Source organism: Sus scrofa, chromosome 6, assembly GCF_000003025.6.
Source record: "Sus scrofa isolate TJ Tabasco breed Duroc chromosome 6, Sscrofa11.1, whole genome shotgun sequence".
Classification (NCBI taxonomy): Eukaryota; Metazoa; Chordata; class Mammalia; order Artiodactyla; family Suidae; genus Sus; species Sus scrofa.
In genome coordinates this window covers 137,582,301-138,159,016 of record NC_010448.4, presented here as the reverse complement: position 1 = coordinate 138,159,016, position 576,716 = coordinate 137,582,301, and the positions used below count along the sequence as shown (strand labels likewise).

The 576,716-nt window shown below is 38.0% G+C and overlaps 2 protein-coding genes and 3 long non-coding RNA genes across 16 annotated transcripts; 2 read left to right on the top strand and 3 right to left on the bottom strand.

Annotated features, from left to right (window-relative positions):
- LOC110261207 lies at window positions 44,953–59,276 on the bottom strand. Of its 3 annotated transcripts, XR_002345142.1 has the most exons (5): window positions 57,882–59,276; window positions 54,977–55,132; window positions 53,574–53,638; window positions 52,924–53,141; window positions 44,953–50,813 (listed from the first exon to the last, which is right to left on the bottom strand). It is a non-coding gene; the product is annotated as an uncharacterized LOC110261207 (long non-coding RNA). The 3 variants fall into 3 exon arrangements; XR_002345143.1 differs by lacking the exons at window positions 53,574–53,638; window positions 57,882–59,276 and adding an exon at window positions 56,976–57,058 and having other exon boundaries at window positions 44,954–50,813; XR_002345141.1 differs by lacking the exon at window positions 53,574–53,638 and having other exon boundaries at window positions 44,955–50,813.
- On the top strand, window positions 56,992–84,344 carry LHX8 (LIM homeobox 8). Of its 4 annotated transcripts, XM_021093268.1 has the most exons (10): window positions 57,149–57,278; window positions 57,458–57,530; window positions 59,283–59,369; window positions 59,758–59,919; window positions 63,749–63,870; window positions 65,930–66,150; window positions 66,648–66,751; window positions 72,278–72,373; window positions 79,338–79,521; window positions 83,556–84,344. In XM_021093268.1, exons 3-10 carry the CDS (start codon window positions 59,295–59,297, stop codon window positions 83,630–83,632), a joined length of 1,041 nt encoding a protein of 346 aa, XP_020948927.1. In that variant the 5' UTR covers window positions 57,149–57,278; window positions 57,458–57,530; window positions 59,283–59,294; the 3' UTR covers window positions 83,633–84,344.
- On the bottom strand, window positions 149,487–563,721 carry SLC44A5 (solute carrier family 44 member 5). 7 transcript variants are annotated; one of them, XM_013996232.2, is made up of 23 exons: window positions 563,318–563,475; window positions 358,955–358,990; window positions 326,724–326,772; window positions 264,788–264,861; window positions 230,067–230,151; window positions 208,162–208,246; window positions 200,983–201,111; window positions 200,122–200,182; window positions 194,760–194,883; window positions 193,241–193,324; window positions 189,750–189,862; window positions 181,716–181,847; window positions 177,782–177,881; window positions 175,319–175,411; window positions 174,560–174,647; window positions 173,576–173,838; window positions 172,642–172,736; window positions 165,251–165,354; window positions 164,141–164,214; window positions 163,144–163,214; window positions 162,905–162,993; window positions 161,506–161,590; window positions 149,487–153,370 (listed from the first exon to the last, which is right to left on the bottom strand). In XM_013996232.2, the coding sequence occupies exons 1-23, from the start codon at window positions 563,349–563,351 to the stop codon at window positions 153,258–153,260; spliced, it is 2,181 nt and encodes a 726-aa protein (XP_013851686.1). In that variant the 5' UTR covers window positions 563,352–563,475; the 3' UTR covers window positions 149,487–153,257. The 7 variants fall into 7 exon arrangements, with proteins under 7 accessions (XP_013851686.1, XP_020952123.1, XP_020952124.1 ...); XM_021096464.1 differs by having other exon boundaries at window positions 149,487–150,259; XM_021096465.1 differs by lacking the exon at window positions 563,318–563,475 and adding an exon at window positions 451,646–453,290.
- On the top strand, window positions 247,158–300,921 carry LOC110261206. The gene is made up of 3 exons (XR_002345139.1): window positions 247,158–250,245; window positions 293,865–294,024; window positions 299,985–300,921. It is a non-coding gene; the product is annotated as an uncharacterized LOC110261206 (long non-coding RNA).
- LOC102163422 lies at window positions 567,845–576,360 on the bottom strand. Its single transcript, XR_002345140.1, has 3 exons — window positions 575,514–576,360; window positions 574,812–574,934; window positions 567,845–568,214 (listed from the first exon to the last, which is right to left on the bottom strand). It is a non-coding gene; the product is annotated as an uncharacterized LOC102163422 (long non-coding RNA).

Below are 576,716 nucleotides of genomic sequence, written 5' to 3'. Positions count from 1 at the left end.
ACAAAATTTACTTGATACCAGGAATGTAGCAATTTCCATTTTATTAACTTCATGTTTTAGATAAGAAAATTGACCCATATAAGGTAAGTCACTAGTTGACCCAACGTCACAAATGACAGAGTTAAAGTCTGAACTCGCATATCATGACTTGATTTTGCCTGTCAGATTTATAAAGTAATTTTGTTGAAGCTTCTTTAGTATTTTCCTTGTTAAAGGTACTTGTATTTGGAGAATCATATCCATTGCAGTTAGTCATCTTTCCATGTCTCTACCCTGGCAGCTAGATATTGCTCCAAAATATATCTCAAATTTATATACTAATCCCCATCTCCATTGCTATCACCCTAGTTCAAGACAAAATCATCTCTCACATGCACTACTGCAACAGATTGCTAACTAGTCTATTTCTATTCTTCCGTACATTTTTTTTTTCCTTAACATAAATCAGATGATGTGACACTACTGTTAAATTCTTTAATGATTTCCCGTGGTACTGCGAGTAAAATTCAAACTCCTTGCCATGATCTCTGTGACCTGGATCCCTGGCCCATTTCTCCAATGTCGTTCCCTACATTGTACTGCTCTCCCACCAACAATTCATACTGCAGCAAATATATCAAATTAATTCTGTCTCAGAGCCTTTCACCAGCTGTTTCAGTTTCTAGCCAATTCAAGTTTTAGCTCAAATATTACCACCTCAGGGAAGCCTTCTTCTCTATCAGAGTCCCTTATTTAGTTTCTTTATATTACTTATTACTCTGAAATCTCATTCATTTATTTGTTGCTTATTTTCTGTCCTCTTCTTCTAGAACTCTGTCTTCTCTTATTCACCACTGTATCCCTTACTTATGAAAAATTCAATAAATATTTCTGAATGCATGAATATGTGAATGAATGAAGTTACCAAGGCACAATTGGTAACATTTCACAAATAATTATTGTATGTTGGTGGAGGAGGGACACAAAGGAAGATTTTTTCATCCTTAACAAGGACAGTGGCTTGTTGGAATCTTATGCATAAAATTTCCTCAAGCAATTCCCTGAAGCTCATCTATGATTCCCTACAAGGCCATGGAACCCAACTTTAAAAACTCTTTAGTACATGGTACTAATATATCATTTTGGCTAATATTAATTTGAATAATTTTACTTTTGTTTAGTTCTCCTCCCTCTCCTCTTCTATTACCTTGCAATCAAAGCTCAAATCATACTGGATTGTTTTCAGTTATAGACTCCGAGTAGGATTTCACTTGCCTTTAGACTTTTCTCTTCCCTCTACCTAGAATCCTCCCCAAACCTTCAACCCTTTCATCTAACTCTTTTTTTTTTTTTTAAGATCACTACTTAGATATTATTTCCTCTGGGAAATCCTCTCTGATACTTAGGTATGAGTTTAGAGCCATAAAAGGGCTTCCACAATTTATTTCATACTTCTATCAAAACACTTCCACAACGTACTGTGATTGTCAGTTTATATTATGCACACTCATGAGGTCAGGGAATATGCCTGTTTTATCACTATGGTATCAACAATGCCTGGTAAAATGCCCACACAGTAAGGACCCAATCACTACTAGGGAACTAAAATAAAATCATTTTTCTTGACTTCTTATTGCTTTCTTTCTTATAAATGGTCGTTATTTCATATCGAAAAATAGGTATGTTTCATCAATCATATTTTATAAGGCCCTTCAAATTAGAGATTCCAAATTTGGTCACAGATTTCATTTCTAACATTAAGGAAAAGCGTTTCAGAGACTAATATAGGTTGCATCAATATTTAAATTGTATCTTTCAAATGTTTTGAAATTGTAAAATAAAATGTAGTGAAACAAGGAATATGTATGGTTGCAGTAAAACAGAGGTTTCTCTACTACCACATTCATATAAATACTGAAGTTGCCTGTCTGTGAGATGCTTATTGCTGTCTAACAAAAACCTGAGGCTGTATAAATTATTCAGTCTATTACTAAACTAAGCAAACTTAAAGAATTTCCTGAGCAAGGTAAAATAAAGCAATAATAAAGCATGAATTTATAGTGGGGGAGACCAATGAACCTGATAAAGTAAGTGTGATCAGGAGGTAGAACTAGCCAAAAATTTAGGATAATAATAAATGTTGGTACTAATTTTCTCTACATGACTTTCTCCATGTTTTCATGGTAGCAAAAAACTTTTAAAAGGCAAAAGATTTTAATACCCTATTAAGAAAAGTTCCTGATAACACAACATTCTTCTAGTCTCACTCATCACCAGAGGGCCTTAAATATACTCCCCTTTTCTCATTTCACATACACATGGGACCCCAAGCAAGGAGTGGCTTTGTACTCAGAATTCCCAGTGCAATGATTCTAGTATTATGGACGAGAACCATCATTTTGGAAAAACACATGTGATTTCTAAAACAACTCATTATTTAGTTTATATAAGAATCAGAGATGAAATATGAATATGAGCAAAATAAGCCAAATAACAATTCAGAGATATGGCCTAGAAAAACAAAATAAAAGGATGTGTTTACATAAATTATAAGCACTCCAGGGCTGGGCTATTATTCTTTGTCTAGTACTGTCAACCATTTATACAGCATTTTGCACACTTGTGGCAATATAGAATGAATAATAATAATTATTACAGTATGTTTGTTCTGAATCCTACAGACCTCTCCTTATCAGATTCTTGCAGCCTACTTTTCAAGTCAGTTCATAATTGACCATATGTATTTTCCAATCCCTGCCTGTTAGGCTTCTTTTTCTCTTACAAACCCACTAGTGATTATTTTGGACAAATATCTGCTATATCATTACTAGCAAAGCATGGACTTCAAAGAGTACCACTTGGATAGTGTTGAAGTGCTTGGAATGTTGGCCAAGAGTTTTAACCTCAAAGGGATGTGATTTCAGTGATTTCTGGTTTCAGACGGCTCAGAAATGGAGAAAAGAAAATGGGGTAGGGGAGTAAGGAGAAAAAGAGAGTAATTAATTATGAAGCCATACCAGTAAAATACTAAGACATGAAAATTCCAAAGGATCCTTTTTTTTAAAAATTAATTTACTTGCTGAAGGAATCAACACATGAGTGTGAAGAGTCCCTACTGAAACAGCTTTCTATCTTCCTGACTCAAATCTGTTTTCCCTCTCTAATCAATCCTACACTTCCGCAAGAACAGGCTTCCAAAAATATAGCTCCATCAACAGTTTGTCTTTAATTTTAAAAGCTAATCACTGCCTGTACAATAACTCCTTAGCATGGCCTCCAAGGTCCCAAACTTATCTTTCTAGTCTGATCTCCTTCCACATCCCTCCACACATCCTATGTGCACACAATATTGATCTTCTCCAAATTCCCTCAAATATTCCTGGCTCTTCAACATCTCAGTGCCTTTGTATTTGTTACTCTTAACACTCTTCTTCACTTTGAGAACCTGGAAAACTTTGCATTCAAGATGAAGAACTGTTACCTCCTCCATGCTATCTTTCCTGATTGTCCTCTTATTAAGTAAGTTGTTTTCTCCTTATCAATTCTTAGTTCATACTGCAAGCCACTAACCACATGTGCATGCTATTTGCTTTATGTGGCAGTGTCCTTCACCAGACCAAGCTCATGGGCAGAGATGATCTTTGGTCCTGAGTCAAAATGATCTTTACCAGCCCTGGGTCAACCATAATATTTCACACATAGTAGGCACTCAGTATTTATTTAATAAAACACTGAAATAAAATACAAATATTATATATATAAAAAATGTGTGTGTGTGTGTATATATATATATGTAATGTACATGTGTGTGTGTGTGTGTGTGTGTAAGCAGGCAATACAATTAAACTTCCGGCAATGCAAATCACCCATGTTCTCAGCATTCGCCTTCAAACAAAATATCAAACAATAAGTGGCTGGTAAAAACAATTAGCCCATAAAGCAGGTGCTGACTCAATCCCTCAACACATTTTACACAGAGTTTCCATTCTGGTTTCCTTTAGTTTATAAAACCCAAAAAAGGACTCCCACCCCAACTCGAGAAGTAAGCATAAAAACCAAGAGCTAAATCCAGCAGCTTCTAAGTGCACTTAAGTCTTATTCAGAGTCAAGGGAAATTATGCATACATGAGAAGTAGAAGGTAGCGGGGGGGCAGGGACAGAGATAAGAAAGATGGCTCATTGCTTGTTGGAAAACAGGAAAAAGAACACATTTTCCTGAGAAAATTGTTACCTATTTGCTGTCACTTTTTCATCTTCATAGGAATTTATTGGATTAGGAAAGACCTTTGCTACTCCACATTATCCCAAGCTCCCAGTTGCCTTTACATTAGTTAATGCCTGAGCTTCCTGGTTAATTGTGGCAGGCGAGCAGCAGGCCGCACAGATGTCAGATGTCATACTCTATCAGATGAAGAGGTTCCTGCCTCAGGCTGTTTATATATGACCTACCAGGATTTCCTGCTGCATGATGAAATAATTAGGGGCTGCCATGCAGGGAATAACGTTGCAAGTAAGTTGTAACAGCATTACATTAAAAAACAAAAATGAAACATTTGGCCTTATCTGCAGCAGAATCTTCCTAAGGTTTACTGTGAACATTCTGTTCCTTATTTCTATAATATTCACATGGGTGCTAATTTAATGTTCACTAGAAAACACAATGAGTTTAGCAAGGCTTTTTTTAATGCTTGAGCTGCAATTTGAGTCAAGAATAAACAGGGTGGGGAGATGTCTTTTTTTGTGTTTAATTTTCTAAATAAAGTTTGTCTTTTGCCTCTTATAACAAACCAATTCTACAGACTCAACAAAGTCTACAGAGTCTTTGCAAAAAAATAGTAGTATCTTCTAAATCAATTTATTCTTGTCTTATTAAGTTCTTTTTTCATTGTCTTATTAAATTCTAATTTTTTACTTTCTAACCCAGAAAAAAAGTATACACCCTGTTTATAATATTTTTGAATGTTTTTATCCATAGGGACATAATCTCTTATCCACATACCGTTTCCATGGAATCATCCTATATACAAACGTGATTCAAGATTAAGAACAAAAATTCTAAGTGACTTTGATCATTAAAATTAAAAGGTTAGTAATGATCTCATGAATCTAACAACAGCTGGGTAAGTGGAACAATTCAGACCAAGTTATTTTAGCATGTTTTTCCACTATCATCTATGTATCCCTGTTTTATTTCTTAATACCTTTTCTAATAAGATCGTAAACTCCCAGAGGGCTGTTTGTTTCATGCATTTTTGTATCTCCTATTCATTCCTAGTACTTAGCACATACTTAGCACATCCCCGTACATCCCAATACTTAGCAGGAGTAGATACTCAATAAATTTTTGTTAAACTGAATTACACAGTATAGAGTGAGGAATAGAGAACAAGGGTTTAAGAAAGAGGTAATAATCAGGATGAATCCTCACTTCTCCATATTTTTTTCCTGTATAGGTACAACATAATCTTTCTATGTAGGTATAATATCTTTCCCCCTCAACATCTCCTCTACTGTAATTCTAAAAACGTTAATGATTCCCAGCCCCTTTATCTGACAAGCGAGCTTAATGCTCATTATTTAGAGGAGTATAATTCCTGTCATAAATTACTAAGAAAAATGAATATCCATCTCAGCTTCATTGCTTAAAAGATCATTTAGATATCATGAAAGTGGCCAGGTGGATTCCTGGAGAACCCAGAGAACAAAGTTTTAGAGAAGAGAGGAGATTTCACATTGCATTTCTAGGAAAGATTTAAGAAAAAGCAAGAGACTCTGTGAGACATATAAGAACAGTAAATATTTTTTGTCCCAAGTGTTAACTCTGATCCATGAATAATAGCTACCGTACAAAGAGGCAGCATCCAGGCTGTGTGAGAAAGTGCAGTAATTGATTAGTGGAGTTTTCCTTGGCCTGGGAACAAATGTCAGTATGAATACTAAGTATCTGCCATCCTAGTAGCTCTTCCTAATAATTGAGAAAGCTACAGTTATTTTAGAGGAGAACTAGGGAACAAAGAGACATTCAAACAAGAATCTTTGAAGAAAAGCAAAAGTTCATTCAGGCACCATTATACCCAAGTGTTGCCCTCCATGCTTTGTTTAATAAACATTTATTGAGCACTTACTTCTCAAGTAATATTTTCTAGCCTTAGGAAATTCATGGCCACCTATAGGAGGCAGACACATAAATAAAAATCTTTATATTGTGATTAATAATATAAAAGTCTACGAAGAATGTTAAAGGAGTTCCAACTGAAGTTACTAACACTGGCTGAGGTGAAGGTGAGGAGAGGGACGTCAGGAAATGTTTCCCAGAGAAAGGGAACATCTAAACAAAGCTTTAAGGATAAGCAAAAATTAGCCAGGCCAAAAAAGAAGGAAGAGGGAAGAAGAAGAAGGAAAAGAACATTTGGGGCAGCATATGCAATGACATTCAAGGCAATATCCTTTGTTCAGCTGCACTGCTTAGTTCAAGTGCATAGAGACGATGATTAGAAATAAAGCTGGAGGAGTTCCCGTCGTGGCGCATTGGTTAACGAATCCGACTAGGAACCATGAGGTTGCGGGTTCGGTCCCTGCCCTTGCTCAGTGGGTTAACGATCCGGCGTTGCCGTGAGCTGTGGTGTAGGTTGCAGACGTGGCTCGGATCCCGCGTTGCTGTGGCTCTGGCGTAGGCTGGTGGCTACAGCTCCGATTCAACCCCTAGCCTGGGAACCTCCATATGCCGTGGGAGCGTCCCAAGAAATAGCAACAACAACAACAACAACAACAAAAGACAAAAAAAAAAAAAAAAAGAAAGAAATAAAGCTGGAAAAACAAAACAAAAAAAAAAAACAAAAAAAAGAAAGAAAGAAAGCTGGAAAGATAAGGAACAGTCAGAACTCAAAGGACCTTGTACATTAATCCAAAGAGACTGGAGAATTTTAAGCAGAGCAGTGGCTTGCATCTCTTTCTCAGCCTGAATCCATTATTCCCTCTCTACTGTCTCTGTTCCCTCAATCTATAAACATATCAGTAACTCTCCTCCTTTAAGAAAAAAGTCTCTTTTGATCCAATATTTTTGTATCTTTTCCTATATTTTTCCTTCTTTTCCAAGCCAAAGAGCCAAGCTTTTTTATAGCTCTTTATTATCATATGGTTACCTATACTTTCAGGCTCCACTTCACACTTACTGTTAAACCTACCACAATATATATGTCTTCTCTCCCACTGCTCCATCCAACTTCATGAGAAAAATTTCCAATTAATGCTGCTGTTTGTTCTAACCAACATGAACCTTAAGTGGGCCCTTAGTGACATCTGACAAGACTTTTTAGCCTTCTTACTTGGCTTCCAGAACGTCATTCTCTTGCTTTTCCCCTTACCCCTCCAACCTCCCTGAGTCTCCACTGTGAGCTGTACTTCCTCTACACAGGCCTGAGATGCTGATCACCCAGAGCTCCAACCGCTCCCCTTTCTCAGTACAGACTGTTCATTACTGAATTGCTTTCCATTCTTTAAGATCCAACCAAAATATTACCTCCACTGTAAAGCCTGCTCCTAAAGTCTTTGTTTGTGAAGAAAGGAAAGGAAGGTCAGTGGTACCTTTTGTGTGGAATTTTCTTCTCTTAGAACTCTAAAGGGTAGTAAGCCCTCATGCTACAAATGGGGAAACTGAGGCTCAGAATGGCAAAGGAGTTGACCCAACATCACAGAACTCAAGAACCAATTTTCAAAATTCTAGTTTCCTGCTCTTTCATGGCCTGCCTGCTCCAAAACCCTCAAATGAACAGTGTGAACATTAAGAAAGAGTACATACTCAACAGTTCTGAATTTATGAATAACTGAATCATAGATGAAATGAAACAATCACTTCGTGCAAATTCAGGTGCCTTGTGTTTCTCAGGAGTGTGAAAACTGAGCAACACCATACCTGCTAAAAATGAAGTAAATTTCTAGAAGGAATGTTCCCCAAGCTTCAGAAGCCTTTGGGAAATGTGTTTAATCCAGCCAGGAGATCCTCATAAATGCAAATTAGCCACTTGAAATAAGAAGGCCCCTATTGTTCATCTTGATTGCCTCTGCAGGCCTATAGGCAAGGGGGAGAAATCCTTGAAGGAGAAGGGAGTCTAAGTAAACTGCACACATAGAGGAAAAATAAAAATGAAGCCAAACCCCAACAGGGCTTTCATTTACTATCTGCCAAACAAGCAGGGATTAGAGAGCAAAAACCATTATGATTCTGAATCCTTTATAACTTCACTATCTGTGTTCCTTTTTGTTGTCCTCTATTTCCTCATAGATGCAAAAAATCCAAAATCTTTAATTTGTCCTGTAGAAGCCCTTCCTCACCATCAATGAATACAGAGAGTGAGAACAATCAGAAATGTCCTATGTGATATAAAATACTTTAGATAAGAAAATATACTTAGATCAATATGAAAAATAATAGCTTTCACTTTTTTCCTTCATTTGGACATGTCCTTCATTTAAATTATTTTGGTTCTATCTTGCTTCTCCAAGTTCTATTCTTTTGCCTTGGAAGGAAAAGGAAATATGCTGATTCCTAACTCAGTTGCTTTTGCAAGAAAAGACTTAGTCACACACACACACAAAAAAGTATTAAAACTTCCAAAGTCTGAGTTTAGAACAAAATGAATCCTTTAGGAGAAAATAAACAAGGTGCCATTTTTGTTTTCTAAAATAATTCTCATCTAACCTGTTTACCAGCTGAGAAATAAAAGATCTTGGCATTTAAACTTGAAACTTTTTCATCTCTTTATCCCATCTCCTTTTCATCTTTATAAACAGAAGAAAGTCTATAATTACTATACTAACAAAGAATACAGCTGAACTATACACAGGTTAAACCATTCTAAATAAAGTAGAGAATAATAAATAATAGACTAGTCAAAGGAGCCAGCATAATAAACACATGAAGAGTAACACTACATCCTACAATGTAAAATCTCTCCCATTTCTAAATGTTTTAAACTTCCTAAGTGGAAAGAGACCTTAAAAAGCATAAGTTTCTATTTTCATAGAAACTAGAGAGATGATATAGTCCAGCCTCTATGCTAAATTTAAGACCCCTATTAATAATAATAATGATAGTAATAGTGATGGAGGTGGTGGTGGTGATGGTTGTGTAGTATCGACAATTACCCTTCATGGAATATTTACAGTATTTACAATGTGTCAGGCTCTATGGTAACTGTTATACACACAGTAACTCATTTAATCCTCGTAACAACCCTGCTGGATGATTCTTATTCTCACTTTACAGATGAATATATAGGTACATTTCTGATTTGTGGCAGGCTAATAAGCTTCTGCTGGAACACTTTTAGTGTGAGAAAGCTTATTACCTAATACGGAGCCCTTACTATTTTAAAACATTTGTGGTTGAAAACCTTTTCCTCATATAGAGTCCAAATTGCTTTCATGAAAACCCTTAGTTCTATCTTATGGAAAGAAACAAGTCCAATATTTCTTCTAATTAACATCTTGTTGGTTTTTTACAACTCCCATCATGATGGCATTTGGGCTAACTAACCTAGTCGAGTGTCACTGCAGCTAGACCTATCACCAAAGCTAAGCTAACTAACTTAAGTCCTCACATGAAAACTCAGTCTTGAGTCAGATTCTGAAACAAAACTAATTCTTAACCAGAGGAACAATAGAGAATGCTATAGCCTTTACCCTTTATCACAGCCAGTTAGACCTAACACTGGCATTTTCCCAGTTAATAACAATCTGTCTTAATTTTATTCTACTCTGAAGTGATTTCTAATAAGAAATGCAAGGCACTAGCAAACTACCGTGCAGATAATTTGAGGTACCATTCTAGTATCTTGTAAATAGTACCTTGCTGGCAGTGCTCACTGTATTTTAAAAGAATTAGAGTGCTTACTATTCTAAGCACCTATATTAATTCATTTAATTCTGGCAACAATCCTATGAGATGGGTGCTGTTATTACTATTTTTAAAATGAGGAAACTGAGGCACAGAAATTTGGCCAACTTGTCCAGAGCCCTGCAGTCTTGTAGGAGCTGAAATGCAAATTTGGGAAATCTGACTTTAGACCTTCGAATCACTACATTATACTGCCTTTCAGTAGATACTAAACTCTTCCCAGGCTGGGATCTAAGAATTGTTTCTGAAAGTTTAGCATATTTCAGCAATTTCTCAGAGAAAAGAGCTCTCTGGAGCAGCAAAGTGCTTTTCCTGGGCCTTACCACTTCCTCTTTTGTGAACTAATACATCTTTCTATTTATAAGGGTGCCCACTGGGTAGGCAGGGAGTAAGGAGACTGACTCAGCACTCAGAAATCAGAAATGCAGGCTGACCAATAAAAGGCTCCGCAGAACCAGGTTTTCGTGAGAAGTTGAGAGAGAAGGATACCACTGTTTCTTTTATGTCATATATATTACTGCGGCCATCACAGCCACATGCAGCTCTCCTCTGAAATGAAAACCCATTGCTCAATTCTATCTGCTATTTGGTTCAAGCTGTGTTTTCAGATCTGTGTGCTGTCAGTTATAGTCAGAAGATTAGGTCTGCTTTGCAAATGTATTGTTGTGTATCTGAAAATACAAAAAGCCAGTTTTGCTTGGAACAGAGCCTCGTTGAGTTCTACAGCCATATTCCAAGCCCACAACTAGAACTAGGATAGTTGTATAAACTAGAGATATTTTACCTTATGGCCTTTCTTACCTAAACCGAGAGGGTATATTATAAGAAGATAAACTCTGCTTTTCATATTCAATATAGTTATGGAAATCGAAGAAAAGAAAAACAACCCTTTACAGGGATTTTTCCATTCACTGCAAAAAAAAAAAAAAAAAGGGGGTAAGTGAAAAATAAGGCTACTTTTAACATTTCTCACCTTCTATTCAAGTGCAATTTTATATGATATCCGATTGTCCACACGATGTAATAACAATCTATCTGAATAGTTAGAACTCCAAGAAAGAACTTTATCTATTTTGACCAACTTAATTATAACTGAATGAGTAGTTCAGTCATCTTAGGAGAAAGTTTATAGTAAGCTATCCCACATACAGGCAATTTTAACATAAACCATTTTCTCAATTTAGCAAAGCAGTGGAGATACTTATTTTAGAATGGAATGAATCTTCCAGATCTTGGCTCTGTCTTTCTTGGCTCTCTCCTAAGTATTTGCAGCCTGTTGTTGGTTACTTTTTCCCCCTTCACATCCTTTCTTCCACTCCCACTCAACCCTAACCCTTAAAATACCAATATTTCTTATACATCAGACTTCACTTAGCAAGTTAGATTACTGATGCAGGCATTTTTTTCCTTTTTTGATTAAAAAATTACTTATTATTTTTCTGTCCCTAAATCCCTTTGCTGCAATAGGGAAATTTTATCCATTATCTTTGTAAAGCAAGATATCTCCCATTATCTTTTTAAAATACGCCTAACTATCATGTATGTACACATGTGTGCATGCACACACACACACATACACACCCTCCCCCATCAACACACACCCTAAATCCCACAATCTTCTCAAGTTTCCAGTGGATAACAATTTCTTTTCTCTAACAATACAAATCTTCACTTTGGGAAGAGATATGAACAATTTGTCCATATGTATCTTTGCTGCTGGTGAAAAGAGTATACGGAGAATTCAAAGAGCTTTCTTCATCCTTGTCACATGATAATTCTGAGTAGTCCCCAAAGAACAGGATTCTCTCCATACACATCTGTGTTGTAGCTCTGGCTGCATGTGTTCTTGCTATAATTTTTCATTCAACATATCATTCTCCCAAATAGTTTCTCACAGCCTATTAGCACTTACCCACAAATTTTAGCAGCCCCAAGCCCACAAGATATTCCTTAGCATCACAGTGGTTGTTTTTTACCCAACTATATATATATATATGTGGCTTATTCATCAGCATTTCACCTTCTGGAAAACAGAATAGAACAAATTCTCTGACCTGTGGGATAGAATTAGGTTCATGAAACCAGTCAAAATAAACTGACCAGCTTCTACAGAAGAAAGCATGCAAGAGTGGAAAGTATCAATGTTCACCTTCTCAGCTTCTCCATCCTCTGGTGTATGCAATCTTATTTGGAAAAGGAATCTGCTCTATTAAGTAATCTAGAAAGAGATTTTGCCCCTTTTCCAAAGTAGAGAGAAGTGTTAGGAGTAGTAACTGAGAAAACCATCTGCCCAGACTACATAACAATCACTTGCAACAAGCAGGGCTTCTGCCTTTAGCGGTGCAGATTGTGCACAAAAGTACCCAGCCAAGGGAGCAAGTGGGGCTAAACCACAGCTTTATTCAGCTGGACAAATCCTGGACCCTCAGGCTGTGGCTGCTGAAAGGAGGCACCTTTTACTAATTTGGCAAAGGTACTAATGGGCCAGCGATAACTTAGGAGACAACTGTATCTGCCCCATTTACTACCACATCCTCAGCATTTTGGGAGTAGTCCATGGCACATAACAGAAACTTAAATTTTGGAGAATGAAGGAAAAAGGGAAAAAAGAATCTCTATGTGGAGTGTCTGTAAGTGCAAAAAACTCAAGCAGAGAAGCTGAGATGAGTGCTCCTTTCTTTGACTGTAGAAAGTATACTCTCAACATTGAAATTCAAGGAGAAAAAAAGTAAGCATCATATGTTGTCATTGTTTTTATTAATATTTTTAAAAATCATGACAAATTGCGTTGAGGTAAATGAGACTACAACCTAATTTTTCTCATTCTGGCACCTCATCAGTCTAATCAAATGTTTTTTAAACAGGGTATATGTGGAGTTCCCATCGTGGCTCAGTGGTTAACGAATCCGACTAGGAACCATGAGGTTGCATGTTCAATCCCTGGCCTTACTCAGTGGGTTAAGGATCCGGCGTTGCCGTGAGCTGTGATGTGGGTTGCAGTGGGTTGCAGCCACGGCTCAGATCTTGCATTGCTGTGGCTCTGGCGTAGGCCAGTGACTACAGCTCCAATTAGATCCCTAGCCTGGGAACCTCCATATGCTGCGGGAGTGGCTCAAGAAAAGACAAAAAAAAAAAAAAACAAAAAACCAAAAACAAAGGGTATATATGACTCTTCACTATTAAAAAATGGAGAACAATTTAATGTAGTAAAATACCATGTAAACATACATATAAGACTACAATGCATTTCATCAAAGGTACAACTGTGTAAGTTCTGCAAATCTAAACTATATTAGGCTCCTTTGACTCTTACAATATGCTACAAATTTGGTGGCTTAAAACAAGAGAAACGTATGCTCTCATAGTTTTGGAGGCCAGAAGTCCAAAGTCAAGGTGTCAGAGGGCTGCACTGTCTCAGAAGATCAATGGGAGTACATCCTTTGTCTCTCTTAGCTGCTGTTGGCTATTGGCATTACTTGGCTTGTGGCTATTCTGTAATCTTATTGCCTTGTTCTCAGGGTTGTGTCTCTTCTCTTCTGTTTAATCTCCCTAGGCCTATCTCTTATAAAAATAGGTGATTGCATTTAGGGCCCATTGGATAATTCAGATAAGCTCTTCTTCTCAAGAGTCTTAATTTAATCACATCTTTTGCCATTTAAGGTACTATTCAAAGGTCTGGGGATGATGGAGTAAATATATCTTTGGGAGAACCATTTTGCCCACCATACCAACATATTTCATTCTACTGCTATTACATTATCTGAATAAATACCTGTATTCTCAGTTTTCATGATTCTTTAAATAGATTATAATTGTTTTAGGAACTCCCTTGAAATAGCTAGGATTCCTTACTTGAGACACCATAATTTTTCATTTAAAATCTGAGTCCTACTTTGATTTCAATCCTTACAGAACATATTTCACTCATATGTGGTAAGTCCTTATACATATTCCGAGCTAGATATGTTTTTTACAGGTATTACGATAATTATTATGCTTTGTTATATAGTTATTATTGGGTTAATGTTGCCAAAATACTAGGCAAATACACACTTTGACAAGTCATCCTTTGCTGCTTTGTCAAATTCAGCTCACATCTTGGAAAACTTTAATGAGCTGAACCAACTGGTACTTTTCACACTGCCAAAAAATTGTTCAAATTAGAATTTTAACAAATAATCACGATGGTGCTACCAACTCACAATATTAACAATTATAATGTAATGCTTTAAAACGTTTAAAGTTAAGCGAGAAATTGGGGATAAAATAAAAGGAAAGATGTCAGCTGTCCACATAGATGTAAAAAGGGCTAATACCATAATGCCTATATCTTTACGCCCTTTGAGGCTATTGTTCATTGTGGTTTTTAGTGCACCTAGAGTTGGATAGACTCCTGAATACTGATTTAAGCTAGCTAAACTCACCGGAGGCTGTTTCATGAAGCAACACATTTATTTACAATGAGAACTATGTTTTTTCCAGTGACTATGCACACAGCTCCGTCTATTATTATTATTCAGGGAAGCAGACCTTCCAAATCAAAACACCTGAAGACTGCCATATTAATCAGAAAGTAGCTTTGTAAGCAAGGAGGAAACTGAGTTTGGAAGAGTATTTTACCTAAACCATGGACAACCTCAGGCACACATTAACAGTTTCCACAGATGCCTAATCTCATTAAAATTCAATGATTCTTATTTGTCTTCCACTTAGAAAGTAGACTTATTTCCCCAGCTAATCTCGACAAACAGCTTCAATATAAAGTAAACCTCTTAACTTTGACACTGATGTCAGTTACCAAAAGCTTAATAAAATGAGGCTAAAAATATACTTATGACAAACAACTTAATAAACTTAAGAAAGTATAGGAATGACACAGTAACTCCTCATTTCTATTATATCAGGAGATGGAATTAAGATGGCAGAACAGAAGAATTGGAGCTCAACTTCTCTCCTAAAAACAACAAAATTCACAACTAAAGCCTGAGCATTCTTCACCCAAATGGACTGGAAACCTTAAAAAAGATACCCTACTCCAGAAGAAAAAGAGGAGGCCACATAAAGAGGTAAGAGGGGTGATTTCACGATATAAACAACCCCATACCTCCTGTGTGGGAAGCCCCACAGACTGGAAAGTAACTGGTTCACAGAGACTCACCTACAGGAGTGAGAGTTCTGAGCCCCACATCAAAGCCCCAAGTGTGGGGATTTGGCACGGGGCGAAAGAGTCCCTGGAGCATCTGGCATTGAAGGCCAGTGGGGCTTGTGCACAGGAGCTCCAGGGGACTGGGGGAAACAGAGACCCCATTCTTAAAAGGCGCACACGGACTTTCATGTGTACTGGATCCCAGGGCAAAGCAAAGTCTCCAAAGGAATCTGGGTCAGACCTGAATGCAGTTCTTGGAGGACTTCCTGGGAAAATAGGGGTGAATGTGGCTTGTTGTGGGGGAAGGACATTGGAAGCAAAGCTCTTGGGAATATTCATCAGTATGCCTTTGCTCTAGAGGTGGCCATCTTGAGAAAATCTGGCCACACCCATCAGCTCTGAGAAGCCCCAGGTCACACAACAATCCAGTGGAAACAGCCCCGCACATCAGTAAATAGGCTGCCTAAAGAACCCCAGGTACACAGCCACCTCTAATCTCACTCAGAGAAAAAGCCCCACCTACCAGAGGGATAGGAATCAGCTCCATCTACCAGTGGGCAGGCATCAGTCCCTCCTATCAGAAGCCTACAGCAAGCCCCCATAGCAACTTCAGCCACAAGGGGGGGCAGACACCAGCTGCTAAGTGATCAGGAGATTCCCAGCCTCCAGGAAAAAGACTTTACACTGTTGATGCTGAAGATGATGCAAGACATTGGAAATAAACTGGAGGCAAAGATGGATAACTTACAGGAAACACTGAGCAAAGAGATATGAGATATAAAACTTAAGCAAGAAGAGATGCAAAATCCAAAAACTGAAATAAAAAATTCACTAGAAGCAGCCAACAGCAGAATATAGGAGGCAGAAGAACAAATACGCGAGGTGGAGGACAAATTAGGGGAAATCACAGATGTGGAAGAGAAAAGAGACAAAAGATTGAAAAAAAATGAAGATAGTCTCAGAGAACTCTAGGACAACATTAAACACAACAACATCTGTAATACATGGGTGCCAGAATCAGAAGAGAGAGAGAAGGGGACAGAAAAAATATTTGAAGAGATAATAGCCAAAAACATCCATAACATGGGAAAGGAATCACTCACTCAAATCCAGGAAGTGCAATGAGTACCATATAAAATAAACCCAAGGAGGAACACTCCAAGACACATATTAATCAAACTGACCAAAATTAAAGACAAAGAGAAAATATGGAAAGCAGCTAGGGAAAAGAAACAAATAACATACAAGGGAACCCCGATAAGGTTGTAGGCAGAGTTTTCAGCAGAAACTCTGCAGGCCAGAAGGGAGAGGCATGATATACTTCACTTGATGAAAGGAATAACCCTCCAACCAAGATTACTCTACCCAGCAAGGCTCTCATTCAGATTTGAAGGAGAAATCAAAAGCATCACAGATAAGCAAAAGTTAAGAGAATTTAGCAACACTAAACCAGCGATACAACAAATACTAAAGGAACTTCTCCAGGAAGAAAAGAAAAGGTCACAATCAGAAACAAAAACACCACAAATGACAAGGCTCACCAGTAAAGGTATATATACAGTAAATATATGAAATCATCCATGCACAATTCTACCAACAAAATCAGGAATAATGAAAAGAGGAGGGTACTAATGCAGGACACTGGAGATGCATTTGCAACTAAGAGACCAACAACTTAAAACAATCTCATATAGATTTATATAGTCTATAAGATTTGGACTCATATCAAAACTTCAGAGTAACTGCCAAACAAATATCTACAATTGATACACAAACAAATAAGAAAATAATCAAGGCAAATACAACACTAAAGAAAGTCATCAAACTAAAAGAGGAGAGAACAAGAGAAGAAGGGAAGAAAAAAGAGCAACAAAAACAAATCCAAAGCAATTAATAAAATGGCAATAAGAACATACATATCAATAATTACCTTAAATGTTCATGGACTAAACGCCCCAACCAAAATACATAGACTGGCTGAATGGATACAAAAACAAGACCCATATATATGCTGTCTTCAAGAGACCCACTTCACTCCTAGGGACACATACAAATTGAAAGTGAGAGGATGGAAGAAAATATTCCATGCAAACGGGAACCAAAGAAAGCTGGAGTAGCAATACTCATATCAGACAAAATAGACTTTAAAATTAAGAATATTTTCAGGGACAAAGAAGGTCACTACCTAATGATCAAAGGATCAATCCAAGAAGAAGATATAACAATTTTAAATATCTACACACCCTACATAGCATCACCACAATATATAAGGCTACTGCTAAAAACCTTAAAAGGAGAAATTGACAATAACACAATCATAGCAGAGGATTTTAACACCCCACTTACAGCAATGGACAGATCAACCAGACAAAATCAATTAGGAAACACAGGCCCTGAATGAACACTAAACCAGATGGACTTAATAGATATTTATAGGACATTCCACCCAAAAGCAACAGAATACACATTCTTCTCAAGTGCACATGGAACATCCTCTAAGATTGATCACATCCTGTGTTCCAAGTCCAACCTCGGTAACTTTAAGAAAATTGAAATCATATCAAGCATCTTTTCGGACCACAACGCTATACGACTGGAAATCGACAGCAAGAACAAAACTGCAAAAAACACAAACACGTGGAGACTCAACAACATGCTACTAAACAACCAATGGATCACTGAAGAAATCAAAGAGGATATTAAAAAATACCTAGCAGCAAATGACAACGAAGATATGACACTCCAAAACCTATGGGATGCAGCAAAAGCCGTTCTAAGAGGAAAGCTTATAGCAAAGCTTATAGCCCACCTCAGGAAACAAGAAAAAGCTCAAATAAACAAGCTAACTGTACATCTAAAGCAGGTCAAGAGAGAACAGACAAGACCTAAAGTTAGTAGAAGGAAAGAAATCATAAAGATCAGAGCAGAAATCAACGAAATAGAAATGAAGAAAACCATAGAAAAGATCAATGAAACGAAAAGCTGCTTCTTTGAAAAGATCCACAAAATTGATAAACCCCTAGCCAGACTTATCAAGCAAAAAAGAGAGGGATTCAAATCAATCAAATTAGAAATGGAAAAGGAGAAGTAACAACGGACATCACAGAAATACAAAGGATCATAAGAGACTACTCTATGCAACTATATGCCAAAAAAACGGAAAACCTAGAAGAAATGGACAAATTCTTAGAAAAGTCCAATCTTCCAACACTAAACCAAGATGAAATAGAAAAGACGAATGGACCCATCACAAGAACTGAAATTGAAACTGTGATTAAAAAACTTCCAACAAACAAAAGTCCAGGACCAGATGGCTTCACAGGCGAATTCTATCAAACATTTAGAGAAGAGCTAACACCTATCTTTCTGAAACTATTTCAAAAAATTGCAGAGGAAGGGATACTCCCAAACTCATTCTATGAGGCCACCATCACCCTGGTACCAAAACCAGACAAAGACTCCACAAAAAAAGAAAACTACAGGCCAATTTCACTGATGAACATCAATGCAAAAATCCTCAACAAAATACTAGCAAACCACATCCAACAATACATTAAAAGGACTGTACATCATGATCAAGTGGGATTTATCCCAGGGCTGCAAGGGTTCTTCAGTATCCACAAATCCATCAGTGTGATACACCACATTAACAAACTGAAGAATAAAAACCATATGATCCTCTCAATAGATGAGAAAAAGCCTTTGACAAAATCCAACACCCATTTCTGATAAAAACCCTTCAGAAAGTGGGCATAACAGGAACCTACCTCAACATGATGAAGTCCATATATGACAAACCCACAGCGAACATCATTCCAATGGTGAAAAGCTGAAAGAATTCCCACTGAGATCAGGAACAAGACAAGGATGTCCACTCTTGCCACTACTCTTCAACATAGTTTTGGAAGTCCTAGCCACAGCAATCAGAGTAGTAAAAGAAATAAAAGGAATCCAAATTAGAAAGGAAGAAGTAAAACTATCACTATTTGCAGATGACATGATACTATACCTAGACAATCCTAAAGACTCTACCAGAAAACTGTTAGAGTTCATCCTGAATTTGGCAAAGTCGCAGGATACATAATCAATACACAGAAATCGGTGCTATTTCTATACACTAACAATGAAAAAGCAGAAAGAGAAATTAGGGAAGCAATCCCATTTACCATTGCATCCAAAAGAATAAAATACCTAGGAGTAAACCTACCTAAAGAGACAAAAGACCTGCACTCTGAAAACTATAAGTCACTGATGAAAGAAATCAAAGATGACACAAATAGATGGAAAGACATACCATGCTCTTGGATTCGAAGAGTTAATATTATCAAAATGACTATACTACCTAAGGCAATCTACAGATTCAATGCAATCCCTATCAAATTACCAAGGACATTTTTCACGGAACTCAAACAAAATATTTTAAAGTGTGTTTGGAAGCACAAAAGACCCAGAATAGCCAAAGACCTCCTGAAAAAGAAAAATGGAGCTGGAGGAATCAGGCTCCCTCACTTCAGACTATACTACACAGCAACAGTCATCAAAAGCATGTGGTACTGGCACAAAGACAGACATATAGATCAGTGGAACAGGATAGAAAGCCCAGAATTAAACCCACATACCTACTGCCAACTCATCTATGACAAAGGAGGCAAGACTATACAATGGAGAAAAGACAGCTTGATCAATAAGTGGTGCTGGGAAAACTGGACAGCCACAGGGAAAAGAATGAAATTAGAACACTCCCTCACACCATACACAAAAATAAACTCAAAAATGGATTAAAGACCTAGATATAAGACCAGACACTATAAAACTCTTAGAGGAACACATAGGCCAAACACTCTCTGACATAAACGACAGCAAAATCTTCTCGGATCCACCTCTTATTAGAGTATTGACAATAAAAACAAAAATAAACAAATGGGACCTACTCAAACTAAAAAGTTTCTGCACAGCAAAGGAAACCCTAAACAACACAACAAGACAACCCACAGAATGCGAGAAAGTCTTTGCTAGTGAATCAACTGACAAGGGATTAATCTCCAAAATCGATAAATACCTCCTACCCTAGTACCAAAAAAAACAAACAACCCCATCCAAAAATGGGCAGAAGATCTAAATAGACAGTTCTCCAAAGAAGACATACAAATGGCCAAAAAATACATGAGAAGATGGTCAACATCACTCATTATTCAAGAAATGCAAATCAAAACCACTTTGAGGTACCACCTTACACCAGCCAGAATGGCCATCATCCAAAAGTCTACAAACAAGAAGTGCTGGAGAGGGTGTAGAGGGTGTTGGTGGGATTGTAAATTGGTGCAACCACTGTGGAAAACAGTATGGAGATTCCTCAGAAAACTAAACATAGAACTACTATTGGATCCAGCAATCCCACTCCTGGGCATCTATCCAGAGAAAACCAGGACTTAAAAAGACACATGTACTCCAATGTTCACTGCAGCACCATTTGCAATAGGCAAGACATGGAAATAACCTAAATGTCCATGGACAGAGGAGTGGCTCAAGAAGATACGGTACATATACACAATGGAATATTATTCAGTCATTAAAAGGAATGAAATACCAGCATTGTTAGCAACATGGATGGACCTAGAAATTATCATACTAAGTGAAGTCAGTCAGACAATGAGACACCAACATCAAATGCTTTCACTGACATGTGGAATCTGAAAAAAGGATAGAATGAACCTCTTAGCAGAACAGATACTGACTCACATACTCAGAAAAACTTATGGTTTCCAATGGAGACAGTTTGGGGGGTGGGAGGATGCACTAGGGTTTTGAGATGGAAATCCTTTAAAATTGGATTGTGATGATCATTGTACAACTATAAATGTAATAAATTCATTTAGTAATAAAAAAATAAAAATTAATAAATAAACCAGACCTAAATCTAATTATTCCTGAATGGAAGCAAGAGGTGTTTTTTTGGTTTCATTTTTTTGTTACTTTTTAAATGTATTATAAAATTCCATGGTTTACTTTTATAATAAGAATAAAGAGGCTATCCTTGTCATGTCGTCTAATTTCAGTTCACAGAACAGCTCTTGCTCCACAATCCTCTCCCACTGGGTATTGTGTACTTTTCCTTTTCAGGGTTTTAAAAATGCCTATTTAGGGCATTAGGGTAGTACTAGTTCAATGGCAGGCAGACATTGCCCAATGTTATAGGTATTGTCCACTAATTTGTCCACAAAATATTTTGAAATGTTAGAATAAACATGCAAAAATAGCAAGTATTATCCACTGTTAGTGCAACCTTGAAAGTTTAAGGAACAAATCTAGAATCTAGAAAAAAGACACATGCTGAGTTAAGCCATATTCATTCATTCATTTATTCAAATGTTTTTTGCGTGCTAGGCAATTTGCTGGGTGGTAGGTATATAACACTGAATAAAAATGTATATTCCCTGCCTTTATGAGATTTATATTCTAAAAGTATTAAAATTCTAGCAGATCAATGTATATCTATATTTCCCACTCATATTTTGAGACTGTTTTTACAATAGCACAGTGAGGCAAAATGAAGTATTAAGGAAGTAGACAGTGACAATAAATACTGTCTGTGAATAACCTAGATCTTGGTACTTATGACATAGGACAGCAAGATAAAGGCAGATATTTAAAGACTGTCATTTAGAAGCAAAAGTAGATTAATTATTTGCTACGCTAAAGGAAGAAACAGATGGATTACAAAATGTCACATTTTGATTTGATAAAGAAAATTTTTTAAAAACTAGACTTGCCCAACAGAGATACTCAAGTGACAAGTATAAATCTATCAAAAACTACAGGAAGAATTATTATATTAGATTGAAGACTGTCTCATTGATTGCTAAAGTATTTTCTAGTTTTAATCTAGTAGGATTCCATAAATCGGTTTTGGTTTTGTGGATAAATCAACAATGGAATATTGTTACTTTAAAAAAAATAATAACTCTTTAATAATACCTGCATTTTCCAGACTGACTATCTATATTTATAAACCAATTTTACCCATCAGAAACTTTTTTCTTTTTAGGGCCGTGCCTCTGCATCTGCGGCATATGGAAGTTCCCAGGCTATGGGTCGAATTAGAGCTACAGCTGCTGGCCTATACTACAGCCACAGCAATGTGGGATCCAAACCTCAAATGCAACCTACGCCACAGCTCATGGCAATGCTGGATCCTTAACACACAGCCAGGCCAGCAACGAAACCCACATCTTCATTGAACCCATATCTTCGTTACAGCTGAGCCACAACAGGAACTCCATCATCAGAAACTATTTTAATTCTGCTTCACTTTATGTTGATTCATAGTATTTGCATTACCTCATGTTAAAGCTATTAAAAATAGTTTTAAGGAGTTCCCGTTGTGGCGCAGTGGTTAACGAATCCGACTAGGAACCATGAGGTTGCGGGTTCGGTCCCTGCCCTTGCTCAGTGGGTTAACGATCCGGCGTTGCCGTGAGCTGCGGTGTAGGTTGCAGACGCGGCTCGGATCCCGCGTTGCTGTGGCTCTGGTGTAGGTGGGTGGCTACAGCTCCGATTCGACCCCTAGCTTGGGAATCTCCATATGCTGGGGGAGCGGCCCAAGAAGTAGCAAAAAGACCAAAAAAAAAAAAAAAATAGTTTTAAATTGCTTTTAAGCTCAGCTTTCTGCATAAATTAATCCTCAAAAAAGAATTTTTTTAACTCAAAGGTGGAAAATTTTTAACAAACAATTTCACTAAAATACTGAAATCCAACTTAATTCCTTCACTTATAATCAATCGACTCTTCACCATTTATGATTTTTCATAATAAATAAATTTTTTTCTTTCCAAAAGAACATAGAAATCTTGTTTTTCCACAGCTACACACCCCTTATGTCTCAAGTCCTAAGGTTATTTTTAAATAAACACTTTTTATTCTATGGTAGTTTCAATTCAATATTCTGTCAGATTCCCTTATCGTCAACACATTCTAATGGATATTTCTACTGTTTTATACTTCAACAAATATGATTTATATCACAGAAGAGGGCTGACCTGGGAGACTAAGATGATATTACAGAACTACCAGCATGCAACTTCTGTGGCTAGATAATAAAAGGCACTGGGGCTTCCACCTCAGGTTCAGGGGGAAGCCAGCCCACCACCACATTCTGAGCACACTCAATCAGCCCTGTGGAGATTGGGAGAACTAAGGCCTCTCACTGACAACCAGGACTAACCTGTAAGCCTCTTGAGTAAGGCACCTGGGAAGAATACTTTAGCCCAGGTTAGAGGCTTCAGATGGCTGCAGGCTACCTGACATCTTGACAACAACCTCATGACAGAGCCAGAGCTAGAACCACCAAGCTAAGCCACATGAATTCCTGTCCAGGAGAAACTGAGAGATAAAAAATATTTATTGTTGTTTTAAGTAATTAAGTTTTGGGGTGATTTGTTTCATATCAGTAGATAACTAATACCCAGCATAGCCCAAATACTACATATACTTATGCCACAATTAATACAGAGAAGAACATTTTTTACTCACTTTTTAAATATTTTTAATGGTGTTTTTGTTTTGGTTGCTGATTTTACTTTTATATACCTTTTTTCCTTTTAAATCTAAATATTTTAAAGATTAACTGCATGAGAAAATATTCACAATACAATGTTAAGAGAAAAAAAAGGTAAAAAATCTACACAATATGAATTACTCCAAAATGTTAATTTATGTCATGTGGTGGGAATATGCACAATTTTCTTATATATAACATAAAAGTTAATCATTGTTACATAACAAACAATCCTCATATTTAATGCTTAAAACATCATGAGCATTTATTTGCTAAAAATTTTGCAATATGGACTGAATCCAGTTAGGCAGCTTATGTCTGCTCCATATGGTATTAACTTGGCTCACTCATGCATCTCAGTCAGTTTGTGGCCTGACCAGAGCTGAAGGTTCCAAAATGGTTTCACCCACATGTCAAGGTCCTAGGCTGGTATGGCTGGTGTCTGGCTGAATCTCTCTTTGTAGTCTTTCCACAATAGGGCCTCTCTTTCCATTAGATCATCCTCAAATAAACCAATTCAGGCTTATTCATGCGGTATCTCAGGACAAGAAAATGCTGTAAAGGCTTTTTAAAGCCTATATCTAGAACTTGCCCAACCCTACTTTCACCCATTCTATGAGACCAAACAAATCACAAAGCCAGCCCAGATTCAACATGAGAGAGAACTACACAGGCCTTGGAATCTACGTAAGCATGGGTCACTGGGAAACATTCCAAAACAAATTATCACACAAAATATCTGTATTTTCCAAAAATTCTAAAATAAAAATACATTGTTTTTATCTCAATAGAACAATAATTTTAAAAAGTTGATGGCCATAAAGTGGAATTCTTGGAAGAGGGTCACTGCTGAACCTGGTTTTGAAGGAAGTAAGTCTCTTATCACCACTGCCTTATCTGTGAACAGAGTTCTTTTAGTTGATGAACACCTGGGCTGAGGCATACTGGATTGATGTAAACATATTTAATTATTGTTCTTACACCAATATCATGTTTAATAGGTGTATGTTATTTTAAGCACCTCTAGGGACAGACATCTACATGCTTTTTTATCTGCAATGTTCATGGGTAGTTACAAACACAATGGTTATGGTAGAAAAGCTTTGGAATAATCCATATTGCTGTATTTCTCAAAAAATAAAAAACTCATGAAAAGGACAAGTCCTCAGGAGAAATAGGAATTTAAATCAATTAACTTTTACCTAAAAACTTACACATGCAAGATCCTAATTTAGGCACCATGGGGAACACAAAGAAGTAAAAGATAAACCCTTGCTGTAATAAACATTAAAAACAAAACCTAATAATCAGATATCTAATGAATTCTAAAAGACTGCCACATAACAGCTTTTAAAACATTTTTTGATATAAAAATCATAATCATAAAATTAAGCAATTTTTCTTCCTTAAATAATAGGACTAATGAACACATGACAGATGGTCTTGGCAACAAAAACCATGCTTACCCCATCAGTTGTAGTGGCTATAATAATGGTACCTACTCTTGGAACAACAGAGGGATTCTTGAGTTGTCCTTTTTTCTTCTTCCTTTTCTAGCAGAGAGCCATAAAACTTTTGCCTTTCCTATGGCCAAGAAGCAGCAATCCTGAGCTATAAATTTGGCTTCAGTAAGATAATGGATCAGAAAGCCAGTGTGCTAATTGTAAGCACATCAACCTCCGGCTTCAAGTCTATTCATTTACTCCAAACCATGCACCGACCTAGTTCAAGATGACTGAAGTCACTACAATATGATCAAGAAGCAGTCCTATAAGAACTTACATAAGAAAGAAAGCATAAGTTTATATTTTTAATTAAGAAATGTTTAGAATTTAAAACAATAATCATTAGAAATATTTTAATAATGGTATCCACCATTTATTGACTCCTATATGTATCACTTGTCACTCTAGGCACTTTAGCTACATTATTAGCAAGACTTCGAGAGGAAGATATTATTACAACCCATGCCTCCCTTTACATATGAGGAAATTGTTTACATTACTTGCCCAAAGTCATCTAGGTTGTAAGTGGTAGTGTTGGGATTCCAGGTTCTCCTGATGCCTAGTCAGTGCCCTTTCCACTTACATTATACAATGTCTTCTCTTTTCTTTAATATCTTCTTAATTTAAGTAATAATTCTCTCAAAAACTAACCCATTTCATACAAACTACTGTTTTAGACATATGAATCGATCTGACATTCTAAATTATTTTACTGGTTTCTTGGGCATATGTAAACTGTCATTATCTCCTGAGAAGTTCTCTACATTTCAGACAGATTACAAGATAAACAGGTTATCTAAGTGTCTTCTATTTTTTATGTCTTGGTCATCATCAGTGTTGTCTGTTTCATAATAACAGTTCCCATAAGACAAAAGATTCAACTGAAATTTATTGACCGAATGCATAAATTCTATCTCCAGCTTTTTAGTAAATAGTATCAACTTAGAGTACCCAATAAATATTAGCAATTATTACAATCATTCAATTTAAAAGTGCCAAAGGAATTAATGAGATTTAGTGAGCTCCTAAAGGGTTTTTTCAAGTCTAAAGTTTTGTGAACCTTAATTTCAAGTGTGTTACAAATATTTCTCAGTTGCATATTGCAGATTTATCTACATGTATCTTTCTATCTTTATTCAGTATCTTTTTATTAAAGTTGTAGGACTCAAATTTGACCTCCAAGTACACTTGTAATTCTCAGCCCATAATGTTTTCTTCTTAGATTTAAACTCTTTTCTTTAAACTTCTTTACATTATACATTTATGTATTTTATTACTGAGTTGCAGAATAGTAATTTCAAGAGATAAACCTGCTAGAAATTACATTTAAAACTACTAAAGAAGTGGTGAAGGTGTAACTAACTACAAGTGCAAATTATCAGGTCACAGAGTCAACTTGACTAAAATAGATTTCAGGTCATAAAAATCTATTCCTAGTCGTCCACTTAATTAAATTTAAAGACTAATACTCGATATGTCAAGGATGGGGGGGGGGGGAAACTAGCCTAAAGGGATAGAGCTCTCTTCTTTTTCTAACCCCCTTTATTTCTGAGAGTCTATTTCATCCTTAATTTTGTTTTGAGTTTATCTCAGTTTACTCCATTCAGTGTATTCCCAAGTCTTTTCTTGATAATAATTTTATTCCTGTCTGCCTTCTCTTGGCAACAGCTGACCTGGCTGCAAGTCCAAAACATGGTAAATGACAAATCACTACCAGATGAATCTGTAAGTTTTACACAGAGTATTTCCTCCAGGCTCAGAACATTGTGGGGCTCAATAAAATTACTGGAGTGATTCAGGACCACAGTGAGATCTTTTTGTATATGTACGTGTGCCCATATGTGTATGCGTGTGTGTGTGTGTGTGTGTGTGTGTGTGTGTGTGTGTGTGTGAGAGAATCCTTTGGTTCTACTAGATAACAAAGCACTAATGATGAGTCCCACTGATTTTTAAAATCAGAAAATAGAATGCAAGCTATAAAAGGCCAGAAAAATTATAATAGTGACTAGAAAGAAAATTATTACACAAATGATATCACAGCAAATTCTCAGCTCTTAAATTATTTCCCTATTATTTTGTTTTTAATTTTAAATTATAAAAATTATACACAATAATTTTTATTGAAACATTGGAAAGCAAACTTTTCAAAAAATCACAAAGTATTTGACTATATCATTTTTTTCAGTTTTGTTACTTTTACTTTTAAATATTTATGATCATACAGTATTTATATATAATATTCTAATCAACAAATATTAGAATTTTACTTTTTGAAACTTCATTACTGGGTTTATGGAAAGGTTTTTAAAAATGCATATAATAATTTTTCTTGGATCTAATCAATTAAAAAATAAAAATATAAAATTCAGTCTACACCTGAATCTACAATAAAAACAAACCTACTCATTTGAATCACAAAGAAAAAGATCTTAATAACTCTTTTAGATATTAATAATGTATAATTTTTCATCTCTTAGGAGTCTTAAGAATTTTTCTTTTTCCATCCCCAACCATAAATATCAGATTTTAAAGTTTTACTTTTATCTTAACACTCCATATAACCTGTTCTGAAAAACAGTTGGAAAACCATCTCCTAAAGATATGTGGTATAATTTGGTGGTAACATTTATGACACATTGAATGTTTATGTACGTAAGTGAAAATATGCAAAAAGTCTACCAAATCAGAACTGAACATCTGTAAAGTGCTTTGTAAAGGAATGTAAAAAAAAAAAAAGTGTACAAATCAATTCGTAGGTTTTTAAAACAATGCACAGTTGCTCTTTGCAGATTTGACTTATTCTCAGGCTTAAATGGTGCTTACACAGGTTTAGCCTTTGGCAAATCTCAAGAAACCAAATTTCTCCATAACTCCCTTCCCACCAAGAAATCCTCATTAAATTTTGGTCTAGTGGCAAGACATTGCAGTCAGAAGACCTAGTTTTGAGCCTTTGCCCTTTAACTGTGTAAATTTAAGAATGTTACTAAGCAGAAGCCTCATTTTCCACACCTTCAAAAATGGAAATTTGATAATGGTCATTTGATGATGGCCTATTTAAGAAGGATAATTTTAAAGTGAGATGACATATAGATAAAATGCTATTCTGAACTATAGAGCATCTTGTAAGACAACAAGTTATTTCTAGAACTGTTCTCTCTGGTCCAGCAGTATTTATACTGCAACCTCTCTTCCTCCTCACTCCCCTTTGCTAAGGACGCAGTCCAAAATACCATCTTCCTAAATCTTAGAACTCAATTCAATTTTTGATACTAAGAGAATCAGAGCACTACCTGAGAAATACAAGTGCATTTCTTAGGACTTTGTAAGAGCCCTGTTCCTACCATTTTGTCTAACTTATTCATAAGTTTTGCCATTGGAATTAAGGCCTTGACAGAGTAACAGTAAAGCCCTACTTACAAAAGGTTTTAGAAAACTGACCACTTCCACATCTTCCCTAAAACCGTAACCCAGACAAGGCAGTTGTGAATTTGAAGTAAATAAAACTTTTTCCTAAACAGGAAGAACAAATGTAAGGGAGTTACAGATATTAAAACAAACAAAATGGTTATGTAATATGAAACACTAAAGTTTATCCTTTTATCAGTAAAAGAAAAAAAAATCCAGAATTATTATGCAACCCCAACACTACCCCCATCTCCTCCACCCCTCCCAATAAGTGTAATTTGGCCGTAAGACTGACTCCTAGAAGTTATTTATTTATTTCTAGGTAAAAGGCTAAAGGATTCTCAGGGTTTATTAAGGTTACCATTCCTCTAGTGTTGTCCTCACAGTGAACAGGTCAGGGACTATACTAAAGAAAGAAATTTATCCACAATCCACATTATCCATTGGAAAGAACAGGGTATATTATAGGAAATGAGCATTTTTCCTAAAGTGACCAACTTTCACTCTTTTGAAACTTTGCCCAATATGCTAATATCAAGAGAATTTAACTATATTGCTTTATGGGGGTAGTGTAAGAAAAAAAATGCAAGTTTTTGAAATTAGTTAAGAAATTGGCTGGAACACTATTCTTTTCTGTCATTATTGATTATTACCAGTTTCAAACCAAAAATTTGCTATGAATGCTCTGTTTCTCAGAAAAAAACAAACACACAAAAAATTATTATTACATAACCAAGATAAACTCCCTTGGACTTTTCCAATTTGCAAAGTTCTCTTCCCAGCTTCTCCCTGTATTCCTCCCTGGCCTGAAGCCACTGCCCAAGTAAGGGCCACCCAAGGCTGATACTGAATGAATTCCAGGCAAATTCCACAGCAAGTCTGCCTGACTTTTCCTCTAGTACAGAGTACTAGAGTAAATTATTATAATAAATAAAGCAGAATCCTTCCACAGGCTACGATTTTCTTTTAAGGTTGATAACCCTCCAAAATGAAATTTCAGTGAGCTGAAGATGGAAGTAAAAGAAACTTCAAAGGGTCACGTCTAGACAACACCTTCCTGTCTCAGGGAATTGCCTGCAACCTCCACTTAGATGCAGACGAGAGAGAAGGAAAGCCTGTCAAACCTTATTGACCATAGGTAATGGTACAGGGTAATTTCTTCTGATAATGTCACCCAAAAAGGAAATCCTACAGACTAAACCGATTAAGACCTCAAAGGAAATATCATATGAACAAAATTGGTTTTTTGTTTTTTGCTTTTGGGGGTTGTGGATGGGATTTTTTTTTTACATTGATTCAGGCCTTTTTTTAAAGACAACGAAAATGGAACTAAATTTGAAGAAAAAATTGCTGTGATATGTCAAAACAGATATTTCCTTTACAAGTTCCCCCACTAGATATTTATGACCTCTTAAAATCTTGCTTCCTCACTATTAGAAACCATGTTACTTATTTAAAGAGAAATAAGGTTGATTTTAATAACTTGGGTAGTTTAAATCTTATTGTGTGCTTTTGGGATGAGAAAGGAAGACACGGCTTGTGATTAGCTGAACTTATTTTATGCGAATATATATATTTAATATGAGCACATTTATAACATATATTTATTCATCTATAAACAATGACTAAGGAAATAATGAGGCGGCACATTTAATTCTAGTACTTTCAAATTAAGACGGCTTATATGAGTAAATGCCACATGCTTATTATGACATTATTTATTTTTATTTGAAATTATTTTTTAATAAAGTAAAAACTTTGAAACTACTGTATTTACTCCTTTTGCTCAAATTTCTATTTTAAATTATCTTTTTAAAAAGAACATTTCAGTTTTTCATCATGACCACAGATGTATTTTGAAAATTATTTATATATTAATGTGCCTGACATTCTAAATACTTCTGATGATTCTACAGCCACAGGAATGTGAACAAGCTATGAAAGGCTGATCTTGGCAGCCATCCCTGCCATGTTATAAGGGTGGTAATAATTATTCTTTGTTAAGACAACTAAATTTTTCTATAACTAGCTACAGTCTATGACAGCAAGTCAGGTAGGTCTATCTTCCTAATTATTTATCAGGGATGGTTCAGCACTAGCCCATATTGTTTGAAAATAGGATTTTCTACACCTTTGACCACAGCAGGCACCATCATTAATATCTCTAGGTGTCACCACAAAACAATGAAACAGCCAACTTTGACATCTTCCCCCATGAGAATACACTTTTCTGCAAAATAAGACTCCTCTGTGATAGTCATGATGACTATTTAAAAAGTTATTCATGATACCATGGAATTCTGATTTAGTAAGAAGCAGGAAGTCACAAAGGCAGGCATGTTTGCTAGTCTTCTTGATTTGGTTTTCTGCTTTTATTTCAGTACACTTTTAAACAGTGTAACTCACATATCAAAATTCTAATAGACCATCAGTTATTTGTTACTAATGAAATCATATGGTTTCCCTAATTTAAGAGAAAAGAGTTATTTGTTAAAATTTTATTGGAGTAAAATTGACTTTGAAATTTGCATTAGTTTCAGATGTACAGCAAAGTAAATCAGTTATACATATGTCTATTCCTTTTCAGATTCTTTTCCCATATAGGTTATTATACAATATTGGGTAGATTTCCCTGTGACATACAGTAGGTCCTTGTTACCTGTGTGTATATAGTAGCATGTATATGTCAATCCCAACCCCCTAATTTATCCCCCCAACACACACACACATTTCCTCTTTGGTAACCATAGTTTTGGTTTTGAAATTTGTGATTCTATTTCTGTTTTGTAAATTTTTCCGTATCATTTTTATAAGATTTCACATATTAGTGATCTCATATGATATCTGTCTTTCTCTGACTTACTTCACTTAGTATGATAATTTCTAGGTCCATCTATGTTGCTGCAAATGGCATTATTTCATTCTTTTTTATGGCTGCCTGATATTCCATTGTATAGATATTCCATTGTATATATGTACCAGATCTTCTTTATTCAGTCCTCTGTTGACAAACATTTAGGTTCCTTCCATGTCTTGTCCATTGTTAACAGTGCTGCAATGAACACTGAGGTGCATGTATCTTTTTGAATTACGGTTTTCTCTGGATATATGCTGAGGAATGGGATTGCTGGCTCATATGGTAGTTCTATATTTAGTTTTTTAAGGACCTTTCCATAGTGGTTGCACCAGCTTACATTCCCACCAACAGTGTTGGAGGGTTCCCAAGAAAAGAGTTTTATCTAATAGCGTAAGTCTGATATGAAACTTAAAAGCTGTTATTACTATACAAGTTACTTTGTAAGATATTACTTGTTATAAGTAATATACAAGTTATCATTTAAATAATCATTTTAAGGCTAACAAATTTCACTCAAGAGAAATATTTAAAAACCTGCTTATTAAAAATTCCAATTCCTGGAGTGCCTGCTGTGGTTCAGTGGGTTAAGACTCCAACTGCAGCGGCTCAGGTGACTACAGAGGTGTGGGTTTGATCCCTGGCCCAGTGCAGTGGGTTAAAAGGATCCAGCACTGCCACAGCAGAGGCACAGGTCATTGGTGTGGCTCAGATTCAATGCCTGGACTGGGAAATTCCATATGCCACACACACAAGAAATAAATTTTTAATTCCAATGCCTATGTATTCCTGATCAAAAAAGTAAATGGGGGTGCATTTTGGAAAAAAATTGGAAAATGCAAAAACATTTAAAGAAGAAAATAAAAACCACCAACATTTTGACACATTTTATTCTATTCTTGTTTTCTCTCCATGTTATTTTGCATATAGTTGAGATCATACTTTATACATGACATCTTATTTTACTTCATTATACCCTAAAATTTTCTCATTTGAAAATCTCTTCAGAAAAATAACTTTAATAACTATAAATATTCCATTATAGAAATATGCTATATTTTAATGATTCATCTATTTTAAATATCTTGCTTTGTTTCAAATAGCATGCTCTTAAAAAACAACAAGTTGTACTTTTGTACAAATCTGAGTGAATATTTAGGATTATTTCCTCAGAATAGATTTCTAGATGTGAGATACCTGGGGCAAAGGATATGGAGTTTTTTTTTAACATTCTTCCTTCCTAATTTAAAAATAAGATTATTCTCAGTGGTTAGCAGTGGTTTAAAAAAAAAAGCATAACTTTCCTCTTTATGCAAATACATTTTTAATCTTATTTCCTTCCAGACTTTTTTCTTTCATTATTACATAAATCATTTTGTATATTTACTTTTTTATGCAGTTTTTCTCATCTAACATATCAGAAGTATTTTCCTAAGGCATTAAAATCATTTTTTTTTTCCTTTTTAAGGCCACACTTGTGGCATATGAAGGTTTCCAGGCTAGGGGTCCAATCAGAGCTACAGATGCTAGCCTACACCACAGTCACAGCAACGCGGGATCCAAGCCATGTCTGCGACCTACACCACAGCTCATGGCAATGCCAGATCCTTAACCCACTGAGTGAGGCCAGGGATTGAATCTACATCCTCATGGATGTTAATTAGATTAGTTTCCACTGAGCCATGACAGGAACTCCTACATTTATTATTATTGACTGCATTATGTTCCATCATTTGAATGAAATATAACTTACCTAAGCATGTCCCCAAGAATATACACTGTTTACAGTTTTTTTCTGTTTTATACAAAGGCTGTGTGCCAAACATCCTAGAATATGAACTTTAGTGAAAATTTTATGTTATTGCCTTTGTGCAGATTATAAAAAGTGAAATACTTCTTTATAAACATTTTATAAAGCCTTTTTGCTACATATTGTTAAAAGCTGAACCAATTTTTACTTCCAGCAAGAGTAGAGATGACCTTCACCCTTACTAGCATTACGTATTCTTTAGGATTTGTTAATCTGATTTGAGTAATGAATAATCTCATTATTACTTACATTTTATTCAGATACAATTGAGATTAAAATTTTTTTCATATGTTTCTTAACCATTGCATTTCCTTTTTTATAAAATGTCATGCTTTTGGCCCATTTATTCATGAGAGTTCATATTTTTCTTACTGAGTTGTATGAACTCTTTGTTGAACAGGGTTATCAATTCTTTGTTACATTTATTGGAAATTTATTTCATCTTGTTAGAAAGTTTATTAAGAATACACAAGACAAATTTTAACATATCATAGTTTATATATTTAAATGGTATATCAAAAATTCTGAAACACTTTAAATATTGCTAAAATAATACTGTGTATTTATGAGTACTCTCTCTTAAGAAAGGCTAACTTCAAGTTACAAGGTTATCAACTCTAAATTAGCAGAGTTTAATAAGTTTTTTCTAGTGCCCTACTAAAGGTAGATTAAGTGTGCTACCTATCTTTTGTCACGTTAAAGACTAGGGATGAATGTAAAATAATAATGGTAACTCACATGGGATTTTTCATTTATGAAAACCTGTGAATGTACAGAGACATTACTAGATCTGGACACTCAATGTAAGGATTTCTTTTATAGCCTATGGAGCATAAAAGTATTTCCAGAAGATAAAAAACAATGCATAGCATCAACTTCAGGTCCTCTACAGCATCCTTAATTATGAAAGAGTAAAATCAAGCAATGATTTTTTTCAATAAAGAAATATCTAAAAAATTTGGCAAAACCTCTCCTTTCATTACATTAATAGTAGGGAATAAATCTCAAAAAAATACTATTTAGTTCACTCAAGATTATTAAAGAAAGCTATTTTAATCCTAGATACGGCTATTAGGTCGATACAGGGATTTATCATGATTAAACAAAATTCTCAAATAACAGACTGTCTTTCTAGCTCCACAAAGTCTTTTTGAATATTTTTATTTAATTGTATTATATATTTTGATAATTATGTTGTAATTTATAAAAAGCTAATCAAATTATTATTCATGTCCTCTTATTTTGATCCTTTCGAGAGTTTTGCAAATTTTGAGTAAAAAATACATTTAAAAACCTACTTGGGAAAGGAGATTGGATCATTCATTTTATAAGTAAAATGTATTACTTTCAAATTATTGGCAACCAAGCTGGTCGATAAATAAGAATTTCTACCTAAGAAGCACCACTACCCATAAATGTTTAACTCTTGTAAAAGTTTAACCAAGCACACATATTAGAATGCATTAGATAAAACCTTGTCAAAACAATCCAGATTATTTTAAAAAATAAAGCCATTCCAAATTACTCAGATCTTTTTTTCTGATTGAAAAAAATATGATACAGATTAAAGCTAACTCAAATAGTCTCCATCAGTAATAAACTGGAGGTAGGGAAATGGTAAAGGGTCAGCACACACGTAATCTAACTTCAAGATATGGCTCTCTCTAATTTTTTTCATAAAAGACTGGAAAACTTCCATGTTGTTCCACACAAATATGCTCATATATTAAATTTCACTGTCTGAAAGCAGAGTCATTGTTCTCATTAACAATGAAATCAACAATGTGCATTTTAAGAATCTATACTATACTTTTTCCATGGGATCCAACAAAGTGAAAAAACAATCTTTTATCATTTTAAAATGTAACCCCATCTGTATATGATATATTGTGTGGATTTTTTAATTTATATATGTAATAATTTTATAATGACTATATATACATAATATTTATAGTTAGAAAAAAAATTTTTAATTAGCTCCAAAACATTTTTTGCTGATTTACCTTCATGGAAAAAAAAAGTTTGCTTAACATGGCATTACATGTTCATATTTACTGGGGGAAACTGTTAACAGTCCTAAAAGTAATGCCATGAAGTCACCGTATTATAATTAATTGAATCAAGTAGTTCACAAACAACAAATATTTTGGCTCAAAATTACACTTTTTAAAAAATTACTCTAACTAGGGATCCATGTATGGGTTTCTCTCCAAGCATTTCTGAATCATCTAAGTACCTCGCAATCATTCCTGTTCTTTTCTCCAAAGCAAGTCAAACATAAAACAAATCTACCCTGATTCACATACATACAAGATCGTCGTGTCTAATGATTTGGACATCATGAAATTGCTGGAACCATGTCTTTGACAAAACAGATGGAATGCAGCTAAGAAAATAAAAAGTAAAGTTTCCGACTCTGAATGCACTGTTACTTTTTCTAAACATAACTCATTATTTCAAATTATAAAATGTAAAACTATATCTAGCGCTGGAATACCTTATGAAATGCAAAAGAAAACAAAATAACCTATGCTCTTCATTGCATTGTCTTTGTAGTTTGATTGAACACATCAATTATTTCAGAATGCCTTTGTCAAGTTTTTTGCTTTAACATTGGCTTTGAACATTGTAGAACAGATTCATTTCTGATTTGTGGTCACACAGAGGAATTCATATAAAACTAATGCCTAAATTGTAACCTGAAATTTTAATACTGACATATTTATAGTGACCCATAATCTTAATTAATGAATATATATTATAATATTCTGTTAACCAGATCAGATACAAATATAATTAACAAAGGATTATAAAATTTGACTATATTTCTCCATATCCTAAATAATATGTACTATTATACAACTTAATTATGATTAAGTATAATAATTATGAAGAATGAAACTGTATATTCTAATAGTTTTTAAAATATAAACTAGTACTTTATTTTCTAATGTTATTTTAAGAAAAGCTTAAATTTAAAGGCATTATTTCTTTAATACAAAGACTACGAAGTAGCTTATCGAGAGGGAATAAATTCAATTTCTAGCCTATTTTTTTGCATATCATTTTAGTAATTACTGCAATAATCTATTCAGGAAATACATCACAATTTTTAAAAACTTGTTTCTTTAATATTATTTTTCACAGAAAATATTTTATTTACTAGCTAGATCAGTAACAGAAGTTAATCTTCAATGCCTTTGTACTGTATTTCCCTTCTTAATATGAAGAATCAGGATGTTACTAAAACAACAAAAAATACTGAAACCCCTAGCTATTTAACCTTGAATAAAGGCTCACTCTCCAAATTCTTTATCAAAAATAAAGAATAAAAATGTACTTGAAGCTAAGAGTTTATTAAAATCCACCTTATTTACACTCTAATTCTCATCAATTACTTTTATATATTCATATGTAATAAATTCAAGATATTACTGACCAATCCTCTAAAAACACAACATATGTTCTATAATGCAGTTGCTTTGAAATTTTTTTCCAAATGGAAAAAAAAAAATCAACTCTTCATTTGTGTAATTTAACTGAAATTTTGGTTTTTCTTGCTATTATTTTAGTCATTCATAAATCTGTACTTAACATTTCTCTTTAATAATTTGATAAGATGTTTTATCAACATTATCATTTTAAAATATTTTCTTGTTTTCCAAGGAGAAGAATAAGAAATAAATGCCCTAAAATGAGAGATATTTTACTTGTAATTTAAGTCCTGCTGAGACTCTTGGATTGTTTCTCTCAAAAAACAGAAACAAAAACAAACCAGTCACATTGAGCAACAGATACAATAGCCAGGCAGCCAAAACAGATAATACCTGAGTATTGAGTGTTTTTTATTTAATTTTCCTTTTTCTCCAGCTGCTAGTAATTCTTTCCAAAGACGAAATGCTCATTAAACTATAATATCCTAGGTAGATCTAACAGTAGCACTGGCTTAGGAGACGAAATATGGCACTTTACCCATCACATTTTTGTTGAACTTAAAAGATATGAACTAATTAGCTACTTGTGAATATTTTAAGTGTTTCAAATATAGTATTTACTTGCAAAATGCTCATTTTGTAATGAAGCACTTTCCTATACTTAAAGTTTTACTAGGAAGAAAAAGAAAAGATACTAGAATCCTAACCCAAAAGGATCATCAGTAAACATGATTAAAAGGGCATGTACTATATATTAACAGCTTACCTTAAAAACCAGCAATATTCTGGAAAGTCTTTAGGATTAAACTAACACATATGCTTTTGGTCAATTACCTACCGCCACAACTGCTGACTATCAGAGAGCCTAAGAGTCTACTAATTGGTAAGCATTATATGACCAAATTGTGAAAAGAACCTGAACCAAGATAGAAACAAAAGCAAAAAGTGTCATGTAAGTCCAGGAGAGTTCTCCACACTAAATCTGTGCTCTAGAACTCAGTCCCCATGAAAAAGTGTGTAGCAAAGACTTTTCAAAATCAGAGTCTAAGCGAAAGGCAAATTTCTGAAGACAGAGACATTTATTGAAAAGTTTTTAAAATGTACATCCCAACAATTAAAATAGTGAGAGAAGTCTAGATGAACGGAACACAGAAATTTCTGAACTGGCAGAGCTGAAGCCTGATTGGCTCATTCTGAATCTCTGGCTAACAAACATTAGTATTATATATTTACCTCCTGAATTTCATCATTTTCAATAGCTCTTACGTTGGAGTTTTTAATTTCCTCTTGCTTCTATTTAGGGCAGATGTACATTCTAAGAGATATTCACAAAAATAAGATCACTATGCTTTACTTTAAAACATAAATTTCTATAATTTTTCTTTCTTTACAACATTAAGATTTATTTTAATATATTCTTTGTTGGTTTGGGGTTCTTTTGGCTGCACCCACAGCATGCTGAAGTTCACTAGCCAGGGGCTGAACGTGAGCCACAGCAGTGACAATGCCAAATCCTTAACCACTAGGCCATCAGGGAAGTGCCTTATTTTAATATATTCTTCATTTCTTAGGAACCAGGAAAAAGTAATCTATGAGGAGTATTTTCACCACGTAAATCAACAAATTGGAAAATATAAGCAAAAACCCAAGTAAACAGTAACTCACTATAGAGAGAAAAAGCTATACCCTACAGCCAATTCTCGAAAGCAGGAGACCCTTCGAAGTTCAGCCAAAAAATAAAATCTAAATTCTTTATCAGATACTCTGAATTAATAACTGAGGTACATACTCAACAGCTTAAAAATATTTTGTAAAGTAAAAAATTGTGGTATTGGTGATTTGATGATTACTGAGACGTACAAAACACTTTCTGAAAATGGAAGCTTCAGCTGCATCATGATAAATAAGCCTGTTTGATTATTTTCTCTGATCTAAACTACCAAATTAGCTAGTAGCTAGAAATAATTGACAGATGTGGAAAACCTCTTCGCAAAAGTTTTGTAAATAGCATGCTTGTGTGGAAACTGAGATAGGTAGTAAATACTTAAGATTAGGCATTCTGGGATTTACAAGTGACTCTGAAGCCAGCAACTTCTAAACAGTGTTTATTTGCCTTTGAGGGTTTTTTTTTTTTTTTTTTTAATTCTCCCTGCCATGTAGACCATCAGCTTCTTCATATTGCGTATGCTTTTTTTTCAATTAAAACTACAGTCATCAGCTTCACAGAGTCATAACCTGTAGGAGAGAAGTAAAATCTCATTTTTTTCTTACTATATTTCCATATCCTTCAGATTCTGACCATGAATTTACTCTTTTATGCAACAAATATTTACTAAGCACTTACTACAAATGAGATAAATAAGAAATGTTTCAACAAACCTTTTTTCCTTAAAAAAAACCCACTAAGATTTATTTAAATTAAAAAGTTTTCAAGAATGTTTAAACTATTTATCATAATTTGGTTTTGTTAATTCTTTTGCTTTTTAATTATTTATTTACTTTAAGATTTTGGAGAATTTGCCTACATCTGCTTTCATTGTTGAATTAAATTCTACTTCCTTTAACAATCAGACTTAGTAGTAATTTTGAAGAAGAGAAAAAAGAAATACCTTCACATTTATTTTCAAGAATGTAAGAAAACTAGTTTGGAGAGAAAAGATACAAGAATTACATTATTCTACATTAGAAAACTGGTTCATAAATACTTTGTAGTATCATCTATTCCCATATACAGAAAAATATTTGTAGAATAAGTTATTTAATGTCTATGTCAGGCACCTGCCTGTAAGCATTAAGGGATCAGGAAAGACCCTATCTGTTCTATTCATCAGCCGGTCCCCAGTGCCTGTCACAGCACTTGGCACACAACAGTTGCTCAATAAATATTTGTTGCATTAATATCCACAGACCATCTTTTCCGTTCTTGTGCTGTCAGAAGAAAAGGTCTACTGCTTCTCTGCTCATCACTTAGATTATCTATACTTTTTTATGTTTTACAAAAACAGTTCTATCTACCTCCTCTTCCTCTTGAACGTCAGCTTTTTCCCTCCCCACATTAGGGTTTTAGACTTTGCCTTCCTAAAGGCCTGGCTGTAAAGGGAAGACTAAGAAGTAGCACAGTTGCTGGGGTAGTGGTCAGTGGAGTTAACCTCTGTAGGTTGGTAACCTCCTAGATCAAACACTATGTTTTATCTGCTGTTCCAACAGGATTTCCAAACTGTGTTTTCTCTTGGTAGGAAGTCTTTTTGGACCCCACTTAAAAACTCTTTAAAGTCCCAAGCAGTTTTAAAGCCCTAGGTTGCATAGTATCTACCAAAATCAAGACACCTGAGTTTAGATATGAATTCCAACAGAATCCACTATCAGCTTTCTTCAATTATGATCCCTAAATGCTAATGAGCCTTTATCACTCTGGCTTTTTTTGTTGTTTGCATTTAGAAGATCTCCCACAATTTATGCTCTAGATATTCATAAGGCTACCTAAGATGTGTTTATTGCTTTACATTTCAATAGACATCTCTGATACATTACATCATTTGATCATCACAATGACCGCTTAAGTTAGTCGAAGAACTTACTACTACATTTTCTAAATAAAAAAACAGGCAGAAAAAGGTCACAGGCTGTAAGTAGCATAGCTGATTTTTCAAATTCAGATTCTTTTTTTAAAGAAGACTTAATGAAGGAATCTCAAACTAGCAATTTTCATAAATGTCTTGACACTCAAGTTTTTTTAAAACAAAAACTAATCTGAATGCTTATAAGGAAAGTATGTCACATTCCCTATTGTATTTTATTGAGCCCCTTCACACATTCATATTACTACTTGGTCACTAAATTTATTTACATTGAGATATCATCAAAAAGTATAGCTATTCATGTATTCACTGATCCATTCATTTGTTCATCGAACACAGTACAGCCACTACTTAAGACACTAAGAATCTCAAGTTCCTTATGGAATCATAAGGAACTCAAAAAGTATAAGCTAGTAAGAAAATTAGATAAGCCCATCTGATAACAAGGCATGTACAAAGTACCAGCCAAGCAAAAAGATCAGGTATTTAAAGCAGACTGTGAAGATCAGATCATGAAAGGTAATCATTGTATGGCTAATACAAACCCCAATACCTCTCTGCCAATGCCGTCTTTAGTTTTCAAATAGCATTCCAGAGTGCAGCTTTCTAATTTTAAATTCTGAGTTTTTACTGACAGTCTGTCATACGGAATGAAAACTATAGACAGCTTCAGGGTAAGCTCAAATCATTACAGATTTGTGTTAAAAATTAGTAACTATGTTTTGGAAGAGAGCCTAAGGCTACAATTCTATCACAGATTTAGGAGTTTTTAAAATATACCTTTAGGAATTCCCGTAGTGGCGCATTGGAAATGAATCCGACTAGATTGTGGGTTTGATTCCTGGCCTCCCTCAGTGGGTTGTTACGGCGTTGCCATGAGCTGTGATGTAGGTCGCAGACCCAGCTCGGATCTGGCATTGCTGTGGCTCTGTTGTAGGCCGGTAGCAACAGCTCCAATTAGACCCCTAGCCTTGGAACCTCCATATGCTGCCACTGCAGCTCTAAAAAGACAAAAGACAATAAATAAATAAATAAATAAAAGACCATCCTTCGAAAAATAAATAAAATATACCTTTAATACATAATGAAAAGGTAGATGAGATATGCCTTATTTCTGATCAATAAGCTACATTCTATATTATAACTAAATTAAAGCCACTTCAGACATTTTATTTTATTTGGTATACTATGTATACCACTGTGTTCTAAATATACACGCTTTTATTATATCAAATTCAGGGAAGGTAAAAAGCCACATAACTAAAATTTACCTAAAAGGAACATATCCAGTTTTCTATGTATTACCTAACATTAAGCCTCTGGATCTAGAAAAGCTGAATTATATTTTTAAAACTACTTGATTTGTTAAAGTCAGTCTGGCTCAACCACAATATGAAAATTGTTTAGATTCCACGTCTTAGAGTTTTTACCAAACACTCTAATTCAATCAAAGACTGTCAGATGGTGGATTTGTATTCAAGTCTTTAAATTCTTCAACAATCATTACATGTAGGAAAAGAGTTAATTAATGTGCTAATTGTTCTTTGTTATACACCTTGAACCTTTCTCAGTATGTAATTTAGGATGCTCCTGGTTGAATCAAAAAAAATCTAATTCACGGAAGTTTAAACCATAGAGATAAAGTAGAGGTACAGGTTAAACAGAGGCTCCTTTTCTTACTCATTTTCTTAGCTTTACCCTCCTCTTGCCTCCATGTGTCAGTTCCATCATTGGGCATTTCTTCATGGCTACAAAATGGATACATTTGCCACAGCTTTCCTAGTTTATATCTACAGAAAATAAGGACACTCCAACATTCTGAGGTGCAAACAAAACTCGCAAGGATTACTTTGATCAGACAGTCTTGCCTTATTTATTTTTTCAACAAATATTTATTGAACACCTACTGTACATCAGGTATATTCTTGGCACTAGGAATACAGCCAGGAGCAAAAACATATTACCAATCTTTAATTCCTGTAACCATCCCTGAAATCGATCACAGTGCGGCTGCACACCTGAAGGCAATATAATATTTTAGATAAATTATAATTTAGTGTTTAAAAATCAAAGTGATCGATGTACCTCCATTAATTTGCCATTCCTGAACCTAGGGTTAGAGTCAAACTACATAGCTACTACACGATGGTGTAAGGAACAAAACAGATGTGGGTAAGGCAACTGCAATGTTTATTACCCTCATCTATTAATATTTTGGTAACAGATATTAATAACAATTATATCAATTCATATGCAATTCTATGTAAGTTCAAATATATATATATATATATATATATATATACACACAGAATTATTTTATATGGAAACAACCTATACCTTGAGAATGGAAGTAATCCCCTGCAGTTGTGAAATAGGCTACAGATCCCAGCCAAAAAGGTTAAGGAGATTTATATTCTACTCAGCTGCTATTGAGTTGTCCACCACCTAAAAAAAAAAATTAGCCAGGCCAATGTTTTTACTACCATAATTAATATCAGGAAATACATTGGATAACTTTTTTAAAAAAACATATTTTTGGAAAGTAAAATATCATCACACTTCAAACCAAGCCTACAGCGTCCTAGTTCCCTTTAGCCTCTTCCACTGCCACAATCTTCATCCTTGATTTCAGTCCACTGCCCTGCACATATCCACTAAGGAAACCTGAATTAAGGATGGACATTTTAGTCCAAATTCATTATATCTATCAGAAAACAAACCAATAAATACATGTGACACCCATGATGAGTGAGAATTCTAGAAATGAAAGACACAAAGAATATATTGAGCTTATTAACAAATGACCTATCAGATCACACTGCCAGTTTCTAGCTCTGCTTCATCTGGGGTTTATTAAACACCAAACTCTAAGGCTGAATCACCAAAACTATGAAGCCAGAGCTACTGCATTAGAAAAATCACATTCAGCTGTGCCTACAGTGGACTCTCAAAAGCCAAGCAACTTCCCAACTCGATGAATATGGTTGCTCAAAGAAAAGAGAAATCATCTCCAGCTTGAATGGAAATACTCAAGGAGAAGGCAGCATTTAAAGTAGGTTTTTAAGGTTGAGAGAAAAGAAGTGGAAGAATGAGGAAGACTGGGAACTTCTCGTTTTGTTAGACTTGGATTCATACTCTGGGCTGAAGTCAAAGTTAACTTCTCTTACAATAATTTTATCTAGTTTTGCAGAAGAAACTGCTGCTGGTTAGAAACCAGAGTCTAGCCTCAGCTTGATTTCAGTAAATAAGCTACAACATGGTGGTATTTTTAAATAGGGATATAACCTGAAGAAAAGCTTCCCTCAGGAGGGCTGTCAAAACTAAGATTTCAAAGCTGGTTTGAGAAAAGTTCTTAAAAATCTGTGAACAGTGATTTACCATTAAAGCTGGAAAGATTTTCAGTGATGACTTATTCTGATGACCCCTATCTCCCCACAAAGATGGTGAATCTGGGGCTTGAAAGTCATATGATTTCCCCAAAGTCATCACACAGCCAAAAATAGAAGGGGCTGAAATGAAATACAGGTCAGCAGACCCCAACTGTAAGAGCTTTCGCTTCAGCATTTTGCTTTTTTAAGAAGCATGGGGTTGAGGAAAATGGTGAAAATCAGAAATGAAATGTGTGACAGCAGCCAGTAGGAACCAACTGATCACATAAGTAGATCTATGATTATGGTGAGGCAAAATGAGATGCAATACCCTCTAAAAGGAAAACATAATACAGACTTACTCCAAAAACCATGATTAAACAGAAAACAATTAAAATGCAATGTTTCCTCAAGGGTAAAAGGCATTCAATTAATTCAATCAAATAATTGCTCCTTTCTCTCCTGATATTTTTCATCAATGTATATAAAAGAAAATTATACTTTAATCTCTGAAAGTATCAGAGTAATTAAATTTAATTTGGCTACAATTCTTTGAAGTGTGAAAGAAACTTTCCATCTACATTTTAAACTCTAAATTCCAACAAAACTTTCTATAAACAAAACATTCAACTTAAAAATCTGCTAAACACTTAATCCCCAATTTGTTTGTATGAAAAATAAACTCAGTCTTGTAGTTTTAGGATACTTAATTCCCAAAGTTAGCAAATATCTGTTGGGAAATAAAAGCAAATATTGACTTCAGCCATTCACTGCCTTAAATGACAGCCTTTGTAGAATCCTCCTCTCCCCTCCTAATGATTTATAAAATTTTCAGTGATAAAACATAAAATTGTCTTGTAAGAGAGAAGGGGAAGGCAAGAAGAAAAGAGCTGTTTCAAATTTTGGAATTAAACAAATCTAAATTTTTTTCTAGCTCCAATATGGCATCCCACTAATACTCTTTCAAGAGATTCTACAACAGACCAAGGAATAATTATGATGCAAGACTCAAAATAGTTGAGCAGGAGTTCTCGTGGTGGCGCAGTGGTTAACGAATCTGACTAGGAACCATGAGGTTGTGGGTTCAGTCCCTGCCCTTGCTCAGTGGGTTAACGATCCGGCATTGCCGTGAGCTGTGGTATAGGTTGCAGACGCGGCTCGGATCCCACGCTGCTGTGGCTCTGGGGTAGACCGGTGGCCACAGCTCCGATTGGACCCCTAGCCTGGGAGCCTCCATGTGTCGCGGGAGTGGCCCAAGAAATAGCAAAAAGACAAAAAAAAAAAAAAAAAATAGTTGAGCAGATGTTTCAGAAACAGCAACTTAATGCTGTCCCCTTCCCACAGGTGAAAAAGTACCCAAAGTGTTGGTTATCTCAGAAGCCATATAGCCTTCTGGGAGTGGTCTGCTTTTGTTCACTTTCATTCCATACAAATTCTATACAATTTTTTAAAATTCAAAAAATCTATTGAAAATATTATGACAAGATCATCTGACACTTTACCAATTTAAAGCCCAAGGAATGTGGACTTCCCCTGTGGCTCACAGCAAAGCCCAAGGAATAGTCCAAAATCATTATAAAACTGCAGGGATGAGCTAGTTATATTTTTGTCAGTCTCCTTAATGGATTGGGAATTTTCTGAGAGCAAGGACCACCCATGCTTACTCTCTGTGTACCCTCAGCACCTGGCACATTGTAGATGATGAAATGCACTCACAAAGATATATATAGTTTTCTTTCAATAATCATTGACATCAATTTGAGACCACCACTTTTATACGGATGTGGCTGAAAAATACTTTTTTAAGAAAATGTTTCTAGTTAATTATTCTTCTAATCCCAGGTTTTACACGAGGGTAACTATGGACTAAATAAGTGTAGGAAAAGGCATTAGACATCAAAGAGGCACACAGAATATTGGCACGGAACTCCAGATTGACAAAATCAGATTTGTTACTTTATCCAATAAATGGTCTAAACAGATTAATTGGAACTAGACATGTGAAGATTCATAAGGTTTGCTTTTTTTTGTAACATCAGTCATTAAAAAATTTATAGGTTACATTTGACACATCCATATTAATAGTTTAAGAAAACTGTAGATTTTGATAGATACTTTTTTAGAAGTATATATAGGCAGGAATATTCTGAAACTGGTTCCAGCTATATAACCGGATTTATCATTCAGTAACCAGGTACTGAATGCCAGCTCTCTTGCTTAAACAATGTCTATTACCCACACCACCATGGATACATTTTACTTAGAATTTAAATACACCAAAACAAAGATTTATGTTCCTAAAGAAACAAATATAAACTATAAACCCCTAAGAAGTTATCTAATGGACACATCTTTAATCATAGCGTCTGTCATAAAAGCAGTCTGCCAAGGTAACAACTGAAAGACTGTGACAATCTGTTTTTGGCAGAACTCAATCAAAGGAGATGTCTTTGTCAATTGAAGAATGCTAATTTCCAGGAATGAATATCAGAAATTTATTAACCCAAGTGTCAAGGTTTATATTTCTGTGTTTATAACTAAAGTATATGAAATTACCATTTTTAAGGTTTTACACTGGGGTATGCACATTGGATGTAAACAAAATAGGTCAAGGCATCAATAGGTGTGTTATGTTCTAGAAAAAATACTTGAAAACATTCAGCCAGTATTCACTTTTTCAAGCCAATTTCTGTCTTAGTTATACCACAATTACATACATATGCTTAGCCATCAAATATAGATATTTAATATTTTTTGAATTGTCACAAATAGCTCTACTTTTAAAAAGCACAGAAGCAGGCAACATTTCCTGTTACTTTTTGATAACATGGTGAAAAATCTTTATGAATGACCATGAGATTTTATATATATAAATATAATATGTATATTGTATGTGTAATTTTGGTTAGGCTCAATAATTAACTTTATCTGTATTATTACATTTAATATATATTTGATAGTTACATTATGTTATTCTACTTTATATTTTAAACCAGTTGCTATACTTTTACCAATAATATCAGAAATACAAATTGCCAAGTTTAATATATATAATGAAGAGATACATAAATGTTCGGAAACATACATTAACTTCCAGTAGCCACATCCAAATTCTTTTGTGTGCGAAGCAGTATTTTATTTTAATTTAATAGTTTTGTTTCTAAATATTTTTCTTTTCCAGCATCTTTACTATTTTAATATTGTTCCTTCTATGCAACATTTAGCTAAACTGTTGACCTGGGCAAATGTGTTTCTGATGTCTGTCAGCAAGTATAAAAGCATAATCTCATTAAAGTATATTTTATATATGCCCAGGACTGAGAGAACATTATAAAATGAAGAAGTATAATTTAAACAGATGGTGTAAAATCTTGCTAACACAATAGTGTGTGCTTAACACAGGAACAATATCAGAAACAGATGTGCTGCAAATGACCAAAGTACCAAACAGAAACAATAAACATGGGATATATATTAAAAACGATGCCCTTGCCAACTGAAAAAGAAAGACTGAATAAATGCATTTCCTTCTCAAATAAGAAATGCTACTGATATTTTTCCAGACCAAGGTTGGCAAATAAATATTTTCCCTTTGGCTTCCTCTTATGGTTAGTATTAAACTTCTATCAGGGTAGCCAAAATTAAGAATGCATTTTTTCATACATGCTTTTAAAAATATGATATTTTAGGAAATACGTTCTTGCATTAACCTAGAAATTTTAAAGGATCTAAGGGCCCCATCCTTCGCTTGAAACTGCAAATATTCTCATCTGCCCAGAAAAATCTCCCCCTCCCTCCCTCTCTCTCTCATACACACATACTTTTATTAGAGCTGTATACAAGTGCCTGATCAGTTACAAGTTATCTGTCCAAACATTGCACAAGAGTGTTAAAAGTACCAAGGGCCAAACATTATGGTTGGCACAGAAACCAAGACCAAGTAGACTGAACTCCAAAGGCCAGAACTCTGCCCCCTCCCAAGCTCAGGTCAGGTTGTATGCCCCTAGGGCCTAGATCTCCAGGGCTATGAGAGGCCTGCGTAGACACTATGCCTGGAAGGAGACCAGTCCAAGCCAAAGCCTGCATTCCCAACTCAGGCATTTTGAGTCAGATCAACTCAGACATACGTTGTTCTGACCTAGTCAGGCCTCGCTCCACGGCCTGGTTTGTCGTAGGTTTGGGTTTTAGGTTTTCCCTCTTCAGTAACAGCTGCCTGTGAGGTACTAGGATGTGCACTCTGGGGGAAGGGTTGAATAAGAATCACCTACCTATTTGCGGCAGATACAGCTGAGGGGCAGAAGGCCTTGAGCCTTGGGTGTCCTTCAGGCGCTGACTTTTTCGGTTAAGAAAAGTCTTAACATACATTGGAAGCCAGATGTGATTCCAGGAGACAAATGTTTCGCATTTGAAACCCAAGTTTCCGCCCTAGGGTCGCCCACGGAAAAGGGCACGAAGAGGGCAGAGGTCAAACCCACGAGGGCGACCATCCTGACTCAGAGGCTTGCCTGGGGTAGGCATTCGGGCGCTTGGACTCGCGGCTCCCCTCCTCCCGCTTTCTCCCCGAGCTTGGATCAGAGATGTGGGGGTTCACGCAGAATTCCCCCGCCTGTACTGGGTCCAGGGCAAGCAGCACGGACGCTCGCCCTCGTCGCCACGCGCGGCACTCACAGCCTCGGCGTCTCCCGGGGTGCACCGCGCGGCGGGCTCGCTCCCAGCCTGCCCCGGGGCCGCCCGGCCGGGACCAAAGCCAAGGGTCTGGGAACCGCGGCCCGAACGCTTCGTGGACGTGAGGGGCTCCAGAGTTGTTCATGGGAGGTCGCCTCCAAAAGCAGAGCCGAGCCAGCCTAGGCCGCTGCCGGCGGGGAAGGACCTCAGCTCCACAGGGGGGGGGCTTGCAGGCCAGCGCCTCGGTCTTGGGGGTTTCCAAGGAAATGCAAATATTTACGACCAGGCATGAGAAAGTGTTCCCCCAGCACGCGATCTGCCTCCACCCCCGCCAGCTTTCCATTTCTCTAGCCCTTCCTCTCTCTTCCCCTTCGGGCTTCAAACCTGCTTCTGAGCCCTACACAACAGACAGCGGCGGCGCAGATAGCTCCCTCAAGCCTTGCCTGCTGTCCTCTTCTTCCCCAACTCCTAAGAGAATTCAGGCCTCTCCAAATGGAAGAGAGAGACCACATGTCCAACCATGGAGGGGGACTTTGCTTCATACCCTTCGATGTTCAACCTATATTTTTTTATGTGGCACAATGGTTAAGACCTTGGAATCAGTGACCTTGAGAACTTGAGTCTCCTCTCTGAGCTTTGGGTTCCCCACCTGTGAACTGGACATAATAATATCTACTTCCTCTGCGATTGTGAGGAGTATATGTGACGATATATGTGAAATCCAGGTGATGCCAAACAATAAATGATATTCCTTATTATAAGAGTATCTACATACATGCACACATTCACCTCTCAAAATACTAAGCCTTTTTAGGAAAAAAAAGATATCTCAGCCTGGGTGGGGTGTGGGGGACAGTGTATAAATCATGAATTATGGCTTAGTTTACTAACTGCCTAATTTTTTTCCATCCTGAGCTTTAAAAGACAATTTACAGAGTGATCTAGATGTTTTATAATGTGAGAGGTTTTTCCCATTATATGCCTAAAATTAATTATTGAAGCAGGGCAAAAGTATTTTGAAAAAGGGAGGAACAAGAAACCTTGAAAAGGCATTGTATTTATTAAAAAGCTCTGCAAGAAACTGCTGCCTATTATTTTCAGTGACTTTCAAACCCAACAGCAATAATAAGTGCAAACTAAGCGCTGAGCCAGTTGAGGCATTATTTCTGAAAGGTAGTGCAACGTGTAGGCACCCTTTTAAAAAATGCTGCTCTGAGTCCCTCCAGAGGAAGCGGTGACTATTTGAAGGAAATGAGAGGAATTATTGTATTTTAAAAGGATTCTTTTTGCCATGTTTCTTTGCCTGCTGTAGCTGAGTTTGCAAACCTTGGTGTGTCTTTAAGAGACCTCAGTCTTTAAGATAAAGCCCTAGTGCTTTCCCTCAGAGTAAATTCAACACCATGAGGCTGGTACAATCATTTCAGGTGGAGAGACCTCTTCCAGCCCTTTTCCAGGACTTCCGGACTCTAGTCTCAGAATCCCAAGGTTCCTCTTCCTTTTCAGGAGCTATCCTTACTTGAGAAGGGTTGAGTCTGGGAGACCCACCCCAGGCAGCAGAATGCACAATTTGGCCTGACACAGAGCAGGGGATCTGTCTAGATTAAGACTATCCACTGCAAGCAAGTCTCCTCCACAATCTTCTGCAGTTTTGCAGATTGTAAACGGGGTACATCTCCTTCCCAAGCCAGGAAGGCCTGACAGCATCAGCATCTGGCTATAAGTGACCTCAACTCCTATCCTAACTGTCCACCCCAGACCTTCTTTTGCCCTGGGGCAAGCCAAAATATGTCAACTTACATCCCTTACGTGTGGCCCATTCACACAGCATTTCCGTGTGTGCAGTTGGAGTGAGTCCATGAAGGCTTACCCAGTCTTCTGGGGTCCAATATGTTCCAATTCTTAATCCTGTTAGCCCCCTCCTCTATAACTGAGGCTCAGACCGGATGGTCTCTGAGGCACCCAGAATAGCTTTCCAATTTAATTGCAAACACTGAGATTTGAAGGACAGTCCAGAGGGGCAGAAATGAACCATTATAAAGCCCTTGCCCTAAAAGAAAACTGGAGGCTGGCAATTCCCTCAATTTAAATTGTTACACTATCTGTACCCTTCCTTGCCTTGCTCTTCTAAGGGATTGAAAGATTTGGGTCCTGGGCAAGAAGGTGCCAATGTAAAGAAACTGGAAGCTAGAACTAAGAATACAGAGAAAAGTGTGAAACCTTCTGCACCTGCCAGCACATATTTTCATTCAAAAAAACCATCCTTTATTGCCCTGTGCCAGATACTGAACTAGTTTCCAGAGAGTCGAACAGTACATGGTTGCTGCCTCCAGGGTGCTTGCTGCCCAAGATCTATTGGGGTCGACTTTATACACCTGTTTGTTTCAGGGCAAACTATTTCTAAGGATGTCTCTGGAATGGTGATAGAAGTTGCGGCGAGATGACCTGTGCACAGCCAGAGATCGGTATCGAGGCTTCTGCGGACTCTACTCAGCCACTCGAGTTTTAGTCCAAAGGAAAATTCAGAAGTGAGAGCTGTCCTTTGCACCACAGGAGGGACCGGGAGAGCAGCGGTCACTTGTTCAATCCAGTCTTTGATTCACTGATGATTAGTTGTCAAATTCTGTAATTTTTGAAGAAAAGAGAAAGATTTTACCACTGATTTAAAAGCTTGACTCCTTTTTCCCTGTGTGGCTGGCTTATTTGACATTCCAAACGGTCCATTCAAAAACCTAAGCATTGCAAAGAGTAGAGGTTGGAAGGGGGCGCTCTTTCCTACCGGAAACTGGAGGCGGGTAGCTGCTAACAGACTGCAGCTTGGCAGGAAGCAGGAAAGGACAAGGGGCTGACTACTGGACCACCTGTGCTGGAGCTGCAACCCAGGTCAACTAGACTGGGTGAATTAATCCATTAGTTGAAAATGTCCCTTTCTGAACTCACAGCAAAGAGGACAACACAGAGGAATGGTTAAAACGCAGGCTTTTAAAAAGAAGGAAAGTCAGGCTTTGGCGTCTGGAATAACAAGACTCGGCCTGGTAAAATAGCCCTAGGCAGGTTACTGAGATAAGACTGCGTGTTTCAGAGACAGTTGGGGCGTTTGACAAGTAATAAGGAACATCTATGAGTACTGCCACTTTCACAATATTCAGAAGTTTGAACAAACTGACAGAAATCAGGATGCCAGGCATGTAAATGTGCCAGATTACCACCCCACCACCACCCCTGAAAATAAACCAGTGACAAAACAGGAGGAAAAGTTGCCTGCTTTCATCCTTGGGCCGGGGATGCCAAGGTGGAGGTGGCTTGAGGCTGTGCACTCTTTTCCAGAGCCCCTGCACCTCTGACTGTCTCCTTTGGCACTGGCCACCTGGAATCAATATCGGCCTTGCGTGTCACTTATGGATTGAGGCCTTTGGTGATGCCACTGCATCCAGATATCTCTGGGTGGCAACGAAAGACATGGGAGGAGCAGTAGATTCATTGAGAATTTACTGTGCATCTGTCGAGCACATTTCAACATCATTAGTGCTGTCACCCCCATTTTAAGGATGAGAAAACCAAGGTGTTAAGTTGTTAAATAAATTGCTCGAAAATCTGTTACAGGTTTGACTAACTTCAAAAATCGTTCTCTTGTTATAACCCATTACCTAGCTCTTAAACCCAGATCTTCTATGAAGTCTGGAATGCAGGCAGCGAAGGAGGAAGGGAGAGGGGAAGGAGAGGAAGAAAACACCTCCAGTTACAAGAACCACTCTCCTGTATCAGAAATCTATATAAAAATTCTTTAACTTCAAAAGTTATGGCTCAAGATTATTTTGCAGACTTTTTAGAAAGTATAAGTTTAAAAGATACATTGGATAAACAGCAATGGGACATGCAAGTATGGGGGGGGCAGGGGAACCTCAGCATTAAGGTTACTGGTGAGAGTGTGTGGGGTTGTATGGGTGTATTCACACTGGCTAACTACCCGAGCTGAAATTTCTCATCAAAACGGGATCGAAGCTGGCTCATACAGCTCCCTGCCACCACCACCCCTCCCACTCCACCTAAGAAACACCATCCCATCGGGCACCCACGTTTTTGCACTCAGATCAAGTTTGGCTCTCCTGCCTCCCTTGCTGGGTTTTAGTTAACTTTCAGTGAATCCCTGGGGAACGAGGTGGAGGTGGGGGTAGGGTGGAGGTGGGGAAGCCTGCTGGGTTTGGTTTCCAACCTCTTTCCAGATTAGAGAGCTCCAAGCTGGATTAGCTCAGTAGCCTAGGATGTGTAGGAAACCGCCGGGCAGGGGAGAAGGAAGTTAGTTGATGTTTCTCTCCAACTCATAGTTTGGTTTTTACAGAGTTGTGTGGGCAGAGGTCAGCAGAAACAGGTTAGAATCGGATTTCCACTGGCGCTGCCGTGTTGCTCATTCTGAACGATAAACTGCATATAAAATCGTCAACTCCAAACCACAAGCGTGCTTAACGCGAGATTGTCGGCTTGGAAATGTCACAACCAGTAAAGAGTGTAATGAACTTCCGCGCTTTGCGCAGTAACGCAGCCCGGAGCGTCCCAGCCTGTGCCCTGCCTAATTCCGAGCTACTACTGCTTCTGTCTCTTGCCCTCCGTCCTATCCGGCGGGAAACGCTTCCTCTCTCTCCTGCCACAGCTCAAGAGAGAGGGTTTTTTCTGGCTCAGAGGGGGAATGGGGGGGGGGTGACGATCGAACCTCTCGAAAAGGAATCTATACGTACAGCCCTCTCCCGCGCAGAATTCGGTCTTCGGTTGGTTGTTGGGTTTCTTGAACCGCGGGTGACAGCTGGTCCCAGCGGGCGCATCCCACAGCAGTTAGCGGAATAGACGCCGGGCAGGCGTGAGAGCGGAGGCTGGGTCTGCCAGTGGTGCGTTCCCGACGGTCCCGCGCTGGAGCACTCTAGCCTCGCCAGGAAGCCCCTGCAGCCTCGGCCTTGGCCTGCAGTAGGGGAGTGATCGGTGGGTCCCAGACAGAGGCCCTCGCCACCTTTGAGTGACCTCCGCTGGCATGAATAAACGCTTCCTTGCTTTTCCCTCAGAAACTGGGTAACAAGGTCTGAGAAGGAGTCTGGGACCAGTAAGTTCCAAGGTGAGCGAGTTCCCCACTCCGCGATCTCTGAGTGGTGACGCGGCTTCTGAGCTGCTCAAGTTTGTGGGGGGGAAAAAAACCTCTGGAAGCTATCTCCTTCTGTTCCTTCCAGATCAGTATTAATGATGGTTAGAGATGAGGTGGGTAAGAATCAAAAGATACCCTCTCCTAACCCTGAACCAAGTCTGACCTGCACAGTTGCAGAATGCTCTTGGCTAAGCGCTTTACCCGCTAATGAGGAAAGATCGCCGCAAGAATTACCCAGAAGCTGAGCCTTCTTACCCGCGCTAAGATCTTCCCCACCTCCAATTTCCAACAGTTCTCAGGCGAACCCCTGGCGCGGTTACCTGGGGAAAGTGAGAGCCGCGGGTCGGGGAAATTGCAGGGCCCCGAGAGCTGGCGCTGGCCCTGCGCCTGTGGGGCCGGGAGTCCTGGTTGCCTCTGGTTCGACCGCGCTTTCGTCCGGGCCCTAGCAGTGTATCTCTCTCCCAGGTCTACACAGGTCTGACCCGAGTGCGTCCTCAGCTAGTAACTGGGAGCCGGAGCCCGCGCGGATTCAAGAAGCGAGATTCCAGAGGTTGCCTGAGTACCGCGGCAACTCCAGGTTAAATTCCCTCAAACATGTAGTTACTCACCGCGAGGAGCTCAGAGGCAAAGGGTTCAATAGTCAAGTTGGTGGGGACTTTGCCTACTTAAAGTAATAATTTGCTAATTCGGATCTATTGCTTTTAAATATCGAGTTCCAGAGACCTCTGTCAATGCAGGCTTAATTTCATCCCACTGATGAAGGATGTTTATAAACGGCTCCTGTGGCGCAAGCCGAGTGTGAAAATATCAGTTTTATGCCTTTTGATAAGAATTACCGAGGTGGAAGGCTTATTAGGCGATTACAAATTTCGCAGCTGCTCGCAGCCCAATTAGGCAGCTCTTCGCGGTGAGTGGAAGCTGTGGGGGTCAGAGCGGGTTGGTGTTCCCACTCACTAGCCCTGGTCTTCCAATCAAGATGTGATTCTTTCTGATCCCTTCCCTGACCCCCTCAGGCTTTAGGGAGACACACCCTGCGCCTCACAACTCACTCAGGGCACCGAAAAGCCCGGGGCAACATGCACTCCCAAGTCTCTCTGGCTTGCTTTCCCCAAGCCTGGCAAAGAGCGCTGCTGTCCAGGGGTGTTGGTTGCCCCCTGGGTGGGCATGAGATCTCAGATTTTCATTTAAGGAGAGGTGACATTCCAGAAATTACAATTCAGTAGGTTGGAACCGCCCCAAAGCGATTCCTCTCCCACCTGCGCCCCACACAAGATGATGGTTTTTGGTCTGTTCTCGTTCGACCAGAGTTTGAACTAAAAACCTTCATTACACGACAAGGAGAGTCCTGGTTGCACAAGCACCCAACATAGGAAGAGGTACTCTGCAAAACATCAGGCGAACTTTCCTTTGCCAGAGTCGAGGAGGAGCGTGGGTAAGAGGTGTGAAGCGAGCTCCAAGAAATTGGGGCCACTGTTCAGGAATGACCCTCAGTATGCTCTCCCTTGGCAAGGGGTCAGAAGGTGGTAGGGCCCTGGACCTGAGAGACGCTCAGCCCTGACGTTCATAGCAAATACTTGCACATCCCCCTCCTCCTCCCGCCTCCACTTAGGACACCCAGCCAAAGGCTTACACCGCCTGGGACGCAGAAATAAACTCACCACCGGGAGGCCTACAGTGCAAGGCTGGGTGCACGCTATTACCCACAGGAAAGGTCCGCGTCCCTGCCGGGCGCCAGGAGTAAAGCGGGCGCCAGACCAGTCTTTCAGGTCTTCGCGTGTCTGACGACCACTCTTCTTCTCCAAGCCCAGAAGCCTCTAAAAATGAATCATTTCCTCCACTTATGCAGAGATAGGAGCTCTTAGATCAAAATTAGTATTTTGAAAACCTGATTGAGAGCAGCCTGATTAGGCGAGGGTGGGTGGAAAGACCGCATAAATGCCCGCGCCCCCGCCCTACTTCCCAAAACAGATCCAGCGCTTGCCGGCTTTCCAGTGACCCGCGCGATGAATTCTCCCGGATAGTAGCCAAAGAGTACCCCAGATTCATCTTGCAGGCCCTAACAAACAGAAACTGTAACTATATCTCCGAATTGGGTCTTTATTTTAAATTCCACTTTCATTCCTCTATACACGGCCTGATAGTCAACGTTCTGCACGACTCTCCATTCAGAAGAGCCATCTCGAGACCGATGGTATTTCATGAGAAATACATTATGTGGATTTTCCAAAAATACTAATTTTTGCACATGATTAAAAACACAAGTCTTTCTGTTCTCCAAGTACGGATTGGTTTTTCAAGAAGTCGGTTTACCCCAAGCCTTCAATTCTGTAAGAGGACACAGATTAATCATAGCGTCCCCCTTCCCCCACTCAGTAAATTTAAGCGAAAGCTCAGGGAGGGAACCTGCAGGAGGGTAGCTAATATTAATGTGTATGCAGCTGCGCATAAAGGAAAACAATGGCGTTAGGAAAATGCTCTAGGGACCTTCGTGTTTATGGGAGAAAAAATGAAGGCAAAATTAAATTTGCAGTCCTCGGTGGGTCCCAGGCTGTTACATGGGGCTTCCTTCATCACAGGAAAGTCTACCTATCTCTGCCCTTCCTTTAGCCTGCTGCTGACAAGTCCGGGGGGGTGGGGGGAGCGCTTCGATCTTCCTCTTCTAGACAATAAGGCAAGGAGGTGAAATTGTGTATCTCTCTCTCTCTCTCTATATATATATATACATATATATATATAGTTGTATATCTTATTGAAGCAACATATGATTTTGTTAAAGGCCTTTAAGAAACAGGGACTTCCAGATATTCTTTTACTGTTTCAGAAGTTTGTTTTGTTACTTAAAAGGGGAAATTGGAAATAAAAATTGTAAGTCTTATCAAAGTCCTCTTCATAACTACATAATGAAGTAAAATTTATACCATAAAGAAATTATTTAAGCAAACACACCCTCCAATCCTAATAAAAATTATGGCGCTCTGAGACCCCCCCCCAAAGAAAATCCCACAGCCATAGTTTGAGGTAAGAGCTAGCCACTTCTAGAGCTTAAATTTTGCCTAAATGAAAGAGCAATACTATTAGCAACATACTTTTATCTTTTTTGTAGCCTTGATTTCAAATCTAGTTGCAAATCATAAGCTTTTGTGTTGTTCAGATGTTCCTTCTTTATCTTAATGAGAAAACTTTTCGCAGAGGGAGTGCAAACTGTTAGATAAGTCAGCCCCCAGGCTGCCAGGGAGGCTTTGCGGTCCTGGGCTAGACAGGAGAGCTGTGCTTTTCAGGAGAATGACTAAAACATTCAAGTCACCCAGACCTCCGCTTCCCCTTCAGCTTGCTGCTGAAAGAGATGTAACCTGAATCTTTGTTTAGGTTTTGGTTGTGGAGTGAGAATTAAAAAGCCACGGCAAATGCCGAGATTTTTTTTTTTAAGTCAAACGCTAACAGGCCATTCCCAATATATTTTTTTCTTTAATACTAAATCTGGAGTAACTTGGCTTGTCCTGATAAAGATCTTAACTTGTAGGGAAGGCGGGTTTTTCTTAAGGAGGTGAGGCTATTCCTTCAGGAAAAGACTTTTCTCCCACACCCTCTTCCCTCCCTTCAAGTAAGGTTCCACCCTCTGGAAAACAGCCCCCCCCCCCTTTTCCTAGAGGGACAGACCTCAATGAAGTTGGGATAAGAATCTTAAGAACAGTCCATCAGAGAGTGGCTACGGTCACAGCGGCCTCTTTGGACGAAGACTTACTTGGAGTAGAGCATTCTTACTCTTCTCGGTGTCAGCTTTTATTAGTGCTTTGGGGCGCGGGAGGGGGCCAGATCGGCAGACACCGGCAGCCTCTGACCCTCCGGAGTTGGTATGTGATAAGCAGCCCTAGCAGTGCCATGTATTGGAAAAGCGATCAGATGTTTGTGTGTAAACTAGAAGAAAAGGACGTGCCGGAGCTGGCAGTTCCCCCTGAGAAGGTGAGCGACCTGATGCCTGGCCAGACCAGCTGAATTATAGTATCCTTGAAATGCGAGCTGTTTAGGCTCTTATTCGAGGTTCAGAAATTACCTATAACGGCCTCATCTTCAAACCTGGCTATTTTTTTTTTATTACGTAGTAGCGTTAGTCAGTAATCATTGCCTCCCCTCCTCACAAGCTCACTTAACCTGAGGCATGGAGACTGTAATTTGGGAGACGAAGCCTCGAGCCTAAGGCGCTCTCGGGTACATGTGAGTCGTGCTTTTGTTCTATTTGCGGTGGTTATCGTGGCGGTCGGGAGAGTGAGTCGGGAGGTCCAGGCGGCTGTGGGGTGGGACGGTGGGACAGAAGAGAGGCACGGCTCCTCGCGCCCGGCCGCGGGCAGAGGCATGCCGGCCCAAAGGAGCGACTCTCGCTGCAGGCGATCCGCGGGGCCGCGGCCCCACGTTGAAACAGAAGCAGATGTGGCTCCTGGAAGGCCGCTGGGCCCCCCAGGGCGGGCTAGGCGGGTTGTGTTACTTAAAAAACCGAAAGAAGCAAACCCCAGGGCTCTCGAGTCACACCGTTCTCAGAGTAGATGGGGGAAACCAACAAACTCTCACCTCACTCTGGAGGCAGGACCCGTGGGTGACTCGCGTTCGGTCTGAAAAACCAGCTGCTTCCTGTCTGAGTGCCTCTGTGGGACCCGCACTGGGCACGGCTGACTTGGTCTGTGTTCTGACCCTGGCGGTGAAGACACGGCGAACGAGGGGCTCTTCTGCCTAACCTCTTTGTGTCAGCGAGGACGCGACCCCCTTACGGCGGCTCTGGGGCCCGCTATGGAACCCTACCCGAGGGTCCGGGCAGACAGACCGGGGGATGCTGGGGTTCGGACACCGTCTCGCCTGGCGCTGCACGATGGAGGGAAAGAAGGAAGGAAAGAGACCGAAACGCAGAAGTGTGGGCCGCTCAGTCCCGGGAACCGCCCCCCGACCAAGCTAGAGTTTTCCGTAAACGAAGGCAGAAAAAGCCCAGAGCGGCTGCATTTTCGTTTAAGAACATAACTTCAGCAAAGGCTTGGAGACACTTGAGTAATGAGCGTTGTTGCTTTAAAACATTTTGACCGAGGTTGGGTGAGGTTTTTTAATGACACAAATTAAATTCAGCTGGATATTTTCCATTATTCGACCCGCTTTTTGCGCTGGTTAAAAATAATCCTTTAGTAGCTGAAATGTTGACTTACTGAGCAATAAGTGGCAATTTACACCTTAAAGAAACGAGTATAAATCACTCGCAGCTCTAATTGCTGTAAGTTTACGAAAGAGCTGCTGGCTCGGTTTAATCTGAAGCATTTTCATTCAAATTGTCATCGGAACAAACACCAGGCTTCTTAAATCCCGCTGTAATTAGCCTTCAAGTATCCTATTAAACCTCTTCACCTTTCGGGCTATCCAATTCAAAAAGCCCCCTTTTAAAAATATATGTGTCTTGCTCTTTTAATTGAGGCTATTAAAGAAATCAAGTTTCTACCCTTACTCCCTCCTCAAATCCTCTTTTCTTCTCTCCCACCCCACCCCCATGCACCCCCTTTAGCCCGGTGATCCCCGCTCCGCTGTGATTGACGTCTAGAGAGAAAACGCTTTGTGCGGGGATGATTGTTATTAACGTGTTACCCCGGGTAGGGGGGCGGGGAACCGACGTGCTCCGGTGAGCGCAGGGGACCGGAGCCCCGAGAGCGCGGACGTGCGCCGGGAGAACCCCTAGGTGCTCGGGGGTGGCAGCCTAGCCGAGCACTAGGGCTGCGCCGCCGCCGCCGCGCGCGGCCTGTTAGGAAGGCTGCGCCGCAGTCTGCTCGCTCGCGGAGCCCGGGCCCAGGCGCCTAGACGGCTGCACGCGCGGCCTGGCGCGCTGCGGGCCTTCATTAGCCGGCCCCGCGTGCTGAGAAGCTGAGGCTCTGGGCCGCACGTGCCTGCTCTGAACTCCTGGTCTCTGTTCCTCCCAACTTCCCCGCCCTCACCCCTCAGTGCCAGGGGCTCATGTCGGAGGAGTGCGGGCGGACGGCAGCCCTGGCGGCCGGGAGGAGTCGGAAAGGCGCCGGGGAAGAGGGACTGGTGAGTGCGTAGGGAACCGTGCGCTGGCGAGACTGGTCTTGGGGAGGCGGCCCAGGACGGAGGGCCGGTGTCCCCGCTCCCCTTCCCGGACCAACAGGCTCCTCAAGGAGCGGGTGGAGGAGGGGGCTGGGCGGGGCGGGGTGAGAAGCTGAGCAGTTGCAGCCGGCTGGGCAGGGCTGCAAGGCGCCCCAGGTCCTTGAGGTCAAGGCTGGGCAACCCCGGCAGGTTCGTGGTAGAAGCTTGGACCCGGGGGAGAGGGCGGGAGCGAGGCCTCAGGAACTTGGGGTAAGGGAGGAGAGGTGGGGAGGGAGCCCCCTTGGGTCCGTGGAATGACGAGAGGGGGAGGGGTCTAGAACCGCCTGAGACCGCGCCTCGTGGCTTCCTGCAGGTGAGCCCCGAGGGAGTCGGGGACGAGGACTCCTGCTCCTCCTCGGCCCCGCTGTCCCCGTCGTCCTCGCCCCGGTCCATGGCCTCGGGCTCCGTCTGCCCCGCTGGCAAGTGTGTGTGCAACAGCTGCGGCCTGGAGATCGTGGACAAGTACCTTCTCAAGGTAGGGCGGAGCCGCCGCGGGGTCCGAGGGGAGCGGGGTTCCCGGGAGCTCTGGGGAAAGAGAAAAGTTTGTTTCCCCATCTTTTCCACTCAAGTTTTCTTCTCGCTCGAGGTTGTAGGCTTCCTCGGCACAACAGCCCAGTCAAAGGCAACTCATGAGGTGGAAAAGAGTGGGAGAAGAAATTTTAGTTATCTCCTGTGTTGTTGCAAAAGAGCTTGTGTGTGACACATCCTGGTCTAGAAAGGTCGATACCCTGGGTGGATGTAGTGGAGTTAGCTACCTTCTCCGACTCCTAGAGGAGGAGAAGTGGGGAAAGCCTTACCCATTCCGGAAACCGGGTCCTGCCTGATTATTTTTACCGAGCCTCGGTTTATGGTCCCTCTAGCTCCAATAACAACCACGAGTTTGCGCCTGTTTATGAGGGATCCAGGTCTATGTACGTTGACTGATTTCCCCTTTGCAGTGTCTCCTTTGGTGAGAACCACTGCAAAGGGCTTAAAAGTTCTTTTCTGAGCATATATATATGTATTTCCATACTCTTATGTTTATTTACAGTAACCTGAGGCTTTTCCAAAGTGAAAGTTCATAGTAGCATTTAAATAAAAACCATTTTCAATACCTTCCTCCTCCTAATACTTCAAGGCCACCCAATGATTTTTTTTTAATGTCATCTCTAGTGCTTAGGGAAAAAATGGAAATTGACGTAAATTTAGACAAAAGAAAGAAAAAAGCCTGAGATGAAGTGCTTCAAGTGGTGGTTTGAGAGTTGACTGTCTGTCTTAATTTGTTTTACTTCTCTCAAGATATTGTGGGGGAGTTCTGGAGTACAAATTCTGGCAGGCCAGTTATCCATGTCATTGCATGAAGGATCATAGTCCCATGTGTCTTAATCCTAATACCATGGAATTTTGACTTCAATAAGTTTTTAAAACCACTATTTAAAATAATGATCTCTCCTACACTGAATTAGTACCAAACCAGTTCACGCACGTTCTATTCTCTCTCCTCCCCGCAATAGCCCCTAGTTTTTCAAAGGAATTCATTATGGAGAATATGCAAGTTAGTGAGTTTCTTTAAATTTCTACCTAAGCATACAAAGCTGCTTCATCTGGGAAGTTGGAATGATGCCCTGTAGATATAATCCAGATAAAGAACCAAAAGGAGTTTTGGTGAAAACATTTAAAAAGTGACTCAGTCACTTAATTGGTGGTTGACTAGTACAGCTGGCAAGTTAACATGGCTTTCTCTTTAAATCTGCAGTCTCAAGATTCCCATTTTAAAGTTTCTAGACCTGAGCTTTTTTGGATATTTCAAGACCATCTTTTGAATCAAAACTGTCTTCTCAATATAAACTCTCTCAATAATTAGCATAATCTTTAAGAATGTTTCTGAATGGATTTATAAGTTCTTTAACACTTCATACGGAGATGATAAAAAAGTTATGACATACGTACCCTCTGAAATCAATGAACTGGTTTCTAGTGTTCATCTTTTATGTGTTAAAATATGTTTATTTGTTTGTATTGTATAAAGTAACCTAAGTTATCTAAATGAGTTACATAAAGCTTTCTTTTGTAGTAGAACCAGAGTCTTCCCAATGAAGTCTTCTCTGTTCAGTCTTAGTCTGTCCCTTGTACACATGTACAAGAAAACTAGCTTATTATGTAGAAAGCTAGCCCTAACAGAAGTTTGACACTTTATGCTTATATAAAAACTCTGAGTTCTTAACTTTTTCCCCATTCTGAGTGCTTACTCTTCCAGATAAGTTTGAGTTCAATTCATATCAGTTATCTGGAAGTGGAAAAAAAAATGTTCTACCTAATAGAATATTCGAGGGTATAAATGTTTAATATAGAAAAACAGTCTATCATGAGGCAAATGAAATGGAGTTAGACAACAACAATAAAAACCCCAAAATAAAACATGAGAGGAGTTAGAGGCATCTGTTGCCCTACCTATTACTTTAGTGCTCTGAGTGATTTTTTCCTGGTTTGGTCTGGTCCTTTATGTATACATACACAGATTGGATCGATGCGAGCCATTACGAAAAGTTTAGAGTCTCCCAGATTTTCTCTGTTCACCTTACTTTCCTCTCTGGAAAAGAAATGGAAGATGAAAGAACTTTAGTTATTTTTAAGTAAACTTTGAGAAAAAGCATTATTTCTGGCATTAGGGAGCTATAGAATGGCTATGATGCTGCCCTGAAGCCTGAATCTATCCTTGCTTTAAAAAAAAAAAAAAAAAAAAAAAGAAAGAAAAGAAAGCAAGAAAAAGAAAAAAAGAGAGAGACTGGATAAGATCAAAATGCAGAAGGCCTTAAACAATGGAGTACTAAAGGAAGCCAGTACTTCTAAACTTTAACTTATTTGGGCCCATTTTAGGAAAAAATAGAAGATGCATCTTTATTTCTAGGACAGCATTCTCCACTGTTAATTTTTAAATTCCAATTTACTCAGATTTTTTCTTATTATTTCTTTGCTATTAACCCTTGTTTTCTTATGCGGTGAACATGAAGTTCTTTTCTAGTAAGCCTAGGACTTAAAATTTCACCAAAATGCTACCTTCATTAGTGCTTTGACAAGAGGCACATAACTGTAATTAGAAGCCTGTGAAATGTTATTCCTCAGCTTCAAAGTACTTTTTATGTTTCTTATCACTGAAAAATATATTGGACGGTGGTGCTAATATGACAGAACTATTGGAGAGACAGTCGTTATTATGAAACAGGGTAGCAAAAGCGGTATGTCACAATTGCCCTTTTTTCCAATTTTCCTAATTCCTAATTTAGGCATTAGATCCATTTGTAGAGTATAACTGGTGTTTTTGCATCATTGCCATTCTTTTACATGAAATTTAATTAAGCATAAACCCAGTTCCTGTGTCCATTTAACTAGAGCAAACTTTAGGAGCCTACGTCACAGCAAATTCAATTCAATACACATTTTTGTTCTTGAAGCTTAAAGATACAGTGCTTTTAGTATGATGGCAACAGTTTAGGATGAGGGTAATTATGATTTGTTCCCTAAATTGACAGTATTTCACCCCCCAATTTAGAATATGAAGTGCTGTGACTTACTATATAGCATTTTATGTGTTAGTTCTTAAAGTATAAATGGCAAATGCTTGATGTCTGGTGTACTCGGGTGCCTTTTTAGGGCCATTAAATTTTTATTTTTTCCTCCAGTAACCAAATCATTAAAATAGGGTTACCAATGTTTTATGTTTTGATGCTATTTAATGTTAGAAGGGAGCTAGGGCTTCTGCCATACCAGCATTTAAATCTACTTTAGCAATATCTGTTTTGTAAGTGAAATGGATTACCTGGCTTCTTTACAAGGGTAAGTATTTATCTTATAAAGCTTATTTTCCATTTTCTTTCTAACTTTAACTCATGCACAGTTTATAATTATTTGGCCAAAATGTAGATGCACAAGGTATATGGCTTGACTTCTCTAGCTACCATGTTTCATGGTGGGAAGAATTTGATCAAGGAAAAAATTTAAAAACAGTATGTATGACATTAAAGTGACCAAAATTTCCCTGTGTTTGTAGATGTTAAGTTAAAAAAACTGAATTTTTCAAAGGTATATTAAAAAATTAAACAAAAAATGTGTAATATGCTATTGCGATTTTCTGGTGGGGGTCTAAAAGAGAATATATCTAGATGCATATTTGTGTAAATGACACCTTTTAGATGGAAACATTCAGAGCATGTGTTAAAATATTAAGGGACCAGCTTTTAAAATTGCCTGATACACAAAATCAGTGAAGGGTACTCTTAAGAGTTGTGTTAGAGTGTCTTCTCATTCTGTTCCTTTTTCCTTCACAGGTGAATGACCTGTGCTGGCATGTTCGGTGTCTCTCGTGCAGTGTTTGTAGGACCTCCTTAGGAAGGCATACCAGCTGTTATATTAAAGACAAAGACATTTTCTGCAAACTTGACTATTTCAGGTACACTGACACTTTTTTCTTTGTAGGTAGATAACTCTGAGAAATTATTAAGCAAAGAGAATTTTGTAAATAGGCTTTCTTGTCCAGTTTTATTTACTAAAGCCCACTTTTTCTTATATAATGGATTTCAAAATGAGAATGCTTCATGATTTTGAGGAATAATTTATATTAAAACAAAATTAGCATGTTTATATGTTTTAAGAGCTCAGTATAGAAAAGTTAATTTTAAGTAATTGTCTCGGCTTTGGCAAATGGAAGTTTTAGGTATTTAAAAACAAAGGAACTTCTTGGCTGTGCTGTGCAGATGTATAAAGTATGACACATAGGATGACTTATTGTAACAAAGCCCTTTGTTTGAGGGAGGGAGAAGTAGTAAAAAAAAAATGAAGTAATTATGGGAGGGGGAAACGGCAAACCAGGTTTACCAATTTACTATAGAATGACCCCGGTAATGTACTGTAAAATGCCAGCAGTTTGGATCCTATGATAAACCATATTATTCAGAAGAATTGACCATTCCAGTATCAGAAATACACCAAGTCTAATTACATATTCTGCCTAAAAATCCCATTTCTTTTGCCTGTTCTTTGATCTTTGTTTTGTGAGATTATATTTGCCTAGGATATTAAAAGTGGTATTTTCTCTGCATGATCTCTTTATAATCATTTAAATGTAAAATTTCTCTGGGATAGAATTCAATTCTTAAAGGATCGCTATGTAGAAATTAAAATCATTCTTAAGCATGACTTTTAAAAATTATCATATTTTTCTTTATTTGCATTTCCAAGTGGAGGAGAATGTTCATTGTGAAATTAGAGCATTAATACTATATAACAAAGTCTGTAATTCTAATTATTTTGTATGTACTTAATTTCAAAAACTGATTTCAGAGACTTTAGTGATTGATTTGAATAAAAATGCTAGGTAATTTAAAGCACTTCATAAAACCCAGAGTCCTTTATTTATAAAGTTACAGAATTTTATAATTACCAAAAATACATACTTCTCATCAAGTTTACTAGTTTCTAAAAAAGAGTAGCATCTGCCTCCTCTTTCACTTAGGATATGCTAATCTTAAATTTTTAAGGGTAATGTAAAGCCCCATGAAAGATTTGATTTTAGAGACTTCATGAAAGTCTAGTTCTTCAGGATTTTTTTATCTTCATATTTTATTCTGAAATTTACTTTTATGGTTCAGTTTTTCAGATTAACTTAAACTGGTAATACCTCTGAAGATAGGTTAATGAATAGACACAGACACATACTTATTTAGCTTAATGTGGATGTGCCAGGCCATGACTACGATTGTGATAGGAGATATGGCAAAGAATGTCTGGTAACTAGGACTGAGAGAAGAAAGAAATCTGTACATCTGGCTTTTTTTTAAAAAAAAAAGATTAACTTGCACTTAATGTCCAGATATGTCTCTAAAAATTTTACATAATATTTCCCCTCCTCCTGTGAATGGTAATTTAGTTTACTAAATGGTAATTTAGTTTGTTCACTAAAGGAAACATTTTTGAGTTTTCCCCTCATACCAGGGTGAGCAATTTCTGTTCTATTCACCCTTTGGCAATATCAATTCAAAATGTTTTAATTTTAAAATATATTTAAAGCATTTTCTCTCTCAACTTGGTTTTTAGACATCATTATTTATATCTTCAGTGGTATGCTTTTGCACTTTTAGGTTTCATTCTGGAGCATGTGTGTGTGCATGTGTGTGTTTGTTATGTTGAGTCTCTAGGTAATTTATAAATGCACTGATATTTGTTACAAGAAGGATTTTGAAACTTACATTTCATTTACTTTAAAAGAAAAAAATCCATCCTCTAGAGTAGCAATGAGGCGTTTTCGTTTTATAAACAGGTTTGAATTATGATCCTTTCTGTCTTGATTGCTTGCCTATTGACTTTCAAAAAATAGATTCCTGTTTCATTTTCAAGAGATTTAAATACTTGCGTTAATTCAATGAGTAATATAATGTGTTAGTTTAATCTTAGGCTGATGGATATCTCAACAAACATTAAAATCTTCACCTTCCACCCTTCTATTTATGTAGAAGGTATGGAACTCGCTGCTCTCGTTGTGGGAGGCACATCCATTCTACCGACTGGGTCCGGAGGGCCAAGGGGAACGTCTATCACCTAGCGTGCTTTGCCTGCTTTTCTTGCAAAAGACAACTTTCCACGGGAGAGGAGTTTGCTTTGGTGGAGGAGAAAGTTCTTTGCAGAGTGCATTATGACTGCATGCTGGATAATTTAAAAAGAGAAGTGGAAAATGGTAAATATATACTTAAAATTTTTTTGAGTTTTGGGGATAAAAATGATATTTCCTAAGGTCGTCTTAATTCATTATTTTGTGCAGTGTAATTGTGGTGAAACTCATTAAGCCCTCTACTGTTAGTGAAGGTCTCCATCTGTTTGTTTATAAGAAAGCCACGGCATGTGTGTTAGCCTTATGTCATATTCTCAGGAAGCAGCTTTGAGTTTAGGTTCTGTTTTGCTTTTTGTAACCAGTTGTTTCTTTATATTTGCCTTTAAGGATGAGCCTTAGATGTGCACTTCCAACGTCTTGCACTTTTGACTAAATACACAAGTCTATAAATGCAGTATTGTTTCCACACTATATTTCCAGTGTGATTTAACACTTAAGGGATTTGGCAAACCAGAAGATGTATACAGCTTCACACCAAGCCAAGGAATGCAAGAAACCTATTATTGCATGACTGATGGCCCCATTTGAGTTACCAATATGTATGGTGTGTTTTTTAAATGCAGGTAATGGAATAAGTGTTGAAGGTGCCCTCCTTACAGAGCAAGATGTTAATCATCCAAAACCGGCAAAAAGAGCTCGGACCAGCTTTACCGCAGATCAGCTCCAGGTATACCTGACAATGAATTTATGATTTTTGGAGCCCCTTTCCCACCAAAACAAAGGGAAAAAAAAAAACTAACAAAACCAAACAAGGAATAATCTCTATGCTATTTTAAAACATTTTATGTTTTGAAATATCTTATTTCAAAAAGGTTACCATGTGCTTTTTGTGCAGAGTAACTTGTTGAATGTATGGAAACATTGCCCTGAAATGTTTACCAGTATTTCCAGACTCGTGATATGACATGAACTCATCATTCAAGGTTGTTTCCCTGGGATCTATTAGTATTAACTTGAGAGTGTAAACAAAATGTTGATCTGTCCCAAGCTCCTGATAGAAATTAGTTTAACCCAGGCATTTACATTACTACATATAATTGAGATAGAAGACAAAATATTTTGGGACTCTTAACAGAAAGAGACATTTAGTATGTGGGTTTGTGGGACACTAATGTATTCATCTTTTTGGCAAACCACATTGAGCCTTTTAATGGACAAGGCTGTGCATTTTCTGAGTAGGAAAGAATTGAATACTCCTTACCATAAACAGGAATCTAGTGATTAGCTTAATCACTAGACCCTTTCTTATTTTTAAAAGGGGTAGAGGGAGTAATTCTATAATTTGATGTTAAAGGTTGATTATGTCTGATGAAAAGGGAGGGATTATTTTCCACTTAATTGCCCTAAATATAATTGTCATAAATTCTCTTTATGCAAATCGTCAAGAAAATAATGAAATAATTACTCCTCGATTTATATTTGAGTCTACACATGCAATGTTTCTTTCTGGCATTTTTTCAGATAAAGGAATCAAATTCTCTAAAAGATTAATGTGACTGAGTTATTTGTTTTATGATAAAGTAACATTTATTGAGCAGCTCCAGTGTATGGCTGAGTGCCTTACACATAGTATCCATCTAAGCTCAGACTTTAAAGGAAATTATAGAATGTTAGCAAATGAGTGAAGGTAATTTTTGAAAAATCGCATACAGTATTCTAAGACTTGCCAGTATTAAAATGAATGAAATAAAAGTGTTTCAAGAGAGAATTTTTATTTTGAGAATGATTAAGGAAGACGCCTTGATGTGACACAAATATTCCAAGGGAACTTAATGGCATTGTAAAGCAATCTAGCATTAAAACCTAGATCCATTCTGAGAAAGTTTCAGAAGATTATTTTGGATTTCTTAATTTAGGCATAGATTATATGACCCATAAGTAAGAAAAGAAAGGCAATTGAAAGAAATAATCCGTTTGAACTTTGCTTTTCTGGATGCTTGATTTGGTTGTAATGAAGATCGCATAAAACCCAAAATTGGGAGACATGAGTACCAATAGGATACCTGGCAGCAAAAATGCCCAATAGCTAAAAGGTATCTGAGTTAAAATATAATCTCTAGGAGTTCCCGTCATGGCTCGGTGTTTTGCGAACCCGACTAGCATCCATGAGGACGTGGGTTCGATCCCTGGCCGGCTGCGCTCAGTGGGTTAAGGATCGGGCATTGCCGTGAGCTGTGGTGTAGGTCGTAGACATGGTTCAGATCCAGCATTGCTGTGGCCCTGGTGTAGGCCAATGGTACAGCTCTGATTGGACCACTAGCCTGGGAACCTCCATATGCCGTGGGTGTGGCCCTATAAAGACAAAAAGACCAAAAGTAAAAAATAAAACAAAATATAATCTCTGATATAAACATATTCCTTCTTTAAAGTGGGATATTTTCACAACTTAGAATAGATTTACAAGGAGATCCTGCTGAATAGCATTGAGAACTATGTCTAGATACTCATGCTGCAACAGAACAAAGGGTGGGGGAAAAAATGTAATTGTAATGTATACATGTAAGGATAACCTGACCCCCTTGCTGTACAGTGGGGAAAAAAAAAAAAAAGTGGGATATTTCCATGAAAGGCTGGCTATAATTTTAATAATCATAAGGCCAATAACTTCGATATAAAAATTCATTAGTAAAAGGATAATTGTGAAAATTCAAAACCACTTTAGGTAGAAATTCAGTCTCATATAAGAAGATAGTTATAGATATTTACTAAATAGAAAGGGAATAATATTTATGGAGGTTTTTGTGTGCCAGACATTTTCTCTATGTTACCTCTTTTATCTCTTACAACAGTTCCTTGGTATAGTAGCCTTATCTGGGAAGTTCAGGGACTTCCTTCAAGGCACACTACCAGGGAAATGGCAGAGAAGAGATTTGGACCCTGCTTCCCAACCCTCTAGTCTTTTCATTTTGCTTGGCCTCCCCAGAGACCATGAGTAGAACTGTGCCTTAGCAAAATTCCACTGAGCAGCAGTGGCAGCTAAAACAAGAGTGAGATTTTAGATCTTGTGGATAGTCTTTTAGTTTTAAATTGCAAGTGTGCATAGACTATTTAAGCTATGCATTATTATATGAAAAGATGATCTGAATCATAAGTTTTAAAAAATTTATATCAGAATCATAGGTTTTTAAAAACAAAAGCAAAAATTATTTACTCATTGTAACATTTTTTTAAAAATTAGGGTATAGTTGATTTGCAGGGTTGAATCAATTTTTGCTGTACAACGTAGTGACTCAGTCATACATGTATATACATTCTTCTAATTTTATCTTCCATTATGGTCTATTCCAAGAGACTGGATATGGTTCCCTGTGCTATACAGTAGGACCTCATTGCTTCAAAGCATATTTTCATTTATTTGATATTTATTAGCATCTATCTATGCAAGGAATGGCTGAAACAAATGAGACACAATCCTTGTCCTCAAGTGGGTCTTTGTGGCTTAGGAATCTGGGATAAATCGAATCATTATGCTTTCCATAAATTTCAATAAATCAGGCAATGAACCTCATTGTCAAATTGCCCTGCCTTTCAGAAAGCTGTATATATTCAAATAGTGCTTGAATCAGCAAAACAATAAAATATAGGTGATCAGTAAGTCAAGATAATTCAGAGAGTACCTGGTTTGGGCAGAGGAGAGTTAAAATGGGAGGAATGAACAAGATTAATTTCCCAAAATTCTTCTTTAGGAATTTATGGGAAGAAAAAATAGTTTAAGACTTACAAAAGAGAATACTATTTTGTGTTGGCAAAAATATTTCAAACGTTGTCTCATTTGTAGAAATTATGTTTAAGAAGTTCCTGCCAATGTTACGGTTATTAGAGTTGGAAGCTCTTGCTCAGTGATTACTAATGTTAAGCCAAGGGTAGCACCTCCTTTAATCTCCTTTCAGATCAAATTGGTCAGCTGCTGCTATACAGACTCCTGACACTTCTGGTAAACTTTCTGGCCATAAAATGGTGTGGTTATTGCCGCTTGTTCCATGACTATGTTAAAAGAGCTCAGAAAAGGAGTAGACTGAGTTTTGGCATCGTTAATGACTGGAGAATAATGAAACCAAGCTGAAATTAAGAGTTCTTTTGTGGGACTAAACAGTGATAAACAGATCTTCCTTTAGCATATTCCAATTTTATTATTTTATTTATTTTTTTTGTCTTTTTGCTATTTCTTGGGCCGCTTCCGCGGCATATGGAGGTTCCCAGGCTAGGGATCTGATCGGAGTGGTAGCCACCGGCCTACGCCAGAGCCACAGCAGCGCGGGATCCGAGCCGCGTTTGCAACCTACACCACAGCTCACGGCAACGCCGAATCATTAACCGACTGAGCAAGGGCAGGGACCGAACCTGCAACCTCACGGTTCCTAGTCGGATTTGTTAACCACTGCGCCACGACGGGAACTCCAAGCATATTCCAATTTTAAACCATCAGTACTGATATAAATGTTCCCTTATTCCTCAATGAGAAAATGTTTTAGTAAATGTAATTTGGTTCCATTATTAAACTTGTGAATTTGAAATACATTTGTGAAAAGCATGCTGTTTTTGTCTTAATGGCCTTACAAGCAAAGTTTTAATTATCTGTTCAGCTTTTCATCTTGAAAAATTAAAAAACAAAGATGTAATTACTTTATTCATTCTTTTTTCTCTTGCGGGATGTTACATATAACTCAACCACATACAAACACAACTCTCTTTGCACATGAAGATATTAAAGTAACACATTTGGAGTGGGAAAGGAAGAATCAACTGGGTGAGACTAAACTTTTAGGCTGATTCTGCCCATTTTTTTTTAAAGCAAAAATACTTGTGCTGTTTACAGCAAGTCTGTGGACAAGTAGAGTTGGACAGGAAGCCAAGGATACCTTTTTCTACAAGAGTCAATACCAGAGAGAACTTAACTGGAAAAACTATATGATTTGTAAATGTCATAAGATTTCCTGGAATAACGTTGGTCTTTTTCTCCACACTAGCTTCAGATTTTCCTCCCACTGTCAGGGTTCATTCTGTCACTAACTCCTAAGCACACACTATGTGACAGGTCGGGGGTCAACTCCCTGGTCTATGAAAAGTAAGACACTCTCTTTGCTCTCAAGATACTCACTTTCTGCTATGGAGAGCTCCACTCCTTAATGAATTATTTAGCTACCCAGTGACGAGTGCAGTGGTACAAAGTAGCATTCTGTGAGGAGCGTAGTGGAGAATGCAGTTGATTTTGCCTGTTGGAAATGGTGTTGAGGTCAGCAGTACTTAGGGTCTTTAGGTAGGTTATCCTCATCCCATGCCCACAGACATACACAATCATGTTGGATGCCAGACTCCTCTCATTCTTCATAATACTTCCTTTATATTTTGTAATACTTCCCTCTATTGACTGTTAAGTAATAAAATTCAGATATCCCACTTGAGTCCCATAATTCCCTTTTCTGAAAGAAGCCACAGTCCTTGACTTGTGCTTTTATTCTGGTACTCCTCCTCTTCCCTCCCCCATCCACGCCTCTCACTTCAGCTTGCATTGTTGCTAATTATTGGCATGTGTCTATCTTTCTCCCAGGAAGTTAAGATCAGGTTCCAATCCAAAGGTTCATATCAGAATCGCTTGGGAGCTTTTCAATCTGTAAATATTTAGATCTCAGGAAATTCTTATTTAATGGGCTGATGGGTGTGTCTTTGTAAGATCCCAGATGTTCCTTTGCATAGAACAAGTGCTCAAAGCAATTAATGATGGAGTCATTACAATTAAGTGCAATCCATCTGTTGCACTATTTGCAGACTGATAAATTTGTTGTAGGGGCCATGAACCTGTTTGGCTCAGTAGAGGGAGAAGATACAGTTTTTGTACTTTTGCTAGAAACTTTTAACAAATGGGAAAAATGGTAAATAGACTTAGAGTATTATGAATTTTATTTGTGGGTTGTAAGAATGGAAGAAAAGAAAAAGCAAAATTATTTTTAACAGCATAGGTGAGAGACAAGTTTCTATGTTGAAATGGATTTTTTAAAGGTTTCAACATAGCAACTTGTGCATAAATTTACTGTGCAGTCTTTGTATTTATACATACTTCCCTATATTGATTTTCAAGTAATAAAATACAAATATCCCATTTTCTTGTGCATGTATTATCTCTCCTGTCATCAAAATGCAGAAGATTGAGCTGCTTATTTTTAGCTATTTACTACCTACATTTTTTAAAAAACAGGTTATGCAAGCACAATTTGCTCAGGACAACAACCCAGATGCACAGACTCTCCAGAAACTGGCAGAAAGGACAGGCTTGAGCAGACGTGTGATACAGGTGATTACTTTAAAGGTTAATCAAGAGATGCTAAAAGTTCTATTCTAGGTCTTTATAAGCATGCTTTGTTTTTTTAATGAAATGTCAAAGTGTTAGCTTCCCATTTTAGGTCTCTTCACACTCAAAATCAATTTTTTTTTTAAATTTAAATTTTAATTTTTTTTTGTCTTTTGTCCTTTTAGGGCCGCACCTGCAGCACATGGAGGTTCCCAGGCTAGAGGTCTAATTCGGAGCTGTTGCTGCCGGCCTATGCTGGAGCCACAGCAATGTGAGATCCAAGCCACATCTGCAACCTACACCACAGCTTGTGGCAACGCTGGATGCTTAAACTGCTGAGCGAGGCCAGGGACCAAATCCATAACCTCATGGTTCCCAGTCGAATTCGTTTCCTCTGTTCCACAATGGGAACTCCCTAAATCAATTTTTTAAAAAACCTGATAATTAGCCTGCTTGATCTAGGTTGCCATTTGTTAACTGACTCTTTGCACGAGTTACTTTATGCATTGCTTAGAGCAACCTTAAGATTCTAAGGTTAAAAAGACAACTGTGGTCCAAGCTAGATCTGTTTCTGAGGCCATAATTTTCTTGTACTTTTCTGTAATTGTGTGAGGGAGTATGTTTGTGTGTGTACGGGATGCTGATGCCTTTGTTAAAGCTCCAGGTAAAGGGAGTGGTGTGAACAACACAAGGGAAGGATGAGTTAGAGAAGATTTGTAGGAAGATAAGGTTTATGTTTGCAGGGAGTTCCTTTTGTGGTTCAGCAGCAACTAGCCTAGCTAATATCCATGAGGACATGGGTTTGATCCCTGGCCTTGCTCAATGGGTTAAGGATCCACCATTGCCATGAGCTGCGGTATAGGTCACAGATGAGGCTCAGATCTGGTGTTGTTGTGGCTGTGGTGAAGGCCAGCAACTCTAGCTGTGATTCAACCCCTAGCCTGGGAACTTCCATATGTCACAGGTACAGCCCTAAAAGAGGCAAAAAAAAAATAAAAGATTCATGTTTGCAGATTGTGGAAGATGGAATTGGTGAAGCTGAACTTGTAAAGGCGGTGAATGTAGAGTTCTCTTCTGAGCAGGAGAAAGTCATGATATGTGACTTTAGGAAGAAAGGGCTGGTGACAGTATGTGTGTAAAGAATTAGAATTGGGAGAAGCTAGGTGGAGTTAGATAAATCAAGTGTGATGCCCAGCAAAGTGGTGATTTTTTTTTTTTTTTGAAAGAGATTTTAACTGAGGTAGTGGCCTAGAATTTATCTGGAAACATTTTATTGATTGAACACCGATGGCAGGTACTGGATGCTAGAGATACAAGAACACCACAGCTCATGGCAACCCCAGATCCATAACCCACTGAGGGAGGCCAGGGATTGAACCCTGTCCTCATGGATATTAGTCAGATTTGTTTCCAGTGCACCACAGCAGGAACTCCTAAACAGGTATTTTAAAGGATGAATAGGACTCAAGAGAGATCTAGTGCTATGAAATGGGGTAAGATCCTTTAGAAAGAGATCATGGACAGTAAAAAGTGAAGCATGAACTTTGTGGAGCAAGCTGTTTGATTGGACTGTTACAGCCAGAATCAAGGAATGAATCCGGAGGCCCAAAGAGTAAGGTGGATTCAAGATATTGGTGGTCAGCTGTCTCAAGATCGTATATTCCCCAGATCAGGGAAATGGAAAGTCATTTTAAATAATATTTAAGGTTAAAAAATGTGTAAGGAATTAATAATGCCTGTAACCATAATTACTGAGATGAAGTTCAGTGGGAGAAAATGGCTAAGTCCCACATTGTACATATGTTTTATTTTTTAAATTGGGTGGCTTTTAAACAGATGTTTATTCTTTAGTTAATTTCTATTAAGCCTGAAGTATTTCATAATTAAAAATTATGTTCCAGTCATGGATCAGCAGTAACAAACCCAGCTAGTATCCATGAGGATACAGGTTCAATCCCTGGTCCTGCTCGGTGAGTTAAGGATCTGGTATTGTTGTGAGCTGTGGTTTAGGTCACAGATGTGGCTCAGATCCCGTGTTGCTGTGGCTGGGGCATAGGCCAGTGGCCGTATCTTCTATTTGACCCCTAGCCTGGAAACTTCCATATGCCACAGGTGTGGCCCTATAAAGAAAAAAATAAAATAATAAAATACCTGTTTACATGCTCAGTTATGACCATCATTGCCTGATTATGAGATAGAAGGGAATTATAAACTAATAAACCTACTTTATAAAAAAATTTAATATTCCTGTCAATAGCAATTTAAGTGTCATTGCTGTTGTAGTGGTGTAGGCTGGCAGCTGTAGCTCTGATTCGACCCTTTTGAGAACTTCCATATGCTGTGAGTATGGCCCTAAAATGCAAAATATATATATATTTTATATATGTTATATATAAAAAAATATATATGTAAAATATATATAAATACACACACACACACACACACACATATATATATATATATATATATTTTTTTTTTTTTTGCCAAGAAGCCAGCAAGAAAGACCTGATGATACTGCAGCTTCTCTTAAAGATCTGGATTTCCAGGGGCTCTGGTTGAGTGCAGTGTAATGTGGCTGTCTGAGGAGGCAAATCCTACAACCTCAGTACTTTTCAAATGCCCTGAGTATTGTGTTGTTTAAGAACACCGAATTTTAGCAAGGAACTAAAAAAGAACCACTGTGAAAAGAGTGCTCCCTTTAGAGAGTGGTTAAAGTTGTGAAAGTCCAGACATTGTGAGTTGATATTAATGGCAATAGGGATATTTCTCTGGAGGAAAGATGTGGAAATGGTACGAGAAGGAATTGTATAAATAGAGAAGGTGTCTTTAAATGCGAAAGGCTGTCCTATAGGCATGAGGATCAGGTCTTTGCAAGGAAATGTAGGAAATAAAACAAATTTCACTCAAAATGAAGAATTTTTTCAGTACGTAAGGGTACAAAAATGGTATGGACAAACTTTGAGGTAGCAAGTTCCTTGTACCTGGAAGTAAATCTTTCTTTGTTGAGGTAATTCAGACTCAGTGGTCTGAGACATCCTTGTAATCTAAGACTGTATGCATTCAGGAGTTCCTGTTATGGCTCAGAGGGTTAAGAACCCAACATAGCATCTGTGAGGATGTGGCTTTGATTCCTGGCCCTGCTCAGTGGGTTAAGAATCCAGCATTGCCGCAGCAGATTGCAGCAATGGTAGCAGATGTGGCTCGGATCTGGTGTTGCTGTGGCTGTGGCATAGGTCTGTAGCTGCAGTTCTGATTCAGTCCCTAGCCTGGGAACTTCCATCTGCTACAGGTGTGCCCATTAATAAAAAAGAGTCCACGAGTTCAATGACAATGACTGCTGTAGCTAAGTCAGATCTATAGTTAACTATGTTTTAGATTATTTTAAAGTTGGAGACAAAGGAAAATGCAGAGCTTTTCTTATGATTTGAGGAAGTAAGGACCCTAGATGGATATCTGTCATGTAATTAACAGGTATTTGATCACCAGCATTATGAGCAAGTTAACTTGATCCCAAGCACTAGAACTTGGAGGATATACTGTAGGATGGTGGCTTTTAATATGTGAGGATTGAATTTAAATATTTTTGTTAAGGTGGCAAAGGAAGGAGTATTAGCATGCAAATGTATATACTTATATATATAATTTGTAAATATACATGTGTATACAATTCAAATATATAATCCTTCACAGTATTTTTGAAAATTTATTATGTTATCTCAAATAGTAGTCATAAATTCTTTGCCTAGGCTACTTCCTAGCATTGGACACAGTTTAGAAGATTTAAAAGAGATTTGATTACTAGGCCTTGATTCTAGTATGCAAATTAGGGTGCCCAAGATTACGTAGTGGCAGTGGTCTAATACACGGAGACAATCTCATTTTTACTAGCTAAAGTCTGCTTAGTGAAACACTGTTACAGAGCAGATCATCACTGAGTTGAAATCACAAAAAAAGATGGATGATTTTATTTTTAACACTCTGCATCCAGATGCAATCACTGTTCACATACCCTTTCAGAGAGGTGAATTGTGAGTATCTTGCAGAAGTAAGGTAAAACATTGCTATTTCTCCCAGTCAGTGTGTTGGGAACTCTCTCTCCATATTAAGATCTATTAAGCTGTACATATTAAGCATAGCACAATTTTTTAGTTTATTTCCATTTTTTTTTTTGCTATCATAAAAATGCTGTAATGAACACCATTGCATATATACCTGTTTGTTCTGTAATTTCCATAGAATAAATTTCTAGAAGTGATTTTGTTGAGTCAAAAGGTAAAACATTTTTTGGTTCTTTAACTGATACTTCAAAAATTGCCTTACAGAAAGTTTATAACCAGTTTATTCTGCTAGGACCTACATATGAAGTTTCCCTTTCCTCAACATGTGTAAATCCTAAAAACTGTCATTATTTTACATCCTTTCCAGTTTGGCAGTCAGAAAATATCATTGTTTTCATTTATGTTTCTTTTCTTATTAAACTGTAACATGATTATTAACATCTTTGGTTATTTTGTAATTTTAAAAAGTAGTATATTTTCAGCTCACTTTGAAGTTATTTCTTTTCTTTCCATCTTACTAATTTTTATTCTATTTATCATGTTAAACTTTCATAGTTTATCAACTTCCTTTTCATTTGTTTTTCCATACATAACTTTTACATTTTTATGTATTCAAATACCTCAATATCTTCTTCTCACAGCTTTGGCCTTTTTTATGCTTCTCTACCTAGAGAGTATATCAATATTGGCTCTCGTTTCTTTAAACATTTATGGTCCCAATTATTTACACTTAAACCCTTATATTTCTGGAATTGGCTTTTGGTTACACATTGTAAGTAGGGATTTTTCTATTTTTTTTTCTCCCAAATGATTAGCCAGCTTTCTCTGAATTGGTATTATGCCAATACTGATTTCCCAATAATTTAAAATTCCATATTTTTCATAAATTAAATTCTCATATTTGGCTCTTTGGGCTTTCTAGGAGATTCATGTTATGCATTAGTCTTCTGCAGACTGTCAGCATGGCCTGCTTTCAGCTTACGTATTTTACCATTTAGAAATTTTTAAAGTGTGTTTCTCAGAAGAAATTTGAACTCTTGTTAGAGGTTTGCAAAGCAGAAGGAGGAAATTTTAAGTTAGTGAGGAGTTGAAAGGACTATGTATTTGAATCCTGAAGCTAGGTAACCCTGATGTTAGAAGTTATTTTCTGATGTCTGGAATCTTTAACTATATTTTGCCATGCAGATTACATGACTCTTTGTGTTTTCAAACCTCTCTCTGCTTAACCTTTTGACAATCTTTCCAAAGAGCTATTTGAATTAGTATGGTGGTTGTTATTCTACTGTTTTATGTCATGCCTTCTTCATATTTATTTCCGAAGTCTGGGATTTTTAAAAAAATAACTGAATAGTTTCCATCCAATACATAATTTATTGGAGACAAAAGATACTTCGAAGAAACTCTGGGAATCATAGTGCCATGTGTTTTAGTTATTTGTAGTCTGATGGGGTACATATCTTCCAGGTACTACCAGGCAAAAAGGCAGGTGGCAGCAGTTCCCACTTATAGGTTGGAGGATGTGTATGTTGTCTTGGCTGGGTAGGTGACAGCTGTGGCACCTGTTGTTAAGGAGCCTATAGAGAGAACTGTGACTGAAGATTTTGGGTGTTGTCTCTGTAAAGGTACTTAAGAGTCTAACACTCCAGAAGATGATAGAGGGAAGGCTGTGACTTCTTACTCCATTTCTTTGGTATATGCCTAAGCTTGTTCCTGAAATACCTGGGTGCAGTCCTCAGCTACCTGCTCAGGGCTGCATACCCCATTACATTATTTGTTTCTCTTCCTTTGGTTTTAACCCCTTAAGTATATACTTTGCAGCCTTCTGTTTTTGAGTCCCAAGGAAAGGTCTTTGAAATCAGGCCAACTTTTCCATATAAATCATTTTTCAGTCTCCCGCTGTTCCACATTATTCAGCCCCTTGTGCCATCAAGTAATAACCCACCAGCCCTGGGTAGAGACTTAGAACCCCAGCCTTCTTCCCAGATGCCAAAATGTTCTTAATGTTTTTATCCTTTCACTTTTTTGTCTTTTTATGACGTAATTGTTTGGAGTGGTAGCAAATAAAGGCTGCACTATTTTCATAAAGTAACACTCTGCAGGCATGTTTTATTTAAGAACAGAGAGTTCAAATGCAGATAGGTTAGTTACTGGAAGCATTCTGGGCAATCTAGCCTTATTTATTTAACCTGGATGTAAAACTCCATTTACCCAGAGTTTGCTTCCTTTATTTCGGCAATAGAGTGGACAGCAAGGCAGTTTGCTCTTTACATTCTGTGAACTGTTTCACCAATGGATGTCTTTGCATTTTATTCTCCTTAAATACCGCTAGTCGTTTCTTATTATAAGCCTGATCTTAGAGAATAGCCTATGTATTTACTAAGAGAAATTGAACGCAGCAGGTTAGAATGTGACTTGGAATAACTGAATCAAGAGGTTTGTAGAAAGCTTAAGTTCTCAGTAGTGATTTTAGTCTTTTGAAAAAGGATTTAAAATAAGTCCAGCAGGTGTCTGAGAGTACATTTAGTTGTGTATTTTTTTAAAAAAATTCTGATTGAAAGGGCTTTTTCTGTTTTTCTTTCTGTCCCAAATGCCAGTGGTAAAACCAGGAAACTTTTCTGGGATTCTTGAGTCCTCTCCCCCGTTTTTATTTTGGAACATATTGGTTTAGTATAGAATCAGTTTTTTAAGTAAGCCAGCACAGAGATATTACTTGGGAAAAGAAAATGACCATTGATAACTATACAAAATGTTTCTCTTTTATCTACAGAACTTTTTTTTTTTTTTAAAAAAGCTTATTTAGATTCACACTGTGCTTATATGGTAGAATGAAGTTGCTTCCTTGTTGAACTGAGCTGGTAATGCACTCAGCTGATACGTGACATAGCTGCATTGCTTTTCTTCTTCCTCAGGTGTGGTTTCAGAACTGTAGAGCGCGCCACAAGAAACACGTCAGTCCTAATCACTCCTCCTCTGCCCCAGTCACAGCAGTCCCACCCTCCAGGCTGTCTCCACCCATGTTAGAAGAAATGGCTTATTCTGCCTACGTGCCCCAAGATGGGACAATGTTAACTGCGCTGCATAGTTACATGGATGGTAGGTATCCTAACATTTAACAGCTGCCTCCCAAGCAGTCAATCACTGTTAAGTTCTAATATTATATTATTGACAGGATTCACATTTTGAAATATTACCTCAGTAGTACCTGAATAAGTATTAGTAGTATTGTAGGGGGTGTACAGTAGGGAGCAGAACTAGCCAACATTCTTATTTCTGTGACGACCTTGAAGGGACAAGTTTAACACTCACCTTATGGCTAAAATACAAATATTAATAATCACTCATAGTAGTTGATTTTTACCTAGGAAAAACAATTTTTTTGTTTTCACCTGATAAATATTTAAAGAATTTATTTTCCTATGGTCAGAGAAAGTATTCACACTCAGATTTTTAGATTGGGGTTTACCCAGTTAAAGAAACTTTTTTATTAAATCAAAACATACATATAGAAAAGTGCACACATAGTAATGTGCACACATTAAGTATTCAGCTCGATGAATTATTGACGTGAACATATCCATGTAAATAATATCCAGATGAAGTAGTGGAACATAATTAGCATCCCAGAAGCCTCTCTTATGTCCCCTCTCAATCATTATCCTCTTCCTCCAAAGTAACATTGCTCTGAATTCTAAAATCATGTTTTAGTTTTGTCTTTTTTTTGAGCTTTATATAAATCAAACCATGTAGAATGTATTCTTTTGTCTCACTTCTTTCAGCTGTAATGTTTGTGAGACCGTCTGTATTGTTGCAAGAATCTGAATTGTTTTTATTGTTATGCAGAATTCCACTGTAGGAATATACCACAATCAACTTTAGAGTTGATAGACATTTGTTTTATCTCCAGTTTGGTCTTTTATGTATATGCTGCTATGAACCTTATTGTACATGCCCTTTGTTGCACATTAATTCACATTTCTATATGGTATATACCTGGGAGTAGAAAGTAGAATCCTGGCTACACATGTGTTCAACTTTAGTTAATTTTGCCAGAAAGTTTCCCATGGTGGTTCAACTAGTTTATACTTGGAGTGGCACATTCTTGCCAACACTTGGTATGGTGTGACTTCTTAATTTAGCCAGTTTGGTTGTGTAATGGTATTGCATTATTTTCGTTGTTCTTGTTTGATGTTTGTTTTTTGTTGTTGTTGCTCTCATGACTAATAAGATAGAGCATTTTCTCATTAGGCATTTGTGTATATATGTACATATTTTAAAAATTTTTTTGTGAAGAGCCTATTGTCTTTTGCTTTTTGGTCTGTTGTCTGTTTTGTTGGTTTTTTTCATTGGTTTATTTTACTTTTGGCTATATTCTGCATATAAATAAGTTTTTCTGGTGATTTTATATGTTGCAAATATCTCCTACTCAGTGACTTACCTATTTCTCCTCTCTTAAGATATGTTTTGTTGAATACAAGTTCCTAATTTTAATGTAGGAATTTTTTTCATTTCATTTTTTTTTCCTTCATGGAGAGTGCTTTTTTTGTGTGATCTGTTCAAGAAAATATTCCTACTCAAAGCTAATGAAGATATTCCTCTTTATGATCTCTTTTAGAAACTTTGTCTTAACCTTTGACGTTTAGATTTATATTCCATCTGGAATTGAATTTTGTATGTTGTATAAAAATAAGGAGCAAAGTTTCTGCTATATTTATGAAAGTACCAATTTCTTAGCTGCTTTGTTGTACCACATTTGTCATAAATCAAGTGTCTATATAATGTATGTGTCAATTTCTGTACCCTCTATTGTGCTTTATTGGTCTATTTATTTTTGTATCAATATCTAATTGTTTTAACAATGCTAGGCCTATAATTCTTGATATCCAGTAGTACAGATTGTCCTACTTAGTTGTTGTTCAAGCGTATATTGCCTATTCTTGACCCTTTGTGTTTCCATAAATTTTTCTACCAAAAAAAGAGAAAATATTGGAGATTTTGATATAATTGGATCAGTTTGTAGGAAACTGCCATCTTAATATTGTCTTCCATACCATGTTCTTAGTCTGTCTTTCTATTTATTTAGGTCATCTTCAAATGCTCTGTTATATTCTAGAGTTTTCTGTTTAGTAATCTTACACATATTTTGTTAGGTTTATTCTTAAATATTTGTTTTGATGAAGTTGCAGATTTTTTTTTTCCCCTCTATGTGGAAATCTAGGCTGATAGCTGTTTTCTTTCAGCACTTTGGCGATATGAATAACATTGTCTTCTTGCTTCCATTTTTTTCTGTTGTTTAAGCTCTAGATAGTTAATTAACTTGATATCATTTATTATTGAAATCAGCTATTGGTCTTGCTTCTTTAAAAGTGTATGTTTTCCCCCCCAGCTTTTCTCTTTGTTGTTTGGTTTTCAGTTTTATTATAATGTGCCTAGATATGCTGCTTCTCCTTTTTTTAATGCCCACACCCATGGCATATGGAAGTTTCTGGGCCAGGGATTGAATCCGAGCCACAGCTGCAACCTATGCCACAGCTGCAGTAATGCTGGATCCTTTAACCCACTACACCACAGCAGGAACACCTAGATATGCTTCTTGTATGTGTAGTTCGATGTATTTCATTATGGCAAAGGATCAGATTTTGTCTCTTCAAATATTGATTCTGCCAATATTGAAAGAGTCCATGTTTTCCAGCCTTTTGACATTCCATGGTCCAGTTTTGATATTTCTTCTGACCTGTCTTCTAGTACACTTATTCTCTATCTATTCTGTAAAACTCATCCATTGAGTTATTGTTTTCAGTTTTAGAATTTCTATTTCATTCTTTTATATAGTTTCCACTTCTCTGCCAGAATTATTTATTTTATTACCTTATTCCTTAACAAAATTGTTATATTAGTTATAGTTACACTAAAGTTCTTATCTGATAACTCTAGTATCTGTCTTTTGTGGATCTGTTCTATTGTTTTTTTTTTTTCTCTTTGTCTTCAGTCATCATGTCTTATTTTGCCTTGATATTTTTTTATTGCGCTTCAGATCTTGGGTATGAAGAGCTAGAAATAACTTAAGGCTCTGGATTATATCTTCCACCAGAGAGGATTTAGTTTTGCCTTTGACTGGAAGTTAGGTCAGGGGAAAATCAGCTTAATTCAGTCAGGCATCAGATTCCACAAGGGCTGGTATAATTCTGGGTCACTACTCCTTAAAATTAGCTTTTTGGGATCCCCCAAAAGCCTGTGTCTTGTTTTGTTTCTGTTGTTTTTAATTAGGACTTTTCTTCAGTGGTCCCTGCTCTTTCATATTGTTCCCTACCTCCCAGAAAAGTCTTACCCCTGAAAACTCTGCTAAACTTCTCAGCCTCTCAGCACTCCTTTTCTTTTAAAATTGTTACTAAACTTTGGAGAAATAGTAGCCTCATTTTATTTCCCTCCTTCTCTGGAACTTGATTTTGCAAGTTCTCACTAACTTGATATCTTTCAAACGCCTTGAAAGATTTTTAAATATTTCAAACAGATTTTAAAAAATTTTGTGCTCTCAGAGGAAGATTTGGTTTGAGGCAACATAGTCCTTGCTGAGAGTGGAAACTTCATTTTTAAGGTTTGGTTAAAGAAAAAAATCAGAGTCTATACCATTGTTGCTATTTACTTACACTAGGATTAAAATTGTGTGTGTTCACATGAATGACTGTAGTGTTGCCTGAGTCTAATGTGTTTTGATGTATGTTTAGGGAAGAGGCAGTTAAGCATTGATAAATGAGAATTTGGGGCAGGGGTCATCCTATTCAGGCACCCTTATATGAAAGCAGCAGCTCTGCAGATGAAGCTCACGTGTATTTCTAGCAGCCGGGTAAAGTGCAGTGAATGGGGTATGGATGGAGGACATAAAAATGGCAAAAGCTTGTGGCCCCAAATAAAGATTTTGGGGCAAACCATTCCCGGATTCATATTTAATACTATCCTCACTATGCTGAATAAGTTAATGTTCCTGCTGAGGTCAGTGGAGTGAGTGTAGCTTGGTGCCCTCAGCTGTAATAAGTACTGAGAGAACATTGCCTTGGATTGTTTTTGTTTGTTTTTAAATCAGTTTTATTTACCCTACAAAACTGATCCACAAATTTCTTTCTATTTTGTAGCTCATTCACCAACAACTCTTGGACTCCAGCCCTTGTTACCCCATTCAATGACACAACTGCCAATAAGTCATACCTAATTCCTTTTTTTCAGGGATAGAAATGATTAAGGATATAAACTTGTCACTTATTATGTATAAAATACCATTGAAAAGATATTAATGTTAATTTTTTATTTAACACCCAAAGCATTTCCAACATCATTTTGCTGCCCAGGTATGTATCTCTAGTTGGCCTGCAAGACACTTTTATTGATGCTTCATTTTTTGTAAAACTTATGTTTACAAGAGGAAAACAAATCAAAACTTTTTTTTTGTATTGTATGGAAATAGTTCACTCGAGTGTGTATCTGTTAATTTATTTGTCATCAAAAGAGCACTTTGCCTAAAAGAAAGGACTGACAAGTGTGCAAAATGTTTACAATCCTTTGTGAAACTGTAGTTTATCATTAGTTTGTACCTGTAAGTTATTGTTATAAATATTACCTGTATTTTTTGGTTATATACAACTTTATACTTTGAAGCTTGTATCTGTGAATTTGCAACTGAAATTTATTTTGCCAATGTTCTCTGAATGAACTGAATAAAGCTTCTGTTGTAGCATGCCATGCAAACACATTATTGTGTTTGTGGTTGATGAATTATAGCTGTAAATAACAATATAGTTTAATAGGCCCACCATTCTAAGTTTATTAAACATTTTCCATTCTTGTGAAAGTTTCAACCAATTTATCCTTTGTGTGTGTGTGTTTTCAGCAGTAAGTTGACTTTAGTCTCTTTCAAATATAATAACTAAAAGTTATTTTGTTTTGAGCTGTGTTGTGAGTACATTTTAATATGAAACTTATTCATAGATGATTGCACTTCAGAAAAGAATACATGAAAATATCTAGTTTGCCAAGTTGTCTCTTTTGAACTAGCTAATAAAATTAATGTGAAAGAAGGGGCAGAGCACTCTTCAGAATGACACGTTGGGGTGTCCCAAGTCAGAAATAAGTGTGGGTCATAAGAATATATTTCTGAGGGTTGAAAAAGGAGGACTAGAAATATTTGGAGTTTGTGATCAACGTTTCTAGAGCAGAGACTCTTTACTTTTTCTTCCTAGTGAACCCTCTTTAGGGATTGTGATTCTGAGAGCTGAAATCTAAACCTCAGGACTTTATCCTATGTAGCAGTGGACACTTGTCTCGGAATCACAAAAGTAAGTAGTGCCACCCTCATTAATTTTCGAATTTAAAGAATTTAATCACTACTCATTTCTTGTCTTTTACGTACCTATCAGGAAAAAAAAAAAAGGTAGTGAGAAAAAAATTCTTAAGAATCTTAAGTTTGAGTCTTTGTTTAACTGCGCAGATTCACATCTGGATGAGGACTGAAAGTAATAGTGGAGTATTTGTAATTCTATTCTAGTAATCATAAATGCAACCAGAAAGCTATCACATGGATGTCAGTAACTTACTATCTGCCTCAAGCCAGAAGCAGCAAACCTAAGTTTCACTATGGGAGAAAGGAAGAAAAAAGTTTTGTTTTACTTACTTTTTTTTTTTTTTTTAAACTTGCTGCTCCAGTTAGAATTCTTTTGGCTAAAAATGAAGAACATAGCCAATAGTCACTCGATCTGATGTTGTGAAATTGATGCTAACTAATCTCCTTGGGTTTTTGTCTACCTGTCCAAAGCACGAAGTGGTGAGGTCAGCTTTACCTTTACCAGATGTGGAGGAAAACTCTTGTAGTCTAGCCAACATCGACACTGTTAGCAACTTATAGTATTTCCCAGCTGCATATGGTTGGCTCCGTTTAGCTGGGGAGGTGCTTGATTGTGAGTATTTCTTCTCCTCTCTCGTCTCTCCTGTGCTCACCATCTTCTCCCTGTTTCAGAGAAATTTACAAACCACATAGCTACCCTTTTTAGTTCCAAAGGCAAGTGACCAAAGCTGAAGTAAAACGTCCATAACAGAAAGGTTCAAAGCAGTCATAAGACTTAATATATCCTGCATATAAAGTTGTTAATAATGAGATGAATAAGAAAGTACTAAAAATGTATATGTGATACCAACATGGGGCTATGTTTTCACTTCTGTCAGTGAAACTCAGAGGTTCTAATTTTATAACTTAGAATAGGGAAGAATTGAAGTATTTCCATATCAGTAATTCTCAGTGTAAGCATGCCAGCACAGTACTTATTTGCTTGAAACTGGGGGTGACCAAACAACTTCTGTGAGGATTGGTTGAAGACTTTTTATTGTTGGATTAGCAAAGACCTGGGTAGCAAGTAAGTTATCTCTTAGGCATTCAGAGATTCATGAACTGTAAGAGGGTTGAGACAACTTTTTTGCTCTGCAAATCAATTGAGTCACCAATTCAGACATTAAAACTGAAGTCTCACTAAGTCAATATCCTTAAAGGGATTCTTGTTAGTAAGACAAGGTAGCTTTAACATGTAGTAGAAATTATACATTATGCAAATGTCATTCTTAAAATTCCTCATGACTTACTTTAAATTATAAGTACATCTGTTTTGAGTATCTCCTAAAGTATATTGTTAGAATTATAGTTCATGGTTTTAAAAATTGTTACAAGCATTTGAAAACTTATAGCTGTACTATTTCTTGACTTGGTAAACTATATAATTACACTAGTAGCATTATAAGACTAAGTGGGATCTTGGGACTGTGTAATGGCATGGAGGACTTGACTTTACCTGTTAGTAAAAGAAATTATTCTATTATTTAGAGCAGGAAGTCATTTGAATTGAAATATTCAAAAATATATTAGCCCAGAAAAAATTCTTAGTGACCTCCACCCCAGGATATAAAGAAACTGAAATTAGCACTATTTGATTTTGCTCTTTTGAAATACAACCAAATTTTTTGAGAAGAAATGGATCTAAATTCAAAACAAGTACACTAGATAATGTCTGATAACTATTTGCTTAGATTCAATCACACAGTAAAAACCATTTTATAGCCTCTTTTTCCCCTTTAATATAATAACCATCTTTCCAAGTGAAATACTCATCTACCAATATCATTTTATTTGATAATTTGGATAAAATATTGCTTGGATAAAACATTTTATTAGATATGTAGATTGTTTCTAATTTTTCATTGGAATGAATATAATCTAACATCGTGAGTGAGCATTTTCAGTATGTCCTGAGAGCCTTAGATGTATTTTGTTTAATGTTCACAGCCGCCTCATGAAACAGCTTCTATTATTATTACCCTTATTTTATAGACATGGAAATTTAAAAAGGAGTATGTCCAGTATCTCAGCGAGAAGTAACAAAGCCAGGATTTTAATCTAGCAGCTCAGTGACTCCAGATACCATACTCTTAACTTCTACACTTTAAGCATTTACTATTCTAGGTAACACAGATGAGCATCTTCACAGCCAGATTTTTATCCTCATCCTTATTTCCCAAGTATGAATTCATAGAAGTGCAGTAGATACGCATGGAGAGTTTTAAGACTCTTGAAAATGCGTCCATTGTTCCCAGGGTGCTACACTAATTTACGTCTCCACCAGCATTGTTGGAGGTGTCTTCCAGAGGACTTGTCTATCTTGACCATGAGTGGAATTAATATCAATGGTTTTTCCGATATGATAGTCAAAAATATAATTTTTAAAGCCTTACTTATTACTTGATAAGAAATTGTAGTTTACGTTTCAGAGATCTAGTTTCTTGTAAAAGGGGTAATGAAGTTAAACAGAAGCACCACCTTTATGACCTTTTTTCCTTCAGTTGTTCTGCTTATATGGCCAAGTGAACATTCTTTAGGATTTGTTCAGCCAAGGTATCATTCACTGGATATCAAATATTTTACTTTAGCACCTGAAACTCTTTATAACAGCAGATTTATTAGCTTTGTTGATGACTTTATTGGTATCTTCATTGTCAAGGCCCTTCATGCTTTTCAAACACGTTTCTATATGTCATCATGTTCCCATTCAGCAGATAGGGGAATTAAAATTGAAGGAACTTTGGTTAACATGATTAGGCCTTTGGTTTTAGTATGCAAGAGTTCTCCAGTGCATTGGATTATTTTTATATAGAGCTCTCAGGAGAATAAATGTGTAAGTGGTTCCCAATCACTTGAGTTTCATAAGCAACCACAAAGAAGATAGACTTTCATAGGCTTAGAGGGTGTGAAGACCCTTGCAGAAAACGCCCTTCTCCCTTTGTAATTGTGTCAGCAGTACTTACTAAGGGTCTACCAAGAATCTCTACTTGGTGGGGGCTGAGAGCACAGTTTAGAGGTGGACTCTGTGTGTGTGTGTGTGTGTGTGTGTGTGTGTGTGTGTGTGTGTGTGTGTGTGTGTGTATGTGTGTAGGGGATATCACAGGACGAAAGGAGGGAGGGAGGATAAGTAAGAAATGGTTTGAAAAAGAATGGATATCTGTATAACTGATCCACTTTGCTGTATACCTGAAACTAACAACAACTATACTCCAATAACATTAAAAAAGAAAGAAAGAAATATGGGATAATGAGTCCTGGGAGGGACTTGCTTTCCTATTGCATTCACAGTGTAATGTGGTAAATACTCTGTTGATTGAATGAGGTTAGTGGGAAAATAACTAGAATAATACTCATGCTTGAACATCCTAGGATAACTTCAAATCCCCAAAGAACTCTTCTTAAATTCGCAAAATAATCTTCTTTCAGCAAATATCTTTTATATTCCTTTTGCATTTTATATTCCTTTTTATACCGCTTAGCATGTATAAAACACCTGATTTTAGTTCTAACACCAAAGAACTGTGTAACTAGGACACTTAGCCTCCCTAGATACCGGTTTCTTTGACAGTAAAAGGAAGATTTTTATGAGGCTATCGTGAGACGATAAATGGAGAAGATACGGTAAAAACATGATCAATTAATTTAGTAGGGTGGGGCTAGTGTCAGGAGATCAGGCAAACAAGGCTGAGCTGTTAGAGCACCAGAAGTCTGGCAAGCACTGCCCTACCCCAGGCAACCCCAGGAGGACAGTGCTCTATCCATTCCTTTAAATAAAATCAGAGGTGGAGCATCTGTACCGGTAATGAGTTCCATGTTCTCAAATGAAGTTTTCCTCTATCTCAACCTCAGCACAAATGGAAAATGTCTGTTCGCCGTCCACATAAACTTCCCTTCTTCATCTTAAAGAGTTTTTCAGGCAGGTAGAGATGTCACCTTCTGTGATTTGGGTATAGAAAATCTTTATGTAATTTATCTTCAAGAGGTGATATATTTGCAAAAATACTTTTTAAACCTAAAGGAATGATAATGCTGTATTTGAAAATGGAAATCATTGTTACAAATTCAATTTCAAAATATTTATTTCCTGGAATGAGGGTGAAATCTCTAGAGAACCAGCACTAGTTATTAGCTCATTTCTTTGAGATGCACTGAAATGAGTGTTCTACTTTGCCAACACGGTTCTGAACCAAAAAATTTCGTCTTTAGTTGAAACTCCTCCAAGTGAGACCATGTGCAATTCTTAGTTCATCATTTATCTTTCGGAACATAGCTTGGTGCCTTTTATGACAATGATTAAAATACATCTCAGGAGTCTCTCTGGGCAAAGCTGGCTTCCCTAATGCCTAAGCAGAGCTTGGCACTTGTTAGAGATTAGTAATGGAAGGGAGGTGAGAGAGGAATCAGGAAAATTCTGACAAAGACATAGATCCCACCTTCCGATGGGCTAGCATTCCTGTTCAGATGGAAGGGAAAAGACTGTGGTGTAAGTGGAGGCAGCCTGAGTCTGCCAGGAATTCATTAGTTCTCAGCTCACATAGAGCTGGGGACAAGGTGCCAGGCAGTAAAGAGGGCAGAGTTAACATGGTGCTGAGTTGGCTTAGCTTTGGTGAGTCAAAAGAGAAGTTGTCACCTCTGTGTGTCATTCGTCTACTAGAATTCTACCCAGAGAGCAGACTTCTGGCCTCAGTGAAGCATGAGTTTTTTCTGATCTGTCACAAGCATGTATGGAAACTGCATGGTGGTACCCAGGGCTACAGAAGCCACGTAATGGACAAAACCAAGACAAGGAGAAGCACTGCAAAGACCTTGAAGTCATATAGCTTGAAGTCCTGGTTTTGCCACACCCTTCTGGTGTGACTGTTGTAAATTATTGAGCTATTCTATGCCTTAGCTTTCTGATACACAAAACAAAATAATAATAGCACCATTTCCAAATGGTTATTTTGAAGATTCAATAAGACAGTACCTCTAAAGTATTTAGTAAGGTGTCTGCTGCATAGTAAAGCCTGAATATTATCTATTAAATATTATTTTGGGGTAAAATCTTATCACTAGAGGGGAAAAAAATGCCACCAGCCTTTACATTAGTCTTCCCTCTCCCTTCTCTATTTCTTTTTGTAGCTACTGTTCATTTTGCAAGACCCACCTCAGGCAGCATCTCCTCCAGGAAGCCTTCCCTGGTTGTTCCCCATCCCCCTATGGGTCATCTGCCATGTTTGTGTTCCTATTATTTCCTCAAAAAAAGTTATCCCCGTACTTCACATATTTTATTATAATTATTCTTTCTCAAGTAGAAGAGGACACTGAGGTCACTCACAGAGGAAACGCTTTATCAAGGCTCACTGCATGATGCTGGCTGAAGGGGTGGCCTTCCTCTGCTGCCACCTCAGCCTGACCTGCACCAGGGCGCATGGAAGGTTTCTGACTTGGATGGACCTGTTTCTTGTTCTCTTTAGCTAAACAGAACAGACAGTTGGGCCATTATCGAGTAATTCAGGCAAGAGAAGCAGCCAAAGCACATGTTTTTATCGGAGTTACCCAAATTGGCTGACTCCCCAGCCTGCAGTTACTGAGTAATTGCTCAATCTTCCACTTGGCTTTTGCTGTGTAAATGTGGCCGCAGAGTCTCTTCACTTAGGTAAAGTGGCTCCTCCCATCCTCTATCTAGTAGAGCTTAAAACGTAAAATTTACCTCTTGCCATGCCCATGCTAGCCATTCCAGTCATCAGCTGACCTTGCTCTAGCAGTCTTTACAGTGAGCTAAAATGTTTGGCTAGGGGGTTGGTAATTTTTTTTAGATCTGTGTTCTGGATAATCAACTCTTTTTTTTTTTTGATATGAGAGAAGAGACCATGGACATACAGGATACACACACTTACACATGCACAACTCCATTGTAAGTTTTACACGCTAGAAGCCATCTATATTTTGGCCATAGGTTTAGGAAATTCCTTTCTTAAGAATCTGTGGCATGTCTCACTGCAATTAGGGAAAGATTACAGGGTTTGGGGTCAGGCAGAGCCTTGTTCCAACCCCAGTCTAGTCCAGCCGTACTACCTATGTGACCTTAGGCATGTCACTTAACAGTTCATCACATGCTATTTTTTACCCTTGAAATGTCTCTAGAATCCACTGACTTCGTATTTATCTTTAAGCACTCACTCCTAGTTTATGCCACTATCTCTCATCGGGGCTGTTAAAACATATACGCAACTAGGTTTTCTGTGGTTTGGAGGGCACTTATCATCAGGTGGCCACCAGCACCCCCTTACTTTTTGACCTTGTTTCCTACCCTTACCCTGCTCGCTTGCTCACTTCCAGCCACACTGGCCTTCTGGGCCACAGGTAAGTGGACAGGATAAAATTGTGCTTAGGGATTGTGTTTGGAATAAGTCACATCAGGTCTGCCATTTTTTGACTGACTGTGATAAAGTTGCTTCATCTCATGCAACCTGTTTTCTATAAATGAGCATACCACTACCCTCTTTATAGGGTTACTGTGAAGATTATAAGAGATAGAAAATATAGGGCAGTTAGCACCATAAATCAAGAAGTGGTGGCAGCTACTGGAATTAGGCGTAAGACAAGTTGGAGAAAGAAGGGAGAGGACGCTCTCAAGTGGGGAAGCAGCATTAGAGCTTTCCCTAAAACATTAGTACAGAATAATCCTCGCCCTCACAACCAGGTCTTCAATTTCAGGCCCAATTTCTGCTGAAGTCCAGCTTTTCCTTTTGATGTTCTCAGTAGAAATATTTACGTTCCTAACTCTCACTTAGCCATCTAAATGCATGGCTGATCTCTCCTGCACAGCCACTCTCCCAGACCATGACTCTATTGCTCTGGTTTAAAGGAAGCCAATCCCTCAAAGAATTTATTCCTCTGAAGCCAGATTGATCTTGATTGCTTTTCATGGCCCTTCTCCAAGTTCTCCATATCACTACTCAGTTGTGGGTCTCATTGAATAAAGGCTCCACTAATGCGAGGGGGGAGCTCCCAGTGAAATTGGCTCACTTTTCGGGTTTATGGTGCTTCCCTGGTTTCACCGCTCGCAGAACTCTGGTAACCTGACAACTTTGCCAACCCCATTTTTGCTTTTTCTACAGATACTCCAAGGCCACACTTCTCCGTGGCCAAAGAAATGGCTAGTGGTTGCTGTTCAGACTCTCACCTTTGTGTTATCATGTATCCATGCTAATGCAATGTCTTATAGTTGCTAAATAGTTTTTCTCTGTTCAGCTATTAAGTTCAAGGCTTCATTGATCCTGGGTCAAGAATTTCTTCTGGAATACTGAGTCTAAGATAAGTAGATCTTAGACCAGGCATTTTCTACAGTAGTTGGAGTTTTATTAAGCAAGCTAAATGAGAAAATAATATGAAATTGTGTTTAATAGCCCAGGGAATTTGGTTATGCTACCCATTGGGCCCAAGTTATAGCCCAGAATTACTCAGCTAGCCAGCAAATCAAGGAAAAATACAAAGCTTCTGATGAACTATATCACTAGCTTTTAAAACGTCCCCAAATTTACCATATTATCTAGTCTTTCAGAGAACCTGTGGATTGCAGAATCTGCAGAGAGTGCTTTAAAGTTGTTGAAACAGGAGTTCCTGTTGTGGCTCAGTGGTTAACAAATCTGACTAGGTAGGAACCATGAGGCTGCGGGTTCGATACTTGGCCTTGCTCAGTGGGTTAAGGATTCGGTGTTCCCATGAGCTGTGGTGTAGATCACAGACACGGCATGGTTCTAGCATTGCTGTGGCTCTGGTGTAGGCTAGCAGCAACAGCTCTGATTAGACCCCTAGCCTGGGAACCTCCATATGCCGTATGCCATATGCCGGGAGTGGCTCTAGAAAAAGGCAAAAAGACAATAAATAAATAAATAAATAAATAAATAAATAAAATTGTTAAAACATAACTTTACCATACACATTTTTTAACAACTAATGACTAAAAAGAGTTGCACATTTTAACTAGTACTCTAATTCAGTAGTTCTCAAGTTTTAAGATACTAAACAGTCATCTGAAGAGTAGAGAGATATTAAAAATGGTGATTCCTAGGGATTCTGATTTGCCACATCTGGGATGGGGACCAGAAATCCCTCCTATAGGCGCCTTAAGGGATTCTTCACCGGATGGTCAGAGATCATACTTTTGAGAAATGCTGGGACAGTAGGAGAGAAGTAAAACAGCAGTATCCTGATGAATGATTTTGCCTCTGCAGGTGCCAATTCATACTGTGCTTACCCTCATTAAGCTACTGTATATTTATCGAGGGTCTGCTGGATAGGGTAGGGGGAGGCTTAAAGACATTATGTTCACTCCTCACAACAATAACACAACAGTTATTTTTATTCCCACTTTGTAGATGATAAAACTGAGGTTCAACAAGGCCAAAAAATCTTTCTGGTAGTCTGGAATTTGAACCCAGCTCTTAGATTCTTTTTCCACTGTACATGATATAGTAAAGGTTAAGGAAGTGAGATGGGTGTCCTAGGAGCAAACCAACCAAGGCACACTCAGAGCTAAAGGAGCCCTTGGGATTTACAAAATTGAAGTAGCTAATCAGGTCTATTTTCTTTGCGCCAGATATCCTTTTTGCTGATTTTTTTTTCTTTTTATCGCTGCACCCGTGGCATATGGAAGTTCCTAGGCCAGGGATTGAATCCAAGCCACAGCTGTGACCTGAATCGCTGATCCTTTAACCTACTATGCAGGGTTGGGGATCGAACCCGCAACTCTGCAGTGACCCAAGCCACTGCAGTAGGATTCTTAACCCACTGCATCATGACAGGAACTCCCTGTTTTTTTTTTTAATTCCATGAAATCTTTGACCGTGATGCTATTTGGCATTACCCAGTTGCCAAAATGTGAGTCAGTCTTCTGGATGAATGTACTTGGTACCCCACATCCACATATTGTCAAATGTTCAGACATTTTGGCTAGTCCCAGAGACACTGGCTTGAGCCTAGTTTTCTAATTTTCAGGTAGGAAATCTGAGTCACTAAGCAGCCAAGAGGTAGGGCCAATTTTTTTTTCCTTTAGTATATTTTTTCTGTCTGGTGTGCTAACCTACATGGATCTAACCACTTCTTCCAAAAATGGTAAGAAACCAGTACACGTGGTGTGGTCAGAGGTCATCCTCACATGAGAATCCCTTTCCCAAAGTGGTTGACAGCTGGAGATGAAAGGAATCAGTGTTAACAGGCATGTCTCTGTGCCCCAAGAAAAGATTGCTCAAGCTGAAGCCGTAACATTATGCTTTACTTTGCTGTTTTAAATTGTGCTGTGCTTTCGATATGATAAAGTTTTGTGTGATTAGGAAGACAGCAGTAGGAAAAGATTGCTGTCTTGTCTCAGAATTCAGTTGATGCCTTATAAGATTTCCCTCCCCTTCATTTTGTCTTTTCTCTAAAGAAAGAATGGTAATCAGGGTGACAAAGTCTGTCTTAGGCACTGAATGGCTAAGAGAGGAGCATGGAGAGTCTGAGGCTTTACTAGTGACCAAATAGAGCAGCTTCAGCTCCTACACTGAATGTTGAGCCATCATCTTGGCAGAATGATCAGTGTTTGTGTAGGGCAGGAGATCCTGCACTGGAAACTTCAGGGATGCTCTGATGGAATAATGCAAAGAGATTTGTACAGCAGCTGCTTGTCTCATCCCTGGACTTGCCAAAGCTTCCCCCATCTTTCATCTCTTGAGGCACAAGAATTCCTCTCTTGCAACAGTATTTTAACCCTGTTTTAACATCCTTTTCCATCAAATAGAGTTTTACAGTCTAATTTTGTTACCTTATACTGAAACTGTAACAAACTATACCGCATATCACAACTATCTGGATAGCTTCTTAGAGACATGTGGGACCATTACATTAGTCCTGAGATCCTCTGACAGTCACACTTGAATATATTTCATGAGTTATTTTACCCTTGTAAGTCTGGGCCTAAGAGCTATTGCTCAAACAGATTTCCAAAGAGAATAGGGATAATTTTATTGTAGCCACTGTTGAATTTGTCCATCCAATTTCTTTTAAAGCTTTCTTTGACAGACATAACTTTTACCCATGGTGAAATGAGGAGAAACTGGCTGGATAAAAAAGCTTATCTCTGCCAGTGTAAGTTTTTCCCAAATCTCCTGTGCTTCATTTCATTTTCCATGAATTCTGGGTATGAAAGTCCCATTATTTCCCTTACCCAGGGTCTGAGACTCAGCAGGAATTTTGGTAGGGACATATTTTCCTGAGCATCTGCCTGAATTCTCCTGCCTTGAATACTTTTTAATCTCTCTTCTTTTTGTCATGCTCACAGATTCAGTGCCTTGCAGAATGCTGGAACAGTCTTTGGAGATCATCTCATCCCATACTCTGAGTCCAAACTCCCCTCCCTTTCCGCTTTTCTTTAGAAACTGAAACAAAAATAATCAGTTTGAGGCCCCCTGCCTGAATCTCGGAACATCCCAATGTTCTGCTAAATGATATGCTTGCCAGTGGTGCTCCCAAGTCTTCATGACACTGCCTGCTTGTACCTCACAATAACTCAACTAGAAACCCTAACATCAAACTCTGAATCTCTGTTTCTTTTCAGTGCAGTCTCTTTCTTTTGAAGAAAAGGCTCTATCATTAAGACTTGATTGTAAGCATCCTCAGTCTATTCTGGGAACCTTTTGGGAACCTCCATTTCCACTGGGGAAGGCAAGACCTCAAGGGAAGAAAAAACAACACAATATTACTACCTGACATTTAATGAGCACTTATTATGTGCCAAGCACTATATGTGTTAACCATTCTTCAATCCTTCCTATATCCATAAGTTAGTTATTAGCATCCTGTTCTTGTATTTGAGGAGACTGAAGCTTAAGTCACAATGCTTGTAAGTGGAAGAGACAGGATTTAAATCCAGGCAATTTAACTCCAGAATATACATTCTTAATTGTTACACTATCCTGTCTCCACAATACTGAGGTGTAAATAAGAAACCGTCTTAAGTTACCAACTCAAGGAATTAAAAAAAGGATCTAATCTTTTAAATATTCTAATGAGACCCTGTCCTCATCATAAGTGTGCCCGTCTTCCTTCCTGTCGTGGTAGCTTCTAGAATCCCAGTTGTACTTCCTTAGTCTAAGGAGTTCTCTATTAGTATGGCTCTGGAGAGAGAATACTTTTTGTTCAGTTGAAAACTCCCATTCTTTTGGCTTCTGTGCCGCATCATCACTGAAACATTGATAGCCTAGTGATTTGGTTATAAACCCCAACTCCCTAGCCTGGTGATCCTAGAGCCTCTTAAAACACTGGTCCACTGAAGAAGGGTGGTGACATCAGGCCCGTGCTTCTGTCCCTGGTGTAGCTGGGGGTTCTTCTAGTGCAGAGGAGAGGAGGATGCCTCTTTTCTGATTCCCTCTCCCTGGGTGTACTCAGCTGTGGAACCTCCCTGCCCACATAAAAACAGGTTCTCAATCATTTTATATGCTAGATTTTATCGCTTCTTTATTTTACACACACTTGCATGTGCATACACATGCACACGTGTGCGCACACATACACCCTGCAGTCATTTTCCCCAAGACACCTTTGCAAGAGGCTGGAGCCTAGAACCAGCTCCTTCCCTAACTCTGCATTCTAGCCCTGAAATCTCAGCCTCAAATTCCACCCTATTTCCTGTTTTATGATAAATCACATTCCCTCTCGAGAAGTACCCCCAACAACTCCTTATTCAAGGTGGGACATGGTAAAGTGCTGCAGTGCATGGCAGCCGATGGACTGTGTCTTCACTCCTGGTTTTCATAAGAAGGAACTTTTTCTGTACACATCTGGCTGATTGCCTAGCCTTTATTACTCCCTGTAGAAATCAAGACACTAGATGAATGAAGTTGGGAGGAGTGATTGGAATGGCTACCCTCCTCATTCTGTTTTCACTCTGGAGCCAGCTGCCCTCAGGGAATGGATATTCTGCTCAGGTATCATTAGAGAACTTGGCTTATGGAGCAGTAGCAACAGGCTGCCTAGGAATAGGCCCTGGGATTAAACAGATTGGGTCATTCAGTCAGAGGCAACAGAGAGCTCTAACCATCCCCCATGTGGGGCTCCTCCTGTGTTTACTCCATGAGGCAGTAGTTTACTCCTCCTGTGTTTACTCCATGAGGCAGTAGTTGTCATTTATCAAAAGTGTCCCCAAGACCCATGTGTTATCTCATCCAACCCTCAAAACATCCCTGAAGAAAATACTCTTCCTGTTTCCACCTAAAAATGAGGGAATTAGAAGCTCTCTGGTGGCCTCATGGGTTAGGAGTCCAGCATTATTACTGCTCTGGCTGGGGTCACTGCTTAGCATGGGCTCAGTCCCTGACTTGAGAACTTCTGCATGCTGTGGGCATGGCCGAAAAAATGAGGGGATTGGAGATTAGACTGGTCAAGTGATTTACCAAGGTCACACAGCTGCCCTCATGCAAGTCTTTAGGGAAAAAACTTAGATGTGAGCACCTCATTGGGGAGGGGTTACAATTCCAGGGAATTATATAAATGAAAAAAAAAGAAGTGAAGCAAGGAAGGAGGGAAGCAGATTCAAAGTGGTGCTTTACTATCAGCTTTTCTCCAGAGCTCTCTGCTTGGTCACATGGGGTTCTTGGGACATCCACATGGAACCACTGTATCAGAACACCCCATCATGGAGAGGGAGAGCCTGCAGTTTATCTGCTGGCTCCTTCATATATACTATCTTTTCATCCACATCTGTCCCATGTGGCATTTATATTTCTGTGCTTCCATTTTGTCACCTGTCTGCTCTTGGCAACCATTCTGAGAAGACAGTCTCGTGGGTCCCATCAGTCGAGCCTTGGTGCTGCAGTCATTGTGACTTCTCCCACAAAGGGCTCAATGCAGGCAGAGACCACAGGTGGCGTCAGAGGGAATGACCTGGGCCTTATGTGGTTGAGTTGCCAAGAAGGTTGTGAGCACAAAAGATGATCCTGGTACAGTAGTAAGTGGTGGGGCAGAGTCAAACCAAGGACAGTGCTTTTCCAAATAGAGCCCGATCTTGGGTCCACTTATGCTATTGTTCATATTCAAGGAGTTACCAACCTCACTCAAGGAAATTCAGTTCAACATTGTGCCAGGTACTATGAGGAGTGCCAAGATGGGATCTTTATCAGTCATGGTTCTTCAGAGAAACAACAAGTGGGATACACACACACATACATATATTTGTGTGTGTGTGTGTGTGGGTGGGTGTATGAGAGAGATTGATTTTAAGAAATTGGCACACATGATTGTTGAGGGCTGGCAAGTCTGAAATCTATAGGGGAGATCAGCAGTTTGGAAATTCAAATAATAGTTGATGTTACAGACTTTGAGTCTGAAATCTGCTTGGCAAAGCAGGAAGGCCAGAAACTCAGGCAGGGGTTACTATGCTGGCATCTTGAAACCAAATTCCTTCTTTTTCAGTGAACTTCAGTTTTTGTTCTTAAGGCCTTCAATTGGTTGTATGAGGCTCACCGACATTATGGAGGGTTATCTGTTTTATTCAAAGTCTACTGAAGATAAAGATTAATTACAGGTGAAAATACTTTCACAGCAACATCTAAACCACACAATTGGGTACCATACCTTAGCCAAGTTGATCCATAAAATTAACCATCACAGGATCCATCCTTCATCTAGACACTGATATTGGGAATTACTCTCTGTAGGCACTTAATCATGTTGGAAGATAGTAGACTAGAGGTGATCCCAATTTCCAAGAAGAATCTATATATTACTTGTTCATTCTTTTTATCTTCACAAAGCTTCTTTCCGACGTCTCATGGTAGGTCTGCATTTAAGTTGTGGAGGACATTTCTGGGGCTATACAGTTATGAGGTTTTTTTCAAATTTCTGTTTAGGAACAGTTCCCCGGTTGGGCTCTTTATGCCGGGTACCTTTCAAATTATATGATGAAAGGTTCTGAGGAAACTCTCAGAAGCTTAAACTTCTCACTTAGGGAGGAGGAGAAGGAAATGGTTTAAGAGGACATCGGGGAGTTCCCATCATGGCTTAGTGGTAAAAAACCTTACTAGTATCCATGAGGATGCAGATTCGATCCCTGGCCTCAGTCAGTTAAGGATCTGGTGTTGCCATGAGCTATGGTGTAGGTCACAGATGTGGCTCAGATCTGGCGTTGGTATGGTTGTGGTGTAGGCCAGGAGCTATAGTTCCCATTTGACCCCTAGCCTGGGAACCACCATATGCCTTGGGTGCAACCCTAAAAAGACTTAAAAAAAGAAAAAAAAAAAAGAGGATACGGCATCCTCTTGGCACAGGTATCATCAGAGCAATGTTTTTCAAACTGGTGACATAGTAGAGGATGGTCCTGGGAACATTGCTATTCTCTTCCAAGGCGATTTTGAAAGGTCATGTAGCTGTGATTTCCTAAGTACCAACTATGATTGCAACATCACATTAGGCACTTGACATACAGGATTCAAAACAATGCTGCCACATAGATATTTAACAGATGAGAACATTGAGATACACAGAATTTCAGTTACCCAAGTTCCTCCAATAAGTAAATGGCTGAACTGAAAAGATGTGTTTTTCTTTGGAATTGGAACTTCTGATTAACTGTGATAGTGGTTCTGAGTGTCCCAGATCAGAGTGAATCTGTCTAGACTGGTGTCTTACTTAGAGTAGGCAAATGAGTGAATGAGTCATAAGTCAAGATGTTTTTATTGGGTAAGCAGGCTTTTGTTTGAAACCAATTAATTCTTTCACAAAAACTCAACATATACAAACGCAGTACTGGAGCTGCTCCATTTGATGCAAGAGTGGAGGAGCTGGAGTACCACTTAAGACATCCCTCTTGTCTCCATCTGTAGTCCCCAAGGCCCTGCAAATTGCAAAACGATCCCAAAGTAAAGTTTGCAAACTGCCAACTTACTCCAGTCCCCAAGTCAGCATGAGAAATAATATTTCTGTTTATGGGAAAACGTCCTCCCTCGGGCAATAAGGTGATAACATGGAGCTCTTCTTATTTCAGTTTCTGTTGACAATAAACGTCAATTCCAAAATGAATTATGAGACAGACTCCTATGGCTGAGAGGTTGTTAGAACACTTGTCTGCAACCTAGATGCTAAAAAAGAACCAAGCTGTTGGAGACTGGAAATGATCTTGTTGGGAAAAGGCTGGAGAGTCCTTTCCTTCTCAATTCGAGGGAAGGGACTTCAAGTGGGTCCACTTGGAGAGCTGGATGCTCACCTCCTCTCATTGGCAGGTGCACAGAACCGAGGGAGGATGAAGAGAGGAGGAACAGTTTGGTTAGCTGCTTTGCCAGAGCCTGCCCTTCTAAATTATATATGTGTAAAATCAAGCCTTGGGGTGGAGGCGGTTCTTGTGTCTTATGCAATGGCCACCCAAAAGGCATTAAAGCCTCAGCGGAAGAGAAGCTGGAGGAAGATTTCTAGGGTCATGAGAAGAAGAGCAACTGTTGGACTAGAATGCATTCATCCAAGTCAAGAGAACTGTGGACACAAGACCGTGTGGCAGAGCACTCTTCTTCCCTTCTTTGCTTCTGCCCAGAAAGGTCAGAAATTACAGTGAGCAAGCTAGGGGCAAAAAGCAACAAGAGGTAGGGGAACAGAGAAGGGCCACTCCATTTAACTTGCCCATCTTTTTTTTTTTTTTTTTTTTGCTTTTTAGGACCACACCCGCCACAGCATATGGACGTTCCCAGGCTAGGGGTAGAATTGGAGCTGCACCCACAGCCGGATCTGAGCCACATCTATGATTACACCACAACTCACAGCAACACCAGACCTTTAACACACTGAGCGAGGCAAGGGATTGAACCCATATCCTATGGATACTAGTTGGTCAGGTTACTGCTGAGCCACAACAGGAACTTCCAACCCTGCCATTTTTAACTACTGATTTGAGGCTGAGTTTTTGACTTTAAGTAGCTGTAGGACTTTCTTTTATCTAATAGAGAATAGAAAACCATGGGCTTGCCTAAGTTTTCATCCAGGATAGGAAAAGCCTACTCTCAAAGAGAAGGTTTACAGAGTCTGTGTGAGAAAAACTTTTGGTTTATGTTTCTACCCACACACTTTTTACCCACCTTTCTTATTTTACCTATTTTCAGATGAGTTATACACTTTGTGACTTTTTCCTATGGGTTCTAGCCTAGCCTTCAGGAACTCACAGACCAAGACCATATATGACACAACTCTTAAAGCATTTTATGGAGGTTTTTCCTTTCTCCCCTGAAATCTTTGTCTCCATCTTCATTTTTCATGGACCAGAACTTCACAGTACCCTCTACTCTGGGCCCTCTTCTCTGGAACTGATGTCATTTGATGTGCTTCTCATCTATATGAAGCCCAGGCCTAGGTCCAGCACTCCGTATGTGGAGGGCTTTATTCCTCTTGGGTGACTGTGAGGAGAGTTATTAATGTTCTTCCTTGGAAGATCAACCCAGGTAAAACAGTCCAGCCCCAAGTGTGTGAGGACTTCTGAGCTTCACTTTCTCTTCTTTCCAGCACCAAGCACAGGTCCCTAACTCCTGTTATGGAAACATCTGCTAAGATCTGGGCACCAGACGGTGGCCACAGGTTTCAACTTAGTACCAGTCAGTTTCATCAATCTGCCTTTCAACACACTGTGGCCATTGCCTGCTTTTGACTGTCATCTGAAGCTTTCCTTCCTCCTTCAAAGAGGATTTTTCTTCCCTCTCTACTTATTTTGCATTGACTTTGACATGTATCAGCACTAACCATTTTTGACAGCTTGGCCTGTTCTTTAGAAACCCTCCTACAACATTTCAATAGGACCTGCCCTCTAAAAATGGTGAGAGGTAGTATCTGCCATTGTAGACAGCACTGTTGCTGTTTCCCAAGATATCTTTATGGGAAACAGCTGGCTCCTGCTGCACCACCTGACAGGTAAATGTTATTATCAAAACATAAACAGATTTATTCTTTCTTGAGATGAAGGAAAACAAAATACCAGCAAGTTAAAAAAATCATGATGCTCTTTCTCTTATCTTCTTTTTTTTTAAAATTTATTATAATTGATTTATATATTTTTTCAATTTCTGCTGTATAGCAAAGTGACCCAGTCATACATATAAATACATTCTTTTTCTCACACATGTTCCATCCTCCATCATGTTCCATCACAAGTGGTTAGATATAGTTCCCTATGTGATACAGCAGGATCTCATTGTTTATCCACTCCAGAAGCAATAGTTGGCATCTACTAACCCCAAACTCCCAATCCCTACCACTCTCTTCCCCTCCCCCTGGGCAACCACAAGTCTGTTTTCCATGCCCATGAGTTTGTTTCTTTGCTGTAGATAGGATCATTTGTGCCGTATATTAGATTCCAGATATAAGTGATATCATGGTATTTGTCTTTCTAACTTCCCTTAGTATGAGAGTCTCTCGTTTCATCCATGTTGCTACAAATGGCATTATTTTGTTCTTTTTTATGGATGAGTAGTATTCCATTGTGTATATGTACCAAACCCTAATCCATTCAGCTGTCCATGGATGTTTAGATTGTTTTCATGTCTCGGCTATTGTGAAAAGTGCTGCAATGAACATAGGGGTGCGTGTATCTTTTTCAATGACAGTTTTATCTGGACGTGTGCCCAGGAGCAGGATTTCTGGATCATATGGTAGTTCTATATTTAGTTTTTTGAGGCACCTCCATACTGTTATCTATAGTGGTTGTACCAATTTACATTCCCACCAACAGTGTAGGAGGGTTCCCTTTCTCCACACCCTCTCCAGCATTCATTATTTGTTGACTTGTTAATGATGGACATTCTGACCAGGGTGAGGTGGTACTTCATTGTAGTTTTGATTTGTATTTCTCTGATAAATAGTGATGTGAGCATTTTTTCATGTGCCTGTTGGCCATCTGTATGACATCCTGCTACTTTGCTGAATTCATTAATCAGTTTGTCTATTCATGTATTTTTCTCATTTTTCAATTAGGTTGTTTCTTGCTGTTGAGTTGTATGAGTTGTTTGTTTATTTTGGAGATTAAGCCCTCATCACTTGCATCATTTGCAACATTTTCTCCCATTCTGTGGGCTGGGTTTTTTTTTATGGTTTCCTTTGCTGTACAAAAGCTTGTCAGTTTGATTAGGTCCCACTGGCCCACTGGTTTATTTTTGCTTTTATTTCTGTTGTCTTAAGAGACTGACCTAAGAAAACATGTGTAGAGTTGATGTCAGAGAAAGTTTTGCCTATGTTCTCTTTAGGAGTTTTATGGTATGATGGTATGTTATATTTAACTCTTTAAACCATTTTGAGTTTATTTTTGTGCATGGCATGAGGAGTGTTCTAGATTCGTTGATTTACATGCAGCTGTCCACTTTTCCTGGCACCTCTTGCTGAAGAGATTTTTTTCCTATTTTATATTCTTGCTTCCTTTGTCAAAGATTAATTAACCATAGGGGACTGGGTTTATTCCTGGGTTCTCTATTCTGCTCCATTGGTCTGTATGTCTGTTTTTGTACCAGTACCACACTGTCCTGATTACTATAGCTTTATAATATTGTCTGAAGTCTGGGAGAGTTATGCCTCCAGCTTGGGGTTTTTATTCCTTAGAATTGCCTTGACAATTCTGGGTCTTTTGTGGTTCCACATAAATTTCTGATTGTTTGTTGTAGTTCTGTGAAAAATGCCATGGGTAATTTGATAGGGATTGCATTGATTCTGCAGATTGCTTTGGGTAATATGGCCATTTTAACAATATTAATTCTTCCAATCCAGGAGCATAGAATATCTTTCCATTCCTTTGAATCCTCTTTAATTTCCTTGATTGATGTTTTACACTTCTCAGCATATAAGTCTTTCACCTCTTTGCTCGGGTTTATTCCTAGGTATTTAAGTTTTGGGATGGCAATTTTAAAAGATATTGTATTTTTATATTCTTTTTCTATTATTTCATTGCTAGTATATAGAAATGCAACTGATTTCTGAATGTTAATCTTGTATCCTGCTACTTGGCTGAATGTGTTGATCAGGTCAAGTAGTTTTTGTGTGGAGTCCTTAGAGTTTTCTATATAGTGTAGGATCATCTGCATAGAGTGACAGTTTTACCTTTCCTCTTCCAAATTGTATACCTTTTTCTTTTGTTTGTTTGTCTGATTTCTGTGACCAGGACTTATAATACTATGTTGAATAAAAGTGGTGAGATTGGGCATCCTTGTATTTCCCAGATTTTAGCAGGAAGTCTTTTTATCTGTTGAGTATTATATTGTCTGTGAGTTTGTCATAAATGGCTTTGATTATGTTAAGGTATGTACCCTCTATACCCACTTTGGTAAGAGTTTTTATCATGAAGGCATGTTGGATTTTGTCAGGTGCTTTTTCTGCATCTATTGAGATGATCATGTGGTTTTTGACTTTTCTTTTGTTAATGTGGTGTATGACGTTGACTGACTTGCATATGTTGAACCATACTTGTGAATTTGGGATGAATCCCTCTTGGTTGTGGTGTATGATCTTTTTTATGTGTTGTTGGGTTTGCTTGGCTTAAATTTTGTTGAGACTTTTTGCATCTATATTCATCAAAGATATTTGCCTATAGTTTCTTTTTCTGTAGTATCTTTGGTTTTGTATTAGGGTGATGATGGTAGCGTCATAGAATGTATTTGGGAGTGTTCCTTCTTCAACCTTTTAGAAAAGTTTAAGAAGGATGGATATAAGTTCTTCTTTGTATGATTGGTAGAATTTGCCTATGAAGCCATCTGGTCCAGGACTTTTGTTTGTATTGAGTATTTTTATGACATATTCAATTTCATTTTTAGTGATTGGTCTGTTCAGTTGATCTTTTTCTTCTTGATTCAGTTTTGGTGGGCTATATGTCTATGAAAGTTGTCCATTTCTTCTTAGTTGTCAATTTGTTGGCATATAACTGTTCATAGTATTCTGTTACGGTTTTTTGTATTTCTGCAATTTCCATTGAGATTTCTCCATTTTCATTTCTTATTTTGTTCATTTGAGTTCTTTCTCTCCTCTTGTTGGTGAGTCTGACCAGAGGTTTGTCAATTTTGTAAATCCTTCCAAAGAACCAGCTCTTGGTTTTATTGAATTTCTGTTATCTTTTGAATCTCTATTTTTTTTAATTTCCTCTCTGATCTTTATGATTTCCTTCCTTCTGCTGGTGTTAGGTTTTGTTTATTCTACTTTTCTAATTCTTTTAGGTAGTAGGTTAAGTTGTTGGTTTAAGATTTTTCTTCTTTTTGAGAAAGGCCTGTATTGCTATGAACTTCCCTCTAAGCACTGCTTTTGTGGCATCCCATAGATTTTGAGTGGTTGTGTTTTCATTACCATTTGTCTTGAGGTATTTTTGTGTGTGTGTGTCATTTTAGGGCTGCAGCTATGGCACATGGTGGTTCTCAGGCTAGGGGTTGAATTGGAGCTGCAGCCACCAGCATATGCCAGAGCCACAGCAACACAGGATCTGAGACGTGCCTGCAACCTACACTACAGCTCATGGCAATGCCAGATCCTTAAACCACTGAGCGAGGCCAGGGATTGAACCTGCATCCTCATGGATGCTGGTCGAGTTCATTAACCACTGAGCCATGATGGGAACTTCACTGAGGTATTTTTAAATTTCTCTTTTGTTTTCCTTCTTGACCCATTGGTTTTTTAGTAGCATGTTGTTTGTCTCCAGGTAGTCAGTTTTTTCCTCATTTCTTTTCCTGCAGTTGATTTCTAGTTTCATCCTATTGTGGTCAGAGAAGATGCTTGAAATAATTTTTTTTTTTTTTTTTTTGTCTTTTGTTGTTGTTGTTGTTGCTGCTATTTCTTGGGCCGCTCCCTCGGCATTATTGTTGTTGTTGTTGTTGTTGCTATTTCTTGGGCCGCTCCCGCAGCATATGGAGGTTCCCAGGCTAGGGGTCCAATCGGAGCTGTAGCCACCGGCCTACGCCAGAGCCACAGCAACGCGGGATCCGAGCCACGTCTGCAACCTACACCACAGCTCACGGCAACGCCGGATCGTTAACCCACTGAGCAAGGGCAGGGACCGAACCCGCAACCTCATGGTTCCTAGTCGGATTCGTTAACCACTGCGCCACGACGGGAACTCCTGAAATAATTTCTATACTCTTAAATTTGTCGAGGTTAGCTTTGTGCTCCAGTAGGTGGGCAATCTTTGGGAATGTTCCATGTGCACTTGAAAAGAATGCATATTCTGATTTTTTTGGATGTAATGTCCTGAAGAGCGTAATTCAGTCTAACTTTTCTATTGTGTCATTTAGGATCTCTGTTGCCTTGTTGATTTTCTGTCTAGAGGATCTGTCCATTAATGTGAGTGGGGTGTTAAAGTCTCCTACTATTATTGTATTCCCATTAATTTTGCCTTTAATGTCTGTTGATATTTGTTGTATGTATTTGGGTGCTCCTATATTAGGGGCATATATATTGACAAGTGTAATATCCTCTTGTTCAATAGATCCTTTTATCACTTGATAGTGTCCTTTGTCTGTCTTTATGGCCTTAGTTTTAAGGTTTATTTTGTCTGATTTGAGTATTGCAACTCCTGCTTTGCTGACTTCCATTTGCATGAAATATCTTTTCCCGTCTCCTCACTTTCAATGTATATGTGTCCTTTGCTGTAAGGTGAGTCTCTTATAGGCAGCATATTGTAGGCTCTTGGTTTTTTTTTTCTTTTTTTGTCTTTTGTCTTTTGAGGGCTGCACCTGTGGCATATGGAGATTCCCAGGCTAGAGGTCTAATTGGAACTGTTGCCACCAGCCTATGCCAGAGCCACAGCAATGCCAAATCCAAGCCTTGTCTCCGACCTACACCACAGCTTATGGCAATGCTGGATCCTTAACTCACTGAGCGAGTCCAGGGATTGAACCACAACCTCATGGTTCCTAGTCGGATTCATTTCCTCTGTGCCATGACAGGAACTCCTAGGCTCTTGTTTTTTTATCCAGTCTGTCAGTCTATGTCTTTTGATTGGAGCATTCAGTCTGTTGATATTTATTGATAAATATGTGTTTATTGCCATTGTTTTCCAGTTGATTCTATGTTCTTTTTTTTTTTTTTTTTGGTTAGATGATTTCCTTTTCTTTTATGCTTGTGTCCTTTTCTTTTTAGTTTTTGTGAATATTATATTTGGTTTTGATTTGTGGTTGCCCTGTTTTTCAAGTATGTTGTTAACCCCTCCCTCTATCTGGTTGCTTTAGCCTGATAGTCATATAGGCTCAAAGACATTCTATAAAATAAAAAGAGTACAGATTTTCTTACTTTCCTTCCCCACATTTTTATTTTGTTGTCCTTTTTAAAACATGTTTATGTTTATTGCTGTTCCTTGTGTTTATCATCACTTTTACAAAAGTTTTTTTTTTCCTTTTAGGTCAGTAAACTGACTTATTTAAGTGATTATGTTCCAACTGAAATTTCCTCCATCCTATTTCTTCTTGATTCTTTTTTATTTAGAAGAGCCCTTTCAGCATGTCTTTTAGAATGGGTTTAGTATTGCTGTACTCTTTTAGTTTTGTTTGTTGAAGAAGTCATTTCTATCTTAAATGATGTTCTTGCTGGGTAGAATATTCCAAGCTGCAAATTTTTCCCTTTTAGAACTTTGAATATATCTTTCCACTCTTTTCTGGCCTGTAATGTTTCTGTAGAGAAATCATCTAAGAGACTTATGGGAGTTCTCTTATATTAACTCTTTGTTTTCCCCTGCTGCCTTTAGAATCCTCTCTATCTAACTTTTGACATTTTTATTATAATATGTCTTGTTGTGAGTCTTTTTGGGTTCAACTTGTTTGAGACCCTCTGTGTTTCCTATATCTTGATATCTGTTTCCTTTAGATTTGGAACATTTTCAGCCATAATTTTTTAAAATATATTTTCAATACTCTTTTCTTCTCCTTCTGGAATCCCTTTATATATAGATTGGCCTGCTTTATATTATCCCATAGATCTCTTATATTGATTTCATGTTTTTTTCATTTTCATGGTTTTCTGTCTGCTGTCCTGATTGGGTGGTTTCTATTATTCTGTCTTCCAAGTCACTAATTCATTCCTCTGCATTATTCATTGTGCTCATCATCAGTGCCTTTAACTGAGCTTGTGTTTCTACAAATGAATTTCCTAATTTTTCTTGGCTTCTCCTTATAGTTTCTGTTTCCTTTCTAAAATAATTTGTGTTACTGTTCATATTTGCTCTTAATTCCTTCATATTTGCCCTTAATTCCTTCGGTATTTTCACTATCTAATTTTGGAACTTACTGTCTGTTAGACTGTAGAGGTCTGTTTCATTGTTTTTTCCTTTAAGGAAATTCTGTTCTTTTAACTGGGAATGGCTTCTGAGTTTGTTCATTTTGGTTATATTTTTCTATTCTGTGAGTTTAGGGAAAACAACTACTATAGTCTTGATTCCACCTCTCTTTCTCTTATATTCTTATATTTAACCAAACTGTTTTCCAAAGAGTTATTTTGCCATCAAAATTTGAATGATCTGGATGCAGGTAACCAGAGCAGCCAAGAAAACCACTAATTTATAAAGATATCATCATAATATAATGCAAGCCTTAAAGTGAAGAAAAAGCTACTAGTTCATTCTATTGATTTCAATACAAGTGGCACATGCAGCTGGTGTGCACAATGTAATTTATGGACCAGGTGTCAAAATTTTCATTGTCAAGGCCATCATACTCTAACCTTCCAGAGATCTTCAAATTTTACTTGAATTTGTGTAGTAAATGATATGAGGCTGATGTAGTAGTCTTATTTTTAAATTACATTCACGTAGTTTTAATTTAGTGCCAAATTCCAGTCTGTAACAAAAATACAAATTAAAGGCTCTCTGTTGGTTATGACTTGTTTTTCTTCTCTCCTGCAAGTCCTCTGAGAGGCCTACCTTCTCCACCAAGTGGCTTGTTTGTAAAGTCTTATTTATCCACTGTTGCTGACAGCATCAATGCTGAGAACTATGTGATATAATCTCAAGATGAAAATTTCTTAAAACTTTGAAGAATAAGTTATAATTTCCTCTAAATGTAATTGCAGTAGAGATTCCTATCTCTAATTAGAAAGTTTCTTCAATTATGGACACTGTGGATAATGTCAAGAGGCATCTCAAAATTGTCCTGCAAAAACTTAAAGAATAAACTAGGAAATTAAATGTCATTTGGACCTTCTCTCCCCTCTCATGTTTCTCCCAAATAAGTTGCAGTTAAACAAATAATAATGGATAGAAAATCTTGAACAAACTTATTATCCTCTCTCTACAAAGAAGCTCTTTTTCCCCATCCCATATTTAAGTTAATTGGGTCAGTGTAGCTAACAGATGACGTACTCAATAAATCCTCCTTTGTTGGAGTTGTGTAGCCTTTTTAAAATTTGAAACTTTGTATTTTAAAATTTATTAGTTTTTGTTTTGTTTTGTTTTGTTTTGTTTTGTTTTTGGCCTTCCCTGTGGCATATGGAAGTTCCCAGACCAGGAATCAAACCTGTGCCATAGCAGTGACCATGCCTGATTCTTAATCCACTAGGCCACCAGAGAACTCCCAGTTTTATTAGATTTTAGGGTTATTATCTAGGCCTTGAAATGTCCCTTTAAGAGCTCTGTATGCTGAGAGGAAAGATATTTGTTAATATTTAATGATACAGAGTTGCTTAGTGGCAGATCAGGAGTTAGAACCATCCTCTATGAATTCAAATTCATTAATCTCTTTATCAGATTCCACTAATATTATTTTATTTTTGGCCTTGAATACAGATAGATTGTTTCCTTTAGCCACATTCTCATGTGACTATTACTTTCTCCAAATCTGGAATTCATGATTTGATGTGATAGTAAAACTTGACTACATTTGTGTCCCTCCACTTATTTTGTCTTCACAACATTGCTTTCCATGTTTTGAGATGGAAATATCATTTCTCAACCAGGTATCATTTATTTATCCTGTCCTAAATAAATCACTGCTCAAATGAAGTATTAAAATCAAAATTCTTTAAACAAACCATGAAAACATTATTCATTCTAGTCCAAAGAAAAGAAATTTAAAGGTACACTTGGTAGAATCAATGGTATTAGACCACAAAATTGTTTATTTATTATCTATAAATTCAAGGACTGGAAGTTTCTCTTAGAGATAAAGTACTGCAATGTTTAAAATGTCTTAATGAATAACAATCCTCTTTAGAGAAATTCACCAAGTCTTGTGCTAATAAAACTTCTATTGTGTTATACAAAGGAGTAGCATGTTTACTTAATATTTTGTTCAGAGGTGGAGTTTTAAAAAAAGAGCTGATTATGGTGGCAGTTACATGACTGCACATTTGTTAAAATTCATAGAATCAGGAGAGTTCCCTTTGTGGCTCAGTGGCTAATGAACCCAACCAGTATCCATGAGGATGTGGGTTCAATCCCTGGCCTCACTCATTGGGTTAAGGATCTGACGTAGCTGTGAGCTGTGGTGTAGGTCAGACATGGTTCAGATCCTGAGTTTCTGTGGCTGTGGTGTAGGCTGGCAGCTGTAGCTTTGATTCGACCCCTCGCCTGAGAACCTCCATATGCTGCAGGTGCAGTCTAAAAAGACAAAAAAAAAATTTTTCATAGAGTCATGCATTTAAAAGGCTGATCTTATTGTATGTAAATTTTAAAAAATAAATTTAAAATTCTTTTTAAAAAAGAAAAGAGATTAGAGGGAAGAAGGGAAGAAAAGAGATTTTCAGTTTTATCATTTGGAGAAAATTACACTTTAAGCCCTTCCCCTGACACTATTCTGGACTCCTTTCCAGAAGGCAAACACTTGGTATACTTCAAGCTGAAAAATTAAAATCAATTACCCACACAGCCAGGCCAAGAATGAAGAGCAGAAAGGTTGGGATTTGACAAGAAGGAAAGAGATCCAAGACAGGAAATTGACTTGGTCAGACATGTGGAAAATCAAGGCAACCCACAAGGCTATTAATGAAGATCCCCATAAGACAGCCTCTGCCTATGCGCCCCGCCCTCTACCCGGCTCTCTCCAGCTGTGAAGATTTATTTTAGAGGAGCTATGCCAGCATCTTCAGAGGGAAACATGGTTAGAGCACGTTTTACCAAGTGATGCTGCAAAGGGGATGCAGGTGGCATGCCGGAACCATCTTCCTATGGATGGAGAAAGGGAGCCAGCCATAGCCAGTGCCCCTGGTTTTTATCTAAGGAAATTCAACTCCACTGAACAAATACCCCAGACCCTAAGCAGAACGAGAGAAAACTCATTAAGAAGTCTTCATCCTTTGAAAACAAAAGAAACAGTGTCTCTTCTTACCTCCTGTTATTGCAACACAATGAGAGACAAATACATTAAGATGGTCATTAGAAATGACCTAAAGATAATGAGACTGAGAGGCATTAAAAAGGATATGGAAGTAGATTAATACCATTGGTGAAAGGCCTGTATTAGATCACAGCTCACAAGGATTAACCAAAGAGGATATAGACTAATGCATGACCTTAGCCAAGCACTTTTATTAGCTCAACAGGCTATGAGGGTTAGGACTGATTTTCACAGAAAGAGCTATAGTTTTACATAAAAAGGAGTAAAAATACATATGGCCAGTCTTCTAAGACAAAAATAAAAACTCATTGCATGTTTGAATTCTAGCTCCACCATTTACTAGCAGTGTAACCTCTGATGGGTTATTTATTGTAGTATGCCTCAGTTTCCCCACATGTAAAATGGGGAGAATATTAGTGCCTATTTCATAGAGTTGTATTAAGTGAGTTAATAAGGCACTTGGAAGAGTGCCTGGCATGTAGTAAGTCTAGAAAAATGCTAGTTAATATGGTTATTGTCATAACATTCCAGATTAGAATTGGTATGCTAATAATACTAAGTGTATTCTGAAATAACCCTGAAATTCAGTCAAGGTCCATGGGTCAGGCACAGAGACTTACCTGTACAATTCCTGAAGTTTACTTGCTGAGCCATTTGCTAAGACGTCCATTGATTCTTTGGTGATTTCTAGCATAACTTCCTTGAGCCCAATTCCAGTATTCCTAGTTCTCAAGGCCCATATTATTAGTAAAACAATGAAGTGGAATAGCCCTGTGTTAGCAGTCAGGTAATCAGTATCTAGTTTTTTTTTTCTCTGAGTCATTTGTCAAAGTTACTTTCTCTTCCTGGGTTTAAGATTCTTACCATCACAGGAGAGGGTTAGATTAGATAATGTTTGTGTTTACACTGAGTTGTGACATCTTATTTGATTCTAGTGCTTTAGGTGATTTTTTTTTGCATTTTTCATTTGAGTGTTTTTGTTACCGAGACAAGGTGCAAGAGGACTTTCCATGTAATCTAATAAGCTTCTTCAGATGCCTCTGAGCATCACCCTTGGGTGCTCCTTGCTCTGACGTCTACAGATTTTCACCTTTCCTATCACCCCCCACACTCTGCATCCTTCCCCTCCTGACATTCCTGAGAATAACCCCACCATTCTCTTGGGCCAGCACAGAGCTTCAGATGCCTCAGTGCCCTGGTGTGCATTGCTTCTCCACATCTGTCTTCTCCATCTCCTCCCTCTTACCTTTGAGCAGCCACTATGTTCAGGCTCTTCTCTGCTCTCCTTTAAGAACCAGTGCTTCTTATATTTTAATGTGCATGAAGATCACCTGGAGATCCTGTTCAAAAGGAGATTCTGATTCTGTAGGTCTGGGACAGCTAGATATTCCACATTTCTAGCAAGTTCCCAGGTGATAGCAGAGCTGCTGGGCTCCTACTGCACTTTCCAGGGCAAGACTTTTTTAGACCCCTGGAATCCAGATGTTTTCCTTTTTAATTCAATTTGCAGGTTAGTGTTCCTAAGCTTTGATCCTGTTCTTCCCTGCTAAAATATTATGACTTACATAATTCAATAGTAAATAAAATCTCTTCACCATAAAACCTCAACCTGTGTTTCTGCCTTAACTCCTACAATCCCTAGCCTACATTTAATCGAATTTACCTAACTAGCCTACATTTAATCTAACCAGTTGCTTTGGGGATGTGTGGTTTTTTTGCTTTCTGCCTTCATGCCTTGCTCAGGCACTATACTTTGCCAACTTCCTCTTATTTCTGTTACTCAAAATCCTATAACTCCTTAAAGACCTGACATATATACCACTCAGTCCACAAAACACTTCTATTTCCCTGAAAGTCATCCTCTCCTTTAAATGTCCATGGTGCTTTCCTTTTTTATGTTGATTCATATTCTACTTTATAATTTATATTTATTTTATATTTATGCATCTGCCACCTTCCCCATCTGACCCAAGGCTCCTTGAGGAAATCCTTCAAAGCAGGAAAGAAGTGTTTAGAACAAATGGAGAGAAGCATTCCATCACTAATTATCCAAAGTCATACAGGCTGAAAATATGAAGCAAAATCAAAACAGGATTAAATGGCTTTGTACAGCATTGAACTGTTAGCCATTACTGAGTATGCCTAGGACTTTTGGGGGATACCTCCCACCTTTCATTAATTTATCCAACATTTACTGAGTGCTGCCTCTGTGTAAAACCACATGTTGAGGGCTGAGGCAGGATCCAAAGAATAAGGCCAGTCTCCTGAAGGTCCTTGCCATCTGGTGGGAGTGAGGTGGGGGCCGGGTGGCTGCACGGGCTTCTACCATGAGTCGCTTGGGTCCCTGCCTGAGGCAGAGTCCTGAACCAGAGGAGCCGTGAGTCTGGTCCGTGACATAATTATTATGTTCCGAACGCCTATGGCTGGAGATAGCATACTTATTAAATAAACACCATGAGGATTTGTCTAGAAATGTGCTTTCAATGTAATTCCATCTCTGCATTTGATAGCCTCCCTTTCCAACATTTATAGCCACCACCTGTGCTTTCATTACTCACTCCAGTGTCTCTGTCTAAGGCTGACACACTTAACTTTATAGTGCCTCAAAGGAAAATGGGGAGTTTCTCTCATGGACTTAAACCCCTGTATTCACTCGTGAGTGACTCTCTTCAAAATTAGGTCTCACAGACACAGCCTCTGCCTGTGTGAGGAGGAAGATCAGAGAGTGTTGTCATGACGTCCTTAAAACTAATTGATGAAGCTAAGTGAAGACTAGTTAATTCGTGACTTCTGCCTCTCCTGAGAAATTACATTGTTAAAAAGCCTAAATATGTGACACCCAGACATTCCTCTTTATAATCTGAGAGAGAATTTGAGCACTTGAAAGTATTTTAGAGCTAGGCCACCCCATTCTTCCCTGTCTTTCTCAGTGAGGAAACTGAGGCCCCCGATTGCACATTAGCTTAGTGCCAGAGCGAGGCCTTAAAGTTGTCTTCTGGGTCTAGGGCTAAGTGCTAGATAGTAGAAAGAAAATATGTGTATGCATCTCCTCTATGATATGTCAGGTATTATGTGTTTGGTGATTTAGATGACTTTATCACATTAAATTTTGACCTTACCTCCCCAATTCTAAGAAGCACCCCAATGTTACAGATGATATGTCCACAAGCATGTAGCAAGGGTATGGATTATGCTCCATGTCCCTAAGCCCCTTCTCAAGGGAGGGCTGCCTTTGAAGTCCTCCCTTCAAAGGCAGCCAACATCAAGTGGCACGGCCAGCTGGTAGTATGACAGGGAGAAAAGGACATATCCTTAGATGATAAAGATGTTCCTCCTCTACCTTTTGGTTGTGTGTCTTGTCTTTCTCTTTTGATCTCTGGATCTTGATATTCAGTCCCTAAGGAGTCCATGCCAAGAAACTTTCCCAGCTCTCCTGCCTCCTGGCTCATACCCTCTCTCTAAGATGGTATCCACTCCTGGGGCTTCCATTGTCCCCCTATCTACACTTGCAATTCGATGCAGTAGTTTAAGACCCAGCCTCAGTCACTCAGTAAAAATTGCCTCCTGTGCCTCTCCCAGCAGTGCACAAATCAATGTTCAAAACATGGGACTCATCTCAGTCCTTCTCTGTCTCCCTTTTAAAATTCCTATTTTCTTCCTGATATCTTTAATATCTTTTGTCTTCAATAACCTATACCTACCTTCGCTATCCTTCCAAAGACAATGTAAGCCCTGCCTCTCTGTGAAGATGTCTTTCATTTCATTCACTTATTATAGAAGCATTAAATGAACACCTACTATATGATAGAATGCTACAGACACCGTCTGTGCCCTCATGGTGCTTAGACTCTAGTGGGGGTATGAATAAGTAACCGAGCATTTGTGATGATCACAATGAAGAGAAAGCATTTGGCAGGAACAAGTTATTATACTTTTTAAATCTTCCAGATTGCCTCCCATCCAGATTGCCTCCCATCCAGAGTTTAGTAACTGTCAAGTTGACTTTTTTTTCAAATCTGAGGGAAGATCTAGCGGCAGATCTATTAGCATGCTTTTGCATCTATGAGTACCACCACCAGCTCTCTACAGTCTTGGTGGACTGGACACCTCATAGGGGCAGATAGTCTCAGAGGAGAAAAAATTCTTGGAGAAGTTCTGTACAGATATAAACATAGCTTGGATCAAGCAGCTGCTTCTTAAGGGGCTAACTGGGTGGTACTGGCAGGAATTCCAGTTCTCTGCAGCTTGAATGAAATACACACGGCACATGTTAATGTAAATTCAGCTAAAAGCTGGCTGGGAAATAAATAATAGCCAAATAGCTTACACTGCCATAGTTGTGAATCTTCCCTTTGAAGACTGCATCAGTAGTGGTCCAGTATCACTATGTTATAAACCTAATGAGGGTGTTTGGTAGTTTGGGGATATATAGCACATAGAACATAATGGGAAACATTTTTGATCAGCTCTTATTTCTGTTTGTAATATTATGGCAATTTTGGTATCTGGCTAAGGGTCTTATAAAGAGATAGAGATTGTTTTTGTATTTCTACAATAGTAGCAATAAATGAGCACTACTCATGTACTCTGCTGTGTGCTAGACACACATACCATAGCACCTTCATAACACCATACATTTGCATCTCTTGTACTAGTGCAGGCTCACACACTGTGGGCGCACACACTGCAGGCATATGCTCTGAGGCAATCAAGGCCCATCAAGAGTCCTCCCTACTTGTGGTTTATTTTCTGCTTTTAAGTTCCATTAAGTGCCATTAGAGAGTGACTGTTTCATAATGGCCCACACTTGATAAAAACAGTTCAAGAGCAATTTATATGCCCAAGACTAACATATGCAAAACAACAAGGGAAATAAATTAGGTCGGGAGCAAACCAGTGTAATTTTAAAAAGAAGTTCTGAATAGCAGCAAAAATAAAACAATTTTGTTTTTCAAAAAAAGGATACCTTAAAATTTAAAGAAATAATATTTTAAAGTAATAAATTAGGAAAACACAGGGACATTGTTAAATTTAGTATATTTTGTACCAAATTTTTTGTTCCTTTATCTTAATCTACTTTTTGTATAAGGTGGGAAACATTTTCTGCTCAGATATTTTTTTATCTCTATCACATAAATGCTAAAGTTTAGCAATATGAAAATACCTATGCTCCAAGCAAACCGTTTGAAAAAGAACATAACTACATTTCCCCAAATCTTTTACTGGTTTGTTTTCTCTTGACCCCTTTCTACCAAACACACAGTGACATTTCAGGTTTCGTGTTACAGATGGCAAAATTATTTGCCTATTCAACAGTTTACCTAATGAGATGAAATAAACACTAATTTTTTAAATGACATGGCATAAAATGATTTTCAGCTGCTCCTTTCTTCTCTCTTTTATGGTCAACAAAAGCTAATTAGGACCCACCAAAAGAAAAGGAATACTTGCTATCTTAAGCATGGTTTCTTCTGTACTGATTTCATTTAAGATTGGAGGAACCATCTTGTTCTGCCTCAGGAAAACAGGAACCCTCACAGAGGCTGAAACAGTCAGTCTTCAAGAAAGGCCCAAGCCTGCAGTTCATCCAAGACTTCCTTCTTTCAACAGACCTACATATACTCATAGAGCAGGGTCTGCAAAGAATAGGTATATAAAGTACAAATCCCTGACCAAAAGTTTGTCCAGTTGTGCAACATTCAATGTAAATGTTATTCAGTTTTCAGAATTAGAACAAATAAACTTTAAGGGACTGGAGGAATACCATCCAATTTGCCACTTCAAACATTTGGTTTAATGTCAGAATTTAACAGAAGAAAGTTATAGAAGTGTAAATCAGGAAAGCTGAAATCTCATTGGGATTCTCTGTGGCTACTCCAAAAGGGGTCTGTCAGGCATGCCCCAAGAATTCCAGCTTTTTAAATCTCATGTGGGATTTGTAATGAAGCTCCAGGGAAGCAGTGAGAGCCACCCATGTTCTGAAGACATTAGCTCTGGCCTGGCTGTGGAGGTGGGAGTGGGAGGAGGCCCCCACTGTATGATGGATGCCCTTTACTAGCTTGCCCTTTACAAGCTAGTAACAGGATGACTTGGAGTCAAAACTTACCTGGTCTGGTTCAAAAGCCCATTATAACACCACTATCCTCTACTGCAGGTGCTTTCCTGGAGCCCTAGCGTTGTTCAGAACCCCCACCATGAACTTGCCACCCCATAGCACAAACTAAGCTGTAGTTAAGGTCTTCATTATCATTATCATCCTTCCTTCTCTTCTCTGTTTCTTTCCAAAGACCTTATTAGAGCCTCAGTTTCTTATAAGCATGGTAAAATGAGATAAGAGACTGAGGTAGAGTGAAGGAAGTGAGAAAGTTCAAAAGTGAATACATTTTAATAGTTGAGAGGAAAAAGGAAGTACACCAATGTATCATGACAGCATTAGGGTATATGTATCTTTTTGAATTAGTGTTTGGTTTTTTTCCAGATATATATCCAGTAGTGGAAATACTAGATTATAAGGTAGTTGTATTTTTAGTTTCTTGAAGATCCTCCATAATGTTTTTCTTAGTGGTTGCACCAATTTACATTCCCACTAACAGTGTAGGATGGTTCCCCTTTGTGCACATCCTTACTAATATTTATTAATTGTAGACTTTTTGGTGAAAGATATTTTGACAAGTGTTATCTCATTGTTGTTTTGATTTGCATTTCTCCAATAATTGCAATAGGAACAACTTTTCATGTGCCCATTAGCGATCTGTACATCTGAAAGAATACTCAGGTCTTTGGCCCATTTTTAAATCAAGTTGTTTGGGGTTTTGATGTTGAGTTGCATGAGCTGTTTATATATTTTGGACTTTAACCCTTTGTTGGTCATATTATTTAAAAATATTTTCTCCCCAAATAGGTTGTCTTTTAATTCTATCAGTGGTTGCCTTTGCTATGCAAAGGCTTTTAAATTTAATTAGGTCCCATATGTTTATTTTTGCTTTTATTTTTTTTACCTTAGGAGACAGATTTAAAAAAGCTATTGTTCCAGTTTGTCAGAGTGTTCTGCCTATGTTCTTTTCTAGGAGTTTTATGATATTGTGTCTTACATTTAGGTCTTTAAGCCATTTTGAGTATATTTTTGTATACGATGTAAGGAAATGTAATCTCATTATTTTACACCTAGCTGTCTAGTTTCCCCATCAACACTTGTTTTAGAGACAGTCTTTTCTCCATTTTATATTCTTGCCTCCTTTGTTGAGGATTAATTGACCATAGGTGTGTGAGTTTATCACTGGGCTCTCTATTCTGTTCCCTTGACCTGTGTGTCTGTTTTGGGGTCAGTAATATGCTGGCTTTTAGTTTTTAAAAAGATTTTTAAAAAAATTTTAATTTAAAAGTTTTTTGTTTTTTCCCTTCAGGGCCCCATTTGTGGCATATGGAAGTTCCCAGACTAGGGGTTGAATCAGAGTTGCAGCTTCCAGCCTACACCACAGCCACAGCCATGCCAGGATCTGATCTGTGTCTGGGACCTACACCACAAATGACTGCAACACCAGATCCTTAGCCCACTAAGCAGGGCCAGGGATCGAACCTGCATCCTCATGGATACTAGTCAGGTTTGTTAGTGCTGAGCCACAACAGGAACTCTAGTACAATGATGTTTTGATTACATAGCTTTCTAGTATGTCTGAAGTCAGGGAGTGTGATGCTTCCAGCTTTGTACTTTTTTCTCAAGATTTCATTGGCAATTTGGGGTCTTTTATGGTTCCACATAAATTTAAGGAGTACTTGTTCTGGTTGTGTGAAAAATGCTATGGCTATTTTTATAGGGATTGCATTAAATCTGTAGATTGCTTTGGGTAGTGTGGCTATTTTAACAATATGCTGTGGCTAGAACTTCGAATGCTATGCTAAATAGAAGAGGTGACAGTGGGCATCCTTGTCTTGTGTCTGATTTTATAGGAATGACTTTCAACTTTTCACTATTGAATATGCTGTTAGCTGTGGGTTTTCAATAAATGAGATGTTTCTTTTTTACCAACTTTGATGAGAGTTCTTAATCATGAATGGATGTTGAATTTTGCCAAATACTTTTTCTGCATCAACTAAGATGATTATGTGACTTTTGAAAACTGAAGTATAGTTGATTTACAATGTAGGGTAACTTTCAGGTATACAGCATTATGATTCAGGTTTTTTGTAGATTTTATTCCATTATAGGTTATTATAAAATATTGGGTATAATTCCCTGAGCTCTGTAGTAAATTCTTGTTGCCTCTTTTAGTTTGTATCTGTTAATCCCATACTTTTACTTTGTCTTTTCCCACTTCCTCTTACCTTTGGTAACCATAAATTTATTTTCAGTGTCAATGAATCTATTTTTTTTTTTGCTATTTTAGGGCCACACCTGTGGCATATGGAGGTTCCCAGGCTAGGGATCAAATCAGAGCTGTAGCTACCGGCCTACACCACAGCCACAGCAATGCGGGATCTGAGCCATGTCTGCCACCTACACCATAGCTCATGGTAAGGCCGGAACCTTAACTCACTAAGCAAGGCCAGGGATCAAACCCGCATCCTCAAGGATCCTAGTCAGGTTGCTTAACCACTGCGCCACAAAGGGAACTCTGATTCTATTTCTTTTTTTGTATATAGATTCATTTGTATTTTTTAAGATTCTACATATGTGATATATAATATTTGTATGTCTCTGACTTTACTAAGTATAATATTCTCTAGGTTCATCCACATTGAAGCAAATGGCATTATTTTATTCTTTTTTATGGCTGAGTAATTTTTTATTTTTTGGTGTATAAATATACCATATTTTCTTAATTCAGTTGTCTGTTAATGGGCACTTGGGTTGTTTCCATGTCTTGGCTATTGTAAAAAGGGCTGCTATGAATATTGGGGTGCATTTATCTTTTCAAATTAGAGTTTTACTTTTTTAAGGATATATACTCAGGAGTGGAATTGCTGGATGACATAGTAGTTCTGTTTTTTTTTTTTTTTGGTCTTTTTTAGGGCAGCACCCACGGTATATGGAATTTCCCAAGCTAGTGTCGAATTGGAGCTGTAGCTGCCGTACTAGACCACAACTCCAGCAATGAGGGATCCAAGTGGAATCTGCAACCTACACCACAGCTCACAGCAATGCTGGATCCTTTAACCCATGAGCAAGGCCAGGGATTGAACCTGCATCCTCATGGATACTAGTCGGGTTCATTACTGCTGAGCCATGACAGGAACTCTAGGTAGTTCTATTTTCAGTTTTTTAAAAAACCTCCATACTGTTTTCCATAGTGGCTCTACCAATTTGCATTCCCACCAACAGTGTGCAAGGTTTCCCTTTTCTCTACATCCTCTTCAGCATTTATTATCTGTAGACTTTTGGAAAAGAGCCATTCTGTCTAAGGCGAGGTGATAACTTATTTTGGTTTTGATTTGCATTTCTCCAATAATTAGCAATATTAAGTATCTTTTCATATGTTATTGGCTATTTGTATGTCTTCCTTGGAAAAATGTCTATTTAGGTCTTCTGTTTTTTCTAAAAATATTTTTTCATATTGAGTTATATGAGGTGTTTCTATATTTGGACTACTAATCCCTTGCATGTTGCATTGTTTGCAAATATTTTATCCCATTCCCTAGGCTATCTTTTTGTTTTATTGATGATTTCCTTTGCTGTGCAAAAGCTTGTAAGTTTGGTTAAATCCCATTTGTTTATTTTTTATTTTATTTGTTTTGCTTTGGGCAACTGATCTAAGGAAATATTGCTATGATTTATGTCAAAGAATGTTTCACTTATCACTTCTCTTCTAGGAGTTTTATGGTGTCATGTCTCACATTTAGGTCTTTAAACCATTTTGAGTTTATTTTTTTTATATGATGTAAAAGAATTTCTAATTTTATTGTTTTAACTGTAGCTGTCCAGCTTTCTCAGCACCACTTTTTGAAGAGACTGCCTTTTTTCCATTATATATTCCTGACGCTTTTGTCGTAGATTAATTGACCATAGGTGCATGGGTTTATTTCTGTGCTGTCAATTCTGTTCTGTTCTACTAACCTAAGTATCTGTTTTTGTGCTGTTTTATTAATTATTATTATTATTACTATTTTTATTATTTTTTGCTTTTTAGGGCCGCACCCACAGCATATAGAGGTTCCCAGGCTAGGGGTTGAATTGGAGCTATAGCTGCCAGCCTACACCACAGCCACAGCAATGCAGGATCCAAGCCGCATCTGCAACCTACACCACAGCTCATGGCAACGCCAGATCTTTAACCCACTGAGCAAGGCCAGGGATTGAACCCACAACCTCATGGTTCCTAGTCATATTCGTTAACCACTGAGCCCCGATGGGAACTCCATACAATGCTGTTTTCATTACTATAGCCTTGTAATATAATTTGAAATCTGAAAGTGTTGTATCTTCAGCTTTGTTCTTTTTTTCTAAGGATTGCTTTGGCAATTTGAGGTCTTTTGTGGTTCCATATAAATTTTGATGGTTGGTTGTTCTAGATCTGTGAAAAATGTCATGAGTAATTTGGTAGGGAGAGCATTAACTCTGTAGATTGCTTTGAGTAGTATGGCCATTTTAACAGTATTAGTTTTTCCAATCCAAGAGCATGGAATATCTTTCCATTTCTTGAAAATACCTTTAATTTCATTTATTAATGTTTGGTAGTTTTCAGCACATAGGACTTTCACCTCATTGGTCAGGTTTATTCCTAAGTATTTTTTTCTTTTGGTTTGATTAATTTTTCTTTTTTGTCCACACCCGTGGCATGTGGAAATTCCCAGGCCAAGGCTAGAACCCATGCCACAGCAGCAACCCAAGCCACTACAGAGACAATGCCAGATCCTTAACCCACAGAGCCACAATAGAACTCCTGGTGTGATTTAAAGTGTTTTTTTTTTTTTTTTTGCATTCCCTTTCTGATATTTCATTGTTGGTGTAAAAAAATTTGATTTCTGTATGTTAATTCTGTATCCTATCACCTTACTGAATTCATTTATCAGTTCTAGTAGTTTTTGTATGGAGTCTTTAGGGTTTTATATACATAGTATCATGTTGTCTGTATATAATGGCAATTTTACTTCTTCCTTTCCAATTCCAAGAATATATTTTATTTCTTTTTCTTGTCTGATTGCTGTAGCTAGGACTTCTAATGCTATGTTGAATAAAAGTGGCAAGAGTGGGCATCCCTGTCTTTTTCCAGATTTTAGCAGAAAGGCTTTCATATTTTCACCGTTAAGGATTATATTGGCTGTGGGTTTGTCATAAATAGTTTTTATTATGTTGAGATATATTTCCTCTATACTCACTTTAGTAAGAGTAGACATTGAATTTAGTCAAATGCTTTTCCAGCATATCTTGTGATGACCATGTGGTTTTTGTCTTTTCTTTTGTTGATATGGTATATCATTGATTGACTTATATATGCTAAACCATCCTTGTGAACTTTGGATGAATCACACTTGGTTGTTGTATATGACCTTTTTTATGTGTTGTTGGATTTAATTTGCTGATACTTTGTTGAGAAATTTTGCATACATATTCATCAAAGATATTGGACTGTAATTTTCCTCTTTTTTTTGGTGGTATCTTTGTCTGATTTTGGTATTAGGGTGATGGTGGTTTCATAAAATGTGTGTGGGAGTGTTCCCTCCTGTTCAGTCTTTCGTGAGGGTATGTGAAGGATTGGTAAAAAGTCTTCTTTTTATGTTTGGTAAAATTTGCCTGTGAAATCATCTGGTCTTGGACTTTTGTTTTGGTTTGATGGTTTTTTAAAATTACAGATTCTATTCCATTTCTAGTGATCAGTGTTCACAAATTGTCTGTTTCTTTTTGACTCAGTCTTAGCAGGCTGTATGTTTCTAGAAATGTGTATTTAATCTAGGTCTTCCAATTTGTTCTTATATATCTGTTCACAGTATTCTTTTATGATTTTTGTATTTATAGTATCAGTTGTTATTTCTCCTCTTTCAATTCTTATTTTATCTGGGCCCACTTTTCTTCTTGGTGAGACTGGCTAAAAGTTTGTCACTTTTGTTTTATCTACTCAAAAAATAGTTGTTGGTCTTATTGATCTTTTCTATTGTTTCTTATCTTTTATTTATTTCCTCTCTGATCTTTACTCCTTCTTTCTTCTGATTTTGCATTTTGTTCTTTTCTAATTCTTTTAGGTAGTATGTTAGGTTGTTTTAGATTTTTCTTGTTTGTTAAAGAAGACATGTATTGGTCTGAACTTCCCTCTTAACAACTGCTTTTTCTATATTACATAGATTTTGTAAGTTTGTGTTTTCATTTCATTTGTCTCCAAGATATTTTCTGATTTCTTTGATTATATTGCTGACTCTTTTTTTTTTTTAGTAGCATGTTGTTTCATCTCCACATTTGTTCTTTTCGCATTTTTATTTCTACAATTTACTTCTAGTTTCACACTGTTGTGGTTGGATTAAAATGCTTTGATATAATTTACAAACTATTAAATTTGTTGAGACTTGTTTTATGGCCTAGCATGTGATCTAACCTTAAGAACATTCCATGTACACTTGAAAAGATTGTATATTTTGCTGTTTGCAATGGAGTGTCCTCTAAATATCTATTTAAAACTACAGTTGCCTTATTGATTTTCTGTCTGTGTAAGTTATCCATTGATATAAGCATGATGTTAAAGTCCTTTATTATTACTATATTGTTGTCAATTTTTCCTTTTATGTATGTTAATATTTGTTTTATATATTTAGATGCTCTTGTATTGGGTACATATATGTTAATAAGTATAATATTCTTTTCTTGTATTGATCTCTTCTTCATTATATAACAACTTTTTTGTGTTTTTAAATAGATTTTGTTTTAAAGTCTATTTTGCCTAATGTCATTATTGCTACCACTGCTTTCTTGTTATTTCTATGAAATACCTTTTTCTATTCCCTAAGTTTCAGTCTGTATTTGTCTTTGACTTTGAAATGAGTCTCTTGTAATCAATATATAGATGGTTCTTGGTTTTTAACCAATCAGCCAACCTTTGTCTTTTAATTGGAGCATTTAGTCCATTGACATTTAAAGTAATTGTTGATAGGTATGTACTTAATGCCATTTTATTACTTGCTTTCTGGTTGTTTTTGTAGTTCTCCTCTGTTCATTTTTTATTTAGTTTCTTCCCTGTGCCTGGATGGATTTCTTTAGTAATATGCTTGTGCTTCTTTCTATTTTTTGTGTACCTTTTATAGGTTTTTTGTTTGTTTGTTGCTTTGGCCATGCCTGTGGCATGTGGAAGTTTACAGGCCAGGGATCAAACCCATGTCATAGCAGTGACCTGAGCCATGGCAGTGACAACATTGGTTTCTTAACCACTGGGCTACCAGGGAACTCCCTACCATAGGTTTTTAATTTGTGGTTACCATGGAGTTCGTACATATTGACTTATAAATAAACTACTAGTCACTTACATTCAAACATATTCCAAAATATCTACATTTTTATACTCCCAGCCCAGACATAGGCTTTAGTTACAGTTTTTATTTTATTTTTATTATTAAAAGTTTTATTGAAGTATAGTTGATTTACAATATTGTGATAATTTCTGATGTACACAAAGTGATTCAGTTATACATGTAACATATCCATTCTTTTTTTCATGTTTTTTTCCCATATAAATTATCATAGAATTTTGGGTAAGAGTTCCCTGTGCTATACAGCAGGTCCCTGTTGCCCAGTAATTACATATACCACAGTGTGCATATGCCAATACCAACCCCCCACTCCATCCATGCCCCGCTCCACCTGTCCCTTTTGGTAACCATAAGTTTGTTTTCAAAGTCTGAGTCTTTGTTTATGTTCTGCATATAAGTTCATTTGTATCCTGTTTTTCAGATTCCACATATAAATGATACCATTATATTTGTCTTTAACTACCTTAACTTCACTTACTATGATAATCTCTAGGTCCATCCATGTTGCTACAAATGGCAGTATTTCATTATTTTTATGGCTGAGTAGTATTCCATTGTATATATGTACCACATCGTCATCCATTCCTCTGTTAGACATTTAGGTAGCTTCCATGTTTTAGCCATTGTAAAAAATACTGCAGTAAAGACTGAGGTGCATGTATATTTTCAAATTATGGCTTTCTCTGCATAGATGTAGAGGAGTAGAATTGATGGATCATATGATAGTTTGGTTTTATTTTTTTGAAGAACCTCCATACTGTTTACCATGTTGATTGTATCAATTTACATTCCCACCAATAGTGTAAGAGGGTTGCCTTTTCTCCACACCCTCTCCAGCATTTGCTTTTTTTAGACATTTTGTTGATGGCCCTTCTGGCTGGTATGAGGTGGTACCTCACTGTAGGTTTGATTTGCATTTCTCTAATGATCAGTGATGTTGAGCATCTTTTCATGTGCTTTTTGACCATTCGTATGTCTTTGGAAAAATGTCTATTTATATCTGCTCACTTTTTAATAGGGTATTTCATTTTTTTGATATTTAGCTATATGAGTCCTTTGTATAGTTGGGGATTAATCCCTGGTCAGTCACTTCATTTGCAAATATTTTCTCCCATTCTGTGGGTTGCCTTTTTGCTTTTTTTATGGTTTCCTTTGCTGTGCAAAAGCTTTTAGGTTTAATTAGGTACCACTGATTTATTTTTGTTTTTATTTTCATTAATGTAGGAGGTACATCTCAAAGATTTTGCTGTAGTTTATATCACAGAGTGTTCTGCCTGTATTTTCCTCTAAGAGTTTTATAGTATCTGCTTTTATTGTTGAGTCTTTAAGCCATGTTAAGTTTATTTTTGTATATGGTATTAGAGAGTATTATAATTTCATTCTTTCACATGTAGCTGTCCAGTTTTCCCAGCACAAATTATTGAAGAGACTTTCTTTTCTCTATTGTATATTCTTGCCTCACTTGTTGTGGATTAGTTAACCATAGGTGCATGGATTTATTTCTGGGCTTTCTATACTGTTTCACTGATCTGTATTTCTATTTTTTGGCAGTACCATACTGTTTTGATGACTGAACTTTGTAGGACAAAGTCAGGGAGACTGATTCCTTCAACTCCGCTTTCTTTCTCAGGAATGCTTTGACTGTTTGGGGTCTTCTGTGTTTCATACAAATTAACCTTTTTGTTGTTGTTGTTCTTGTGTGAAAAATGCCATTAGTAACTTGATAGGGAATGCATTGAGTCCAGAGATTCTCTTGGATAGTACAGTCATTTTATTTATTTTTTTATTTTTCTTGTTTTTGGTTTTTTGGTTTTTTTTAAAAAAATTTATTAATCAAATGAATTCATCACATCTGTAGTTGTATAATGATCATAACAATCTGATTTCACAGGATTTCCATCCCACAGCCTAAGCACAACCAACCACCCCCCAAACTGTCTCCTCCAGAGACCATAAGTTTTTCAATGTCTGTGAGTCAGCATCTGTTCTGCAAAGAAGTTCCGTCTGTCCTTTCTTCAGATTTCACATGCCAGTGAAAGCATTTGATGTTGGTGTCTCATTGTATGGCTGACTTCACTTAGCATGACAATTTCTAGGTCCATCCATGTTGCTAAAAATGCCAGTACTTCGTTCCTTTCAATGGCCGAGTAATATTCCATTGCGTATACGTACCCCCTCTTCTTGATCCACTCCTCTGTTGATGGACATTTAGGTGGTTTCCATGTCTTGGCTATTGAAAAGAGTGCCGCAAGGAACATTGGAGTACATGTGTCTTTGCGAGTTGTGGTTCTCTCTGGAGAGATGCCCAGGAGTGGGATTGCTGGATCCAATGGTAGTTCTAAGTTAAGTTTTCTGAGGAATCTCCATACCGTTTTCCACAGTGGTTGCACCAATTTACAATCCCACCAACAGTGTCATAGGGTTCCTTTTTCTCTACACCCTCTCCAGCACTTCTTGTTTGGAGACTTTTGGATGATGGCCATTCTGGCTGGTGTAAGGTGGTACCTCAAAGTGGTTCTGATTTGCATTTCTCTAATAATGAGTGATGTTGACCATGTTTTCATGTGTTACTCGGCCATCTGTATGTCTTCTCTGGAGAACTGTCTGTTTAGATCTTCTGCCCATTTTTGGATGGGGTTGTTTGTTTTTTTGGTATGGAGCATCAGAAGGTGTTTATCAATTTTGGAGATTAGTCCCTTGTCAGTTGAATCATTTGCAAACATTTTCTCGCATTCTGTGGCTTGTCTTTTCGTTTTGTTTAGGGTTTCCTTTGCTGTGCAGAAACTTTTCAGTTTGAGTAGGTCCCATTTGTTTATTTTTGTTTTTATTGTCAATACTCTAATAAGAGGTGGATCTGAGAATATGTTGCTGTCGTTTATGTCAGAGAGTGTTTGGCCTGTGCGTTCCTCTAAGAGTTTTATAATGTCTGGTCTTATATCTAGGTCTTTAATCCATTTTTGAGTTTCTTTTTGTGTATGGTGTGAAGGAGTGTTCTAATTTCATTCTTTTCCCTGTGGCTGTCCAGTTTTCCCAGCACCACTTATTGAACAAGCTGTCATTTCTTCATTGTATATTCTTTGTCATAGATGAGTTGGCAGTAGGTGTGTGGGTTTAATTCTGGGCTTTCTATCCTGTTCCACTGATCTATATGTCTGTCTTTGTGCCAGTACCATGCAGTTTTGATGATTGTTGCTTTGTAGTATAGTCTGAAGTGAGGGAGCCTGATTCCTCCAGCTCCATTTTTCTTTTTCAGGAGGTCTTTGGCTATTCTGGGTCTTTTGTGCTTCCAAACACACTTTAAAATATTTTGTTTGAGTTCCGTGAAAAATGTCCTTGGTAATTTGATAGGGATTGCATTGAATCCATAGATTGCCTTAGGTAGTATAGTCATTTTGATAATATTAACTCTTCGAATCCAAGAGCATGGTATGTCTTTCCATCTATTTGTGTCATCTTTGATTTCTTTCATCAGTGACTTATAGTTTTCAGAGTACAGGTCTTTTGTCTCTTTATGTAGGTTTACTCCTAGGTATTTTATTCTTTTGGATGTGAGGGTAAAGGGGATTGCTTCCCTAATTTCTCTTTCTGCTTTTTCATTGTTAGTGTATAGAAATAGCGTTGATTTCTGTGTATTGATTATGTATCCTGCGACTTTGCCAAATTCGCAGATGAACTCTAACAGTTTTCTGGTAGAGTCTTTAGGATTGTCTAGGTATAGTATCATGTCATCTGCAAACAGTGATAGTTTTACTTCTTCCTTTCTAATTTGGATTCCTTTTATTTCTTTTACTACTCTGATTGCTGTGGCTAGGACTTCCAAAACTATGTTGAAGAGTAGTGGCAAGAGTGGACATCCTTGTCTTGTTCCTGATCTCAGTGGGAATTCTTTCAGCTTTTCACCATTGAGAACGATGTTCGCTGTGGGTTGGTCATATATGGACTTCATCATGTTGAGGTAGGTTCCCGTTATGCCCACTTTCTGAAGGGTTTTTATCAGAAATATGTGTTGGATTTTGTCAAAGGCTTTTTCCACATCTATTGAGAGGATCATATGGTTTTTATTCTTCAGTTTGTTAATGTGGTGTATCACACTGATGGATTTGTGGATACTGAAGAACCCTTGCAGCCCTGGGATAAATCCCACTTGATCATGATGTACAATCCTCTTAATGTATTGTTGGATGTGGTTTGCTAGTATTTTGTTGAGGATTTTGCATTGATGTTCATCCAGTGAAATTGGCCTGTAGTTTTCTTTTTTTGTGGAGTCTTTTCTGGTTTTGGTACCAGGGTGATGGTGGCCTCATAGAATGAGTTTGGGAGTATCCCTTCCTCCACTATTTTTTGGAATAGTTTCAGAAGGAGAGGTGTTAGCTCTTCTCTAAATGTTTGATAGAATTCACCTATGAAGCCATCGGGTCCTGGACTTTTTGTTTGTTGGAAGTTTTGTAGTCACAGTTTCAATTTCAATTCCTGTGATGGGTCCATTCATCTTTTCTATTTCATCTTGGTTTAGTCTTGGAAGATTGGACTTTTCTAGGAATTTGTCCATTTCTTCTAGGTTTTCCGATTTTTTGGCATATAGTTGCATAGAGTAGTCTCTTATGATCCTTTGTATTTCTGTGATGTCCGTTGTTACTTCTCCTTTTTCATTTCTAATTTTATTGATTTGAATCCTCTCTCTTTTTTGCTTGATAAGTCTGGCTAAGGGTTTATCAATTTGTGGATCTTTTCAAAGAAGCAGCTTTTCATTTCATTGATCTTTTCTATGGTTTTCTTCATTTCTATTTTGTTGATTTCTGCTCTGATCTTTATGATTTCTTTCCTTCTACTAACTTTAGGTCTTGTCTGTTCTTCTCTCTTGACCTGCTTTAGATGTACAGTTAGCTTGTTTATTTGAGCTTTTTCTTGTTTCCTGAGGTGGGCTTGTTTTGCTATAAGCTTTCCTCTTAGAATGGCTTTTGCTGCATCCCATAGGTTTTGGAGTGTCATATCTTCATTGTCATTTGCTGCTAGGTATTTTTTAATTTCCTCTTTGATTTCTTCAGTGATCCATTGGTTGTTTAGTAGCATGTTGTTGAGTCTCCACGTGTTTGTGTTTTTTTGCAGTTTTGTTCTTGTTGTCGATTTCCAGTCGTATAGCGTTGTGGTCCGAAAAGATGCTTGATATGATTTCAGTTTTCTTAAAGTTACCGAGGTTGGACTTGGAACACAGGATGTGATCAATCTTAGAGGATGTTCCATGTGCACTTGAGAAGAATGTGTATTCTGTTGCTTTTGGGTGGAATGTCCTATAAATATCTATTAAGTCCATCTGGTTTAATGCGTCATTCAGGGCCTGTGTTTCCTAATTGATTTTGTCTGGTTGATCTGTCCATTGCTGTAAGTGGGGTGTTAAAATCCTCCGCTATGATTGTGTTATTGTCAATTTCTCCTTTTAAGGTTTTTAGCAGTAGCCTTATATATTGTGGTGACGCTATGTGGGGTGTGTAGATATTTTAAATTGTTATATCTTCTTCTTGGATTGATCCTTTGATCATTAGGTAGTGACCTTCTTTGTCCCTGAAAATATTCTTCATTTTAAAGTCTATTTTGTCTGATATGAGTATTGCTACTCCAGCTTTCTTTGGTTCCCGTTTGCATGGAATATTTTCTTCCATCCTCTCACTTTCAATTTGTATATGTCCCTAGGAGTGAAGTGGGTCTCTTGAAGACAGCATATATATGGGTCTTGTTTTGTATCCATTCAGCCAGTCTATGTCTTTTGGTTGGGGTGTTTAGTCCATGAACATTTAAGGTAATTATTGATATGTATGTTCTTATTGCCATTTTATTAATTACTTTGGATTTGTTTTTGTTGCTCTTTTTTTTTTTTTCTTCTTCTCTTGTTCTTTTCTGCCTATAGGAGTTCCTTTAGTATTTGTTGTAAGGCTGGTTTAGTGTTGCTGAATTCTCTCAGCTTTTGCTTATCTGTGAAGGTTTTGATTTCTCCTTCAAATCTGAACGAGAGCCTTGCTGGGTAGAGTAATCTTGGTTGGAGGTTTTTTCCTTTCATCATGTGAAGTATATCATGCCACTCCCTTCTGGCCTGCAGAGTTCCTGCTGAAAAATCTGCCAATAACCTTACTGGGGTTCCCTTATATGTTATTTGTTTCTATTCCCCAGCTGCTTTCAAGATTTTCTCTTTGTCTTTAATTTTGGTCAGTTTGATTAATATGTGTCTTGGTGTATTTCTCCTTGGGTTTATTTTTTTATGGTAGTCGTTGTGCTTTCTGGATTTGAGTGAGTGGTTCCTTTCCCGTGTTAGGGAAGTTTTTGGCTGTCATCTCTTGGAGTATTTTTTCTGTCTCCTTCTCTCTCTCTTCTCCTTCTGGCACCCCTACAATACGGATGTTGGTGCCTTTAGCATTGTCCCAGAGTTCCCTGAGACTCTCTTCATTTGCTTTCAGTCTTTTTTCTCTTTTCTGTTCCGCATCCGTAATTCCCACTAATCTGTCCTCCACCTCGCTTATTCGTTCTTCTGCCTCCTGTATTCTGCTGTTGGCTGCTTCTAGTGAATTTTTTATTTCAGTTATTGTGTTTTGCATCTCTTCTTGTTTAAGTTTTATACCTTGTATCTCTTTGGTCAGTGTTCCTGTAAGTTATCCATCTTTGCCTCCAGTTTATTTCCAATGTCTTGCATCATCTTCGGCATCCACAGTCTAATGTCTTTTTCCTGGAGGCTGAGGATCTCCTCATCGCTTAGCTGATTTTCTGGGGTTTTTTTTCTTTCTCCCTCCTCTGAGTTATAGTTCTCTGTCTCTTCATTGTTACAGGTTTTTGGTGTGGTGACCTTCTTACAGAGAATAGAGTTGTAGCCTCTCTTACTTCTGGTGTCTGCCCCCCTTGTGGCTGAAGTCGGTATGGGGGCTTGCTGTAGGCTTCCTGATGGGAGGAGCTGATGCCTGTCCACTGGTAGGTGGAGCTGATTCTAATCCCTCTGGTGGGTGGGGCTTAGCCTCTGGATGGGATTAGAGGCAGCTGTGTGCCTGAGGGGTCTTTAGGTAGCCTGTTAACTGAGGGGCAGGGCTGTGATCCCACCTGGATCGTTGTTTGCCCTGGGGCTTCTCAGCAGCTGACTGAACGGGTGGGGCTAGATTTTCCCAAAATGGCCACCTCCAGAGAAAGGCATGGCTGCTGAATATTCCCCAGAGCTTTGCTTTCAATGTCCTTCCCTCACAACAAGCCACCTTCACCCTTGTTTTCCCAGGAGGTCCCTCAGGAACTGCAGTCAGTTTTGACCCAGATACCTATGGATGCTTTGCTTTGCCCTGAGGCCCAGTGCACGTGAAAGTCTGTGTGGGCCTTTTAAGAATGGGGTCCCATAGAGCTCCTTCACACAAGCCCCGCTGGCCTTCAATGACAGATGCTCCAGGGCCTCTTTCTCCCAGTGCCAGATCCCTGCACGTGAGAGTTTGATGTGGGGCTCAGAACTCTCACTCCCGTAGGTGAGTCTCTGTGAACCAGTTACTTTCCAGTCTGTGGGGCTTCCCACCTGGGAGGCATGGGGTTGTTTATGTCGTGAAATCAGCCCTCCTACCTCTTGATGTGTCCTCCTCTTTGTCTTCTGGAGTAGGGTATCTTTTTGAAGGTTTCCGGTCCATTGGGTGAGGAATGCTCAGTCTTTAGTTGTGAATTTTGTTGTTTTTAGGAGGGAAGTTGAGCTCCAGTCCTTCTACTCAGCCATCTTAATCCCGTCCACCTGAATGTGTTTCTAAATGCAGTTTCTTGGCCATGACTGCCGTCAGGCAGAGGAAGACCACGGAAGAGTTGTGTGGCATGGCAGCACCACCAAATACGATGCGCAGGGATTCTGGGTCAGGTTCCTCGCTGGAGCTGCCCTAGTCTGAGCGATGGTGCCAAGTGGAGTCTTTGGAGCTGTCCCCGCCTCCAAACACAGAGGGAAGGGCCTGAGTTGCCCAAGCTGAGCACAGTCCCTTCTTCGTCTCCCTTCAGCACTGCCGTCTGGAGCTGCTCCCTGCCCTGGGGACTCGTCCGAGAGGGGCGTTCCCCTCATGGGCATGGGCCTGGATCCACCTCAGGCTGGGTCCTTGTAGGGGGTGCTGGAAAGAGACATGGGGAGGCCGCCGTCCCCGCTCCACCTCCCGTGCTCCTAGCTCCTTCGATTCGCCCCTTCAGGGCAGGGCCTGCCCACTCCCAGCCCTGGCAGGTGAGCATGGCTGTGCCCCCCAGCTTCGGGAGCCCAGGCTCCCGCTCAGCAACGGGGGCGGTGGCTGTCTGGCCAGGCTGGGCACCAAGCATGGTGGTGGAAGTGCTAAAGCCAGCCGAGGCACCCCATCCCCCCAAGCCTGTGCCACATGCCTGAGGCTCCAAGCTAAGGAGGTGCTGCAGAGGGCCTCGCCCCAGCTGGGATGTGGGGCCGGGGGAGGTGCCCCAGGAAGGTCACCAGTGTGGAGGTGGGGCACAGCACAGTGGGTGTGGGGGACCAAGGCGGGTGGCCCTTCTGCAGCCGGGAGCACTTGCAGGCCTCCACCTTGGCCACCTCAGAAATGTACCCGCTACCCCAAGCGCCAGGCACTCAGAGCTGGACATCCACGGAACAGAAAAGAATATTTTTAGAAGAATATAAATATATATATAATATATGTAATAAATATATTCATTCAGATATGTATGTCTGAATAATTTTACTATATAGCAGAAATTAACAGAACATTGTAAATCAACTATAATTTTAAAAAACCTACATGGTGGAGTAATTCCACTGAAAACTAACTGGAAACTCTATATAACCAAGGCTGTAAGAAAAATCTATGTGGAATCAGATAGGTAGAGAAGAGAAACAAACAGATCAGGATCTGTGCCCCTGAGAAGGAACTCAGAAGGGAGACTTTAGGGTAGAGATCCTCCTCAGGGAGTAAGTAGTTAAAGTCACTTATTAGGCACTCAAGTCCTGGGGTCTGACACTGGGAACACAAATTCCCTTTGCTGATTGGAGGCCAGTGAAACTAACAGGAGGGCTGTGGGAAGCCTAGACACCAATCATGAGGATCATGCACGCACTTGCTTACTTCTAAAGTAGGGCAGAGAGGTGGACCAAAACTGTATGGGACATTGGCCAGTTTACCCCAACAACTGGCATGAGCCCCAGCCTGAGCTGAGCACCCACTCTGGTCCTTCCTATTTCATGACACAGCTCCACTCTTGGACAAGGGCTGTCATGGCTGAGGTGTGATCTAAGCTGTGAGGCAAAGAGATGGCTCAGACCAGAAGCAGCATCTGAGTAGGATGAAAACAGCCATTAGAGGCAGAGTGTCTACAGGTAGAGCATCAGAAGCAGTCCAGGTCTCTGACATGAGGTTGCCACAGCCCAACATGAAATATACCAACATATGGATTATAGGTGTCCTAGAAATGAAAGACAGAAGTGAGATTGAAAATGTATTATGAAATTATGGCTGAAAACAACCTAAACCTGAAGAAGGAAACAAATAACCAGGTATAGGAAGCACAGAGGGTCAAAAATAAGATGAACTCAAATAGATACACACAAAGATATTATTAAAATGGCAAAAATTAAAGATAGAGAATTAGGAACACAACAAAAGACAAACAGTTATATGCAATGGAACCCCATAAGGTAATCAGCTGATTTTTTCTGCAGAAATTCTGGAGGCCAGAACAGAAATTCTAGAAGCCATAATATATTCAAAGTGCTGAAAAGGAAAAACTTGCAGCCTAGGATACTCTAGGCAAATTATCACTGAAAGAGGTAGATAAAGGACTTCTCCCACAAATAAGAAACCAAAAATGTTTATCAATACCAATAAAAGAAATGTTAAAGGGGCTTCTCTAAGTGGAAAAGACTATATCAAGAAGTAAAAAATATATAGGAAAGGAAAATATATAGGAAAGGCAAATATATAGGAAAAGTTGATGATCAACAATTTATTTAAGCTAGTAAGAAGACTAAAAGACAAAAAAAATGTAAAAAGCAGCTAGAGAGACAAGATGGAAGAGAAGAAGGACTCAAGCTCGCCTCCTCTCATGAAAACACCAAAAGTACAATTAACTGCTAAATAACCATCAACAAAATAGACTGGAAGCTAGTAAATACATATACATATATATGTGTATGTGTGTGTGTGTGTGTGTGTGTGTGTGTGTGTGTGTGTGTGTATTTATACCCTACACCCAAAGACAAGAAGCAGTCACATCAAGATGGTAGGAGGAGAGCTTTCATGATATAAGCAATCCCATACACACTGAGTGGGCGACCCACAGACTGAAAAATAATTATATTGCAGAGGCTCTTTCACAGGAGTGAGAGATCTGAACCCCATGTCAGGTTCCCAGCCTAGAGTCTGGCATTGGGAGAAAAACTCTAGATTATTTGGCATTGAAAGCCAGAGGGACTTGAACTCAGGAGGTCCCAAGGACTGGGAGAAACAGAGGCTCCACTCTTGCAGGGTCCACATAGGGTTTCATGTGTACTGGGTCCCAGGGTAATGCAAGGACTCCATAAGAATCTGGATAAGACCTACCTGTATGTCTTGAGGGTCTCCTTAGAAAGCAGGGGGTGGCTGTGGCTTGCTGTGGGAACAGGACATTGGAGGGAGAGGTCCCAGGGAAAAATCATCAACGTGAGCTTCCCTGGAGGCTGCTGTTTACGATAAATATGGCCCCACCAATCAAGGCTAAGAAGCCCCAGGCCAAAGAAAAACAGAAAAGAAACACAGCCTCACCCTTCAGCAAACAGGCTACATGAAGTCCTCCCAAGCACACAGTCACCTCTAATCACAGCCAGAGACAAAGCCCCACCCACCAGAAGGACAAGACTCAGCTCCAGGGGGTGGGCAGGAGTCCCTCCCATCAGGAAGCCTGCCACAAGCCCCTGTTTCAATTTCATCCACAAGGGGGCAGATACTAGAAGCAAGAGAAGCTACAACCCTGTAGCCTATAAAAAGGAGACCACACAGAAAGCTAGACAAAATGAAAAGGCAGAGAAATAAGAGTCAGAAGAAGGAATAAGACAAAATCCCAGAAGAATGGCTAAGTGAAGTGGAGATAAGCAATCTACATGAAAAGGACTATAGAGTAATGATAGTAAAGATGATCTAAGATCTAGGAAAAAAAACTGAAGGCAAAGATAGGTATATTACAGGAAACATTTAACAAAGAGAAGTATAAATATTAAATCAAGCAGAGAAAAACAACATGTTAACTGAAATAAAAAATTAACTAGAAGGAACCAATAGTAGAATAAAAGAGGCATAAAAATGAATACGCAAGGTGGAAGACAGACTGGCAGAAATCACTGATGTGGAACAGAAGAAAGAAAAAGGAATTAAAAAAAAATGAGGACAGCAAAGAGAACTCTGGGACAACTTTAAATGCATCAATATTTGCATTATGGAGATGCCAGAAGGAGAAAAGAGAATGGACCTGAGAAAAATCTTTGGAGAGATAATAGTTGAAAACTTCCCTAACATGGGAAAGGAATCACTCATTCAAATCCAGAAATGAATATCATTTAAAATAAACCCAAGGAGGAACACTCCAAGACACATATTAATCAAACTGACCAAAATTAAAGACAAAGAGAAAATATTGAAAGCGCCTAGAGAAAAGCAGCAAAAAACATAGAAAGGAACCCTAATAAAATTATCAGCTGATTTTTCAGCAGTAACTCTGCAGTCCAGAAGGGAATGGCATGTTATACCTAAAGTGATGAAAGGAAAAGACCTTCAGCCAAGAATAAGCAAGGAGGCTCTCATTCAGATTTGAAGGAGAAACTGAAAGATTTACAGAAAATAAAAAGATGAAAATTCAGCACCACCAAGCAAGCTTTTCAACAAATACTAAATGAACTTCTCTAGGTAGAAATGTAAAGGCCACAATTAGAAACAAGAAAACTACAAATGAGAAGGCTCACCAATAAAGGCGAACATATAGTAAATCTAAGAAATCATACACACGCAAACATGATCCCAAAACCAGCAATTGTGGGAAGAGAAGGATAAAAATGCTCCTGCATACTGGAAACACATTTTCAATTAAGAGAGACCAGGAACTTCAAACAATCTTGTATACACACCAGCTCCTATATCAAAACCTCATGGTAACTGCAAACCAAAAATCTACAATAGATACACACACAGATATGAAAAAGCAATCAAAACATAACATTAAAGATAGTCATCTAAACCACAAGAGAAGAGAAGAAGGGAAGAAAAAAGACCAACAAAAACAAAATCCAAAACAATTAACAAAATGGCAATAAGAAATACATATCAATAATAACCTTAAATGTAAATGGACTAAAAGGTCCAACCAAAAGACATAGACTGGATACATAAACATAAACATAGAATGGATACAAAAACAAGACCCTTATATATGCCATCTATAAGAGACCCATTTCAGGTCTAGAGACACATACAAACTGAAAGTGAGAGGATGGAAGAAGATATTCCATGCAAACAGAAATCAAAGGAAAGCTAAGGTAGAAATACTTCTATCAACAATATAGACTTTAAAATAAAGACAGTTACAAGAAACAAGGTCATTACATAGTGATCAAAGGATCAATCCTAGAAAAGGATATAATAATTGTAAATATATACGCACCCAATGTAGGATCACCTCCATATATAAGGCTAACAGTCATAAAAGGAGAAATCAACAATAACACAATAATACTGGAGGACTTTAACACCCCACTTATAGCAATTTATAGATCATCCAGATAGAAAATAAGCAATGAAACACAGGCCTTAAATGATGCAATATACCAGGTGGACTTAATAGATATTTATAGAATATTCCATCCAGAAGCAACAAAATACACAATTTCTTCTCAAGCATAAATGGAACATTCTTTAGGACAGAACACATTCTGGGCCACAAATCAATCCTCAGTAAATTTAAGGAATTACATCAAGCATCTTTTCCAACCACAATGCCGGAAGGCTAGAAATCAATGATAACGAAAAAAAAAAAAAAAAACCTCATAAACCACAAACACATGGAGACTAAACAATATGCTACTAAACAACCAATGGATCACTGAGGAAATTAAAAAAAAAACCCTTAGAGACAAATGACAAAGAAAACACAGTGATCCAAAATCTATAGGATACAGCAAAAGCAGATCTAAATGGAAATTTAGAGCAATACAAGCCTACCTCAGGAAATAATAAAAATCTCAAATAAACAATATAACCTTATACCTAAAGCAACTAGAAAAAGAACAAACAAAGCCCAAAGTGAGTAGAAGGAAAAAAATTATAAAAATCAAAACAGAAATAAGTGAAGTAGAAATGAAGAAAACAGTAGAAAAGAGCAAGGAAGCAAGAAAAGGTCAACATAATTGATAAACACTTAGCCAGGCTCATCAAGAAAAAAGGAAGAGGGCTTGAATCAATAAAATTAGAAATGAAAAAAGGAGAAGTTACAATGGATCATAAGAGACTGATACAAGCAAATACATGCCAATAAAATGGCCACCCTAGAAGAAATGGACAGATTCTTAGAAAGGAACAATCTCCCAAGACTGAACCGGAAGAAATAGCAAAGATGAACAGATCAATAACAAATACTAAAATTGAAACTGTGATTTAAAAACTTCCAACAAACAAAAGTCCAGGATTAGATGGCTTCACAAGTAAAGTCTATCAAACATTTAGAAAGGAGTTTACACTTATCATTCTGAAATTATTCCAAAATATTGCAGAGGAAAGAACCCTCCCAAACTTATTCTATGAGGCCACCATGACCATGATACAAAACCAGGCAAAGATACCACAAAAAAGAATTACAGACCAATATCACTGATAAACACATATGCTAAAATTGTCAATAAAATACTAACAAACCAAATCCAACAATATATTCAAAAGATCTTATACAATGATCAAGTGATATCCCAGGATTCAAGGATTTTTATATCTACAAATCAATCATTATAACATACTACATTAACAAATTAAAGACTAAAAGTCATTGGATCATCTTGATAGATGCAGAAAAAATTTTTGACAAAATCCAACACCCATTTACGATAACCCTCCAGAAAGTGAGCATAGAGGGAACCTACATTAAAATAATACAGGCCATATATGACAAGCCCATCATTCTGATACCTAGAAGAATTCTAGATAAGATGAGAAACAAGACAAGGATGTCCACTCTTGCTACCTTTATTCAGCATAGTTTTGGAAATCCTAGACAGCAATCAGAGAAGAAAAATAAAAGAAATACAAAATGGAAAGATAGAACTAAAACTAACACTGTCTACTGATGGCATGATACTCTACCTAGAATATCCTAAAGACACTACAAAAAAACTGTTAGAGCTCATTAATGAATTTGGTAATATTGCAGATTACAAATTAATACAGAGAAATAGATTGCATTTCCATATACCAACAATGAAAGAACAGGAAGAGAAGTTAGGGAAACAAGGCCAATTACCACACTATCAAAAAGAATAAAATACATAGAAAAAAACTAATGAAAAGGGACAAAACATCTGTCTTCTGAAAACTAAGATACTGGTGAAAAAAATCAAAGATGACACAAACAGATGGAAAGATAAACCATGCTCTTGGAGTGGAAGAATCAATACAGTTAAAATGACTATACTGGGAGATGGGATAAAGATGGCTGAGTAGAAGGACTGGAGCTCAACTTCCCTCCTAAAAACAACAAAATTCACAACTAAAGACTGAGCATTCCTCACCCAATGGACCGGAAACCTTCAAAAAGATACCCTACTCCAGAAGACAAAGAGGAGGACACATCAAGAGGTAGGAGGGCTGATTTCACAACATAAACAACCCCATGCCTCCCAGGTGGGAAGCCCCACAGACTGGAAAGTAACTGGTTCACAGAGACTCACCTACGGGAGTGAGAGTTCTGAGCCCCACATCAAACTCTCACGTGCAGGGATCTGGCACTGGGAGAAAGAGGCCCTGGAGCATCTGTCATTGAAGGCCAGCGGGGCTTGTGTGAAGGAGCTCTATGGGACCCCATTCTTAAAAGGCCCACACAGACTTTCACGTGCACTGGGCCTCAGGGCAAAGCAAAGCATCCATAGGTATCTGGGTCAAAACTGACTGCAGTTCCTGAGGGACCTCCTGGGAAAACAAGGGTGAAGGTGGCTTGTTGTGAGGGAAGGACATTGAAAGCAAAGCTCTGGGGAATATTCAGCAGCCATGCCTTTCTCTGGAGGTGGCCATTTTGGGAAAATCTAGCCCCACCCGTTCAGTCAGCTGCTGAGAAGCCCCAGGGCAAACAACGATCCAGGTGGGATCACAGCCCTGCCCCTCAGTTAACAGGCTACCTAAAGACCCCTCAGGCACACAGCTGCCTCTAATCCCATCCAGAGGCTAAGCCCCACCCACCAGAGGGATTAGAATCAGCTCCACCTACCAGTGGACAGGCATCAGCTCCTCCCATCAGGAAGCCTACAGCAAGCCCCCATACCGACTTCAGCCACAAGGGGGGCAGACACCAGAAGTAAGAGAGGCTACAACTCTATTCTCTGTAAGAAGGTCACCACACCAAAAACCTGTAACAATGAAGAGACAGAGAACTATAACTCAGAGGAGGGAGAAAGAAAAAAAACCCCAGAAAATCAGCTAAGCGATGAGGAGATCCTCAGCCTCCAGGAAAAAGACATTAGACTGTGGATGCCGAAGATGATGCAAGACATTGGAAATAAACTGGAGGCAAAGATGGATAACTTACAGGAACACTGACCAAAGAGATACAAGGTATAAAACTTAAACAAGAAGAGATGCAAAACACAATAACTGAAATAAAAAATTCACTAGAAGCAGCCAACAGCAGAATACAGGAGGCAGAAGAACGAATAAGCGAGGTGGAGGACAGATTAGTGGGAATTACGGATGCGGAACAGAAAAGAGAAAAAAGACTGAAAGCAAATGAAGAGAGTCTCAGGGAACTCTGGGACAATGCTAAAGGCACCAACATCCGTATTGTAGGGGTGCCAGAAGGAGAAGAGAGAGAGAAGGAGACAGAAAAAATACTCCAAGAGATGACAGCCAAAAACTTCCCTAACACGGGAAAGGAACCACTCACTCAAATCCAGAAAGCACAACGACTACCATAAAAAAATAAACCCAAGGAGAAATACACCAAGACACATATTAATCAAACTGACCAAAATTAAAGACAAAGAGAAAATCTTGAAAGCAGCTGGGGAATAGAAACAAATAACATATAAGGGAACCCCAGTAAGGTTATTGGCAGATTTTTCAGCAGGAACTCTGCAGGCCAGAAGGGAGTGGCATGATATACTTCACATGATGAAAGGAAAAAACCTCCAACCAAGATTACTCTACCCAGCAAGGCTCTCGTTCAGATTTGAAGGAGAAATCAAAACCTTCACAGATAAGCAAAAGCTGAGAGAATTCAGCAACACTAAACCAGCCTTACAACAAATACTAAAGGAACTCCTATAGGCAGAAAAGAACAAGAGAAGAAGAAAAAAAAAAAAGAGCAACAAAAACAAATCCAAAGTAATTAATAAAATGGCAATAAGAACATACATATCAATAATTACCTTAAATGTTCATGGACTAAACACCCCAACCAAAAGACATAGACTGGCTGAATGGATACAAAACAAGACCCATATATATGCTGTCTTCAAGAGACCCACTTCACTCCTAGGGACATATACAAATTGAAAGTGAGAGGATGGAAGAAAATATTCCATGCAAACGGGAACCAAAGAAAGCTGGAGTAGCAATACTCATATCAGACAAAATAGACTTTAAAATGAAGAATATTTTCAGGGACAAAGAAGGTCACTACCTAATGATCAAAGGATCAATCCAAGAAGAAGATATAACAATTTAAAATATCTACACACCCCACATAGCGTCACCACAATATATAAGGCTACTGCTAAAAACCTTAAAAGGAGAAATTGATAATAACACAATCATAGCGGAGGATTTTAACACCCCACTTACAGCAATGGACAGATCAACCAGACAAAATCAATTAGGAAACACAGGCCCTGAATGACGCATTAAACCAGATGGACTTAATAGATATTTATAGGACATTCCACCCAAAAGCAACAGAATACACATTCTTCTCAAGTGCACATGGAACATCCTCTAAGATTGATCACATCCTGTGTTCCAAGTCCAACCTCGGTAACTTTAAGAAAACTGAAATCATATCAAGCATCTTTTCGGACCACAACGCTATACGACTGGAAATCGACAACAAGAACAAAACTGCAAAAAAACACAAACACGTGGAGACTCAACAACATGCTACTAAACAACCAATGGATCACTGAAGAAATCAAAGAGGAAATTAAAAAATACCTAGCAGCAAATGACAATGAAGATATGACACTCCAAAACCTATGGGATGCAGCAAAAGCCATTCTAAGAGGAAAGCTTATAGCAAAACAAGCCCACCTCAGGAAACAAGAAAAAGCTCAAATAAACAAGCTAACTGTACATCTAAAGCAGGTCAAGAGAGAAGAACAGACAAGACCTAAAGTTAGTAGAAGGAAAGAAATCATAAAGATCAGAGCAGAAATCAACAAAATAGAAATGAAGAAAACCATAGAAAAGATCAATGAAATGAAAAGCTGCTTCTTTGAAAAGATCCACAAAATTGATAAACCCTTAGCCAGACTTATCAAGCAAAAAAGAGAGAGGATTCAAATCAATAAAATTAGAAATGAAAAAGGAGAAGTAACAACGGACATCACAGAAATACAAAGGATCATAAGAGACTACTCTATGCAACTATATGCCAAAAAATCGGAAAACCTAGAAGAAATGGACAAATTCCTAGAAAAGTCCAATCTTCCAAGACTAAACCAAGATGAAATAGAAAAGATGAATGGACCCATCACAGGAATTGAAATTGAAACTGTGACTACAAAACTTCCAACAAACAAAAAGTCCAGGACCCGATGGCTTCATAGGTGAATTCTATCAAACATTTAGAGAAGAGCTAACACCTCTCCTTCTGAAACTATTCCAAAAAATAGTGGAGGAAGGGATACTCCCAAACTCATTCTATGAGGCCACCATCACCCTGGTACCAAAACCAGAAAAGACTCCACAAAAAAAGAAAACTACAGGCCAATTTCACTGATGAACATCAATGCAAAAATCCTCAACAAAATACTAGCAAACCACATCCAACAATACATTAAGAGGATTGTACATCATGATCAAGTGGGATTTATCCCAGGGCTGCAAGGGTTCTTCAGTATCCACAAATCCATCAGTGTGATACACCACATTAACAAACTGAAGAATAAAAACCATATGATCCTCTCAATAGATGTGGAAAAAGCCTTTGACAAAATCCAACACATATTTCTGATAAAAACCCTTCAGAAAGTGGGCATAACGGGAACCTACCTCAACATGATGAAGTCCATATATGACCAACCCACAGCGAACATCGTTCTCAATGGTGAAAAGCTGAAAGAATTCCCACTGAGATCAGGAACAAGACAAGGATGTCCACTCTTGCCACTACTCTTCAACATAGTTTTGGAAGTCCTAGCCACAGCAATCAGAGTAGTAAAAGAAATAAAAGGAATCCAAATTAGAAAGGAAGAAGTAAAACTATCACTGTTTGCAGATGACATGATACTATACCTAGACAATCCTAAAGACTCTACCAGAAAACTGTTAGAGTTCATCTGCGAATTTGGCAAAGTCGCAGGATACATAATCAATACACAGAAATCAACGCTATTTCTATACACTAACAATGAAAAAGCAGAAAGAGAAATTAGGGAAGCAATCCCTTTACCCTCACATCCAAAAGAATAAAATACCTAGGAGTAAACCTACATAAAGAGACAAAAGACCTGTACTCTGAAAACTATAAGTCACTGATGAAAGAAATCAAAGATGACACAAATAGATGGAAAGACATACCATGCTCTTGGATTCGAAGAGTTAATATTATCAAAATGACTATACTACCTAAGGCAATCTATGGATTCAATGCAATCCCTATCAAATTACCAAGGACATTTTTCACGGAACTCAAACAAAATATTTTAAAGTGTGTTTGGAAGCACAAAAGACCCAGAATAGCCAAAGACCTCCTGAAAAAGAAAAATGGAGCTGGAGGAATCAGGCTCCCTCACTTCAGACTATACTACAAAGCAACAATCATCAAAACTGCATGGTACTGGCACAAAGACAGACATATAGATCAGTGGAACAGGATAGAAAGCCCAGAATTAAACCCACACACCTACTGCCAACTCATCTATGACAAAGAATATACAATGAAGAAATGACAGCTTGTTCAATAAGTGGTGCTGGGAAAACTGGACAGCCACAGGGAAAAGAATGAAATTAGAACACTCCTTCACACCATACACAAAAAGAAACTCAAAAATGGATTAAAGACCTAGATATAAGACCAGACATTATAAAACTCTTAGAGGAACGCACAGGCCAAACACTCTCTGACATAAACGACAGCAACATATTCTCAGATCCACCTCTTATTAGAGTATTGACAATAAAAACAAAAATAAACAAATGGGACCTACTCAAACTGAAAAGTTTCTGCACAGCAAAGGAAACCCTAAACAAAACGAAAAGACAAGCCACAGAATGCGAGAAAATGTTTGCAAATGATTCAACTGACAAGGGACTAATCTCCAAAATTGATAAACACCTTCTGATGCTCCATACCAAAAAAACAAACAACCCCATCCAAAAATGGGCAGAAGATCTAAACAGACAGTTCTCCAGAGAAGACATACAGATGGCCGAGTAACACATGAAAACATGGTCAACATCACTCATTATTAGAGAAATGCAAATCAGAACCACTTTGAGGTACCACCTTACACCAGCCAGAATGGCCATCATCCAAAAGTCTCCAAACAAGAAGTGCTGGAGAGGGTGTAGAGAAAAAGGAACCCTATGACACTGTTGGTGGGATTGTAAATTGGTGCAACCACTGTGGAAAACGGTATGGAGATTCCTCAGAAAACTTAACTTAGAACTACCATTGGATCCAGCAATCCCACTCCTGGGCATCTCTCCAGAGAGAACCACAACTCGCAAAGACACATGTACTCCAATGTTCCTTGCGGCACTCTTTTCAATAGCCAAGACATGGAAACCACCTAAATGTCCATCAACAGAGGAGTGGATCAAGAAGAGGGGGTACGTATACGCAATGGAATATTACTCGGCCATTGAAAGGAACGAAGTACTGGCATTTTTAGCAACATGGATGGACCTAGAAATTGTCATGCTAAGTGAAGTCAGCCATACAATGAGACACCAACATCAAATGCTTTCACTGGCATGTGAAATCTGAAGAAAGGACAGACGGAACTTCTTTGCAGAACAGATGCTGACTCACAGACATTGAAAAACTTATGGTCTCTGGAGGAGACAGTTTGGGGGGTGGTTGGTTGTGCTTAGGCTGTGGGATGGAAATCCTGTGAAATCAGATTGTTATGATCATTATACAACTACAGATGTGATGAATTCATTTGAGCAATAAAAAAAATAAAAAATATTCTTTTCCATTATGGTTTGTTCTCAGAGTATTGAATATAATTGACTGTGGTATACAGTAAGACCCTCTTGTTTATCTAGTCTATATATATGTTTGTATCTACTAACTGCAACCTTCCACCAACCCCCTCCCTCTTTACAACCCCAAACCTGTTCTCTATGTCTGTGAGTCTGTTTCTGTTTTGTATAGTTTCATTTGTTTCATATTTTAGATTCTATATAAAAGTAATATCACACGATATTTGTCTTTTTCTGACTTACTTCACTTAGTGTAATAATCTCTAGGTCCATCCATGTTACCACAAATGGCATTATTTCATTCATTTTTATTTTTTTAATGGCTGAGTAATATTCCATTATGTATCTTTATCCATTCTTCTGTTGATGGATATTTAGGTTGTTTCCATGTCTTTGTTATTGTGAACAGTGCTGCAGTGAACTAGGGGTGCATGTTATCTTTTTGAATTATAGTTTTGTCTGGATATATATATACCCAAGAGTGGGATTGCTGGATCATGTGGTAGTCTATATTTAGTTTTCTGAGGCGTCTACATACTATTTTCTGTAGTGACTTACATTCCCACCAACAGTGTAGGAAGGTTCCTATTTTTCCACACCCTCTCCAGCATTTACTTGTAGATTTTTTAATGATGGCCATTCTGACCAGTACAAGGTGGTGCCTCATTGTGGTTTCGATTTGCATTTCTCTAATAATTAATGATGTTGAACATTTTTCATGTGTTTATTGGTCAGTTTGTATTTTATAGATGTATTTTTGATGTGTTCATAGGGGAAAGTAAGTTCCATATCTCCTTCTCTGACATCTTGATCTCTTCACCAGGCAGATTTTTTTAATCCCTTGATCATAAATCATGTTTGGACATCATTCTGGTTTTTTTTGTGCTAAATACATTTATGTGATTAGTTTTATTGTAGCATAGTCTGCTTCAATGCCGTTTACCAGAAAACTGAAAATTATTTTTGCTTAATGGCTTCTAATTTGTTATTTTCTTTTTCCAATAGATTTATGAATTGTATTCAGAAGTGATAATTTATGAATTATACTTTCTGTAACATTACCCTCTTAGATCCTGTTAGAGATTTATTTTTAAATATCCTTGGCTCTTTTTTTTTCTCTATTTGGACACCTATACTTTTCTCAATATCTTCCTTTCATTTCCTTCTTTCTATGCGCTGAAGACAAATATGCAGCAGCGCATATTCATTTGGCTGGAAGAATGTGAAAATGTCAAGATTAATCTAATGATGAATCAAGTCCAGGCTCACTTTAATTTATATGCAAAATGGAATTATCTTTTCATTTGATAAGCCTCTCCCACCTTGGTTAACACACAATGCTCTTAGTACTGTGTGTAGTAAAGGGCCAGAATAGGAAGATGCCCATGTTTTTGTGTCAGTGGTAAAAGGGCATTTTACTTCATTCACAAGGTTGTTGTATCCATTTAATTAAATTATTTTGAATCATACAGTAGAAAAAAGGAATGGGGAAAAAAGAGCTAAAGTGTTAAAAAAAAAAAGCTAGTGACTCTAAATAGTAAAATTGAATTGATTGCTTTTAAATGTGTTATATAAGAGCCCCCATTCTTCCCAGCACAGAAACCATCAGAGAAGATACTGCCAGATTCTATACTATTTTAGCTGTTTCATTTTAAGCAATTGGAAAGTCGTAAATGGGGGGAGTTTGGCCTGACAAATTTTTAGAGGGTATGCGACTATGACATCATCCTGATGTCCAAGCCTTGCACAAGTTGGTACTCAGTTTTCATGATAAATGAATTTACATTTGTTTTATTGGGGGTTGGCTTTGTTTTCTGAATTATGATAGATTCACTAAGGACTGGAGGCAACTCAGCTAGGTCTAAAGGGGAGTCTTCAATAACCATCTTAGCACCAAGAGTAGAATCAAGGTATATGGAAAGTAACTTTGGAGAGTAATTTATTTCTGCTATATTGGTATTTCTTTTCATCAATGATTTATTGAATTGTATTCTTATAATCATATAGCTATGTTTTTAATATATAACCTTTCGGAAACATCTAAGGATAATATTTGCAAGAAACTGGAAAAAATGTCAGACACCATTTCATATACCATGGTCTGCAATAATGATTTGAGTTCAATTTTGTCCCCATATCATATGCCAACAAAGACTGATTTATAAAGCATGTTCCTCAATCCAGAACCAGATAATACTAAAGATAATTACTATGTCTGGTTAGAGTTTAAGAGCAATTTCCTGAGGCACTACTTGTAAAAGTGAAAGAACATACATTGGAGTGAGTGCTGGTCAGCTATACCATAAAAGAAAATTAAGAAATTGTTGCATACAGCCTGTTTTCCAACATTAAACAGTAACCACATTTTGCATGATAATCCCACAGTATCTCTAATAGTATCATTTCACTGCGTGGATTCACAAACTCTTTTTAAACTTTCTAGGGACACAGAAAAATCAAATCAATCATACTCATTTATTTACAGATATGATTGGTGCTTTATCCTCTAAAAGTGAGTTATTAATATATAAAGCAGAATTTGGATTTCTTCCCCAAACAATATTTTTATTTTAAATAAGAACTGTTAGCTATATTAACAAACATCTTATTAGATATAGGAAATTTTAAAACTACCCTGAAAAATGCAACATTTTTTATATTTTCATTTAAAGAAACATTAAATTTTCAAGAAAATTAATTTTGAAGGTTTAACATATAATTTTAAAATAGACCCATACATTTGCTAAGGACTAACTAAACCTAAGAAAATATTTAGCTTGAGATAGACCAGTGATAGGAATATTTAATCTCACCTTAGAAAACTAATACATTAATTTGTGTTCACATTTTTTATATTCTTTAAACTTTTTCTTGCCTTTAAAATGATGAGATTTTCTTCTTATGAAGGTTGGTCAAAGCAAATGAGGGACTGAGCAAACCTTTGACAAATTAAATACCAACTAATTTAGGCCACTGCTAGGGCTAAAAAAAAGAAATCCATTTCTTAGGCATTTAGCTTCGAGTTCCTTATTTTGTATAAAATACCAGCTTCAGTTATTTGGTTTGGCAATAATGCTCAGCTAGAGAAAAGTGAAAAAACTTTAAAGATACATCTAGATTGAAAAAAAAAAAAAGCCTAGATATTTGATTCAGTGAAGATCTTGCCATAGTAGGTGGGTTTTTAAAAACGAAAGCTTTTTGAAGTCACTGCTGCTATGCAGTGGGTTAAGAATCTGACTGCAGCAGTTCAGGTGGCAGTGGAGGTGTGGGTTTGATTCCCAGCCTGGCACAGAAGGTTAAAGGATCTTTCTTTGCCACAGCTGTGGCTTAGATTCAGTCCCTGGCCTGGGAACTTCCATATGCTGCGGGTACGGCCATACAAATAAAAAATAAAATAAAATAAAAAAGCTTTTCTCCCTTTCTAGCTTAAAGAAATAAAAAAGCAGACAGATTTTTTTTTTCTTATCTAAATCTTTATTGGAAGAAAAAAACAGATTTAAAACAATGAGTAACAACAAATTTCATTAAATATTAAACGTTTTAGTTATCAAAGATATTTATACAATATGTTCCTAATATTTCTGCACAGCAGAAACACACTGATTATAGAGCTCAGACTGTCATTTGCTCATATGAGTTCGTTTTTGGCAATGAAGAATATCCAAAGTCACAGTTAAATGTGATAATAGATAAATTGCTAGTAACTTATTGTTGATTCTCAAAGCTTTCAGAAATTATGATTACATGATTGACATTACCTTAGGGTGAATATTTTATTACCTTTGGGTGAATGTTTTATGGACTCTTTCTATAACAAACTGAATTCATTTTCTTTTGTTAGTAGTACTAACAAAATTATTTGAAATTGAATTAGAAATTATGTTCCTGTTTATATTAGCACAGTAAAAAGTAACATGTTATAAGTAAACTGATTATTTCATATCGAAAGTTAGAAAATGGAAATAACATACATAAAACACTCCTGATGATAATAACCATTTAGAGTGGAGTTTTTCAGAACATGACATCTGTGAGCACCCTTTTTAGGAGTAAAGTTTCCCTTTGTAATTCCTTAAAGATTCCCTTTCCAATCTGTGTAAAACACTGAGAAAGGCAGTCTTATACCTACTGTATTTTCAAAGATCGTAGAAAAGATTATTTTAAACTCACTTTTAGTAAAAAAACAAAACAAAACTAACAAGTGTCCTTTCAGGTATTTTTCCTGCGTGTAGTACACATTCATGAATGTCCACTAGGCGCAAGGGAAATTGTTTATGCTGCAAAATGTACTGTATACAGTGAGGATATCAAACATACTGAAATGATCAATGGTTTCCAACTGGTGAGCTAAGAGGAAAACAAATGCAAAAAGACTTGTTATAATCACTAAAACATTGCAGTTGTGTGTGTGTGTTTTTTTTTTTTTTTTAAAACCATGTTTGTAAACTTGCCCACAAAAGCTGGGTAATATTAAACAGCCAGTAAGGCACTTTGTCAGAGAGGAAGAAGTAGTAAAGGCTGGATAACTGACAATTTGTTTAATAGGAAACAGTCTATATACCTAGAGCAAAATCTGGAGTGGAGTGCTCTTTTTACAGATGTACTGTCAAACAGGAGTGGGAAAAACTTTAAAATCTTCTATTTCACTTCCTTCACCAACTTCCCCTGCAGAAGTTTTTTAGTCATAACCTTAAAAATATATTAGCAGCTATCAATTTAAGTAACATCTCATTTTTCAATCTAATAATTTTAAACAATATTAACATATACACTGGCATCTCCAAAACATCCAAGCCAATTTATTAAAAAATGAATTACAAAACAAAAGATTATAGTATAAAAAATGTTCCATGTTATTACCAATTCCCTTGAAACTTCTGATGGCTTCACATTGTTACAGTATAAGCTTTGGTATAAAACATGCAAATAAAAGCAACAAGGTCATGAATACAGTGTTCCATACACAAAGCACTTATGAAACGAGTATAGCACAGACACAGCAGATGAGAGAAAGGTAACATCGCTGCAGGATCACCAGAGTTTGCACTTCTACCGCTTCTTAGTTTGCACATTTGGCTCTTTCAAAATCTTCAGCAGAGATTGACTCATGTAATAGGGTCTTTCAGTAGAACCATCATTTCGTTCTAAATCTTCCACTAGGAGGAAGAATGGCACAGGGTAAATATCAATGCAAAACTGTAAGAGAAGTCACATCGCCACCTGCTGCATACTTCCTTTACAGCAGTTCAAAATGTTACTTGGAAAAACAGCATAGTTTGGCACCAACATTATTGTAAACATAACAGAGAACAATCAGCCCTTGTTATTATGTCAGGAAGATATTATCTCATTCTGTGTACCAGGTCTGATTCTGCCAATAGCACATGCCTCTCAGCTGCATGACTGAGGAAATAAATTTTAGCTTCTTTTGAAGAACAAATGTAATTATACAATAACCAGAAGATGTAGGAGGAATTTGTAAATTCACCTTCAAATTCCTAAAAAGTATTAGGTATTTGGTTTGCCTCTTAAATTACCATATTAGTTCAAAATTGCTTTTATTTTTCAATCAACAATTTAGTAGTTTTTAAAAAAGATTTGTAGAATTTTAGTGTATTTCAAATCCTTGAAGAACATATTTTGCAAAATATTGCTTTTTTTGTTATACTTTCTTTTGTAAGAAAGTTTCTAAATGATTTTTGTTAAAAACAATGCTCATTTTTACTTTGTGTAATTTCGATTATACAAAGTAATTAATGAAAAACATTTTCTGACTAGAACAAAGCACATAATATAGTTAAAACTTCCATACTTAGAGATTCAAGTTAATTAAAAAATTAAGAAATATTGACCCAAATAATATTCCTTTTCCTATGATTTTGCACCCAAGGATTATATTCTTAAAAATATAGCCAAGTTTAGAATGTATCTCCATATAGTTCAGTGAATTACTGTGGAGAATTTTCTGGTCTCATCAGCAGATTTAATGCTAAATATTTAGTATATAGGCCCCAACTAGTACCAAGAATCTAAAATACAGAAGTTATGACTGTTAGAATTCTCCAAACTAATCTCCTTTGTCTTTTAATTTCTTAACTCCTAGATTTGATAAGAATATAAGGAGAAAATAGGCAACTAGTTTCAAACATGTTGATTTATATTTTATTCAAGTGATTTGCCAACTTTTATATATATAGCAGAATCACTGGAAGACCTTATAATAATTCACAAGCTGCCCCACACCAAAATACTTATATTAGAATCTCTTGGGGTCAGGGTAAACGTATCTATATTATAGCAAGGTCTCAGAGTGATTCTGATACATACACCAAAAAAAATAAATTTTTTTTGTTGCATCATTGTGAATGTTTCAATGACTCCTAAAAGAGAATTTATTCCTTACAATTTTTCAGCACTAAAGATAGAAGTAACTATTTTACTGGATATTTCCGTACCCCTGTATTGTTGAATAATAATAATAACCACCTAGAAAGGTTATCACTCTTCTTTGAATTATTCTTCAGCATGAGAGTGAAGAAGGCCCTTTGCCAAGATATGAAGCCAAATAAGACTTCTGACAATAATCGCAAGGAAGTAAGCCAGGAACAAGATGGTGGCCATTATAAGGACTGATCATTTAAAAATCTTCCCTAGTCATTGTCTTCTTGCTTTTAAGCTGCTATGAAATGAGTCTAAATCTAGGTTCCCACACTTCAGGATCATTAAATAAATTAGTATTGATATTAATTTATAATACATTACAATATTTATCTTTTCTTGGATACATGGATCATATTCAGATCAAAATGTTTGATGTTCCTTTCTGTCAAGACATAAATAATCCTGTACACAAACTTAGCGTAAAAGCCAAAAGATTCTACTGATTCAGTGCTCCTTCTGGGGTACATTTCTACACTGTTGGCCATGTCAAATGCACTTGCATACAGCAGATGGATAGGCAAAGTACATCAGTGTCTGATTCATGCTTTGCTCCACCATGCAAAAGACTAACGCATGGCTGCCAGATCCTGGGTTGTTTCTCTGGCCAGCAGGGGTAGAGTATAAAAATAACGTTCCTCCTAAAACCTTCAGGAAGAGAGTTCCTAACCCATTGTATGCCCCTTGTGGATACCAGATGAGTACCTGTGAGGGCTAATATTTCCTTAGGGTAAAATCTGAAGTGTCTTATCTTTTCTTCACTGAAAGTTAAGTTAAAAATTAAACCTTTTATAGAGTAAAGCCACACCATCTCTATAATCTAGAAAAATAGGCATGCTCGTAAAACATATAATCACTCTTCTGAAGCAGATCGATACTGATTTTCTATATGGTGGGCATAGGAAAATAGCGATTTGTCTCTATTTGGGTTGCAGACAAGTGGCATGAATTATGTGGCCATCTCGATTCTGTTCAGAATATGTTTTCACAGTGGCCAGAGGTTCATATCCTTGGAAATGCCATTATAGAACTCAGATTCAGCTTCACTGTAAATATAATTTCACTAAAATGAAATGGGCTCTGAAGGTTCCTCAGTAATTTTTACCTAGGAATTTTCTCTGTGGAACCTGTATAACATTAACATCTATATGTTTGTTATCGCCATGAATCACTTACTGAAATATACTTCCTAGGGAAACATTAATACAAGTTTAATCACAGTTTAGAGAGTTGTCCACTAGCTTGAACAGTATAAATATAATCATAGCACCATATATACAAATTTAGTACCATATGCCAGTTAACTACAAAGCAATCTTTTTATGGCTAGTTGATTATACATTTATAGTATTTTTTAAAAATTGCCTGAATATCCTTTACAAATATACATTTATAAAAAGAAAGGCTATCAAAGTGCTGCAATGGGAAACAGCACGCTAAGCTATAAAAATTTTGGAAACACTTTTGGCTAGACTTTGAAAAAAAAAAGTAAAATTTACACCTTGCTCTTCAGCTGGGACGACAGTCTATAAAATATCCTAGTTCACAGAGGCTACTGTCATCAGTTGCCTGATAGGTCAGATGCTGCCAGGTTCTGGCTTTTTAGGAATAAGCACTGAAATTTCAACATTACATAAAAGCATCATTTTCAAATTTACAAATAACCTAAATTATAAAACTTCTACTTAAAAATATGTGGCACTGTTTGGAGCTTTTCTACTCTTTCTGCTTCTGGGGAACTAGTTGCTTCTTGTTCAGAATTCCGTGCAGGGTAGGGGCTATGAAGTAGGGTTTTTCTGTAGATCCATCATTTCTTTCCAGATCTTCACCTGTATATGCAGCAGCCAAAGCAGGCAAACGCAGCAAGCAGGAGCAGAACAATTATATGCATTTTTATAAATTGGAGAGTCGAACAGGGAGAAATCAGAGAAAGCAGTGTTAGAAAGTCAAATATAAGACAAATTAGTGCAGTTAAGTAGCTGTTGCTGGTTAGAGTAAGAAGCTTCAATTTCCGTCAGGAAGTACTGAAACTTCCTATTTCCCACCCACTCCCAAAGAGGTTTACTTTGGTAATTTAAAGCTTAATAAGATCTTTCATGCCCTTTGAAAAGTGTTATCTTTAAATTCTATGACTGATCATTTCAGAAGGGTAAACTGCCACATCCTCTGAGATGAAGCTGAATAAAAAGTTTGGTGTGATAAATGTAGAGGGTAATTGAAATTCAGAATTTAAAGTTGATCTTAATGATAATCCATACACTAATGTTATAGATGAAGAAACTGAGACCCCAGGGTGTAAAATTATCCACCTGAAGTTGAAAGCTCTGGGGGCAGTCAGGATGAGGTGAGGACCTAGTTTCTTGACACCCACTTTAGTTCTTCTACTTAACTAAAATGTGTCCTATCCTAAAACCTTGCAATTTGCCTCAGATTACTTTCAAATGCTAACCCCAGTGTTTTCTGACTTCTGTAATACATGAGTTTACAATCCTGCTTTGCTTAGGCTATGAATAAAATGAGTATTCACTGAGCACATGTCTGTTAGGTAGTTGGGGGAAAGAATGAGAATGATGCTGAGAAGCAAGGAAAAGTTTTCATGGAATTAAATTTCCTGCAGACACATACAATTCACAGCTGATAATATCTCAATAAATATATAAATCCAACTTTATGCTTTGTTTAGACTAGTATATTAAAAATTATGCTATTTGTACCCCTTATTTATTATGAAATAAAAGGTAAGAAGTATATAAAACCATGTAGGATAATCATAGATTTATGGAATAAATCTAAGTTATTTTTCATGATACTCTCTTGGGAATGGTTGGATTATTGGTTTATCGGGTTTTTATATTAGATTTCACAGTAACTTTCCTCACATTCAAAATGAAAAGCTAAGGAGATAACATGATAAATGCTGAATATTTTTGTTCTTTTTTCCTCTATGGTATATACCACATATCATTTATTGTATGTCTATATCATTATTAACTTTTGAGGAACTGGTAGGAACCATGGTATGGATCACATAATAGTGATAATTGTCATCTCCAACCATTATTTTTTCTGATCCTGGGACCAGAATTCTCATTGCCTTGTAATGTAAAAAGGATGCTATGTTTCTATAAATAAATGGTTTGCAAATGGTTTACATTTTTAAAAATACCAGTTTTCTGGCAGCCAATAGGTATAGGCATATATATATACCTATTATATATGTGTGTGCATTTATACATATATATGCACATACATATATGTGTGTAGTATGTGTGTATATATGTATATGTGTGTATATATACAAAAGGTATAGTTTCACACAATTAGAATTTGGCTTAGAGTATCATTTAAGAAGAATGTTTTCCAAAGTTAGATGTTTCCCATAGTAACAGCAGGAGAGGGAAGAAAAATTCAATTTAGTGTCTCTTGTTCTTTATTATCAAAGAAAAGAATATACAAAAGGAAGCTATTCACATTCAATACACATTCAACACACAATATGTTGAATGAGGCTGAAATTATACCTGATTTAAAGAAGTTGGCAATGATTAATATAGATGGGTATAAAATATTTCTAATTTTTAATTTTTTTTGCTTTTAAAACTATTTAAAAATTTTTATTATAGTTGATTTACAATGTTGTGTTTCTGCTGTACAGCAAAGTGACCCAGTAATCATAAATATATTCTTTTTCTCACATTATTCTCAATCATGTTCCATCACAAGTGATTAGATATAGTTCCCTGTGCAATAAAATAGGATCTCATTGTTTATCCACTCCAAATGCAATAGTTAGCATCTACTAACCACAGACTCCCAGGGCATCCCACTGCCTCTCCCTCCTTCTTGGCAACCACAAGTCTGCTCTCCACATCCATAAGTTTGTTACTTTTCTGTAGATAGGTTCATTTGTGCCATATATTAGATTCCAAATATAAGTGATGTCATATGGTGTTTGTCTTCCTTTTTCTGACTTCACTTAGCATGAGTCTCTCTAGTTCCATTCATGTTGCTGCAAATTGGTATTATTTTGTTCTTTTTTATGGCAGAGAAGTTTTCCATTGTGTGTATGCACAACATTTAATCCATTCGTCACTGGACATTTAGATTGCTTCCATGTCTTGGCTATTGTGACTAGTGCTCCAATGAACACACGGGTGCATGTATCTTTTTCAAGGAAAGTTTGTCTGGATAGATGCCCAGGAGTGGTACTGCCAGATCATATGGTAGTTCTATATTTAGTTTTCTGAGGAACTGCATAGTTTTCCATAGTGGTTGTACCAATTTACATTCCCACCAAAAGTATAGGAGGGTTTCCTTTTCTCCATAGCCTCTTCAGCATTTGTTTACGTGCATACTTACTAATAATGGCCATTTTGACTGGCGTAAGGTTGTACTTCACTGCAGTTTTGATTTGCATTTCTCTAATAATTAATTAGTGATGTAAGCATTTTTTTCATGTGCCTGTTGCCCATCTGTATGTCTTTGGAGAAATGTCTTTTTAAGTCTTCTGCCCATTTTTCAATTGGGTTGGTTGGTTGGTTGGTTTGCTATTGAGTTGTTTATATATTTTGGAGATTAAGCCCTTGTCAGTTGCATCATCTGCAACTATTTTCTCCCATTCCATAGGTTGTCTTTTTGTGTTTTTTAATGGTTTCCCTTGCTGTACAAAAGCTTGTAATTTTGATTAGGTCCACTGGTTTATTTTTGTTTTTATTTCTATTGCTTTGGGAAACTGGCCTAAGAAAATATTTGTATGTTTGATGTCAGAGAATGTTTTGACTATGTTCTCTTCTAGTTTTTTTTTTTTTAATAATGATTTTTATTTTTTCCATTATAGCTGATTTACAGTGTTCTGTCAATTTTCTACTGCACAGCATGGTGACCTAGTTACACATACATGTATACATTCTTTTTTCTCACATTATCATGCTCCATCATACTTGACCAGAAAGAGTTCCCAGTGCTATACAGCAGGATCCCATTGCTTATCCATTCCAAAGGCAATAGTTTACATCTATTAACCCCAAATTCCCAGTCCTGCTCCTTCCCCCTTCCTCTTGGCAACCACAAGTCTGCTCTCCACATCCATGAGTTTGTTACTTTTCTGTAGATAGGTTCATTTGTGCCATATATTATATTCCAGATATAAGTGACATCATATGGTATTTGTCTTTCTCTGACTTACTTCACTCAGTATGAGAGTCTCTAGTTCCATCCATGTTGCTGCAAATGGCATTATTTTGTTCTTTTTTATGGCTGAGTAGTATTCCATTCTGTATAGTACCAAGGATCTTTGTAATCCAATCATCTGTCAGTGGACATTTAGGTTGTTTCCATGTCTTGGCTCTTGTGAATAGTGCTGCAATGAACATGCAGGTGCATGTATCTTTTCCAAGGAAAGTTTTGTCTGGATATATGCCCATGAGTGGGATTGCTGGGTCATATAGTAGTTCTATGTATAGTTTTCTAAGGTACCTCCATATTGTTTTCCATAGTGGTTGTACCAATTTACATTCCCACCAACAGTGCAGGAGGGTTCCCTTTTCTCCACACCCCCTCCAGCATTTGTTATTTGTGGACTTATTAATGATGGCCATTCTGACTGGTGTGAGGTGGTATCTCATGGCAGTTTTGATTTGCATTTCTCTAATAATCAGGGATGTTGAGCATTTTTTCATGTGGTTGTTGGCCACCTGTACATCTTCCTTGGAGAAATGTCTATTCAGGTCCTTTGGCCATTTTTCAATTGGGTTATTGGCTTTTTTTGCTGTTAAGTTGTATAAGTTGTTTGTATATTTTAGAGATTAGGCCCTTGTCAGTTGCATCACTTGAAATTATTTTCTCCCATTCTGTAAATGGTCATTTTTTTTTAATGGTTCCCTTTGCTGTGCAAAATCTTGTCAGTTTGATTAAGTCCCATTGGTTTATTTTTGCTTTGATTTCTGTTCCTTTGGGAGACTGACCTGAGAAAACATTCGTAAGGCTGATGTCAGAGAATGTTTTGCCTATGTTCTCTTGTAGGAGTTTAATAGTGTCTTGTCTTACATTTAAGTCTTCAAGCCATTTTGTGTTTATTTTCATACATGGTGTGAGGGTGTGTTTTAGTTTCATTGCTTTGCATGCAGCTGTCCAGCTTTCCCAGCAATACTTGCTGAAAAGACTGTCCTTTTCCCATTTTATGTTCTTGCCTCTTTTGTCAGATTAATTGACCATAGGTGTCTGGGTTTATTTCTGGGTTCTCTCTTCTGTTCCACTGGCCTATATGTTTTGGTACCAGTACCACATTGTCTTGATGACTGTGGCTTTGTAATATTGCCTGAAGTCTGGGAGAGTTATGCTTCCTGCTTGGTTTTTGTTCCTCAGAATTGCTTTGGCGATTCTGGGTCTTTTGTGGTTACATATACATTTTTGGATTGTTCTAGTTCTGTGAAAAATGTCCTGGGTAATTTGATAGGGATTGCAGTGAATCTGTAGATTGCTTTGGGTAGTATGGCCATTTTTACAATATTAATTTTCCAACCCAGGAGCATGGAATATCTTTCCATTTCTTTACATCTTCTTTAATTTCCTTGATTAATGTTTTATAGTTCTTGGCATATAAGTCTTTTACCTCCTTGGCCAGGTGTATTCCCAGGTATTTGATTTTGTGAGGTGCAATTTTAAAAGGAATTGTATTTTTGTATTCCTTTTCTAATATTTCATTGTTAGTATACAGAAATGTGACTGATTTCTGAATGTTAATCTTATATCCTGCTACTTTGCTGAATTTGTTGATCAGTTCAAGTATTTTTAGAGTTTTCTCTATACAGTGACATGTCATCTGCATACAGTGACAGTTTTACCTCTTCTCTTCCTACCTGGATGCCTTTTATTTCTTTTGTTTGTCTGATTGCGGTGGCTAAGACTTCCAGTACTATGCTGAATAATAGTGGTGAGAGTGGGCCATTGGTTTTTTAGTATCATGTTGTTTGTCTCCATGTAGTCATTTTTTTCTCCTTTCTTTTCCTGTAGTTGATTTCTAGTTTCATTCCATTGTGGTCAGAGAAGATGCTTGAAATAATTTCTATACTCTTAAATTTGTTGAGGGTAGTTTTGTGCCCCAGTATGTGGCAATCCTTGGGAATGTTCCAGGTACACTTGAAAAGAATGTATATTCTGATTTTTTTGGATGTAATGTCCTGAAGAGGGTAATTCAGTCTAACTTTTCTATTGTGTCATTTAGGATCTCTGTTGCCTTATTGACTTTTTGTCTAGAGGATCTGTCCATTGATGTGAGTAGGGTATTAAAGTCTCCTACTATTATTGTGTTCCCATCAATTTCTCCTTTAATGTCTTTTGGTATTTATTTGTTGCATGCATTTGGGTGCTCCTATGTTAGGGGCAGATATACGGACAAGTATAGTGTCCTCTTCTTGAATGGTTCCTTTTATCATAAATAGTGTCTTTCTATGGCCTTCATTTTAAGATCTATTTTGTTTGAGTATTGTAACTCCTGCTTTCCTATCTTGTCCATTCACATGAAATATCTTTTTCCATCCCCTCACTTTCAATGTATATGTGTCCTTTGCCCTAAGGTGGGTCTCTTGTAGGCAGCATATTGTAGGCTCTTGTTTTTTTATCCAGTTTGCCACTCTGTGACTTTTGATTGGCACATTCAGTCCATTGACATTTAAGGTAATTATTGATAAATATGTATTTATATCCATTTAAAACCTTGTTTTCCAGTTGATTCTGTTTCTCCTTTGTTCTTTTCCTTTTTTGGTTGGATGTTTTTCTTTTAAGCTTGTGTCCTCTTCTTTTTAGTTTTTGTGAATGTTATGTTTGGTTTTGATTTGTGGTTGCTCTGTTTTTCAGGTATGTTAACCCCTTCCTATATCTGCTTGCTTTAGCCTGATGGCCATGTAGGTTCAAATACATACTGAAAAAAAGAGTCTAGATTTTATTATATATTTTATGATTTTTATGTCCTTTTTCAACATCTTTATATTTCTACTTTTGCTGTTCCTTCTGTTTATCATTGCTTTTACCATAGATTTTTTTGGGGGGTCTTTTTTTTTAGCCTCCCCCCCATATGAAAGTTCCCAGGCTAGGGGTCAAATCAGAGCTGTAGCTGCTGGCCTCCTCTCAGGAGTGCTAGTCCCATCCTGTTTCCTTTTCTCTCTCTCTCTCTTTTTTTTTCTACCCAATATTGGAGGGTTTCTTGCCCTTTTTGGAGGTTTAAGGTCTTCTGGCAGCATTCAGTAGATGTTCTGTGAGAATCGTTCTACATATAGATAGGGTTTTTTGCTTTGCTTGTGGGAAAAGGTGAGCAGCACGTCTTACTCCTCTGCCATTTTGATCCCACCTCTTTTTTTTTTTTTTTTTTTTTTGTTTCCTTTTTAGGGTCATACCTGTGGCATGTGGAAGTTACCAGGCTTGGGGTCAGATCAGAGCTGCAGCTGCAGGCCTATGCTACAGCAACAGAAACACAGGATCTGAGCCACGTCTGTGACCTACACCACAGGTCAGGGCAATGCCAGATCCTTAACCCACTGAGCAGGGCCAGGGATCAAGCCCACATCCTCATGGATACTAGTTGGGTTCATTACCTCTAAGCCACAATGGGAACACCTGTAAAACATTTCTTAGTGCTCAAATTTAAACTCCACTCTGAAAATTAAAGCCCATAAGATTTGGCAAAACTTCCAAAGACTGGAAACTCCTAGATTCTGTATATGTTTTTGAGAAAGCTTTTCAGTTACAAGAATGGGAAGATCCTAGTGGGATCGCCCAGTATCACTCTCATGATTAGCATCTGAGATGAGAGCTCTTTGAGAGCTCTGTCTGTTCTGTGTCTTATGCCACTTTATTCCCATCTCATAATGAGCTGAAGTTTGTTCATGTGGTATTTTGTAGATGGCTTCTCCTGGCAAACCACTGAGGCACTAAGAAAAGATTAAACATTCTAGTTCCATTTAGAACCAGAGGAAGAGGTAACTTATACACAAAGTTTTTTTCTGATTTCTTTTTCCATTTATTGAAAATTGATTTTAAATGTTCAGAAAGAAAAAAAAAAAAGCAAACCATCTTCTAGATGGTCTTTTCCCTTCAATATCTCCCCTTCTGACCCAAGCATGCAGTTGGTGCTATGAGTTACACTAAAAAGGCAACTATTTGTTTTGTATAAGTGGATCAGTCAGTAATTCCCTGTCATAGAATGTTTCCTCTGCTTCTTTTAACAGCAATGTGCCAGAGAAATAATCTCTCAGAGGGTATTAGCTGTAGGGCCAACAATTTCTGTTCTTTCACCTGCTGACCCTACTTTCTCTAGATTGAAGGTGAGGACAGATCAAGCTCCTGATGGACATTAAGTGCTCTAGGGCTTTTAAGATGCAGCAGTAATAGTCTGCACATATGAATTGTACATGCCACACAGAGGCACAGCGAAGAGGTCATTGATAAAAGCTCTAATGAGATATTTTAACTCTAAGCTTCAGAGTTGATCTAGCATTTCCTAGACATGCCTCTATCAGTCCTATCTGTTTGTCATTGTGTTACCTAGTGTGAACTGGCCCTATGTGTCTTTGAAACCATTGCCATTTCGGCTTTATCAGAACCTTTAAAGGCTCTTCTCAAAGAGTTCCTGAATCCCAGTTAGGTACTCAGTTATGAATAAAGCACAACAGAAGCCAATCATTATTATAAATTTGAAAAATTTAGAAATTAAAAAACAGTCTATACTAACACCATGCCATGATGCCTGACTCTCCTGTGCTTTGCGAACTCCATTTCTCAGATCAGTTGAGTTTTCAAAAGCATCTACTAAACAATGCCTCTTCTCCCCGCCCCCAAAAAAGAACCACTGTTTTACAGTTGCAGCCAGGTCATAGCAAATCTATAAGCTGGCTAAGGACATGGGTCTTAACCTTCTCATCTTTTGGTTATCCACCAAAGGAGGAAGAAAACACATATACTGAAAACTTACAGAAGCAGATAAAAATTGTTTCAATACACATTGCATAGATGCTGAAGAATCCATGTGCAATTAGGTAAGATCCAATAATGACTGTCTAAAAATGAGTAGAGAAGAGAATGAAAATGTCATTAAGTTGTCCAGAAGAACAATAATGCAGCTTTAAATGAAATCATGATGAGAAAGCCTTGAAGTACTCTGTATTCGAAAATATTTCAATATAGAAACCTAAAAACTTCAATGATTATGTTTTTGAGTGCTTCTGTATTAGGATTTAAATAAGGTATACTAGATGACCTGGCAATTTTCTTTTCACTATCTCTAATGTCTACCAAAAACACCCCAGATTTAGGATCCTGCACACTAAAGCAGTAAAGGGTAGGAGTTAAGAGCACACACCTCCTAGGTTGGATCACAGCTCATAAACTCACTCAATAAGTTACTTAACCTCTCTGTGCCTGCGACATGAAATTGTGTCCGCAGAAGGGGAGAATGTGAGTAATAATGGTATTTATGCCACGTGGATTGAGTGAGTTAATATAGCGTAATAGATACTGCAGGGTTCCATACAGATCCTCCCCAGCTGCCACATCTATTCCAGTTGCTAAGAATACAGGTTGCTGATGACTCAGCTGTTTCTCTCACTAGGAATTGCTCCCCTTTCAGGGAACTACCTCACCTAAGGTTACATCATCATTCTGAGGGCAACCCCTGGTCAACTGCCTGATGCAGCACAGGGAGGCCTTGTCCCTTTGTCAGAACTTCCTGTAATTATGCTATAACTGGGTCAATTTCCTCTTTTTCCTGGGCCTGTCTCCTCACTTCCTTTCACATGTTTCTCAGGAAAGCACCTCATAATAAACCTTCTGCATGCAGTCCTCAGCTTCAGGGGCTGCTTTCAAGGACCCGGTGTCTAAAGCAGAATGAGGTTTGGCACAAAGTAAGACCAATAATATTAGCTATCATCATTTCTCCTATTTCTTTTTGGTTTTTTTTATTTTGCCATCTCTGGTAAATCAGAGTCAGTGTTACCCAGATGCTATGGAATGAACCGTGTCCCCTCAAAATTCACATGTAGAAACCTAATCCCCAACATGGTAGCATTTGGAGGTGGGGCCTTCGGGAGGTATTGAGGTCATGAGGATAGAGCCCTTGTGAATGGGATTAGTGCCTTTATAAGAGGAGACAGGAGAGATGATATCTCTCTCCTCCATGTTAGGATAATAGCAAGAAGATGTCCCTTTGCAAATTAGGAAGAAAGCTCTTACCAGGAACTGAATCTATGGGCACCTTAATCTTGGATTTCTCAGGCTTCAAAAAAATAAGGAATAAATCCCTGTTGTTTTAGCCACCCCAGTCTATGGTATTTTTGTTGTAGCAGCCCAAAATTTGCTAAGACATCAGCTCTTACCAACAAAGGTACCCAGTAGTAATTTAAAGATGTTGGTCCTTCTATAATCATTGGGAGTCTTTCTGTGAATAGTAGAAAGGCCAGGACACCTACAGTGAAAAGGCAGAATGTATATATTGTGCATTTGCAACAGAATATGGCTTTTTGTAGTAGTTTTTCTAAGCACCTATTATATTTTTTATCATCATCATCGTCGTCATTACCATCATCATATTACTACCACTACTACTATTACTTACCTATACACCCAGCAACTAGAATCTTCCCCAGGACTAGTACAAAGTCTGTAACTCTATCCATAACTGCAACTCTGAGAATCAGAAAAAAGAAAATATAATTTTATGTTTAAATTACATTTGTTACTAGAAGTTTATGAGAATAAACAATTCATGTGTTCATTTTGATGTGTCTTTGCAAAACTTTTATTTGGCATTTGTTTTTTGGTGGGGTTTGTTTGTTTGGTTGGTTGGTTTTTAGGGCCACACCTGCAGCCTATGAAGGTTCCCAGGCTAGGAGTCTAATCGGAGCTGTAGCTGCCAGCCTACACCACAGCCACAGCTACGCCAGATCCCAGCGGCATCCACGATCTATACCAGAGCTCACAGCAATGATGGATCCTTAACCCACTGAACGAGGCCAGGGATTGAACCTACAACCTCATGGTTCCCAGTCGGATTCATTTCTGCTATGCCACGATGGGAAATGGCATACATAAGGTTTTCCTCTTAAGCCACTTGTTAAATGCGAGAAATGAAGGTAGAACCCAGGCATGAAGTTCTACTTCATTTTTACTGAAGTAAACAGAAGATGGCATTGTAGGGCTGTCAGATGCTATTGGTGGTATCCTGTCTCTTTAATTCCAGGACTATAGACACCTTGAATCCTGAGGACGGCTGTGTCGGTTCTCTAATTTTGTTCACTGAGACTCTGTCAATTCTGGGAGGGGGGGCATTGTCAGAAACATGATGATAATGTTCATGTGGGGAATTTCTTGAGCAGAGGGGATAATAAAAATGAATAAGTGCCCATGGGTATAGACACATGTGGATTTTAGGAGCAATAAGTATAAGATGTAAAAAGAAATTAATGTTGTGAAGGAGAAAATTTACACCTAGTAAATTAAAAGATAACATTCATGTCTAATAAGACCACCAACACTTTAAATAACAACATGTGAAGTATGGATACTCAGGGTTCACAAAATCATCTGTTGCAATGCTCAACCTGATTACTTACTTTAAAATATTTCTCATCAGCAGATTAAAAGCATCTTTTGCTGACCTGCAGAAGTTTTTGCCGTATATCGCAATCTGAGGAAGACAATTGATATCATTCAGAAGTCAGTTACATAACAAGACTAACAGATAATCCCGTGACATGAACATGAATTAATTCTCTGTCATCCTATACAGTTACTCTCATTCCTCTTTCCAATATTTGAGCTCGTGGGAAGCTTGGGAACTGTGTCCTCAACTCTGCACAACTCTCAATGTCTCATTCTATTTCAGTTGCATATTATGTACCCTTAAACTCCATGAGGAGTAGATAACTTCAAACAGAGGTAGGTTTCTTCTCAAATCCCAAGACACAGCTTCTATCTTTGAAGTGTTTTGGCTATGGTTTGTTGTCGAATGGGTTAAATGTTGTAATATTCACATTAAAAATTACTCTCAAGAAATCTAATGCTTTCCAATACACCTAATTTACTGATCAAAAGGCTCAACACAATATTCTTACTGGAGGTATATTAATGACTCTTTGAACCTCCATGACTATTTGCATCAACCCTGCAGACCCTATGTCACTGTGATAGTAAGCAAGTTGCTAAATTTAAGAATAATATTTTTGGAGCCCCCTTTTAAAAAAATCTCTTAGAAGCCTCCATATTCCCAGAGCAAATAAGTAGCAAATTCAGTGGGCATTGTCAATTCCCACATATTTCAATATAAGAATCATAAAAAGAAACAGACCCTTAAAATATATATAAATCTCAGAATTAGAATAATATTTTCTTTTCAGCGTGAAACATAGACCAAGTTACCTTTCCTCCCACTAAACTGCGTCAAGGACAAACAAAATCATTTTCAATCAAGCACATTTTTATTTTTCTAACGTAATATTTTGTCTCTCCAAAAGATATTGAAGATAATAATGAAGTACAGCTTAGTTACTGTCTCAACTAGGAAAGCATAGCCCTAAATTATGCATTGGATTCACAAATTCTTATTTCAACATAGTCATAAATTCAGCTATTTGATATACAAGTGCTTTAGAGATGGAAAATGTAGACATGGGATTTGGGTTTGTAGAGAAGAAATTTAGTAAATAAAAAAATAATCTACTTACCATAATATAGGCATTTCTGTTCAAAAACTTTACCGCTTTTTCCAAACACCAGAAACAGCATCTCAGGCAGCATTTTAGGAATTTAGAAATGTTGTTCTGGGCCTCTATGAGAAGGAGATATTTAAACCTATTAATGATTGGCAAACTCTATGAATCAAAAAAATAATAGTAAAATTTTAAATGGGTTTAAATTTTTTTAAATTGCAGTAAAATATACATAAGGTTTTCCTCTTAAGCCATTTTTAAACGTACAATTCAGTAGCATTAAGTACATTCACAATTTTGTGAAACTTACCATCATGATCAATTTCATCATCTCAGATAGAAACTCTGTACCCATTAAATAATAACTCCTCATTATCCCCTTCTCCCAGCCCTCGGTAACCTCTATCATATTTATGTCCATGTGAATTTGCCTCTTCTAGACACCTTATATAAATGGAATCAAACAATATTTGTCCTTTTGTGTCTTGCTTATTTCACTTAGCATTAAGTTGTCAAGATTGATCATTACATTTCTCTTTAAAGCTGAATAACATTCCATCATATGTATACATCACATTTTGTTTATTCTTTTATCTATTAATGGAAATTTGGGTTGTTTCTACCTTTTGGCTGTTGTGAATAATGCTGCTATGAACATTGGTGTGCAAGTATTTTTTGAGTCCCTGCTTTCCATTCTTTTGTGTATATATCTAGAAGTGGAATTGCTGGATCATATGGCAATCATATTTTTAACTTTTCTGAGGCATCACCTGTTTTCCACAGTGGCAATAGGATTTTATATTCCTGCCAGCAATACACAGGTGTTGCAATTTATCCTCATCTTATGAACACTTGTTACTTTTCAGTTTTTTGATAGTGGCCATTCTAATGGGTATGAAGTAGTACCTCATTATGGTTTTGATTTGCATTTCCGTATTGATGAATATTGAGCATCTTTTCTTTCATGTGTTTATTCACCATGTAGAGCAATGTATATGCAAATCCTTTGTAAGAGGGACACAGATGGTGACCTAGGAGCCTCCTGAACTTCTTTCCTCCCACAGCTGCACTGAATGTACAACTACATGAAGCAGTTTCCTCTAAGAAAAGCCAGAAACAAGCCAAGTGACTCCTACAAATCAGGCAACTAAGAAAATCCCACATGGAAATGATAGGAAAGGCTGAGACATCCTTGCTATAAACCCTACCCCTGGCACAACATGCAATCAAGACAGTACCCCCACTCTCAGCTTCTCCCTGAGGTGTGAAGGATTTGGACAGCATGTCAAGGATTCTAACTTTTAAGTCTCCCACCTAAGAGAAAGACCCTCAAAACACTTAGCTCTGAAAGCCAAAAGGCCTTGTGTCCACAAGGTTTGCAGGTCTATAAAAAACAAAGAAGCAGTTCTTAACAGGTGCCTATGTTAGCCAACATTATAACCCCCAAGGCATAATGCAGAGGGAGTAGGCAAAAATGCCCCATCTTCCTGCCTTTCCCTGGAAGGGAACTGGCTGCATGCTTTACAACCTTACAAGCTGCTGCCTAAAAGTCCAGCTTCTAATATGCACACTCTAGGGGCTAGCTGTGATCCTCCATGGAGCTGGGGTGAGCTGGTGGGCACTTCTGCTGCCTTTTCCCTCTAGCTCACTCCATTCATAAAATGAGGTCACCGATATCTCTTTGGAAGGAGCTCGTACACATACTTGGTGCCCCAGCTTTTGCAGCTACTTCTGGAGGCATGGTCCTCCCTTTGTCTGGCTTTGATAGGGCTTGCATTCATGAGTCTCACAGGACCTTAGGAAACAAAGAAGCAGCGTTTATATGGTAAAGGATGCCCTCCCCTCCCACCACCACCAGCACCACCACCAGCACCACCACCATCACCACCACTGCTATGGCTATACATCCTGCCTCAGAGCAGAGGAAACAGGGACCTATCTCCTAGTTTCTCCCTGAAAGGGGATTTACTACCTGCTTCCCTTGCTGCTGCCTGGGGGTTTAGTTTCCCTTTTTTGGGGGGTGGCGTGGGGTGAGCTGCACTGTGGCATATAGAAGTGTGGAAGTTCCAAGGCTGGGTGTAGAATTAGAGCTGCAGCTTCTGGCCTGCTCCACAGCCACAGCCACGTGGGATCCTAGCCTCATCTGTGACCTACACCACAGCAATGCTGGATCCTTAACCCACTGAGCAAGGCCAGGGCTTGAACCTGCATCCTCGTGGATATTAGGTTCTTAACCTACTGAGCCACAGTGGAAACTCCATGGGGGTTTAGTTTCTAATCAGCCTGCATCTAGGTTCTATGATACTCCCCTTTGGGACACTGACAGGTCTAGGCACACCTTCAACTATAAACAACCACTAAGCTAACTCTGGTAGCTAAGATAATGTAGGCTAGGCTGATTAATGAAGCTCATTTCCTATATGAGACTAATCTGTCAAGTTGCAAAAGATGGTTATTTTATCTAATGCACAGAAACAAATACAAAGAGTCAGGAAAAAATAAACAAGGGGATATGTTCCAAATAAAAAACAAGATAGGAGTTCCTGTCATGGCTCAGTGGTAATGAACCAAACTAGTATCCCTGGCCTCACTCAGTAGGTTAAAGCTCTGGCATTGCCATGAGCTGCAGTATAGGTTGCAGATGTGTCTCAGATACTGCATTGTTGTGGCTGTGGTGCAGGCCTGCAGCTGCTTCTCCTATTCAGTCCCAATCTGGAAACTTCCATATGCCATAGGTGCAGCCCTAAAAAGACAAAAAGAAGAAGAAAAAAAAGGCATATCTCCAGAAACTGATATTTATGAAACAAAGAGAAATAATTTACCCAATATATAATTCAAAATAATAATTCTAAGGATGCTAACTGTGGTCATGGGGAGACTTACAAAATTAAGAAATGAAAGAGGAGACATTACAACTGATACTACACAAATACAAATGATTATGAGAGACTACAATGAACAATTATACACCAACAAACTGAACAACCTAGAAGAAATGGATAAATTTCTAGAACCATACAATCTATCAAACTGAATCATGAAGAAATAGAAAATCTGAACAGATAGATTACTAGTAAGGATTTTTAATCAGTAACCAAAAAGTTCCCAACAACAACAAAAAAGTCCAGGATCAAATGGCTTCACTGGTGAATTTGGCCTAACATTTAAAAAATTAATACCAATCCTTTTTAAACTCTTTTTAAACAATAGAAGTGGAGAGAACATTTCCAAACTCATTTTATGAGGCCTCCATTAGTCTGATGCCAAAGCCAGAAAAGAATAGTACAAGAAAAGAAAGTTACAGGCCAATATCCCTAATGAACATAAATGCAAAAATCCTCAACAAAATATTAGCAAATTGAATTTAATAGTATATTAAAAGAAAAAAAAAACGGTAAATTAATAGAATCATGTACCAAGATCAAATAAGATTTATTCCAGAAATGCAAGGGTGGTTTAACATATGCAAATTAATAAATTTGATGCTCCACATTAACAAAAATGAAGGATGAAAATCACATGGTCATCTTAGTAGATGCAGAAAAATTACCTGACAAAGTCTAAACCTCCTTTAATAATTAAATCTCTCATTAGATTGGTTATAGAAGGCCTCAGCATAATAAAGACCATATTTGACAAGCCCACAGCTAACATCTTACTCAATGGTGAAAAGCTGAAAGCTTTTCCTCTGAGATTAGGAAAAAGACAAGGATGTCCACTCTTGCCATTTTTTTAAAATCTAGTGCTAGAAATCATAGCCATGGCAATTAGACAAATAAAACAAATAAAAGGTATTTGAATCAGAAAGGGAGAAGTAAAATTGTCTCTGTTTGCAGATCAAATGATATTATATATAGAAAACCCTACAGCATCCACCAAAACACTATTAGAGCTAATACATGAAATCAGTAAAGTTGCAGGAAATAAAGTAAATATACAAAAACCACTGGCCTTTCTATACACCAACAACTAACTATTGGAAAGAAATTAAGAGAAAACTTTCATTTACAATTGCATTAAAAAATACCTAGGAATAAATTTAAATGAGGAGGAGAAATACTTGTATACTGAAAACTATTGATAAAAGAAGTTGAAAAAAACAAACAAGTGGAAAACATTCCAAGTTCACGGATTGGAAGAATTAATATTGTTAAAACGTTCATAGTACCCAAAGTGATCTACAAATTTCATGAAATCCCTATCAAAATTTCAATGTCTTTTCAAAGAAATAGAAAAAATAATCCTAAAATTTGTATGAAATTACAAAAGGTCCAAATAACCAAAGCAATGAACAAAGAAGAACAAAGCTAAAGGCATTTACACGTCCTGATTTCAAACTTTATTACAAAGCTATAGTCATCAAAACAGTATGTTTTTGGCATAAAAATAAACACATAGATGAATGTAACAGAATAGAGAACCCAGAGATAACCTATGCATTTATGATAAATTAACTTTTGGCCAGGGAGTCAAGAATATACAACGGGGAAAGGACATGCTCTTTAATAAGCAGTGCTGGGAAAACAAATATCCACATGCAAAAGCATGAAATTGGACCCTTACCTTACACCATACACAATAATCAACTCAAAATGTATTAAAGACTTGAACATGAAACCTGAAACCATAAATCCTAGAAAAAAACATAGTGGTAAGCATCTTGACATTGGTCTTGGCAATGATTTTTTTGTATTTCACACCAAAAGCAAAGGCAATAAAAGCAAAAATAAATGAGTAGGACATCAAACTAAAAAGCTTCTGAACAACACAGTAAACCATTAGCAAAATGAAAAGGAAACCTACTGAATGGGATAAAAGTACTTGCAAACTATATATGATGAGGTGTTAAAAATATACAAGGAATTTATAGAAATCAGTAGCAAAAAACCACAAACAACGCAATAAAAATGGGCAAAGAACCTGAATAGACAATTTTTCAAAGAAGACATACGTGAAATAGGTGCATGAAAAGGTACTCAACATTACTTATTATTGGAGATAGAAAATCAAAACCTAAATGAGATACTACCTCATACCTGTGAGGATGTCAGTTATCAAAAAATAAGAGATAACAAATATTGGTAAGAATGTAGAGAAAAGGGAACCCTTGTACAATGTTGGTAGGAATGTAAATTGATGCATCCATGATGGCAAATGGTATGGAAGTTCCCTGAGAAATTAAAAATAGAACTATTATGTGATCCAGCAATTTTACTTCTGTATTTATAATTGAGGGAAATAAAATTACTATCTTAAAGAGATATTTATACTGTAATGTTCATTTCAGCATTATTTGCAGTATCCAATTTATGGAAACAACCTAAGAGTCATTAGAGGGATCAATGGATAAAGAACATAAGGTATGTATACATAGTAGAATATTATTCAGCCTTAAAAAATGAAATCCTGTTTTTGCAATGATATGGATGAACTTGAAGGGAATTATGCTAAGTTAAACAAGCCCCCCTCCCCCCAAAAAACCCCAAATATACATGGTATTTTTTATGTATGGGGAGAAAAGTTGAATGCATTTAAACAGAGAAGAATGGTGGTTGCCTCATGTTGGGATGCAAGAAATAGAGACTGGTAAAAGGGTACAAACTTTCAGTTACATGATGAGCAAGGAATTAGGATGTAATGTATAACATGGTGAGTATTGTTGATAACACTGTATTGTATAATTGAAATTTGCTGAGAGTAGAGCTTAAGTATTCTCACCAAAAAAGAAAAAAGGAAAAAAATAGGTAAATATGTGAGTTGAACAGATGTCTCACTTAAATGTGAGAATCTTTTCACAATGTATATGTGCATCAAATCATGTTGTACACTTTTAAAATATTACAAATTTACTTGTCAATTATACCTCATTAAAGCTGAAAAAATTTACTTAATTTAAAGAAATACTTTGCCCCTGTTGAATCGGGTTGTTTATTGTTGAGTTATAGGAGTTAGTTATATTTTCTAAATATTGGTTGTTTATCTGGTATATGACTCGCCAATATTTTCTCCTATTCTGTGGGTTGTCTTTTTACTCTCTATAGTGTCATTTGATGCACAGGCATTTTTTTTTTTTTTTTTGCCATTTCTTGGGCTGCTCCTGCGGCATATGGAGGTTCCCAGGCTAGGGGTCTAATCAGAGCTGTAGCTGCCAGCCTACGCCAGAGCTATAGCAATGCAAGATCTGAGCCGTGTCTGCGACCTACACCACAACGCATGGCAATGCTGGATTGTTAACCCACTGAGCAAGGGCAGGGATCGAACCCACAACCTCATGGTTCCTAGTCAGATTCGTTAACCACTGCACCACGACGGGAACTCAACAGGCATTTTTTAAAAATTTTTTGATGAAGTCTAATTTATCTGGGTTTTTTTTGTGTTACCTGTATTTTTTATCCTATCTAAGAAATCATCATTAAATCCAATTGTCAAGATTTCTTTGCTTTCTTCTAAGACTTTTATAGTTTTAGCTTTTATGTCTAAGTCTTTGATCCCTTTTGAATTAATTTATGTATGTGGTATAAGGTAAGGGTCCAACTTCATTCATTTGCATGTAGCTATCCTGTTTTCCTAGTAACTGTCCTTAGTTGAAAAAACTGTCCTTCCCCCAGTTGAATAGTTTTATATGTGAAGGTTTGTTTTGGGGCTCTCTATTCTATTCCAGGTCTATATGTCTGTCCTTGTACTAGTGCCACACTGTTTTTATTACTATAGCTCTGTATTAGTTTTGAAATCAGGAAATGATGTGAGTGTTCCTACCTGGTTGTTTTGTTTCAAGACGATTTTGGCAATTAATATATATTTTTTTTCTTTTTGGCCACACCTGCAGCATGTGGAAGGTCCTGGGCCAGAGATTGAACCTGTATCACAGCAGCAACCTAGCCGCTGCAGTGACAATGCCAGATCCTTAACCTGCTGTGCCACAAGAGAACTCCAATACAATTTTCTAAAGTACATTCTAAGCAGAGTTTATGTGTTTGTAAACTGTATGTGTCATCTATGAAGATTTATGCCAATGACATCCACGTTTATATATTAAACCTGACCTGTCGTGAGCTCTAGACTTAAAACTACCTGACACCTCCACCATACTTCTCAGGTCAAAAGCACAATTTTAAATCTCTTCTTTGAAATTTGCTTCTCCTGGTTTCCACATCTTAGTAGATAGCATCATAAACTTTTTTCTCTCTTTTCTTTACCAAAGCTTCTCTCCCCACCCCTCAACCATATTCAAGCCCTCAATAAGTTCTGTAGGCTTTTCCTTCCAAACATCTCTCTAGCCTGACCACATCCATCCTTATTACCATGTCCATGTTACAGTCATTATGTTCTCCCCAACCCCCTGACCCAAACTATTCTCTTTATAGAAGTCAGGAAGTCTGAAACAAGATGAATTCCAGAATCTTTACCTTTGAGACGTTTGTCCAAGTATTCTAGGATTAATCTAAACATTTGAATTCCTGCAAGAATTAAAGATCCAAATGCTAGGGATCCTGTGTGATATCTGGACAAAGAGAAAATGAAAATAAAGGTTAAAATACTATACTATTAAATAAAAGATGTTAATTTTTATTGGTAAAAGTATCTACAGAAGGATTGATAGGAAGGAGCTTCTTACACTCCATTCAGATTGATAAAGTCCACATAGGATTTTATTTTTTAATTTATTTTTAATGATTATTTTTTCCATTATAGTTGATTTAGAGTGTTCTGTCAATTTTCTACTATACAATAAAGTGACCCACTCACACAAATATATACATTCTTTTTCTCACATTATCCTCCATCATGCTCCATCACAAATTACTCTAGTTCCCAGTGCTGACCAGGATCTCATTGCTTATCCATTCCAAATGCAATAGTTTGCATCTATTAACCCCAGACTCCCAGTCCATCCCACTCCCTCCTCCTCCCACTTGGCAACCACAAATCTATTCTCCAAGTCCATGAGTTTCTTTTCCATAGAGGATTTTAAACCATGTACATCCATCTTGCACTTTATCTATAAAAATGAAATGATACTAATAGCCTGTCATCTTATGATGATTTTATAAGAGGATGTTTGAGCTGAGCAATGAAGAAACAGACAAATTAGTCCTAATCTTTAATTTAGTGCCTTCCTCTTAGGTCTTTTCACCAGTAACCTTTCAGAAGGATATTAGCCAAGGTAGGGATTATAAAACTGTGGCCATAAAACCAGACAAAGCCAACAGACATCCATGAATCCTGAATTATAGCTTTGACCTCAAGTCCCTTACCACATGAATTACAAGCACAAGATTGAATGAGAAACACACTAAACATAACTGGGAAGATAGGTGTAGGGTTCACTGTGAAACTTACCTTATGGCTCGTCCAAATGCAGTAAAAAGTGGATATGGAGGGATGTCGTCAGGTTTTTTCAAGGCCCAATAATAAGAAGCAAAGGCACCAGCAAGGGCACACTGACCCAGTGCAATGACAAAGTTTATAAGCCAGAGAAAGACAAATAGATTGAATATCTGGAAGGTAGTGATGTATTGATGGTACAGGCTCTTTCCACCATAAAAAGCAAAGTTACACTGGGCCCCAGGGCAAGCTTTGGCAATTTCAGTTGTATTAAAAGTCTGTATTCAGAAAAAAGTAACACAAATAACATTAAGTGGCATTCCAAGATAACACCTTCCTTGCCTGCTCTTGTAGCCCCCTAATTTCATGTTCTGCTTTTTTTCCTATTAGCTTCTGTTCTTATTTATATTTTCTATACCACACTTCATATAATTTTCTTTCTTTCTTTCTTTCTTTTTCTTTTTTTGCTTTTTAGGGCCACACCGTGGCATATGGAGGTTCCCAGGCTAGGGGTTGAATCGGAGGTGTAGCCGCCAACCTATGCCACAGCCACAACAATTGTCAGATCCGAGCTGCATCTGACCTACACCACAGCTCACGGCAATGCCAGATCCTTAACCCACAGAGCTACGTAAGGGATTGAACCCACAACCTCATGGTTACTAGTCAAATTCGTTTCCACTGAGTCACGATAGGAATTCTATATATAATTCTTTAGTGAACTCTGGAAAGTATCTCATTTTTTCATCACTCTGCATCCACTGTAATTTCATATTTATTATTGTTGGTTTTGACCATACCTGCTTCTTAGGTATGTGACAAGACAAACACACTTAGGAAATAACAGTGGTCTCTCTACAATATGCCCACAACCCTCCCCTTCTCTACAATGATCCCCATGAAATGCCCAGAGTCTCTATTTCAGGGTGATTCCCACAACAACGGCTAGACAAAATTTAACAGAGTTCTGTATTGAAGTCAATAAAGGGGTTTACTTACCTGTGGGTCACAGGTTTTATTTTCATGTATACACTGCCCCTTTGGGGTTATGACTTTGTATACGGGTACCCCCGATGTAGCCAAGTAACTGAGTGAATCCTATTAAGGATAAATTATTTGCTGGTAGATTGAAAGTAAATGGTCAAGAAAATAATGCAAACAACCAAAGTCCACTGAGAAATTATTTCAAAAACTTCTAATCTTTTAATAATTCATTTATTTTCAGACCCAGAGTAATATACCATGGGTCAGCTGTACTTAATGCCGCTTATAAACAGAGAAATATAGGAGTTCCCATTATGGCTCAGTGGAAACGAATCTGACTAGCATCCATGAAGGCACAAGTTCAATCCCTAGCTTCGCTCAGTGGGTTAAGGATCAGTGTTGCTGTGAGCTGTGGTGTAGGTCTCAGACATGGCTAGGATTTGGCATTGCTGTGGCTCTGGTATAGGCCAGCAGATAATTCAACCCCTGCCTTGGGAACCTCCATATGCCATGGGTGCAGCCCTAAAAAAAAAAAAAAAAAAAAAAAAAACAGTGAAATATAAAGGAGTTTTTTTTTTTTTTTTTTAGGTTTTGCCAAGGAGAAGTATCACATGTGAGACAAAATGAAACCAAATCTACCATATAACCTGACAAAATGAAACTAAATCTACCATATAACCTATTTGAGGGAAATTCAATTGGTACTCTGAAACTTTTGATCTTCCCAGGATGTGTGGATCTGAGGTTTAAAAGAGGTCAATTACAGAAGGATACACTGCTATCACAGCCCAATAGGAAATGCAGATTGAGAGGAAAATGAAAGTTAAAACTGGATAAATTAATGTAGTAGGGATATATCCAATGGCTCTGAAATAAAAAAATAGTTGAAATTCAGAATGATCCAGAATTATAATTTCTCCATCAAATTGTTATTGGTTAGAGGTAGAAATAAGCCTTAGACTGAGTTCATTCTAAGAAAAGTGATAATAACCACCAACTGTTGTCTTTTTTTTTTTTTTGCTGATGTATTCTTAGTTGGTTTTAAGTATTTATTTATTTATAGTAAGTTAGAGGCATTCTTTGAATGCTAATGTTTGATTACTAGCAAAAGTTCCCCAAAACCTTCTCCTCTTTGGTTATTTATGTCTGACTCATAAAAATTTGATTCATTATAATCATAGTATTTCTCCCTTTTGTTTAGACTTTTAAAATTGGAGAGAACCTTGAAGATCATCTGATCAAGTGTGAGAATCTAGCTCTAATTCAATAATCCTTTCTGAACTATCTTCAAAATATGTTCATTAGTCTCTGGGGACCTCGCTGAGTGAAAGGAACTTACTTTTTTTCTTTTTCTTTTTTTTTGTCTTTTTGCCATTTCTTGGGCCGCTCCTGCGGCATATGGGAGGTTCCCAGGCTAGGGGTCTAATCGGAGCTGTAGCTGCCAGCCTACGCCAGAGCCACAGCAACACGGGATCCTAGCCATGTCTGCGACCTACACCACAGCTCCTACACCACAGCTCATGGCAACGCCGGATCGTTAACCCACTGAGCAAGGGCAGGAATCGAACCCACAACCTCATGGTTCCTAGTCGGATTCGTTAACCACTGCGCCACGACGGGAACTCCGAAAGGAACTTGCTTTTATATGACACAGATTATTCTATTTTCTTAGCAACTAAAGCATTAGAAAGTTCTTCCTCATCTGCCTGTCTGTAACTCACATCTACTACCTTCAGAAGAAATGACCACTTTTTCCTTATAGCAACCCTTAAAGAAATTCCTTATTCTTTTGTTCACCAGGATGATCATTCTTTTGATATTTAAGATGTGATTTCTAAAATATTCACCATCCTAGTTTCTCTATTACTAACTACTTTTGAATAATCTTTTCAGCATATGACGCTGAATTAACCTTATGCTTTTTGATTCCAGCCACTGAGAACTACAGTAGAACTATTTCTACTCCTATTGCACTGATACATTTTAAATTTGGTTTTGTATTCATTACCTTCTCTACCTCACTATCTGGGCTGTTCTCTGTTTTCTCCAGATATTGCTCTTGAGTGAATTATTGGGCATCCCCATGTTTACCGTGTATTTTCATGCCCATTTATTCCAGATGTTATTTTCCCTTAGAAAAATTATTAACCTATCACAGTAATAGGTTTATTAACATTTAGAGACATACAAACACACACACATTTAGACATAGCAGTAGGATAAGTTACAGTGAATTACACAATATTATATTATTTAAGAAACAAACCCAGGAAGTCAGTAGTTTTCAGTGGCTAATGATAGGGCTTTGGTTATTATGAGAAGGAGAGAGAGTTTAATTTAACAAACTGCTTGTTAACTATTTCAAACTGGCTTTAGGTGGCACTACTATTATTATTATTATTATATATGATGATTTTGTTAAAATAATCCTTAAAGACTATTTTAAATAATTTGGTTCTCAGTCATTAACAACTTAGTTTCCATAATTCTAAATAGAGAACATGATCTGTTGGCTTTACAGCAATACTTTCCTTGTTTTTTTCCATGCATTATTCAAAAGTTTCAAGTATTATCCTCAAGTGACCTTTTGGAATAGAAACTGTAGGTGTTATTACCTTCCAGCATGAATTTTACGTAAAGCTATGTTTATTTTGTAGCATTTGAAAATAAAAATGGCTCTGGATATAAAGTGTTCCTGAATTAAGAGCTTTAGATACAAAACATATCATCTGGTGCTGCTAGACCAATTATTGCATCTACTGGCAAATGTTACTAATACAAAAACTGGCAATAGCACATAATTGACTTTATAGAATTATGGTGATTCAAAGTTACACAAATGATCTCAACCATTAATATTAACAAATGACTCCGTATGGGAATAATACAACATATAATAAAATTAACTTTTATATAGCACTTTATCACTTACTTTCACATAAGTTAATCCTCCTAACATATATTTGGTGTTAAAAAAGGGCAAGTGCATAGACTAGAAAGGTTTTAGCTTTATTTTACCCTATGATAATTGAGGTGTGGGGATATTGAGAGACTTGTTAGCGTGACCTTTTTAATACGAGGCAGAGTCTGAACTTGAACAACTCCTCTTGAATGGAAAACAAATTTAACAAGCCAACAAGCCTTCTTAAAGGGAAAGTAGGCTGGAACATCTACACAATAGGCAGTGACTGACATGACTGATAATATATCATGTGAGTTTCTCCATCAAGGCCTTACTTGCTCCCCTCCTTCAACAGGGCAATGGAGATACGGATTCGGTTCCTGAGGAAGATCAGCACGAGGATGACAAACACTTCGAGGATGCAGAGTATTATCACTTTAAACAGAAAAAACAATTAGTGTGCAATACAAATCAATACAAAAAAGCAAACATCCTCTGCGAAAGTTGGGACTGAGCATCACGATTATTTCTGCCAATTCTGACACTTCATAATTTAAGTGTGGTACCTTTCCAAAAATGTCAATTTTTAGAAATTTATATTCAAAACCTGCTAGAAATGCTAAGACATCTAGATGAAAACCTTTAGCTAGAGTTTAAACAACTCAGTTGGACAGGCTTCATTTTCTCTCTGGAAATATTTCACCATACATAGAAATGAGAAACTAGGCTTGGATGGAAGGAAGGGCTGCTGTGGGGAGCTCTATTTTAGATGTTTTCATTTGCACTTCTTTGAGTAAGAGAATCATTACAGAAGAAAGTTTTTGAACTGCCTCCCTGCTCACAATGCCTCTTAATTAATTGATCTTACCGATGGACAGGGCAGGCTCTTGGATACATTATTAGTGTGTGACTCCATCTATCATGGCTGCTATTGATGGAATCAGGGGGTAAACCCACCCAGGTTATGTAACAAAAGTCTCAGAATTAGAATTAAGGGAACCTATTTCAGGTTTGAACAAAGTTTGTAAACCTGTGGAGTTCCTGTTGTGGCCCAGCGGTGAATGAATCCAACTAGTTTCCATGAGGACATGGGTTTGATCCCTGGCCTTGCTCAGTGCATTAAACATCTGGCATTGCGGTGAGCTGTGGTGTAGGTCACAGACGCAGCTTGGATCTCACATTGCTGTGGCTCTGGCATAGGCTGGTGGCTACAGCTCTGATTGGACCCCTAGCCTGGGAATCTCCATATGCCATGGGTGCAGCCTTAAAAAAAAGGCAAAAAAACAAAAAAAAATTTAAAGTTTATAAACCTCTTGAACTAAGAGTTATAGACATTTAATAAAATCCTTTATTAAATGTCTATTCATTGATTATAAAATGCATCCTGACCTCAGAGATGTTAAAAAGTGAAAAGATGGGGATCCTAAATTAAGGAAATATAGTGCTGCTAATAACAGAATCTGAAATTATAAAACAAAGTTAATGGAAAGTTAAATCCCTACCCATGAAAGAATCCATTCTATAACATTTGTGTTGGATAGTTATTCTGCTCATGCCTGCGCACTTCCAGTGTTGGAGCACTCATTATTCCATCCTATGGTTATACCACTAAGATTCAGTTGTTATATCACACATCAGTTAGTAACCCCAAGTAAAAAATCAGTTAACCCAGAGGTGTGGGAGGATCCTAGTAATGTATCATCTGCCTACTACATCTTTTAGTTAAACTATATATTTATGTTTCTATGCACATTTGATTCTCTTAGAAGTAAATCAACTCCAAAATTGTGGAGCATAGCCATAATAAGCAAAAATTGTTATCTTCTTTTGATACACCTAAAAATACGAAATAGGTCGGAGTAATTTAATATTCTAAAATTGCATCGATAAAGAACATTGTATATTGACTTGAACCCTTACAAAATTACATGCTTTAAATGGTTATATTAGAGAAATTTGTCTTTTGAATTTATATATATTCCCCCTTTTTGTTCAAATAAAAGCAAACAACAGAAACATTTTTTTGAGGTCCTATAGGGAAAAGTTTTATAACTAATTTTACCAAGGAGACTGGGATAATTAATAGCAGAAATCAGAATAAAACCATCTTCTAATCCAATCCTTTTTTTTTTTTTTTTTTTTTTTTTTTGTCTTTTTTGTTGTTGTTGTTGCTATTTCTTGGGCCGCTCCCGCGGCATATGGAGGTTCCCAGGCTAGGGGTTGAATCGGAGCTGTAGCCACCAGCCTACGCCAGAGCCACAGCAACGCGGGATCCCAGCCGCGTCTGCAACCTACACCACAGCTCACGGCAACGCCGAATCGTTAACCCACTGAGCAAGGGCAGGGACCGAACCCGCAACCTCATGGTTCCTAGTCGGATTCGTTAACCACTGCGCCACGACGGAAACTCCTAATCCAATCCTGATTCATAAGAATTATAATTTTTGCATGTATAACTCTGCTTATTTTCAGTGTTTCTGTCAATGAGTAATTTGACATGTATGTCCTTGTCTCTGGCGCCTATAATTTTGTCAAACACAGAGCAAGTAATAAATTAATGTCTGATAAATGGCTTATGAAAGCTAATACTCATTTGGGGGAAGATAAGAATTGCTAGACTTGAAAATAAAAGGAAGCTCTGTATTTTCCTCAAAGTTCCTCTCTTAACTTTTCCAATGGCAGATTCTCATCATCTCAATGATTTTTGTGTTGAAGGTCCTCAAAAGACAGCAGTGGAATGACCACAGAACCTGTAACGAAGACCCATCTGAGAGTAAAACTAGAGGTTGCAATACATAATGGATGAGATTTGTCATCTTTAGAATAATAGATAACAGTAAATGGACGGCTGAGGAGATATGGAATCTCTCAAACTTGGGAAAAGTGATGAGGATCCCCGAATGCCTAATTTTTATGGTTGAAAAGAAATGGCTATACGTGAAATTCTTCTGCAACATATTTGGAAAAATAATGTGTTATGTGAAGAGCTAGAAATGGGAACCCAAAGAGCATGAATTCAGCATTTTGATCTAGCACTCTCCAAGGAAAAGAGAAAAACTGAAGCTGGAAGACAATGGAATTTGGTGGGGGCTTCTGTGCAGCAGAGCTAGGTCATCAATCTTGTCATGAGCCTGAAGAAAACATCTCTCAAGACTACCTAAGGGTCTCTACCAAAAAACCTTCATTAGTAATCCTATGCCCCAAATGCCTTGAGCCCAGGAAAACAGTGTCCTAGGTGGGATATGTCTGCATTCTGGCCACAGAGAGAGTATCTTAATAGCATAAACAAATAAAATGGTACTTTGGTGACATATTGTGAGCCTGTCCCCGAAAGCCTGATGACTTTTGGGTGAAGTGGCAAAATCAAGTTTATAAATTTGTGGGGTGAGATCCTTCCCAGAACCATGGTGCTCACCAAGCCCCCTTCTTAGGCTATCTCTGGGCTCCTTACCAGGCTTCCTCAAACATGTCTTGCCTGGCTCTCTAACTTCAAAAAGATATGAAGATGAACTTTTTTTAAGCATCATGTATTATTGATTTTTTAAAAAAGTTTTTATTAAAGAACATGAAGTGCAAGGAATAGTATAATGAAACTATTTTAGGAATATAAGATTAAATTCATCTCTGAAATCATCTAGCTTTAAAATTTTGTTAATGTTATCCTTAACTAACTCAATCATCTAAACATTTCAAGAATGTAAATTTCTGTTATTTATTAACCAATTTTATAAGTAGTTTAAAAGTCTTGTTATGAAAAAAAATTTTTTTTTAAAAAAACAAGTTCGAAAGATCAAACATCTTTTTTCCTTTTAAAATATCTTTCTTGAATACCAGATTAAATGGCTATAAATTCCCATATCCAACCCATTCTAAATTGAAGGTAAATATCTTGACATCATTGTAAAACAATATTTTCTTAGATTATATAATAAATTTCTTTCTTAAATTTATTTTTTGTTGTTATTTCCCCCAACACACTTTTTTTTCCCCCACTGTACAGCATGGGAACCCAGTTACACATACATGTATACATAAATTTTTTCTCCCATTGTCATGCTGTGTTGTAAGTATCTCAGTGAGAACTATGTCTATATAATAAATTTCCCTCAATGACTTGTCTATTTACTGTCCTAATAGTACTATAGACATACATATTACAATGACATTAGTAATAAATATATTTGTTATACCAACCCAAGTTTTCCTTTAGACAAAAAGATACTTTCTTGTTATTACAATTTTAACAAAAAATTTTTAAAGTTTACTTACTAAGTATGAACCACGTTTGTCTCAGTTGAAAGTACATGCTTATGTCAGTCTGAACCCCAATGTGATATATAGTTAAGTGAGAATTTGGCTTTTCCTGAAGACTGTTGTATTCCTGGTAACAGTTCCATATGCCTTGAAAAGGAAAGAAAAGTAGACTAATATAAAATGTTAATTTCTAAAATATAAGCTATACATTTATAACATAGCTACATGAAATTGATCAGCATGGTCATTTTTACAAAGGCGAGATTCGTATTTACACATTAAATATTTTATGTGCATCTAATAGTCTAAATGTGCTATTGTATTCAATATAAATATTTTCAGTATTGTCTGGATGACTGTGGAAACAACTGACTTTAAATGTCCTTTTGACTAGACCCAACCTTAATGTCCATTCATAGCAACTGGTTAAATAGACTATGGTCAATTTGTACAGCAGAATACTGCATTTCCACTTAAAGAAGAGGAAGTCTAGTGACAGTAAATGATCTCTAAGATGGTTTGTTAAGTGAAAAAAGCAAAGTACAAATATTATAAAAATAAACTATAATTATATAAGAACAACAACACGTTTTTTTCTGTATACGTACATAAAGCAACTCTGGAAGAATACACAGAAATAAAACATTTTTTGCTTCCTGGGAGGAAACTTGGTGACTAAGGAATACACTGAGAAGGAAAAATTTTAACTGTAAAAAAATTTTTTGTAGGGCTGCACCCGCTGCATATGGAAGTTCTCAGGCCAGGGACTGACTCTAAGCTGCAGCTGTGACCTTTGCCACACAGCTGTGGCAATGTTGGATCCTTAACCCACTGTGCCACAACAGGAATTCCCTATGTAAACGTTTTATGTTTTGACATTTTAACATATAGTCTATTTAAAAGGCAAAAGTTTTAAAAATTTAAGTTGAAAAAAGTTCTTTTAAAAAATTTTTGATGGCAAACTCATGTCTCGATGGAATTAGGTATGTAAAAACTATTCTTATCAAAGACTATGTCCAAGCAAGGCAAATGTGGACTTAACTGTATTTTCCCCAAGACTATATTTCACACTGTATATGACTTTTCAACATGGTCCAAATAAAGTGGGAATAAAAAGCAGAGTTAAGAGGTGTATTTATTTTTAAGACCAGTGGGTCTGGATTAGGTCCATTGGAAATATTCTAGCAATAATGAAGAAAATAGCTTTTAAAACCTCTAACTGTAAACTAACAGGTTCCCCCCCCCCATACAAGGTGAGAGGGTGAGGCCCAAGGAGAGACACAAGATTAGATTAGAAGGGACAGTTGTTTCTCAGAGAGGTAAGATAAATTCCTTTCTTTTAGGCACTGCTTTCGCTATGAATTTTTAAAAATTACCAAAAAAAAAAAAAAAAAATCCTCCCAAATCCAAGTAATTCCCTGGTGGCTCATTGGGTTAGGATCCGGCATTGTCACTGCTGGGCTGTAAATTCAATCCCTGGCCCCAGAACTTCTGCATGCCACAGGCATGACCAAAAAAAAAGAAAATAAAACAAATAAGCAAACAAAAAAAACAAAAATGCTTTATGGGATACTTGATACATTAAAAATTATATTTAATGCAGATGTCAGTTTTAAAGCATATAGTAAAATAAACACATATGAATGTATCATCTATGTTAAGATTTTATAATTTGGCATATGGAAGTTCCCAGGCCAGGGGTCAAATCAGAGCTGTAGCTGCTGGCCTACACCACAGCCACAGCAACACAAGATCTGAGCTGTGTCTTAGACCTATACCATAATTCATGGCAACACTGGATCCTTAACCCACTGAGAGAGGCCAGGGATCAAAACCACATCCTCATGGATACTAGTCAGGTTGGTAACCCACTGAGCCACAGCAGGAACTCCTTATTTTATAATCTTAATTTTGTTGTAATTACACAAAATAAAAATTTTCTTCTGATACTTATCCCACTGCCTCTCCCTGCCAAAGAACAATTATTCTGAATTTTATGCTTATTATTCTCTTATTTTAACAGAAAGATGTGTTGAAATCTTCCTTTAAGGGATATTTATATCTCGTACAGATTTATTATTTATTTATTTATCCTTGTAGTTCTCTAAACTGTGAGGCTTTTTTAGGTACATATCTGTTTAGAATTAACATTTCTTTTTAGTAAATTATATCATTTATATCCCTAATAATGCTTTTCATTCTAAAATCTATTTAGCCTTATATTATTATGGCTACTGCATTTTTCTCTGGTTAATGATTGCTAAGATATTTTTATCCATCCCTTCACTTTCAGACTTCTAATTTCCTTATGTTTTTTGTAACCTCTGTAAATAACTCAGCTCCAACTTGTATGTACATGTTTTTAATGGGACCTGACAACCTCTGTATTCTAATTGGTGAGCTTAACAGATTTATATTTAATGTATTTCTGTATTTTCGTTTCAGCCTTCTTACTTTTTGCTCTTCCTGCTCCACTTTGTTCCTGAGCTTCTTTTATTCCAATTATTTTCTTTTAAAAAATGATTATTTTTGTTTGCTTATATTCTGTTTTTCCTCTCCACTGGTTTGGAGGCATCTATGACATTTCTAGAATAAGTTACCCTTGAAAATTCTTTATGTATACTTAATAACCAAGTTTAAAGTCAACATCTTTACAAGGAAATATGAGGATCTTAGACTATGCAATAAATACCACCCCTCTGATTATTCCTCTGTATTTTTACTTATGTACAGTTAGACCTCAAAACATTGGATATTATTATTTTATAAAGTTTGTGATGCTTTACGTACACATTTACCAACTCATTTCTTGCTCATAACTTTTTCTTGCATCTCATTCCCTGTTGTGGAATCATTTTCCTTTCTGAAGTAGGCATTCCTTTAGTATATGTCTGTTTATAACCTCTTGTTTGTACTTATTTAAAAATATCTTTATATTATTCTGATTCTTTAAACATAATTTTGCTGGGTGTACAGTGACTACTATTTTTTTTTTTTTTTTAGCTCTTTGAAGGTATTTTTCTACTTTTGCTGCTATCAAAAAGTCTGCTTCAGCCTAATTGTTCCTTTGTTGTGTTCTATCTTTTCTCTGTGGTAGTTTAAAAAATATTTTTGTCTTCGGTGTTCTGAAGTTTCACAACAATTTCTTCCTTTTACATTATTAATTTCTTGCTCTCTAGTGCATCATTCCAAACAATGTACAAGTATGTTGTTCTTTCTCTCACTTTAAAGAATAAAAGAAATTCTACTCTTGACACTCTTCTTCCCCCAATCCATTGCCCAACTTCCTGTTTACTATTGCAATACAACTCTCCAAAATAGCCATCTACATTTTCTATCTTCAATTCCTCTCCTCCCATCCTCTTCTCAATCCACTCTAACCAGGCTTTTTTTCCTCTTTATTCTACCAAAACTGCCCTCATCAGATTACCAATGCTCTTGCCACATGTCTAAATTTAAGGCCCATTCTCATCTTTCTTGATCTATCAGCTCCATTTTCCATGGTTTATCACCCCCTCCTTTTTTCACTTGGCTTCTATAACATTACCTGCTTTTAGTTTTCAAAAAACTTGTTTCTCCTCAGTTGTCTCTGCTGGTCCTTTATCTTTTCTCTGACCTCTTAATGTTGGAGGACCTCTGAACTCCATCTTTGGTCCACATCTCTATTTATATTTATTTTCTTGTTGGTATCAGCTAGTCTCATGGCTCTAGTGTTCCTGACTCCTAAATAAACTACTTTAGGCTAACTATCTAACTCCAGATTGTATATTCATCTGCCTACTTGACTTTAATGCCTAATAAACATCTCAAATTCAACAAGTTCAAAATTAAACTTCTACTCAATCCCCTTTCTAAACCAAGCTTGCTCCTCTCGAACCTTCTCCATCTCAGTTGACATCAATTCTTTCATCCAGTTGCTTAGATTAAAGCAAGTCATTCTCACCTCCTCACTCTCTCTCATGAGCTACATTTAACCCATCAGGAAATTCAGCTGGTTCTACATTTAAAAACTATATGTGGGAGTTCCTGTTGTGGCTCAGTGGTTAACGAATCTGACTAGGAACCATGAGGCTGTGGGTTTGATCCCTGGCCTTGCTCAGTGGGTTAAGGATCTGGTGTTGCTGTGAGCTGTGGTGTGGGTCACAGACACGGCTCGGATTCCCACGTTGCTGTGGCTCTGGCGTAGGCTGGTGGCTACAGCTCCAATTAGACCCCTAGCCTGGGAATCTCCATATGCCATGGGAGCAGCTCAAGAAAAGGCAAAAAGACAAACAAACAAAAAACCTATATGTGCATCTTTATTGTCACCATCACATGGTCTGAGCGTCCTTCATTTGGCATGAGTTACTGCAATGGCCTCTTCTCTGATCTCATTCCTTCTTCTCTTGCCTAAGTATAGTCTCTTCTCAACACAGAGACTAAAGCCATCATCATTTCATTTCCTTTCTCTGCTCAAAACCCTGCCTTACCTCCTAATTTCACCTGAGATAAAAGGCAAGATCTCACAATAATCTGTAAGCCTCTGGCCCTCTGTAAATTCTACATACTCATCTCCTCTCAGAACTCCTATCCACAAAAGCATTCTAGCCATTTCTTCAACACGCTCTTAGGACTTTGCTCTAGCTGTCCTCACTGTCTGGAACTTTCCCTTTATCTCCAATGGCTAAATCCAATGCCTCCCTCAAGTGTTTTCTCAGTTTTCTTCTTCAAAAGACTTATTCTACCTATATTGGAATTTGCACTCCTTGCCCTACCATGATACTATTAATCCCCCTTTATACCTGTTCTATTTTACTCTTTTCCATGTGGAGCATCACCTTCTAATACCTAATTTGCTTAGGCCATAAGTGTCAGGAGAGTAAGGACATTTGTCTTTTTGTTTACTGTTCTTTCTCAAGAGCTAAAATAGTGCCTATGCACAGCAGCTACTCGATTGATATGTGCTGAATGAACAAATAAAAGAATATACAACTTGATAGGGATGTTACTTCCCTTACTCTCCTTTGTATAATTAGAGCTTTCTTTCCTATAGATTTACATCTTTAATTAGTTCTAGAAAATTCTCAGCCAATATCTTTCAAATATGCTGATACATGTTAGTTGCTTCTCAATATAATTCTGTCTCTCTTAACCACACAATCATATTTTGTTACATTCTGCTGTGACTCTTGTCACATTCTGCTGCATTTTGAGTAACTATTTCAGAGGTTCATCTTTCAGTTCATTAATTCTCTATTTTACCATTTAAAATTATCCACTTAATTTTTAATCTAACACTTTATCGCTTTATTGCTTTGTTTTGAAAAGTTGCATTTGGTTCATTTTCATTTATGCCTGGATATTTCTGGTGATTTCTAATATTTTAATTACATCTTTAATTCTTAAACATTGTATACATGATTATTTCATGTTTTGTGTCAATCTATTTCTGAATTTCTTAGAGACTGCAATCTGATATTCATTGTTTCTTTTATTTCTTGCAAAAGACTATTTCTTTGCATGTTTGGTAATCTTTGATTACAACTCATACTTTGTTCATCTTAATCCATGGAAACCTGCTGATCTGAATTGAAAGTGCTTTCATCTAGAGAGTATTTATATTTATTTCTGTTGGCAACCAAAGGGTACTATCAAACTGGGGTAACTTTATACATTTTCTGGGATCTCAGATCTACTCCAGAAGTTTCAGGTGTGATCCTTTACTCCCCTGTTGGATCCTCTAAGTCTCCTGCCTGTAATATTGGTACGGATGGTCCACCCATAATTTCACATGGGATTCCTGCTTGGTTCCCTGTATTTTATCTCACAGGTTTACATTTTTTTCCTTTGGGGGAGATTTCTTTTATTTCAAGTAGATTCATCAAAAAAAATAAACTATATAAAACAATACATACTATTTTAAGCTACTATTTCATTGCAAAAGGACCCTTCAGATTATTTAGTTCCTTTATATTGGTGGATGTGAAAGCTTTAGCAGTGTTTTCCAATTCATTTCCCATTTGCTTTCTCACTCCTGTTTTAGTGTTTGTTTGTTAGTTTGTAAAGGTATGTTCCCTGCGCTTCAAGCCCTCTTTCCTTAACAATGTTCCTGTATAACAACAAAATAATAGATACTGCTTACTGAACAATTAATATGTGCTAGGCAGCTAAATTATTTGTATATATGATTTATTTAACACTCACAGATTCCTATTGTACAGCTGAGGAAACTATTAATTAAGGTATATGTACTTACAAAGAATCACAATTTATATGTGATTAATCTAGAATAGTGCCTTTTTCAAACTCCAAATACATGTTTATAACCATGGCTTTATATGGTTTCTTCTCTGTAGCGCCTAACTTATCTTGGTCAACGAGAACTGTTCCACTGCTATTTGTGGACACTTGCTTGGACTTGGCTCAGTATAACATATCCACATTGTTCTTTGCCTTAGTAAATAGGCTGCTGTCGATAGGAAATAGTTGTTTCCTATGATATGTAGAAAGTCAGTTTTCCAAGTTTCCCCTCCCAAAAAATAGCTTCAGCTTACTTGCCACAGCATCAGCTGCTGAATTAGCACTACCTAGGGAGTCGATAAGGAGCTGAAATTGATTGTTCTAAATGTACTTTTTATATATTGACCACCTTTTCTCTTTTGCCATTGTCAACTTTGCACTATAGCCAATCTCAGATTTTTCTTGCTCCTAATTCAGCAAAATCAATAGCAGACTTTATAGCCCTTCCCTCCTATAATAACAATAAAGAGTGATTGAATCACAATCCAAACTCTAAAAGGGCAAAAGGAAGGGGAAATTTTGAGCTCCAAGGATGAAAATTAAAAAAGACTTTTAGACAAAAAGTTTTCTTGGGAGTTTCAGATTAGGGAACAGCAGTTCTTGTTTTCCTCCACCAGAATGACCCACCTCTTCAGGGGCAGTGGCACTGCAGGAGCAGATAAGGAATAATACCTGGAGAGAGGCTATTGATTGTTTGAAACTCGATGAGGATAGCGAGCAGGATAATAACCATAAACCCAAGACATACTGAGTGTTTATTGTATTCTGGGGACTCTTCTAGGAACTTTATATTCATTGTCTCATTTAATCTTCATAAACGAGGATTTATGGAGATAACCATTATTGTGCTGATATTATGGAAAGTGAGACTGAATCTTATATTCATTAAGAAACTTTTCCAAAGTCCCCCAGACCTGGGATTAGAATTCAAGATGACTACAGATTTGGAGGATTCTCCTGCTTTCTTGTACTGATATGTTGGGAAGCTCTTCTTCTTTGACAGAAACAGGAAAGTGTGATTTTTGGTGTCTGCAACCATAAAATTTCATTGTCAATCTATATGGTGTTGGGGAAATAATTATATTGAATAGAAACTTCTCGAACATTCATATACTGGCCCATATACTTTTCAAAGACTGAACAATGCTATACTGTTTGTTAGGAGAGACTTTACTTTTTCAGTGTTTGCATTTCACCTGTACTGCATTTGGTGGAACTGCCTTAGTAATTAATCTCAATTTGAAATAAATAACTCCCTAGCTAGTGAGTGCAATTCAGAACACTTGCCTCTAGAGAGTGACGCCTCATTACGAAGTACTGGCCACTTAATAAAATGTGTGACGGTACCTGGATTAAAAGTACTAAGTTGAAAGAGAAAACTAGATCACACTTGTGTAACTATGCAGACCTGGCCTTTGATCAGATGGAAAAGTTAAAGAAATAAAAGAATTGTCTGAAATATTTTTCATCAACCGAAAAGGGATTTTTTTTTTTTACCTCTCTAATACCCATGAGGCACAAGACCAAAGGCTGGTAGGGAAAAAGAGTGGTACATTTTGATATCATTTTTTTTCCAAGATAAAGAAGAATTATGTAATAGAGACAAGTTATGCAAAATTAGATATTTTTTCTCAATTTAATACCTTTTTGGAAGGAAGTAAAAAATAATTAAATTCACTGGAAGTAAAATGCTATCTGGTAATTCATAATGGCAACTGAAAAGAAAGATTATTTTGATACTTGGCAGTTTTTAAGAGGAGTGATACCTACCATAAGCTATAATCCCAATGACACCAAAGGTGAAGATCCAGAAGAGGAATCCAGCTGTGAACCTCAGGAGTACCACAAACATCCAGCTTAGGAACATGGCAATAGTCAGGCCACTGGAGGAAAAAACACACAACAAACACAAGGGTCCAGTGTGCTAAACATAACATAATGAAAACAGCACAACACTTTTTTCTATTCAAAATAATTCTTGGTTATTTAATCTGTCTATGGAAATGTTTATAACGTTAATAACTACAAATAATTCTTTCTGCCAAGACTTTCATATGAAAGAGCAGGACCATCAGGACTTTACATAGGTGTCCTTTTCATGCACCTTGGTAAACTGAAGTCTGGTATCAGTCACTGTTCCAAGAAAAGCACATTTCCTATCTATCACAGCCCTATTTTTTCCACTTCATATTTACCCACCAACTGATAAACTATAAAACCTATTCATGAGGAATTTATGCTGTTCTATCTATCTGGTGACTGATGAAAACCTCATGCACTACAATTGTCTAGCAGTAAAGGAAAAATCTTAGGGCAGAAAAACATGCAAAATAACTTCCACACACAGTCCCTAAATCCATGATTTTGTAGTCATTATCATCCTGACCTAATTATCAGTAACAGTTTGTGATGTCTAACATCACCAGACACTTATTTCAGGGGCCCAGGGATCTGTGGGCTATAATTTGGTGCCATGATAAGGCTGCCCTGTCACCTGGGCCATGTGACTTTACCCAGTAATCAGCAGCATAACTGTTTCCCCTCTGCTTTATTTCTTCCTGAAATTTGATTAAACTAACAGAGGTAGTTTTCCACCCATATATCCAGGTTAAAGTCATACTGGATTCTGGTAGGTACTTTCATCAAAGAGAACTCACTAAGAATGGAAATTTGTCAGATGCTTCTATTAAAAGTTGACACTGCTGCTGCTATCTGCAAGTTTCCAAACAGCAACAGACAGAGCCTGGCACATTTATTGCGTTCATTGTCCATTAAGTGTTATCTTTAAAAAGAAAATATTATTAACACTGTCACTGGATAGATGACAGCGCATATCAAAGTAACTTCTAAGCTCATAGTCTTGCAGAACCTGTGCTTTTCACTTCAGAAGCCATTCCCATTTAAAAATAACTACTTTAATGCCAAAATAGTCAATATGGTTGAAGAAATATTCTATTGCATAGTCTAAAGGGAATATTCAAAAAGATCAGAGGGGGGAAAATGAAATATAGCTATTTACTACTCTGTGTTTTAAATCCCTGCATAAAATAACTGAATAAACTAATGCTAGCATGTCAGTCTTTGGCTTTATATGTACGAAGTAGATGAGAGTAGAAGAGCTGAAAATAAAAGGAGGTGTTTATGTTCTAGTGGTTTGAGTGGTCCCTGGGTAGAGAGTATTTCATTGTGTGCGCTGGGAGTGAGGTAGGCAGGAGAGTCTATCATCATTTACACCTCTTCCAGGTAAGAGTGGGAAAGCCGAACCAAAGAACAGAAATATCTAGTGATATTTGGGTCTGACAATAGGGGTACCCAGTTTCCTGTCAAGTGTAGACTAGAGTCTCTGTGCTGGAGGTATATCCTGAAACACATACTGAAAATAATGACTTAAATTATTTAAGACAAAGCATCAATATGAGTAAAATCTCATAAAACTACATAGTTTTACAACTCTAAAAATTACTCACTAGTATTTTACATACAATGCAGTTTTGATTTTATTATGAAACTTATAGTTGAATATATTTGTCCCCCTTAGTGTTTTAAACTCTTCCTTGAACCCACATTTTCTATGCATCTTTTTGGTCCAAGAACCATACAAGGAGTTAGGAAAATAAAGATGTTAGACATAGCTACCATGATAGAGTTCATAGTTTATCAGATGGAAAGAGGCAGGTAAATAAAATACACGACAGTAGTTGCTATATAAAAGATAGGTATCGGAGGTCCCATTGTGGCTCAACGGAAACAAATCTGACTAGCATCCATGAGGATACAGGTTTGATCCCTGGCCTTGCTCATGGGTTAAAGATCCCATGTTGCTGTGAGCTGTGGCGTAGGTCGCAGATGCCACTTAGATCTGGCATTGCTATGGTGTTAGGCCAGCAGCTTCAGCTCCAATTCAACCCCTAGCCTGGGAACCTCCATATGCCACAGGTGCAGCCTTAAAAATACTAACTAACTAACTAAAAGATAGGTATGTGTTTATGCGTAGGTATGTACACATGGTGTGCATGCACACACAAAATGAATATGAGGAACACAGAGTGGCAAGTAGTTTATTATGTCAGGGGAGTCAAGAAAGACATCATACGGGACACAAAAGCAGATTTTAAATAATGAGATGGGGTTCACACAAAGTAGGATATGTTAGGGAAGAGAACAGAGCATGCAAAAACACGGGGGTTTGACAATCTAGGGATGGGCATGCTAGTTGATATGTTTAGAAGATAGATTTGGAGTTCCCATCATGGCTCAGCAGTGATGAACCTAACTAGTATTCACGAGGACAAGGGTTTGATCCCTGCCCCTGATCAGTGGGTTAAAGATCCGGCATTGCTGTGAGCTGTGGTGTAGGTCACAGACAAGGCTCAGATCCTGCATTGCTGTGGCTGTGGTGTAGGCTGGCAGGTACAGCTCTGATTGACCCCTTAGCCTGGGAATTTCCATATGCTGTGGGTGTGGCCCTATAAAGACACACACAAAAAAAGAATATAGGATTAATCAAGAAATATGGAGAGAGATGAATCTGGGAAACTAAGTTGAGCCAGGTTGCAAAGGGCCTTGAAAGTATCCAAAGATATTTTCACTTTATTCTTCGATCACTAAGGAACCATAGATGCTTTTAATGTACTTAAGGTATAAGAAGGTGACACAAGAGCCAGATAGAAGTGACAGCCTCAGATATATCAAACTCATGTACCTACTCCAGTAGTGTGACTACATTTTCCTTTACCTTTTAGGGATTCAAATCCTCTATCTAAAAAATTTAAATCTTTTTTTCCCTTCATAGATCTTTTCCAGCTTCTCATAAGTACAGTGACTTTGATGATGATGATAACAAACATGATGTGGAAAAGACACGTTAAAAATAAGAATGAGCCTTTGGAGGTCCAGGGAAGGACAAATGAGAACCAGAGAAATAATACCATATCCACTGTAATATGTGATGAAAAGCAAATATACTGCAAGTGAGGTCCCACATGACTTGAAATCTGTATTAATAAGAGTACTTAAGAGTACTTTCTCTAGTGATTTAATAAATAAAATTAAAATTTACATTCTTATAAGTTTCTGCTAACACTGGGCAGATTTCCAAATATCTTTGTTTCATTTCACTCTGTCTGAAAAAGAAAGTGGCAGGAACTAAGATCTGAGTCAACCTTTTATTCACTAACTTGAATGGGGAATTTGAAGAAAGAAATTGCACAAAGATAAAATCAGAATGGGGCTGAAGAAGAAACACCTATGTTTTCACTTACATGAGAATCCAATACCAAGTTGTTGCATAGTCTTCAAACACTTTCATTCCAATTGCCCTTGCATCAAGGGCTTTATTGATACCACTGAATTGAAAGAAGGGAAAAGAATCAATTATTTTATGACTATCACTAAACAGAAATGTTCTTGTTATGATCAAAGAGATCTGCAAGCTGCTGTTCTAAGCATATTTTTAGAAACTACTTATCAGTAGTGACTCTTTTCTTAGCCACAACAATACATGAGATGGTAAAAATGAAAAAGTAGCTTTAGCTACACACAGAGGGAACAAGGCTTTCAAGAATGGTAAATAGACCCTTGTCCAATAGAGGCAACATGCCTTCACTGTTGCAGAAACCTCACTATTAAGACATGAATTTAAATAAGATCAGCATTTAACTTACAAAATCCACAGAGCCAAGAATAAATACCATATTAATGCCCCTTCCTAATGCTCTGACAGCTCTGTAGCAGGAAGGCACAATGGGGGGCACATACAGAAAAGTGCCCAAATCATTAGCATCAAGTTTGATGAATCATCAAAGTGAATGCACTTCTGTGACTCCAACATCATCAATCCTTTCCCCTGTGTGCCCCTCCAACACCCCCTTTCCCCTCAAGTAACCATGCTCCTGACTTTTTGTAATAATTATTTCCCAGTTTTCTTTTTAGCTTTACCACTTATATTGGCATCCTGGGGTAATTTAATTTAGTTATCTAACTTTAAACTTTTTTATCAATGGAGTTGTACTATTACTTTATGATTTTTTTTCACATAGCTTCATAATTGTGAAATTCACCCATGTTGCTATTATATTCTAAATGCACAGAAACTGCACTATTCTACTTGGACTGCTAAAATCTTTTGAGAAAGAACAATACATTTTTAGAATATCTTTTTTTTTCATTTTCAATTTAACAACTGAGTTATGCAGTGATACTCTTGTGTTTATGTTTGTGCACAGGTGTGTGTCTGCCTGCCTGCAGGGAATTATATTTCCCATTAACATGGGACACCACAAGGCATACAGCCAAGGGAATCAGAAAATTTACTTCACTCTAGTTAGTACATATAAGTTCAACACAGTGCTGAAACAGCAGCTCCATGGTTGCTTTACCTTTCTTAAGGCCCCATTCCTTTTTAAACATCTGGCAGTTTTATTATTTCAGTCATTTGTTTAAAATGGTGCTTTAAAAAAAGCATGGGTTTTCTAATTATGCTCATTCAAAAGTAAATTATATTAGTCTTTCAGTATGTTTCCTGACATTTCATTTCAATACCTGTTGAAAATGAAAGGTTTAACCATTTTGCAAAGCATAATTGTTCTTTCAAATTCATTCTGGTTTCTCCTTTAGTTGGTTTTCTTAATGAACACATGCAAGTTCCCCAATCCACAGTGACATAGATATTTCATAAAAATACATAATTCTTCCTCTATAATCATTAACCTAATCGAAGCTTTAATTTGGGTACAATAATGGGATGCATCAAAAGTGAGAATGGGAATGTAAACAACATACTTTGCAGCTGCCCTGAGTTCTACAGCATTTCTTCTCCTTCCACTTCCGTCTTCAAACTCTGTCTTATTTCCTACTGTTAAAGTGCCATTTTTAGTAGAGAAGTCAGGGAAACATCTTCGGAGAACTGTAAAAATAAATTAAAAGTATGGTAATTACTTTTCTTCCTTAAGGGTGTCCTCCTTTTCTGAAGATTTGTGTTACTGATAATCAAGTTCTTGACAATGTATAAATTGCTCAATATAGACAATTGCTGATTACTTGATAATCAGATTTTCTGATGGTTCTAAGACTGACATGTAAAGCAAATATGATCACAATCTGAAGCTACATTTAAACTTGTTGATTATTTTTTATGTGGTATATTCATCAGGAAGCCACAAGTAGGACACATAGCAGGTTTTATAAGAATAATACTGAAAACCTATCTCTCATGGTCAACACATTTTAATAAAAAAGGCTATATTTACTTGAAGGGATGGATGAGTTAAAAATTCTGGGAGTTCCCGTTGTGCTTCAGTGGTTAACGAATCCAACTAGGAAGCATGAGGTTGCGGGTTCGATTCCTGACCTTGCTCAGTGGGTTAAGGATCTGGTGTTGCTGTAAGCTGCAGTGTAGGTTGCAGACTCCACTTGGATCTGGCGTTGCTGTGGCTCTGGCGTAGGCCAGTGGCTATAGCTCTGATTTGACCCCTAGCCTGGGAACCTCCATATGCTGTAGGAGCAGCCCAGAAAAGGCAAAAAGACCAAAAAAAAAAAAAGGAGTTCCTCTTGTGACTCAGTGGAAACGAATCTGACTAGCATCCATGAGGATGTGAATTTGATCCGTGGCCTTGCTCAGTGGATTAGGTATCTAGTGTTGCCATGAGCTATGGTGTAGGTCATAGACGTGGCTCAGATCTGGCATTTCTGTGACTGTGGCGTAGGCCAGCAGCTGCAGTTCCAATTTGACCTCTAATCTGGGAAATTCATATGCCATGAGTGCAGCCCTAAAAGGACAAAAAAAAAAAAAAAAAAAAAAAATTCTTAGATGCTCTTTGAGTGAAACCTTGAAAACCAGAGATTAGTGAATAATTCCTTGGGAAATAAGAACAAGCTCTACAAACTTTAAGCTTCTAAGACAACTGAATTTTCATTTGCAAAGTCTTAATAATTTCTCCCCTTCCAGCTTTTTCTTTTACAAGTTTTTTAAAAGGGGCTATAATTAGAAATTCTAAAGCTATCAAAAATTTTCCACACTTTGTAGACTAGCATAATTTCCAAGAAGAGTTAATTTACCATTCAGTTTTCTATGTGCTTAGTTTTAATTAAATAGAATCCTTGCTTCTATACAAATCTGTACTACTAAAAATGTTTCAAAACCCTAATTTGTAAATGAAGAGGAAAGAAAAATCAGAAATGGGTCATTTAAATCTTTCTCTTACAGGAAGTATCACAGACTTGCCTGAGTTCGTATGGAACTTAAACCTAAAAATATTAAAGAGTTGATATTGTGAAAGGAAATAAGTCTTCATAAAGCTTTTCCTGACTTTCCTGGCTTCAAATGATCTTGTCTACCCACCTCAATCTTCTGTAGAATTTATAATACGGATGATTGCTTCAGTATCCTCTTTCTCCTGCTCTGCCCTGGCAAACTGGACATGGTCATCTCTGCTAAATTCCTCTCTTCCCTCTCAATCTCAATTCTGCCCCCCCGCTTCCCCAATGGAAATTGTCCTCTCAGTGATCCCAATGACCTAATTGTCAAAATCTCCAAATATTTTTTAGTCTTCATCCTGCTGAAACCCATCACCTAGAACAATTCTTGTCCATAGTGGAACTCAGTAAATATTTTCTGGTGAATGAGTTAACTTCTCTGAGACTTTGACATGGGAGACAAGCCTGGCCTTTTGAGACTCTCTTCCCTTAGTTTACAGGCCCAGGGTCTCTCCTGCCCACCCCCCACCTGCTTTTCCATACACTTTCTCTTTCCACTCCATCAATTGACTGTTCCCACCTACAGGATCCCCTAAACTTGTTCTACATATTATTTCTGGGCAATAACTCATCTCATCTGTTAGCTATTAATTTCTAAGTATTAATTAAGCAATTTCTTACTATATATTTGGAAAGTAGAGAACATTTTATGAAAGAAGATACAAAACTATGCATAGTTTTACAACACAGAGTGAACTATATTAACATTCTGGTGCATCTCCTTCCAGTCTTTCTTCTGTAAGAAATTTCTCCCCCCCCCCTTTTTGAGATTTAAAAAATTTTTTATCATGGTTGATTTACAATGTCCCTTCAATTTAATTTCCACTGTCAGCAAAGCGACCCAGCTACTCATACATGCTCATTTTTTTTTTTTCATTTTCCATAAGGTTCTTACCCAAGAGACTAGATAGTATTCCCTGTGCTGTGCAGCAGGACCCCATCACCCATCCATTCTAAATGAAACAGTCTGCATCTACCAACTCCAAGCTCCCTATTAGCCTCTCTCTCTTCCCCCTCCCACCCCCGGCAAACAGAAGTCTGCCCTCCATGTCCATGGTCTGTTTCTGTTTTGAGAAAGTTCATTTGTGCCATAATTTAGACTAATGTATTATGGTTTTTGTCCTTCTCTTTATGACTTACTTCACTTAGTATGACAATCTCTAGCTCCATTCATGTTGCTGCAAATGGCATTATTTCGTTCTTTTTATGGCTGAAGAGTATTCCATTCTCTCTATATATACCACATCTTCTTAATCCATTCATCTGTCAATGGACATTTAGGTTGTTTCCATGTCTTGGCTATTGTGAATAGTGCTGCAGTGAACATAGGGGTCCATGTATCTTTTTCAGTGAAAGTTTGGTCTGGATATGTGCCCAGGTGTGGGATTGCTGGATCATATGGTAGTTCTATATTTAGTTTTCTGAGGTACCTCCATACTGTTTTCCATAATGGTTGTACCAATTTACATTCCTACCAACAGTGAAGGAGGGTTCTCTTTTTTTCACATCCTCTCCGGCATTTGTTGCCTATTGAACTGTTAATGATGGCCACTCTAACTGGTGTGAGGAGGTGTTTCACTTAGTTTTGATTTGCATTTCTCTAATAACTAGTGATAATGAGCATTTTTTCATGTGACTACTGGCAAGCTGTATGTGTTTGATAAAATGTCTATTTAGGTCTTCTGCCCATTTTTTTGATTGGGTTGTTTGTATATTTTGAAGATTAAACCTCTGTCTGTTGAATCATTTGCAAAGGTTTTTTTCCTACTCTGTGGGTTGCCTTTTTATTTTTTTAATGATTTCCTTTGCTGTGCAGAAGCTTTTGAGTTTGATTAGGTTCCATTGGCTTATTTTTGTCTCTATTGTCACTATTCTAGGAGGTAGATCAAACAAGATGTTGATGTGATTTATGTCAAAGAGCATTCCGCCTATGTTTTCCTTTAGGAATTTTATAGTATCTGGACTTACATTTAGGTCTTTAATCAATTTGAGTTTAGAGAGAGTTTTAACTATACAGTATATGAGATGTTGTCCTTTGTTTCTTTCTTTGAATATTACTTATTTCGTTTGATAAAATCTTTTTCTTGGCTGTGCCTGCAGCATGCAGAAGTCCCCAGGACAGGGGAACCCAAGCCACAGCAGTGACAACACCAAATCCTTAACTACTAGGCCACCAGGAAACTCCTATATAATTCTTAATGAGTGAATTTAATTAACTGCATACTAATGTTCCAAGTACTACATTTAATCCCCTACTGGGATGATACAAGTTGATTTCAATGTTTACCTCAATGTTTCCTTCACTAGACTGTGAAGAACTGTGTCTTATTCATTTTTTGGTATCCCAAATGAACATTTTATACTGTGCTATTTAAACTGTACCTGTAAAAGCAAGGACTATATCATACTTTTATACCTATTTTATTTTCAGTGACTGTGATTCATTTTTACTTTCTTTGCATAAAAATTTGTTGGCTCCAGACACTTGTTGCCCAGAGCTCCTGGTACAATGCAGTTGCTGGTCAGACCTACATCTTTGCTGCAGTTTCTAATATCCAGAGAAGAGTGATAGGAGCAAGTTGAGACAATATGTATGGTGGTAGCTACTTCAGTGTACCTGACTTTCTACTCAAACTGATGACTACCTTTCATTTAAAAAAAAATATGTACTCATTGTGGGAAAAATAGAGAAATAAAATAAAAGAAGAAAGAAGTGAGAAAATGGCTATAATTTTCTCACCTCCAAAACAATCTCTTAAAATTTTGATGTATTTCTTTCCAATATTTTTCTTTGAATAGTTTTTAAAAATTTAATTTATACATGCTTGTCAATATTAATAATGCATATAGTGTTTTTCATCTTATTTAACATTATAACATATATACAATACCTATTATATGTTATAATTCTAAAATATTTCATTTAACGAATACATCATTATTTAAGCATTCTATTGCTCTTGGCTATTAGAGTGTTTCCTTTTAATTTTCTTTTTGTCTGGCTTTTTTGAATTACATTGTCATGAACATCTTTATGTAAAGTTTTATCTTCACTGTTAGGATTATATTCTTAAGAAAGGAAATGAATGATTATTTCATTGTCTTCTAAACAGAGTGAAATAAAGATTGTAAATGTTAAAGAAATAAAATGTTGACTCATTCAGGAGACATATAAATATTCCAAATTTCAAATTATAAAGACAAGTATATGTCTCATCCTCACTCCCCAGACAATTTTTCAATAAACTTTTTGGTGGAATTCAGGGTTAGGTCTGTTAGAGTGTGTCTGTGTGTGTGCGTGTGTGTGTTTATGGAGCACCAAACAATCAATCTGACTGGGCTTTTAAAAATCAATTTCCAATCTTTTTGTGTGTGTGTTTATGCAGCCAGTCCTAAAACCTCATCAAGCTCCAAGGGAACATCCACAGCTGGAGTCAGAAGAATGGGCTTTAGGAGTTCCTGTCATGGCTCAGTGGTTAATGAATCTGACTAGGAACCATGAGGTTGCGGGTTCAATTCCTGGTCTAGCTCAGTGGGTTAAAGATCCGGCATTGCCGTGAACTGTAGTGTAGGTCGCAGACGCAGCTCAGATCCTGTGTTGCTGTGGCTCTGGAGTAGGCTGGCAGCAACAGCTCCGATTAGACCCCTAGCCTGGGAACCTCCATATGCCACGGGAAGCGGCCCTAGAAAAGGCAAAAAGACAAAAAAAAAAAAAAAAAAAGAAGAACAGGTTTTATAGCTTTGGTTTTCTTCCTAATTAATTCTGGGACCTTGAGCTAGTCATAGGATCATTCTTGGCCTCAGTTTTGGCAACTGTGAAATAAAGGAACTGAATCAAATAACTTCTTGGTAGAGTTGGTGTTTCTAAGATAAAATAATAACCACTTACAAGGTTTGCTTGGAAAAATCGCGGTTGGACAATCATTATCCAGTAAAACTTGTGTGAGAGTCTAAAATTAAAGGAAGAGTATGTTAACATTTCAAAGACTGTGTGATGACAACTCTTACTCTTAATATAAAAATTTGGTCCTTTAAAAACTCAACTCCCTAATAATCTCATTATTGCAAATTATTCCCCTAATGAGAGTAATTATGTTTATCACACACATACGCTTGTTTGACACTTTTAAATATCCAATCTATAATTGAACTGAATCAATAATAATAAAGCCAGACCTGCTGAAACCAAGGCACATCTTTGACGATGGCTGTCTTTGTCTTAGTTATATCCTCAGTCTCTAATATTTTAATTTTTTTCTGGAAAAATGGCATCTTCTTTAACTTAGAAGCCATTAATACTAAGTGACATAATGAGGCTTTAGATTCCTTTATATGTTAAAGCTAAGTAGCATTTTGGAATTTTTTTAAATGAGTAATTACCAAATCAGGTTGGGGAGTAAAATTCTCGTTACTAAATAGCCATGGAGATTTATTACCACCTTAACGGTGTCTGCAAATGACATTTAGCTCACAGATCTTGACAGCAAAAAGATCCATCCAAGTGGAAAGCTTGGAATCCAGAATAGTTGACACTAACTTACCAGACCTAACAGTCTTGTATTAATACCCCAAGTCTGCAAAACGATAGGCTATAAATCATGTGTATATTTGTACATACATGTGCATCCGTGTTTTAATGAAATGGTACTGTTAGTGATCATTGCCTAGAAGTTTTCCAATTACAATGCTCAGGTTACACTAGAGATTGAAACAAGGTAAATCCTCTAGTTTTAAGCTTAAACACATATACCTTCGCAGGTTTAACAAAAGCAGACTTGCAGAACTGGCTGTAGTAAGTCAAATAGCTGTTGTCTTTTCTGTACATATATTGTATTTCCATGTAGGTTAAAAATTTTTCTGGGCACTTGGAGACACAGATCTGTGAAATAAAGAAACATGGTGGTGGGGACTGAATTGAGTAAAAAAAACCAATAAATTATCTATAAGGTTAGACTTCTAAATTATCCACCAAAATAAAAGAACAAAGCACCACTTTCAATCTAAGAAACTTAAAACAATTTCCTAAACTTACTGTAAAAAATAAAATTTCATGTACTAGTTATCAGCCTCTACTTGTCCTTTGATGCTAATGTCATGTTGAAACAATAAGATGCTGTGCAATGGCAAACTTATTTTTACCTTCTGATTTGAGATAAGTATAGATCTACATGCAGCAATAATAGATTCCACATACCTTTCACGCAGTTTTGACCAATGGTAATAACTGGCATAACTACGGTACAATACCTCAACCAGGAAATTGATATTGTTACAATCCAGGAAACTTACTCAGTTTTCATCAGTTTTACACATGTTCATTTGTGTGTGTGTTTGTGTGTGTGCATGCAGTTCTATGCCATTTTATCACTTGTAGATTTTTGTGACATCTTCCACAGGACAGTGGTGAGCTTTAATGAAATATTTTTCATGATTTTCTGATTTAGTAGATAAGAGTATAATGCCAGATTAATTTAGCCTGTATAGTTTATACATTTTCAGGGTTAGAATCTTGCTTTCTTAGAGATGAATAAAATGGCAATTTAAAATGCTCTAGACAGGAGTTCCCGTTGTAGCTCAGCAGAAACTAATCTGACTGGCATCCATGAGGACAGGCAGGTTTGATCCCTGGCCTTGCTCAGTGGGTTAAGGATCTGGTGATTCTGCAAGCTGTGGTGTAGGTTGCAGACATGGCTCAGATCTGGAGTTGCTGTGGCTGTGCCGTAGGCTGGCAGCTGCAGCTCCAATTTGACCCCTAGCCTGGGAAACTCCATATGCCACAGGTGGGGCCCTAAAATGAGATAAAATAAAATGCTCTAAATGTTGATAAATTATGCCACTAATAACTATCAGTGCCAGTAAATTCTAAAGCATAATTGGGGTTTTTATTACCATAGGAAACTAACAAAAATCAGGGCTATTTGTGGCAATCAGTCGTTATTACTGTCTTTTAGCAACACCGGTCAAATGTGGGCAGAGAGGTCAATTATTTTATATTAATGAACTTTGGGTTCAGGTCATATTAACACCAAGCCAGATTGCTGTGCTAATCCACAGAGCCACCATGGAGTGACAACAATCCAATTAGTAACTCTCCAGAGAAAGCAGAATCAGGGAAGATGTACTCTATTGGTTTTGCTTTTGCTTGTAATAAAAAAAAAAAAAAAATGAATCAAGCCATAGAGTTGCAGTCAATCCCTGAACATTCTTTCTTCCACCTGCAGTCCCTCCTGATGAAAACCCTCTCAGCTCTGATGTGCACCATCTCCCAAATCATTACTTTGGTCATGATTCTCACTGACCAGCTCTTCTCCCTTGGCAGTTAGGTATAAACATGGCTGTTGAGCTAACATCTCCTACTCACCTTTTGGATGACGTTTCTGCTGCACATGAGGACATTTGGTGCCGACCCCACAGCTAGAGTAGTTGGTGGATAACTAAATGTATATCTCAAATCCCACAGTTAATATTGTTCTGTAGTAGCAGCAGTCCAATTTCTTTTAGAATTTTCAACAAGGTAAACTACCCATATTCATATTCATACACACACAGATGCGTTTTCTCTCTCAGTCTCTCCTATACACACATACAAACACACACACAGTCACATTCACACATGCAACTCTGAAGGAAATATTGAAAGTTTCACAGGTATCTTTCTAGGAAAACTGAAGTCTTGAGGGACATTCACAGCATCCAACATGCTCACATTTTTTTTGAAGGTTAAGGTCATTAACAATGCAAATGTCAAAAGTTCACTCTGACTGGAGCTAAGCTGCCAAAAAACCATTAACACATTAGAACTTCCTCACAGACATGTACACTTTAGCAATGTACTTACACATCTCTGAAAGATAACTGAAGTAGGCCCCCTGTTGGATACATTTAAATGGATTTATACAAGGAAATACTAAAAGTATCAATGCCTTCACAACCTTTAAATGATGGTAGGGACTACTGAGTTGAGGCCATGATAATTTCTGTATCTACAAATTCACATACATATAATGTATACTACACATGCAAAAGCCCTGTGAATGCAATATATGAGAAAGTAATTAAAATGGTAAAAATGATTTGTTAAAGAGAATTGCATCAAATTTCATTCCAGACACAAATGAGCTGTTAAAAAACAATAGAGCAACTGCTCTTTACTTTCTCTCTATCAGACCAATTTGTTCACTTAAAATAGGGTGCTGATGAGTAGCAATCAACATAAAATTAGCCAAAAATGAAGATCACTTTGAGGTTGGAGATCCAATTGATCATGATCTCTCCTTCAAAGACCTATGACACATGTCTGGACCATGCTGCAGTTAAGGGAAAACATAATGCATGAAAATATGGTTGTATCAGAGATACACTGTTGCCTGGCAGGCTAAAAGCAAGTCTGCATTTATTGACTCAGTTCTGATTCTTTGTATAACCACAAAAGGGCACTTTGAATATAGTTCTTCTTCATTATTTTGACATCTTCCATTCATATAGGGTTAAACTAATATAAATTAGGATTTGGTGAGTGGAGGAGAGAGTTACATTTAAGGTTAAAACACTACATTTACAATGAAGAAATGATGATCTATTAAATCATTTATGAACTATAGCCAAAAGCAAGGATTTTTTTTGTTTGTTTCCTTAGGGAAATGATGGATTTGCAGAATATAATGGAAAAACTCTTAGACTGGGAATAGGAAGATATTCATTCATTCAACATATACGTATTGATCACCTATTCTGAGCCTGTTGTAGGCACTGTGGACACCATAGTAAACAAAATAGATAAAAAATCCCTACTTTCAAGCAGTTTACCTTTTAGCAGGGGGAGACAGATAACACCAAATAAGTAAAATTGTTTGTTCTGAGATGGTAATGGGTGCTGCGGAGAAAAGACTAGGAAAAAGGCTAGAGGATGAAAGGTACCAGGGTAGGATTCTACTTTGAAGTAAGCAGTCAAGGGAGGTTTCTCTAAAAAGGTAACGTTTGAGGGAGACTTTAAAGAAGACTAGTGATCAAGCCATAGTTGTCTGGAGAAAGAGTACTCTTGGCAGGACGAACAGCAGTCTAGGGCTATGAAGCAGGCACTTTCCTGGATCCTTTGAAGACAACAGATGGTCAGCATGACCTGAGTGTGGTGCAGAGGGACAGCAGTAGCATATGTGGCCAGAGTCAGGCCCCAGTGATGGGTCTTACAGGCCATTGTCAGTACTTTGGCTTTTAATTCAAGTAACTTGGGAAGCTACTGGAGGGGAGAGGGCTTGAGCAAAGGAGGGACATAATGTGACTTGTATTTACCAGGGTCACACTGGCTGCTGGCTGAAAAAGAGACTCTAAGGGGCAAGAACAGAGGCAGAAAGACCGGGGGTCATCAAACTAATTTAGATGGTTCCTTGAAAAAAGAAGGAGAAGGATATCTGGAATGGAGACTGGAGGAATTATCTCATAGCTCAAAAATGAGCATGAGAGAAAAAGAGGGATCAAGGATGATTCACCATATTTAGAGACAGCCTTATCTGAAACAAGAAGGCTGTTGAGGTTGGGGATAAAGTCAGAGATTAAGAATTGAGTTTGGGGGAGTTCCTGTCGTGGCGCAGTGGTTAACGAATCCACTAGGAACCATGAGGTTGCCAGTTCAATCCCTGCCCTTGCTCAGCGGGTTAATGATCCGGCGTTGCCGTGAGCTGTGGTGTAGGTCGCAGACGCGGCTTGGATCCCGCGTTGCTGTGGCTCTGGTGTAGGCCAGTGGCTACAGCTCTGATGAGACCCCTAGCCTGGAAACCTCCATATGTAAGGAGCGGCCCAAGAAATGGCAAAAAGACGAAAAAAAAAAAAAAAAAAGAATTGTTTGGATATGTTAAATTTGAGAAGTCAACTAAGTATCCATGTAGAGACATGGCATATATATTGGATACAAACATCTGGAGTTCCAGGAGCAGACTTATCTGGGTATATAAATTAGGAAGGGCAGCCTGGAAAACCGTGTTAAAACCACAAGACTAGGTGAGATCATCAAAGGAGTAAACACAGATGCTGAAGAGGACTAAGCTTGGTGGAGGAGGGAACGCCAGTGTTTAGAAGTTGTTGGAGAAACCAGCAAAGACTGATAGGGAGTAGCCACAGAGTCAGAAGGAAACATAGAATGTCGTGCCCTGGAAGCCAAGCAAGGAGAGTGTTTAAGGAAGAGGGATTGATTAAACAATGCTGTGAGATCAAGTAACTGTAGTACTGAGACCTGACCATTGGTTTAAATATATAGAGATCAACAGTATCACTTAGAGAAAATGGAGTAGGAGCAAAAGCCTGAATGAAAATGAGAAGAGAAGATTTAGACACACTGAATATAGACTGTTCTTTTAAGGGTTTTGCAAAAAAAAAAAAAAAAAAAAAAAAAGAGGCACAGAGATATGAAGCAGTAAGAAGAAGGGCTGTGGGATCATGGAGAGCACTTTTTCAGATGGATGAAATAACAGCATCTTTGTCTACTGATGGGGATAATTTAGTAAAAAAAAAAAAAAGAGGTAATAAGAGAGAAAATATTTGGAGTTGTGTGTGGGAGTATACTAGACAGGATCAGATCTAATGCATGAGAGATTGGCTGGCCTTAGGCACTGAGGCAGTTCCTCCACCATAAGAGGAGGGCAGGCAGAATAAACATACAAACTCAGTTGATAGGTAGGCAAGTGGAGATCAGTGTGGGAGATTTTAAAAGTTGGGCTTCTGAATGCCGGTACTTTCTCAGTGAAATAGGAAGCTAAGGCAGAGGCTGACATGGAGATTGTGAAGGACTTAGAGGTGTGGGTGAGAAGAAAAGCTGTGAAATTGTTTTCTAGCAGAGTAGCCAGTGAATGGACAAGGGGGCTTTAGTGTGATTGTAGGCAGCATTAAGGGCCTCCTTGAGGTTTTTGGTCCTTAATTTATGGACTGTTATTTGTGTTTTCTGCAAAACGGACAGCTGCCTGAACCAGCAGGAGTAGGCAGAAAGCTGCACTTAGGTATGAATGAGGTTTTGCCAGGGAAGAACAGCTAAATGAGAAGGAGTGATTTTAAAGAGGAACCATGGAATCTAAGTCAGGTAAAGAAGGAGATGAAAATAAGAGGGACGAGGGACACTTTGAAGGGCTTAGGACCAGTGACCTGTAGGTCCCAGTGAGAAAAGAATCGTGTTAGAGGGATTGAGATGATTAGAGAGCAGAATGTTTGAAATTAGACTACAAAGGGTGGGGAGTTCCCATCAGGGCTCAGTAGTTAACAAACCTGACTAGTATCCATGAGGACACAGGTTTGATTCCTGGCCTCAATCAGTGGGTTAAGGATCTAGCATTGCCATGAGCTGTGGTGTAGGTCAAAGTCGTGGCTCGGATCTTGCATTGCTGTGGCTGTGGAAAAGTCCTGCAGCTATATCTCTGATTCTACCCCTAGCCTGGGAACCTCCCTATGCCGTGAATGCGGCCCAAGGAAAGATGAAAGACCAAAAAAAAAAAAAAAAAAAAAAAAATTACAAATGGTGGTAATTATTAGTACTGATAAATCCTGTATTAGAGGTGGTCACAGAACTAAGATGCCAATATCCCAAGCTGGCTTTAGTCTCAGTAGGAAATAAGATATCAAAAGTCTTTGAAAGAGATGAGGAAGAAAGCAAGCGGATTTTGGTTCGAAGTAAGACATTCGGCTCTGGCTTACTGGACCATGGAAACAAAAAGAAGCATATAAGTCAGAATCTTACTAAGTTTTTGATACACTTGTATTGCCTAAGAATTCATGACCTAACCTGAAAAGGTCTTTGACTGTTATAATAATCTTTGAAGTGCTAAACCTGAACAATGGAAGAGGATTTAAAGCTCGAGGCTCCCAAGAGTGCATATTTCACTGCTCAGCAGTGGTAAGGCCTGAGGCTGACAGACAGGAAACGACCTCCTCTTTGTTCAATCAAACAATCATAGGATGCAATGGATAAGGAAGTTCCTCTCAGAGAACACTACCTAGGTCGAATAAAAGACTGTTCTTGATTGCCATGCACCAAAGACTGCTGTGCATTTATAATTCCTATGGTTTCTATTCTAATTTTCCTAGCCCAGTTCTCTATTGCACATTTAGTGTCAGGACCTGATCCATCATCCATAGATCCTAGAGTATGGGTTAAAGATGGCACTTCATGGGACTCTGGGTTGTTTCCCTTGGGAAGAAGGGTGTTCTGGAAGACAGAAGGATAAGACTATGGAAGACCCAGCTAACGGCTCATTAAAGTTTGTGCCTCTTGTTCTGGTTGTTCATGGTACACAAGAGGCTGCTCAGCCCACAGCCTCATTGCTTTATTCTCTCCTTCTTGCATCTAGGTGTGAACATATAAAACTAATGAGTCTATGGCATAGGAGTAGAAATGTAATGTTTGACCTTAATGATCTAAGACTTTTAAGAGCATGAGTGCTGTGTTCACCCCCTCTGTCTCCTTCTGGCAACTGGTTGCCACAGCTGCTGAGGCTTTAAGGGATGAAAGAGTCATCAGATGAAAGGAGCCTGGAGAGGGTTACCCACTGACCACAAGTACCACCTTACATGACCAAAAATAAACTATTGTATAAAGTCACAGAAAAAATGGGGCTTAAATAGTTACAGTAGTTGGCTTTAATCTTCCTAATACTGATTTTAAGAAAAATATCTCCACTTCTCTGGGCTGAAGTTTATTCATTTATAAATAAACTTAGGTGGTTGGTCAAGATCATCACTAAGGTTCCTGTGTGATGCTAAATTGATTAACCCCTGCTTTTTTTTTTTTTTTGATTGTATGTGAATAAATATGGGCTCATACTTCTGTCTTCCCACTGTCCATAGATTCATCATTAAATACGCACATCCAGAATAAAACAATTTCTAAATTCTTTCATCCAAGCATGTTCAAAATTGCTAATAACACCAGTGAGGTATTTTTCTGTCTTACCTGTGTGGTAGGGCACTGTAGGTTTAACACCACAGAGGGACTGGTACAGCTGAGCAGGTTAAAGTAAAACAAAATGGTCTTGTTCCTAGGAAAACAACATAATATTTTTAATGACCAGAAATATTTCATGTCATTTCATACCCTATATACTTTCATACAAATATGACCTTTAAAAATCAACTTCATTTTCCCTAGACAGTAGTAATATATTCTCCAACTCCTCTTTAAGCTGCCTAACACTTAAAGCACATTTTTGTTATAATAAAAAGTTGAAATGTTCAAATTGTCCACCAACAGGGGATTGATTAAAAAAAGAATTCCATATCCATAAAGTAGAAGACGAGATTGCCACTTAAAATGACATTGAAAAAATTTTTAACAGCTAAATTTTAGGAAGCAGGTTACTAAAGAGTATTAAAATATGACTTCATTTTTTAGCATTTTGGTTATATTTTTAAATCCCCTTGACTTTTAACATTTATACTGAGATACCAAAAAAAAAAAAAATAATGTGATGTCTGTAATTTGCTTCCAAATAATCCAAGTGGCTAATAGGTCTAGATGAAAAAAGATTGGTTTTGACTTGTTAATTGTTGAAACCAGTTGATTGGTACCTAGGGGTTCATACAATTCTCTCCATATCTGCTAAATGTTTGAAAATTTCCAAAATAAAAGATTTAAGAAACAATTTTTAAAAATATGATTTATTTTTAATTTTGCAAAAATAGGTATAGCATATTATATGTAGAAACAAATTATATCTGAAGGGTGGGATATTTGGTTAAATAATTTTTGAACTTTTATTGATTTCCTAAAATATGTACTACTTTGGTAATCTGAAAAAAGATAAATAAATTGAGTGATATTTTCTCTGTTCAAAATTATGGTCAGGGGCATAATGATGGGACATGCTGATATTCAGTATCACTAGCATTGAGTGGATTATTATTCTGCCATATGGTAAGCCATGGTTCTCTTTAATTTTATGTATTTATTTTTCCTTTTTAGGGCCATGCCTGCCCATAGCACTAGGAAGCTCCAAGGCTAGGGGTTGAATCGGAGCTACAGCTGTCAGCCTACACTATAGCCATAACAACACAGGATCTGAGACACATCTTTGACCTATATCACAGCTCATAGCCATGTCAGATCCCTGACCCACTGAGTGAGGCCAGGGATTGGACCCACATTCTCATGGACTCTAGTTGGATTTGTTTCCACTGTGCCACAAAGGGAATTCCCATGGTTATCTTTTTTTTTTTTTTTGGCTGTACTCGCAGCATATGGACGTTCCAGGCTAGGGGTCGAGTTGGAGCTGAAACTGCTGGCCTACACCACAGCCACAGCAACACTGGATCTGCGCCATGTCTGTGACCTACACCACAGCTCACAGCAATGCTGTATCCTTAACCCACTGAGCAAGGCCAGGGATTGAACCGCACCCTCGTGGATGCCAGCTGGGTTCACTAACCACTGAGCCAGGATGGGAACTCCCCCATGGTTATCTTTTAAATCTCAATATCCTCACTAGTAAAATGAGAATAATACCAGCCCTACTTGCTTAATAAAGCTGTTGGGAAGACATAAGATAACATGTAGTAGATGCAAGACAAGAGGCTTTTTAACTTTAGGATTCATTAGTAAAACTTGCAGTGTTTGTTGAAAATTGTGATTCTGGATACTTTCTCAAACTTTACAAGCCCAAACCTCAGGATATAGGGCCTGGGAATTCACATTTTTTCTCCATGCTACTCAGTAGATTCAGATACAGGTGGCCTACAAACCATATCTTGAGAGAATACAGCTCTGAACATTCAAGAAGAATGTTCCCAGAAACTTAAGTCCCCAGTTAATTCACATGACTGCATACATAGCATGAAATGTATAATAGGCTGTTGAGTAATACTTTTCCTACTGACTCAGAATCACCAAGCAGGATCCAAATCTCTAAACAAGGAAAGCTCTCCACAGAAAATGTGGGCTTGATCTTTGCATTCCTCTACCCCCTTCCTGCCTCTTCCAACATTAGCCAAAAGTGGGGGAAGGGAGGTGGACTGGAGGTGGTGGAGTTGGCAAGATACAACCATCACAGTTAAGAGGATTTTCCGCCCCCCTCCTCCTTGAAAGTGTGGTTTACCTCCTCCCACTGAACTGAGGAATTGGAAGAGATGAGATTCAAATTTTTAAAATTTTTATTAGAGCATAGTTGATTTATAATGTGTCAATTTTTGCTGTACAGCAAAGTGACCAAGTCATAATCCATATGTACATTCTTTTTCTTATACCATCTTCCATCATGGTCTATCTCAAGAGATTGCATACATTTCTCTGTGCTATATACTAGGGAGCTCAGTTTTTCCAGGGACGCCTATGCTCAGTATGGGGTAGGGACATTGTGTTGGCCATTACATTTCACCATAGCATGAACTGGTGGGAAGCTGGCTGTCCAGCATGGGCTTTTATAATGGTGTAATATGAAGAGTTGTAGACTGGGGTACCAAATCCCACAAAAGCCCTTGCTATCTTCAGAAAGTTCATTCAACAGAAGAGGCATCTATTTTTGCCTGTTTTTTGGTGTTTTTTTTTTCCCCCCTGGATCCTGGAATTCTAAGTGTAGGGATATGGGAGGAGCACGCAGGTGCTATTTGCATTGTAGATATGTATATAAACCTTCAGTTAATCTTGCTTTTGGCCATGGTCACCACTCATAGAGTCCAGGGAGTGTTATGATTTCTAACAGGCATCTCATTTCCCACCTTTTTTGTAGTTTTTCTGTGCATTCATCACCCAACACTCTGTCATATGCTCTCCATCTTCTAGAAGTTGTTGAATTTTCTTGTGCAACTGTGAGCAGATACTATCTTGCACATCCTTGGCTGGTATAGTGAAGTTTATTTCTTGTTTGTACTTTTATTTCCATGAGTCTCACGAAAGGAGAGAGAGATGGGCTTAAGTGCATCATACATCTTGAATTAGTTTGCAGTTGCTTCTGTTTTTTTGTTTCATGGTGGAAATACAACTCAAGTTAAATAATGAGTTACTTTCTTAATCGCTTCCACAGAATTGTTCAGCTGCAACCATTACCATCTACTTTGTAGCTAGGAATGTAAGGTCCACTGATGTTTAATGATATCAGACAGACTGTGATAGAATGACTAGAGATTTGTGCTGAAAAACTAAGGCAGATTCTAAGCTATTGAAAGCTATTGAAAAAACTTAATTCTGAAACTGATCTCATTCATATCTGGTAAGTGCTTAGAATGGGCCAAGTACTAGGCTAAGTGTTGTCAAGTTAGATGAATATAAAGATGAATAAGGTACAAACCTTACCCTTGAGGATAGCATAATCTGGTGAATAACTTGAGTTTATGTAGCATTTTGCAGTTTATAAATCAATTTTACCTATGGGGGACTCTTGACACTTACTGATTTACCATTCACAGCTTTAACTACTCTTAAGGGACTCCAATGATCATGACATGCAATAATTTATTAATATTTATTATTTATGTACAAATTTGAATCACATGCAGCATTAGACTGTGTGGATGATATGGTTGGTTGAGTAGTGAAAGAGCCAAGCCCACTTTCGTGGAATCATTAAGTACCCTTGTGTATACTGTACATGAATTTATAGCTTGATTCCTGAGCCAGCCAGACTCAATAGGATGACAAACATGAAATCAGTTTATTTATGGGAGGAGGAGAGAGATTAGGAAAACAGATAATTTAATGAAGTAAATCTTCATTTTTCATAGCAGGCTATCAGTGGAGTCTATCTAAAATTAATAAAGCACAAAATGAAAGAATAAGCATATGATTTAAAGTTATACAAAAAACTGCCAGAGGAACTAAGACCAGTGTTATGGACTGAATGTTTGTATTCCCCCCAAAGGTCATATGTTAAAATCCTAACCCCGAATGCAGTGGTTTTAGGAGGTGGGGTCTTTAGAGGTGCTTAGGTCAGGAGGGTGCAGACCTCATGAATAAGTGCCCTTATAGGAGGTCCCATCGTAGCTCAGTGGTTAACAATCTGACTAGGAACCATTAGGTTGTGGGTTCGATCCCTGGCCTCGCTCAGTGGGTTAAGGATCCGGTTTTTCTGTGAGCTGTGGTGTAGGTCACAGACATGGCTCGGATCCCACATTGCTGTGGCTGTGGTGTATGCTGGCAATTACACTCCGATTAGACCCCTAGCCTGGGAACCTCCATATGCCGCAGGTTCAGCCCTAGAAAAGACAAAAAAAAAAAAAAAAAAAAAAAAAAAAAAGTTCTCTTATAAGAGAGACCCCAGAGCTTACCCATCCCTTTCTTTGCGGATGCAGAGTAAAGATGGCAACCAGGGAATTGGCCCTCACCAAGAATTTGACCATGCTGGCACCCTGATCTTAAACTTCCAGTCCCCAGAACTGTGAGAAATAAATTCTTGTTGTCCACAAGCTACCCAGTCTGTGGTATTCTGTTAAAGCAGCCTGAACCAACTAAGACAACCAGAAAGAGAAGAGATTATCTTTGTGGAATGAAATTGTAAGTATGGAGTCCTAAGGTGGGAGACCATTGCCTTTATTGTGTTTATCATAAACCCTTCATTATTGTCTGGTGTATTTTCGCAGGCATATTATTATTTTGATATATATTTTAAAAATTAAACCAAGCAGTAAATCTAGGATTGTAGTATGTTCAATCAAATAGATTTGTGAGACTTGCCATTTCACAAGAGTTTCATCAGTGAATTGAAGTTATTATTGCTTCATTTAGATGCCAAAATGATGTAAAACTTGAATGGAGGAGCTTTGAGCTCTTAATCTTTCCTGTTTCCCTATCTGAAGCTCATACTCAGAGGAGAGGTATTTCAGTTTCTCTAATTTGGCAATTGGGCTGCATCAGACAAAACCTTTATAAGCTGAAGTATATGTAGTAGCCAGAAGGTGGCATCAAAATCAATCGAGTTCTTGCTCTTCAGTAGAAACCCCAAAGAAAATGTTTATATTCAAGTATCATGAATAACTTCCCTGCAACTCAAAAGGCAGAGAAAGTTACACACATCAACAAAGAACTCCATTTTCCTTCGAGGTTTTTTTTTTTTAAATCTGTTTTGACATTTATAAAGCCCCCAGTGTTTCCCCTGTTATCCTTTTGGTTAAGCATAGATAAAAAAAGCACAGAATTACCAAATTTACCCCAAACACTATCACACACTCTCTAAGCATAGAATTTAAGCTCAATTATAAGGAATGTTCTTGAGAGTTGAAAATCAAAGGGTTGTTGTAAATACATCATGATACTAATAAACACAAATGCAAATTTACAGTCCAACAAGTATATCCCGGACTAAATTGTTTGGATTGTTTGGAGTGTCTAAATTGCTTACACATTCTAATATAGATGTATTTCATTTCACAATTAAAATACACACACATTTTTAAAAAAATTGAATGATGCTTTGTACCATTTTAAGTTCAAGATTTTAAGTAGACTAAACATGGAACATGGAAAACAAATTTCACTGCAGCATTATCAATATGCAGCCAAAAGAGCTCAGAACTTGGGGGTCAGAACATGCTACTTTTGCCATTTAATAGTCAGATGACTCTGAATGAGTACTTTAACCTTTCTAATTTTTCCCTAATTTCTAAATGAGAATTATAATCATGATACCCACTTAGCAGTGCTATCAGGAGGCTCTGATAAGAATTTAAACTGACCTCCACCTTGCAAGCCAATCACTGTCGTATCTGTGCTACCTCTTCATTCTGATTAATTTAATGATGAGTCTACTAAGCACCTACTACAATGAAGTGCTGAGGAAACAACAGTGAAAAAGACAAAGTCCCTGGCCTCAAAGAACTTTGACTCCAATAGAGGAAGATAAACAAGTTAAATTAATGATCAGGATAAATTCAAGTAATACTAAGCACCCAAGACAATAAGTCAGGGTCTTATGCCAGAAAGTAACTAGAGGAAGTGGGGGTGAGTGTAACATTTCAGGTAGGGTTGTGTGTATTAGTACTTTATTCTTCAGATAGCACACAGTGCCAAACACACTAGGTTGAAACCCATGGATTTTTTTGGTCTAGTTTCTAATTTCTTATAGTTTTATGGAGCCACAGTTGACATGTAACACTGTATTGGTTTAAGGTATACAGCATGATGGAGTTCCCACTGTGGTACAGTGGAAACAAATCTGATTAGGAACTAAGGTATACAGGATGATTTGATATATATTTGTATATATCAAGATATAATTACCACAATAAATTTAGTTAACATCCATCACTTCATATAGCTACACATCTTTTTCTTGTGATGAGAACTTTTAAGATCTATTCTCTTAGCAACTTTCATATATATAATAGCGTATGGTTAATTATAGTCACTGTGGTGTATATTACATTCCCAGATCCTATAGCTGGAAGTTTGTAACTTTAGACCCCTTCCCACACCCCAGACCCCATGCCTCCCCTCTTGGGCAACCCCCAATCTGTTCTGTTTCTATGATTTCTCTCTTTTTTTTAGATTCCACACAGCATAATGCCCTCTGGGTCCATCTATTTTGTCACAAATGGCAGGATTTTTTTCATTTTTATGGTTGGTTGATTGGTTGGTTGACTGATTTATAGAAAATCACTTTTTCTTTATTCATATATCCATCCAATGACAAAGAGGTTGTTTCCATGAATTGGCTATTGTAAATAATGCTGCGGTGAACATGGGGCTGCATATATCTATTTGAGATGATGATTTAATTTCCTTCAGAAAAATACTTAGAAATAGAATTGCTGGAACATATGATAATTCTATTTTAATTTTTTTGAAATTTAAATACTGTTTTCTATAGTGGCTATACCAATTTATATTCCCACCAACAGTATACAAAGATTCCATTTTTTTCCACAGCCTTGCCAACACTTGTTTTCTCTTGTCTTTTTGATGACAGCCACTCTAATCAGGTGATAACTCATTATGGTCTTTATTTTCATTTTTCTGATGAATAGCGATGTTGAGCATTTTTCATATATCTGTTAGCCATCTCTATGTCTTCCTTGGAAAAAATGTCTACTCAAATCCTCTGCCAGTGTTTTAATCACTTAATTGTTTAATTGTTTGCTTTATTGCTATTGAGTTACATGGGTTCTTTATAAATTTTGGATATTAAAATTTGCAAATAGTTTCCCCATTCCATAGGCTACCTTTTCACTTTGTTGACAGATTCCTTTGCTATTCAGAAACTTTTTAAGTTTGATGTAGTCCCACTTATTAATTTTGCTTTTCCTGGCTTTGCTTTTGGAGTCAAATCTAAAACATCAGTGCCAGGAATGATGTCAAGGAGCTTACTAGGAGTTTTATAGTTTCAGGTCTTACCTCATGTCTTTAATCCATCTTGAATAGATTTTTGTATAAGATAGTGAATGGTCAGTTTCATGACTTTGCATGTGGCTATCCAGTTTCCCAACACCCTTTATTGAAGAGAGTATCCTTCTGCATTGTGTATTCTTAGCCTTCTTCATCATAAATTAATTAACCATACTTTGTGGGTTTATTTTGGGGTCCCTAATCTGTTCCATCAATCAATGTGTCATACTCCTCCTCCTCTTCTAATTTTTGAAAGAGTTTAAGAAGGATTGTTATTCATTTTTCTTTAGATGTTTGGCAGAATTCAATAATGAAGCCATTTAGCCCTGGACTTTTCTTTCTTGGAGGTTTTTGATTACTAATTCAATATCATTAATAGTGATTGGTCTGTTCAGGATTTCTCTTTCTTCATGATTCAGTTTTGGTAGGCTACATGTTTCTAGCAATTTATCTTTTCCTTCTAAGTTGTCCAATTTGTTGATGTATAATTGTTCATAGTGGTCCCATACGATCTTTGCATTTATGTGCCATTAGCTGCATTGTCTCCCCTTTCATTTCTAATTATATTAGGTTGAGTCCTCTCTTTTTTCTTGGGAAGTGTAGCTAAAGGTCTATTTTGTTTATTAAAAAAAACAAGATTTTAGTTTTATTGAACTTTTCTATTGGCTTTAGCTTCTGTTTCATTTATTTCCACTCTGATCTTTGTCATTTCCTTTCTTCTTCTCACTTTGGGCTTATTTTGTTCGTCCTTTTCTAGTTCTTTGAGGTACAAAATTAGGGCTTTTTTTTTTTTGAGATCTCTCTTGCTTCTTAATGTAGGTGTTTATCACTATGAATTTCCCACTTAGAACTGTTTTGCAGTGTCCAGTATGTTTTGGCATGTTGTGTTTTCGATTTCATTTGTTTCAAGATACTCTTTGATTTCCTTTTTGATTTTTTTCTTTGACCCATTTATCATTTAGTAGCAAGTTGTTTAATCTCTATACATGTGTGAATTTTCCAGTTTTCTGAATTGATTTCTAGTTTCCTACCATTGTGGTAGGAAAAGATGATTGATATGATTTCAAACTTTCTATATTTATTAAAACTTATTTTGTGGCCAAACACATTTTATCTATCCTGGGGAATGTTCCATGTGTTTGAGAAGAATATGTATTTTTTTGCTTCATATGTATGAATCATATATATATAATGGGTTTTTTTTATTATAGCTGGTTTACAGTGTTCTGTCAATTTTCTACTGCACAGCATGGTGACCCAGTTACACATAAATGTATAGATTCTTTTTTCTCATATTATCATGCTCCATCATAAGTGACTAGACATAGTTCCTAGTGCTACACAGCAGGATCTCATTTCTTATCCATTTCAAAGGCAATAGTCTGCATCTATTAACCCCAAGTTCCCAATCCATCCTGCTCCCCACCTCCTCCTTAGCAACCACAAGTCTATTCTCCAGGCCCAAGATCGAACCTGTGTCTCCACAACAACCCAAGTTACTGCAATTGGATTCTTAACCCACTGTGATGCAGCAGAAACTCCCTTTCCTACTCATTTTGATGTGGGTATTTCCTTGTTCACCTGATATGTAGGAGTCATTCAGCTAGTTTCTGGATCTCTTTCAAAGGGAATTGCTTCGTGTATAACTCCAGATTCAGTATATCCATGTGAGGAGGTGAGTTCAGGAACCTCCTATGTTGCCATCTTGGACTGGGATTCTCTCTGAACTTCATGGATTTCTCGACTTTAGCCCTTAAGACTGAGAAATCCTTGAATAAAACTTTGTCTTGTTTCCTAGCATATTTCAGTGTTTTTCACAGTGACTGGCCTTTGGATACCTTATGAATTATGTAGTTTTGAATATGAAAGTGCTTTTTAAAAAGAAAGAACAAGCAAGTTTCACCCTAATTATTATTCCTTCATTTAATTTTTGGTATTATTATCATAGAATGAAGGTTGTATCCAATGTCCAGAGGTCAATGATAGAAGGAAGTAAACTCAGGATTTGATTCCAAAGTATATATTTTTCAACAAAATGTTTTGTCTTGTTTTCTTTCAAAGGGCTTTGAAAAGTAAATTAACCCATTGCCTCAGCTTACATACTTTAAGACTTTTATTTTGGAAAATTTGGAGGGAATATAAAAGTACCACAAATTTTTAGTAGAAACTTGTAATGCACATTAATGTATAAATATAAAAAACATTACTCGTAATTCTATTTTATGATAACTTCCATTAATTCTTTTCCAAAGTAAAAAGTTTAATATTTTCCCACCTACATGCTTATTGTGAACAATTAAAACAATTCAAGAAGGTAAAAACAAATAGCAAGAATGGTCCTTTAAAATTTAAAGTGGATTGTGTCATCCTCTTACTGAACACGTTTCCATGGCCTTCTTGCACTTATAAATAATCCAAATACTTTAAAGGGACTATTGGATGACAAATCTGACTCTTACCTGTTTCTCAGACATCTGCTCATTCCACTTCCCTCTTTGTTTTCTTGTTTTCTGCGTTTAAACATTCTGGGCTTCTTTACATTCCTAGAGGATCATAGGTTCATTCCTTCCTTAGGACTTTAGCACTTGCCTCTGGGTTTAAAGATCTTACTCAGGTTTTTGGAAGACTGGCTTCTACCTAGTCTTCATATTTCACTTTAAAAGTCATCTCCTCATGAAAGTCCTAACCTCCTTTCTGCAAACATGAGGCAGCTCACTGTATACTTATCATTCTATATGGGGCCACCAGTTTTGTTTTTTCCTTTATAGCATTTATCACAATTTGAAATGATCTTGTTTGTTTACAATCTTTATTGAAATTTCCCTCTACATGAATATAAGCTTCATGAGTGCATATAGCTTGACTATTTGTCTGCAGTATAATCTCAGCTTTATTTTATTTATTTATTTATTTATTTATTTATTTATTTATTTTCCCACTGTACAGCAAGGGGATCAAGTTATCCTTATATGTATACATTACAGTTACATTTTTTCCCCCACACTTTGTTCTGTTGCAATATGAGTATCTAGACAAAGTTCTCAATGCTACTCAGCAGGATCTCCTTGCAAATCTATTCTAAGTTGTGTCTGATAAGCCCAAGCTCCCGATCCCTCCCACTCCCTCCCTCTACCATCAGGCAGCCACAAGTCTTTTCTCCAAGTCCATGATTTTCTTTTCTGAGGAGATGTTCATTTGTGCTGGATATTAGATTCCAGATATGAGTGATATCATATGGCATTTTTCTTTCGCTTTCTGACTTACTTCACTCAGGATGAGAGTCTCTAGTTCCATCATGTCACTGCACATGGCATTATGTCATTCTTTTTTATGGTGAGTGGTATTCCATTGTGTATATATACCACATCTTCCGAATCCAATCATCTGTCGATGGACATTTGGGTTGTTTCCATGTCCTGGCTATTGTGAATAGTGCTGCAATGAACATGCGGGTGCATGTGTCTCTTTTAAGTAGAGTTTTGTCCGGATAGATGCCCAAGAGTGGGATTGCGGGGTCATCTGGAAGTTCTATGTATAGATTTCTAAGGTATCTCCAAACTGTTCTCCATAGTGCCTGTACCAGTTTACATTCCCACCAACAGTGCAGAGGGTTCCCTTTTCTCCACAGCCCCTCCAGCACTTGTTATTTGTGGACTTATGAATGATGGCCAGTCTGACTGGTGTGAGGTGATATCTCATGGTAGTTTTGATTTGCATTTCTCTTATAATCAGCCATGTTGAGCATTTTCTCATGTGTTTGTTGGCCATCTGTATATCTTCTTTGGAGAAATGTCTATTCAGGTCTTTTGCCCATTTTTCCATTGATTGATTAGCTTTTTTGCTGTTGGGTTGTATAAGTTGTTTATATATTCTAGAGATTAAGCCCTTGTCGTTGCATCATTTGAACTATTTTCTCCCATTCTGTAAGTTGTTTTTTTGTTTTCTTTTGGGTTTCCTTTGCTGTGCAAAAGCTTTTCAGTTTGATGAGGTCCCATGGGTTTATTTTTGCTCTAATTTCTATTGCTTTGGGAGACTGCCTGAGAAAATATTCATGATGTTGATGTCAGAGAGTGTTTTGCCTATGTTTTCTTCTAGGAGTTTGATGGTGTCCTGTCGTATATTTAAGTCTTTCAGCCATTTGGAGTTTATTTTTGTTAATGGTGTGAGGGTGTGTTCTAGTTTCATTGCTTTGCATGCAGCTGTCCAGGTTTCCCAGCAGTGCTGCTGAATAGACTTCTTTTTCCCATTTTATGTTCTTGCCTCCCTTGTCAAAGATGAATTGACCATAGGTGTCAGGGTTTATTTCCGGTTCTCTATTCTGTTCCATTGGTCTGTCTGTCTGTTTTGATACCAGTACCACACTGTTTTGATGACTGTGGCTTTGTAGTATTTCTTAAGTCTGGGAGAGTTATGCCTCCTGCTTGGTTTTTGTTTCTCAGGATTGCTTTGGCGATTCTGGGTCTTTTGTGGTTCCATATAAATGTTTGGATTATTTGTTCTAGTTCTGTGAAAAATGTCCTGGGTAATTTGATAGGGATTGCATTGAATCTGTAGATGCTTTGAGTAGTATATCCATTTTTACAATATTGATTTTTCCAATCCATGAACATGGAATATCTTTCCATTTCTTTATATCTTCTTTGATTTCTTTGATTATAGTTTTATAGTTCTCGGCGTATAGGTGCTTTACCTCCTTGTATTCAGGTGTATTCCGAGGTATTTGATTTTGTGAGGTGCAATTTTAAAAGGTATCGTATTTTTGTATTCCTTTTCTAATGTTTCATTGCTGCTATGCAGAAATGTGACTGACTTCTGAATGTTAATCTTATATCCTGCTACTTTGCTGAATTTATTAATCAGTTCAAGTAGTTTTTGGGTTGAGTCCTTAGGGTTTTCTAGGTATAGTATCATGTCATCTGCATACAGTGACAGTTTTATCTCTTCTCTTCCTATATGGATGCCTTTTATTTCTTTTGTTTGCCTAATTGCTGTGGCTAGGAATAATCTCAGCTTTAGAACACCATTTGAGATATAATAGTGGCTCAATAAATACATGAATAAAATGAAATACAATCCCACTACCCAGAAATAATTACTGTAAGGATGAGTATATCCTTGCAAAAATAAGTATTATTATATATGTGATATTCATACGTATCACAGGGCAGAATTATAGTATACATGATGTTTTAGTAACCTGATGTCCTGAGTTAACATCATGCTAAAAAAAAAAAGAAAATTATAGGCCATTATCTTTGATGAATATAGATGCAAAAATTCTCAACAAAATTTTAGCCAAACGAATCCAACAACATATAAAAAAGACCAAGACATACGCCACAACCAAGTGGGATTCATCCCAGGTTCACATGGATGGTTCAACATACGCAGATCAATCTATGTCACACACCACATTAGCAAAAGAAAAATAAAAAACCACATGATCATCTCAATAGATGCAGAAAAAGCATTTGACAAAGTCTGACATCCATTCATGATAAAACTCTTACCAAAGTGGGTATAGAGGGAACATACCTCAACTAAAAGCCATTCATGACAAAACCCACACAAATGTAATACTCAATGGATAAAAGCTGAAATCCTTCCCACTAAAATCTATGCCCATCCACTCCCACCACTTTTATTCAACATAGTATTGGAAGTCCTAGCCACAGCAATCAGAAAAACAAAAGAAATAAAAGGTAAACAAAATGGAAGAGAAGAGGTAAAATTGTCACTGTATGCAGATGACATGATACTACTTAAAGAAAACCCAAAGGACTCAATCCAAAAACTACTCAAACTGATCAACAAATTCAGCAAAGCAACAGGATACAAGTTTAACATTCAGAAATCAATTTCATTTCTGTATATTAACAATGAAATATTAGAAAAGGAGTAGAAAAATACAATACCTTTTAATTTGCACCCAAAAAAATCAAATACCTGGAAATAAACCTGATCAAGGAGGTGAAAGACTTACATGCTGAGAACTATAAAACATTAATCAAGGAAATGAAAACAGGAGTTCCCATCATGGTACAGTAGAAATGAATCCAACTAGGAACCATGAAGTTATGGGTTCAATCCCTGGCCTCACTCAGTGGGTTAAGGATCTGGCATTGCTGTGAGCTCTGCTATAGGTTGCAGATATGGCTTGTATCTGGCACTGCTGTGGCTGTGGCCTAGGCTGGCAGCTACAGCTCTGATTGGACCCCTAGCCTGGGAACCTCCATATGCTCTAAAAAGACAAAAGACAAAAGACCAAAAAAAAAAAAAAAAAACCAAAAACCAAACAGGGAAATTAAAGAGGATTCAAAGAAATGGAAAGATATTCCACGCTCCTTGGTTGAAAAAATTAATATTGTAAAAATGGCCATACTACCCAAAGCAATCTACAGATTCAATGCAATTACCCATGACATTTTTCACAGAACTAGAACAAATAATCCAAAAATGTATGTGGAACCACAAAAGACCCAGAATCACCACAGCAATCCTGAGAAACAAAAACCAAGCAGGAGGCATAACTCTTCCAGACTTCAAGCAATGTTACAAAGCCGCAGTCATCAAGACAATGTGGTACTGGTACCAAAACATACATACAGACCAATGCAACAGAATAGAAAACCCAGAAATAAACTCAGAAGGCTATGGTCAATTAATCTTTGACAAAGGAGACAAGAACATAAAATGGAAAAAGACAGTCTTTTCAGCAAAAATTGCTGGGAAAGCTGGACAGCTGCATGCAAATCAATGAAACTGGAACACACCCTCACATCATGCACAAAAATAAACTCAAAATGGCTTAAAGACTTAAACATAAGGCGAGACACCATCAAACTCCTGGAAGAGAAGGGCAAAACATTCTCTGACATCAACCTTACAAATGTTTTCTCAGGTCAGTCTCCTAAGGCAACAGAAATCAAAGCAAAAGTAAACCAATGGGACATAAAACTGACTTTTGCCAGCAAAGGAAACCATTAAATAAAAAAAAGAGCACTTATAGAATGGAGAAGATAATTTCAAATGATGCAACTGACAAGGACTTAATCTTGAAACTATACAAACAGCTTATACAACTCAAACAGCAAAAAAGCCAACAATGCAATGGAAAAATGGGCAAAAGACCTGAATAGACATTTCTCCAAGGAAGATATACAGATGGCCAACAAGCCATTGCTTAACGTCCCTGATTATTAGAGAAATTCAAATCAAAACTACTATGAGGTACAACCTCACACCAGTCAAAATGGCCATCATTAACAGTTCAACAAGCAACAAATCCTGGAGAGGATGTGGAGAAAAGGAACCCTCTTGTACTGTTGGTGAGAATATAAAATTGGTACAACCACTATGGAAAACAATTGAGGTACCTCAGAAAACTAAATATAGAACTACCATATGACCTAGCAATCCCACTCTTGGGCATATATCTGTAAAAACTTCCCTTGAAAAAGACACAGGCACCCGCATGTCCATTGTAGCACTATTCACAATAGCCAAGACATGGAAACAACCCAAATGTCCAATGACAGGTGAATAGATTAGGAAGATGTGGTATATATACACAATGGAATACTACTCAGCCACAAAAAAGAACAAAATAATGCTATTTGCAGCAACATGGATGGAACTATAGACTCTCATACTAAATAAAGTAAGCCAGAGAGAGAAAGACAAATACCATATGATATCACTTATATCTGGAATATAATATATGGTACAAATGAACCTTTCCACAGAAAAGAAACCCATGAACTTGGAGAACAGGAACTTGTGGTTGCTAAGGGGGAGGGGAAGGGAACAGATGGACTGGGAATTTGGGGTTAATAGATGCAAACTGTTGAAAAAAAATAAAGGCAATTCAACAACTCTAAAAGAAAAATCATGGGACTATTTCCATGTAAATAAATATATCTATACTCAATCATTTTCAGTGAATAAATTGTATTTTATTATATAACTGCATCATAACTCATTTAATCAATGTCCTATTGATAGACATTTAGGCCATTTCTATTTTATATTACTATTTCACAGCATCAAGAACAAAAGGAAAGTTTATGCAAATTTCCTTTAAATAACTTTTTAGGAGAAAAACTGCCTAAAAAAGAATATACAAATTTGAGGAGATGGGATTAAGTTGGCAGAATAGAAGGACTAGAGTTCAACTTCTCTCCTAAAAACAACAAAATTACAACTAAAGTCTGAGTGATCTACAACCAAATGGACTGGAAACCTTCAAAAATATATCCTACTCCAGAAGACAAAGAGGAGGACACATCAAGAGGTAGGAGGGGCAATTACACAATATAAGCAACCCCATACCTCCCAGGTGGGAAGCCCCACAGACTGGAAACTACTGGTTCACAGAGACTCACCTACAGGAGTGAGAGTTCTGAGCCCCACATCAAATTCCCACGTGTGGGGATCTGGCACTGGGCGAAAGAGCCCCCGGAGTATCTGGCATTGAAGGCCAGTGGGGCTTGTGCACAGGAGCTCCACAGGACTTGGGGAAACAGAGACCCCATTCTTAAAAGGCACACACAGAAATTCACGTGCACTGGTCCCAGGGTAAAGCTAAGTCTCCATAGGAATCTGGGTCAGACCTGACTGCAGATACTGGAGACCTCCTGGGAAAACAGCAGTGAATGTGGCTTGTTGTGAGGGAAGGACACTGGAAACAAAGCTCTTGGGAATATTCATCAGCTTGTCTTTCTCTGGAGGTGGCATCTTGGGAAAATCTGGCCCCACCTGTCAGTCAGCTGCTGAGAAGCCCCAGGGCAAACAACAATCCAGGTGGGATCACAGCCCCACCCATCAGTTAACAGGCTGCCTAAAGACCCTCAGGCACACAGCTGCCTCTAATCTCACCTAGAGACAAAGCCCCACCCACCAGAGGGATTAGAATCAGCTCCACCTACCAGTGGACAGGCATCAGTCCCATCCATTAGGAAGCCTACAACAAGCCCCTGTACCAACTTCAGCCACAAGGGGGGCAGACACCAGAAGTAAGAGAGGCTACAACTCTATTCTCTGTAAGAAGGTCACCACACCAAAAACCTATAACAATGAAGAGACAGAGAACTATAACTCAGATGAGGGAGAAAGAAAAAACCCAGAAAATCAGCTAAGCGATGAGGAGATCCTCAGCCTCCAGGAAAAAGACATTAGACTGTGGATGCCGAAGATGATGCAAGACATTGGAAATAAACTGGAGGCAAAGATGGATAACTTACAGGAACACTGACCAAAGAGATACAAGGTATAAAACTTAAACAAGAGATGCAAAACACAATAACTGAAATAAAAAATTCACTAGAAGCAGCCAACAGCAGAATACAGGAGGCAGAAGAACGAATAAGCAAGGTGGAGGACAGATTAGTGGGAATTACGGATGCGGAACAGAAAAGAGAAAAAAGACTGAAAGCAAATGAAGAGAGTCTCAGAGAACTCTGGGACGATGCTAAAGGCACCAACATCTGTATTGTGGGGGTGCCAGAAGGAGAAGAGAGAGAGAAGGAGACAGAAAAAATATTCCAAGAGATGATAGCCAAAAACTTCCCTAACATGGGAAAGGAACCACTCACTCAAATCCAGGAAGCACAATGAGTACCATATAAAATAAACCCAAGGAGGAATACCCGAGACACATATTAATCAAACTGACCAAAATTAAAGACAGAGAAAATCTTGAAAGCAGCTAGAGAAAAGAAACAAATAGCATACAAGGGAATCCTGATAAGGTTATTGGCAGATTTTTCAGCAGAAACTCTGCAGGCCAGAAGGGAGTGGCATGATATACTTAATGTGAGGAAAGGAAAAAACCTCCAAGCAAAATTACTTGACCCAGCAAGGCTCTCATTCAGATTTGAAGGAGAAATCAAAAGCTTCACAGATAAGCAAACAGTAAGAGAATTCAGCAACACTAAACCAACCTTACAACAAATACTAAGGGAACTTCTCTAGGCAGAAAAGAAAAAGCTACAACCAGAAACAAAAATACCACAAATGATAAGGCTCACCAGTAAAGATATATATATATATATATATAGTAAAGATAAGAAATCATCCACACACACTTATGCCACCAAAATCAGAAATCATGAGAAGAGGTGGGTACAAATGCAGGACACTGGAGATTTCAATTAAGAAACCAACAACTTAAAGCAATCTCATATATGTAAGACTCATATCAAAACTTCAGAATAACTGCAAACCAAAAATCTACAATTGATGCACAAATAGAAAAATCAACTCAAATATAACACTAAAGATAGTCATCAAACCAGAAGAGGATAAAACAAGGGAAGAAGGGAAGAAAAAAGAGCAGCAAAAACAAATCCAAAGCAATTAATAAAATGGCAATAAGAACATACATATCAATAATTACCTTAAATGTTCATGGACTAAACGCCCTAACCAAAAGACATAGACTGGCTGAATGGATACAAAAACAAGACCCACATATATGCTGTCTTCAAGAGACCCATTTTACTTCTAGGGACACATACAAATTGAAAGTGAGAGGATGCAAGAAAATATTCCATGCAAACGGGAACCAAAGAAAGCTGGAGTAGCAATACTCATATCAGACAAAATAGACTTTAAAATGAAGAATATTTTCAGGGACAAAGAAGGTCACTACCTAATGATCAAAGGATCAATCCAAGAAGAAGATATAACAATTTTAAATATCTACACACCCTACATAGCGTCACCACAATATATAAGGCAACCGCTAAAAACCTTAAAAGGAGAAATCGACAATAACACAATCATAGTGGAGGACTTGAACACCCCACTTACAGCAATGGACAGATCAACCAGACAGAAAATCAATAAGGAAACAGGCCCTGAATGATACACTAAACCAGATGGACTTAATAGATATTTATAGGACATTCCATCCAAAAGCAGCAGAATACACATTCTTCTCAAGTGCACATGGAACATTCTCTAAGATTTATCACATCCTGGGCTACAAATCCAACCTTGGAAACTAAGAAAATTGAAATCATATCAAGCATATTTTCGACCACAACACTATGTGACTGGAAATCATCAAGAAAAAAACTGCAAAAAACACAAACACGTGGTGACTAAACTACAGGCTACTAAACAACAAATAGATCACTGAAGAAATCAAAGAGGAAATTAAAAAATACCTAGAAGCAAACGACAATGAAGATATGACACTCCAAAACCTATGGGATGCAGCAAAATCTGTTCTAAGAGGAAAGCTTATAGCAAAACAAGCCCACCTCAGGAAACAAGAAAAAGCTCAAATAAACAAGCTAACTGTACGTCTAAAGCAGCTCAAGAGAGAAGAACAGACAAGACCTAAAGTTAGTAGAAGGAAAGAAATCATAAAGATCAGAGCAGAAATCAACGAAATAGAAATGAAAACCATAGAAAAGATCAATGAAACGAAAAGCTGGTTCTTTGAAAAGATCAACAAAATTGATAAACCCTTAGCCAGGCTTATCAAAAAAAAAAAAAAGAGAGAGGACTCAAATCAATAAAATTAGAAATGAAAAATGAGAAGTAACAACAGACATCACAGAAACACAAAGGATCATAATAGATTACTATATGCAAAAAGAATATATGAATTTGATAAATACTTGATAAAATGTGCTAAATATTATATTTCACTACCACAAGTAGAAAATAATGATGTTTTTTCCCTCACTTGTCAATTCTAGAAATTTTAACCTATTTAACTTGTTTGATAATTTAATAAGCTAAAGTAATATTTCTATTAATTTGCATTTCTTTTTTAACTGTAGTTCAACAGTACTTTCTATTATTATTGATCACCATATCATGTTATTTCCTGTTTATTACTTCTGTTATTTCAATTTCTATATTGAATTATCATCTTTTCCTTTTTTATGTTTGAAAAAGCCGTTCATAAAAGAAAGCTATTGACCCATTGTCAGGTATATATGTTGCAAAAATTTCTTTTCCCGGAATTGCCACTTGTATTTTAACTTTGTATGCAGTGGGCTAAAGTGGGTTTACTTTGTATGATAATATACTTAAAAATTTCTATTATGTTTTCTGGCTTTGGCATCACGTTTAGAAAAAGCTTCTTTACCCTATTATTCTATAAACATACTGCTGCATTTTCTTATGTTACTTTATTGGTTGTATAGTTTATATATTAAAGTCTTCCATGTGTCAGTATTTGTTTTGGTATAAGGAATGAGATAAATGTCCAATTTTATATTATGAATAGCATTTCAGTTAACTCAATACCACTTTTTTAATAATCTATTTTTGCTACTGACTTGAAATATCTGTAATCGTATATACTTCTTTTTGCCTGGTCCTATGATAATTCCACATTGTTTTAATGATTGAAATTTGATATTTTCATAAACATTTTCATACTATTAAAATCTCTCAAAATCAAAGAAACTTGTTAATTCAAATTAATATATTTATATAAGAATAAAACAGGAGGTTCCCGTCATGGTGCAGCAGTTAACAAACCCAACCAGCCTCCATGAGCATGCGGGTTCAATCCCTGGCCGTGCTCTTTGGGTTAAGGATCTGGCATTGCCGTGAGATGTGGTGTAAGTTGCAGATGTGCCTTGGATCCCACTTTGCTGTGGCCCTGATGTAGGCCGGCAGCTACAGCTCCCATTGGACCACTAGCCTGGGCACCTTCATATGCCATGGGTGAGGCCCTAAAAAGACAAAAAATAAAAAAATAAAACAATTGAGAGGTTCAAAAATATATATATTTGAATAGCATAGTGGTCCATAAACAAATACATAAATTTATCAAATGATAATTGTGGTATCAGAAATCAGAGAGTAAAAAGAGCATATTTTTCAGCAAACAATTCTGAGATTATCAGCTCAGCAATTAGAAAAAGGAAAGTTTGTTTCCTATTTCATTCCATACTCAAAAATAAATTCCAAGTGCATTAAAAATTTAAATATAAAAAAGGAAACCATAGACATAGTAAAGAAATATAGGTAAATATTATTTTCAGGAGGAGGAAGGCAATTATAATCACGATACAAAACTGAGAATCTATAAAGGAAAATTAACATGATCAACTTTTAAAAATATAAGCAGATTTTTAATGGCTTCTCTATATTTCATTAAATACATGGCCATAATTTACTACCATTCATATATTTTTATACATCTGTACAGTTTCCAATATATTGTTATTATAAATAATACTATAAAGAACATATCTGTGTTACACTAAGATTGTCTTTGAGTGGTCTTTATGTATTGAAATTTGCGGTATCTCATTTTTGTTGGCAATAATTGGGTCATTGGCTTAGGTCTGGGAAACAATGTTACAGAGGCTCTTTGAAAAATAACCTGTTTTAAAGAACTAGATATTTAGAGGTTTGTATGATCTTTTCACCACCTGGTGCTTTCTTTGTCCTGCATAGTGTGAAGGTTTTGTTGGCAATGTCTAGAATTTTTTGAGTTACTGAGGTTAAGAATTACCAACCCAGCTCAGAATTTAGTTTAGTTGTCTCTAACAGGTAATGAGGACCTTTGCAGGCATCAATTTACCTGCCATAAACTCAACCTGACATTAGAAGGATTTACACCACTCTCTGCCCAAATTTCTGATTTCTCTTGATAGTTTTTACTAACTCTACTCTATGTATTTTGCCGTATCTTTCCTAAATCTGTTTTTTAATCTGTTTATCTCTTAGAATAATAAGCTCTACAGTTATGGGTGGGCAACACAGGGACACAATGGAAATATTCTGAGCCTTGTTTTTTGCTGTTCTTGGTGGTAGAGAGGGCTGTTGTTGCTTTGGGTTTTTTTTAACCCTTTCAAAAGCCAATTTTATAGAAACTGAATTGGTTATATAGAACCAGGAGACTGAGTAAAAACTCAAGTATGACCAGAAAAGAAATGTGCCAGTGAGAGAGAAAAGTTTCTGAAAATGTGACATTTATGTTTTTGTTTTGTTACAGTGAAGAAATAGAAAACTTGCTTTCAGAAATGAAAACTTCAGTTATGATTAACATTAGACAGGAATTTGATGGAACATTCTCCCTAGTTTGCCTCAGCTACTTGGGTCATTGTCAGCCGCAGGCTAGTTGCCTTGAAAAGCCCACCCACCACTCATTGAGGACTTTACAGTGTGTCCCTCACTTTGAAAGGTGGAGTGACTTACCAGTAGGCACTGTGGCAAAAAACAATTCTAACTGTATCTTGTTTTTTAGTACCTATTCTGAACTCAGTCTTCCAATATCCCATTTCATAAGGCATTTGAAACTATGGCTTCTGATAAAATCACTGGTCCAGTTATCCATTGTAATAATATTTGCACTAAGCAGAGCCTTTGTGCATTCTAATATATGCTATATGACAATGATGTCTTAAGTTATATAGTATGAAACATCCCACTGTCTTTGGGAAAAAGATGAAGGAAGTCCTATTTATGAATTTCAACCTTCTTATGAAGTCTGCTAGAATTAATGCAAAAGTAATTCATAGGTTCCAGCTTAGACCATAAAATCAAACAAACAAAAAAAAAGTGGCCATACTCACTCATTGGGGGTGTCCTTCTGGCCACAAAAGTGGCCCTGGCTGTCTGTAGGATAGGCCACTCTCCTGGGGTCACCATTGACCCAGGCTGCAGGAATAAGAAAAGACAAAAAAATCAGCAACAGCTGGCTAAAAGCAGCCTGATTTGAGAAATTAGAATGCACCACTGCAACACACCAACCTCTCCCCTCGGTCACAAAAGATTATTGATTTTCTTCAAAGAGTAATTTCTTAATGAAAAGTAAAATAAAATATGGATGAATCAGTCAGAAAACACATTTCTTATTCGCTCAGGATTCATCTGGGTTGTAGCCAAAATATGAGGTAATGCACTTAGAAAATGACATTTATTAAAATATGAATTAGAGGGCACACTACAAATGCTTGGTTGGCAAGAAGTTACTTTTTTCTAGTCCTCCAAACTAAGTGACTTCATAGTAGAGCTAATAAAATTTATAGTAAATATAATGATGTAATTCTTTTGAGTTATACATAAGTGAAAACCATTTAAAAATTCCAAAGAATAAAACTATAATGCCCAATTCATATTGGCTAATACTTTATGATTTCATGTGACACTGTAAAGGCAAACAGCAGCCACTTCAGAAGTGACACATAATAAAAATTCACTATACATTTTGTCTGATAATCTCAAAGTTGCCTCTGAATATCAAGTATTTTCAAACTTCATGAAATTAAAGATTTGATTCTGTTTTCTCTAATGATGATGAACAGGCTCTATCCCATGCATGCTAATCACTTTTATTTTCCAAGAATTATAAACTTGACAGCTAGACCAGAAAACTACACACGTTACACGCATTAGCTATATTGGGCAATACCCCATAATTCTGAGTATTTCTAATGTCTCTAATTTGATTAATGCAGTTCCTAAACATCTGGGAAATGCTCCGGTCACCTAATGCTTGCCTCTGCATATGGAAAACATATCTCTTTGTCCTTTGCTTCCTTTTAACATTTGCCCAGCTATCTCCTTACCCACATTTAATGGATTTGACAGTTCATGTTACAATTCAATCACTCTTATGTGTGTGACCCATGTGACTAGGAAAGATAAAAAATAAATCAATTCTGAATGAGAATTTTAATATGGGAAAGAAATTTTTCTCAATAACTTTTTGCATCCATCCAAGCCTTTCCTTTCAGTATCTAAGTACCCGAAAAAGTCTCCTTTGTCTGATTCTTTCTCCAATGTCATAGAGGCTAAATCATTTTCATCTTCTAATACCATCTTATAAAATCTGACTCATTCGGGCAGTTCTCTGCTGCCATATCCTCCCATTTTTACTTCCCAGAATAAAGAAAGTGGACTATAAATAAGAATTTAAATGATGTCTAAGTGTTCAATGTACAATGTCTGCAGACACTATTTTATTAAATGCTATTTTTATATCTTAGTTTGTGAGATCCCTAAGCAATCTAATTTTACCTGACTCTATATTCTGTTAGTATGTTACTCTTAACTTTATTACCAAGTGTTTTAATCCTTTTCTATACAATTAATTCAAAACAGGCAGATAAAGAAGCATTTGGATTGCTAAATTTGCTACTTAATATTTTTACAGCCCTGAACAGGTCGCTTACATGTTTTAGTCTTGATTTTCTAATTTGTTAATAAAAATGGGTATAATAATGTCCAGCCCCAAAGAATGTTAAAAATATGAAAGAAAATAATGACAGCAGAATCGCTAATGTGGTGTTTAGCATATAGACTCAGTAATGTTAGTTCCCGACTTATTGCAAACTGAGACAAGACTTTGATGCATGTAGTTAATTTGGGAAGTGATTCCAAGAAGCTCAAATGGGAGTAAAGAGCGAATGGGAAAGAAGCAAAGCCAATAAAGTGCAGGTTAACAAGGGGATACTGTGGTGGCAGAGGTGCCCCCAGGCTGCTGGCGGCCTTCTGAAGAACCATGTAGAACATCTGCCTAGTTCCCATGTCAATGGGCGTGGTAAAACTATCTACCATAGCTGCAAGCAAATAAGCAGACCTGGAAGGACTGAGGGGATGGGAGATGGGGCAGCATTAGCACCTGTTTTCATGTTCTTTCCCGTTTTTCATCATCAATCATTCCATTAAAAATTTACTAAATGACTGCATATATCCTGTACTAGAAGTCAATGCTAAAATAGTTTATGTCAGTGTTCTCAAGAAACACACGAAAAGGAAAGAAGAGGGAGTTCTTGTTGTGGCTCAAAGAGTTAAGCACCTGATAATGTCTGTGAGAATGCAAGTTCAATCCCTGGCCTAGCTCAGTGGGTTAAAGATCCAGCATTGCTGCAAGCTGTGGTGTAGATCGCAGATGCGGCTTGGATCTGGCTTTGCTGTGACTGTGGCTCAGGCTGGCAGCTGTAGCTCCGATTTGACCCCTAGCATGGGAACATCCATATGCCATGGGTACAGCCCTAAAAAAAAAAAAAAAAAAAAAAAAGGGGGGGGGAAGAATAGTTTGTAGAAGCCTTGGAGAAGAAGTAGGACCTGAGAAAGACTGGAAAATTACTAGGATTTGAGAAGGAATTGTGACAGTGACCAGGAGTAAGGAAGGAATTATAGATTGAGGAAACAGCATAAGTAAGGGTGTCAATGTATGAATTGCTTACAATGTGTCAAGCACTGTGCTAAATGTATTATATTACTTTATCGTTGGAGTCTCACAATAACCCCTATGAAACAGATATTATTCTCACCTCAGATATTACTTGCAGCTCAGAGTTTTGTTTATGTCTCAAGATGATATAAACAGGGTTTGAATTTAGGTGGGTTGTTCTCTAGAGCCCATGCTTTAAACATTAGATTATAGTCTCTATAATGCTGCTGCTAAAGGATTGATCAGGAACGAGCTTGTTAATAGTGGGAAACAGCAAGGCTATCAGCTAAATGAGGATCAGCAGTGTGTTAAACATATGGTAGGAAAGGAGATAACAACACAGGTGATCTTGGAGCCTTTGCCACCTGTAAAGAAGAGCTTTGTACTTGTCAGGAAAAGGAGAGTGTCCAGTTGACAGGGATCTGATGCTTAGGGACAAAGGAGAGGAAGTAAAGATGGAAGTGTCAAGAGAAAAATTCTCCTTTTGATTTGGGAGTTTTGAATTATGGTAGGTTGCTGCATTCACTAAGCTGAAGCTACACCTCTCCACATAGCCTGTGGCACAGAAATTTTGCTGCAAATGACCTGTATTTGAGTTGGAACATCAAGTCTTTGAGCTAAAAGCTGCATAGACCAGTTCAACCAAGTCACCTCAGTCAAGGGCATCTAGTTTTATCTTCCCCACTAAGTCCACATCTCTGGAGGAATATGGCAAGAAAAAAAAAAAAAAAGAGGAGGAAAAGGAAATATGCAGTAGCAGTCATTTTGTCTGTTAGTAAAGTAAGAGGCTTCTTGCATTTTACTCCCATTCTTGGAATTTCTCTATTCATGGAACATCTGGAACTGTGCTATCCATCATGGTAGCCACTAGCAACATATGTTTACTATGCCTGTAAATGCAATTTATTTGAATTGAGACACACTATAACTGCAAAATACACATCAGGGTTTAAAGATGGTATGAAGAACAAAAAGTGTAAATATTTCATTAATACTTTTTATATTGATTATATTCAAAATGATAATATTTGGTTATGGCTAAATTATCATAACTAAATTACCTGTTTCTTTTTACCCCCTTAAATGTAGCTATTAGAAAATTTAACATTACACATGCGACATATTATGCTTCTCTTGAAGAAATCTATTCTAGAATATTTCCCCATAAATGTAAGAGCTTCGCATATATACCATCATAACAAATTTCACCTCTTTCCTTTTATTCCCTTAAATGTAACTATTAGGAAATTTAACATTACACATGTGACTTACATTATGCTTCTCCTGAAGAGATCTGTTCTAGAATATGTCCCCACGAATGTAAGGGCTTCTCATATAAGGTAATTATGTTAAGTGCCACAGCATCATGGGTTTGCATGTCAGTCCTTCTTAACCCCATCACACCCAACACATCCATTTTATAGCAAATATACAACAATGCTCCATTTGTATAACTCTTGAAATAATATTTACAGATACCATAACTCACCCACTGCACACAATTTCTTTAAAAAACATGTTCTAACTATAATATAAATTAAAAATAAGAAAATAATTTAAAATTAAATAGTATGCATATCAATATGCAAATATTCACATATGACTAAACTAGAAGACATAGTGAAATAGGTGCTTGCACCTATAGATAGAATCACTGAATGCAACAGTTATAACTGCAGGGGGATTCAGGTGTATTGTGTAGGAGACTCACATACTATAAGTGGTGTTGTCAATGATATGATTTTATTAAATGAACAAATTTTATTAAATTCCAACCAAAAAGCTATAATCTTCCCTCAAATTCCCTTGGTAGTTATTAAAACCATGCAAAAATAAAAATGTGTAATTTTATAACAGAAGTTCTACATTGAAACATTTAAAAGCACACTGTCACCTATATGAATGGGACATGGGAAAGTTAGGTAGAAAGTGGGGCAATTCTTGGTTGAACAGAACTGTCCCAGATATTGCTAGATATCTATCTTCCCTCGCTCCCACACATCATATCCACCCACCAAAAGACATTGTGACAATCAAAAAGTCAAATCAAATTTTGAAAAAGACCCCCATGCAGTGGTAATGCTTCAGGTGAGAGCCACTGATTTAGGTGTTTATTCACTCTTAAAAATCTCAAAAAATATATATATTTCATGTTTTTTCCCCCAGATTTGTTGAAGGGATAAACTATCATCAAATTCTTTCTTATAATTTAACTACGTGTACTTTAAAAAATTCACTATTTTTTTACTTTCCACATATAAGTGATATACAGTATTTATCTTCCTCTACTGACTTATTTCACTAAGCATAATGCCCTCCAAGCCCATCCAAGCTGTTGCAAATTGCAAAATTTCATTTTTTTTTAATGGCTTAGGGTGTTCTTGTGTGTATGTGTGTACACACACATCTTTTTTAGCCATTCATCTGTTGATGGAACTTAGGTTTCTTCCATGTGTTGGATATTGTAAATAATGCTGCTAGGAACATTGCAGTACATGTATCTCTTCAAATTAGTATTTTTGTTTCTTTTGGCTATATACCTAGGAGTCAAATTGCTGGGTCATATGGTAGTTCTATTTTTTGTTTTTTGAGAAACCACCATACTGTTTTCCACTCTCGTTGCACCAAATTACATTCCCTTCAACAGTGTACAGGGATTCCCTCTCTTTCAGATCATCATCAACATTTGTTATGTGTGTTCTTTTTGATGACAGTCATTCTGACAGGTATGAGGTGATATCTAATTGTAGTTTTAATTTACATTTCTCTCATGATTAATGATGTTGAGCATCTTTTCATATGCCTTTCAGTCATCTGTACGTATTCTTTATAAAAATGTCTATTTTAAAATTTATTGCTTGATGTAAAATATTCCTTAGAAGAGGAGACAAGATGGCAGAGCAGAAGGACATGAGCACAGCTCCTCTCATGAAAACACCAAAATCACACCTAACAGATGAACATCCATTGACAAAAAAGACTGAAACCTACCAAAAAAGATATACAAAGACAAATAAGAAGCCACAACAAGATGGTAGGAGGCACATTTGTGGTATAATCAAATCTCATACTCACTGAGTGGGTGACCCACGAATTGTTAAATAATTATATCAGAGAAAATCTCCCACAGGAGTAAGAGTTCTGAGCTCCACATCAGGTTTCCCAGCCTCAGGACTGACATCAGGAGAAGGAACCCCCAGAACATTTGGCTTTGAAGGCCAGCAAGGCTTGAATGAAGGAGTTCCATAAGGTGAGGAAACAGAGAATCCACTCTTGGAGTGCACACACAAGGTTACACTAGGACCAGGAAAAAAGCAGTGACTCTATGGAAGTATGGGCCCAACCTACATGAAAGTCTTGGAGGATCACCCAGGGAGGTGGAGGTCAGTTGTAGCTCACTGTGGGGGCAAGCACACTGGTGGTAGAGGCCTCAGGGAATGCTTATTGGCATTATCTCTCCCAAGGATGCCATTTTGACACTGAGACGTGGCCCCACCCAAGAGCTGGCAGACTCCAATGCTGGGATACCTCAGGTCAAAAAACAAACAATGTGGGAACACAGCCCCACTTATCAGCAGACAAGCTGCATAAAGTCAATCTGAGCACAAAGCTGCCTCTAAACACACCCCTAGACACAGCCCTGCTCATTTAGAGGGACAAGACCCATCTCTACCAGCAGTGGGCAGGCAGGCACAAGTCCTTCCATCCAGGAAACCTGCATAAATCCCCAGACCAACCTCATCCACAAGGGGGCAGATGCCTTAAGCAAGAGAACTACATCTGCAGCTGAGAATGAGACTGCAAACACAAAAATAAAAGATGAGAAAAGAAAATATGCTCCAGATGAATGAATAAGGTAAAACCCCAGAAGAATAACTAAGTGAAGTGGAGATAGCCAATCTACCTGAAAAATAATTCAGAGTAATAATAATAATAATAATAAAGATGATCCAAGATCTCAGAAAAAGAATGGAGGCACAGACTGAGAATGTACAAGAAATATTTAACAAAGAGGTAACATGAAGAGATAGATGTATTCCAATATTCATTGCAGCACTATATACAATAGTCAAGACATGGAAACAACCTAAACGTCAACAGAGGAGTGGATAAAGAAGATGTGGTACATATACACAATGGAATATTACTCAGCCATTAAAAGGAAAGAAATAATGGCATTTGCAGCAACATGGATGGACTTAGAAATTATCATGCTAAGTGAAATCAGTCAGACAGTGAGACACCAACATCAAATGCTATCACTTACATGTGGAATCTAAAAAAAGAACACAATTAACTTCTTTGCAGAACAGATGCTGACCCACAGACTTTGAAAAACTTGTGGTTTCCAAATGAGACAGGTTGTGGTTAGGGGGATACACTGAGGGTTTGGGATGGAAATGCTATAAAATTTGGTTGTGATGATTGTTGTATAACGATAAATGTAATGAAATTCATTGAGTAATTTTTAAAAAAGTGGAAGGAGATTTAAAAACAAACAGAAAAACAATACAATAACTGAAAATGAAAAATATACTAGAAGGAATAAATAACAGAATAAATGAGGTAGAAGAATGAATAAATGAGTTGGAAGACAGATTGGTGGAAATCACTGTTGCAGAACAGAATAAAGACAAAAGAATGAAAAGAAATGAGGACGGTCTCAGGAACCTTTGGGACAACATTAAATGCACCAACATTCACACTATACGAAACCAAGGAGGAGAAGAAAGAGAGAATGGTCCTAAGAAAATATTTAAAGAGATTATGGTTGAAAACTTGCCTATTATGGGAAAGGAAACACACAAGACCAGGAAGCATAGAGTCCCATACAAGATAAACCCAAAGAGGAACACACTGTGATATATATTAATCAAATCGACCAAAATTAAATACAAAGAGCAACAAGGGAAAAGCAACAAATAATATATAAGGAAATCCTCTTGAAGTTATCAGCTGATTTTTCAGCAGAAACTGCAGGCCAGAAGGCTGTGGCATGATATATTTAAAATGATGAGATGGAAAGAGCCACAACTAAGAATACTCTACCCAGCAAGGCTCTCTTTCAGATTTGATGGAGAAATAAAAAGCTTTATAGACAATCAAGAGCTAAGAGAATTCAGTACCATCAAACCAGCTGTGTAACAAATGCTAAAGGAAATTCTCTAGGTGGAAAAGAAAAGGCCACAACTAGAAACAAGAAAATTAAAAATGGGAAAGCTCACCAGTAAAGGCAAATATATAGGAAAGTTAGGAAATAATCCAAACACAAATAGGATATCAAAACCAGAAGTATTGATAAAGAGTGAGTACAAATGCAGGATATTGGGAATGCATTTGAAACAAATAGACCAGCAACTTAAAATGATATTGTCTATGTATAGACTCCAATATAAAAATCTTGTGATAACAACAAACCAAAAATCTACAATAGAAACACACACACACACACACATAAATCCAAACAGAACACTATAGTCAAGAAATCACGAGAGAAGAGAACAATAGAGGAAGGAAATAAAAAAGACAAAAACTAGTCCAAACCAATTGACAAAATGGTAATAAGAACACACATCAATAATTATCTTAAAGTGTAAATGGATTAAATGCTCCAACCAAAAGCTATAGAATGGCTGAATGGATACAAAAATAAGACCTATATACATACTGTCTACAAGAGATCCACTTCAGATATAGGGACACATACAGACAGGGGGATGAAGAAAGGTATTCCATGCAAATGAAAAATCAAAAGAAGGCTAGAGTAGCAAGTCTCATATCAGACAAAATAGATTTTAAAGTAAAGAAGGTCACAAGAGATAATGAAGGATACTACATAATGATCAAATGATCAACATGAGAGAAGATATAACAATTGTAAATATATATGCACCCTACATAGGCACACCTCAGTATATAAGGCAAATGATAGCAGCCATAAAAGGAGAAATTAACAGTAACACAAAAATACTGGGGGACTTTAACACTCCACTTACATCAATGGACAGATCATGCAGACAGAAAATCAATAGGAAATTAGGCCTTAAAGGACATATTAGACCAGATGGACTTAATTGATATTTATACAACACTCCACCCAAAAGCAGCAGAATACACATTCTTCTCAAGTGCACATGGAATATTCTCCATGAAATATCACATACTGGGCCATAAAGCAAACCTTGGGAAATTTAAGAAAATTGAAATCATACCAAGCATCTTTTTCTGACCACGATGCTCTGAGATTAGAAATCAACTACAAGGAAAAAAACTGTAAAATCACAAACACAGAGACATTAAACATTATGTTACTGAACAACCAATGATAACAGAAGAAATCAAAGAGGAAATAAAAAATTACCTAGAGACAAATGAAAATATGACAATCCGAAACCTATGGGACACAGCAAAAACAGTGCTAAGAAGGAAGTTTATAGCAATGCAATCTTACCTCAGGAAACAAGAAAAATCTCAAACAACCTAACCTTACACCTAAAGAAACTAGAGAAAGAACAATTAAAGCCCAAAGTTAGTAGAAGGAAAGAAATCATAAAGATCAGAGCAAAACCAAATGAAATAGAGACTAAGAAAACAGTAGAAACAATGAAACTAAAAGCTGGTTCTTTGAAAAGATAAACAAAATTGACAATACTTTAGCCAGACTCATCAGGAAAAAAAAAAAAAAAAAAAAAAAAAAACAAGGGCTCAAGTCAATAAAATTAGAAATGAAAAAGGAAAAGTTACAACTGACAACAAAGAAATGCAAAGGATCATAAGAGACTATACAAGGAAATATATTCCAAGAAAATGGAAACCTAGGAGAAATGTACAAATTCTTAGAAAGGTACCATTATCCAAGACTGAACTAGGAAGAAATAGAAAATAGGAACATATTGATCACAAGTGCTAAAATTGAAACTGTGATTTGAAAACTTCCAGCAAACAAATGTTCAGGACTGGATGGCCTCGTATGCAAATTCTATCAAACATTTGGAGTAAAGTTAACACCTATCCTTCTGAAACTCTTTCAAAAGATTGTAGAGGAAGGAACACTCCCAAACTCATTTTCTGAGGTCCCATCACCCTCATACCAAAACCAGACAAAGATACCACAAAAAAGAAAATTATAAGCCAATATCACTGATGAACATAGATGTGAAAATCCTTAACAAAATACAAGCAAACTGAATCCAACAATACATTATACGGATTATACACCATAATCAAGTGGGATTGATCCCAGGGATGCAAAGATTTTTCATTATTCACAAATCAACCAGTGTGATATACTACATTAACAAATTGAAGAATAAAAACAAGTTGATCATCTCAATAGATGCAGAAAAAGTTCAACACCCATATTTGATAAAAACTCTCCAAAAAGTGGGTATAGAGGGAACCTACCTCAACATAATAAAGGCCGTATATGACAAACCCACAGCTAACATCATTCTCAGTGGTGAAAACTGAAAGCTTATCTGTTAAGATCAGGAACAAGACAAGGACTTCCATCTCACCGCTTTTATTCAACATAGTTTTGGAAGTCCCAGCCATGGCAATCAGAGAACAAAAAGAAATAAAAGGAATCCAAATTGGAAAAGAAGTAATACTGTCACTCTTTGCAGGTAACAGGATACTATGCATAGAAAGTCCTAAAAATGTTACCAAAAAATTGTTAGAGCTCATTAATGAATTTGGTAAAAAAAAAAATTAATACACATAAATCTCTTGCATTCCTGTACACTACCAACAAAAGATTAGAAAGAGAAATTATGCAAACTATCCCATTTAGCATAACATCAAAAAGAATAAAACACAGGAATAAATCTAACTAGAGAGGCAAATGACCTGTACTCTGAAAACTCTAAGTTGCTAATGAAAGAAATCAAAGATGACACAAACAGAAAGATAAACCATGCTCTTGGATTGGAAGAATCAATATTGCCGAATGACTATACGTCCAAGACAATCTACAGATTCAATGCAATCCCTATCAAATTACCAATGGCATTTTTCACAGAATTAGAACAAAAACTTTAAAATTTGTATGGAAACACAAAAGACCTCAAATAGCTAAAAGAAATCCTGAGAAAGAAAAATGGAGCTGGAGGAATTGGGCTCCTTGATTTCAGACTATAATACAAAGGTACAAAACAGATTATTGTACTGACACAAAAACAGAAATACAAATTAGTGGAAAAGAACATAAAGTCCAGGATAAACCCATGCACTAATGGTCAATTAACCTACCAAAAAAGGCAAAAATATGGGATAGAGAAAAGACTGTCGCTTCAATAAAAGGTGCTGGGAAAACTGGACAGCTACATGTAAAAGAATGAAGTTAGAACATACTCTAATACCATAGACAAAAAATTAACTCAAAATGGATTAAAGACTTATAGTCTGGACTGGATACTATAAAACTCTTAGAGGAAAACATAGGGAGAACACCCTTTGACATAAATCAGAGCAATATCTTTTTGGATCCATCTCCTAGAGCAATGAAAATAAAAATAAAGAAATGGGACCTAATTAAACTTAAAAGTTTTGGACAGCAAAAGAAATCATAAACAAAACAAAAAAATAACCAACAGAATGAGAGAAAATACTTGCAAATGAACAGAAAGGATTCATCTCCAAAATATACAAGCAGCTCATGCAGCTCAATATCAAAAAGCAAACCCAATTTAAAAAAATGGCCAGAAGGTCTAAATAGACATTTTCCCAAAGATATACAAATGGCCAAAAAACACATGGAAAGATGCTCAACATCACTAATTATTAGAGAAACGAGAATTAAAACTACAAGACTTACCAACATGATGGTCATGTCATCCACTTTCACACCCTGAGTCTGTAGGCAATGGCTCATCCTGGCCATCACCAAAATATCTACAAACAAATGCTGGAGAGGGTGTGGAGAAAAGGGAATTGTTCTACACTGTTATGGGAATGTAAATTGGTACAACCACTATGGAGAACAGTATGGAGGTTCTTTAAAAACTAAAAATAAAGAGCTACTGTATGACCCAGCAATCCCACTCCTGGGCATATATCTAGAAAAAACTATAATTGGAAAAATACATGCACCCCAGTGTTCAGCAACCTAAATTTCCATCAAGAGAGGAATAGGTGTTCCCGTCGTGGTGCGTGGAAACAAATCTGACTGGGAACCATGAGGTTTCGGGTTCAATCCCTGGCCTCGTTCATTGAGTTAAGGATCCAGCGTTGTCGTGAGCTGTGGTGTTGGTCACAGATGCAGCTCGGATCTGGCATTGCTTTGGCTGTGCTGAAGGCTGGAAACTGTAGCTGTGATTTGACCTCCAGCCTAGGAACTTCCATATGCCACCGTGCAGCCAAAAAAAAAAAAAAAAAAAAAAAAAAAAAAACTTTGAAAAAAAAAAAAAGGAGAGGAATAGATAAAGATATGGTACATACAATGAAATATTAGCCATAAAAAAGAATGAAATAATGTTATCTGCAGCAACATGGATGGCTCTAGAGATTATCATACTAAAGGAACTAAGTCAGACAGAGGAAGACAAATATATCACTTACATGTGGATTCTAAAAAATTGATACAAATGAACTAATTTACACAATAGAAACAGACTCACAGACTTCAAAAACAAATTTATAGTTACCAAAGCAGAAAGGTAGTGGGGAGGGGTAAATTAGGAGTTTGGAATTGGTATATACACAAACCTATATATAAAATAGTTAATCAAGAAGGACCTACTGTATAGCAAAGGGAACTCTACCCAATATTCTATAATAATCTTTTGGGAAAGAATCAAAAAAAGAATGCATATGTGTATATAGATAACTGAATCACTTTGCTGTGTACCTGTAAATAATACATTATAAATCAACTGTAATCCAATATAAAATAAATATTAAATGTAAAAAATTAAATAACAGATGAAACCAATAAAAAAATGTGAAACAAAAAAATTTCTTTGGGCTAACCAATTAGACAGTATCTGATATTCACTTACTTTTTTTTTTGTAATTACCTTACTTCTTAAAAAAGTTAACATGAACATTAAAAACCTTAAAATATCAGTCTAGAATATAGTCAAATTCCCATTCATTTATTCACTCATTCATACTGAATTGTCAGTCATCATATTCCTGTTCATTTAAATTATTCATTCATTCATTGGGCCTTACTATGTGATAGCCATATAAAGACCCTCAAGATAGGAGTTCCCATTGTGGCTCACAGGAAACTAAACTGACTAGTGTCTATGTGGCTGTGGGTTCAATCCCTGACCTCACTCAGTGGGTTAAAGACCTGGCGTTGGTGCAGGCTGCAGCATAGGCCGCAGATGTGGCTCAGATCTGGCCTTGCTGTGGCTTAGGTGTAGGCTGGCAGCTGTAGCTCCAATTCGACCCCTAGCTTGGGTACTTTCATATACCACACCTGTGACCCCCCCACACCCAAAAAAAGGGGGGGCTTTCAAGATATAGACACATTCGTATTCAGCGTAATACTATTTTTTAATTAACACTTTCTCCCTAATGAAACCATATATCACCCTGATAGGCCAGTGCAGGAGGCCAATATTTCTGAAGAATGATAATGGATTTGCTTAAGCTTAACCAAGTCATGACATTAATTTTAGCTGCTGTTTGGGTTGTAGTCAACTCTACTGGAACAAATCAAAGCAGCCTCTGTCAGCTTGGACATAGCAATTGATCTAACAAAAGCCTTAGAAAACACCAGGAGCATTGCTTTCACCTGGCAGGGAGAGGACTGCATCCTCACTGTCTTCCCTCAGAGTTATGTGACCTCCTAGTTCTTTGTCACAATTCTGTCTGCACAGGTGTTTAATAATATCTTACTTCACAGGATACCACCCAGATTCCTTACATGGATGGCATTGTGCTGATAAGATCTGGAGAATGTTGGGTAGAGTATAACCTTGATGCCTTATAAAGACAAATGTGTGATAATGGATGGGAGATAAATCTCGTAAAAATACGGAGGTCTTACAGTAAAGACTTGAGGGTCTGGTAATGATAACGCCTCCAAAAAAAAAAAGTTGCTATATCTTGCATTCTCTGTTATTCAAAAACAGGCACGGAATTTTTTTGGGGGGGAGGGGGTACCACACTTGCGGCATGAGGTTCCCAGTCTAGGGGTTGAATTGGGGCTACAGCTGCCGAAGAGGCATGGCATTTAACGGCATTTAATAAAGCGCTTTTCAGATAATCCAGGTTATTGTATCAGCAGGTAGAATATGGCAGAATGAACTCAATGATGCTTAAAATATCTGTCAGAGGGCATGGTACTATACGCCAACTGTGGAAAATGCCCATTAGAGAATCACGGTTAGAGGTTCTTATGACTCTGGAAAAAAATCTATATCCTTTCAGCACATAACTCTTCTTCTTTTGAGAAGTAGCTCCTGAACCTTCAATGATCACCTAACGACATGAGAAGCACATCAGTGAACTGAAATGTTGCCTGATCCAGCAAGCCTAGAACTGGCTGTGCCCAGTAGCACTCCATTATTAAGTAGAAGTGATATATCCATATAATGATTGAGAAGGTCATGAAGGCAAGAGAAAGTTACATAGGAAGATTGCTCACAAATACCCTATGGAAGAGCCAGTTAAAGCACCACTTAGGAACAAATGCCTTTCAAGGTTGGGGTGCTATTTTCTAGAATACAGTAGGATTCTAGCAGAAATGATGTTATACTCACACAAGATAAATGCAGAGAGTTTAATAAAGAAATACTTTCAAAGGTATGGGCAGAGTTCAAGAAAACAAAGAAGAGTTGGTTCAGAACTTAGAGTCTAAGTACATGGGGAGTCATTTTTACCTCTAGGTCTGAAGAGGCAGAGGAGGAAGGGGTTCCTCACATCCAGAAGGAGAAACCAAATGGAAAGAGCTGACTGACTGGACTTGGGGCCTTAGTTAGAGAGGTGCCGCTAACCTGTGGCAACCTGCCAGCAAGAGAGTCAGAGGAATAAATTCCACAAAAATCATTCTCCTACCCTCTAATCTACTATGGATACCTCCCACAGACCAAACCAAATTGGAGGCAGAGAACAAGAGAACCTGCTGATGTCATCATAAATGCCAGCTTCTCAGGGGTCAGAGCAGGGTGAGGAGGAGGTAGAGAGGAGGTCCAGATGGGAAATGAAAAATACCTAGTCCTTACTCCAACCAGCCTACTCACAGGGGGATCTTTAGACATATGCAGCGAGACACCTAGGACTTCATTAAAAACAACCCCATTGTGGCTCAGCAGAAATGAATCTGACTAGCATGCATTAGGTTGCAGGTTCCATCCTTGGCCTCACTCAGTGGTTTAAGGATCCAGCATTGCCGTGAGCTGTGGTGTCAGTCATAGACAGGGCTTGGATCCTGCATTTCTGTGGCTGTGGTGTAGGCCTGCAGCTATAGCTCTGATTCGACCCCTACTCTGGGAACTTTCATGTGTGTGGGTGTGGCCCTGAAAAAAAAAAAAAAAAAAAACCACCAAAACTACCAGAGATATAATGTCATCGGATTCTTTTGTCAGAATTCATTGCCACAGAAGACAACAAAAGAAAAGAGCAGAAAGACACACATTCTAAAAATCATTGTGTAAAATGGAAAGGTTAAGAGTAGAAAGTAAAAAGATGAAACAGCATATTTTTAAAGCAGATTTGTAAATAACAGCAATAGTAATAATAACAATAATATATAAAGTTGAAAGAAAATGGAAAAATACTGCTGGATAACCAAGAAATAAAAGTAGGCTTTTCAAAACATTCCTGTTGTTTTTCTGCATTAGCAAGTCTGACTACGTTTATTACATGAATATACTTCTTTTCTAGTTAATCTAAGCAGATGTTAGTCTACCACTATTTACAACCTGTTTAAGGTTTTTGATTCACATTGAAGTGGTTGGAAATAATGAAGACAAATTTATTCATTTTTTCTCTATTCATTCTGCAAATGTTTGTTGAGTGCCTATCATGTGTCAGCACCATGCTAGACTCTGGATATATAAAGGTCCTTGCTTTCCCAGAGCCTTCAGACCACTGGGAGAAATAGATCTTAGTGAATTAATTACATAAGTATGAGATTTCACTTCTGACAAGCACTACAAAGGAGCAATGTATGGTACAAAGAAAAGGATTTACAGAGGCAAATAATCAAATGAGGGAGGCAAATAATCAAATGAGGTGATGTCTCTGAGGAGTAATGCAGGAACTGCAACCTGAAAAATGAATAGAAGTGCAAAGAGGCTTCCAGCATATGGACACCTGGACAAAGGCCTTTTGAGAAGGGGCATGATGGGGATGGAAAGGAAAGCAGTGTGTTGCACACATGGGCTAGAGCATGGTCCCAGAAATGGATAAAAGGTATTAGGTTATTTAATATTAATGAACTACAAGGAAATTATTTTAGCATAACATGATTGTCAGTGCCATGTGTGCAATGCATAGCAGAGGCTCTGTTCAAGTGAGCCCTTCTCTTCCTATTCAATTTTTCCTTGAAAAACTCAAGGTCACCACATATTCAGTATCACTCATCTTGTGTTTACTTAATTGTGGTTCTATAATTGGCAACAATTGTTGTATATGAAAGAAGAGCTCTCATTGTTCCTAAAAATTGATGCAATTTTTTATTAGCTGAAAATGCTACATGTAATCTTCATTATTAATATCTAGTAGTATATACACTTTTAGGAAATATCTGTGAAATCCTTTGAGGTCTTCCTGGCCAAAATAGCTCAAAGAATGGGACACCATCTGACATAATTCTACTTAAATGTACAACCACTTACAAAGAAAAAATGACATCTGTATTAATATGTGTGGATTGTCATAAAGAATACACTCTTCTCTTTAGAGGCTAATTTTGCAAAGCGCTGAATGTAAGCAATGACACTGTAGCAAAGTGAATGCATACTCAGTCTCATAGAGCAAGACTTAAGCTATTAGATTATTCACAATTTTTTCTTGCAAGAAAAAATACCTGCTTTCCACCTACTCCCCTAGTGCCATTCTCTGACACTCTCTGTTTTAAGCCCAAATTTATGTGGATGGAATTAGAGGAAGGAGTGCAAGGAAAGAGAAAGAAAGCACTAGGAGAGTATCATGGGGTTCTGGTGTGCCCTCTTCCAGGAACCTTCATTACTTAAAGCATCCTCATTCATTTTTTTATTAAATAAAAGGCAGTATAGCATGGTGATGAAGAGCACAGGCTCTAGAATTAAACTGCCTAGATTACATTGGTGAAGAAATTGTGTGACAAAGTTACACACACTGTAATTAATACAAATCTGGATGTCATCTTTTCCCTTAATTTTCTCATTATTTTAGAAATAAATCTAAAAGCCCACTTTAAGTGTATCTGATGCATATGTGTGTATGCGTGTGTGGTATGTGTGTGTGTGTGAGAGAGAGAGAGAAGAAAAGAGAAATTATAGGTGAAATGCTCCTATTTGGGTAATCCATAGCAGATAAGCAAAGATTGGTAAGAGATGGATGAAAACTTTATTTAGGCAAATTATCCTTTCACTCATATGAAGGAAATGCAAGTATTAATATCAGGAGCAAGTATTCATATTCAGTATTATCTCTTATTTTCAAACAATTGCAAAGCATGTTCCTGTGGTGCTCTAGGGTTGAGTCAGAAGTTGCAGCCATTAAAAAGCCCTCTGTCAAGGAGAAAATGTGATTAGACCAACTGCTTGCACTGACACTTAAAAATTAACTGCAAATCTGTTTGGGGCAGCTAAGGCATTCCCTAAACAGTTGCTGGTTGGGAATGTTGGCTTTCGAATCATTATTTTGTATCCCTTAAAGGTACGTTTTAACTGTTTTAATATGTGAGGAACAGGCCTGCCAAATTGTGCTTATGGCTTTTTAACACAAGCAATTTACAAATGCAATGAAGCAGATAATAGGACACATGATACTGAATTTGAAAATCTGTGTTGATGACACTGCTGCTGTAGAAACATTTTTGGAAGCAGCCCTCTATCCAGTTGCCTGGATAAGAAAAATGTTGTTTATCATTTCACAGGTGGCCTCTTTCACCCAATGGTGAGTTTAGGGTCATGTCCTTGAGCACAAATCAGTCTCTCTCAGACTAACAATATTACACTTGAAATCCCCTGGAATCTATGCATTTAGGAAAATACAACACACAGCAAAAATCTCACTCAACACTAAAAACAAAACTAGTCAAGTAACCGTCAAAACTAAGTGCTTTCATTTTAAAATGAAGACTTCTGACAAAGTTTAGTTAGGTAGTTTTATCTGTAAACACATGTATTTGTGAAGAATGCAAAAAGATATTTTATACTGGTCCAAACTATAGATGCAATAAATTTTTCATTACAAAGCTTTACAAGAATAATTTTTAAAACAATTGAACTGGAGTTCTTTAAATTTCTTACTTTTTATGGGAAAAAAATAATTTTACTTTGGTAAAAGAATGTTTCCAAGCAATGATCTGATAGGTAGGCTCATTTTAGCTCCAAAGTAAGACTAAAAACATAGTGTGACTTCCTTTCATATTCACTCTCCATCACTGTTATCTTTGTTCTTCAAAAGGTCACTTGAGTGAGCTCTTAGTTATGAAAATATGGTTTCTCCCATCCCCATATCCCTTGGGATGGGAAGACTAATTAGCTTTAAGAGAAGGAAGGGATGAGAATTCAAAGTTTTCGCTTTGAGATTTCAATTTAGGACAGAACAGACCGACCCTAAACTAGGTAGATAGGCAGAAAGGAATGAAAACAAATACCCAAAATGAGAACTTTCCATAAAGACAGAGACTGGGCTGAATTATGTAAACCTCTTCCTCTCTGTACTTGGTACTTTCAGTGTACTATTTCCAGTTGACCCACAATACCCTTCCTTTAATCCTTTGCACTATCTATAAATTACCTACACATCCTTGCCCTTTACTGGTCTGTTTTGGCTTGGTTCATTTTCTCTTAGAGAAGCAACCTCTAACCTCGCCAAATTCAAGGAGGAGAGAGGTGGACCCCACCTCCTGATGGAAGGAATAGCAAAGAATTTGTGGCCATGTATTGACTAGTATAGTCCAGCCTCTGGCCACAATTTTTTTATGTTTTCTTTACAATTAAATATGCTTTTAATCTCTCAGGATCCCCATATGCCTTGTGCAGTCAGATGTTGCATGGTGTTCAGTCATCTGAAAACCCTACAGGACTAATGGTAGAGATTATCTATTCCTGGGACCTCAGCCCAGCCTATCCGCTAGAATCCCTACAAGTGGTTTCACCATGTTGCTTGGGTTTCTCACAGGATTGTGACAGAGTTCTAGGCTTATTTGCTTAATTTACTACCTTGTTAAGTTCCTACCTTTCCAACTAATGGGAATAGTTATTCCTGAGGAAGATTACAAAATAAAACCAAAAACGAACTTTGGACCCTAACTCCCAAGTGCTCCCTGTGTAAACACAACAATGAAATAACTAACTCTCTCAACTATAAATCCATTTGAAAAGAAAAAGAAATAAAACAATTATTGAATGTTAAAATTGTGCTGCTATTGTATAGGTAATGTTAGCACAAGGATAGCAAGAACAATTTGCATAATAAATATTCCTATTCTTTTTTTCTAGTTAGTACAATAATTGAACAGCACCCATCAGTGAAGGAGGACAAAAGAGGGCTATTATCATAAACATTAGTTTGATCTTTCAAGGAGATTTGATTACCTTCTACCCAGATTCCATTTCCCCCACTTGAACGGCGGTTCTGCCTTTCATCAGTTGAATGTCAAGTGCCTTTGCTGCATCCAAGTGCTACCAAGCTGGCCAAATTCCACATAAAGGGCAAAGAACAGCTTTTTCGTGGTAGAATTTATAAGAAGCATGGCTCTTTCATGATAACACCTCTCATGAAAAGAACGCAGATGCAAGATAAGCTAAGAAGGTCATGATCTTAAAAAATGATGAAAGATGCAAAACTACTTAACACACCAGTAAAACTGACTTAGCTTCATCTTTCCCCAGGTAAGGATATATATTTTCATGTTAAAAAAAAAAATTCTTAAAACTCCTACTAACCTCTGCCAAATGTTTTCCTTCGTTCTTCGTTTAGTCCAACATTGAAGGAGTTAAATTTAATCTTGGAAACACGCTAGTAAGGCTATTCATAGTTCAGGGATGAGGAATGAATATATGCATATGTATATATTCAATTTTGTGAGTCACTCATTTTAATCAGTAACATAAGGATTAATTCAGAGAAAACACTAAATCAATCCAATATTGAAAACAGTTTTTCATTGAGGAACATTTATCTTTCAATTTTCTTGTATGAATTAAGGCATTTACATACTGAATCTGGAGATCTTGAACAAAAAGACAAATACCTCTTCTCACTCCAGAGGGAATGACAGTATGTCCTTCCACCCATTCCTTCTACTGTGCTGACAAGGGAGACAGTAGAGTGGCTTTCCCACCTCTAGATAAACACAGAAGGCATTCCTCGGTGGATTATAGCAGATTGGCTCTGAGATACAGAGGAGAGACTTACTCAATTACGCCATAAGGCCTCCTAAAGGAAAGATTTCAGGCACGGTAAGAGATCTTTATGAAGTTCCTGTGTGCATTTAAAGTTTAATAACCAAAATTATGGGTTGCTATAGAAACAATATAGTAAATCATATTTGAAAGCAACTTATTAAAATTCAGAACAACTACATTACACAATGGTATTAAATGAAATACTGCCTCATACTATTATACACAGAGCATTATTGGTATAGCTGGATATTATATATGTAGCATTATCAACATAGCTAGATATTATTTCATTTACTCCTCATACCAACCCTGGAAAGTAGGAAGTGTTTCCATTTTCTACAGATGAGAAAACTGAGATTAAGAAAGTATCCCGAGTCTACCAAACAATATGAGGAAACTCTAGATCTTCCTGACTCTAAATCTTTATTCTCTCATTTAACAAATTTCAAGTCTATGACAAAAAAGTAAAAATGAAACAAAAAAATATTAGAGACAAAGATGTGTCCCACAGTTGGAAGCTAAAATTCTATTAGTTGCACAATAAGAAAATTCATTGAATTGTAATATTCAAAGTATATATTTATGTATTGTGCTACATTAACATTTAAAAATTAAAATACACTAAAGAAATAACAAAGGAAACTTTTGAAGACCTTAGAGTACATTACTTCATTTTGTGGTTTATATTCCTTTATTCTTCTCTCCTTCCTTATCCTCTGCTTTACTCTTTTATTACTCAGATGATCTTTTGGAAATTACTTTCAATTGCTGTTCTCAAAGTACTTATTTTATTGGAAGATAATACTGAAGAACAGAGGAGAGTATTTTCCATTTTCCCTAGATAGGCACTGCTTTCTTTCTGCTGATAAAATCTATCCACATTAACTGTAGGCATTAATCATTGTTACTAGAAGCTATTATCTGGCTTTTACAGCCTCCACCCTAATAACAATACAATAAAATTTCCTAAGTCACCATCTAAGGGATAGGACTTAAATCTCTGGGGAAAAAATGTGATATGTTCACATGCAATGGTAAAGTCTTTTCACAGAAATTATTCACACCAGTCCCTTTAGCAATTTTTTAAAAACTGAAGCATAGTTGATTTACAATATTATATTAGTTCCAGGTGTACAGCATAGTGATTCAGAATTTTTATGGATCATTCCATTTAAAGTTACTATAATAGCTATAATTCCTATAATTCCCTGTACTGCACAAGATCTCCTTGTGCTTATTTTATAAAGTTTGTATCTCTTAATCCCATAGCCCTATCTTGCTCCTCCCTCCTCACCTCTTCCCACTAGTAACCACAAGTTTATTTTCTACATCTGTGAGTCTGTTTTGCTACGCATATTCATTGGTGGTGGTTGTTGGTTTTTTTTTTTTTTTTTAGATTTCCCATATAAATAATACCATACAATATTTTGTCTTTCTCTTTCTGACTTATTCCACTAAGCATCATATTCTCTAGGTCTATCCACATTGCTGCAAATGGAAGAATTTTCTTCTTTTTCATGGCTGGGTAATATTCCTGTGTGTGTGTGTGTGTGCACGCACACGTGCACATGTGTATGAAACCTCTTCTTTCTCCATTCATCTGTTGATGGACAATTAAGTTGTTTTAATATCTTGGCTATTGTAAATACTGCTGCTATGAACATTAGGTGCATATGTCTTTTCAAACTTCCATAAGCATACCCAGGAATGGAATTGCTAGATCATATGGTAGCTTTACTTTTAGTCTTTCAAGGAATGCCCATACTGTTTTCCATCACCAATTTACATACCCATCAACAGGGTACCTTGGCTTGCCTTTCTCCATATCCTCGCCAACATTTGCTACCTGTAAACTTTTAGACTTTTTAATGACAGCTATTCTGACAGGTGTAGGGTGATATCTCATTGTTGTTTTGATTTGCATTTCTCTACTAATTAGTGACATTGAACATCTTTTCATGTGTCCATTAGCCATCTGTATGTCTTTTCTGGAAAAATGTCTATTTAGGGTCTTTTGCCCATTTTTTTAATTGCATTGTTAGTTTTTTTTTTTTTTGGTATTGAGTTATATGAGCTGTTTATATGTTTTGGATATTAACTTCTTGTTAGTCATATCATTTGCAAACATTTTCTATCATTCTGTAGGATGTCTTTATTTTGTGGATGATTTCATTTGCTGTGAATAAACTTTTCAGGTTAATTAGGTACCATTTACTTATTTTTATTTTTGTTTATCTTGTGTTAGGAGACCAATTCAAGAAAATATTGCTCCGATTTATGCTCAGCTTATGTTCTCTTCTAGGAATTTTATGTTTCAGATCTTACATTTAGGTCTTTAATCCATTTTAATTTTATTTTTATACATGGTGTGAGGGAATGTTCTAATCTTATAGTTTTACATGTAGCTATCAGGTCTTTCCAGCATCACTTATTGAAGAGACTGCCTTTTATTCATTGCATATTCTTGAAGCCTTTGTCATAGATTAGTTGGCCATAGGTGAGTAGGTTTCTCTCTGGGCTCTCTATTCTGTTCCATTGATATATGAGTCTGTTTTTGTGTTAGTACCATACTGTTTTGATTACTGTAGCTTTGTAATATAGTCTGAGGCCTAGGCGGGTGATACCTCCAGCTTTGTTCCTTATGCTTAAAATTGCTTTGGGAAGTCAGGGTATTGTGTGGTTCCATATAAATTCTAATATTATTTGTTCCAGTTCTGTAAAACAAAAAACAAACCAAAAAAAAATAGGTATTTTGATAGGGATTGCTTTAAATCTATATATCACTTTGGGTTTTATGATCATTTTAACAACATTAATTCTTACAATCCATGAACATAGTATATCTTTTCATCCATTTATGTCATCCTCAATTTCTTTTATCAGTGACTTATAATTATCTGAGTACAGGTGTTTCACCTTCTTGGTTAGGTTCATTCATAGGTATTTTTTCTTTTTGATATGATTTTAAGTGGAATTGTTTTGTTGCTTTCTCTTTATGATAGTTCATTATTAGTGTGTAGATAAGCAACAGATTTCTATTTATTAATCTTGTATCCTGCAAATTTACTAAATTTGTTAGTTCCAAAAGTTTGTTGGCAGGGACTCTAGAGCTCTCTATATGGAAAAGCATGTCCTTAGCAAATAGTAACAGTTTTACTTCTTCCCTTCCAATTCAGATACCTTTTATTTCTCTTTCTTGTCTGGCTGCTGTGGCTAGGACTTCCACTACTACAAGAAGTGGCTAGAATGAACATCCTTGTCTTATTCTTGGATATAGAGGAAAGGATTTCGACTTTTCACCACAGTATTATGTTAGCTATGGATGTGTCATAAATGGCCTTTGTTGAGATTTTCTCCCTCTATACCCACTCTGATGAGAGTTTTTATCATGAATGGATGTTGAATTTTTTCAAATGCTATTTCTGTGTCTATTGAGATAATCATGTGATTTTTATCCTTCCTTTTGTTTATGCAGTGTATACATTGATTGACTTCTGAATATTGAACTTTGCTCCCCTGAATAAATCAAGATCTATAGAAGTGTATTGTCTTTTTACATATTGTTGGGTTTGACTGCTAATATTTTGTTGAAGATTTTTGCATCTACACTCATCAAAGATATTGGCCTATAATTTCATTTTTTAATACTGTTTTTGTTTGGTTTGGGTACTAGGGTAAAAGGAGCCTCTTAGAATGAATTTAAGAGTATTCCCTCCTCTTTAATCTTTTAGAATAGCTTGAGAAGGACAGGTATTAGTACTTCCTTATAATTTTGGTAGAATTTCCCAGTGAAGCCGTCTGGTACTGGAATTTTGATTGCTGAAGTTCTTTTTTTTTTTTTTTTTTTTTTTCTTTTTCTTTTTCTAGGGCTGCACCCGCAGCATGTGGAGGTTCCCAGGCTAGGGGTCCAATTGGAGCTGTAGCTGCAGGCCACAGCCACAGCCACAGCCACAGCAACGCCAGATCCGAGCTGCGTCTGCAACCTACACCACAGCTCACAGCAACGCTGGATCCTTAACCCACTGAGTGAGGCCAGGGATCGAACCTGCAACCTCATGGTTCCTAGTCAGATTCGTTAACCACTGAGCCACGATGGAACTCCTGAAGTTCTTTTAAATAACAAATTCAGTCTCACTACTAGTGATCATTTTGTTCAAACTGTTCATTCTTCTTGACTAAGTCTTAAGAGGTTGCATACTTCTAAAATTTTTTTTTATTTCTTCTAGGTTTGCAGTTTATTGGCATATAACTGTTTATAGAATTCTCTTATGATACTTTTGTATCTCTGTTTTTGGTTACATCTCCTCTGTCATTTCTTTTTTTATTTTTTAATTATTTTTTATTAATCAATGAATTTATTACATTTATACTTGCACAATGATCACAATCCAATTTTATATGATTTCCATCCCACATCCCCAGTGCATCCCTGCACCCTCCAAAACTGTCTGCTTTGCAAACCATAAGTTTTTTTCAAAGTCTGCGAGTCAGCATCTGTCTGCAAAGAAGTTCAGTCTGTCCTTTTCTTCAGATTCTACATGTCAGTGAAAGCATTTGATGTTGGTGTCTCATTGTATGGCTGAATTCACTTAGCATGACAATTTCTAGGATCATCCATGTTGCTAAAAATGCCGGTATTTTATTCTTTTAATGGCTGAGTAATATTCCATTGTGTATATGTACCACCTCTTCTTGATCCACTCCTCTGTCAATGGACATTTAGGTGGTTTCCATGTCTTGGCTATTGAAAAGACTGCTGCAATGAACATTGGAGTACATGTGTCTTTTTGAGTCGAGGTTTTCTCTGGAGAGATGCCTAGGAGTGGGATTGCTGGATCCAATGGTAGTTCTATGTTTAGTTTTCTGAGGAATCTCCATACTGCCTTCCACAGTGGTTGCACCAATTTACAATCCCACCAACACTAGGCTTCCTTTTTCTCCACCCCCTCTCCAGCACTTCTTGTTTGTAGACTTTTGGATGATGGCCATTCTGGCTGGTGTAAGGTGGTACCTCAAAGTGGTTTTGATTTGCAATTCTCGAATAATGAGTGATGTTGACCATCTTTTCATGAATTTTTGACCATATGTATGTCTTCTTTGGAGGACTGTCTGTTTAGATCTTCTGCCCATTTTTTGATGGGGTTGCTTGTTTTTTTTGGTACTAAGGTAGGAGGTATTTATCAATTTTGGAGATTAATCCCTTGTCAGTTGAATCATTTGCAAACATTTTCTCGCATTCTGTGGGTTGTCTTTTCGTTTTGTTTAGGGTTTCCTTTGCTGTGCAGAAACTTTTCAGTTTGAGTAGGTCCCATTTGTTTATTTTTGTTTTTATTGTCAATACTCTAATAAGAGGTGGATCCGAGATTTTGCTGTCATTTATGTCAGAGAGTGTTTGGCCTATGTGTTCCTCTAAGAGTTTGATAGTGTCTGGTCTTATATCTAGGTCTTTAATCCATTTTTGAATTTATGTTTGTGTATGGTGTGAAGGAGTGTTCTAATTTCATTCTTTTCCTTGTGGCTGTCCAGTTTTCCCAGCACCACTTATTGAACAAGCTGTCTTTTCTCCATTGTATATTCTTTGTCATAGATGAGTTGGCAGTAGGTGTGTGGGTTTAATTCTGGGCTTTCTATCCTGTTCCACTGATCTATATGTCTGTCTTTGTGCCAGTACCATGCAGTTTTGATGATTGTTGCTTTGTAGTACAGTCTGATGTGAGGGGCCTGATTCCTCCAGCTCCATTTTTCTTTTTCAGGAGGTCTTGGCTATTCTGGGTCTTTTGTGCTTCCAAACAAACTTTAAAATATTTTGTTTGAGTTCCGTGAAAAATGTCCTTGGTAATTTGATAGGGATTGCATTGAATCCGTAGATTGCCTTAGGTAGTATAGTCATTTTGATAATATTAACTCTTTGAATCCAAGAGCATGGTATGTCCTTCCATCTATTTGTGTCATCTCTGATTTCTTTCATCAGTGACTTATAGTTTTCAGAATACAGGTCTTTTGTCTCTTTAGGTAGGTTTACTCCTAGGTATTTTATTCTTTTGGATGCAATGGTAAATGGGATTGCTTCCCTGATTTCTTTTTCTGATCTTTCACTGTTAGTATGTAGAAATGCCATAAATTTCTGTGCATTCATTTTGTATCCTGTGACTTTGCCAAATTCATGGATGAGCTCTAACAGTTTTCTGGTAGAGTCTTTAGGATTGTCTAGGTATAGTATCATGTCATCTGCAAATAGTGATAGTTTTATTTCTTCCTTTCAAATTTGGGTTCCTCTTATCTCTTTTACTACTCTGATTGCTGTGGCTAGGACTTCCAAAACTATGTTGAAGAGTAGTGGCAAGAGTGGACATCCTTGTCTTGTTCCTGATCTCAGTGGGAATTCTTTCAGCTTTTCACCATTGCGATTGATGTTTGCTGTGGTTTGTCATATATGGGCTTCATGTTGAGGTAGGTTCCCGTTATGCCCACTTTCTGAAGGGTTTTTATCAGAAATAGGTGTCGGTTTTGTCAAAGGCTTTTTCTGAGTCTATTGAGAAGTTTTTACGCTTCAGTTTGTTAATGCGGTGTATCACACTGATGGATTTGTGGATATGAAGAACCCTTGCAGCCCTGGGATAAATCCCACTTGATCATGATGTACAATCCTTTTAATGTACTTTTGGATGTGGTTTGCTAGTATTTTGTTGAGGATTTTTGCATCGATGTTCATCAGTGAAATTGGCCTGTAGTTTTCTTTTTTTGTGGAGTCTTTGTCTGGTTTTGGTACCAGGGTGATGGTGGCCTCATAGAATGAGTTTGGGAGATCCCTTCCTCCACAATTTTTTGGAATAGTTTCAGAAGGAGAGGTGTTAGCTCTTCTCTAAATGTTGATAGAATTCACCTTGGCATGTTGCTTTTTTGTTAGTTTTTGTCCTTTTTCATTTTGTGTTATTCTTTTTTTTTCTTTTTTTTTTTTTTTTTTTTTTTTTTTTTTTTTTGGCATATAGTTGCATAGAGTAGTCTCTTATGATCCTTTGTATTTCTGTGATGTCTGTTGTTACTTCTCCTTTTTCATTGCTAATTTTATTGATTTGAGTCCTCTCTCTTTTTCTTATAAGCCTAGCTAAGTGTTTATCAATTTTGTTGATCTTTTCAAAGAACAAGCTTTTTGTTTCATTGATGTTTTCTATGGTTTTCTTCATTTCTATTTCATTGATTTCTGCTCTGATCTTTATGATTTCTTTCCTTCTACTAACTTTAGGTCTTGTCTGTTCTTCTCCCTTGAGCTGCTTTACATGTACAGTTAGCTTGTTTATTTAAGCTTTTTCTTGTTTCCTTAGGTGGGCTTGTATTGCTATAAACTTTCCTCTTGGAATGGCTTTTGCTGCATCCCATAGGTTTTCGAGCATTGTATCTTCATTGTCATTTGCTTCTAGGTATTTTTTAATTTCCTCTTTGATTTCTTCAGTGATCCATTGGTTGTTTAGTAGCATGTTGTTTAGTTACCACATGATGGGTTTCTTGCAGTTTTTTTCTTGTTGTTGATTTCCAGTCACATAGTGTTGTGGTTGGAGAAGATGCTTGATATGATTTCAATTTTCTTAAAGTTACTGAGGATGGATTTGTAGCCCAGGGTGTGATCAATGTTAGAGAATGTTCCATGTGCACTTGAGAAGAATGTGTATTCTGTTGCTTTTTTTTTTTTTTTTTTTTTTTTTTGCCTTTTCTAGGGCCTCTCCCACGACATATGGAGGTTCCCAGGCTAGGGGTGGAATCAGAGCTGGAGCCACCAGCTTATGCCAGAGCCACAGCAAAATGGGATCCGAGCTGCATCTGTGAACTACACTGCAGCTCACAGCAATGCAGGATCCTTAACCCACTGAGTAAGGCCAGGGATTGAACCTGCAACCCCATGGTTCCTAGTTGGATTCAGTAACCACTGTGCCATGATAGAACTCCTGTATTCTGTTGCTTTTGGATGGAAGTCCTATAAATGTCTACGAAGTCCATCTGATTTAATGCTTCATTCAGGGCCTGTGTTTCCTTATTGATTTTCTGTGTGGTTGATCTGTCCAGTGTTGTAAGTGGGGTGTTCAAGTCCCCCACTATGATTGTGTTATTGTCGATTTCTCCTTTTAAGGTTGTTAGCAGTTGCCTTATGTATTATGATGAACTTATGTTGGGTGTGTAGATATTTAAAATTGTTATATCTTCTTCTTGGATTGATCCTTTGATCATTAGGTACTAGCCTTCCTTGTCCCTTAAAATATTCTTCATTTTAAGTCTATATTGTCTGATACGAGTATTGCTACTCCAGCTTTCTTTTGTTTCCTGTTTGCAGGGAATATTTTCTTTCATCCTCTCATTTTCAATTTGTTTGTGCCCCTAGAAGTGAAGTGGGTCTCTTGAAACAGCATATATATGGATCTTGTTTTTGTATCCATTCAGCCAGTCTATGTCTTTTGGTTGGGTGTTTAGTCCATGAACATTTAAGGTATTTATTGATATGTATATTCTTATTGCCATTTTATTAATTGCTTTGATTTGTTTTTGTTGCTCTTTTTTCTTCCCTTCTTCTCTTGTTCTCTCCTCTGATGTTTAATGACTATCTTTAGTGTTGCATTTGTGTTGATTTTTCTTATTTGTGCGTCAATTGTAGATTTTTGGTTTGCAGTTATTCTGAAGTTTTGATATGAGTGTATGTATTTATGAGATTTTTTTTAAGTTGTTGGTCTCTTAATTGCAAGTGCGTCTACAGTGTCCTGCATTGTACACTCCTCTTCTCATGATTTCTGATTTTGGTGGCAGAATTGTGCATGGATGATTTTATATTTTTTACTGTATGTATACCTTTACTGGTGAGCCCTGTCATTTGTGGTATTTTTGTTTCTGGTTGTGGCCTTTTCTTTTCTGCCCTAGACGTTCCTTTAGTATATATTATAAAGCTGGTTTAGTGTTGCTAAATTCTCTTAACTTTTGCTTATCTGTGATGCTTTTGATTTCGCCTTCAAATCTGAATGAGAGCCTTGCTGGGTAGAGTAATCTTGGTTGGAGGTTTTTCCTTTCATCATGTGAAGTATATCATGCCACTCCCTTCTGGGCTGCAGAGTTTTTGCTGAAAAATCTGCCAATAATCTCATCAGGGTTCCCTGGTTGTTTCTTTTCCCTAGCTGCTTTCCATATTTTCTCTTTGTCTTTAATTTTGGTCAGTTTGATTAATATGTGTCTCAGGGTATTCCTCCTTGGGTTTATTTTATATGGTACTCGTTGCACCTCGTGGATTTGAGTGAGTGGTTCTTTCCATGTTAGGGTAGTTTTCAGCTATTATCTCTTTGAATATTTTTCCCTCCGCTTCTCTCTCTCTTCTTATGGTACCCCTATAATATGGATGTTGGTGCTTTTAGCGTTGTCCCAGAATTCTCTGAGACTCTCTTCATTTGTTTTCAATCTTTTGTCTCATTTCTATTCCACATCTGTAATTCCCACTAATCTGTCCTCCACCTCGCTTATTCGTTCTTCTGCCTCCTGTATTCTGCTGTTGGCTGCTTCTAGTGAATTTTTTATTTCAGTTATTGTATTTTGTATTTCTTGTTTAAGTTTTATGTCTTGTATCTCTTTGCTCAGTTTTTCCTGTAAATTACCCATCTTTGCCTCCAGTTTATTTCCAATGTCTTGCATCATCTTCAGCATCAACAGTCTCAAATCTTTTTCATGGAGGCTGAGAATCTCCTTATCACTTAGCTATTTTTCTGGGGTTTTTTCTTTCTCCCTCATCTGAGTTATAGTTCTCTGTCTTTTCATTGTTATAAGTTTTTGGTGTGGTGACCTTTTTACAGATAATAGAGTTGTAGCCCCCTTGTGGCTGAAGTCGGTATGGGGGCTTGCTGTAGGCTTCTGGATGGGAGGGGCTGTTGCCCGCCCACTGGTAGGTGGAGCTGATTCCAATCCCTTTGGTGGGTGGGGCTTTGTCTCTGGGTGAGATTAGAGTTGGCTGTGTGCTTGCGGGTCTTTAGGCAGCCTGTTTACTGATAGGCAGAGCTGTGATCTCACCTGGATTGTTGTTTGCCCTGGGCTTCTCAGTGGTGATGGGTGGGGCCACATTTTCCTCCAGAGAAAGACAAGCTGATGAATATTCCCAAGAGTTTTGCTTCCAATGTCCTTCCCTCACAACAAGCCACATTCACTGCTGTTTTCCCAGGAGGTCTCCAGTATCTGCAGTCAGGTTTGACCCAGATTCCTATGGAGACTTAGCTTTACCCTGGGACCAGTGCATGTGAAAGTCTGTGTGCACCTTTAAAGCATGGGGTCTCTGTTTCCCCCAGTCCCATGGATCCCCTGCACACAAGCCCCACTGGTCTTCAATGCCAGATGTTCCAGGGACTCTTTCTCCCAGTGCCAGATCCCCACACGTGGGAGTTTGATGTGGGGCTCAGAACTCTCACTCCTATAGGTGAGTCTCTGTGAACCAGTTAGTTTCCAGTCTGTGGGCTTCCCACCTGGGAGGTATGGGGTTGCTTATATTGTGTAATTGCCCCTCCTACCTCTTGATGTGTCTTCCTCTTTGTCTTCTGGAGTAGGGTATCTTTTTGAAGGTTTCCAGTCCATTTGGTTGTAGATCGCTCAGACTTTAGTTGTGAATTTTGTGTTTTTAGGTGAAAGGTTGAGCTCCAGTCCTACTATTCTGCCATCTTAATCCCATCGATGTACCCTCTTTTTTTTATTAAAGTATATTTGACTTCCAGTGTTGTGCCAATTTCTGCTGTACAGCAAAGTGATACATACATCATACATATATGTACATTTTTTTAACTATTATTTTCCATCATGGTCTATCCCAGGAGATTTTATATAGTTTTTGTGCTATACAGTAGTACCTTGTTGTTTATCCATTCTAATAATTTTCTCTGCCTCTATGAATTTAGGTGAAACAGCTATCTCCTGCTGCTTAAAGGGTTATTTTTATGTGGGAGTATTCCTATCCAGACTGCATGTGCCCATACCTTTGGTTGGAGGGCTGAATTTGACACTGATGCAAGCTACATCATTCCTCAGGGCATGCTGGCAGCTATCACTATGGTAGGAGGTGGGGCTGGAGATGGAGGAGCTAGAGCTGGAGCCCATTGTGAGGCAGGACTTCCTCTCTGATCACTGGCTGTCATTGCTCTATCAGGGATGGGATCTGATCCCAAGTTGCTGGAGCAGAAGCCCTAAGGGTCAGGCCTGAGTTGACTCTGCTCCCTGTAAGTGTGTGCCCTGGGTCCCTTTCCCCAGACTGAGGGAGTAAGGACATAAGTGGGGCCCATGTGAGCTCTCTGCTTATGTTGTCTGCAGACAGAGATTCAAGCTATCTCTGATGCACTGCCTGTGCAAGTGCACACAACTCTTTTCCTTGTTCTGCTCAGACAAAGCCTCGTGTGCAAGTCCCCATTGTCTCTCACAGCAGATCACTATCCTCAGCCTCCATCACCCCTACCATGTTGTTGAGCCACTCCATAGGGAGGTGAGGCCTACATGGACACTTGGACTATGATCAGAGGGTGAGTTGTGGTGGAGTGGCTACTGGCAGAGGTCTGGGCTGCTTCAGGTGCACTGCTGATAGTGGCTGCCACCATCGCAGCCAGGTGATGCCCAGAGACTAGGTCATCTACATTCCACAGTCAAGTCTTTTCCCTGATTGGCTTCCCCAGATTCAGCTGCTGCACTGTGATGCAGAATGAGCAGGACAAAGCCTTCACTCAGCATGGGTGTGCCCCATGGTGGTTGTGGGAAACCCAGCAGCCCCTAGAGTAGGCCTCTCTCCACTCTACCTCAGGGGCAAGCCAACACATGCATGCTCCTTACAAGTGGAGTCCAGGTTTCCCAGAGCCCTCCTGTTCATTCCAGCAGTCCTGCAACCAACCATCCAAGGAGACTTATTTCCCCCTGAGAAGGACCCCAGGACTGGGCCCCCAGCCTATGGCCACACTGCTTACCCCCCAGGGTGAGTGTCCACCTGTGTCATCTCCCTTGTCCTCTGAGGTCCCCCCTGCCAGGAGCATAGGTTCTGACCTGATTGCTTATTTCCCTTTCTACCCATTATGTGTATATTTTTCTTATAGCCTTGGAGTCTTTCTACCAGCTTCCAGTTAGTTTTCAGTGAGAACTGTTTCACATATAGATGTATTTCTGATGTGTTTGTGGGGGGAAATGAGCTCTTTGTCCTCTTATTCTCCATCTTGATGGATCCCCTTTGATAGCTTTTAAAAATCCAAATCAAATACCTGGAATACACCTGACCAAGGAGGTAAAAGACTTATATGCTGAGAACTATAAAACATTAATCAAGGAAATTAAAGAGGATGTAAAGAAATGGAAAGATATTCCATGTTCCTGGATTGGAAGAAGTAATACTGTTAAAATGGCCATACTGCCAAAGCAATCTACAGATTCACTGCAATCTCTATCAAAATACCCAGGACATTTTTCATAGAACTAGAACAAACAATCCAAACATTTATATGGAACCACAAAAGACCCAGAATCGCCAAAGCAATCCTGAGAAACAAAAACCAAGCAGGAGGCATCACTCTCCAGACTTCAAGCAATATTACAAAGCCACAGTCATCAAGACAGTGTGGCACTGGTACCAAAACAGACAGACCAATGAAGCAGAATAGAGAACCCAGAAATAAACCCTGACACCTATGGTCAATTAATCTTTGACAAAGGAGGCAAGAACATAAAATAGGAAAAGGATAGTCTTTTCAGCAAGAATTGCTGGGAAACCTATACAGCTGCATGAAAATCAATAAGACCAGAACACACCCTCACACCAGGCATGAAAATAAACTCAAAATGGCTTAAAGACTTAAATATAAGACGAGACACCACCAAACTCCTGAAGAGAACATAGGCAAAACATTCTCTGACAACCTCATGAATATTTTCTCAGCTCAGCCTCCCAAAACAACAGAAATAAGAGCAAAAATAAACCAATGGGACCTAATCAAACTGACAAGCTTTTGCACAGCAAAGGAAACCAAAAAGAAAACAAAAAGACAACTTACAGAATGGGAGAAAATAGTTTCAAGTGATGCAACGGACAAGAGCTTAATCTCTAGAATATAGAAGCACCTTATACAACTCAACAGCAAAAAAAAGCCATCAACCCAATGGAAAAATGGACAAAGGACCTGAATAAACATTTCTCCAAGGAAGATATGCAGATGGCCAACAAGCACATGAAAAAATGTTCCACATCCCTGATTATTCGAGACATGCAAATCAAAACTGCCATGAGATACCACCTCACACCAGTCAGAATGGCCATCATTAATAAGTCCCAAATAACAAGTGCCGGAGGGGCGTGGAGAAAAGGGAACCCTCCTGCACTGTTGGTGGGAATGTAAATTGGTACAACCACTATGGAAAACAATATGGAGGTACCTTAGAAAACTATACATAGAACTACTATATGACCCAGCAATCCCACTGTGGGCATATATCCAGACAAAACTTTCCTTGAAAAGGACACGTGCACCCTCATGTTTATTGCAGCACTATTCACAATAGCCAAGACATGGAAACAACCCAAGTGTATATTGATAGATGATTGGATTAGGAAGATGTGGTATATATACACAAAAAGAACGACATAATGCCATTTGTAGCAACATGAATGAAACTAGAGACTCTCATATTGAGTGAAATAAGTCAGAAAGAGAAAGAAAGACAAATACCATATGATATCACTCATATCTGGTATCTAATATACAGCACAAATTAACCTTTCCACAGAAAAGAAAACCATGGACTTGCAGAATAGACTTGTGGTTGCCCCGGGGGAGGGGGAGGGAGTGGGAGGGATTGGGAACTTGGGGTGAACGGATGCAAACTATTGCTCATGGAATGAATTTACAATGAGATCCTACTGTGTAGCACTGAAAACTATGTCTAGATACATACAACACAGCATGACAATGGGAGAAAAAATTATGTATGTATGTGTGTGTAACTGGGTCCCCATGCTGTACAGTGGGGAAAAAAAAAGTGTGTTGGGGGAAAAAACAATAAAAAATAAATTAAAAAAAATTAAAAATTAAAATAAAATAAAATAAAAAATCCAAAGAAAGACTATCCACATTTGCCCTAACAATGAACAACAGGATAGCTCTTTCTGGTAGGGCAAAGACAATAGGACTTCTTACATGTTGATGAATTATTTGGTGAAATTCTTAATAATTATTCTTTTTAATTTGTTTATTAAAAGAAAGGTCATATACTACTTAAATTTATCTAGGCCCTAGTTCTTATTAGTAAATAGCAACACAAACATTATTAGCTGCTTAAAAAAATTTCAAAAGTAAAAATAATTAAAAAGAAACCATATGGTTTTTTTTCTTCCTTCTGCATAATTGCATTTACCTAAGTAATTTAGGCTTGTCTCTAAATAAACTGCTTTGTGTTTATTTGTCATCATATCTGCTACTCACTGAGTCCTGGTGAGGTATATTCCCTCCATAAAATATAATAATCAATAAGAAGGCCTTTGGAAGGAAATGATTAATGTTAAAATGTGGCACTTAGTTATTTCATTAGCAAATGTTAAGTATCGTCTATACCTATATTTACTCACCCACAAGTCCTAAAAGAATGTAGCCAATAATGAACAGTATGAAGATCATGCAGCACAGCACATCTGTACAATTCCTAAAGACAAAAAGGAATAAATAATTTAAAGGGGTCCAAAATGATTTATTGTTTAATGCAAAAAATATAGGAAGGGGGGAAAAGACAATAGCAACAGTGATATGACATTTCATACCCAATAATTCTGAAAGATAGATCAGATGTATTTCTGCAAAGATTTTAGCAGCAAGGAAGTGGCTACAGTTCCTTGATTAAAGAAGTATCCCCACAGACATTAGTATTTATTCTCTCTTGATTCTGTATTTGTAAAATGCTTTTAGAGATTAGAGTACACTGATATTGAGACAATTTTTTATTTGCAATTGTTAATTTAAGCTATTTGATTTTATGATTTTCTTCTTCATGCCTCCTCAATGTGTAATATTTAAAAATAGCCTTTTCCACTCCTCCATTTCTCCTTTATCTTTCTATAAGCACATTTTAAAGGTACTATTATCAAATAAAGATTTAACTATATAAACTTTCTATAAGGAGTATAATTGCAACTATTTGAACAACAATGTCCATAATACATTAAAAAATGAAATTTCTCTTAACTATAAGTTCCCAGCTATTCTGTAAGCTAGGTATTATGAAATGAAGTTTAGAGAAAATTTGGCTTATAGAGACTTAGTTATTTTCTAAGGGATCATAAGTCAAACTAGTATCCAGCAGGGATATTCAGATTTTTCAGCTAAAGTATTTCCTATACCCAGTATTAAATTTTGTTCAGCTCATAAGTAGTCTAGAAGGTCAAAGCTATGCCTTCAAAGTAAGAAATAATACAATAATTCTTGAAACTTAATGAAGTATCTATTAGCAAAAGAAAAGATCAACCTATTTGACAGGATTAAAAGATACACATGGGAATTTTCATAGCAAAAACTTGTTCTAGGGGACATACAGATATGCTCTAATCTTTTAGCACAGGAAGACTGAAGTTACAGAGTATTTCTAGTGATGGTAGTCATAATAATGAATTATAATTGTACAGTAACAGACATGGTAATCCCTCACACATCGATAAAGCCCTGTGATACCTTTATTGCTTCACATGTGTAACTTTGTGAGTTTCCTTCCTTTAGGCTTTAGGGGTAGTAAGATAAGTTGACCTATGTAAAAGCCATTAGAGGGAGGTAGTTACAGAGGCAGACAAATATCTAGGTCTCCAATGTATAACTTTTTCATTCAGTTATTCTAATATGATTACAATTTTCTAGAAAGACTCAACTTAGCCAAATCTAAAACTCCAGATACATCTTTATTACTCTACCTTACGATAGGAAATGACTATCATAGAGAAAGCTAATGGTCAATTCAGAAACAAAGCTAATGGTCAATGGTCAATTCAGAAACAAAAAATTATTTGAAAACAATTTCAACCCTGGAATTTAATTCATTTGTACTTAAGAATTATGAGAATAATAAAAAGGCAAAACCTGCTTGGGGATGTGGAGAATGTCTGGCTCATGTGAATTTTGACACATCCTACTTAAAATCAGGGTCTCCTCCTGTCAGGGAAGTTGGTAAATAGCATGATAGCCAATAAGGAATGCCTTGATAAGGAACTAAAGGAGAGAAACTAGAACACTGGTATGATTTTATCAGAAAAACTGAAGTTGTCAAAGCCCTTGTATGTAATAACTCCTGAAGAGAGAAGAGAAGCAGCAGCCAGGCTGGCCAGGATCCTGTAATAGTGTATCTATAATATGTTTATATCCACGTATTTACATTGTTTGTAATACCTATGATAGTACATGTTTATAATGACAATATTATACAGTATTATAATATTTTCTACTCATATAGTAAGCGCAGGGAAAGGTAAACATACTAGAAAGATGAATAAAAAAAAAACTTACCAGTTTCAAAAAACAGGAACAATGAAAGAAGCAGAGCCCTAAAGAACATTTCTAAAAAGTAAAACCCACGGTCCTTGGCTACTGGCCCTGTTGAATGGCATCAATCATAGTTTTGTTTCCATACGGGGTTTTACACCACAATTTCTCTTTCTTATTGGTGCCAAAGACACACTACAGCACCAGAGGGCTACTGTGCACCCACGCAACCCTCCCCTACTCTCCTTAGCCCGGCAGTCTGTCACCACAGTGGGATAGCACTTCTCAGTAATTTACATCTTGAGACATTGGGGAATCTACTCTGGGACCAGGCAGAACACTGTATTCAGAGTTACTTTGCTTTTCTGGAACATTGCTTTTGAGAAATACCTCACAATACCCCATGGCCAGACTGGCTAATTTCATTTCATTTAAACATGGAAGAATGTTGAAAAGTGAAAATTATGGAGAAGTCAAGAGTTTCAAAAAGTAGGAAAGTTTTTCTAGGTGCAACTTTATTTCTGAATTTGTTCCTATAGCGATTTGATCCTCTTTGTTTAAAATAGGTTGTGTGTTGTGTGGGAGGTATGTATGTGTACTTTCAGATAATTATAATTATCTGTCATTTTTTCCAATAACTCATCTATTTCTCCTCATTTTCTCAGACATATTCCCTACAGGAAAACAATCACTGCTTAGGAAATTATTGGAAAATTGAATAAGAAGAAAATATAAAATATAGCTTGGGCACCATTTGGGGAGTCAGGAAACACTGTAGAAGCTGCTCAAATTTTTATAAGTTATAGCACCTTATCATTATTTCCTTCTTTGATTTCAAGGTATCTTTACAATCCTCAGTGTCCTGTAGAAAATGAGTTAGTTTTAAAAACCAGCTACTTAATTGGGGTAAGTTGTAAGGCTCTCAAGAGCGATGAGGTAACTGAGTGATGCAAGCTCATGGTTGAAAATCATTCTGAATCATGTTCTAGCTAGAGGCCTTTTCCTCAGCTGGGTTCATTTTGAAGTTTTATAGTAAGTACTAAGAACCACTATACTAGTTTAAAAATGGGCTGCATCCCACTGGGTCCTAGAAACAAGACAGAAAGAATAGTTTATAGAGACATATACTTCATTCCTCTCCTTTACCCTCTCTCCAAATCAAAGTCCAACTTTTTCCAAACAAGCTGCTCACATTTACATTTATCAGAAAGCTAGTCAAAATTGGATTCAGACTGAAATGTCCTGGAGTAATATCATTTTCAAAAGTTAAACTACAGAAGTATTATTGCTATCTTATGTCTATTTTTACAAATTACAGTAAGAATAGGATCCTGGAGTTCCCACTGCGGTGCAGCAGAAACAAATCCAACTAGTATCCATGAGGATACAGGTTCCATCCCTGGCCTTGCTCAGTGGGTCGGGGATCCAATGTTACCATGAGCTGTGGTGTAGGTTGCAGATTGTCTTGGATCCCACATTGCTGTGGCTGTGGTGTAGGCTGGCAGTTACAGCTCTGATTCGACGCATAGCCTGGGAACCTCCATATGCCGAAGGTGTGCCTCTAAAAAGCAAAAAAAAAAAAAAAAAAAAGAATAGGATGCCAACAATATACTCATCTTCAGATTTCCCTTTCCCTCCTATCTCTAACCGGCAAATACAGAATACATACAGTCATCTCAAATTAAAGTCTTTGACTTTGCCTTCTTCTGAGTTTATCTTTTATATTCAATTGACAGGTTCTCTTTTTTTTTTTTTTTTTTTTTTGTCTTTTGTCTTTTTTGTCTGTGGTTGTTGTTGTTGTTGCTATTTCTTGGGCCACTCCCGCAGCATATGGAGATTCCCAGGCTAGGGGTTGAATCGGAGCTGTAGCCACCGACCTACCCCAGAGCCACAGCAACGCGGGATCCGAGCTGCGTCTGCAACCTACACCACAGCTCATGGCAACACCGGATCCTTAACCCACTGAGCAAGGGCAGGGACCGAACCCGCAACCTCATGGTTCCTAGTCGGATTCGTTAACCACTGCGCCACGACGGGAACTCCGACAGGTTCTCTTGATTCCTTCTCTCTGATGTGTCTTTAAACCACCCCTTCTTTTCTATTCCCACTGCCTGGACTCAGTCCACATTCTCTTCTCTTCTCTTTAAACTACTGCAGTTTAATTAGTCTCCTTTAATTAGTCTCCTGCATACAGTCTCTGCCTGATCCAATCCATTCTGCATGTCACCAATACCGCTGATATTACGATAGGTGTTGTCACTTTACTATTTTGAAATTTGCAGTGATTCTCCAGCACTTATTTATTAGTTTCCAAATGTCTTAGCTTTATGTTTAAGAACATGCAAATTCAAACCAGCTCAAGACCCAGCCTACTTCCCTAGCTGTTTTTCTCTCTATTCACTTCAGTGTGCTTCAACCAACTTGGATTTTTTCATTCACTGAACACACCATGAACTCTCCCTGAGGGCTCTCGGCCTCATGGTCCCTTTAGGCTCAGCCTCCCAGGAAAACCACATGTCCCAATGGGGTCTCAGTGGGTTTGCCAGAAACCCCCATGGGTTATACCTTTATCCTGGAGTAACAATTATCATCCCTCCCTTTTACTATCAAAAATGGCCCACTGTGAATCTCTACCCCATCTACTAAAATCTCAGTCTTCATGTGGTAGGATCTCCTCCTTTTTTAGGGTGAATTATATTCCATTGTATGTACTGATGATGGCACAGTTTTAATCCACTGATTTGTCAGTGAACACTTCGGTTGTTTCTGAACCTTTGCTATTGTGAATAATGCTGCAGTGACCGTGGCAGTACAGATATCTCTGTGAGATCCTGATTTCAATTCTTTGGGACACAGCATGGATGAACTGAGATGACTTTATGCTAAGTGAAGTAAGCCAATCCCAGAAAGACAAATAACTACTATATTCCACTAATTTGAGATATCTAAAATAGTCAAACAGAAAGTAGAATGATGGTTGCCGGGGGCAGGAGAGAGGGGTAAATGGGGAGGTGCTGTCAATGGCTTTAAGTAACAATTATGCAAGATGAACACATTATAAAGATTTTGCAGTACAACATTGTGCCTCCATGTTTAACGCTATAGGATTGGACACTTAAATTTTATTAAGTGGGTAGATTTTATCACAATATAAAAAACAAATGCTGGAGGGGGGATGGAGAAAAGGGAACTCTCCTGCACTGTTGGTGGGAATGTAAGCTGATACAACCACTACGGAGAACAGTATAGAGGTACCTTAGAAATCTATAAATAGAACTACTATAGGACCCAGCAATCCCACTGTTGGGCATACATCCAAACAAAACTTTCCTTAAAAAATACACATGCACCCACATGTTCATTGTAGCTCTATTCACAATAGCCAAGACATGGAAACAACCCTAATGTCCACTGACAGACGATTGGATTAGGACGATGTGGTATATATACACAATGGAATACCACTCAGCCATAAAAAAGAATTAAATAACACCATTTGCAGCAACATGGATGGAACCAGAGACTCTCATACTGAGTGAAGTCAGTCAGAAAGAGAAAGACAAATACCATATGATATCACTTATAACTGGAATCTAATATAAGGCACAAGTGAACCTTTCCACAGAAAAGAAAATCATGGACTTAGAGAATAGACTTGTGGTTGTCAAGGGGAAGTGGGAGGGAGGGGGTGGATTGGGAACTTGGGGTTAATAGATGCAAACTATTGCCTTTGGAATGGATTAGCAATGAGATCCTGCTGTGTAGCACTAGGAACTATGCCTAGCCACTTACAAGGGAGCATGATAATGTGAGAAAACAGAATGTGTACGTGTATGTGTAACTGGGTCACCATGCTGTACAGTAGAAAAAAAGTTGTATTGGGAAATAACAATTAAAATATTAAAATAAAATAAAGTAAAATAAAAAACCACAAACAACATGGAGTACATGATAACCACTGCAAGGCCAATATCCAGGAATGTATTTGTTCATTGTCATAGGTTATTTGAATTTAAAATTTTGCTATGAATAAGCTTAATGGGTATTAAATAAGTGAAGGTAAATGTAAAAAAAAAATTTTCCCATCGTGGTCCAATGGAAATGAATCTGACTAGCATCCATGAGGACATAGGTTTGATCCCTGGCCTCACTCCATGGGTTAAGGTGTTGCTGTGAGGTGTGGTTTGGATCGCAGACTTGGCCTGGATCTGGCATTCCTGTGGCTGTTGCATAGGCCAGCGGCTACAGCTCTGATTCAACTCCTGGCCTGGTAAACTCCATATGCTGCAGGTATGGCCCTAAAAAGAAAAATTTTTTTAATTTTTTAACTTAAAAATTTAAAAAGCCACCTTTCAAGTAAGTTCAAATACCATCTCCTTTATGCAGTTTTCAACTAAAAGAGATCCTTCTCAGCATTGCAGACTTACAGAAACTTTGTACATCTTTAAGGCAACTATCTTCCACTGATAATAGTCTAGGCAGGTGACAAACTACAGCCCATGGGCCAACCCTGCTTTTGTATAGCTTGTGAGCTAAGAGGGTTTTCACTATTTAAAATAGTTTAAAAAAATCAAAAGAGTAATATTTTGTGGTGAAAGAATTGCACAAAATTCAAATTGCAGTGTCTCTAAATACAGAGTTTTGGGAATTAGCCATACTCATTTACATATATGTCATCTAGACTACTTTTGTACCACAATGGCTGAGGTGAAGAGTCACGATAGAAACCATCTGGCCTGCATGGCCTAAAATTTACTACTTGGACTTTTATAGAAAAGTTTGCTGACCTCTTATCTAGGCCATAACATCCTCTATGGCAGCATTTAGCACAGAGCCTTGCATGCTGCAGACATATGGCAATCTATATCCCATGGATGATTAGTAAGACCCACCTCTGACAGGCTAATACATCATAAGCAGGCACTGGTGAAAATAAAAGTGCTGTATTTTATGCCGTATTTCAAATTTCAGATCTTTGCAGCAGGGGTGGGGTGGGGTGGGAGACCTATGTGCTGAATGTATTGTCCAGGGATTTAATTTGTTGGTTAATCTTAAGCCTGCCACCTAGACATTGCCATCTCCAATAAAATAAATCTTCTTTAAAAAAAAAAAAAAAACCTGTTAGATTCAACGCAGAAATAGCAAGAGAGTTTTGTTTCTTGAGTCCATATTTCAGTTCTATACTAGTTCTTATTTTCCTATAATTGTCATTCTTCCTCCTTTTCAGAGCCAGCTTTCTACCTTCATTCAGAAACTGATTCATTTACGAGTTTTCCTTCTTTGTGGCAGCTGAAATTCCAGTAATATCAACCATCCTAAAAGGTCATTAATATCAAGCATTAGAGCGAGAATGGAAATCCTACAAGTCATTTTTCTTTGACAGATCATCCATTCGTGCCTAATGAGTCAGTTTAGGGACTGTCCACTGCCCAATATTCCAGCTCAATGATCATCTCTCATTTGAAAGTTCTTGGGGTCATCTGGGTACATCAGTCTATGACATGGTTGCATTTTAAACCCATAGTCCAGATGCATTGATCCTCTGTGGTTCTGCTGGCACCTGCATGATGCCAATAAGTCATTTGTTACCCCTTAGTTTCTTACTCCAGAAGTCTGTTCCAGTGAAGAGAATGGCTGCTTCACTTCTTAGAGGCTTTATTAAAGTACAGTACTCTGTGGGGCCATCCCCTGAGCTTCACTGAAATATACTTGGCAAACTGCAAGAATATGGCTTGAATTAATCATCTGAGTTGTTCCTTGTTAGCAGACTCAGAACATTTGGGGCTATTTGAGAGAAGAGTTCTGAGAAAGTTAAAAAATACTTCACCTCTGTTCCTCCACTCTTTACTGTTATTGGAGAATCTAGTGATTTTGTGAGAGGAGCATTCTCTAGCTGTGTATGAAGGAGTTATGCGTATCCTTTACCCTTGCTTCCAGCTTCTCTTCTCCTTCCCAGGCTCATCTTCTAAAAGTTCTTTATTGTTCTGTTTCCACCGAAATCCCACTCTTGGGCATATATCTGGACAAAACTTTCCTTAAAAAATACACATGCACCCACATGTTCATTGTAGCTCTATTCACAATAGCCAAGACATGGAAACAACCCTAATGTCCACTGACAGACGATTGGATTAGGACGATGTGGTATATATACACAATGGAATACCACTCAGCCATAAAAAAGAATTAAATAACACCATTTGCAGCAACATGGATGGAACCAGAGACTCTCATACTGAGTGAAGTCAGTCAGAAAGAGAAATACAAGAACCATATGATATCACTTATAACTGGAATCTAATATAAGGCACAAGTGAACCTTTCCACAGAAAAGAAAATCATGGACTTGCAAAATAGACTTGTGGTTGCCAAGGCGGAAGAGGAGGAAGTGGGGTGGTTGGGGAGCTTGGGGTTAATAGATGCAAACTGTTGCCTTTGGAATGGATTAGCAATGAGATCCTGCTGTGTAGCACTGGCAACTATGTCTAGTCACTTATGTTGGAGCATGATAATGTGTGAAAATAGAATGTGTACATGTTAAAAAAAAGAAAAGAAAAAATGCATCTCTAAATGCCTCATTAAACCATGTTACAAGTCACACCTTCATTTACCAATGAAGAACATAATAATCTCACCAGCTTTATAAGATACAGATCCCCAGTTCTTGTTTGAAGAACTGCATAAATGAAAACACTCGGCCTTTTAACTTTCAATAATCAACTCTTTATGATTTGATATGATTTCTCTCTTTTGTCATTTTCTTTATGTATATTTAGCAAATCTGAATAATAAAACACCTCAGTTATTTTCCTTAAATAGTATTTATTCAGTGTTGATCTTAGAACTTCGCCTCTGCTTAGAATGTTTATCTCTGTACTAATCTTTAGCAGGTTATCCTTAACTATCCTAGCACTGTTGAAACAAGAAACAAAAATTTAATTTTAGCAAAACTAAATTTACCAAGGCAATTACCTCAGTTATAAAACACTTTTATACTTATAATTGTTTAAGTATTCATTAGATAAAAGAGGAAATTTAAAATAACTTTAGGTAACACTACACAAGGAACCAGAAATAGAAGATACCTCTAGAAGGGGGATTATGTATCTAGGAAGAGATGAAGAAGACCTACTTTTCACTGTATATCCTTTTGTCACTTTTAAATTGTTTATCAGGAGTTCCCGTAGTGGCACAGCGGAAGTGAATCCGACTAGGAACCATGAGGTTGCGGGTTCGATCCCTGGCCTTGCTCAGTGGGTTAAGGATCTGGTGTTGCCATGAGCTGTGGTGTAGGTCACAGACACGGCTTGGATCCCCCATTGCTGTGGCTGTGGTGTAGGCCAGCAGCTACAGCTCCAATTAGAATCCTAGCCTGGCAACCTCAATATGCCACAGGTGTGGCCCTAAAAAGACAAAAAAGACAAATAAATAAATAAATTGTGTATCAAACACATGTATCACCCTAATCAAAAAAATTAATTTTTAAAACAGAAAATTATTTGAGTATTGATTTGGCATATCTTAGAAACAGAAATAACCTGAGATGTAACATCAACTATCGACCATTAAAATGGATGCAGTAGGAAGTGAAATAAACTTAATTTAATAGAAATTAAACTACAAACTATATGGATATAAAGATATTAGGGATGTACCACAAGTAAAATCTCTTAATTGGGACATAGATTTACCTACTCATCTTGGTTGAAGGACTGGTCATTGATGACTTAAATAAAAAATGTAGAAAACAAGGCATCTCCATCATAAACATTTTTTTACTTATTTATTTTGGCAATTATTTTCAGGTTTCAGAGGAAAACAATAAATGCAACAACATATTTTCTGTAAGTAATATCAAGCATTATAGTACTAGTATTCCATTGGTAAATCTTTACTGTGAAATGGGAGGTCTTTACTTACTTTAGAAAGAAAATTAACAGTTTGTGAGATGGTATAATAAGAGATGGTGCATTTTTGTGACTTGTCGAAAGTAAAGATGTATAGGAATCCAACACATTATTGAATGAATGAGTGAAAGTGTTACTTGAACAGACATTAACATATTATAGCCATACTTAAAAATGTATAAAATGTGTACCTCTGTTCTCAAATTATTCAGCAAAATAGGGAATTCCAACCATTTGTCTAGAGCCTGAAGTAGTATATGAATTGCTCAGTCTTTCCTGTAAACATTTGCTATGACATTTTATTGTACAAGCTATTTATACTACAACAAAGCATTACTAGTGATAGGGTCGCTATTACTAATTTTAAAGGGGACTTAAGATTTTTAGGGTTTTAAAGATAAAACTAAATGTTTCCTAATGTTTATTGATTTGCATTTACTGAATACAGTCTCTGTGCAATCCCATTTAAATCTGAACCCATGTGTATACCAGTTCAGATGTGTTTAGCTGCAAATACCAGAAAATGTATTCCAGAAAGAGTGGCTTAAATTCCAAAGAATTTATTTCATATAAAAAGTCCTGCAGAATTCCTGTCGTGGCTTAGTGGTTAACGAATCTGACTAGGAACCATGAAGTGGCGGGTTCGATCCCTGGCCTCGCTCAGTGGGTTAAGGATCTGGCGTTGCCGTGAGCTGTGGTGTAGGTTGCAGACGCAGCTCTCCTGCGTTGCTGTGGCTCTGGTGTAGGCCAGTGGCTATGGCTCCGATTTGACCCCTAGCCTGGGAACCTCCATATGCCTCAAGAGTGGCCCAAGAAATGGCAAAAAGACCCCCCCCCCAAAAAAAAAAGTCCTGCAGTTGCAGTCTTGAGCTAGTGTGGTGTGTTATTCAGTGATGGCATTAGAGACCTGACTCACTTCCTTTTTCTGCCCCCTATATCCTTAGCTTGTAGACGGTTATCTCCATGTTTATACTTTATGTCACAAATTGACTGCTGCACTCAAGACACCTGAATCTCTTCAATAAAGTTTTGTCTTTTTATTCTGAAAAGAAGGTCCCTGGAGTTCTCCAATGGCTCAGCAGGTTAAGGATCTGGCATTGTCACTGCTGTGGCTTTGGTTACTGCTATGGTGCAGGTTCAACCCCTGGTCTGGGAAATTCCACAAGTCATGACCGCCCCCCGCCCTCCCTTGCAAAAGAAGGTGCCTCTTGGCAAACTTCCCCTTGAACTCAATGGGTAGCATTATGTCTCAGGGCCATTCCTGTCCAGAAGGCGGTTAGATAAAGTGAGTGACTTTTCAACTTTTATAATAGAAGAAGCAAAAGAGAGGATAGTTTGGAATGGATGATCAGGGAGACAAATTACAGAATATACCACAGCTACTAGTGAGATTTATTTAAATAATCATAAAAAATAATAAGATTTTCCTATTCCAATAATTTTTAGTCAACCCAAATGGATTACACGAAAGAATGTATATTTTTCTCTGTGACTATTATTAAATATTAAACATATTTTGTAAGACTAACATAGGAAAACTGAATATTGTATATTCGCGTGGAATTCAAGACGTCAAACTGAGATTCATTTCCCAGCAAAGCATATTCTAGAGCTGTTATCAATAATAGCAAAATAGGAAGTTATCACACCTTATCTCTGAATAATTTTACATTTCATATTTAATCAATTAAATAATTCTTAGTATTCATGTCCAGTGGAATGGAGTTTGAAATTTAAATCCAGCCGTATAAATAAACAGATACCATTGCAGTTATCCTTAACTATTGAAATACAAATCTTCCTTAATGTATATCTTTTTAAAATCATTAGACATAAAAAGTATCATAATACTATACCAGTAAGTCTCTTTCACTTCAGCATGAAATACTCAAAACAGCTTCATAAATCTGGGATTCATTAGGCAATTATTCCTAATTTTGTACAGAAATTGTCCCTTTTTTTATAACAAAGTATTACAATGAAGCATACATAATGGGTCTCAGTTCCCACTACTATCCTCTTTCCTACAATTATGAGATGAAAGTTCATGAAGGACCCCTATTTTCACCCAGATGTATGTCCTGCCTACCAAAAACCTCCCTCACAATTTTTTCTTTTTTTCTTTTTATGGCTGCTCCTATGACATATGGAAGTTTCCAGGCTAGGGGTTCAATCAGAGCTGCAGCTGAGGCCTACAGCACAGCCATGGTAACGCTGGATCCGACCCACGTCTTAACCCACTGAGTGAGGCCTAAGATTGAACCCATATCCTCAAAGAGACAACACTGGGTCCTTGACCCAGTGAACCACAACAAACTCCCCTAGCAGTTTTTCAATGGCTATTTGTTACGAGTCTGCTATTTGCTACTAAGGTGAGATGTATGCATGCATGTTTGTGTGTGCATGTATGCGTGTGTGTGAGAGAGAGAGGGTGAGGGGAGGATAAACCAAGGCTGTTAGGGGGAGGAGATATAAGATATAAAGCAAAAAATATGTGTATATAAATATATGATCCTAGCCCTCAAATACTCTAGTTTCATGATTTAAAAAGAGAGATTAAATGCTCTAAAAGATTAACTTGCAAAAACGAATGCACTTTAAAATGTAGAGGTAAAAATAAGTACTCCAAGTAGGAAGGATCTAGATGGCTAGAGTAGGAAAATCTCAGTGTGAGAGTATGTGAGACACTTTAATCACAGGGGATGATTAAAGGTTTTAATTATGGAGAAGATTTTGACTGCACGGGAAGAGAGACTCATTCAAGGCAAAAGGAAGTACAAGAACAAAGGTGCAAAACTAAATATGGCTCATGGGGATGATATGGCAGCCAGGCTGGCTAGAATCCTTATTGGTAGAAATTATGAAACATACCTGATTAGTATTACTAAACCAAAAAAATTTAACTCATCCTTTTTTTTCATAATATTTATTTGATACCTATTCTGTACCAGACACTGTAGCACATGCTGTAAATACAATGGTGAGCCAGATGGACAAGGTGGCTTCTCTCAGGAAGCTCATAATTTAGTGTGGGAAGCTGGCAATAAATAAGTAAGGAGCAGCAAATAAAATAATGACAGATTTGCGACAGAAAATCAAATAAATGCAAATAAAATAGTGACAGAAGTTTTAGGAAGAAAACAAACACGATACTAAGAAAGAGTAGGGAAACACTTTTTAAAAAGGTGGTAGGTACCAAACTTTTTTGATCAAAACTCATATGGAACCATGAAAGACCTTAAATGGTCAAAGCAATCTTGAGGAAGAAGAACAAAGCTGTTGCAGCAACATGGATGCAACTAGATTCTCATATTAAGTGAAGTGAATCAGAAAGAGAGAGACAAATACCATATGATATTACTTATATGTGGAATCTAAAATGTGGCACAAATGAACCTATCTACAAAACAGAAACAGACTCACATACAAAGAGAACAGACTTGTGGTTGCCAAGGGGGAGGGGATGGGATGGATGGGAAGTTTGGGGTTAGTAGAATGGATAAGTAATGAGGTCCTACTGTATCCCATATGTAATTATATCCAATATCTGTGAAAGAACATGACGGAAGATAATCTGAGAAAAGAATGTATATATGTATGTGTATGACTAGGTCACAGCAGAAATTGACACAACACTGTAAATCAACTATACTTTAATAAAAAAATTTAAAAATCAACCAAAAATTTTAAGAAAGAAGAACAAAACTGGAGGAATTATACTTCCTGACTTCAAACTATACTATTACGAAGCAATAGTAATCAAAGCATTATGGTATTGGCAGAGTTCCCATTGTGGCTCAGTGGAAATGAATGTGGACAGCATCCATAAGGACTTGGGTTCCATCCCTGGTCCTGGTCAGTGAGTTAAGGATCAAGCATTGCCGTGAACTGTGGTGTAGGTCGCAGACGTGGCTCAGATCCTGTGTTGCTGTGGCTGTGGCATAGGCCAGCAGCTACAGTTCCAGTTCGACCCCTGGCTTGGGAACCCCCATTTACCACAGGTGAAGCCCTAAAAATAGGCATAAAAATAGGCATATACTAAGTGGAGCAGAATTGAAAGCCCAGAAATAACCCTCTGTATATATGACAACAAATATTTGATAAGAGAGCCAAGACCACCAGGTGAGGAAAAAAAAACAGCCTCTTCAATGAATGGCACTGGGGAAATGGGAAAACATTACACAAAAAAGTGAAATTCAACCCCTACCTTACACCACTCACAAAAAAAAAAAAAAAATCAGTTCAAAATGGATTAAAAACTTAAATGTAAGACCCAAAACTGTAAAATTCCTAGAAGAAAACATAAGGAAAACAGATCCTTGACACTGGTCTTAGCAACAATTTTTTAAGCTATAACACCAAAAGTACGAGCAACAAAGGCAAAAATAAATGGAACTACATTATACTAAAAAGCTTCCCCACAGCAAAGGAAACCATCAACAAGATGAAAAGGCAACCTACAGAATGGGAGAAAATACTCGCAAACCATGTAGCTGATATAAGGCTAATATCCAAAAAATATAAAGAACTTTAGAAGTTCCCTGGTGGTTCATCAGGTTAAGGGTATGGTGTTGTCACTGCTGTGGCTTGGGCCACTGGTATGGATTTGATTGCTGGCCCAGGAACTTCCACATGCCATGTGTGTGGCCAAAAACAAAAAAGAACTTGTATAATTCAAAAGCAAAATCAGATAATCTAATTAACAAATGAGCAGAGGATCTATGTGGACATTTTCCCAAAGAAGACACACAGATGGTCAACACATATGTGAAATCATGTTTAACATCACTGATCATTAGGGAAATGCAAACCAAAATTATGATGAGTCATCACTTCATACCCATTTGAATGTCTACCATCAAAAAAAAAAAACAAATGTTGCCAAGAATTTGGAGAATAGCGACCCCTTGTGCACTACTGGTGGGATGTAAATTGGTACAGCCACTATGGAAATGGGCGTGCCTCAAAATATTAAAAATAGCACTACCATATGATTCAGAAATCTTACTTCTGGGTATGTATCCAAAGGAAATGAGACAGAACCTTGAGGAGTTATCTGCACCCTCATGATCATTGCCGTATGTATGATTCATGGCAATAACCTGGAAATAACCTGTCTGTTTACAAATGAAGGGATAAAGAGATGGTATAATTATATACAAAGGAATGTTATTCAGCCATCGGAAAGGAGGAAAACCTGCCATTTGCTGCAACATGGATGGAGCTTGAGGACATCATGCCAAGCAAGTTAAGTCAGATAGAGTAAGACAAATACTGTATGCTGTCACTACATATGGAACCAAAAAAAAACCAAAAAACCAAAAAGGTGAACCCTTGGAAATCAAGTAGAATGATGGTTAATGAGGGCTAGGAGAAATGGGGAGATTTGGTCAAAGAGTATAAACTTGAAGTTAGAAAATTAAAAAGTTCTGCAGATATATAGCATAGTGATTATAGTCAACAATACTGCATTATATACTTCAAAGTTTCTAAAAGACTAGTCTTAAATGTTCTCATCACAAAAAAGAAATGGTAATTTATGCGACAGGATGGGGTGTGTTAGCTAACACTACAGTGGTAATCATTTTTAACATTTCAGTGCATCAAATCAATACATTAAACTTATACAATGTCATATATCAATCATATCCCAATAAAGCTAGATTAAAAAAATTAAGAGGTGTTAGGAGTTGTGTTGCCTTAGGCAAAAAAAAAAAAAAAAAAAAAAATACGCAGAGGTCCTGAGGGCAAGTGAGACCAGAGTTTCCTTGGGAGCTGAAAGATGGTCAATGTGAACAAAATGCAGCACTCCAAGAGGAGGTTAGTACAGCAGAACCTGAGGACTGGCCCAGTAGACCTCAGTTTGAACTTGTCTGTTAGGGGAATCCACAGTTACAATATTTTAGATGATAAAGGACTTGACTGTTCATGACTTTTTGACATATATTATCTCATTTGGATCCTTATGACAACTGTGTAATTTGTACACATTGTTGTACAAATTAGGTAACTACTAACTACAATTTCAGTTCATACTTCTTGAATAGAGGAGTAATATATCAAAAGCTGTATTTTACATTTCTTTGGCACCAGGATGGAGAACGAACTGGAATGACGTATATGGTGAGTGCAAAAAAGCGAAAACTGGGGATGAAATAAGACGGTGGCAAGAGAAGGGATGAAGCCAGTTCTGCTTCCTCAACATCACCAGCCTTCCATGCACATCTGTTTTCCCGGGTCGCCAGGATATTGTGAAGACAAATGCCACAGTATGGAAGAATTTACAGCCCTACAGAGATTCTTTACAGACTGGAATAGATGTGAATGAATTTCTCCCAAATAGTTAACAGAGGGAGAAAGAGATGCTCACACATCTATAAGCATCAAACCTTTCTCTCTCCCATGGTCTTCAAAGCACTCTGTTCCACTTTTTTATTGTGTCAACTTGATAAAAAGTATTTTTTTCTCTGAGCTTTTGGAGATCAAAGATCTTATTTTTCAGTTTTCTGTTGTGAATGTGGTTAGGTGACACCTGTATTTTCTGTAGTGGACATAAAGAGTTGCTTTATTGTTGGTTTTAATCCCCAAGAGCCATGTCAAAAGAGCACTGGCCTTGAATACCACTAGGTGTGGATATCCACTATTAATAACCCATGTGACAAGTTACTGAATCATGTTGTTTCTAGCTCTTGTCAACTGCATATAAGTGGGCAAAGACAGGGGAAAGGACAAGAAGGCAAAGAGAAAAGTGACAACTGAAGGCAAGACAAAACCAAGAGAAAAATAAGCTGGAAAGAGATTTAAAGAAGGAAAAAAAATGAGAGGAAGGAGTGGGGCACCTGATTAAAAATCAGAAGAATTGACGTAAAGGTTGCAAAGGAAAAAAGGTAAAAGAGAAGAATCAGAAAAACAAGATCAAGAAAAATGCAGAGAAAGTACCATTAGAGTGTAAGGGGAAAAAAAGTATATAGAAGCTATACATAAGAAATTTTACTGAAACCTGAGTTTGGAGAAAATCTAAAAGCAGATACACACTTCCAATTGTAAAAGTAATATTTCATATGTGTGAGAAAGGAGATAATGAGGTGGATATGGTTATGAAATTACCTGAAATTTAATTTCTCTATAGTTTAATATATTTATAGTTTAAGTAATTCTAAGACTAAAATAAAGGTTGTACAATAGAGCAAAGTTTAAGGACATCTATTCTCTGAATCTATTGTTCTTACAACATTCAAACATTTATTTATTTATTTATTTCTTGTCTTTTTGCTATTTCTCTGGGCCGCTCCCGTGGCATATGGAGATTCCCAGGCTAGGGGTCGAATCGGAGCTATAGCCACTGGCCCACACCAGAGCCACAGCAACGCAGGATCCGAGCCGTGTCTGCAACCTACATCACAGCTCATGGCAATGCCAGATCGTTAACCCACTGAGCAAGGGCAGGGACCGAACCCGCAACCTCATGGTTCCTAGTCGGATTCGTTAACCACTGCGCCACGACGGGAACTCCCAAACATTTATTGTTAATTCCTTTTAAATACAACTATTATTTGTCAACTACCTAAAAGCCACTCAACAGACCAAATGTGTCTCTTTCTGCCTCTCCTATTAATACACTTGGAGAATCTACTAAAACTTCATGCCTGTGCAGCTTGGTCTCAGAAGATCCACAGTTAGGAGACCCTCCAATCTAATGCTGATTAATGCAGGATAACAGGAACCATGTCAGTATCATCATTCATACTTTGCTGCTGTGTTTAGCAGCTGTATGTATATATGTATGTATGTATTTATTTATTTTGCTTTTTAGGGCCGCACCCATGGCATATGAAGATTCCCAGACTAGAGGTCTAATTGGAGCTATAGCTGCCAGCCTACACCACAGCTCACGGCAACACCAGATCCTTAAGCCACTGAGCGAGGCCAGGGATGGAACCTGCAACCTCATGTTTCCTAGTTGGATTTGATTCTCCTGCGCCACAACAGGAACTCCATCAGCAGCTGTTTATTTTTAAAGCTGAAAGATTTTCAGACTTTCACTCTTGCTACATCTTTTAGTTACTGGGTAAATGTGCCACAGTGTGTGGGGAAGCAGCTTGGCTTTAGATTTTAACTGACTCTGGGGTTGCTGTAGGGGCAATAACAGCAGCTGAGATACTGCCTAAAGACTTACAAAGGCCAGAATGAAATATCCTGTGCACAAAAAGGACTTGCATTTACTTTAACTAGTGCAAGTAATTGGGCAGATAACTAAGGAATCCTGAGGCTGTCTTAAGGTATTATCAAAGAACTCTGAACCATCCTTGACTCTTGATCATCACATCTGTTGAGCTCAGTGGTAGCTTTTCAGAATTTTGATCCATCCAATGTATCTTAAATTTATACAGCAAATTAATGATTGCTTCCTTTTAGTGTTCACTAGCAGCTTCTATAGAAGAATTAAGTCTTAATTTTAAGTAGTTGAACTGCAGCTTTTAGTCATTCTTCCCTGCCTCTTCATGCTGCAGAGGCAAAGACACTCAAAATATAGTTTCCTCTCAATCTAGGCTTTCTCCTTGAGGTAAAGATTGCCTTGAGAATTTCAGTTGGGGAATTTATGCTTCATCTAAAGTTAACACATGGCAAGTCTCTCAACATCCATTTACCTTAGTTTCCAACATCCCTTTAACTTATTTCTATCCACAACACAGCATTGAATGTAGAAGATGCATTATGCAACATCTGTAAAGCATATAGAACTCCCCAGAGAAAAGGATGAGTTTGGAGTGTGTATATGTGAATGTGTGTTTAGAAAGGCAAAAGGAGAAGCATGAGACAGGAACTTTGACATAGCTAGAACTATATATGATTACAGCCATTATGTATAATACTGCATGCAAAAGTTTAAATTTTTAAAAAATCCTTAGGACTGAAATATCTACATTTCTCTAACATCTAGGGTCTGAAGTTTTCCCAGCAATTTTTAATATTGGTTCTCCCTTTACTAAGCTGAACATTATGATACCTGATATATTCTCAGGGTATCTCCAAACATAAATTTCCCAGAAAACTATAGTAATTATTAATGACTCTATCCTCAAAAATCCTCTCTTACTTGGTCTCCCAGGAAAATTCTTTCAAATGCATACCTCTCCCAACTTTTCTGCACCTTCTCAGTCTTATAAATGGTCTGTTCTTTCTCTGCCTTCATTTTAACATTGGCATAATATCAGGGTCCTCTTCTGATCTTTCAAATCTATCTGCTAATCTAAGGGGATCTCATCTTTATCCTGGTGTCCAAACCTTCAGCCACAAACAGATTAAACTTTTTCCTGAATGCTAACCCCTTTTTTTAAAATTCAAATGTTCAGAATTGAATTTATTATCTATTGTTCCCAGAGGTCCAAACCTTTGCTCTTTTCCTTGTCTATTTCTGTCTACCATCCACTCTTTTGCTCAAACTGCAAATCCTGCCATTCTCAACTCCTCTCTCATCCTCCACATCTACTTGATTGACAAGTCCTAAAATTCTCCATCCTACAACATTCCGTTTCTTTCTCTCCAATCTTACTGTCACTGTCTAGGCTGAAGCCTCATTATCTCTTATCTGGACTGATACCACAACCCCCAAACAGAATCCTGCTCTCTCTGACCCATCATTCACACTTTATAAAATATAGAACTTGACATATAAATCCATTGGTCAAAACCTTTTACGATTCCCAATTGCTTACAAATAAAATCCAGACTCCTTAATCTGGCACTTATTAAGATGCTCAAAATTACCTCCTCTCATCTATATACTCTCACAAATAACCTTTGCTCTTTCAAATCTTAGTGGTTTTGTATTGGGTTGAACCATCTGGAATTGCTGCTATTTAACTGATTTTGACATTAAAAATGGCAATTTCATATGGCTCAAATAATAATGCTTTTTCCTCTGCCTTGAATGCTTCTTCACCCTCACTACCTGTCAAAACATCAAGACTCAGTTTAAATGTTGCCTCCTTTGGGAAGCAATCATTGGCCACACTAGGCTAACAAATGGGTCCCTGCTCTGTGTTCCCTTACCATTTTGTCATATCTCTGCCACAGCACTGTGTTTTAATTATTTGTACATACTTGTTTCTGTCACTGGAATGTGGGAAACTTGAGGGTAGAACTCAGGACTTAAATTATCCCTGTACTTCTAATTCAATGTTTAATTGGGAATCAATAAATATTTGCTGAATGAAAGAATGTTTATACAAAGGAGCTGATAAATTTGTTGGATTAAAATTGGAGGAGGATTAGTATTATGATTTAAAATATCATAGAATTCTTTTTTCCTCTTTTTATATCACTTTCTGCTTTTGCTTCTTACTGGCTATGTATTTGTTATTACCAGAAGGATTTAATATGGCTATGAGAAAAATGTTTATACACTACCAGAGCATATGGTCACAATGAGACCCGTTATGCATACGTAACCCGCACAAAAGCAGAAGTATAATATTCAAACAGTAAAACTCCAGGAGGCAGCAAGCAGGCAGAGGCAGCAGCCACAAGGTAGATGATTCCTAAGCCAACCCTAAGATTGTCCCTGGTAACATTCAAACCAAAATTGTTTTCTACCCACCAAAAGCCATGTGGATCAATGAAACCCCTCCCTGAAAATGCTTGGAGGACACTAATAGAAACTGCAAAATGTTCAGGGGCCATGTTATAGCAGACATTTTTGCAGAGCTTGTTTATGTTGGAAGAAGTTGTACCTCCAGCATTTTATAAATTTGTGAAATTAGTCGTTAAGAAAAGAAAATCCCAAGAGCAACAGAAATAGAAAAGATGAAGACTGTGTTTTAAAGACTGGACTTTTACTCTATATGACTAGGATATTATTTTTTTAAAAGTAAGATTTTAGGAGTTCCCATCATGGTTCATTGGAAATTGGAACACAGGTTCAATCCCTGGCCTCACTCATTGGGTTAAAGGATCCAGTGTTGCCGTGAGCTGTAGTGTAGGTCACAGATGCAGCTTGGATCTGGCATTGCTGTGGCTGTGGTGTAGGCTAACAGCTACAGCTCTGATTCAACCCCTAGCCCTGGGGATCTCCATATGCTGTGGGTGCAGCCCTAAAAAGGCAAAAATAAATAAATAAATAAAGTAAGATTTTAGACTGAGAGACTGACTGAATGCTCCAATTTTCCAATCGTCCCTAATGTCTACTTAGCTTGGACTAATCTAGGTAATAGATAGGATGTGCAAATCAAAAGCAGATTGGTGGGAGATCCAAGAAAGAGCAGGACCACAGCAGGGCTTAGATGTTGGAAGTACTCAAACCAGAACTAGGACAGACTCTGCCCCAAACATTTTCCCCGACCCATTAGCGAAAGCAATGGTGAATTAATGCCAGAATCTCGCTGTTCTCATGCCTACATATTACTGGTTGCTGAAATTGAGAAAATCAGTTGGAAAATTATACAGAGTAAATTCCTTAGTTGTGTTCAGTCACTTATTCGCAATTAACATTTCTGTGGTTGTCATAAAACCCCCTTCACACACAACTAAGAATCAATTCTTAAACAAGGGAGATGCATCCATCATTTAAAAACCCTGTCCCAGTAGACAAAGTGAATATCCCAGGTGTCTTAGCTCCAGATTCTAGAAGAAAATAACACAGATGATGACTTAAAACAGCAGACATTTTATTTCATTCTGGAGGTTGGGAAGTCTCAGATCACAGTTCCAGCAAGGTCAGGTTTTCTGAATCTTCACATGGCAGAGAGAGAGGAAAAGAAAGAGAACTATTCTCTCCTTATAAGGTTAATGATCCCATCATGAGGAATCTGCCCTAAAACCTCCTCTGAACCTGATTATCTCCAAAGGCCCTACATCTCCAAACACCCTTGTGAAGATAGGGTTTCAGCATGTGTGTTTGGAGGGACACAAAAGTTCAGCCCATAACAGGAGGTAAGTGTCATTTCACATAGCGCAGTCCAGAATAGAACATATCTCAGTTTGGGTGTGGCACCCCCTTTTATACATAAACCTCTTTCTAGAAACAGAGCTGAATGAGGTCGTTTAAATCTGGCACATAGACTACAAGTAAAATGCTTAAACATTCAACTTTTGTGAGTATGTATTTAACATGAAGCAAGATGATCCGGTTCATTTTCTCCAAAAGCAGAGATAAATAAGTCACTAAAATGGAGTTTGATGACAGGCACACATGGATTTCATATAGTGACCTGAGGCTTTATGTCCTTGAATCTCAAATAAATCCTGCAAGAGACAAAAGAATGCCTGATAGAAATGCCAGGTTATCTAGACTCTCTTCTGCCGTTCAATACAGAAGCATTACCCTTGGCTACCTCTTAAATATTCTACTCTAAGCTTCATCTTTGGTCCAGAGCTTTTGGCCAGCATCAGACTTTGTGGCTCCTTTGTTGCATGGTCTCCTTGGTATTCTTGGCAGCTGTCTTAGATGGAGAGGCGAGCACCAGAATAAAGGGAAGGACAAAAGCCTGCTTCCTATTCTTTAGCATTCTTCATCCCAAATATCCAGTCCACATCCCACCCCGCAACACGTATCTCCCCGTCCCTTATTTTCCAGGCCTTTCTGGATCTGAAAGTCTTCAGAAATGTGTGCTTAGTTGACAAAAGAACATTAAGACTGTCAAATTAGAAGGCCCCCACAAAAATCTAGCCAAACTGACATTCAGATGCTAGGTTGGTAAACATTGCATTATGTTGATTTTTATTTAGCTCCGTATAATTCTGTAGAGACTACTATGTGCTTTGGGATGCATTAATATTTGTACAAAAAAAAAAAAAGTAATCTTTTCTTCCCCTCTCTACGCCCAATCCCTGGGCAAAAACATGCTCTCTGAATACATAAGCAGCAGTCAGGAAATAGTATTTGTTCTAGATGCCAAATCAACTCAAAGGATAGAAAAATTTATAAACATAATCCCAGACTCACTCTTGGAATTTGCTATTAAGCTTTTTTAGTTTTGTTTTATTTGCAGCATAGACTTCATCAGCATCTTTCTATTTTCTCAGAGCTGATATACTAAAAGGTAAAGAAAATTCTTAGCTTTATTAAAATATTTTATTATCGATTTATTTAAATCTTTACCAATTCTTCTAAAAGTAGTGAGAGAAAAAGATCTTAGGCTCAAGATCCAAAATCCACATTTTATTCTCCTGAATTTTATTCTATAGACCCCAATAGAGGTAAGCCTACTAATACATTCTTGTCCCCTGCTAACATCCTTCTGGCAAGGAGAGACAAAGGGGTGTGGGTTTAACTCTAATAATGGGTTCAGTCTGGGGCTGTCTTGGATTATGCATGTCCTTGCTTTCTTACATTAGCATGGATCACAGGGAATGGAAGGTAAAATGGTTAATATCACAAGAAGTTTAGTGGAAGACTTCAAAATATAACAGGAAAAATAATGCATTCTAGAAAAGTAAAGAAGAAAGACAAAATAATGGAAACAGAAGATAAAATAAATTACATGTGGAAAACACTTTGAAGTTTTCTCATTTCATCTTCCTAATAAGTGGGTTAAATGCTTGGCTTTAGCGCCTGAGTTGAAAAACTCTTCTCCTCCCCTCCCCTATATCCTTTTAATCTGATCTTTTTCAAAGGTTTTAGACCCTCTAGCCTAGAGGATGAGATTAATTACTTATAAACAGAAAAAGAAATTACATTATTTGGAATTCAAATATTCTGGAAAGTCAAGAATGTATGGCAGCTAAGTCTCAAGTGGAATAGGGTTTATACAGACACTTGTATTTAAATTTAGGAAAAGCTACCCAACAGCAGCCTCAAAAAGAAGAAATTAATCTTTGAAAAAATAATATGGAATGCTAGCAAGTTATATCTGACTAGCAAAAACAAACAAACAAACAAACAAAAAAACAAAAAAATCCAGGAGTTCCCGTCATGGATTAGTGGTTAACAAATCCGAGATCCGAGTAGGAACCATGAGTTGCGGCTTTGATCCACATCTTCAATTCCTGGCTTCGCTCAGGGGGTTAAGGATCTGGCCTTGCCATGAGCTGTGGTGTAGGTCACAAACGCGGCTCGGATCCCCCGTTGCTGTGACTCTGGCGTAGGCTGGAGTAGGCTGGCGGCTACAGCTCTGATTAGACCCCTAGCCTGGGAACCTCCATATGCCTGTGGGTACAGCCCTAGAAAAGACAAAAAGACCAAAAAAAATAAAAAATTCCATAAGAGCAATCAAAGAAATCCATAGAAAGAAAATTGAACAATAAAAGACAAGGGAATTCTTCGTGAAAAACCTGGAAATGAAACATACTTTAAAAACATGATTTTATAATTCATTTGCCCTGTAGCAAATATCCAAATTATGTGATGTCTTTAGGGACGGAATACAATATGACATTAATTTCTATGAAGAAATACCCATGTTTTGTGCTCCACAAAGACTTAACATAACTAAAGAAAAATCCAAAGATACATACTTATTTTTTTCTTGTAAGTCGAGGGAGGTCAAATCCATTCTATGTGCCTAAGGATGTAAGTTCATCTTTAAGTTATAGCCCAAAGTCCTGAATATTAACAGTTGTCACCTTTCCCTGATGAAAGCAATATTGTGAATGACAAATAGATTATTCATTAGATACAATGGATCATTTAATTATATGTGTGAGTCCCTAACTGCTTAATATTAGAGAAGGATGTGACCTAAATAATGGTTTTGGTTAGGTGACCTTGTACTTAAGGGTCTCTTTCTGTCCAATTACCAGGCAAGCGTTTCAAATGGACTCAGAGATTTAATTCACAAGTCCCTTAAGAGCATTCTTGTAAAAGATTGGGACAGCCCAAATAAGTTAGTGATACATGACCTTGTTTCAGAAAATTAGGCTGGGATTCTAAGCGAGTGTGCTTATTCATCTTTGTTAGATTGCTGTAGTAAGGCAAAAAAAAAAAAAGAAATATGGATATATTTATCATAAATATGTGGTAAAATGACAATTACAATTTAGTATCACTACAATAAAATGCTTATGTATATTTTTATGATATCAAAGAAGGCATTTATTTCTCAGAACTCTGTATATAGTTATAGATACTGAACTGTAATGAAGAAAGTTCACTTGCTTTTATTTATTGGCATTTCCTTTCTAGTGAATACATGCTCCATTCCAAAAGTTTACTTTTTTTCATTTCATCATCTTAAGAACTAACAAATACTTTCTACAAATAACTAATACGACCATTGAATTATCTGAAGGGAAAAAGCCAGAGAGAAACAATATTATATAGAGGGTATTACAGCCCCAAATGTATGACAAATTCCTATATTCCCAATGAAAAGATTAAAAAAAGATGGCCAGGGTTCAATCAAAATATATTAAAGTAGATGAAATACTCAAAGATCTACTTATTTATTTGACTTATAAGTTTATTTACACATGTAGTTGTAGAATCATACATTATATAAAACAGTGACTTTTTCCTTTTAAATTTCATGAAAAAAATTTTAAGAATAATTGATTTACAATTTATTTTAGTTTCAGGTGCACAACATAGTGCTTGGATATACACTATAAAATGATCACAGCTATGAGTCTAGTTACCATGTATCACCAACAAAGTTATTACAATATTACTGACGACATTTGCTATGCTACACATTACATCCCCATGACTTATTTATTTTATAACTGTAAGTTTGTAGCTTTTAATCCCTCTTCACCTATTCCACCCATTCCTCCACCCCACTTACCTCTGGCATCCATCAATTTGTTCTCTGTAGTTATGATTCTGTTTCTATTTTGTTATGTCTATTTGTTTTTTGTATTCCACATATAAATGAAACCGTACAGTATTTGTCTTTTTCTATACAATTTATTTCATTAAGTATAACACTCTCTAGGTCATAAGTCATACATATTATTGCAAATGGCAAGATTTCATTCTATTTTTATGCTGAGTAATGTAACATTATTTATACATATAATACCACATCTTCTTTATCCAGTCATCTATCAGTGGGCATTTAGGTTGCTTTCAAATTTTGGCTATTGTAAATAACACTGCAGTGAACACTGAGATGTATATATCTTTTTGAATTAGTGCTTTCATTATTTTTTAGATAAACACACAGCACTGGAATTGCTGGATTGTATGGTAGTTTTAGTTTTAACTTCTTGAGGAAACTTTACAATTTTCCATAGTGGCTATATCAATTTACATTCCCACCAACAGTGCAAAAGGTATTCCCTTTTATCCACAACTTTGCTAACACTGATTTATTGTCTTTTTGATAATATCCAGTCTCGTGGGTGTGAGATAATATCAATATCTCATTGTGATTTTGATTTGCATTTCCCAAATTATTAGCCATGTTGAGCATCTATTCATGTGCCTTTTGACCGTCTCCATGTCTCCTTTGCAGAAATGTATTTCAGGTCTTTTCTCCATTTTTTCATTGGGTTGTTTGGGATTTTTTGCTGTTGAATTGTATGAATAGTTTATATATGTAGGAAATCAAACACTTATGGGATATACCATTGGAAATACCTTCTTCCATTCAGTAGGCTGGGTTTTGTTGTTGTTGTTGTTGTTATGATGATAGTTTCCTTTGCTGTGCAAATCTTTTTAGTTTGATGTGGTCCCATTTGTTTAGTTTTGCTTTTGTTGCCATTACCTGAGGAGAGAGCAGTAACTTATTGCTAAGGTTACTGTCAAAGAGCTTATTGCTTTTTTTTTCTTAGGTAAGAAACAGACTTATTGAAAGAGAGTGTGGGTCATTTCAGAAGGTGAGAGGGACTTGAAAATACACATTCCATAGACAGAATGTGGTCTGTTTCAAAAGGCAAAAGAGTGGCCAAGCGCTTACCAATTGTTTTCTTTTAAGAGTTTTATCGTTTCAGGTCATTTATTTTAGTACTTTATCCACTTTGAGTTCATTTTTGTATATGATGTGAGAAAAAAATGTATAGTTTGATTTCGCTTTCATATAGCTATCCAGTTTTTCCAACAAGATTTACTGAAGAGATGTCTTTTCTCTGTTGTATACTCTGGCATCTTTTGTCATAGATTAATTGACCATGTAAAGGTAGTTTTATTTCTGAGGGCTCTTTTCCATTCCATTGATCCATATGTCTGATTTTGTGCCAGCACATACTGTATCAAATACTACAGCTTTATAGTATAGTTCTCTGGTATAGAAACCAGAGAATATGATATCATGATACTTTGGTGATTCTTCCTCAAGATTACTTTGGCTATTTGGGGTCTTGTCTGCCATATGAATTTTAGAATTATTATGGAAAGGGACTGCTCTAAATCTGTACATGATCATTTTAATGTATTGTTGTAGTAAGTTTGATAATTTTTCTGAGGATTTCTACATGTATGTTTATCAGGGATATTGGCCTATAATATTCTCGTGTGTTTGTGTGTGTGTGTGTTACTGTCTGGTTTTGGTATCAGGGTAATGTTGGTCTTGTAAATGAGTTTAGAATTGTTCCCTTTTCTTCAATTTTCTGGAATAGTTTGAGAATAATAGATATTAACTCTTCAATTGTTTCACAAAATTCCCCTGTGAAGCCATTTAGTCCTGGGACTTTTTTATTACTGATTCAATATCATTGCCAGTGATTATTCTGTTCATATTTTCTTTTGCTTCCTAGAAATATTATCTTAGAAGTCTTGGAAGATTGTATGTTTCTAGGAATGTATCCATTTCTTCTGGGTTGTCCAATTTGATGGCATATAACTGTTTGTAATATTTCCTATTGACTTTCTGACTGGATGATTTATCCATTGATGTAAGTAAGTAGGGTATTTAACTCCTCTGCTATTATTATATTGCTGTCTATTTCTTTCCTTATGTCTGTTAATATTTGCTTTATATATTTAGGTATGCCTATGTGGGTGCATAAATATTTACAAATATTTATTCTCTTGTTGTATTCACCTCTTTATCATTATGTAATGCCTTCTTTGTCTTTAATTATAGTATTTTTTTAAAGCCTGTTTTGTCTGATATGAGTATTACTACCCCAGATTTCTTGTTTCTATTTGCATGGAGTATCTTTTTCCGTTCCTTCACTTTCACTCTATGTGTATCTTTGGAGCTGAGGTGAGTCTCTTTAGGCAGCCTAGGGATAGGTCTTGTTTTTTATCCATTCAGCCATCCTATGTCTTTTGACTGGAGAATTTAATCCATTCGCAGTTAAAGTAATTATTGATAGTTATATACTTATTGCCATTTTGCTCATTGTTTTCTGGTTTTTTTTTTTTTTTGTAGCCTTTCTCTTTTTCTTTCTTCTTTTCTTCATATCTTTCCCTGTGGTTTAATGATTTTCTTTATGGGAGGAATTGCTCTGTGGGTGGTATGGATTCAGTGTGTCTATGGGAACAATGACTTCGGGGTCTTTTTATTTTGCCATCTTGAACCAGCCCCCAGCAATGACATGTGAAGCCAGATGGCTCTATCATTATTTCAGTATACCAACTTTTCCACTAACGAATTGTGTACATTTACATAGTGACATGCTGTCCCCCAAGTCTCAGCTCCCTAATCTATAAATGGCAGTTAGAAATAAACACCTGTAGGGTTGTTCTGAGATTACATTGTCCTAAAGATCAAATGCTTGATATATATCCTTTGCAAAGAAGTAGTCATCTTATATTTGCATCATAACAGACTTCAACAAATTTATAATGCATGTGTTACATGCTAGACAATGTATTTGGTATTAAAGATATACTCATGAACAAGTCAGACCCATGGATCACTCTTATAGAGCTCATAGCTAGAAAAAAGACTTAATCAAATAATCTCACAAATAAATATATGTGGCATTCCTCCACGTTACAGTCTGGGCTCTTGACCCCATCCACCCAGAGGTTATCCTCAGCATTTTAGTCACATCTATCAAAATTGACCCAACTCTACAGTAAAGTTGAGAAATAACTGTTTGCTGAAGAGTTCATATGGAGGCAGAGAAGAGGAAATACACTGCATGCCATGTGCTAGAAAAATTCCCCAGTGTGTGTTTTTGTTCTTTGTTTGCCGAAGAGTTCATGGGGAGGCAGAGAAGAGGACATACACTATACACCACATGCCAGAAAAATTCTCCAGTGTATGTTTTGCTCTTCTCTCAAAGGTTCTCCTCATCTGCCCACCAGTCTCAACCTTCTTCCTCTTCCTCCACCCATTGCATAGATATGATTTTCCTTCCCCCTTCAGCTTGCTTTCCTGTTCACCAAAAAAAAAAGCACACAAAATACTGCCATAAACTTAACAGTGACTTGTTTACTGTATTTCAGAGAAATACGGAAGAACTCTAGGCGCATAACCTGGAGACCTAGATTCAAACCCCAGCTTTGCCACTGAGATCAGGTACTCCTGGTTAAGCCTTTCCACCTCTCTGTGCCTGCAATCCCAAAACAGAATGCTGAACCAAATAAACTTTAAAGTTCTTTAAAGGTAAAAGAATAATTATTATGATTCTATATCAACAAAATATTAAATGATGCTAAATCTTTTCAATTCTAATATTTAATTCAATGCATATTATGTATGTTTGGACAATTCTTCCTACTTTTACTTCTGCTCCCTTAGATTTGGCTTCATTAGCTCAGTTGCTTAATATTTTAACATCTATGATTATCTGTAAGGTTTAGTTTTCTACAAAATCAGCTAAGCTTATTTTGGATAAAAAAATTTATTGAACTCATTCAGCATGCTAGTATTTCAAAACAGCCAGCAACTGCCATTTCCATTGTCTATTTTTCATGTTTGGCTAAGAAGAGTGAAATTTACTGATGTTTTCCAAACCCAAGCTTTCCTACTGTGCAAAATGAATAGTTAAGCAGAACATTAGCAGAACAGTTTCATTTCTAACTCTAGCAGTGAAGGTTTCCCAGCACTGTGACACAGAAGGATGCACACTTAAAGACAATACATTTATTTAGTGGATATGAACATCTTTTGACTAGAAAAAGAAACAACAATCATCTACAGTACTTGAAATAGCAAGCATCTGTTTTTTCCTAACATATTTCAAAGACTTTGAATTTCCTGATTAGTTGTTATATGAGGACTGTATTTCTGAAAGTTATAATGAGGCAGTTTAAAGATGAGCCTTAAATGATCTTCAAACAAAAATGAAGAAAATTCTCATGCTTTGGTTATGGATGTTTAAAACAGAACCACAAGCTCCATAATATGAACAAATAAAAATAATTCTTTCAACCATTTGCATTTACACCAAAATTTCTCTTAAATAGTGCAAGGGAGAGGGGATGACACAAATGAACAGAACATAGATAAATGAAAATATAGCACTATTGTCATGTAGCATAGCAACAAAATCCATGATGCTATTAAAGAAGGCTGCTTGACAAAGCCAAACATGAAGATTTTAGAAATAATGACATGAAGTATTTGTGTGAGCATCACACAAATGCATGCATACATCACGGAGTAGGTTTAAGAAGTGTATATGCAAACACATCTTTGGGCAACTGCTCCAGGCTGAAGGCTACAGATTTATTTTGGTCATATCAGCCTTTATTCAGAAATTCATAATATAGAAAGGAAAGGATCGTTTTTTTCTCATAAAATTTTATCAAAGGTGAATTGCGTAAATATTTCCAGGTGACAGGGTTTTCTTTTTTTTTCCACCCTAATTCTTTTCTTGCTCCATGGTTTAAAAAATATATATATTATGGGGGAGATAAGTATTCAAGTAAAATGCCAAAGAATGACAATAACAAGGAAAAAAATGTGGATTCTATGAACAGTGAAAGCGGCCTCTCACTTTTTAAAAAATATCAGACAAATATTTATTTTATTGAGTACCAATTATATACCAGACTCTGTACTTGAGAATGAGGATCCAAAGAAAGAAAAGTTTAAAGGAATTCACAATGTAATCATTGGTAAGAACAGATAAACAAGCAAACAAAAAATCTTCAATATGGTCAGGTCAAAAATCGAGTATGTATAAGGTATAAACTATTTAGAGAACACAGAATGGATTCTGCCAGAGAATAAGTACAGGTGAGAGTTAGAAAGGAGACATGGACTTGACCTGTACATGTGAGTAGAAGACAGAGGAGGGTATTAAAAACATATTTCTTCAAATTGTATGAAGAACAATAACATTTTAAGAGTGATATATTTCCTTCAAGACTTCTCTTCAAACTCCTATGACTGCTCTGTATATACTGATGAATTGATTTCCCAAATACATTGTGTGCATAGAATGCTATTATAGCATGTTTTTGAATGCTTTTATAGCACGCTTTTTTATATAAAGGGGTATATGTATATATTAGATACACACAAGTATATACTTTTAAATGCATACATTTATTTGAAAAGATATACAAGGCATTGGTAATACTTGCCATCTTTGAGGCAGAATTTAGAGGCACTAAGGACTATATGCATTGTCTATAGTTTTTTGAATTATTTAACCCCCCATGCATTATCTAATTAAATAAATGCATAAAAATGTTAAAACACTTTCTATGGCTACTCTAATGAGTAAATAACACATTTTTATTTTACTCCAAACATTCCCAAGGATGTAAAAACCATCTGGCATGTGTCATACTGGCTTCTGATATTTAAGGGAATTAAAATTTAAGTCTCAAACCAAGTATTATGATCCAAGGGCTTCTCACATTTTGGCACATTTAAGTAACAAGTTACTCAGGAATGTCGAGAGAAAACTACTGTTCCTCATTAAGAATTCTGAGAGTATATCCATTCAATATCAACATAATTACGGAATACAATCAATCAGGTGAAAGAACTGGACCAGTTCAAAATGGGTACAATGCAGTCAAACAAGTTGTTTCATCAAGAGTTGGGCCCAGCTTCTAATACAAATTGAACTCAAATATGCATTTATATTCATACACATAATATACATTCATATTCAGATAGAAATATTCGGAAAACTTAGAAGAGCTGAATTCCTATGCTCAGGACAGCATTCCACATGCTAAATGAAGACTCTTTGCCATTATTCTTGATATTCTTTAACTTGGAATACTTTTTTCTCTTAAAAAATTCTCATCTTGGAGTTCCCGTCATGGCGCAGTGGTTAACGAATCCGACTAGGAACCATGAGGTTGCAGGTTCAATCCCTGGCCTTGCTCAGTGGCTTAACGATCCGGCGTTGCCGTGAGCTGTGGTGTAGGTTGCAGATGCGGCTCGGATCCCGCATTGCTGTGGCTCTGGTGTAGGCCGGGGGCTACAGTTCTGATTCGACCCCTAGCCTGGGAACATCCATATGCTGCGGGAGCGGCCCAAGAAATAGCAAAAAAAAGACAAAAAAAAAAAAAAAATCTCATCTTAGCTTTCTTTCCAGCCTTGCTTCAAAGTCTCTCCCCTACATTAAATCTGACTTTTGGCACTTAACTGAGCCTTCTCTTCTATAACTGGAAATCCTATTGCTCTTACAATCATTATCATGGTTTAGCACTAAATAACTCTCTAAAGTTTATGTATGTCAGCATTAACTCCTTGATTGAATTGTAAATGATATAGATGGTATCTAATGTTAGAAAGAAAGACATGGTCTACTAATACAAAATAGATCACAGAGTCAATAAACAGTATATCAACACCATCACAAGCCAATTTAGGGAAGCCAAGCACATTGAATAAATTCATAAATTCAAGTACAAATATTATATATAAACATCAAAATCAGGGTTTTAGGGAGGCATGTGACAGCAATAGGATAGGAAATCAAATCTCTTCCAGGAAGGAAGAGATGGCATTTCATTCCCTTTTTTATTGAACAGGACAAAGTTAAATTATGGGATAATGCATATGGAGATGGCTTATGTGGTTGTGATTTTTTTTTACTTTAAATTTTTAGCAAATATTACATATTTTTTCAGCATTACCTTTCAATTTTATTTTTTGACTATGTCTGACAGAAAGCATCTTGTGAAAAACAGACAATAAATTACCAAAAACATAAGGTAAATAATAATTTGCAGGTCACAACTTTCCCAATATGAAGAAATTAGTTCTTAAAGATATTCACCAAATTAAACAGATATCCATTTCAAATGAACTCATAATAGTCTGAATTCAAAAGTCCAGAGCATGTAATGTGATGTCTATGATTAAAAATCATGAGACAGCACAATGACATCTTGGGTAAATTTTCAACAAATAAATGAAAGAAAAATAACAGTGTTATATGTGTTGGGAAATTTTAGTCTAATTTTATCATGTCCAGATTTTACAAAATGTACAGCTGCAGCCGTGAGGTTTGTTGTCACTTTATACTTTAGGGTTTATAGGTTAGTAATAAAAATCTATTCCTTTTCTCCCAGACACTATGTATGGAATTTGGGCAAGCTTATATCAAAGTGAGGGGGTCCTGCCTGAGTGATGGCTTCAGAACCAAAATAGAAAGGCAACTCGAGTAACACTTAACTGATAGTTTCATACACTATTTATATAATGATTCCTTATTTAAATAACCAAGCAAAATAACCAATACAAAATTTGGAAAAGATTTAAATACCAATAAAAAATAAATAAATAAATACCAATACCCAGATAAAATCTGATATTATTTCTTCAGTAATTTTTCCTCACAGGTCTAACTAGAAAAATAACCTTGGCATGAAAACTCTATATGGTCATTACTGTAAGAAGCAATTAAAGTCTCATGCTAGTGAATGAAGAGAATTCTTCCAGGCCTTGCTTTTCTGCTTCCTGATATAATCTTTAAACTCTTGAGTCCTCTGTTCTTCTATTTAGGCTTAGTAACCTTGTTCCACACAGCTGGTTTCCTTCTTTTTTTTTTTTTTTAAATTGGAGGGGTTTTTTTTAATGATTTTTATTTTTTCCATTATAATTGATTTACAGTGTTCTGTCAATTTCTATTGTACAGCAAAGTGACCCAGTCATTCATATATATATATATGTATGTATATATATATATATATGTATGTATATATATATATGTATGTATGTATTAGGGTTAGGGTTAGAGTTAGGGTTATATACATATATTCTTTTTCTCACATTATCCTCCATCATGTTCTATTACAAGTGACTAGATATAGTTCCCTGTGTTATACAACAGGATCTCATTGCTTATCCACTCCAGATGCAATCGTTTGCATCTATTAACCCCTAAACTCCCAGTCCATCACACCCCGTCCCCCTCCAAATTCAGTAGAGATGTTTCTGCTGGAACTGCCCCCAGGGTCCTCATTTCACATTCTACATCCTTGACCCCAAGCCCTTGCAAGCCGCCTGCTGCCTTTTACCCTGCTGGCTTCCCCACTGCACCCATTCATAGGTCTCCTGCTCATCTGGACACAAACTGTCTCTAATTTTTTAAATAGAAAAATAATCTCTCACCCCATTCTCCCTGCTAAAAAAATTCACTTATAAAATATACATGTATATATATATGTACACATACATATATGTGCATGTATATGTATAGAATATATGTATATGTGTATTTTTATGCATATATATGTATATAAAATGATAGATTGAGAGCAAATGAAAAACAAATTCATTCAATGGCAAAACACACTAAGCACAACAATATTTGAAGGATATATATTAATATATTCTTCTGACCCAGTACTCTTTCTGTACTAGTATATAGTAATAAATTAGGTCCTCCAAAAAGAGGGTATATGGGTCCCTTAGAAACATTTTAGTTGTGATCACAGTAAAGGAGGAGGGCTAGTTGTCTGTGCTGAATGAACCATCAAGGGCACTGTTATCCAAGAGTAAGAGATCCAAATGAAAATGCACACGCTATATGGTCTACTCTGCCTCTCCTCTCCACTACCAAATTTATTAGGCAGCCGTGTTCTAAGGCATCTCTTATTTATCAGAGGTTCTGCTGCCCTAGGTTGACTACCTTAAGTTCTTTCCTGAAAGCAGAGCCCTTGATGATCATAGGGGGGAAAAAAGTCCCAAATCCTCACCCATAGCTTTCAAACCATAATCTCAAACCATCTGTCCACTTTTCCCTAGAAAGTGTCTTTTGTCCTAGTCTCTGTTCCACACCCTCTGGAGCATGATGGGACATGCCATACATTCACATGCTCCAGTCTACAAAAAGATAAACCACGCAGGCTCCCCTTTAAGGAAGAACTTGCTGCCTGATTGTGGTGACCATGGTTGCAGACAGCCTGTAGCTCTCAGCATCTTCAGGGTCCACGTCAACCGCTTCATCCCTCCAGGACAGCTGACCAATCAGGGACTGAGTCAGGTGGGCTCATAAGGATACAGCCATTTCAAAGTTGCTCCAGACCCCTGGGCATGGCAGTGCTTGCTCCAGAGCCCTCTGAAATGTGAGCTGTGGTTTTGTGGGGTCTGGTAACAGATTGACATCTCCCTCTGTGTAATCCCACTTCTTTCTTTTCTTCTTCCAGGGGTTGATCACCTGTCAGAGTTTTGTACCCCAAATTTCATCTCAGTATCTGCTCCTGGAGAACTCAATCTGCAATACATGCCTCCATGGGTCTGTCTTCTTCATTCTCTGATTCTCCTGCAAGGTCCAACTCAAATAATACCCTCAAGAAACATTTCTTGATCATTCTAATCAGGAATAGTTATTCATTTTACTCACTTTACTGTCCTCCTGAATTGTGTTTATACCTTTATTGAGCAAGTCATTTATTTCTTATATTAAGCTAGCAGTTTAAATTTTAAATTTAGGAAAGCATAGTCTGTGTCTTATTCATTTTTGTATGCCCCACAGTGCATAACAGATAAGAGTTATGAATGAAGGAATAAATTAGTGTATGATCTGGAATCTGTCTAAACCTCTTCTTTGTTCACTTCTCTATTATAACTGAAATGAAATCCTGCCAATATTTCACACACATACCCGGCCCCTTCTATTTTTTCAGCCGTTTGTTATATCTAGCCTCTGCTTTCCAATCCAGCTAAGCAAATCTGCTTGGCATGGTACATGCTTTTCCTGTCTTTAAGCCATCACATAAAAGATGACTCCTCTGACAACCTGTTCCCGCCTTTAAAATATTGTTTCAGACCCTCCTTCAACATGAAGTATCCCAGGGTACTACCCTCCAATTCCAGCTACCTCGGGATCTTCTACTTCACATATTTCAGGTATCTAATATCTGTCTAAAAATCTTTATGATTCATCAGAACAGTAGACAATTTTTAGGTTAAGTCTTTTTTAAAATGATAGTCTCTCTATGAGAAATGCTATATACATGGCAGATGCAGCCATAAAAAGGAACAGCAGCAGCAAAAAGAATTAATAAATTCATCTTGTAATATTCTTCTTTCAGTTGCTACAACATTGCATTCTTTGGCTTTTCTAACTCACTGAGGGCTCCTTTGCTGGCTCCTCCACCTCTGCTTGACCACCAAATGTTACATCTGGAGTTTTGTCCTTGGGCCTCTTCTCCACCATTCTTTAATCTCATTCAGACACTGGGCTTTAAACATTATCAAAATGCTGATGACTCCCAAGTCTCAATCTCCCACCCTCACTTTATTCTTCACTGATCTCCAGGCTCAGGTTGAGCATCATGGATACACATTTTCATATCTCAAATTTAACACAGCCAAAACAGAAGGCTTGTTTCTGAACCACCAAACCTGTCCCTCTCCTAATTTTTCCATTCCTAGGACAAGGGGTGGTCATACACTCAGTTGTTCATGTCACAAATGTGACAGTTATCTTTGACTTCATTCCTCCTCTTACTTTTCCTCTTACTACTTACTTTTCAATAAGCACTTCCACCAGAACATATTTTGAATCTATACACATCTCTGCATCTCCCCTACTGCCACTCTAGTCCGAATCATGGACTCCCTCACTTAGATGACTACAAAGGCTTCCTATTGATCTCCCTGCTCCTGCACTTGGAATCTTAAATATGATTCTCCACACAGCAGTCAGAATGGGTTTTTAAAATATATTTGATTAACTTAATTTCCTGCTAAAACTCCTCAGTGGCTTTTTCCATTACACTTCCTACCATGTGCTTGCAGGGATCACCTACCACCCCATTCCCCTGCCCCATTCACTATGCTGCACACACACTGGCCTTCTTTCTGCTCCTTGAGCACACTAACCTCATTCCTGCATTAGGGATTTTACATTTTGCTCTTCCTCTATCTGAAACACTCTGTTCTCAGTTTTGCATGGCTGGCTCTTCCTTATCCATCAGTCAAGTCTCATTTTGATTGTTACCTCCATAGAGAGGTCTTCCCTGATCACTAATTTATTAATGTTCACACACACACACACCCAGCTAGACACGATCACATCACACTGTTTTATTTTTGTCTTCAAACTTGTCATCTTAAAAAACTGTAATATTCATTTCTCAGATGTTATCTGACCTGTCTATTCCCTCTTCCAAGAGAACAGGCTCCTTGCTTATCTTGCTCACCATTGTATCTCTGATGCCTAGAGGAGGCAGGGCACCTAAAAGATGATCAGTAAATATGTGCTGAATGAGACTAAATGAAAATTAATCTTTGGAATAGCAGCCACATAAGGCCTCCTCCTCTGAGAGCCAGATCCTTTGTTCTCTCTTCCACAGAAGTACTTCCCACATTGAAAACTGTAAAATCTTTTCAGCTGTCTGCCCCTTCTTCTATTTTCTAATTCCTTTAGGACATCCTATTTTTGTGTTATTACCAAAATTCTTTTTAGAGTAAGGTGTACTACTAATATTTGGTTAAGGAATAAAAGAAAACAAGGATGGGAAGGAAGCAGTGTAACATATAACCTATGGATAAATACAAAGGCGACCTTCAAAAGAGGCTGAAAAATGGCCATGCAACTGTCATACTTGAGGTAAAACACTCATTACATACAAGTGAAGTTAGGTCTGAACTTTGGGACTTTAAAGTCATTATTATTATTATTATTATTATTATTACTATTATTATTATTGTCTTTTTGCCTTTTTCTAGGGCCGTACCCATGGCACGTGGAGGTTCCCAGGCTAGGGGTCGAATCAGAGCTGCAGATGCCAGCCTATGCCAGAGCCACAGCAACGCGGGATCCGAGCCACGTCTGCAACCTACACCATAGCTCATGGCAACACCAGATCCTTAACCCACTGAGTGAGGCCAGGGGTCTAACCCACAACCTCATGGTTCCTAGTCAGATTCGTTAACCACTGAGCCATGACAGGAACTCCTAAAGTCATTACTAACACTCTTGCTTAGGAGCTATCCAAATCCTACACAATTATCAGATGACACTGGTGTGATATGGGAGTTCGATTTCCTAAATGAGATGTTCAGGTAATAGGAACAAAGTGTCAGAGTTCTCAAAGCTATTTGCATTATCAGAACTTATAGAATATACCTCACACTATTTTTAATTCAATTAGTTTTCATGAAAGGTCCACAGAGGGCATGTCGCTGTACGCAGTGTGGATTTGAGTACGCTGTGCCAAAGCAGGTCAAAGATTTACAGGTCCCAGTGCAAAAAGTTCAGCTTACTCTGTTTATCTCATTCTTTCTATCTCAGAGGACATTCATAAAAATGTTATGACCAGTTGCTTGACCTGTGATCCAAGTCTGGAAAAATAAAATCCAAACTGCTACAATTCCTTTTACCCTGTTAAAGGCCATGTACTATCTTCTCAGGACATGCAGACTGGGTTTATGAGTTTACTTATTTTTTAAATAGAAAATCTATTTGAAAGAGGATGCAAATTAAACAAACTTTGACATTTTTAAGCATAGTCATGGAAGAAATAAGCCCATTCCTTACAACAGAATGCCATCCAAGGAGTAAATGCTCTAACTGGTGATATATTGAATGGGAGAAAAAGCCAATCCTCAGGATTAATTACTTACCCACATACTGAATGCAGATATTTGTCCTTCAGGGGAATCTCAAACCAGATGACAAGACAATACAGGAGTACCAAATGATAAAGAGCAATCACAGGTATCATGTGCTGCATACCATCCACAGCCAAAGCTGCTATGAGTGAAGGCTCTCTGAGGCTGGGGGCAGAGGAGGTGGATCCTCAACAGTGCCCTGGAGCAAGGAAGGCTACTGCTTAATGTGACATAAGATGCTTCCCCAAAATGTGAGCATATAGAAAATTATTCTGTTTCCTAAGAGTTAAACTATGTATCAACGTATAATCAATGTACCTAATCACACACACAACACATAATGCACATAGTCATATCAAAGAGACTGTAAATCTCCCAGTCTAAGAAGCCGTGATTTTAAACTTCTTGAATTTATTAACATATGTAAAGAGAAGTACAAATGATGATCAAACAGCTCTCCCCATCTGAGCACTCTCCAGACTAGGGCACCAAAACACACCTATAGGAGGATCCCATGTGAGAATCCTGCTCTGTTGATAGGCAGCACAAGTTAGCAGAGCCAGATGCCATTAGCCATTCCATCATGTAATTTCCTTGTTCTAACTATGCATTCATCTAGAAGTCTTTGATACTTAGGTTTCTTATGTAATTTTCCTATAGGGATCAATGTGCTGGTCAGGCTAACAGGAACATCAGGTCTTTTCAGCAATTAAATTTCTCTGTGTAGATGACTGCATTAATATTTTTGTTTTATACATCAGCCTGTTGTGAGCTTTGTTAGTACTGGTCATCATTCCTGAGTTAGAGTAATTCTAGGACACTGATGAAACCAATTTTCAGACCCTGCAAAAATGAATATGATTGATGGGGCTCCACAGAGAGTTCATTCAAGGGTGTAGAAACTCCAGAGAGAGTATAGTTTAGGCAGATTTGTTAAGACAAATTTGTGTTGAGATTTTAATATCGTAGTAAGGCATTTGGAGTTAACTTTTAGGCATCAGAAACTCATTGGTAAAATTTTAATAGGGGGTGTAACATGATCAAAACTGTTTATGTACAAGCAGCCTATTACAAGCAGTTCTTCTTGGCAGAACTCATGTTTTAACTAAGGAGTTAGCCAAGCAAACAATTACAACACAATACTGTACTATGTTAAACACACAGAGTACTCTGAGAGCACCAAAGAAGTGACCAGAGTTCAGTCTAGGCATGGTCAGAAAATATTTCTGAGAAAAGAAAACTTACACATTTTTCTATTAGTCTTTAACATTCTCATAAATTTTCCCTTTGATTTAGATTTTTTGGACAAATGAAACATATCAATATTTCAAAGAGCTTCAGAAATATATTTGACTTTGTACTAAATATTCTTAGCTGGATAGGCCATAGACATCTCAAACTTAACAGTCCAAAACCTAAACTCATGATTTTCTCTACTCTTTATAATCATTCCTCACATATGCCCTACCTTGGTCAATATAACTACAACCCATACAGTTATTAGGCACAGTCATGCTAGGTTCTTTCTTCTATCCCCAACATACAATCAATCATAAAGCCTTGTAAATTTTTGCTTTCTTATTACCTCTAAGATTTCTTCTCTCCTATAGCCACTGCCTTGGTCTAGGTTTTAATCATTTATCAGCTAGACTGCTGAAATAGTCTTCTAAATGGTACCCTGTCTTCATTTCAACTAGTTTCTGTTCTTTCCAGTATATCCTTGGTTTTGAAGCTAGGATAAATAGTTCATTTAGTCATTCAACAAATACACATTATGTGTCAGTGATTTTTCTTTTTTTTTTTTTTTTTTTTTTTACTTTATTAGAAATTTTTTTTTTTAATTTTATTTTCCCACTGTACAGCAAGGGGGTCAGGTTATCCTTACATGTATACATTACAATTACAGTTTTTCCCCCACCATTTCTTCTGTTGCAACATGAGTATCTAGACATAGTTCTCAATGCTATTCAGCGGGATCTCCTTGTAAATCTATTCTACGTTGTGACTGATAAGCCCAAGCTCCCGATCCCTCCCACTCCCTCCCCCTCCCATCAGGCAACCACAAGTCTCTTCTCCAAGTCCATGATTGATTTTCTTTTCTGAGGAGATGTTCATTTGTGCTGGATATTAGATTCCAGTTATAAGTGATGTCATATGGTATTTGTCTTTGTCTTTCTGGCTCATTTCGCTCAGTATGAGATTCTCTAGTTCCATCCATGTTGCTGCAAATGGCATGATGTCATCCTTTTTTATGGCTGAGTAGTATTCCATCGTGTATATATACCACATCTTCCGAATCCAATCCTCTGTCGATGGACATTTGGATTGTTTCCATGTCCTGGCTATTGTGAATAGTGCTGCAATGAACATGCGGCTGCATGTGTCTCTTTTAAGTAGAGCTTTGTCCGGATAGATGCCCAAGAGTGGGATTGCAGGGTCATATGGAAGTTCTATGTATAGATTTCTAAGGTATCTCCAAACTGTTCTCCATAGTGGCTGTACCAGTTTACATTCCCACCAACAGTGCAGGAGGGTTCCCTTTTCTCCACAGCCCCTCCAGCACTTGTTATTTGTGGATTTATTAATGATGGCCATTCTGACTGGTGTGAGGTGGTATCTCATGGTAGTTTTGATTTGCATTTCTCTTATAATCAGCGAGGTTGAGCATTTTTTCATGTGTTTGTTGGCCATCTGTATATCTTCTTTGGAGAAATGTCTATTCAGGTCTTTTGCCCATTTTTCCATTGATTGATTGGTTTTTTTGCTGTTGGGTTGTATAAGTTGTTTATATATTCTAGAGATTAAGCCCTTGTCAGTTGCATCATTTGAAACTATTTTCTCCCATTCTGTAAGTTGTCTTTTTGTTTTCTTTTGGGTTTCCTTTGCTGTGCAAAAGCTTTTCAGTTTGATGAGGTCCCATGGGTTTATTTTTGCTCTAATTTCTATTGCTTTGGGAGACTGCCCTGAGAAAATATTCATGATGTTGATGTCAGAGAGTGTTTTGCCTATGTTTTCTTCTAGGAGTTTGATGGTGTCCTGTCGTATATTTAAGTCTTTCAGCCATTTGGAGTTTATTTTTGTGCATGGTGTGAGGGTGTGTTCTAGTTTCATTGCTTTGCATGCAGCTGTCCAGGTTTCCCAGCAATGCTTGCTGAATAGACTTTCCTTTTCCCATTTTATGTTCTTGCCTCCCTTGTCAAAGATTAATTGACCATAGGTGTCAGGGTTAATTTCCAGATTCTCTATTCTGTTCCATTGGTCTGTCTGTCTGTTTTGATACCAGTACCACACTGTTTTGATGACTGTGGCTTTGTAGTATTTCTTGAAGTCTGGGAGAGTGATGCCTCCTGCTTGGTTTTTGTTTCTCAGGATTGCTTTGGCGATTCTGGGTCTTTTGTGGTTCCATATAAATGTTTGGATTGTTTGTTCTAGTTCTGTGAAAAATGTCCTGGGTAATTTGATAGGGATTGCATTGAATTTGTAGATTGCTTTGGGTAGGATGGCCATTTTCACAATATTGATTTTTCCAATCCAGGAACATGGAATATCTTTCCATTTTTTTACATCTTCTTTGATTTCTTTGATTAAGGCTTTATAGTTCTCGGCATATAGGTCCTTTACCTCTTTGGTTAGGTGTATTCCGAGGTATTTGATTTTGTGAGGTGCAATTTTAAAAGGTATCGTATTTTTGTATTCCTTTTCTAATGTTTCATTGCTGGTATACAGAAATGCAACTGACTTCTGAATGTTAATCTTATATCCTGCCACTTTGCTGAATTTATTAATCAGTTCAAGGAGTTTTGGGGTTGAGTCCTTAGGGTTTTCTAGGTATAGAATCATGTCATCTGCATACAGTGACAGTTTGATCTCTTCTCTTCCTATATGGATGCCTTTGATTTCTTTTGTTTGTCTAATTGCTGTGGCTAAGACTTCCAAAACTATGTTGAAGAGCAGTGGTGAGAGTGGGCATCCCTGTCTTGTTCCAGATTTGAGTGAGAAGGCTTTCAGTTTTTCCCCATTGAGGATTATATTTGCTATGGGTTTATCATAAATGGCTTTGATTATATTCAGGAATGTTCCCTCTATACCCGCTTTGGCGAGGGTCTTGATCATGAATGGATGTTGAACTTTGTCAAATGCTTTTTCTGCATCTATTGAGATGATCATATGATTTTTGACTTTTTTTTTTGTTAATGTGGTGTATGATGTTGATTGATTTGCGTATGTTGAACCATCCTTGTGAACCTGGGATGAAACCTACCTGGTCATGGTGTATAATTTTTTTGATATGTTGTTGGATTCGGTTGGCTAAGATTTTGTTGAGAATTTTTGCATCTATATTCATCAATGATATTGGGCGATAGTTTTCTTTTTTGGTGGTATCTCTGCCTGGTTTTGGAATGAGGGTGATGGTGGCCTCATAGAATGTCTTTGGGAGTATTCCTTCTTCTTCAACCTTTTGAAAGAGTTTAAGGAGGATGGGCACCAATTCCTCTTTATATGTTTGATAGAATTCACCTGTGAAGCCATCTGGTCCTGGGCTTTTATTTGTAGGGAGTGATTTTATGACCTCTTCAATTTCATTTCTAGTGATTGGTCTGTTCAGTTGGTCTGTTTCTGCTTGATTCAGTTTTGGCAGGCTGTAAGATTCTAGAAAATTGTCCATTTCTTCCAGATTGTCAAACTTATTGCCATATAGTTGTTCATAGTATTCTCTTATGGTTTTTTGTATTTCTGCTGTATCCGTTGTGATTTCTCCTTTTTCATTTATAATTTTGGTGATTTGGGTTCTTTCTCTCCTCTTTTTAGTGAGTCTGGCCAGGGGTTTATCAATTTTGTTCACCTTTTCAAAGAACCAGCTCTTGGTTTTATTAATTTTCTCTATTGTTTTTTGAGTCTCTATTTTATTGATTTCTTCTTTGATCTTTACAATTTCCTTCCTTCTGCTGACTTTAGGACTTCTTTGTTCTTCTTTTTCTAATTCATTTAGGTGGAGGGTTAAGTTGTCAATTTGGGATCTTTCTTCTTTTTTGAGAAAGGCCTGGATTGCTATAAATTTCCCTCTGAGCACTGCTTTCGCAGCATCCCATAGATTTTGAGAGGTTGTGTCTTCATTATCATTTGTTTCAAGGTAGTTTTTAATTTCCTTCTTGATTTCCTCATTGACCCATTGGTTTTTTTAGTAGCATGTTGTTTAGTCTCCATGGAGTAGGTTTTTTCTCTTTCCTTTTCCCATGGTTGATTTCTAATTTCATGGCATTGTGGTCAGAGAAGATACTTGAGATAATTTCTATGCTCCTAAATTTATTGAGATTCGCTTTATGTCCCAATATGTGGTCGATTCTTGAGAATGTTCCATGAGCATTTGAGAAGAATGTGTATTCTGACTTTTTTGGATGTAGTGTCCTGAAGATATCAATTAAGTCTAACTTTTCTATTGTTTCCTTTAGGATCTCTGTTGCTTTATTGGTTTTCTGTCTAGAGGATCTGTCCATTGATGTGAGGGGGGTATTAAGGTCTCCTACTATGATTGTATTCTCATCAATATCTCCCTTTATGTCTGTTAATATTTGTTGTATGTATCTGGGTGCTCCTATGTTTGGGGCATATATGTTGATGATAGTAACATCCTCTCCTTGGATGGATCCCTTAATCATTAAATAGTGTCCTTCTTTGTCTTTCTTTATGTCTTTTGTTTTAAAGTCTATTTTGTCTGATATGAGCGTTGCAACTCCTGCTTTTCTGTCATGTCTATTGGCATGAAATACTTTTCCCCAGCCTTTCACTTTCAATCTATATGTATCTTTTGTCCTAAGGTGAGTTTCTTGTAGGCAGCATATTGAAGGTTTTTGCCGTTTTATCCACTCAGCCATTCTGTGTCTTTTGATTGGGGCATTCAGTCCATTGACATTTAAGGTGATAATTGATAGATGATTATTTATTGCCATTTGATCCTCGTGTTCCAGTTGATTCTATGGTTCTCCATTCTTCTTTTTTTTTTTTTCTTTTTTTTTTTGGTTGGATGGTCTCCTGTTATTATCTGCTTGAGTGTATTTTTTTTTTCATTTTTTGCAAATGCAATATTTGGTTTTGGTTTGTGGTTGCCCTGTTTTTTAAGTATGCTAACCCCTTCCCATAATTGTGTGTTTTAGCCTGATGTTCCTGTAAGTTCAAACACTTCATTATTATATTAAAATTAAGAAGAGAGACATACATACAAACAAAAAGGATTATTTACCTCCTAACATCCCTTGCCCACATTTTATGGTTTTGATGACTCTTTTATTTTTTTCTTTTTATTTTGTTTGAAGCATGTTCATGATTAAATCTGTATGCTGGCTTATTTGAGTGACTGCTCTCTGATTGCATCTTCCTCAGTCCTAGTTCTTCCTCTTCTTCTTCTTCTTTTTTTTTTTTTTCTTTTCTTTTTCTTCCCTTTCCTTCCTTTCTTTTTGGTTTAGAGAAGCCCTTTCAATATTTCCTTTAACCTGGGTTTTGTGTTGCTGTATTCTTTAAGTTTTTGTTTGTTGGGAAAAATTTTTATTTCCCCTTCTATTTTAAATGATATTCTTGCTGGATAAAGTATTCTAGGTTGCATATTTTTTCCTTTGAGCACTTTAAATATCTCTTGCCATTCCCTCCTGGCCTGTAGTGTTTCTGTAGAGAAATCAGCTGATATTCTTATGGGGGTTCCCTTGTAGGTAACATTCTGTTTTTCTCTTGCTGCCTTTAGGATCCTCTCTTTATCACTAACTTTTGCCATTTTTATTATGATGTGTCTTGGTGTGGGTCTGTTTGGGTTCAGTTTGTTTGGGGCCCTCTGTGCTTCTTGTATCTTGAATCCAGTATCCTTTAGATTTGGGAAGTTTCCAGCGATAATTTCTTCAAATATATTTTCCATTCCCTTATCTTTTTCTACTCCTTCTGGAATTCCTATTATGCGTAGATTGGCCCGTTTTATATTATCCCATAGGTCTCTTATATTGCTTTCCAGTTTTTTGATTCGGTTTTCTGTCTGTTGACCCGATTGAGTGATTTCCATTATTCTATCTTCCATATCACTGATTCGTTCTTCTGCATTATTCATTCTGGTTTTTACTGCCCCTAGTTCAGTTTGCATCTCTGCAAATGAATGTTCTAGTTTTTCTTGGCTCCTCCTTATATTTTCTAGCTCCTTTCTGAGGGTATCTGCATTGCTGTTCATATCTTCTCTTAATTCCTTCAGTATTTTCACTATTTCTCTTTTGAACTCCAGGTCTGTCAGACTGCAGAGATCAGTTTCATTGTTGACTGTTTTAGGTGAGTTCTCCTGTTGGTTTGACTGGGGGTGGTTTCTCAGCTTCTTCATCTTGCTTGTTGTCTTCTTTCTCCTGAGGGAGTTGTACTCTCCTTTATCGGGTAGTGTTTGCCTTGTCACTGCCCTGGAATATTTCCTGAGGGCTGTCGTTGTTGGTCAATCTTTTTTGAGGCAGTGTGGCTTTTCTGGAGTGTTGATGGGACTAACAGTGTTTCTTTGAAGCAAAGGAGGACTTCCTGAGGGCAGACAGGACTGGGAGGTCCACCCCACGATGGTAGCAGATTTCACTTGGTTCTCAGCACCCCCTGGGGTCTTGGGCGGGTAGCAGGGCCCTTGGAGACTCAAGACGTTCCTCCCCAGGGCAGCCCGACTCAGAAAGACCGTCTGAGATCTTTTCCCAAGTCGGCCAGGCTTGTTGCAGCTTTTCTGGGCTGCAGGGGGTCCTGCCTGGAGCTGGCAGTCCTATGCAGCTGGTCCACTAGGTCTCAGCACCCCTTGGGGTCTTGGGCGGGTAGCAGGGCCCTTGGAGACTCAAGAGGCTCCTCCCCAGGACAGCCCGACTCAGAAAGACCGTCTGAGATCTTTTCCCGATTCGGCCAGGCTTGTTGCAGCTTTTCTGGGCTGCAGGGGGTCCTGCCTGGAGCTGGCAGTCCTATGCAGCTGGTCCAGTAGGTCTCAGCACCCCCTGGGGTCTTGGGCGGGTAGCAGGGCCCTTGGAGACTCAAGAGGCTCCTCCCCAGGACAGCCCGACTCAGAAAGACCGTCTGAGATCTTTTCCCGATTCGGCCAGGCTTGTTGCAGCTTTTCTGGGCTGCAGGGGGTCCTGCCTGGAGCTGGCAGTCCTATGCAGCTGGTCCACTAGGTCTTAGCACCCCCTGGGGTCTTGGGCGTGTAGCAAGGCCCTTGGAGACTCAAGAGGCTCCTCCCCGGGGGAGCCCGTCTCAGAAAAACCGTCGGAGAATTAGTTCGATCTATTCACGGCCTGGCTAGGCTTGTTCTAGCTTTTCTGGGCTGCAGGCCTTTTCTAGGGGGCTGGTGGTGTTTGGTGCTGCTCTGTGGAAGTGTAGCCCCTCCAAAGGGCAAGCAGGCCTGTGCAGGGAGAGCCCCTGCGGTGGTAGGCTTCAGGCAATTGTTGAGGCCAGCCCTCCTGGATGGCAGGCAGCCCCAGGTTCAGCGAGAGCGTAGGGGGTGGCGGGGGTGGGGGGAGGGAATGCACTGGGAAGCACAGCTTTCTGCTAGCTAGCGGGCCTGTAAGCTTGCTGTGGCGTGGGGGGTATTCTATGGGGACCCACCCCTTCTTCTCTCCGCTCCCCAGCACGGGCGCAGACCAGGCTCTTCTCCCAGGTTCCCTCTGAGGAGGCTTTCCACTTCCCCGCCCCTAGAGTATTGCTCCCTTCCTCTGCGACAGCTTTGTTTTCTAGTCTCCCAGGCAGTCTCTGCCCGGTCAAATGGTTTAGAGACCTCCCAAGCAGTTTCCGCTCTTCCCCCCCCCCCTAGCCCTGGGACTAATCTCTGGAGCCGAGGTCTCGGTGCCCAGCCCCCCCCCGCCCAGGCGTCCCCCGGCCCTTTCTTGGGGACTAACCTTCGGAGGCGAGGTCTCGGTGCCCAGCCCCAACCCAGGCGTCCCCCGGCCCCCTCTCGGGGACCAACCTTCAGAGCTGAGGTCTCGGTGCCCAGCCCCCACCCAGGCGTCCCCCGGCCCTTTCCTGGGGACTAACCTCTGGAGCCGAGGATTCGGTGCCCAGCCCCCACCCAGGCGTCTCAATTTTTGGTGACTGTGCCCGTAGTTCAGATGGTCCGTTGGGTTCTTGATCGTTTTTCCGTACTCCGACTTACTGCTACACTCTTCTCTGCATCTGGAGATTCCTCCGGTTCGTTTGATCTTTCCCCAGGTAGGAGACTTTCCAGGGTGCGGGATCCCTTTCTCCTCCGCAGTTCCCTTTCGGGAGCGCCCGTCCCGCTCGGATTCACCTTCTCTCACTCTCCTCTTTTCTCCCGTTCTGCCCAATAATGTCACGAACTTCTTGCCGTTATTGGAGTTTAGGTTCCTCTGCCAGCGATTGGTTGTTGTTCTGTGCGAGTCATTTCTTCTATAGATGTGCTTTTTTTGTTGTGTTTGTGGGAGAGGGCGAGCGTGTCCCCCTACTCCTCCGCCATCTTGTCCTCTCCCTCTGATTTTTCTAATCCAGGAGACGGACAACATAGGCAAGATTCTTGCTTCTCATAGGCCTGAGTTTTTTTTTTTTTTTTTTGCTTTTTAGGGCCACATCTGGGGCATATGAAAGTTCCCTGCTAGGGGTCAAATTAGAGCTATAGCTGCTGGCCACAGCCACAGCCACAGCAATGCCAGATCTGAGCTGCGTCTGTGATCTACCACCACAGCTCACAGCAACTCCCAATCCTTAACCCACTGAGTGAGACCAGGGATCAAACCCACATCCTCATGAATACTAGTCAGATTTGTTTCCACTGCACCACAATGGGAACTCCTAGACCTGATATTTTAGATAGGACATTAATTATTTAAGCAAAAAATGAATAAAGAAATTTACAACAGTGATAAATACTATAAATAATGGTATTAAATGATGTGGTAAATAGTGACTGGAGGACTGGGTTATCAGGAAGAGCTCCTGGACTATGGCAGTTAAGAGCTAGATAAGAGTAGGGAGCCCTACTGTGACGTATTTCAGGCCCAGAAGAGTAGCAAACACAAAGTTCCCGGAAGGCAAACATGGCTATGAAAAGAGGACATGAGAGAGGGAGAGAGAGGTAGGGATGATATCACCGAATTACACAGAGGGCACTCCTGTAGGACACAGTGAAGCTGAGTTTAAGTGGTATGGAAAGTTATTGAGAATGTATTAAGGAGAAGAGTTATGATTAATTCATGATTTGAAAGTTTACTCAGGGTTTTATATGTAGAATGGTTTACAGTAAAATAAGGGAAGAAAGAAGATCATTCTACAGCCTAGTGCTGAAGTATAGGCAGGATACACAGTGCCATGTATGAGGGTGAAAGTAAGAAAGATGGAAAAGTAGGTGGCTTGGGATATATTTTGAAGCTAAAGCCAATACAATTTGCTGATGGATTGAATGTGAGAGATGAGAGAGGGAGAAGAAAAAGGAAAACAAGGACCTGCTACTTGAATAAAATAGGGTGGATATTGGTGTCACTTTATGGATGGAAAAGACTGAGGGAGGAAGTCTTCAAGCTTTGGAGTGGGAATGAAATCAAGAGTTTTGTTTGGCCAAATTAAGTTTGAATGAGTACTATGAATCCAAATAGAGAAGTCAAATAAGAAGCTGAATAAAGAAATATCAAAGTCAATGGAAGATTCATTGCTAGAGATATACAGCTTGGGAGTCACTGACACATAGACAGTATTTAAAGTTACTGGTCTAGTCTAACAGTAGACTAGAGCAAGAGAAGAGGGAAGGACAAGGACCAAGTCCTTAGGCAACCCCATCTTTCAAGATCAAGCAGGGATTGAGGAGCCAGAAAAGGAAACTGAAAAGGTGCTACCAATGACGTGGAAGAAGCATCATGTGGGTATGCTGTCAAGGAAGCTAAGAGAAAAGAGTATTTCCAAAAGGAGAGTGTGGTCACTGTTATCAAATGCTGCTATGAAGTTAAAACATGAGACCCACTACACTTAGCAACTTGGAAATCATTGTTACTGACCTTTTCAAAATCAGTTTGAGGAGAGTGGGGAATAAATCTCTGCTGGAGAGAATGTGATGAAGGAAGAAAGGAGAAATGGCAACTAGAGACAACTGAAGCAAATCGAACCATGCATTCCCCTGATAAAGAGCAATCACAGGCTTACCATTCATTTTATGCATTTTAGAATAAAGTTCCAACTCCCTTCCTGAAGATATACAATGTTTTCACCATCTGGGCTCTTACTATCTATCTAAGTAACTTTATTTCCCAACTATACTCTCCCTCCTACTATTCCAAGTACTTGCAACACTCTAACATGAGTCAGGCGGCATCTCTTCCTTCATGTATCTGGCTCTCATTGGATTACTTCTTGCCCTTTCCTACATGAAGCAAAATTTACAGGTCCTTCAATTCGCTTCAAGAATGACCATACCAGGCGAGCAGTACTATCTCCCTGCCACATGATTCACTCTCTCCTCAGGGCTTCCATTGCAACCTGCACCTCTACAAAGCGTTTACCTCACTGGAATCTTTGATTTGACTGCAGCACTAATCTCTACCCCTCTTTTCTAATACAAACATATGCAACAGAACAAGGACAAATTCTGAAGCTTGGGATCATTTCTAGGAGGTCTGTGTTCCCAGTGCTTGCCATAGATCTTGTGTAGAGTAGTGTTCTCTAAGTGCTTGCCTTCTAAAATGCAAATTTGATCCATCAATTTCTTACTTGAAATTCTTCATTGTCTCTTCTGAGTCTATAGAATAAAATACTAGGGAGTTCCCGTCGTGGCACAGTGGTTAACGAATCCGACTAGGAACCATGAGGTTGCAGGTTCGGTCCCTGCCCTTGCTCAGTGGGTTAACAATCCGGCATTGCCGTGAGCTGTGGTGTAGGTTGCAGACGCGGCTGGGATCCAGCGTTGCTGTGGCTCTGGCACAGGCTGGTGGCTACAGCTCCGATTCGACCCCTAGCCTGGGAACCTCCATATGCCACGGGAGCGGCCCAAGAAATAGCAACAACAACAACAAAAGACAAAAAAAAAAAAAAAAAAAGAATAAAATACTAAACACATTGGTGTGCTGAATAAGCCTTTGACGATTTTTTGGCCGTACAAACTCACAGCACATGGATGATCCTGGGCTAGGGATCAAACCCCCCAGTGACCCAAGCTGCTGCAGTGACAACACTTGATCCTTAACCCACTGCACCACAAGGAAACTCCAGATGGTGATGATTTTGCTTGTTGTTACCTCTTCAGCATCATTTCTCCCCACCACAGGCTGATCTTCATGCCTCCCACCACTCACACAGGCACACACTGGGTGTATCCAAACCTTTTCCAGGACAGATTTTCTCAGGCTTCTCTACTTTGATGTGTGCTGCTGACTTTTCTTGGAGTGTCTTCAAGAACCAGCTCAAGGGTCTCCTCTACTCTGAGGTTTTTTAGACTCCTCTTTTCCTTCTCCTAGTTTCAGTAGAAACATTCTTCTTTGCTTCCAAAGCACATGTTAATAATTCTATTATTGCACTTACCACATTAATCCTTTCATTATCTGCCCTTCCTACTAGAATGCAAGCTGTGTTGAATAGGAATTTTGCTCAGTTCATCTTTGTATTTCTAGCACCTAGCCCAGTGCCTGACACATAAAAAGCACACAGTTAATGACTACTGTTCTTTAAATCCTTTGATTGAAAGGTGCTTGTAACATGTAACATTATTTTTACGTTGATTATTTTCATCACTATTAGGAATACTTCGTAGGTGGTGACTTTAAAGCACAAAAAAAGTAAAAACAAATAAAAACCAAAAAAAAAAAAAAAGCTCACATACTGGGGAATACAAGGAATAAGCTATAAATTTTAAAGACATGTGCTAGGCTATATCTTCCAAGTGGAAAATAGTCACATTGATAAACAATTGATTACATTAGGTCATTTGCTACATTCATAATGAAGCAAATAAATGCCAGGTTTAGAGCACATCTTTAACTCACACTTGCATTCTGAAGAATTAGCTATTCAGGGGAATTATTTCTGTTTCCTTCCAAATTTTGAGAATATTTAAAAGCTTTCAAAAGAGCACTATGGATATAGGTTTTTTATTTCAAACTATTTTACAAATCAAAATGGTTTAAAACCTCTTTAAGACATTTTTACAGCATAGGAATCTACATTTGTATTTAATTTTGTGTATCTTTTTTATGGAATGGGAATCTACATTTTTTATTGACTTCTATTGCACTTTTTTCAATAAAACTTTCCTCATATTTTTCCATGATGGTGGGCCCCACCTGTAGATATTTAAGTTCCCTCTACAGTGACAAGAAACATACCTATTATTTAAAAAAGAAAAAGTTCATGAGAACTGCATAAATTTAGGAGATAGCATTGTGTTATCACAATAATTTGAAGGGTCTACTTACAACGGCACTTTAGAAATTACAAGAGCTTGTGGCAAGCATCAGCATAGAGATATATGTGTTTACCACTTAGGCCAGAGGCTGCAGTCATCCATTTCTGCTTTGGCATTAATAGTTAAATCACAGACACTAAAAGAGGTCCCAGATGTGAGGTAAAGAGACCCTGAATTCACCTCCTCCCATAAACACACTGAATCTGCACTTACACACAGAGCAATTCCTCCTGAATAAGACCTGAGGACTGATTGAACAGCTCTACAAATAGAAGGTCCACATAGAAGTGGTAAGAAAGAGAAAGGATACCTGCAGAAACTTCACTTCTGATCCCATGACCTGCAGCAGGGACAGGAGGGACCCAAGTGAAGATTCACCTGCCCTGAGATAGGGCAAAACAACAACAACAACAACAACCCCACTAGCTTAATGGGCACCTAGATTATATTGAAAAGAAATCCATTTACTAACTTTAGAGCTTCTGCCAAACTGGTGGAAAACCACTGGAACTCTCTCTGAGGTAAGAGGCAACGGCAATGCCATTATCTGAATCATCACAAAAACTCCCCTTGGTCCACATCCACTCCAGTTTCAGCAATCCTGCCACAGCAATCTCAATGTGGCACACCAAGGAACTGCCCCCAGGGACTGTCCCTAGCCAGAGCCTTCTTCTGTTCTAGCTGCCCTACCAAGATGGCTTCAGGACTTCCCCAACCCATGTCCACTCTAACTCTCACCACCCCACTAAGGCAGCCTTGGTGCAGTGTACTCTGAGACTTCTCCCAACCCACACCTGCTCCAGCTCCAAGCCTACCAAAGCTACCAGGTACAAACAGTCTATACAGGAAACACTTCAAAGTTTGTGTTTGAAAACACAAAGCCACTCCTTCAAGACTAGAAGAGGTAGCTGTTTGCCTAATTTATAGAAACAAACACCAGGAGTCAAAGTAAGGAAAGAGAGAAATATGTTCCAAATGAAGGAATAAAATAAAACCCCAGGGAAAACCCTTATGAAACAGAGATAAGCAATTTACCTGATATAGGGTTCAAAGAAATAGGATACTCACCATACATGGGTGAAGAATGGAGAAATGCAGTGAGACCTTCAACAAAGACTTAGAAAATATAAGACAGAATCAATCAGGGCTTAAGAATACAATAACTTAAAAGGCATTCAATAGCAGATTAGATGATATAAAGGAGTAGAGCAGCAATCAGGAAGAGAGAATAATGGAAATCACCCGATAAGAACAGCAAACAGAAGAAAGAAATTTTTTTAAATGAAGAGAGTTTAATGGATTCTAGGAAAAAATCAAGAATACTAACATTTGCAGTATGGGCATTCTAGAAAAATAAGAGAGTGAGAAAGGGATAGAAATCTCTCTTGAAAACGTAATGGCTGAAAATGTCCCTATCCTGAGGAAGGAAAAAGACATCCATGTTCAGGAAGCCTACCGAGTTCCAAAGAAGATGAATCCAAAATAATACACACCCAAGGTATATTATAATTAAAATGGCAAAATTAAACATAAACAGAATTTCAGAGGCAACAAGAGAAAAACAACTAATCCCATACAAGGAAAACCCTTAAGTATATCACCTGATTTTTCAGCAGAAACTTTACAGGCCAGAGAGAGTGGCATGATATAATTAAATTGCTGAAAGGAAAAAAATTTTCAACCCTGAATACTCTATACGCTATATGACATTCAAAATTAAAAAAGAAATAAAGAGTTTCCCAGACAAAGAGTTTAATCACCACTAAACTTGCCTCACAAGATATGTTAAAGGATCTCTCTTTAAATGGAAAAGAAAAGGTCACAATCAGAAAATTTTAAATATGTAAAAGAAAAATATCTCGCTGTTAAAGGCAAATATAAAGTAAAGGTATTAGATCAGCTACTTAAAAAGATAGTCTGGAATTTAAAAGATTAAAGTAGTATAATCAATTATAACCACAATGATAAGTTAAAAGATACATAAAATAAAAAAGATGTAAAATATGTCAAAAACAAAATGTGAGGGAGGAGTAAGAATGTGGTGCTTTTACATGAAAAAATGCTCAACATCGCTGATTATAAGAGAAATGCAAATCAAAACTACCATGAGATACCACCTCACACCAGTCAGAATGGCCATCATTAATAAGTCCACAAATAACAAGTGCTGGAGGGGTTGAGGAGAAAAGGGAACCCTCCTGCACTGTTGGTGGGAATGTAAACTGGTACAGCCACTATGGAGAACAGTTTGGAGATACCTTAGAAATCTATACATAGAACTTCCATACGACCCAGCAATCCCACTCTTGGGCATCTATCCGGACAAAACTCTACTTAAAAGAGACACGTGCACCCGCATGTTCATTGCAGCACTATTCACAATAGCCAAGACATGGAAACAACCCAAATGTCCATCGACAGATGATTGGATTCGGAAGAAGTGGTATATATACACAATGGAATACTACTCAGCCATAAAAAAGGATGACATAATGCCATTTGCAGCAACATGGATGGAACTAGAGAATCTCATCCTGAATGAAATGAGCCAGAAAGACAAAGACAAATACTATATGATATCACTTATAACTGGAATCTAATATCCAGCACAAATGAACATCTCCTCAGAAAAGAAAATCATAGACTTGGAGAAGAGACTTGTGGCTGCCTGATGGGAGGGGAGGGAGTGGGAGGGATCGGGAGCTTGGGCTTATCAGACACAACTTAGAATAGGTTTACAAGGAGATCCTGCTGAATAGCATTGAGAACTATGTCTAGATACTCATGTTGCAACAGAAGAAAGGGTGGGGGAAAAAATGTAATTGTAATGTATACATGTAAGGATAACCTGACCCCCTTGCTGTACAGTGGGGAAAAAAAAAAAAGAATGTGGTGCTTTTAGATGTCTTCAAATTTAAGATTATTGGCTTAACAAAGGGTGCTAAACCAAAACCTCACAACATGATCTAACCAAAAACTTACAACAGATACACAAAAAATAAAGAGAAAGGCATTCTAATATGACATTGAAGGAACCTATCAAAACACAAAGGAAGTAACCAAGAGAAGACAAGAACACAGAATAGCTATAGAAACAACCAGATATCAATGAACAAGGTGGGAAAACACAGACTTATCAATAATTACTTTAAATGCAAGTGGATTAAATTCCCCAAAAGACATTGGATAGCTTAAACATAAAAATAAGACCCATCTAATATGCTTCTACAGGAGACTCACCTCAGCTCTAAACATACAGAGTGCAAGTTAAAGGATGTAAAAAGATACTCCATGCAAATGGAAATAAAAAGAAAGCTGTGGCAGTAATACTCATATCAGACAAAATAGACTTTAAAAATACACTACAACTACAGACAAAGAAGGGCATTACATAACAATAAAGGGGTCAATACAACAAGAGAATATAACATTTTGTGGTATTTACACACCCAACAAAGGAGCACTTCAAAAGGTAAAACAACAATTAATAGACATAAATAGACAGCAATACAAAAATAATAGGGGAGTTAAATACCATAATTACATCAAAGAATAAATCATCCAGTCAGAAAAGCAATCGGGAAGCATTATAAACAGTTTCATGCCAACAAATTTGACAAACAATTTTCCAAGACTTCAAGACTCTATTTCCTGGAAGAAATAGAAAATATGAACAGACCAACCACTAGTAATAATACTGAGTTAGTATTAAAAAGAAAATACTTGGGAGTTCCCATCGTGGCTGTGGAAAATGAATCAGAATAGCATCTATGAGGACACAGGTTTGATTCCTGGCCTTGCTCAGTGGGTTGAGCATCTGTCATTGCCATGAGCTATGGTGTAGGTCACAGATGTGTCTCAGATACTGCATTGCTGTGGCCATGGCATACACCAGCAGCTACAGTCCTGATTTGACCCCTAGCCTGGGAGCCTCCATATGCCAAGGGTATGCTCTAAAAAGACAAAGAAAAAAGAAAATACTTCCCAACAAACAAGTCCCAGGACAAGATGGCTTCACAGAGGAATTCTCTGAAACATTTGAAGAAGATTTAACATCTACTCTTTTCAAACTATTCCAGAAAATTGAAGAGGAAGCAATACTTCTAAACTCATTCTAGAAGGCCAGCATTACCCTGATACAAAAACCAGACAAAGACACTAAAAAACAAAAATTACATGCCAATATCCCTGATGAACATACATACAGAAATCCTTAAAAATTTTTAACAATACAACAATATATTAAAAGGATCATACATCATTATCAAGTAGAATTTATTCTAGAGATTCAAGGATGGTTCAATAGATGCAAATCAATCCATGTGATATACGACAGTAACAAAAGGAAGGGTAAAAATCGTATGATCATCTCAATAGATGAAGAAAAAAGCATTTGACAAAATTCAATATCCTTTTATGACAGACACTTTCAATGAAGTGGATGTGGATGGAACATACCTCAACAAAATAAAGGCCATACATGACAAATCCACATCCAACATTACACTCAATGTTGAATGATTTTCTTCTAAGATCAAGAACAACACAAGGATGTCCACTCTCACCAATTTGATTCAACATGGTTTTGGAAGTTCTAATTATGGCAGCCAGACTAGAAAAAGGAATAAAAGGTATTCATATTGGAAGGGAAGAAATAATACTGTTACTTTTTTCAGGCAATATGACTATATACAGAATACCCTAAAGACTCCACCAAAACACTCTCAAAACTAATAAAAGCATTCAGTAAAGTTGCAAGATATAAAATTAATATGTAGAAATCTGTTGCATTTCTATACTAGTTCCAATAGTTATACTAATGAACTATTAGAAATGAAGAAAACAATCTTAGTTACCATTGTATAAACAAATAAAATACCTAGGAATAAATTTAACAAAGGAAGTAAAAGATCTGTACTCTGAAAACTGTGAAATATTGATAAAAGAAATTGAAGATGACACAAATAAATAGAAAAATACTCTGTGCTCATGGAATGTAAGAATTAATATTGTTAAAATGTCCATATTAACTGGATTCACTGTAATTCCTTTCCAAGTACTCATGGCATTTTCACAGAAATAGAAAAAATAATTCTAAAATTTGTGCGGGACCACAAAATACCATGAATAGTCAAAGCAATTTTGAGAAAGAACCAAGCTGGAAGTATCATGTTCCCTGATTCCGAACTATACTGAAAAGCTATAGTCATTAAAACAGTGTCATACTGGCACAAAAACAGACACATGGATCAATGGAACAGAATAGAGATCCCAGAAATAGACCCACCCTTATATGGTCAATTAATCTACAATAAGGGACACAGGAATATACAATGGAGAGAAAAAGTCTCTTCAATAAATGGTGAAGAGACACAAAAGAGAATCAAGTTGGATCAACTGCTTACACTATATATATAAAAATAAACTTAAAATGGATAAAAAATGAAAGAGGAAAACATAGGTAGTAACATCTTTGACATTGGTCTTAACAATACTTTTTTGGATATGTCTCCTCAGACAAGGGTAATAAAAGCAAAAATCAACAAATGGAACTATATCAAATTAAAAAGCTTTTGCACAATGGAGGAAACCACTGACAAAATGAATAGGCAACATACTAAATGGAAGAAGATATTTGTAAACATTATATCCAATAAGGGATTTTTTTTTTCTTTGGTCTTTTTGCTATTTCTTGGGCTGCTCCCGTGGCATATGGAGGTTCCCAGGCTAGGGGTCCAATCGGAGCTGTAGCCACTGGCCTAAGCCAGAGCCACAGCAATGCGGGATCCGAGCTGCGTCTGCAACCTACACCACAGCTCACGGCAACACCGGATCGTCAACCCACTGAGCAAGGGCAGGGATCGAACCCGCAACCTCATGGTTCCTAGTCGGATTCGTTAACCACTGCACCACGATGGGAACTCCAGGGATTTTTTTGATATCAAAAATATATAAACAGTTCATACGATTCAATATTAAAAAAAACCCTGATTTTTAAAATGGGCAGAAGCCCTAAATAGACATTTTCCCAAAGAATACAGATAACCAACAAGCATGTGAAAAGATGCTCACCATCACTAATCATCAGAGAAATGTAAGTCAAATCCATAATAAAATACCACACCTCACACCTGTCAGAATGGCTGTTATCAAAAAAATAAGAAACAGTGTTGAAAAGAATGTGGAGAAAAAGGAATCCTGGCAAATTGTTGCTGATAAATTAGTCCAACCACTATGGAAAAAAGCATGAAGTTCTTTTAAAATAAAACTACCGTATGATTCAGAAATATCACTTCAAGGTACATATCCAAGTAAAATGAAAATACTAATTCAAAAAGATATGCAGCCGTATGTTCATTACAGCACTATCTACAATAGCCAAGATACAGAAGCAATCTAAGTGTCTATCACTATATGAATGGATAAAGAACACACACACAATGGAATATTACTTAGTCATAAAAAAGAATAAAATCTTGACATTTGTAGCAATATGGGTGGACCTAGAGGGTATATTCTAAGTGAATAAGTCAGACAGAGAAAAACAAATAGCATGTGATTTCACTTACATGTGGAATCTAAAAAAACAAAACAAAGGAACAAACAAAACAGAGAGACTCATAAATACACAGAACAAACTGGTAGTTGCCAGAGTAGAGGGGCATAGGAGAATGAATTCAATAGCTGAAGGGAATTATGAGGTATAAGCTTCTAGCTATGAATAGGTCACAGGATATAATACATATGTAGAGAATATGGTTAATAACATTTTAACAACTTTGGTGATGGATGGTAACTAGACTTATTGTGATCATTTAATAATGTATAAAATATCAAATCACCATGTTGTACCCCTGAAACTAACATAATATTGTGTGTGTGTGTGTGTGTGTGTGTGTGTGTGTGTGTATTTTTTTTTTTTTTTTGGTCTTTTTGCCTTTTCTAGGGCCGCTCCCGCGGCATATGGAGGTTCCCAGGCCAGGGGTCCAATGGGAGCTGTAACCGCTGGCCTATGCCAGAGCCACAGCAACACGGGATCCGAGCTGCATCTGCAACCTACACCACGGCTCACGGCAATGGCGGATCCACTGAGCAAGGCCAGGAATCGAACCCGCAACCTCATGGTTCCTAGTCGGATTCGTCAACCACTGTGCCACGATGGGAACTCCAATATTGTATATTAATTATAACAATTAAAGCTGTTGAATCACAGAATAATAGAATTTCAAGATGGAAGGACTCGGAGGTCATTTAGTCCAACTCCATTCATTTGAATGAATCCCCTCTACAATATCCCTAATAAACATCTCTTCCTGGAATCCCTTCATGATAGTGAATTTAATCTCTCCCCTAAGCTTCAGGTAAAAATAAATTCATTTTATTACATTCCAGATGGATTTTCCACCTTCTATAATAATAGTTATTTTCAGCATTGTGAAACCTACAAATTTGATTATGAGTATGAGTCATATGTCCTTCACCTACTTTGTGTATAAAGAAGGAAAAATGTGCAACAACCAAAGTTTTCATTTCTATTTACCTATCCACCTAAATGCTGCCTCATTTCCAGAATGAATCTTAAATGAAACGACTTAAAACACCTGTGTGGAATAGCATTATTATAAATAGAAATTCAAGTCCTGAAAAGAAATTCTTGACTCAAAGCCTAATGTGGTTGCTGGCACTGAAATTAAATTTATCAGTGGACCTTCTACAAGTCAGGACAAAAGGAAAAATAGTGGATTACAGTTCTTTTCTAACAGAAGTATCATTAAATGAAAATTTTTTTCTTAGCTCTACAATTATAGGAGTAATTTCTCATGTAGCATCTTATAAAAGAGATTTCTTAGTATTCTATGTACATTAATTTTTGCCCCATAATGTGTTCCCAAGAACAGTGCTGAACACCCCTTAAACATTTATACGTCTGACAACTTCATCCTATAACCAACCTTTTTAAAAATTCTGTTGAATATAGGGGACAAAGCATAGGCGCTTGGTAACTACTTTTCCAAAAGGGGCTTTTTGTTTGTTTGTTTGTTGTTTGGTTTGTTTTTTCATCAACATTATGGAGCAATAGCTTCCATATGCCCAATTCTTATCTTAGTAGATGTGAACAAATGAGAAACTGATTTAATCTCTCCTGCGGCATTACCTTCATTCCTTCACCTCCTCTCAACTACAAGTGGATGATCACTAGGTACAAAATGATGTCTCTGTGAACTGAGGGGTTCAAGCAGAGAGTATGAGGGTCTGCCTGAATATCTGATGAGACTTTGGACCTCAAAAGGAAACTGACATTATGTAAACAGAAGTGTTATTAAAGCAGGCCTGGCTGCAAGAGGTAATGCGGAAAAGTTGGGGTTTCTCACTTGATCCTTAAACATCCCAACTATTTTCCCAGGAAAGGCATTAGAGACTCCTAAAGGAAGTTACCAATGGGCCAACTGTGTCTTCCGGTAGGGAAGCCCCTGTGGTTTTACAATACTTCTCTCTGTTCTTGGATTGAAGAACTGCAGGGTGGGATGGGGGTGGGGTGCCTAGAGCAACACAAAAGGCCCTTAGTAAAAGTAAATGACTTTTGTTATAGCGATTATCACAGGTGTTTAGACTTTACCTGGACTACCTGGTTCCATCATTAAATTCCAAATAACTAAAGACAAAGAAATTTCACCTCCTTCCCCACACCTACAGCCAGCCAGGCCTACCTCTACTTTTTTCTTTATGGCTACAAAAGGCACAGTTGGAATCTGTATTTCATCTGTCCAAATGTGGCAGCATACTTATTATTATTGCTATTGTTACCAGTGTTGAATCTGGATTATGTTTAGAGGTCCCTTGAGGCCAATAAGCTGGACTCGATTCTCATAAATTAGTTATTATAAAATGAATGCAAGTACAATAAAAGTAACCTCTGATTGAATGAAGCTATTTGTATACTGGACAACAAAAAATGTATTCATGGTGTTACCATGGAGAGAATGAAAGAGATTTCAGACTTATTCTCAAGAAGGCATAGGTACACCTTTGAATGAGTAACCCAAAAGAAATGACTTGGCTTCTTGCAGAATTAGAATAACCTAGATACATATTTATATAAAGCTGTGATATTATAGAGACATAACAATAATGCTAATAAACATGCCGATGGCTGGCAAGTACAAATAAGTGTGCTGATCATTATTTCAGATCAGTTTATTGTGACATGCAACTGCCAGAAATCAAAGTCAATGCTAAAGAAAAGAAATAAATTTAAAAAGGTAACAGCTACCAACAGCATGATTTTCTCCTTATGTTTAGCCATTCTGCCCTGCAAACCCCCTTTTTGATTAGCAGGAAACCAGGGAATAGAGGATACAAAATAATAATAAAAGAGCCTATGAATTATTGGATAATTTTAAAATGCCATACAACTTGCAGGAGAAGCACCATATTTCCCTAGAGCATATTTCCCTAGTACATATTTCCCTAGAGCATTTTAAAATATCCTAAAGTGTACATGATATATGATATGTTGGTTAATGGCTGTCGCTCAAAAAGCTCTCTGGTTTTGGAGGCTGAGAAGCACAAACAAGCTGTGTGGAAGAAAGTGGCATGGCAACTGTGCATTTGCAGTGGTGAATTGCAGAGTAAACAGGTGCATAAAACTACTGGAATGTGCTTCTCCACAAAGTGGTTCAATCTTGTAAGGCATTTTTTTAACTTCTCTTTTGGAGAAATACTAACTCTTCAGTCTAATAAATTAAGGCAGTTCATTTGCTGAACAGAAGAGGATATTCATGACTTATGGAAAGATTTATTCTCTATACATACCCTGTATACATAAGGTGACATTTAGGCTAAAAAAAAAAAGTCATTTCCCAGTAAACACATTCTCCATAAAATGATAAAAAAAATAGGGTTTCTGTGTTTGTTTAAATATAGTCCAGAGAAAATAATTGCTTACCTGTTGACAACAGGCCCTTTGAAATCCGAATCACATATCCTTGGCTCACCTGCATTTAAAATAAAGAATTTTCTAAGCATATTAGACAATGAAATGACAAATAAATACATATAAAATGTTGATAAAAGAAAATTTTATATCCTAGCTAGTCTACTGCTCAATGCAGTGTTGAACACATTCTTTGGTCCTGTGAAACATTCAGTTTTACATCTTGGACATGGTTGTCAATCATTTTCATTCTATCCAACTAGAAGTAAGCCTAGGAAGAGTCGTTAAGGACCATACTCTCAGATGCACTGCATACATATACCCCACTGTTCTGAGCAGCAGCATTATAGATTGCATTCAGGAGAAGAAAACTTGAAGCCCTTCTAATCTGCAAAAAAACATTTAACCATGTGCCATTCCCAAGTGCTGTTGAGTATTGGGAGGTGCATAGTATAATGGAGGTGTCTTATCCCAGTTCTTCTGTTACTCTCAATAGATTAGGCTTTCCTTCCAGAAGCTATAATACTAATCATGGCTGGACTGTGCCATATCAACTATATGGTGTATATCAATCATTATTATACTATACATAATTTTCAATTTTTTTAAGTTTAGTTGATTTATAATATTGTGTTAATTTCTGCTGTAGAGCAAATTGGTTCATATATATACTGAAGTCTCTTCAGTGTAATCATATGCTGAGAGCAGAACACCAGGAAGGTAAGGAGAGACTTGCAACAGAAATCCAAGAGCCAGTCAGTCAATGTATACACACACACACACACACACACACACTTTTTAAATATTCTTTTTCATTATGGTTATCATAGGACATTGAATATAGTTCTCTGTGCTATACAGTTGGATCTAGTTTTTTATCCCGTCCATGTCTAATAGCTTACATCTGCTAACCCCAACCCCTCGCTGCATCCCTCCCCTAACTCCCTCCCACTTGGCAACCACAAGTCTATACTCCTTGTCTAGGAGTCTGTTTCTGTTTCATAGGTTCATTTTTGTCATATTTTAGATTCCACATAAAAGTGGTATCATATTTGTCATTCTCTTTCTGACTTCGCTTAGTATGAGAATCTCTAGCTGAAGGTTTTTTTTAAGATCTACTGGCAGACTCCATAACATCTGAAGATATGCCCCACTCATTCATGGTTGCCTCATGACTGCAACATATTTTCCTTGTCTTGAAACAGTACAAAGGAGGCAAGAATGATTTTTCCCCCTACATGTACTCTAAACCCAGTAACAAGCTCTATAAAATCATTTCTTACCAAGGTTGGTATTTTACAATTGACTCTTCTCTCCCAACCTAAAGACCCTTGCCCCTTCCTCTAGGGATTTGTCCCAGGAAGAAGGCCTGGTCCTGAGTTAAAGACACAATTTTAAAAGGGACTGGAAAAAAGAGGCCTGTATGTCAGCAAGCTGACTCAGGCTCTACTCAATGGGGAAATTAGATTTGAGGAATCAGAAGTCTCTTTGGTGTAATCACAGGCTGAGAGCAGAACACCAGGAAGATAAGGAGAGACTTGCAACAGAAATCCAAGAGTCAGTCAGTCAGCAAATATTCATTAAGCATTTATTACATGCTGAGAGCTGGGAGAGGACACAGAAGATAAATGAGGCATAGTCCCTGTCTTGGAGACATTACATTGATAGGCAAGACCAACATATAGATTCATTCAACAGATATGTCTTAAGAATCTTTATATATCATGCCCTGTGCTGTAATACATGAACAGTGAATATACCACATTAAACAATAAAGTACTAAATTGTATGGTATCGACCTTAAGTGTTACAAAAGTTCTGAGAAAGAGGTTTCACCAAAGACTAGAGCAGTCAAGAGGGTATCATTCAAGAAGTGAGATTTTTGTGAAAGACTGGAACAAAAGGGAAAAGAGAAACATTCTGAGTGGGTGAAACTAGAATTCTGTTAAATTCAGTAACTATTTATTGATCACCTGTTGTGTGCTCTGCATTGAAAGAGACACTGCCAGGGATATGAGGTTTAGTGAAACAGTCTCCGTCATCAACAAGGTAACAAAGTGATGAGCAGGGGAGAGATAAGAACAGAACATGATGGGAGTTCCCACTGTGGCTCAGTGGTAATGAACCCGACTAGTATGCATGAGGACTCAGTGGGTTAAGGATCCAGTGTTGCCCTGAGCTGTGGTGTAGGTCACAGAGGCAGCTCAAACTGGTGTTGCTGCAGCTGCGATTCAACCCCTAGCCTGAGAACCTCCATATACCACAGGTGCAGCCCTAAAAAAAAAAAAAAAAAAAAAAGAACACAAGTCACTATCATATAAGGAAAAATAGGTTATCATACGAGAGGTACTAACTAAGAAAGTGTTAGGAGTGTTCTAAGGAAGGAAAGGTCACATTCAGGAGAGACTGGAAAGAAGGGTTCCTGGGGCCACAATATTTTGAGATGGACAAGTAAAATTTAGAAATGTATGAAGTCACAGAGTTAGGAATGAATAGCATGTTTGCAGAATGGTGAAAAAATCAGCCTGACTGGAGTCGTACAAAATGGGATAGGATGAGGAGAAAAATGAAGCTGAATAGATAGTATGGGATCAGATTACCAAATACCTAAAATATCAGTGATGGAAGTTATTTTATACATCCTAGGTTATCAGGAGAAATAGAAGGATTTTGAGCAAAGGAGTGACATGGTAGAAGCAGTCCTTAATTAAGGAAGAACAATCTGGCAGCAGAATGTAAGTTGTATCACAAAGTACAAAGTTGAGGAGACCAACTAGGAGTCTCTTGCAATGACATAGGTGAACAAAAGTGAGCCACAACCCAAATGGGTGGAAGTAATGGAAAGAGAGATTTAAGGTCCATCACAGAGCAGTTATGTGGCTTAGGGATTAGGAGCAATGGCTCAGGAATCAGACTGCCTGCTCTCTGTCACTTAACTAGCAGTGACCCTAGACAGATGCCTTCAGTTCTCTGAATCTCAGTTTCTGTATTTATAAATGAAGATGATACTAGTATCTACCATAAAGTTGTTATGAGGATTAAATGAATACCCATAAAAGCGCTTAAAACAGTGGCTGGCACTTAGTAAGCCCCCAGTGAATATTCATTATCAGCCATATAATTACATAAAAAAGAACTTGATGGGAATTCCCATAGTGGCGCAGTAGAAACAAATCCGAATAGGAATCATGAGGTTGTGCATTGCCATGAGCTATGGTGTAGGTCGCTGACATGGCACAAATCTGATGTTGCTGTCTCTGGGGTGCAGGCCAGCAGCTGTAGCTCCAATTGGACCCCTAGCCTGGGAACCTCCATATGCTGCGTGTGCGGCCCTAAAAACAAAAACAAACAAACAAAAAAAACTTGATGAATGGTAAGATTTAGAGTGTAAAATGGAGATGTCAAAGATGGCTCCAAATAAAGAGACTATGGACCTAGATATTGTTATTCTCAGTCACTTACAGTCTTTGGCCTCAATTTAAGGAAAGGCTGATGCTATTAAAACAGTCAGGAATATTAGTAGGTGGAAGAAACTATAAACTTATAAGAAAAAGAGAATGAGATTTTGGCTCATTTTGAGTTTGAAGTGCCATCTAATTGAAAGTCCAGCACTCAACTGGAGTTAAACAATTGAAATCTTGAGATAAATACTTGGAAATCATAACATTATATGAAAAGTGATAAACTTCATAAGGAGAAACATCAGGACCTGTTGTTATAATGACAATGTTATTTTATAATGACAATGATTATTGCGACATTTTTAGAATTAAATGCTAAGTACTGTAGTAAGTGTTCTTTATGCATCATTTTGTTTACTTTGAAAAATAACCTTATTGTGTAGGTAGACTAGAAATTATTAGTAGCCTCGCTTTATGTATATAAAAAACAAGGCATAAAGAGGCTAAGAAACATGCCCACTGTCAGCCAGGTGGTAAATGATGCACCTGGGAGCCATGGTCTGCCCATCTTGTTGCAGCATAATAGATCTTGCTGGTCATACCCTGCATTGCCAGCACGGGTTCCTACTCTGGAAGAAGTGAGTAAAACGCTTCCAGTTTGAGACAATCTCTATACACTTCAGTTCTCTAACACATTGTCAGCTCCTCTTTTTCTGACCACTTGTCTGACTGCCTCACAGCAACAAATGGTTTTCAGGATGTTGTGTTATCCCTTCTCTGGGAGCTGACTTTCTCTTTAATCCACAGGCATTGATCTCTGGCTACCAAATTTCTCCCATGTGCCTGTTTTCTGGAAATCAGTGACTGCACCTGGTTTGGACATTAGTCTCAAGCTGGGCCAGTCATTCCTGGCCACTCTATCCCAGAAATTCAGAATTACAATGCACAGTGAGTCAGTCAGCTGGCGATCACAACTGCACGATACAAAGCTTGAGGGCCAGAGAGTAGAGAAAGCAGAAAGCATTTATCAAGCAGATATACAAGGAGAAGTGGAGAGGGAGAGCCTGATGGACTTTTCACTTCCTGTTCCAGTCCCTCCCTGAGACCAGGGGTTGAGTTTCATGAGGTCTGTTACCTCCTTAGACGAATGTCCCTTTCCTTGCATTTTGCTAGATCATATCTGATACAGACAACCAAAGAATCTCACTAATACATTTACTCTCTTGACTTGACTTCAGGTTTCAACCATCCATTTTAACAACATGTATTATATTCTTGCCAAAAAAAGGTGGTGAAGATTCAAGGATGAATTCTGGAGACTAAATGAACTTTCTCAAATCTCAGGTGAAAAAGAAATATAAGCTTAAGACTATAATTTTTAAAATTTTTTAATTTTTAATTTATTTTTTAAAAGCTTTTATTTTATTTTTGGCCACACCCATGGCATGTGGAAGTTCCCAGGCCAGGGATCGAGCTTGCCACAGTGACGCAAGGTGATGCAGTGGCAACATCAGATACTTAACCCATTACACTACAAAGGAACTTCCAAGACTATAATTTCAACACTAGTATTAAGAGCCATGATAGAGACATGCAAAGGGTGCCATGGGACACAGTGGGGTCATGAGTGGGTAAGTCCCTCTAGGTCCTGACTGACACTGCACTGGGCTCTACTTTCCACTAACCCTCCAGCCCCTATGCTTTTTGACTTGGATCTGCCACTCTGATGTGGAACATTAGTGGTAATTTTTTTTTTTTTTTGGTCTTTTTAGGGCCTCAACTTGTGGCATATGGAAGTTCCAGTCTAGGGGTCAAATCAGAGCTGCAGCTGCTGGACAGCGCCACAGCCACAGCAACACCAAATCCTAGCCACATCTGTGACCTACACCACAGCTCACAGCAACACCAGATCCTTAACCCACTGAGCAAGACCAGGGATCAGAACTCTTGTCCTCATGGATACTAGTCAGGTTTTATTACTGCTGAATCACAACAGGAACTCCTAGTGCTGATACTCTTGCTAGTTCTAGATTTTGATTGCTAAACTGGCTGAACAGCTAAAATATCTCAAAAACTTTGGGGCACAGGGAGTATAAGCTTCTTTTTAGCCCCTCCATACTAAGTACTTCAACTCTAAGTCTGGGTAGACCTGGAAATGTGTATTTTTTAATGTCCCATCAGATAATTCTGATGCACAATCAGATTTAGAGACTAATAGTTTCCTTGATTTTATTCTGAATGTTCTCTTTTTTTGGCTGCACCTGTGGTATGTGGAAGTTCCCCAGGCAAGGATAGAATCTGAGCTGGAGCTGCAGCCTATGCCATAGCTTTAGCAACACTGGATCCTTAACCACTGCACCAGGCCAGGGATGAAATCCATGTCTCAGCAGCAACCCAAGCCACCGCAGGGACAATGATGGATACTAAACCACTGGGCCACAGAGAACACCTTCTGAATTTCATTCCTAACCTCTGTCTTACTTCATGTGTAGTCCTTAATTCTAGCTGTACATAACAGACAAAATTTGATTCTGAATAAGAGAAAAGCGGGTCATCAGATGTGTATGAGCTTTGGGAAACACCACAATTAAGGGTAGAAATAACAATTACAGGAAGAGAAGCAGAAAATGACATTCCAGAAAACCTAAAGAATTACTAGAAAGAAGGACTATAAACTCCGCAGAAAAATGATTATTTAGTGAATGCTTACTTGTACCAGGAACTGCTATAAGTGCTTCACACATAGATATGTGTGTGCTAATGACACATACGTCTAATTCCACTTAGAACACAATGTGAATTGTACCCCCTTGATCTGTGCAAAACAATAGCACTGGTATATTATGTCATTTAATGCTCCCAATAATTCTGTGATATATGTCTGCTACTATTATCCTTCCATTTCATAGATAAGGAAGTTGAGTCACAGAGGGTAAGCTAATTTGCCCTAGTTCACTCAGCTAACAAGAGGTAGAGGTGGCATTTGAAAGAAGCGGTCTAACCCCAAAACATGTGTTGAGCTACCTGGCAGTAAATTTCTCAATGGGGATCTTAGACAAATGCCATAGATGAGTAGGGAGAGGAGTTATATTGAAAGGGGTTAGAAACTTACATTGACCCTGTAGTTAGTCACTTTCTTCATAAAGATGGGCAAAACTGGTTTAAAAGCATATAGGCAGGCTTCCAAATTTTGGTGTGATTTGCACCTCACCAAGTGAAAAAGTGGATTGCGTATAAATGAAATGCTATTGTCAAATCTTCTGAAACGCTGACAATTTTTTATTGTAAATTCTGGCTGCCTTACATTTCAGTTGCAAATACATTAAAACCACAGTCAAGTGATAAGATTTAGCTGATTTTATATTAGAATGACAGCTGGAAAGTGATGACTTCAGCCTGCTCCATGTGCTGGCAGAATTGTATTGTCATGCAAATTTTTTATTTCCTGAAATCAATACAGGGCATCACTTTTTCTGAGGCGCTCATGTGCTCTAATTGCCTCTCTGGAATAAATAGACTGAGGAGCCAGCTAAGTGAAAAGAGCTACAATGCTTCATTCTCACACAGCTTAGCTAATTCAATGCAATTCACACTTCTCACTTTAAAAATAAGAAAAGAAATTAAGATTAGCTAATCATTTAAAAAGCTTAAGTTCTTATGACTCTCTGATCACCAAAATTATTGTGACAATAGAACCACTAAAAAAATATTTATTATAGACAGTTACACATTTGTTATGATGGTTAACCATTTGTATTGCCTGCATACAATGCAATTTTTCTCACTAGAAAAAATTCTGAAGATTAGGAAAATAGTCCAGGTAATTAATTCAGTACATGGGTGCCAAGTATACATGACTCTGTTGCATGAAAATGGCAAGACAAAGCAGCCAGTCATGATTGGAAAGACTCTTTTCTTTCCTAGAAGCAACCTATTTATTAGCGAAGATGACAATACAACTACTATCGATCAGTAATAAAAAGCAAAAATCTGAAACATTTAATTTTTTTCCTTTCATGACCACACCCACACCATATGGAAGTTCCCAGGCGAGGGGTTGAATCAGAGCTGCAGCCGCTGGCCTACACCACAGCTCACAGCAACACCGGATGCTCACACCACTGAGCAGCCAGGGATTGAACCCGCATCCTCATGGATATTAGTCAGATTTGTTTCCACAACGCCACAATGGGAACTCCCAAAACATTTAATTTTATTCCTTCGGTATTCTCCTTCAGAGAATCTAATGTGATTTAGAGAGTGAAGAGGGAACTAAAGGGGACAGACAAGTATCCTAGAACTTAGCACTATTATAAGCAAGCATGTCAGATAATTTTTCAACAATCATGGAAAAAGTGTGGGACAAAATTGCCTTGCTTTAATATTCAATAACAATGAGTGGAGAATTGTGAATAATTAAATTTTTGTTGACTATATTTTTCAAACATGTTTGTGATGTTATGTCTACAAATGAGGGACTGTCATTTCATCAAAGGAAAGGGCTCCCTTTCCTCTAAGTCTCAACAAAGAATAAGGAGCCATATTCTTTGCCGTTTCTTACAGGATGATGCTCCTGCTTCTCAGCCAGCACATATGGCCTTTACTGATTGTGGCATATGGAAGTTCCATGGCTAGGGGTCAAATAAGAGCTACAGCTTCTGGCCTATGCCACAACCACAGCAAGACAGGATCTGAGCCACGTCTGAAAGCTACACCACAGCTCAGGGCAATGCTGGACCCCCAACCTGCTGAGCAAGGCCAGGGATCCAACCCACATCCTCATGGATCCTAATTGAGTTCATTGCCACTGAGCCACAATGGGAACTCTCCTACCCCTCACTTTAAACTTGATCTTTTAGCAATTCTGTAGTGCTCTGTTTTCCCTGCAAAATCAGGTATTTTGCATAGCACCCTTTGAATAATATGACTTTCCCCTCTTTGTTCCCCTGGCAATTGCTAAAGGAAGCCTACACATCCCCTGACAAATTACCCAGGCATCATCAAGAAGAACAAGGACCTGGACCTTCTACTGGCTACTGTCCCAGTAGGTGGGGCCCACTTTGACTAGAGACCAATGTTGAGAACTTTCATACAACCCCACCCCACAGTAGCTAATTCCATTCATCTCTGAGACATACATACTTCTTTTTTTTTTTTCATACTTCTAATATTTTCACTCTTACACTGTACCACAAGGCATTTGTTTACATGCAGTGATTGAGAGATGCCCATGTCTTAATTCCCCAAACTTGTGAATATGTCATTGTACACAGCAAATAGGACTTTGCAGATTTGAGAACCGTGAGATGCAGATTCTCCTGGATTATCCAGGTGAATCCAATATAATCACAAGAATCCTAAAATGGGGGAAAGGAGACAAAAGAGTCAAAGGAAATATGGCAGTGGAAACAAGGCCAGAGTGATGCAATGTGAGAATAAACTCGACCGACCATTGCTGGCTTTGATGATGTAAGCAGGTGATGAGCCAAGGAATGTGGCAACATCCAGAAGCTAAAAAATGCAAGAAAATCAATCCTACCATAGAGCCTCAAAAAAAAAAAAAAATGCAGCTCTGCCAACACCTTGATTTTAGCCCACTGTGACCTATTTTGGACTTCTGATCTCCAGGATTCTAAAATAATAAATTTGTGTAATTTTAAGCCACCTCACTTGTGGTAATTTATTACAGCAGCAATAGGAAGCTGTAATATGACTGTTCCATATTAGAGGAAGCTATTGCTCCTGTAATATGACCATGACTATTCCCCTACTGGAGTGATAGCTCCTTTGGGGCAGAAACTAGACCCTGGTTATTGTTCTATTGCTATTACCTACTTTGGTGCCTGGTATATACATAACAGATACTCAATAAATGCTTATAGATTAAGTTTTAAAAGAATGTCAATGTGGAGTTCCCATAATGGCTCAGTGGAAATGAATCTAACTAGTATCCACGAGGACACAGGTTTGATCCCTGGCCTCGCTCAGTTGGTTAAGGATCCAGCATTGCTGTGAGCTGTGGTATAGGTCACAGCACTACTCAGATCTGGCATTTCTGTGGCTGTGGTGTAGGCTGGCAGCTACAGCTCCGATTCAACCCCTAGCCTGGGAACCTCCATATGCCAAGAGTGCGGTCCTAAAAAGACAAAGAAAAAATTAAAATTTTTTTTAAAAATTTAAAAAGAAAACATAAAAGTTTTTAAAAAAAAGAATGCCAATATAATTTTGAACTCTCATATCTTTAATGTAGATTATGAAAATACAAATAGGAGATCAACCTTCATATTCGTCAGCTAAACATTTTAGATAGACTTAAACTTAAACTTGGCTTAAAGGCAAGTTAATAGACTCCTAGAAATGTACTGATGTAAAAAAAAATTACTCTCCCTATCACTAACACTAATTTAGCATCTAATTTGTAATGCCAAGTTCAGTAGGAGTTAATAAAGGAAGTAAGGGAGACGGTATCTCATACTGGTGAATAAAAATTGGATATCAGGAGTTCCCATCGTGGCACAGTGGTTAACAAATCCGACTAGGAACCATGAGGTTGCGAGTTCGATCCCTGGCCTCGCTCAGTGGGTTAAGGATCCGGCATTGCCATGAGCTGTGGTGTAGGTCGCAGACAAGGCTTGGATCTGGCGTTGCTGTGGCTCTGGCATAGGCTGATGGCTACAGCTCCGATTAGACCCCTAGCCTGGGAACCCATATGCCACGGGTGTAGCCCTAGAAAAGACAAAAAGACAAAAAAAAATTGGATATCAAATTGCCTGGTATCGAATGTCATCTTTGCCACCTACAAACTCTATAATCTTGAGAGAATTGTTTTTTTCCTCTCTGAACTTCCATTTTTGTCATTTGTAAAATGATATATAGCAGCAAAAAATAAAAAGTAAAAAAAAAGGAAACAATTTCTACCTTTTAGAGAAATAGAAAGTAAAGTGTATGTCAATTACCCTCATAACCAAGTAGATCTGTGCAGAATCAATGCAACCAAACTTTAGTTGAATTGTCACATTGGCTATAAGTGACACCAACAATTCTAAAAGGGTTTTTCAATGATTAAGCTGGGTGTGACATTTATGGAATAACTTTTTGGAGGAGAGGGATTTTGAGCATGCTTAAAGGACAGAATTTTGTGTCACATGGGAAAGCTGGACAAAAACACATGCTGAGCCCCAGCAAAGAGCTCTATCTGGGGAAGGAGACATGAGGGCATTTAGAGGAACAATGTACATCATCAGGATTTAGAAGAGGATTTACAAAGCCCCTCGAGTCTTCTGAGAAAGTAACGCAATTGTCATGCGTTTATATTTCTGCATGATGCAGAGGAAATAGAAAAGTTAAGGCAGAGGACCCAACATGAAGATTGCTGTCATATTTCAGACGTGATGGTTGGTGCCCAACTGAGGCTGCAGCAGTGAGAGTGGATGAGGCAATTCTAGCAGCACTGCAGAGGAGCACATTTGGCGAGGGTGAAAGAAAGGGCATGGTACCACGCTTCATCACCTAATGATGGTAGTGCTTCATGCAGAAAATGAGGTACATTCCAGGAACTTAACTTGAGCAGAAACATGACCCCACACTGGACATGGCAGGATTAGGGAAATGCAAATGAGACCCTTCAGCACTGATTCAAATCAAACAAAACCATGAGACATGACCTTATGATGGCTGTTTTGCTCCCAGTCTGAGTAACTTACTAAACACATGGATGATGAATCACCTTATGTTACACCAAAATGTCAAATATCATGCTTTAAGAAAGGTTTTCCTGATCACAGGGTTGATTTTTGGTTTGCCTCATCATTTGAAATAATCCACCCTATATGAACACAAATTATTAACATTCAGTTAGAATGCCAACCTTAGAAGTAATGTCCAAAAGAAGCAACCTCACTTCCACCGAGCAGGCAAAAGAAAACATACACAAAGCAATCAGGCTGCTTCTTAACAGAGTGATTTTATAGGCAATGCTGAAAGAGGAACATTTAGGGGGCATTGGAAATGCATCTCTGAAAAAATGATTTTTTTTTTACTATGGTGACAAAGCAGTGAATTTGTGCTATAGAACATCCATGAATTATTGGATAATCACACATCTTCTCAGAATAAATAAAATTCTGAATCAATATTGATTTAAAAAGAGTCTGGAAGCAAGCAAGAATGAGAATTGAGTTTGAAGGTTATCAGCTTGGGTTTTCTAATAATTCTTTCTAGCCGTATTTGTATTTTATTGCTCAACATGAGGCACTCAAAAAAAAAAAAAAAAAAGAAAGAAAGAAAGAAAGAAAGAAAGAAAGAAAGAAAGAAAGAAAGGTCTACAGCATACTCTAATTATATTGAAGCAACTCCTTATTTTCCTTCAGTTTCATAGGTTATATACATTTTATTATCCTGCCAGGCCCTATTCTTCTACCTCCTAAAAGCTATTAAGAATAATTTCACAACCAGAGATAGGAAGAGATATTTACTCATCCTAAAAATAAAAATAAGTGACTTCATCTTGCCTTTCCATTTACAGAGTTCAGGCAATAGCACAGTAAATGAATCAAGGTTAGAGAAAATGATAGTTTTTATCATTATATAAACACAAACATTAACTTCCATTAAAAAAAAGGAGAAAATTACCTTTAAAGTTATAGTTAAGTAAAAGACTTCCTGTTAACTTTAAGAATCAACGCGACTAAAGAAAAAAGAGCAAGAATTTCTCTGTTTATCACAAATGCATAAAGCAGTTTGGTAGCTTGTGATAACATCTCTCCTACTTCCTCACATCATCCCCAGGTTATTGATGAGAATAAAATTAAACTGCTTTTCAACTCTAACTTTTGCCACAACTCAAGAAGATGGAAGGTAATTACCACCAAAAAAAAACATTCCTATTCCTGGGCCTGAACGGTAGGAAAGAAAACATGTTTAGTGCATAATTTCTCCCCACAAGGCATCATGATCTGTATCACGTGGATGCCTCTACTTATAGGATAATTGAGGAAAAATTGTGGCAAATCATGGTCTCTCACCAATTGGTCAAACTAGTCATTTATAATGATCATCACGGGTAGAGAAGACAGCAGGAATACACAAACTACTGCACAACCAACTCTAAACTATTATCTCCATTCAGAGAGAGAGCAAAGAGAGACTGCTGTTTGTTCTTTCTCAGCTTTGAGGGTGGGGGTGTGTTACAGAACAAGATAATGACTTGGACTGTTTGCCTGGGGGTTTATCTCACTCCTTCCTGGAGTCCTGTCTCCTTGGATCAAGTCAAAGATAAAATAGTCTGGGTTTTATACTTGCAAATTCTATTGGAGCATATGTGAGGCACAAATGCTCATGAATTTTTTTTTCTCACAAAATGGATTTTTTCACAAAGAGACTGAACATTTTGTGAGCTCAGTGTCAAAAGAAAACTTTGGGGGCTTATTTGCATAGATTTAGAGGAGGAAGTGAAAAACTAGGGAAGGAAAATTCAGCACTTGAGAAAAGGATTTTCCTAAATCATCTTCCATGATGGTAGCAATACAAAACTGTGCAGGTAGGTCTGTAAGTGAAAGTCTACTTGTTAGTGCCAATTCCAAAAGTATGAGAGGTTCAACCCTTTTTTCCCCCCTCTCTCTTTCAATAAGAATAACTAAATATTCTAGATATAGAGCTTAAGAATATCTTTTTGGTTTTTTTTTTTTTTTTTAAGGACTGCTCTTAGGGCATATGGAAGTTCACAGGCTAGAGGTGGAATCAGAGCTGCAGCTGCCTGCTGACACCACAGATACAGCTACGCCAGATCTTAGCTGTGTCTGCAACCTACACCACAGCTCACCAGCAACACCAGATCCTTAACCCATTGAGCCAGCCATGTATCAAACTCTCATCAAGGATACTAGTCAGGTTTGTTACCACTGAGCCAAAACAGGAACTCCAAATTTTTTTTTCTTTTTTGGCTGCCCTATGGCATATGGAGTTCCTGGGCCAGGGACCTAAGACGCAGCTGCAGCAATGCCGGATCCTTAACCCACTGTGCTGGCCCTCACATCAAACCTGCATCCCAGCACTCCCAAGATGCTGCTGATCTAATGTGCCACAGCGGGAACTCTCATTGTTAAAAAATGTGTGGCCACACCCGAGGCATATGGAAGTTCTGGGGCCAGGGATCGAACCAGAGCTGTTCCAGAGACAACACTGTGGAGTTATGCTGAGGGCCACAGGCCAAGTCCTAAAGAACATCTCAGGAGCACTACATAGCTGATGAAACAATTAAGAAATGCCAGATCCAAACCTAAGTGTAAGTGGGAACCCAGAGAGAGAGGATATTGCTGATGCCAAGAGAGCACCAAAGATATTTACCAACTTAGCAAAATCAAGAAGGAGACAGAAGACCCAGCCCAGAAGCTGCACAAGATGAGGAGTCAAACAGGAAACCATCTGTCCATTAGGTTGGAATTTTAAAGGACTAAACCCTCAAAATGAAACCCACTTCACCTTTAAGAATGTTACCTTGACATTGAGCAGAATGATGGGGGGAAACATCCTCGTTTAAATTTGCAGTGTAGGAGTTCCCATCATGGCTCAGAGGAAACAAATCTGACTAGCATCCATTAGGATGCAGGTTCAATCCTTGCCCTTGCTCAGTAGGTTAAGGTTCTGGCATTGCCGTGAGCTGTGGTGTAGGTCACAGACATGGCTCGGATCCTGCATTGCTGTGGCTGTGGCATAGGCCAGCAGCTACAGCTCCAATATGACCCCTAGCCTGGGAACCTACATATGTCGTGGGTGCAGTCCTAAGAAGACCCCCCCCAAAAAAATTTGCAGTGTATGTGACCTTATCCAAAGTAAATTTAATCTGTATGTGTTCCAAGGAAGTTAACAGAAAAACAACAGACGTCTGTTGAAATGCATCTTTATTCTAAGAATTCTCACAAATAATTTTCTAATGAAAATAACAAATTATAAAAGGAAATGAGACACCACACAAAAACACTAAATAATCAAAAGACAACAAAGATAGACCCATAAAGTCCTCAGACATTTAGATGATTAATTCTAGATCATAAAACAACTATGCTTATTGTTTTTTCATAAATAAACTGTAAAATAAATGTGAAGAAGTATACATTTTCAGCAGATTTGAAAATGAATCAAATTGAATCTGGAAGTGAAAAATACAATAAAAGAAATGTAAAACTTAGTGGATAAGTTTGACATCAGATCAGTCATAGCCGAAGAGGCAACTGGCAAACTAGAAAGGAAGTAAAAATAAATTTTTCAGAATGCAGCACGAAAAAACTAAGAATAAAAAATATTAAAAAGTTGATACACCGAGTACAGAGTAAGAAATTTTAATATATGTCAAATCAGATTTCCAAAAAGAGAGAACAGAGATGATGGAGAGGGGCTAACAAAGAATTCTGTCTAGTAATATCTAGTGTCCCTATAGCTAGAGAAAACCTATTCCCCCCAAACGGGTGAAACAGAGACACTTTCAGGAAAAACAAAAACAAGAAAGTTTGCCACCAGCAGCATATCACTAAAATACAGTATCTATTTCTGAGAGAAGAAACAGTGAGCCAGATGGAAGGTCTTTGATGGAAGAAGAAATGCAAAGACCTATGAAGAGAGAAGTACAATCAGTGGCTATAAGAAGCAATAATAATAAAATCTGTGGGGTTAAATAAAATTATGACATTAATAAAATATAATCCAAGAGTTAAAGCATTGCAGACCCCTTATATTGTGTAAATAGAAGGTAAAATATTAATGAATTCTAAACTTTAATGAGTATGCATGCTATAATTTTAAAAGAGAAGACTCAGTATACATTACTTGGAAAATAGTATAGGATGGAAAATGCAATAAGAAAAAATAGCCAATCCAAAATCAAATAAGAGAAGAAAAATCAATTTAGAATAGTCAGGGCAATGAGCACAATACAGATTCCCCCCATTTTCTGAAAGCAGAGCATTTCTATGAAACCTTTAATAAGCCAAAATGATTAAAGCAAAGACACAATTACCCTCTAGGATACATCTTGCTAACAGATGTGCAAAATAAACTGAGATAGAGCACAGATGCTCAGAGACACACTTCAAAGCTATGCAGCTTTGATGCTGAGATCTTGAATGTGGCTCCTGGGGGAGAAGCTTGCTGCTGCCCCTTTTGCTGCCCAGAATGCATGCTACCTCTCTAAGAGCTGCACTGCAAAACAAATGCTAGAATGCTATTTTTGCCTTTCACCTTTTTTTTTTTCACATCTGTAGTTGTATAATGATCATAACAATCTGATTTCACAGGATTTCCATCCCACAGCCCAAGCACATCCCCCCACACCCCAAACTGTCTCCTCCGGAGACCATAAGCTATTCAATGTCTTGTGAGTCAGCATCTGTTCTGCAAAGAAGTTCAGTCTGTCCTTTTTTCAGATTCCACATGTCAGTGAAAGCATTTGATGTTTGTGTCTCATTGTATGGCTGACTTCACTGAGCATGATAGTTTCTAGGTCTATCCATGTTGCAAAAAATGCTGGTATTTCGTTCTTTTTAATGGCTGAGTAATATTCCATTGTGTATATGTACCACATCTTCTGCATCACCTTTTTGTAAAAGCAAAAATCCTCTCTGATTTCCTTCAGTTAGTAAAAACAAATACTAATGTAGGTCTTTCATAAAAGCAAAGTGACGTGAAGTGAGCTTTTGAAAAGCAGGGAATACCTATAAAAGTGATGTATATTATTATGCACTAAACATTTGTGTCCTTCCGTAATTGACGTATTGAAATCCCAACACCCAATATGACAGTACCTGGAGGAATGGCCTTTGGGAGATAATTAGGATTAGATGAGATCGTGAGGGTGAGACCCCATGGTCAGATTAGTGTCCTTATAAGAAGAGGAAGAGAGACCAGAGTCAGCTCTCTCTGCCATGTGAAGATACAGTGAGAAGGCAACCAACTTCAAGCCACAAAGAGGGCTGTCACCAGGAACCAAATCAGCCAGCACTTTGATCTTGGACTTTCCAGCCACCAGAACAGTGAGAAATAAATAAATATCTGATGTTTAAGACTAAGACATATATAGACTCAAATATATTGACGATTAAATATAAATGGAGTAGATGTGTCTGTGAGAGTGGGTAAAGACCCACTGCTCCCTGTCTCCTGTCCAAGTCTAGCTCTATTTAGCAAAAGATCCACTAAAAAGAAGGACAAGACATTTGCAGAGAATATTAATAACATCCATGACACTGAATTACTAATACCCAGAGTATATAAGCAACTCCTATAGATCAAAGATAGGCCCGACGTGGCTCAGTGGAAACAATCTGACTAGCATACATGAGGATGCAGGTTCGATTCCTGGCCTCGCTCAATGGTTAAGGATCTGGTGTTGCCGTGAGCTGTGGTGTAGTCACAGATGCTGCTCAGATACTGTGTGGCTGTGGCTGTGGCCAGTGGCTACAGCTCTAATTTGACCCCTAGCCTGAGAACCTCCCTATGCCATGGGTATGACCCTAAAAAGAAAAAAAGACCAAAAAAAAAAAAAAAGAGTGAGAGAGAGAGAGAAACAGCAACTTAATGAAAAAGTGAGCAAAGGACTTGGTAGGAACCTTAAAGGAGGAAGTCCAAATGCTCGATAAATAAGGTAGTATTCCATCTCACTAATAATTACGCAGATATAAACAAAAACCACAAAAGGAAATAATTATATACTGCCAAACACTTGCAAAGAGTGAAAAGCTTGATAATATGATGTTGACAAAATGTGGAGTAATGAGATCTCATAACTGAGAATGAAAGATGGTAGAACCGCTTTGAAAAAGTTTGGCATGATTTGACCCTATGACAGAGCAATTTCACTCCTAAATGTGTATACCAAACTACTGCCTATGTGTATAAAGATACAAGCACAATAGTGTTGATGGCAGCATCATCTGTAATAGCCAAAAACTTAAAACAACTCAACGTCTATCAAAAGTAGAGAAGATGAATAAATTATGGCAGTCATAAAAAAATACTAAGTAGTTACTTCCTTTAGAGAGGTAACCACTGTCTTTAATGTTCTAATAATCACTGCCTTGTTTTTCTTATAGGTTTATCATCTTTTATGTATTCCTAACAATATAATTTAGTTTTGGCTATTTTTGGCTTTACATAAATGGAATGGGAAGGGGGGGCTGTCTTTTCCCCTTACCGTGTTTGTGAAATTCATACAGCTGGGTGCCTACTCTTTTCCTCAGACATGCACATAACCACATCCATACTCACAGAGATGGAAGAAAAAAACCCTACTTTAGTCCAAACAAGAAGTCCCACAAAAGATATCCATATTACTTCAGAGACTCAAGTGGTTCAAATTCAGACACTCAAAATCAGACATTTAGAGAACCAACCAAGAAACAACCAGCTATGATTACTGCTGAAGTCTGTGTTAATTCAGCAAGTCACTTCTCTGACTCAGAATATAATATTTTGACTATACATTAATCATCATACAGTTATTTTTATTTATTGTCTGTTTTCTCCACTAGATTAAAAGTTCTAAGAGGGCAAGGCTTTGTTTTGTCTGCTACTATATGCACCAGCACTCTGAACAGTGGCCCTGGGTCATAACAGCTGCTGAATAAGTAAGTAAAATATACTAGAGAGATTTTAGAGCAGTTTCTACCTCTATTCCACTTAAGCCAACATTAAAATTAGTTGAGAAACTAATTTCCCCATTACAAATGAGAAACATTTCCCCATTACATCTGAAATTTCTATCTACTTTTTTATTGAACTGTAGTTGATTTATAATGTTGTATTAATTCCAAGTATACAGCAAAGTGATTCAGTTACACCCATGCATATAGTCTTTTTCAAATTATTTTCCATTATAGGTTATTACAAGTATATCTACATTGTTTTTTTGTAATGGCCACATCCATGACATATGGAAGTTCCCAGGCCAGGGATGAACTCCGAGCTGTAGCTGCGATCTATACCACAGCTGTGGCAGTGATGAATCCTCTAACCCACGGCATTGGGCAGGGGATCGAACCCACACCTCTGTAACAACTCAAGTCACCGTAGTCAGATCCTTAACCCACTGTGCCTCAGCAGGAACTACAAGTATACCTACTTTCTAATGTCCATTTTTCCCCATTCTGTTATCAGTTAGATTCACACATGAGAGGCTGGTAATTTATTTACTTATTTATTGATACATATTTAGTCAAAACTTGTAAGTTATCCTCTGTGTTTAATAAACAAAAATTTCACACAATAAAATATTTCCCCAAAATCAAACCAGTGTTGATGAAGAAATAAAAAGCTCTTAACTGATTTAAAAGACAACTGTATAAAACAATTATAAACTACATTGTTGAGTTTATAACATATAAAGATGTAGAAGAAAGAGAGTTAAACAGCAAACAGAAAGTTTGGAGGAGTTCCCGTCGTGACTCAGTGGTTAACGAACCCAATTAGTATCCATGAAAACATGGGTTCAATCCCTGGCCTTGCTCAGGGGGTTAAGTGTTGCCGTGAACACGTAGGTAGGTCACCAGCTCCCATGTTGCTGTGGCTGTAGGCTAGCAGCTGCAGATCTGATTCAACCCCTAGCCTGGGAACCTCCATATGCTGTAATTGTGGCGAAAGAAAGGAAGAAAGGAAGAAAGGAAGGAAGGAAGGAAGGAAGAAAGGAAGGAAGGAAGGAAGAAAGAAAGGAAGGAAGGAAGGAAGAAAGGAAGGAAGGAAGGAAGGAAGAAAGGAAGGAAGGAAGGAAGAAAGGAAGGAAGAAAGGAAGGAAGGAAGGAAGGAAGAAAGGAAGAAAGGAAGAAAGGAAGGAAGGAAGAAGGAAAAGGAAGGAAGGAAGGAAGGAAGGAAGGAAGGAAGGAAGGAAGGAAGAAAGAAAGAAAGGAAGGAAGGAAGGAAGGAAGAAAGAAAGGAAGAAAGAAAGAGAAGAGAAAAGCAAAGAAAATACAGAAAGTTTATATTCAAGACCTATGTCTTGGACTCAATACATAACTTTGAAAAAAGTTTTCCTTTTTATATCTCAGTTTCTGTTATAGTAAGGATATAAGCCATACACTACTTATGTCATGGCTTGAAAGATCAAATGAGATCATGAACATCATGAAGTCATTTATAAAAAGTTGGAGATATTTCCATGAATGTGAGATGGCATTATGATTATTACAGTTTTACATTAAATATCATATGTACGGAGTTCTCGTCGTGGCGCAGTGGTTAACGAATCCGACTAGGAACCATGAGGTTGCGGGTTCGATCCCTGCCCTTGCTCAGTGGGTTAACGATCCGGCGTTGCTGTGAGCTGTGGTGTAGGTTGCAGACGCGGCTCGGATCCCGCGTTGCTGTGGCTCTGGCGTAGGCCGGTGGCTACAGCTCCGATTCGACCCCTAGCCTGGGAACCTCCATATGCCGCGGGAGCGGCCCAAGAAATAGCAACAATAACAACAACAACAACAACAACAACAACAAAAGACAAAAGACAAAAAATAAATAAATAAATAAATATCATATGTAAAATATCTGGCATATCTTAGGACCTCAAGGAAAAATTTTCCCTTCTCCTTCCCCAGTGATTTCCTAAAAACCCAGCTCAATTATAATTCCACATCTGTTTCCCTTTATCTTTAGTGAGAATTTAGAGAAAGGAAAAGATCACCTTACATCTTCCTCTCCTGGCTTTAGCTTCTGGTGACTTTCGATCCAAAATAACCAAAAGTGCCCTCTCATATCTCAAGAGCTCTTGAGCTTAGAGGCTCAGGCAACCTCGAATAACAACTTTTCCTTGACAGAGTACCCTTAAAATAGATGTCCTGGAGTTCCTGTCGTGGCTCAGTGGTTAATGAATCCGACTAGGAACCATGAGGTTGCGGGTTCGATCCCTGGCCTTGCTCAGTGGGTTGAGGATCCGGTGTTGCCATGAGCTGTAGTGTAGGTCACAGATGCGGCTCAGATCCCGCGTTGTTGTGGCTCTGGCGTAGGCTGGTGGCTACAGCTCCGATTCGACCCCCAGCCTGGGAACCTCCATATGCCATGGGAACGGCCCAAGAAAATGGCAAAAATACAAAAAAAAAAAAAAAAAAAAAATGTCCTGACCAAAACCTTCCCTTGAAGATGATTTCAACCTCTAAATAGTCTTCTCTGAGTACTGAATAGAGCTGCTTTTATTTCACTGAGCACTTGCACTGTGTCTTATCAGGAAACAGATGAATAAGCAACAAAATTCCTCTTCCAAAGGGAATTGCAGCGTAAAAGTGGAAGCACACCAATGCCGTATGGAACTCCAGAAGATCTCAAAGAGTGCTCGAAGGCACATACAAAGACTTCAAGAGCTACGATGGAAGGACAGCTCACATTCAGCTGAAGAAACCAGGAGGCCTTCAAATTAAGGAAGTGGCATTTGAGCTAGACTTTCCTGAAAGACTGAGCTCAGTGGGTAAAGAAAGGAAAACCTGGGATGAGGAAATTCAGTATGTCAAGGAAATAGTGAATCACACAGGAGGAAGATGGGTAAATATGGTCACAGATGGATTAAAGACTCATTCAGATCAGCTAGTTTTATCTTTCTTACTAATTGGAATTTAACCTTGTTCTCAAATCTCTTAGAAAAACCCACAAGTATGAGTCCGAAAGTAATGTCATGCATTACTTCCAGAACTTCAGAAATTTTGGAAAACAATTTGCCTTTAAAATTTAATATGGCTTTTGCACTAATCTGTTTTTAGTTCAGTGCTTCTTACACACACCAGCACACAATTCCAGACTATTGCTTAGGAAAGCTTTTTACTCGATGAACTACTTTATTTCATACTAGAAACTGTACCTGATTCATACTTTAAGTATTTAGTAAACACACAAAGAGAAGAATAGAGCAGAAAAGAGGTAAAAGTTTGAGCAGTGAAGGTTCTCCAGCAGATTCTTTAGGAAAAAAAAAAAAATGACTGAAATGATGTAAATCAAGCTGCAGTGAATACTGCACACAGGGGAAACTGCTATAATTACAGAAGCTTGATAAGCATGCACGTGGTATTTGGTATATTTAAATTATGGATAGTGATTTCTGTGCCAATGCTATGCTTTATATATTTAGGACTCAATTTAATATATTCATTATATAAAAAGTCAAATTTTGGCATTGTGTTTTTGTATTAGGTTTCCTATGCTTAAGGAATACGTGGGTTCGTATTTTTGCAAAAGAGCATTTAGAGATTTATAAAAGTTTAAAAAATAGCTAACAATTTTTTGCGAGTATCTATCCAGGCTGGTACATCACTAAGCCAGGTATTGGAGTAAAATGTCGATATTATCAAAACATGTCACTTTACTAGAATTATTTGACAGACTAATCAAGAAAAAGAGGAAAAGTCCCCCTGCTAAGTATCGCATTGAAAAAGACAATCTGACCCATCAGGTCGAAGTTCTTATCACAGTCACTGACTCAAGTAATTATTTGTTCTGTAGACCCTAATGACCTCTGGCTTAGGTAGCAGCAACTCAGTTTTTCTGTAACGTGTGTTTGTAAAATCGACTTTCAATGGGTACTTTGATGTCATAACAAAATGCACTTTGGCATCCCATCTTTCACATGCATGCGCACGCGCGCGCGCACACACACACACACACCAAAACAGCCACAATTTCAGGACAAGTTGGTATTTTGAATGCTCAGAATCAAACATCCTGAAGATTTATTCCAAGAATGCCTGTTATTGTTCAAAGAAATTATGCTTCCTAAGGATCTGCAACTACAAGGAGTTTCCACATGTTTAGTGTTTCACACTCTGCCACAATCTACCCCAGAACAGGAGGTTTATGTATGGAACATTAAGTGTACCACTCGGTTAAATATGGAGCAAAATTTGTCAGCAGTACTAGACTACAGTCCAGTGGAAATGTTCCTTGTAGACACACATCTCTCTTATTCTTATAGTTTTATGAAAGACATTCAAAGAAAGCAAGAGTGATTCATTCTTTTCTTCTTACTACTCATATTTTGGTATAAAGCAGTCTGCTAAGTACTACATCAGAACTATTTTTAAATAAAGTTGTTTTTGTATTTTTGGCTTTAAGGATGATTAAAAGTTTTAAGGGTTCCTGAAATAAGGAAAAGAAAGAACTGGTGTGAAATAATTACTTGTTCTTTTCAACGCAATGATTAAAATTGAGTAACATTGATTATAGAATCTGCCATGATAGAATTTTCTATTTTGAAAGTATATTATGATTTCATTTTTAAAAACAATTTAAATCAGTTTCCAATTTAAATCCTCTAGAGATTTATTTTTAATTTCGTAATAACAATTTTGGCACACAATTATTATTTAAAATAAAGATCAGAATATATTCTTCTTTATGTTTCTAATTAAAGGTAGTTCTGTTGTTTCATCAACATAAAAAAAACCCAACAGCTTTCTTTTTTGATAACTAAAAAAGTTAGCTAAGTTTATAAAGAAAGAAAAAGTAAAACTTCACCAGAAGAATGAAAAATAAAGGTGAGCCAGGTTAACCAATTACCAGGTTTCCAGCTGAAGTGTTCCGGTTGTTTGACTATGAAACTGCTCCCAGCTAATAGCCCCAATTGTACTTTCCCATTTAAGTGATCCAGTTTTCTCAACAAACTCTAAGCTGCTAAGATACTATTTATCTATGTTTAAAAATAAAATTGCGTAGCTGAGATTTTTTCTGCTACTGGTGGCTCTAAACTGAAGAGCTTTCTTCAATGAATAGAAAAATTATATTCCTCAATGCTCTATCATCTGGTGTTAAGATAGGCCTGGTACCCTGGCAAAGAATGTCAAGCTCAAAAATTAATATTATGGGCTGTCCCTTATTTCTAGAAGGAAAGAAAGAGTTTCTGGGCTTGTTGTAATCATAGGCTATAACATATACTTATCGATATCTAAAACTATTATTTTAAAAAGAAGAGTATAACTAACGATTTGTTTATTGAAATTTCTTTCAGTTAAAACCGTTCCACTCTTTTGTATAACTCCTTTCATCTCTCTAGCAACTGGAATTGACTCAGTCTCAGCATATTCATCAGAATATTCTCAAGCACGGCAAAAATGGTCAAGGGTGTGTGCTTATAAATGCCTAAAGGTGTCCTTTTCCATGCCATTTATGTAGAGTAAGTATTCTTTACCTCTTGCTCTGTTCTCACCCTACCCTACAAGAGCAAACAAAACTGGGATAAAATGCAAATAAATAGCTATAGGAGAAGAGAAATAAATAGCTGGGGACTCTTGCTAATGTGCAAACATGTATCATGAATCTCTAGTTGGAAACTTAAATAGGAATCTGGATCCATTTTGTATAAGGCATCCTTGCCATCTAATTACAAAAGCTAGGGGACACTTATTAATATGCTTAATTTCCCTTTTAGGGGAAAATTTAAGAATATTATGGAAAGCCTTGATACAACCCAAAACTTCAAATTAAATGTGTAAGGGCAAAAAAGCATGGTATTGAAAGAGTACAGATTCTAAGATGTGGGTCTAATCCTGGCCCAGCACGAACAATGTGGGGCAAGTCCTTTAAACTCTCTGAACTTCAACCCTTCACCTATAAAAAGGAAGGGGCTGAAGATGATCTACAATGTTCCTTCAGGGTCTAAACATCTGGCACATGAAGGGTCCTGCTTAGGTGCATGTTGAATAAAAATGCTTACAGCTGCCAAAGATCAAGAGATAGAGAACACAGAATGCAGGCTAGGTAGACTGCTCTGATACAAATTGGTGAGAATGGAGGCCCACCAGGAAACCAGGGTAAGTCTCATAAACTGTAGAGAAGGGACAGAAGAAATAAAATTCCTGGTGCAACACTACTAGAGATATGATATATACAGGTTGTATTCAGAATATTCAACCAAAATTCAGAGGTGTATCCTGGTTTCCTGAAGAGATCAAACAGGAAGCTGAGCACCATCCAATAGAGAAGTTTGATGTAGGATCCCCGTGAGAATGAGGGAGATTATTAAGAGGAATTAGGGCTGTCAGAGATAGAGAAGCAGGAATGGGAGGGGAAATGTAATTTCCCTATTCAAGTAATAGGAAATAGAGCATTCCATGTATCTCAAGAGAATGTACTTTGTCCCCACAAACTCCTTAATAATATGGCCAGTCTTAGTGTTATATGAAATAACATGCATGTGCTGCAGAGAAGAACAAAACTAAGAAGTCTATTATTAGGAAAGAGAACTAGGGCTGTAATCTCAGTCTGATGTGGAGAAACCATTTCAAATTTTCCTGTTGGATTTGGTGGTTACCAAACAAGTAAAGGGACTGCACTCACTTTTATCAATGCCTCATGTTCTATCTATCTATGAGCAGCAAGGAAAATGTCAATGAGAAATTACAGGCTCACCCCATTTCCTAAGTCAGGGAAATCAAAAGTTTTTAATTAAAAAAAAAAAGGTAACAGGAGTTCCCGTCATGGCGGTGGTTAACAAACCCAATTAGGAACCATGAGGTTTTGGGTTCAGTCCCTGGCCTCGCTCAGTACGTTAAGGATCCAGTGTTGTCATGAGCTGTGGTGTAGGTCGTAGACATGGCTCGGGTCCCATGCTGCTGTGGCTCTGGCATAGGCCAGCAGCTACAGCTCCGATTAGACCCCCTAGCCTGGGAACCTTCATATGCCAAGGGAGCGGCCCTAGAAAAGACAAAAAGACAACAACAACAACAAAAAAACAAAACAAAAAACCCCCCAAGATACAAAGTCTTTTATAAAATAGAAAACTTTATGCAGTTGATGTCAGATCTTTACTGTTGTCATTTATGCAAGCTAATCTCTCAATGCCTCAGTTTTCTCACCTATAAAATGAAGAAAATAAAACAAACCTCAAAGAAGAGTTGGGTATATTAAGTAAATTAGCATATGCAAAGCAATTAAAAAAGTGTCCAACACATTGTAAATGCTATGTAAATATTTTGTTATTGTTGTCACATCAATACACTTAAAGACCCAAATACCTTTTTACAGTACATAACGTTGTCAAGAAAATTCAAATATAAAAACAAATTGGGGAAATAAAATGGAGAAGAGCCAAGTTTATCTATGTTTATAATTTGGACGAGTAGCCAGGCAAAGTCCAAACCATTTCAAGAATTAATAATAAGAGATATATACATTTGAGTTACTTAAATCAGGCTTTCAAAAACTAAAATAAATGATGTCCTATTCAACAGCATAAGGAAATTATACATTTTACTCAGTTCCCACTTCTAAACGTTCCTATTCGCACAGATGTGAAATACTTGATTGCAGTATTTTGTGCCAAGAGGAAGTCAATGCCACAGAGAGGAGGCCAGCTTCAATTGCCAGGGGAAAGAAAAGCTCCAAGATGAGGAAACTGCTCTTTCCCCGAGAATCAGAAGTCAACTTTACATAACATGTTTTGCCTGAAGAAGACATGTGTCCTTTTCCCTTAAATTTACATTTGTTCCCCCAAGATGCCTTTAGGCTTTCCAGAATTATTATTTGAAGTCAAATCTGTTTTAACAATAATTTTCCATTGCTACAACTCTAGCTGACACTGATATCCTGAGGTGGGGGTGCGGGGGGAACAAACTGGGACCAGTTTAAATAACAGCAGAAGTTTTTCAACCCTGCCATTTTGACACTGAGGACATTTAACACAAAATACAATTTGACCCAAGAAAAATGAGGTTGGGTAGAAATTATTCTAAAAAATAAAATTAAAAATACTAAAGATAATGTGTGTGTGTATGTATTGAAGCGTCAAATATTGTTACTACCCCTGAAAACTTCAAAAACTAACTTTTAGAGAAATAATTAACAGAAAGTAGATTTGAGACTAGTTTAAGTTCTCGGGGTAATATTTATTAACCAAAAAGCAGTGGGAAAATTGTATCATCTTGTAAACTTTGATATGGAAAACTTGGATTGGGTAGAAATAATGACCACCAAAATATTCAATGAAACACCTATAATTGATGAACCTTGATGGAGATAAAATATAATCAATTAATCAAATCTTTACTTAAAACTTACACAGAAAATGTTGTAGTCCAATTAAAATAAGTTTAATAGAATAAAAGAGGATAAGACCATAAATAATTTAACACTGCTACATGAAAAATTAAGATAGCAGATTAACCAATAGAACTTATCCCCACCCCAAAAGAAGAAAATTTTACTGACTCAAACTCACTGATGTTGGTATTAATCTGATTTAAATATTGGTATTTAGAAACAGCCAAAATACCCTCAGTTTTAAACTGGGTCAAAATGTCAGAATCAAAGTGTGGTAGTCAAAAGAATAAGTCAAAACAGTCAGTTTTCAAAACAGCATACTGTTCATTAGGCTAATATAATACACTTGACCCTTGAAACAACACACATTTAAATTGTGAGAGTCAAAACAACCATTCAAAATCTATGGGATTATGCAAAAGCAGTTCCTAGAAGGAAGTTCATTCTGATATAGGCCTTCCTCAAAAAAGAAGAAAAATCTCAAATCAACAACTTAACCTACCACCTAAAAGAATTAGAAAAAGAACAAACAAAACCTAAAGTTAGAAGAAGGAAGGAAATCATAAAGATCAGAGAGGAAATCAATAAAATAGAGACTCAAAAAACAACAGAATAAAATCAATAAAACCAAGAGCTGGTTGTTTGAAAGGATAAGCAAAGTTGACAAATCTCTGGTCAGACTTACCAAGAAGAGGAGAAAAAAAACCCAAATAAACAAAATAAGAAATGAAAAAGGAGAAATCTCAATGGATCCTGCAGAAGTACAAAAAACCATAAGAGAATACTATGAATAATTACATGCCAACACATTTGACAACCTAGAAGAAATGGACAACTTTCTAGAGACACACCCCACCAAAATCGAATCAAGAAGAAATAGATCATTTGAACAGACCCATCACTAGAAATGAAATTGAGTATGTAATAGAAACACTCCCTACAAACAAAAGTCCAGGACCAGATGGCTTCACATGCAAATTCTACTAAACATCAAAAGAAGAACTTATGCCCATCCTTCTTAAAGTTTTCCAAAAGACTTAAGTAATAGGAACACTCCCAAAGACATTCTATGAAGCCACCATCACCTTAATACCAAAACCAGACAAAGAGACTACCAAAAAAAAAAAATTGTAGGTCAATATCTTTGATGAATATAGATGCAAAAATTCTCAAAAATTTTTAGCCAACTGAATCCAACAACATATAAAAAAGATCATACAACATGACCAAGTGGAATTCATCCCAAGTTCACAAGTATGGTTCAACATAGGCAAATTAATCAATGTCATACCCTACATTAACAAAAGAAAAGTTAAAAACCACATGATCATCTCAATAAATGTGGAAAAACAATTTGACAAAGTTCAACATCCATTCATGGTAAAAACTCTTACTAAAGAGGGTATAGAGGGAACATAACATATTAAAAACCACTTATGACAAACCCACAGCCAGCATAATACTCAACAGAGAGAAGCTGAAAGCCTTCCCACTGAAATCTGGAACAAGACAAGGATGCCCATGCTCACCACTTTTATTCAACATAGTATTGGAAGTCCTAGCCACAGCAATCAGACAAACAAAATAAATAAAAGGTATCCAAATTGGAAGAGAAGAGGTAAAATTGTCACTATATGCAAATGACATGACACTATATATAGAAAACCCTAAGGACTCCACACAAAAATTACTGGAGCTGATCAACAAATTCAGCAAAGTAGAAGGATACAAGATTAACATTAAGAAATCAATTGCATTCCTGTTTACTAACAATGAAATATTAGAAAAGGAATATAGAAAAGCAACAACTTTTAAAATTGAACCCCCCAAAATTAAATACCTAGGAATAAGCCTGACTAAGGAGGTGAAAGACATATGCTGAGAACAATAAAACATTAATCAAGGAAATTAAAGAGAATACAAAGTAATGGAAAGACAGCCCACACTCCTGGATTGGAAAATTAATATGGTTAAAATGGCCATACTGCCCAAAGCAATCTATAGATTTAATGTGATTCCTATCAAATTACCCATAACATTTTTCACAGAACTAGAACAAACGACCAAAAATTTATATGGAACCGTAAAAGACCCAGAATGGCCAAAGCAATCCTGAGGGGGGAAAAAAAAAAAAACAAAACAGGAGGCATAACTCTTCCAGGCTTTAGACAATATTACAAAGCTACAGTAATCAAGACAGTGTGGTACTAGTACAAAAATAGCCATACAGACCAAGGAAACAGAATAGAGTTCAGAAATAAACCCAGACACCTATGATTGATTAATCTTTGACAAAAGAAGCAAGAATATAAAATGGGAAACATTCTTCTCAGCAAGTTGTGCTGGGAAAACTGGACAGCTGCATGTAAATCAATGGAACTAGAACACACCCTCACACCATGCACAAAAATAAGCTTAAAATGGCTTAAAGACTTAACATAAGACAAGACAGAGTTCCCATCGTGGCTCAGTGATTAACAAATCCAACTAAGAACCATGAGGTTGAGGGTTCGGTCCCTGGCCTCACAGATCAGGTTAAGGATCCTGCGTTGCCATGAGCTGTGGTATAGGTCGCAGATGTGGCTTGGATCCTTTGTTGCTGTGGCTCTGGCATAGGCCAGCAGCTACAGCTCCAATTAGACCCCTAGCCTGGGAACCTCCATATGCAGAGGGAGTGGCACTAGAAAAGACAAAAAAAAAAAAAAAAAAAAAAGACAACATAAGACAAGATACCATTAAATTCCTAGAAGCTAACATAGGCAAAACATTCACTGACATCAACCGTACAAATGTTTTCTTAGGTCAGTCTCCAAAGGCAATAGAAATAAAAACAAAAATAAACAAAGGGGACCTAATCAAACTTATAAAATTTTGCACAGTAAAGGAAAAAAAAAATATATATATATATAAAATGAAACGACAACCTATGGAATGGGAGAAAATGGCTGCAAACAATGCAACCAACAAGGGATTAATCTCCAGAATACACAAGCAACTCATACAACTCTACAGAAAAAGAAAAAGAAAAAAAAATTGAAAACTGGGCAGAAGACCTGAATAGACATTTCTCCAAAGACGACATACAGATGGCGACAGGCACATGAAAAAATGCTCACATCACTAATTATTAGAGAAATGCAAATCAGAACTCCAGTGAGGTACCACCTCACACCAGCCAGAATGGCCATCATTAATAAATCTACAAATAAAGACTGCTGGAGAGGGTGTGGAGACAAGGGAACCCTGCTACTCTGTTGGTGGGAATGTAAATTGTTACAACCGCTATGGAAAATTGTATGTAAGTTCCTCAGAAAACTAAACATAGAACTACCATATGATCTGGCAATCCTACTCCTGGGCTTATATCTGCACAAAACTTTCACTAAAAAAAAAAAAAAAAAAAAAAAATACATGCACCCGCATGTTCATTATAGCACTATTTGCAGTAGCCAAGACATGGAAACAACATAAATCCATTAACAGATGAATGGATTGAGAGGATGTGGAACATATGCACGAGAGAATACTACTCAGCCATTAAAAAAAGAACAAAGTAATGCCATTTGCAGCAACATGGATGGAACTAGAGACTCTCATACTAAGGGAAGTAAGAAATAGAAAGGCAAATACATATGATATCACGTATATGTGAAATCTAAAAAATGGCACAGACGAACCTATCTACAGAACAGAAACTGACTCACAGACATGAAGAACAGACTTGTGGTTGCCAAGGGTAAGTGGAAGGGAGTGGGGTGGACTAGGATTAGGGAGTTAGTAGATGCAACATTTAGAATGGATAAGCAATAAGGTCCTGCTGCATAGCACCGGGAACTATATCCAATCACTTGTGACAGAACGAGATAGAAGATAATATGAAAAAAAGAATGTATGTAAATGTATGACTGCGTTACTTTGCTGCATAGTAGAAATTTACAGAATATTGTAAAACAACTGCAATAAAATTTTTAAACAGCTGTGAGTCTACTCATCTTTTTTAAATAGTAAATACCGCAGAACTGCAGGAACAGCAGATATAGAGGAACCATGGATAAGAAAAGCCAACTATAAATTATAGGGAGCTTTTCAACTTCCAGAGGGTGGGCACCCATAACCCCTGCCTTGATCAAGTGTCAACTGCGTTTGGTCTTGTGATTTCCACATTTATGTACCACATAAACTAAAACTGACTAAATTAGTACAAATAAAATATTATTAGAGTAAAAAGTAATAGTAAATCATCAGTGGTTATACTTTGAAGTTTTAAATAGCAGTTCGTTATTTGCTCGGTCCACTACTTGATTCCAGGAACAGAAGATGTAGTTATATTCTTCAGGGAAGAACGGACCAGATTGGGTACTGGTTAAAGTTTAAAAAACCTGCATCTAAATGAAACGATGTACTGGAAATGGTGAGTCTACAGCCCTTCTTAAAGTTTGGAAAATAGGGAGACAGGAGCAGGTCTGGTGGATGTCAAGTTGAACAAACAGGTCTGGAGCAAGATTCAGCAATCAGGGTCAGAGGTTAAAAATGGAGTTAACTGTGTATTCATGGGCTTTGAAACTATGGGACCAGAAGAAATCACCTAGGAGAGTATAGAAAGGAAAAAAAAACACGTCATGGGGGCTCTCCAGTACTCAGATTCTAAATGGTAGAGACTGGGCAGAGGAGGAGGAGATAACAAAGAGACAGGAGGAAGCAGGAGAGGGTGGAATCATGGAAGCAGCAGAAGAAAGTATTCCAAAAAAAAGGGTGGCTAGATGTGTTAAATGCTGCTGAAGCAGAATAAGGTGAGAAAGAGAATGATTCTTTACTGGAGGAGCAAGATGGAAGTTTTTGCAAACCTATCTAGGTAAAAACCTACCCTTTTTTTTCCTCCTCTTTTGACCACCTTGTAGCATATGGAGTTTCCAGGCTAGGGATTAGATCCCAGCCACAGCTGCAGACCTACACCACAGTCGTGGTAACACCAGATCCTGGAACCCGCTGTAACTTTCAAAACAATAAATGCTATGTAAATATAATCAATAGCAGAATCTACATAGGTAAAATTAAAGTGCACGAGAGTCAAAAAAAAAATGGCTTTGAGAACAGAAGCAAGAAAGAACATACATGATAATCTTTTTAGTTGAAGATTTGGAACTGGAGTAATGTTGGAAGTCACAGCAGAAAAAGTACTAATTTGTTGATCTCAGAGGCAATAGGAGTACATAAAAGAAGAACAATTCTGGAAGGTAGTGCTCCTCAAACTTTCATTTGCATGAATCACTTGAGGATCTTGTGAAAATGCAGATTTTGATTCAGTACATCTGGGGCAGGGCCCGAAAGCCTGCATTGCTAGCAAACTCCCAGAGGACATGCATGCTCCTGGTCCACAGACCACACTTGGCATAGCAAGACTCAACCATCAGGGGCTGAATAAAGAGCAAGCCTGGTGTCACACAGCAGAAGAGGACTGGGGAAGATACTCAGAGTGTCATAAAACATCCAAGAAGCCTTATTGTGGACATGTTTATGTGAAAGAGATTTCAGTAACACGTGTGTCAAAGTCAGAAGCTGAGATGGAAGGATGGGAAGAAGAGAGGATGTATGAGGTGAACTGGGGTCATGAAGCATCAGTAACTACACAATGTTTTTCCTGGGCGTTCTTTTCCAACTTTAAAGAGAAGGAATCCCTGAAGGGAGTAGAAATCAGCCCTTGAAAGAACCCAAAGTCTTTCTCAGCAATTAGTTTTTACCAACCAAATATTTAGGTGCTCCTAGATTTTGAAAGAGTCATATATTCGTAATAGATATACTGTCATAAAGAATTCTCGGACTACCTCAGTACTTAACATCCAGACTATGACTTACCATAGTTCTTGCCTTCTAAATAAGGGGGTGGTAGGCCTAGAACAAAGCACAAAAGAAAAACAAGTCTTTATTTGTAGGAGTCAATGACTCTGGAGCTCAACACCCATTTCTCCCTGCCCCCAAAACTCTAGTCCTTAAACTTTAACATACAGAATAACATTAAATCAGTTGGACTGGTCAACTGATACTTAATATTCAAATTCACTGATAATGAGCACTTAAGGTTAAAAGAAACACACGCTTGTAATAAGCTGTAATGGAAAAGTATCTCAAAAACAATATATATTGTACATTACCTATAGTATATATTATTGTATATATTCTACATTTATTTTATATATTATAAATATCTTACATCTATATTCTCTCTATATATACACAACTGAATCACTTTGCTGCACACTTGAAACTAACACAACATTGTAAATCAACCGTACTTCGATTTAAAAAAAATTTTTTTAAACTACATGAAGGTGCCAGAGGCAATAGGTTTAGGGGTTGGGGAATAAACCTGTTTACTCTTCCATTTTCATCCATGCTTTGTACTAATATAGATGATATATGCACAGTCTCACAAAATTCAGCATCAAAAAATGAGGCACTTTGTTTACTTTCACTTTATGTTACTGCTTAGACCTCGGAAGTCATGTCAAGGGTGAGAAACTTAATATGCATTAAATTCCTTTAATTGCATGCAGAATAGTCAGTGTAGACTAGAGAAAAGATATGTAATTCGAATTCAACAGCCACACTTTAACCACATACGTATGGCCTTTTGCTTTAATGGAAACTTCCACAGAACAGCTATTAGCATAGCCCATTCAATTTGGAAGGTAAAATTTATGGTTATTTTGGTGGAAGGAAAGAAAAGGTAGCAAGCTCCGTAATGAATAATGATATCACCATAAGGCTTTAAGGCTCATAATCCCAGATATATGTTAAACAAAAATATTAATATTTTGTATGAACACCCCACTCTTTGGTGCATTATCAGACTCGTGAATCCAGAAAACTGTTGAAAAGAATTCCCACTAAAGACCTAATGGGCAGAAATTACAACACTTGGTCTAAGCTCTCATTAACACAATTAATCTCTGAAAGTCAGAATTGTGATACAGATTGCAGGGAAAGTAAATACATGCAAACTGTGTTCGCCTGGAAAAGATAATAATAACTATAATTAAAATACCAACCGAATACTTACTATACACTAAGTATCATGCTTCATATACATTATCTAATGTAACACTCATAAGAACCCTTACTCTCATCACAATAACCAATTCATTCTGAAAAAAATGAAAAGTTGAGTCCCAGAGGCAATTAGACCTTAGGGTCTAATCTTCGCTTAGAGTCACACTGCTAGCAAGTAGGGGATCAGGAATTCAAACCTTGGTCTGAGTGGCTCCAGAATCTACCTGTAACCAATATGACTACCAGCCTCTAGTACAATCAAATTTACCACAAAAATAAAGATTATTTAGAAAGTTTTCCATGACATTCCTTTCCCCACACACACTTTAAAAATAGTGATGTTGGGAGTTCCCACTGTGGCTTAGCAGTAACGAACCAGACTAGTATCCATGAGAACGCAGGTTCAATCCCTGGCCCCACTCGGTGAGTTAAGGATCCAGCATTGCCGTGAGCTGTGGTGTAGGTCACAGATGTGGCTTGGATCTGGCGTTGCTGTGGCTGTGGTGTAGGCCAGCAGATGCAGCAGCTCCAGTGCGAGCCCTAGCCTGGGAATTTCCATATGCCATGGGTGTGGCCCTAAAAAGAAAAAATAATAATTAAAAAAATAAAATTGGGATCAGAGCTGGGATGGGCAGGAAGCAGATCAGTAATCTCAGCCATAGGAAGAAGGGAATTGGGTAATCACTGCAATATGGGTGCTTCACAGACATAGTTAAATCCTTACAACAACTATACACTCTAAGCGTTACTCCCATTTTAGAGATAGGGAATATGGAAGCTCAGAGCGTTAAAACTACCTGACCAAGGATGCACGGTCTTGTTGTTTAAAAAAAAAAAGCAAACAAAGCAGGTGTCCTATTTCCCAGGCTGAATATCACACAATACAATTTTGACTCCTACCCAGATTTGACACAGAGAATAAAAAAATTCAGGTGCTTTTTCCTTTTTTTTTTTTTTTTTTTTTTTTTTTTTGGTGGGATCAATTTACAAGATGGTTGAGCCGGCCTTCTGTGTAAGCTTAGGCCTTTTCCAGAAGCTGTTTGTGAGAATATTCATATCTTATGTAGATTTCTTTGTGATGTGTACAGACACCAAGGTTATTCTGACCCTGGCAACAGCTGGGAAGGCTGGCATCTAGAGTGAGATAATCTCCAGATACACAGCCTGTCTACCTGTACCCAGCGCAGTAGAATCAGTATGAAGTTGGAGACAGGAGACAGTGGACTTTCCTTTCTACTCTGATTGCTGTGCCTCTTACCACTTTAATCCCCTTTTGTCTTTCTTGCTTGAAAAATATTTTGGGGAATGAGGACTGGTTGGAGGTAGGGGTGGAGGTGGTAGTAGCAAGGAGTGGAGCCAAGTTGGAAACTAGTGAGAGTCATGTTCTTGATGGAACTATATGAAAAAGAACTAGGATGCTAATCCCATATTCAAGTTCAGCATCATTAATGATAGGTCAACTAGGTATTATGTTTCTCCTTTTGTGATACAGTAAAGGTTACATAGTACCTAGGACATATTCTGGTCCAAACATGGGAGGTTTTGGTTTGGTTTTGTTGTTGTTGTTGTTGTTGTTGTTGTTGTTGTTTTTAGGGCTGCACCTGTGGCATATGGAAGTTGCCAGGCTAGGAATTGAATCAGAGCACAGCTGGAGGTGCAGGTCTATGCCACAGCAACACTGAATCCAAGCTGTATTTGCAACCTTATGCCTCTGAGCCACAGTGGGAATTCCTCCAAACATGTTTAATAGGAATCCATTTAACCTATACTTTATAGGAACTACAGGAAATAAATAAACAATATAAGTTACATTCTTGGGAAGGAACCAAACAAATCCAGAAAGTGAGGTATTCTGCAGGACAACTGCTCATTATTAGGAGAAAAGGGAACTGTGTCAATTAGGAGAGACTTAAGGGGCCTAAACCACCAGTCACAGAGTCTGACCCTAGACTAGATCTTGGTTTGGACAGAAAGCTGTGAAGATGTTTTGCAGGGAGTTTCTATCCTGGATCAGTGGTAACGAACCCAACTAGCATCCATGAGAACAGGGGTTCGATCCCTGGCCTCGCTCAATAGGTTAAGGATCTGGTGTTAGCTGTGGTGTAGGTTGTAGACCTGGCTCAGTTCCTGCGTTGCTATGGCTATAGCATAAGCCAGCAGCTACAGCTCCAATTCAACCCCTAGCCTGAACTTCCATATGGTGCAGGTGTGGCCCTAAAAAGCCAAACAAAGAAAAGAGAAAAAAAAAGTTTTGCAGGGAACAACTAGGGAAATCTGAATATAGAATGATATTCGATAAAATTCACATCTGTTGAACTGAAAAAGTGGACATTTTTAACTGAAAAATACAAGGAGCAAAAAATAGATAAAGCAATATCTCATTCTTGTTTTAAAAAATTGCAGATCTGGAAGGAAATAGGATAAAGGTTATGCCTCTTGCTAATTAGAATTTGACACTTTTTTCTTTTTTGGCAACCTGGGCCAGAGATCAGATCCAAGCCACAGTTGCAACCTACACCTCAGCTGTGGCAATGCTGAATCCTTAACCACTGAGCCAGGCTGGGGACCAGACCTATGTCATAGTGCTGCAAAGATGCCACTGATCATGTTGAGTCACAGCGGGAACTCCAGAATATGACACTTTATATAATTAAATTTTACTTTGATGAATTTTCTAACTTTCTACTATATGAATAAAACCCTTATAAAATAAAGTATTGTAATTAAAAAAAAAAGAATTGGGTACTGAAAGGGAAGTGTGTGATCCATCCCACAAAGCCCATTTTTCAGTACCCATGCTACACAACTAGTCAATAGACTACTAAGGAACTAAACCAAAGGCTGACATTTTTCAGTAGGATGCCAATTTTGTCCACCCCCTGGTCTCCAGGTGCGAGGGATGAGTCCCAGTTCGTGGAACTTTTGCACTGCTCTCACACTCCTGCTAGCTGCCTGTGCTCGCCCACTGTGATAGGGCCATCAGTGGAAAAGTCTAGGTTTCTACCTTGGTTACTTCGCCCATGGCTCCATTTCCTTTCCTGAACACAGCTACTTGGCTTTGACCCTGAGGTCTTGCCTCATTTCTGCCTGCCCCAAAGACTGACTCCTGCTCTCAGGAAGCCAATAGCCTGGCTTGGATATGTGTAAATAGAGAGAATGCCCAGAGTCAGGATTATGTGAATTTCCAACATCATCTGGTGGGTGGAATTGACACTGCTGTGCCCTGCCTGCCAAAGCGGACATGCTCTGGCTGCTGTTGCCTACCCAAGCTGTGCCTGAGCTTAGCATGCCTTGCATAATGCAAGGGATCGGGTGGCTGCCAGAGCAGCCAGCCTCCATAGCCAGCTTCATTTCTCATTCTCTCTTGGCTTCACCGAACCTTGCTATAAAGACCTAGCAGGCTGCAAGCCCAAGACAGATGTGATGCTAAGCCTACATGGTCTGAAAAAAGAGGCTGGTTATAAACTCCATGCTGAGTGGTGGCTCAGTGGTGATAAACCCAACTATTATCCATGGGGATGGAGGTTCAATCCCTGGCCTTCCTTAGTGGGTTGGGGATCTGGCCTTGCCATGAGTTGGAGTGCAGGTCACAGACACAACTCAGATCCTGCATTGCTGTGGCTGCGATGTAGGCCAGCAGCAGCAGCTCCGATTCAACCCCTAGCCTGGGAACTTCCATATGCCATGGGTGTGGTTCTAAAAATAAAAAATAAATAAATAAATTCTGCACTGAAGGGGAGAACAAGACCCAGGATATGGGAACAACCATGCCCACATTTCTTCCTTAATTTATTCACTTATTAGCAAGCATGTATTGACTTCTTCCTTGGTATCAGATACTATCCCAGGCACTGAGGCTACACACAGGGGACCAAGGGAGTCCTGACTCTCTTGGCGTTGTTTGTAAAGCTTCAGGATAAAAGGCCTTAAGCAAATAATGATTTAGTTGTAAATGGGATATCAGAGAGGGTATGAAGGAAAAATATGAATATGAGAACAATTTCTAATCTAAAATTTAAAAGATGATTAAGAGCTGGCATGATGGTTGTCAGTCCTGGCAAAGGGCACAGCATAGGCAGAGCTACGATAGCAAGGAACTTGGCAGCTATAAGGAAATAAAAGAAGGGTAGCGAGAGGACTCTGGGTAAGGGGCTGAGTGATAGGAGCTGGGGCTGGAGAAGCAGGAAGGGAGGGCAAATGGACATATTTTGCTCTTCCCCACCTGGATGCCCTTGAAGAAATACATGCTCAAGCACCTGAGGTCTGAAATGGACCTGAGGCTGCTGAGTATCTTCTGTAATCTTTTCTGTTTTCCAAAAAAAGAACTGCTGCTGAGTCCAAAAAGGTAACAGTATTCTGGTCATTATGGTTAGATACTGGAAACAAAACAAAATTCAGCATCCCATGCATCAGTAACCTTTTTTTTTTTTTTTTCAGTTCTAGTATCCATAATTTAAAGAACAATGTCGCAGAATTAGGAAAAGCCCAGAGAAAGTCAAGAAAGCAAGAGCCAGAAAATGTGATCTGTACCTAAAGAGCTTCACACAGAGTGGAAAAAAAGATAATGATAGAGAATGACCTAAGTCTATGAAATCAAAGACTACAGGAAGACTACACTACACCCTTGTGTGCAGCAGTTAAAGATTCAGTGTTGCTGCAGTTGTGGTATAGGTTGCAACTGCAGCGTGGGTTCAATCCCCGGACTCGGAACTTCAGCATGCCAAAGGTGCAGCAAAAAAAGAAAAAGAAAAAGAGAAATCAAAGACTACAAGATGATTATAGGGAAAAGGAAGTTGAATACTACATTTTAGAAATTAGAAATACTGTATGTTGGAGTTCCCTTTGTGGCTCAGTGGGTTAAGAACCCAACTGGTATCCACGAGGATGTAGGTTCAATCCCTGGCCTCACTTAGTGGGTTAAGGATCTGGCATTGCTGGGAGCTGTGGTGTTGGTTGCAGATGTGGCTCGGATCTGGTGTTGCTGTGGCTGTGGTATAGACCAGCAGCTGTAGTTCCAATTAGACTCCTCACCCAGGAACTTCCAGGTACCAAGGGTGCGGCCCTAACAAGCAAAAAAAAAGAAAAAAGAAAAAGAAATGCTGTATGTTTTTATAGACTGTAGAAAGTTTGCAAATTCATTGCGTGAAAAAAAGTCCAGTTTGTACAGATGAGATTAAGTTCTGCTTTCTGCATGGCCACAGCGGGGTCCAGTGAGGCCCAGCACTACCCCTCACTCCCTCTATGGCCTAGGGCAAGTATGCCCTGTCTGCTTCCTAATCTGTGAAATGGGAGGAGGCCCAGTCCAGGGTTGTTGTAAGGAGTAACTGACATGGTACGAAAACGTGCACCACAATTTCTGACACATAATAGACAGTCAGTGAATGAACATTAACATCTATCAGAGCTCCTGTGTTCTATAAGGAACACAGGAGCTCTGATAGATGCTGCCACATGAAAATAAGACAGGTGGATGAAAATGAGAGATGACTGATTTAAAAAGAGACTAATTTTTTAAATCATGGATATTTTTTGAAATAGCTTGAACTATGATGAAAATATGGACACCTCAAAATATACCCACTGGTACCTGCCCCAGGTAGCTTTGGCTCAAGTCTGTTGCAGTGTTTATCCACTTGATTGTCTCCAAGCTTTTGCCTCTGTGATGAAAATACATACATACATACATTTCCAGGACTCCTGAACTCACTTTTTTTTTTCACTTCTCTCTTTCAGTGCTCTCAATTAACTCATTCTTTTCCAGATATTCAGATATAATGTGCCTCATTTTCTTTGTCTTTTTTTTTCTTTTTTTTTTTTTTTTTTTTTTGTCTTCTTGTCTTTTTGTATTTTGAGGGCCGCACCTGCACCATATGGAGGTTCCCAGGCTAGGGGTCTAATCAGAGCTATAGCCACCAGCCTACACCACACCACAGCCACAGAAACGGCAGCTCTGACCGTGTCTTTGATCTACACCACAGCTCACGGCAACACCAGATCCTTAACCCAGTGAGCAAGGCCAGGGATTGAACCCGCAACCTCATGGTTCCTAGTCGGATTCGTTTCTGCTGCACCACGACGGGAACTCCTAATGTGCCCCATTTAAAACTCTCTCTCAGAGGTCCTGCTGTGGCTCAGTGGATTAAGAACCTGACATAGTTCTTATGAGTCTGTGCGGATGAGGGTTAGATTCCTGGTCTTGCTCAGTGGGTTAAGGATCTTGTGCTGCTGGGACCTGTGGTGTAGGTCATAGATGCAGCTCGGATCCAGTGTTGCTGTGGCTGTGGTATATGCCAGCAGCTGCAGCTCTGATTCGACCCCCAGCCTGGGAACTTCCGTATGCCATAGGTGCAGCAGGAAAAATGAAAGTAAAACTCTCTCTTAACAGATATCTTTAATGTTGTGGTGTGAATTAATGTTATGCTACAGGTTATAGAAAGACATTGGAGGATTTATCCATACTTATATTAACCACATTTTAAAAGATATCCCCAACAGAGAAACATAAAGCACAAATTCCTTGCAGAAGTTGTGGCATCCAGGTGATACATGGCAGACAAGGGGAGGTAAAGAAGAGGATAGGTTTGGCAGTAATGATGCCATTTCTGAATTCTCTATGCAAAGAATGTATGTATAAGGCAAGTCATGTTTCCCAACTTATATACTATTTTCATTTGTGATTTTTAAAAAAATCCCTTTGCACCCCTTCCAAAAAAACCCAAGAGTTCATGAATGAAGATATCCAGTGACATCATCTAAACAAGATCATCCGCAATAAATCCACACTTCTAGGATTCATCTCCACTCTCCAGATCAGCACTATCCTTTGAATGAGGAAAGTGGCAATCTCCTTCCACATGTCATAGTCTTTTTGTCTTTTTAGGGCCACTCCCGCGGCATATGGAGGTTCCCAGACTAGGGGTCTAATCGGAGCTGCAGCTGCCAGCCTACACCACAGCCACAGCAACGCCAGATCTGAGCCACGTCTGCAACCTACACCACAGCTCAAGGCAATGCCGGATCCTTAACCCACTGAGCAAGGCCAGAGATCGAACCCACAACCTCATGGTTCCTAGTCGGATTCGTCTCCGCTGTGCCACGATGGGAACTCCTCCTTCCACATTGTCATAGTGTTGTGTGATGGGGCAGGTAAGAGAAAGGTAGAAAGTGGGTAGCAGACAGAATCTAACAATCACATATAGAATCATAAACTTGAAAATGATTCTCAACCGTCTGTGGAAAACTGATAGCATCAATTCTGCAAATTTCTGCACTGATTTTGGGAGAGGGAGGTTGTAGTCATCATGCTTGTTATGTTAATACACTATTTTAAATTAAAATAGCTTTGTATTGCTTTTATTCATTCAACCAACATTTCTTGAGAATCTGCTCTGTTAGTAGTGGGGCATTAGGGCCACAAAAAAATAGCGAGACCCTGTCTCTAGCCTGAATAGTTTGCAGTCTAGTGAGAATGAAAATTTTACCATAACTCTTGAGGCAGTGAGGGGATATGAGGGTGCAACCATTGTAAGACACAAGGAAGTGAGATGTTTGAAGAAAGAGTACAGAAGTTAGCAGCCTTGGGGATTCAAACTGGACTATGGCATAATGGCATATCCCATTTTTTTCTTTCTTTTTATGGCCACACAGGCGACATATGGAAGTTCTCAGGCTAGGGTCAAATTGGAGCTGTAGTTGTGGCCTACACCACAGCCACAGCAACAACGATCCTTAATCTCCTAAAAGAGGCCAAAGATCAAACCTACATCCTCACAGAGACAATGCCAGGTTCTTAACCCACTAGCCACAACAGGAACGCCAAGTACCCCATTTTTGAATGCCAAAAGCATAAGTCAATGTCAGGGTTTTATCCAGGTCCATGAGACAAGTGAGCAAATTAAAGAAATGGTTCTCAACAATCCTAATTCATTCTGTTTCTTCCCCTTAAGCATCTTTACAAAGAGCCAAAGAGGAAGGGGATTCCAAGTGCAATGAAGCAGTTAGAGCTAATATGGCTCATGAGGAAGGTTAGGAAAATATGTTGATACCAAGACACTAGTTAACTTCCCAATCTTCATGAAGGTTAGTCTGAAGATCACTTCAAATAGAATCATTGCCTTTGCAGACTGTCCAATTATAACCCCCTCTAAAGGTCAGAAGCAAAACAAGTGTCTTACCTCAGTGTAGGTAGTGGACAAAGAGAAGGGATGCAAGCTGAATAAGCATGAGCTACCAAGTATGTGATGATTAAGGATAAGGAAAAGATTAAACATTCACAAAAGGAGAAAGTGAGGGTTTCTCTCTTTCACAGTCATTGACCCACCGCAGAATCCAATTACCATATACAAAAGGAACTGAACCATGATCCTTGAAGAAAAACAAGAAAACTCTGGCATGACCTAGCTGGGAGGATAACAGAGGCAAGGAAAGGAAATGAAGACAAAGAAGTAGAGAGAGATCATTACATATGCACAGATACACTCTTTATAGGACTTTTTTCTGTGATATTTTCCCATCTTTATTCTGAACAGCTGTCACACTACAGTGATACACTTTATTGTTGTTGTTGCCATGGAGGTTTAGAATATGTGCCAAACTACAATTGGTAGTTCAGGGCAGCCCATATCCTTCAATAAAAATATTCTCTGTTGGATGACAATTCATTCTGATTTGTGAATTTTGCAAGATTTCTCATCTTGAACTCTAAACGAGTTGAGAATGACAGTTTTCAGCCTACCTTCAGTATTTAATTAAATTGAGCAGATTTTATTCAGTGGGATTTGATGAGGGGAAAAATAGAAAATGTAGCATTTCACAATACTGCTCAAACATAGAGAACATGGCATTTTTAATATAATAACATTGTAATTTTGTTTTATTTGACTAAGCTCTTTAAGTGCAAGAACTATGTCCTTTTTCCTTGTAGCTCTAGGGCATAGATAGCACCAGGTATCTAAGCTTTCAATAACATTTGTTGAATAAATAAATAATCAATTTCAATTAGGGAGGAGATAAAAGATAAGCTCTGCTTTCATACAGAACACAGAGAACTGATTTGTGACATGGGAGCTCCCATAATGACAGCCTGGGCTTATGTCAAATATTTCAATCATAGTGTTCTACACCTTAAGCCTAGATACAGCCTCAGAATCCTTCTCAACACAGGCTGCTAGACACTCCATTTAGAGTGCAATCTATTCCTATGCCTGAAATAGAAATCTCAATCAGGCAAGCCATAAGCAGAAAATGTTTTTCCAGAATTTCTCCTCTTGCAGCAACATAGAAGTGAACAATTCTGATAATGATCATATTCACTAATAAATATATGTTAGAATACATTATTCTGCATTTTTCTTCTTCTCTTACAGTATTAGGAGCATGCACAAATCTTTAGCAGACCATAAACCCAGCACAAGACAGCTTCTGCTGATATCCTTGTTATAAGTAAAATTAACTTGTGCATTTAGATTATTATAATATTTATAAAATTTAACATCAATTTTTTTTGTTACCCAAGATCTTGTATATTTATTTAGTGTCTGTCTGGATCACCATGGAATCACTTGTACTTGGCACATATAAGGTATTCAATATATATTTATTGATCAATTGAGTTATAAAACTTTCAGGTCCTACAACTTCCTTTCTTCCTACTGTAACCTGTAAAACATGGGTATCTGGGGCAGTTTCTGCCTGCCTAAACCTGAAGAATAGCCCACAATAAAATCTACCACTCACGAATACATATTTTACTCTTAGCCAGGTTAGTGTGACCCATGTACAGTGGTATTTTTATTAATTTATTTTCCATTAACAAGGTAGCAGGTTGATCCTGATAATACTCTATATACCAGAGATAAAGAGAGTCCCAGACATTCTACATGAGCTAAAAAGCTGAAAGTTAACCTCTTCTAAACTTTCAACTGTATGAAGCCAGTCTTACTTTTCTTCCCTTGTCTGTGTTTTAGTGTGTCTTTGTGCTCCATCTCTGATGCCTTTTTTTTTTTTTTTTTTTTGCTTTTTAGGGCCGCACCCCAAGGCATATGAAAGTTCAAAGGAGTCAAATTGGAGCTGCAGATGCCAGCCTATGCACAGCCACAGCAACAAAAGATGTGAGCTGCATCTGCAATCTATACCAAGCTCAAGGCAACACCAGATCCTTAATCCACTGAGCAAGACCGGGATCAAAGCTGCAACCTCATGGATACTAGTAGGGGGTTTTTTAACCGCTGAGCCATGACAGGAACTCCTCTGATGATGTTCACTTTGAATGTGGATAATAGAGTCCAGCATTCAGAAGGGAACCTTGATTCTTTTTTTTTTTTTTTTTTGTCTTTTTGCTATTTCTTGGGCCGCTCCTGCGGCATATGGAGGTTCCCAGTCTAGGGGTCTAATTGGAGCTGCAGCCGCCGGCCTACACCAGAGCCACAGCAATGCAGGATCCAAGCCGTGTCTGCAACCTACACCACAGCTCATGGCAACGCCGGATCGTTGACCCACTGAGCAAGGGCAGGGACCGAACCCGAAATCTCATGGTTCCTAATCAGATTCGTTAACCACTGCGCCACGACAGGAACTCCAGAACCTTGATTCTTTTGCCTTTTTTCTATTAGCTTCTTCTATGGCTACCTCCTGATCCATTATTTCCTCACTTTCCTGGTTTCTGACCAAAATTTATAGCGTTGTCAAAAACAGCCTGTATTCAAAATGTCCATGCTTTGCCCAATTGTCCTTGATTCCCACTACTATCTTTTTTAAATCAGACCCTCACTGACCACTGACATGGTCAAGATCAGGTGTGAATTTGCTACTCTGGCTTGGGCTTTTTGTTTTGAACTGCCTTTTTCTATGTAAAGGCAGAAAGCACCAGCAATCTTTTCAAAGAATCTTTCAATCCAAAAATATTTACTGAGCACCTACTTCATTGGGAACACTGTACAAGGCTCCAGAGATAACAAAGAATAAGACAGATAGGGCCTTGCTCTTGAGAAGCTCACATTATAATAAGAGAAGGACATAGCCAACTAACTCACAACTAATTATCACGTTACAATTTGTTGAGGTGCCATAAAGACATAAAACGGGGAAACCTGTTTGAAAGTCAAGGAAGGTTTGTGTGGCTCTGTGGGTTAAAAACCCGACTAGTATCCATGAGGATGCAGGTTTGATCCCTGGCCTCATTTGGTGGGTTAAGGATCCAGTGTTACTGTGGCTGTGGTATAGGCTGGCAGCGATTCAACCCCTAGTCTGGGAACCTCCATATGCCACATATGGGTCCCTAAAAAGCAAAAAAAAAAAAAAAAAAAAGGGAAGGCTTCTTTTAAGTGTTGAAAGATAGGCAGAAATTAAATAGACTCAAGTTTAGGATGATGGGAGTTTTAAAGCTGAGGAAATGGCACATATGAAGCCTCTGAGAAAGGACAGTGCATGCATGTTTTAAGACCTGATAAAAGTCTAGCATAACTAGAAAGAAGAAAAGAGCAAAAGATAGAACACAGGAACAATAGATGGAAGGTTTCATTTTTTATCTTTAATGTCACATAAGTGGGAGGCCAGGAGTTCCCGTCGTGGTGCAGTGGTTAACGAATCCGACTAGGAGCCATGAGGTTGCGGGTTCGGTCCCTGCCCTTGCTCAGTGAGTCAACGATCCGGCGTTGCCATGAGCTGTGGTGTAGGTTGCAGACGCGGCTCGGATCCCGAGTTGCTGTGGCTCTGGTGTAGGCCAGTGGCTACAGCTCCGATTAGACCCCTAGCCTGGGAACCTCCATATGCCGCAGGAGTGGCTCAAAGAAATAGCAAAAAGACAAAGTAATAAGTGGGAGGCCATTGAAGAGTTATAGGCAGGGAAATAATGTGTATTTTTCAAAGATTAGTCTGGCCGCAATGTGGAAAATGAAAGGAAGGAAAAAAGAATGACTCAAAGAGGGGTTCTCAGTGTGGCTCAGCAGACCCCAACTAGTATCCATGAGGATGTGGGTTTGATCCCTGGCCTCACTCAGTGGGTTGAGGATCTGGTGTTGCTGTGAGCTGTGGTGTAGGTCGCAGACACAGCTCAAATCCTGGGTTGCTGTTGCTGTGGCTGGAGTGTAGGCCCTCAGCTGCCGCTCCAATACGACCCCTAGCCAGGGAACTCCCATATGCCGTGGGTGCGGCCATATAAATAAGAAAAGAATGATGCAAAGAGACCAGTGTTCTAGGTGAGAAGTGGTTATACTCAGTCTAAGAAAATGCTGATAGAAATGGAGAGAAACCACTGACGCAAAGGAATTTGATTGGTGAAAGTGATGGAATCTGACCACAGTTATGAGGAAGGGGAAAGAGGAGCTCACCATGATGGCCATGTCTCTGGACTGGACGCTAGGCAGATGGCTGTCCCAGCCACTGGGATAGACATGGAATGAGTTCAGAAGATTGATGATGCATTTGTTTCTGGACATAGGTCAGATCTCTAAATGGAGGTGTCATGTTGGCCTTGGGTACCTGGGCCTGGATTCCAGAGCAAACACTGGGATGAAAAGTACATTTGTAAGAGAAGCTGCGGGCAAGGGTAAGATAGGTTAAGGTAAGAAACCCAATGAGAAGCAAACCAAGCCAAGGCTAAAATCTTTTTTTTTTTTTTTTTTTTTTTTTTTTTTTGTCTTTTTAGGGCAGCACTTGTGGCACAGGGAAGTTCCCAGGCTATGGGTTGAATCGGAGCTACAGCTGCTGGCCTACACCATAGCCACAGCAATATCAGATCCAAACCACAACTTCAGCCTACACCACAGCTCACTGTGAGGCCAGAGATCAAACCCAAATCCTCACAGACACTATTTCTGGTTCTTAACCCACTGAGCCATGATGGGAATTCCAATACTATAATCTTAACTCACACTGAAAAAGGATGGGAAGAGGGTGATGAACCAAAAAAGGAGTCTAAGACATAACGACAAAATTTTATTTTCCAAATTTCCTATAATTGGAGTGTCCTATAATAACTATAAGCAAAAATCATTATTTTAAAGTGAGAAAATACATCAGAACATTCCTGGCAGATCTCCTGTGCTATATTTTTAAAACCATGGGATTACAGCAACTAATAGTGATAAACATAGAAAGCATAAAAATCTAAAAATGACTTTCCCTTTACTTTTACTCCTCACACCCATCTTCTTATGACACTAAAACAAACAGTAAAGTAGAGAAGCTGTTGTGACATTTAAATATCTTCTTGTAATTGTACATTTTCCCAATAATGATGTCTGTTCCTCATCCCATGGCCTACAAGGTGCAGAATGCACTGTTACCCAGTTTGCACAACAGCCAGTCAACACATATTTATTGAGTGCCTGCCATGTGCCAGAGCCTAGGATGCACGATGTACAAAATAGCCACAGTTGCTGCCTTCTTGGAGCTTACGGTCTACCAGGAAGATGGCCAATTAAAAATAAGCACACAAATAAAAATATAACTACAATTATGTTCCGTGCTGTGGGGGAAAAGTAGAAGATGCTATGATGATATAACAAGAAAACCTAATTTTAACATGCATATGAGTGATGAGGAATCAGGTAAAGAATCACTAAGTGGCATTCGAGCCTACAAACAAAAGATGATGAAGAGATATTCAAGAAATGAATGAGAGAAGCCTGCCAGCTAGAGGCAAGAGTATGTGTGGTAGATCTTAGGCATAAAAGGATTCAACTAGTATCACTGGAGGGTTTGAGTGGTGGAAAGAATAGTAAATGGTGCATCTACAATGGAAAGAAAGGGTCATATCAAGCAAGGGCTCTAAGCCAGAGAAACCCTAACCCTAATCCTATGATCTTAACTGCAATACATTTTGTTCATGATATTCATATATTCTAATTTATATTCTGAACGGGTCATTCATTTAAAAGAATTTTATGAACTGCCCGTGATTAACCGCTGTGTAAATAGCCTTCGTATCATGTATAAGTAGGAAAATGAAACAAAAAATATATAAAACAGTTTTCAGCACATGGAACAGTGACCTCTAAGGCAAGGGAAGCAAATCAGGTAAGCCTTTCAGTTGCCCCAGATTACCTCCCAGAAGCAGGTCCAAGCCATAGCTTAGAGAAGGAAATTGAAGCTGAGCCCAGTGATTTCACCGAGATCCGAGTTTGAAAAGGCAGAGATGCGGAGTTCCCGTCATGGCTCAGTGGTTAATGAATCCAACTAGGAACCATGAGGCTGTGGGTTTGATCTCTGGCCTTGCTCAGTGGGTTAAGGACCTGGCATTGCCATGAGCTGTGGTGTAGGTTGCAGACACGGCTTGGATCCTGCATTGCTGTGGCTCTGGCGTAGGCCAGCGGCTACAGCTCCAATTAGACCCTTAGCCTGGGAACCTCCGTATGCCGCAGGTGCGGCCCTGGAAAAAGACAAAGAGATAAAAAGACCAAAAAAAAAAAAAAAAAAAGGCAGAGATGCCTAAAATTTGTGGGAAGAACATCAAGAATATCATACTCTCAAGTGGTCTGATACATACAGAATTCGAGTTCCAAAAAGGTGGAGAGGGATAGAAAAACATTTGAAAAAATAATGGACGAATTTTTTTCACATTTGATGAAAACTAGAAACCCACAGAGTGAAACTTCTCTACAAACCACAAGCAAAATAAACATGAAGAAAACCACACCAGAGAATATCATAACCAAAATGACAGGAAATAGTAAAAGAGAAAATAAAATCTTGAAAGCAGCTAAAGGAAGATAACATATGTACAGAGGGAGAAAGGTGAGAATGAATGAGACTTTTCATCAGAGATCTAAGACAATGAATGACATCTTTAAAGTGCTGAAGAGAAGAACTGTTAACATGAAATTCTTTCAAAAATGAGGATGAAATGAAGATTTTTTTTCAGACCAGCAAATGGTGAAAGCACTGTCAGATCTATATACATTAAAGGAAGTTTTCTAGGCATAAGGAAACTATCAGATAAAAAGATGCTTCTGCACAAAGGAACGACAAGCAACAGAAATGGTATATACATATATATATGTAAATATAAAGGCATTTGTTTCATATGTTAATATTTTTAAGTCCCCAGTGTACTGTGGGACTTATAACACTAAGGAGTTTAAATTAGTGACAGTAATCATACCAAGTCCGGGAAGGGGGTAATGGAAGCTTACTGTTGCACAATTCTCACATTAAACATGGAATGGTATAATATTTGAAGATGAACTGCCATAAGTTAAAAATGTATAAACCCTAGAGAAACCACTAAAAAATAAAACAAAGAAGTATATTAAAGTTTGTTTGCTTTTTTTTTTTTTTTTTTTTTTTTTAATGTCTGCACTTGCGGGATATAGAAGTTCCCAGGCTAGGAGTCAAATTGGAGCTACAGGTACAAGCCTACACCACAGCCATAGCAACACTGGATCTGAGCTGCCTCTGTGACCTACACCACAGCTCATGGCAACCCTGGATCCTTAACCCACCGAGCAGGGCCAGGAACCCAAGTCCTCATGGATCCTAGTTGGGTTCGTTACCTCTTAGCCACAATGGGACCTCCATATCAAAGTTTTGTTCTGTTTTGTTTTGTTTTTTAGGGCTGCACTGGCAGCATATGGCGGTTCCCAGGCTAGGGTTCCAATTGGAACTGGAGCCACTGGCCTCTGCCAGAGCCACAGCAATGCAAGATCTGAGCCATGTCTGTGACCTACATCACAGCCCACGGCAATGCCTGATCCTTAACCCACTGAGCGAGGCCAGGGATCGAACCTGCAACCTCATGGTTTCTAGTCAGATTTGTTTCTGCTGTGCCATGTTGGGAACTCCTAAAGTATTTTAAATTATACTTAAGTATTAAAATATTTTTATAGCATGTCATTTGCATAATTCTAAAACACAATCAAACCAAACTTATTTTACAAGGTTGCACACGTGTGTTTTTGAGGACCTATGGCAAATAGCCTAGAGTTCTGGCCCATGACAGGTATGGGAGGGGGAAAGGGTGCTGACCTCAGGGTTGTTAAATCATTGGTGGAGAGAAAATGGAATGATTTTAAAAGAATAATTAAAAGAAAGAAAAAAAAGAGGGAAAAAAAGTTGGGATAGATAAAAATGACCAGCAAAATTCTGGGTTTAAACCCAAGTCTATTGGTAATTAGATTAAATGTAAACTTCCTAAATACTTTGATTAAAAGACAGAAATTGTCAACCAGATAAATAAGACAGCACAACCACCTTCTGTCCATAGAAATATAAATTCTGGGTTTATTTTTCAATATATGTACCTCAATTTCTTAGACTTTGAGGGCTCTGAGTAGAGCCTCTAGGTTTTCAGATTATTGTGATGTGTATAATTTTCCTCAAAGGAAATACTTTTTTTGTTGATAAATTAAACACATTGTTTTCACAATAATAACTATATCTTTATAATTGAACAGACTGGTTTATAAAGGAATCTACAAAATGCAAGCAGAGCCTAGCTTAGAACTTCTTCTATTCTCATGTTTTGCTTTCATTTATTGTGATCTGTGAAGTGGAAGATTTTATAGCCCATAGTTGGAGTATCAAAACACTACAGCCTTAAAAGTTCCTCATCAGACACTTGCATGTTATAAGCTTTACTTGATAATGGCTATGGAGTAAATTTGTGGATTTCACAAAAATGAGAATAGCAAGCTTTTAGACATCTAAGAATGATCTCTTTGGAATTTAATATAACTTTTCTGTTTCAGAAAGGAAATTGTTTTATTTCACTCACAGAACTATTTCAAATATAGTATGGTCCATTTCAAATATTGTCCTTTCACATGAAAATAGACTACAGATGATTATAGTGGTAGATGCACAACCCCATTAAATTGTATACTTGTTTTTTTTAAGGCTGCGCCTGCTACATATGGAAGTTCCCTGGCTAGGGGCTGAATTGGAACTGCAGCTGCCGGCCTACACCACAGCCCCAGCAAAGCAGAATCCAAGCCACATCTGCAGCCTATGCTGCAGCTTACCAACTCCAGATCCTCAACCCACTGAGTGAGGCTAGGGATCTAACCCGCACCCTCATGGATACTAGTTGGGTTCTTAACCTACTGAGCCACAACAAGAACTCCCTGAATTGTATATTTTGAATGGGTAAATTACAGCTGAATCGTATCTTTTTTTTTTTTTTTTTTTTTTTTTTGTCTTTTCTGGGGCCACACCCGCAGCATATGGAGGTTCCCAGACTAGGGATCTAATCGGAGCGGTAGCCACAGGCCTACACCAGAGCCACAGCAACACCAGATCCGAGCCACATCTGCGACCTACACCATAGCTCACGGCAACACAGGATCCTTAATCCACTGAGTGAGTCCTGGGATTGAACCCACAACCTCATGATTCCTCGTCGGATTCGTTAACCACTGAGTGACGACAGGAACTCCAGGTGAATTATACCTTAATAAAGCTGTTTAAAAAGGGGGGAAATCGCTGTCCTTTCAAAATACAGTTACCATGAAAAAAGCTTTAAAATGGGAACAGGTTATTAGTATAAAAATATACCTATGAATTACAAAATCATTCTGTATCATTTTAATTAGCACACATAGAATGATATGTACAGAGAGTCTAGGGCTCATGACCCTACACGTGCTTAATCTAACCATCATCTTTAAGAGGTCCTCTTTGGCCTAAAGACTGCAAACCTGAGGAGGAAGTAAAGGGGCTGCTTCTTAATCTATTATAGAGGTATACAGATTGGTTAACAATTTTAATGTAGGTCATTAACCATATGTGCAAAAAATTAATACACGACAGCCCAGCCATCCTTCTCATTTTAATTTTTCTTTCAACAGGAAGGGATTGCCAAGGACTGAGAGCACTGTAGTGTGCCGTAGTTCATTTTGCTGACTACATAGAGACACTGCTTCAGTGTTGCTCTCAATGATGCCCTAGTGGTCCGAGAAATGTACTAAGGCTTTTCTCTTCTTTCATTAAGGTCACCATTTTGCATATAGCTCTTGAAGGGCCGGATGCTGGTTGTTCATTTTATATATATCATTAGCTCACTGATGCTTTGCTAAGGGTGATCAAAGCATTAACGAGAGAAAGGAAAATGTTCAGGTACGAAAAAGATCTTGTTATGCAGACTTTGTCGACAACTCATAAAATCTTGTGGGATAAGAAGATGCAATTTTTATTTTTCAGAACTCCTCTTTAGAAGGACACTGTTATTTGTTTGGGGAGAAGAGAGTACTTCGGTGTGCCATTGGACAAGATCAGGTGCGTTCAAGGTGGTTGGGCTGTAGCCTGGGGGGCCATTTGAGGTGTGGAGCATATACTTCAGATTGTCATGAAACTTCTTTCCGTGTGATAAAGGAGAGCTTGGAGAAGAAAGATTGTACAAACATGGTCATATGCTACAACTTTCTCGGGATTCAATAAAACTACTACCTCAAGTAATAATTGGCAACAGACCCCCTTTTCTTTTGTTAAAATGGTATACTAGCCCCCAAGTCTGGCCACATTGAGTTTCACTTCTTTTCTATAAATACCAGTGCATGTAAAACATTAATAAAACTTATGTGCTTTTTCTTCAGTTAAAAAATACATATATTTTATATATATTTTTAGCGAAAAAAATGTATTTTTAGCGAAAGAGAATTTGGCCTGTGCGTGTGCGCACGTGTGCGCATGTGTGTGTATGTGTGTGTACGTGTGTGTGTGTTAAATAGGAGGCTGAGCTCTTTACCCAGAGTGATGCAATGTAAAATTTGACAACGTGTGGGAAAGCAAATGTCCTTCCTGGGGTGGTACTGCTACGAGCTGTTGTTCCCATGTTCGAGTGACCCAGCCCATTCTAAGAGCTATGCTTCATATCAGGGTTAGTTAAGGACACGTCTGAACCTTCACTGAGGGCCTCATTCATGTCCCCAGCCCACCACTCAGAGTGCAGAGCGTTTGTGTTTAGTAGGCCTTTAGTGAACAGCTGTACAACAAACAAGTGAACACAGTCACCTTTCGAAAAGCTCACCTTGTTTCACCTCAAAGTATTTGTGTGGGTAGAAACTTAGCAAGTAAGCTTTGGTTTAGGCCAATAGTCTTGTGAATCAATTGATACCACAAGCGACAGGAGTAATTAGAGAAGCTTTGGCTGAGGGAAATATCAATGTCTCTAACAGAAATAGGAGAATCAGAAATAGAGGTTTTGGAGTTCCCGTTGTGGCTCAATGGTTAACAAATCCGACTAGGAACCATGAGGTTGCGGGTTCGATCCCTGCCCTTGCTCAGTGGGTTAAGGATCCAGCGTTGCCATGAGCTGTGGTGTAGCTCCGGCACAGGCTGGCAGCTACAGCTCCAATTAGACTCCTAGCCTGGGAACCTCCATATGCCGTGGGAGCGGCCCAAGAAATGGCAAAAAAAGACAAAAAAAAAAAAAAAAAAAAAGAGAGATTTTGAATGTGGAGGATGTCTTCCATGATAAGAAGCTGTTAGAACACTTGGCAATCGTATAACACCTTAAGCATAGGAGGGAGGCCTTATTTGTTCCATTTGCCGGCAGGAACAATGTGAATCTCACCACAAAGCGCAATGATCAAACGACCCGACTAGAATTTAATCCTACATTTTGACTTTAGGTCTACTCTTCTTTCCACTACCTACAGGTGCTTTCTGCTATAAACTCAGACTAAGCAGAAACCAGTTCTCTTCCATTCCCACTGCCATGATGTGCTAGTTAAAAAAAAAAAAAAGTAAAACCTTCCTACTATTTTCTCTACTCCAAAAATTCTCAAGTCTCAAGCTACTTCCACTCATTGACATTAAAATCTGATTCTTTCTTCAAATGCAGCTTTTGCAAGGATTAGCAAAAAGCATTCTCTGTTGTGGGCTGTATGATTCTGAATGTCCAAAAGAGAGCAGAAAGCTACAGTACTCTCTGTGGAATGAACACCTATAGTAATTTCTCACACCTATAGCAATTTCATAAATACACCATAAAACAATACTTAGCCATCTGCTTAGTAAGGTCAAGCTTCCTCAGCAAACAATGAAATACAAACATCTCCTACTGCATTTTCCTCTGGCTGGTAGAATTAAATTAAGATGGTTGTCCGCTTATTATATGAATCTTTTACCAACTCAGCTGTAGCTAACAAAAATATTGATCTAATACAGAGCAAGGAAGCTAATATCTTTGAAATATTGTTTGGTCATTCGTTATTCCCTTTAAAATGTTATAAGTATATAACTTTTATGACTGTGCTTATGGCACATGGAAGTTCCTAGGTCAGGAATAGAATCTGAGCCGTAGCTGCAGCAAGCCCAGATCCTTTAATCCAGTGCACTGGGCTGGGGCTCAAACCCTCACCTCTGCAGTGATCAGAGCTGCTGCAGTCAGATTCTTAACCCATTGCACCACAGCACGAACTCCTTAAAATGTATATTTAATAATTTATTTCTAATCCTCAATTCCTAAGTAGAGTCTATCAGATAAAGATTTTTTAAAATGAAGGTTTTGCATCATGTTTTGCTATGCTACATACATTTTATTAAAGAATGGAGATGTAGGAGTTCCCTTCGTGGCTCAGAGGTTAACGAACCTGCTAGGATGTATGAGGAGGTGGGTTCAATCCATGACCTCACTCAGTGGGTTAAGGATCTGACGTTGCTGTGAGCTGTGGTTTAGGTCACAGATGTGGCTCAGATGCTGCACTGCTGTGGCTGTGGCACAGACTTGCAGCTAGCTTCAATTCGACCTCTAGCCTGGGAACTTCCATATGCCATGGGTGTGGCCGTAAAAAGCAAAAAAAAAAAAAAAAAAAAAAAAAAAAAAGAATGGAGACATAGACAAGTTCAATGTTAGCTGTGTTAACATGTGCCTGGCTAGCTCTATTTGCCCTGTCTTTTTTGGAAATTGCTACAGACTCCATATTCCCTATTCCCAGGATAAACACTTATCTGTTTACTAGCTGTCAAAGTAAATTTATAGCAGTGAGTAACACCATTAGAAAGCTTGGGACAGGCCATGCTGAGCACACACACATACTCTTGCATACCCGTTAAGTTGAAATTTTGCCAAGAACCTATTAACCAATCCTAATGAACTGCTGTTTTCCATTTAAATCACCATTAGTTTCCTATGGTTTGTTGCTCAGGGTATAACCCACAAAGATACCATCAAGTGGTTAGAAAAGGTGTTGCTTTGCTGGAAGCCCATATGTCCCTGGAGAACTTGAACTTGGCTTTGTATGTGTCACTTTCTTTCCACTTCTGGAGTAATTATCAGACATTGCCAATGTATAGGACCACCTCCTAGAATACAGAAGGTTTTTAACACATCTCATTGTGTAAAGATTCTGGGTAATTTACTTTGCTATCTGCTAGGTAGAGGCTTGTTTGTTTCTAAAGGTTATGATATAATAGTGAATGTATAAAACTAACAACTCTCAGTCGATAGCTCTATATTAAGAGATTAACAAAGAGGCCTCCACTCTTGTTTTTGACATTTACCCCTAAGATAGTGTTAAATACTTGATACATTATCATACTTTTTAATAGCAAAGTCCTTTGTAACAACAAGAGGCATAATTCTATTGATAGGGAAAATGATGAGTCAGTGGAAAAAAAGATTTCTGGTTTTGTGAGGTTTGCTTTGGGTTTGAACATCTAAGAAGATGAAAGATGAAATATAAAGATGTCAAAAAATTGGAATTTTGTTTCATTTCAGATAATGCATCCTGCACATCAAATTGCAAGAAATGTGATATCAAGTTACAGTAACTCAATAGAGTTTTTTTCCCCTGTAAAGATGTAACATGAAGAGTTTAGTGAGCCAGTTGTACCCCTCAACTCAGCAGACGACAAAAACATATATAAATGATTCATGAGAAAGGTATAGGCAACTCAAGAAATACTAAGTACATTTCTCAACAGGAGCCCTGAGGTAGTAGGAAGCATTAAAAATAATAGCACTTTTCTCAGAGTATTAAGAATCTGGTGGGAGTTCCCGTCGTGGCACAGTGAAAACGAATCTGACTAGAAACCAAGAATCTGGTGTTGTCACTGCCGTGTCTCTGGTTACTGCTGTGGCAGGATTTCAATTCCTGGCCTGGGAACGTCCACATGCCGAGAGTGCGGCCAAAAAAAAAAAAAAAAAAATAGCACTTTTTCATACTATTTCAGCTTCTTTTCCAGACTGTTAAGATTTTTATCTTTATTATAACTCCTTAAACATAACTTGTCCAAAAGTTGAGACAAGATAATAAATCTAAGTGGACTAACCAGGTGAAAGGAAAGCCACAGCAAAAAAAGAGGCAAAGTACTGTGCAAAGGCAGCCCAACCGGGAAAAGAACCACCGTGGTTTTTGCATGTCCCTTGCAGGTGCCCAGCACCGTTTTAGGCCCACCAGAAATGTCAATAGGCATTTGGTGGTTGGTTGATTGAATAATAAAAGACATAAATAGTAAAGAACTTTGTAAATTGGAACAATTAAAATCAGAGAGAAAGGGCAAAACTAATTGTGTGAAAGTGGCAGATGGTCGATAAAGCTGTGGAGCCCTGAAGTCTGTAAACTTGCAGAAGCATTACATTTTTAAAGGAACACTGTCAGCAGCCGAGGGGCTGAGACCTAGTGGAAGAGACAGAGGCTGCACAGGTGATTATCCTCTCAGGAACCCAGAGGCTGTCAAATAGACAAGCCAACTTGAGAAACTTTTGGGGTTGTTTTTCTTTTTGATCCCACTTGCAGCACGTGGAAGTTCCTGGGCTGGGGACTGAACACACACGCCACAGCAGCGACCCAAGCAGGTTCATGCGCCATGAGAGAACTCCAAGAAACTGTTTGAGACATGCCAGATTTGTCCCAATCATTCTCCTGGAGAGTTGAGACCACGGTAGTAGCAGCATGCGTGGATTCCAGTAGTACTAACGCTGCTCTATTCTGAATGATCTGAACAAGCCACGCTTGCTGCTGTCCTTCTCAATCTCCAGGCTCGTGGTACTACCTGCCCTGGACTGCAGAGGACTACCTACACTAGCGACACCTTGGACAGAAACTAGCAGAGCGAGGCTGCTCCAAGACAGGTCTCTCTGCCAGATCTCTCAGACCCAGCCAGCAGTCCCCTGCAACCCCCCATTCCCATTTCAGTGTCCCTTTTCTCTTTCCTTCAGGTGGATTTCTCACACTTTTTTCTCCATTTAATTTTATTAGTCTCTAAGAAATGTCCCTGGACCATTTACAAGAAGGGAAGGTTTTCTGAGGTTTTACCGGTTTATTGGCCAGGGCTAGCCAATACGCTTAACTTCCTACAGACCACACCTCAGCAGAAGGAAGAAGGCTCAAAGAACAACAAAGGAGGATTGTAAAAACCAAATGATCTAGACACCATTACACTGAGGAGGAGAGTAATTAGGTAGGTTCTTCCTGAGAAGGTAGTTTAGCAGCTAAGCTAAACTGTAGCAGGGTTTGGTTCACTTAAGATGGTAAAATCTGGACTGCAAGTCATCCACATGTGGATTTGTTATTTTGCTTTCTTTTCTCTTTAAATTTTTCTCTTATACTTTTCTCCATATATTTATTAATTTTTTTTCTTACATCTATTTTTTTTGAAAGTTCATTGAAAGGCAGCACAAAGAGCAGTAAAAAAGAAAAGAAAAGAAAGAGCAGGATTACTCAGTGTAGAGAACTTTAAAATAAAAATATAAACTTGAGGAGTTCCCACTGTGGCACAATGAGATCAGCGGCATCTCTGCAGCAGCGTTAGGGTGCAGGTTAGATACCCAGCCCGGCACAGTGGATTAAAGGATCCAGTGCTGCCACAGCTGTGGCATATGTCACAACTGTGGCTTGGATCTGATCCCTGGCCCTGGGAACTTCCAACTCCATATGCCACAAGGCAGCCAAAAAAGAATATTTCTTTTAAATATGTAGGAGTTCCCATCGTGGCACAGCAGAAATGAATCCAACTAGGAACCATGAGGTTGGGTGTTCGATCCCTGGCCTCGCTCAGTGGGTTAAGGATCTGGTGTTGCTGTGAGCTGTGGTGTAAGCCAGCAGCTGTAGCTCCGATTAGACTCCTAGCCTGGGAACCTCCATATGCCATGAGTACAGCCCTAAAAAGCAAAATAATAATAATAATAATATATATATATATGTATACATATAAAAACTCGAGTCACTTCTTGTAGAGAAAAAGAAAAGCAGAAAAAAATCACAGGCTAGTGGTGAGAAGAGTTGAATTTGAATGTTCTGCCTATTACTTCTCTAATCCTATTTCTTCATACTTAAAGTGATATCAGTACTTCCTTCTCAAGGCAGTGATGAAAATTGGAAATGAAGCATGAAAAATGTTTGGCATATGATAGTCAAAACAGTAGCGTGTATACTATTTATTTTAAAAAAAGTCCCAATCTTACTTCAGAACTAATGATAATGACAAAGGTTATTTTTATAGTAAGGGCAGGATAGCAAGGTCCAGAAAGGTGGTAGGAACAGCCTAAAGGGGTGCTCAGGAAAGGGCTGGTCCAGTTTGCTCCTCTCTATTTATCTCTCCCTCTTGTTCTCTCTCCCCCTCACTGGCTACAATTGGTCTTTAAGAGGCATCTCTTTCTCATTACAGTGACACATACAAAAAAATCCCTTTACCTACAAGAGATGAAATATTTCTCACATTCATTCTCTTCTCTTTATTTTTAATGCTGCCAGCTTCTTTTAGGGCCTTCATATCTTTGTCCTGGATTATTCAATTTGCTCTCTTTAATTCAGTAATTTTGCTGGCTCTGGTTTCCTTTTTGGCCTATCTATTCTATATATTTTTGTTGTTGTTGTTTTGGGGGTTTTTTTGTCTTTTTTTTTTTTTTTAACTTTTTCTAGGGCCACTCCCGTGGCATATGGAGGATCCCAGGCTAGAGGTCTAATATGAGCTGTTGCTGCCAGTCTATGCTAGAGCCACAGCAACATGGGATCTGAGCCATGTCTGCAACCCACACCACAGCTCACGGCAATGCTGGATCCTTAACCCACTGAGCAAGGCCAGGGATCGAACCCGCAACCTTTGCACCACAACAGGAACTGCCCATTCTATATATTTTTGATAGCTTGATTTTCATAAATCATAGTTGGATTTCTATCACTCTGCTTACAAACACTTAATAGCTCCTTAGTACCTATCAACTAAAACTCAAACATCCCAGCAAATAATTCAAAAACATCCATGCTTGATTTACCTTTCCTGCCTTACTTCTATGGCATCATTCAAATAACTTATTGTTCTATAAATATGTCCACACTATCTCTTATGTTTTCCTCCATGTGAAGTGTTTGTGCTCCCATCTCTGCATGTCTAATTTTCAGCTCAAATGCGCTTTTCCCTCAAAGTCTTTCCTTGTCTGCTTCTATGAACCGTCTCTCCATCCTGTGCATTTACATACTCCATCCTCTGCATTTGCACCTACATACTACTTCCTTACCCTTCCCCAACTCAACCTGAGCAATGAAAACATGTGTCTATGTCTTCTTTTGTTTTTGCAACTCTCTCAGTGCCAGGAATAAGGTCTCACATGTTATAGGAAATGATTTTTAACTAAATAAATGAACATATTAAAAAATCTCTTGGATACAAATCTCTGTGAAAGAAAACAACAAAATAAACAAAGGAACAAGGATACATTTTCCTGATTAATCACACAAGCAATACCCAACCAGTTATAGTGGACATTGGTCTTTTTTTCCCTAGTGGCTGCCCAGTACTCCCTGTGTTTGGAGAATGCCTCACATATGAGGAAGAAAAAGTCCACTTTCAACTAGGAGGAGACTAATGGAAAGGGCATTCACTTTCCAGGTCTCTCTGACAGCTAAAACATGGCATCTGACCAAACAGCTGAAGCCACCTGGGACTCTGAAAGGGTTGCTGATGGCACAAAGAAGCAGAGAGAGGAGAATCCATTCTTGTGGCTCCAAGGGCAGCAGCAATGCATAATTTCCAGGGGTGGTGATGGCAATTGTGCCAACAAGACAAGATGCAGCATCCAACACTCTGTATTGGGGACAGCAATGCCCTCATGGGACTGGTGATCATGACACTGGCTGAGTTTCCCCAAAGCCCAGCTCCACTTTGTTCTGCCTCCTTTCTGGGGTGGGTCCTCCAGCATTCCCAGCACTCTGTAAGCTATGCAAATGCCAGTCAATCAATGCATTTCCTGCTTAAGTCATCCAGGGTCAGGCCCTGGTGCTCATCACCCCTCACCCTGGACAGATGTGCCAGGCTTGCAGAGTTGCTGAGGGACACTTCCACAGCGCAGCAAGATCCTCCCAGCTATGTTTGCATGTTCATTATTTCTCATCATTAAAAATTAATGGCCTTACATGTTACCTTCATTAATTTTTAGGCAAACACGTTTTAAAGTCAGATTGCATGTTAATCTCTATAAATAAGTTATCATTTATTTCTCCTCAACAAATCAGTCTAAATTAGAGCTTGCCACTGGAATACCAGTCATGCATTGACTGGTAGTTTTTCTATGCTAAAATAGAAAAACGTCTCCTATAATAAATGCTCTCAAGATTGGATCACTTCTACTTTTGTAGACTTACAAAATACTAGCAACAATTACATTTTACGCCTCTAATATGCCTATAAACTAAGAATTTCTCTAGCAAGAAAACCACCATTATTTATAAATAATCCAGATACAGGACATAGCTTTGTGGTTAAAGCATGGACTCCACTGCATGAGGTCAAATCATAGGCTGCAGTGGGATCTTGAACAACAACAAAAAAATCCCTTATGCCTCGTTTTCTCATCTTTAAATTGGGAATAACAAAAAGGCTGTCATGAAGATGAAATGAGATATGAAACACATAAAATGGTTAAAAATATCTGACTCTCAGTAAATACCATTTAAATTTCTGCTTTTATTATATTCTGAGAATACCCTAAAGAGGAAAAATATTAGAATTGGGGACATTCATTCATTTATTAATAAAGTAAAATTTTCATCCTTTAGCAGATGGCACCCCACCTCCCTTGTGGTTGGTGGGGCCATGTTTCTGTCTGGCCAAAGAACAAGTCAAGTGAAGCAGAAGTCAAATGGGAGTATAGAATTCTCTGGAGCATCTTTTTCCTCTGGCATGGCAACTAGGAATATTTGATATGGTGGATCCTGGAGGACTAGAGTAATTAAAATCAGCAGAGACTTTTTTGCTGCCCTGAGATAAATATATCACATAAGCAAAATATAAGCCTTTGTTATTTCAGGCCACTGGCATTTTGGGGATTTCTTATTCCAAAACATAACCTTGACTATCCTGAGTAATGCAGAAAGCAAGAGAATTATCTGGATATTTCAATTAAACATTATCCACTAGTCAAGTGATTCACATCCTCAGGGATATACAAAGAGGGATAATACTGATAAAGAATAATTTGAAGATGCTGCCTAGGTCCATGATGTCACCAAATATCTGCCTTGTCTCAGCCTCTCCTTTGGGATCTGACATTTCACTCTGGAGATTTTTGGAAACCACTCTCAGGATGTCCCTTTAAATAAGGCATAAAACCTTGGGATAAATAATACATAAATCATCAAATCTTTATACATTCAATTGAATGTGTTTATCCAATCTGTTTCCAGGAAGAATCAGGATAGAGTAAGAGTTATGTTGGAAGAGAAACTTGGAAGGTATTCCTGACTTATAATTAGGAAAAGAATTATGTGTAGGGGGAAATCATGGAGGCTATTTAATTATAGAAATAATTATCTGTGATCCATGTTCACTTAGTATTAAGACTAAGTAACTGCTGTACATACAGCCTCAGTGACCTGCTCAAGGCCACTGGATAAGTCATTGCAAAACTGCTGTCTAACTCCCATATAGGCCTTTAACCACCATACCCTGCTGTTAATTTGTCAGTCTGAAGGCAAGGGGCCAAGAATGGTTAAAGAGAAAGAGGCAGAAAAGCAGACGCATAGAAAAGAAATGAAGATCAGAAAGTTGGAGAGTAAGTCCCTTCCAGCAGTCAAATAGCATTCCTATCAATGGGTTATGTCACAGAGACCTGTATCTTTTTTTTTTTTTTTTTTTTTTTGGCTTTTTAGGGCAACATCCATGGCATATGGAGGTTCCCAGGCTAGAGGTCAAATCGGAAGCTGTAGCCACCAGCCACAGCCATGCCAGATCTGAGCCTTGTCAGCAACCTATACCACAGCTCACGACAGTGCTGGATACTTTAACCCGCTGATCAAGGCCAGGGATCAAACCTGCATTCTCACGGATGCTAGTCAGATTTGTTTCCACTGAGCCATGATGGGAACTCCTGTATCCTTTCTTTTAAGTGGGCTAAGGATCATTTCTTTTACATAGGCTCCTGAATAACCTATGATCTTGATTTCTTTTCTTTTTTTTTTTTTTTTTTTCTTTTTTCTTTTGTCTTTTTGCCTTTTCTTGAGCCGCTCCCGAGGCATATGGAGGTTCCCAGGCTAGGAGTCTAATCGGAGCTGTAGCCACTGGCCTACACCAGAGCCACAACAACGCGGGATCCCAGCCGCATCTGCAACCTATACCACAGCTCACGGCAACGCTGGATCCTTAACCCACTGAGCAAGGCCAGGGATCGAACCCGCAAGCTCATGGTTCCTAGTCGGATTCGTTAACCACTGTGCCACAATGGGAACTCCCCTATGATCTTGATTTCTACATCCACCGCTTACTAGCTATTTGAATTTAGGGAATTTATTTAACATCCTTGCGCCTTAGGTTTCTTCTCTGTAAAATTATACGAGAAGTTACTGCTACAATTTAAAAAAGAATGCCAAGTGCTTAGCACAGGGCCTCGCGTACATCATGCACGTTTTCTGCTATCATTATTTTCAACTCCAATGGCGTCTTTTTGCCAGAGTACCTCAGAAGCAGTTTGCACTGTTTGAAAATTAGTCATGGAGGATCTTCCTCGTCAAGGAGAGCAAGTCTCCATGCTTTTGATAATCCTGTTGGAATGCCAAATATATCAATTGCTCACCAAAATCTTCCATCTAGATTAACTAGATCTTTAAATCTTCCATCTACTTAGCCTCATACTCTTCTTTGAAAACCGAAGCCTGGACTTGAGCTGGGCCAAACACAAAGGAGTACCTTAGCATGTTTGTGATGAATCTAGAAAACTTGTACTGTTTTCCTCTCGGCATAAACTATATCAATGCATACTTGAGAAAGCTATTTCCAACCTTGTTTCCTGAATGCTCCCTCAGATGTCCTAATACCTACCTACATCTCTGTGATTGCAAACCATAAGATGCAATGAAATGCAGGTATTTTCAAATCCTTCTTTTCTGTTGTTTTTGTTTTTGTTTTTTTAATTTTATTTTTTTTTTAATTTTTTACTTTTTGCTGTTTTTATCATTTCTTTTATTTTTTATTTTTTGCCTTTTTTTTTTTAAAGGGCCATACCCTTGGCATACAGCGATTTCTGGGCTAGGGGCCAAGCTGGAGCTACAGCCGCTGGCCTCCACCACAGCCACAGCAAATGCCAGATACAAGCTGCGTCTGTGACCTACACCACAGTTCATGGCAACACTGGATTCTTAACCCACTGAGGGAGGCCAGGGATCAAACCCTCATCCTCATGGATCCTAGTCGGGTTTGTTAACCACTGAGCCGTGAAGGGAACTCCTGTTTTTTTAATTTTAAAACCCACTTCCAGTTATAGCCACTTCCTCAATGTCTAATCTTCCTTGAAAAACAAGGTGACTTATGTAGTCTCTATCCTTCAGACTCTTAGCCCTGGATTATGATAAGATTGGACAGCAGCTGGAGGAAAGACCTAGAAATATGGTGACCTCGGGTAAAAACAAGAAAATTAAAAGTCATTAGTTTTCCATTATGGGCAATCATTCTGCTTACACCTCTCTATTTTTGCAATGTCCTTGTTAGCAACTCAAGGGCAGGGACTGTATCATATTAATCTCTGTATTTAGCACAGTGCATGACATACCAGTTGGAACTCAAGAAATGTTTGCTAACCCAAATTAAACTTCAGAGTGCAAAATGTGGTCTGATCAGATGTTCTCATCGTAGAAATTGCTAATTCATGTGACTTTGGAAGCTAAATGAGCTTGATCCAAGAGGGTACGATTTAGCATAATAAACTAAACCTGACAAGTATTCCCAGGGCAAGCACCAATTTAGAATGATTTACTTAAGAAAAAATAAATGACAGCTGTCACAAGATACATAGACCACCTGTGCACTCTGCCATTCCAGTGTCTGAGTCTACTTTAGCTTACGATCATAAAAGCATAGAAAAGTAGAGATGGAGTTCCCTGGTGACTTAATGGGTCAAGGATCCAGCATTGTCACTGCAGTGGTTCAGTCACTGCTGTGGCACAGGTTCAATCCCTGTCCCCAGAACTTCCACATGCCATGGGTATGGCCAAAAAAAAGGAAAAAAAAAAAAAAAAAAAAGAGTAGAGTTGCCAAGAATCTGAGAGATTAGCAACCCAATACCCCATTTTAAATACAGCATAACTGAGGCCCAGGAGCGATAAGTAACTGGCTTCCAACACAAAGCTAGTTAGTGCCAGAAGTAAGACTCAGTTTCTCAGCCTTCCCACAATACCAAATAGTTTATGTAACAATAAATTGTGGTCACTAAAGACATTATTCACATGCAGCAAAAGCAGCAGTTCAACTCAGAATCCTGCAGCTTTTAAAAAGGACAAATGCCGAGATCTCATCCTTATGAATTCTAACAGCGGAGCCAGGCATGATGACAGCTGAATTCACTGTCAAGTTCAGCAATAACCACTTTTAATATTTCAAAAATAACTGCTTCTAAAAGAACATCCAAAATTGTTGTTGTTGTAAGGGTTCTCATTTGAGAAATACATTCTAAGAAACCAAGGAAAAGATTTCAGGGTCAGTAAATCTAGATTCTGACAGGTCATAAACTGGCTTCATATTAAAATTATGTCCAAGGAGTTCCCATTGTGGTGCAGCAGAAATGAATCCAACTAGGATCTATGAGGACACAGGTTCGATCCCTGGCCTTGCTCAATGGGTTAAGGATCTGGTGTTGCTGTGAGCTGTGATGTAGGTTGCAGACATGGCTCAGATTCAGTGTTGCTGTGGCTGTGGTGTAGGCTGGCAGCTACAGTTCTGATTTGACCCCTAGCCTGGGAACCTCCATATGCTGCACATGCAGCCCTGAAAAAGAAAAAAAAAAAAAAAAAAAAAATAGGAATTAAAATTATATACAAAAGAAAGAGCAAAAGATGATTACACCTTTCTTGGGCAAAGGAAGGGTATGATATCTAAGCACTGATGCAATCCAAGGATTTGTTGAGCAACTTCTCTGTGCTGCAATTTTGCTAGGCACTAAGGAAGGATACAATTGTGAAAACAGACAAGGTCATGGTCCTGTGGACTGAGGTTTGGCACTTGCCATCACCTCTACATGGATTAAATTATGAGCCACTGTAGCTGCCAACCTGCAACACCTGCTGAGCAGAGCTCGGTGTGAACCTCAGGAGCAAGGCACTCTGTGCTCTGGGAAAACTGGAAGAACAGATCTTCAGATAGTCAAGTATTTTTAGGAGATTTTATATGCCCAATTCTTGCATCTCCTCACATCTAGAAAAACATTAAAATCCTTCATGGTGATGTCTGCTCCTTGTGACTGGTAGTAACCTCAGGAGATCAGCAACAAACTTTTGTAAAATGTGTGTATGCTGCAAGCACCTCCCCCTCACATTTGTCATATCCTGATTTTCCCCATTTCCTCTTTAGGTGGTATTTCAGCCCCAGTCTGTAGTTAAGGATAAAGAATGTCTCCTGACATGTGCAAACGCAGTCACCTCCAAGGGTGAGAGCTAGTGAGTCCTGCAGTCTGTGAAAACTCAGGATACTGGCCCTGATAGCAGAGGTACACATCAAAGGAACTATTTCAGTGAGCCTAAGCCTCTTTAGTTCCTGCTCCCTACCCTTTGTTGCAAAAACTCCTATATATCCTAGCTCCTCCCTCACTGTCTTGGAGCAGTTTCTCAGGGCTACCTGAGATGCTGTCTCCAAGGCTTAAGTCCTAATTTTGCCCCAAATAAAACTTAACTCTCAACTTTCAGGTTGTGCTTTTTTTACTGTATGCAGAACTCTCTGATACAAAGCAATCTATTGAAACTGTCAGGTGAGTAATTCCGGGCAAAGTTGTGAGGCAGAATATTAACTCAGGTAGTCAGTGTAGGAGCCTGGGCTTCGATGCATTCTTTGATATGTTCATTGATTAACATTTGTGGCTTAAGGGCTCCAGGGAGTAACATCCCCACAGGCCTTGTTTACTATACGGAATATACCTACGCCTGGATGGGATATTAATCTCTAATCTCCTGTGACTCAGTTTACAGGAAGAAAAGGACAGAGAAACTATGAGACTTATGGGATATTTCCACCTCTATTGGACAAGGACTGATATGGGTAACTGAGCAAGGCCAATGGGAGAAGACTACATCTCTCTGGACCTCACATTGGTACCCCCACCAACTTTAAGGAATAAAAACCCTATAGGACAATAGAGAAAGGGGGCTCTTCTCCCCCCTCCCAGTAACCCTGGGAGCTATCTGCTTTCCCTTAATAAAAACTTTGCTTGCATGCTGCCTGTGTGTTCACGGAGTTCATTCTTCAACTGCCGTGAACAAGAACCGGGATTCCAGTACCATCTTTCCAGCATCAGTTGTACAAAGACAGGGGATCCTGAAACAGCATGATGTGGACAGAAATACATGCATTTCCCCACTGATAACTGTGGTATCTGGGAATAGAGAGATAGCACTTCAGGGAGGACCATCTTTGCTGTATGCACCAAGAACTTAAACTTTATCTCATAGGTCAGGTTCTCAGACTTTCAAGTATGAAATCCTAAAACTTGTTAAAAATGCATATTTGCAGGCGTCATCCCCAGAGAATCTGATTCAAACTTTTTGAGTGGAGCCCTTGAAACTGCCTTTTTAACAGATACATCAGGAGATCTCACACAGGTGGTAAGAAACTCTACCACCAATGAAGCAAGAGGGTCTCAAGGGCAGCGACACATTTAAGATCATTGGTCTTAAGCTCAGGCCTCTGGGTTCTAGCCAGATTCAGCTCTCTCTGTACCATTCCCCACCATGTCCCCTATAACTTTTGTTCAATCATAGCATTCCTTTCCATCACCCGGAACTCATGTCAACAGCAGCAGCAGTAGCAACAACAACAAAGAAATTAGATGACTCTTCCAGTGATTAAGAAGTGGTTTTCTCTGCACTGTGCAGTCAAGTTAGGGAGGGATTGGGGCATAACTGGAGAATTCCTTGGGGAAAAAACAAGGCAGGTGTATTTTAAAGAATTAGAAAATCTCTTCAGTCAATCCAACAACCTTACATAAACACCATCTTAAATTAAAAGACTGTAGTTGAATACATTATTTTCTATGCCTTAACCTACTATCAAGGAAGAAACAAAGCAAATACTTGGAGAGTCAATAAAGCCATTAAAAATTCTGGTCACTTCTATAAAACCTCAATGGCTTTTTCCCCCAAGCTATCGTGATTACCATCCAGACCCATGAACTGTGTTTCTAGCCGCTAGAAAATCAGCAGCCTACTGTGGCATACTGTGTTGTGGGATTGATTGGGTTATAGCATTTTTTTCCTCTTAATGTGAGGTACCAAGTCATTACTTCAATATTGTTTAAAAATTAATTAGAACTTTTCAGATTTGTTTGAGAATGTCAAGGTTTAATTAACTTATTTATTTAATAGATCCTTAATGCAACCCTCTTTGCAGAAAGTCTATGGATTTTTCAGCATTTTAATAGTCTAGCATAGACGAAAAGGAATGCATTTTTATTTTTATTGGAAAGCTGAGATATACTCATTGTCTTTTTATCACTTTAATAGTTCTCTGTGTTGCAGGTAAAGCATTATTAATTCATGTCCAATGAGAAATATACAAGATTTTTGATGACGTAGCAAAAACTAAAAAAAAAAAAAAAAAGGACTATGTGGAGGAAAGGGTAGGAATAGGTCAGTCCTTTAGAGGAAAACATAATTCAAGTAAGTGGTCAAAAGCAAAGATTGTTTATTTTCCTGTTAGTCAAAAAGCACTGTCTTTGTTCCAAATTTCATTCCTTTTGGGGGGAAATTATTTCACAGCGTAGAATTTTTAGAGCATTCCTGCCTTCGTTTTATTCTTGCCTTATGTGTAGACAGTTGCCATTTAGCATATGTGAATGTCAAGCCAGTCCTTGTCAATAATGAAAATAGAATTCCCTCTTGACCCTCCCCATTCATTTTAGTTAGCAATTTTCATAATGCATCAAGTCAAAGTTAAATTTTCTTGTCAATTCTGATCTCTCTTCAATTGCTCTAAACCCTTTCAGGAATCCATCTCCCATGCTGCTTGGAGAACCTTCCTGAAATGGCCCTTTATTAAACAACACCTTAGCAGCAAAAGCAGTTGCGATACAAATTGAATGGAGGTGAGATATTCTTTATAATAAACCCAGCTTCTTTTATCCCACAATGAGACTGTCTCAAATAATCCCCTCCAGACATCCTCTGCAGCTCACACAGGGAGAAACAGTCACCCCTGCCTCCAAATGGAAACAGGAAGAAACTCTCTTTGCTTAGGCTCCCCCTCTGCAAGACTATTACCTAAATGCTCCAGATGCTCCCTTGTGTTTGTGAATAAAAACATAGTTCCTTAAACTCTCAAAACCGTTTAAATATTATGTTCATCGTATAACACACTCAGAAGCCGACACTGCGATTATTTCACATGATCACCAATTGACTCTAAGAGGAGTTATTTCCAGACACCAGCCATTAGTCACTACAGAGCAGGAGAAATGTCTGTTTGGGAGACATCGTTTCTGATGTGACTGCACTGCTGGAATTATCCCAGCTCTGTTTTGTAATGTCTTAAATGACTAGGTGGGCTCCTAGCAACACGGTGCCCCCATTAATATTCTAAACGGTGTTCAGAGAGCTCTGTTCACCTGAAAAATGGGGAGATCCACCCCCTAAAAAAGTACTATTATTATGCCATTTTGCAGACATCGTCACAAACAGAAACATGCAACAGAGAAAGCAATCGTTAGTGTGGATTGAAACTAAGAGCTCTGTGTGTGGAGTTCTGGGGTTCAGCCTCCCTCCTTCCCCACCCACAGGAACACTAAGCCAAGAAAAACCACCTTGCCTGTGTTTATATGCTCCTTCCCTCCTACCTGTTGGGATCTTGGCTCTATTCTTTCTTCTTTTAGCCTGTCTCTCCCTCTGCACTGCCTCTTTTCCCTCTGCAAGAGGCTTTCCCCTCCAAAAATAATCTCTCTTTGACCCTGACTTCCCCTTTAAATAACTATCCCATCTCTCCTCTTGCTCTCCACAAGTGAGAGCAAATGTTCAATAAATATTTATGGATTAAATGGGTGAAATGACACCTATTTCCCTATTGCTTCATCTCACATTTATTCCTCATTCCACCAAAAACTAATGAAACTACTGAGCCCACTCCTCTATTAAAACTGGTCTCCGGAGGTGGCCAGTAACTTTCTAATTTTTAAAAAATCCATGAATTTTCCTTACCCTTCATTCTGTTTGACCTCTGTACAGCATGTGACATTGCTAACCAACCCATATTATTAATACTCCCTCAAGTTTCCTTGCATTAGGCTAAGTCTCCTCTTACATCAACAATCCTCCCCAAACTCACTAATGACACATTTTCTAACCCTCTCCTCTCTTTTACTCTATACTTTTCCAACAGAACATCTCAGCCATTGACAGAGTTTCAACTACATTCTCTATCAGAGAAATGTAGTTGCAAACATAATTTCAGTTCTCATTTTATTTCTACTTCTCAAACTCACCTTTCTAAATTCCTCTTGAACTTCTCATAAATGCTGTATTGGCACCTCGCACTCAACAGACCAAAACAATTTTGATCTTCACTCTCTCCCATCCTGAAGTCTGCCTTTCTTCTGTGACCCACCCCCCCTCCTTAATGAATAGCAGTACCGTCGTCTTGGTATTTAGTAGAATTCTTAGAGTGCTTCTTGAGGTTATCATCTTTCTTACCTGCAACTTCTGATCAGCTTCAAGTCCTATTGATACTGTCTCTGAAGTGTCTCTTGATTCTGCCCCTTACTTTCTCTTCCCCTAGCTACAGTCCTAGTTTAAATTTTTATCATCTGTCAGTGAGTTCATTACAAACACCTATTAACTGATCTATGTGCTGCCAATCTTACCCTTCTCCAATCCATTCTTTTTCCCCATAAAACAGACTAAGGTCTCTGAAGTAGGAATGTCTTTGTCATCTTTGTATTCCCCTGCACAATCACTCAATACATACTTGTGGAACTGAACCCCCACTGTCACCAATCATCTTCTTAAAACAAAAATCTGATCCTGTAAGTTCACTGCCCCCGAGTCGTCAATGACTCTTGCTACAGAATAAAAAGAAAAACTCCTTAGCATGACATCCAGAGTCCTCCTTGACCTGCTCTGAACCTGCTACTATGTCTCATCTCCTACCATCTACTTGCCACACCAGCCACACATCATTTATTCTTTCTTCTTACATTTCTAGAATCTACTCTGTATGACCTACATTTATGGTTTGGTATGTCTGTTTTGTATCTCTGCCAATTGAAATCTCATTTAACTTTTAAGGTTAATATAAAATTCCACCTCTTCAATAAAGTCTTCTTTGATGTTTTAAGGGAGAATTGCTTCCCTCTGTGTGAACTCCAGCACTTTATACTTGGTTATAGCACACAGTGCTCTGTACCATGCATTACAGGCATGGACATGAGTTTCATGGAAGCACCTCAAGGACACCGTGAATCCCCCATTATGCTTATGCCACTGCCTCCCAGTAGAAAGCATTCAATAAAAGGATGACAAGTGACTTCAATAAGTCTTCTGTTGCTTCATTTTACAAGAGCCAATTTTATTTTAGTACTATCCTTCCTGCTACTGTACATTTGGTCCAAAATACTTCAGTGTATTCTGTCCTCCCAATGCTACCCCATCTCCCAAAGCGCTGTTAGGGAGTTCCCTGGTGGTCTAGTGGTTAAGGATTCAGCATTGTCACTGCCATGGCCTGGATTTGATCTCTGGCCTTGAAACTTCTACATGCCATGGGTATGGCAAAAAAAAGAAAAAAGAAAAAAGCATGGCCATCACAAGGCAAGATGCCAGGATTTTAGTTGACAGAAATACATATGTCAATTAACTAAAATATTTTAATATTTTCATTAAAATATCTATATAAAGCAAATGATACAGATGTGATTTTAACATGAAAATTAAGAATCTTGTCAAGAAATCTATTTTTGAAGCATTAGTCTTTTACATCATCATCACTGTGGCCTTTGGAAAGAAAAGGAGAAAAGAAAATAGGAAGATGGTGGAGTAGTAGGATGTGACGCTTACTTACTCCCACAAATACACTGAGCATCTATCAACATGTGGAACGATTCACACAGAAAATTTGCTAAACACTGACAAAAGACCTCAGGATTACTATAGAGCAAGGAAAACTTCACAAAACCATATAGGATGAAAGAAAGAATTAATTTAAAAAGAGAAGAGAAAAGAAGCGAGAGGGTACCTGAACCCCTAGGAGAGAGCTGGAAAGAAGAAAAGCTTCTGCACTCTGAGAAGTTCCCCCACTGGCAAGGCCAGCTGGGACAGAGGAGGAACTTTAGAGTATCAGAGGAGAACACAGCAACTGGCATTAAGCAGTTAAAATGGAAAAAATCCTCCACAAACGGTCAGTGCTACAGTAAGGTCAGTGCTACAGCAACCAGCAACCATATGCTGGTGGCAGCAAGCGTTGAAAACTAAAACTCTGACCTTAGAGATCAAATTCAAAGAGAGAGCTGGAGCTGGCTATGTGGGGGGGGGGGGGGGGAAATGGGTTGGCCACGCAGAAATAGCCTGGAGGGTCTAGAGTATAGGGCAACCACATTTGAAGGCATAACCTGAGGTGACCCAGTCAGGCTTAACGGTTAGGCACCATTGTTTGGGAGTGCTGGAGGGAAGGGGTGGGATCCACCACTATAACCTTGCTCCCTGCACATACTCTTAGGCTACAGGACACTGTCTGCTTCAGCTGCGGGAGCCACCTGGCAGCAATGGCTGCCTAGCAACAGTTGGGGAGCAGCCCTACCTTTAGGCTACAAAGAACAAGCAAAGTAACTGCCTGGGGAAATAACCCAAGCTCCATGACTCCTGCCAGTGGCTCCTGTGCTAGCAGCACATGTTCCATGCCAAAAGAGCTGTGAGAGAGCCACCAGTGCACATTCCCTATGGGAGCCACAAACTTCCTGACTGGTAAAAGCACAAGCTCCACAGCTCCTGCCCATGGTCTTTTGGGGCCATGCCAGTGGCACTTCTTATGCACCAAGGGAGCCACAGGAGGCCCATAGGTCCACATTTTAATCCTTGGTGGCTACAAAGAGCATTCCTGCCAGCAAGACAGGGGGAGAGGCCACTAGAAGTGCACATCCTGCAGCTACAAAGAGAGCCTTTAAGCAACAGTTAGGGAGCAGCCCCCACCCTTAGAGCTACAGAGAGAGATCCCTAGAATGGCCAAACAAGAGGAGGGATGGCAGAATGGTGTCTGCCCCTACAGCTACAGAGAGCAGTCCCAAGACCCTCCCTGGCAAAGGGAGGGACTGCAGGAGCAGCTGCTGAAGTTGCCAGCTAAATTAAATGGTCCTGAGAATTACCTGGTAGCAGGAGGGGTTGCAGGAGCCAATGCTGCCCCTGCATTCTAGAAAAGCATTCCTATGAACTGTGAATCACTGCCACCTTCCTCGCAGACTCTATCCCTAGCAGCCACCCAGCCCCAGGAGAGGTAGTGTGATACTGCTGCTCCCATCACAAGCTCTAGGTACACGTGAACCACTACCACCAGTGAGAACTCCAGGACTGGGCACCTGCTGTTGCATCTACATACCTGCTGTCAAGGGGATGACAAACAAACAAGTAAACATTATGAGATGACAAAGTAGCTTTCAGACAAAGGAACAAGACAAAAACACTGAAAAACAACTAAATGATGAGGAGATTGGCAATTTACCTGAAAAAGAATTCAAAGTAATGATAGTAAAGATGATCCAAGATACTGGGGGGAAAATGGAGACACAGATGGAGAAATTAAAAGAAGTGTTTGACAAAGAGCTAGAGGATGTAAAGAGCAAGCAAACTAAGATGGATAGCACAATATTTGAAATGAAAAATATACAAGATGGAATCGATGGCAGGATAAAGGAAGCAGAAGAATGAATAAGTGAGGTGGAAGACAGAGTGGTGGAAATCACTGTCACAGAAAAAAATAAAGAAAAAAGAATGAAAGGAACTGAGGAGAGTCTAAGAGACCTCTGGGACAATATTAAACATACCAATATTGCATCATATGGATTCCAGAAGGAGAAGAGAGAAAGAGCCAGAGAAAATATTTGAAGAGATTATAGCCAACAATTTCCCTAATATGGGAAACACTCATGCAAGTTGAAGAAGTACAGAGAATCCCATACAAGATAAACCCAAGGAGAAACACAGCAAGACATGTACTAATCAAATGGGTAAAAAATAAATACAAAAAAAAATATTAAAAGCCACAAAGGAAAAGCAACAAATAACATACAAGGGAACCCCCATAGGATAACAGCTTCTTTTTCAGCAGAAACTCTACAAGCCAGAAGGGAATGGCAAGATATATTTGAGTTGATGAAGAGAAGGAACCTAGAACCAAGAATACTCTACCCAGCAAAGCTATCATTTAGATTTGTTGGAGAGATGAAAAGCTTTTCAGACAAGCAAAAGTTAAGAGAATTCAGCACCTCCAAACAGCTCTACAACAACTTCTAAAGGAACTTCTCTAAGCAGAAAAGGAAAAGCCAGTTAGAAACAAGAATATTACAAATGAAAAAGCTCAAAGGCAAAGATAATATAAAAGTAGGAAATCACCCACTGACAAACATGATATCAAAACTAGCAAGCATGAGAAGAGGAGAGGACAAATGCAAAACAATCAAAATGCATTTGACATTAAGAGACCAGCAACCAGAAACAATTCTGCACATATATGACTGGTTATATCAAAATATAGCAGAAATGACAAATCAAAAAACTATAATGGATACATACATAAAAAAGAAAAAGGATCCAAACATAATGTAAAGATGGTCAGAGAATCACGAGAAGACAAAAGAAGGGAAGAAAAAAAAAACCCAATAATAATCCAAAAAATTAAGAAAGTGGCAATAAGTACATATTTATCCATAATTACATACTAAGTGAAGTCAGAAAGAGAAAGACAAATACAATATCACTTATAAGTCTAAAATATGGCACAAATGATCTATCAACAAAAGAGAAACAGATCATGGACATGGAGATCAGACTTGTGTTTGCTGGGGGGAGGGAGGAGAGAAGGGGATGAACAGAGAGTTTGGAGTTGGCAGATGCAAACTATTACATTTAGAACGGATGGATAATGGGGCCTACTCTATAGCACAGGGAACTGTGTACAGTCTCTTGGGTTAGGACATGATGGAAGAAATATGAAAAAAAAGAATGGCTGGGTCGCTTTGCTGTGCAGTAGAAATTGAAGGAACATTGTACATCAACTATGTTTAATTAAAAAAAATTTTAAAGGAGCGTCCTTTTCTAAGATTGACCCCTCCAAGTCCCCTGACATGACCACTGATTCCAGTTTTTAGTACATTAATAGGATATTACAGTACTGTGGACTTCTTGTAATGATCTCTCTGTATAACAAAAATGGCGTTTACTAAGAAAATTAGAAAATTATATTCTCAAAATTCTACACTTTCATCTCTGCTTATCTTTATATCAGCATCTAACTACAATACCCATAGTCTCACCTCAAAGGGGGCCTGTGAGTAAGTGAGACGGGCCACAACTGGAGTGGGCTCATCTACATTTCAGATATTCCCTAAGCTGCACATCCCTACACAGAGCTGTAGAAAAGAGGCCTCCCTCACTCCTCTATGTCAGGTAAAGGTGGTTCATTCCCATCAGAGTAAATATACAGGTGATTTCCTTCGCTGGTTTATAAGGCCCTAAGTTTCAACCCCAACATTAGAATGACTGGATTCTATACCACTGATTTAACAAAATAATTAGCAATGTTACTCAGCATTCTATCAAAGAGATCTTTAAACCACATTTTTCTTTCCCTCCCAATCACCCTACCCCATGCGTGCATGTGTGCTTACACACACACACACACACACACACACACGCTTATAAAACTACCACAACCAGGTTTTTGCTTAACTTCAAAGAATTTCACCTTTTAAATGCAAGAAGATTAAACGCAAAATTATAATCACAAATAAGAGTTGCCTTTTAAAATTAACTGCACCATAGCATCTTTAGGTTATCTATTATTTGTGTTCTGCAAGAAGTAAAAAGTTCATTTCTTACATTGGTTTTTATTTTTGCATCATAATCTTAAAGGAATTAAAAACATAAACAGTTACAATATTGTTTACAAAATTGTATTCGAACATGACACTGGTTTTAACAAATTTTTTCCGACTATAAAACATCTAATTATCTTGATAAAATAATTGTTTTCTAAAGTGTAAATATATCCATCTTTGTCATAAAGAATCATCTAATTATAAAAACCTCTCAGTTTGGTTAGCTCACAGAAAGTGAGAGCTAATATTAAAAATTCACACAATGAGCATAAGTGATAAAGCAAATGTGGATGCCTTCTGTGTTACACATGAGCTATTTGAGTTTTCACAACTTCTATACATGTCGCAATTAAAGTATTCTTTTTCTATCACTAATTTAAGTTTTATTTCTCCCTAAAGAACCTTAATCAGCTGCGCTACAGAGTTTTACTCAATCCAAATCAAATAATTCACTCAGATACATGCAAGCTCCAAAAGCTTTCTTATTATGGTAGATATTTGAATTTGATATTGGTTCATAAGAAAGAGAATCTTGGCTTCTTATCAATTTGTATTAAGGACTAAAGTTGGATCTACAGAAGAGACGGAATAATCTGAATTGTCTTATCGCATTTGTACCTTCAGATGCTAGTAAGTTATAAGCATACAGTAGACACACAAGACTAATACTTGAGAATTGGAATAATCTATTTATAAAGCCATCAGGTTTGGGGCTCCATAGTACTTCAGATTTCATTTATGAGATTAAAAACAAAAAGCACTGTGGCTAATTTAAACAAATTTGATAAATAGCACCAGAAATTAAGAGGTACACAAATACATGTAATTCCCCACCTCACATATAAGGAATGAGCCAAGGACAGAATCTACTCTCAAAATTCATATCCATCCTGACTTAGTAGACTTGTAGGAAAAACAAAATTTTATTCTGTATTCTGTACATATCAGTCTTTCATGATATTTACTGAAAGAATTTGTCTGTGCTGGGAATTGTAAATTTTCATCAAGAGTGGCTTCAGTCATTATCAATGAGATAATAGGGCCTAAAGTACAGCAATGATAAAGTAGGATAGTATAAAAACACCAGAACAATTAGCATTATCTTTTCCATCAGCTGGTATTGAGAGGCGGGCAATACCTCCATAAATTTCTGAAATTTTACCAGAACCATTGAAAAGGAACAATAAATTTCTTTTCTCTGACTCCAGTACTTCTGAGAGAAAGTTGTCAAATTGTCCTTTTTAAAAGATTGTATTCACTGAGAGGAAAGATAAATTGTGTATGAGTGTAGTGTCTTTTTATTAATGCATGTTTCTTCTGATCTACTGTTAGTACTATATTTATTCCTTTGAATTTCTGAACTGTATAAGCTACACTGATCCTGAGTAAGATTAGCCCCCAGGATGGACCACTGTTGAAGACCTATTTACCCATCTTTTTATTCACTCTAACACAAAAGCTGCATCTCAGAAAATCAAACAGTTCAAAACCTGCCTGTTCAACAGGTTGTTTTTGTAAAAATTTTAAATTGTCACTCAAGTACTGCTAAGAGAAATGAGAACTGATCATTGGATTCAGCAATCTGGAAGTCACTGTGATCTTGACAAGTGTATTTTACTGAAATGATGAAGAAGAAAGCCTGATTGGAATGGCTTCAAGACAAAATGATGGCTTCTGAAGAACAGTAAACCAGATTTTCTAAAAGAGCCCTTTTGCTACAAATCAAGTAGATCATGAATAATACATAGTGTATTATTAAACTGCTGGGTTTGCAGGAACGAAAAAAAAAATACCCAAGCATCTCTACCACAACCAAAACATAAAATAAAACAAACAAAAAACTCCAAAAGCTGAAACCTAAGTAGGCAGTCCTGTGCAATATCCAATTAAAAGAGGGAATGGAATATGTTGAAAACAAACAAATGCAGATACCATCACTACTAATTAAGACCAAGCCTTGGTCCAAGTGGCCTTCTGTAGGGTATGCCCTGTGTGTCCCAGCAAGACATGGCAGCCTAACTCCAGACTCTCACATCAACCGAAACACCTGAAAGGGACTAAAGTGGTCCCAGATTAAGAGTACCCTGGGCTCTGATCAGAAGCCAATGCCGATCCTTTATTGAGAAAAGCATCTCCAGTTTAGGCTTATACTACTCCCAGAAGTATAATTACAATATTGATGGCTGCACCAGCTTACATTCCCATAAACAGAACAGGAGGGGACAATTTTTTCCACACACTCTCTGGCATTTTGTTATTTGTAGATTTTTTGATAATGGTCATTCTGACTGGCGCAAGGTGATAATTCACTGTAGTTCTGGTTTGAATTTCTCTAATAATTAGTGATGTTAAACATCTTTTCGTGTGTTTTTTGGCCATCCATATGATGTCTTCTTTGGATAAATGTCTATTTAGATCTTCTGCCCATTTTTCAATTGGATTATTTGGGTTTTTGATATTGAGTTGTATGTATTCCTTTCCCAAGATCTTGGGTCACTTTTACAATCATTACTCAGAACTCTTTCTTGAATAGATTGCCTATCTCCACATTATTTAATTTTTCTTCTGAGGTTTTATCTTGTTCCTTCATCTGGGACATATTCCTTTGCTGTCCCATTTTTTTTAATTTTCTAGTTGTATTTTTATATATGTAATAGCTTAGTTACATTTCTCCACCTTGGATAAGGGGCCTTCTATAGGGTGTGTCCTATGTGTCCCAGCAGTACCCTCCTCTTTCATCACTCAAGGGTCAGAGATCAGCCAGCCCCAGGGTAGCTTCTGACCTGTGCTTGCAGAATCAGGTCTGCAGGCTGAAGGATCATTGTTTCCTTCCCTCTGGTGTCTGGCCCCTGGTGGGTAAAGCTGGTGCAGAAGCTTGTGCAGGCTTCCTAGTGGGAGGGGCCAATACTTTCCCACTGATGGGTGGAGTTGTATCTTGGCCTCTGATGGGCAGGGCCATGTCTAGGTATATGTCTAGAGGCATCTATGGACTCAGGAAGTCTTTAGGTAGCCTGTTGATGGGTGGGGCCATGTCCTTGCCCACTTTGTCATTTGGCCTGAAGCCCAGCACTGGATCCTAGAGGCTGTTGGGTGGGGCCAGTCCTTGGGGCCAAGATGTCAGCCTCCAGGAGAGCTCATGCAGATGAATGTTCTCCAATAATGTCTGCCACCAGTGTCCTTTTCCACAGGGTGAGTCACAGCCACCTCCTGCCTCCTCAGGAAACCCTGCAAGATCAGCAGGTAGGTCTCACCCAAGCTTATATCAAATTATTGCTTTTTCCCTTGTGAGTATGAGATTTTGTGAGCACCTTTTAAGAGTGAAGCTTCTATTTCCCCCAATTCCATGGAGCTCCTGCAATCAAGCCCTGCTGGCTTCAAAGCCAGATGCTCTCGGGGCTCCTATTCCCAGTGCTGGACCCTTAGGCTTGGAGGCCTGATGTGTGGCTCAGAACTCTCACTCTTATGATATAATTATTCTCCAGTATGTGGGTCGCCCATCCAAATGGTATAACATTTGGTTATATTGAAAGTGCGCCCCTCCTACCTATCTTGTTGTTGTTCCTTCCTTTCATCTAGTGCTGGGGTTTTTAACCAATACAAAACATTTGCTAATGGAACATTTTCACAACGTAATCACCTAGACCACAAATAAAGTTTCCACAAATTTAACAAACTACTCATACAGTAGATAAAGAAAAAAATTATTCATAAAAATTGGGGTTTTTTGGGGGGGGTCTTTTTGCCTTTTCTAGGGCTACACCTGTGGTATATGGAGGTTCCCAGGCTAGGGGTCTAATCGGAGCTGTGGCTGCTGTCCTACACCACAGCCATAGCAACTCGTGATCTGAGCCACATCTGCGACCTACACCACAGCTCACGGCAACGCTGGGTCCTTAACCCACTGAGCGAGGCCAGGGATCGAACCCACAACCTCATGGTTCCTAGTCGGATTTGATAACCACTGAGCCACAATGGAAACTCCAATTGTTAAAGAAGGTAAGGAAGACTTGATTCAAGGGACTACTGCAGGAGAATTTTGTAATAGGGGAAAGAGATTGGGCTCAACTCCCTGACCAAACTTGAGTCAGGATCCTCTGAGTTTTTCTTCTTAAGTAGGACCCAACATTGGGCTTTGTCCTTGGCCTGTGTGCTCCAGTTTTAGCAAGAATGCTGCTGGGTCAATTTCACAAGAATCCTCCACCCTTGAAGTCTGATCAAATTCTCCATTATCCATCCTGACTATCTTATCACCCTGGCCTGCCTTCAGCAACAATTCCCTCAAGTGGGTTTAGCCAGAATCTCCCTTATATCTTAGTAATTTTTCATCCACTGAGCCCCAGAGTGCTCCCTGGCTGTAAATCCCCACTGTCCCTATATTCGGAGTTGAGATTAATCTCTCTGCTCCATTGTAAAACCCCATTACAGTAGTTTTCCTTTTTAATTAAATTCTTCTTTATTGTCTCTAACAAATGTCTGAAATTTTTTCTTTAAAATAGTCCATATACTCCTATAACAATGCTGTTCACTTAGATGTAAATAATAAGAATTTAACAGAAAAAGATTAACCGCCATAAGTTTGGATATTTAAAGTATACATGTATACTGCCACACACTTCAAATAATTCATGGATCAAAGAAGAAAGCAAAATAAAAAAAATTAAACTTAGAACTGAGTAATAAAATGTTGCATATTGAAAGTTATGAAGGATTGTGAAAGCAATACATTGAGGAAAACAATCAGCTAATCATAGGAACTCATCGTTCTTTGTAAATCAACAGCAGTAAAATAATAGAAATTCCCAATGCTTTAACCTGAATCAGTAGCCTCAAATGCTTATATTAGAAAAAAAAAGAAAGCCTGAAAATGGGTAAAACCTCCAACTTAAGAAGTCAGAAAGCAACAGAATAAACAAAGAAAATAAAGTAAAAAATGGAATTTAAGTAAATAAACAGAAAAAAAAAAATCCTGCCTGTGAAAAGACTAAAAGAATGATGAGAACTGTGGTTGATATGATAAGAGAAAGAAAGAAAAGAGAAAGAAAGAAAGAAAGAAAGAAAGAAAGAAAGAAAGAAAGAAAGAAAGAAAGAAAGAAAGAAAGAAAGAAAGAAAAGGGGGGAGAGAGGGAGGGAGGAAGGAAGGGAGGGAGAAAGAAAATACAAATAAATGATATTCAGTATGAAAGGAGTATGTACATACATGGGCTAGGTCTGAAAGATAATAAAATACTATGAGGAATTTTATGCCAACATTTGAAAACTTATACAAAATGTATAAATTCTTAGAAAAATGTAACTTACCAAAACCAATTCAATAGGAGGCCTGACTAGTAGCTATTCAAAATTTAAATGACTGGTCAAAAATCCATGTTTTTAAAAAGGCACACATTATTTTATAGGTAAGTTCCACAAAAGTTTTGAAGCACATGTTTCAAGACCCAACACTGTCTAAAAAATAGAGTATGAGAATACATTCCCAAACTTCCATTTTATGATCTAATATAATCTAGTGTAATCCTGATTCCAAAAGCACATGAGCACAGTTTATGAAAGGAAGCTTTAGCCTGTCTCCATTATAAAGATACAAAAATTCCAAAGTAATATTTATAAAGCAAATTTGGCAATATAGAAAAAAGACTGGGACCAGAAATGGAAGAATGGTCTAAAAAACAGAAAAAAAATTAAATGACATCTCCACAATAAGCAACGAAGGAGAAAATCATGATCATCTGAATGGATTCTGTAAAAGAAATAAAATTAAGATTCATAATTTTAAAAACTTCAGCAAACAAATACTAAATACTATTGTATTTAGAAATCTCCTTAATACAATAGTAGTTATTTACCAAAAACTTATATCAAAATTTCTCTTAATGATAAACCCTTAGAAATATTCCTTTTAAAATCAATAACCACGAAATCCATTGTCACTGCTCATATTAAACATTTACTGAGGTCCTAACCAGCACAGCAAACACAAAAAGGAATCAAAAACTATGATTACCAGAAAAAAGAAAATAAAATTGTGTATTTTTGAAGAGGATAATATTGTTTATACAGAAAACCAAAAGATTCTATAGGTAAGTGATTGTAATCAATAAGAGAGTTTAGCATGATAGTTTAACCTATGATCATTATATGAATAACAACTGCATGTTATAGCTAGGAGCAACAAACAGAAAATGCTAATTTTAAAAGATAACATTTATGAAAGTAAACACAAGACATTCAGAAAGCCCTATGTTAATAGGAACACTTCTAATGTTCATGCAAAAGATTTGATACCATAAAGATGGCAATATTCCCCAAATTAATCAACAGATTCAATGCAATTCCAATAAGAATTTCAACAAGGTTTCAGAAGGATCCAAAACTTATGTGAAAGAGTATAAAGCCCAAGAATTGCCAACACTACTACCTAAGAAAGAGTAACTGGGAATTTGCTCTTTATCATGTATTGTGCTATAGCATGACTTATTGTAATGCTATAGACATTAAGTATGCTATCGCACAAAGACAAATAAACTGATTAATGGAACAAAGTAGAGACTCCCAAAACATTGATTCATACATGAAAACCTGATATATGAGTCATAAGGAGTTATAAAGAACACTGGTGGGAAAGGAGACTTTTTTAACAACCATACTGAGACAATTATTTACTCATTTGAAAGAAAAAGAAATTGGTTATCTAGCTCCACTATACATTAATTTCAATTACAGATGAACTGAAAACTGCAAAAGGCAAACTCATAAAACTTTTAGAAGGCAATTTAAAAGCATGTTTTGCAGCATTTTGGCAGGAAAAAAACTTCTTGGACAATATATAATTGCTAACCATAAAAGAAAGAACCAAAAAGGAAAAAAAAAACTATATTACAACTAAGAACTTCTGTTCATTTGAAGACACCACAAAGACAAACCACAAATTAGTATCCAGAATGCTGAAACAAAAAGAAAATTTTTACAAATTACTAAGAAAAAATTACACAACCCAATAGAAAGAAAGAACAAAAGACATGAAGAAGCATTTCCCCCCAAAAAAGGGAATAAAAGTTTGTTAACACACACATAAAAAGTTGTTCACCCATGCATTTACGGTCAATGAATCCACAACAAAGGAGGTAATAACATACAATGGAGAAAAGACAGTCTCTTCAATAAGTGGTGCTGGGAAAACTGGATAGCTATATGTAAAAGAATGAAATTAGAACACTCTCTAACTCCATATCCAAAAAATAAACTTAAAATGAATTAAAGAGCTAAATGTAAGACTGGATACTATAAAACTTCTAGAGAAAAACACAGGCAGAACACACTTTGACACAAATCACAGCAATATTTTTTTGGTTCCGTCTCCTACAGTTATGGAAACAAAAACAAAAATAAACAAATGGGACCTAATTAAGCTTAAAAGCTTTTGCACAGCAAGGGAAGCCATAAACAAAATGAAAAAACTTATGGAACGCGAGAAAATATTTTCAAATGATACGACCGACAAGGGCTTACATTCCAAAATTTATAAACAGCTTATACAGCACAAAATTAAAAAAAAAAATTAAAAACATAGGCAAAGTTCCTAAATAGACATTTCTCCAAAGACACACAGGTGACCAACAGACACATGAAAATGTGCTCAACATTGCTAATTATTAGAGAAATGCAAATCAAAACTACAGTGAGGTACCACCTCACACCAGTCAGAATGGCTGTCATCAAAAAGTCTACAAATAATAAATGCTGGAGAGAGTGTGGAGAAAAGGGAACCTCCTACATTGTTGGTGGGAATGAAAATTGGTGCATCCACTATGGAAAACAGTATGGAGGTTACTCAAAAAACTAAAAGTAGAGTTTCCATATGATCCATCAATCAAACTCCTGGGCATATATCTGGAAAAGGCGAAAACTCTAATTCAAAAAGATAAGCACACCAATGTTCACAGACACACTAGTCACAATATTCCAGACACAGAAGCAACCTAAATGTCCATCAATAGATTAATGAATAAAGAAAATGTGATGTATGTATGTAAATCAACTATACTTCAATTTTAAAAATAACTTTAAAAATTTTTCAACCTCGGAGTTCCCGCCATGGCGCAGCAGAAACAAATCCAACTAGGAACCATGAGGTTTCGAGTTCAATCCCTGGCCTTGCTCGGAGGGTTGGCGATCAGGTGTTGCCTTGAGCTGTATAGGTCACAGACACAGCTCGGATCTGGCGTAGCTGTGGCTGTGGCATAGGCTGGCAGCTACAGTTCCAATCACCTAGCCTGGGAACCTCCACATGTGACAGGTTCGGCCCTAAAAAAAAGACCCAAAAAAAAATTTTTTTTTCAACCTCATTAACAATCCGTAAAATGCAAATTTAGACCACAATAAGATATCATTTTGCATTGACAATACCACTTGAATGGCAAAAATTCTCATCCATTCTGCTGGGAAAAGGGTAAATTTAGACAACCACTTTGGAAAGCAATTTACCATTATCTCATAAAAGTAAACATTCCCTTATCCTAAGAGCTTGCAATTTTAGTGCTGGGTTTACAAATCCTAGTCTACAGAAACTCTTCTATTTGTTAATGAAGACGCATACAAATAAATTCACAGCAGTAAGATTTGTAAAGCAAAAGACCTGGAAACAATCCAAATATATATCATCAGAGGAATAGGTAAATATATTAATATATCGTGGAATAGTACACACTAGAATATGATACATCAATTAAAATGGAAGAATTACCACTTCCTAGATGAATCTTAGGAACATAACAATTAACTGAAAAAAAAGCTAGTTATATAAGACTTTAAGAAATCCGTGTCATTTTCATAATGCTCAAAAATAAGCAAAAGCGGAGTTGCTGCTGTGGTGCAGTGGGATCTGCAGCACCTCCACAGCACCAGAACACAGATTCGATCCCCAGCTCAGCACAGTAGATTAAAGGATATGGCATGGCCCCAGCTTTGACATAGACTGCAGCTGTGGTATAGGTTGCAAAAACAGCTTGGATCTAATTCCTTGCCAGAAACTCCATATGCTGTGGTGCAGCCAAAAAATGAAAAAAAATAAGCAAAAGCAAATACATAGAGAGAATGAAGAGACGAGATAAAATGAAAAAATGGATTCACAATAGCCAAGACATAGAAACAACCTAAATGTCCATCAACAGATGAATAGATTAAGAATATGAGGTAGATACATACAATGGAATATTATTCAGCCATAAAAAAGAATGAAATGGAAGTTTCCATTGTAGTTCAGTGGTAACTAGTATCCATGAGGATGCGGGTTTGATCCCTGGCCTCACTCAGTGGGTTAAGGATCCAGCTGTGATGTAGGCTGCAGATGTGGCTGGATCCCACGATGCTGTGGCTGTGGTGTAGGCCAGCAGCTATAGCTCTGAGTTGATCCCTAGGCTGGAACTTCCATATGCCGCAAGTGCAGACCCACCCCACCCCCCAAAAAAGAAAGAAATTTGCAGCAACATGGATGCAGCTAGAGATTATCATACTAAGTGAAGTCAGAAAGAGAAATACCTTATGATATCACTTATATATCATAAGGTATATGATATATAAGTGAGTCTAAAGTATGGCACAAATGATCCCATTTACAAAACACAGACAGACTCGCAAACATAGATATGGCCAAGTGGGGTTGGGAGAAGGAGTAGGATGGACTGGGAGTTTGGGGTTAGTAGATACAAATTATTACATTTAGTTCCTGTATAGCACAGGAACTAAATCCAACCACTTGTGATAGACCATGATGGAAGAGAATATGAGAAAAAGAGTGTGTGTGTGTGTGTGTGTGTGTGTATAAATGGGTCACTTTGCTGTATAGCAGAAATTGACAGAACACTGTAAATCAACTATAATCAAAAAACTTAAAAAAAATAGTAGATAGACTATAAGGTCTTACTCTATATCACAGGGAACCATATCCAATCTCCTGGGATAGACCATGATGGAAAATAATATAAAAAAAGAAAAAATGAAAAAATGGGGACACGAAATTATTTTAAAAAAAAAACTTTCAGAGGGAGGTTATCTTGGGGAGGAGAAAAAGGGCTAAATATAGGAAGAGAAAGTGCAAATAGGTGGATACAAAAATATCAGTCATTTTAGTTCTTAAATTGGGTGCTAAGAGCTCATGTGTTCATTATCATAACTTATATCTCACATCTGTTAAAACAATCTTTTGTATAGATCAAATATTATGTTAGAAAAGTATTTTTAAAAGAGAGTTTAGGAAGTGAGGACACAGAAAGAGCATATGCAGACATCTTACCTAGAGTTTTACTATGAAGAGGAGAAAGGAAGGGGTTAAAGGTAGAAGGTGATATGGGAGTAAGAAAGAATTCAACTTTTTGTTTTTACTTTTTTTTTTTAATATGGGAGGAAATACAACATTCTCTTTACTAATAGGAATGATACAAGCAATGCAGTAATGACTGATGATGCAAGAGAGAAAAAGAGCTTAATTACAAGAGCAGAGTCCTTGGATAGGAAAAAGGAACTCTGATCCAGCATTTAAGTGGAGGGCTCCATCTCACAGCACAGCTGAGAAAGTTCACTCATTTTAAGAGATGAGAAGGCAGCGTAGATCCAGCCAATATATTTGTTGATGGAAAGATCATGAAGTTCCCTTCTGAGCAGTTTCTCCATGAAATATGAAGCAAGGTTATGTTTAGTGACTGGGGTGGAATCAAGGAAGGGGCGCTGGAGTTTTGAGGAGAGAGAAGGTGAGAAATGATTAACTTTGAACAAGGAAATGTATTGGGACATCCTCCTCCTCGATGCACATTCTATTGATTTTCCCTACCTCACTGACACTCCTCATCATTCTCCTTTGCTAGATTTTTCTTCTCTTCCTGCTCTCTAAATAATGGAGTGCCTGAGCCCAGTATCTGAATACATTCCCTTCACTATGTTTCTACATGAGCTTACCTAGTCCCATGGCTTTAAACATGATCCTCATGCTGACTCACAAATTGGTATCTGCAGCCAGGAGCTCTGCCAGGAGCTCCAGACTTGTATATCCAACTGCCCATGTGATATTTATACTTGGATGTTCAAAAGGCATCTCAAGTTCAACAGGTCCAAAGCAAACTTTGTACTTTATTGCCCATTCCTCTTTCTACCCAGTCTTCCATAGCTTCACAAATGGCACCAACTCTTATCCAGTTGCCCAGAACAGAAACCTAGTTTTTCCTTTGATTTATCTTTTTCTCACACACCACATCCAATCCAGCAGAAACTAAATAGGAGCTCTATTGTCAAAATAGAATCCTTTTAAATCCTAAGTCTAATCCTTCTCACCACCTCCACCATTACTAGCCTGCTCTAAGGTACCATCATCTCTTTTCTATATTATTGTAATAGCTTCCCTGCCTCCAAACTAGCTCCACTCTCACCTCCAATCCATTCTCCACACATAGCCAGAGTGATCTTTTAAAGGCATAAAGCAGATCACATACTCTCATGCTTAAATCTTTCCATACACTCTATTGTATTCAGTACAAAACCCAGAGTCCTCACTAGGGTCTAACTGGCCATAGGTGATCTGGCCTTGGCTAGCTCCTTAACCACATCTTTTCATCACTTCCCCCACCAACTCTGCTTCACTCACATCAGAATTCTTAGCATTTCTAGCAGGTGTCAAGCTTATCTGTACTTCAGGGTCTTTGCATCAACTTTCAACGGTGTCCCATAAATTTTTAGGTTATTCATTCCTTTCATTAGAGTCTCAGTTAAATATCAACTTTTGAAGCTGGTGTTTTTGTTCAAAAGAGCCCTGCCCTCTTCTTTTTTTGCCTTCTTCATCTCTTTATTCTGCCTTACTTTTTTTGATTGCATGGATGGCTTTCTGTTTTATGTACTCTTTGATTCTCTCTCCCATCAGAAAGTTCTATGAAGGCAGAAACTGTCCTTTCACCATTGTTAACTGTGAATAGTGGCTGACAAAAGATTTTTGTTTGTTGAATAAGTTCAAGCCTATTTCAAATAGCTTTGGAAATCACAACTAAATTTTCTATCTAATTGATAAATCTAACTTTTAAGTAATTTTGTTTGCATCAAGATTATGGATTTATTGATCGCTGTACACTCTATGGTCAGCTTGCTTCCTAGGAGAAGAATAATCATTTCTTGAATTGACTTTCCAATGTGTAAAATAACACTAAAACATTTGGAAGTACCTATAGAAATCACTATTTAGATGCAATTAGCTCATTTATCATCATCATTTCAAACAGGATTATAGTACCACACTTTTGATAATGAACTTCCATTTACCATAAAAAGCATAGATCTATGAAAGGTACCCTGGACTGGAAATTAAAACATTCAGAGTAGATTCCTTATTTAGTCCCTGATGGCTATCTAAACCTAGAAAAGCTTCTGTTACTTAATAATTCCACTGCCTCATCTGTTAAAGAATTCTCTATGGATAAGCATGAAAGAGTAGAATTGTTGAAATAGAAGCTGTAAAACATTATTTTAATCAAGATTATTACAGGAACTATTGAGATACTTCATTAATTTCTATCTTTTTGAGCTTATAGGAAAAGTTCATAAAATTCCAAATGCATTTAATATAGATTTTGTAAAGTAGGGATAATTCTCATAATAATAAACCACTTTTTACCTCATTCTAGCTTCTACTTTGATATAATAATTATGTCTCTGGATAAGTAATATAGGAAATGTTTTGACAGAAATATTTTTTAGTAATATTTTAGGCACCATAGAAAATAAGAGATATTAAAACTGCATGTGGGTGGCTGTCCTGATTTTCAAAAGAAAAGAAGATGGTTTCTGAATATTGAGCATAGTTCATATTCCAAACAAAATTATTTAGTAATTATTAAGTGTAGAGCATCTAAACCTTCTTAAAAATGAAAGGGATAATTTCTAGAGTCCCTCACAAGTAAATTAAAAAATAAACTCATTCTAAGTTAATTTCATTTTCTTTCCTCTCCTCCTCTTTATTGAAATGTTTCTTGCCTGTTTCTTCTTTGTTGTCTAACTAGATGAATAAGTCAGCTCAAGGCTAAGGAAATAAATAAACCTAGGGTTCAGCAAGTCAGTTTTGCTTTTCATCATACCTTAATGATTTCAGAAATATGAGCTGTGTAATAGCACAATTAGATGAAATTATAATTAGCAAAGTTTAATCTCATAAAAAGAATGAGTCTGACAAATTGGGAAAAGGTATATAGTTTTGAAACATTTTTATCAATTATGTAAGTTAAGGTATATTTAATCAAATATGTTAATGACTCAAAGCTGAAAGGGATAATGAATGTTTCTCATCTCAGTGAACAATGTCACCACTCATCCAATTCAGTCCTCTCTCACCACTTGGAATAATTAGGCTTAATTGCTCAAACAATTCCATCCAAAAATACAGTGGCTTAACCAAGATAGGAAATGATCTTCACAATGCAAAAGTGAGTAGAACAAAGCCAGTGGGGAGGCTCTGTTCCACAAGGTCATTCAAGAACCTAGGTTTCTTCTATTTTCTTCATCTGCCATCCTTGAAGTTGATGCTCAAGTGTACATGGGTGGAAACTGGATCATCAGCATCATGTCCATGTTCCAGCCCATAAAAGGGGCTTAGGGCCCAGGATAAGCAGTTCTTTTACAAGGAGACATGGTTGCTGGCCCAGATTTAGTCCACAGTCACATCTAACTGAAAGAACCTGACAAATGTAGAGTCCAGCTGAGCATCTCTATGGCCCAAACTTAGGGTTGGGTAGATGGTACTGTCTCTAGAAGGAGGAAGGGAAAATGGATGAGGAACAATTAGGGGTTTATGCCATATATGTCCCAAAATCCAATCCAAGTTAGGTCCATTTGCCACCTATATTATTTCACAAAACATTTGCCCATTTTTCTCCATCTTCACTGTTACAGACTTTATCTGAGATACTATCACCTCTCACCTGTTTTACTACAACAGCCTTTTTTTTTTTTTTTTTTTTTTGTCTTATCGCCTTTTTTTCTTGAGCCGCTCCTGCGGCATATGGAGGTTCCCAGGCTAGGGGTCTAATCGGAGCTTTAGCCATTGGCCTATGCCAGAGCCACAGCAACGCAGGATCCCAGCCGCGTCTGTGACCTACACCACAGCTCATGGCAATGCCGGACCCTCAACCCACTGAGCAAGGCCAGGGACCGAACCCGAAACCTCATGGTTCCTAGTCAGATTCGTTAACCACTGCGCCACAACAGGAACTCCCTACAACAGCCTCTTGTAGTAGGCTGGTCTCCCTGTGTTCACACCAGCCTCTGCTCCCAAATCAATTGTCTGCATTGCAGTCAAAGGAATCATTTTAAAATGCAAATTTAATGTCATAATCTGATTAAAATCTTTCAATTGCTTCGCATTGCTCTTAGGCATCATTAACAAGAACTCTAAAGTCCCACATATTTGACTCCATTTTGCTCTAGTCTCACCTCCCATGATTCTCCTCTCCCACTGCCTGTACTCCAGTCAAGTTTGCCTTCTCTGCTTCTACCCACAGAGTGCTCTCACCTGCCACAAATATTTTGCACTTGCTCACCCCTCAGAAGGAATGTTCTCCTCTGCTGGCCTCACTGACTCATAGGTCAGTTCTCAACTCAAACAGCTTTCTCAGGGAAAGCATCCCAGAGCCACAGACAACATCACATCCCCTGTTATACACTGTACCACACTCTATTAATTTTGCCACTATTTGTAATTATATATATATTTTTTTGTGATTATTTGAGGTGGGGAAGCCTGTGGTTTCAACTGTGGCTCATTGTTTCCAAAGATGTCTTTCCGTGTCTGCTGTGTTCTCTTCCCTGGATGCACGTCCCCTCTCAGCTTTAGATACAAGACTGGACTTAGAGCAGAGGACCTTAAATTACAAACTCTGAAAATACTTCTCTTTTCTGCCCCTTTGCCAGCCTCACTTCTAGCAGTCTCCCTCAGCTAGGATTCTAGGCTACAGATAATCAGGACAAGTTAGACTCTGTGGCTCCCCTGTTTGTACCACTTGCTTGGGGTGTTGAGTATGGTACTAGAACTAGGCTCGGTATGGAAGCTGGACTCTATAAGATCATTCCCCCACTGCTATACCCTGCCCATGCCCCTGTGTCTGTTCACCTTAATTGAAAAAGCACTCAATGAGCCTTTCTGTTCTATGACATTTATGTTTATAGAAATCTACCTCACCCAAAGTCTGAGGTTTGTTTTTGCTCTCAGTGGTCTCTCATATTTGATCTAAATTTCACTCTATTTGGCTGCTATTCTTCATATTTGTCTTCCTTATTCCCATGTGAACACAGTGTTTTCCTCCCTGAATTTATTCTTTGGGGATTAGGGGGAGGGTTAATTTTTTTATTGTTTTTATGAGTTTCAGGGAGGAACTTAACATTCATTCAAGTGGCTTATACTCCATCATCTTTTAACTCAAAGTACCTGTAGCTGTGAGGAAATGTTAACCTGTAGAAGATGTGTCTGTTTATTCTGCGGCTTCATACCCAAGAGAATACTTGCCCCAGTTTAAGAAGTACTCTGCAGCCTATTAAAATAGAACTCCCCCCCACAATAAAGCAGAGAATATTACAAAATAAACTAATTATCCATGGACTTCACCAAATAGGCCCACACATTTTCTAATGAGAGAAACTGCTTTTTATAGCACACATGGGGAAAACACTGTAGATCCCCAAGTCTCAGATTACAGAACTGAAAATGCTTTGTTTGCCAAGACTCTTGCTTTTCCCCCAAAACTGTATAGATAAACACCTACCATTAGTGGCAGGCACATAATAGGTCCTCAAAATGTTAACTCTCTCTTCTTCTTTTAATGTAAGAAGGAAAAATATGTTTGTTTGTTTAGGGCCACATCTGCAGCATACGGAAGTTTCCAGGCTACAGGTCGAATCAGAGCTGCAGCTGCAGGCCACAGCCACAGCCACATGGGATCCAAGCTACATTTGTGACCTTACACCACAGCTCACGGCAACACCAGATCCTTAATCCACTGAGCAAGGCCAGGGATCAAACCTGAGTCCTCATGGATACTAGTCGGGTTCATTACCACTGAGCCATGACAGGAACTCCGAATAATACATTTTTAAAGAAAGCTTTATTAAGTGCCTCCTCACTTTATTAAGTGCTAGGCACAGTGATCAATACCAGAGATCCCAGTCCAGTGGAGGAGAAGGACAAGTAAACGCAAATGGGCAATGGCTACAAACAGTGCTATAATAGCAAGGATGCTTTAAGAAAACAAAAGTAGACCTTCTTATCTGTCCTAAAATGGGAATGTTGGGGAAGAAGAATGGGAGCTTCCTACAGCAGGAGATGCCTATGTCAAACTATCATACTTACAGAACAAATAGTGAAAAAACACACAGAAAAAGCAAGAAGAAAGGTACCCCAGCAACAGTACAGCATTGTCCCTATAAATAGCCTAGAGACTAGATTGTGGAATATTCAAAGAATTCGAAGTTCGGTGAAGTAGAACAGCAGAGTGGGAAGAAAATAGCAGGAAATGAATCCAGAGGAGAATCAAGGACCATATCCTTTGGTTCAATTCAACAAACATTTACTGAGCACCAAACACGTACGGAGCACTGAGGATACGAATACTAAGATACAGTCCCCACTCTCAATAAGTTTCAAATCTCATGAATAAAATCCAACATGTAGACAGGGAATGTCAACAGTATGTGACAAGTGAAATCAGAGAAGAGTACTTATCCTGGAGAGTTAAGAAAATATTCACCTTAGCCAAGTCTTTAAAAATGAGAACAACATAACCAAAGGATGGTGCCATGGGAGTTAGAAAAAATATGTCTGGAGTTCCTGTTGTGGCTCAGTGGGTTATGAACCTGACTGGTATCCATGAAGATGAGGTTTAATCCCTAGCCTCACTGAATAGGTTAAGGATCCGGTGTTGTTATGAGCTGTGGCGTAAGTTGCAAATGCAGCTCAGATCTGGTGTTGCTGTGGCTGTGGTGTAGGACGGCAGCAGCAGCTCCAATTCAACCCCTAGCCTGGGAACTTCCATATGCTGTACCTACAGCCCTAAAAAGAAGGGAAAAAAAATATTTCTGGCAGAAGAAAAAAAAATAAGTGCAGGCTTTGAGGTGATAAATGGTATGTTGTGCAGGATACCAACCAAACACAAATAGTTCAGTATTTCTGGGCTACAAGGCATGAAGCACATGTTTAACCACGAGACTGGAGTGACAAGAAAGGGAGATTCATGCCCTGCAAGGAACCTAAAACTTTATCCCATAGGTGACACAGCACTACTGGAGAGTTTTGATCTGGGAGGAACATACAATAATAGGCTGATCTCTCCAATACTAGTATTGATAATGGATTTAAGGGAGTCTGGAGGCTAGGAGAACAATTAGAAAGCTATTGCAGTAGTCCAATAAAAAGATTCTGAGGGCTTGAATTAAAGTAATTATGTGATAATGGGTAGAGGTGTAAATAAACATTAAGAGATAAGGAGGTGAAATAAGAGTTTATTGATTGGGAATATGCAAAAATGAGGGAAAAGAAATCAGTGATGGTAACCAGTTTTCCAAAAATTAAGAAAGGAAATGCCTACTACATGTTGAACTTGTTTAAATTATATTTACTTGTATTAGCCTATAATTGCAGTGAAGAAAGGGACTATGTTATTTAGCATTGAGTTTCCTGTGCCTGGCCCAGTGCCTTCATAAAGTATGCATTCAAAAAAATATATGTGGAGTTAATTAGAAAAAGCAAAGGGCTGTTGGAAATGATGAGTTTGATATTGACTATAACGAGCTTGAAGACACCTGTAAAGTTTCCAAGTAGAAATTTCCAGTTGGAAATAATACAGGTTTAGAGCCCAGGAAATAGAATTAGATGCCATTGGAATAGCTGAAGCTGTGGGAATGGATAATCTCAGAAAGTGAGGGGGTGGGACATTGGCAAAGGAGAGTGCCCTGGGGATGTCACTTAAATAAATTTTCACTTTATTTGACTCAATGATTAGGAAAGATGAACAAATCGTGCAGCTCAAGATCCAAGAATCATCAGAACCATCCACTCTGCACTAACTTTTTCAAGAAGGAAATTCAGTAGTGTTTGAAGTTAGGCGATTTGCCCAAGTGGACATAGCCAGCACCCAATGTGACACAGCTCAGGTGCTTTGATTCTAAATAGAATACCTTTCATTATTATTACTATTATTATTATTCTTTAGAATTTTCAATGCACGATGCAGGGGCAACAGCCATGGTCTTTAAGGTGCCCAGAACCTTTTAAATGTTCAACCTATTTCATAGTAATTCTAACTTAAAATATTCTTATACACAAGCAGTGCTCAAGCACTGCTCTTAAAACGAAGCAATATAAGTAGGACATAATTCTTGGGAGAGTTGATTTTATAACTGGATTGTTCGGGTAGCAGGTGTTCTTGAGGGTGAGGGCAACTATGTTAAAATTAACATCTCTATATGCGTAGCACATAAACTAAACAAATCGGGCTCAGCGAATATACATTCTCTGCACTGTTCGCTCCATTTGAATGAGCACAGCAGCAGCAGCTCTGAACATTTGCTCTTGAACTCTGGAACTCTAGCTACAAACAGGGTTTGTAACGTTATGATAATGAGAAGCTGTATTTTAAAAGAGATCATTATTAAAGTGCTCTGCCTTAATTTGGAGTTGCCTTCCTATTTCCGCCCAACTTTATTTGGAATGAGTTGCAATTTCTAACCTACCACCAGTAACAGAAGCTCTATGTGATTAAGACAATAAATATATTCACAAAATGTAAACGCAGCTTTTAGGGCTTTAAACATCTGCTATGAAAATAAAACTTTTACACAGATTCATGGGCAAAATGAAACCTTTCTTCCAAGACATTTTTTTAATGGAACTGAAAGGTCTGAAATACAAGTAACGGTCTCTTCCCAAACCCAATGTGCAGATATAAGCTAATTCACGTGTGATATTGGTCAATTATCTGGGTCTTTATACAGTTGCAGGGCACTCTCAGAGTCGTTTTTGGACTGATTTAGACAAAGTTGTTCAATGGGACTAAAACTCTGCATTCAAGGTTTCAGTTATAACAAGATCTAGATATTAAAATTGAATTGTCCAAAATCTCTGTCGGTTGTATTACTATTTGTATTGCCAATGTTCTCACAACAGGAACAACCTTATGTCAACATTTAATAAATCTTTGCCTTATTTTCTTTCTTACCCTAGAAATGCAAGACAGGTGAGGAAACAGCTTATATTCAACTCCCTCCTAATTGGATAACTTGATCAGTTTCAGCCAAGAATTTGAATGGCTTTTCCACCCTTACACAATTCATTACACCATTTAAAAATCAGTCTGACATCCTTGGAAAATTCACCAAATATGGGAAGAGTTTTACAGATATTTATCACCAAAATGTTAATAATAGAGGGAAAAAAAAACCAAAAACAAACTAGAAGTAACCCAATGTCCAAGAATAAGGGAATGATTGCATAAAGGCTGATATAGTAATTAAATAAAAGGACATGCACCATTTAGAAGCATGCTTACACAGGTTATATAGCTACATGAAAAATACTGCTGGTATCAACAAGCCTTCACATAAACCAGAAGCAGTTTTCTCTGATGCTTTAACTGAATCCACAGATAGCAGAGTCCTTTGCCACTATACATCATGTTAGAAAATAGTTTTTAAATTGTTCCCTGATGGCTTTCATCTCTAACGTTTTAACCAGCACCATTCTATCCATGAAGCAATATTAAGTTACCACCTTCACCAATACTATTTTATTGAATCCTCAAAAAATCCCAAAAGGTAAATAATATTATTAGTTCACTAGAGTAGTTATTAACATTATTGTGAGTGGTTTATCCCAAGACATTAAATATATTTGATTATCTTGGGGGGGGGATCCCATTCCTGTAAGTCAACCAGTACAGTGACTAAATATCTCCTTTTCTAGCAAATGATAAAATAAAACCTCATTATTTAGACACTGTCTAGACAGTACTGTCCAAGAGAAATATAACGCAAGGCATATATAGAAGTCATGGATGTAACTTTAAGTTTTCCAGTAATTGCATTAGGAAGCAAAAAGAAACAAATGAAATTGATTTTAATATCTTTTATTTAACCCCGTATATCCCAAATAGTATCAGTTTCCATTTGTAATCAATGTCAAAATTATTAAGGGAATATTTTTATTTTTTTATTTTTTTTACTAAAGTCTTTGGAGTCCACCCTGTTTTACATTTGCAGTTCATCTCATTTCAGATTAGCCAGTTGAGGTGCTCAGTAGCCACACATGGCTAGGGGCTACCGTCTTGGACAACATAGCTGAAGACTGTGAGTGAGAGATGAGAGAATGCTGAAAATGCTTATGTAAATTATGACATAATAAGCATTGCTCTGTAACAGTATGTTCCATTTAAGTCAATAATACCATTTATGTAATTCAAGAGTAGATTTTATTCCCATTCCCAGCTGAAGCATAATGCATTTTTTGCCATTTTCTTTTTGTCACATCATTCTGAAACCAATATGTGTGTAACTTAGTGGGAAAAAAAATAGCAAATGTTATGGAGTATAATGGAATACAAATATTATGCCATTAGGATAAGACGTCCCTGGTTATGAGCCAAATAAAAAGTAGTCAGTGTAAATGACTGGCCAGTGGGGACCCTGATGTAAAGCATAGAGACTTCTACCCAAGGTTCTGTGATAATCTATGTGGGAAAAGAATCTGGAAAAGAACAGAGTGGGTGTATAACGCAATCACTTTGTTGTACAGCAGACATTATCACAACATTGTAAGTCACCTATACTACAATCATCTTTAAAAATGAAAAGAAAAACCTATTAAAAAAAAAACAAAGTGAAAAAAGTGGTCAATGTATCCTGCCTCTCACAACGAGACACTGCAGTTCAAAGGGAGGGGGGCCTTCAAGGATGACTTGCATTTTTCCTGAGTACCAAAAAATGGTGATATTTATCACCACCATTTTCTTTTTCTTTTTTTCTTGGCCTTTTTTAGGGCCATGTCTGTGGCATATGGAGGTTCCCAGTCTAGGGGTCTAATCGGAGCTGTTGCTGCCAGCCTACGCCATAGCTCACGGCAACGCGGGATCCTTAACCACTAAGGAAGGCCAGGGATCGAACCCGAAACCTCATGGTTCCTAGTAGGATTCGTTTCTGCTGCACCACAACAGGAACTCCTATCACCACCATTTCATTTCACGTCATGTTACAGGGATTCCCACAGTGTGTTTCCGCAAGAGCAACCAAGGAATGACCCTGGAAAGCTAAGGGCTTTTGATAATAAGCTTTCAAAGCAATCCTCGAGAAGAGACTAAAAAAAAAAAAAAAAAAAGAAAGAAAGAAAATCAAATGAGGGCCACATGTGAAACTAAAAGCTTCATTTCTCAAAAACCCCAGGGCTACATTTTACAACAAGGTTTTTTAAAATACCCCAAGATGGAAGAGAGTGAGCAAGCAAGAGAAAAGAGGTGACATATAGTTTTGTCCCCTTATAGATGTTCCTCACCTGCTGCCACAGCTAAAATTAGGCCTCAAAGTTTGAAGTAACGCTTCCACAAAACTAGTTAATATTAGGAGAACGCTTCTGGAATATAAAATAGAATTCATTACCTAGCATAGACAACTACGGCCAAGTAAGTAGGCATCTACATTGTCCTACAGAGTTACGACTGCCAAAATAGGGAAGGGGTGGTGGAAAGGCATAGGTGGGGCGTCACCCCAACATGTGGGAGGGTGTGTAATTGGGATCAGCCTCCTGGAGAAAGTAAAGCCCGAACTAAACCTATTCCATAAGCAGGTGTTCACCTAGCGAAAGTCGTTTGAGGCTGTGGAAACAGAATGTTCCAAGGCCAGAAGTGGGAGAAGCATAGCAGGTCAAGGAGCTGAGAGAAGCAGGGAGGCCAGGTGGAGAAATGAGGCCAGAGAGTAAAAGGCATGATCCTAATGGCCCCTTGTAAGCTAAGGAGTGTGAACTTGATCTTCACAACAATGGAGAGATACTAAAGGCTTTGGAGTGACTGCTTCTGCTTTGACCTTCTCACTTTGGGGCATTTCTAGCTCCCTACGTTCATGAAAATTCTAGAACTAAAGCATTTTCCAAGGGCTTCAGGGGGAAAGGCAAACACTAATTAAGCACCATAGCTTCAAATAAAATGGACAAAGAAAAAAAGGCTCTAATTCATTCACTGGACCTAGAAAGCTGGCACTTTCTTGGTGATTCCTAGAAGATCTATTTTTTCCTTTTTTATGGCCTGGCTGGGGTTTCTTTGGAGTTTCATAAAATTAATGGCTTGTAACATCTCCTTTCAGGGCAAGTCTAAGGCACCTTTGTCATCATTGCTTGAATCCCTGCCATAAAGGGTTCCCCAGGATAGAAATTTTTCAGAGAGGCCTTTCGTTCAACAAGGGGATGTTATTTAAACTCCCTCTCTCCAGCTAATACTTGTGCGCGTGCGCGCGCACACACACACACACACACACACACACACACACACACACACACACCTCGATCAGATCAAGGGCTAAAGGAGGGAGGAAGGAATGGCAAAGGCAGCTTTTGGAACTGTACTAACCCAATCTTTTGTTATGGCCAGGAGAGCACAACTCCTCTTGAGAGGATGCAGACATAGCTAATGCCTCTTTTTCAGATACTGTATGTTTGTTTGGCTTGGTTTCTGTTCTAATTTATTCAAGGTATTTCTTCTCTCTGGCACTCCAGTATCCTCTGTGCCTTATTTTCTTCTGCCCCTGGCTGCTTTTCCTTAGCTCAGTCTTTAAACCCTTCAAGTCATTGCTTAAGCCCAGGTACTCTTGTTGTATCCTCAGGGAAGATCCTCAAAAGCTAGTTAACATCCTCTGTCCATAAATCCTGCACAGTCTTAAGAACCATAACCAAGGAGCCACTAAGCCTTTTCTTCCCTGTCTCTGTATTATCCCCACAAAGCAGGAGTGGGAGATGAAACACCATACCCTAGTAGGGCTCTGGCTCTTCAGGATAATCAGCAAAACAGCCATCCCTGAGTTTAAAAAAAAAAAGCGAAAACAGTTAAGTTCAACATGATGCCAAAGGGAAATGAATAATGAGCCTGACTGGGCATTTATTCTTCCCATTCTCATGCCACTGGGAACAAGTTCTCAAACAGGACAAAGGAGCCAAACTAGAATGAAAAGTCTTCATGGTAAAATTAAGCTATCTTTAGGGTGAACCGTGCAAGAAGAAATGTGCACAGCACCTGTCTGTGGTCCATTTCTGACCCACTCATGAGTATCATCTTCGTGCACTCTTCTGAGGAGGAAGCCCAGGCATTTTTAAATGCAGAGCTGTCTGAAGTTGGTACTCATTCTGCAAAGTTAATAACATTTTTGAGGGTTCATTAATCTCAACAAGCTTGAAAAAAAAGACATTTTCATGTTCTTGCTCTCCAACTGCTGTCTTTACAGTATATTTTTACATAAATAATTGGTTATGGCTGAAATTAAAATAACTTTGACAGTTATCTTGCAGGCTGAGGGTTTCTGAGCTTGCTCTGGGATGAGCGATAACAGCACACCAGAGCACCTCCAGACCGTGTGTTATCTCTTGATAACATTCAACTCACTTTTTTCCAGGCTCATAAAATATAAGTTTTTCATCTAACAGCCGAAATGACTGTGTTCTGTTTAGATAATATTCCCTGGCTGAAGGGTTAGTCTCAAGAGAATTTTTCCGATTAAAGTATAAACATGGTACGTACGCAGACTAGGGTTCGTGTCCCTGGCAACCCAGGTGTCCTCAAAAGCATTGCAAGACTGTCTTCATATTACAAGCCCTGTAATGCTTCACAATCACCATATGCACCCTATTCAAAGCCTTCTCCTCAGAGACTGACAAGTGGTAAGCCTTCGTTCCTACACATATTATGATCTTTCTTTGTGGCATGCACTAAAGACATCTGCTGGGATGAACTGTCATCTCCCTTAACCTCAAAGGTAACTGGCTATAAAATTGCTTTATGTTCCTAGTATTCCTGGTCCTCGAGTAAAAATACTCGCTGTAATTCAATGTTGGCTATGCGGTATTATTCATAGGGCCTTCAAACTGTAATTTCCAGTTTTAGAATGCCACCAGAACTTCCTGGTTGAATTACAGTCTAGCAGTCCTACTGGGTGTCCTTTTTCTGCATGACAATTACTCACAAGCACTTCCCAACATCTCTAGGTCCTACATGGAAGTTCCAAAGGGAGCAGCAGTTGGTACAATCCTTCAAAAAATTACTTCAGGGACATTCAAGAGCCAAGAACTGGATAAAGGTGTTAAAAGTGAATGCTGGTTAAAAATTAATACCAACAGCCAATAAAATAAAAATATTTTGGTAGTTTTCTACAGAGGAAAAGATGACGTCTGAAGGTATCGTTCACTTTCACTGGGGGATTTCCAAAGCTAAATTCCTAAATTGAGTCCTAAAATGATTTAGACTGTGTCGTATAGTTTGGAATAAGGTAGAAAAGATAATGGGGTTTTGCTTGTTTGTTGAGGGGAAAGGGGCTTGCTTTGTGCTGTTCTTTGCTAAATAGTCTTACCTATAGCCCCCGATGAGAATCCATTCACGCATAGATGTTTCATTATCCTCTCTGCCTTGGTTTGGAAACATTTCTCTATGTACTTTCAAAAGGCAAAAATTTTACAGATGACTTTCTCCATTGCATTCAACTTCTCTGATTCTAGCACATAATCAACATTGTATTTTATAAGCTCTTTCTCTTGCTCTTAGCCTTATTTTTTTTCTCATATGTTTCCATAATTTTATAAATTACTTTCCTTTTTAAAAATAAGATCTTTTCCTCTGGAAGGCAGTAGTGTTTTGAGACACTGTCCAATGGCAGTAGGTCTAACCCAGATGTCAGTGGAATATTTCAGACTAAGTAATATAACTAGGCTTTGAAATACCAGCTCTATGGCTCTGCATATGTGCCTCTGTCATAGAAAAATCAAAAGGCCGAATATTTTCATCCTTACTCAGGATATACACAATACATAGACGTGACTTTGTTTTATGCCTGTATCTCAGACTCTAAGTCTTTCCTTTAGACTTGTTTTGTTCCTTCAAAACTATACGCTAATAAAAACATGAACAGATTTGCTGCTTCATTGAATATTTAACACTCCTTCATTAAATCAGTTCACTGTCAATAGCAAATTTTATTCTAAAATCCAGGGGGAGGAGAACAGCAACAATCTGATAAATAGGGAGGGCAAAACCACTAACAATATCTTTTAAATCTCATTATCATACATTCTGCATCTTCCATCATTTCCTAGGCACTTATGTCAATAGTAAATTTGTACAATCTAGACCTATTAGATTCATTTTTATGCTTTATTATTAAGTAAAGTCATTTAACATTGTATAGTAAAGCTAAATTAAATATACCCCAGGATAATTAACTTTATGATCTTACATTTGCCTATTAAAACACATTATTTTCAAAGTAATAATACTAATCTTTTTAGATCGAAGCCTAAATACTATCTTCATAACATTACCTTAATTTATAATTAGCAAACTGGAATTACTGTCATTTATAAAATGAAGATATAGGCTATTAGCTAATCTTGATATTAAGACATTATGTGTAACTTTTGACTAGAATGTTTTTATTTTATTACCAATTAGTAGGCCAAGTTCATGTAAGTGTGCTTTCTGGGGCCTAGGATTATGTGGCTCAAGGACATTTTCAAAATGTCAATATAAGAAAGAGGCATAATCAGTAGAATATTATACCCTACCCATTATAGAATATGGGTATAATATTTTTCTCTTAATCAAATACACAGCTAATCCATAATCTTTGTGGGTTTCCTTTAAAAAAAAAAAAAAATCCAGAAGCTTCTGCTTGCACCAGCACTGTGGCAAACAATATAACTGGCTCCTTGGTTTGTAAGACATCCCTGAGCAACTGAAATTTTCAAATAATTCTGAATTCTTCCAAAGGGCCACTCTGCTAAGATGGTCCTACTAAGGACTTCTGGGAAGAGATCTCTAGAAATTCAACAGCTGCATGAAATACTAAATGGCATAAAATGAAAACACTGTGCGTCACCGCTGAATTATTCACACCTCAGCAGGAAAGTAAATGAGGAGACATTTCTGTGTCCTTTCCTACTTGCCCTCTGTGTCATTTATGAAAGAAGCCCTCATAAGGCAAAATAATATCAATAATGAGGATTTTATGCCTCATCTCTTAAATAGTCACACCTCAGCAAGAAGCCAAATGAAGAAAGTAGACTTTATGTCTGCAATCTAGGTGTCCTTTCAGTATCATTTGAGGGGTCCTTTCAAAAGACAAATAACAATCACAATAGTGAATTTATTTCAGAAGAGGGAATGACATAATGAGGAAGGTATCTAATAGAGATTTCTGTAGATGAACTTTGAAATTATCTGCTGCTTTGTTGCTGCTCTTGGGAAGGACCACCTCTGGTTAAACTCCTCTGAACTATTATCATTGAACTGGCTGCTCAGAAAGATCTGTTTCCTTCCACTAATATTTTGGGATTACCTGTGCATCCAGAATGCCTCCCTACCATTTCTTCTCTTAAGGTAGTGCCTGTGGCCTACTCTCATTTCACCAGCTTCCTTTCATTACCATCCCCTATTATTTTCACAGCCACCCTAGTGTCTATTTCTCACTTAGAACATTCAATCATCTTTAAGCTTTTCAGAGTATACACATTTGGGAACATTAGAGGCTTAGGAATCAGGGTTCAGAAGATCTTGGCTCTTATTAGAGAGAAAATAGAGCATATGAATTAAGAGAGAGAACTCAGAGAGGTTAAATATGTTGATTCAAATCCCAGCTTTACCCCCTACCAGTTGTGTGAAGGCGAGGAGCTTATTTTAACCTGTCTAGCCTTCTTATTCTCATGGACAAAGTGGGAATAAAATTAATACATACCTCAGAAGGGAGATATCAGGATTAACAAGGTAATACATGAAAAAGTGTTTAGAATCAGAGCCTGTAGTCTAAGTCTTGAATACGCTGGCTATTATTTTCAGTCCCTATATATGCATATACATATGGTGTGTGAATGGCAGCAACCTATGTTTCCATTTTCTTGTTTGAAAAAAATGAAAAGATTAGATTGGATCATCTCTAAAATTCCTCTAGTTCTAAAACATCAAGAGTCTAACATAAATCCTCTAAGACATTTTTTTTGTCTTCTCAGGGCCACAACCACGGCATATGGAAGTTCCCAGGCTAGGGGTTGAGTTGGAGCTGTAGCCGCAGGCCTTCACCATAGCTCATGGCAATTCCATAGCCTTAACCCACTGAGTGAGGCCAGGGGTCAAACTTGCATCCTCATGGATACTAGTTTGGTTTACTACCGGTGAACCACACAGGGAACTCCAAAAAAACTCTAAGACTTTAATAGCAATCTACTCTGACTTGCAGAGTAGATAAAAGTGGAAAATCATAAAAGAAACACAGGCACAGTCACGTCACTTCCCTTAAGAATTATGAAATCGTCGCTCAGTGGAAATGAATCTGACTCATATCCATGAGGACACAGGCTCAATCCCTGGCCTCACTCAGTGGGTTAAGGATCTGGCACTGTGGTGAGCTGTGGTGTAGGTTGCAGACACGGCTCAGATCTGCTATTGCTACAGTGTAGGCCAGAAGCTACAGCTTCGATTTGACCCCTAGATGGGGAACCTCCATATGCTGCAGATGTGGCCCTTAAAAAAAAAGAAAAAAATCATGAATTTTTTTTTCAGCCATGCCCTCAACATGTGGAAGTTCCTGGGCCAGGAACTGAACCTGCACCACAGCAGTGACCCAAGCTGCTACAGTGACATCATCAGATCTTTAACCCACTTCACCGTAGGAGAACTCCAAGAATCATACAACATTTTGCTTTAAAGAATAAAAGTTTCATACTTTCCCCCTCAGCTATATATTTTCTTCTTATATGAATTGATCAGATTTGTGGGAAAATCCATTTATAGAATAAATGATATATTACAAAATAACACTGTCACATAAATGTGTTAAATTTACCAGCTAGTTAAGTTTGAAAAATTGAACAAATAGGAGTTCCCGTTGCGGCGCAGGGGTTAACAAATCCGACTAGGAACCATGAGGTTGCGGGCTCGATCCTTGGCCTTGCTTGGTGGGTTAAGGATCTGGCGTTGCCATGAGCTGTGGTGTAGGTTGCAGATGTGGCTCGGATCCCACGTTGCTGTGGCTCTGGAGTAGGCCAGCGGCTGCAGCTCCGATTTGACCCCTAGCCTGGGAACCTCCATTTGCCACGGGAGCGTCCCTAGAAAAGGCAAAAAAGACCAAAAAAAAAAAAAAAAAATTGAACAAATAGCACAGATAGTGAAAATACAATAAATTATATTTTACTCATATTCAAATATTTACTGAGAATCTACTATTTGCTGGGCATAATAATAAATTAGAAAAGCCTTTAAACATTTAGAAGAGGGGAGAGGAGGGATGAGATGAATGGCTTGGCACCCCAAGGGAGAGGGAAAAGTGCATTGGCCGGACAGCCTGAGGAAAAGACTATGGTGCTACTTTAGAGAGAGACTAATCAATCTGAAATTATGGGAGTTCCCATCATGGCTCAGCGGCAATGAACCCAACTAGCAATCATGAGGATGCAGGTTCAATCCCTGGCCTCACTCAGTGGGTTAAGGATCCAGCATTACCACAAGCTGTGGTGTAGGTCACAGATGCAGTTTGGATCCTGTATTGCTGTGGCTGTGATGCAGGCTAGCGGCTATAGCTTCAATTTGACCCCTAGCCTGAGAAATTACATATACTGTGGGTGCGACCCTAAAAAGACCAAAAGTCTGAAATTATGAGGTAAAGAGAGGGTCCTTTGGTATAATCTTTAAAATGAGCAAGCTTTTGTCCCAAAATCAATATATCATTTATAACTACTACTGCTATTATTATCAACATCCTAACCTCAAAAGAAGCTTAAAGATACCTTGTTCCTTAAACACACAAATTATCTTAAAGTATATAGGATAATTTATTTATTAAAAGTCCTCAGAAACTGAAACAAAATGCTCTAGCTAGGATTTAGAGAACATAAGAAACATCCAAATGGGGACATAAATAAGATTGTAGAATGAAAAAGTTGCTAAAATGTTCAGGGGACTAAATTCTCTCTGTTTCAGGGGAAAGAAAATTACAAATTATTCTTTATTAAAAGACTATTTAGGAGTTCCCATCGTGGCTCAGTGGTTAACGAATCCGACTAGGAACCATGAGGTTGCGGGTTCGAACCCTGCCCTTGCTCAGTGGGTTAACGATCTGGCATTGCTGTGAGCTGTGGTGTAGGTTGCAGACACGGCTCGGATCCAGCATTGCTGTGGCCCTGGTGTAGGCCAGTGGCTTCAGCTCCGATTAGACCCCTAGCCTGGGAACTTCCATATGCCTCGGGAGCGGCCCAAGAAATGGCAAAAAAAGACAAAATAAATAAATAAATAAATATAATAAAAAAAAGACTATTTACAATTTTTTTATTTCAAATATATTTCAAAAAAAACACTATGTAAATACAAGTTATTTTGTTGCCATGAAAAGTAATAAATAAGAAATGAGGTTACTGGACTAGATTATCTCTAAGGAACCAACTAATTCTAAAATCATAAATTGCTTTAATCTAGTAATAAAATAGTAATATGAAAACACCAGTACATTTTCTTTTTCTTTTTTGCCTTTTATAGCTGTACCAGCAGCACATAGAAGTCCACCAGCTAGGGGTCAAATCAGAACTATAGCTGCCACCCTACGCCACAGCCACAGCAATGCAGGATCCGAGCTGCATCTGCCACCTGCACCACAGCTCATGGCAACGCCCGATTCCCTACCCACGGAGCGAGGCCTGAGATGGAACCCACATCCTCATGGATACTGGTCAGATTCATTTCCACTGTGCCACAATGGGAACTTCCTGGTACATTTTCAAATATGGTATTTCCTCCACAGAGAAAACTTTAAAAGACTCTATACAAGACAGCAAATGAAAGCCTACTACTAAGAGAATCTGAGAAAATTTGACATATCTGTCCCCGTTTTGTATAAGAAAATTTTTTCACACCTAAGTCAATCAAGTTAAGTCTCCAAGATTACATGTGCTTGAAAAAAATGCAGAGAAGGACTGCATGTGTGTGTAGAAGGTGTGATTTGGAATAATCAGTTTGGAGGGGTTTTTTAATAAAAATAAACAAAGCTTAACAAGGCTTAATTCCATAGAAATAGAGCCTATTTTTATCCTTTTCTTATTAATTTGCCAAATTCAGAGGAAAGAAACACAAATAAACAATTCATCTTTGAAGAAAGCAGCTTTGGACTTTAGAGTCAATCCATCTTTTTGAAAAGCAAAAGCTTTTCAAAAGAAAGTGTCATTTTCTGTTCAGAATCCTACTATCCTTGATGTTGTATTACAATCAGTACCATCCCTAGGAAGGCCTTAATTGCTTGCTTCCTTCATGCTTCCCAAATATGGAAATGAGACACTAGTAGAATTTAGGCCATGTGGAGACTTATTTTATATTTTATACATGGAGAGAAGACAGGAAGGAAATAAATCAATATATTGTGTGGTAAAAGTGTGCAGTGGCTACTGTACAACAATAGGATTCTGGAGATCTAGGTAGGATTCAATTCCAGCCTTGATACCAGGATCAGTCAGTCAGTCAACAAATTTTAATAAACACCTATGACATCCCTGTACCTAGAGAGTCTTCAATCCCTGAGAAATGTGAATAGTGCAAAGACAACGACTAAATAAATATGTGGTTATAAACTATAAAAGTAAAATGGATGACGAGAGACTACATAACGACAGTGAATAATAGCAAGAGGACTTTGATGGAGTGATCCAACAATGGCCTTTCAGAAATGATGATAGTGGACTAAACATGAAGAATGAGAAAGGAATCAGCCATGCAAATAGAGCAGGGAAAACAGCTCCAGGCAGGGGAATGTGCAGTGGCCATAAGGCAAGATGAAATTCGGGCACTTTCAAAGAATGTGAAGAAGAAAAGTGTGAATCACCCATACTGCATAGAAAGGAATATCTTGGCTAAGACTTATAAATTATCCAGGACCTCAAGAAATAATTCACATGAGCTATCTGATGAGTTGATTCAGATCTCACTGGACTGTGATACTTATATGAGGTTCTAAGGGTAAGGTATTGATTTTAGGCCAAGGCTAAATAAAAGTAACAAAATACTGAGAAATTTCTATCTGAATTTGGAAAGGACTGTTCAAATAATCTATTTTTTTTTAAACTCACTCTCCTCTCTCATATTTAGTCCTCCAGATTCATTCTTATTCAATCATGCATTAAGGTGTTGGCAGAACCCAGAAATACTTGAACTTTTATCCTTTTCTTTAGAATGAAATTACTTATTTCTCCAAGACAAATTCTGCTACGTGATAATGAGATTCATGTGACATTTCCCTGTAATTATAGCACTAATTTATATGTTCTGTGGTGAAATGATCTGATGACATACATACAACTTGCTAAAAATTGTGTATAATTAAGGTGAATGTCTACAATAGCTGACAGACCAATTCTAAAAGTATGATAGCTGTTCTCCAATCCTACACTGAAGAAGCCTTCATCATTGAAAATCAGCCTGGAATTTATTCTGTGAATTTAGAGAGTAGATATAACAGACAATAAAAATTCAAGTATGTGAGGAAGAGGGGGGGTCAGAGAGTTTTAGTGGCCTGAAAGTAAAGATTCTCAAAATTAATGCTTCATAACTCTTGCTTTACTAACTAAAGTGTGTTTACAACCAAAAGAGTGGAATGGGAAAGAGAAACAGCCAGCCAGCTCCCAGATGCTTTGTCATCATTTGTATACACTGCATGACAAAGACTACAGCTAGCTTGTTTGTTTTTAAGATAGGGCTTCTTCAGAATGCCTTGAAATATCAGAAGCTGCATTAGAGGGTCCTCTATGTTTTGGCAGGTAGAAGCATCAACCTGGCCTGTATGTATAGCCTTTTTTTTTTTTTTTTTTTTTTTTTTTTTTTTTTTTTTAAGGCTTACACCTGCAGTATATGGAAGTTCCCAGACTAGGGGTCAAATTGGAACAATAGCTGCCGGCCCATGCCACAGCCACAGCAACTTGGGATCTGAGCCATGTCTGTGACCTACACCACAGCTCACAGCAATGCCAGATCCTTAACCCACTGAGCGAGGCCAGGAATCAAATCCATGTCCTCATGGATACTAGTTGGGTTTGTCAACCACTGACCATGAGCAGAACTCCTAAAGAAAGTTCATAAAACATCAGGAAAAATAAACAGTGAAGCCATAATGCCTATTAAAATAAATAAATAACAAAAATATATTATTTTAATGAATAATATGTTTTTCCTATAAATCATTATATAAAAACCTGTATTTGCTCTGATCTTTCTCATATCTCAAAGGAGGAATGAATAAATGTATTGGATATCTAAAAATATGAGAAATCATTATCATTTTTAATAATTATTAAGTAAACAGAATGTTATATTTAACCACTATTATTAACGTGTTTGTTCATTTCAAATAAGTTATGTTTTTAATGAAGGGGTATCTTTGTGAATTATGTGATTCCTTGTGTTCTTCACATACACATGACTTCTTTTTTTCTGGGATTTTTATTAAAAAACATATTGAGATTAAAGTCAATAGGACTGGTCTCTCTAGAGAAGATATATTTACCACCTGTTAAAAGAGCATTTTTCTCCAAACTGTTTCATGTTATACTGCAGGTCAACATCTGAAGGATAATTATTGACACTAGCCCCTCAAATCCTGCTTCATTCCCATTGTCTTTATCCATCTAATTTTGCCCCTATTGCTGACTGAAGAGATAACTATTCATAAGAGATGCTTTAATATGTTGTTAGGGTTTTGTTCTCTCCCCAAAGCTCTATTTCCTCACATGTTAAACACAAACTGTTCTCACTCTCAGTTTCAATTATTTTCCATGAACCGTTCAACACTCTTGACCATGTCCACTCCATTATTCTAGTACGCGTTCACAACAGGCGGAAGGCAGAGGCCAGAGAGATAGGATGGAATAATGTCTAATACTAAGATCTTAGAGGTACTGTTGTTTTCAAAAACAACAAAGTATGGTTATTGACAAAGAAGTATATCTCTGAGGAATTATAATGTGATAGTTTTAAATGAAAATCAAACATTAACAGTAGGAGTGCCCATCGTGGCTCAGCAGTTAATGAACCCAACTGGCATCAATGAGGATGAGGGTTCAATCCCTGGCCTCGCTCGGTGGGTTAAGGATCTGGTGTTGCCGTGAGCTCTGGTGTAGGCTGCAGATGTGGCTTGGATCCCACGTTGCTATGGCTCTAATGTAGGCCAGCAGCTACACCTCCGACTGGACCCCTAGCCTGGGAACCTCCATATGCTGCAAGTGTGGCCCTAAAAAGACAAAAAGACAGGAAAAAAAGAAAGAAAAACAGTAATTTCTTTTAAGTGTGAATAACAGAAATAAAATGTTCCTTCAAGTTTGTGCTGAGAGCACAGAGAAGAAAGATTAATTTTACCTGAAGTATTCAAGGAACAGCACATTCTAGGTGAGTTTAGCCAACACTAAGGGTGATTTGCCTGGTATCCAGTCCCCTTTCTTCCTTACTGCAGAGTGCCACTATTGTCCAGGATCCACCCTTCTCTCTTATTTCTCAAAAGTAAATCCTGTTAATCCCAGGCAGTCAGTCTGAGTCTCCTTCCTCCTGCTAGGGGTTGCTTTACTCAGGGGCACATGGCTCAATGTTGGTAAATGACCTGTGAAGAAACATGTGCTGGGGCTTAGGGAGAAAATTTTCCCACTCTGGGAAAGACTCACAGAAAAAGATGTATCCTTTTCAGCAGGACGTTGTTGTGACTGGTTGTGACGGTATTTTGCAACCACAAAATAAATTAGCCTGAGGTCCAAACAGATACACTGAAGATCAAAGAGCTTTAAAATGGCAGGAACCTGGGCTCTCAGTGATGACAATGAGATTTTAATTAACCAACCTGGGAAACTCTAGGTTCCATAACACATCTTCTTCTTAAATCATGTGAGTTGGAGAATTCCTGTTACTTGCAACTGAAGAATGAGTATGAATTTGATACAGGAAGAAGGGAGGAGCAACACAGGTATAAGAAACAAGATGCGTAAAGTCTACCAAGTGAGAAAGAGCATCTCTATTGGATGACACTGAATGGATAAGTACATATTTTTCTTTAAGGAACTTCCTCACTCTATGATGCTTCATTATCCCCCAAATCATGCATAGCCATCCTTAGAAGATGTGTTACAATTTAGGATGTGTCAAAGAGTCTAATAAACTCATACATAGCTTGAGCATGAGCACGCATGTGCTCACACACACACACACAGACATACATGCATAGTATGCAGTTTTTGGTAACATCATGAGATCTACAGAAAATATCAGGCTGTATGGAAATATCAGTTGCTTATTTCTCAAAAAAGTGATTTGTCTTAGAAATTGAAGCAGCTCTAATATGTTTTTTACGGTTGTGACAAGTGGTAGTCAGAAGGTTTGTCTGACTATTGGTTTGTCCTTCTTCCATTTTTTCATTTTACCCTTTATTTGTTGTTACCCTGAGAAGCACTGAAATTTATTGTAGTGACTTCACAGTGTTTAAGAATCTTGAAATAGCATGTAGCTGACTAAACACATGGGTATGTTACCTGTTTTAATGAAAACAGGAATATACCAGGCCCAGAGATTCATCTCTCCATGGAGGAGATTTTTGGTCTGCTTTGCTCTTTTGCCTTTAGTATCACATTTCAAAACACAGTGAGGAGTTGGTATGCCAAGCCAAATTTTTTCCCTTGAAATGCACATCATGTGTAACATTTCAAAGGTCATTTTCTAGAATGTCTAGGCTTTTAAATTACAATAACAGGAAAATGAAAGAATCTAGCCTGTCGAAACCTTAGCAGAATAACAAATATTTTCTTAGAATGTACAGAGAGCTTTATTCCCAAAGGCATTTACTGAGCATCCACTATTTTCACAGGGGCTATCACAATATCTGGCACAAAGGCACTCAATAAATAATAGCTGAATGAATGAATAAATGGAAACTTAAAAAATGAAAAGGAAATAGTCCCTTACCACAAAGAGATTACAGTCTAATAAAGGAGACACACATAGACATAATTATAAGGCAATGTGATATAAATTCTACAAAGGAAATACAAAGTGCTAAGAAAGCATATAAAGAAGTTATTAAATGCACAAAGCTAACACTAAGGAAGGCTCGGTCATAAAGGTGTAATAGAGGTATATTGCTAGAACAGGATTAGAATTAAGAAAGGTCATGTTCCTAACCTTGGAAAGTAGAATAAAAAAGTGCAGTAACTTTTGTTTTAATCTATTCAGTACCTCCTCCTCCTTTTAGTAACAAATCCTACTTTCATCCTGACTGACCATAGTGTCAGCATAGTAAACAGACTGGGTCAGTGATGCCACCCATCCATTAGGGTAGAGTGGATTCAACAAGGATTAGGCAAATGCCCAAAGTTGGAAAGATCAAAAACCCTTCCCTAGGACTTTTCTACCTGGAGCTGGCAAATTAGTTCCCTTCATTATATTCTTGCAAAATTCTTCATATATAAGCCTTAAGGTGTCAAAGATCATGACCCTATCATTTGAAGAGTCCTGTCTACAGAATAAGAAAATACAAACAAAATGCAGAGAAATGGAAGGAGTGTTATGAAAGCATTTAGGTTCCTGGCTCTATACACATCCGGCCTCATCCTTGCCCTTTACAATTACTTGAGCTGATGAAGTCTCTCTTTTATTTAAGCTACTTTGCATTAGATTTCTGATTTTTAAAACTAAAAGAAAAACAACACATAGACAGTATCAGAGGATCTCAAGCCTTTGGCTATGCCTGACAATATTTCACCCACCATTAAACCTGGATGACATTTAATCTTTAAATATCCAAGCCAGCTGTCAAAAAGGACAAAGGTTAATTACATACCAATTAGCATATATGTCTTATTAACAAATATGTTCCTAATAATACAGCCTCAAAATACATTATGTAACTATTAGCAGAATTGTAAGAATAAATGATAAATCAGCAACAGAGAGAAAAGCTATCAGAGAAGAAACACACATTAACTACAAGAGAAATTAGACTTATAGCAGAAACATCAGCCATAAGAGAAAAAAAAAAATTTAATAGCATCTTCAAAATCCTGAATAGCCATTAATCCAAAAATTTATACTGTGCTAAACTACCATCTCTGAATGAAGATAAAAAACACTGACATTTCCATATACATAATGATTTTCAGACTATAAAGCAAACCATCCATAAGTAAAATAATTACTCGAGGACATACTTTATCTAGAATAAAAGTAAACCCAGAGAAAAGTTGTGGCTCACAAGAAACAATAACCACAGAAAATTTTTGACTATTGCTGTATTTCATTAGCGATTGCCAAAAATAACTTATTTTGTATGTTTAAAAACTGAAAAACTGGGAGTTCCCATTGTGGCTCAGGGAAACAAATCTGGCTAGTATCCATGAGGACACAGGTTTGATCTCCGGCCTTGCTCCGTGTGTTAAGGATCTGGCATTGCTGAAAGCTTCGGTGTAGGTCGCTGACAAGTTTTGGATTCCACATTGCTGTGGCTGTGGTGTAGGCCGATGGCTACAATTCAAATTTGACCCCTAGTCTGGGAACTTCCATATGCCACGGGGGTGGCCCTAAAAGGACAAAAAATTTTTTTTTTTTTTTTTTTTTTTGTCTTTTTGCCATTTCTTGGGCCACTCCTGCAGCATATGGAGGTTCCCAGGCTAGGGGTCTAATCAGAGCTGTAGCTGCCAGCCTACACCAGAGCCACAGCAACGCAGGATCCGAGCAGCATCTGCGACCTACACCACAGCTCATGGCAATGCTGGATCCCATGGTCCCTAGTTGGATTCATCAACCACTGCACCACCACGGGAACTCTGGACAAAAAAATTTTAAAAGAAAATTAAAAACTGAAAAACTAAAGTTATAGACAATAAAAACAGAAGAAACACATGAGAAGAAGGATGTTAATGAGTATTTCAAGCAGATAAGATTCATGTGTTTGGGAGACTGGATAAGAACAAGATCTAAATTTTTGAATTGTTGCACCTCACAATGGAATACTACTCAGCCATAAAAAAAGAATGACATAATGCCATTTGCAGCAACATGGATGGAACTAGAGAATCTCATCCTGAGTGAAATGAGCCAGAAAGACAAAGACAAATACCATATGATATCACTTATAACTGGAATCTAATATCCAGCACAAATGAACATCTCCTCAGAAAAGAAAATCATGGATTCGGAAAATAGACCTGTGGCTGCCTGATGGTAAAGGGAGGGAGTGGGAGGGATTGGGAGCTTGAGCTTATCAGACACAACTTAGAATAGATTTACAAGGAGATCTTGCTGAGTAGCATTGAGAACTATGTCTAGATACTCACATTGCAACAGAACAAAGGGTGGGGGAAATAAAATGTATGCATGTAAGGATAACTTGATCCCCTTGCTGTACAGTGGGAAAATATATATATATATATATACAAATCTGGCTAGTATCCATGAGGACACAGGTTCGATATATATTGGGAAACCCTGAGGAATATATAGCAACTCTCTGTAAAAAAATAAAAATAAAAATAAATTTTTGAATTGTTAGAAAAAATCATGATTAGGTAAAAATTAAAACTTCTATTTCTGACAATATGCTAGACCAAACAACCTGAAAATATACCATTTATTCATTCAAAAATATTTCCTAAAACCTAATTTTTGGCCCATGTTTTCAACTAGTCAGATATAAAGGAACACAGACATTGCACATGCTCTTTGTGAACTTTCCCTTTTCCACATGTCCCGTCTTAAATATATCTGAGTCAAAGAACCCATACCTTTTCATAATAAAGCCACTGAAATAGCAGTGACGTATTCCTACAATGTAATGTTGCTTCAGTCAATTTAATCATAATTTCCTCTTTATAAATTTGAACCTTATGTTTCATTTTTAAGATAGGCATAAGGAAGATACAGCTTTCAGTCTACTGTTTTAAATCTCTATTTACCTTAAAATAATAGCAGTTTTCAGGCTTGATGCTAATATTTGCAAGCTAGTATGGTTATTTTTACTTTTGCCTTCAAAAATATTTTATTTGTGTTATTTTATTTTAATACAATAAAAGCTGTGTAATCAGTCTATGTTTTTCCATACAAAGTAATTAAAGTCAGACATGCTCAGTGGCAGCAAGTACAAAAAGAAAAAAGAAAGTACATGTTGTCAAAATCATATTCTTTAAATCAGCAGAAATGTAAATTTTCCATAAAATGAATTTAATATAGTTACAAATATGGATTGTTTTCAAGAGGAGAGAACTCATTCATAGTTCTGCAAATATACTTCCTCTCTCAAATGACAAAATTATATGCAGTACATTGAAAGTCAAATTTTTACTATCAGCAAATATAATCAAAACGTTTTTGCCTAATGTTTTGCATATTTGCCAGTATATTTTATACACTCAAATGAGAAACAGGAATTTTCAGCTGCAGCTAGGCAGCTTTTGGCTGTCCCACCTCTCTTTTTGCTTAGATAATGGCAGGAATATTTTTAATACCTTTTCAGTTCATGTGAACACACTCAGTCCTCTGTCACTGCATAGATGTGGCCAATGTAAGAATTCTTAAAAATCACTATTCCCTATGGAACAGAATAGATAGCTATTCACCAAACTCTCCCTTCCTTCTGGGCACATAGCTATACTATACTTTTCAACCTCCCTGGCAGCCAGATGTGCCCATATGACTTAGTTCTGACTAATGGAAGGTGAGCAGAAGTAACAGACACCACCAGCAGACCCTGCCCATAAAACACTCACATCCACTATCCAGTTGTCAATGCCCACGTGACCGTGGAAGGCTCCTGTTAAAGGTGGCAAAACAGATGTCAGGATATTTAAAAAACTGTAGAGCGCAGTCCCCCTTATCCCTGATTTCCACACCCCCAACACACAGATATACCATTGTGATCCATGTTGGTATTATGTGAGCCTGAAATAAACCTCTACTGTGCTAAACCATGACAATTCAAAGATTTATTTGGTGCAGCAATTAGTCTGTTACAATCAATGCAAAGATTAATTCCTTAAAATCAGATATTGCTATAAGAAAAACCTAAAATAGGAGTTCTCATTGTGGCTCAGTGGTAACAAACCCGACTAGTATCCATGAGGATGCAGGTGGGATCCCTGGCCCCTGCACAATGGGTTAAGGATCGGGCGTTGCCGTGAGCTGTGGTGTAGGTTGAAGTTACAGCTCAGATCTGGCATTATGGTGGCTGTGGCGTAGGCCAGTGGCTATAGCTCTGATTTGACTGCTAGCCTGGGAACTTCCATAAGTCCCAGATGTGGCCTTAAAAAAGCAAAAAAAAAAAAATTTTTTTTAATTTTAAAAAGGAAAACCTAAAACACATGTGCTTGGCTTTGTGGCCAGGCAGTGGATAAGAAGGAGTTAATATCAGAAGCTGGAAAGATAGAGGATCTTGGTATACAGTGGCAAAACATTTGGCAAACTCTGAAGATAGATCATGTGCCCAGTGAACCTACAGCTCTACCCAGCCAGAGATTACTCTTCCCAGGATCATGCAGTAGACATGTTTCTTTGAAAACTCCATCTTGTCCTTCTTTACTTTATACTGTGCTGGTAAATGACTTAAGCTTAAGAACAAAGACCTAAAGGCATAAGTGACTTAAGCTTAAGAACTGTTATGTGCCTAGAGGTCAGAGTAAGAACTTAACCTTTTACCACCTAAGTGGCTTTTTAAATAGTAAAAGAAGTACACAATAGTAAACAAACCCTATTATCATCCACCCACAGCCACTCCTCACTTGATCTCATCTAAAGAGCTCAATAAAAGCAGTGTGGTTTCTTGAGGCAGGGCTCTTGGTCCCTGAGACCTTGAGTCCCCCGGTTCCCACCTTTACTTAAGACAAATGTCTCTGTGTCTTGTTTTATGTTAACTTTTTTCCTTAAGTTCCATAGCACCCGTTCTTCAGCCCCATCCTGCTGAGCTGGCCTCAGCAAGCTAGCTCTTGCCAGAACAGGAAGAGGCATGATCTTTGCCATCACTTTCTCCCTCTTCATGTCCTTTCTACCGGTATAGTCTTAGAAACCAAATGAGTGACACTAGGTACCTAAGTTACTGCTTGAAAAACAGCAGACTCCACCAATTATAAATATGAGGGGGTTTTTTACTTTATATGGAAGAGAAATAAACTTGTACCATTATTAGAACATTGCACATTTCTAGACTGTTAGAGTAAAAATCTTAACTGATAAAACACTCTGAAGCTCATTTGTAAAAATGAAGCAAAACATTTCCACTCATCAACACAATTCTTGGTAAAGTCAGAGAAAATTACCTTGGTAAAAAGAGCCTTGAAAATATCAAATGCATAATAAGCATTTCATTTTCAAGTCAGTATGCTGGGTACAAGGTTTTAACCCCCGAAAGGGGTTCTGTGAAACCTCCTGAATAGCAGCTCTACCATTTACTGGTTGTACAGCCTTGAACAAATAGATTTATCATCTCAGAGCCTCCTTGTTCTCGTATAGAAAATGGAGAGAACTTACCCTAAGTTGTACAGCTTTGATGACAGTATTATATCACATACAACATTCTTGGGGCAAGTCCAGGCATTAAGTAAAGTGCCAAATTGATTCTCTCTCCTTATCCTATAGTAACTTCAGGGTATGAAGCAAACTTTAGAAAATTATTGGTTTGTACTGATATATAAGATAACTCTCAAGAAGATTTATTTCAGTGAAAGGCTTCAATCACTGACTCTAATGAACATTAAAAAGCCCAATACAAGGGCAGATTAACAGGGTAAGGGAGAGACAAAGGGCTGGTCTTCCCACCACATCTTAGTGAAAGTCTCTTGAGGAATTATTTCCCTCTTATCTCAGGTTCCTCTGCCCCTCCTCAATCTCATCCTTCTTTGCCAGTCACTGAAAGCCTATAAAGCAGTCACAAAATAGATAATGGATCCGATATTTCTTTGTCAGCTGAGATGTTGTTACTATGTTACTACGTTCCCTCAACTTGCACAAAGCTAAAGATACCAGATCTTGCTCCCTTTTCAAGCTAATCTCATATTATTAGGGTGAACAGTCTGGTAGGCATAACCGATGATAATAGCAATACTTTAATGTTTGCTGAGCATTCAGTAAAGTTCAAAGAACTTTTACATCCATTTTCTCATTATAATGAAAGAAACATGATCAAGTAATACCTACAGGAAGGAAAACCTTCCAGTCACAAATTTCATGAGCCAAGGAGAGATTATGGTGGCTTTTATAGTCATCAGTAAGCTGCCACCTCACCCTCAAAAAGACAGCTGAAATAGTTTACACCCCAGGTTCTTACACAGAGGATTCTTCTTGAATAATTGTGCTTCTCTGATGAATTGTTATCTGGATTAAAAGCCTCAGGCATAGGGAAATTGAATGCCAATGAATAATGCCAAAGCCAAATGCTTAATAAAACATCACTATACAGCAAAATAATTAACTTCCGTTGTTCTCTTAAAAAAAAAACAAAACCTGCTTTTCTCTAGGCACACATGTGCTAAAAAATGGATACAACAAACTCAAGTCACACAAAGTGGATCATTTAGCTACAATGAAAATAAAATTATGAAAGTTCTTTGTGATGAAACAATGCATGAGAAAGATTTGAGTCCTAAAAGCAAGTGTGAAAATCATCACATGGTACCCAGCGAAATGCCAACAATAGTTTTATGAACAAAAGCAACAGAGGAAAGGCAATAATTTTGATACACCAAATAAGTGGAAAAATTCCGTTATTACACCGCGCACACACACACACGAAGCTTCCTGAGTACAGACCTTGTTTTCAAAATTAATGGTAGCTCTGCGTCTCCTGTCTTGCTTGCCTACAGAGGGAGGCAAAAATTTAGCTCAATGAGACTAAACAACACTGATCAAAGGACAGAAAAATATTTCTGCCTGTATATCTGACAGCATGTTTTTAGCCAGCAGCATTTTGTTTTATCATTGCCTTGTGGGAAGTCTGAACTCACATGAAATTAGTCAATTATGGTGCCAACCACCCTGTGGACCCTCAGTTAATATTCATGCATGAAGACGATAAGGATAAATTTTGAGATTCCCACTTTTTAAAATAGAAATTTAAATTGTTTTGGCCTGTAAACTGACTTAGAAAGAATTACTATTTCAAGAGTGGCTCCAGTGGGACTTTTGCATATATTTTGAAAAAGCCAAGCACTGTGATGGAACAAGCCTGGCACTGGAAGCTCAGGAGTGTAGCTCCAGTCTTGGCTTGGCTGGTACTCAAATCACTCAGCCTCTCCTGAGCCCTAATTTCCTTATCTGTCTCATACTCTTCTTACCTATCTCTTATGGTTATTCTGAGAATTAAATGAGAGGAAAGCACTGTTAAAGTTAGAAGAGTTATGGGAGCAAAATGTATCACTGCCACAATGTGTGTTCTTGACAACACTCACAACCACAAGAAGAGGTACGAAAACACACAGACATCTCAACCCTTTCTCAGCATCTTCTCTCAAGTAACGTCAATTTTTCTCCTCAATAATGTTAATGGATATTAATAATTTTCATTTGTCGAAATCCATACTTGACCCACGTTCTTTTCAAAAGATGCATTAACCTTATAAACTTCTGAAATGATGTGTGTTCTGTTCCAACTGTTCATTTGTAAAAACATGTTCTCTCACATGTTGATATAATTATTGGTTTGCCATAACATTTGGGTTGCAGTGAAAGAAAAAGACTGTCTCCATGAATAGCAACAGAACTACTCCAACAATATCGTTCAGTCAGACTAATCCACCAGGAGCCCTGAGTCACTAAAGAGCAAGCTGAAAAGGATCTCTAATATATCCATGTAGGCTGGAGATGCGACGATCTGAGTGCATGTACAATATTTTTAAAGAGAAATTTTAAAAAAAACTGTTTCATTTCTAAAATGTTATGTATATATTTTTTTTTCCCCTATACACTGAGGGAAATTTTTTGCTTTAACACTTTTCATTTTACCTCCCAATGATTCATTTTGACTACTTCCATGAGTCAACCAAGCAACAAAGAATATGTTTATGACCCTAGGTTGGCAAAGTGACTTGGTATATGTATGTATATATGTTATAAAGACCTCTAAAACAAAATATAATTAATGCATAAAATTTCATTTTCCCCAAGGTTTATCTTATTCTACTCATAATTTAATTTGGGGGTATTAAAAATAAACAAAAGTAATCACTGGTATTAAAAGTTTAAATAATAATTACTTTTGGGGGAAAAGTATTGACTTAAGCGACATTGGAAAGATTTAAAGGGGCTGGAAATGCGTATTTCATGATATTGGCAGTGATTACATGAATGTGTTTACTTTGTGATGATTCATCAATCTGAACTCTTATAAAAGTGTATACTGTTCTACATGTGTATGTCAATAAAAAACATGTGTATGTCAATAAAAAACATTATCAAAAGAGCACAGAACATAGGAACTCTGAAAATTGGTTTCACAGTCATTATCCTAACTCCTTATCTATAGGATTTTCAAAGTTTTACAGATTAAAATTTAGAAACCACAGAAAAACATGTTTTCTTTTCCTTTTGTTTCAACTAAAATCTAAGTCTTCTGTATAGGCACAAAGTAAAGTATACCAATACCAGAAACTAATTTGAAACCAGTACCTGTAAAATCAATGTGAAAACTGATCATAGAAGCTCTAAGTTAGTGTTCAAGTAGTCTCTTCCCTGCCTCGAATAGAAATATACAAAAATTTCCTATAACTAGAAAAATACCTCTATATGCCCCAGTTTATCAGACAGAATGATTACTTTCTTCTTCAGATAAAGAATGGACTACAAATAGGAAGGAAATAAAATACTTTTGAGAATTATAATCATTGTTGAGAGAGAGGTTAATAAAAAGAATTAGGCAAGAGGGTATAAAAATGCTAGACTATTTGAGCTATGCTACACCTTTAAGATTTTCAGCCACGTGAGTTTTTCTGGAACCTTAGATGAAGCCCAACTAAATTATCCTTGAAGAATTAGAGGGAAATATATGCCATAATGGTGATGACAAAGCTGAAGGCTGGAGGGAGTTGGGGTGGGGGGTGGGCAGTGACTTGGATAGACTGACAGGGACCCTCAGAAGCTGTTGATCTTTCTGGGACATACCAACAAACAATGTCTCACTGCTGGTGTTTTACAGTGAGATGAAAAACATTGTCAAAGGAAATCTAGGAAGCATCTAGGCCAAGAGGGAACTTGAAACTTCGGAAACCAGGGCTATGTTTTTAATTCAAACTTTACAGACCGAGTTTGGGAAGAGAAAAGGATAAAAGAAGTGAATGGTCATCAGATTACAGAATGTGACTTGGATTTCTGAGATTGTTTAAGAGGTTAAAATGAGGAAAATGAGTTGGGAAAAAACACTCATCTTGCAAGAACTAGAAGAATCAATACGTTTGCTCAGAAATTTACAGCTTGGATCAGAAAGGCTTTAAATGGGAAATGAAAGTGGTGCAGTAAAAATGCTCCGTTAAAACTATAAAAAATAGAACAGTTACTTTGGAGGACATGAATGATATTGGAAGAAGACTTGCAATGGCAGAGATGCTCAATAATTTACATAAGAAACCCATTTGTAAAGGAAAGGCAGAAATAAGAGTTATGATCTGAGATGTGTGCACTCCAAAGCACAATGGGTAATAAATTTGAGATACTAACACAAGGAAATAAATACAATTTTATTTATTGGATATATAAATATTTATTGAATGCTGATTATGTACTAAGCCCTGAGTTACAGACATGAAATACAGTGCCTGATAACCTCAGTGATTGAGACCTACAGTCTAGTGGGTGAGGCAGCTTAGGGAAATAACAATTATTGTATTTTAAATACTGATGGAGATATATATGGATTTCTATGAAATAAGAGATGAGGGACCTCTAACTCAAACCATAAGATTAGGGAAACTTGCTAGCGTAGTTCGTTCTCTTATTTTTTTCAATTTTATTGGAGTAGAGCTGACTTACAATGCTGTGTTAGTTTCAGGTATCTATCAAAATGAATCAGTTATATATATACATATATACATTCTATTTCAGATTCTTTTCCCATGTAAGATATTACAAAATATTGTGTAGATTTCCCTGTGCTATACAGTAGGTCCTTGTTAGTTATATAATACAGATAGAGATATATATATAATATATATTCTAATATAACACATACATATATATTATATATCTATATCTACCTCTGTGTGTGTGTGTATATTCTTTTGGGGGGGGGGCTGCACCTGCAGCATATTGAGGTTCCCAGGATAGGCATCAAATCTGAGCTGCAGCTGCCAGCCTACACCACAGCCACAACAACACCAGAGCCTTTAACCCACTAAGTGAGGCCAGGGAACAAACCTGCATCTTCATGAATACTAGTCAAGTTCTTAACCCACTGAGCCACAACAGCAACTCCCTAAAGTGTGTATAAGCTTGAACAGAATCTGAAAGAGCAGAAAGAGCAGGGACATCCTACGCGAAGGAACTGAGGTTGGCCCTTTGTATCCAAAGGTTTCACAGACACAGATTCAACCAACCACAGATCAAAAACATCCCCCCCAAAAATTCAGAAATTTCCAAAAAGTAAAATTTGACTTGCCACACTCCAACATTTACATAGCATTTTACATTTTATTCTGTATTATAGGTCATCTAGAGATGATTAAAAGTTTATGGGAGGATTGCATAGGTTATATGCAAATACTACTCCATTTTATAAAAGAGACTTGAGCATCTGCAGGTTTTGTTATCTGTGCTTGGACTCAGTTCCCTCGTGAATGCCCAGGGGCGACTGTAAGTTTCCCAAACTTGACAGCATAACTTTGCAGCTTGATTTCAGAGATGAAAATGTACATATTTCAGTGAAAACAAAACCAGATTGGAGCTAGAAAGTGTGATTGGTAGAAAATTTAGAAGAAAATAAAAAGAGAAAGAGACCTGAAACAATTCAGGGCATATACCACAGGGCCTTTGACCATTTGAAGTATGAAATGTTATATGCCTGATGCTACCATTTTAAAAGGCGAAAAAACCCTCAGATTTACTGAATATCAACTGTGTAGCTTCTAGACATTGTGTTAAACACTCTCACAGGCACTGTCTCAAGCTATGGAATTATGGGGGACTTCAAATTGCTAGGCATCGCAGAGAATTCTAATTGCTAAAATCAGTACACCTGCTAAATTCTTGGGGTGCATGATACAAGTCCCTGTTTGAGAAGTTAGAAGGAAGAATAAAGGTATGTACATGCTCTCTGAACCCAATTCTGATCAACAACAAAGATTGGCCAGTGAAGGAGTTCCTACTGTGGGTCAGTGGGTAAGAACCCAACCAGTATCCATAAGGATGCGGGTTCAACCCCTGGCCTCACTCAGTGGATTAAAGATCAGGCATTGCTGTGGCTGTGGTGCAGGCCAGCAGCCGCAGCTCTGATTCAACCCCTAGTCTGGGAACTTCCACATGCTGCAGGTGTGGACCCTAAAAAAAAAAAAAAAAAAAAAAAAAAAGGGAAAGAGAAAATTAGCCAATGAAACAGAAGTGGTAAAAACAATGGGAAAAATACAAAATGATACCTTAGATCCTACTATAGTCAGAAACGGAAATGCCAAATATATCCATATTTATATTCTAACTATAGTCAGGTTTGTTATTGGACTTTCTAAACTTTTCAAGTATGGGGACTTCTTTTTTAACAAACATGTCTTGCAGATATTTACATGGTAGCTATGTCGGTTGTTTTTAAAAATACATAGAGTGGGAGTTCCTTGGTGGCTGAGCAGGTTGATGATCCAGTGTCATCATTGCTAGAGCTTGGGTCACTGCTGTGGTATGGGTTCAATCCCTAGCCTGGGAACTTCTGCATACCATGAGTGTGGTCAAAAAAATTAATTCAAAATTAAAATACATAAAGCTTGTGGAAGGGCATGATTGTACAAACACTGCTAGCATACAAGTAAATGTATTTTTAAACATGAATTTTTTCCCAAAAAAATAATTAGAAATGTAAAATAACACAAATATCAAGTATGATGGAATGTTTCTCATTTGAACAAATTTAATATATCCTCGGTACAGTCTCACCAGCATTATTTTTATAAGGTATTAAAGACTGATGTGACTAATATGCACATTTATGAAAGCTATTCCTGCAGAATGATATACAAGTTTGAATGCCCATTCTTGCTGGCACGAAGTGAACAATTTCTCACTTTGGGGTGGTGCATTACATCTTTGAGGCTAACCTGGGGTCATTTAGCAAATTATCTGCTCCAAGCACTAAATAGCTACTAGCTTCAAAGAGTTAATGAACCCCTTAAAAAGGAAGTGATTTACTTCTTTCTCACTGGTAGGGTCACATCAGTCTCTTATTAATCCTTTCACCATTCAAGTGAGGCAGGGAAGAGACACACATTATAATCCCAATTACATGACTGGGACATTAAAGTCCAGAAGTGCTTATTGACTGGCACAAGGCCACGGAGAAGTTATATGCAGAGCTGTGACAGGAATACATAAGCCTCTGGGTCCTGTGCAGTCTCGCTGATGCACTATGGCTTGGCCTCAATAAATCTGAGAATGTGCTCATGTAAATAAGCACAGCTCAAGTAAAATAATAATAATAATAAAAACCTTAAGATATGGATTTCTCTCTGGAAATGTAATCTTACTTAAGGAATTATTTTATAAATAAATAATGAAAAATTGACTCAAAATTTATTTATAACCAGAAGAGTTTCAACACCTGAGATGACGGACTGCAGTTCAATGAAGAGCACTAAAACCAGAAATCCTTTTCATGAAATATTAAAAGAATCAAATTTACTTTGAACCTAGGACCCCAAAGATGGCAATCTGCGTCTGAGTTTGGAACAAACATAATCAGTCCAAGTTCAAGCGGAATGATTGACTATTCTTTCATCTCTGCAGATTACTGTGTGGAGTTTTTGAGCAGTCCTGAGCCCAGTTTTTGGTTAGTGACTCAAACTGATTTAGATAAACCTAGTAACAGCTGAAACTTTTCCCCAGCAAACATTTAGTGATGATTTGATGCTGCATACAGTGTTGGTGTTCAGGTATGTAAGCAAAACAAACAAGATCCTACCCTCGCAGAGCTCAGGATTTAGTGGGAGAAACAATCAAAAATGCAAATGAGTAACTGTGTAACCATTACAAAGGGTGCTACGTGCTATGTAGAAGAATTCTAGGATGTCCCGTCGTGGCGCAGTGGAAATGAATTCAACTGGAACCATGAGGATGCAGGTTCAATCCCTGGCCTCACTTATTGGGTTAAGGATCCGCGTTGCCATGGGTTGTGGTGTGGGTCGCAGATGAGACTCAGATCCTGTGTTGCTGTGGCTCTGGCTGTGGCCGGAAGCTATAGCTTTGATTTGACCCCTAGCCTGGGAATCTCCATTTGCTGCAGGTGTGGCCCTAAAAAGCAAAAAGAAAAAAAAAATTCTAGTGAGTACTAGAGTGTATTAGCACATAATCACCCACTGTAATGTGGTAGGAGGGACGTATAAAGCAGTCAGGTTAAGATTCTCTTGAGGGAAACTGAGGTAAAGCAACCTGGGCAAAGAGAGGTGAAGAAGGAAATAGATACCTATAAGATCATATTCCACATTTATGTGTGCCACATGTGCCTTTTAATATCACTTCGTGTTGTTAGAAAAGTAAAGAAATTTTTCTATTAAAATGCATTTGCCAGCACTGCCTACCTTATTTTTATTATTAACTTACTTGGGGTGGTTACAGTATTCAGAGCTGTTTTTTTCCATTCTCTTACTCATTTTGTTTGACCCTCACCACAAATATGAATTTGGTAGGATGATGTTGTTAGACTCATTTCGCATATGAGAACCTTGAGCCTGAGTTTCATCTTGCTCTATGTCACAGGGTTAGTAAACAATGAAAGCAAGAATTAGAATCTAGATCTTCTGACTCCAGGTCAGATGCTACCAGAGACTCAGATCTGAACTACACAGAAGGAAGTTCTAGAGCAACAGTGCAGGTAGCCAACACTTGTAATTTTGATGCAAAACTTACCTTTAAGCTTGAATTAAATGAACTGGCAAAACCCATTTCCCAAACGCACTTGCCAATATATCTGATTTTAATAGAGGAATTGTGTTTATCAGAATCCAGTCATTTGGCTTCGCAAATTCAGATATTTCCTAGGTATTTTATTTATAGAGCTTGTGGTCTAAGAATGGTGTAAAGTGCATCTTTGTCCACAACTTTATTTTCACTAGGTAGTAGATGATATAAACTACTCCATAACATAAAAGCTTAAAATGTGCTGAGTTTATAGAAGAAATATAACAGCATGCAATGGTAAATTTAAAGCTTATCTTACATGGCATATACTAGCAAGAATACATATATTTTCTTATATACATCCAAAACAACTGTAAATAGATTTAAGTTCCTAATTAAGATTGCCATCCACTCCCCTGAAAATGGATGCTGTTCAACAATACTGATCAGTACATAACTATAACATAGAGGTTCAGGAGGAATTCCAATCCAACATACAAAAGAGAGGCTTCGAAGAGAAAATTATGCTTTTCTTATTGCCTCTTCTCTTCTGTGCGTGATGAGTATATTGAATCTAATCTCATTTCTAAATCAATACTTACATAAAGGACCACTCGACTATCATTTCCTATTCAAGTTATACCTTGTCACTATTAACATAAAAATCTGTTTATCCTGGTTGGCTCTTGTTTACTGTCTCTTTTGTTACACTTACTAGAACCAAATATTGCCAGCTAAAACATGATGACAGCTCTATACTTTGAGTCTAACCTTGGAGATCTTCAAAACTGGTCCACATTCTTCTACACTTGCCTTTCAACCAGTATTTGTCCGGTACTCCAAGATTCTGAGGGTGACAACAATTGTACAAATGGGTTACATTTTCAGGTAAGTCAGCATAGCCGTCATGTGAAGTACTCAGACACTTTGCCTATGCTGAAAAGCAGTGATGTCATGGTGTCCAGGTAAAAAATGAGACCTAGGCACTGAATGAAAGAGCTTCTTTGCAAACTTTTTCCCTGCTAATCTGAGGCAATCATTCTAATCTCTCTCCTTTACTGACATAAAGTTGATTTGGAGCAGGATTATTTTTTGGTACTTAATAGGTAATTAGTATTTTCAAACATTTACACATCAACAGAAAACATACTGACTGCACCAACTAAGTAGTTTATTTCAGACCATGCAAAAGTAACCCCAGGTTTCTGCTTTAAATATCCAATTATGAATAAAAGTAAGTCATTTTGATGTAATGACTCAGGGCCAAAAAACTACAGTGATCTATTAGGACAAACACAGACCATATGCCCAGTACTATTAGGACAAACCCAAACCGTAAGTCATTTTCTTATGACTGAAAATAAAATGTGATGTTTGGCCTCAGAAACTATAATTTTATCTTGTCTGAGTTAGATAAATGTATTTCAGGTATATGACTCTTCTAGATGGAGAGCAATTGATAAAATCAACATGCATTAAAATCAATTTTTTTAATAATTGAAAGGGGCCTAGAAATCATCCACTCAATTTTCCAATTACTATAGTTAGGACCACTATGAAAAGCTCTTGGGGGGAGTTCCCATCATTGCTCTGTAGCAACAAACCAGATCTGTATCCACAAGGAGGTGGTTCAATCCCTGGTCCCGCTCAGTGGGTTAAGGATCCAGTGTTGCCATGTGCTGTGGGGTAGGTCACAGACACAACTCAGATTTGGCATTGCTGTGGTATAGGCCAGCAGCTGCAGCTCCGATTCAACCCCTAGCCTGGGAACTTCCACATGCCATGGATGCAGCCCTAAAAACAAACAAACAAAAAAAAACCCTCTTGATTATTTCAGAAATTTTGTTATCAATCTGAACTCTTACATGCCATGTATTATATGATTTTACACATTCTTTCTACATCTAAAATGTGAGTTCCCAAGCCTCTTTTCTAAAACATGAGATCCCATGAACTCATGAAACTCATGAAAGGCAACGGTTTGGCTGTGAACTACCTGAGATCAAGGTCTGAGAATTTGTTCATTCATGTTTCATAAATAAATGAACAAAGTGATGAATGAAGGCAAATCTTTGTCAGACTATGACCAGGGCAGGTACCATGCATGTTCATTCACCTATAACTTCCCAACATCCAGCTCAATACACGGCAGGTATTAGCCCTATGATATATTTTGTCAAATAGCCTCTTTGACCCTCTCTTCTTGCAAGCTGGGGTAGGACCTCTCAAATGACCATTTTTGTCATATGGAGTACTGAAGGACATCATGTGTGTGAAATTCTTAAAACTTATTTCAGGAGTACCCGTCGTGGCGCAGTGGTTAACGAATCCGACTAGGAACCATGAGGTTACGGGTTCGGTCCCTGCCCCTGCTCAGTGGGTTAACGATCCGGCATTGCCATGAGCTGTGGTGTAGGTTGCAGACGCGGCTCGGATCCCGAGTTGCTGTGGCTCTGGTGTAGGCCAGTGGCTACAGCTCCGATTCGACCCCTAGCCTGGGAATCTCCATATGCCGCGGGAGCGGCCTAAAGAAATAGCAAAAAAAGACAAAAAAAAAAAAAAACTTATTTCAAAGAGACTCTAAGCAGCTGCCTCCTAGAATAGCTCCCCTATCACAAGTCTCTAAAACAGGCAATTCTGTTTATGGGAAGAATAGGGTGTGGCTCTATAAATAATCACACTTGGAGGGCCAGTCTATTTGTAAAGATCTACTTTGAAAACAATGATGAATCTCTGGATTTAAGCCAGGGAATTTTTTTTTTTTTTAATGGCTGCACTTGCAGCATATGGAAATTTCTGGGCCAGGGAATGAATCTGGGCCTCAACTGGCAGCAACGCTGGATCCTTTAACCCACCGCACTGGGCTGGGACTCGAACACACACCTCCACGGCAACCCAAGCTGCTGCAATCAGATCCTCAGCCCACTGTACCACAGTGGGAACTCCCACCAGAAAAGTTGTTTTTTTTTTTTCATTTTTTAAAGTTTTATCGAAATATAGTTGATCCACACTGCTGTGATGATTTCTGCTATACGACAAAGTGGCTCAGCCATACATATACACACATCCATTCTTTTTCAGATTCTTTTCCCATATAGCTTATCACAGAATATCGGGTAGAGTTCCCTCTGCTATACCGCAGTTCCCTGTTGTCCAGTCATTCCATATACCACAGTATGCATATGCCAGTCTCAATAGGAGCAGCATGTGAGGGAAAATTCTCTTTTTCAGTTAACCTCTTTTCTAAGTGAATCTACATTTGGAGCTGCTATTCCATCAGTGACTACAGTAGCGGTCCCTCCCCTTTCCTTCCAATTTCTCTGCCCTCTATGAGTCTACATAGGATGTTTCAGAAGCTACTGCGGAAATTCAGGCACACAAATGAGGAGAGCCAAGGTGAAGCACATATTAGTACACACACACACACAGAAGCAGCCCGGATACCAAAGCCCAACCAAACGAAAGGAACAGCTATAGCACTGAATGAAAAAGAGACTTTATGACCCAAGAAAGTTAGAGTAGAAGTACAGCAGCAAGCAGACAAGGAAAGCAAAAGATGGAATATGAAAGTGGGGAAGAAAATGGCAACACACAAGGATAGAAGAAAAACAAGAGATGAACAGATGAGGATTTATGTTTGGGTGACTTTGACTCCAGTGAGATAGCTGACAATATGTCTGACCTGTGCAGGAAAGAAATGATCTCAGAGAAGTAGAGGGCACGTTTGAATAAGGTGAGAGCACACAGAAACAGACTAAAACGAGGAGAAACTAAAAAAGGAAAAGGAAAAATAAAAACAAATATACTCATAAAAAAGAGAGTACTTCCCAAACATCAACAGTTATGGAGTCATCGTTTCTTTTCTTTTTGCCATGCCTGAGTCATGTGGAAGTTCGTGGGCCAGGGACTGAACCTGCACCACAGCAGTAACCGGAGCCATAAAGGTGATGAAGCTGGATCCTTAACCCACTAAGCCACCAGGGAACTGCCACCATGTCTTTTAAAAGTTGATTTTCAAAGTTCCCATCATGGCTCTGTGGTTAACAAACCCGACTAGTAACCACGAGGTTGCAGGTTCGATCCCTGGCCTCACTCAGTGGGTTAAGGATCCAGTGGTGCTGTGAGCTGTGGTGTAGGTTGCAGATGTGGCTCAGAGCCTGCATTGCTGTGGCTGTGGCTGTGTCATAGGCCAGTGGCTACAGCTCCAATTCAGCTCATAGCCTGGGAAGCTCCGTATGCTGAGGGTATGGCCCTAAATTAGACCAAAAAAAGAGAGAAAAAAATTTAAAATAAATAAATAAAAGTTGATTTTCAACAATATCTTTTCCTGAAACTAACTTCCCAACATTCCCCCTAGTATGGGTACCAAGTGCATAAAGAAATTTCAATTTGGAGTCCAAATGGGGCCCATCTCTTTTATTGGATTTCTCTGAGATTTCCCAAATATCTTAAAGCAGTGAGCATGCTTATTAAAGTAAGAAGTTCTGGAACCACCTTTTTATTTCTGGGAGTTTAAATCCTAAGTCCTGATTCTAGAAGGATGTTGAAGCAACAAGTACAGGGAAAACATATATTAAAAGAAATAACTGGAGTTCCCGTCATGGCGCAGTGGTTAACGAATCCGACTAGGAACCATGAGGTTGCGGGTTCGGTCCCTGCCCTTGCTCAGTGGGTTAACGATCCTGCGTTGCCATGAGCTGTGGTGTAGGTTGCAGACGCGGCTCGGATCCCGTGTTGCTGTGGCTCTGGCATAGGCCGGTGGCTACAGCTCCGATTCGACCCCTAGTCTGGGAATCTCCATATGCCGCGGGAGCGGCCCAAGAAATAGCAAAAAGACAAAAATAAAATAAAATAAAAATAAAAGAAATAACTGACAGGTCTTGTTTATAAATGTATATGATTTCACACGTAAGTTTTTGTCACTTTAAACCTCAGGTGATGCCACTGTGAGTAGTTTAAATTCCAGGAAATGTTCAAATTTCCAATAAATCTGCGATATCCACCCAGTAGAAAATTACGAAGCCATTGAAAATAGCATCCTCAAAGAATATTTAGAGAAACAGGAAAATATTCAGCATATAGTTTTAAGAGAAAAAAGATGCTAGACTTTGTATATCATATGATCCAAATTATTTAAAATAAATATACAGTCATATATTAAATGACTTCTTTAGAAAAGCAATCTTTAGATCTGCATTGTTGAGTACAAGCAGTCTGTACTGATTTGTAGCACTTATTGCAATGGTCATTACTCCTTCCATCAACACTCAAGTGATTTGTCTTATGTACCTCAGTACATCCAGCGCCCGGCACTGTGACTAATCCATATTATGCACTCAGTAAACTAACTTGCTAAATAAATTAATGAAATAATAAAGAAATAGAAAAAGACTGAGGAAAAACAGGCAAAACATGATATAAAGTTGTTCCAAACTTACGGTTTGCAAAGGGGAAACGTTGAGGGGAGGGATGGATTGGGAAGTTGGGATTTCTACATACACACGACTATATGCAAAATTGATTGGTAACAAGGACCTATTGTATAGCTCAGGGAAATCTATTCAATACTCTGTGATAGCCTATATGGGGAAAGAATCTGAAAAAAATGGGTATATATGTATAGGAGTGGCTGATTCACTTTGATGTATACCTCAAAGTAAGACAATATTGTAAGTCACTTACACGCCAGTAAAAAAATTTTTAAAGTTGTTATTTTCTTCAGCATGATTTGATAGAAATGTTTTTAATTTCCTTATTCAAAAGATTCTATATCGGGAGTTCCCGTCGTGGCTCAGCGGTTAACAAATCCAACTAGAAACCATGAGGTTGCAAGTTCGATCCCTGGCCTTGCTCAGTGGGTTAAGGATCCAGCATTGCTGTGAGCTGTGGTGTAGGTCGCAGACGCGGCTTGGATCCAGCGTTGCTGTGGCTCTGGTGTAGGCCAGGCAGCTACAGCTCACATTCGACCCCTAGCCTGGGAACCTCAACATGCCACAGGAGCCGCCCAAAAAATGGCAAAAAAGACAAAAAAAAAAAAAAAAAAGATTCTACATCAAAAAATTCTGAAACAATTATCTTCTATAATCAGAAAAAGTTATCAGTAAAAGTCAGTCTCAAAGAGCACATGTGTTTACAACTCCATTTGTATGGGATATTCAGAACAGGCAAGTCAATAGAAAAGACAGATTAGTGGTTGTCTGGGGCTGGAGGATAGATGGTGAATACAAAAGAGATTCCTTGTTGGCATGGTAAAAATGTTTCTAAAATCAGGCTATAGTGATGGTCACGCAAACCTGTAAGTATGCTAAAAACTACTGAACTGCACACTTTAAAGAGAATCATAGTAAATTTCAAGTATAACTCAATAAATCTGTTTAAGATATTTTAAATATTAGTAAAAATTATTTCATTACATGCTTTTTTAAAAAATTTGAACTCACAAACAGGCCTTCAGGGTTGTAGCTCTGGATATACATATTCCTAATTTTTTTCTGTTCTCATTACATTTTCAACAAAGTGTCAATAAAAACAAGTTTAACATAATATGTGAGACCATCCAAATAAGATATGTTTCTTGGCTCAGAAGCTAAGTTACCTTAAGTAGAAATCCTTCTGGATTTACTACATCACTATTTGTACTCTCTCCCCAACACACATCCAAAATTCTCAATAATAAAACATAAGAAAACCTATTATATACTGAAGAAAATATGCAGTAGTCCCTAAAAGTAAAGAGAACTGAAGCTATCGTTTCTTCCTTCTTCCTTTCACTTACCTGTCTCTGACCATTGTCTCCAACCATCGTCTCCTAAATTATACATTCTTACTATGCAAAAACTCTCCAGTCCCCCAGCATTGAGTTACCTAAAATTCCTCAAGTAGCCTTTTGTAAGATGGAAATGGGGAGTTAGAGTTTTCCTATAGGAAGTCAGATGGAATTGTTAAAAGATAATTCCCTGGGCACCTGTCATTTTCCTTCAAAGACTCTTGAGGCAATTGATGAGACTACCAAAGACTAAGGTCAGGATTCCAGCAGGCCTGGGTCCATCCTAGGGAGGAGGGCAGGGGGAATAAGATACCCAAATGGCACAGCCGCTGGCATCATAAAGATAAATCATCAAAACAAACCTGGATAGACATAGAAGGCCATTTTTATGTATGCCCTGAATTGACTGTAAATTTCAATCTCTTAAGCAAAGACGTCAGTTTCTGACAGCAAAGACCCATAAATTATGGGTACTTAGTTGTATAAGAAACTTAAAAGATAATATTATGATAAAACAGTCTCAAAATGGAGTGGGCAGGTCAATTCCAAAATCATTTAAACTTGCTCAATTTAAGAATACTTTTGAACTTCAATCTTGAAATTGTACTCTTGGGCTAATACACATGCTAAATATAGGCTTCCTATTTCTAAGAGATGGAGATAGATGGATGGCTTGATCAATGGATGAATGAACAGATAGAAAATAATAGAAAGGGAGAGTGGTGCTCTGCAATTAACCAACCAATCAATTGTGGCTTCAAAAATACATATAGGTAAAATCTCTTAAGATATAAGGACTGAATGAAGTGTCTGAGGTTGTGTCCTTGGTAATAAAGCTGAGCATTTAAACAAAAAGGAAGGAAGGAAAGAAGGGAGAAAGGCTGAGAAAAAGAAGGGAACAAGGCAGGGAGGGAGAAAGATTAATACTAAGAATTCAAACTAGCAATGGCAAGCTATAAGAAAGCTGGTTAGGACAGAAAATAATTTGGGTCAAAAAGACTCATGAGTAGTTAAGAAATGTAAGTTAAAATAGCACCAAGATAAAGTAGTTCCACTTTACATTATACTTTAACACATTACGAGCAATCTAAAGACAGTGGAGAAGAGCAGAGAGCTATTTTAAGCAAACACTGTTTTTCAAATATCCATCTTTTACTTTTAAGAAGAAATTTTAACTCTGTCCTATTGAAGACAACACTGTGCTGTTCAAGTTTGCTTGACAGGAAGAAGGGCCAAGGGTTTTTAAATTACAATTCAGCAATATATCCCAGAGCCGGGTTGTCCTGACGCAGGGTCACAGGGGTTGAAACACAATAATATCCAACCCATTTACGGAAAAGCTATCATAAACTCAAAATGTGATATATGTACAGCAATAAAGTCTGCTCAGCCTTACACAAGGATATAAAAGAGAAACATAAAAAAAGAGAGTAGGGGTAGCACCCACCTTTCAGAGAACATAGTGGGCATACTCTGAAAACTTGCCTTGAATTTGGGGGAAGGCAACCACATAATAATCATTATTTTAAAAACCATTTACAGATTGACTGGTTTAAAATTTCAGCAAAACCACAGAATCTAAGAAAAGAGAAAATGTATAACCTCTGGAACTACATAAGCATTGGGTAGAGTAGAGACAACACTGACATATAGGAATCAAGGATCCTCTGTCATTCCTAAATCTACAAAGCTGGGAAGACAATACAGCTTCTCCATGTGTGATTTCTTCCTCTGAACCATCTGCCTGACTTGCCTCTTAAGGTGGTCCAAGAGCTATTATTTTTGGAAACGTTTTAAAAACTATAGACTACTACAAAACGTAAAGTTGCATACTTGGAAGTCAGGAATAGTTTAAGACTAAATGAGAACTCCCTGTATTTCAGATTTAGGACCCTCTTTTTCTCTCCTGGCCTAGCATCTTCTGGAGGAAAAGTGATTCTGTCATAGTGCCTCTCCACTTTTCGAGAGCCTCTGCAATCAGTGATATCCAAAATTTAGAATGAGAATAGTCTAAATAAAGTTAGTTTTAGTCCAGCCATGATTCCTGAGACTACGGTCTTTAAGATTACAAACTGTGTTTAGCTGCTAAACTTAAGCCAAACATTCTTCTCCAGTGTTAGGATACCCACTAGATTCCCCTACCACCCCATCATCCCTTAGGCATTCATTGGCAGTACAGGTGAACTAACTCCAGCACAAGAAGGTATGGAAAATACTCTCTCCAGTCTGGTCCTCTCCCCACTTATCAGTCCTACGTCTTAGAACCTGTCCCTAAACAACCTAGAACTAAACTACATATGCAGTCGTTCTACTTTCAGATATTAAAGATGGCTTTCTTATTCAGAACAGCTTTCAAGATAGACGATAAAATGAAGGCTCAACATTTCTTTCAGTGACTTAAATTGTACTTCCTTCATTTGTCAGTGATGAGGAGCCTGTCTCCCATTCCCTTCTTCACAGTACAAGTCATCAACATTGAGAGAAAACAGAGAGAACAGCTTTTGAAAGTAGAAAGAGGAAAAGATAATCAGCTCCCTTTCATTTAGTTCCCCTTTTAGCCCTGCAGACTCATTAGCAAATGGTTATAAAAACCCTATGCAAGTCTAAGTGTGGGCACCTACTATTCACACAGTCAATCCTATTTATAGATGATAAAAATAATTAAGAACTATCTTGGTCACAATCAAACAGCTCCCAAATGACTGCCAGACATTTACTAAAGAGAAAATACTTCTTTCCCCATATGAGCCCTTCAGGCAGCAGGACACACGGTTAAGATTCTGAAGACAGACAGACCTAGGTTCAAATTTCTACTTGGCCACTTTTGGTCATGTAATCTTGAGCAAGTAAATTTTATCACTTCCAGTATATGAAATAAGCAATTATTTTATCAAAAATCTACACCTTGGGGACTCCCATTGTGGTACAGTGGAAACAAACCTGACTAGTGTCCATGGGGATGCAGGTTCGATCCCTGGCCTCGCTCAGTGTGTTAAGGATCTGGCGTTGCCATGAGCTGTGGTGTAGGTCACAGACACAGCTTGGATCCTGTGCTGCTGTGGCATAAGCCAGCAGCTGCAGCTCAGATTCGACTCTAGCCTGGGAACCTCTATATGCTGCAGGTGCAGCCCTAAAAAGGAGAAAAGAAAAGAAGAAACCCCACAGCTTAAGACAAATAAGCCAGATAAGGAAGATGTTGCTGTTACTATTCCTATATATTTTCTGAGCCAGTGGTTCTCAACTGAGGGCTATTTTGTCCCCAAGGGGACATTTGGACATTTGCTGATTGTCATGACTGGGGTGGGATGCTACTAGCATCTAGGAGCTAAAGGCCAAGGGTGGGGCTAAATCATACTACAATGCACAGATAGCCCTCTACAAAAAAGAATTCTCTGGGCCAAAATATTAATTGTGCCAGTATTGAGAGACTCTCCTCAAAGAATATAAAATATCCACAGTGGAAAACAGATAAGTGTGTTGATTCCAATTAACAGTACAGTATTTTATTTAACAGAAATAGAAGCAGGGCAATATGTAGACAAAAACATTCATACTCTGATCTAATAACTTCACTTTTAGGAATACACCTTCATGAAATAACAGGAAATACACTCAAAGATCTAGGTAAGAGTAAATAGACTAGAAAATTAAAAATAGCAAATGGTCAATTTTGTTGGATGTTTACGGGAAAGGTGACTGTACAATTTGCCTTCCAAACTGAGATAATTCTAGGAGCAAAGGAGGCTGCTTTAATAATTTTGCTAGGACAATAGTCATACACAAGGACTTCCCTGGACAAACCAGAATGCATGGTCGCCTGGTTATTAATGAATATGGAAATAAAGTATGCCACATTCTTTTTTTTTTTTTTTTTTTTTTTGTCTTTTTCGGGCCACACCCACAGCATATGGAGGTTCTCAGGCTAGGGGTCTAATCAGAGCTGTAGCTGCTGGCCCACACCACAGCCACAGAAATGAGTGTACATTCTTATGAAATGGTATGTAATCAACAAAAATATTTTAAAGAACATTTTACATAGTAAAGCAATAATAACATACTAACTCTAAAAGACTGGATATAAAAATTTGTTTTAGATTTTGTAATATACATCCTATAGGCTTTAAAAAATGAATGAAAAATATATCAATTGTTAACATTGGTTTCCTGGCTATTAAGATTACAGCTGATATTTGTTTTATATTCAAAATTGCTATAATAATTTTTTAAATTACAAATATATCTACTTCTTTAGGAATAAATTCAGTTAAGTCCCACTTGATCAGGAAAAGTTACTAGGACATTTAATTGTGTTAGATGTGATGACTGTATTGTGGTTATATAAAATATTTACAGTGTTTGATGCAGAGAACAGAGTAATGGTTACCAAAGAGAAAGGGTAGGGTGAGGGCAAAATGGCTCAAGGAGATCAATTGCATGGTGATGGATAGAAACAAAATTTTTGGTGTTGAGCACACTGTAGTGTATACAGAAGTAAAAATAAAATGTTGTACACATGGAACTTATATAATGTTATAAACCAATATCACCTCAATTTAAAAACTTTTTGTGTATGTGTCTTTTTGTCTTTTCCAGGGCCACAGCCATGCAGCATATGGAGGTTCCCAGGCTAGGGGTTGAATCAGCTATAGCCGCCGGCCTATGCCACAGCAACAGCAATGCCAGATCCGAGCCGCGTCTGTGACCTACACCATAGCTCACGGCAATGCCAGATCCTTAACCCACTGAGCGAGGCCAGGGATCGAACCCCCAACCTCATGGCTCCTAATCAGATTCGTTAACCACTAAGCCACGACGGGAACCTCTGAAAAACTTTCTAATTACAAAATTGTTTTAAATATTTACAGTGAATATCATGATATCTACAACTTATTTTCAAGGCATTCAGAACGTATACATACAAAGCAAATACGACAAAATATGAACAACTGTTGAGTCAAGATACATACTTGAAAAATGTTTAAATAGAAAGTGCAGGGGAAAGAAGTTATATTTAAAGTAATGTAATGACATTTGAAGTAACAATTACATTTAAATAATATAATTAGTAATCCCAGATTGATCATCATCTTTCTGGGACAGGAAGTTTAACAGTTAATATGGAATTGGAGAACTCCCAAGAGCCTCCCAGGCATTCAGAATCTTCCACATCACTTCAGACCAGCTCTTCATGGTCCACTTCCATTGACTTCCTCAGTTCTGCCATATACACTTCATTTCCCCTCCTGTGCACCCTCAGGTGCTACCACCTTCTCTACTCCATCTCTTGTGGTCCCGTCTCCCTGGGCATAATGGGAAGAGAGCAAAGATCAAACAGCAACTAACTTCCTTCCTGCTACAGGACTCAGATTCAGTGCTTATCTGATTCTAGAGCCATGCTGTTTTACACCTAACCTTTGCCAGGTCCCACAGTTAATTATTCTCAGGAAAATATAGGTAACTGGGAAACCCCATATGGTCCCTTCAAGCCGAGTCTCAGGGTAACTTTCTCAGGCCCAGTCTTGCCCTTGTTTCCTTGTAGCTGTGCCCAGACCCACAGCCACCTTCTTCTTCCTGATGATAATTACCATTATGCACTCTGTGTCCCCAAGGCTTCCTTTGTTTTTCTGTCCTTGAAAATATGCACAATGAAAATCTTTTATCATGTGTTTGTTTGAGGCTACTTTCTATGACAATGGAAATGGGAAAACAGGAAAATGGGAATGAACCTAGAAAAATGATACCAACCCTCATGTAGTGGTCCCTCACCTACGTATATTAGGTTGAACTATATGATATTGCCAATATCCAATTGCTTTTGACTTGCAAAAACACTTTGATATGAAACTGTTTCTGAATCCTTTCAGAGAGGGTAACAGGAAACCCCTCTGTTTTCACATGAGGCATATCCATTCTTTGAATCCTGATTTTATCATGCAAGTAAGAAAGAACAATTGCTGTCTTTGGGGAAAATTTGTCTCCCTGAAGATGCTATCCTCTAAATTTTAGGTGGAAATTCTAATCCTTAATGTGATGGTATTTGGAGATGGGGTCTTCGAGAGGTAATTAGGTTAAGGGTGAAGTCCACACTCTGATCCCTCTCTCCTCTCTGTCATCCTTCTTTCCTCTCTCATCCCTCTCTCCTCTCTCCTCTCTCTTCCCTCTCCTCTCTCTGATATAGGAAGAAGGCAGCTATCTATAAGCCAGTCTTCTGGAAAGTCTTGGACTTCTCAGCCTCTAGAACTGTGAGAAATAAAAGTTTGTTCTTTGAGTAGACTGTGTTTCTGTTATAGCAGCCCAAACCAATTAAGACAAGGATTTCCAGAGTGAGCAATAACCATTCTTCCAACTCTACAGCAACAAGCATATTTCCCTTAAAAATGAAACAAAACAAACAAAAAAGCATGTACTAGGTTGGAAAGTTCTTTTTGCTTGGATTCTACATGTTGTCTTGATGTTTCCCTTTGTTTTACCTGACAAGGACATGTGTCATACTCTAATACATGGACAGAAAGCCAAAAAAAAGAACGATAAATGGCCTACATAGGGTGACTTGGGAATAAAATTGACAAGAGCAACACTTTTTTTTTTTTTTATGAGTTTCTAAACCTCAGAATAAATTTTCAGCCCTGGATGCCACTAACCCTGGAAGAAAGCATATCTAGTCCTATATGAGAATTCAAATTTTTCAACTTCTTGACCATCTACTGATTGGTAACTTTTCCAAGGAACAATTTTACATATTTCATTTTAAATTGATTTCTCTTTTTAGCAAGACTGGGCTTTTTGGGAGCACTGAGGCAAAGAATTCATTTAATTTTACTTTTTTTAATCAGTGTCTACAAGGCCCCTGCAAGCGATGGATTACCCTTGCCATCCATTAGAAACCTTTCCAGGCTGTCCACTGACCTTTTGTGTCCCATGTACTATTGCTGTGATATCGCAGTACTTTAAGTCTTACGTGAAATGTTTTTGTCATTTTCCACCTTTGCACATTCTGTCAATTTTAAGTCAGAACTTCACTATGTAATTTTGTAGCTTCTCTTTTGAACCTGACATGTATTATGTGCCTTTTGTGCCCCTAATTACTTTCTGCACTTTGGGGTTGATCCAAGTTGGTCTTTTCTAATCCCGTGATATTGATTGCTGTACTGCAAGCCTCCTCTCCTCTACAAGCACTGTTTGTCTCTAAACCATTTTCTTTCCTTTCCGTGCTGAGAACCACTGAAGTTTTTGTTTTTCTATCAGTCCTTTCCAGGAAACCTCAGGTTCTCCATAATTGTGACAATGGAGATCTAGTCACTAGAATTGTAATTACTTCTCTCAACATCAGTTCTTTGACCTCAAGTTTGAAAAAAGAAACCACAATGACAAAAGATGGAAAAGACATATATGTCAAGAGCGGAAAACATGTTGGCAAGAGAATATTCAGGAAGCTACAAAACTACAATCATTTACAAAGATGTGAGAAAGAGGATACAATGGTTCCTTGAAGAATTATAAAATGGGAAATACTGAGTTAAAGAATGATATAAACCCTTTAATCTTATAAAAGTAAAAGTAAATAATGTTAATGTCTAGTGTTCCAGAAACAAAAATACCAGCCATTAAGAATGACATCATCTGTCAAACACAGGCTACCATCTCCTCTTACATCAAGTTCTGCAACACTGTCCCAGGGCTCTCATTGTCTCCAGTGTTATCTCCCTCCAACCCAGTCTTGAATGCTGCCAGATCATTATCTTAAAATGCACATCTACTCATTTCTCTGCTGGAAAACTGTTCAGTGGCTCTCCCTTCTATCTAGAATAAAGCCAAGGTATTACAAAACCCCTCAGGTCTAGACTCTGTTTACTTCTCTAGCCTCAGTTCTAGTCACTTCCCCTTCCTCTTAAGATCTATATGCTCCAAACAGAACATTCTTTATGATGATTTTACTCTCTTTTTGTATATGCTTTTTTCCCTTACCCAGAGTGCTCTTTGCTGCCCCAGCTCCTAGTGGTCTGTCCTAGGGATGCCTATTCATCCCTCATGTAGATGTCTCTTTCATACCTGACTCCTTAACCAAAAGTTAGTAGCCCCTTCTGGATCTTACTATGGTTCACTGTATTTCTCCTATCATGGCACAGAATGTACTACGTTATCTTGTTTACTTGTGTGCATCCCACTCTAGTTGGCGAGCAATATAATGGTCATGACAATGTTTACTTTTTTGCCCTGCTATTAACAGCGAGCACAGAATCAGGCATCTGACGATATCTGATAACTACTTTTTTGAATGGATGTCATACAAATATTTAGCTGATGAGATCATTTACTAAGTCAGGGCTTAATTCAAATTTCCAGCTCCAATCCTTGTTGAAAATCTTTCTAAAATAAACATTGGCAATCCTTAGCATGTATGTTAAGTAAGGCTCGTTAGTGAATTACTTTCAGCATGGGGGACAATTGCTGCCTCTATTATCTCTTCCCTATGCCCATAAGGGTGTATAGTTGGCACAAGCTACCCATACTGTCCAAAATTCAGCAGGTGGTGCGCCCATAGTACCCACCTATGGTTCTCTTTGCCTATTGAGAGGCAATCACTCAGCTACCAAAATCTCACCTGTGCCCCTCCACTGAAGACTCAGGATTGCCTAGCAAACAGTATCTCCCACAATTGTTAGTCTGACCATAGGACACACCAAGCACCTTAGCATGCCTCCCAGAGCTGCCAATCTCTCTGTATTCTCTAATGAATCCATCTACTTTTCTGCCTTACGAAATCTAGTAAAATTAGAGAAACTGAATTTCTTTTGGATGACTTAGCAGCTTATAGGATCTCCAGATCATCATTCTGGTTATACTGTTCTAAAGCTATAGATTTTAGAGATGGAAAAAAGGGGGTTGAAACTATACTAATCCCCTCTAGATGTTTCTGAAATCAAAGACTACTTAATTCAATATATTCTTCCTGGCTTTTAATTTTTTTCTGACTCTCCAAAATTTCTCCTAAAAGTATAAGAAATTCTGTCAACTAAGGGTTCAATACAGGGAAACAGAATTGAATCAGATTTGAAATGTTTACATATCTGTTTACCCACTAAAGTAATATTAAATTTTTCAAGAGAAAAATTGCTAAGAAAAGTTAAACTAATGTCATAAATGGAAATAAGAGTACTTCCTTGATTTTTCAAGAAATGACATTTTTTAAATGTCAGGAAAAGGGAATAAAAAATAAAGCCTTTGAGCATTTGAGGGATAGATCCAAATAAAAAATACTTTCCATTGGTTTAATAACAGAAAAGAAAAATACATAAAGTGACGTGGCTTACTGCCCAAAGCAAGGGTATCATTGAGAAAGTATTTTCATTCCTCTTAGGGCTAAGAATAGTTAGTATTCTGCTACCAAAAATAAAGTGAAACTTCATGTCAAGGATACAGGAAAGTAAACAGTAAACAAAATATATCCAAATACTATATCCACAATATTGGTAATTTATTGGAGAGTTATAATTTAAAATCAAATACACTGAGTTGTAGAATATGGCAGAATACACCTGTCAGGGTTAAAATGGGCCTTGAATTTTCAAGAAGGACATCAGTGGAAATAAACTGTAGAAAAGCCATTCTGGACTGTCCTAACACAGCCCTAGTTCCCAAATGGATCTGTTCATTTGCTTCTTTTTGACTATAAATTTGCTGACAGATGCTGTGCTTCATAATTGTCAATCAACACTATGTTTCTTCTTTCATCACTTGGTAATTGTTCTCAGTCATACTTCCTGATTCTATTCCTACTTCAGTACATTACCAGTGACCCTGACATTTCTAGTATCTCCTCATTTCCATCAGACATAACCAGCAACTAACTCTTGAATGTTTTTCCCAGACCAGCACTAACAGAACCCACAAATTTATGCCTCTTTCCAAAGAGGGCTTAGGCAATGCAAGTGAGTCAGTAGTAAAGTCACATACCTGCACCAGTGATGGAAAGGTTGGGCATTTGGACAGATAAGCAACAGATACTAAATTCAGGAAGTCTAAGATCACTGGGGCTAGAATGCTTATAAGTCTGGGACTTTTTCTTTTTTTTTTTTTTTTTTTTTGCTTTTTCGGGTTGTACCTACAAAATATGAAACGCACATTTTAAAAACCACTGGGATTAGACAATAGGAAATGTCCCTCCAGCTCTAAAATGCTATCAATTCTTTGACCTCTGACAGCCTTTTAAAGAACTGTGGTTATCCAGACTTGCAGACTAAAAGTATAAGCTCTGGAATTAGACTTCCTGGATTTAAATCCCAGCTCTTACAGTTAATTGCCGTGCACTTTTGATGACTTTGGTTGTCTGCGTTTCAGGTCCTCATCTATAAAATGAGGATAATAATAGTGCCTCCTTTCATAAAGCTGCTGTGAAAATTAAATGAGTTTGTATCTGTAACTCATTTAGCAGACTGCCTGAAATGTCATGTCGAGGTCATTACCAGTCATTCCACTCCTACTTAGTACTTCCCTGGCCACTCTATCCAAACTTGCAGCCCACCCTACCATTCCATTGTCCCCTCCTCTTCTCTCTTTTCCTCCTTTATAGTTATTACTTTCTAACATACTACATTTTTCACTTATTGGTTTATTATCTGTCTTCTCCCCAAACCACCCTCAGGATATAAGCTCTAAAAATCAATGATTTTTGTCTGTTTTACTAAAAGCTCTATTCCCAGTACCTAGAACAGGGTCTGACACATTGGAAATACTCAAAAAACATTGATGGGAAAATGAATCAATAAACATTAACTATTACAGATATTAATATTATTAGTAATCCAAACTTTTCCTTATTGAAAACTAACAGTTTATACTTCCTGTTTATTGTCCCAAATTGTACTTATGTCTTATTCTAAATTCTTTATCCAAATTCTGTCTCATACCTAAAAATGCCCTTCTGGAGTTCCCAATGTGGCATTGCTGTAGCTGTGGTTGCAGCTGTGGCCTGGATTCAATCCCTGGCCCAGGAACTTCCATATGCTGCAGGCACATCCAAAAACAAATGAATAAATAAAGTGCCTGTCTATCTAACCTCTGCCTATTCAGGTCTTGCTCAAGTTCTACCTCTTCTTTAATATTCCCTGATACTCCCTGATGACTCTAGCTCTTTAGTTCCCTGGATATCTACAGTGTCCACTGCCTATACTGTACAACACTTAATTTGCTTAATTTAATGTCAGTGGAATAGCTTCTAAGAAGTTTACTTTTAAAAAGCTGTATCTGGAGTTCCCATTGTGGCCCAGAGGAAATGAATCTGACTAGCATCCATGAGGACAAGGGTTCGATCCCTGGCCTCGCTCAGCAGGTTAAGGATCCAGCATTGCCATGAGCTGTGGTGTCGGTCGCACACACGGCTCTGATTCTGCACTGTTGTGGCTGTGGCGTAGGCCAGCAGCTACAGCTCTGATTGTACCCCTAGCCTGGAAACCTCCATATGCCACAGGTGCGGCCCTAAAAAGACAAAAAGACCAAAAAAAAAGAAAAAAGAAAAGAAAAAGCTGCATCATTTTTGCAACATGCATTTAATGAAAATTAGGGAGGAAGAAGGCCCAAAAACATACAATGGGAAAGCTTACCATTAATTAGCTATGTTGTCCTCAAATAACTACAAGAGTGCGCAACATTTTACAAAGCACTTTTATACACATCAGCCTAGATTTGACTAGATAATCCCCAAAATGTTCAAAATATCTTCAAGTATAGAGAACATTTCTCAAGGTTAAAAATTAAGAATAAATCATGAAAGTCAGTATAGAAGCAGAAGATGACCCAGAAGTTGAGTTCAGATATGGGGAAAAAAAAAGGGGGTTCTTGTTCCCAGGCTTCCTGTCAGCTGGAAGAGGTTCAACCTCATCTCCAGCGCAGCCCCTTAGGCAGGCATTATCAACTGATGAGAGATGGTGGACAATGGGACACCTATGTGCAATCCCAACCTAGTTGAACCATCTTAGTTCTAGAAGCAAAGGAAACATGCTAAGAAACTTCAAGTGATTTGTCCAGGCACATTATGTGGTAGCAGTTCAAGTTCAGAAAGAGCTTCCTGACTCCTCCCTCCAGGCTCTATCCACACCCCTCCTAATAATTCATTTCTGAAATTCAGCATTTAAATTTCCATTTCCATTCTAAAGCAATCAAAACACACAAAGCAAACCTTTGACAGAGACTTTTCATATTAATGCTCATGAATATCCCACTGAAACGAAAAATGACAGCTTTGAGTTGAGTGATAGACAGGGCTGGCTAGTCTGTTATTTTCCAGTTGGGTTTATTTATCTAAGCCTAGAATGTGTCGTGACTGGAAAAAGACAAAACTGATTATTTTAATTCCACTGCCCTAGAAAAAGAAAAGGGAAATAATCTTCATTGATAGGAACTGGGCTCAACTCCAGTCCTGAAATAACTTAAACTATTAAATCAACTGTTTTAAAGGTGAGCTTTCTCTCATTAATGATAAAGAATTATTTTAAATATAGTTTAATCACTAAACTTAAATTTTGGGAAAACAGATATATTTAAAGGAATATGAAAGAGAGATGAGGGAGAGAAACAAACATGTTTTAACAAAACAACCATTTCCTCACCATGGAAATTATGCTACATTTCAGAATTATAATTTCTCCAGAGCCTCTCCAAAAGACAGTTTCCAAATATGACTATCACTTTCATAACTCAGTAGGAATGAAACTCACTTGTCAATTTTTACCTAGTCAATTGATAATTCTGTCTTGATTAATTCTCATTTTTAGGCATACTATAATTGAAGGCTGCTTTGGGGGGAAAAAAACCTTCATCTAACACAGTTAGAAATTGCCTCTGGCACTGTCTGCATTGCCCAAGGAAACCAGGATGACAATTGGCAGTTCTGTTACTTCACAGAAATTAATCCCATTTAGCAACTATGTTACTTAGTTACATGGTACCAGCAGTTGGTCCTGGAACCTGTCCTCTCACAGTGAGAGGGTGCGCCTAACTCATATTTGAGGGTAGGATGAGGAAAGTAGCAAACACACAGAATCCCTTCTCTTTAGTATGCACTCTGCTATCACACCAAAGGGGAGAGGGAGTGGCAGTCATGCCAAAACAGCCGGAGTAAGTTCAGGATCTGCCCCAGCTTCATGGAAAAGTGAAGTCAGTTTAAGGATTCTCCTAGGGTCCTAGGGTCTGGATATTCACAGGAACAATTTCAGTGGACCTCAGAAAAAAAAAAAAAAAAAAAAAAAACTAGCCACAGACTGATGCCAGCTAGGAAAGCCCCAGGAGGCTGGAGTGATTCTGCCCTCATCTTCTTATATCAGTCAAGACACTGGTGCCCCATGAATTAGGTCAAAACAGGAACAAGACCAAGAGCTGTGGTCACATCCCATCAGTGCTGACCTGGCATAAATCCTTTAGGCAAACAGAACAGCCAAGACCAATCTAAAAAAGTAGACAAGTCATTCCAGAAGAATGTTTATGAAACACTGCGCACTCTGCATCCAGACTAGTCTTTCCAAAAATTGAGAGATCACTTTTCCTATAGCACATTATTGAATCATTTTCAATCAACACACTACTCAGTCATCTGGAAAAGAGGACAAGAATCCCATCTCACATAACAGTAATAGTTTTAGTTGGCATCCAAAACACCATTCACAATTATGGAAAATCCTTCAAAACACTACTATTTATAATAAAAACCCAAATTCCTTGAAAACTGACGTAAGCTGGCTAATCCAACATAGTAAGCAGAGGATAAATTTAAGAATTGAAAAGAGTTGATTTGGAATCAGTTTTGTTACTTCCTAGCTCTGTGACCATGGGCAAACTATTTATAACCTCTGAGCCCACATTTTCTCTTTCATAAGATAATCACAATAAAATTTATTTCACTTTGTAGTTCTGAGGATTACATGAAAAGTATAGGGAAAAGCATAAATATGCCTAACCCATCATAAAAATGAAATAAATATTCATTTCCTTTCCCCATTTCCTTTTTTCCAGTAAAGAAAATATCTATGTTAAAATATTTTTGAATGTTGTATATGGCTTAAAAAATTAAAATGCCAATGTCTTATCTATGCAACTCCAGTTTATATTGCTAATTTGAAGCATCTACTATTTATATATGTGATTATACATAAAATTTAAATGAATTACAACTCTGTGCAGTCATCTAGTTGAACAATTTAAATTGGTACCATAATCTGGACTTCTTTTTCCCAGAAATATATTGCAGCTTTATTTCAATCCCGCTGTGGTAGAAGAAAAAGATCAACACCTCTTCAACTGAATAATAGCAATATTTTATGGCCTTTTTCCCACCAAGTTCTTTTCCTTTGTGTTAGATATCATGCATCTCTCAAAATAATTCTGCTTATCTGTCTTCCAAAGCCTACTTATAGCCTTTAATATTGCAAATATAGCAAGACAGTGTTAGGAGCTAATGTGTACAGTCCTGCAAAAAAAAGGTGGGGGGAGGAAGAAAGGCACATTTGAGGCAAATAAAAGAAAATGCAGGAACAGTCTTATGGCCAAGAATAACAGCAGGCTTGTCCATCTGTCCATCATCAAGCTGAGTTGTGCCCGCTAGTTATCAACAGGAAGTGGCCATGTGGACATCACACTAAAATAGAAATTCTGTCATCAGAAGGACAAGGTGAGAAGAGAAAAAACAGATTAACTGCTTATGAATTAATTTCTGTGTTAGCATTATATGTACAAAGAACTGCTGCATGTTTCTTACTCATAGACTATAAAGCTTTTACGCATTCACTAAACATTTTCTGGGTGCTTTTTAGAAGCCACACAACATGCTAGCCACTCTAGATACAAAGAATAATTTCCTTTTCGTTTTTTTTTTTTTTTTTTTTTTTTTAGTAATTCTCTTGAGGAACAGAGAAGTAAACAAGTAATTGTAATACAGTAAGATAAGCACAATGTGCCATGAGAGCCCAAAGACAGAAATTATTAACTATGCAAAAATACGGCAACTTTACAAATCTGTGAGTCATCTTTGCACACAGGCTATGCTAATCTTCTTTGTAATACTCTATCGTTGTTATATGAGCTACAGGAGTGAGGTCAACCTAGAAAATCCAAGAATGAACAGATAGATAAACATAGTTGATTAAGACCTGACAGTGAAAGAGAAGTACTATTGCCCTTACCTTCATTTCCTAGTCATTTTTTAAAGTATGGGTGTATCCTTAATTTTATATGATTTTTAATCTTATTAACTCCATCCAAACATGTCAATTTCTATTTTCTATAATATCAGTATGTTTGAGAGTATGATCATTAGACAGTAGATATAGATACAAAGATGTAGAAATAGTTTCTTGGCTTCTGTAAATACTAGTTACAACATAGTTCTTAAATTTTACAATGAAACATTTTCTTTCAGGCAATTGCCTAACAGAAAAGTGAATATAAGGCATAGCGATTATTGGTATTTAGCAAACTTAAGATTTTTTTGGCCACATCCATAGCATACGAAAGGTCGTCAGCCAGGGATTGAATCTGAGCCACAGCTGCAATCTATACCATACCTGTGGCAACACCAGATCTTTAACCCACAGGGCCAGGCCAGGAATCGAACCTGCACTCCCTCAGAGACAATGCCAGATCCTTAACCCACTGTGCTACAGCAGGAACTCCAAAATTAAGATGTTAATACAAATAAATCCTCAGTGGCTTTAGGACATGCTATAAAGACCTCCTTTCAATAGCAGAGATTAATAAGGAGTGATTTGAGGCACTCCCATTTAGGCTAAAATAGTAAGTCTGGGTAAGGTGTCAGTTTGAAAACCCCATTTAAATGTCTACTGGCTTTGCTGCTAACATGTGCACTTGAAGATAAAATTTACAACAGTTTCAGATTCAATGTAATATTCGTCTCTGAGGCAATCTTTGGCGCTAAATCATTTACCCAAGTCTCATCTTGGTTCTCTCTCTCTCTGGTGTTCTCTCACTGGTGTTCCTCTTTGTTGTCCCTGAAGCTATACATTGCCCTGGAGCTACATGCATAATAACACTGGTGTTCCTCTCTCTGACCCCTCCCACGGTGCCAGGAGCCAAAAAGATGTTCTGAAATGTAGCGCTAGGCATTATCCTTGCCTCAGGGACTAGTACCAGGCCCAACCAGAGTCTGAGGCGGCCTTGAAGAATGCACTCCGAAGAAGAACAGCCATCACTCTCGCACCCGTTGTCCTAATGTTCTGTCCCGGTGGCTACCAAACCTGAAATGCTTGGAGTTCCCGTTGTGGGGCAGCGGAAACAAATCCAACTAATAACCGTGAGGTTGTGGGTTCCATCCCTGGCCTTGCTCAGTGGGTTAAGGATGTGGCGTTGCTGTGAGCTGTGGTATAGGTCGCAGATCCAGTGTTACTGTGGCTATGGTGTAGGCTGGCAGCTACAGCTCCCATTTGACCCCTAGCCTGGGAACCTCCATATGCTGCGGGTGCAGCCCTAAAAAGCAAAAAGAAAAAGAAATGCTTTATCCCCTGACCAATTCAAGAGCTCAAAAGCACGCTATTATTATTATGCACCAATTTTAAGAAACATGAAAATTCTAAACTTTATTTCTAATCTACTTCAGTCACACAACTAACCTTCTCCACATGCCAAAATTTAATTTATAACTTATTCAAGTACAATGAAAACCACAGTGCCCATATATAGATATTTGCTTATTGTTTTTATTCTGTCCATCTATCAATTCTATATAAGTAATTCCTGCTTACTGTTCTTGATGTGATTCTCATATCGGGACACTGAGCACAACTTCACTGGTAATTTTATGTTTACTGAATATTTTCTGCTGGTAGCGATGGCACTGGTGGAGCCACAGCTCATGTTCTACTCTAACAAGGACACAAGTATTTTCCTATGAATGGACAAGGTTTTGCCAAGATCTATACTATTTTCCATGATTTTCCTGTCATAATTTTTCATGTATCACACGTTAAGAACAGCAAAAAAATAAATAAATGAAAAGTAAATGTCCTTACAAAGTGAGTTGAGTAATGGCCCTAGCCCAAGGAGTCTTATAAGTGCCAAAGAGAAAGTCATTCATAAATTTAAGGTCAGAGGCCTGTAAGCTGCTTGACCCTAAGTGAAGGTCAACAGGAGTATCAATTCGTGGAAGTTTAAAAAAAAAAAAAAAGTAGATATTAATGTGAAAGAAATGGTTTATTTCTGATGGTGAAAGTTGTAATGTCTCTTCAAGGTTATCTACTAGCCAATATTCAGGAAAGAGAGCTAAATATCAAATAAGCAACAGGGGAAAGAGCTAGGTAACACTCAATTTATGAGTGCATCATTGTTCCAAAACTCCAGGAGAATATCAATTGAGTGGTTGTGAGAAATTGTTTCCCCTTAAAGCATCCTTACACATGTAGCAATGCCCTGTCTCTGCTTACATCATCCAATCTAAACTACAATGTAACTGAAGTATAATATGGCCCTAGGAATTCTATTCCAAATACACTTAATTTCTCATTTGTAACATACTTCTGAATTTCAATTTGTGAATAAATTTTAAAAAAACACTGTTTCTTCAACATACACATACATAATACATATAATACTCAGATACTCTGCCAATTTAATCCTTAACTTCTGTCTATGAGGTGATTACACTTATTCTCACAGAGGAGCCAACAGGCTTAAACAACTAATCTGCCCCAGGCATGAAAATGTTAATACCATTATCATCTGCATAAAAGAAAATGTCCTTTAAATCTGTCCTTCCTGGAGTTCCCATTGTGGTCAGGGGAAACATCTGACTAGCATCCATGAGGACGCAGGTTTGATCCCTAGCCTCACTCACTGAGTTAATGATCCACAGACAAGGCTTGGATCTGGTGTTGCTATGGCTGTGGCGTAGGCCAGCGGCTACAGCTCCAAATTGACCCCTAGCCTGGGAACTTCCATATGCTGCAGGTGCGGCCCTAAAAAGACAAAAAATAAATAAAATTTTAAAAAATAATAATAAATCTGTCATTCCCTAGTTTTCATACTTGAGGAACAACTCCAATCCACTCTGGTCACCGAATGCCCTGTAACACATTCATGGGAGCAGGGGTCTCTGTCAGTGATGGCCTACAGGGTACAATGTACTTGCAGCCTTCAGGAGTCTACACAAATTTAGGCACATTCTTGGGTGCATTTTAAGTCCTGTTAGACCTTTAAATCCTATTTTTAATAACCTTTTTAATCTTTTAAAAATATTCAGCCAAGGAGAAAAACTGCTGCTTAGCTTTATGCTACACACTCCATATCTTCCATTTTAATTTGTGCTTAGGCAACATTTTACCTTTTTTTATAGAAAGGAATAGATTTTCCTTCATGAAGGAATAAAATTTGCCCTTAAGGAAAATAGCATTCATTTTCAATAAACATTTACTAAGTAACTATCTTTTTGAAAGCTAAAGGTTAACACCGAAAAAGGTAAAAAAGACGGTTATGACCTGGTCTTTCCCTGCCAGAGGCTTAAAACCTAATTATGGAGACAGAAATAGTAGGAATCAGGGTCAAAATTTAAAGTGGAGCCTCTTGGTCCCTCTCTAAGGAGCAACTTCTGATACCATGTTGCTTCTCTAAAGAGCAAGCTCTGGCTTCGCAATAAGAAGCAAGACATGGGGGCTGAAAATAATAATCCTTTAATAAATGTCAAGGATTCTGGTTCTTGCAGTAACTTTTAAGGTGGAGGGTACAATGCAGGAGAAAGAGAGCGGTTTCAGTTCTGACTACAGTATGCATGGTGATGTGCTTTTATAAACCGCATACCCCTGCTCACCACATTGCCCCAAGAATCACTGCTATAGGGAGGGAGCCCCCAGGAACAGAAGACAGTATGCACAGCATCTCAGAGGTCATGAGACAGGTCAAGATTTAGAACCACAATGTCTAACACATGGCAGTTTTTCAGGTATGGCTCCTAGTGATAGCACAGTGTGGATTCATTCTTCTATCCTTATTTAATACTGAACAGACTATTTTACACAAAAGTCTACATCAAGAGGGACTTAGTTCGGGTCGGTGATTACCTTCGTCACTCATTAAGATAAGAAGCTGTCTCTTCAGATGACCTGAACCATCACAAAGCTGAATTGCTTAGAAAGGAGTCTGTGATAAAAATAAGTATGAAGATGGTTATCTAAAGCAAATGATTTTGACTTATTAAAAACCAATCTTTGGGGAATACTCCCATAACCTACTATGATTTGTGCTCCCTAAAAACCCAGAGACTTGGCCTAATTCTCTTCTAACATAAAATATGGCAGAGATCTATTCACTCTTGCAAAGACCGTGTTCTCTTCTTTACTACAAAAACAAAATTCTCAGTGCCACAGCCTCCTAAATCTATTTCTGTCCTTATTTTTATTATCTGCTCTCACATTTCACATCCATCTGTAAAGCACATCTCTAACCAGTTAATATATTTATATTATCCTCCACCCATATGGATCCTTTTCCAGCACTCACATTTTTTTATGTTCAGCTGCCACACTGATCAATAAACTGATTGTGGTAGACAGCATTTTTCTTTAGCTTTTTTTGTTTGTTGTTTTCTTTAGCTTTTTTGTTGTTGTTGTTCTAATTTTATTTTATTTTATTTTACTTTTTGTCTTGTTAGGGCCACACCTGCAGCACACAGAAGTTCCCAGACTAGGGGCTGATTTGGAGCTGCAGCTGCCAGCCTATGCCACAGCCATAGCAACCAAATCCAAGCCACATCTGTGACCTACACCACAGCTCGTGGCAACACCAGAACCTTAACTGACCAAGGCCAGGGATCAAACCCACGTCCTCATGGATATTTGTTGGGTTCATTACCACTGAGCCACAACGGAAACTTCTGTTGTTCTAATTTCAGGGAGAGGGGTTGTGTATGTGTGTGGATGTGGATGTAATGATTATATAACACATAACTTGTAAAGATTTGTTACAGGAGAGCATTTTTTAAATGAAAGGAAAAAGCTTTTTACTAAATGCAAGTTACTACTAAGATTTTGTTGTTTTTCCTATGAGTCCTTTTTCTAGGTATATTTTTTTAACATTTTGAAATAATTTTAGACTTACAGAAAAGTTGAAAAAATAGTACTGAGAATTGCTTATACTCTTCACCCAGTTTCTCCAACTGATAATATCTTCTATTACCATTATATACTTATCAGTATCCTCTAGGTATATTTTGACAAGGTAAAAATCACACTTTTTGTTCACTGCTTCTTACACTTAGTATGATACTTAAGCATTTCTACTATTTAAAATTTTTCAAAAGCAACATTTTAATGTCCAGGTAATGCCATATTACATCAATGCATATTTTCTTTCCACACTGTTGGATAATTAGATTGCTTGTAATTATTTTCCTATTATTAAAAATATTCATCAAAATAGGTTATAGTTTTTAAAAACATCCAATTTTATAAGTCAAAAAATGGTCTATTGTAAATTATTTTTTAAATTATTATTTAAGGTGAACACTTTAAATGCTTACTAGTCATTTTTATTTTATCTTTTGTAAATTATTTATCAGGTTGTTTGCCCATGTACTTATGGATGTCTGAATGTATTACTTACAAATTTGTGTAAAGTTTACATATGAAAAATATTAAGTTTTTGACCTGAAAACTGCAAAATTTTTTATTGTTTGATGATTGTACTTTGTTTTCTTTTCATTTTGAAATCCAAAACACCTTTGCCAATTGAAAACAAAATATCTCTTTTACAGTATTAATTTGTAGTTAAAAGGCATTTTCATTCTCAAACTGAGATCCACCAGCCACTAAGCATCTGAAAATGTGACTGTTGGGAATTATGGGAATTTCTTTTCTTAAAAAAGAGTCCATATACAAATTTGACAAAAGCCACAGAAAGTACAAAGATCAAATAAGAGAAATCCCAAGTTATAAAAAGATGCTGTGTTATACAAACTAAGAACAGTTTATGAAAGGATCAATTTGTATTGTATGTTCCGTAGTATTATTTTGTACTATTTTAGTGTCTTATCAATATTTATAACTATAATTTTTTTTTTTTTTTTGTCTTTTTTGTTGTTGTTGTTGCTATTTCTTGGGCCGCTCCCGCGGCATATGGAGGTCCCCAGGCTAGGAGTTGAATCGGAGCTGTAGCCACTGGCCTACGCCAGAGCCACAGCAACACAGGATCCGAGCCACGTCTGCAACCTACACCACAGCTCACGGCAACGCCTGATCGTTAACCCACTGAGCAAGGGCAGAGATCGAACCCGCAACCTCATGGTTCCTAGTCGGATTCGTTAACCACTGCGCCACGATGGGAACTCCTATAACTATAATTTTTAAAATTTTTATTATAGTTGATTTATAATGTTCTGTCAATTTCTGCTGTGCAATAGTGACCCAGTTATACATACATTATATATATGTGTGTGTATATATGTGTGTGTGTGTATATATATATATATATATACGCACACACATATATATACGCACACTTTTTCTCACATTATCCTCCATCATGTTCCATCACAAGTGACTGGATACAGCTCCCTGTGCTATACAGCAGGACCTCACTGTTACAATTAAACATTAATTTTTTATTATTACAAACTGAAAATCAGAAAGCTATGTGACTCTTCAACATCAAATTGCTTAAGAGTTCTCAGAACAACCCACGCTCCCTTGCATCTCCTGCCTCTGCCCTCAATGCTCCCTTTGTCGGGGAATATCCTCGGCTCCATCCCTCCACCCCCACTAAATGGAAAACTTCTGGGCCTCATTGTCATTCTCCTCCACCACACCAACCCCTTCCCCTTGATACCATCTTAATTATCGCTCTGCTCTCTCTGTTTACCTTTACTGTCTCATATTAAATTTACTTTTAGAGCTGTGCTTCCTACCCAACTGTCAATAACCTGAGAACGAGAGATTCAGTCATCACTGTAGCCCCAGTGCATAGCAGTTTTTGACATACAAAAGGGGCTCTATTCATGTTTACAAAATGAACTGAAGGAAACAATCTTCAGAGAGAGTTGTTAGGAACTTGACCTTGTTTTCTAAATTATACTGATAAATAACATTGTTTTCTAAATTATACTGATAAATAACATTGCAAGTTCATCTACCAACTCAGCCATCAGCCCTGCCTCATGAGGTCCACAAGTTCACTTTGGCACTGCCAAAGGCTTCCTATTCAGTGACAGTGACTCAAGCAGAAGACTTTCTTTAGGTAGATGATTAATAATCATTTTTTTAACTTTTTATGTTGAAAAAGTTTTACTTAAAGAAGAGTAGGAAGAATAGAACAAAGACAATTGTATACACTTCAATCAAATTCACCTATACCACTTTGCCGTATTTTATTTCTGCCTTTCTACACACACACACACACACACCCCACAAAATGTCTTTCCTGAACAATTTCTGAGGTATTTACAGAATCATCCCTTTAATCCCTAAGTACTTTAGTCTTAATTTCTTAGGAACCAGAAATGTGGCCATGTGGCCACAGCACATTTATCAAACCCAGGAGGAGTTCCCGTCGTGGCGCAGTGGTTAACGAATCCGACTAGGAACCATGAGGTTGCGGGTTCGGTCCCTGCCCTTGCTCAGTGGGTTAAGGATCTGGCGTTGCCGTGAGCTGTGGTGTAGGTTGCAGACGCAGCTCGGATCCCGCGTTGCTGTGGCTCTGGCGTAGGCCGGTGCTACAGCTCCGATTCAACCCCTAGCCTGGGAACTTCCATATGCCGCGGGAGCGGCCCAAGAAATAGCAACAACAACAACAACAACAACAACAACAACAACAACAACAACAAAAAAGACAAAAAAGACAAAAAAAAAAAAAAAACCCAGGAATTTATATAACCCAAACATTTATCAAACCCAAACATTTATATAACTTTAATGTATAGTCTATATTCCTTTTTCTCCAATTGTCTCAGTAATGTCCTTTACAAAATTTTGTTCTCTAATCTGGATCAAAGATCACAAATCATATGTCTCAGCATGTCTTGTTGGTCTCCTTCATCAGAAACAATTCTTTACACTTTGTTTTTCATGACACTGAAATTCTTCAGAAGTACAGTGGTAGTTGGAGCTCCTGTCGTGGCGCAGTGGTTAACGAATCCGACTAGGAACCATGAGGTTGCGGGTTCGATCTCTGCCCTTGCTCAGTGAGTTAACGATCCAGCGTTGCCGTGAGCTGTGGTGTAGGCTGCAAACGCGGCTCGGATCCTGTGTTGCTGTGCCTCTGGCGTAGGCCGGTGGCTACAGCTCCGATTCAACCCCTAGCCTGGGAACCTCCATATGCCGCCGGAGCGGCCCAAGAAATAGCAACAACAAAACAACAACAAAAAAAAAAGACAAAAAAAAAAGAAGTACAGTGGTAGTTATTTTGAAGAATGTCCCTTTGAGTCTGTCTGATGTTTGCACATGACTATATTCAAGTTATGCATTTTTGACAAAATACTACAGAAACGATGCTATGACTTTCTCAGTGCATCACATCAAGAATCAAATATCAGTTTATTCCATCACTAGTGATGCTAACTGTGATCACTCAGTAAGATGGTATCAGTCAGTGGTTTCTCCACTGTAAAGTTACCATTTCTCACTTTGTAAATAATAAGTCATCTCTAAGGAGATGTATAACTATCCCATTTCTCTTCAAACTTCTGGCATCCACTGATTATTCTGAATCCATTGTCCCATAGTGGTTGCAAAATGGTGATTTTCTATTTCCATTTTTCCCTCTACATTTATGAGTGTATGTTACCATTCTTTTCCTTACATATCTTCTCTTTGATTTGTGTTTTTATACCTTATAAGTCTGTCCAAAGTCAAGACTTTTCAAAAGTTATTTTTAGGTCTATTTTTAAATGTTATTACGTTTTTCCTTAACTTTATACTTTTAGTGTTACATGTTAAGAAGCCCAGAGTTAACATTCCTTATTGTTCCACTTAACCATTTTTCTATATCATAAAACTTTGTTTAAAACTTCTAAGCCTTGCTTCTAACTTCTAATTATAATCCAAGACTAGTTCTGTCTGGTTACAATGCTTCCTAGTCAGTCATGGAAAATGCCTAATTCCCATCTAAGGATCTCGTTAATACATCTCTAATTCTCATTTTTATCATGTTTCATTGCACAGTGAAGAATAAGAAAGACTGGAGTTCCCACTGTGGCACAACGAAAACGAATCTGACTAGGAAACTTGAAGTTGCGGGTTTGATCCCTGGCCTCACTCCATGAGTTAAGGGTCTGTCACGGTGGTATAGGTCACAGATGTGGCTAGGATCCTGTAGCTGTGGTGTAGGCCGGCAGCTGTAACTCAGATTCAACTCCTACCCTGGGAACCTCCATATGCTACAGGTGTGGCCCTAAAAAGCAAAAAAGTAAAAAATAAAACAAATACTTAGTCTAATCCTATAATTTGGCCACCAGTACCTTCTATTCCACTAGTTTAATTTTGTGTTCTGCCAAGAAACAAAATGAAATCCTTAGAAAATGGATTGATCTAATAACTTCAGTGAAAAAAAAAATACTTTGGGTGTTAACTTTGTAAAATGGTTTTTTAAATGTATGTTTACCTTTTACTAACCACTATACTGAACAATAATTTAGGCAATTTTTCCATTAAATAGTACTCAAATTATTTATGACGTTCTGTCTCTAGTCAGTAGATCAAGTAAGGGCTACAGGTTCCAAAATACGCTATTTTCCCAAAGTCAAGCAGTCAAGTGCCACCCTGCCTAAAAGGACCCTCAAGGACCCACAGACACATATAACACTTCATTTGTCCATGAAGATCATTCACCAATGAAATAATCAAGAAATATCCAACATCAATTTACATATGGTGAAAAATCATTTGAATCTTTGAAAATCAATGATCTTCGATGCCACAGTTTCCGAGTGGAAAGGACCTAAGTGGTCATATCCAGGAGGAAAGGGAACATGATGTGATCTGGCCACAATCTATTCATATCAAGTAGATAAGGATGAAGTGTTAATTAAAAATGCGGAAAGGAGACTGATAATCTGAAGAGTGTAAGTCTATTAGTATTTAACACACTTTTGGGTTTGTAAAGCCCTGCTTGACAAAAAAAGGTAGTTCCTCATCTTTTGTATCCTTCCTCTTCCAAAAGCAATGGCTGTATCTTCAGTTCCAGCTTCGTTTCTAGATGCACTCCTGATTTTAGACAGGTGATATTTAAGGAAATTTAGCCAACTTCTCTAGAACTGACTACAAATTAACATGATCTTTTTTCCTTAATTAACTTTAAATACGTTTTGCTCTGGCTCCTTGACCATTGCCGTCTTGCACCAATGATTGACTGATACTGTTGACCACTCACCTGCCTAAATTTTCAAATGTTAGCATAACTGAAGATTCCCCACCATGTTGCTGTTTCTTTTTGTTAGTATCTCTCTGCCACTAAATGTTGAATTACTCCATCTCATGGCCAACACCTGTGATCTTATTTATTCAACACACACTCATGGAGTATTTCCTCTATGTCAAGGATTGTGCTAAACACAGGTGCAGATAGTAATGATTAAAAAGGGTACCTTTAATTTCTGCCCTTAAGGAACTTACATCCCTATGAGGGTAACAGACAGTAGGAATAACCATGTAACTACAAGGTGGGGAAAGTGTTAGGAAATAATGGAGTTTAGTCAGGGAAAATCTCTCAGAGAAGGTAACATTAAGGATAAAAATGAACATGAGAAGTACTGGAAAAAGCATTTCAGGCCAGAAAATAGCAGATGTGAATACTCTAAAAAGGTTTGGGAAGTTGGAGAACTCAATGGTGCCAAGTGTGGCTGGAACATATTGAGGGAAGAGGAAAGATGCTTAAATGATAAAGAAGAGGCATATCATGCAAACACTTCAGGTCAAAGGAAGGCATTTAGATTATGATTATAATGAGAAGCCATTGAAGGCTTTTAAATAGGGAAGTCACATGATTTTCATGTTTAAAAGATTACTCTGGTGAGTTGAAAACAGGTGTTAAAACAAAAACATGTACACAAATGTTCACGGCAGCATTATTCATAATAACCAAAATGTGTGAACAACCCAAATGCCCATGAACTGATGAACAGATAAACAAAATGTGATCTATCCATACAATAAAATATTCAGACATGAAAATAAATTAAGTACTGATACATGTTCTATTGCAGATGAACCTTGAAAACATTATTTGTCATGAAAGAAGCCAGACACAAAAGGCCATAAATGTATGATTCTATTTACATGAAATGTCCATAATAGGAAAATTCATGAAGAGAGAAAGCAGATCTGTGCTTTCCAGGGCCTGGGAAAGAAAGTGACTACTTAACAGATGGGTTTCTTTTTTAACATGTCCTAGAATTAGGTAGTAGTGATGGTTGCAAAACTTTGGGAACTTACTAAAAGCCACTCAATTGCACCTTTTTTTTTTTTTTTTTTTTGGTTTTTTGCCATTTCGAGGGCCACTTCTGCGGCAAATGGAGGTCTAATCAAAGCTGTAGCCACCGGCCTACACCACAGCCACAGCAATGCAGGATCCAAGCCGCACCTGCAACCTACACCACAGCTCACGGCAATGCCGGATCCTTAACCCACTGAGCAAGGCCAGGGATTGAACCTGCAACCTCATGGTTCCTAGTCGGATTTGTTAACCACTGAGCCATGACGGGAACGCCAATTGTACATTTTTGAATGATTAAAATAACTAACTTTATGTTACGTGAGTTTTATTTCAATAAAAAAAAAAAACCGCTCTTTGGATAGTAGATGGGTTTGGAGGGAGGAGGCTAGCAACTGCAGGGATGATCTGATAACTAGACTAGGGGGGTGACTGCAGAGGTAGAGAAAAGGGGAAGGATCTGCTATGTGTTTAATAAAATTAACTGGATTTTCTGATGTCAGGGACTGAGAGTGGAGAGAGGGAAGCAGGAAAAGAAAGCAAGCAGAAAGGAGGGATAGAAGGAGAGATGTAACACCCAGAGGCTTCGGACCTGGAGAAGGACCATGTTTCAAGAAGAAACAAAGAGCTCAACTTTGGACACATTAACGTTGAGATGCCCCCAATCCAGTCTGGACCCTATGTTAAGATTCCACTTTCTAGTGTATTTAACTTTTCTAAAGTTCAGTTTCCTCATCTGTAACACAGGAATATTAATCAGGTTTTTCTGAGATGGTTGTTGTGAGAATTAGAAATTGTTGTGAAGTTTTTAAGCACAATTTCTCCCACAAAATAAATTCTGTCACTGTTGGAGATTATTTTTGTCATAATCTCTGATGATTATACTTATTCCATAAGCTGCCTCTCTGTTCCTCCTTCTAGCACCTGCAGATGCTTGATCCAAACTAGGGAACTTGTTTTGAACAGAGTCTCATTCTGTCCCAATCTATTCTCTCTCTTACTGCAGCTGAGTCCACACTGGCCGTGATCTTAGACATAACTGACAGAGGGACCTGACTGTCTAAAAACGATATTCTGATCCCTTATCCAGGCAAGTGTATTCCTGTGGTGGAGAAGGTCATTGGGCTCCAGTAACCTCATCACACTCTCCTTACTAAAATCATTCAACTCCATTCCTTCTAATTTTATACTTCCCAGGCATCCTTCTGTCCCTTATTTCCCAAGCATTCTTCCCCTCAGGGAATAAAATGTTCTGACAAGCTGACATGAATATTTAGTCTACTTGGCAGTTAATTTCCTTGTAGAGACTTGTAAACTGACGTTCTGATTTATAATCAGACTCTTCTAAGTTTGGTTCGAAGGGATTAATTTGCCTGGGCCTGTTAACCTGTGGGTGACTGTATAATAACAGCCCAGTTACTGAACATGAGAACTGTGTGTGTCAGACTCTGGACATTAGGAATCACACACGTACATACCAAGGAATGACACTAAGCTGAAACATCATTCAGACTTAACAACACAGTATTTCACAGAGTGGTTGTGAATATTAAGTGAGTTAATATATATTAAAGCGTTTGGTAAATAGATTCTCAATAAGCATTAGTTTATTTTTCAACTCTGTAAACCATATGCAACAGGGGAAAACACCCAAGTCTGAAAAAATTTCCAGATGAACTAAAATGATCCTAAATTTTTTTCCCACTCCATCCCAATCTATCCCTAACCCTCTTCCAAAGAGTATCCTTTTTAGTTGTTTCTCATTTGTGCAACTACCTTTTGCTGTTGGCCATCTTCATAGTTTATCATTCAGCAGTGCTTAGAGGGAGAATTAATGCAAACAAAATTATATCTAAAAATAATCTTTTTTTGTGTGTGTGTCTTTTGTCTTTTGTCTTTTGTTGTTGTTGTTGCTATTTCTTGGGCCGCTCCGGCGACATATGGAGGTTCCCAGGCTAGGGGTTGAATCGGAGCTGTAGCCACCGGCCTACGCCAGAGCCACAGCAACGCGGGATCCGAGCCACGTCTGCAACCTACACCACAGCTCAGGCAACGCCGGATCGTTAACCCACTGAGCAAGGGCAGGACGAACCCGCAACCTCATGGTTCCTAGTCGGATTCATTAACCACTGCGCCACGACGGAACTCCTAAAAATAATCTTATACATTCTGAGGAATAAGTTACAATCTCTGTGATCTTGGGCAAGTCATTTAACGTTTCTCCATGTCTATCTCTCATTAGTCAGCAACTATGCCTCACAAGCCCATCCTATAATGTCTCTTGGTGTTCCTTCCATCTCTAAAATCTGTAAACTGTATTCACTACTGAATTCTCAGCATTTAGCCCAAAGTATGTGTTACTGACATTTATGTTGAATGATTGGATGGATGTATTTTAAGACTATATATTTTTCTCACAACCCACATAAGCAAGCCCAATTTTTACAATAAAGAAAATGGAAATCAGACCCTAACTTGCTATCCATTAAAGTTCTTATTTAGAGAAACGTTATTGAAAAAATTCACTGATGATAAAGAACAGATTCTCAAGTAGGCTTCTAAATGCCAACCTCAACACTGTTATAATGAGCAAGTGAGTAGGTGGATTGATGGACCAATTGATAAAATACCTATTCACACAAAAATATACCCTGCTAATTTTTTTCATGGCCACACCCATGGCATATGGAAGTTCCTGGGCCAGGGACTGAACCTGCACTCCACAGGGACCTGAGCCACTGAAGTCAGATTCTTAATCCACTGTGCCACAGTTTCAACTCCCTGCAAAATTTTTTAAGTGCATAAATTACCAAGCCTTTTTTTTTTTAATTTGGGCTTTTTTCCCACCCTTTTCGCCTTTGTTAATAAATAATTTCCAAAATATGGGGGATTTCTAAAAATTCAATTTCAATCTATTACTGATGACATGAATCAGAAGCCAGAATGACCATTTAAAAACTAATATACAAAGTCAACAATAAATAATTTGAGCATGCAGAAAGTTAGTCTTTTCTAATAAACCTCATGTTTCCAGAAAAATGTGTTAGTTGTAATATATATATTTGGTCTTTTTAGGGCCACACCCACAGCATTTGGAGGTTCCCAGTCCAGGGGTCAATTGAAGCTGTAGCTGCCGGCCTATGCCACAGTCACAGCAACACCAGATCCAAGCTGCGTCTGTGACCTACCACAGTTCATGGCAATGCTGGATCCCCAATACACCGAGCAAGGCCAAGGATCGAACCCACATCTTCATGGATACTAGTCAGGTTCATTAACCACTAAGCCATGATGGAACTCCTAAACCTATATTTCTATTTTTTCTCTTCTTTTATCCATAATCACTGTAGACTAAGTGAAATTATTTACATTTTCTAGACATCGGTTGCCCTCAATTCAATTTAGTTCAGTTTAATAAATATTATTGACTACCTGCTAGGAGTCAGCCACTACACCATGTTCTTAGGAGTCAAAGATTAATGACATACTTTCTAACTTTCATGAAGTCCATAGCTCAATTAGTATATTGTTTTTTGTCTCTCAAAACCTCTGCTTCATTCTCACTTCAATCAAAATTGCTCTACTTTCACCAATTGAATATTTTGGGGGTTAATAATAAGATATTACTGCTTTAATAAGTTGTGTTTGAAAAAAATCGCTGGTCTGGAGAAGCAACAGACATTTAAATACAATGTTATACAGGTAATAACTGTATTTTGCAGCATAGTTTCCCCAGAACACAGAGCATAAGACAAAGGAGTGTGATTCAGGGAACAAGATTTAGAGAAAGGGTTGAGCAAAGCAGGGAAGGAAGGAGAGTCAAGAAAATATTTGTTACTGAATTGACTGGCCGCCTATATATATAATTGGATACTCAATTTTATAGAACACCCTAATAACCTCCCAGGGAAAAGAAAGCAGGAGGCATTTACCCATTACACTGCTCTTCATTGGTCAAGGGTGTACCCTCAGGGCATTAACTCCCCATCATTTATTGTGCTGCACATGCTTGAGTGCTGAAGAAAATTTTAAGGGTGTCCCATGCTACTTCACCATTAAGTAAAGAGTCCATGAAAGGTGGAGTGGGCAAGTGAGAGGCAAGTGGAGGCAGAGCACTGCCAAGTTGTGTCTACATGAAGACGGATAGCATCTTCACAGAAATGATCAGTGCAATTGCGGCTAGAAAAAAGAGGAAAGACTAAGTAAATCTCAAGTGGTTCAAGGCAACTGATGCAAGTATATATAAGACACAGAAGAAGAATAGAGAATAATTCATTCTGCCTGGAGGGAGAGGAGTCAGGAAAATTTCACAAATAATTCTCCAGAAAAATATGTTAAATGGCAATAACAGAATGGTTGTTCCAGACAGAAGAAACAATTTATACAAAACACAGGGATTTGAAACAGCCAGATGTATTTGAAGAATTTTTAAAAAGTCAGTGTTCCTGAATTTGAAGTGGTAGTAGGTTAAGTGAAAGATGTGGACAAGACTCAAAATAAAATGAATTCAATAAGCCTTGTTAGGAGTTAATTTGGTACCAGAAAAAGAAAAAAAAAAAAAGGAATTTCATGTGAGTAATTTTATTTCATTTTTATTTTTTAAAGGCAGTGTGAGAGAGGGGGTTATGGGATTCCTATCAAATCTTGACAGCTTTTTTTTTTTTTTTTTTGTCTTTCGTATTTTCTAGGGCCACGAGCTGCATCTGCAACCTACACCACTGCTCATGGCAACACCAGATCCTTAACCCACTGAGTGAGTCCAGGGATCAAACCCGCAACTTCATGGTTCCTAGTAGGAATCATGAGCCACTGAGCCACAAAGGGAACTCCGTCATGTGAGCAATTTTAAATGAAATATTGAATTGGGGAAAATATTAGATGGAATAATACTGATTAACATTATTATATTTGCAAAAAAAGAAGTGGAATGTGTGTAAAGAAAGTAGGAAACATGAAAAGGTAGAATATTACTTTCACATAAACTATGCTATGTTAGGATGAATATTGTAGACCCTAGAGCAACTACTAAAAGTAATAATATTCAAAGGTATAGCCAAGAAGCCAATAGAGGAAATAAAACAAAACATACACACACAACAAATATTCAATCACCCTAAAAGAAGTCAAGAAATGAGCAAAAAAGAAAAAGCAGAAGGGACAAAATGGGGGGGGGGGAAGTAAATAGAAATTTAAACCCAAATGTTTCAATGATTGTACTAAATGTAAATAGACTAAACCCCCCAATTATTTATTTATTTATTTATTTTTTGTCTTTTTGCTATTTCTTTGGGCCGCTCCTGTGGCATATGGAGGTTCCCAGGCTAGGGGTCGAATCGGAGCTGTAGCCACCGGCCTATTCCAGAACCACAGCAATGCAGGATCTGAGCTGCGTCTGTAGCCTACACCACAGCTCACAGCAACGCCGGATCTTTAACCCACTGAACAAGGCCAGGGAGCAAACCCACAACCTCATGGTTCCTAGTCGGATTCGTTAACCACTGCGCCATGATGGGAACTCCTAAACCCCCCAATTAAAAGCACAAATCAAAGCAATATGGTTGAACCTCACAGGCATTACGCAAATTGAATTGAAAGAAATTGGAAGCAAAAAAAAGAGTACACACTGAATAATTTAACTAATAGGAAAGTTTATATCAGACAAAACCACTTTATACTGATAGAAGTCAGAATGGAAATTGCCTGAGACAGAGGGTTGCAAGAGATGGACAGTTTGAAACTGTTGAAGTACAAAAGTGAGGTTTGGAGGGAGATCTAAATATTCTATGTCTTAACTCGTTTGGTGGTTTTACACAGTGCTATATATTTTTCAAGTCACTGACCTGTCCATTTAGAATGTGTCAGTTTTATAGCATCTGGCCTTACATTTAGGTCTTTAACCCTTTTTGAATTTGTTTTTGCATATGGTGTTTAAAAATGTTCTAAATTCGGAGTTCCCGTCGTGGCGCAGTGGTTAGCGAATCTGACTAGGAACCATGAGGTTGCGGGTTCTGTCCCTTCCCTTGCTCAGTGGGTTAATGATCCGGCGTTGCCGTGAGCTGTGGTGTAGGTCGAAGACGAGGCTTGGATCTGGCGTTGCTGTGGCTCTGGCATAGGCCAGTGGCTACAGCTCTGATTTGACCCCTAGCCTGGAAACCTCCATATGCCGCGGGAGCGGCCCAAAGAAATAGCAAAAAGACAAAAAAAAAAATGTTCTAAATTGGTTCTTTTACATGTAACTGTTCAGTTCTCCCAGTGCCACTTATTGGAGAGACTGTGTTTTATCCATTGTGTTAGTCTTGCCTCCTTTGTCATAGATTATTTGACCATAAGTGTGTGGGTTTATTACTTGGCTCTCTACCCAGTTTCATTGATCTATGCATCCACTTTTGAGCCATACCATACTGTTTTGATAACTGTAGCCTTGCAGTATAAAACTCCTAGAGGAAAATATAAGCAGAACACTCTTGACATAAATCACAGGAATTTTTTTGGATATGTCTCCTAACGTAAAGGAAATAAAAGCAAAAATAAACAAATGGGACCTAATTAAACTTCAAAGATTTTGCACAGCAAAGGAAGCCATCAGCAAAACAAAAAGAGACTGTATTAAATAAGAGAAAATATTTGCACATGACTGATAATTAATATCCAACATATATAAACAGCTCATATAATTCATCAAAAAACAACCTTATTAAAAACTGGACAGAACTGAGTACACATTTTTACAAAGAGAAAATACAGATGGACAACAGACACATGAAAAGATGCTAAACATTGCTAATCATCAGGGAAATGCAAATCAAAATCACAACAATTCTCACACCTGTCAGAATGGCTATCATCGAAAAGAATACAAATAAATGTTGGCAAGGATGTGGAGAAAGGGGAGCATTCATATGCTGTTGGTAGGAATGCAAATTGATGAAGACACTGTGTAAAACAGTATGGAGGTTTCTCAAAAAGATAAAAATAAAACAACCATATGACAGAGCAATTCTACTCCTGGGTATATATCTGAAAAGAACAAAAACACTAATTTGAAACTGTATATAAACTCCACTGCTCACAGCAGCATTGTTTAGACTAGCCAAGATATAGAAGTAACCTAAGCGTTCATCGACAGATAAATGGATAAAGAAAATGTGGACTGCATGCATGTATATACGTATATGTACAAACACACACACACACACAGGAATAATATTCAGCAGTAAAAAAATAATATTTTGCCATTTGCAGCAACATGGGTGAACTTGAAGAACATTGTGCTATGTGAAATAGAGAAAATACTGTATGATATCACATATGTGGAATCTGAAAAATACAACAAACTAGTGAGTATAAACAAAAAGAAGCAGATTCACAGATATAGAGAACAAACTAGGGCTATTAGGTTTTTTTGGGGGGAACATAAGAGTTAGAAAGAATGTGAGATACAAAAATTGGGTATAAGATAGCCTACAAGGAGGTAAGGCACAACATAGGGAAGATAGCCAATATTTTGTAATAACTGGAGTGCAACCTTTAAAAATTGTATTAAAAGTTTTAAAAAGAATGAGTTTTATTGCATATGAATTACAACTAAACAAAGTAAATTTTCAAAAAACAAATGAACATCTCCCCAGTTTCTGAATTGAATGAATCAATAAGTGGTGATGATGGAGACAGTACAGGAGGAAGAGAAAGTTTTGGCTTCACCTGAGGGGGTTGTTTACATGGAGTAACAATTTGAAACCACGCCACTATGCTAGGGGCTAGAAGAGCAAGGACAAAAAAAGACAGTTCCCCTCTCTTGAAAGATAAGCACATGGTCTAATGGAGAATATATGAAAACAACCCAGTTCAATATGCTATGAGTAATGTTCCACTGGAGTTACACACGAAGTGTTCTAAGAGAAAGATACTTAATTAAAAATACTCAAAATTCCTTATCAGTATATACAAACATTTGTATATACATAACAGAGAATACTCTTTTAACAATAAAAATAAACTCCCAGACACCTATGATCAATTAATCTTTGACAAAGGAGGCAAGAATATAAAATGGGAAAAAGAAAGTCTATTCAGCAAGAATTGCTCAGAAACCTGGACAGCTACATGCAAATCAATGAAACTAGAGCATACCCTCACACCATGCACAAAAATAAACTCAAAATGTCTGAAAGACTTAAATATAAGACAAGACACCACCAAACTCCTGGAAGAGAACATAGGCAACACATTCTCTGACATCAACATGACAAATGTTTTCTCAGGTCAGTCTCCCAAAGCAACAGAAATCAAAGCAAAAATAAACTAATGGGACCTAAACAAACTGACAAGCTTTTGCACAGCAAAAGAAACCAAAAAGAGAACAAAAAGACAACTTACAGAATGGGAGAAAATAGTTTCAAATGATGCAATGGACAAGGGCTTAATCTCTAAAATATACAAACAATTTATACAACTTAACAGCAAAAAAAAAAAAAAAAAACCCAACAACCCAATGGAAAAATGGGCAACAGACCTGAATAGACATTTCTCCAAGGAAAATATACAGATGGCCAACAAGCACATGAAAAAATGCTCGACATCCCTGATTATAAAAGAAATGCAAATCAAAACTACCATGAGATACCACCTCACACTAGTCAGAATAGCCATCATTAACATGTCCACAAATAACAAGTGCTGGAGCAGGTGTGGAGAAAAGGGAACCTCCTGCACTTTTGGTGGGAATGTAAGCTGGTGCACCACTATGGAGAACAGTATGGAGGTACGTTAGAAATCTATACATAGAACTACCATATGACCTAGCAATCCCACTCTTGGACATATATCCGGACAAAACTTCCCTTGAAAAAGACACATGCACCCACATATTCATTGGGGCACTATTCACAATAGCCAACAGGAAACAACCCAAATGTCCATCAACAGATGATTGGATTAGGAAGATGTGGCATATATACACACAGTGGAATACTACTCAGCCATTAAAAAGAACAAAATAATGCCATTTGCAGCAACATGGATGAATCTAGAGACTCTCAAACTGAGTGAAGTCAGAAAGAGAAAAAAAATACCATATTATATCACTTATATCTGGAATCTAATATATGGTACAAATGAACCTTTCCATAGAAAAGAAAATCATGAACTTGGAGAATAGACTTGTGGTTGCCAAGGGGGAGGAGGAGAGAGTGGGATGGACTGGGAGCTTGGAGTTAATAGATGCAGACTATTGCCTTTGGAATGGATTAGCAATAAGATCCTGCTGTGTAGCACTGGGAACTATGTCTAGTCACTTATGATGAAACATGATAATGTGAGAAAATAGAACGTATACATGCATGTGTAACTGGGTCACCATGCTGTACTGTAGAAAAGTGACAGAACACTGTAAACCAGCTATAATGGAAAAAAAATAAAATCATTATATAAAAAAATAAACTATTGAACATGTGAAAACATGGATGATGTTGAGTGAAAGAAGCCAGACTCATACCCCCCTCAAAAAAAGAGGACACACTGCATGGTTCCATTTATATAAACCTCTAAAAAATGAAAATCGGAGTTCCCATCTGGATCAGCAGAAAAGAATCTGACTAGCATCCATGAGGATGCAGGTTCGATCCCCGGCCTTGCTCAGTGGGTTCAGGATCTGGTGTTGCCATGAGCTGTGGTATAGGTTGCAGATATGGCTCAGATCCTGCATTGCTGTGGCTGTGATATAGGCTGGCAGCTATAGCTCCGATTTGACCCCTAGCCTGGGAACTTCTGTATGCCACTGGTGCAACCCTAAAAAGACAAAAATAAATAAAATTAAAAAAATTTTTTAAATAAAAAATGAAAATCTATAGTGATAGAAAGCATTCAAGTGGCGGTCTGGGGATAGAGGGAGGTGGGAAATAATGGCATGGAGGGATTACAAAAGGACATGAAGAAGTCATTGGGGGGCAATGGATATATTCATTATCTTCATGGTAATGATGGTCTAAACCTTTTCTGAGCCCACTATTTCTAATCAGAATTAATGTATGCTCTATTCTGTTCTACTTCTACGCCTTATAATTGCTTTCATGGGTAATACATATATCAAAACAAACTGATTATTTTTAATATGTACAGTTCACTATAGTCAACAATACCTTAACAAAACTTTTCTAAAAAAATGTTATAAGGCATTCCCATTGTGGCTCAGAGGGGTAGACCCAACATAGTGTCCATGTAGATGTGGGTTCAATCTATGGCTTTACTCAATGGATTAAGGATCCAGCGTTGCCACAAGCTGCAGTATAGGTCACAGATGCAGCTCAGATCTGGCATTGCTGTGGCTGTAGCATAGACCTGCAGCCTCAGCTCCAATTCAGATCCCTGGCCTGGGAACTTCCATGTGCCACAGGTGTGGCAGTAAAAAGAAAAAACAAAAATGCTATAAACATGGAGTTCCCACTCTGACAGTGGGTTAAGAATCTGACTGCAGTGGCTCCAGTCACTGGAAAGGTGCAGATTCAATCCTCTGCCCAGCACAGTGGGTTAACAGATCTGATATTGTGGCAACTGTGGCACAGGTTGCATCTGTGGCTTGGATTTAATCCCTGGCCTGGGAACTTCCAATATGCCATGAGTGCAGCCATTAAAAATAATAATAAGCTATCTATCTTGCAAAATGAGAGAAATAGCGTATTACAGCTGTGCTAAGTAGCATATGATCTGTATTGCGACCTAAATTTCTAACACTAAATATAATAAAAATATTCAGGTTGGAATAGTGTTAGCTAACCCTTATTTAGTATTTACTCAGAGCAAGGAATTTTGCTATGCCTCTCAGTTACATCATTTTATCTCACTTTTACATCAACCCTATTTAGTAGGTAGTTTCAATATCCTCAAGTTATAAATGAGGAAACTGAGCTCCATGATTTTAAAAGATTATAGTCCATTTATTGCTATTATAAAATTAGCTACAAGATCTATGCCACAGGTGCAGCCCTAAAAAGACAAAAACAAAACAAAACAAAAAAATGGAGTTCCCGTTGTGGCGCAGCAGAAACAAATCCCACTAGGAACCATGAGGTTGCGGGTTCGATCCCTGGCCTCACTCAGTGGGTTAAGGATCCAGCATTGCTGTGAGCTCTGGTATAGGTCACAGACAAGGCTCAGATCTGGCATTGCTATGGCTGTGGCGTAGGCCAGCGGCTACAGTTCTGATTTGACCCCAAGCCTGGGAACCTCCATATGCTGCAGGTGTGGCCCTAAAAAGATAAATAAATAAATAAATAAAATATTAGCTACAAGAAAATAAAGTGTATCATTTGATAAGTCTTACATATTAATATACCTGTGAAACTATCACCACCATCAAAACAGTCAATATATCCATCACTCTACAAAGTTTCCTCATTCCCTTTGTAATACTTTCTCTCTCTCTATGCCCCTATCTCTGGACTCAGATAACCACTTATTTACTGTCACTGCAGATTTGTTTATATTTTTTAGAGTTTTATATAAATGACATCATATGGTAAAAAAGTAAATAATAAATGAGGAAACTGAGGACAGAGTTACAAATGTGTTCAACAGTAACAGAGTGGAGTTCCCGTCGTGGCGCAGTGGTTAACGAATCCGACTAGGAACCATGAGGTTGCGGGTTCGGTCCCTGCCCTTGCTCAGTGGGTTAACGATCCGGCGTTGCCGTGAGCTGTGGTGTAGGTTGCAGACGTGGCTCGGATCCCACGTTGCTGTGGCTCTGGCATAGGCCGGCGGCTACAGCTCCGATTTGACCCCTAGTCTGGGAACCTCCATATGCCGCGGGAGGGGCCCAAGAAATGGCAAAAAGACAAAAAAAAAAAAAAAAAAAAAAAACAGTAACAGAGTAACAAACAAACTTCAGTGGCTTAAATGAGAAATGGTTATTGTTATTAAAAACACACACAAAAAAAGCCAAGAGGACTGAAGGTAGGCAATTCAAGGGTATTGCAGCTATTAAGTCTTCGTACAAGGACAGGAAGGCTCTTCTCTTTCTGCTCCAGCATACACTGTGTGCTTATTGCCTCAGTAACATGATAGCTTCTGCAGCTTCAGGCATCACAGGACTTCAGGCAGAAAGAATAGACAAAAAAGTGAGGAAGGAAAAGAAGGAAGGGTCCTACCAGCTGAATCTCCCAGCTTCCCCCACAGCCCCACCCAGCAGGCTTTTGGTTATTTATCCCTGACAGAAATGTGTCACAGGGCCCCTGAAAGAGTGCTAGGCCAAAGCAGCAAACCAGTGATTCTGCCTCCACTACTAGCAAGTGGTGTCAGGATTTGATCTAGATTTATTCCCCAAGTCTGGATAACGTCTTCCATAAATTCTTCCAGTAGGCATCTGAATATGCCAAGCAAAGGGAGAAATTCCATCCTAAGAAATTCTACGGACTTAAGAGCACGGCACTATAGTAAGCATGCAGGGTTTTGTTAAGTGAAAACAAAGTGGCCAAAATAGCTCAGTTGGGAGAGCATTAGACTGGAGGTTTTTGTTAAGCGACACGTTCATTTGTTTCTTATCTTTTGAGCAAGCAAGCACAATTAAGAAAAAAGTTTTTCTGCTTTTCCTTAAAGAGGAAGGGAGACATGGAAAATGATGACCCATAGCATAACTTAACATATTTTCTAGCTAATCAATAGCTTTACCTCTTGTGGTACCCTGTGATTTAGCACTAGTTTTTGAATATCTCCTATCTAGAAAGTTCTGTGGTGTTCTGTCAGGGCAATTTTCACATTTGGCAGGTATTATCTGAGTGTGAAGAAGAGGCAAGATAGGCAGAATACCACCTCTAGGAAAATGAACTTTTAAAATTAGGTGAGAAAAAATATATGGTTCACATTTAGAAGGCTTAAATGTTTCTACAGAAATTGGATTGTGATGATCATTATACAACTACAGATGTGATAAATTCACTGAGTAATAAATAAAATTTTTTAATTAAAAAAAACTAAAAAAAAAAAAGTTTCTACAAAATGGCTAAAATCCAAACCACACTCTACACATAATCTCCATTATGAGACCAAACCCATACACATTATGTACATAGTGTGTGCCAGTATTCTAGTAAGTTGGACTGGAGTCATTCACTTGCTCAAGAATTCAGTACATGTGAAAAGCATTTCTTCAAGTATTAAAAATGAGTATTGTTATCAATTAATATATAATTTTTGGTCAGTGAGTCAAGCATTAAGAATATACCTTTTTAGGAGTTCCCACTGTGGCTCAGCAGTAAGAAACCCAACTAGTATTCATAAGGACATGGGTTCGATCCTAGCCCCGTTCAGCGGGTTAAGGATCCAGTGTTGCCATGAGCTGTGGTCCAGATCTGGCATTGCTGTGGTGTAGGCCAGCAGCTGCAGCTCCAATTTGATTCCTAGCCTAGAACTTCCATATGCCATGGTTGTGGCCCTAAAAAGACAACAACAACAACAACAAAAAGAATCTACCTTATCAGTCTAAATTATTAAAGCTTCATTATATAGTAGCCCATTTCAAAAACATATAAATTCAGCAGTCATTTACTGAATACCTATGAACCATGCACCATGCACTGTACTAGGTTCAGAAGTGAAATAAAGCATAGTCCTTGTCCTCAAAAAAAAAAAAAAAACACAGTCCAATGATAACAATTAGAGAAGTGCTATGGCAGATGTATACAATTGACATCGCAAATATCTTTCCAATACTGATTCCTGTTTCCTTCATATTTTTCATTTTTATTACTTTAGCAGTAACAGCAAGATAGTTGAGCAAGATGTACCAGTAATAGCAAGAGCATTGTAAGAGTTTACGCTTGAGAGGTTTTAGAAACATACTATCTAAAATTTTTATCGCTTGATAAAATGTAACACAAATTTTCAAATTACTTTACCAAAGATTGTGTTGGTTATGCAGACATATCAGTTATTTTCTGTTGGGGATTTCAGACTAGCGCAGATACTGCATTGCACTAAAACCAACAGCAGTAGGTATTGTAAAACAAGCACAATTCACTGCCCTTTGTCACTGTCAGCATGAAGGTGGCACACTGTTGATCTACTGTTCCACTCAGAGAAAAGGAAACACTCATGTTTCCTTTTCATAAATACTGCCTTAATAATGTTGGCTGTTAGCTGCTCCTTAAAAGAAAAAAATTTAAAGATCACATTCAGGAGTTCCTGTCATGGCTCAGTGATTAATGAACCCAACTAGTATCTGTGAGGAGTGGGATCATCCCTGGCCTTGCTCAGTGGGTTAAGGAACTGGCATTGCCTTGAGTTGTGGTGTAGGTTGCAGACAAGGCTTAGATCTGGCATTGCTGTGGCTGTGGTATAGGCTGGCAGCTATACCTCTGATTCAACCCCTAGCCTGGAAACCTCCATAAGCCACAGGTGCAGCCCTAAAATGACAAAAGACCAAAAAAGAAAGAAATCATATTCAGAGAACCCCCAAACTTTCATATAGAACTATAAGACACAAACTGTCATCATTAGTGATTTTGTAATACTTTGATGTAGACCCTGGGACCTCAATATTGAGTCACTGACATAAAACCAACACTGTCTAATCTAAGAATAAACACATTCATGTTAAATCAAACTCATCCAAAGAGAATGAAAGCGCAGAGTGATCTTAGTCACACATTTTCCCCTAAAATCAACAAAAGATATAATAAATTGTATAATTTTGTTTAATAATAATAATCTCAATGATATAGACTCAAGATTCCCAAAGGTATTACGGAGTCAGTGTACAAACACTAAGTGCTTACTGACCATTTGCCGCATTTTAGGAACCATGATAGATGTGCAAACATTGACTTGCTCACAAGAAGCTTATTGTCTATTGATAAGAAAACTCTTACAAACACAAAACCATGAAAAAATAAAGAGTGTATATCTTGAAGTGTTATACTGCACTGTACAGAATATCAGAAACTGCTAAATAAGGAGTTAATAAGCAGTAATTGTCTGGCTCAAACAAATGTAATAGGAAATCATGATGAGCAGTTGGAGAAAAGAAAGCAGGGCTGAAATAGGGCATTAAATGATGGACAGAATATAATTAAATGATGGACAGAAGAGTCTAGATGTTATGAATCACACAAGCAAAATCACAGAGCTAGAAACACACACACAGGCTGAAGGAGTTGGCTAGGTCACAAAAAGGGACTAGCACCAAGCACTGGGTATGAAAATATTGGATAATTAAATTAGAGGCATTGCGTACTATGTTGAGAAGTTTGAATCTGATCTAGTGGACAAAAGGGAATCATTGGATGTAGTAAGGAAGAAATGAGCAGTTACGATACAGATGGAGACATCTAGAAGAATAAATAGTAAGCTTCAAGTTTGAAGGAAGATGTAAGCAAGATGCTAAAGCCTTGGGAGAAGAGCCAAGGGGTCAGTGAATTATAGTAAACAGAAGGGACAGGGATGATCTCCAGATAGCATGCAACTCACATGAAATTTGGGGGGGATCTGTGACCCACAGAGCACAAAAAAATAATCAGTACCCACTCCAGGAGGTTCAATGAGGAAGTTCTTTTGAAGGAATCAGGTTTCTGAGACAGCAGGAAATGGTAGTGGAAGCACACACAGGAGTGAGGAGTTAGAAGAGTTGGTGGGGCAGGATCTTATGAAAACTAAATGAAGTGATTTATGTAAATTGCATGATGTGTAAAGGACTGAATGGCACATCTGGGGTGAGTGTCAAACCTCACCCCCATGCCCTTACAGAAAAGTTACCATTTAAAAATAAAATAAAATAAAATAAACCCTTTTTAATAGTTCAAGTGGTGGTTGGGAAGAAGAGGAAGTCTTCCCAGTGCTCTTAAAAATACTACCTCATTGCATTTCCATCCATACTAATGAGTGGGTAAAAATCACCATAGCTTCATGAACACTTAGCCCTTCACCACAAAATATCCTCTCAAATATAATGAAATTGTTCAGGATGATTTATGATCTAACTTCACGTGGTCAATCCCTGGACTCACTTACCAATACTTAGCACTTTGCATTGTGCCTGACACAAAGTACATGCCTGCTAACTACACATCCAAATGTTTATCACATTACATCAAAAGCATAACTGAAAAAAGAAAAACTAGATAAATTGGATTTCATTAAAAGCAAATTAAATTTTATGCTGCAAGTGGTACACTTAAAATGAAAAAACCCACAAAACAGAATATTTTCAAATCACATCTGATAAAGGACTTGTATCAAGAATATACATAGGCTGTTCCCATTGTGTTTCAGTAGAAACAAATCCAACTTGTATCCATGAGAATGAGGGTTTGATCCCTGGCCTCGCTCAGTGGGTTAAGGATCCATCATTGTCAGGAAATGCAGCTGCCCGCCTGCGCCACAACCACCAGATCTGAGCCACATCAGCTTACGGCAGTTTACAGCAGCTTCAGATCCTTTAACCCACTGAGTGAGGCCAGGATGGATACAAGTCAGATTCTTAACTCACTGAGCCACAGCAGCAAGTCCAAATTGGACATTTTGAATGGGTATATTGTGTGGTATGTGAATTAAATCTGGGAAAAGAGGAGTTCCCGTCGTGGCGCAGTGGTTAACGAATCCGACTAGGAACCATGAGGTTGCGGGTTCGGTCCCTGCCCTTGCTCAGTGGGTTAACGATCCGGCGTTGCTGTGAGCTGTGGTGTAGGTTGCAGACGTGGCTCGGATCCCACGTTGCTGTGGCTCTGGCGTAGGCCAGTGGCTACAGCTCTGATTGGACCCCTAGCCTGGGAACCTCCATATGCCGCAGGAGCGGCCGAAAGAAATAGCAAAAAAAAAAAGACAAAAAAAAATAAATAAATCTGGGAAAAGAATGTTTTACAAAAAGTTTTAACTTTTTGGCAAGTTTATATTTACCCCAACAAAGTTTTATCTGTGGTGGATTCCACCCTCTACCTTCCTGTGTTCCAAGACTGAACTATAGCCTCCCAGGATGGAAGTCACCTCAGTTTCTGCTCAGTTCTTCAGACTAGCCCCTCAGAACATAGTTATCGCCCACTATGAATCACCTACTATATTGAGAAATGGATCTACATCTTATTCAGATTTCTTAAGTTAGATGTATGATTTTAGTGACCAAAATCTAAATCGGGTTAATAATAAATTATGTACTCTAACCTACATAGCTATACTTAATGTAAAAAATAAGAATAGGGTTAAAAATCACCTCTGATTAAAATTACTTTGCTCCAAGACTCCCATACATTTATCTATGTGCTAAATCAGCACTCTGCTAGCTATTTCATTGTGGCTTCCGGCAGCAAACAAGATGTCAGTGTCTATTTCCATGGATCATTTTTATCTGAAATCTTTTCTATGCATGATCCAAATTTACTAGAATCATAATCTGCTCTTTGTAATATGTGGAAAAAGTGGAGAAATCAATTATGTGTAATTAGACATGGAGTCTCACTGCACTATCAGTTTATTATTAGTAAATTTCTTGACAATAGAAAGGACAAGAATAAAAGTAATATAGTTTATTACAATGAAACTATGCTAGGGTAATTTGTTCAAACATGTCTTACCCTTAAAAAAAATAATTACTTTTACCCCACTTAATTTTTTTCTCCATAGTATTTTTCTCCATGGTATACTTTACATGCATTTTTCATTTCTTTTTATTGTCTTTCTTCTACCAGGGAATGTAAATACTCTGAGAACAATGGCCTGGGTATTTTTTACTACGTATCTCCAGCACCCACAACATCCAATACTATAGGGCTTAATATTCCAATATTATAAATGGTCAATAATTATTTAATGAATTTATGATTTAGGAGACATTGAGAGAATCTTATGATTCTTGGATGAATAAAATTAACTATGGAAAATCAAATGCTTTACATTTTAACTATTTTATGTCACAAAATTCCTCCAATATTCTGAGGGTGCCATTTTCAATTGCATGCAGAATAAGATTTGGTGTTTTCAGCAAATACAGTGAACAAAAATGTTAGAGGTTATCATTTACTATCATGCTATGGTTATTTCAAATTTATTGCTTATTATTTTTTGTAATTTTCCATGAAATGATGGCTATAATCTGATTTGCATTGGAAAAAGAGAAATGGGAAAATTTTATTTGGAGGTACAGTTTCTTATCAAGAGTCACATTAATAAAATATTTTTTACTAAAACAAACACAACCTCATGGTCTTTCAATAAGATTTTGATAAATGTCCTCCTTGTAGACGGTCACATTAGATTCTAACATTTCCCATTTTTTATTAATATTTTCTTTCTTCTTTGCCCTAACCCCAGCATTAGCCCTCTATAGAAAATGTTTTCAATTCCTAAATATATTTTCTAGAAATAATTCCAAAATGTCACCATTTTTGTATAATTTTATTTTATAAGACAGAATTTCTAAATAAGTGCTAAGATAATATTGTATCTTTTGTCTTTCTAATCCTTATGGAAGTTTCCCTTAATCTTTATTTACCTTCAGCCAACTAAAAATCTGTATCCTCCCACAACTCTTTTTTTCTAGCAAATGAGTGATATCACCCACTTTTCCTTAGCTATGATTTTTTGCTCCTACACTTTGTTCTAGCTATTGCAACATCATAGTAAGCCTCAATGTGTGAAACAATTCAAGAAAGTTTATAGGAAAACACTTGTGAAGTTTTTCCAGATATATTTGTATATTGTATTTCAAAAATTGTGTCTGTTTTGAGATTTAAGAGTTCCTTCAACTACTGAAACTTCTATTTGTTATTTTTTTCTCTTTGATGGACAATTATTTGTGGATTCTGTGGAATTTTAAATATAGATTACTTGCATCTTACTATCATTAAGACAATATAGTTTACTTTAACATAGTATAGTTTGTTTTTGTCTTTTTGCCTTTTCTAGGGCTTCACCCATGGCATACAGAGATTCCCAGGCTAGGGGTCTAATCGGAGCTGTAGATGCCAGCCTATGTCAGAGCCACAACAAGGCCAGATCAGAGCCGTGTCTGCAACCTACACCACAGCTCAGGGCAACACCGGATCCTTAACCCACTGTGCGAGGCCAGGGATCAAACCCGCAACTTCATGGTTCCTAGTCGGATTTGTTAACCACTGAGCCACAACAGGAACTCCAAGTTTAACAGAGTATAGTTTTATATAAGAACATTTTATATAAGTATGCAAATACCATTATTCACAATAGCCCAAATAGGAAAGCAGTCTGCGTGCTCATTGATGGATGAATACAGAAGATGTAGTATGCTACACACACAAAAGAACATTAAAAAGAACAACGCCGTGCCATCTATGATAATGTGGATGAACCTAGAGGTATTATGCTAAGTGAAATAAGTTAGATCGAGAAAGCCAAGTACCATCCGATTTCACTCATATGTGGAATCTAAACACTAAAAAATGTACAAATATAACAAAACAGAAATAGAGTCATAGATACAGAGAACAGATGATTGCCAGAGGGGCAGGGAGTGGAAGGATGAGTGAAATAGATGGGGAAATTAAGAGGTACAAACTTTCAGTTACACAATAAATGAGTCACGGGGATGAATGTACAGTATGGGGAATATATCAATAGAATTAATTAATATTGCTGTATGTTGTATATGAAGGTTAAAAGAGTAAATCCTAGGAGTTCTCATCAAGGAAAAACTTTTCCTTTTATTTTGGATCTGTATGAAATGATGGATGTTCACTAAGTAATCATTTCCTAATGTATGTAAGTCAAATCATTATACCTTACACCTTAAAATTATAGCAGTGTATGTCAATTATATCTCAATAAAAATGGAAGAAAAAAGTATGCAAAAAGAAAAAGAAAAAGAATCCTGTTTTGACAGGAAAATAAAAGGATTATGGATGTAAATAGAGTTTCACATGACAGAATAGTTTTTGTGGGAGATGTCAAACTAAATTAAGTGATTGCTGAGGGTAACAGTTTGGGACCAATTGCTTTATCAAGTCACTAACACTGAAGAAAAATATAAGATGATAAGTGTAAATGAGTATTTTTAAAATTCTCATTTGTATTTTAATGGCACACCTGAATTAAGAAAAGGCATCATTCAGACACCATTCTGTAAAAGTAGTTCATCTGTTGTCCCTACTCTGAACGCCAAAATCTTGAAATTTTCTACTTATCATTCAATTCAGATGCTATCTTCTGTGCTACTTGGAAAAATTATTTGTATATAGCATTTAAGGCCATACCCATGGCATAGGGAATTTCCCAGGCCAAGGACTGAATCAGAGACACAGTTGTGGCAATGCCAGGCCTTTAACCCACTGTGCCAGGCCAAGGATCAAACCTGCACCTCTGCAGCAAGCCCAGCCACTGCAGTTAGATTCTTAACCCACTGCGCCATGGAGGGAGCTCCATTTTTATATATTTATAATAATTTAAATGAAGGATTAGTTAAGAACAATTGAACCAATATTTTAAGATTATATATATCTGAATAATTTAGAATATGCATTTATTCTCTGTAAGACAAGAAGCCAGAGTCATGGTCTTAGTATGAAATGTAAGAGAAATGGTTATATTTATGTGAACTTGTCATCCTAAACCATACAATAACTGAAAATAACACAATTGTTCCATTATATAGGAGGCATTTGACTGTTTCCATAAAGGGTCTGAAAATCACACAAACAGCTTATGATTTCCAACTCTACTTTAGACTAAGTAATAAGAAAATATTCTGATTACTAATAGAGTACATAAGGCAAAAAAAGCTGGATTAGGCTGCAAAAATTTAAAACCTATACCCCGTCACATACGGAGGAAGACAAAAAAAAAAAAAAAAGTAGTTTATTTCCCATGTCTCTATGTATTTAAATGGTGTGAAATTAACATTAAAAGATTCTTGCTATCAAAGTCATCAAAACATCTTTTCACCCCATACACCGGCATAGTATCCAAATACACTCTAGCTTCTTGATACAAGTTGTAATAGGCCAACGAACTATCTTGCCTCGGGAATAACATGAAAAAATGCTATGATCTAACGCCAAAACCCAAAGCAGTACTGATGCCTCTACAAGAAAATTAGAGCTATTTCTCCTTTGGGGAGAACTTGTTCAAATTAAGGATTCTAATTTTATGCTGAAGTGATCCACTGCATCAGGGAAGAGCAAATTTGATTTTCAAGTGCCAATCAAAAGCATCTATAAGCACTATCAAAGTTTATCAGTTTGGCTGTGAGGATTTGTGAATGAATCACCTTCCCCACATAATACCCCCAGAAGGAATTTCAGTATCTACAAGGGACCTGGAACTATTTATTTTGAGAATGAAAGAATAAATGATTAAATTTATAAACTGTCACCCATTAACAAATATTTACCTGAAGTTTCTACCTCAGATTAAACCTTAATGAGGTTGCCTACTTGTCAACATACTAAGCGAGCCCATTTTCAGAGACCATGACTGGTGAGGGAATATTTCCATCATATTTCCATCTGAATAGCCTCACATTAAATTATGCTGGAAAAAAAGCATTCACATTATTGAAAGGATGCAAAACACTGATTAGCTCATCTCAAAATGTTTAACAAGATCCCAGCAGGAGATTAAGAGAAGTCTAGAGTGAACAATCAAGCTCTTACTCAATAGGAAAATTCACCTATCCTCACAAAATTGCCATCAATGTATAAAGTTATAGCAGCAGCAATTATAGTCAACGCGATACCCTTGTGCATGGGAACAAAACTCACAACTACAATGTCTCCCAGAGTGTTTTATAAGAGTGGCATCGTTTAGTAAAGAGATTGGACTTTATGCTAACGTTTGCCATAATAAGGTCCAGCACTTTTCATCTTAGAACTTGGCAGAACCACCCTTCCAGAGGGTCATATCCGTTTCCATTTCACTACACACACTTCTTTTTCTTTCACTCCAGGCAATAGAGTAGAAAGGTAGGGTCAGATCCAGGTTCAGGTCTTAGCTCTGCACTTACCAGCTTTGCAAATCATCTTCCCTCTCTGACTCTCAGTTTCCTCCTCTATAAAATGAGGATAATGATTCCTACCTCCAGGAACAATTATGAGAATTTAAGAATACAGTTTGTCTGAAGTGTCTGGCACTGGAAAGCTATTACATAAATATGAGATGCTTTCCCTATCTGGTTAAGAGTTTTATAAGTAGAAAAGTAGCATTTGAGACACAAACTTTTGAAATTTCATGCAATTCAATTTGGCTTCCAAAACAATAGTGAAGGTGCTATTTTTCAAACTAATGTATTATTCAAATGTAAAAAGAAAAAGAAAAAAGAAAAACTTTACTGTCTTTAAATAGCATGCATTCTAGCTCAGGATCTGTTCATGACAATGAACCAGGAATATTATGCAGTAATGAGGCACTTCTGAAATCAGTGTTTGAGGCCTGTGAGAACTGAGAGAAAATAGAATGCCATAGCACCACAAGTTATTGAGACTCAGTGTCCAATAATTAGAGTACCAATTCATATAAAATTAAAAGGATGGAAGTTAATCCCAATACTGTTACATAATGATAAAAATACATGTGACTGTCACCCCAAGTCTACTTATAACAACTAAAATTCTCCTATAAGATTCAGAAGTCATTTTGATAAAATCAAATTAGCAATAAAAATGCCTTTTTTTTTTTCCAAAAGTCTGAGACTGAGTCTACTTTAAAAAGAAGTCAATTCCAGCTACAGTTAAAGAATAATGCATGTTGCCTTCTTATTTTGGGGGTGGGGGGGGAGGCAAATCCAAAGCGTATGGAGGTTCCCAGGCTAGGGGTTGAAATCAGAGCTGTAGTTGCCAGCCTACACCACAGCCACAGCAACTCAGGATACGAGTCACATCTGTGACCTACACCACGGCTCAGGGCAAAGCTGGATCCTTGACCCACTGAGGCCAGGGATTGAATCTGCATCCTCGTGCATACTAGTCGGGTTTGTTAACCACTGAGCCATGATGGGAACTCCTTTTATAATTTTAAACAGTCACTCAAAACAGCACTGTCCCAAAGCTCCATTACTAGCCTGAAAATATATCATCCTGCTAAAAAGGCAAATATTTTTATCATCTTTAACAACTTTTTATTAAAATGGTGAAAATATAGCTGGATTTTTAAAAATAACTTAAACATGTATAAAAATAACCGAATCATGTGTAAACTATGTTACAAAGTTAGTTTGATACAATGCAGAATACAGCAGAAAAAAAATTCATTCAGAAAAGCTGGGGAGTTCCCGCCATGGCTCAGCGGCTAAAGAACCTGACCAGTGTCCATGAGGATTTGGGTTCAATCCCTGGCCTCACTCAGTGGGTTAAGGATCCAGCGTTGCCGTGAGCTGTGGTGTAGGTTGTAGATGTGGCTCGGATCCCATGTTGCTGTGGTTGTGGTGTAGGCCGGCACTACAGCTCCAATTGGACCCCTAGCCTGGGAAACTCCATATGCCCCAAGTGCAGCCCTAAAATGACAAAAGACAAAAAAAAAAAAAAAAAAAAAAAAAAAAAAAAAAAGCTGGATGATGTATCTCTTTGATTAGAGTCAATAAAAGATATTAGCACAAAGAAATGGTCCTTACATGTCCTGAAAGTAACAAATAACCACATTTATTTAGTATTTAAGATATCACAGGACCTCATTTAATCTCAACAAGTCTAGATACTATTAATGTCTCAAGCTTATTGTCTCAACAATTAAAACAAAAAAGGTTAAACTGTCCAAAATTACATAATTGTAAGTGGAAGGTCTAGATTTCAATGTTTGACTCCAGAGCCCACACTTGTAGCTACTACTTTATGTCACAGCATCTCTACCTCATATTTTCACTGGTCAAGTACTAGATGGGAATGTTGAGCAGATGGAAAGGTAAATACTCAATCTCCATGGTCGTTTTCAGGCTCCTAAGCCTAATGATTACATAATCTTGGAAATGGATAAATTCAGAGTCATACAACTTCTGCAGGTATTCAGGTATCCCTGGTTTCTTCAGGATGCTGCACTTTTTTTCCAAAGCTAGTTATGGAAAGAAAATGTTCTCCCTTCTTAAGTGTAGCTTAACACATATATAATAACTTCAGAAGTTCTCCAGAAGACTTACCCTAGTCCTAGCATTAGAATCTTTCATATAATTTGCCAAGCAGTAATATCTGACAGTAATGAAGTAGCAACATTCTAATTATATTATTGTAGATTATAAGCAATGATATATTTGTTTTAAAAGAACAGGTGAGGAGTTCCCATTGTGGCTCACTGGGTTAAGAACCCAACATAGTGCCCCTGAGGATGCAGGTTCAATCCCTAGCCTCGCTCAGTGGGTTAAGGATCTGGCATTGCATGAGCTATGGTGTAGGTCTCAGATGCAGCTCAGACCCAGACCTGCTGTGACTGTGGCATAGGCTGGAAGCTACAGCTTCAATTAGACCCCTAGCCTGGGAAATTCCATATGCCATGGGTATGGCCCTAAAAAAAAAAAAAAAAAAAAAAAAAAAAAAAAGATAAGAGATTAGAAGAAAGGTGTTCTTAGGGTATAGGGTACCTGGAAGCTTTTGAAGAACTGTTTATTCCAAATCCTAAGAAGAAAGAATTGCTATAGAGTAGCCTACATCCACGTTGTTGGATGTCAAGAGAAGGGAAAGAAACTTTGGAGTAAAGGACTAACAGGTTAAAAAAAAAAAAAAAAGTGGAAAACTAAGAGTGTGATACCACATAAACCAGTGGCTAACAGGAAAGACAGTGGGAGGCAACCTTGAAGGGATGTGTGAAAAAAAAAAAACCAAATGCTTAAGGAGTTCCTGCTGTGGCAGAATGGGATCAGTGGCCTCTCGGGAGCACTGGGTCTCAGGTTTGACCCCTGGCCCAGCACAGTGGTGGGTTAAGGATCCAGTGTTGCCACAGCTGTGTGTGGCTTAGGTTGCGACTGAGGCTCAGGTCTGATGCCTGGCTGGAGACCTCCATATGATGTGGGGTGGCCAAAAATGAAAAAAACAAAAACAAAACCTCACAAACACTTAAGATTCAGGGTCTGAAAGAGCAACTAATATGCTGGAATAATTCGAAAGCTATTTAATATGCATTAAAGGAAGGGGGAAGGGGGGGGGCAACAGCCAGTTATGAGATAATTTAAGCTTTCACTTCCTTGAGATTGTTATTCTCTGAATTTTACTCCATACAGACATCCAAGGGAAATGAAAAATAGAACATAGGCTACTTATTATTGGTAGAGCAATTTCTCTGAAATCATAGCTCATAACTTATTAATGTGCAGCTACAGCTACCTTATAGTTGGCAGTAATTGGCACAGTCTTTTCAGCATGTAGTTAAATACACGTAGCTAGACATAGGATGTCCTTCCCCACTAATAATGCTAATTTATGGATTGGTGCCTAAGAAATTGACATTGTGGAGAGCAGTAAATTCTGTTTTGTACTTTTTCTCCATATAGGAAGCCTTCACATGGAAATCAGCAAAATAACTGTTGTGACCACAGCAGTAAATCAGTTTAAATAGAAATGCTAATATACAATTTGAAAGCTCTAAGACTCTTTCACTTACGCTCAAGACTATTATCAATGAAGAATATATTACTTTCATTTTTTTTAACTTACTCCCATTGACACCCCTTTAGGGGACTGGTACCAAAAAAAAAAAGTGCGTTTTTTTTTTTTTTCCCCAAAATAAACCCAAATCTTAACCTTCAATAGGTTTAAAAAATTTCTCCTCACCAATTCTTCTGAAAGACACAAATGATCAGAAATACTGGCAGGATAAATAGAAGGTAAAGCAAAGTTCTTCCCAATAAGCTATCCAGCTAACCTTTTTAATTCTAAATGGTCCAGACACAGGCTTTTCTCTTTTTTACTTACTTTAGTATCCTTCCAACTTTGAGAGATTCCTAAGAACCTGACCTCTATCTTAGATTTTTTCCTTGGTTTCCCCTTCTCCATACTTCTATTAGCTTTTCCCTCCTTTTGCAATTCAGCCTTTTCCTCCATGTTTCTCAAATTAGCCCTTCGATTTCTAATCCCACAGTCTCCCACAATGACAGACTGAAAAAGCACCACTCACCTGCAATAGCTTTTTCCTCCTCTCCATTCAACCCACCCCTCACAAAAATAAAACATCCTAAGTCACAGCATTCTCTCTTAAGTGTTTTTGATTTCCCTTCACAGAGGAATCTGATGGCTCCCATTTGTTTCCCACATCAAATCCAAACTCCTGATTATATAAATCATTTATCAGCAATTTCATCAATATTCATAAGACTATCTCCCTACAATTTGAGTTACAATTGAATTAATGAATACACACACACACATCTGTGTTTTTATATGTACTCGTCCTTGTTTTACATCCTTTTGTCCTCTCTCAGGAATAGAAGGCTTCTGAGTCAACCACTCCTCTTCACAAGCTTCATGCAGAGGGCTTGTGTTCATTTCACTTTCTCCCCTAGGAACGCCCAGCTCCACCATTGTTTTCAAATGGATTTCTCTTTTACCCAATTCTAATCTCACACCCCTCTTGAAGTCATCCCTATCACCCATCTGAAAATAGCTTCTCATGCCCGCCAATCCTCACAATACATACATCTCAACCTCTCTTAATACCTCCAGCATCCCACTGCGTGGATTATCTGCTCTGTAGCAGGTTAGAATTCAAGTCTAACTCATGATTCTATCCATCACAAATAATGCCTGGCCCCTAGTAATACTCAATATACTATTGAACGACCAGATTCAATATTTTAAAAACACTCAAAGTTGTCTGTTCCTTCTACCTGAGATTTCATTAAAATTATAATAAAGGAAAAAAACTAACCTATGATGGCTCCATCCTGGTTCCTCAGAAGCAGACCCTCGACAAGGGTTTGAATACAAGCAATTTATGCGAGGGGGAATCTCACCAGACTTTAGCAGAGAGGGGAGAATGTGAGTCACGGGATAAGGGCGAGCCAATAAAAGGGTTCATTATCAAACAAGATACCAGTAGCACCTGAGGCTCAATCCTGCTCAGCAACTCTAGAGCCTGTGGAGAATAAGCACCTCAGTTACTCCAGCAGAGGAGCAAGGAAGCTGGGGTATTTACTCACCAATTCCTGTCAGCCATTGGTGGAGGGCTGGTGGGAGGGGATGTTCTGAATCCTCCAGCCTGAGCCAAGGGCAGGCAGAGCAAGCTCATACAACCAGGCAGAACCCACACACTAAGAATTGCAAGTGCTGGCAGTTGAAGGATGGGATGGGAAATTTGGAAGTGATGAGAGGATATAGGTACCAACAGCATCTCCTACACAAAATAACAAAAAACAGTGGGGAGGAAGGCATAAGCGGACATGAATTTCCAACAAATTCCTGGAAGACAGAAAACAAATGGAAAGCTAGCGACTGAGAAATCAGAGAAGAAAGAAACAGTCCAGAATACAAAAGGCTGAAGCTCAGTAAGAGTGACACGTGGGGGATAAAGGAGAGCTCAGCTGCTTTATAAAATCCCAATCCCAGGGAGGGCTGAGACTCAGAAGTTGAGAGTAAAACACAGCTGAAACTAGGGATTATTAACTACAGGTCTGTTTTGCAGTTAGCAAACTGCAGCCCACCACCTGTTTTTGTACAGCCAGTTAGCTAAGAATGATTTTTACATTTTGAAGTATTGTTTAAAAGAAAAAGACTATGTGACAGAAACTGTATGTGACCCACAAATCCTAAATATTACTGTCCCTCTTTAACAGAAAACATTTACTCATCCCTGGTTTATGGAAGAGTCAACAGTGGTGCAAGCCCTTCCTCCACCCCAGGAAGTTAGATTGCCTAAAGCCAGGCAGGTAATCCAGCACCAAAAATCTAAGCTATTTACACTGATTCTACCACGAAAAAGTAAGGCAAGTGAGTCTAAACATTAGTGTGTTGATTTAAGCCCTCCTTGGCCTGATCATTAGGAATTCCCAAACTTAGTGGCTGGTATCCCAGCCACAAACCAAAAAGCAGGGGATACCAGTTAGGAAACCATATCATGACCCAGATCCCCTAGTCAGTTTCATTCTTCCATATAAATAGTCCACCAAAATCACCAGACATTTGAGTAAAGACTAATTTTTTTTTGGCTATGTAGGGCTGCACCCTCAACATATGGAGGTTCCCAGGCTAGAGGTCAAATCCAGATCCGAGCTGTGTCTGCGATCTACACCACAGCTTATGGCAACGCCAGATCCTTAACCCATTGAGTGAGGCCAGGGAATCAAACCCTCACCCTCATGGATACTAGTCAGGTCCGTTAACCACTGAGCCACGAAGGGAACTCCTTAATTTTTATTTTTATTGAAGTATAATTGATTTACAATGTCAGATGTAATATATATATGTAATATATGTAACATATACTATAATGTAAGAATACATCAATTCTTTTTTTTTTTTTTTTTTTTGTCTTTTTGCCATTTCTTGGGCTGCTCCCGCGGCATATGGAGGTTCCCAGGCTAGGGGTCGAATCGGAACTGTAGCTGCCAGCCTACGCCAGAGCCACAGCAACGCAGGATCCAAGCCGCGTCTGCAACATACACCACAGCTCATGGCAACACCAGATCGTTAACCCACTGAGCAAGGGCAGGGACTGAATCCGCAACTTCATGGTTCCTAGTCGGATTCGTTAACCACTGCGCCACGACGGGAACTCCCAATTCTTTTTCAAATTCTTTTCCATTATAGGCTATTGCAAGATATTGAATATAATTCCCTGATCTGTACAGTGGGTCTTGGTTCTTTATTTTATATATAGTTGTCTGTATCTAATAATCCCAAATTCCAAATGTATCCCTCCCCCCTTCCCTTTTGGTAACCATAAGTTTGTTTCTAAGTCTGTGAATCTATTTCTATTTTGTAAATAAGTTCATTTGTATCTTTTTTTTAGATTTCACATATAATATTTATCTTTCTCTGACTTCTTCACTTAGTATGATAATCTCTAGTCCATCACATTGCTGCAAATGGCATTATTTCATTCTTTTTTATGGCTGAGTAATAATATTCCATTGTATATGTGAACCATATCTTCTTTATCCATTCCTCAGTCAATGGATGTCTAGATTTCCAAGTCTTGGCTATTGTAAATAGTGTTGCAATGAACATTGGGGTGTATGTATATTTTCTAATTACAATTTTCTCTGCATACATACCCAGGAGTGGGACTGCTGGATCATATGGTAGTTCTATATTTAGTTTTTTAAGGAACCTCCATACTGTTCTCCATAGTGGTTGCACCAGCTGACATTTCCACCAACAGTATAGGAGGGTTCCCTTTCTCCACACCCCCTCCAGCATTTGTTATTTGTAGACTTTTTGATGATGGCCGTTCTGACTGATGTGAGGTGGTATCTCATTGTGGCTCTGATATGCATTTCTCTAACAATTAGTGATTTTGAACATCTTTTTATGTGCCTGTTGACCATCTATATGTCTTCTTTGGAGAAATGTTTCTTTAGGTCTTCTCCCAAGAAGAAATATTTAAAAAGAAATACAGGATTTCCCATCCTGGCGCAGTGGAAACGAATCCAACTAGAACCATGAGGTTGCGGGTTCAATCCCAGGCCTCACTCAGTGCGTAAAGGACCCGGTGTTGCTATAAGCTGTGGTGTAGGACACAGATGCAGCTCAGATCTGGCATGACTGTGGCTGTGGCGTGGGCTGGCAGCTGTAGCTCTGATTTGACCCTAGCCTGGGAGCTTCCATGTGCTGTGGGTGCAGACCTAAAAAGCAAAAAAAAAAAAAAGAACCAACAAAGGAGAAAAAACTAAAAAAACTGACCCCATGAGAAATAATGATAATCCAGGGGATTTAAAAGAACTTTTTAAAACCTTAAAATATTATTCTCAGAGAGTTCAAAAACATAAATGGGAAGAAGATATTATTTTTTAAAAAATAAACAAGATGGTGTTCTTAGATGAACAATACAATTTAAGAGAAGTATTAGAAGACAAAGCCAAGGAAATCTCCCAGGACATAGAGCAGTAGGACAGAAACAGAAAATACAGAATAAAGAAGCAAAGAGGATAAACACAGAGTACTCAATATTCACTAATGATTTTCGCAGAAAAAAAGGAGAGTACATAGAAGGGAGAAGATTATCAAGGAAATAATATAAGAAAATATCTTAAAACTAAAAGTAAACATATATAAATTGTTCGATTGAAACACAAGGTAAAAAGAAAATATCCTAAAATATTCCAGAGAGGAAAAAAACAGGTAATCACTATGTCCATTCTCTTGGGTTAGAACATGATGCAAGATAATATGAAAAAAAGGAATACACACACACACACACACACACACACACACACACATGTACGTATGACTGGGTCACTTTGCTGTACCACCGAAATTGAAGGAACATTGTAAATCAACTATACTTTCATAAAAAAACAAGTAATTAATGCATAAAATTAGTCTGACATCAATTTTTTTTTCATCCACAAAACTAAGTGCTGGAAGATGATGAAGCAATGCCTTCAACTTTGGAAAGCAAATGATTTTCAACCAAGGATTCTATTTCCAGCTAAATGAATGGGTCAGTTACACAAAAAAGGAGAATACAGTTTATAAGATGTGAATGACATCCTGTGCATCCTTCTTTAGGAAGTTAAATTGAGCATGTAAGTCTGAAAGAACACATTAAGATCCAAGAAACAGGGAGTGCTATTTAGAAGAGAGTGAAAGGAAGCTTCAGGAGGCCAACTTTGGAAAGGCCCTAGAGAGGAGCCAGTATAGATTGGACCCAGGGGGTAGTGTGTCCCAGGAGGGAAAGATGGCATTGGGGAGGGGGGGTCTGAATGGATTAAGAACTCTGAAAAAGGTAAGGATATTATAGTCTATTGGTGGAATGTTGAAATAGATAATCCATTACAATTTGAAGCTAGGAACATTCTCCACTGGGTGACAGAGAAGTCCTAACATTAGACCCATAGAGAAGGAAGTATAATCCCAACACTCCATATATGGCTCTACAGTGAATAATATTTATCTGGTCATGTTAATGCAAATGTTGTCTACTGATTTGGAAGATTGGGAAGTAGGGGAAGAGAAATAGAAGAAAGATTTAGAATTAGAATGTGTTCATCTTAAAAAAATGGATAGTTGAGAGTACTGTCCATGGTTAATGAAATAAGAAGTGAAGATTGAATTAAGTTTTCAAGTACCAAAGGTAATCTGTATGGAAACAGACTACAGCTGTCCCTCAATATCCACAGGGAATTGGTTCCAGGACCTCCCATAGAAACCAATATCCACGGAACTCAAGTCCCTAATGGACAACGGCATAGTTCAGGCTGCCCTCCATGGCTGCAGATTTGGAACCCATGGAAACAAAGGGCAGACTGTATTGATGTAATTATTTACAGATAAAGAGGAATGGGAACATGAAGTGTGGTACAAATCCAGTCCTAATCTAGCATATCAAGGAAGAAATTAAATTTTTATTTTTTTATTTTTTATTTTTTTTTGGTCTTTTTGTCTTTTTAGGGCCACACATGTGGCATGTGGAGGTTTCCAGGCTAGGAGTCCAATCAGAGCTGTAGCCGCCAGCCTACACCACAGCCACAGCAACTCGGGATCCGAGCCACATCTGCAACCTACACCACAGCTCACAGCAATGCCAGATCCGTAACCCACTGAGCAAGGCCAGGGATTGAATTCCCATCCTCATGGATGCTAGTCAGGTTTGCTAACCCCTGAGACACAACAGGAATTTCGGATATTAAATTTTTAAAAATTAAACACATTAGTGTAAATCAGTGAAGCTGGAACACATGCTCACACCATGAAAAAAAATAAACTCAGAATGGCTGAAAGACTTAAATATAAGGCAAGACACCATCAAAATCCTAAAAGAGAACATAGGCAAAACATTCTCTGACATCAACATGACAAATGTTTTCTCAGGTCACTCTCCCAAGGCAACAGAAATCAAAGCAAAAATAAACCAGTGGGACCTAATCAAACTGACAAGCTTTTGCAAAGCAAAGGAAACCATTAAAACAACAACAACAACCTACAGAATGGGAGAAAAGTTTCAAATGATTCAACTGACAAGGGCTTAATCTCTAAAATATACAAGCAATTTATACAACTCAACAGCAAAAAAGAAAAAACAACAACCCAATTGAAAAATGGGCAAAAGACCTGAATAGACATTTCCCCAAAGAAGATATAAAGATGGCCGTTAGGCACATGAAAAAATGCTCAATATGACTAATTATTAGAGAAATGGAAATCAAAACTACTATGAGATACCACCTCATACCAGTCAGAACGGCCATCATCAAAAAGTCCACAAGTAACAAATGCTGGAGAGGGTGTGGCGAAAATGGAACCCTTATACTGTTGGTGGGAATGTAAGCTGGTACTACCACTATGGAAAACAGTATGGAGTACCTCAGAAAACTAAATATAGAACTACCTTATGATCCAGCAATCCCACTCTTGGGCATATATCTGTACAAAACTTCCCTTGAAAAAGACACATGCACCCACATGTTCATTGCAGCACTATTCACAATAGCCAAGACATGGAAATAACATGTCTTGACACATGAATGGCTTAAGTGGTATATATACACAATGGAATACTACTCAGCCATAAAAAAGAACAAAATAATGCCATTTGCAGAAACATGGATGGAACTAGAGACTCTCATACCAAGTGAAGTAAGTCAGAAAGAATAAGACAAACAGCATATGATATCACTTATATCTGGAATCTAATATGAAGCACAAATAAACCTTTCCACAGAAAAGAAACTCCTGGACTTGGAGAGCAGACTTGTGGTTGCCAAGGGGGAGAGAGAGGGAGTGGGGTGGACTGGGAGTCTGGGGTTAACAGATGCAAACTCTTGCCTTTTTGAATGGATAAGCAATGAGATCCTGCTGTGTAGCACTGGGAACTATATCTAGTCACTTATAATGGAGAATGATGGAGAATAACAGGAGAAAAAGAATGTATATATGTATGTGTGACTGGATCACTTTGCTGTACGGTAGAAAATTGACAGAACACTGTAAACCAACTATAATGGAAAAAAATCATTTAAAAAATTAAATAAATAAATAAAAATTAAATGTACTGGGACTTCCCCTAGTGGCTCAGCAGAATGAAATCTGACCAGTATCCATGAGGATGCAGGTTTGATCCCTGGCCTCACACAGTGGGTTAAGGATCCAGTGTTGTCGTTAGCTGTGGTGTAGGTCACAGATGTGTCTCAGATCTGGTGTTGCTGTGGCTGTGGTGTAAGCCAGCAGCTACAGCTCCAATTCGACCCCTAGCCTGGGAACCTCCATATGCTGCAGAAGTGGCCCTAAAAAGACCCAAAAAAAATTAAATACACGGATACAGTGGTATGTGTATATATATATAATCACAATATTAAGCCACACCGTACCCCTCCCAGAGGCGACCAAATTTTAACAGTTTCTTTTTTTAATTCTTCTACTGGTTACTGCTGTATCTCTAAGATATTGTGGCTTTTATTACAAATGCTTCCATATTTCTAGACTTTTCTAACCACGTGACTGCATTATTTCAACAAAATTTAATGTTCATCAATGCATGAATAAGTGAAAATATTCCTTAAAAATGTTCCCATCAACAGGAGTTCCCGTCGTGGCGCAGTGGTTAACAAATCCGACTAGGAACCATGAAGTTGTGGATTCGGTCCCTGTCCTTGCTCAGAGGGTTAACGATTCGGTGTTTCCGTGAACTGTGGTGTAGGTTGCAGACGCGGCTTGGATCCCGCGTTGCTATGGCTCTGGTGTAGGCCAGCGGCCACAGCTCCGATTCGACCCCTAGCCTGGGAACCTCCATATGCCGCGGGAGAGGCCCAAGAAATGGCAAAAAGACCAAAAAAAAAAAAAAAATGTTCCCATCAACAGGTAATGTAAAATGAATGTGCTGAAATGTTGCTGAGTCTGACTGTGACTCTTAAAAGTGCTGATTCTTTTTTTTTTTTTTTTTTTTTTTGGTCTTTTCTCCATTTCTTGGGCCCTGCTGCGGCATATGGAGGTTCCCAGGCTAGGGGTCCAATCGGAGCTGTAGCCACCGGCCTACGCCAGAACCACAGCAATGCAGGATCTGAGCTGCGTCTGTAGCCTACACCACAGCTCACAGCAACGCCGGATCTTTAACCCACTGAGCAAGGCCAGGGAGCAAACCCACAACCTCATGGTTCCTAGTCGGATTTGTTAACCACTGAGCCATGATGGGAACTCCTAAGGGTGCTGATTCTGACTCCTAAAGGTGACAGTGATTATACATAGAAGTGACTCCATACAACCACTATGGAAAACATGTGGAGGTACCTCAGAAAACTAAATATCAAACTAACATATGATCCAGTGATTCTACTCCTGGGCAAATATCCAGACAAAACTTTCATTTTTGAAAACTTTTTCATCGAAAAAGATACATGCACCCCTATATTCACAATAGCCAAGACATGCAAACAACCTAAATGTCCATCAACAGATGAATGGATTAAGAAGATGTTGTACATATACACAATGGAATACTACTCGGCCATAAAAAAGAACAAAATAATGCCTTTGCAGCAACGTGGATGGAAATAGAGACTTTCATACTAAATACCATATGATATCATTTATATCTGAAAATTAATACATGGCACAAATGAACGTATTTACGTAAAAGAAACAAATTCATGGACATGGAGAACAGACTTGTGGTCACCAAGGGGGGAGGGAGTGGGATGGGCTGGTGGTTTGGGCTTAGTAGATGAAACTATTGCATTTGGAGTAGTGAAACAATGAGATCCTGCTGTATAGCACAGGGAACTAAATCTAGTCACTGGTGATGGACATGATGGAGGATAATGTGAGAAAAAGAAGCTATATATGTGTATAACTGGGTCACTGCTGCACAGTAGAAACTGACAGAACATTGTACGTCAACTATAATTTTAAAAAAATTATTTTAAAGTGACTCCAACCCAAATAGGCCTTGCTTCCACAAAATGATGCAGGCTTATTTTATGAGACAAATATAAACTGCTCTAGTAAACATCATGTAGATTAGCATGAGAATTAAATGAAATGGAATATAATTCAAGTAATGAAGCCAGAAAAAAATGTTTCCTTCCTCTTCCTATGAGAATGTTTGCTGCTTTGAGCAATATGTACAAGGTTTTCACCATACTGAGATTCAAATGTAGGGCTTGCATCTTCTACCTGGCTCTGATATTTATGGTGAGAATAATTATGCACCCTATGCACTGGTGCACCCAATGCATCAGCAAATATGGCTGGAGACTGTCAGCATAAGTCTCAACTCATTTCAGTCTCAGCTGAATAAGCTTCAGGAGGTAGCGTTTGGAAAAAGAAAACGCATCAAGAAAGCAGAATACATCAAAGCCAACATCTTGAATTGCACCTCGGAGTAAATTGTGGAACCAGAGAACAAAAGCAATGGTCTCCCTGTGGTTTATCAGGTTTCTCCGTTTTACGTGTTGCATTTTCAAAAGTTGTTCCAGGTAGACTACATTGCATTAATCTAATCTCATGAGAGCCTGGACAGAAAATACACATTGATATTGTTTAGTAAATAATCTAAATAGTACCCTTTGGCTTTGGTCTATCTGACTTAAGCAAGAATATCCTAATAGTAAATTATTACCTGTCACTAAACTTGAGACATTTTCTTCTTCTATTGTCACCTGAAATTTATGCAGTTTTAAATAACAGATAAATCTTGATGAAATATTTAAAATAATAAATATGCCTGATACTAAACTATAAAGCAACAGTGCTGATAATGCAAAATGCTTAATAACATAAAAGCAAAAAGATATCTGGCTCTTAGGCAAAACTGTGGAGTAAGTAACCTTCAGTGACCCAGCCTCACTCCTACAAGGACCCCATAATCTAACATCCACACACTCAAGATCGGCATAATCCTATTTCTTTTTCTTTTCCTTTTTTTATTTTTCCTTTTCTTTTACTTTTTCTTTTTGCTTTTTTTTTTTTGGAGGGGGGTGGAGGGGCACATCCATGGCATGCAGAAGTACCCAGGCACCTGCACCACAGCAGTGAACTGAGCCACAGCAGGGGCAATGCCCAATGCCAGATCCTTAACCCACTGAGCCACAAGGAAACTCCAGCCAAGGCTATTTCTACCTTACTAAACACGTCCCACCTAGACATGCCTCCAAACTCTCCTAGGTCCAGTCATTAGCAGAAGCCATAAACCTATATTGTGGGACTCTAAGTAATACATGAAAATTATTCAAACAATGAAAGATGCAGGAGAAAAACCGACTATGCATTTATGAATAGTTACATGCAACATGCTTGAGACCTATAGGAGTCAAATACAAAAGAACCTGCTGGGTCTGTAAGTAAATGATGGCTCTACACATTCCTTCAGGGTCATAAACAAGGACAATGAAGAAAGAGGATGCTCTGAAAAGCATAGTCTGTGGAAGAGGGTTGCTATCACCCCTATTTCTAGAGAAAACTTACAACTCGTTAAAATGCTTATTAAACTTTACACAAGGAGAAAATCCAAAAATCATTTTCTTTTCCTAAAACTACTTCCTTTCGACATCCTCCACATTTTTAATAGTTAATCAAGCATCTTAACTCCAAGTCATACATTGTTTCAATGCACTCTATGATTAAATTCCCTTAACATATTGTATTATTTCACTAAATGCTTCAGCCACATGTATTATTATATGTAAGTGTGAAATGTAATGAGTTCAGTCTTTAACACTTAGGTTTAATCGTGCAGTAACACAGCATACATTATAGGAAGGAAAAATTTAGCTTTTTATAATAGTATTTACTCTGATGGGACCAACCACCAAGTGACAAATGAATCATATTATTGACTATGCACTACATTTATATTGATTTGGTGAATGTATTCCTGAAGAGTTAATGGTATGTCAGCCATTCATTTACAAATACATATTTCCAGGGATGTCATGCCAAGATATAGAACATTTTCTATGGGCTAGTAGAAAACCTAACTCACGATGTTATTCTTTAAAACTAATTTTTTAACTCTATAATTGTTTGGATGAACTATATAGGGAGTCCACATTAATGCTATCCTATCTAATAGAGAATGTATATTTAAATTGTAATAATTTGTTTTGCCAAGTTATAGATTTTACAATGCAACATAAGTTATCTGGGCTGGAATTTTATGTGGTGATTAATTGACAAAAGAACACTTTAACAGCTGCCATGTGGTAAGTGATAATAAGCACACGGAGCAAAATGGAACTATAAAGATATACCAATCCTGAACAATGCCATTAGCTACAGACTCCTCAGAAACCCAGCTGCGTCTGCCACCTACACCATAGCTCACCACAATGCCTGATCCCCGACTCAATGAGCAAGGGCAAGGATTGAACCCACATCCTCATGGATACTAGTCGGATTCGTTTCCACTGCACCACAGCAGGAACTCCAAGAGCTTCTTTGAACCTAAGATACTGGAGAGCTTGAGACTAAGCTGTGTAAATAAAAACAGTGTTAGAAATTTGTTGTGAGAAAAATAAGAACTGTTTCCACAGTTCTACAGAGGTATATAGTATGCAAGACTCAAAAAAAAAAAAAAAAGTGGAGTTCCCATCATGGCTTAGCGGTTAATGAACCTGACTAGCATCCAGGAGGACGCAAGTTCGATCCCTGGCCTCGATCAGCGGCTTAAGGATCCGTCGTTGCCGTGAGCTGTGGTGTAGGTTGCAGACTCAGCTGGGATCCTGCATTGCTGTGGCTCTGGTGTAGTCTGGTGGCTACAGCTCTGATTTGACTCTTTCCCACTCCAGCTAGACGACTGTAGAGAAGTAGATCTCAAGGATAAAAGTAAGAAGGAAAGGAAACAGACATAATGGACCTGGACATAGTGCAAACCACTTACATTTTAATAAATGGTCCTTTTAAAAGAGTGAGTTTAAGCTGCCAGGTGTCCTAGATCTGATGGTTGGTGGGACTTTTCCACATTTTAATTCTACATAACTCAGGAAGACCATACTCCTAAATGCCTTAGATGTACGCCCCTCAGTGTCAAAATCAGGAGTGGTGGTATCGGAGTGCCTGGGTTTGAATCCTGCCTCTGTTACTTCTTGAGTGAATAAAGAGCAATTGATCTTTTCATACTGAGACATTGTCTGCACAAGGGGGACAATAGTAACTACCTCCCAGAGTTGTAGTGAGGATTCACCACTACTACCTAACAAGCACCTCAAACTCAAAATGCCCAAAATTGAATTTCTGATCTTCCCCTTCCAAACCATCTATTCCTACAGTCTTCACATCTCCATCATAATTTCCTCTTTCCATTGTCCAGAGCAAAAGCCTCAAGTCATCACTGATTCTTCTCTTCTTCTCAGACACCACATCCTATTGGTTCTATCTTCTGAACACAAACAGAATCCAACCACCTCTCACTACACCCCTCCGCTACACAACCCTGCGCCAAGAACCATAATCTCTGCTTAGACTATTCCAGCAGCGTCCTAACTGATCTCCTCTTCCAATCCTTGATCCCCACAATCTATTCACAACACAGCAGTTAAAGGAATTCCTGTAGAATGTGAGTCAGGTTGTGTCACTTCCTGCTCAAAACCTTCACTGACTTTGCATTGCCTCACAATAAAAGCCCAGGCATGAACGCCCTGTGTGGCTCACAACATAACTATTCAGCGTGGCTTCTACAGTGGCTGTGGCTCGAACCCTAGGTCGGGAATTTCCACACATTAAAAAAAAAAAACAAATGCCCAGGTCTACATGATCAGGTCCCCCATTACCTCCTTGATGTCAGTGTCTCCTGCTGCTCTCCTCCTCACTCACTGTTTCCTGCCACATGGGCTTCTCTGGAATAGATGTATGAAGATGCTCCCACCACAGAGCCTTTGCACATGTTCCCCCTTTGTGAACTTTTCTCCTTCCAGGTGTCCAGATGCCTTCAGCACCTATTTCAGGTCTTTGCTCAACTATCATAGTCTTAATGAGGGTTTCCCTGACCAGTCATTTGGAAATTAAAGAATCCCCACATTCATTTGCACATCCTTTCATCCTTTACTCCTTTATTTTTCACCATAAAACTCATCCCCATAAAACACATTGTTTTCCTTTTATCTTTTCTTGTTCCTTCATCTGAAATATCTTCATCTGCTGTCTCATTTTGTTTAAATTTCTATTTCTATTTTTATGTATGTAGTAGGTTAGTTGTGTTTCTACATCTCGGAAAAGTGATCTTCAATAGGGGATGTCCTATGGGTCCCAGCAGTACACCCCCATCTTGTCACTCAAGGGACAGGAACCAGCTTGTTCCACAGATTGTTCTGACCTGTGTTTGCAGACCCAGTTCCACAGCTGTGGGATCATAGTTTTCTTGCTTCTTGTGTCTGCCTCCTGTGGGTGAGGCTGGTCTAGAGGCCTGTACCTGCACTCTAGTGGGTGGAGCTGGCTCTTGGCCTTCTGGTTGGCAAGGCCATGTCAAAGAATGGTGTGACCAGAGGTGGTTGTGGGTTTAGGAAGTCTTTAGGCAACCTGTCTTCTGATGGGTGGGGCTGTTCCTGCTCTGTTGGTTGTTTGATCTGTGGCATCTCAGTACCAGACCCTACAGATTGTTGGGTGGGGCCAGGCCTTGGTGCTAATGACCCAAGCAAGATATCTGCCTCCAGCAAGAGTTCAGGTAAATAAACACTCCCCAATATGTCTGCCACCAGCTTTTATAACCCCAGAGAAAGATACAGCCTCCCTCACATTGCCAGGAGACTCTCAGGACCAGCTGGTAGGTCTAGCCTAGGCTCCTATGAAGTCATTGCTTTTGCCCTGGATCCTGGTGCATGCAAGATCTCCAAGAGTGGAGTCTCTGTTTCCTCCATCCTGTGGAGCTCCTGCAAATCACACTCCACTGGTCTTCAAAGCTAAATGCTCTGGGTATTCTTCCTCCTGATGTCAAACCCCTGGCTTAAGAGTCTGACGTGGAACTTAGAGCTCCCATTCCTATGGAAGAACTTCTGTGATATAATAATTCTCCAGTTGGTGGGTCACCCACCTGGGTGATATGGGATTTGATTATGTCATGAGTGTGTTCCTCCTACTGTCTCGTTGTGGTTTCCTCATTATATCTTTGGATGTAGAATACCTTTTTTTGATAGATTTCAGTCTTTTTAGCAATGGTTGTTCAGCAGTTAGTTGTAACTTTCCTGTGCTCATGAGAAGAGGTGAGCTCAAGGTCCTTCTACTCTGCCATCTTGTCTCCAAAAAAAAAAAAATCTTATTAATTTGTATTACTGTGGGACTTCTCCCACTAGAGTATAAATTCCCTGAAGGCAGAGGGTTTTTTTCTGTTTATTGCCCAGTATATGTCCCACAGAGCTTAAACTAATATCCCTCACTGAGTACATACCCAGTATATATTTATCAATTGAATTCAATAAGTTAATAAGTATAAAACATTTTAAAAAGTGTCTGACACACACTAAGTGTACAATAAGTGTTAGCAGTTATTTACTCCGGGTATTAGTTTATGTAATCACTTCTAGTTTTTTTAAGTCTTTTCAATATATTCTTTGACCACAGATTATAATTAGCTTCAAAAGAGTTCATTGTTTCTTAATTTTTTATTTTTGTTTTGTCTTCAGTAGGCAATTGATCTAACATTAAAAACTCATGATTGGGAGTTCTCATCATGGCTCAGTGGAAATGAATCTGACTAGTGTCCACCAGGATGCAGTTTCAATCCCTGGCCTCGCTCAGTGGATCGGGGATCCCATGTTGCTGTGAGCTGTGGTATAGGTCACAGATGTGGCTCTGATTCCATGTTGCTGTGGCATAGGCCAGCAGCTATACCTCCAATTTGACCCCTAGCCTGGGAACTTCCATGTGCCACAGGTGTAGCCCTAAAAAGCAAAACAAAATGAAAAACTCATAATCATAAAGCTCCAAAGATATTCTCCACAAAGATGATCTGTTAAAAACTATTTTTAATAGCCTTTAAATATATGCTTTTATACAAACAGTCCCTTTTCCCTAAGTGCATTTTACATGAAATGAATTATAAAAATTCCTAGTGATTATAGCGTGTACATATTTATCTATTCACTTTCTTCGATTCTTAAAGGTTGTAAGCTAAATAGTTTAAACAATTAATTAGAAAAATTTTGCTCAAGCTCTGTGATAAATTACTGAAATGGCAAAGGGAAAAATCTAGCATACGATTAGTTTCCTCTATCATTCTCTTTACCTCTTTTTAAATTCTATACACAATAGGATCATAAGTCAAAAATATGAATGGTACTCAGGTGGCTCTTTGGAACGCATCATAACTAGGCTCTCTTAATTTGCTCTTCTCGATATCTATGGCACTATGATAGCAAATGTTCATAGTAATTTTTCTGACTCATTGTTAGAAAGCGTTAATTTTTGCACAGTTTTAATTTTATAGGCATTTTATGGTATTATAATCTTTGCCAAGTATTATTAATTTATAATGTACATAAAATAATCTTCAATTAACGCAAACATAGTATTTACCAAAGGCTTCATTCTTCTACCTAACCAATAATGTAGGTACATTTTACCACATGTTTTGATACAGTTCTTTAGGTTTCCAAGAAAAAATTCATCTGTATTGCCAAATTTCAGCATTTTATTTATTTTTTATTTTTATTTTTTGTCTTTTTGCCATTTCTAGGGCTGCTCCTGAGGCATATGGAGATTCCCAGGCTAGGGGTCTAATCAGAGCTGTAGCCACCAGCCTACACCAGAGCCACAGCAATGCAGGATCTGAGACACGTCTGCAACCTACGCCGCAGCTCACGGCAATGCCAGATCCTTAACCCACTGAGCAAGGCCAGGGATCAAACCTGCAACCTCATGGTTCCTAGTCAGATTCGTTAACCACTGAGCCACAACAGGAACTCCCAAATTTCAGCATTTTAAATATAAAAAATTATCATATGAAATCTATCACATGAGCTAAACTGGTACATGTTATTGTAAATATTCTGGTTGATAACAGTAGTATTGATTAAAAACCGAGATCTTTGGGCTTCAAATGTTCATTATAAACCAAAGAATTAAAATTCACAGTTTCATTTCCTGAAGGCAGTTGTTTCAGTCAGGAAATGAAGTGGACTCTGAATTATGACCATTAATTTACCAGGAAAAAGAGTTGGTTACAATCAGGAAAGTGTTACATTTTGATACTAATGAAGGCAAATCAGAATGAAGGAAAACACCTTGAATAATCAGCCAGATTTGGCCAGAATAATAAATTTAAGTCAGAGGTTGTAAGAATAAGAATAAATTTTAGGTCGCTAAATAAAAATTTTAAAAGAATCTCCTTCACTGATTTCTCTACACTAATATATTCCTCTTCATCATGAATTCTTTTTTGTTTGTTTGTTTGTTTGTTTGTTTGTCTTTTTGCCTTTCCTAGGGCCGCACCCATGGCATATGGAGGTTCCCAGGCTAGGGGTCCAATCAAAGCTGTAGCCGCCGGCCTACACCACAGCCACAGCAACACGGGATTCGAGCCGCGTCTGTGACCTACACCTCAGCTCACAGCAATGCCGGATCCTTAACCCACTAAGCAAGGCTAGGGATCGAACCCGCAACCTCATGGTTACTAGTCGGATTCATTAACCACTGCACCACAATGGGAACTCCATGAATTCTAAATAGATATCCTTTTTTCACGGACTCAATGCATTTAAGAGATGTCTTTCCTACTAATTACACCTCTTGTCAAGAGTCATAGTGGATTAAGACCTAGGAATACTTTTGAAATGATAAAATGAAAACAGCTTTCTCAATAAAACTATTGAATATATAAAAACTAAGGCAGAATATATAAGAACAAGTCTGAAATGACTCTACAGACTTTCCTTTAACAAAGAGAGAAAATTTTGAAAAGCCAAAATTCAATATCTACAATAAAAAAAAAAAAAGAATAGTCAACATATCTCAATCTGCCAGCTAGGAGGGGAAAAAAGGGAAGGATTTAGGGAGCTTACACAACAGGCTAGTTTTTAAGATCTCAAGTCAAACTTTTGTATGTTTTAATATTTCACATTGTAAAGAGTGAGTATAGCATGTATGTTTTTGTATGTATATTTTTACTGGTTGAACTATAATGTAAAAGAATTCGAAAAAGTATATATTTGTATATACACATATATATACATATATATATCTGAATCACTTTGCTGTACAACTGACACATTGTAAATCAACTATACTTCAATTTTTAAAAAAACGGTATATAAACAAAACTCTACTGTGAACATACCAGCTTTTTCTTATATTACCAGTGAACTTTAGAATAAAAATTAATATTAAACAAAAAAATTGTATTGGTTTGAAAATTGGAAACAATCTAGTGAGAATGTCTCTATGGTTGTACTTATATTACATAACCATCTATCAATAAAACATTAAAAGCAGGAGTCTCTTATTCAGACACATCCCAAAACAACAAACAAAAAAACCTATGTCCCAGTTACAACACTAGTATTAATAAAACTGTAACACTAAGAAACAAAAAAATTAAATTAAAAGATAGAAATCCTAAGTTAATCTTTAAAGAAAATTTATGTACACTTGTAGAATCTATGAGTGTAAGCAGCAAGAAGCAAAATTTGCAGTATCCTGAATAATTACCATCTAAAACAGAAAGGTTAAGTTCCTCTTATGACTGGCTCTAAAACTTGTGTTTTAAGGGTCATAAGCAAATATTCATGTTTTCTTATGTTATCTCAACCAAACACTGCATATAGACACTTGTTCATGGAGAAGAAATAGACTAAGCACTAGATAACAAGACTTGTTCTTGGAAAGGGCTATGACACTCTCGATTTAGTTCTATGAAAGGATTTGTAGGACCTAGAGAGAATAATGAGTTAGGACCAGAATACTTAGAATATATTGCACAAAGAATTTTTTTTTAAAATCAAAATCTACAAGATAGGATTAGTGCCTGTGGAGAAGAAAGTCTTTCTAAGATACCTACTAGCCACAGTGCCTAACTATAAGCACTTGTCAAAAAGTTTGAAATATCCTAAGGCAATGAATGTCTTTTAAACAAAGGGCATTATTCAGTTTTTCCCATTTAAAACTCAACAGGCCAGACCCTGAAGACTGATGAAAACAGCCAAATTCAACATATAAGAACTCCAATAACATAATTCTTTCATTATCTAAAGAGAGTCAAGGACCATTAATACTAGTAAGCAAAGGCTTTTTAAAAAATGGAGGGAGACCTAGCCCTTATATTGCAATACATAATCAAGCTTTTTCATAAACTAAAGCTCATTGTCTAAAAATTTATCATGGAGTCTGTTAAAATTGTTCCAAGTTGTATCTTGGCTTTAAAGAAATGATGGAGCTAGGTAATTGAACTGGCCTACATTCAAAAGGCTTGGTCTACTGGCATAAAATAATGAAAATGCCAACTAGTTAATACCACCATTAGTACCAGTAATTTAAAAGCTGCATTGCTAGCAGTGAAGACTATAATGTCAAAATTACAATGAAAACTCTCCTATACTAAACTCGTAAAAATTATGCATATGGGACATGATGGTGTGGGAGAGGTATAGACAGTATTCCAAATATCTAAGCCCTAGTAATGTACAAAATCACACTGAGAGCTGACAAATTATTCTTGGCCACAATTTACTAAAAATCACACACACACACACACACACACACACACACACACACACACCCCAAAAAGCATAGATTTGTGAAGTTCGAAGCTATTAAAATTATCTAGTTTAGCCTCTCATTTAAAAAAAAATTCCTGGAGGAGAAGGATCAAAATAATTGGGGAGTAAGACATTGCGCTCACCTTCTCCCACAAATACATCAAAAAAACACATCTACTTGTAGAGCAATTCACACAGAATAGGTACTAAACACTGGCAGAAGAACTTAAATGCCCATAAAGGGAAAGACACCCTCCACATGACTGGGTAGAACAAAAGGAAAAAAGAGAGAGAGAGAGAAGGAATCAGGATGGGACTAGCATTCCTGAGAGGGAGCTGTTAAAGAGAAAAGAAACCCACAAACTGAGAAGCCACCTAACCCATGGGGAGACTAGCCAAGATGGAAGGACCTCAAAGTCACTGAGAAAAGCACAACAGTTGGACTGAGCAGCTCACTAAGCAAAGTGAGAGCTGCACAGATCATATGCACCACTGCCCTGAACACCACAGCCTGAGACACTAAGGTGGAAGCTGGGCTCTGAGACTCAGGCTATGGACGTCACTTCCAGGGAGAGGACTAGGGTTGGCTGTGTGGACACAGCTGAGGGGCTAGGGAACAATGTGCCACCATCTGTGGAGTGGAATGCCACAACTGAGGGGACCTTGGAGGAGATCTGGGCCCACAGAAGAATCAAGGCACTACTGTTGGGGAGGGTGAGAGGAGGAGAGGCAGACTGCCACAGGAATCTTTTTCCCTACAAACACTCTCAAAGGGAGGGGTGCCTCTGGCACAGGCTACAAGTGGCAAGAGGCCATTTACTCAGGGTATAGAGACCGGGCACCTCTTGTGTGGGCTAAGGGAAGCAGAGGCTAAGCACAACATGGCTCCTCTTGCATAATCTACAGGTGGTAAGAACAAACCACAGCAATCATCTCAGAAACCAGAGACAGGCATGGCCTGCCACCACCAGGAGTCTGTGAACAGGCTCCACCTGCAGCCCCAGTCACTTTAGAGGTCAGCAAAAAAAGAGGGCACTGTGACTGAGTACCACGCATTGTTGCTCTCAGTCCCCTGGGAACACCCACCCTGCTGCTTCCGCTGCCAAATGCTCCAGGGGGTGCCCAAACATACTTGATCACTGTAACTTCCCAGGACCCTACAACAAGGAGCAGCCCATATAGCACCTCCTATGTGGGCTAAGCAGGATGGGGTGCTTCTTGCGTGGTATACAGGGGGTAGGTGCAAACCACAGCAGTTATCTCTGACCCCAGAGATGGGTGTAGGCTGTCACCAATCACCTCAGAGGGCACCACAGAGAAGGACATTGTGACCGAACACCACTTGTTGTTGCTCTCACTCCCCTGGGAACTCACACAACCTGCTGCTGCCACTACCAAATGCTCTGGGCACCTCCTAAATCTGCCTCAGGTTCATTACCACTTCCCAGGGCCCTAAAACTAAGAGTAGCCTGTGCCACATTCCTGCATCTCCTTGCTAATGTCAAAAGTCCAGCAACCAGGCAATGACTACTAGCCCTGCCCATTGCATCCTTCTCCCTGGAAACACACTCAGCACATTATCAAAGGGATAACAGCCTACTCTCACTAAGAAACAGCAAATATCCCAAATCCCACTCCAAAAATAAATAGTAACCCCCCACGAAAGACAAAAGGGTGCTCTTGCATAGAAATATTGTCCCAAGACTACAGTTTGGTTTCCTTAAACTCACAGGATAAGAAAAATATAAGCAAGATGAAGAAGCTCAGGAATCATTCCCAGTTAAAAGAACAGGACAATTCACCTGAAGCTGCAAACAATGAAACAGACCTCTGCAATCTAATAGACACTGAGTTCAAAAGGGAGATAGTGAAAATACTGAAGGAATTAAGAGAGGATATAAGTAATTAAGAGCAGGTATAAACAGTAATGCAGATTCCTTTAGAAAGGAAGTAGAAAATATACACAGAAACCAAGAAAAATTAGAAAATTCATTTGTAAAGACCCAAACTGAGCTAAAGTCACTAAGCAGAATGAATAATGCAGAGGAGCGAATTAGTGACTTGGATGATAGAATAATGGAAATCACCTAATCAGGACAGCAGACAAAAAACCAGATGAAAAACAGGAAAGCAATATAAGAGATCTATGGGATAATATAAAGCAGGCCAGTCTACACATAATAGGAATTCCAGAAGAAAAAAGAAAGGGGGATTGAAAATATATTTGAAGAAATTATGCCTGAAAACTTTCCAAATCTAAAGGAAACTGATATCAAGACACAGGAAGCACAGAGGACCCCAAACAAGTTGAACCCAAACAGGCCCACAGCAAGACATTATAATAAAAATGGTAATGGTTAAAAATAAAGAGAGGATTCTAAAGGCAGCAAGAGAAACACAAAGCATTAATTATAAGGGAACCCCATAAGGCTATCAGCTTATTTCCCTACGGAAACACTGCAGGCCAGATGAGAGTGACAAGATATATTCAAAGTCCAAAAATGGGAAAATGTGCAGCCAGGAATACTCTATCCAGCAAGAATATCATTTAAAATAGAAAGAGAAATAAAGAATTTCTCCAAAAAGCAAAAGTTAAAAGAATACAGCCATACTAAACCCATTCTAAAAGAAATCCAGAAAGGGCATCTCTAAAGAAAAAAAGTATGAAATAGGATTCAGGAAATCACAATTGGAAAGCAATCACTTAAATAAGCCAGTATACAGATCTAAAAATGAAAAAAAAAAAACCTACTGTAAAAGTGATGATAAACACAAGGAACAGCAAAAAGACGAACATGAAGATGTTAAAAAAGGACTTCAAAATCATAAAATGTGGGGAAGGAAAGTAAGAAAATCTAGACTCATTTTTTTAGTAATGTTTTTGAGCTTATATGACTATCAGGCTAAAGCAAGAAGATATAGGAAGAGGTTAACATACTTGAAAAACAGGGCAACCACAATCAAAACCAAACATTAAATTCACAAAAACTAAAAAGAAAAGGACACAAGCATAAAATAAAAGGAAATAACCCAACCAAAAAAAGAAAGAAAGAAAGGATAAACATAAAATCAGCTGGAAAACAAGGTTTAAAATGGCAATACATATATATTTATCAATAATTACCTTAAATGTCAATGGACTGAATGTTCCAATCAAAAGACATAGAGTGGCAGATTGGATAAAAAAGCAAGAGCCTACAATTTGCTGTCTACAAGAGGCTCTCCTTAGGGCAAAGGACACATATAAATTGAAAGTTAAGGGATGGGAAAAGATATTTCATGCCAATGGAAGAGACAGGAAAGCAGGAGTTGCAATACTCATATCAGACAAAATAGACTTTTAAATGAAGGCCATAAAGAAAGACAAAGAAGGACACTATTTAATAGTAAAGGATCCATTCAAGAAGAGGTTAATAACAATCATCAAATACTAACAGACATAAAAGGAGAAATTTATAGGAATACAATCATAGTAGGAGACTTTAACACCCCACTCACATCAATGGACAGATCCTCTAGACAGAAAATCTATAAGGCAACAGAGATCTTAAATGACACAATAGAAAGATTAGACTTGATTGACATTTTCAGGATATTACTTCCAAAAAAATCAGAATATACTTTCTTTTCAAGTGTGCATGGAACATTCTCCAGGATTGACCACATACTGAGACACAAAACTAACCTGAACAAATTTAAGAGTATAGAAATTATTTCAAATATCTTCTCTGACCACAATGGCATGAAACTAGAAATCAACCACAGGAAAAGAAATGAAAAAAAACAGACTACATAGAGAGTAAACAACATGCTACTAAAAAACCAATGGGTTAATGAGGAAATCAAAAGGGAAATTTATAAATACTTTGAGACAAATGGTAATGTAAATACAACCATTCAAAATCTATGGGATTCCTCAAAAGCAGTGCTTAGAGGGAATTTCATAGCATACAGACCTTCCTCAGAAAAGAAGAAAAATCTCAAATCAACAACTTAACCCACAACCTAAATGAATTAGAAAAAGAACAAACAAAACCCAAAGTCAGCAGAAGGAAGGAAATAATAAAGATCAGAGAGGAAATCAATAAAATAGAGATTCAAGGAGTTCCCATTGTGGCATAGCAGAAATGAATCTGATTAGGAAACGTGAGGTTGTGGTTTTAATCCCTGGCCTCGCTCAGGGGTTAAGGATCTGGTGTTGCAGTGAGCCGTGGTGTAGGTCTCAGATGCAGCTTGGCTCTGGCATTGCTGTGGCTCTGGCGTTGCTGTGGCTCTGGTGTAGGGCGGCCGGCGGCAACAGCTCCGATTAGATCCCTAGCCGGAGAACCTCCATATGTTGTGGGTGTGGTCCTCAAAAGACAAAATAAAATAAAATAAGAGATTCAAAAAAAAAAATAGAAAAAATCAAGAAAACCAAGAGCTGATTGTTGGAAAGGGCAAACAAAATTGACAAACCTCTGGCCAGGCTCACCAAGAAGAGTGAAAGAACTCAAGTAAACAAAATAAGAAATGAAAAAATCTCAATGGATATTGCAGAAATACAAAAAAAAAAAACATAGAAAAATACTATGAACAATTATATGCCAACAAATTTGACAACCTAGAAGAAGTAGACAATCATCTAGAGATTTACAGCCTGACAAAACGGAATCAAGAAGAAACAGACCAATTGAACGGACTGATCACTAGAAAAGAAATTGAATATATAATAAAAAACACTCCCTACAAACCAAAGTCCAGGACCAGATGGCTTCACAGGCAAATTCCACCAAACATACAAAGAAGAATTTGTACCTATCCTTCTTAAACTTTTCCAGAAGACTGAAGAAGAAGGAACACTCCCAAAGACATTCTATGATGCTACCATCACCCTAATATCAAAATCAGACAAAGATACCAAAAAAGAAAATTATAGGCCAATATCATTGATGAATATAGACACAAAAATTCTCAACAAAATTTTAGCCAACAGAATCCAGTAACATATAAAAAAGATTATACAAGACAATCAAGTGGGATTTATCCCAGTTTCACATGGATGATACAATGTACATAAATCAATCAACATCATACACCACATTAAAAAAAGTCAAAAACCACATGATCATCTCAATAGATGCAGAAAAAGCATTTGACAAAGTCCAATATCCATTCATGATAAAAACTCTTACCAAAGTGAGTAGAGGGAACATAACATACTAAAAGCCATTTATAACAAACCCACAGCAAATATAATACTCAATGGAGAAAAGTTGAAAGGCTTCCCACTAAAATCTGGAACAAGACAAGGATGCTCATTCTCACCACTGTAATTTAACATAGTTTTGCAAGTCCTAGCCACACCAATCAGACAAAAAAAAAAAAAAAAGAAAAAAGAAATAAAAGGTATCCAAATTGGAAGAAAAGAGGTGAAAATGTCACTATATGCAGATGACATGATACTATATATACAAAACACTAAGGACTCTACACAAAAACTACTCAAACTGATCAACAAATTCAGCAAAGTAGCAGGAGACAAGATTAACATTCAGAAATTGGTTGCATTTCTGTATACCAACAATGAAATATTAGAAAAGGAATAGAAAAATACGATACCTTTTAAAATCACACCCCCAAAAAATTAAATACCTGGGAATAAACCTGACCAAGGAGATGAAAGACTTATCTGCTGACAACTATAAAACATTAAGGAAATTAAAGAGGATTCAAAGAAATGGAAAGATATTCCACACTCCTGAATTGGAAGAAGTAATATTGTTGAAACGGCCATACTACCCAAAGCAATCTACAGATTCAATGCAATTCCTATCAAATTACCCATGACATTTTTTACAGAACTAGAACAAACAAACCAAAATTTATATGGAACCATTAAAAATCCAGAATTGCCAAAGCAATCCTGAGGCACGAAAACCAAGCAGGAAGCATAACTCTCCCAGACTTCAGGCAATATTACAAAGCCACCTTAATCAAGATAGTGTGGGGAGTTCTCATTGTGTGCAGCAGAAATTAATCCAACTAGGAACCATGAGGTTGCCGGTTCAGTCCCTGGCCACACTCAATGGGTTAAGGATCTGGAGTTGCCATGAGCTATGGTGCAGGTCACAGATGCAGCTCTGTGCTATGGCTGTGGCTGGCAGCTGTATCTCTGATTCGACCCCTAGCCTGGGAAACTCCATATGCTGCGGGCGAGGCCTTATAAAGCAAAAAAAAAAGAAAAGAAAAAGAAAAAGAAGACAGTGTGGTATTGGTACCAAAACAGACATACAGACCAAGGAAACAGAATAGAGAACACAGAAATAAACCCAGACAACTATGGTCAATTAAACTTTGACAAAGGAGGCAAGAACAGAAAATAGAAAATAGTCTTTTCAGCAAGTGTGCTGCGAAAACTGGACAGCCACATGTAAATCAATGAAAATAGAATGAACCCTCACACCATACACAAAAATAAACTCAAAATGGCTTAAAGACTTAAACATTAGACAAGACACCATAAAACTCCTAAAAGAACATAGGCAAAACATTCTCTGACAAAAACCATACAGATCTTTTCTTAGGTCAGTCTTCCAAGGCAACAGAAATAAAAGCAAAAATAAACCAATGGGACCTAATCAAACTGACAAGCTTTGGAGTTCCTGTCAAGGCTCAGTGGTTAATGAATCTGACTAGGATCCAGGAGGATGCAGGTTCAATCCCTGGCCTTCCTCAGTGGGTTAAGGATCTGGCATTGCCATGGGCTGTGGTGTAGGTTACAGACTTGGCTTGGATCTGGCGTTGCTGTGGCTGTGGTGTAGGCTATAGCTCCAATTTGACCAGTAGCCTAGGAATCTCCATATACCCTGGGTGTGGCCCTAAAAAGCAAAAATAAAAAACTACAAGCTTTTGCATAGCAAAGGAAACCATATAAAAAAACAAAAAGACAACCTACGGAATGGGAGAAAATAGTTTCAAATGATTCAACTGATAAGGGTTTAATCTCTAAAATATACACAATTTATACACCTCGACAGTGAAAAAACCAACAAACCAATTGAAAAAATGGGCAAAAGACCTGAAGACATTTCCCCAAAGAAGATAAACAGGTGTACAGGTGGCCAACAAGCACATGAAAAAATGCTCAACATCGCTAACTATTAGAGAAATGCAAATCAAAACTACTATGAGATTACCACCTCACACTGGTCAGAATGGCCATCATTAACAAGTCCACAAGTAACAAATGCTAGAGAGAGTATGGAGAAAAGGGAACCCTCCTATATCGTTGGTGGGAATGTAAATTGGTACAACCACTCTGGAAAACAGTAGAGGTACCTCAGAAAACTAAATATAGAACTACCATATGAGGAGTTCCCGTCGTGGCTCAGTGGTTAATGAATCCGACTAGGAACCATGAGGTTGCGGGTTCGGTCACTGCCCTTACTCAGTGGGTTAATGATCCGGCGTTGCCATGAGCTGTGGTGTAGGTTGCAGACGCAGCTCGGCTCGGATCCCACGTTGCTGTGGCTCTGGCGTAGGCCAGTAGCTACAGCTCCGATTCAACCCCTAGCCTTGGAACCTCTATATGCCGCGGGAGCGGCACAAAGAAATAGCAAAAAGACCAAAAAAAAAAAAAAAAAAAAAAGAAGTGGTATATACACATAATGGAATACTACTCAGCCATAAAAAAGAACAAAATAATGCCATTTGCAGAAACATGGATGGAACTAGAGACTCTCATACTAAGTGAATTAAGTCAGAAAGAGAAAAACAAATACCATATGATATCACTTGTATCTGGAATCTAATATACGGCACAAATAAACCTTTCCACAGAAAAGAAATTCATGGACGTGGAGAACAGACTTGTGATTGTCAAGGGGAAGAGGAAAGGAGTGGGATGGACTGGGAATTTGGCATTGATAAATGCAAACTATTGTATCCGGAGTGGATAAGCAATGAGATCCTGCTGTATAGCACAGGGAACTATATCTAGTCATTTTTGATGGAACATGATGGAGGATAATATGAGAAAAAGAATGTATGTGTATATTTATGACTGGGTCACTTTGTTGTACAGTAGAAATTGACAGAACACTGCAAATCAACTATGATGGAAAAGATAAAAATCATTTTAAAAAAGAAGAAAGAAAGAAAGAAAGAAAGAAAAAGCATTCCTGGATATCCTGCTGTGGCACAATAGGATCAATGGCATTTCTGTAGAACTGGGACGTAGGTTTGATGCCCGGCCCCACATAGTGGGTTAAGGATCTGGTGTTGCTGCAGCTATGGTGTAGATTGCAACTACAGCTTGGATCTGCTCCCTAGCCAGGAACTCTATACGTAGCGGGAGGTGGTGGAAAAAGAAAGAAAGGATTCGCATAGGGCGAGTTCTCTGGTGGTCTAGTGGTTAAGATTTGGTGCTTTCAGTGCCGCAGCCCAGGTTCAATCAATACCTGGTCTGAGAACTGAGATCTGACAATCAAGCCGCTTCATACTACAGCAGGAAAAAAAAAAAAAAAATCCCCATACTGTAATTTTCTAAATTCTTTATCATTCAGAAAGCACAATCCATTTCCATCTCTTATTTTCCCTTCCTCACAATATATCTGTTAAAGAAACTGGGACCTTCATTATTTATTATTGCATGAACTGGACTCAGTAACAATCAGGAAAGCACTTCATTTTTCTCCCATCACTGCATCCAACATTCTGTCAGGTCTTCCCTCCTCTATTCTTGACAGCATCTCTCTCAGATTTCTTTTCATAACAGTTTTGCTATCAGGTACTAAAAAGTTCATTTTCATCTAAATCAAAGCTTTAATCTTATATTCGATTTAGAGCGTTCCCCTCCTGCCAGCTCAGAATTGACTTCCGGTGTGTGGGAAGATGAGAAGTAGTAGGAAGATATGGAGGAGGGCTCTCCTTTGTTTTTTTATGCTCCTTTCTTCCCTCCCAACCCCCATATTTGCTCTTTGCGTTTCTGGGTCCTGGGACATGGCAGGGATCAAAAACAGACATCTTGCTAATAATCCTCATGTGACTATTAAGTGCACTCTGCATGGCGGGCTCCAAATACTGGATCTCACAAGACACATCTGTGGATTTTGAACAGAATTTTGGAAAGTCCTATAACCTACATGTTTCCTGAAATAGATAATGAATTCTTCAACCTGAAGCAGCAGACAGATGGGCTTCAGCATAGATATTTACAACCAGCCACCTATCTACACTTCAAGATAGAAATAACAATAGGCACAAGGAAAATAACTGGAATTTGTCTTCTGTGAACATGTTAAGTAACAGTAATGGAAGGGGCAGAGAGGAGCTAAGCCCTGCCTGGGCAAAAGAAGAGGTCACATTCATCCCGTCCTTGGGGTCAGAGAGACCCCAACTACACATGAGCAGACAGACCCCTCTGAGTCAAAAAGGGAGTGTGAGGCCATAATAAGTCCTGATAACCACCCCATAATACTTTGCTCTCAAGTTCATCTTGGCCAAAAGATGTGCACACATACTGGGGAGGGCCCTGGGTCCAGTCAGCTGTGAGAAATGAAACAGGATAATTGGCCAAAGGAAAACAAAGATGGAAGAACTGTCCTATATAAGTGTCAATTTGCTGTACAGTAGAAATTGACAGAACATTATAAATCACTATAATGGAAAAAATAAAATAAAAATATAAAAATAAAAATCACAAAAATCATTAAAGTGATGTCAATCACAAAAATCATCAAAGTGATTTAAATCACTGTGGGGAGTTTTTGTTGTGGTTCAGTAACGAACTGGACTAGTATCCATGAGGATGAGGGTTCGATCCCTGGCCCCACTCAGAGAGTTAAGGATCCGGTGCTGCTGTGAGATGTAGCGTAGGCCAGCAGTTATAGCTCTGATTCAACCCCTAGCCTGAAAACTTCCATATGCCACAGGTGCAGCCCTAAAAATACAATCAATCAATCAATCACCTCTGTGGCGTGCTCCTCATTTATGGAGACACCTCTGCACCCACACTTCTCCTTTGGGTGTGTATTACTGCTTTGCTTCTGCCTTAGATAAATACATTACTTTTCTGTGTGCTCTCCCATGGGTTGTACAGGTTTCTAACAATAAACTTTGTATCTGTTTTTATAATTTTTGCTCCCTTGAAACATTCTTGTTTTTAAGAGGGGGCAAGAATCAGGGCAATTTTGCTTTTAGCCTCTAGCTAGTCAAGAGGCTTGGATTCCTATTTTTCAGTCAGGCTGCCCAAGTTAAATTCCTGAGCACAGAATTAAGATCCTCACTTCAAGCCATCACTCCCTGCTGTTTCTCTGAAAACCAACCAACCAGTTAGAATCATCACCACCCACTCTCAGGTTTGCCCCAGTAGGCAGCCCTCTTGGGTGGGGTCCCTGTGGTTCCCAAGAATTACAATGGAAGTGCAGCTTGACAAGCCAGTAACCCCTTCCCCCTTGCCCGGTAGTCAAGGGCAGCTCTACTTAGCATCTTCCTTTTAGTCTTCCCCCAAGAGACAGGTTATTATCACACTGTTCCCAATTATGGGGTTCCATACTTCAGCTTCTCAAGAAAATGCAGACAGTCTGCTTGGGGAGAGGCATGGGAAAAACCTGCTAGATTTTGAAATTTTGCAAGCAACTGGCCAGAGGCTGAGTTGTCGATTCACCATTTCCTAGATGACTCCAACTTTTTTAAGCAATACTCTTGGGCCCACCAACACTGCATTTGTGGGTGAAGGGAGCACACCCACACTTCCCTCTCTGTTAAGGAAGACAAAGAAATGCTACATTGCTTTCTATTCCTACAAATGCCTTTCAAAGAAACTTAAATGAATTTCTCTTCTCCTAAATAGACCAGAGGCAGATGATAGGAGTAGTGTGATCTGACCAACTTTTAGAAATTCCCATGGGGCTCTCTGTCTAGCACCTCTCTTTGAAGTAATTGTCATCCAATGTCCTAAGCTTTGAGGTCTCAAATTTTAAAACAACAGGACACCTTCCATTCCATATGTTATTATAGATATAAAGTCACTTTTGAATAAAACTCTTTTAATGAGAATTTGTCTTTCTGAATTCCCATCCAATTACCAAAGGAGAAATCCAAAATAAAGGGCTGAAATGAAATAATGCCATTTGCAGCAATATGGATGGACCTAGAGATTATCATACTAAGTGAAGTAAGTCAGACAGAGAAAAACAAATATCATATGAGATCACTAATATGTGGAATATAATAAAAAACAATACAGTGGAATTTACAAAACAGAAACACACTCAAAGATTTCGAAACCAAACTTAGGTTTACCAAAGGGGAAATGTGGAGGGGAGGGATTAATTAGGAGGTTGGGGTTAATATATACACACTTCTATATATAGAATAGATGAGTAACAGGGGCCTACTGTACAGCACAGGGAAATTTACTAAATACCATGTAATAGCCTATATGGAAGGAGAATCTGAAAAGGAATGGGTATATGCATGTGTATAACTGATTTACTTTGCTGCACACTTGAAATTAAAACAACTTTGTAAGTCAACTATATTCCAATAAAATTTAAAGAAGAAATAAAGAGCTGAAGGCCCTCACCCAAAATGGCTCTATCTCTTTAGAATGTAACTGTCCTTTTATTGAGCTTTGCCTGTGGTTCCACCTAGATGGAAAGGGCATAAACAAAGGTAATTAAATGGATCATGACAGCAAAAGCAGCACATTATCCTAACTGCATTCTTCCTGGGGTAAAAAATGCATCTGCTTCAGTCACCACACAAGCAAACTAGTCCAGGTACCATACCACACAGTAATATAAAACCCATATCAGAGTAAAACTAGTAAATGTATTCCAAGTTAGGAATGAATTAGGACACTCTCAGTATATCTATCAGCTAATCAGAAAAGCTAGGGTCCTTGTATTTGGAAGACGGATTATTCATTGACACTTTCTTTAAGATTCAGGAAAATAAAATTCAACCATAGATGCTATGTTAGTTTTCTTTTTTACAGTAGCCAAGTAAATTAAATTATCAGGAAGGTAATTAATCCTGCAGTATCACATAACTAGATTGCTCATTCTAATTCTATTCATAAATGTGCTGTTAAGTAGTCATGAGAAAAAGCCGAAATCCAGAGTCAGAAAACCTAGATTCACACTCCTGGCCCTAGGACTTGCTGGCTGAGTAATTTTTGGCAAGTCACTTAATCTTACTTAGCCTTGGTTTCTTAATTTGTAAATTAGCAATGATAATAACACATCAAAGTTGTTATGCTTTTCCAGGGAACTATTAATCACCTTGCAAATATTAGCTTTCTCTCTCTTTAAAAATGCTCTTTTTTCTAATAGAACCCCAAAATAGAATTGACCTGACCGATCAGGAGCATAGTCCTTGAAGTCAGTCTCAGTAATCATTCAATGTCAATAAGTATTTGCTGAGTAAATAATGAAACACTTGTCAGCCTATTCCCATGTCAAAACCCTTAGTCATATAGGTAGAATATACAAACACTTACTTCCGTGATTCTCAATCACAGTACATATCAGAAACCCTGTAGTTTCTGAACCAGTAGGTCTGGGACGAGCCCTAAACAAATGCATTTAACCCAGAGCTTGAGAACCATTAACCTCCCTCTTAGGATGGTTGTAGGGATTAAACAAGATAATGTATAAAGGTACTGAGTATGTGCTTAATACATATAAGTATATAGATTATATTCTGCTTTTTAAAAATATTTTATATATATTTATAAAAATTATTCTATGAAACATTTTTAAGAAACATTCAATGAATTATTAAAGCAGTGGTTCTCAAACTTCAGAATGATTTTAATAAAGGGTGGGAAACTTGTAAAAACACAGACTTATGTACTCTATTTCCACCGTTTCTGATTCAATAGATCTGAGGCATTGCCCAAGAATTTGTATTTCTAACAAGTTCCCAGATCGTACTGGTGCTGCTGGGCCAAGAATGAAACACCAGGAACCACTGCATTAGAGAAGCATTAGTCATATCTAAAAAATGATGTACATATAAAATAAAAGAATAAGCAAAAAAAAGTATCAAAATTTTATAGTTTACATGTCACTGAGATCGATTTTGTTGGGTGGCATGAAATATAATCTCAGTTGGTTACTACTTTTTCAGTGAAGCCTTAACTGACACCTTTGGGGAGAGGGGAGGTGTGAAGGTATAGTCCCACTGCACCTTATATTGACTTGAAATGTATGACTGCATCTAATAGCTTTGCATGGAAATGAACTGCTAAAACATTACTTCCTCCCTTTAGTAGAAAGTTAGCTCCTCGAAGGTAGAGATCAAGTCATACTTATCTATGTACCCCGGAACCTAGATGGTGCTAGTAGACATTCAACAAAATGATTAATGATTGAAAACTCAATCTGGAATACAGTGAATTTTGTTATTTTTTTTTTCTTTTAACTCTCATGGTAATTCCATGGACTTTCAAGGGAAAGTCTAGGGATATACAGACAATCTCCCTTTCATCTCTCTTTCCATCAGAGCAGAGGTCCTCAGAAAGTGAGAGGAAGTACCTGCAGAAGATATCCCGATATATGAGGAGACATTTTTGTCTATAACACCTGGAGAGGGTCCCACTAGCATTTAGTGGGAAGAGTTCAGGGTGTTACTAAACCTTCTACAATGGCCAGGACAGCCACCATAATAAAGAATTATCCAGCCCAAAATGTCAAAAGTGACTACACTGAGAAACTCCACGTTAGAGGAATCCAAGTGAGCTAATTAAGCAGGGGTCCTAAATTCTTCCACCACCTTGCTAAACAAAAGTTTGGCCCTAATACGGTAATACGGAATGACGAGCCAACGGGGACCCACTTTATAGCACAGGGATCTCTACCCAATATTCTGTAATAACCTATATGGGAAAAGAATCTGAAAAAGAATGGATGTGTGTCTATGTATAACTGAATCACTTTGTTGCACAGCAGAAATTATCACAACATTGTAAATCAACTATACGTCAATAAAACTTTAAAAAATGAAAAAAAAATTCATTAAAAAAATTTGGCCTTAAACTGAAGAAAGAATACCAATACCAAGAGTTTACAAATATATAACTGTTTTACAGGTAGCATTTGCAATCTGGGGCTCAAAGTCACACAATTAGTTCGTGATGGATTAGAAATAACAGTTTCACTCTGAACCAAACACTCTTGGAAGACATCCTTCCAGCTCTTGGCCAGCTGACCTTTTATCTAATCTGAGCCTCTCCTGCAGCTATTCAACTATTTGCTCATGATAGCTCACTTTCTGTCTACTGCCTGTGTTAGGAGAATTCTTTCCTTTAAATGCTGTTTTGATAATAACCTATTTTTATCATTTCCTTTCATTAATTACATGGCTCAATTCTTTTTCTGCCTAGACCTGTTTTAAATATTAATTCTAATTTTGGTTGGGAACACTTTGCAGAATAGCCTGATGGACCAGTAATAAAACAGCATCCTTAACAGTTAGGAGCAACAAAGACAAACAGCTGTGACCTTCCTTTTTTTTTTTTTTTTTTTTTTTTTTTTTTTTTTTCTGCCGTACCTGCGGCATATGGAAGATCCCAGGTTGGGGTGGAATAGGAGCTGTAGCTGCCAGCCTACACCACAGCCACAGCCACAGCCACAGCCACGCCAGATCTGAGCTGCGTCTGCGACCTTCACCACAGCTCAGGCAACACCAAATCTTTTAACCCATTGAATGAGGCCAGAGATCAAACTCACATCCTCATGGATACTAGTCGGGCTCGTTACTGCTGAGCCACAATGGGAACTCCCCCCTCTTCTCCTTTATAAACAGGCTCTGAATGTCATCCCAAAGGCTCTGCTCCTGGAACAAGTGTCTGCAATCAGCACAACCCCTTGGCATTTTTACTGCCTCCAGCACTCCCAGATTTCCTCATCCTCACCCTCTCTCTCATCTGCCACCTTGCTACCAAATACAAGTTGACTGTCAGGCAGAAGAATTGGATTTCAGGCAAACCATTGTGGGAAACAGAAGGTAAATCTGGTCAACCTTAGTACAAAAGGGGCAGAGAAAAGGAAGAGTGAAAAAACAGAGACTGACTTGGAGGCAAGCTGAGGCTGAGGGTAATTTACTGAGTAGAGCACCTTTGCTGTAAGCAAAAGCTAGTTTTGACTATGTTTCTATTTTGCTATAGTTCTCTCATTTCCAGAAAAGGAAAAATAGGAAAAAGAAGGAAGGAAGGCAGGAAAGAAAGACAAAAGAAAGTGAGGAAAGAAAAGAGAAAGGGGAATGAAATGAGCATTAATTCAATACCTACTAAACACACAATGCTATATACTTTGCCCTTTGTTATAGTGTTTAATTATCATAATAGTCTTGTCCTGTAAGGTAAGATATGGTCTCCATTTTTCAGATAAGGAAAGTGAAGTTCAAAAAAGTTAAGTAATTTAATAACTTGCTCAAGATCACATAGCTGGGATTGGAATACATATTGCTGTCCTCAAAGTCTAGGAAAGAAAAGAAAGAGGGTAGGCTCTGGAAAGATACTGTTTAAAATGCTAAGAAAATTCACTTTGTGACCATGACACCAGGCATGATAGGAAACTGAACTGAAAAAGGGGATTGTCTCTTCTATAACAGGATATACAATCCCTACACCTTTTTAAAAGAAAGATAACATTTATTATCTTTCTTTTTTAAAAGAGATAATACTTATTCATTTATTTCCTCAAACAAATCATTGTTGAGCACTAAATGTGAGCAAGGCACTGTGCTAATCACCATTAAAGGTAAACCTGTGAACAAAGCATGACATTTAGGATCCAGTAGGGAAGAAAGACAAGTACATGCAATTAAAGTTTAAAATAAAGTTTGATAAATGCTATAACAAGTGAAATGCCAAGGAGGTAGAAGGACAGATAATTATTGACAAGGAAGAATGTCAGAGTTTCAAGTTAAGACTTGAGGCCTAAGTAAGAAAAGTTAAAGCATCTTTCTTTCAATGCTAAGTTTGAAGAAACCACACATGTTCCTACACACACACACACACACACACACACACACTCATACTTATACTCAAAACAATACTCCACATCATAAATGGAAAACCTCTGTTGCTCCATCTGGTATGTCATCCATAGACAATAGAGCCAATTTCAGAGCATGTGGTGAAAAGCACACTGAACTAAAAGTCAGATCTGAATTGCAACCCAAGCTTGCCTAAGATCTGGCTGCATAATTTTGGAAAAGTAATTTTAACCTTCCTGAGTCTAAGAAACACAGAGTTTCGGAGTTCCCGTCACGGCTCAGTGGTTAACAAACCCGGCTGGTATCCATGAGGACACCGGTTCAATCCCTGGCCTTGCTCAGTGGGGTAAAGATCTGGCGTTGCCACAAGCTGTGGTGTAGGGAGGGCGCAGGCACGGTTTGGATCCCACATTGCTGTGGCTGTGGTGTGGGCCAGCAGCTACAGCTCAGATTCAACCCCTAGCCTGGGAACCTCCATATGCAGCAGGTGTGGCCCTAAAGACAAAAAGGCCAAAAAAAAAAAAAAAAAAAAAAAAGAAAGAAAGGAAAAGAAACAGAGTTTTAATTCACAACATAGTTTTAACTCTAATCACTTCCAACTATATATCACAACTTGCTAAGCAGAATTGATTGAAAACTCTCTTAGAATTTTAGACTATTATATTGATGACTATTTCAAGCTACATCATTTTAAGAATGCTAGTCACATGAATTTCATAATCAATATTAACGATAAGAAAAACTGACATCATAACTGGAAATATAGCCACTTTTGAAAAATAAAATTAAAAAATAAACTTCCAATGTGCCTCATTAAGAGCATTAGATAGCATGTCAGTCTCATAAAAAATAAACTTCCAAAAGGGAAAAAAAAGGAACATTTTTAAATATAGCATTAGAGTCTTCTAAGCCAGATCCAAATGTCATTAGTGTCCTTAGATGAAAAGAAATGTTAAAAGGTAGAATTTTCCTCATTTTGTGGCATAATACCTGACTGCCTACATGGTAGAAAAACAATAGGACTAAAAGTTAGAAAAGCTGAACTTCAGTCATAATATTTCATTTATAGGTCAACCTTTTTGAAGTGTGCATATGTCAAATGTAAAATGAATTCAAAATTAGAATTAAATGACCAGGTGATGTGTAAATTATCATAAATAACAAAGACTCTATGCTTCCTTATCTTTAGAAATGGGAAAAATGATGTCTGTAAACCTTCCCTACCTCTTCATGATTAATGAGTTAACAATTATAAATGTTTTCTACCTTGGAAGAAAGCTGGCAACTCAACAGAAACAGAAAGTGGGACCATGGTGCCTTTTTCTTTTAAATCATGTTGGTAAAAAAGACTATTTAACTCATAATAACTTAAAAATCAGTTGGTTTTTCAAGGTGTAATAATTTGCCCCAGATTTCAGTGAAACATACAAAGTGAACACAAATATATAAATTCGTTTGTCAATCCTTAAAATTATAATGATATTACATATCTGCAGTTTGGGGAGTTTTTTTGGGTTTTGGGGGGGTTTTGTTTTGTTTTGTTTTCTTGCCTTTTCAGGACCTCACCAGCAGCATATGAAAGATGGAAGTTCCCAGGCTAGGGGTCAAATTAGAGCTACAGCTGCTGGCCTACACCACAGCCACAGTAATGCCAGATCCTTGACCTGCTGATCAAGGCCAGGAATCAAACCCACATCCTCATGGATACCAGTCAGGTTCATTACCATTGACCTATGATGGGACCTCCTCTGCAGTTTTTAATGAAATCATTTTCAATAAAGAACTTTTTGTTAAACAAGACTAACCCAAAATAAGAAAATAATTATAATAAAGAAAGGAAGAGAGGGAGGGAAGAGAAAATATTTTTCCAGGTATATAATTCTGATGTATTGAGACTTAAAGATTCTGAATATGGAAAAGTCATTTGTTAGGAACTAACTAAAGACTACTTCTGGGTGACACTGATGTATCCTCTGGAAAAGACACTGCCAAAGGGCAGCCTTTCAAACTTTAGGCACTACCCCATCCCATTGTCTATTTTTTTTTCAATCATAATTTTTCTATCCAGGAGTTCCTGTTGTGGTGCAGTGGTTAACAAATCCGACTAGGAACCATGAGGTTGCAGGTTTGATCCCTGGCCTCCCTCAGTGCGTTAAGGATCCGGCGATGCCTTGAGCTGTAGTATAGGTCGAAGATGCGGCTCGGATCCCATGTTGCTGTGGCTCTGGTGTAGGCGAGCGGCTACAGCTCCGATTGGACCCCTAGTCTGGGGACCTCCATATGCCACGGGAACAGTCCTAGAAAAGGCAAAAAAAAAAAAAAAAAAAAAAAAGAATTTTCCTATCCAAGTATATCAGATTTCAGTATTTCAAAAACCTCACAAAGGCTCTGACCCAGAAGTGACTTACTCCCTGTGGATCATGGAATCAGCTTTTTTCTATAATAGAAAACTTTCAATGAGTTGAGCAGTCCCCTATTTGAAATTTTGAAGAAAGAAAAATACTCATAGGCAATGCCTGATTATCCAGAAATATGTTCATATTATAGATTATTTCATATATGGTCTGGGAACTCTTCTTACTGCAGGAAGAAGGAATACCTGCTCTGAGATGTCTCTATGGCTTTATGAGTTTCAAGTCCGGGAGAACAGGGGGTATCAGTATTCTCTTCCTCTCATCTACATATCTTTTTAAATTATGCAAATTTTAAAAGATTTTAAAATTTTAGGAGTTCCTTCCCACTGTGGTGTTGTGGGTTCAGGATCCATGTTGCTGCAGCTTTGACTTAGATTAGATCCCTGGCCTGGGAACTTCCATATGTCACGGATGAGGCAAAAGAAAAAAAATTACTCATATATTCTTTCGACAAATTATTATTGAACACTTACTAAGTGCTAGGCACCAAGAGATGGATTTAGCATTCTCTACTCTCAGGATTAACTTAATTCCATACTCATGTGAAAATGTACCATCAATAAAGGAAGACTAGGACAGAAAAATGAATGCTTGAAATATAAACCTTAGGAGTTCCAGTTAAAGGAAAAAAAATTAACATCACTTCTATACGTTTTTCCTTAGAACACTTTTTTTTTTAGAACTCAAGCAATTATTACATATCTGCCCCTAGGCTTAACGTTCTAACTTTCTGAGAAGTTATGCTATTATGATATAATACTATTACGATTTAGAGTTAACCTGGAATCTCCTAATATCCACGGGTCACACTTAAATTTTATTTTATTTATTTAATGTTTTACTTTTATTATTCAATGAATTTATTACATTTATAGTTGTACAGTGATCATCACAATCCAATTTTATATGATTTCCATTCCACAACCCCAGTGCATGCCCCCACCCCTCAAACTGTCTCCCTTGGAAACCATAAGTTTTTCAAAGTCTGGGAGTCAGTATCTGTTGTGCAAAGAAGTTCATTCTGTCCTTTTTTCAGATTCCACATGTCAGTGAAAGCATTTGATGTTGGTGTCTCATTGTATGGCTGACTTCACTTAGCATGATAATTTCTAGGTCCATCCATGTTGCTAAAAATGCCAGTATTTCGTTCCCTTTAATGGCTGAGTAATATTCCATTGCACATTTAAATTTTAGACTCAGATGCTACTAGGGCTCTTTAAGCTAAAGAGGTAGTTCAACACAGTAAACACACTCACACAAATGCTCATTAAACCATTATATTTGCAGAGAAAACCTGGGAATTTCAGTTAATTATCCTAGTTACATTAAAGCAATGCAATTGAAGATTATCAAACATTAAAATTTATGAAGAATGAGGGAGTTCCCGTCGTGGCGCAGTGGTTAACGAATCCGACTAGGAACCATGAGGTTGCGGGTTCGATCCCTGCCCTTGCTCAGTGGGTTAACGATCCGGCGTTGCCGTGAGCTGTGGTGTAGGTTGCAGACGCGGCTCGGATCCCGCGTTGCTGTGGCTCTGGCGTAGGCCAGTGGCTACAGCTCCGATTGGACCCCTAGCCTGGGAACCTCCATATGCCACGGGAGCGGCCCAAGAAATAGCAACAATAACAACAACAACAAAAAGACAAAAAAAAAAAAAAAATTTATGAAGAATGAATAAAAATATAGACAAATATACATACACTTGATTCGTTCAATACTATATTCATTTAGTATCTGTGATATGCCCAGAATTACACTAGACATTTTGGATTAAAGGATAAATATCACACAGTCAGGACCCTCAAGGAGCTTGTAGCCCAGTGGTGGGTATCTATGAAGAGACCTAAAGGATGGACAAAAAATAGGCACAGAGTAAACCCCTATATTGCAATCTCACAAAACTCAGGTCCAACTCCAGCACACAAGAACCTGCACAGAGCCAGGTTTGATCCAGGAAAATTAATCCAAGATGCATACACCAAACCAGCAGCCCTAGGAAAGAAGAGAAAGTTCCCAGCAGACTGGCTAGGGCATGCAGCACTGTTTTCTCAGGCATGAAGCACAGACTGGCTGGCCAGTAGCTGCCCTATCGGGTCACCAGAACAATGGAGGGCAAGCTAAGCTACAGTGATACTTTGACCCTGGATGTTAAGCCCCTGACTGAATTCCTGTCAGGCTTTTGGTTCCTTTTGCTTCAGGGTAATAGTAGGACTCAAGACCCACAGGAGAAATGAGAAAGGAGATGGACAAGGGAACTCAACATTTTAAATCAATATAGGGAGTTCCCGTCGTGGCTCAGTGGTGAATGAATCCGACTAGGAACCATGAGGTTGCGGGTTCGGTCCCTGCCCTTGTTCAGTGGGTTAACGATCTGGCGTTGCCATGAACTGTGGTGTAGGTCGCAGATGCGGTTCGGATCCCACGTTGCTGTGGCTCTGGCGCAGGCCGGAGGCTACAGCTCCGATTTGACCCCTAGTCTGGGAACCTCCATATGCCGCGGGAGCGGCCCAAGAAATGGCAAAAAGACTAAATAAATAAATAAATAAATAAATAAAAATAATCAATATAGGCACCCCAATAGACGTATGTGCAAGATGTAAAGGGAGCAGCAAAGAGAAAGAGCTTAACTAGGCTTAAAGGGAGTGGTAAAGGGGAAAGTTTTATTTAGAAAGTAGTGATATTTGTGCTGAGGCTTGAAGGATAAAAAGGAACTTTCAGCCTTACGCATACACCAAACCAAACCAGCATCACAAAGTTAGAGAAGCATAAAAGAATGTGTGTCTCCCCACCCCCTGTGTATTAGAATGATGGAATCACCAAGTTTAGGATGGATGTGGGAAGGGGTGAGATACGAAGCAGGAAAGGTAACCACAGACCAGATCCTGGAAAGTCTGGTATACCTGGCCATGGAATTTTGATTTTTGTCCTGGGTAGAGGTAGAAGAGGGCCATTATTTTATTTTAGGATTGTGAAATGATCAGATTTTACTGTCAGGAATATCATACTTGCAATAGTGTGAAAACAAATCAGAGGTGATTTAGGCCTAATACAAAGAGACTCTTTAGTGTATAGATGGTTCTGATCCATAGCAGAAATGACAAGTGCTGAACTGCATCTGTGGCGGTGGAGGTAAAGAAAAGTAGATATTTAGGATCAATAATAATGACTGAGTTAATCTGGATTGAGTAGAGGCCTATAAAAGAGTCAAGGATAACTGCAGAGTCTCCACTTGTGCAGCCAGGTGGATAAAAGTGATATTAAATAAAATTTCAACTATGGAAAAATATATATGAATGAAAACTAGTGGTAAACTGAAAATAAAAAGTTGGGTTAGACCAATAGGATCCTTTGTTTCAATGTTCCATTGTATGTTACAAAAAATGATTGGGGCTACATTTAGGTTTAAAAAAAACAGGCTCTGTGAATTTCTAGTTTATAACTTAGTGTAGATTATTTAATTTCTATAAATTTCATCTTAGCAATATTAATTTGTTTATAACTCATCTGGTTTCAAGGAAGACTTGAAGTAGTTCATGAAATCACATACAATTCAACAAAGCAAAGAATATATGAGACAATGAGGAGAAAGAAGAATAAGGATATGAAAAACAAAATTAAACCACAGATGCATAATTTGTGACCCCACAGTCTTCTGCAAGAAGCAGGCTCATTCTCAGCACTGAGTTTCCTAGCTGTCTACCTAGAGTGGGAATCTCATTGAGTCCTGTGGCTCACTTTGTCTATCATCAACTAGGAGAAAATTTCTTCATTAGGTACTCATAATGCATATACTTCATAAAATAGTGATCAACATGAGAAATAACATCCTTGAACTTAATATGATGTCAAGCTTCTCAACGCCAGTCAGAGTGACAATAGCTAAACACAAATTAGCAAAAACATTTCTATGGGGGCCAAAATAACACAAGCTAAATAAAGAGCTAGCTCAGGGTCTGGCAGATTTCAAGAAAAAAAAAAATGTTAGCATTATCTAAAGGAATGAAAAGACTACCTGTTTATTTAGGAAATCCCTCATAAAGAGTCCTCCCATAAAGTCACTCAAGGACACCATCTAACCATCTTCCCACCCACAATGCTTTTGATTACAGAGCCTCTGGTCAGTCAGTGGCTGTTCTTAAGGTTCTTCAGGCTCAATACCTACAAAAACCCAGTTTTCCAAGTACAAGATGCAACAAAAACAACACTAGATAGGACCATTGAAGGAAAGGAAGTCTAGATGTATGAAAATTCTAAATATTCAAAAGATATTCCAGTCCTTTAAAATAGTATAATCAATTAATGAAAATATTACCATTAGATTTCCTTGAAGACTTGCTTTAGTAAACTATTTCTAATTAATACTTTTCTACCATTTAATGCTGCCAAAAACTTGAAAATGGTTTATTTCTCAAATGGTTTAAATAGGTTACGTGCCTCTTTTGACCCATATAAATTTATGTACAATCTATTAATTCACTTATTCTCCATAATACTTAAGGCATTAATTCAGAATCAGGTAGTGAGAGGAGTTCCCGTTGTGGCTCAGTGGAAATGAATCTAACTGGTATCCATGAGGACGCAGGTTCAATCCCTGACCTCGCTCAGTGGGTTAAGGATCCAGTGTTGCCGCGAGCTTTGGTATAGGTTGCAGATGTTTCTCAGCTCTGGTGTTGCTGTGGCTGTGGTATAGGCCAGCAGCTGCAGCTCCTATTTGACCCCTAGCCTGGGAACCTCCATATGCCGCAGGTTCGGTCCTAAAAAGACAAAAAACAAAAACAAAAAACAAAGAATCAGGTAGTGAGAATTTACAGAGGTTAAAACATTACCTGTCTTGATTTAGGCATGTGAAGCATATGTCTTCATGTAGATTACCTCCAATAGATTACTAAATAAAGTTTATGTGTGAGAAGTATGATAATTATTCAATGCAGAATGTCCATAAAGTTTTACAAAGTATACAGTTTAATGTAAGTCTTTCTTAATGATTAAGAAGAAGAAGAAGGAAAAGGATGGACTCCAATGCTATTCTTTATAACTTCCAGTCTGTTCTACTTTATATAGCTAAGATATCTGTGGACACATTAATTTATGACCAAAGGTTATTTTAAACAATATAATGATTCTTGTTTAGTCACAGATATTCTTTCACTACAGTAAAGGTGTTAAATCAGCAGAAGCTATGATATTGCCATGGGAAAAGAATGTGATGACATTTGTGTGCAGCCAAACAAAATAAGTGTGAATAAGAGGATGACAACAGTGGATAAAAAGAAAAAAGAGCTTAATTCAAAATGAAAGATACTGTCAATACCAGAATTTGCGAAGTATGAATGTCCGTTAAGTAGCTAAGTAGTAGAGTTTTTTTTCATCTCATGACTTGATATTTTTAAAATACTTACAAAATGTATATAATCTTAGGCTAACTTGAAAATGACTTTAGAATTTTCGGTAAGGCAAACCTAGAGTGATAATAAATTTTTAATAAAATTTTAATGTCTGTTTTAAAATCTTATTTTTGTTTCTGGATTTGGACACTGAAACACAAGCCAATGAGCCACAAAATCTACATAAAGAAACTGTCCCTCAAGTTTTTTAAATATATAAGTATGTAAACTTTAAGTTGCTTCTTACAAAACTAGATTTTAAATTTTTCATTCTACAGGAAAACTTGCCCTCAGCAAGCACTTAGAACTAGTCCTGACTTTGTTCAGAGTCTTCCTTACAGGATAAAGCACATCTCCAAGTTAGGACTATTAAGAGTACAGCTCTTGGAGTTCCTGGCTCAGTGGTAATAAACCTGACTGGTAACCATGAGGACATGGGTTCAAACCCTGAACTCACTCAATGGGTTAAGGATCTGCGTTGCTGTGAGCTGTGGTGTAGGTGGGCAGCTGCAGCTCTGATTCAGTCCCCAGCCTGGGAACTTCTATATGCTGCAGGTGTGGCCCTAAAAAGCAAAAAAAAAAAAAAAAAAGACTGCAGCTCTCTTCTGAAGTCCTAGTGGCTGAAAGAACTCACCCTTTCCCATGAAAAAGCTAGAGCTTAACAAATCACCCTGTTCTTGATCGTTTCACAAAATTATCAGACCAATGCAGAATAGGAATCAGCAGTGTGAAAATGAACTAGGGACTTTTTACCATGACTTTAATGTTCCTCTAATGTCATGGGCCCTCATGGGAAACAACCCAGATTTATAAAGACAGTAATAGTCAATGGGAATCAACAGAAGGCAGGAGAAGAGAGTGAGGAGAGAAAGCAACTGCAAAAAAAGGAAACATCTTTATTTTGAACCCTAATTATTTGCCAAAAACTGTCTTAAACACAGACCAATCAGATAGGTAGAGCACACTCTTTTGAATTCCTTTTTCAGAAGTAGCTCCCTAGCTTCTCTCTGGAAGAATGAAAAAACGATGGAGCTAGCCCGGAATTTCTTAACCTCGGCTCTACTGACAATTCCATCCAGATAATCCTTTGTTGTGAGGGCTATCCTGGGTGTGTTTAGATGTTAGAAAGCCTAGCAGCATCCCTGACTCTACCCATTAGAAATCAATAGCATCACCCCAATCATGACAATCAAAAACATCTTCAGATCTTGTAAAACTGCCCCTGGACAAGAATCATAAGGCCTTGCCTCTACACAAAAATATTTTTAAATTTCTTTAGTTCCTTCTGAGCTGACAGAATGGACCACTACAGTAAGCAACATGATGACTGGAAAACTTCTCTCATGGCAACTTTCTCCTATTGTGGTATATTTCATTAGGAAGTCCATTTCTATACCTCTTTTCATATTATAGTTAATATTTTTAAAGACAATATATTTAGAGAAATAAAGATAAAAAAATTCTTATAACTAAGTGATATGAAGTCATTCTACACTAATTCCTCCTTACCTCCCAGGAACCTGTCCAAAAAAGCAGCCAAAATTTAAAATAGTGAAAGAGAGGTTAAAGACCATCTCAAAAAGCACATGGTGACAAAAAACAAGGAATAAAATCTGCCATTATTTCTCTAACCTTAAAAAAGACTTTTTCAGATTCCCATCGTGGTTCAGCAGTAACCAATCTGACCAGTATCCATGAGGACTCAGGTTCGATCCCTGGCCTCGCTCAGTGGGTCAAGGATCCAGCATTGCCATGAGCTGTGGTGTAGGTCGCAGACGCGGCTTGGATCCTGTGTTGCTGTTGCTGTGGTGTAGGCCGGCTGCTACAGCTCAGATTCGACCCCTGGCCTGGGAACTTCCATATTCCGCAGGTGTGACCCTAAAAAGACAAAAAATTAAAAGACTTTTTCTCCACAACTACTCCTGTTCCAAGCCACGGCACCATTTCTTTGCTCCCTTTGCAACAAAACCCCTCAAAAGAGTTGACTCTGCTTTTTCTAATTCTCCTTATCCCATTCTCTCTTCACCTATTCCAACTTCCCTTGTCAAGGCCTTAAGTAACCTTCACATTAATAAATCCAGTGGGTGGAAAACAATTTTTTTCATTAAATCCAGTGGTCATGTCTCAGTCCTCATCTTACTTCATCAGCAGCATTTGACACAGTTGATTATTCTTTCCCTCCTTGATATACTTTCTACCTTCGCTCTGGGACCCCACACTCTTGATTTCTCCCTTACTTTCCACTCGCTCTTTCTTTTTGTTTTGTTTTTTGTGTTTTTAGGGCCATACCCGCAGCATATGGAAGTTCCCAGGCTAGGGATTGAGTCAGAGCTGCAGCTTCTGGCCTATGCCACAACCACAGTAACCCCAGATCCAAGCCACATCTTTGACCTACACCATAGCTCACAGCAATGCCAGATCCTTAACTCACTGAGCAAGGCCAGGGATGGAACCTGCATCCTCATGGATACTAGTCTGGTTCATTACTGATGAGCCACAATAGGAACTCCCCACTTGTTCTTTCTGAATCTCCTTTACTGGTTTCCACCTCTTCTCTCTTTCCTCTTAATAATGCAGTAACCCTGGGCTCATGTCATTTCTCTCAATCTGTACTCACTTCCCACAGAGCCATTCGGTCTATGGTCTTAAATACCACCTATGTGCCAATGTCTCCCAAAGTCACAGCACCAGCCCAGGCCTCCCTCCCAGACTCCAGACTCATATACCCAACTTCCTATTTGTCATCTCCACTTGAATATCAAATAAATATTTCAAGCCCTAATGTGTCCAAAACTGTACTCCTGATCCTTCTCCCTAAATTTGCCCAATCCACAATCTTCCAATACCAGTTGCTATCAATTCCATTGTTTTAGTTCCTCAAGCCAAAAACTGTGGAATCATCCATGACCCATATCTTTCTCTCATATTCCGCATCCTATTCATTCAGGAAACTATAGAGCTCCACCCTCAAAATACATTCAGTGTCTTTCCATCTCTCATGTCCTCTGTTGCTACCACCCAGATAGATGCCACCACCCAGATAGATGCCACCATCATCTCTCAAATGAAATATTGCAAGGCTCTTTACTAGTCTTCCAGCTTCTCTCTTGCCCCTGGAAGATATTCTCAACATAGCAGCCACAGCAATTCTTTTCAAATGTAAGTCAGATCATATTACCCTTTTGTTCAAAACATGCCATGTGCTCTATTTCACTCAGGATTAAAGCCAAAGTCCTTAAAATTGTGGTTACATGATGATCTGGTCCTCCCTCATCTTTCGGGCCCCATTTCCTATTTCTATTCTTCTTAGCAATTCCACTCAGCCTCCTTTCTGTTTCTCAAACAAGCCAGGTATACTCTCACCTTTAGATCTTTGCACTGGCTTATCTCTCTTTCTGAAAGGTTCATCCTCTCCCATGAAAAACCCCTTCTCCTTCAGTATTATCTTTTCAATGAGGTCTACCCCAACCATCCTATTAACACTCAGAGCTGACTCTCACCCATCATCCCATTGTCAGCATCCCAAATTCCCCTTACCATGTTCTATTTTTTTTCACAGTACTTTTCAGTTTTTAATATCAACAATTTATTCATGGTCTGTCTTCCCTACCTGAAGGCTCTATTTTGTATCTAAAGCACACTTAGAATATTGCCTAGCATAGAGTAAGTGTTCAATTAATATTTTTCAAGTGAATGAAGCAATAAATGAAGGAATGAAATAAAGCAGACCAGTATCCCTACCCTGAAGTGGAAGGGATCAAAGCCTTCTTCTTTACTTTCTCTTTCTCACTCTCCTTGTTATACATCAAAGGACTAGTTGGGCTGGGCAGGGAAGGGATACTTTGGTAGGGAAGAAGGAGACATAAATATACTTGGAGAGTTTTCTTATTGGAAGATTTTAGGGGATTTTGGGGGGTTTTGTTTTGTTTGTTTGTTTGCTTGCTTGCTTTTTAGGGCCGCACCCGCAGCATAAGGAGGTTCCTAGGCCAGGGGTCAAATCGGAGCTTCAGCTGCCATTCTATGCCACAGCCACAGCAGTGCGGAATCCAAGCTGTGCCTGCGACCTACACCACAGCTCACAGCAAGGCCAGATCCTTGACACACTGAGCAAGTCCAGGGCTAAAACCTGCAACTTCATGGTTACTAGTCGGATGAGTTTCCACTGCACCACAATGGGAACTCTGGAAGATTTTAGCTTTTAAGGGACTTTTTAAGTCTTTTCAGTTTGGGGGCTACAAAGTCTTGAGCTGTTGGGGGATTTTACAGCATTTGTATTCTCTCTATCATTATCATTTTTAGTTTGGTGGGGCTTTTATTTGGAAGGTACCTTCCAAATTAAGTGAAATGTAGGGTCTAGAAATGAGGCCTTCCCCCCAAAAAACGGAAGAGGAGGAGGAAACAAGCTGCTAACAGGAGCTCAAGGGAAATAGGAAAGGAAAACTTCAGGTTGGAGTTCCCATTGTGGCTCAGCGAGTAACGAATCTGCTCCTTTTCCCCAAAGTAAGCAATACAAGAGCGCACCAGATACACAAGAGCAGGATGGAAGCCACCATGCCTTTGCGTACAATGTAGCCTTTCACTCTATTCCACAGGCTACATACGCTCAGCCCCAACTCAATATAAAGGTGTGAATACCGGTAGGTAAAGAACACTGAAGCCACCTTAAAGTCAAATGGCTTACCATGTGAATGGCAAAATAATTTGAATCCACCTCAGAGGTGACCCAGATGCATTTTTTTCCCTACTTATACATACCACTGCAAAAATTGAGAACTTTTGTTCACTTTTGCCTCCCATCTCTAGAGAGCCTTAAAAACCCCTGTACATTATCACCTTAGCATCTGTGACCTGGTAGCCTACATTTTGTTAGCAATGTATTTCTAATTTTACAGGTGGATCCCAAACAATAAAGGTGTGACACTTCTAAGGAAAGTATATCATCCTCTCGATTCAGCAGGAAAAAAAGAAAGTTGATCGACCTTTCTACGTGAGACCTGATAGACCTTGAGGAAAGTAACCAGGTATTAAAAGACTGAATGTAAAAAAGGAGAGGGAGCCATGGGGCTTGGCTGTGCCTCTATCCACAGTACCTAATTTATTCTTAGACCTCAAGAAAATACCTAAAGTCTTTGTATCGCAATTTCCTTATATATGTAAAATGCAGATATTACCACACTCACGAGTATAAAGAGTGAAGTCTGAAAATAAATTGGGAACTGAGCTCTAGTTTAAATACACACACGCACACACACACACACACACACACACATACACACACACACATCTATATATATATACATCAAGATACATCTATATATGTCTCTCTATATATAGATGTCTATATGTATAGATATAACTTCACTCATATATAATATGTATGTACAAATAATAAACTTGACCAAATTCCTTATAGACATAGACTATTCATATTTGGCAGCATCACTCACCTTTGACTATAGCATTCTTCCACTAACTCTATAAACATTCAGCTTTCCTTCTAACTCTATAAACATTCAGCTTTCCTTCTAACTCTAACATACTATGACTCTCAAAGCTGTGGGTAAAAGCTGATGTCATAAATACATTGTGTTACAGAATCACTAAGGACCAGATCCACTCTTAGTTACAGAAGCCCTGAACTATTACCAGCCTTGCTAGCCTCAAAAGAGTCACTTGGAGTACAAAGAAATAGGGGTACTAAAATAGGAGTACTAAACAAAGCCCCAAAGCTATATAAATTCTTAATATATTTGTCATTATTAATTGCTGGCAAAGAAGCAGACGGTTTGGAGGTGGGAGAGCTTTAAAATAATTATTTCTATCTCCCTGAAATATCATGGTACCATCTAGTCCCAAAAGCTTAAGGGGCAGAAAAACATCCAACAGACCCCATTTCCTTGCCTGCCAACATCTCTGCAGCAAGACAGAGACCCAAGAGTATAATTTCCCTGCTAATTAGATGTCAAGCAGCTACCTCCCACAAATGAAAGTTTTTGTCATTCATTTTTTTTTCATGCTCTTTTCATCCATGAGGTTTACAATCCATAAGAACAACCTAATAATGATTTCAGAAAACCAAAGACATCTTTGCAAAGCCTGTGTACTTTTATTGTTATAAATGCTTCACAAGTAAAAAAAATCAATGAAAAGCATAAAGGTACCCTGGTTTGAACTCCTTTTCTGTTTGAATTACAGTGCTTCTCTTGGAACACTCTCACATCAGGCTTCCGCTTCTCTTGGCAAAATTCACGAACTGGCTGATGTTGTCTTACAGGCTTTCTTGGGTCCCCTTTCCCAGCATCACTCTTCTTTCATGGACCCCTTTCCGTTACCTAGGAGCCCCTTGTGCTGCCTTCCACATTCCGCCTACTGCACAGTAATGTTCCAGACTCTTTATACTCCTCCTTTCTACCGTTACATTATGTTTTTCCTGAGATTTACTTGCTTTGAGAGGCTTTCTGGCAAAGTGGGGTGGGAGGGACGATGACCTGATCATCTTTACTAAAATGTTGAATTAGTCCTCGTTCTCTTCAGAATTGTTTTTTAATTCTGAAGATTCCTAGACGTTCTATCAACGTCTCAGCCCAAAATATTGCAGGTATTTTGGTGAATAGTAAGAGTGGATACTTGAATATAACTAGACCTTTTAGAAAACTGAAGTCCACTGGGAGTTATTTGGCTTAGGGAATTGGTGTAGGAAAGCTGCTCTCCCAAAAATCATCCTCAAGGAAGGGCCTGTTACCCTAAACTTCTAATATACAATTGGCTTCTCATGACATTTAAAATAAAATCTACATTTCTGCTTAGGAGCAAAAAGATCTGGCCTCTCTCTAACCATCTCTACCTAACACACTACTCCCCAGCCAAAGTGACCAGACTCCTGTATTTGAACATGCAAAGTAGTAAACTCATTCCTGCCTTCAGTCTTGCAGTGCTATGTTCCAGTCTTAGCATGCAAATTACTCTTCATCTTTTGGTTCCCAGCCCAAATGTCACCTCTTCAATCTAAAGTCGTCGCACAATCACTTTCTAGCATACCATCCTATGTTATTTTCCTCATGGTATTAATTACTGTGAATTTTTTTCTTTTTCTTTTTTTGCTTTTTAGGGCCGCACCTGCAGCATATGGAGATTCCTGGGCTAGGGATCAAATTAGAGCTACAGCTGCTGGCCTAAGTCACAGCCACAGAAACGCAGGATCCGAGCTACATCTGTGACCTACACCACAGCTCACAACAATGGTGGATCCTTAACCCACTGAGCAAGGCCAGGGATTGAACCAGCAACCTCATGTTCCTAGTAGGATTCGTTTCCACTGCACCAAGACGGGAACTCCCCACTGTGAAATTTTCTTATTTACATCTTTACTTGCTCTTTCCAGGCCATTTCTTAATATATTCTTCACTGTCTATCACTGCATTCCTAGTGTTTTGCACAGAACCTAGTATATAATCAGTGCTCAATAAGTATTGCTGAATTGAATGCATAACTAGATGAATCCAAGCATAATCTAAACTTTAAACTTCAGGAACTGAGTGAGAAATCTTTGTTGTACTAATACTGGGAGGGTTGGTGGTGTCAATATCATTATAACTAATGTAACAAACGTGTCTATAAGACTTTTATAGCTAATGGACTACAACTTTTTAATTAAAATATTATAAAGACTGTAATAATAAATATGCTTTTATTAAAGAAGATTATAATAAATTTCTTTTGGGAATTAATCAAAATTTATAAACAATTTATTCATAATACAATTTAATCAAATTTATTTCATTAAAAACATTTGCCTTTTTGAAAAGCTGTCCTTTTGATGAGGTGTCACAAATGAATCCTAGTATCCCTTGAGAAATACTGGCAGCTCATCTTATTCTTGTGTCAATGTTAAACTGCATTTCCCTGTGGCCAATTTCTAGCTGTCTAGATATGGAGCATCTATTGCTAGGACTTCAGAAGCCAATGAGCAACTTGCCTGTCACATGCTCCAACAAATGATCTCTCCCTGCATGCAGTGTAGCTAAGCAGAGAAGCAATTCTCATAAGAGGATAACCAAGACAGGCTGGAATGTTGCTAAACGTACAGTTTATTACCCAGCCAAGTTGCCTAGCCTGACCGCCCCACCCCCCAAAAAAAACCTAGCAATTTGCAAGTTGGTTTTGTACCAGGCAGTCCCAGTTTAGTTGTTTGTTGCTCACAAGCAGATGTCTGAGAGCAGTTCAGCCTGCAGTCGGATGCTTTTGCAGGGCTCTCCCCTTAAAAGTCAAAATTGAAGCAAGTCAATGGACTACAATTTCCTGGGCTTGCTTTTATTATTTGTAAAATATCACAATTAATTGCACTTTGCTAAAGGGAAACTCCAAAGTCTTTTTTAAGGTATCTTTCCTTCTAAGAAATATTAAGTAATTTGGTTTTTTAATAAAAAAAGAAAGAAACTCAGTAATAGAGGAAAGAAACCACAAGTTAATAAGAGCTAAATAACATAATTTTACTTTTAAGAAAAACATGTAGTATGAGAAAACTTTATTTTACAAAACTACAATGAGACAACATACTCTAGGAAAACTTGGTTATTAATTCCTCCGGAAGAATGATTACTACTTAAAGGACAAAACACTATTAATTGCTATTCTTCAATTATTTCACTAGCAAGTTAAATTTACAAAAATATGCAAAATCCTATCATATAAATCAAAAATGACTCAGTATTTTTTTTTGGGGGGGAGAGGTGTAATGAGATACATTTCATCAAATTGTTAACACCAGTTCACTTCTCATTAATTGGGTCTCATTTACATCTTTCTGTACTTCTACCAAGATTAATTTCAGGGTAAGATTGTCTCCAGCTAGCATATACTGTAAAACTGGAAATTTTTTTCCAGTCTTCATGGACCATTTACAATCTGCAGGGTTTAGGGTGGGTATGAAATGTATTTCTGCCAATGGATAGCCACATCAGCAGTGCTGAAAACCAATCCTTCTGTTTCATTCATGGTGCCATATGGTTCCATAAAAATGGAGCGAACCAAAAGTGCAGCTAAAGCACCCTGTCAATCTGGGTTTAGACTAATTATTTTATGTTATGATAAAGAAGCTGTAGATGAATGTATTCTCTCATTCTTTCTTTAGTTGTCTACCACCATACGCATGTACTAATTCATTGGGAGAGGGGAAAAAATGAGGTTTAAGACCGCTTCTATTTTACAGGAACTGTGTTATTTTTAAGTAAATACATTTCGGTAGAAGTATTATAGTTTCAAGCAGAAAATCCTGGGTGTTTTATAGTAACATCTTCCAAAATATTAACCCTCCTGGTTGAAACCCTTTCCAATCCAATAAGTGATTTGAGTGCCCCGGGGCAATTAAAAGGCAAGCTGAAGCACCAAGATGAAGTTGTGCCCCCCTAGTGACCTCTAGAGTGAAGCAAGCAAGAATCCCACAAGCAAGACTCGGCGGGGCGGGGGGCGCAAGAACTTGGGCTGGGGTGAAGGTGGGGGAAGAACCAAGCCAAAGACGAGTGCGCTGTTGTAAACCAAGCCGATAAATTCAATAATACACCCTCCTCGCATCTTAAGAGTGTGGTCCTATTTCACATAACCCCAAGGCTCAATAAGTCTCCGCCTCCCGAGCCACGAAGCCCATTGGGTCTAAATCCAACTTCAAACACCGCTCCTTCCTCCTCCCCACCAATGCTCAGGTCCAGTTCTCCCGCGCACAGCCTTTCTTGCCCCTCATGGTGTCGAGCTGCTTTCCACCTCTCTGCAGTGCTGCAGACAACCTCCCGACCGTTGCTGGTTCTCCAGCTGGAGCGCGGGAGCGCTGGGGATCCAGCAAGCGGCGACCACTGCGAGTCAGCTCAGCAGGCGCCGGCTGCCGATGCACCTGCGCCCAGCGCACCGCGCTGCGCAAGTGACGGGGACGGCCCTCTGCCCTAGCCACCCAGGAGGCCCCTCTGGATTCCAGCTCCTGACCAGGCGGCAATGCCCGAAGTCACCGGAGCAACAAGCTCTTCCCTGTCTTCCCTGCCAGCGCTTCTCCCCCTGAACTTTCCAACTTTAGAAGCCCAGGTTGGAAAAGAGCAACAGGGGGCCTGACCGCCTCGACAGGTTGGAAGGGGGGAAATAGACTTCAGGGACCCGGCCCGTAGCAAGTCTCTTTGACCATCGAGGGAAAGGAGAACCAGATTGCTCCTATCTCCTCACGGGGATGGAGGTTTGGAAAATGGATTCAGAACTTGTCACCCTAGGATGAAGGGACAGAGGGAGAAGGGAGGTTGAGAGCAGGCATTAGCAGAGACCTTGAGAAACTAACTCTCTCTTTTCTCTCTCTTCTCTTCTCTCTCTCTCTCTCTCTCTCTCTCTCTCTCTCTCTCTCTCTCTCTCCCACACACACACACACACACACACACACACACACACACACACAAACGGCCTGATTCTGAAAAGGTTAAGATCCCAGTAGCCAAGAGTCTCTTCTCTCCCCATTGCCCTGTGGGGGTAAGGGGCAACAGACACCCAAGCGTGGAGTAGGAAAGGGGTGGGGTGAGAGAGAAAGAGGGTCTCCAGTTTTCCCCAGGTTACAAAAAGGGGATAAACTCCTATCTGAGTCTTCCTGGAGGCAAAGGGAGGAGCAGCAGTACTGAGGTCTCCCCACCTTCCGAAGAAGGCAAACTCTTCCTAGCAGATAGCCTTCCACTTGGCGGAGCCTGAATGTAAACAGGCCAGCCAGAGGGCCGGACAGCGGGTGGGAGGTGGGATGGGGCGAGGTGTGAATGGAGCGGAACTCACCCTTGATGCTGGGGGGCTTTCTCTTCTTAGCCATCTTCTGTCTCCTCCCCTCCTCCAGGCCCCCCAAGCACTTCCTCCGGCTGCCGCCCAGCTCCGGGAGCCGGCGCCGTGGCTTCCAGGCGAGCTCTCGCCGCGGCTCTCAGCTCAGCAAGCTCTTTGTTGCTGTGATGGCATCTGCGAGGCAGCGGCGGCGGCGGCAGCGACGGCTGCAGCCGGGCTGCGAGCACTGCTCGGCTCCGCTCGGTTGGGGCGGGCACCGCCGCCCCTCTATTCTACGCCGCGCAGCGCTGAGAGACTCGCGCTCGAGCTGTTGTGGCCTCTGTGGCTGCGGCGGCGGCAGTGGATGCAGCTGTGCTGCTCTGGCTGCTGGAGGGGCAGCTCTGGGTCCCTCGAGTGCCCGCCCAGCGCTGACCTCCCCTTTCCCACACCCTCCCTCCCCTACTCCCCCACCCTAGGTGTCCCGTCTGAGCCGCCAGCTCCAATCCAACCAGCGACCGCGCCGTCTTCCGGCAGCCGCTTGCTGGGGAGGGCGGCGCTGGCGGCAGCGGGGGGCTGCTGGGGAAAGCGGGGACCCAAGGCCATCTGCGGCCGAGGAGGAGAAAGCCAGGCAGCCTGACTCTCATGGAACCTGCATTCTGCCTGCCTCCGGGCCTCCAAAGCCCCCTCCCAGGCGTCAGGGCGCAATGTGGAAGGCCGGGTGGGCCCGCGAAAGGCACCCTTCTCCGTAAGCCAACAAGAACTCAGGCCAGCTGCAGGAGTACAGGCACCCGCACTCGCAACCCAGCTGCCGCCGTCCTCCTCAAAAAGCCCGGTCTCGGGCACCGAACCCGAATTCCAAGTGGAGAGGAGCCCTGGGACGCAGATGCTTCTGCCTCTCCGGAACTGAGAAGGGAAGAAGGAACTAGAGACTGGTGGAGAGAAGAGAAATTAAGTTCCAGGGACAGCCCAGAGACAGACATTTGGAAGAATGACCTGGTTCAGGCCCTAAACCTCTTAATAGCGAAGGTTCAGGGCAGGTCCCTTGGGGCTATGGAAAAGAGGAAAGAAAGTTCACGCTCTCAAGAGTGGAGAGGGAGGAGTGATTTCTTGGCTTCCCGTAGAAACTTTGTTCCAGCCCCGTTCTTTCTCGTTTCGTGGCTTTGGAAAGTGTTCCTTTTCCTGAAGGAGCTGTCCTCCTCTAGCGTGCTGATCAGAAAAGAAATCTTACCAGTGTCCCAGGATAAGGACATGCAAAAGTTTAAGACATGCCTGGAAATGTAAAGGTACTAACCAAGATTTTAAACTGCTGAAGGGGTAGGGTGGGTAGTGGGTTACCATTACATGAGAAGGATGCCAAATTTTATTTTTTTTCTTTACGGAGCTGGGATTTCCCCAAAACCCACTTTCTAATTCACAGCGATCTTAGTAACACATTTCCATATCTTCTGCCTACGTTCTCAACCTAACATGATTACCTAAACATCCAGTGATTCAATTCAGTACCACTTGCCAGAAGTTGTCCCAGCATCAATGTGGTGCCCCAGTAAGAACAGTGGAGTCAAAAGCCTTGGCTTTGACTCCTAGCCCTGCAACATCATAGCTTTGAGAACTTGCACAAGTCATTTAATCTCTCTGTTCTTCTGCTTTCTGGTTTGTAAAATATCATCTCAAAGACTCCTTCCAGCTCTAATAAATATCCTGAGATTTTTTTTTAGTCGCAATATCACATTAATTTTTGCACTTTTTCCAAATTTAACTTTATATAATGTATTATACTGAAGTAAGTAATCTGTAGAAAATGTGAAATACCCAGTTCCTCTCATGACAAAGGTGTGTTGGAAATAAAACACAAATAGCAGACTTATTTTAATTAGCAAAATAAGGCCTGTTCTCAGATGTATAGCTAGAAATGAGACTCAATCAAAATTTCCTCTCCCAAAAAGCTGTCTCTGATTTAATTCAAAACTACTCTTCAGACCCCTAAGATGTGTAAATATTAGGCTTGTAAACATTCTGTTTATTTTATGTGTTCATATTTTATCACTAAGTAATAATTATTGCCTATATTAAGATAATGTCTTACAGTTTATTCATTACTTTCACACACTTTATTTCATTTAATCTTGATCACGAACCTGTGAGTTCAGAGGGCAGGTTCTGTCTCCCACTTTTTACAGATGAGGACATAAGGTTAATAGAGGTGCACCTATTTGTGCACAGCTTCCAAGACTTCTGTGCAGCTCTTCTAATTCAACACCAGTCTCATCCCATGACATCAGCTACCTATGAAATAGAAAATTTCTGCTTCAGACCAGGGATAGTTTCCTTTCTTCTAATTATTCTTTCCATGACTCCAGTACTAATCTCAGCAGAGAGAACTCAAAATTTTAGTTGACAACTTAGTCTGTTTTTTGTATGTGGATATGCTTAACTTGTAGCACTTGAAAGTGTTTGTTTGTTTGTTTGTTTGTTTGTCACTTCCCAAAACAGAAGTTCTGGGCCAGGGATCAAATCTATGTTACAGAAGTGACCTGAGCCACAGCAGTGACAACATTGGATCCTTAACCTACTGAGCCACCAGGAAACTTCAAAAGTGTTTTTTTGTTTTGTTTTGTTTTTTTGTCTTTTTGCTATTTCTTTGGGCCGCTTGGGCGGCATATGGAGGTTCCCAGGCTAGAGGTCGAATCAGAGCTGTAGCTGCCAGCCTACGCCAGAGCCACAGAAACGCGGGATCCGAGCCGCGTCTGCAACCTACACCACAGCTCATGGCAACGCCGGATCGTTAACCCACTGAGCAAGGGCAGGGACTGACCCCGCAGCCTCATGGCTCCTAGTCAGATTCGTTAACCACTGCGCCACGACGGGAACTCCCAAAAGTGTTTTTATATACATTTTCTCTGTTGAAGGTCACACCTATCACAGAAGACCAAGAGATAAGGAAACAGACAAAGAAATATCACATGCACAACTACCCAGGCCCTGAATTTCCAGACAAGTGTTTCCTGAATAGCCCACAGTTCATACTTTTGTTTAAGAGTTGCAAATAGTTCCCCCTCCTGGTGCAGCGGTCAACAAATCCGACTAGGAACCATGAGGTTGTGGGTTCGATCCCTTGCCTTGCTCGGTGGGTTGAGGATCTGGTGTTGCCATGAGCTGTGATGTGGGTTGCAGACGCAGCTTAGATCCCGGGTTGCTGTGGCCCTGGCGTAGGCCAGCGGCTACAGCTCCAATTGGACCCCTAGCCTGGGAACCTCCATATGCCACGGGTGCAGCCCTAGAAAAGACAAAAAAAAAAAAAAAAAAAAAAAAGAGTTGCAAATAGAATACCTGAAGGGATCAGAAAAGCAAAATACAAGACACAGGCAGTATAAATATTTAGGTTCTACTTGAGTGAGGGTGAGGAAATTCAGGGAGCTGAGAGCAAATGTACCATAACACAGAGGCAGTTTGCCTTGTGCGAATGGAAATCTCAAGATGTGAGTATTCTGATTTTTCAAAAAGAATCAAGAATCCAAATTCCCAGGTAAAATATCCTTTTTGATGTCAGTTAACATAAAACAAAAAAAAAAACAAGGCAAGCTTATCGGAACACAACTGCCAATAATATACAGCTTATGGACTGTTTGTCTGTGTTTTTACCTCCCATCAGGTGAGTTTTAACACCAAGGAACTGAATCCTTGGGTCTAGCTCTGATTCCCATGGTGTCTACAAACTCTCAGAATTAGAGGTTATCAAGTCTTTGGGTCCACTTAATCATGATTTCTAAAGACTCACTGCAGAGACTGGCGTTTCTACATTTCTAGCTGTTTTGGAGGCATCAACAAGAATGACCATGGTAAATCAAATAATTTTTAGGTCACATGTGTTTCTGCTGGGCACAAGGAAATTTACACATTTTATTCGATGATGATGACAAGTATTGATGATGATGATGGTGACAAGGGCCTAACCTCTCTTTCCCTTATAGGAAGATTCTGAATGAATCCTTTCAAAAAATAGCCATAGTGCTAAAATGGTAACTTTAGTTATATGTAGTGTAATCATTCTACTTAGATTATCCCAGCCCTGTCAAGACTGCCTGTAAAGTAAAGATAATCAGAATGGAGGAAAGGAATACATGTTCTTCGTGTGGGAATATCAAGTGAGCTCCGCAGGGAAAATAAACTTGTCATACAAATCATACTAAAGACCAAAGTGAAAATATAATTCATACTACGAAAAGCATGATTGTTATTAATTGTGTGTTATTGTAAGTGCAGTAAAAAGGTTGAAAAATAAAACCCTCAAAAGAGTATTTTTGGCTGAAATATTTTATATCGAATGCCTATCCATAAATTAACTGTGGCAGCTTAGGGAAAATGAAAAGGAGAAACAAAAGCCCCACTGATTTTAATCATGCTAATACCAAAGAATATCAAAAGAATCCAAACTTGCCCCATTACTGGGAAAAAACCTAGTATTTTAACATTTTACATACAAAAAAAGTCATAATACTCAACTTAGCTGCAGTTTTAAAGGAAACTACAATTATGTGACTAGAGCTAAAGTAAGGTTTTAAAAAGAAAGAATGGTGAGAAGAGAGTGGGATAATCCAACCAATGCACTAAAAAAAAATTTCTGAGGCACTAATATGCTCAAAATCAACATGTGACAGAGTGGTGAAACTGAGGCTGGCTTCCTACCCCATTATGGATATACATCAGGCCTTAAACAACACTTCTTCCCTTTCTTTCTGATCATTATAGTAGATATATAGATATTCATTACAATAAAATTTCACCTGAATTTAGATGAAGGATCCTGGAGTGAGAGCTTATAGAATCTTTATCCCTTTAGCTCATTCCAATTCTCCTATTGATGACTCTGGCCTTAAGAAATGTGATTTCACTTATGCACGTTTGAATTGCAAAGAAAGACCTGAAATTCAGAGACATTATTTAGGGACTTAAAGGTACATTCTAGGTTTCTCAGATTAAAACCTTCCCAACAAGTTCCCTTAATACTTTACTACTTTCAGAGCAAAACTCTCCTAAAGATATACTGCCTCACTCATACTATTGCTATCCCTACTGGCAATTGAAAAAATCATGCTGAATCTGTGCAGAAGAAAATTTAATTTTGGAGTTCCTGTTGTGGCACAGAGTCTGACTAGGAACCATGAGGTTTAGGTTTCGATCTCTGGCCTCCCCCCAGGGGTTAAGGATCTGGTGTTGCCCTGAGCTGTGATGTAGGTCACAGACAGGACTCTCTGGTGTAGGCCGGCAGCTGTAGCTCTGATTAGACCCCTAGCCTGGGAACTTCCATATGCCCAGGGTGCGGTCCTAAAAAGCCAAAAAAAAAAAAAATTTTGCCAAGTTCCATTTCCCAATTGTCACCTAACCTCTAGAATGGTGTTGCTCTAAAAGGCAGTTAATTAACAGGGAGCTTTTTTGGACCCACAATGAGGTATACACTTAAAAGAGCGCAACCCCACAAAACCTGCAAGAAACAAAAGGTATTTGGGAAGGCGGAAAAAAGCTAGGTTTTGGCTCACATTTCCCATAAGTTCCTCTGAGGGAAACAGCACAGACCCAGCTGGTATAAAGTTCAAATGGAAGGAGAGTCAGACATTACACAGAGATAGTCTGCTAGGTATGGCCCACTGTTAAACCTTCAAGATTTTATGGAATAGATATAAACAACTAAAACTGTTTTCTTTAACACTCCAGGTAGTCTACTCAAGGACAAAGTGTTCAATCTGAACTCTGCTAGCTTCCAAGTAGTCACTTTACCCCCCAAATATTTTCAAGCTGTCTGCAGTAACCCCCTTCATTAAAATCTTGTTTATGGAGTTGCCAGCTGTGGCACAATGGGATCAGCAACCTCTTGGGAGCTCTAGGGTGCAGGTTCCATCCCCCAGCCTGGCACACTGGGTTAAGGATCTGGGCCAAAGAAGGGCAAAACTGCGGCTCCAAACTGATCTCTGGCTCAGGAACTCCATGTGCTGAGGGGAGGCCAAAAGAGAAAATAAATAAATAAATAATAAATTCCTGTTTGTAATTTTGTTCCTTTGTTCAGTCTACCAGTCAACCAACTGACTACTTCATAGGTGAGGGAGCAATTTGCATACAGAATAAATGACATACAAAATAAACACTTTTAGAGATAATTCTGACAGTGAACCAAATTGCATTTCCATTCTTTTCTATTTCTATTTATTCTCTCCAACATTTATTCAACAAATATGTATGAGTAATAGTTGCCAGTCACGTCCAGGGTGATTGGGTATGCAGTGGAAAAATAAATCAGCTTGATCCATGCATTCATGATATTTACTGTTATATAGAAGAGACAGAATTAACCTGTCTTTTATTTCTCATGGAAACAGCATATCCAAAGACCCCAATAGGAAATTCAGGATTAGAGCAGTGGTTTCCAGATTGCAAATTGATAGATACCTCATCAGTTTAAAAAAAAAATTGCTCACCCAACTCCAACCATATAACCAATTTATTTGGTTATATACATTGCATGTAATATTGTACTAATACATATACACATTAAAAATATATACAGAATGTTGAAAGTTTTAAAGAGTTAAGGTTTTTGAAAATGGGCCATCTTAGGAGTTCCCGTCCTGGCTTCACAATAACAAATCCAACTAGTATCCATGAGGACGTGATTTCGACCCCTGGCCTCACTTGGTGGGTTAAGGATCTGGTGTTGCCGTGAGCTGTGGTGTAGGTCGCAGAGGCAACGCGGCCTGGCATTGCTGTGTTTGTGCTGTAGGTCAGCAGCTACAGTTCCGATTCCACCCCTAGCCAGGAACTTCCATATGCCTCAGTTTCAGCTCTAAAAAGACAAAAAAAAGGACCATCTAGGTCACCTCCAAAAACTATTGCACTAGAGGAACTGAAGGAAGACCAATGTGGCTGAAGTTTTGTTCATGATGATTTTAGGCAGGATGTAGAGGAGGCACGTGTAAACTAAAATTTTAGCTGTCTTTATCACAAAATTCCATGGCTCTGAATTTGGTTACTGGAGAATTATTGTTATCTTTTGATGTTGACATGTTTCCTTGATTGCTCATGTTCCTTGAAGTTTTGCATTTCTGTTCTTGCCTTTTAAGCAGTGGATACTTCCTCAAACCTTTAGCTGTTGACTTTGATGGCAGATTTTTTTGCTGTTGTTGGTCTGGCTTATACAAGCGGCTTTCTCCCACACTCTACGGATACATCTGTTCACACTTCTTGCTCCCTCTTGTGGTAGAATTCTTAAGATTGTATGCCCTTTGGAGTTCCTTTGTGATGCAGTGGAAAGGAATCCAACTAGTATCCCTGAGGATGTGGGTTCAATCCCTGGCCTTGCTCAGTAGGTCGGGGATCCAGTGTTGCCGTGGCCTGTGGGGCAGGTCACAGGTGCAGCTCAGATCCCTCATTCCTGTGGCTGTGGGTAGGCTGGCAGCTGCAGCTCCAACTGGACGCCTAGCCTGGGAACTTCCATATGCTGCTGGTGCAGCCCTAAAAAACAAAAGCAAAAAAAAAAAAATGAGTTCCGGTCGTGGTGCAGCGGAAATGAATCCAACTAGGAACCATGAGGTTGTGGATTTGATCCCTGGCCTTGTTCAGTGGGTTAAGGATCTGGCATTGCCATGAACTGAGGTATAGGTCGAAGATGTGGCTTGTGTAGGCCTGAGCTCACTGTGGCCCCCTTTCCCTGGCAAAGCAATAAAGCTATTCTTTTCTCCTTCACCTGAATAAATAAAGGGGGGGAGGACAAAAAGGAGGGATGTCTTAAGATGCTGACAGCATTTCCCTGCTTCTGCGTGACTACTATGAATTGGAAAGGAACTTATAGTCCATCTAATTACAGTTTAAACATAAGGAAACTGAAGCCCAGTAACATGAAATGATTCTGTGTACATGCAAAAATATGGCAAAAAACAAAACAAAACAAAAAAAACTAGGAGCCAGTTAGTCTTTGCATAGCTCCCCAACCCAAAGCATTCCAATTTCCAATTTTAACACAAATTTCTTACACATTTGAGTATGTGATAGACAAACTGACGGCACCCTGGAAACCTGAGGAACAAGACCCTGATTATCAGATTCAAAACTCTAAGATATGAGAGAGATTCCTCATTATCTCAGGCCCTCACTGCTAACTGATTTTATAAAACCTTCCCAACTTGTTTCATTGCTTTCATAGTTTCTTCTCTGCAAGTCCATCTCATATATCTCTACCAGACCACATGCCACCTGCCAAATTTAAAATGTTTTATTTCATCAGTCACCTATTTAAAACTCCTGAGTGCTATTCATTGATTACAGAACAGAATATTGATTGCAGGGTAAAAGACAGGTCTAGATTCAAATCACAGCTCTTCCCTACCACTATCTTTGATAAGCTGTGTTTCAAGCAACTCACTTAAGCATTATGACCTTTGATTTATACAACTGACAAATGGAAATGTTCAAGGTTTACATACCAGAATTCAGCCAAATTTAAAAATCTCCCTTCCACATAGCTTAATTATTTGAATAGAAAATAGGAAAAGATCAATTTTTAAAGCAGCAAAAATATATCAATAGCAATCAAACAAGGAGAAGCGTCATGTTATAGCATTCAAAAATTAGTGGCTACAGAGTTCTCACTGTGGTGCAACAGGAGTGCTTGGATGCAGGTTCAATCCCTGGCCCAGCACAGTGGGTTAAGGATCCGGTGTTGTCACAGTTGTGACTGCGGCTTAGGTCACAAATGCTGCTCGAATCTGATCCTGGCCTGGGAACTCCACATGCATGCTGCGGGACAGCCAAAAAAGAAAAGGAAAAAAAAAATGGTGGCAATGGAGGAAAAATACAGAAGTTTCCAAAAATTTACAGATCAAAGCTCAGAGCAATATGGTTAGCCTTTTAATATCATCCTCCAACGAACGTAGAAAAGATAAATGAACAAGATCCAAAAAATTTAAACCACCCTCCTAACCTGTCCTGCAACATGGGAAAGAGTGTTTCGGATGAGCTATGGAGAAGCTTTGGAGAAGACAAGAAATTTTGCAAGTGAGGAAAAGTTTCATCCCAACTACCTTCACGTCCTACCCAAAAAAGGAACCCTTGGGACTCTCTCTTTAGGGATCTTCCAGCTGAGGGGGAAATGGAGGGGCTAGCAGAACAATCATAAACACCCGGAGGTAATGATCTCCAACAATAAATAGGAATTTAACAGAAAATTTAACAGAAAAATTTAAAGAAGGAAAAATTAGAACAAGAGTCTCTGAAAAAGACAAAGTGAAGAAGAGGAATTCTTAATTTATGAAGGAAATAATCTGCATACGTATTATTGATACAGGGCAAAACTCTCATTTTATTAGTCATCTTTTCCTCAGAGGAAGAAACAGTGGGAGTTGGAAGAGGAATTGCTGTTGGGAAGAAATGGATGAATGTGGAAAGGAAAAAAATGGGTGGCATTGAAGGAGAGAATCCAATAAACAAAACAAGACAAAATTTTATTTTATTTTATTTTATTTTATTTTATTTATTTTGTCTTTTGTCTTTTTAAGGCCATACCTGCGGCATGTGGAGGTTCCCAGGCTAGGGGTTTAATCAGAGCTGTAGCCACCGACCTACGCCAGAGCCACAGCAATGCCAAATCTGGGCCTCATCTGTGACCTACACCACAGCTCATGGCAATGCCAGATCATTAACCCACTGAGCAAGGCCAGGGATCAAACCTGAAATCTCATGGTTCCTAGTCGGATTCATTAACCACTGAGCCACGACAGGAACTTTTTTTTTTTTTGTCTTTTGTTGTTGTTGTTGCTATTTCTTGGGCCGCTCCCGCGGCATATGGAGGTTCCCAGGCTAGGGGTTGAATCGGAGCTGTAGCCACCGGCCTATGCCAGAGCCACAGCAACGCGGGATCCGAGCCGCGTCTGCAACCTACACCACAGCTCATGGCAACGCCGGATCGTTAACCCACTGAGCAAGGGCAGGGACCGAACCCGCAACCTCATGGTTCCTAGTCGGATTCGTTAACCACTGCGCCACGACGGGAACTCCCCAGGAACTTTTTTTTAATTCAAATTTTTCTTTTACTTCTATTTACTCCCAAAGCAGTAAATACACAGGTGATGATAAAAATAAAATAAGAGGAGGTTAGTGGATGCAGTTCCCCATGCATTATACACATTCCACAGAAGCCCATACAAAGTTCATTGCAAATGGCGGCCTGCAAACTTTCCAGATCAGAGAGGGCTGTGGACTTTATGCCAGGTATATCAAGACCCAGAAAAAACTTTTTCTTTTTTTTTTTTTTTGCCTCACTGACAACACTGGGTCCTTAACCTACTGGGCCACAAGAGAACTCCTCAACGTAGAACACCAACCAAGGGCAATAACTCTGCTATGCAGGGAGCCATGTTGTCCAGGCTCAGACATCCTTGCTGTACCTGCACTGGGGCAATCTCCTCTTCTCGGAGCAAGCTCTGCAGTGCCTAGACATTTCCATCTGGGTCTATTTAGGAGTTTTTCTATCATAGATGAACAGTCTTCCTCTAAAAAGTCAGTGAAATGCAAAGCACTCTGTCACTTCCTCTCCAAAGAAAACTTTCTCTTCAGCCTCAGCTTTGTGTGTAGGCTGGAGATGGGTGGGCAGCTAAAACTGGCAGAACTAGTTTAGGACCATATACTTAAAATGTTCCACACAAATGGTCTGGTATCTATCTTTAAAATGAGAGTCATGTATCATTTTGCTGTCAGTTGTGGCAGCCTCCAATAGAGCATCTGGTTATTTGTCTACCATATCTTGTCTTATATCATTACCGATGGGGTATTTGTAACTTTCTTCAGACAGAGACTGTAGTACCTATTTTTTTATTTTTATTTTTAAGGAAAGACCACTTTTCCCCTTACTCCTTTCTACCTATGCACATACTACCCACCTTTTAGTACTGGAACAAGTCTACCTTTTCCATGAACTAGTCTAGTTCTCTTTCAGCCCCATTAATTTTCTTGTCTCTGAACTCCTCCAAAACTTTGTTAACATGATATTTTATATCACCATTTAAAGTTTTATTTATCTTACTTCTTCAGTGAAACCTTAAGCTCTTCAAGGATATGGATTATCTGACACTTAACTCTTTAGAGAAGGTGTTAAGTAACATTCAAGAAATATTCAAATATATACCATGTGAAATCAGATTTTAAAAATCAGCTTATTCACATATAAATTTTGCTTGTGTTTTATATCACACTGAACTAATGAAATTCAGGTAGGCATTATCATAGAATGTGAGAGCAAGAGGGGACTTCAGAGATCACCAATTCTGCAGTTTACCCCATTTTAATGTGTCAGGACACCACCAATGCTGCCTCCCTTCACCCTCTGCTGACCATTCTAGTAACTGCACCTTCTTGAATCTCATTTCAGAATGACTGTCATTTCTCTCAAGTTCCCAAAACTGTTTAATGCCAGTTTTTCAGTGTACTGTATATAATATCACTTGTTCACACTCCAGAAAAATTAAAATTCTGTTACCTATGATTAATATTCATTTAGGCACTTGAGTTCTAGAGCCAGATTGCCAGTGTTCATAAGCCAATTCTTCCACTTCATAGCTTGGATTTAGCATCCTAACATCTCTGGTCCCAGTTTCCTGATCTGAAAAGTGAGAAGAAAGAAAATATTGACCTTGCAAGACTATCATAAGACTAAGTGAATTAATGCCAGCCAAATACTGAGAACTATACCTGGCAAAAAGCAAGTCCTCATTATTCTTACTGTTTGGTGGTGGTAGTTGTATTTAATAACTTTCATACCAAAGATGAAAGTTTCTTATTTTTTCATTCTAGTACACTAAGCTCCTAAAAAAGTCACACATTCTCTTCTCTATCTTTAAATCCCTAGCACTGTGCACTGTGCCTGGCACATAGTAATCACTCAGAAAGTGTTTTTAAAATACAATATATAAATAGTATGATTATTAAGCATATAGGCTTTGTGCTCAGACTACTTGAGTTCAAATTCTAACTCTGCCATTGGAGACAACATTTCTGTACCATTATTACATCCACAAAAATGATAGTGATTACAGCACTTCCTTTATAAGACTATTTCAAGAATTAAATTATTATGTTCATGGAAAACACATTAAGATCTGACACACTGTAAACAATCCATAAATGTTAGATAATACTGTTTCTAAAGGTTTCTTAAAGTAATGCAGAAAAAGAATGTTACCTGACATTTCAGTAAAAAGGATGTTGCAGCCATAAAGCCATCAGCCACTGCAGCCACCCTGTAGCACCTTGAGTAGACTCAGAATGGAGATGAGGATGGAGAAAAATAGGATATTGGTCTTAGATATCTAAGGCGCATACCAAAGAAAGAATTTCAATATGCCCAGATTCTCATATCTTCCCATTACAGAGAAAAGCGCTACATTTTTAACTCGTGATGGTTGGGGGAGTGGGGGGGAGTGTGGGTGTAACTAGCACCAATCTTTTGATGTTCCACTACCTGTTTTTTATTTTATTTTCTACAAAGACCCCTGTATATCCTGGCTCCTCCAGTACCTCTTCAGAACATTTCCTCAGAGGTGAGAGGCTATTTCCAGGCTGCAATCCTAGTAATATCCTGAATAAAATAGAATTCTCAACTTTTAGGTTGTGCTTTTCATTTTCCTTTGATGACAGTTTTGTTCATAGAGTAATATAAGCAGACATGTAAGAGCATCTGACAAGTCTGAGTTTTAATAGCGATGTTATTCATTAGAATAATAGTCTTGAAACTTGCTTAGCCTCTAAGCCCTACGTTCTGATCTAGAATTCAGGTAATATAACCTCATTCTCTAAATCTGTTGTAAGAAATTAAATGAAATTGAGTAGATAAAATGATTAACATTGTGCCTGAAGCATTGTAATGCTACAAAAAAAAAGACTTGTTTTATTTTTACTTCTTGTTTTTATTATTAATATCTTTGCTAGTAAGGAATTTTAAACCTAGATAAGAAACTAAGAAATATATGTAAGAGTTCCCATTGTGGCACAGTGGAAGCAAATCCGACTAGTATCCATGAGGATGTGGGTTCAATCCCTGGCCTCGCTCAGTGGGCTAAGGATCTGGCATTGCCATGAGCTGGGATGTAGGTCACATACACAGATCCCGAGTTGCTGTGGCATCAGCCAGCAGCTCCAACTCTGATTTGAATCCTAGCCTGGGAACTTCCATATGCTGTGGGTACTGCTCTAAAAAGCAAGACACACACACACACACAAAGCAGAAAGAGAGAGAGAGAGGGAGGGAGGGAGATAGAGAGAGAGACGGGGAGATAGAGAGAGAGGGAGGGAGAAAGAGAGAGAGGAAGAAAGGAAGGGAGAAAGAGAAAGAAAGAAAAGCAGTCAAGGAAGTGCAATGATCAAGCAGAGTCCTAGTTCTTCAAGG

What these genes read in the sequence shown, in the direction of transcription:
- SLC44A5 (XM_013996232.2), bottom strand. Translation starts at nt 563,351, where the DNA reads ATGGCTAAGAAGAGAAAGCCCCCCAGCATCAAGG. An exon ending in CATTCTTTTAGGACTTGTGG is followed by an intron (nt 230,152 to 264,787) that starts GTGAGTAAATAT and finishes TTATTCCTGCAG; the next exon opens with CCTGGGTCAATGGTGACCCC. An exon ending in AACAATTTTTATCTGCTTCT is followed by an intron (nt 153,371 to 161,505) that starts GTAAGTTTTCAG and finishes CTGCATATACAG; the next exon opens with GTGAAGATCTGGAAAGAAAT.
- LHX8 (XM_005653422.3), top strand. Translation starts at nt 57,198, where the DNA reads ATGTATTGGAAAAGCGATCAGATGTTTGTGTGTAAACTAGAAGAAAAG. An exon ending in AAAAAGAGAAGTGGAAAATG is followed by an intron (nt 66,151 to 66,647) that starts GTAAATATATAC and finishes TTTTAAATGCAG; the next exon opens with GTAATGGAATAAGTGTTGAA. An exon ending in TGAGCAGACGTGTGATACAG is followed by an intron (nt 72,374 to 79,337) that starts GTGATTACTTTA and finishes CTTCTTCCTCAG; the next exon opens with GTGTGGTTTCAGAACTGTAG.